Below are 572057 nucleotides of genomic sequence, written 5' to 3'. Positions count from 1 at the left end.
GGACAAGTACTGGGTGATTCCACTTGTAGGAGGTCCCTAGAGGGGCCAGATCCCCAGAGAGAGAAAATAGAATGGAGGCTGCCAGGGAGGGAATGGGGAGTGGGCATTTCATAACGCAGTCTCAGTTTGGGAAGAAGGGAAAGTTCTGGAGCTGGATGGTGGTGGCGGTTGTACAGCAATGTGAACGTGCTTAATGCCACTGAAGAGTGCACTTGACAATGGCAAAGATGGGGCCGGGCACAGTGGCTCACACCTGTAATCCCAGCACTTTGGGAGGCCAAGGCAGGCGGATCACGAGGTCAGGAGATCGAGACCATCCTGGCTAGCATGATGAAACCCCGTCTCTACTAAAAATACAAAAAATTAGCTGGGCGTGGTGGCAGGTGCCTGTAGTCCCAGCTACTCGGGAGGCTGAGGCAGGAGAATGGCGTGAACCCGGGAGGTGGAGCTTGCAGTGAGCCGAGATCATACCACTGCACTCCAGCCTGGGTGACAGAGCGAGACTCCGTCTCAAAAAAATAAATAAATAAAAATAAAAAATATAAAAGAAAATGGCAAAGATGGTAAAACCTTGTGTTATGTATACTTTACCTCATTATTTTCACAAAGCATATTGGATGAAGAGAATCTTCTTTAAACAAAATGTAATAGTTTGAGAAGCACTTGGGAGTGGACGTTACAGTTCCAACAGACAACTCCAGCTCAGTGGACATTCCCAGTTTGTAAAAAGAAGTTAGGTGTTTTCAGAGGTGGCCACAGATGTGACTAAGAGCCCGGGTGACCTTCCCTCCAGGTGGCTGCTCTGAGGGACGCCAGGTGACCCTGGCCTCTTCTCCCTCCTCCCATCAGAGGCTCACCCATGCCGGGTTGAGCCCCCCACTCATCCCAGGAGCCTCCCTGTGACAGGCAGCCCTCATCCTCCTTTTAATTAAGTCAGTCACGGAGCAAGTTAGGTTAAAAAAAAAAGGGTAATTTCTCTCTTTTCAATTTTCCAGAAGGTTAGAGTTTGGGGGGCAGGAGAGCATCTATGTGCACCTCTCCCACCTCCACCCTGTTCACGGCAGGTGGCAGATTCCAGTACAGGGATGATGGCTCGAGTTGCCAGGAGAATGGAAACCCAGAAAGGTCATTGGTAGTTGGATCCTGATGGCTGAAACACTGCTGCCTAGACATGGAGACCTCAGAACATTAGGCCAGGACACAGTGGTCACTGTGTGGCCACACTCAGGCCCCACTCCCAGCCAAGGCTGTGCTCAGAGGCCAGCAGGAGCAGCCGCATCCCTGGCCTCACTCAGCCCTTGCTGATGTGTGAAGGCTGATTCTGTGCAGACCCTGTGCTGGGGGCAGGACAGTGACAAGGAGCAGGACAGCCCCCATCCCGGGATCCCCAGAACCCAGAGGCAGTGCTGCAGTGGCACAGAGAGCTGGACACTTGCAGTCAAGGTCTCACATCAGCCAGGAGTTGTCCCCACCTTAGAGAGGAGGAAACTGAGGCTGGGGAAGTCAGGCCTGCCCAGAGGTGACCAAGCCAGGACCTGAATCCCTTGCACCTCGCCCCAGAGCACGTGCACTGCCTGCTCTGTGCCTGGGCCTCCTCTGGCTCTGAGACCTAAGCAGCCACCTTGGACACAGTGTTTGGTAACCCCGGGTCCTGGAGATAAAGCTTGGGAGTAAGTTGTCTATTTGGGGAAGCAACCCCAGGGCAATGAGAAAATTAAAACAAGGGAGGAGGGAAAACAAGTCCACGGGTCAGTGCTGCAGGCCGCAACGGGGCAAAAAGCTCATTTATCCTCTGGCTCCAGGACCCCACTGGGTAAGGGTGGCACCAGCCTGTTTGGGCTGGGTGTGTGAAGATGGCTGCATGGCTGCGGGGGCATCCACAGCAGGGAAGCACCCCAGAAGGGAGCTGTGAGTTGCTGATGAGAGGAGGGGCTGTCAGTTCACCTGTGCACAGGTGGTTGCCGCAGCGATGACAGGAGTGAAAAGGTGGATGGAGAACCGTAGGGTGGGTGCAGGGTGACCCCAACAGCTGCTGAGGCCCAGAGGAGTGAGTGATGCAGCTACAAAACCTCAGAAAAGCCATCGAGAGCCCCGATGTCCTTTCCTGGGTCAGCCTTCCCCCCCTGCATCAGCCACTCAGCCACCTCGAAAGGGGAGACCTCAGGACCCCGGGGGGGCCTGTAAGAATCACTGCCGAGGAACCCTGGGCCTCCAGCACTACCCAGGAGTCCCACAGTCCCCAGGCTCTGAGCACCTGCTGAACGCCCCACAACGTCACAGGGATCCAACAGTGAGTACAACGTGGTTCCTACCCTCCAGACTGCAGCCTAGAGAGGACGGCCTGGAAACACAGAAATCAGGACCGGTGGAGAGTTGAACGGTCTTCTCTCTGTGAGCAGAAGACAACAGCTGTGCAAGGGGCTGGACAGTTCTGCTGGACAGAAAGGGAGGCCTTCCATGAGGAGGTGACACCGAGGAGCCTCCTGGAGAATGAGAATGGATTTGAAAGCAGATGTGGGAGGGGACGTCAGAGAGGGGACATCTCCAGAAGGGAGAGGCACAGCACAGAGAACGGGGGCTCTTAGGAGCGGAGCTTGCCCAGAGGGTAGGATTTGATTCTGGGGAGTGGGAGGTGGGAAACGTTTGGCAGGAGAAGAAACCAGAAGCTGGAGCTAGTAGCGGAGTGTGTGACACCCAGTGTGTCGGTGAGCTAGTGCTGGGTGGCACACGCCCCCAGAGCCCGGTGGGTTAAGACAACAACCGTGAGTCATTTCTCGCACATCCACCAGGAGACCAACAGTTCTGCTGATCTGCAGCAGAGTTCCCTCATCTCTGCTGGGCTCTCACTGAGCCTGGCCGGGTCCTCTGGTCGGTAGCTGTCTAGGGCGGTTTCACCTTCTCCAGGTGACCTCTCATCTCCAGAAGGCTCACCCCGGCTCATCCTCACGATGGGGCTGCAAGGCCCTGGGCGCCTACACTCAGAACTGGCACGCCTCACTTCCCTGCATTCTGTGGGTCGAGTAAGGGACAGGTTCAGCCCATTTCCAGGAGGTGTGGGGCAGGGGGAGGCGGGCAACTCAGCCTCTTGAGGGCAGGCACCCCAGTGGCATTGCAAGGAAAGGTGGGGACTCAGTGCCATTTGCTCAGCGCACCCTCCTACGGAGCATCGCACCTGCTGACATCGGGCAGCCTGAAGAGGTGTTTTAATTTGGAAAGTGACATTATACTTGCCTTGAGGCAGAAGAATAAGCCAGTTCCCCACATTCACTGAGTATCTAAGTGGCCAGCCCCGGTCTATTGTGCACTGCTTCCTCTTAGCCCTTTGGAACAGCATCCACAGGTGTTTTCTCCTGGAAGTAATGAATGGTTCATCCAGGTAGAATCTTGGACTGAAAATGCCAGCAGTCCTCACGTGTGACCCCCTTACTCTACAGATAGGACCTGACGTCTCAGGGTGGGAGGCGACCTCTCCAAGGCTGAGACTCCCAGTGGGGCGCGTGGGGCTGGGGGCTGGGTCTCAGCCACTTCAATGCTCTTTCGACCACAAAGTCACCCCAGTCTTTTGGCCATGCTCCTTACACGTTTGAAAAGATAAGTGGCAACAGCTCTAAAGGAAGGTGGAGAGAATCTTAGATACTAAAATCCTGGTTTTAACATCTACTGATCCAAATCAAGCTTGGGTATAAAAATTAAAAGCAGCAAAAATTAAAAACAAGAAAAATCTTTGCTAGGAACTTTTCTAATAAAGCACTCACAGCTTGATACACAGACGTCGTTATCTTTGGCAGGACTGCTGCCAACATTTCCCAGGCCATTGGTGCATAAAAACAATGTAATATAGCGATTCAATTTTCTAAAGAATCAGTTAGCAATTAAACCGAGAATGTTTGGGAACAGATATTAAATTCTAAAGAGAATTGCCATTTAAACTTTAACTTTTCCAAGCAACAAAAGGATAATGGGGAACAGCTAGGAAGTTTCTCTTGAATTTCAGTAAGGAAATTATAAAAATTGAGGTCGTGTGCCCTTCGGGATTGTTTAAATGAATCTGTGACCTTGATACGGTGCTGGAAAGCAGCAAGGGCAGGTAGGACTGTCTTATGGGGTGTTCGCTTGGTTTTGTCCCAATTATCAGATCAGGGAATAGCCAAGGAATTCTAGGCACATTGGCTATGGGTCATTGGAAACGTTGATTGTTCTAAGCAGATGGTTCTGGAAATATATTCCATCTGCTGTAGGGAAAACAAGCATGCACAGGAATCATCCCACCCCAACTTTGTTTCTCCATGCATCCAGCGATATTCAGCGAGCTCTTGGAGCATGCTTGCACAGGACAAGGCACTGACAGCCAAGCAGGAACCCTGTGGCTGAGACCTGCCCTCCTGCAGTTTAACTCCAGGTTCAGAAGCTAGAGAACCACAGGTGAGACCTGCAGGGCAGAGAACTGCACACAGATGAGACCCACAGGAATGCCGTTCTCAGGACCCTGGAAGGACCAGGCTCCATTTCCAGCTCGGGGGCCGGGGTGGGGAGTTAACCTGGAGCCACACTTCTTGTCTGTAAATGGGCGTCAGCTTGGATGACCTCCAACATCACTGACACCCCACGATTTGCTGGTGAGAGAACAAGGGGTGCAGATCCACGGCGTTGCGCTCCGGCCCAGGTAACCCCCTTGGGTCCTCTTGTTGGGCCAAACGGGTCTGGCCGGTGCATCCAGCCTTTCAGGGTTTCCGCTTTGCCCAGGCACAAGCGCTTTCTGGAGTTTATCAGGGAAGTGCTTTAGAAACGTAATTAGTTGCTGTGAAAATTTGGAATAGGTGCTATCAGTTATTAGGTATGCCAAAAGTCAGCAATTTATTCAGAACCAGGAAAATTGGAACCAACAAACCAAATACGTGCTCGTCGACCCCACAAGGAGAATCATGCCTGTTGCTGGAGTGTTCCTCCAATGTCCCTGTGGTTATTCAAGGAACATTGATGACTTAAAGCTCCATCAGTTTAAAAAAAAAAAAGGGCTGAAAATGGAAAATGCTTTAAAAAAAAAGATAACAAGGCATCCTATAAAGAATGGTTGGGGATCTTGGGTCTGTATCCTGGGAAAAAGGGATTTCTCTTGTCCCGTGGGGCCTGCTGTTGTTCTCATGGTGGAAAACCAGGACCGGTGGTGAGAAGGGGCGGGGGTGGCAGTTGTCTTACTTGCTGTAAAGGAAGCCTAAGGCATGAACTGTCTAGGAGTGGAACGGGCAGCCTCAGTAAGCCACAAGCTTCACGTCTCTATGCCGAATCACTCCTCTCACTTTGCAGATTCTACAACTTCCTGCAACGTGCTTCTCCTCCTGGCTTTTACATGAAACCCTCTTTTCACCCCGCATTCCCCACCAGGCACATCTGGGCCCTCTGCTTTCCCTCACGGCCAAACCTCTGGAAAGAGAAGCTCCTGGTCACTCTCCAATCTCTTCCTTCTCATACCAATCTAATGTCTGCCTCACAACTCCATGGAGAGGCCCCTGACACTCTCAAGCCGCCCAGCTGCTGAGTCAGAGATGTTTCCAGTCCTTATCTCCAAACCTGGTGCCTATACCTTCCTTCTGGAAGCACTGTCCACCCACATCGTCCACAGCCACACTCAGACCAAGCCCCCTGCCACCCCAGGCCTCTCCTCAGCTCCCTGGCAAAGCTGGCTCTCTTGCCCCTGGCACCAGTGGAGCTGCTCCTCCAGGGCCAGCCTGGGCCGTCTCCATTTCCCACTCTGCCTTCCCTCCCCAGGGAAGCTCATTCAGCCCTGTGGCTTCCATCAGCACCACACGCGTGGTACTCCAGGTTCTACGTTTAGTCCAATCTCCTGTGAGCTCCAGACCCGACTACCCAAACCCCGCTCAACGTTACAAAGGCACCTCAAACTTGATGTCCCCAACTGAATTGTCTGCCACCCCCGCTGTACCTCCACCATCACCTCCCACCTTCGATGTGGTCCTTTAGGGCCACAGTCCAGGTGTCCAGTGCTCTGAGCCAGGTGGGGCACGAGTCAGCCTCAACACACATCCTCCTCACACACCCTCCCACAGCTAATCCAACACCGAATCCTCTCACTTTAGCTCCTGATTTATTCCTCTCCCATTTGCCTGTCTCTCTTCTCCACTGCCTGCTCCTCAACACAAGCTCCCATCTTCCCTCACCTTGGCAGCGCTCTTGCTCCTAACACTGCTGCCGTCAGTTTCCCATGCCACAGCCACATGACCTGCTCAAGAAGCCAGCCCCGTCCTGTTGGCTTCGTCCCCTGGAAACCGGGACAAGCTTGCACTGCACCTGTCCTGCCAGCCCTGTGGGGTCTCCAGCCTCCTTTGGCACCATGCTCCCCCACTCTCCATTCCAGCTGTGTTCCCTTCCTTCCCGTGCCTTCTTCACACCTTCCACATGCCTTCTAAATGGCTTCTTCATGCCTCCTTCACACATTCTTTATGCTTTCTACATGCCTTCTTCATGCCTCCATCACACCTACATGCCTTCTGCATGCCTTCTTCATGCCTCCATCACACCTTCAACCTGCCTTCGTGTCTCCACCACACCTTCTACATGCCTTCTTTATGCCTCCACACCTTCTACATGCCTCTGGGCATGGAGCAGGCCCTGTGAGGGATCTGGAGAAAGGGAAGGGACAACAGAGAGGTGCCCTTTGGGACCCTGTTCATTCTCATTTCTGAGCCCACAATAGAGAAGGAAAACAGCAAGAGCCTCTGTGTAAATGCTCACCCCACAGTGCACAGTTCTCAGAAACCAAAGAGGAAAGCCACGTTTCATGCCGTACTGGAGTCATGAACCACCTTCACCTCCACTGCATCTACCACTGACTTTAAGACGTGGCCGACACAGTAGGAGAGAGCTGAGAGGGGAGAGAGCAAGAAAGGAGGCAGGAGAGGAGAGGGGTCACAGATAACCCCTGGAATTGGGGAGTGCAGAGAGGCCACCTCGTGGGCAGCAGGCTCTTAGGGGAGCTGCAGTCATCCTGGGACTCCACGGCCTCCCCAATGTTCACGTGCCCTGGCAGATCTGACCTCTTCTGTCCTGAGGTCTGGCCGTGCCTGGAGATTGAGAGGTATGGAAGAAGCGGTTGGCCAGTGATGGCTACTCTGCCTTCTGCCGCCATCCCCTCTGCACCTGCCCATCCCTACCCTCTGAACCCGTTGTCATTCCTCTCCATGCGGTAGAGTCCCCAGAGCTCTGCCCTCCTCCTCCAGCCTCCTGCTCTGCGTCTCCTGCACAGGATCCAACACCATCTCCCACACACCTGCCACCAGCCAACGCAGGTCAAAAAGATTTACTATGGTAAAAAAATAATAATAATAAATAAGTAGAAGAAAGCCGTTTCACACAGTGGAATAAACGCCATTGAGTCCGCCATGTTGCAGCGTTCACCGGGCTCAGGCCAAGGCAGCAAGGTCACTAGCTGAGAGGGGTTACCAAGACCAAACATGAACAAGAGAAGCTCACCAGTAAGAGTATGTCTGCTTTCCTGGGACACACGTACAGCATAGCGCCCAGCCGGGGGACACGTGGAATCTGTGAATCGTAAGGGATTGTTACAACGCTTAAAGAAAATTATTCCAGAAACAAATGCAGCTATAATTTCAGAGTCAAATCAATGCTCCTTGGGTTAGCCTTAAACACAGGATGCATGTATAATCTGCCAGAGAATGATTTAAGGAAAGACGCTCCTACAAATAAACAGTGGGCACGTGTCAAAGGTTTATTTAACTCATGAACGGGAGAACCAACAGATGGCAAAGCTCTCAAAGAGCGCTTTAAGAGATGCTTATATTTACAAGCAATGAGAAGAGAATGTGGAACTAAGATTGCAAGGTTAGAACTAGTGTTGGTTGATGTCGCACCGGGCAATAATAGTGCAGGTCTGGCGTTCACTTTGCTAAGAGTCAGGAGTCGTTTGCATCCCTGCTGAGCGAAACCTCCATGTTAATGAAACCTACAAGTTAACGGGTAACTTCACAAAGTCCTGGCACTGCTCAGTAAACAGCTGTGTCAAATATAGACACATCCTCACAAAGAATTACACACTCTTCTGGCGGGCTGGTTAGACCCTGCTCCAAAATGCCAGGGAAAGGACGGTAGCCACTCTTTTGCCTTATTTACAAGGTTGTTTAGAAATTATTTTTCTGGCCGGTCATGGTGGCTCACACCTATAATCCCAGCACGTTGGGAGGCTGGGGCAGATGGATCACCTGAGGTCAGGAGTTGGAGACCAGACTGGCCAACATGGCCAAACCCCATCTCTACTAAAAATACACAAATTAGCTGGGCATGGCGGCACGCGCTTGTAGTCCCAGCTACTCACGAGGCTGAGGCAGGAGAATCGCTTGAACCCGGGAGGCAGAGGTTGCAGTGAGCCGAGATCGTGCCACTGCACTCCAGCCTGAGTGATAGCTTGAGACTCCGTCTCAAAAAAAAAAAAAAAGGAAAAGAAATGATTTTTCTTCATAGAGTATTAGAAAGGGGGAAATAGCATTACCATTACTTATAGATGATATTATTCACACACAGACAATTCAAGGGAGTCACTGAGAAGCCTTCAGTATTTGTTATGGGCCGAATTGTGTGCCCCCCGAAATTCATCTGTTGTCGTCCTAACCCTGGCACTTCAGAACGGGGCTGTATTTGAAGACAAGGTATGTAAAGAGGTCGTTAAGGTTAAATGAGGTCACTGGGTGGACCCTCACCCAATACCACTGTGTCCTTCTAAGAAGAGATTAGGACACAGATACACAGAGAGGGATGACCACATGAGAACAGCGAGTAGACAGCATCTGTGAGCCAAGGAGCGAGGCCTCAGGAGGAACCCAGCCTGCCAACACTGCAGCCTTGGCCTTCCAGCCTCCAGGACTGGGAGAGGATGGACATGTGTTGTTCAAGCCGCCCAGCCTGTGTGCTTCCTCACAGCAGCCCAAGCCAACTCATGCGTGCTTGTCCTCAAGTGATGGGGCAGACCCAGTGAGTCCAGGCAGCAGAGACTTTCCCAGGGCCGAGTGGGCTAAAATCCACACATGCTCCACAGCCCACCCACTGCCCAGTGCAGGCCTGTGTCCCCCAGGGGCAAGGGGACCTTTCAGGGCCCTACCAGCAAGGGCACATCCCCGAGCCGAGCTCTGCTGGCTCCCAGGAAGGCACCGGGTGGCCACAGCACCAGAGCAAGGCTCCAGACGTGCAGCGCTCGGCTCCCCGCCAACAGCGTGCAAAACAGAGGCGGTGTCAGACCCAAAGGAGAGCTGGGAGCTGCCTGGCCACACGCTCTGCGGGAAGCACACGTGGCCTGTGGGAAGAACAGTATTAAGCTCTCCTGGAGGACACACTGAGGCTTTGCCTAAACAAACACCCATCTTGTTTCCAGATGTGAAACTGCACTAATAAAGATGTGGTGTCTTGTAAAATCAAAAACCGTATGTCCTCAATTATAAGTGGGAGCTAAGCTATGAGTGCACAAAGGCATAGAGAGGGATGGAATGGACTCTGGAGACTCAGAAAGGAGGTGGGTGGGAGGGGGGCTGGGGATAAAAAGTACACATTAGGTACAATGTATACCACTCAGGTGACAGGTCCGCCAAAATCTCAGAATTCCCCACTGTAGAATTCATCCATGTCACCAGAAACCACTTGTACCCCAAAAGCTACTGAAATAAAAATTAAATAAATATTCTAGTGAAAGCATAAATATATAAAAAATGCCAAGAAAATTTAAAAATATCACAGGAGACTTTCTATTATTAACAAATCAAACTGTAGCGCAGTATTATTCAAAGCAATGAGATACTGCAGCTAGATACCACAAGCGGACCGATGGGACAGGGAGGCAGTTGAAAGCGTACCCCAGAATGACCATTGAATAGGTAACAGAAGTACCTTCCAATCGGTGTCGAAACTCACAAATAAATAGCATTGGGAAAATCAACAGTATAACAACTGCTAAATTCCTGTTCATATCATACTCAAAAACAAATTCCTGATGAATAAAATGTCAAAATAGTTTCAATTATAGGAACAGCAGAAGAAAATAGGGGAAAACCAGTTTCTTTAATACTTGGGTGAGAAAGGGCTTCATAATCAGGATATGAAATCCAAAATGTATAAAAGAAAATATTGACACAGTTGATCTCATAGAGCTTTTAAACTTCTGAAGAATGAACACAGTTAAAAGAAAATGCCAGACTAGGAGGAAACATTTGTATAATTATAACAGGCAAGGAGTCACTATCACTAACCAACAATTAATATCCAGGGAAAGGTTTATAACTTAAAATTCTGATTCTAAATTTCTACTAGAAGCATAAATACATAAAAGTTGCCACATAAAAATATAACACATAAAAATGTAGTACTTCAGTAAGAAAAATTTACATGTTTGTTAGAAAAAAAGTGCAAAAGAAGAGAACCCTGAAGCCATGGTAAATGTTCTAAATCTTGTCACCCCGGGGTAAAAACATAAATTTGTAAAATGTAAAAACACGTTAACCTTTGTCAAGCTATACACACAGGGCGAATGTACTTTACTGTCCCGATATTCTTTTACACCTCAATATGCGGTTTAGAAGCATGGAGCAAACACCCACAGATCCACAGAGAAGAGAATGGAATCACCAGTACACATATCCACACCACTGCCTCCACTCCTGGGCCCAAATCCTTTAACGCGCTAGGCCGTGCATCTCACCCCAGGGAGACTCTCCTCTCTCGGCCCCATCCCTATCTTCCCTGACTTCTCTGAAAAGTCACCTGCCAAGGAAGGTATGGCAGCCGCATGTCCTGCCATCTTCCCGTGCTGGGGGAATGTCCTGGTCCGGCATGCTTGGTGGCCCGGCCCTTCCATGTGGCTATCTGAGATCTTGCTTTTAAACATGTCCTTGGCCAACCCTGTCACTGGAGGCCTCTCCCTGGCTGACCAGGCCACTGTCCTGCTGTGACCCCAGCCCCCTGCCATGGACCTTCCCCACCTTTCTCAAGGCTCACCCCGTGCCAGCCCCCCACCCTGCCTCACCCTCCTGCCCATCGGCTGTGCAGTGCCGCTTCTTCCTTTCTCTGCCCAAGCACCTCTGTGGCCACTTGCTTGGAACTACTCATGGCCAGAAGTGTGGGCAGCTCCAGTGCAGAGGCTGTCCCTTCCCGACATGGCGTTGCTGGGCTTCCCCTCTTCAAGGAGCAGTGTTCTAGCCCTAGTCCAAGAAGGCGGGCAGTGGCCACAGGAGCCGGGCCAGCTGCATGGGCACCTTCCCCATGGGCCAGAGATCAGTCAGCTGAGGTGAAGCCGGCCTCCCATTCTCCCACCAAGTGAGGACCAACAGCTTCAGGAGACCGGAGGGGCAGCGGGGTGGGAACGCAGCCCTGGATGAAGTGCAGAGGGGTGCAGCTCTTCGCCGGAGTCCTCCATGCCCCAACAGCTCCCCTGCGTCATCACCAGCACTCCTTGAGCCACCTCCCCTGCCTAGGAGGGCAGTGGGAGTCGCCGGAGATGACCAATGTGAGCAGCTTCAGAAACTAGGGCACCCATTCAGGTTGCCCCGAATTTAGCGGGGATATGAGATGATAATCATACCTCCAAGCTCATTTTCATTTGTTCTGAAGTTTCCTCTGTGTGGTTTGGGGCAAGGAGCAGCACCCTGGACTTTCTCATCTGTGAAACAAAGGAACTGACTTGATTTTTCATTGCTCCTAAAGGTATCAGATTAAGAAAATGGACAGAAGCAAGAAACAGATATACAGCCTGCAAAGGGGCCTTGCCAACGTAAGTGAAAAGGGCTGACTCCAGGAGCTCGCGAACATGGCATGTGTTTGTGTTACAAACCTGCAATTGCAGGAGATTGGAAGCCAAGCCTCTTGGGCACAGGCATGGAGTTGGGCATATCCGGGGGGTCCCCCTTCATGGTACTGGGGTGTGATCATGAACAGGATCAGGAAGAGAAGCACAGGCTGGCTGGCCAGGGTTGCAAGGTGTGAGGCCGCTGCACCGGGACAGTCTACCAGGCATCGTGAGTCAGCTGGCATGGGTGGGATCCAGGAGGCGGGGACTGAAGAGAGTCGGCATGGAGGGGGACTGGGTGTGCACACATGCACGTGGATGAGTGTGTGTGTCCCCTAACCTAGTGCAAATCATCCTCTCAGCCCTGTCCCACCCACGCCAAAACCAGGTGTTGTGGGAGAATCAAGAGACAGCTGTGAGTTGTCCCACAGACTGGAATTCAGGAAAGTCAGCATATCTCCAGGGGCCACCATGATGGGGAAAGGGATCCTTGCCATGGGCCGCGAGGAGAAGGTCCACCCTGAGAAAGCAGGGTCAGGGCTCTGTGAGCCAAACAAACTCCAATTCTGGAAATTCTCCCAACCTCAGAGCACCTAGTGCGATTTTTATTAAGTGGTATTTTTATTACCTCATGCTTAATTGACCAAGGAGCAGGGAGGCTGGGATTGGCCTAAAGTCTGAAGTACCTCTCTCTATTTTCAGGGCAGGCAGCTCATCAGTGTTACCTGTGTGTCGTTCTCCAGATGCTCTCATGGCAAACAGCATTTCTAAAATGCTAAATCACGTGGCGTCTGGGAGAAGGGGAGATGATGGCCAGGGAAGGCCGTCGTGTCTTCCCGCCTGCTGCCTCAGTCCTGGGACAACAGAGCTGCACCTCTAAGTTCCCAGGAGAGGGTGGTCCATTTGAGTGTAGCCGTCTCCTCAAGACATGTTGAAATGAATTTCCATGTTCATCAAACCATGAATTATTGAAAAGCACTCAGGAATTTTTGTGTTCCATTTACACGAATCAATGAACAGAGGTTTAGAGTCAACCTTTGCTTCACTGCTTTATGGTTTATAAAGACAGGGCAACAATTTCAAGTGTATACTGAGAACGAGCTTATTCGTGGTTGGAATAAATTAAAAGAATGGCCTTTATAAGAAAGATTCAGAATCTGTATGAAGCAAATGACTAGGTCAGTAGGTAGAGAGATTTTTCCCCATTTTTGTATTGGAGATTTTCAAATGTATACAAGAGTAAAGAAGATGGAAAATGACTCCCTTGAGCCCGTCGCCCAGCATCAATATGTACCAACATTTCGCTATTCTTGCTTTATCTAACCGTCCCACTTATCTCAAAACCACAATATGTTAAGATAAGTGAACTGAAGGCCTGAATAAATGCAAACATCTTATGCAAACATACATGAATGGTAAAAGTGAATGTTATAAAACTGACAATAATTCTTAAATAAGAGCTACTGAAATACTAACGAAAATTCCAAGGGGAATTTTTCTTACTTTGTCAAAATAATTCTAGAATTCTGCAGAAAAAGTAAAACACATTAACAGTGCAAAAAAAAAAATGAGAAAGAGAGCAGGTTTTATATATTAAACCATAAAGCCATTAAAAGCATCATTAGAAAAAAGAGAAACATTTTTTATAACCTTGGAGTAGGAAAAGGTTTTCTCAATCTAATATCAAAGCCAAAAATCATTAAGAAAAATATCTAATAATTTGGGCTTATGAAAATGAAAAACATAATTATAAATCTAAAAGAATGTAAAGACTTACAATTAATAAGTGAATTTGGTAAATTTGCTAGCTATAAAGTCAGTATGCAAAAATTAATTGTATTTCTATGTGAGTCATACACAAACAGAAAAAGAGATTTACACACAACAGTATTTATGATAGCATTGAAAACATCAAATTTCACAACAGATGCTGGCGAGGTTGCAGGGGAAAAGAAACACTTTTACAGTGTTGGTGGAAGTGTAAATTAGTTAAACCATTATGGAAGGCAGTATGGCAATCTCTGAAGGATCTAGAAGCAGAAATACCATTTGACCCAGCAATTCCATTACTGGGTATATACCCAAAGGAATATAAATCATTCTATTATAAAGATACCTGCACGTATATGTTCATTGCAGCACTAGTCACAATAGCAAAGGCAAGCTGAACGATGAGAACACAGACACATTGGGGGAACAACACACACTGGGGCCTGTTGGGGAGGTGGGGGGAGGGAGAGCATCAGGATAAATAGCTAATGCATGCTGGCTTAATACCTAGGTGATGGGTTGATCTGTGCAGCAAACCACCGTGGCACATGTTTACCTGTGTAACAAACCTGCACATCCTGCACATGTACCCTGGAACTTAAAATAAAAGTTGAAGAAAAAAAAACATCAAATGTCTAAGAATAAATCTAACAAAGTATGTACAAAAACCTCTACACAAAAATCTACAAAACCTCATTGAGAGAAATGAAAGAAGTTATAAATAAAGATAGATTTAACAAAAGATGTATAGAACCTGCTCCCAGATATCTACAAAATATTATTGAGGGATAGTTGTTAACGTCTCAATAAATTGAAAGTTTTGCTTTGTAGAGGACAGTTCTCTCTGGATTAATCTTTAAATTCAGGGCAGCCCCAATCAAAATCCCAGCATATTATTTTTGCAGAAATTGACAGGCTGATTCAAAAATTCAGGTTCCCTAAGTCAGTCTTGGAAAAATAAGAACAATGATGTAAAATATCAAGACTTATTACAAAGTTATAATAACTAGATGAGCGTGATATTGGCACAAGATAGACAAACTGACCCATGGTGTGGAGCTGGGCCCAGTAACAGACACACACATAAGCCATCAATGCAGTGGGGAAAGATGCTTCTCAATCAACCAGCTGAGTCCACCTCTATGCAGATACTTAAAGGCATTCTGTGCCTTTGAGCAAACTATCTTCTCGAAAAGCTGTGCAATCCTACAACCCACCCGTAGAGCATGAAAACCTATTGAATTCCTAATCATCACCATCTGCCATTTGAAGCAATCTTTGCTAACTTGACAAACGACAAACAGCAGCTCCTCTCCTGGGGTGTGGGGCCAAGCATTGCCCCCATCTCTTTAGTGTATGTTTGTGTGGTTTCTCGAATGAATCACCTGTTCACATCTGTTGCCCAACTTTCTACTGGAATGTTCATAGTTTCGCTTAGCCATTTGTTAGATGTTGTAATAGCTTCCTATATTAAAGGTTTATTTTTCAATCTGATGCTTTTTGAAAAAGTTGTCCCAGCTTTCCCACTGTCTTCTAGTGTGGATTACCGTGTTGGTGGCACATACTCAGAGGCAGCCCAGACCCCTCCTGGCTGAAGGACCACTGGACAGAGTCCGCAGCTGACGCCACTGGGCCAGGAATGGCCTTGGTTAGCTGGAAAGAGGAGTTTCACTTCTACAGGGTCCTGCACCCTGCCTGGCTTATCCCATCACTAGTGCATGGTGGGATATAAAACCTGCTCTCTTGCCTGGGTAAACAGCAAGGCTCCATCTCTACAAAAACAAAAATTTAAAAACAGCCCAGCATGGTGGCACCCACCTGTAGTCCCAACTACTTGGAAGGCTGAGGCAGGAGGTTGGCTTGAGCCCAGGAAGTCGAGGCTGCAGTGAGTCATGATCGTGCTCTCCAGCCCAGGGGACAGAGAAAGACCCTGTGAAAAAAACAAGCAAACAAACAAAAAAACACTCCCTGCCCCAATCCAGGGCTCCTCTGAAAGGCCACCTGCACCAGATGGCTTTGTGGGCTCAGCTGGGGCTGGGGTTGAGACCCCACGGGGGTCCTCCTTGTTCCTCTGCCCACCCCTGCTCCTCCCTCTCCTCTCTGTCGGGTGTGGATCCTAACTGCTCTCCCAAGCACAGGCTGTGCCTGTTCATCTCCCTCCCAGAGGCTGCTTCCTGAGAGCCCACCTGCTTTGGTATTTTGGACGTAAAGAAGACCTTTATGTGGTCTGATCTGTTAATTTTCTGTTTCACGGGTTCTGCATCTGTTGAACCCTTAGGAAGTTTTTCTGCACTGCCAAGATTATGTGAATATTAAATATTCAGACTTTGAGCACTGGCCCACCTGGAATATATGAGGTATAAGATGCAAAATAGAGTCTCTGACTTCATTTTCCCCCCAGAGGTTTAGGTAGATCTCACAGTACCACTTATTGAATAATCCATCCTCTTGTCACTGATTTGAAATATCACCTTAATAATACAGTAACTTATTAAGGATACTTGGATTTGTTTCCAGGCTTCCTAAACTATTAATCAAAGCTGTCCATGTAGTCCTGGGCCAGTCCACACTACTGAAATTTTGTAGCTGTGGGCTTCAACCTCTGACAAAGCAACACTCATTACTCTTCCTTTTTAATAAGAATCTTTATTCTGCTAAGTGCAACCGCTGAAGGGCACGTTGCCCCTGCTATTTTATGTTTAATATTTTTATAATCCTTCCCGAGCTCATCGATCCCCACTTTCATCTCAGCCCAGTGCACACTGGGTGAGTGGATCCCTGGATGGCTTCTATGGACTCATGGGGTCTGTTTGTTGAGGACTTCAGCCCAGCGCTGGGCAGGCAAATGCTCAATCCCTGTTTCTCAGCCAGGCAGGTGATTAAGACTTTCCCTCCTAGGTTCTTCCAAGATCTGTCTCCCCAGCAGGCAGACCTTGCATCAGGACTAATTGCAGAGACAGATCCATCTCTCTCTCTCCACAGCTGCTCAAAATCCACAGAGCTGGGACAGACTCATCATGTTTTTTGGGTCGGTTTGCTTTATTTTGCAGTTGCTGAATAGCCTGCCCTGCCTCTGTTGCTGCTGTTTTCTCGCTGCTGTTGTCCTCTGCATATTAGGAGCTTGCCATATGTGCGCCTAAACCTCAGGAAGGAAGGTGAGGACAAGAAAGAGAAAGGCTGGGAGATTTATACCCTGGAGGTGCAGAGGGGCCCGGGGTGCGTCATCCCAATTGCACAGCACCCAAAGGTGAATAAATGGAAGCGGTCGCCCCTAGGAGACGGGCGACTTCAAGCATTGCTCCTTGTTCCAGGGACACCGGCCACATGAAGCCCTCCCTCTGTTCAACCAACTTAGGCCTGTTTCTCAGACTGTCACTCACTGTCAGCTGCTAACCCAGTGGCAAGTGCTCCCAGAGGCAGGAGAGGACCCAGGGAGAGATGGAAAGCCAAAGGCCTCCCCACCTGCCATGGGGGCGGGGCAGGAAACAGTGAGAGAGGATGTGGGTTACTGGGATTTGGAACTTATTAAATGTGTGTGAAACTCTACAGTCAGAGTGGCCCAGGTCTCTATCTGACATGCACGGCTGGAAAAGTGTCATACTCAGCCAGGAAGATCCTGTATTAGTCCATTCTCGCATTGCTATAAAGAAATACCTCAGACTGGGTATGTCATAAAGAAAAGAGGTTTGGCTGGGCATAGTGGCTCATGCCTGTAATCCCAGCACTTTGGGAGGCTGAGGCGATGAATCACTTGAGGTCAGGAGTTTGAGACTAGCCTGGGCAACTTGGCGAAACCCCGTCTCTGCTAAAAATACAAAAAATTAGCTGGGCATGGTGGCTCACACCTGAATTCCCAGCAGCTCAGGAGGCTGAGGTGGAAGAATCACCTGAGCCCCGGAGGTCAAGGCTGCAGTGAGCTGAGGTCGCACCCCTGCACTCCCGCCTGGGCAACCCAACTGGAGTGAGATCGTCTCCAAAACGAAAAAAGAAAAGAAAAAGAAACGAGGTTTCATTGACTCGGAGTTCTGCAGGCTGTACAGGAAGCAGGATGGCATGATGCTGGCATCTGCAGGGGCTTCCAGGAGCTTGTCCTCATGGTGGAAGGCAAAGGGGAACAGGTACATCTCACGGCGTGAGCAGCAACAAGAGGGGCACGGGGCAGGCGTTATACACTTTTCAATAACTGGATCTTGTGAGAAGTCTCTCACAATCAAGAGAACAGCACCAAGGGCATGTGACTAAACCATTCATGAAGGATCCAGTCCTGTGATCCAATCGCCTCCCACCAGGCCCCACCTGCAGCACTGGGAATTGCAGTTCAGCATGAGAGTTGGTGGGGACACAGATCAAACCGTATCAGAGCCCCTCGGACCCTGCCAGCCGACGCCCTCTTCTTTGACCCTGGGGCCACTCTGGCAGCCTCAGCTTCCACATCCACTGCTCATTCCTTGTGTGGCCCAAGGAGTGGACCTTCTGTTTTCTCATTTACAGAGGCGTGTAGGTGAGAGTGAACCAGCCTCCTGTCCTGTGCAGAGGCCAGCACAGACCCCCTTGTGTGCCTCCTGGGTCCTTAGCCACATCAGTCCCCAGAACCCATGGCCAATTCCCAGGGAGCCAAGCTGCATAGGCTCACCTGGGCAGCACAGGCAGGCCTCACCCAATCCACTCATCCCTCACCCCTCAGCAAGGCCACCACTAAGCTTGCAACACAGAGGCACCAACCATGCAGAAGATGCTCCATGGGGTAAACCCTGGACCGGCGCAAGCCCAGCAGCTGATAAATCCTTCTCCCTCCACCCCCAGGCTGGGCTGGCCTGAGAGGGAGTCATTCATTAGGCCTCATGAAGAGCTGTACAGCCTGCTTCCTGTACAGCCTGCAGAACTCCGAGTCAATGAAACCTCGTTTCTTTTTCTTTTCTTTTTTCGTTTTGGAGACGATCTCACTCCAGTTGGGTTGCCCAGGTGGGAGTGCAGTGGTGCGACCTCAGCTCACTGCAGCCTTGACCTCCCGGGCTCAGGTGATTCTTCCACCTCAGCCTCCTGAGTTGCTGGGAATTCAGGTGTGAGCCACCATGCCCAGCTAATTTTTTGTATTTTTAGCAGAGACGGGGTTTCGCCAAGTTGCCCAGGCTAGTCTCAAACTCCTGACCTCAAGTGATTCATCGCCTCAGCCTCCCAAAGTGCTGGAATTACAGCTCCCAAGACTGGAGCTGCTGGGTCATGGAACCCTGGCACCCGCTCTGCTGTCTCTCCTCCCCCAGCCCTCACCCCTCCCTGTCATTGCCCTGGGACTGCACCCCACTGAGGGAGCAGCCCAGAAACGTGGCCTCAGGCTGATTTCCAGGGATGAGGCTCAACAGGTGCTAGGGGGTAAGGTTAGGAACCAGCAATCCACTGAGGGTCCTTGTGACCCCCCCAGGGAACTGCATCTGCTAAAACCACTGCCTCTTCAGCCTCTGCATCTAAGGTGAAGTGTCCCCATCAGTCTGGCTACTCTAATAAGTTACTGTAGATTGGGCAGTCGAGACAGCAGACACTCATTTCTCACAGTTCTGGAGCCTGCAAGTCCAAAATCAAGGTGCTGGCATATTTCGTGTCTGAGGAAGGCCTGCATCCTGGTTCACAGACAGTGCCTTTTTGCTGTGCCCGCAGAAGGGGAGGCAGCCCGCTGAGGTCCCTTTGTAAGAGCACTGATCTTATTCGTGAGGCTACACCCTGAGGACCTAATTGCCTCCCAAAGGCCCCACCTTCTACACCATCACCTTGGTGGTTAGGTTGGATGTATGAATTTTGAGGCAACACAAACATTCAGTCCGTAACTAGAAGGAATGGTGGCAGGGTAAGCTCCATAGCACAGCCTGGCCAGGGTGCTTGGGAAAGTCCTATTTTTCATCTTCTCTGACACAGAACCATAGAGATGAGCCATCAGATGAAAAGGCCATCCTTAGCCATCTATACATCAATCAATCAATAAGACTGGATAGTTTGCTTTGCCCTTTGAACTTGTAATGACTCTCCAAAATACCATGAAGATGACGCAGCCTCCCCAGGTGGACAGGAATGGCCCCACGGAGACATGCAGAGGGATCTCCCAAAAGAAGGAGGAAGCTCCCTTTGCTCCTTCTCCCAAAGGAAGCCCCACAGACACTCTTCAACTAAATTTGATTCAGAAAGTTCAACTGAGGCTTGCTATAGTCTGAATGGGTTCCCCTCAAATTCATCTGTTGAGATCCTAACCTCCAAGTTGAAGGGGTTGGAAGGTGGCCCATCGGGAGGTGATGAGGTCATGGGGGCAGAGCCCTCATGAATGGCTTTAGTGCTTTTCTAAAAGAGGCCCCAGAGAGCTCCCTCGCCCCTTCCACTATATGAGGACACAAGAAGAAGACACCATCTATGAACCAGGAAGCAGGTCCTCGCCAAAGCCCAAATCTGCTGGCACCTTGATCTTGCACTTCCCAGCCTCCAGAACTATGAGAGACAAATGTCTGTGGTTTGTAAGCTGCCCAGGCCATGGTATTTTGTTATAGCAACCTGAATGGATGAAGACAAGGCTTTATCAGTCTCATCATCTATCAGAGCATTCCTTTGTATACAGCAAACATCCCCAGAGTGTGTGTGTGTGTGTGTGTGTGTGTGATTCATTGAGGCAGATACAAGTTATAGCATTTACTAAATTAAACCAGCCACGTTTTGTGCAGGATTGTTCAAGGGTCCCGTTCTCCTCACAGGGGCAGGGGCAGGGTCCCTCTTCCACCTTTTTGAAGAAAGCACCAAGGCTGGGTCATCTGGAAGGGTTTTGAAAGGCCTTTGGTGCAATAAATACATTTTCAGCTTTTGGTTGAGCGTTTGTTCTTAATGCTTTCCCTACACACCCACCAGAGTCTTCCTTCAGTGGTTTTCATGAAATCACTGTTTATCTTCAATGTCATCTTACAAAATGTTGGTTGCCTGATCCAGCAGCCCTGCAGGTCTTCATCCTCCAAGCTGAGCCCACTGGGACTTTGCTTTGGCAGCTGCACTGTCTCCGGTGCTCTCAGCCTTCTGTTTTCTATGGCTGTGAATGGAGCGTTTAAGCTCTCTGGATAGAAAGAGTCGCTCCCACTTGGCCCAAGTGGCAAGTGTGGTCCTACCTCGCACTGCACCGTCTTCCCCGTGGCGTCGCTCAGTTCAGGAGCGGTGGTCACATTCTGTCCAGCTCTGTGCAGTTGCACATGTTCTACAGGATGGTGTGCATGCCTGGGGCAAAATGCCCCTGAGACTTGAGAGTCACGCAGATGTGGCTTTAACTCAAGACCCATAGGTAGAAAAGGAGGAGTAAATGCGGGGGTCTGAGGCGACCAGAGAGATAATACAGTGACCACTCGGAGGGACACCTGCTTTCCACCACTGTGGGAAGATACACCGAAGGAAATCAGCAAATGCTCATTTCCAGGGAGGTGAACTCATGGTTATTAGGGATTACTACAGCAGGGAGGGAGGTCTGGAAGGCTGGAGGGCTCCTGTGAAGCTTGGGAAAGAAAGAGGGTTTTGGGTCCTCAGCCGCCTCTCCCCCACCCAGCATGCGTCCACAGTCAGCAGGGAAGGAAAGCAGAGACACAAGACACGGGAGAGAGGAAGGGCTCTAGTTTCAGATCTGCGCGGCTGCAGCAAATGCTATCATCCCATCTGAACCCGCTGGGCTTGTCTGTACTCCACACCCAACAAGATCCTCACATTCGCCTCCTGGCACCGACCCTCACGCAGGGCTTTCTATCCTGCCACACCTTCTTGTGGGCAGAGTGATGGTCCTGGAAAGATGTGCACGTCCTCATCCCCGCAGCCTGCGAATATGTGACCTCGCAATGCAAAGGGACCGTGCAGATGCGATTGAGTTAGCGATTCTGAGGTGGGGGGTTATCTTGGATTAGCCAGGTGGGCTCGATGCCATCAAAGGGCTCTTATAAGGGAGAAGGCGAGGCAGGAGGCTCACAGTAGTAAAAAGAGGTGTGACCATAGAGGCAGAGGCGAGAGAGATGTGAAGGTGCTGCTCTGTTGGCTTTGAAGATGGGGGAGGGAGCCACCAGCCAAGGAATGTGGGCACCTCTGGAAGTTGGAAAAGCCAGAAAACCTACTTTCCCCTAGAGCCTCCTGAGGAACCAGCCCTGCTGATGACTTGATGTTAGCTCATCAGGGCCCATTTCTCTCAGGGGCGCTCAGCTTGAGACAGCAGGAAGACACACCTTGCCTGCAACCGGCTGGGCCCAGCTGCCCTGCACGGAGTGTTCATCCTCCAAGGCAGGCTCTGCCCGCCTCTCAGACCTGACTCAGACCCACCTTCACCTCATCTTCCTCTGAGGTCTGAATCATCAGACAAGCCACAGAAAGCACGTTCCCTCCTGCCTCTCCACCCTCAGACTGAAAGTGCCCAGTGAGGTTAGCAGGTGCGGGAGGAGTAGGGGGGAGGTAGAGCCGTGCCGTCGCCCTTGACAGCTTGTCGTTGGGTAAAGTGACTTTCAAAGAAAACAACGGCAGTGTGTCTCTGTCCACCCACATTGGGAGCCTGAAACATAACGCAGAGTGCAGCCCATAGCAGGGAGATGGCCTGAGAGCCCGTGGTAGCCATGCACAACCTGGACCCTCTGATCCCAGGAAGGGATTGGAGCTGGGAAGCGGGGCTCTGCCTCACTTCCCTCCCTTTTTCCTCCAGGGAAATTATTCAGAAACAAGGTGGACTTTCTTGCTAAAAGTTCTCGGTCTCAAAACAATCTTCAACTTCAGGATTCATTTCTCAGAAGTTTGAATGTCACATCCCCACCATGACAGGAACGGCACGACACTGAGATGCAGAATCAAGTGTCCCACCCCCTGACACCTACATGGGACTGATGTCTCACAGGGGACTGACACCTCGGATGGGACTGACATACAACAGGCCAGGCATTTTACATGGGACTGATATGTTACAGGGGACAGATGACATATGCTTGAAGGCAAGCCCCAGACCAGATGGTCCTCGGATACAGGGTTCTGTGGTCATGCCCTGCCCTGAAATCTTTCTCTAGTGTATTAGCAGGGACACTTCTCACCTCTCAGTCCTGTGTGCTCTGCAGTTTATCCTCTCAAAGCAGTGAGCCTCTAAATGGCAGGGGTTTGAATGAGCCTTGGGCTGGAGAACTGGGGAAGTAGCTTGAGGTAGCTGAGCAGGTGACAGTGGTGACCTGACACATAATATGCATTTGATTTTGTGATAAGAGTACAATCTTCCCTCGGCACCAATAGGGGATTGGTTCCAAGACACCCCCAACCCCCCGTAGATACCAAAATCCTGGGATGCTCAAGTCCCTGTTATAGAATGGCATAGGATTTGCAGGGAACCTACTCACATCCTCCCATGTACTCTAAATCATCTCTAGATTCTCTAGATTACTTATAATACCTCACAACAATGGAAATACCATGTAAACAGTTCTTATATTGTATAGGCTTTCTTATATATATTGTTTTTTATTGTTGTATTGTTATTTTTTATTGTTTTTCCCCCAATATTTTTGATCCATGGTTGAATCCACGGATGCAGAGCCCACATATATGAAAGGCCAACTATATCTGGGATACTTCAATAACAAAGCACAATCCCACTTCTAAAGGGACATATTACTTGGAATGGGGCTTTGAAAACTATGGCCCGGGGCCTGTTATTGTCAATAAAGTTTTATTGGCACACAGCCACACCATCCATTCAGCTGTGGTCTGAGGCTGCTTTTGCGCTGCAACTGAAAAGCCTGGTGCAGATGCCACTGATTTCCCAGGGGGTGTCAGCTTCCCTGGTGGTGGTGCACAGCCCCTGTGATGCCACTGGTTTCCCAGGGGGTGTCAGCTTCCCTGGTGGTGGTGCACAGCCCCTGTGATGCCACTGGTTTCCCAGGGGGTGTCAGCTTCCCTGGTGGTGGTGCACAGCCACTGTGATGCCACTGGTTTCCCAGGGGGTGTCAGCTTCCCTGGTGGTGGTGCACAGCCCCTGTGATGCCACTGGTTTCCCAGGGGGTGTCAGCTTCCCTGGTGGTGGTGCACAGCCACTGTGATGCCACTGGTTTCCCAGGGGGTGTCAGCTTCCCTGGTGGTGGTGCACAGCCCCTGTGCCTTTTGCTTCAGTGCAGTCACACAGGGCATCTCAGTGAAGGGTCTTCGCCTGCTGCTTTCGGTGAGGGTCCCCACCAGCTGAGCCTGAATCAGGGCCCTTGTGCAGGAGATTCATAGAAGGAGGACTCCCAGGAGAAACCCAGACGGGTGGGAATAGGAAGAAGTTGGGCAAAGATTCAGGTCCAGGGCACACCCAGCCCAGCCTGAAACCATGGGAGCTCCACAGTGTGAATTTCACCACAGTTTGTCCTGCTCAGGGGCAAGGAGGCTGGGTTGTTAAACCCCATGTTGGTCAGAGGGTCAGCGGTTGGCTACGGGCACCATTAGGGTGGGAGGTGGAGAGAGTAACTGCTCAGCACCCCCCACAGCCCCTCATGGCCGTGGCCAAGGACAGACGACACTCGCAACAGAGGGCGGGTGGGCACACAGGCCAGGAAGTGGGTCTGGACACAATAGGGCAGCATCTGCCACGCCTGTGGCCCAAGGGCTTCTTTGGCGATTGGGAAGCCCCTGAAATTGTTGGCAAATGGATTTTCTTTTCCCACTTTCATTAGAGCCTTAAAATCAGGCTTAGAACCCCAATCCTAGTGGGAGTCACACAGGTTCCCGCCCACCATTCTCCCCAACAGGGCCACACTTGGAGGAAGGAATTGTTCAATGTGTCAGGACTGTGAGAGCAGCTAGTGGCCCCCATGGGGCAGGGAGGGCGGCACCTGGACATGTCCAGGCAGAGGTGGAGACTGGACAGGGATCAATCCTGGGAGAGAGGGAGACGGGCTCTGCCCAAACCTTAGGTCCAACTCAGAAGGCTGGAAGTGTGCAGGACCACCAAGGGCACGGGGCCAGGGGAGCCGAGGAGGCAGGGCTCCTTCTGGAGGGTGCTTCTGAGAGGCTGGGTCACAGGTGGGAAAGCTGCCGGCTTTTGTCACCTGTGGCTCTTTGAAGTCCCCAGGCAGAGAAGTTTCCGTGGAAGGCTGGGGGGTGGGACAGAAGCCACAGGGAGCAGGGGCTGGACACAGAATTCAGGGCAGGGGCGTGGCGCTGGGGAGGGGTCCTAGCTGGAGGGTGATGTGGGGCAGGCGTTTTTCCCTGGGAGGTAGGCGTCGCTGTCTCTGTCCGAGGGTGGGGGTAACCCCATAAACAAGAGACCAGAGATGATTGCCAGCGCCATGCTCTCAGGAAAGGGAGAGAGGGGCCTGGGCTCCGGACGGCAGAGGGTGGCCTTGGTGGCTGTCACACTCCTTCCAGGTGACAGGAGGGAAGGTGGTGGGCAGGCCTGCAGATTGGGGACAGGAGGAATGCAGGGGCTTCTGGAAGCTTCCATCTCCTCAGAGAAAGAGGAGGGGCGCACCTCTGAACCTGAGGGAGGGGAAAGTGTGAGGGAGGAGGAGGGTACAGGAGACACCCCGCAGGGACCCATGAGCCTAGGGCAGGCGGCCCCACTGAGGCTTACGGCCAGGAGTCTGAACGACTCCAGGGAAGGGGAAGAGGTGGCTTCTCCTGAGGCTGGGGTTTCATCCAGGGTTGAAAACGGGAGGAAGAAATGGGCCAAGGAGTGGAAGAGCTTGCCAGGAGGCGGCTGTCTCTGGGCCACATGGTCACAACTGGAGAAAGATGGTGGCCGAGGCAGGAAGTGGTACAGGAAACACGGGGGAGGCAGCTGTGGGCCCGCCAGGAACAGCCCCAACCACTCACAGGCGCTCTCACTCGGTGCCAGCACCTCCCCTGTGCCCACATGACACCAGACCCACTGGCATCATGGCCAATGGGTGCTGTTATAGGAGGGAGTAGGAGAGAGCTGATGAAGCTGATACCCTCAGAAACTGAGTCTAAGAGAAGGGCATCGTGGGAATCCCCCCACACTGCTGTGATGTCATCCACACCTGCTTTCATGAGACACCATCCACCGTCATCCTCACAGCCTCTACTGAGCCACCACAATTCCACAAAAAGCCGTACAGCCGCCCACTGCAAGACCAACCTCCCCAGCCTTGCGGGAGGGGCCAGTGTAGCATCCTGGCCAGAGCCACCCTGGCCACTCAGGAATGGTCCTGAGCCCTAGCTCTGCAGGAGAAGGAGGGAGTCCCCAGGCCCAGAGTCAGATGACAGCACCTGGCACAGCCAAACATCCTGCATGGCTGCAAGAAGATGCCAACTACCACCAGCTCTGTGCTGATTAGTAATGATGTGTTTAATGAAATTTCAAGGTTCATTACGGAATGTGGATTAATTAAATTGAGAGGGAAGATAATGAAAAATATTCCCATTGGATACATAAAAGAGCAGGCCTGCTGTGGTGGGAGGAGGGAGTTGAAATGTATGGACCTGCCAGAACTCTCCAAGTCTGCCCCTGGAAAATGAGCCAAGTCTTTCTGCTGCGTCCTCTAAGCAAAGACGGTGGCCTGAGTCCATGTGGGAGCCCAGTGGGGCCTCTGAGTCTCACTTGTGATTTGGGGAGAGTCATACTGGCTCCCTGCTGGGCTCAGCATCACATTCAAAGTCACTGGTTCATGTCCTCCCAGGACCTTGGAGTTGGCCAAGCACTCATGAATCCCTCTGTGTACTTTCTTTACCAAGGGTTCTGGAAGGAAAGGAATGAAAACATACACGTCAGATTCATCCAGATGCACCAATCTCAGCAGCCAGGCAGCAGCAGGAGGAGGCGCAGCAGTGTCTGACAGCTCTGAAGTTTCCGCCTGGTTCAGGAATCCTGGAAGTTTTCCCAGAGTCCTCTGCGCATGCTGGAAAAATCTGCTTTGAACTTCCTGATGAGCCAGTTGGAGCATGAAGGATCTGGTTGAGTCTTAAAAGCCTTAATACTGAGGCTTAAATTCCAGTGTCTGTGTGAGTTAGGATTGCGGGTTACTGAGCACCCTCGGCTGAAGAACAATCATGCTCATCCCGTGTGTCTGCAAGCCCACCTCTCCCTGCCTCCTGTGCCTTCCCCAGCCCAATCCCCAGCAGAACTCTATCCGTAAGGGCTATTGTGCCCATTTCATGGAAACACACAGTTGGCAAGCAGCTGCTACACCCACCACAGATAAATCTCATAAACAAAACGCTAAGTGAAAACCACTAGAGTTAAGAGAATATGCAATGTGTGATGCCATTCACCCAAAGCGGGTTCAACTGTTCAAAGGCAAAATCATGGTTATCTTTGAGGGTGTGGTGGGGAGGTGGGAACTGAAAAGGGCATGAAAAAAGTCTTCTGGGTTCCTGGCAATGATCTGGTTCTTGATGTAGGTGGTGGCTACACAGAGGTTTCATCATTTCAGAGATTTCCCTTGCCATCTGAGCACTCTCTCATACTTCAATTAGAAGCATCTGTTCTAAAAATTACTAAGTATTGTGTCCACAAAGTTGTCCTGCAAGTGGCATATCCATTTCACTATTCATCCTTCTCAATTTATCCAAAACAAAAAGGTTTAATGTACCATAAAATAAATGTATTTCTACTAAAAAATGGCTAGAAGTGTTTTAAAAATGTATTCAGATTGAGAATAAGTGGCTTCCCTTGGTCCTGCAGCTAGGGCTCAAGTGAATCTCAAATCCAGGTCTCTAATAGCACAGCAGGGCCTTTTTTTCCCTTCACACAAGAGTGAAGCCCTCCTTTCCTAAAATTGGACGAAGGGCACGGGTGGCAAAAGTTGGGACCTCATTCACAGAGCTATTTTGACAGAGGTGATTTCTGCTGCTCATGAGTGCCTCAGAATAGTAATACAAATTATTAACTGATGTGATCCAAGAGAGTCAATGGTAAGCCTGGAACACTCCTCAATTCTTGACTTCTGGGCTATTGTGCTGACCAAGTTGATTTCCAACACACCCAATTGTCTCTAAATTTTCCTTCCTCCTACTAAATCAGCAGAATTTACCAGGAGGTATGAAGGAGATTAAAGTCCTTTTCCTAGGCAGCAATTACTCACACCAGTCAACACATATTCACCAGAGATAAACATCTCATCCAATTCATATTCCATACCTCAACCCGCTGTGTGTAAGAGAAAATGACAGTCAGTTTCTGGGAAAGACAATTACATTACATGATTTCAAACAGCTCAAGCTTTTCCTTTTCTATCTTCATTGTATTCATGGAAGTCTTCATGAAGGACAAAAATATTGAACACTCTGGGTTCAGCTAACAGGATTTCACCAATGTCCTTTCAATCTAATGCTCTTACCTAGAATCACCTTCAAGATACAGGTCTGGGCCAGTCTGCTTCTTCATGCTGAAGGGACTAATAAACCCAGAAAGTGGACACATGGGGAGTCAAGGTCAAAGGGGGCCCAGAAACCACCCAGGAGATGACCTCCTTCGAGTGGGTTAGGAACAAGAGGCTCTGAAAGCCTCCGAGAGTCGTTCCTGGTCAGTGATGGTATTAAAGGTAGGGCCAGGACTTGTACTTGGGCCTCAGGAATTCTCATATGGTCAGTGCCTGAGCTGGTCTGCAAGAGACTGGGCACCAGAAGCCAAAATCAGGGTGGGGCCTGCAAGAGATCAGATGAACTTACTAAGGAGTGAGAGATTCAGCCCAGCACCCTGGGGAGTAGAGAGGAGTCCCCGCTGTGTGGAAGAGCCAGATTACAATCTTTTCTTTAGATAATCCTCACCCTGAACATGTTTGGAAGGGTGGCGGAGACCGGTACCCAGTGGTCTCTCCATGGGCCTGTCAAGCACAGACTGGGAATTCCAGGGAGGAAGGAATCCATCCCTTCTTTCAAGTGCTTATAGTGCCCTTAGATAATCCTCAGGGTGACAGTCACTGGAGAGTTACTTCTCTCATCTATCCAACCAGTCCCATGGCTCCTTATACCAAGTCACATGTTCCGTGTTCTAGACTCTTAAATAGAAACTGCAAGATTTTGCCACCAGAAGTCCCATCACTAGAGAAACGGTAAAGGAAGCTGTTTAGGAAAAAAGGAAAATAATTCTAGAACAAAGATGCTTAGTGACAAGAAAAAGCAATGCAAAAAGAATAAAAATATAGAGAAATCTAAATAAACATTGACATGAAAATTACATTACAATAAATCCTAATTGGGTAAAGGACAGAAATAAAACATCAATAAGACTATTGGCAATAATCAGTAAGACTATTGGCAATATGATTACGTAAAAGATATTCTCAGCTCCTTGAATTGTTCAGGAGGGCTGTAGGTCTTTCAATTAAGTTTAGATCCTGAGTTAAGTTTGTATGCTAAAATTCTAAGGGTCACCATCAGAGGGATAAACATAGATTGTGGTTTTGTCTAATTCTGAAAGACAGAGGACAGACTATGGATTTTAAATATGTAATCAATTCAAAATAAGGCAGAAAAATATGGGATATTTAGAACAAAAAGAAATCACAAAATAAGATGGAAAAAATAATTTAAAATGTATCAGCAATCACAAAAAATATAAATGGGCAAAATTTAACAGGTAACCAAACTGTCAGATCCAATGTTTTAATTTTAATCCAGCTTTATGCTGTTTAGAGATATTTAAAACTTATGTGAATAAAAAGTTGTAAAACATATGTCAAACATTATATGTGTATATTATATATGTATATAAAGACATATATATTAGTATTTTAGCCTTCGAATTTATTTTTCCATATATTTGAAGGCTAAAATATTATGAGAAATAAAAGAAGTCACTACCAAAGAATGGCAAAAGCTTAGTTCACCGGGAAGACATAAAAACTCTAAACAAAATAAACCTAATAACATGACCATAAGATCTATAAGACTGGGACTGGTAGAATTCGAAGAGAATACATGATAAATCCACCATCATAGTAAATTTTCATATGCCTCGCTCAGTAATTGAAGAGGTAAACACAGAATTAGTAACAGCGTAAAAACTCTGAATAATGCAAGCTAGATCTAATGAAAATATATAGAATCCTACACTCAACAGTTAGAAAATATACATTCTTCCCAAGTACATATGCAACATTTATAAGAATATCCACCAATACTAGATCAAATTTTCACAAATTTTTTAAAAATCAGTTTAAAGTAGACTACTTTTTCTTACCATAAATCCGATAATGTTAGAAATCTATAGTAAATTTAATTTGGAAATGTAAAACCACATTTCTAAATAAATGCCCCAGTTGTCATGAATTCAACTTTAATGACATTTTTAGAATTTTTAAATTCTCAGAACTGAAAAATGATGAAAAAGCTATAGCATATCAAAAATTTGATATAAGGTCTGTCAAAACTTATGGATGCAGGTCAAGCTAAGACTTCAGGAATGTGTATAGCTTTCCAGTGCAAGAAGGGCTGATATTGGAGGGCTACATCTCCATACTACAGGCAAAAAAGCAGGAGCCGTCCTTCCCAAGGTCAAGAACAGGACAGGCACACTGCCCCCGCCTCTGTGCAACCTTGTTCCAGAGGCCCTAGTACCACGCCAGTGATGTTCTCAAACCCTGTGCCACGATCTCTTGCGTGTTTCAACAGTTAATGTGCTCATCTCCTTAACTAAAGTGAAAGCAACTCAACGTTATAAACCATAGCTTATTGTACTTCACCTCTTTTCGCCTCCCTTTCCTCATCTATAAAACTGGGGTAAAATACTATCTACCCAGCGAGAGGAGGGAAGGCAGCCACCCACATAACGCTCTCAGTGACACCTCACCTGGCACCCAGCCGACTCACGGAGCCTCGCCTGTTTTTCTCCTTTGCAGCTGCCCGTCACAGGGATCAGTGCACACTTCTCAGAGTCAGAGGTCTTACAGAGAGACTCTAAGTGACCTGGTGGCTAGTCCAGTCTGGCCTTATTCACCTTTAAACATTGACATTAAACATAAAATTGAATAAACTGCCACTAAGCTGGGGAGTATGGTCAGAAAAGAATAAGCCACGGTTGCTCCCCAGGAAGACCAACAGTTGAATAAAGAAGAAAGATTTAAAAGAAAAACAAAAAACTAATTATATTGAAACTGTAGTGAGATATAGCCACACACCTGTCAGAATGGCTAAAATAAAAATTAGTGGGCCAGGCGCAATGGCTCACACCTGTAATCCCAGCAGTTTGGGAGGCTGAGGCGGCTGGATCACTTGAGGTCAGGAGCTCAAGACCAGCCTGGCCGACTTGGTGAAAACCTGTCTCTACTAAAAATAAGGACAACTGGCATGAGTCCTTTGACATAACGTTCTTGAAATGACAAAGTGATGGCGCTAGGGAGGGGTTAGCAGACACGGGGTGTGAGGGGAACAAGGAGCTGGTCATGGCTAATAAGGGCGGCACCAGCGATCCGTAGATGGACGGACGGTTCTGTGCCTTCACTGTGGTGCTGGCTACCCAAACCTACACCAGGGGGTAAAGTGCCACAGAGCTAAACACACACACAGGTGAGTGCGTGTGACACTGGTGACATCCGAACTGTGTGTGTGGATGGTACTGAGGTCAAGTTCATGGCTATAAGTTGTCATGTGGTTACCTAAGACAGTACCTCGGGGTGAAGTGAACAAACAAAGTGAAAGGCACCCTGATCACTCTGTAGTGTTTCTTCAGCTGCATGTGAATCTACAGTTATCTCAAATTAAAAAAAAAAATTAAGGATAATGTGAATTCAATGACAGAGATTTACATAAAGTCCTACTTACCAGGCACCCAGTTTTGCAGGTTGTATGTGTTTACTGAAGCTGCTGTAACAGATCACCACAAACTTGGTGGCTTAAAACGGTGAGGATTTACTGTCTCAGCATCCCGCAGGCTGGAAGCTGGAAATCTGGCAAGGCCATGCTCCCCCCAGGCCCCTAGGGGAGAATCTGAGCCCGCACGACTCCGATCTCTGCCTCCCTGGTCACATGGCCCCCTCTCCTGTGTCTTCTCTTCTCTGTATTCTCAAATCTCCCTCTGCTTTCCTACAAGGATACATTTCATTGGATTTTTGCTCCCCTGGCTAATCCAGGATGATCTCCTTGTCTCAAGACCCTTAATGTAATTACATCTGCAAAGATCCTTCTCCACAGAAAATCACATTCACAGGTTCTTAAGATGAGGACGTAGACAGATCTGGGGGTGCCGGGGGACAATCTGACCCATTGTATGGATGAAGCCATCGGCACCCCCGGTTTTCAGGACCCTACTCCATCACCACCTAACATTACGCAAAGAAATCTGGGTGATCTTGGAGAGAATCCCAGCCTCCCCACCGCCCAGCCCGTGTGGACCTTGCCAAGTTCTCAGGGAGAGGCTGCGGGGCCTGGGCTCACTTCTTGCTGAATGAGAGGTCCTCCCTCTAGACGCTGCAGGAAGACCTCCCAAAGTGCGCCTGAGGGTCTCACTACCCAGGCTACAGGAGCCGGCAGATGAAAATAACCTGGATGGGGATTTGTTTGATAACCTGAGGCAGTGGAGGATCATCACGAAGGAACCCTCTGCTCCCTGAGGGTCCCCATCGCTTCTCTCTAGGGTTTCCAAGACTTGGACTAAGGCTTTGGAAGGGCTGTTTACACTGGACCTAAAAGCCAACAAGGAAACGGCAACCATTTGGAAGAGTTCGAGTTTTTCATGACTCCAGGAAGAGTTAATTACAACTTGGTGGCTGATAGCTGCTGACTCTGCAAGTTTCTGAGCAAATCAGAGACTGGGCAGTGGGAGTTGGTTGAGGATCAGGGGTCTCTCTGCATCAGGCTTCTGTGGAGCTCAGGAGGCCCAGACACTAGCCAGGCACTGCCACTGCCACTGGGTGACCTGGCACCAGTCGCTTACCACAGGCAGCAAGGGCTGCTCTGTGACCTCCTCCTGCTCTGAGCAGACGGCCAGGCCTGCAATATGCCTCTGCCGCACCACCTTGCTCTGCACCTGTGCCATGGATTCCTGATTGCTCTGGAAAATGCCACTCTTCACCCTAGCATGGTGGACAACAGGCTCCGGAATCATCCTGCCCAGTTTCAAATTCTGCCTGTACCCCTCATCATCTGTGCAATCCTGGGCAAGTTCCCCAACTGTCTGAGTGTCAGTTCTCACATCTGCAGAATGGGCATGACGACAAAACTCGCCACTTAGGGTGCTGTAGATTAGATGAGATGGTGCATTATGCAATTAAAATAATGTCTGGCACACAGAACACCCTTGGTAGATACCAGTGATAATAATGGTGGTGATGATGATGTCATCACTTGGGGCTTTGACTCAAATAATTCTCTTTTGGTCCTTCCAGTGCCTACTCCTTGTTCGTCTCTGACCCACTGTCCGATTTCCCACTGTAAACAAGAGAACACACAAGACTACACCATTCAAAACAAGCAAGGGGGCTGGGTGCACTGGCTCACACCTGTAATCCCAGTACTTTGGGAGGATGAGGCAGGCAGATCACCTGAGGTCAGGAGTTTGAGACCAGCCTGGCCAACGTAGTGAAACCCTGTCTCTACTAAAAATACAAAAATTAGCTGAGTGCAATGGTGCACGCTTGTAATCCCAGCTATTTGGGAGGCTGAGGCAGGAGAATTGCTTGAACCTGGAAGGCGGAGGTTGCAGTGAGCCAAGATCATGCCACTGCACTCCAGCCTGGGCCACAGAGCAAGACTCCGTCTCAAAAAAATAAATAAAATAAAATAAAATAAAAAAACAAGCAAGAGGCCAAGTCAGCAGAGCATGAAGCAGTGGCAACACCCCTTCCTTTGCTGCTGCAGCCTGGTGGGACTTCGACACCATCCCAGCTCAGCTGCAGGGCGCCACAACTAACAGCTGGAATTTGAGACCTTTGAGGAGGGTTTGGTGGCCCCATCCAGCCTTCTGTAGAGATAAGTTGATGCCGCCTGTCTCCACATTTATTTCTCAATAGAAACCTCCTGGTAAGGTCCACTGAGGTTTGTCCCTGTACCCTGATATTAGCAGGCTCAGGATGTCCCCCAAGTCCAGAGCCTAGCGTCAAGAGGAGAGAGGCCAGAAGCCGAGTCTTGAGGTGGGGTCCATGGTGCAGGCAGGCAGCCTCCATTGTGGAGGCCGGCAGGTTCTTTTGTGCAGGCAGGCGGGCTCCAGCTCCTTTGCAGAGGCAGGGGTTCCATGGAGGAGGCAGGCCAGTTCCATTGTGGATCTGGCCGCCATTCATGTTCATTTGATGCTCAAGATCATGTGGGAGCTTTGAGAAGGCTTTAACGCATGTGCTTTTGAGGATTCTTTCAAAAAGGGAAGATTAGAGGCAGGAAAAGCCTGGGGCAACCTGGTAGTGAAAGACAGAAATCAAGTTAGTGTCATCACAGAAGGCTACATGTTCTGAAAACCTCTCTAACCTCGTGCATCCTCCATTCCTGCAACCAACACACACGGGCACCTACGAAGAGGGACAGGGGCTCAGGTCTAAGGAGAATGCACGAGGTGGGGTCCCGCACATGTCGGGGCAGAGTCTGTTGAGCTGGGTGGAGGGTGGACAGCGGAGCCAGGATCCCATGCAGGGTCCTGGAGTGCCCAGCTTGCCGGGACAGGGCGGGGGCCACTGTGCCCAGGAGGGGCTTCTCCAGATGTTCACCCCCTCCCACCACCTGCACCAGAGTCCCGGGGGCTCAGCCCAGACCACAGGCTCCCCAGGCGGAATCTGAACATCCGCCTTTCAAAAGGCAGCCCCGATGTGTGGCCTTGGTGCGGGGATCAGGAAGGACCTTGCCCAAGTGCCTCTCAGTCTGAGGAAAGATCCTGAAGATGGAAGGGGCCGGCGATCCAGCAAAGACGGTGTGTGGAAAGGCATCTAACCCAGCTGGGCAGGGCAGTTTGCTCTTAATAGTTACAAGAGGGCAGGGTTTGTCCACCCCACACAACTCCCCAGGGCCTAAGGCACAGCTTGGCACTCAGTAGTGCTTGGTAGGTATTTGTTGAATGAATGAATGACTGCATGAGGGGCTATGGGTGTTCCTGCAGAGCCTCACCTGTTTGGAGAGTTCCGAAGGGGATGCCTGAGTCACTCTTGCTGGATAACTAGGCATTTTCCAGGTTGGGGCAGGGAAAAGTGTTGCTGGCAGAAGGACAGCATGTGCAAACCCCCAGGGTGAGAGAGTACACAGCGTGGAAGGACGGGGGTGTGGAGCTCCCCGGGGAGGGAGGCAGAGGGGGTGAGGAGGTAAAGAGGCAAGTGCGGGAGGCTCAGAGTTGTGGACAGAAGGTGGGTCTCAGCAGCATGGGGAGTGGACAGGAGGGGCTTCCCCAGGCCACCAGGGCCATTTAGGAGACCCTCAGGGACAAGATTCCATATGAGGCCAAGAAGGTCTGACCTAGGGATGCAGGGGAAGGGCTTGTTGGGAGGGGAGGCAGGAAGGGGAGCTGCAGCCTGGTGGCCAGTCAGGGTAGGGGCAGCATGAGAGGGTCACTCCGGGGCAAGCTGGGGGAGAAGCCACCCTCCTCGCTGCCTCAGGATCCCCACTTCCCCTTCCTCTGACCTGTTGGTCTCGGGCCTCAGCTCCGAGTCAGGAGCTGTGTGGTCACTTTGGGCAGGGCCAGGGCTTTTGGTGGAATAAGACCCAGGTGAGAGGCCTCTCCAGGCTGGGGGTTTCCATTCATTCAGTCATTCAATCCATCTGGCCACATATTTATAGAGCACCTGCTATTTCCCAGGTCTCATGCTGGCCTGTGGGGTCAGGAAGAGAAGCCCGCCTGCTTGCTGCCCTTGGTGGAGGGCAGGCCTGATGTCAGCCCCATCCCCGGGGCTCCTTTCTGACCCACTGTGCTGATGCAGCCCAGGGTGGATCCTAATGTGGGACAGAAAAGGGGCCTCATGGTGCACAAGCCTGCACACAGCTCCAGCTGAGACCAGAAGTGGGCGAGGGGCTGCCATCAGGCACCACAGCATGGGTCCACAGGGGAAGGACGGTTTAGGGGTGGGCACGGCTGGCAAATAAGAGGAAAGGGGAGAGGCTCTGAGGCTGAATTTGTCTATTTGGGATTCATAATGGTTCTCTCGTGATGCTTAAGGCAGCTGTGCTCCAGTGACTACTGCCACATAACAGCCACCCTGGGAGCCAAAGTCTTGACAGCCACAGCATTTCTTTTGTTTACCATGTAGCTCGGCAGGTGCAGACACTCCTGTTCCACACAGCATCAGATGAGTGGCTTGACTGGAGACTGCAGGACCCCTTCCAAAGCAGCCCAGGCACAGGGCAGGCCAGCGGGTGCAGCTGCACCAGCCAAGGTTGAGGGCTGGGGCCTCATTTCTGCTCCACGCGGAAGTTCTTCATGGGCTGCTTGGGCTCCCTTCCAGCATGGCAGCTGGGTTCCACAGCAAGTGCCCCCAGAGACAGGAAATGGAAGCTGCTGTTTCTACAGTCTGGGCCAGGCTGCCCCAGCACCCACCATGTTTTATTGATCAAGCAGCCACAGAGCCCACACTCAACGGGAGGAAATTCGGACCCCACCTCTCCATAGCAGAAGTTTCAAAGAAATTTGAGACTGTTTTAAAACCACCACACAAATAAAAACACATCTTTTGATTGTGACTCTGGGAAAATCAGTTGGCCTTTCTGTACCACGCTTTGTAATCATTTTAGAAAACAATCAAATTAATCATAGCTAATACTTCCATATTACTGAGCTTGGCTCAGTTCTAAAACTACGCTTTTGATTAATACTTGTCATGCCCATAACAATTCTATGAAGCAACTAAATTCACACTTGGGGAAACTGAGGTCAGAGGTGTGACTTCCCTGGGATCACGTGGCTAACAGGGAGCAGGTGTGGGACTGGGGCCCAGGCAGCTGACTGCAGAATCAAGCCCCTCCTCTGCTCCCCAGGCTGCTTCTCCACCCTGAGCTGAGCAGCTCAGGGACTGCTGCCCAGGTCACTGACAGGCCACACGGCTAAATGGAGGGATGAGGAAGTGAACCAATTGACTAATTCCTTCCATCACAGCCGTGAGCCTGCCCAGAGGTGAGCTAGAAACTATGAAGAGCTTCACCCAGCGGACTCTGCACACCGAGGGTAGCAGAGACACAGCCCCACAGCATGCACAGTACACCAGGTTTATGGTACCACAGACAGGGAAGGGGTAGGGTGCACCCAGAGGGGCTCAGGAACAGCTTCCTGGAAGAAGGAATGACCCGGTAAGACACTGAAAGATAAGTGGGATTGGGCTGGATTGTGGGGGAAGAAAAGGATGTGTTCTAGAGAGAGAGAAGCCATGTGCAGAGGCCGGAAGGAGATAACTCATGGCTAATTCAGAGAGCTGACAGCAACTCCCTGTGGGCAGAGAGAGCAGGAGCAAGCAGGGCTGGAGCAAAGACTGCTCTAGTGTTCTCCTCTTTGCAGGGCTCCTCAAAGCTCACACCCAGAGTTCCCACAATCCCACATTCATGATCGTTCGGTGTCTGGGCAAGAGGCAGGGACTTGCCTGGGCCCTGAAGCTGCTGAGGATGTAGCCCACCTTGCAAGAGGCAGGGACTTGCCTGGGCCCTGAAGCTGCTGAGGATGTAGACCACCTTGCATGCCTTGCCTGGCCCCGCCCAAGCCTCCAACAAAATCATTTTCAGTGTTTAAAAAATTATCTATAATATGTAGAAGCAGTAATCAATTCTTCTGCACCCCAGATTCTTTGAGCAACTCCCAGGTACAAAAAGACTTAACATAAGGCAGTAGATGGTTCAAGAAGTGCTGGGGAGACAAGATCGCATCACAGCACATGGTGTGACTTGGTGCTGCCCGGGGAAGCCTGGGAAGGCGTGGGGAGACCTAGCCAACATTTTGCAGAGCAGGGAGAATTGAGCCAGGGTGGGAAAGACACAGGTGAGCGTCCCAGGTGGGACAGGAGAAGAATGCTCCAGGCTGAGCACAGCACATGCTAAGGCACTGGTGCTTATCCTTCCAGATCCCAAGGCACCCAGGCCTGACCCCGAGATGAAGAAGCGGAGTGAGGGAAATGGGAAACGTGTCGCTCCTCCGTAGATAGAAGGCTGCTCAGTCAGCGTGCACTCTCTGCTCCTGATCCCTGGATTCATGCCAGACCACTTTTCCTGGAGTCTCCCCTGTGCTCGAGACCAAAGAGAAAGAGGAGCACTGCTCTCCACACACAATCACGCACGACTCCGTCCTGGAAGGAGGCCTGTCCTGGGGAAGAGTTCTTCCTACCAGGGCCAGCTCTTGTTCCACAGAAAGAACCCCATGCCACCCCACCCACCAGGACGCACCTGGACGCCTGGGCCACCCAGCTCCACCCCAAGCGTGAGTGCATTGCACTTTCCTGTCTGGGGCCAGTTTCCCCATCTGTGAAACCAGACAATGGAACTAGACAAGGGATTCCCAAGTAGCCTCCCAGAGGTGTCTCCAGGGCAGGGAGAGAGGAGGGAGCTGTGGGGCTGGATGGGTGAAGCCCTGGGAGCCCCTCCCCGAGTTGTCAGCGCAGCCCCTCCTTGATCTGCTTTACATGCCAGGGTTCTGCACCAAGGTCTCATCTGGAGAACAGGCATGCACATGCACACACACACACACGCAGGTGCACACACGCACACACACATGCAGGTGCACACACCCAGGTGCACACTTGCACATACACGCAGGTGCACACACGTGTACACACACGCAGGTGCACACACACGTGTACACACACGCAGGTGCACACACACGTGTACACACACGCAGGTGCACACATACACATGCACACACACGAGGTTCTGGCGCTAAAAAGATGCTGTGAAAGGCCTTGGTGAGAGGCTTTGGACGGGATAATCCCCAGAGGCCCCTCTGACCCCTGACTCGAGCTTCCTCCAATCAGCAAGTCACAGCACTGCCCGAAATGCAACGAGAGGCCACAGCGGGTTGGAAAGGTCAGTGAGAAATGCATAATTCAGGGAAAGCGCTTCCTCCAGGGACCACTGATGGAGGAGCTGCAGTGAGGCGGGGAGTTGGGATTTTATAGCTTGGGGAGAGAGATGTTATCCCGACCACAGCCTTGTCCAGGGGCCACAGGGTCAGGGCCTCGGCCACACGCAGTCACACAAGCTAGTGGCTCAGGCTTGCGTACAGGGTGCAAAAAGCCAGGCTGGCTCTGGCCTTTGACGCGCAGCACCCAGCTGTTGCCTGGCAACGGCAGATGCTTCCTGCAATGATGGGAGAGATAGACTCAGATGGGGCATTTGGTTTTTTCTGGGTAATCAAACCAGTTTAAAAGTTGTCAGTGTTGCCTGGTTACAAGGACAGCTCTGAGCCCCAGATGCCCCAAAGCTGCACCCAGGAACTCTGGGTCTCCTCGGGAGCTTGAGGAGAATCAGGCGCAAGGCACAGTGTGCAGGGGGCAGAGAAGGGACCTGGAGCCCCTGCCCAGCTCCCAGCCAGCACTGAGTTGAAGGGACTCAGTCTCCTCTGCAAGTGAGTAGGGGACAAGCACCTGGCCTCCCACCTTCTATGCATCAAATGAGGCGGTTCTAAGCCATAAGGTGCTGCAGGGACAGGGACACCTGCTCACAGTGGCTCCATGCCTCACTCAGCCCTTCACAGGGGACACCTGCAGGGAGCCTCCCAACACCTGTCCAGCAGGAGACATGAGCACCAAGATGTTTATAAACAGGATTGTGCTCTGTGTTTTTCCCACAACTTGTTTCATTCCATTAGCAGCACATTACGTGGTCACTCCAAGTCAGTAATGCATAGAGCTTGGCTTATAGTAGCTCTGTGGTGTTGTGCAGTGCACACATACACACATTTGTTTTTACGCTTTGTCATTCCACACATGCTGGGGTGTTTTTTTCCCCCAGTGGTGCACTGACCAACTCTGCCTGCACTGCCTTTCTGCAGCCTGGGGAATTTTCTTTGATTATGTCTTTGACTTTTGTTTCTGTTCTCTTAATATTAACAGATGAAATCTATTTGGATACTTTCCATCTGCCAGGAACTGTTCTAAGCTCCTTACCAGCTGTCCTTTTATTTACTCCTCACAAGAAGCATAAAAAACACCTATTGTCCCTTTTCACAGATGATAAACATGAGGCACAGAGAGGCTGGGTGATTTGTTTGAAGTCACACAGCATTGAGCAATGGAACCCAGGCAGGAATCCACCAATCCTACCTTCAGGTAGGATGCTACACTGCTGTGCGCTGAAGAGCATGGTTGGGCTCCACACTCCCCTCATTCTCTGCCCCCAGCCGACACCTCCTCCTCCACTTTCACCTTGGATTACGCTTTTGGAGTACCTCTACCGTGGATTTTCCACATCCTTGATCCTCCTTTTTAGCCTCAATGTTGTCTTTCACTCCTCTCTTGTGCATTTATTTCCAAGTCCAGTTTGTGTCCCCGTCAGGGCCCCCCTGTGAGCCTTTCTGCTCTGCAATGCCAGCCTCTTCACCCCACAGCTGTGAGCACTCTGCTGGGTGCACCCACATTTAAGCAGCAATGCCCGGCCGCCTCACTCCTGGACCCCAATTGCATAAGGGTCCTGGCTGCCATAACAATGATCACAAACAGAGGATGGGGGCTTAAAACACAGACGTTTCTTCTCTCACAGTTCTGAAGGTGACATGCGAAATTCATGCTCCCTCCTGAGGCTCTGCGGAGGGTTCTTCTGCCTCTTCCAGCTTCTGGCGGCTCCAGGCATTCCTTGGCGTGTGGCTGTGTCACGTCCATCTCCGCCTCCCTCTTCACAGGGCGCTCTTCCTGGGTGTCTCTGTGTCTCTCCTCTTCTTATGAGGGTAGTAGGCATTGAATTTAGGGCCCGCCTGCCCGAAGATGATCTCATCTCAAGATCCTTAACTAATTATATCTGTAAAGAACCGATTTCCAAGAAAGACCTTGGGGTCTAAGGTCGTTATGAGGTTCTGGATGAAGATATACTTTGCGGTCACTATCTAATTCCCAACAGCACCCCTCTCTAGTTCTTCTGAGCAGTTTCTGGGAGATGCCAGCTCGGGCTGGATTTGGGAAGATGGGAGGAAGTGAGGGTGTGGGAGGGAGGAGGGGGCATCTCTGCAGGTGACAGGTGGGTGGGCTGTCCTGTCACCAGTTCAGAGCCGGGTCCCTGTGCAGGGTCTTTCCATTGAAGAAAAAAGAAGTCACTCGGGAGTGTTTTTCATTCCTTCTCAACATTTTCAATTCAGAGACTTGATTTCCAAGGGACACAGACCGGTGGGGCTAGGAGAGCCAGGTCGCTTCCTGAGGGCCCGGCCAGGCCAGCGCTACCTGCATGCTGTCCTCTGCTTCATGAGGTCCTGCCTGGGTGGGTTTCCCACGCTGGCATCTCTGCCTCCCAGCTCTCTTGGTTCTCTGCAGGGTGAATCTGTGCCTCTTCCCTCCTCCCAGGTGCCTGTGGGGATTTGGAGAAGGCCACAACGAAGGCTCCAATCTGGTGTCTGCAAAATAAGACATGGGATCATAACATTCTAATCATCACTTGTGCCCCAGCATTAGGCTGACTGGCCGGGTCCCTGAGTCCCCTTTCAGTGCACAGAGCATTCAAATTGCACAGGGGAAAAAGAGGCAAGGGCTCAAAAGCAGCTGTCGGCTGCCAGCCAGAGGGTTTACTGGGTCTTAGTAACCTGCTTTTGTGGAAAGGAAAGGAAGGGAGCATTGAGCACCTACTGCCTGTGAGATTTGCGCAGCTACTTTGTTCAAAGCACCCCGAAAATGTCATCCCCAGTTTATAGATGAGGAGACAGACCTGACAATATTAAAGCCACTTCCCTGAGGCCCCACCAGCAGCAATGGTGAGCTGAAACTCAAACCCTTGCTCCTGGCACACACAGGGCCCCAGCAGGCTGCCACAGGCTGCACACCCAAAGGCCTTTTGGGGAGGCTCAGCCCTGCTCAGGAGCAGACCCCAAGGGGAGGTCAGGTACACCTTCCTGGTGCCCTGAGCCTCCCCTGCCCTTGGGCACAGCCCCGCAGCCTGCACACTTGGCCTCCAGCTACACATCTACACGGAACCTGGTGACCCCATCCAGGCCCTTGGGGGAGAGGCACCTGCACTTACAAGGCCTGGGGTCCTCTCCCTGCCTCCAGCCAGCAGGGCCATGCCACCTCCCTCCTCAGGAGTACAATGACCTCCATAAGAAGGCAGGAGAGGCAGGTCACACTGACCTGGCTGGGCCACCAGGAAGCTGCCTGGCTCTCCTAGCCGACCCATCTGTGTCCCTTAGAATCAAGTCTCTGAATTGAAAATGGTGAGAAGGAGGGAAAACATTCCCCGGTGGCTTCTTTTTACTTCAGTGGAAAGATGCCACAAGAAAGGATTTGGAATGAGTCCCACAGGCCTACTTTCTATGGCTGTGGCCTCCCAAAGGCCCTGGCTGTGAAATGCACCATCTCCATTTTAATGGGGACCACGCTGTTTTCCAGCTAAAGGGAGACAACTGGGCCAAGGGCCCCAGTTCCCACAGCAATCTCTCTTTACCCCCTGGGAGCTTCAGGAAGGCTCTTAGCTGCCTTCACACCCCAAAGTGTTCATGCTGGATGTGAAGTCTGCTGGTCCTGCCTGAGCAGCCGCATCCAGGCTGGCCCCCTCAGACCCACATTCCATTCCTCAGACATCTCTGGCGGGTTCCTGGAGCAAGCATCCCATGAGCTCAGCCCTTCATGGGGTGATGCATCCAAGACCCAGCAGTCACAAGCCCTGTGCATGATGGCGGCAGTTACCAGATGCGGTGCACCCCGCTAAGTGAGGCCATGTCTATGGGACTACCCAGCGTTGCCCCTCATGGGGCTGGAAGCAGGGGCCAGGACCCCTGGGAGGAAAGTGTCTCTTCCCACGTTGCCTCCATCAGCAGGGAAACCGACTGAGCTCCTACAGAGCCTGACCTGATTTGGGCAGTCTGAGTCCCACAGGGCACGTGACCACACCTGAGCATCTCCACAAGCTGGGCAGGATGGAGAGAACAGGGATGGCACACCCTCGTGATAGTGCACCCTCGTGACGGCGCACCCTCGTGACGGCGCACCCTCGTGATAGTGCACCCTCGTGACGGCGCACCCTTGTGACGGTGCACCCTCGTGACGGTGCACCCTCGTGACGGCGCACCCTCGTGACAGCGCACCCTCGAGACAGTGCACCCTCGTGACGGCGCACCCTTGTGACAGTGCACCCTCGTGACGGCGCACCCTTGCGACGGTGCACCCTCGTGACAGTGCACTCTCATGACGGTGCACCCTCATGATGGCACGCCCTCGTGATAGTGCACCCTCGTGACAGCACACCCTTGTGACGGTGCACCCTTGTGATGGCACACCCTCGTGATAGTGCACCCTCGTGACGGCGCACCCGCATGACGGCGCACCCTCGTGACAGCGCACCCTCATGACAGTGCACCCTCATGACGGCGCACCCTTGTGACGGCGCACCCTCGTGACAGTGCACTCTCATGACGGTGCACCCTCATGATGGCACGCCTTCGTGATGGTGCACCAGGGGACCAGGGCCTCCAGCCTGGAAGACAGCGAAGCTCAGTGGCCTGAAGCTGCCCAGTGTGTGGGTTCCTTCCGGCAGCCCCAGGACACATGGCACCTTCACGGCCCCACCCCATATCCTCCTGCTGTGGAACCCTGTCTTGGTGTCTGCCTCCCGGGGTCCCTGAGTGGCCCACTCAGCACAGGATGTGAGTACAGGGAGGGGCAGGGATGGGAAACAGTGATGCAGTTTGCCTTCCGACCTTTGGAGTTGGGGGATGAACCCCGAGGAGCTCGGGGGCCCTGGTCCAGGCTGGTGTCAGGGAGGGACAACGAGGTCCCTCAGATGGATAGGGTCACCACAAGGAAGGAGAGAGGCCAGCTTGGCTGGTGGCCACTGAGGCAGGGCTGCCAGAGCTGGTCCCTGCCCAATCCTGACCCAGTCCTGTGGGCACCAGCCTGTGCCTCTGGCTTGAACCCGAAGAGGCGGAACCTGGGACGAGGGACGGGTGGGCGCCAGACCCCATGCTCCATGGCAGGCTTGTTTTTTGGACAGCGCCCTTGGGTACCAGGGAGTGGGGAGCAGGTGCCGACCCAAATGCTGCTGCTTTTTGTGTCTCTGGCCCCCGGATTCCAGGAGGCTGAGTGCCTCATGGTGGGTGTTACAAACACGGCCCATCTCCCTGTGCAATCCTCCCACAGACCCTGTCCTGGAGGGGCTGAGGATGAATGGTCACACCTGGAGCCCTTTCTGGCACTGATGCTTTGACTAAGCCCGAGCTGCTTCTCTTCCTGCCTCAAGGACAAGCCCCTTGCACCACCTGATCTCATCCCCGGCCTCTCACACTCAGACTGGGACTCTCACAAATTCACATGCACATCCACATGCAGGAGAAAGATGCAGTGTGCGGAGAAGTGCTTACAGCCGCACAGTGCAGACACGACGCCCCTGTGCAAGCGCCTGACCCCTCTCTCCTCTGACCACTTCTGGGGGGTTATGTCAATTAATCTTCTAGGCACCCTGAAATGGGTCATCTTATCCCATCTGACAGATGAGCAGGCTGAGGCTGAGGCTGATCAGAGTGCCCAGTGTCCCTCAGCTCATGAGTGGGGGCACCGACAGCTATCGTCATCCAGAACCATCCTTCCAGGGAAGGTCCACGTGCACCTGGATCTCAGCAGCTCTCCAGCAGGTGGACACACCCCTTCTTCTCCTACCCAGGAAGAAACTACAGCTCAGAAAGTTGCGGGGCTCCCGGGGCTGCTGGAGCCTTCTGACCCCTAGTCCAGGGCTCTTCCTACTGGTCAAGGGCAGAGTTTGAAGGGCCCCCTCTGTATTTGCTCCCATTGTCCAAGAGGACAGGTTTTTCTCCTTCTTTCTTGCTCCGGCATTTCTGGTAATCAACAGTGTTTGAGCTACCCTTCTCATCCCCACCAGGATAGAAAAGTTACACCTGAGAGGAGGGAGAAGAGCAGGAAATAGAACTATTGAGCACTAGAATGAACACTGGCTGATGAAATAATCTTCACAATTAAACCCCCATGACATGAGTTTACCTATTCAGCAAACCTTCACATGTACCCCCAAACCTAAAATTAAAGTGAAAAAAAGCATACGAAAAGATGCTCTGCATCATTACTTACAGGTAAATTCAAATTGCCACCTCCTCCTCACACATCCGTCAATCTGGCTAAAGTTTTAAAATCACTGAATGCACAGTACTGGGGAGGACAGGCAGGAATGGCAGCATTTGTACATTACTGGTGGGAACAGCAACGGGTAAGATCGCTTTGGAAGACTTTGTGTAATAAACATGGGTGAACAGAGTGTACCCACGACATGGACCAGCACGTCCATAGCAGAGTTATTCAGCACAGCCCCAAATCAGGAACAATTCAGATGGCCATCGACAAGAAAATGTATAAAATAACTGTAATATCTTTATATAGTGTCAGGCATAAATATGAAAGAGAAAAAAAAAACACTGCTACAGGCAACAACAGGGATGAATCCCATAGACACAAAGTCTAACAAAAGATGCCAGACCGACTGGGCGTGGTGGCTCGTGCCCGGAATCCCAGCACTTTGGGAGGCCGAGGCAGGTGGAGCACCTGAGGTCAGGAGTTTGAGACCATCCTGGTCAATATGGTGAAACCCCGTCTGTACTAAAAATACAAAAATTAGCCAGGCTTGGTGGCGGGCGCCTATAATCCCAGCTACTCAGGAGACTGAGGCAGGAGAATCGGTTGAACCCGGGAGGCAGAGGTTGCAGTGAGCCGAGATCACACCACCGCACTCCAGCCTGGGTGAGAGAGCGAGACTGTCAAAAAGAAAAAAAGAAAAAAAAAAGCCAGACCTAAAAGACTGCATAGCATATGATTCCATTTATATGAAGTCCCAGAATAAGCAAAGCTCATACACTATGAGTGAAGGTTGACAGGAGAGATACTGTCTTGGAAGGGACACAAGAAATCTCACGTGACGTGGGAAATGTTCTGTATGTTGATCTCAGTGGTACTTGTAGTTTTTAGAAAAGGTGATAACCTTTGTAAAATTTCATCAAGCCACACCTTTTATATTTGTGCATGTCACTCTACATATGTTACATATCACTAAAAAATAACGCCGGGTGTTGTGGCTCATGCCTGTAACTCCAGACTTTGGGAAGCTGAGACAGGAGGATTGCTTGATCCCAGGATTTCGAGACCAGCCCGGGCAACATGGCAAGACCCTGTCTCCACAAAATTAAAAAATTAGCCAAGTGCGGTGGCATGCACCTGTGGTCCCAGCTACGTGGGAGGCTGAGGTAGGAGGATCGCTTGAGCCCAGGAGGTTGAGGCTACAGTGAGCCATGTTCATGCTGCTGCACTCTAGCCTGGGCAACAGAGTGAGATCCTGTCTCAAAAATAAATAAATTTTCTAAAAAAAAAAAAAGAAAAATTATACCTAGATCTGGGCAGAATTTGAATGGCTGAATTTCCATTTGAACCACTTCAGTTTCAATGCAACCAAGTAATTAGGGGGTGGGGTAGGTTGCCGGTTTCTCACACTTAAAAGATACAGAAAGTGTCTTACCAGGTTTAGAATTCACCAGTTTAACAAGTTTGGAGTTTCTGACTCACACTTTTCATGAAATAACTTTGAAACCCTGTGATCACATGATTTTACAAAATATTAAACCTTCTCAGCTATAAAAAGATTTTTGGACATTCTACAGGTCTCAGTAAACAGCCTTGCTAATTTAAGCATAAATTAATTGCATGTGGCTGGAGGAGAAACCAGCTAATTTTTTCTGGGCCATAAACCCTGGGCTGAGTCAGAGGCATGATGCAATCAGGGCTGGGGGTGGGCAGGGGGTTATCTGCAGCGCAGCCTTTTCCCAGGCTGGCCTCCATGCCCCTAACACAGGTCCAACCTCATTCTGCTTCTGGAAAAGGAAAAGAATGGTTTGGGATCAGGTAGACAGGGCTGAAACACCCTCCCCCACCACCACCATGTCCATGGCACCCCTACTGCCCGCTCTGCGACCTTGGGCAGCTCCTTTGATCCCTACACCCTGGGACTCAGCGTCTGCACCCACCACTTGGGGCGGTAGCGAGGAGGAGGGCACAGGAGCTGGCCGCACAGCACCCAGCGTGGAAATTACTCTTCTGCGCCGCAGCTTCCTTCTAACCAGAAGCCAAGGAAACATCTGGGCATTGTCTTCAGGACTGATCCCCCAGTCCTGACCTCTCTGGGAACATCTTCCCCGTTCAGAGGGGGAAGGAGGGGGCCTGGGGTCCTGCTGCAGGGCCAGGCGTCAGCTCAGGGCTCCTGCTCCAGACCCCAGAGGGCTGGGCATGGGGCTTAGCACGTGGCATCCCTCATGCCCAAAGTCCCAAGGCCAGTTTGATAGGGTGTCAACACAGGGGGCCATCTTGATGGCCAGCCTTGGGTGGACCAGGGCTACAGCAAGCCCTATCACTATGGCAGCTCACAGCAAATTGGCTTCTGTCCTGGCCCTTTGGGGCATGAGGGATGAAGAACCTCAGAGTGGGGCTGCTGGGCAAATCATCACTCGATGCATCTCAAATGCCTCTCATAGCCACACCAGGGCAAGCTTGGGAAGGTCCTACCCCTCCCCACTGCACCCTCGTGGCCCTGGCGGGTTCCACCCCGGGTGGTCTGGGTCAGCCCTCAAGAGCCCCTGTCAGCTGACCCCAGCACACCTGGGTTTTCCGTTCCCGCCCCTGCACAGTTTAAATCATCACAACAGAATTATGTGTTGTCTGGGTCATTCCATAGCGATCCACTGAAATCAATTGCCCACAGAAGCAGACAAATTCGAGAAGGTGGCCCCCCGCCCTGCTGGTCTGCCGCATCCCCGAAGGTGCCAGTGGCTGGAGCTCCCAGGCCCGGCACAGGGACCCTTGATGCATTTCTGTTGCCTGCCCAGTTAGACTCACGGTCACTCCAACTGGCTGGGTCAGTGGTCAGCAATGCTGTGGGCCATGCGACGCACCTCCTCGTGGGCCCCCATGCTGACACGTGACCAGTGGCGACGTGTCATGTGTCACACATCACCATCCAAAGGCAGTGGCACTCATTCACGTGTCTTACAAATGTTTGTGGGTTTCTCCCAGATCCCAGGCAGTGCCAGGGAGTCAAGGGATGCGGTTCCTGCCTCCAGGAGCTGACAGGTATATGCGGCAGACAGACATGGAGCAGACAGTGCATCACACAGCCATCAGTGAGCTCGTGTGGACCTTGATGGGGGCTGCACTGGGGGCCTGGCCTCCACGAGCATGCATCAGGGAAGGAGACGTAATGGAGGACATTAGGGTGACCGGGCTCAGACGGGGAAGGCAGGAAGATGCTGTACATTGGCTCATGGCTGGGAGGGACCTCAAGGAGCTGGAAGACCAGCCAGTGAGGCCACTGCAACAAGTGGGGTGCAGGCTGGGGAAGGGGTAGACCTCACAGGCCCCCGAGACAAGCAAGGTTTGGTGTCACAGCCCAAGGCAGCTGGATGCCATGCTCCTTATCACGCCCTTTGTCCTAGTTGGGTTTCAGCTTTCTCTGCAGCAGCTGTGTGCTGATTGGGCTGTGGGGCAGCCTTTGCCAAACTGGTTCCATGGAGCACTAGTCCACAAATTGCCTCTTGACAAATGTTTTCACAGCAAAGCTGCTGCATGAAATCTGCAAGCTCCACCTCTCCTGCAAGGGCGGTCGTGTACGTTAGCCTCTCAGAGGCACTGATAAGTCCTGCTGTGGGGAAATCGCCCACAGCCCTTTGTGAACTGCCCCTCCCATGATCACATGCTCCTCGGAGCTGTCGCTGGCCCCAGCCCCGTCCCTCAGCTGGCCAGGGACATGTACTCTCTACACAGCCACAGAAAGGGGCAAGATTATCCAACCAGGGTGTATCCTGGTTTGAGGCAGTGCAGGGGCCCAGTACTTATTCCTACACAGCCCAGTTGTGACTTTTGAGAGCAAAATCAACCCACTGGCTTGACTTTGAGGCAGCTCTCATGGGCAGACTAGAATCTCAACTCCCTAAGCAGGAGCATGAGCCAGCCTTTCCCTCTGAAAACTTCAGTGGGCAGAAAAATATTACGGGAGAACGCCCAAGACAGCATGCTTTGGTCAACTCAGAAATGTTCTGGGTCACCCATTCTTGCCCCCAAGTCTTCTAATCACTGGGGACCCTGAGCGAGAGGGCATGGAAGTCACTCCTTACTGCTCATCCATGCGGCAGGCATGCACCTGCACCTCTCAGACCCAGACCCTCTTGGCCCACATCTGCCCCACATGCCAGGCACGGGATTTGCCTCTGACTTAGGAAGGAGGGCAACATCAACCTGAACTTGGGAACTCGTGACATGCGGCAACTTCACGGGGCTGGAGGCGGGAGGGGCCAGGAGCCAAGAGACAGGTTGGGAGGGGAAATGCTGCAGGGAGGTGGCGGATTCCAGAATCACAGGGGCCTGTCGCAGGAAGAGAGGGAATGGGTCCCAAGATGCAGGGACAGCCATGTCCTGGGTGCCAGCCCTGAGTACACTGGGGCCAGCCTGATTCAGTGACTGCTGCCGCCCAAACACAGCAAGCCCTGCACGCCTCGCACCAGCTCTGCACTGGACAGGCAACTGTTCCCTCCCCGCACGCAAGCCACAGCGTGGCACCTGGTCCTTGGCTCCCAGGACAACGCAACACACCCTCAAGGGTCCCTGTGGACAGACATCCCTGCTGAGGGCTGGGTGGGGAAGAAAGGACTCAACATTAAATCTCCACACTCTGAGAAAAGAAAAGAGGGCAGGCGGGCGGGCAAGCGGGTGGGCAGCCACGTTGGCCCTTTGAAGCAAACATGTGTACTTCTCAGGGCTACCCCACCCTCCGAAGATGCCTCCCCAGGCCTGGACCCATGGGCTGTCCGCGGGACCCCACAGGCTGGTCTTGCTGCTGGTTCTCCTGGGACAACTCTGTCCGTGTGCCCTTTTCACTGTCAGGAGAGCGCTGGGCTGGTCGTCCCACCCTTCATGGTCCACAACTCACGAGGAACTGTGTCTCCGCTCCTCAGTGGCAACCCCATGGCCCGTAAAGTTGCCTTGAGCAGAGAGAGACGCAAACAGCTGGTCCCCAGTGGCTGCAGCAGGAGGAGAGAGCAGCTCTAGGCCACCCCTTCCCAGCTGCCCAGCCAGAGGAGATCAGGCACAGAGCCTCACACCCAACTCAGCAAACCAATCCCTCCCATCCAGTGAGGGGTGAAGTGTGTTTAATGAATGCAAAATCATGCTATCCCTGGAATGGAGGCCAATTCGACTGCTTTATTCCCAAAATTATTTGAAGTAGCTTCAAGATTGGGATTAAAACATCCATCAAATCTGCAGGAGGGGGAAGGAGGCGTGGCTGCTGTGGAAGGAGCCTGCAGGAGCATGGCTAGACGGTGCCCTCGGGGTGCAGACGCGCATCAGATGGAAGGTGAGGGAGACTCCAGGAAACAAGGACAGGCAGAGGCCCAGGGGGGGCCTGGGGATCAGGGACCCGGAAGTGCAGTGAGCAGGGGTTCCAGCACAGTTGGGGCTTCTGAGCATGTCAGGTGGGGCCAGGGGCAGTTCCCTCCAGCAGCCCAGGTGGAGTCTGTGGTCTTCTGGCCCCTCCATGCCTCCGTTCTCTTTCCAGAAGTCCAAGGTATGGGACCAGGTGACCAAAGCTTCGAGCCTTGAAGCAGGAGGGCCCGCCCAGCGGATGTAAATGCCTCCACGGCTGCCCCAGGCTGGCTCTCCCGCCTGCCCACCACCATTTTCAGAAACTGCTGGGGATCAAGGCACAATCAGGAGCTGGGAGGAGGGGCACTTGCACAGATGTGATGTCCAGCACCCCAGACACGCACCCCGGACTCTTTCCTTAACCCCTCGAACATTCGGAGGAGGCCCCGGTTCTTTCCGGATCATCTCAGATGGGCCCAGAACCTCCCTGCAGCCCCAGCACCTTCATGGGCCCTTCCAGGTGGCGGCTGGTCCTCCTCACCGCAATGGGCCTGGGGTACAGAGCCCAGACCTTGGTTCACGTCCAAGCACCCGAGGCCACTGGGCGCTGCCAGAGAGGTCAGGAGCCTCTGTAATGAAGGAGCGGCCCCTCCCCCAGCCCAGGTGTGTTTTCACTGTGGTCCTCCTTTCCATCTGTGCCACCCCCAAGACCAACATGGTAAATGCAAGCAGCATCGTTCAAGAAGCCGCCAGCCGCCTCTGACCTTCCCTTCTAAAAGGGGATGAAGTGCCTGAGCCCAGCTGATGAGAATCCTCGCAGCATAGATTACAGTCAGAAGCTCTTAAAGATTTAGCATAAGACAGACGAGATGCCTATCTCCGGGGGCCCTTGAGGAAGCAGCATCTTAAATAAAACCATCATACATCTTTCCTCCTGACAGCAAGACAGGCAGCATGGGGCAGAGTGGGATCGATCCCTCCTCCCACATAGATGGGTCCTGATTATTCCCTTAAAAGATGTCAGATGTTGAACAACAAGACATAAACTCCTGACACTGTCTTGAGATGCTTTTTCAAGATTGCTGCAAATGGAAGGCAGGAAAAAACAAACAGAGCCGTAGTGATCAGGGCTTCAGAAGCACCTCATGGAAAGAACACCTGAGCTGGCGGCGGGCCAGCCTGTGTGGCTTTCACCTTCTGTGCTTGAGTCCGACAGCCACCCCAGGAGAAGGGAGCATGCTGGCTCAGCTGGTGCACGTTAGGCCTAGCTGCCAGCTGCCTGCACTGCTCCCCAGAACCTGCCTGCCCTTGTCCGGGGCTGGGGAAGCACAGGACCTGGCTGAAGTCTAGACTTTAGCAAAAGGTAGAACTGAGAAGGAATTGAGAGTCTATGGGATCCCCTGAGCACATGCAAACGCACACAGCGACAGGCCTTCGAAGCGGGGTCCTAGGGCACATGCGCTGGGTGTGTCTGTGGCCCAGGGTGACACAGCTCAGCACTCTGGGCACCCCACCCTTCCAGCTCAGGGCGCCTGCTGGGGGTGCCTGCACTGGCTGTCCCAGTAGTCGCTCAGGAACAGTTACTAAAATGGATCAGCCCCTCAGCTTTGTGGAGGTAGGGGGACATCCCCCAACCCCTTTTTGGTAGGCTCTGGCCCTAAGCTCAGAGAGGTGTCTCCTTCTGTTTCTGCCTCTCTTGCCAGGAAGAGAAGCTGCCCATTGGCAAGCGAGGTCCAGACTGTCCAGGCCCCACCTGGAGGAGCTGCCCACCCCTCATTTGAAGTCCTTCATCAAACTTCTGGAAAGTGCCCCATGGCAGGAACTCAGGGGTCAGCATGGAGCAGTGGGTGTCGCCTTCCTGGGGACCACACCGACACCAGGAGACTCGCTCACCATGAGTGAAAAACGAAAGAAGCTCTGCGTGAGTTAGAAAAGGGTCTACCCAGCAAGGAGGCCTCATGTCCCGGCCCCAGGCCCCAGGCCCGCTGCAGGGCCCTGAGTTCTGTGCACGGATGGCTTTTGACGTTCACCCAGATTTTCACTCCACATCCTTCCTGCACATGGCAGATAGCTTTCCATTCCCAAAACGCACAGAGAAGGACCCAGCTCCAGCGGTAAGAGCTGAGGTGAATGCCTGTCTCCACTGGCCACCTCCTAGCTGACGGTGTGACAGTGACTGCTGGGCCCAGTTGCCTCCCCAGGGTGACCCCCGGGAGACTTCACCCAGAACTGTCCAATCGCCTGGAAGCTGGGGCTCACCAGTCCAGCCCAAAGCACTTTGTTGTGAAGGTAGAGGCATGATGGGGAATTTGCATGAAGCCACAACCATTTTCAGAGCTGCAATAACAGTTTCTCAAGTTTCGAGGCATCCACCCGCTGCCCCAAATGTGAGACAGGAGTCCTGCGCATCCTTAGTCCCCCGAGCTAGCATGCTGGTCCCGCAGCATCCCGCAGCGTCCTGCAGGATGGTGGGACTGCGGGGGTGTGCTCCCGAGGCACCAGGCCACAAAGAAGACTCTGGTGTTTGCTGGAATCAGCAGTGATTGCCCCAAGTGCCTGGGTCATGGCCCTCACCATCCTGACCGTAGAGCTGGGGCCTGGTGCCCTGGGGTACAGGGAATGAGACCCGGGCCTGGGACAGCTGTGAAGCAGGAGGTTTGCCCCACTGCACAGATAAGCGCAGCTATGGGACAGGGGTCGGGCTGATGCTTCCCTTGGGGCCAAAGACACCAATGCACAACCATCTCCTTGGATGGGACACCCTCTCCTTGCATGTCACTCAACTCTCTCTCTCTCTCTCTCTCTCTCTCTCTCTCTCTCTCTCTCACTCACTCTCTCCCCCAGCCTCCTGGGGAAAATCTGCTCTGTTAACTGGCAGGGTCATTGTCTAAACTCTGTTAGACCCATGATGGCTAATTGTGTATGCCAACTTGGCCAGGCTGTGGTGCCCAGTTGTTGGTTGCCCACCAACACCAGATGCTGCTGTGAAGGTAATTTTTAGATACGATTGACACTTACAGACCGCTGATTTTATGTAAAGCAGAAGCTCCCCCATGACGTGTGTGGGCCTCGTCCCATCAGCAGAAGCCCTTGGACAGAAAGACAGGCTTCCCAGAGAAGAAGCAACTCTGCCTCAAAGCTGAATCCACCCTTATCTGAGTTTCCAGGCTGCCAACCTGCTCGACAGAGTTCACACTCGCCAGCCCCACCATTCACGGTTCTGTTTCTGTCCTGTTCTCCTGGGGCACGCCGATGGACACAGCCCCGAACGTAGGGCCCTGGGATGAGGACTTGAATCTGGAGGAACAGCCATGCAGATGCTGGGTTTGCAAGTCTCGGAGTGCTCCCATCATTCCCAAATGGGGCTGGGTCTCCATAGCCCCCAGAGTAGGAGGGGAAATGAAAGCAAAGTGGGGCAGGGTCGGCGGGCAGCCCCTCTGGAGGCCTCAGGACAGTGCGGAGCCTCCCCTCCTTGTGGGGATTTTTGGGGAATGTTCCTATCAGGGTGGGGAGAGGGTGTCTTGTTCCAAATCAGAAGTTCACACCGCCCACCCGTGGTGTCACCCACCTCCGTGTGACCTTGGCTGTCTGCCGGCTGTGATGGTGCGCACTGGGATGGGCTGACCAGACACCCTTCTGGGACTGCATGTGGTATCACTGGTGCTGCAGGGGTGGTCTCTGCTGCAGAGAGTGGCCTCACCCAAGGGCACATCCTCCTGGGCCCCCCAAATCCAATGCCTGGCCAATGAGGGGTGTAAAGGCCCAGGCACCTCAGCCCAACTCAGCCCAGCCCTGGCGGGTCACTCTAGCCCCAGCTCCCATGAGGCCAAGGCTGGTGTGGGGCCTCCTACGGCTGAATTTCTGCCTCTGCTGGGCCCAGCTTTCTTCCCTATCCGTGGGGTCGCACTCCTCAGTTCACAGCCTGCACGCCACACTCCCTGCCAGAGTCGGGTTCCCGGACCAGCCTCAGCTTGGCCTCATGAGCACCACGAAGATGGCCGGGGCTCCCCAGTGTCTGCACCAGAGACTCCAGGCTTTTCTAGAGAAAAAATGCCACCCACCCACCCCACAATCCCATGGCCATCTTCCCACCTGCCTCCATCACCAGGGCCAGAGGGCATCTTGCCACGAAGATCCCATGGCTCAGAATCCTTTTCACCTTGGCAGCCCCATCCATGCATCAGTGCAGGCTTCTGGTTCCCTGGGTGCAGAGGTAAGACTGTCCCTACCACTCACTACCCCCCAGCCCAGCCCCACCCTCCCCTCCTAGAAAATGGGGACAGTAGTGCCGTACCATGATGTTTCTGGAAGAATCCACTGAGCTGAGCCAGTGTGCCATCTCTCAGAAAGCACGCCCTGATCATGGCTGCAAATGCTGTTATGACAGGGGGCGGAACAAGGGCACCCACCGGCCGCAGGCCTGTCCATGCCTGCTGGACCCAGAACCAAGGCATCCCAAGCCCCAGCCCAGTGCCCCCTTTCATTCTTTCATTCACTCGACAAATGCTCATAAGTGCCTGCCACATGCAGGGCAAAATTCCATCTCCTGCAGACAGAGCCCCAACCCCCTAGAGCTTATTCTAGGGTGGAGGGCAGACGAGAACCCAGCGAACATGCAGTATCTGGTCAGAGTGGCACAAAGAGGGAATCACGGCACCAGGGTGGGGAGAATCTCCAGGAGGGGGCTCCGCAAGGCACAGGGAGGAGGCAGGTGCACTTCCTGGGCGTCTTGGAAGAGGTAGGGGCACAAGTGGATGTGCAGAATGAGCAGGGAGAAGGGGAGGGGTCGGAAACTGTGGCCCTGAGGGGCCTCCCGGGCTCCAGACAGGTCTGGGCTACTGTCAGTGGGGAGAAACAGGTCAGCAGCTTATCCAGTCATGAAAACACACTTGTGTCCATGTGTCCAGCCCTGCATCTGGTACTTGGGGTCTGAATCCGGGCTGGGGGAGCAGGGAAGACAGTGCACGTCCCTTCCTCAGGTAGGAGCGTGGGCAGTGGCTGTGGCCGGAGGCCCCAGCTCTCATAGGAGCCACACCCTCTGGATGGGGCTGGCTGGGTGGGTGGGACCTTGGCAGGAGGGCAGGGAGCAACCCCAACCGTGGCCCCACAATGTCCACATGCTCTGGGCCCCGCAGCTCAGCAACACTCAGGACTGCCCCATGGAAATCCACCTGCTATGGAGATGCATGGGAGGGAAGGAAAGAGGAGGAGAGGCCCGAGGGAGGAGCCGTCCTGCAGAAGGGCCATGCAGCAGGAGAGAGAAATGAAGGACCCCTGACAAGAAAGTCCCTCCCGTCCGCCCAGAGTCCCCTGAATAACCGGAGGGAGGCAGCTTGCTGGAGTTGGGGTTGGAGGATCTGGGCTTAGATCCCGGGTGACTTAACTTTCAGGAGTCAGTGAGCCTGAGCCTCCTCTCACTGGTAAGATGGGAATGGTGTCTGCCATACCTGTCACACGGGGGCAGCGGCGGGTGGCCACGGGGCGGGGGAGGGGGGGCGATAAAAAGGTTGGTGATGTCACACCCCACCTGGCAGTGCCCCTTTTCCCTTCAAGAGCAGGTCACTGGGATGAAGCACAGCGCTCTATCTTCCTTGACCTTGACCGATGCCTGCGGCACCCTGGGCTGTGTGCCCTCGGAAAGAGAAGCTACTCTTTGTTTTCAGGGGTGTGCTCCAAACACAGGTGTGGCCCTCATGCTCTGAAAGAAGTGAATCAATTCCCACAAGAACTCTGAGATCCAGAGACCTTCACAGCAGGATACAGAAGGGTCTACCCTTCAGAAACTCGGCAGATGCAAAGAGCTCTCCAGCAACTTGTAGGGCGAGCCATCCTGGACGGACGTCAGATCCTGGCAGCTGTCATGCCACAGTAAGAACCTGGGTCTTGGAGTCCAAGAAAAGGGGTTAAGGCCCAACTCTAAGACTTCCTGGCCAGGAGACGGTGAGCAAAGAGCAAGGTCTCTGGCCTTCCATCTGCCACCCTGTGAAAGGAGAGCAGGCACTTCCTCCACCAGCGGCTATGAAGATTAAATGAGATCACGGGGGTAAAATGCTTTGTACACTGTGACACGCGAATGTCGTTCTTAAACACCACCCCCACCCCGGGACCCCGAAATTGAAATCTCAAGAGCGTGAAATTTCATCTACCAGGCAGGATAGGAGGAAATGGGTTCTGTTCAATCCAAAGATGGCTGAGGAGCAGAGCCCCCATGCCTGAGGAGGGCTGCGGGGAAGGCAAGGGCCTGGACAGAGCCCTCCCTGTAGCCTGGAAGAGGAGCCCATTCTGCCTCCAGGTCCTGTGTTGGGGGATGGCCCTCGGCACAAGAACTCTGCCTGACACGCGGGATCTCAATTGTTGGATGCATGAAGGAATGGGTCATGTTTCCTGAAAGGTCTCGGGCCCAGCACCGGAGGTCGCCCTGTAGGGGCTGCGGGACTGTCTGATGGAGACCATCTTCTGTCAGGAGGAGCCTGATGCATATGTGAGTCCCCCCACCCCCACTCCCAGTACCAAGGTACAAGGAATGGCAAGTCTGAAACAGGAGAGAACAGCCAGGGTTCTCAGCCACATCTCCCTGCAGCCAGCATGGGCATAGCTGACGAAGCATGGGTGTGATCTGGAAGCAGCTGGGTAGAAAAATCACAAAGAGCCTTGGCCCTTCATAAGCACGAAACCAAGAGATCTCATGCCCATCAACTCACTGTTTATCACTTGGTTTAAATATCTTTCAGGGCAAAGAACCATCAGTGCACCTCAGTGTCCAAGCAGAGTAACTGTGTACTTCTTAGCAGGTGCACCAGCAGAACAGCAAGTCCCCCCAGAAATCACAGAAATGAAAATGCAAATGGCAATAAATGCAAGTGTCACTAATGCCCACCTCCATCAAAACCAAATATTCATAAACCAATCATATATTCGTCTGTTCTCACATTGCTGTAAAGAAATACTTGAGACCAGGTGATTTATCAGGAAAAGAGGTTTAATGGGCTCACAGCTCTGCAGGCTGTACAGAAAGCATAGCAAGGGAGGCCTCAGGAAACTGACACTCGTGGTGAAAGGCGAAGGGGGAGCAGGCAGGCGAAGGGGGAGTAGGCAGGCAATCATGTGGCCACAGCAATGAGAGAGATAGAGAGAGAGAGGAGAAGGTGCCACACGCTTTGAAACAGCCAGTCTCAAGAGAACTCACTCCGCTTCACGAGAACAGCACCAAGGAGATGGTGCTAATTCATGAGAAACCGCCCCTGTGACCCAATCACCTCTCACCAGGCCACACCTCCAGCACTGGGAATTACAATTCTACATGAGATTTGGGTAGGGACACAGAGCCAAACCATACCGGTTCGTTAAAAACCTAGCTTTGAGCAACACTAATTCATTCAACAAATATTCTTGAACAACTACTATGTGTCAGGTTTACATTCTAACAAGCAAATAATCAAGAAAATATGAGTTACCTCCCAGAACTCCAAGTGCAATGTGGCTGTGTCAGGACAGTCACGTCCACCTCTGAGGAAGAGAAGTCCATCACTCTAGTTTTGAAATATATTATCTGGGCTGGGCGTGGAGGCTCACGCCTATAATCCCAGCACTTTGGAAGGCCAAGTCGGGTGGATCACTTGAGGTCAGGAGTTCGTGACCAGCCTGGCCAAAATGACAAAACCCCATCTCTACTAAAAAATACAAAAATTAGCCGGGCGTGGTGGTGCGCACTTGTAATCCCAGCTATTTGGTAGGCTGAGCCAGGAGAATCACTTGAACCTGGGAGGCAGAGGTTGCAATGAGCCGAGATCACACCACTGCACTCCAGCCTGGGTGACAAGAGCAAAACTCCGTCAAAAAAAAAAAAAAAAAAAAAAAAACAGAAAGAAAGAAAGAAAGAAAGGAAAGAAATCTATCATCTGTAGCCATTCCTGAACAATAATGAGACTGTGGGACAACTGCCTGTCAAGGTCACCTCAGGCTGGGGGAGGCAGAGGCCCCCAACTTTTAGGGGAGGATTATACTTCGGTCTTTGCAGGGGTCTTAAAGCTCATGTTGTTATCTATTCCTTTTCATAAATTCAAGGACAGCCAGAAGCCTCTACCACCAGTTGTGTCACTCCATTCAGGCTCCTAGGACAAAATGCTATAGACTGCATGGCTTAGAAACAACAGACAGATATTGCTCACAGTTCTGGGGGCTGAGAAGTCCAAATCAAGGCACCAGCAGTTCCTGTCTGCGAACCCACTTCCTGGTTCATGGACAGCGCCTTCTCACTGTGGCCCCACGTGGTGGAAGGGGCAAAGGAGCTCTCTGGGGCCTATTTGATAAAAACACGAGTCCCATTCGTGAGAGCAGATTCCTCATGACCTGATCATTGCCCAAAGGTCCCACCTCCAAATACCATCAGACTGGCGATTAGGTTTTAATGTATGAATTTCAGGGGGCCACAAACGTTCAGTCTTTCACACAGCCTTGTGTTATCCCTAATCAGTCTCTCCATTGCATGGTCTATGGTCGAATGGCCACTTCTGCAAGCTACAAGCAAAAGGTTGCCCTTAGAATCCTAGTTGTGCAGTTGCCCACATGGGTGGAATGTCCAGTAAACCACAGGTGTGCACTAGGGAGAAAGAATTGTTCTATTAGGACCCAGCCACACAGCCTTGAGCTGAGGGACTGAGATGCTTGCTTCAGTGTTTCCATGACCTTCAGGATGAATCTCAACTGCCTAAACTTGTAGATAGGATTCTGCTTCTGGCCAAGATTTCATGAGGGGCAGCAGCAGGTTTACCCTCCTGCCTTAAGCAACTAAAAACCAAAAAAAAAAAAAACTAAAGAAACAATAGTTTTTTTTGTTTTGTTTTGAGATAGAGTCTTGCTCTGTCGCCCAGGCTGGAGTGCAGTGGCGCGATCTCAGCTCACTGCAAGCTCCACCTCCCAGGTTCATGCCATTCTCCTGCCTCAGCCTCCCAAGTAGCTGGGACCACAGGCAACCGCCACCACGCCAGCCAATTTTTTTGTATTATTAGTAGAGACGAGGTTTCACCGTGTTAGGCAGGATGGTCTCGATCTCCTGACCTCGTGATCCGCCCGCCTCGGCCTCCCAAAGTGCTGGGATTACAGGCGTGAGCCACTGCGCCCGGCAAAGAAACAGTAGTTTTTAAGACATTGGACATCAGGCAACAGAGGACAGCGCTCCTTGAGATAAGAATCAAAAGAAGAGAGGCCCATGGTTACCTCTAGGCTGCAGGACAGGGAGGGGGCTCAAGCAGAGCCTGAAGACCCCCCCTAAGCAGCGGGGGGTGGGGGCTGATGTTCAAACAGACAGAGAAGGCTGCTGTTCTCATGCCAGAGTCCTGGAGAGGAGGAGCTGCAAAGACAGAACTCCAGAGAGCTGCAGAAGGCCCCCCAGGCCTCCGCCTCATTCCCATAAATGTATGTGAGGAAACCGCCCAGCCCTGGGGAAAGAGCCACTCGAAAGGAGTAGAGGGAAGCATGCCTGAAACTCACGCAGAGTCAGGGGTGGCCAGGGTGGAAGATCTTGTCATTCGTAGGCCTTTGGGTTGAAAACACAGAGGGTTTTGCCTCAGGAGTGGGGCAAAATTCACCCTAGAGTAAATGCTTCCCTGGTCTCACCTAACAAAGCAACATCTAAAAGGGTTAAGCCATTTCCAATAATTTCACTGTCTCCTGGAACAAAACCCAAGAATATTCACAGGACTACAGAAATATCCAGCACCCAACAAGGCAAAATTTACAACGTCTGGCATCCAGTGAAAAATTACCAAGCATACAAAGAAGCAGGAAAATATGACCCACAGTGAGGAGAGAAACCATTTGAAATCAATTCAGAAATAACACATAATTAGACAGAGATAATAAAAGAATTACTATATCTGTTTGTTCAAGAAGCTAGAGGAAAGACTGATCATGTTAAGCCATGGAAGATACCAAAAAAAGTAAATAAACAACCAGGAAACTTCTAGAGGAAACAACAATGATGTCAACCCTAACTCTGACATGAAAACCACCCTGGAGGGATTAGCAGCAGATGAGACGCAAAGGGAAAGACGGGCGAACTGAAAACAGAGCAATGGGAACTTGCACCAGTGAAACACAGGGGGAGAAACTGGTGGAAAATCACAGAACGTCAGTGAGCTGCAGACAAAGCTCCACCCCTCTGCACCAGCCACCCCGGCACCTGCCTGGAGCAGAAGGTGGGCCCAGCCAGGGGCCATGTGAAGAAGGGGAAAGCTCTGTTTGGAGACCTCAGTGTAGGTCTTGCCTGAGCTGCTGCTGTAGGCCTGCCTCGCCACCAGCTGCCCTCAGAACTGGAGTCCCACTGCACACATGCACACACACCCATATATATGCACACATGTGTGAATACACACGTACACGTTTGCACACACCCACACACATATGTGTACATTATGCATGCACACATACAAGTGCATTTACATATGTACTCATGTGCATGCACACATACATATGCATACATCACATGCACGCACTCTTATATGCACACATGTGTAAGCATACATGTATACATGTGCACACACCCACACACATATGTGCACATCATGCATGCACACATACAAGTGCATTTACATATGCATGCACACATACATATGCACACATCACATGCACACACTCATATGCACAAGTACACAGAGCCACACCATATCACCTCACACATGCACGCAGAGCACGCATACTCGAGGTGATATGGTTTGTCTCTGTGTCCCCAGCCAAATCTCATCTCAAATTGTAATCCCCACGTGTCGGGAAAGGGGCCTGGTGGGAGGTGATTGGATCATGGGGGCGGAGTTCCCCTTGCTGTTCTCGTGCTGATGAGTGAGTTCTCCACGGATCTGATTGTGTGAACATGTGTGGGGCTTCCCCCTTTGCTCTTTCTCTCTTTCTGTCTCCTGCTCCACCCTGTAAGAAATGCCTGCTTTCAATTGCCTTCCGCCATGGTCGAAAGTTTCCTGAGGCCTTCTAGCCATGCTTCCTGTTAAGCCTGCAAAACTGTGAGTTAATTTAACCTCTTTTCTTACCCAGTCTCAGGTAGTTCTTTATAGCGGTGTGACAGTGGACTAATACATGAGGGCACCCACGCACTGACGTGTGCACACACTCGTGCACACATACACCCCTGCATGGAGTGTGGAAGACCCTCAGGTCAGATTGGGAGACTGCTCCTGGGTGGCTGCTTCCGGAGACCCACCTGTGTTAAGGGTCACACTGAACCTGCAGGGATCCTCGAAGTGAAGACTCCACCCCCGCAGCTGGTGAGCTCACACAGCCTGAGCATGAGACGAAATCAAGGGTGGCTTTAGTTGGCCAAATCAACACAGACTGGGTTAGGGCACCTGCCCGTGGTGCAGCCGGGAGAGGCTGAGGACACCAGAGAAAGGCCCCTGCCCACCTCAGCCCAGGAGAGGCCAGGGAGGGTCGGGATGACCACAGAGCAAGCTGGCAACAGGCACCCCTTTCCCTCGGCGAATCAGGAAACACCCTAAGTGGGAAGATGGGCAGGGACCGGCTGCCCCAGGCTGGAGCATGAGAAGGGTGCAGGGCGTTGGCCAAGGTAGGGAGTGGAGGGGGCTCTGCTGGTTCATTAAGGAAAGAAAGCCGCAGTTTTACCACACACACGTCCATACAGAGAGGTGCACCAGGGAGGCTTCCTCTGTTATCACCGCTGGAAATCAGACTTAACACTGTGCCCTGGGACAGAAAAAAGATTCCATTTCAAATCTCATTTCAAGAGAAACACAAAAATAAAGAGAAAGAAATGAATTGCTAATTAAATCCTCTTTAAATTTAGTTTAAGATTAAACGGAAACTTATGGAATCTGCAAGTTGGCATGAGGCACATTTTTTCCTAAAAAATGCTAATTTGGAAGTGCTGGACTCATTTAGCCCCAACTTGATACCGCTATTCTGAATAGCATGCTCTCGGGGAGATTCCGCATGAAGCCGGGGTGTGAGCTTTATTTCTGGAGGATGCCTGCCTCTCCCAAGAAAGGATGCAAGGAGGCCACCGCAATGAAGTCGGATCACTGCACAAACCCTGCACCCAGAGCCACGTCCAGAATGAGTTCAAGGGAATAAAGATGACCCGGTGGGCCCTGGCTCCACACGAGGGGCAGGTGACCAGCCATGGAGACTGGCAGAGAGAAGGGAGGCTGGGTCCCAGGGCACCACCGCCACAGGGCGCTGCAGCAGCCAAAGGAGGGGCAGAAGAGGAAGCAGAAAGGGGGGACCTTCCCCTACCCACACCTCTCCTCTGAAGGGACTCAGCAAGAGGGGCGTGCTCACTCCCCAGCCGCTTCCCCACCATCCTGCACCCTACAGCTGCCTGGAGCTGCACAACCCAAGCCCTCCCTGCTCCAGCCCTGACCCCGGCTCTGGAGCAGAAGCCCTGCACAGGCTGGCACAGGCCCTGGCCTTCCGACACCTCCCCTCCTCCCAGCCTCTCCGATTCCTCACTCTCTCCCACTCCTGATCCTGCCGTCCTCCAGCCCGAAGGCTGGTATGTGCACACGTGGCCCATGTGTCCCCATGGGTGGGTGCAAGTCAGTGGGTGCATGTGTGTGTGCACGTGTTTGTGTGGTCACTGCTTCACCTGTGTGCACGTGCTCACATATACATGCGAACAGGTGCACACCTGCATGTGTTTTCAGTGAAATATTTTAATCAAGTACATAAAAACCAAACCATATATACTTTTATTTTTCAAACTTTTTATTCTAAAAATTTTAATGATTTATTAAAATTTGTGGCAAAATACAACCTATAATAAATGTTGACATTTTAAATCAAAGTTACTTTAGTAAAGCTGACTCGCCTCGTGGGGCTGCCCATATGTGTATGCGTGTGTGAGGGTGCACGTGTGTGTGGACACTTTGCTCAGCTTCATCTCCAGCTCGTAAGGACATGCGCTCTGAAGGGTTTCCTGGCACGCTATCCGGTTCCCTCCCTTGGGCACATCCCTCTCACTGAGCCCCAAAGCCCAGCACTTTGTCCTGGGAGGAGGCCGCTCTGACCGTGGCTCTCCCCAGGGAGGAGGTTCTGCCCCCCAGGAGGAGGCCCCTGGGCTGTCTGGGCCTAGCAGGCTCTTCTCCCATATTGGTCATTTCAAGCCTTTGGGGGCTGCTGTGTTTTCTGTTTGGCTTTGTTTTTTAGCTTTTGGTAGTAGTTATTAATGTTTTTCATTTCCTCAAAAATTACAGCTGTTGCGATGGTAATGGAGCTCATTGTTACTATTCAGCATCTGGAGAGGCAGTTTAGCACCTGCTAATAAAGACTCCTCACTTGAAGTTTGGAGAAAATGACCGGATTCCCCAGTGTCATTATGTCACTCTGGCAAGTGGAAATCATGAAGGCAGAGCCTGAGGCAGGGCCTGTCTGAGGACTCGCCACAGCGTGTTGCCCGTCCCTGCGGCTCAGCGGACGTGCAGGAGGGCGAACGAGCGCTGTGTCCACCTCGTCCACGTGACGTTTCCTGCAAGATTTTCAAACCTTTCCTTTCAAGATTTTCAAGACATGTGCTGCAGCACACTTGGGTTGCAGGACACAACACTAAGCCAGATCCCGGGGAAAACTAGGCGCGGGCCACTCTAGGTCTGGGACTGCGGGGGGCCACGAGGCGGGGACCCCAGAAACCAGGGGATGGCTATGGCTGTGGAACATCCCGAGCTGGGTCCTCACAGTATCTGCCCTGCGGTGAGTTAGGAACCGCCTTACCTGACTGCCCTTCCCTCCACAGTCACGGGCCCTGCAAGCTCCGCCTCTCTTCTGCTCACCCCTCAATGGCAGAAACTCGAGACCTTCTCCCACGGCCCCTTTGCAATCAAGGGCTCTCCATGAGCCATATTGAGCCAGTGTCTGTCTTCCTTGCGTCTTTCTCCTCCTCTGCTTGGTGGCTCAGGGAACAAACCCAACAACTTTTATGAGCAGGAGAGGAGCTGTGTGTCCCCAGATCCCCGCTCCTCCTGGCCAGATGGCAGCAGCCCTGCCGTGATGCCCCCTGCCCCCCACTGCCTACTGGACTGAGGGATGGAGTACACTGCCCAGATCAAGTCCTAAGCACCCCCAAACACACACCCCCTTTCTGGAGAAATGAGAGAGGAAAGGAAAAGAGAAATGAACTCTCAAGCAGACCCGTCACCCACCAAGCACCCGGCAGTGCAGGTGACACCCCCTGCCAGTGCCGGAAAGCCAGTGCCAGCCTTGGATTTGGGGTGGGAGCCAGTGCCAGCCTCCGATCTGGGGTGGGTGACCCATGGTCACCCTGGGCATGGGGAGCACGCAGCGACCCTGATGGGACTCCTGCTGTGAGGCCCCTTGTCATCCATCCTCCTGCAACTGAAGACACGTAGCATGATCTCATCTCTCTGGCCCAAAGTGATTTCCAAAAAGCTGAGAGGGTCTCTGGCAGGAGGGCAGAGTGAGCTAATCCTGACTCTAAAAACATCAGGGCTGGAAACTCTGCCTGCCAGCAGACCTGAGGGGTGGAGGGGCGGAGGGGCGGTGCGGGAGATGGACAGGGCAGGGTCCTTCTCATGGATGGATGAACAGAGCTCGGGTGTCTCCTCCCACCCCGACCACAGGGCTCTGAAGTCAGGGCAGTATCCCCACAGGAAATGACGGACAAAATGTGGTTGCTAAGCCCCGTCCAACAGGCCTGCCCAGGGCCCCGGAGAACAGGACACCCCACAGAGCAGGTGAGCTCTCCCCCTTAGCTCCCAGCACTGCAGGCCCCCACCACCTCACACCTCAGTTTCAGACTCTGGCTGTCTGTCTTTCTCTCTCTCTTTCTCTCTCTCTCTCTCTCACACACACACACACACACACACTCACACACACATGCTCTCGAGTTCTCTCAGATCACTGATAACTGGGGTGACAGGCCTCACCTGGGAGAAGTAAGGACGTCTTTTCAAAAGGAGCACACAGTCCTCGAGCTTCCAAACCCACAGCCTGCTGTGGCATGCCGGTGCCAGCTCCCCCCGCCTGCAGGAATGGATCACGGGTGTCTCTTTCCAACTCCACGCCAAGTGAGCTCACGTGGGTGGCTTGAAACCTGCTGTGGTGGGAGTGTTTACACTACAGAAATTGGCACAAGGTAAAAACCAGGCCCTTTTTCTTCTGGAGAGCTGGTTGCTAAACACTCAGTGGCACCCCACCGGCCTGGGGCCCCGGAAGGCTCTGGCCTGGTCTCTAGGGCTCTAGGGACACCAAGGTCCTGCCACCATGTGTCTTCTGTGCAGGTGGCCTCTGTTAATGCAGAGGCCATGACCTCGCGCTGCTTCCCCTAAGGCCGTCTTGAGAAACAAGAACAGAATTGGAGGTTCCCAGGGAAGAAATAACAAAGACAGGAAAACAGATCTGTGAAGGTGGAAAATTTACCTTTCCTTGCAGCACAGGTCAGCACTGCCCTGAGTGGCCATTTTTCTGGCCGAATGCTCGAGTTCTGGGGCTGCTGTCTGGATTTCTCAGAGGCCTTCTCCCTGTCTGTGGCTGTGTCCCGAAAGTTCACCTTGCTGTGACCGCCAGGAAGAGGCTTTTCTATATGCAATCGCTCTTCAACAGTAAAAGCTTTGTTGTAAAATGTCAAAGATAGCAGGTGTCCTTTTAAGGAAGACCCCATTTATCGAGTACCAGGCTCATGCCCCTATTGTTTGTACAATTAGGGGGTAAATATTTAAAGCAGAACTTAGACACCCCCTGAGAATGAGCCGGCATCATCTGTAGCGTGTGTGCCTGTGCATGTGTGGAGATCGTCAAAGCTGTGCTTCCAGCGTGTGAGCGTGCGCCACCCGGGCAAAGCCCAAGCCCATTCGAGCGGATTCATCATGTTCGAGGCTCGCAGAGTCTTGACCACATGGAAAATCTTGTTTTTGAGCAATAACCCTTCAGAACGTTGCATGTTAGCACCTTTTGGAGGCTGTCAGGAGACACTTCCTAAATAGGATCTGGGGAGGAAATGGAACCCGCTCAGGCCAAAGCTCAGCTTCGATATTGGATTTTCTGGGGTGAATCAGATTTGCTCGGTCCTATGAGGACTCGCAGAGGCTCACCTTGCCCAGCAAGGAGCCTACGCTTTTGAGACGCAGAAAATCCTTAAAATGTTGAGGCTCTTGTATCCTAGGGGAATTTTCTTCTCTATCAAAGAAACCCAAGACATAGGCCCGTGTGGGCAGGAGGGCACAGTGGGGTCAGAAGATTAGAGTGGAGGGCCAGCTGTCTGGCGGTGTGGCTGTGGGCAGGTCTGCAGCCTCTCTGAGGCGTGTTCTGTGGGTACCTGGGGCCTGTTGTAGCACCACACGCCACGAGTCTGCCACCCTGCCTTCCTCAATGAGCTGCGTGCAGTCAGGGGGCCAGCAGGGGTGGGCACCAAAGGGGCCCAGGGACTGAGGATGAAGCCCCACATGGAGTTCTGTGGACCTCCCTGCCCGGCACCCCAGCTCCACTCCTGCCATCCCGATGGACACTGGACACCTGTCCCTTCCCCTCTGGGGTTCCTGGGCTGTGGGGTTTGCTGCATGGATGCCAAGCTGAGACATTTCCACCCACCCCCATCAGACGCCACCTTTCTGCCACAGGTGAGCTCATCTAGGCTGGTCCCTCTCCCTTTGGCAGCCTCTGCCCTCCGTGCATCCCGCAGCCAACATAGCCCATCTAGGCTGGTCCTGGCTCTGCCTTCCCTCTCCCTTTGGGGCAGTCTCTGTCCTCTGTGCATCCTGCAGCCAACATAGCCCATCTAGGCTGGTCCTGCTCTTGATGGAATAAGGTAGGCTTCAGAGACCCCCACTGGGAAAACATCCGTCCATCTACCCAGGCCTTGTTCCAGCATCAGAGCTGCCGCCGTGAGCTGAGCAGATGAGTCCTGCTCTCGAGAGCTTCCAGGAAGGAGGAAAACGGAGAGGGATCCTGCCTCCCACACAGGAGAAAGGCCACCAGGGTGGAGGCTTGGTCCGTCCCCTGTTCCAATGCTGTCTTTGGCTCCTCCCCACCCCATGCAACAAATCAGAGCGATGCCAGTAAGTGCAGACCAGGGTGACTGGCAGGCACTTAGAATTCCCCTTCCTGTGGGCCGGATGCTGGAAGGCACCCAAACTGAGGGCACATGAGCACCTCTGAGTGGCCTCTGGCGGGAAGCTGGATTGGCCTCCCACAGGTGTCTGGGCCTCTCTGGGTAAAGCGATTCCATGTGATTATTCAAGAGCTGTGTCTACGCTTGCAGAATCAACACATGGGCTGCCACCTCGATGACCCAAAAAGAAAAGGCAAGGGTGGCAGTGCTTCTGCAGGCTCTCATTTACTCATCCGATCGCTGGACCCCTTGGGAACCCACTGCCTGTTGGCAAGGTTTTGCTGAGCTCCCCATGGGCCGGGCACGCTGCCAGGTGGGCACCACCAGCATCCAGGGCCACAAGCTGGAGAGACAGGCACTGCGGAGGCCTAGGCCATGGGCTGGAGAGATAGGCACAGCAGAGGCCTGAGCCACGAGATGGAGAGACAGGCACTGCAGAGGCCTGGGCCATGAGCTGGAGAGATGGGCACCACGGAGGCCTGGGCCACGAGATGGAGAGACGGGCACCGCGGAGGCCTGGGCCATGAGCTGGAGAGATGGGCACCACGGAGGCCTGAGCCACGAGATGGAGAGACAGGCACTGTGGAGGCCTAGGCCATGGGCTGGAGAGACAGGCACTGTGGAGGCCTGGGCCATGAGCTGGAGAGATGGGCACCATGGAGGCCTGGGCCACAAGATGGAGAGACGGGCACCGCGGAGGCCTGAGGACGTGATGAGGTGCACACCAGGGTCTGACATCTGGCAGACGTCAGAGCCGCTGTAGGCTCAGGCCACAGGAGAGGGTCCTGAAGGCATGAATGAGCAATGAGATCCTTCCCCATGAGCCCAGCCTGCCCCGCAGCCTCAGGAACTGGGTCAGTCACGCGGCTTCCATCCAACTCAGACGCCCCCGCTGGCCGCCTCACTAAGCCTCTTGGTCTCCATCCTTTCCTTGGATTCTTGCCTCTCTCACCTGTAGCCCAGATTTCAGTTCAAATCAGCAAGTTGTCGATGTGGATTTGCCCGCACTCATTCATTCAATGGCTGCACCCTACAGTGACCGCACTGTGGAAGTACTGGAGCAGAAGGAGCTGGGCAGGGCTGCAGCTGGGGGGCTCTGCAGCCATCAGCCCAGTGGCCACAAAGGGCCCTCCCCACAGAGGGTGGAGCAGGGCTAGGCTTGCACGACATATAAACAGGGACACAGACCAGTCCACCCCGGACCAAGAAGGTTGCAGCAGCCATTCCAATGGGGTCTGGTGTCACCAGGACCTGAGGCCCTCTCTCTCTCCAGCTGTCCCTCCTACCCCTCTCCCTCCCTTGCCCCTCCCCCTGTTACAACACCAATCTCTCACTCCCCACACTGGAGGAGCAGCCTCAGTCCCACGTCCAGCAGAACATTGGTCCCATCCTGTCTCCTTGTCCTTAGCTCACCGGAGGGTACCAAACAGAAAGAGAATCCAACCCAGAACTCCCTCTTTATCTGCCTTCCTTGCCCGCCTCCAAACCGGAGTCAGAGCCATTCAAGGAGGATGGAGAAGGCAATTTCCCGAGAGCCTGCAGGTTCTTCTCACCCGCGATGCCCGTGTGGGCCCCCCCTCAGCCTGCAGGGAAGTATTCTTAGAAGTTCCTTCTTCACGAAGTTGGGTAACTTGCTCAAGGTCACATGGCCACCAGCAGAATAGAGGAAGGGAGAATCTACGAACACTCCAAGTCACGCTTGCAGCACTGTCCCGTGCAGTCTCTGTGTCAAACCAGGTGGTCCGTGGTGCTGTGAGCCGCCCGGGGCACTTCTCCAAGCTGGGAAGAGGCTCCAGGCTCGGAAGCCTCCTGAGAGCCCTCCCTGACCCACCCTCACCCTTGACCACCACTGAGGGGAATTTCTTCATTTTCTGTGCCTGAAGGTTCAAGAGGGAAGTCAAAAGTGGCTTCCAGTCAGCTTAATGGGGACGGGGTTTTCTCTGGGGGTGACAAAACTGTTTCGGAGCTTGACAGAGATGGTGGTTGCACAACACCGAGGATGTACTAAATGCTGTTGAAATTGACACTGCAAAAGGGTTCGCTTTATGTTATGTGAATTCCACCTTAAAAATGCTTTAACGTGGCTTCAAGACAAATCTTAGGGGACCTTACAGAGCATTTTGAGATACTATCAGCAAATGCCCACAGAGCTGGGCCCCCTGTGCCTCCCCGATCCCAGGTCCATGAGCAGAGTTAACCCTAAACCACCTCCTGAGCCACAGCCTGAAAGTAGCCCCCACGGACAGGGGAGGCAATGGAGTCCAGGGGTCCCTGAGGCCATGCCTCAAGCCCACCAAGTCCAGCAGAGTGACCGGTGCAGGTGCCTCAGTCCACGCCTCCCCAGGATGAAGAGAGGACAGCAGGGACCTTGCCAAGTTTCCCTTTGGGTGCAACAAGGTCTGTCACTTGTAAGCAGAGCATGAAGCACGGCTCTGTGGTCACTAGTAAAAGCTGGTGTGTGACACGAGGGTGGGAACTGGGAGCAGAGATGCCAGCACCTCCTGCGTCTGCCTCAACATCAGCCGCCTCCTCCTGCCCTCTGTTGCCCTGACTGCCCATCTCAGGACTTCCCCGTCCGCGGTCTTGTTTATGAGACTGTGGCTTTGAGGACGCTCAGTCCATCCTCAGAGCCAAAGCTCTGGCCCTGGGAGAGGAGCGGGAGGCTTCAAGCTTCTACACAATGGAAAAGCAAAGATGAAATAAGAAAATTCCTCTCGGTCCAGGAGTCTGTGCTGAAGAAATGACTCATTACAAACAGCAGAAACTTCAAGTTAGACAGATGGGGAGAAACTCTCTGAAATGTGCTTTTCTGCCTAATTTAGAATAATTGCAATCCACTACATTAGGGCATCAGGTTTTCAGCATCTCATGAAATGCTGAGGGTGAGAAGGGAGCATTTTCTGACAAATTAAGATCAAGCTGAAAAGGCCAATGTGCTGGCTGCTGTTCAGCCTTGGTCCTTCTCCCGCAGCTCCACGTGGCTGTAGCCAGCAACTCATCACAGGCAGCTTGCAGTCCGAAACCCACTGTGGGCCGATCAAAGACTGAAACCCTAGAAGGAGAGAAGGGAGAAGCAAGAGGTCCCTAGCCCACAGAACCTTGGGGACCGGCACAGCACCCTGGTCCTTCCTCTCATCCTACTCTCTGCCACCCACCCAAGCTGGGAAGAGGCTCCAGGCTCAGAACACCCCACCCCAAACACTTGGAGAGATGCTGGCCTCCGCTGCCTCGTGCCTTCCAAGAAATGAGGGTCCAAGCCACTCTTCTTCATCCAGATCTTGGCTCTAAACCTGCAGTGCACTCTGAGCTGGTTCCTGCTATCCCAGAGCCTCATTTGGCCACAGACGTGGAGAAGGAGCATTTCACAGCTGGAACAGAACTCCCATGCTCCCAACCCCAGCATCCTTGGGCCACCAATGGGAAAGCTGAGACCCCCTCACCTTCACCCAAGGAAGGAAACTCAGTCAGGGTCACCAGAATAATGAAAAGCCAGGCTTTCTCCCGGACGCTTTGCTGTTGAATCTGCCCGAGAGCAGTGCCAGTGGAGCCAGGTGGCTCTGGGCCAAACCACCACTCGTCCCCATTGGATTTGTGCTGACTCCCACCCAATTCCAAAGAATTACATCAGAGCTGTGGAAACCAAGACCAACGAAGCACCACACCAGTTGCCATTCTTCTAAGCTCCAAGTCCTCTACGCAACTAAAGACTCAGGATCCTTCCACGTAAACCCAAGAACTGGGAAGCCTCAGCCATGGCCGGGGGACGTCAGAGGCCGGGAGCCACTGCCCTGCCGGCCAGGTCAGCAGCTCACCCAGCTGGAGATGTAAGGGGACAAGGGGACGGCCCCACGTCGACCTCCTCCACCTGTGTTGTTCCCATGGAATCGGGCTGTTTATGTCCTCATGCATTCCCATGCAAACAGGCCAGAGCAGATGGCCCCTGGGCCGTCGTGCCCACACCACTGCTGTGCGGTGAGCAGGGCCTGCCTCTGCTTTCCTGACTTTCCCTAAAGCTCTCCTGTGGTCCAGCCACCGGGGTTCAACCCTCAGAGCTCCCGTGTCATCCCCCTCCGTGTAGTTCAGGTTTCCCTTCCTGACAGACACAAACATCTTCCAGCCTGAACATGAGCAAGACACGGTCCCACTCGGCGTTCATTTTCCTTGAACCTGGCCCCACCTCCCTTTGCAGTCTGGCCCAGATTGTCCTCATAACCCGGTGTGGCCCCACCTCCCCTTGCAGTCCGACCCAGATTGTCCTCGGAACCGGTGTGGCCCCACCTCCCTTTGCAGTCTGGCCCAGATTGTCCTCGGAACTGGTGTGGCCCCACCTCCCTTTGCAGTCTGGCCCAGATTGTCCTCGGAACCCGGTGTGGCTCCACCTCCCTTTGCAGTCCGGCCCAAATTGTCCTCATAACCCGGTGTGGCCCCACCTCCCCTTGCAGTCCAGCCCAGATTGTCCTCGGAACCTGGTGTGGCCCCACCTCCCCTTGCAGTCCGGCCCAGATTGTCCTCAGAACCTGGTGTGGCCCCACCTCCCCTTGCAGTCCGGCCCAGATTGTCCTCAGAACCCGGTGTGGCTCCACCTCCCTTTGCAGTCTGGCCCAGATTGTCCTCGGAACTGGTGTGGCCCCACCTCCCCTTGAAGTCCGGCCCAGATTGTCCTCGGAACCTGGTGTGGCCCCACCTCCCCTTGAAGTCCGGCCCAGATTGTCCTCGGAACCTGGTGTGGCCCCACCTCCCCTTGCAGTCCGGCCCAGATTGTCCTCAGAACCTGGTGTGGCCCCACCTCCCCTTGCAGTCCAGCCCAGATTGTCCTTGGAACCGGTGTGGCCCCACCTCCCTTTGCAGTCTGGCCCAGATTGTCCTCGGAACTGGTGTGGCCCCACCTCCCTTTGCAGTCTGGCCCAGATTGTCCTCGGAACCGGTGTGGCCCCACCTCCCTTTGCAGTCCGGCCCAGATTGTCCTCATAACCCGGTGTGGCCCCACCTCCCCGTGCAGTCCGGCCCAGATTGTCCTTGGAACCCAGTGCAGGCCTCATGCATGGCAAATATTCCACAAACACACGCGGAACTGAACATCACCATCAACGCATTGATCATTACCATTTAGTGAAATAATGAAGGCTGCCCTTTAAATTTGCATTTGTGTGGACCAATCATCAGTAGCCAAGTGACCGCTGCCCTGTCTCTGTGGACCACAACTCAGGGGAGCCCCGAGCAGAGCCAGCTCCCCGAAGTCCTCCAATTGTTTACATTTACGTCACATGTGAAACTATGATCTGGGAAAGTTGGATGTGGCCAAGTCAGAGGAGCTGAGCCTGCCCTGGGCTGGCTGCAGAAGACTCGGAATTCACTGCCTGGTTGGACCCTCACTGCAGATTTGGGATGTAGGAGGGCAGGTGGTGGTATCCCCTGGAAGAGTGCTGGGAGGAGGCAGCTGAAGACAGGGGAAGGCTCCAGGTTAGTGGCACAGATGTCATGGGCCTGTCATCAAGATAAAAGCAATGGGAATATGACGGACCATGTCAAGATCTTTCGTGTGGAGGCCGGTCCAGGGGCCACTCAAGACCTTAAGTGTACAGCACCTCTGTAGGAATTCTGCTGGGATGCCACAGGAGAGGTTGGACACTTCTAAGACCTCACTCTCAGCAAGACTCGAGTCTCTTACTCTGGTTCCCACCACAAACACCCCACGGGAGCTACACGACAATGACAGTGAAGGCTTGGGCCCCGCCACTTCTCCCTGCAGCCACTGTGCCCGCTCGGTCACTGGACCACCCTCTCAGGGGCACTGATGTGCAGAAAGTAATTGTGTGGAAACGGAGGGTGTGGGGAGGCTGTCTACAAACTGTCAAGGCAGAGCAGGTGTGCATTCAGGGCAGTTTGGATTGGTATTGGCTCTTATGGGGTCCTCCTGATCACCTGTGCTTTGTCCTTTGCCCAGACTTGAAGTTAGTAGACCTGACCTGAGGGGTGTCCTCACAAAGCAGGGTGTTCAGAAGGAGACCCACCACCCTCCACTGGGTGATTTCACCGCTGCCTGGGAGAGGCCATGAGACGGGGAAAGAGCCCTGACCTTGGCCATCAGGACGCAGGGGCAGGGCCGGACACACTGTGCTCCTTGTACATTCACGAAGGGGAGCCCACGATAGGCGTGGTACTCTCGCCTATCGGTACTCTGGCCCTGTGGACTCTCCTCCTTTTGGCCACAGCTCAGAGACCCCACACTGAGGTCAGTCCCATCACACACAGGGACACCTACCACCGCCAAGTAACTGCTTCCTGCCCCAGGCAGGAGCTTCTTGGAGTGAGTCCTCGGCATGAAACAGCTCTGCCCAGGCAGAAGCCCTACTCAGAAGCCCTAATGACGGTTTGCTAAGCCAGAGAGACAGGGGTCCTCCACCCCAGGGAAGAGCCAGTCTTAGAGAGGGTACACCTGGTCCACCTTCAGCGGTGGCATCCCAGGTACCAAAGTGAGGCTATTTTGATGATGTCTTTCTGAAGGGTGGGGCAGTCACTGATTGGCTGGCTTTCAGAGAGGCAGGGCTGTCATTCATTGGCTGGCTTTCAGAGGAGCAGGGCTGTCATTGATTGGCTGGCTTTTAGAAAGGCGGGCCTGTCACTGATTGGCTGGCTTTTAGAAGGGCAGGGCTGTCACTGATTGGCAGCTTTCAGAAGTGTGAGACTGTAACTGATTGGCTGGCTTTTTGAAGGCCGGGGCTGACACTGGCTGACTTTCAGAAAGGCAGGGCTGTCACAGATTGGCTGGCTTTCAGAATGGTGGGGAGTCATTGATTGGCTGGCTTTCAGAAGGGTGGGGCTGTCCCTGATTGGCTGGCTTTCAGGAGAGTGGGGCTATCACTGATTGACTGGATTTTGTGTATTGGCAGAAAGCTGTCGATCAACTGGAATGGATTTAAATGATTCTGGTTAATTTTTTACTGTGGTCGAAGAACCGTGAGCCTTTTCCTAGGAGGACAGGCACTTATTCCTCACACAGGTTTCAACAAGAACATTACGAGCTGGCTGCCTGGTCCACTGGTACATCTGTGAGCAATCTTAACCCATAATTGTAATGATTTCCATTGTTCTAGCTCCTCCCTGGATCAGGCACTGAGCATGACCATGTTTTTTCTTTATGGTTGTTACAGGAGCCCAACGTGCCTCACATACATGGTCTCTGAGGAGAGAACAACCTCGGTTCAGCTCCTGCCTCCCACACTTAATCTACGGGAACTTCTGTTTACCATCTTTAGGGTAGTGGTAATACTAATTCTTTCTGCAAGGACCGTTGCAACAATTCAATAAGACCACGGATGTGTGAGGGCTTCTTCAAGGAAGCCAGAGGGAGGGCCAGTGTGGCCACCGAGGCTCCTGTCTGTGGGTGGACACCAGCACAGAGGAAGCAGACGTGTTCCTGCCGTTGTCAGATACGAGGCTGCGTTAGGGGGTCCTGCCTAGTCCAGTGGCTTGCTCTGAGCAGCTGTTCTTATTGAAGCACGTGCCCAGGAGACGGCTTTATTTCCCTCCCTCTCTCTGTTGTTAAGCAGTTCAAAAGTCACTGAGAGTTCAAGTCCTAAAGGCTATGTACAAAGAACGACTCTCCTGCAAAGATGGCCCCTGCTTCCCACAGCCCCACCGCTGAAGTCAGTGTTTGTGTTGGAGAATAATTAAAGCTGATCACGTTTTGTCCCCAACACGGAGTGACATCTTTTGAATCTCTGCATATTGCTGTTTTCACTAAGCCACATGTAACACTTCAGAGTGCCAAATGCTTTTTAAAAAATAGCCCTGGCTCTGAAAGAGTGCTGCAGAATAACTCTGATGGAATATGGCTTCTATGAAAACACAAAATGTTAATCACCCCCCCCCAAGAAAAAAAGAATTCAAAGAATTGTTTGAAAAGAGATGTTTGTTCTGGGCACATATTTCAAGGGCAAAAGTGCTTGAAGAGGAGTCGCTCACGTTTGTTCTGGTTCCTTAAGATCTCCAGCCCAGCTCCTCAGACGGAGAGAAATGGAGACCAGTCTTGCTTTCTGCAAAGTGGAGGCATCACCTGACTCTTGTGTGCTGTCCAGGTATGGTCAGGACTCATGAAACAAGAGGTGGCATTGGACACCTTGGAAGAGAAGCCGTGCCCCAGGCAGACCCTTTCTCCCTCTCTGCAGCCCTGCACAGGCCTGTGTTCCCGCCGACCACCAGCCTCTGTGAACTTCTGCTCCTTGTCCTGCCTCCCCAGCCCAGCCCTGGATTTTAGTGGCTACTGCGTACAAACCAGTTTCCAGCCTTAGCCAGTGCTCCTTGCTGCCCAGCCAAGAATCTACATACTCATCCTCTGTCCCCTTCTGGCTGCTTCTCCTTCCCCTCTGAGACAATTTCACCAGCCCCCATACTGACCGGAGCTGACCCTGGAACTCAACTGAAATAATAGAACCAGCAGGCAGTTCCCACTCAACGTGCTTCCCTGAGCCTGCCTGTCTCCAGGACAAAGCCACCTCTGCGCTCCTCATGCCCATCTTCTCCTGCCTTCCCAGGAACCTCACCCCATCAAGCACGCTTTCCCTCCTGAAATCTCCAGGTTCTCCTCTCTTTTGGCTGTTTCCCCTCATCCTACGTATACAATCCATTCTCTCCCATCTTAAAAACAAACTACAGAAACAGTAAAGAGATCAGTAGTTGCCACGGGTTCAGGGCAAGGTGGGAGGGATGAGTAGCTGGAGCCCAGGGCATTAGGGTGGAGGAATGCTTCCATATGATGTTGTCATAGTGGGTACATGACATTGTACATTTGCCAAAAGCCATTGATCTGTACCACATAAAGCACCAACCCTAAAGGAGACTATGGACTTTAGTTAATGATAAGGTGTCCACATGGCCTCATCAACTATGACGAAGACACCACACAAATGCAAGAGAATAATAAGGGAAATTGTATGAAGGGTGGTGGGTGGGGATGTGGAATAATACAAGGACTCTCTGTACTTCCGGCACAGTGCTTCCATAAACACAGAAATGTTCTAAAAGATCATCTATTTAAAAAGCAAAACCGAACAAGACCTTCCCCTTGGTGGCTTTCATGTAAATGGCATGGTAAGTATAGGTGGTTAGCTCCCCTTTCCAGAGTCCAAAGGAAATATTTTTTAAGCTAGGGAAGCCTGTACCACACAGAAAACTGACATCACTTGATTCATGCAACTTCCACTAGAAAGGTTCAGGTATGTCTGTACTGAAATAGAGGAAAGGTGGAATTGTAACCAACGCTTCGTGGAAAGAGTAACTTGGTTCCAAATGAGAGAGATGAGAAACCCTGGTGTCACTTGCAGAGGCAGGAAGACAAGCAATGAACAAACAGGCAGCCAGCGGGGCGTCCCCAGGACAAACACTGCAATGGGCTAGATTTCCTCAGGTGAGAAAGTCAAGGGGGAACGGAAGGTTTTTTAAGAGAAGCTACAAGGGCAGAAATAATCAACAAAAAGAAACCCACAAAGGTGAAGAAGGACTAGGTGAAGGTGAACACAGGATCGCTGAATTTCCATAACATAAAGCCTCAAAGAGCCGAGGGTGCCCGTGCTGCTGAGAACGGAAAGGAAAAGGCCCCGGTGGAAGCTCTCGTCACAGCCGCGTTCCACGCCACAGGAGGGCGTTCCCAGACAGGCACGACTTTAAGTATATGAACCGGGAACCCTTCCCCAGAAGACCTTTTACAGGCATAAGCAATTCTGCCCAAAGGGCAGTCAACATTTAAAAGCTGAGAATAAAGAAGTCATTCCAAAAAAGGACCAACAGGAAGTATCGAAACCATCTACCTGTGGATTTCTGTCTACAAACCGGCTGTAAACGGCTACACGGCGTGCAAACGCTAACAATAATGCTTTATTAAGGGGAATTACACTTACCAGTTACAATGCAGGCTCTGCTAGAAACAAATCCAGGATCACAGCTATAAGAACCAGGTGATATTGCTGTCAGCCTAAAAAACCCAAATGGTAAATTGAGAACTTCTCAAAACCGATAAACATGCTAACTGATATGATTTGGATCTGTGTCCCCACCAAATCTCACATCGAATTGTAATCCCCAGTGTTAGAGGTGGGGCCTGGTGGGAGATGGGGGCAGAGTTCTAATGAGTGGGTTTGCACCATCCCCTCAGTGCTGTTCTCATGATGGTGAGTGGGTGAGTTATCGTGGGATCTAATTGTTTAAAAGTGGGTGCGGCTCCTCCTTCTCTCTCTTCCTTCTGCTCTGGCCATGTGAGACACCTCACTCCCTGTTTGCCTCCCACCACAACTGTAAGTTTCCTGAGGCCTCTCCAGAAGCTGAGCTGAAGCCGCTATGCTTCCTATACAGCCTGCAGAACCACGAGCCAATTAAACCTCTTTTCTTTGTAAATTACCCAGCCTCAGGTATTTCTTTGTAACAGCATGAAAACAGACTAATATACTAAGAAACTAAAAACAGGAACCATGAGTGTTCCTATATATAAGCAATTATTACTTAGAACAATTAAAACAAATTCTATTAATAAGAAGCAGCAGACATTTAGGAACAAACCTAACAGGAAGAGCGCAGAGCCTATTACTACTTGCGGACTTTACTGAGGCAGTGAAAGAACATTTGCATAAACAGAGATTTATTCTTTGTTCCTGCAAAGAAAGACTCAGTGTGGAAAACATATCTATTCCCCCGGAATTAATGTAGATGTCTGGTGCTGTTTCAATACAAATCCCAGTCACATTTTGGAGAAAACTTAACAAAATAATTCTGAATTTTGTCCAAAAAAAAATAAACAAGTGAGATTAGCCAAGAAAATCATTTCAGGTGGGAGGGATGTTTAGAAGCATGGTGAAATAAAATGAACATGCCAGGTATTCAATACTAAAGGGTCCCATAAAGTCCCCGATGGCCTCATCACGGCTGTTGTGCTGGGGCTGACCTTCTCTCTCCACCTATGCCTCCTCTGCCCCCCTGCACAGCCTTGGGTTTCTGGCCCTCTGGGTTGGAGAAGGAGAAGCTGAGGTATGGCAGGAAAGTCTCCCAATGACTCCCTTGTAAGTTGGTGTCATAAGTTGAATTGCGGCCCCCAAAATGAAATATCCAGTTCTAATCCCCAGAACCTATGAGTGTGATCTTATTTGGGGGGAAAATGGTGTTTACAGATATAATGAAGGATCCCAATATGAAACCAGCCAGGCTCACCCAGGAGAGCCCTAAATCAAGGACAGGTGTATCCATAGGAGACAGAGGAAGAGGAGGAGACACAGGGAGGAGAGCAGGGGGCCCTGGGAGACAGAGGCAGAGATGGGAGGACGCAGTCCCGAGCTGTGGAGCCCCTGCAGCCACTGGGAGCAGGAAGAGGCAGGAAGCCTCCTTCCCTGAGCTCCGGAGGGAGCACAGACCTGCTGGCACCTTGATTTTGGACTTGTGTCCTCCAGCGTTGGGGAAGCCTGTGTGCTGAGAGCACATTCCTATTCTTGTAAGCCACCCAGTTTGTGGTCATTTGTTACTGCAGCCAAAAAACAGACATTGCATGTGTCTGGAGCAGCAGGTGCTCCAGGCTGGTTCTTTGGCATCTCTATTCCACAAGGCTCTCTGTCCCCAGACCCTCGCCTTCCCATGGTACCTCCAGCTTCTTGCTGTCGGGGATGTTCACCCACCAAGGAGGCTTCTCAGAAGGCCCTAGGATATGCCGCGCCTCCACTCTCACACACACATGGTCCACGGACACATGGGCGGTGGTCCCGGCAGCACCAGGCACACTCCACCCACAAATGCTGCCCCTGCAGCCACTGCCCACCCAGCACCAGATCTGTTCCTCCCTCCAGCATGGCCTTCTATCCACCTTCATTTCCTCAGCGGCATCGCTCCGACCCCCTGTTGTAGGGGACACATGCCTGCTGAAGCCCCCCTCACTTGGCTGGTGGTAAGGGACCAGGAAAGGGCTCCAGGCTCCCAGCAGCCAGCCCCAAAAGTCTCCCTCCCAAACTCTCTGCCCATCACCAGGCTCACCCTGTTCTATAAAGGTTTCAACCAGTCCTTGGCCACCCACTTTCAGGAAGTTCTTCAGGTGGTGGATCTTGCCACAGTATTTAATATCTACCATCGTAACTACCTGTAACTTATATAAAATTTCACTGTTATAAAGCTGACATCACAAATGCCAACAAGAAACACAGGCCCCCAGTCCAACAGTTGACAAGGAACTGTATTCTGCTAATAACCATGGAAGTGTGGAAGTGGATCCTTCCCCAGGTGAGCTTTGAGATGAGATTCCCAGCCTGGGCCAAAAACTTGACGGCAGCTTTGTGAGACCCTGGGGCAGAAGACACAGCGAACCTGTGCCTGGATTGCTGGCCCACGGTAACCACCATAAATGTGTGCTGCTTCAAGCCACTGGGCATGTGGAACTGTGTTACACAGCAATAGATAACTAACACAGATAATAAGACTCACCCAGTTAAAATAACCATCACTCACTTCCAACCAGGATTCCTCCTGCATTATGATGGAAGCATGTCTCCTCTAAGAGAGGGTCTTACAAACCTCACCTAAGGGGCTTCCTGGAAGCCTGTGTGCCCATCAGGAAGTAGCCTTAGGTCAAGGGCATTCTCAGCCCACACCCCCCACCGCCATCAAGATCACTACATTATCACTAATACTAGCATGAGGAACTGAAAGGTAAGAGCAAACGCCACCTTTACAGCATTGGCTAATCCTCCTGAAATACATTTTTCAAGGTGGGTTCTGATTGAGGTTTCTTCTCCAGAAGGCAGTGGAGCCGGGGAAAGCCAACCCAGCTCCTATCTTGACCACACCTCTCATTAGCTGGGCCACCCCTTGTACAAGCCTTCCAGCACCTATCTAACTCAGTATTCTCATCTCAAAAAATTTTAAGCCATTAATTTTGCAAGAAAATTGTGGGCAATATGTGAAAAAAAAGATCAAGTTTCAGTATAATGGAGACCCATGATAGATGTCCAATAAAAGTGGCTAATGTTTCACATGGTTGTCCTTGATCTTTAAAAATCCTCTATCTTATTTAAAGAAGTGGAGAGAGATTTTGTGGTAGACCATCCTATTACTTTTTTGAGGGAATAAATCCATTCTTTGCTGAAGGAAGTTTTAGTGAATGGATGAATGGATAGAGGGATGGATGAGTGGATGAGTGGATGAGTGGATGGATGGATGGATGGACGGATGGATGGATGGATGGATGGGACAGATGGATGGATGGGTGGGTGGAGGGGTGGATGGATGGATGGATGAGTGGATGGATGGATAGATTGATGGGTGGGTGGGTGGGTGGATGGATGGATGGATGGATGGATGAATCAATGGATCAATTGATCAAATAATGCATCAGTAGACTACAGTGTGTCCTTTTGCATGTTTTTCTAGGATCCTAGACTTTTTGAGGACAGATGGACAAGTAGGATAGTAGGGCCAGCCCACTGGAGTCTGGTTGATGAAGGGTCAGAGAAGACTTGGAAAAGAGCTTTGAAGAACACAGTTTGCCCAAATACAAGGACAGGCACAGAGGGGAGCGAATATTCTGCAAACAGATTCATCCCCTGCTGGAGAGAGAGCCGCAGCCACAGCAAGTAAACTTGAAAAGGGCAGTGTGACGAACACCCCCAGGAAGCTGGGCACGGAGAAGCACTGCCCCAGGCAGGGCAGCACAGGGCCTCTCCCTGCTCCCATCTTCTGCTCTCATCAGTTTGGTGTATCTCATAGCATCAGAAACAACCCCAAGGCCAAGGATTTCAGGGACCTTGGTATACAGCCCCCTGCTCAGCCCCCTCCAGGCAAAGAGAGCTCCAGGATGTGGCCTGGGGCAGATCACCAGAAACAATGGCAGAGAGAGACACCCCAGCACATTCGGGAGGGGTGCAGCCCAGCACCTAGAGACAGGCATGGACCAGCCAGGAGCCAGAGGCCACGTCTCCCTTCTGCTGCACCAGGGCAAGTCCAAGTCACGCTTGTCTCTCCAGCTGCTCTCCTTTCTCCTCCACGTCCTGCCTTTGGTTTTCTCATCCTCTTAGGGCAAATTGTGTGTGGGTATCTGTCCAGCTGGGGCCAATGACAAGGGACAGAGTGATAGGGTCAAACTCTCCAGGGTGTGAGTGGGGTGTGGGCAGCCAGACCACAGATCCCAGCATGGAGGACGTGCACACGGCTCAGAGCAGATTGAATTCAGAGCTGTGTGCTTGTTGGGGACAAGGAGGGGGAGGCAGGGACCTGAAATTTGAGCTCATCTTTAAAAGATCTTAGGGTAAAAATACATAATCTTTTAATTAAAATTTTACTGAATTTTAACTTGAATTTCCCCATCTGCTTCCTTAATTATGCCTAACCCTAAACCTAACTCTAAGCCATCTGTGTTCTTATCTCATTATATTGGGGTTATTTGTGTGTTTGTCCAATTTCTGCAGGAAACAGTGAGTCCCTCATGGGGAGGGGCTGAGGCTGGGGCATTCCGGATCTTCAGATCTAGACAATGCCTGTCACACAATAGGGTCTCAGAGAGGGTTTTTCGGACCAATCCTTTATCAGTGGGTGATTGGATGTGTGGACAGAGGTGTGAATGGATTGGGAGGACAAGCAGATGAATGGGAGAGTGGGTGGCTCCTCCTGGCCCGAGCTCCCTGGTCAAGCCAACCCTGAGGTCACCATGATTTTGCCGTGACTTTCAAAGTGAAGTCGAACGGGGAAAGAGCACCGGAAGGCAAGTGCCTCCTCTTACACACACATAGATTTGTGGATTTGGTGCACATTGACTTAACCACTGGCTTTTTTTTTTCATGAGCCACGGGATTTGCTCTCTGTTCACTGGGCTTTCATCAGAATCAGCAGCCATGAAACCCTGGGCTGAGAGTCGAAGCCTCTCCTCTGTGACCCCAGAGAATGAGCGGGGCTGCAAACTCGCTCAGCATGCTGTGGTTGAGAAGCTACGGCATGGATTGAGCTGAGAAGTGCTTATATATTTATAAATATGACACCCACACGCACTGACGCTGCCAGAGCCCAGGCTCTTGGGGCAGAGAAGTCTGCAGTGAAATGAAGCAGTCCCCACCCCGTGATGGTGTGCAGGCCACTCAACCCGGCTCTTCTCTAAAGCTGAGTAAAAACAGCCTCTGCTCCACATGACTGCCCTGAGGTGCACCGGTGTAGAAGTGCTTAACACGCTTTACAAACTGCTTGGCACACAGCAAGTGCTCCATAAGTGCTCCCATTGTGAGTTTGACTCCGTGTAATCCTGCAATGCAGACTCACTCGACAAAGGAAGGCAGCCTTGAATCCCAGCCAGCCGCTTCTCTGCCTCAGCTGGTCTTGCTAAGCCCTGGCATTTCCCATCCGTGGCTGCAAGACAGAGGCAGGTGCCATATCCCTGCATTCGCCCTGTACTGGGCATTACCTGCCTACAGCCCTAATGCTGCTGTGTCCAGCCCAGTGGGCGCCCTGGAGCTGACTCGTGCTGATTTCACCGTGGAGTCCTGAAGGAGCCGGCCAGTCAGAAAGGCCAGGTCATAAGCGTGAGCCCAGGTCAGGAGAAAACGCATGTTTATCAGCACAAAGCTGGGCATCATGGCCAAAGGACAAGCTGAGAAACTTGCACTAAAGGCACATATTCATGGCTGGGTCATGTACAAACTGCTCTTAGAAAATACAGATTTCAACTAAGAACAGGAAGGCGTTTCCTGAAATTCTGGGGAGATGACTTCCCCTGTTGTAGGAGACACAGAAGAATACCAAACAGGGTCAGAGGCTCAACCCTGAAATATGTGTTTATATTATTTATACGATGTATCTGTAGCATATATTATAATGTTTATTTGCAGCAGCTAAATATGCATGGGAGAGGGAGAGGAAGAGAAAGAGGAGAGGGGTGGGCCCCGGGCCCAGTGGCACGACGGCCTGAGGCTCGCCCTGCTCCTGACGCCTCGGCTTTGAAGATCCTGATCTTTCTTTAGAGTCAAGCGAATTAGCTCCAGACAAAGTGGCGGTCCCTTTGCACACGTGCACTCCTGCTCCCATGGGTGGGCACGCACACATGTGTGTATATGCATGTGTGTGCCTGAGCCAGGCACTCAGACATGAGCAGGGGGCTCCCCGAGGAGGCTGACCCTGCCACGAACCCCACTTCAGGGAGGAAAGAATGGGACGAAGGTATGGAGACGCAGGGAAGCCAAGGGACCTGCCCAGCCACACGGGCTCCCCACGGCTGGGCCACAGGGCCTGCCCATGTCCTGGCAGCGCCTCCAGGGTGGCCACCTGCAGGAACCTGCCGCCCTGGCCTCACTCAGTTTTTACCAAACAACTGTCATGCTGTGGCACCAGTGCTATGGCTGTAAACACGCCCAGCTCTTCTCTCCTGTCCCTCCTCTACCATCCCGTGTCCCTCCTTTCAGCCCTTCGCTGGTTCCCGCCCTAGGGGTCAGCTCGACTTCAAAGTCACCGAGCCCCCTGGCTCCCTGCGAAGTCCTCAGTCCCGGCCTGTCTTGGATGTTGCCATCAGCATCTCAAATGAAACCCACCATGGACCCCCCCACCAAGCTTACAATTGGCTCCGGGGTCCCACCTCACCCCCATGTCTGTTCACGGCCCCGGGTGTATGGCTTGCTGTGGCTGTGAAGTTGAGGGTTTCATGGGGGGCCTGTGGGTCCAGGCCTGGCCCCGTCATGGGCCCAGGGCTTCCTCCCACATCCCACGCACACACAGGGCTAATTTGGAAAACCAACACGGGTTTTTGAGGGAGGGCAGGAAATGACCATTTTTAAATCAGAAGTCCCCCATCAATTTATAAAGAACACTTTAACAGCAGAAATAAGAAAGACAGCATTCCAGAATAAAGAACAGATCTTCAAACTCAACCTGCTTTTGCTTCATTTCTCTCATATCTGCATCCTTTCCTGCCTACATTTCAGTCCCACTCACTTAGGGACTTTCACTATAGATGACAGTCAACTGAGGTTCCAGACCAGACCACCCTAGACACGAGGAGGAGGTCCGAGCAGGTAGGGAGAGGGTGGTGGGGGACCAGGCAGCCTGCCTTCAAGCCTGGAGCTCCCTGGCAGCCATGGCAAGAACCGGCTCAAGGGGCCATGGGGCCACTGGACCCACAGGTGCAGAGTGGAGGGAATTCTGTGCACCCTGGTGGGGTCTGCTCTGGTCTCCCCCATGGTGGCCCTGGTCAGTACCCGGAAAGTATGGTGCTGAGGACACTTCAGGAGCCCAGCGTAGAAACTGGCCTTGAATCCCCCTGGCTGCTGAACCCCGGCCCTGAGCCTTCTCTGTCCCACGTTGCTCCTGAGAAAACAAAAATAATCTTAGGCTCTGGCCGAAGAAAAGCTCACTGATTATGGAAGAGGCAAGACTGTTGCTATTCTCAGTAGGAGGCATGTTTACTTCTTTGCGTGAAGGTATTTCTAAACACAGGTAATTATAAAAATCATTACCCCATGAACCAGCGTGGTAAACCAGATGGTAGGTAATACATTCATAAATAATTACCTTGTACGAGTTCTCTGAAATAATACTTCCTATTCACTTTACACCTTTCTGTAGAAAATAAATCTCCAGCATTCTCTCATTTGGAAACAGGCAAGCAGCGACTTTCCCTTTATTAAAGGAATAAAACAGATGTGGAGGAGGCACTCCTTGGCTTGGTCTTCAGGGCCTAGTCCCAGGGACCATGCCACAGGCTGCTCAAATCCTCGCCCCAGTGGTGCTGGTCCTGATGCCGTCCTGGAGCCAGCCACAGGGACCACCCCTGCCAGGATCCCATGTCCCTGGCTGACACCACAGCCCAGCTGGATCCTCTTCAGCCAGCTTCTCTCTGGTGTCTTCCAGGACCCTTCTGGCTGCTTTGTGCACAGAGCTTGCTTCATATGACAGATGATATGGTTTGGCTGTGTCCCCAACCAAATCTCATCTTGAATAGTAGCTCCCATAATTCCCACATGTTGTGGGAGGGACCCAGTGGGAGATAAATGAATCATGGGGACAGTTTCCCCCATACCATTCTCATGGTAGTGAATAAGTCTCATGAGATCTGAAGGTTTTATGTGGGGTTTACCCTTTCCCTTGGTTCTCATTCTCTCGTGTCTGCCATCATGGAAGACATGCCTTTCCCTTCCGCCATGATTGTGAGGTCTCCCCAGCCACGTGGAACTGTGAGTCCATTAAACCTATTTTTCTTTATAAATTACCCAGTCTTGGATATGTCTTTATCAGCAGCATGAGAACAGGTTAATACAATGGAGAATTTCAGGCAGTGACAGACAGAGCATGATGAATCCCATAAGGCCCTATCCCAGCTCCATCCTCCACCTACTCAGGCCCATCCTGCCCTGCTCTTTCCCAGCAGTGGCTGAGAAGGCTGAGAAGATGGGGCCTTCGGGCCAGGCCAGGCGCCAGGGCCAGTCAGCAAGCTGCAGCCTCGGCCACCAAGCCCTCCCTCCCCTCCTCACCATGTCTCCTTTCTGGGGCTGCCTCCCCCTAATGCAGGGCTCAGCGTCGCCTTGTTCGCCGATGGCTAGGCCTGGTCCTGTCCTGCCTTCTCAGTCATTCCCCCAGTGTCCCCGTGCCCTTGTAACTGTTGCACAAATCTACAAAGTAAATCCTGCTTGTAACTCCACTGATGGAAACACCAAAGGATTCTGCAAAATTTCTTAATTCTCTTTATACGTGTATCTTTCTCATTTGAAAAAGTCTTTCCTCCAGCCTTTCGTGAAAAGCAAGTCTAAAGCTTCGAAGCTGTCCTCACCACCCCAGCGTGCGTGACCTCACCTTCGCGACACCAGCGGCTCTCCAAGCTGTCTCTCCTCACCAGCCTCTGCTCGGTTAAGTTTGTGGGTTGATTTGCTTGCCAGTGCCCATTACCTCATCGGCAGTGGTGCCCGGCTCAGGAATGTGGGTATCTGGTGGGCATTCATGCGAGAAACGCTTCCCATGGCCTCTGTGTCTAGATGGCATCATCAGTGGACATGGAGCCACTTTCCCCATAGATGTCATTCTGCCACCTTCTCCTTTTATTTGTCTCACCAGATAGCCCCAGACCTTTCTGATGTGTTTGGTCTTTCATTCCAGGAATGTCTAGGAAGCACCATGGGTTGGTTGGTGGCTGGCTGTGGGGACTGCTCAGGGACCAGTGCATTGCTCTCAGCTCCTACAGATCCTCCCTGTGGCGAAACACCTTCCAAGGACGCCTCCTGTCACCTCAGTTGCTGCTGACTCAGGATTCCACAAGCCCTCCTTTTCCAATCTTAGTTATTTTTCCAGTTCCAGAATCGCCCTCGACGACAGCACCATGGTTTCCAGGCCGTCTGCCTCGCTTCTTCTGCAGGAGCTGCCGTGGCTTGCAGCTTAGCTCTCTTACTCTCCAGGCTCCGTTCCGCTTCTGAATCTCGCTCCTCCATTTACGCTTATTTTTCCTCCTTTTGTTCTGTATTCATTGTCTGAGTTTATCATGTGTTTCATTCACTGGGATTTGGGCACGGTCGATTCCGGCGGGTGTGCCGTCTAATGATGACGGAGATGACCCCCGGAGGCGCCCTTTATTTAAGTTCAGGGACACACGTGCAGGTTTGTTATGGGGTAAACTCGAGTCGCAGGGGTTTGTTGTAAAGATTACTTTGTCACGAAGGTATTAAGCCTAGTACCCATTCTTGCTGGAGAAGCATTTGAGATGAGGGTTGCGGGTGGCGGGTTCCAATTTATTGCTTTTTTCCCCCCATTTTAGAAAAAACTTCTTTTGATCCAAAACTTTTTCTTGCTGGTTAATACTTCTATGGGCTGTCCTTCTTGATGCTTCTTGTGATTCTTTGGTTATTTACAAGTAAAATGCTCAGCAGGGGGACTATTCGTTGAATGGGCAGGAAATGCTAGTGCTGCCATGCCTGCTAAAGGGGCCGCAGCCCATCTATCAAATCTTCTAGAAGAACTGCAGGTTAAATTCCCGGCATTTTTGTCCATCCCACCACCGCAGAGGTCCCCGGATGGAGCAGCCACGACTCTACCCGGAGGAGGCTCTCAAGCACAGGCCACCATCCCGAGGCTCAGTCCCGAACTGTGAGTTTCTCTGGACACAGTGGCTGCTGCTGAGAGGAGGGACCTGAAGTGGGCCTTGGCCTCTGGCCGCCCCCAGAGCCCCACGGGGAGACCCCGCCTCTGACCTTGATCAGAGCCCAGGGGCCTCTCCTACTGCACAAGAGAACGCACCATCCATGTGTCCCGAGGAGGGCGCCTGCTTAGCATGAATCCTGACACTCACGAACCACCGAGGTAGTGTTTTAAATCACACATCTCTGTTGAGGAATGTCTGCGGGCGGACGCACGATAGGTCCCAGGGAATGCCGGAGGTCGCCTTGACGCCTGCGTGCTTCATGCCGTCTTCTCTGGCCCTGGCTGCTTCCCAGGCTCATCTCAGTGTGGAATCTGATGTCCAGCGAGGACCCCACTGTCAGCTCCACCTCTGGAGATGCTGAAGGCAGGGCCGGGCCCCTGTGGCACGCCCGGAAGTAGCCTGGGCGGAGGTGGTAACTGTGCGTCTCTCCATCTGCCTGGCCAGCACTCCTTCCCTTCCTCCTTCCACGGTGTACCTGAAGGCAAGGCACAGCTGCATTCCGGTTGCTAAGAAAATGACTCATACCGCGAGTGGAGGGGTCTGAGTAGTATCCATACGCTATTTTTTAATGCACTATGAACAATATGCCTACTGACACAGAGATTGTCAGGGAAACAAGTTTACTTAATGTTGCATACACTCACCATGGTTACGACTTGGCACAAACACTAAGTATTTATATCAATAGGATAAAGTTCAGATAATCACTGTAATGTGCATTTTACTGAGACAAATCCGTTGAAAACACAAGATTAATCAGGCAGGTCAGGAGAAGGCATGTTCCCAGGAGTGTAGTGATCTGATGGATTCAAAATAGATTTATAATTGATTGGAAGCAGTTCACCACCCACCAGCCTCAACTTCATGTTCAGAAGAGATTCCCCTAAATTGAGAAGTCCAGAAAAAATTCTTACCAAAAATCGATATGCAAAACCTCACGGCATCCCCCAGGATGGTGCTGAAGATGGTTCCCTGCAGGAGGGCCCCATCCTGAGCACACCCAGGCTCTGGCCTCGACAGACCTGCAGCATCGGGATTCCCGGTGAAATCCTTCCCACCCATGGGAACCCTGGTTGTCTAACACAGATCTCCTGAGGGGCCCTCAGAGTCTCTAAGTCACTATTCCAAGAGCTGCAGCCTCGGGATTGGGGGGACGTCCTTCCCGCCCACAGAAACCCTGTTTGTCTAACATAGATCTCCTGAGGGGTCCTCAGAGTCCCTAAGTCACGATTCCAATTACAGAACTCTCTTTCAAACAGCAATTTCTAAAAATGTAATCACAGATCAAAATGACCACTCTGTTTACAAAGAAATTTTACTCATATTACGGTTGTCTTCATAGCACGTAATTTCTTCAGCTATCTTTGCCCATTCTTTCTTTTCTTTGACAAATGCCTGTGCCCAGTTCCAGGTCTGCAAAGCAAAGGCAACCATGAACAGGTCGTGTCCCTCTGGGCAAGTCTGCCCTAGGACAGGAGAGAAATGGGAACTGGTGGACACACGGTGCCAGGGAACCATCGTGCTGTGAGGGAAGAGCACGGAGCAGCAGGGAAGGAGAAGAGCAGCGGGGCGTGGCTCTGGACAGAGCAGGAGGAGCAGGAGCTCAGAGCCCTGCAGGCAGAGCCAGCTGTGGATCCTCAGGGCTGAGACAGGAATGAGGGCGACAAGATGCCCAGAGTGGCATGAGCAGGAATGAGAGGGTGAAAATCCAGCTGGGACCCAACCAGAGGCCTTGGCATTTGAAGTGGGGAGTCATGTGATTGGATTTGGGATCTACAAAAAAAATCTATGGAAAACAGCAGGGACGTTCTCAAAAAATTAAACATGGAATTACCATTTGATCCAGCAATTGCCCTTCTGCATATCTACTCAAAAGAACTGAGAAGAGCGACCCAAGCGGATGTGGGTTCCCCCATGTTCACAGCAGCTTTGCTCACAAGAAGCAAAGACGGGAAGCAGCCCCCATCCACGGACAGATGGATGGATCCACAGAGGCCGCCCAGCCATGGATGGAATCATGCTCAGTCTCGAGGCGAGAGGAAACTCTGACCCATGCTACAGCACGGATGGATCTTGAGGACATCATGCTAAGTGAAATAAGCCAGGCACAAAATGCAAACACTGCGCCATTCCACACATAGGAGATCCCTGGAGTGGTCAGATTCACCGAGGTGGAAAGTAGAAGAGCGGCTGCCAGGGGCAGGGGATGGAGAATTCCTGTTTGATTGGGACAGAGTCTCAGTTTGGGAAGATGAACAGTTCAGGAGATGGATGGCGGTGATGGTTTCACAACAGTGCGAATGTGCTTAGTGCCACTGAACTGTACACTCAGAAATGGTTAAAATGGGACACTTTATGCTATATACATCTAGCCACATATATATACATCCACCAGGTGGGCCTATCACCTGAGGTCAGGAGTTCGAGACCAGCCTGACCAACATGGTGAAACCCCGTCTCTACTAAAAATATAAAAATTAGTTGGGCATGGTGGCCTGTAATCCCAACTACTCGGGAGGCTGAGGCAGGAGAATCACTTGAACCTGGGAGGCGGAGGTTGCAGTGAGCCAAGATCACGCCACTGCACTCCAGCCTGGATGACAGAGCGAGACTCATAAATAAATAAATAAATAAATAAATAAATAAATAAATTTAAAGAACACTCTAGCAACTAAGCAAACAGTGGGATCTGGAGAGAAGAAAAGCCAGAGGCACTCCCAGTTCTCTGGAGGAGAGGGCCCAGGGCTGGAAGTAACTAAGGTGGCGGGTGTGGAGTGGGCAGGCATGGGCAGGTGCAGGATCACTTTTGAAAATGGTCGATGGAGCAAAGGTGGGGGCTAGAGGAAGGAAGAATGGGAGTGGAGGCTTGGCGTGCATGCACCTGCGTCGTTTGAGGGGCCATTCTGAGATGGGGGGATTCATAGCATGGGGCTGGAGCCCAAGGGCCAGGCTCAGTCTCACTCCTCCTGACCACCATGATGGTGGCTGTGTGAGGAGTAGCTGGCTCAGGGCTGCAAATCTTTCTAGGAGGTGCTTGTACCATGCGGCATGTGGGGGCAACTAGAGGAGGCTGCCTAAGGCTGGAGGCTGCCGGCGCTCCCTTCTCCACCACCCAGGTCTAAGGAGAGCATGGTCCTGGGCACCGTGGGAGGTGATGGCCCCAACCCTCAGGAAGCCCTGTAGCACTGAACAGGAGAGCTTGGGGCCGAGCCGGGAGCCCTCCCCACAGGAGCTCCCATGCCGAGACCCGGGGGGAGATGGAGGGGCTGCCCTCCCTCAAAGGGCCTCGTGCCTGGGTGCACATCGGATGGACAGGAGGTCACGGGTGTCCCCAGAGCCTCTGCTTCACGGGCCTGGGGGTTGAAGGGCCAAGAACCTGCGTGTCTAACATGTTGCCACGGTGCCTGGACCCACTGCAGAACACCCTGCTAGTTCTTAGGTTGGTTCTGGGCTCCTAGAGTTTCTTCCTCCTATTAGGTGTCATTACCTACATGTTAAATATATCGCCTGGCATGTAATACCTACTTCAGAATTATTTTTAAGTTTCAAGAAGAGGGGTGTGGAGCACAGTCCCTCCAGGGCCCCAGGGGACGTGGGTGGTGTGCGCCCAGCTCCGAAGCTCCCTCTGGGCCTGGTCTTCTTCCTCCACGAGGCAACCCTGGGCCACTAGCAGAGAGGACAACGGTTGTGTCCCTAGACAGCTCTGCACTGTCCTTGTGTAGGGAGCAGGGCGCCTGCAATATGGAGACCTCCAAGACATAGATTCCCCACCTTGCAAGATCCCCAACCTCCCCATGCACCCTGAGTCAGGCCCCATGCTGAAGATGGAGAAATTCAACCCCAGCTCCCAGGAGTGGCCCCATCCGGAGACAGAGAGCAGGAGAGGGACACACAGGCCCTGTGGGGGACCCTGTGGTGACTGAGAGGGACCCCAGCACAGCCTCCCAGTGTGGACCCCTACTCAGTGTTCCTACAGCCCTGCCGCGGGGGCTCTCTCCCCCAGCTAGCCCCCAAGCCTGTCCCAGGTGGGCACCATGCCTGGGCGTGGACCTGCCTGTGCCCCCACCCCGTGCAGGCTCCAAAACCTCTGCAAGGTGCCACGGTTACAGGCTCTGTTTTTTTGTTTGTTTGTTTGTTTGTTTGAGACAGAGTCTCGCTCTGTCGCCCAGGCTGGAGTACAGTGGTGCCATCTCGGCTCACTGCAAGCTCCGCCTCCCGGGTTCACGCCATTCTCCTGCCTCAGCCTCCCGAGTAGCTGGGACTACAGGTGCCCGCCACCATGCCCGGCTAATTTTCTGTATTTTTAGTAGAGATGGGGTTTCACCGTGTTAGCCAGGATGGTCTCAATCTCCTGACCTCATGATCTGCACGCCTTGGCCTCTCAAAATGCTGGGATTACAGGTGTGAGCCACCGCGCCCAGCCAGGCTCTGGTTTTTTTGATTGAGGTAAAACTCATATAACAGAAAAATGACCATTTTAAATATACAATTCAGTGACATTCAGGAGAGTCACAATGCTTTGTAACCACCACCTCTCTCTGTTCCAGAACATTTATTTGAGACAGGGTCTCACTCTGTCACCAGGGCTGGAGTGCAGTGGTGCAATCATAGTTCACTTCAGCTTTGACTTCCCGGGTTCAAGCAATCCTCCCACCTTAGCCTCCAGTGTAGCTGGGACCACAGGCGTGTGCCATCACGCCTGGCTACTTTTTTATTTTTTATTTTTTGTAGAGACAGGGTCTGGCTATGCTGCCCAGGCTGGTCTCAAACTCCTAGGCTCAAGCATCCCTCCTGCCTCAGCCTCTTGAAGTACTGAGATCACAGGGGTGAGCCACCACACCCAGCCCAAAACACTTTTACCACCCCAAAAGGAAAGTTGTTAAGTTCTACACCCCATGTTCCCTTCCACTCAGCCTGAGGCAGCCTCTGATCCACTTCCTGCCTCTGTGGGTTTGCCTGTCCTGGAAATTTCATATAAATGGAATCCTACAGTATGTGGCCTTTGGGGACTGGCTTCATCACTCGCCAGAGCATCTTCAGGGTTCATCCACGTTGCAGGAGGAATCAGCACTGCATTCTTTTTTTTTTTTTTTTTTTTTTTGGTGGGGTGTACGGAGTCTCGCTCTGTCACCCAGGCTGGAGTGCAGTGGCGCCATCTCCGCTCACTGCAAGCTCCACCTCCTGGGTTCACGCCATTCTCCTGCCTCAGCCTCCCAAGTAGCTGGGACTACAGGCACCCGCCACCACGCCTGGCTATATTTTTGTATTTTTAGTAGAGACAGGTTTTCACCGTGTTGGCCAGGATGGTCTCCATCTGCTGACCTCGTGATCCACCTGCCTCAGCCTCCCAAAGTGCTGGGATTACAGGTGCCGCCACCACGCCCGGCTAATTTTTTGTATTTTTAGTGGAGACGGGGCTTCACTGAGCACTGCATTCTTTCCGTGGCGGAATCACGTCCCATCGCGTGGCTGAGCCACAATGTGTTTACTCATTTCCGTCGATGGATATTTGGGTTGTTCCTGAATTCTGGCTGTTGCGCTCAGTGCTGTTACGAACAGTCATGAGCAGAGTCTGTTTTCGCTTCCTCGGGGTCTGCCTAGGCGTGGGCTTGCTGGGCCTCACGGTGATTGCATGTGAAACTCTTGGAGAAACTGTCACGTTTTCCACAGCGCCGCACAGCTGCTTCCACAAGACAACACACGGCCCGGCCCTCCAGGCCCCCATGCAGGCTGGAGCCCAGCCCCACCTCCGTCCTGACCTTGGGAAGGGGACGGGTCACAAGCAAGATCACGGAGGTGTGGCAGGGGTGGGGTGGGGGCGGGCACAGACTTCCCGTGTGGACCGTCAGCCTCTCGCCACCCTGTGCCGGAAATGCAACGTTCCCCTTCCTGAACTGAGGCAAAAGGTAATCTAAGTATTTTTCAATCTGAAAACGGAGGAATTATTAATAAATGATTGATTCTTCAGAGATTCACATCGTTTCCATTTTTGCCTTGTAACAATTAAGTCCGCTTGCTTTCGAGACTGACCTATTTCAGTAGACCTGTTTAAACTGGATCAGCAGCAGCCCCGAGAAGCGGGCCTGTGCACACGGGGACACCGCCCGGCTCGTGCACGGCGTGCAGTGCTGAGAGAGAAGAGCTGTGTGTGCAGTCCTCAGGTTCCGGACTGCTTTCCTAATGCACAGTGCAGTCATGCCGCTGCAGCTCTAGAGCCCTCAGTGGCTCCCTGTTGCCTTCCAAACCAAACCCCAGCTCTGCAGCAAGAACCTCCCCCAACAGCTGCCAACCCTCCCAGCAGCCTTTTCACCAAGCGCCCCTTCTGCATACCCCACAGCCTAGGTGCTCCCTACACGGCCCCTTCTGCCTCCCTTATCCCTCCATGAGCCATGCCCCGCCTCACTTCAGTCCATCTCCAACACCGCCTCCCTCAGGGAGTCCCCCCAACAACCACCAGGACCCACCACGGATTCCTGCTGTACTGGCTAAAGGCACAGGCCCCTCACTCTCTGCTCCTGGACTTCTCCCACATCACTGTTGCTCCTTGCTGACCACAGGCTGTGTCCCAGCTGACCTCGCGCTGTCTCCCTGCTGACCCTGGACCATCTCCCTGCTGACCTTGGGCTGCACCCCAGCTGACCTTGGACCATCTCCCTGCTGACCTTGGGCTGTCCCCCAGCTGACCATGGACCATCTCCCTGCTGACCTTGGGCTGTCCCCCAGCTGACCTTGGACCATCTCCCTGCTGACCTTGGGCTGTCCCCCAGCTGACCTTGGACCATCTCCCTGCTGACCTTGGGCTGTCCCCCAGCTGACCATGGACCATCTCCCTGCTGACCTTGGGCTGTCTCCCAGCTGACCTTGGGCTGTCTCCCTGCTGACCTTGGACCATCTCCCTGCTGACCTTGGGCTATCCCCCAGCTGACCCAGGGCTGTCTCCCTGCTGACCTTGGGCCGTGTCCCTGCTAACGTTGGGCTGTCAACCTTGTCCTCTTCACCTCAGCCCTCCAGGGTCCTTGAAGCCTGCAGCTGGATCCCTCCTTCCAGCTCTTCTGATGCTGGGAAGCTCAGTGGGAACAGTCTGTGTGGGGAGCACTGCAGTTTACCCTACTCCAGCCCAGTGAGAGGGGCACATGGTGTTTTGTGTGAATTGCTTCCCCCCGCCAAGTCCATTGCTAGGGCCACACAGACACATGGACGGCGCCCTCGAGTCTCTGTGCCATGTCCAGGGAGGTCTACCCTCTGATGTGGTTTGAAGGCCAGGCGAGGCTCTTGGCCTGCAGCATCCTTCAGCACACCTGCCCCTGCCTGTCTCAAGCGCTCTCTCGGCCATCACCAGAAAAATCCAGAGCCATTTCCCACATATACCAGGAAGGAGGACCCATGAGGCTCAGCTCCAAGTTACGTAAATCCAGAGCCCAGCGAGCCACGCACTCCACTCTCTGGCTGCCAAGGAGGGGGCCATAGCGGGCTGCCTTCAGGTCCTCCGCGGAAGGATTCCTGGGGCCAAAGCCCTGCTGGAACCGCCCTGGTGCTCAGTGAGGGAGGCCCTTGCTGCCACAGAGCAGAAGCCCACTTCGCTCCAGGAAGGCAGATGCCCCGGAGGGATTTTGTCGCATTTACTGGTGCATGAGGGGAGGACAGAGAAGCCCCCCACCCTTGGGACATCCTCCAACCTGAAACGGCTGCCACTGCCTCCCCAGGCCATCCCCGAGTGAGAAGCTGCAGCCTGCCACTCCACAGCCCTGGGGCCCAGACCTTGCTACCAACAGCCTTGACTGCCAACACACACCCCAGAGGGCTTTCCAGGCCAGGATGGAGACGCTGCCCTCGGCCCTCGTACAGGTGTGCGCACTCCAGACCAGTCACTCACAAGGAGAACATGGGTGAGAACTGGGAAGTGGTAACCAGACAGCCCTCCACCTGCTGCCTCCCTGCCAGTCCTCTACCAAGGGAAGCCCAGGGGAGTGGGCAAGCTCTGGGTATGCCAACAGAGGACCTCAACCTCTGTCCCCTTGGCAGATGTCCCCATGGAAGCCTGCGTGGCCCAAGGCTGCTCCCTGCAATCCCACCCAGACACAGAAAGGCCCATCAGCTCTGCTGGCCTGGCCCATAGTGACTCCCAGGCGAGGTGCCTGTTCCATGCAGAGCCTGCCATACTCTGGAGGCCTCTGCCCAGAACCCAGAACCCACATGCTCTTCTGACCCTTCTGAGTGTTCTCCCCAGAACTAGCAGGGCTAAGTTCTGGTCCAGAAAGGGCTGCACAGTGGCACATTTGAGTGGCCCCAAGAAATGTATCTTCAGAGTTCCGAAAGCTGGGTTTCTGGACCACTTCTTGGCTGGTCAGAACATTAACTTTAACCCTCCTTGAGTGGTTATCAGCATTGACCATCGCAGTTAGACTAAGGGTCAGAGGCCACATCAGGTAGGATGACTGCTCCAGCCAGAAGCCAAGGAGCCCCTTCTGCAAGGTAAGCCCCAAGTGGGTAGGATTGTTCCAACAGGCTTGGGACGGAGCAGGCACTCCATGAATATTTGCTAATTAATGAATGGAAGATGAGCAGTTCTCCATCTCTCCTCCCTCAATTCATCACAAGTCCTATCAAATTCACCTGGCAAATATTTATTGAGTGACTACTATGTGCCAGACACCAGGGAAACCATGAAGATTCCATGATTAGCAAAAACAAATATGGCCCCTGAAGCATATGATCCAGACAACATGATAAATAGTAACCAAATGATCACACAGACTGGTGTATAATTACAAACTAGAAAAGGAACCCAGTGATAAGAGGCACCTAACAAAGGAATCTGACCTGGACCGGGAAGTCATATGAGTGTCCTCTAAGAAATGGTGCCTGGGCCGAGATCTGAACGAGGAAGAAGAGTTAAACAGAAGAAATTAAGAGAGGAGGAAAGAGCTTTCTAGACAGAGCAGCATGTGCAAATGCCCTGTGGTCATGAGGAGAATGAACATATTCCAGGAGATGAAAGAAGACAAAAGTGGCTGCTGTGCCCAGAAAAGGAGGGACTAGGGTAAGAAATTTTGTTGGAAAGTCAGAAAGTCAGGCAAGGGCCAAACTGTTCAGGGCCTCATAGAGGTGACATCAAGTAACGTATCAATGATTTAAAGGAGGAAATCTTTGAAGAGGACTTGAAGTGCCTTTAAAAAATTCGCAAAGAGATGTTGAGTGGGCAGGTGGGCAAGAGAGTGGAAGCTCAGAGAAGAGATCTGGGCAGAAGAATAAATGTGGAGCCATAAGCATGCAGGTGGCACTGGAGGCAGGGGGTGTAGATACACTTACCCAGAGCGAGCCAATAGAGAGAGAAAGGAAGAGACCCAGGGCTGTGCCTGGCTGAACCCTAGCATCTGGTAGCAGACCAGAAGAAGATGAGCTCACAAGGGAGACGGAGGAATGACCACAGAGACAGAAAGGAGGGAGGAAGAAAAGCACAAAAGAAGAGCCTACGCCTCTCCTTCTCACTGCCACCACAGGACAGCCACTGCCTGCCCTACATCCCACCACCCTGCAGGGACCTACTAGCTGATCTTTCACTCCAATGTCCTCTTCTTGGAACCTACATACCAGCCAGAGACAGCTCTGAAAAGATATGCCCTTCCCCTGCTTCAAATCCTTTTAAGTGTTCCCATTGCCATTAGGGTACTTTCCCATTTTTCCCAAGACCCCCAAGTCCTATGTGACCTGCCTTTCCAGTGTCCATGGCTGTGTGCTGTGCAGTCCATGCTCCAGGTTCAGTTCCGGGAGACGCCGAGCCTGCCCTTCTGCCCCTCCCCTGGTTGAAGTTGGGGTGTAGATCGGGCACCTCCTGGTCCCCAGTGTGGTTTGTCCTTCTAATAATGATCAAGGGGGTATCCTGGAGCTCCCAAGCACAGGCAAGAGAACCCAAGCGCACAATGCCCAATGGTGTGAGGGACTCACCCCACAGCACGTTGGGAATGTCTTGGCCTGTCTCAGAATGTCTTTAGCACTGAGCAGTCCTGTAACCCCCACTTTAAGTTGTCCTTGTCATCCTGTAGTCTGGATACCCTCACATTCTCCCTCAATACCCAGGCACAACATGTCCCCTCCGTGCCCAGGCTCCAGTTGCTGTGTGCCTCTCACAGTGCCCTGAACTCAGCATGTTCTTGGGGACTATTTCAGTTGCAGGTGATTGACAGAATCCACACTCAGAGCATCTTCGACCCAAGAGGAAATTCTTTGCCTTCAACCACTGAAAACCACATTCAAGATCTCACAGAACCGAAGAGAGAGCTGCAGGACTCAGGGTTCCAGAAAAAGAAGCTGAAACTCCACCCAGCATGTCCTTCTCACCCCTACTTCCTCTTACCGTACTCCTATTCATCCTTCAAGACGCTGTGTGCAATTGCTACCTCCAGAAAGTTCTAAGTGACTCCCCTAAGCAGAGTCCCTCTTCATCCTCTGGGATCTCAGAGATTTACGTGTGTGCCTCTTTTACTGTACTTTTCACATTGCATTGTGTTTTTTTCACACACCAACCTCCTCCAGGAACCCAGGGCCTCCTCAAGGACATAGACTATGCTTTCTCCTCTCTCTCTCTCTCCCCCTTTCCCTGCTGGATACAGCCTATTCACACGCACAGTAGGCTTCAACAAACACGACTACATCAGATGTGGGCTTCTCAATCCTGGTACTGTGTTCTTTAACTCTTCTTTGGACCTGAAGATGCAAAGGAGCCATATGAATTTGGGGATGGTGGAGACAGCTGCCCTCGGGGCTGGGAGCTGAGGGGGCCGAGCCTCCCCAGCGGGACTCTGATCTTGCTCACTCTGCATGGCAACCCCCACATTTGCTTACTCGATACACACCACATACGTGCTTGATAATTACAGGCTGCTGTGGATTTGTCTCACCCGCATTTGGAAGATCCAAAAGCAATTACCCTGCAGCCTCCCTGCACTCAGGAAGACAGGAGTAATCAGGGCTAATGACACAGCACTTACTGTGTGATCCTCCTGCCGCTATGCTGTAATTACTATGTAATTAAGTGGTCACCAGTTACCATGTAAACACAGCTTACACTTGATGCATCTATGGCTTAAACAACCCTACAAACTCATTTTAATTTCAAAGTGTTGAATGGAAAACAGTTGGTCGGCACAGATAGAGGACACCAGGTTGGAAAACTGTGAGGGCTCCTGGGAAAGAGGAGGATGCCCTTTCAAACCTCAGTGTCGCAGGTGTGGGGCAGAAAAAGAAACAGAGCAAAAAAAAAAGGAAAGAGTATACAGTGGATTATCTGCAAGAATGCGCCAGGTGCTATATGCAGAAGCACCTCATAGACTGTAAAGGGCCAGCCAACTGCTTGCGTGCGACCATACTTTCATAATTTGGTGATCCCTTGGGACCAGAGAATACATTCCAGACCACCCAACAGAATGTCATAAGGAAGACCCTCTTTTTCCCAGAGTAAAATAATCTTGAGTCAGGCAGTTCAAACCTTCCACTCTACTGCTGAAAACTCTTAGGTCTTCAGAATAATAGAGGAAGGGAGGAGTTATTTCTTATGTCCCAGTATCTTGTGACTGACAGGATGATGGGTACCCTAATGCCACAGCTAATTCTGTGTCAACTTGACTGGGCTAAGGGACGCCCAGATAGCTCAGAACATCTTATTTCTGGGTGTGTCTGTGAGGTGTTTCTGGGAGAGGTTAGCATTTGGATTGATGGACAGAGTAAAGAAGACCTGCCCTCCCCAGCACAGGTGGGCAGCAACCATCCGTTGAGGGCCCAGATAGAACAAAAAGGCAGAGAAGGGTAAACCTGCCTCCCGTTTGAGCTGGGACACCTGTCTTCTCCTGCCCTTGGACAGCAGCACTCCTGGCTCTCAGGCCTTCAGATGTGGACTGAGCTGCACCACTGGCAGTCCTGGGTTTCTAGCTGCAGGCAGCAGCTGATGGGACTTCTTGGACTCCATAATTGTGGGAACACATCCCATAATACATCTCTCCCTTTCTCTCTCTCCATATGTGTGTGTGTGCACGTGTGTGCATGTGTGCACGTGCAAAAAAATCTTCTGGTTCTCTTTCTCTGGAGATCCCTGACTAATGCACCTGAAGACATGGCACCAGGGATTGGACACGCCTTGCTCATGCTCATCAGGAAGGGGAGGCTCCGTGGTAGAAGGTCTCGGCCCCATCCAGGATTGGTCATTAGCTGGCCTGGGGTTTGGTGCCTGTGACCTCCCAGAGGTCCTGAGGAAGCCATTCTATCCTGGGGGTTGTGGGTAGGGGTGAGGCTACTGTAGGAACTGGCCCAGGAGGGCAGGAGGGTGGGTGGCAGGAGACCAGCTGACAGGTCTCAGAAGCATGGCTGCCCCACTCCCTACCACACAGGCTGCGAGGAAACCCTCCAGGCATGGAGAGAATCTCCCTCCAGGACTTCCACCCACCTGTCTGCAGCAGAAGCTGGGCTACCTCCTGGAGCCCCCAAAACAGTCAAGGTCAAAACAGACCAGAGGGCCAGGCCTTCATTTCTTCCAATTCGGGAGGACATCATGGGTCATGGGGGTGGGGGGAACACGTGTCAGCAAATGACCCCACCCCAACCCTAACTGGCAAATGAAAAGCCAACACTGTCACCTCCCTCAGCCTTCTGGGAGCACTCACCATGCATGAGCACCCCTGTTGCACAGCCAACTTCCTCCACTCAGTTCCCAGCTCTGTGCTCCCTGGGGGTCCCAGTTCACCTCTTGGCTGCTCCTTGTGGCCTCCGGGACTGGATCCTCCTCCCCTTCCAGGATGCTACACAAGACTCTGTTCCTAGCTGCACTTGCCCACTGGGTGGTCTCTGAGTCCCAGTCCCATGGCCTAGATGCTGTCTTTGCACAAACGACATGTGCATTGCCATTTCCATGCCTCGTCTTTCCTACAGACTTACTCCACAGGGCTCGCTTGACCAGGTGTCAAACAAGATTAAGTCTCAAATCCACAGATTAAGTCCACCCATCGGACTCTGTGCGACTGTCACAAAATGTCACCAACTGGATAATTCATAAAGAAGAGAAAGAGGCTGAAAGTCCAAGATCAAGGCACTAGCAGGTTCATTGTCTGGAGAGGGCCCGGTCTCTGCTCCCAAGATGGTGCCCTGAACGCTGCATTCTCCGGGGGAGGAATGCTGTGTACCCATATGGCAGAAAGTGGAAAGGCAGGTGAGGGATGAATGCTGAACAAAGATCTCTCATAAGGGCCTCAATCTCACTCACAAGAGGGGCAGCCCTCATTGCCTCGTGACCTCTTAAAGACCCACCTCTTAACACATCCCATTGGCCATTAAGTTTCAACACCTGAATTCTAGAGGGTACACATTCAAACCACAGCACCACCCAAATGTCAAATATGCAACCCAAACTTGACGTGTGTACAGTGGCTGCTGGGTTGCATACCCTCCATATCCCAACTTCCCCTTTAAAATCAAGACAACTGTCATCCCAGCTGCTGGCAGTTTCGGCTGCTAACAGCTCACATCTGGGTTCCTTCTGGGACTTGCCCTCATCCAGGATAACATCCAGGCACAGGCAACGGGAAGCCCTCCAGCAGCAGCACCCAACAAATGGAGGATGCCACACACTGCAGGAGCTTACAGTGCCCACCACATGGACGGCGTCACGGCAGGAAGACCCGATGAATAAAACAAAGAGTGTCCAGCACATCGGAGCCTCTGGTACGACAAAAGTGCTCTAGAGCAGGGGTCCCCAACCCCTGGGCCAGGGAATGGCACCAGTCTGTGGCCTGTTAGGAACCAGGCTGCATAGTAGGAGGTGAGCAAGCATGACCGCCTGAGATCTGTCTCCTACAGGATCAGCAGCATTAGAGCCTCACAGAAGCACAAACCCTCCTGTGAACTGCACATGCTCAGGATCTAGGTTGCCTGCCCCTTATGAGAATCTAATGCCTGATGATCTGAGGTGGAACAGTTTCATCCCAAAATATCCCCCCACAACCATCCGCCCCAGTCCATGGAAAAATTGTCCTCCAGGGACGAAACTGGTCCCTGGTGCCAGTGGTACCTGGGGATCACTGCTCTAGAGGACACCCTCCTATCCGGAGGATGAGAGGGAAACTCTCAAAAGGTTTCGAGGCTGGCAGCATCAGGTTAGCTTTTCGGGACCCAGTGATCCAAGGCATGCAGTACATCCCCCACAAAGTAAAGGACAAATGGCTGAATCTCGTCCTCCCACCAGAGAAGGAGGCGCCATTCCTTGTTGGCCTTCTGGGGTTCTGCCCCTGCCCTCATCACTGCCAGTGATCATCACACTAGACTGTGGACTTCCCACCCAGTGAATTTAGGTCAAGTGGGTCTAGACGTCCTGGTTCCAGAAGAGGCTGCTCCCGCCAGAGGTCCAGCAGCAAGGAGGGGAGTGCCCACCTGGTAGGGTTGGCCCAGGTCCCCAGGAGGAGGTGGGAGCCCAGCCAACCCACTGGGGCATGTCCTGGTTCTCCCCTGACCAGTCTTGATGGTCAGTGGACAGATACAGCCAACACAGGGGCTGAAGCTCACCCCACTAACCTTTGTCTGCTGAGTTTCTCCAGGAGGAGACATCACGCCGATGCCAGGGCAGACTTTCCTAGGTGGGGTGGACTCACCATAGGAGGCAGCGGCCTAAGCTGGGGGTGGGGGTGGGCCATCAGGAGCACGGGGTGCACCCCAATGTCCCCACATTGGACCAAGGTGCTCATTTCCCAGCCACCACTGCTGCACTGCTGAGGCCCCTCTGCAGCCTCCACTGGCGGATGACAGCAGGAGCTCCCTCCCCACCCCACGCAGGATGACGCCAAGGGCTCTCCCAGCTCCTGAGCTTCCATGGGAATGGCTGAGGCTCAGTGCAACCACATCATGGTTCGACAGCCCCCTCTGTAAACAACGCTTTCCATGCTCCCCTGCAGGTGTGCCCCGAGAGCAATCCCTCTGTTCTCTACAGCTCTCCACCTCAGGACCCTTCCCAGGGACCCCAAACCAGGAACAGGTAGAAAAACAGACTCAACTTTCCATCTCAGGCTGTTTCTCCCCCGAGTCTTCTCCGCTCAGGAGACGGAGCCACTGTTCATCCATTGGCTCAGACATGGAATCTGGGTGCCAATGCTGACCTCTCTCTTTCTGTCTACCTCACACCTGACCTGTGAACACATGTTTTCCAATCTAACTTCACAACCTTTTCAGGACAGAACCTCCTCAGCACCTCCACCACCACCTCCTCCCCGGAGCCTCTTCCTCTCTCATCAGGACCAGAGCAGCAGCCTCCCCACTGAACCCCACCACACACACACATGCCACACCATGCCACACACACATACACACACGCACCACACCACACACACGTACACAACAAACACATCACACCACACTATACACACACATGCCACATCATGCCACACACACACATGCACCACACTACACACACGTACACAACACACACATCACACCACACTATACACACACATGCCACACTATGTCACACACCACACATGCACACATACATTGCACATATCACACCACACCATGCACACACATGCCACACATCACACACACCACACCAAAAACACACACCACACATGGAGACACACATATCAATATGCACACACATACCACACACCACACATGCACACACATATATCACACCGCACTATGCACACACACCACAAATCACACATGCATGTGCATGCCACACTACACCACACACAGGCTGAGGGTGGCTCCAACCACGCACACACACACATGCACCACATAGGATACATACACACCACACAGTACATGCAAACACACACATGCATGCACACACACACGTAAACTCAAACACCACACACACAGCCTAGACTTCCCATGGCAGCATAAGTAGACATTTTAACACATCAATCAAATCATGTCCCACCTGTGAGACCCCCACACCTAGGGCCCCCCACTCCTTAGGAAGAATCCATGGTCCTCACCGTCCCCAGGAAAGCCTGCGGCCTAGCTCCCACCTGCCCCTCTGGCCTTACCTTCCTCTGCTCCATCCAGCTTCCCCCCACGCCCTGACACACCAAGCATCACCTGCCTCCTGGCCTGGCCCAGGCTTTGTCTGTTTGGGACATTTTTTCCCATGGATGTGCACAGCTCCATCTCCCATTTCACTGCTGTCTCAGCTCCGATGTCCCCTCTCAGAGGGACCCACCTTGTCCACCCCAGGTAATGCCACCCCTCACCCTGGATCCCTAGGGTCTGCCCGGGTTTACCAGGCCCTTGTTCTGCAAGGCAGCTTCCAGACGTGGCTGGCAGAGAGCAGCTGTGGGGCAGCCTCGGCAGGGGAGACACGCTCACACTCCCCGCCCCGCCCCCCAGAGTAGGCCAGGGGCCGCAGGCCAGTTCGTCCTGGGCCACACCAGGGGGTCACCTTCCCTTTTCTCTGTGAGCTCCTTTGGTACCAAGCTGATCCCCACTCCACACAATCGGCATCTTGACATTTACCAGTGAAGAAGTGATGGGTGAGACAGTGACCCCCAGGGACGCCTGCTGTAGGACCAGAAGTGATTGCTAGCCAGAGCCAGGGTTGGGGGGGCATCCACTAGTCAGGAAAAGCCATGTGCCATGCAATGTCCCCAAATGGAAACCAGGACCACCAGCCTCCTGCCCGCCAGCCTTCTCCCGCCAGCCTCCTCCCACGCCAGGCCCGGTTGATTAGCTGCTCCCGTGATGATGAGGGGCCTGCTGCTTGGGGCCAAGGAAGCTTCAGGCAGGAAGAGAGACCTCAAGCACTATGGAACCAAGTGGAAATTGGCCACAAAAGACTAATTAAAGGGGCCTGAGGCCTCCAACCTGTCACCTTGTGTGGGCTTTTAAAAAGCTTTGCAGACAAGCACAGAACGCTAGGACTTTGGTCTTAATTAACTCCACGTGTCTTGTTGAGCAAGCAGAGACAAGAAATAAGCGCCTCTCCTGCCCCCAGCCAGGAGCTCCTCACGCCTCCCAGAGGCTCTGGGCTGGTTTAGGTGGAGGTAGAGGGAGGAATAAGGTCTGTAGATGGGCCAGCCAGGTGCCTACCAGGTACCCACCAGCTACCCAGCAGGTGTCTGCCTGGGACCTTCCCAGGGACCCTGGGTATTCTCTGCCTGCGCCCATCACCTCCACCCCCAGAGCCTGTGACCTCCCTGGCCACAGCACACAGAGGTGTAGGGCACAGCCTTCTACTCCAGCCGTGGCTCCTGATGCCTGGCAGCACAGGTGTCACCCACGAGCCTGTTAGAAACGCAGAACCAAGGCCCCGCCCCAGGGATTCCCATGCATCAGAGTCTGAGAAGCAAGCGCTGTCCTCGGGGACGGCTCCAAGCCCACTGGCTGAAGGCTGTGTTGGGGCAGCCTCAGCTTCCTCATCTATGGGACGGGGATGCACACTGTCTGCACCACAGGTCATGAGATTCCTCGTGATGTGTGTGCAAAGCACTTGGCACTGAGCCACAGGAAGCACTCAGCGTTGAGAATCAGCTGTCTGCCTATTTAAGTAACTTCATGGGCCGCTTTAAAAAAATTTATTGCGGCAGCACACCTGTGAACCTAGTTACTCAGGAGGCTGAGGCAGGAGAATCACTTGAGCCCAGTTCAAGCCTGCAGTGAGCCATGATGGAGCCAATGCACTCCATCCTGGGGAGTAGAGCGGGACCCTGTCTCTAAAATAGTGTTTATCCTGCTGGGTTTGGCTGAGGGGAAGGAGGGGCCTCTTGCTGCCCTCAGGCCTGGTGACTCATAGCCCTGGCACCAGGGAGGGCCCAGCTCCATGGGAAGGGCACAGAGCAAGCCGGGGGAAGGATCCAGCTGCTGCCAGCCACACGTCATCCACCCGTGCTGCTTGGCACCCATGTCCCCCGCAACCCGGCGGGATGAGAGTGAGCAAGCCCGTCGGGGCTCATTAGCAGGTGCCCTAACGCCAAAGGAGAGGAGGAGAGAAACGTCCTGGGAGGCCTGATGTCAGAGGAGCCTCAGGATTTGAGTGAGGCCTATGAGGCGGCCCTGTGGGGTCAGGGGGCACGGTGGGACAGATGTCCAGGAAGACAGGGGAGCTGCCGGGGACACGGACACTGCCCCCTTCCCTTCTCCCTGTGCCAGTTCTCGGGGTCCTGCCTGATTGGCCTCCTCCCTGCATCCCCCACTGTGTCCTTGCCCCATTGTCCTCCGCCCCCAGACAGTGGCAGGCACCGGTGACGGGTGTCTCCTGTCCACAGGAGGCTGCACCCTCCTCACTTCCTCCTCTCAGCTGTCCGCGGACACCTTGGAGCAAGACAGCCCCACACCTCCCAGCCTCTGCCATGCACTCACCAGACAGGCAGCCAGGTGGGCCGCAGCACCGCAAGGGAGGTCTCCAACTGGCAGATGAGTTCCTCCGCCAGCCTCCTCCCCTCACTTCTAGGCTCTGGGCCAAGGCCACCTCTTTGTCTCCTTCCCTACTCTCGGCTCCCCACCACTGCCACCCCCAGTTCAGCAGCCTCGTGCTCCCCCCGGTCATGGCGCAGCCCCCATGCCCCACGGTCTCCATCCTGGCCTCTGTGTTGCTCCACCGTGCTGCCTGACCTGACCACCTGAGAGACGCAGTTCCGACCCCCACTCTGAGGCCACTGAGTGTGGGGCCCCTGGGCTCAGTCCCCAAGGCCTGAGTCAAACCCACCTCCAACGCTTTCAGCTGGGGGCTAGAGGCAAGTTCCTCCCGGCCTGGGCTCCAGGCTCATCATCTGTAGAAGATAATAATGGGACCCCCCTTGTAAGATGAGGTGTGGCTGCTGCCCACCGGATCCAGGCCAGAGCCCCCTGTGTCTCTGCTGTCCTACTTCTGCCGAGCACAGCCTCCTGGCCAAGTGGCCAAGCGGCAGGGACCACGGGGCTGCCAGAGGTGGTGGTGTCATCCCAAGAACTCAGCTCAGTCCAGTGCTTCTCCATCCCAGGAGAGGAGGGTCCAAACACCCAACATTCCCTCTCCTCGGGCGAGCTGTGCTCCCCAGGAAGTGAGCTACAACCTTCCAGGGACAGCCAGGGCTCCATCCCAGCCAGGACCCGCCAGGCCCTTCCTCAGCACATGACATGCCTGGACCAGCTCCACCCCTCCAGGGGCCCCGGCTCTCACCGCACCACACCCTGCTTTCCTGGGATTCATTCCAGAGGCGCTGTGGAGACCACTCAGTCCGGACCCCTCATTTTGCAAATGGCAAAGCAAGGAGCCAAAAGGGCAGGCAGTGACCAGCATAGCCCCCTAGGACCGCAGGGAGCAGAGGCTCCAGCCAAGTCTGGAGGGCACGCCGGCCGCTGCCCCAGCTCCATGTCCCGTTCTCTCCCGGTGGCCCGGGTACTTCGATGTTCCCCAGGGAGGGCGTGCCCTCCTGCTGCCTGCACCTGAGGCCTCCTGGCCTCGCTAAAGTGGCCTCATGCTGCCAATGGCTGCACCGAGTTCTGTGTCATAGCCATGAGCACTAGCCCGGTGTTAAGCAGCCTATTTAGAAAGATGACCTATTTTTAGCTGAATCTTCTGCCAGTTGCTAAATATCTGTTTAAATACATGAATTAACACATCTGTCAACAGCACTTAGAGTGGGAATCAGACACACACTCACGGTGGAAGGTGATTTAAAACGAACACATGTGGCAGAATGAAGCCTTAGGGGTGGCTCTTGTTCTTGGCTCCTGGCGGGGCGCCATGCCGATGGCAACCCCCTAACAGGGCGACAGCAGTCAGGCAGGTGGAGCCCCCTCTACGGCCTCCTCCAGCCGGGATGAAAGGGTGCCTGAGAGAACACCAGGGGGACTTCAGGAAGCAACAGCCCCTTAGGGCATCCGAGTGAGGAGCAGGAAGAGCCACCACCACCTCTAGTAGCAGCTTCTCGGCATCACCCCCGTCCATGGGCGCAGCTGAATGAAGGCAACCTGGTGTTTCCCATCAGCTGTCAGGAGCCGTGCTGGGTGCGGAGCAGGAGTATTAATTACCCCCCACGGTGAGCCTCAGACCCAGGCTGGCAGGACACAAAAGGACGCCCCTGAGCCCCTTCTCCTGGACCCTGAGAAGAGCCTGCAGAGGACCCGAGGGACAAGGAGAGCCCTCGGGGAACACCCTGCCACCCTCCCCTGGCTGACCCAGCCGCCTGAGATGCCACCCAGTGATGGCCGCGCTGCTGACCTCTCCACCGTGACCCCTGGGATGCTCAGCTCTGCACCGGGCAGCCCCACATTCCAGCTTCCTGAAAGTACAAACCCTCCCTAATGAGCTTGTGTCCTGCTCCAGGAGGGGAATGCGTGTGAGGACTGATGTGGCAGGCATCAGAAAACCTGCACTTTCAGCCCAGTCCGGCCACTTCCTTGTCACATGACACTGAGAAAGGCACACCCCTTGCTGTGCCTCAGTTTCCTCATGGATCCTGAAAGTGTAGCACAGCAGCTCTGCACCACCCCCCACCCCCTGCCACATTGACCAGCAGCATGTGGGATCTTCCCAAGGTCACAGAGTGGGCCCAGTGGCCACATTGTGATCTTCCCCCACTCCGAGGGGGCACCACGAAGCCCACCCACCCCACCCCCTCTTCTGCCTCAATTTCCCTCAATGGGTAATGAGTCTGGGTGATGGTGCAAAGTTGTGAGGGAAACACCTGAGTCCTGGTGAGAGGGAAAAACCCAGAAAATGAAATGGAGATGTTCCTGCTCTTCACGCCAGATAAGGACCCTGGTTCTGGAGTTCCCTGGGCCAGGACAAGACCAGTGAGTGGGCAGAGCAACCTCGGCTCACCCAGCTGTTCCCTGTGGCTCTGTCAGGAGCTCAGGGGGCTGCCCACAAGTCCCTTGAGATGGGGCACCCCCAGGGCCATCCCCAGGGCTCAGAACCCAGGGCCAGCTTCCATAATTCCCAAGGACTTTTCAGTTTGTGGCTCCCAGCTCCCCTTGATTCCTCCCTGGACAAAAAATCACAGCCCGATGAGTCTCCCTTTGCTGTCCTCGTGACCTCAGTTTCTTCCAGACCCAGGCCCTCCATGCTCTGGAGTTGGTTCCCTTCCTCCAGGTGCCGTCCAGGAAGGCAGTCAGTAGGTCAGTGGGGAAGGGGCTTAGCTGTGGACATACCATCCCAGAGTGAAGTGGGAGGGTGGCCGGCTCCAGGACATGTCCCTGAGCCCTCGGGTCACTGCAGACCCCATGAACCCCAGGTGGGAGGCCGCCTGGCCTGGGTGGGCCCCAGCCCTCCCCGGCACCTGTCCATTCTCTCTCTGTGTCTCCAAAAAGGACAACGGGGATGTTCACAGACTCCTGCTAATGAAAGTAAGGAGGAAAGCTGCAGAAATGTAGGAAAGCAAGAGGTAAGAGGGTGCATTCTCTTTGGAGTCCCCGGAAGGGCAGGGCAGCCATCACTCTACCACACGCAGCTGGTGACTCAGCACTCAAGGCCCAGTGGAAGCCGGCCTGTCCTAAAAAGTTGCCCCACAGCCATCATCCAAGCACGTCACTCACAGCAGGAGCAGCCAGCCCCTTGGTCTCATGGTGGGAAGTCCACAGCGGGATTCTGAAAAATACCCCTGAAACCACAAATGTAACCAGGGAATGCGTCCTGGGGAAGAGTGCCAGGAACGATTGGTATCATTCGGAAATTTTGCAAGAAAATGGGAGCGTGTTCCTGTTATAAATGAGTCCCTGACGGTGAAATCACTTGATTCGAGTGACTGAACTGTGACCTTTACTCAAGCAATAAAAAAGCCAACAAGAGGAAATGTACACTTCATTCTTTGGTTAACTTGGGAAGCACAGATGCAATATTTCTCCTTGTCTTCTGCTTGCTAAGATTAAAAGCAACTGGTAAATTCAGGGAATGGAAAATGGATCGATATTCCCCAGCTCCTCCCCAAGCTTTGGGGATGATAATCTTTCGATTACTATCTCCAGCTAATGGGACAGAAGCAGAAGCGATCGTGAGGCCAGCAGGGGCCTGTGGGAAGGCACATTTGGCCCTTTGAAAATTACCTCCTGTTATTTCTGCAGATAAGAAGTAGTTTCCAAAATTACAAAGACATGTAGTTATTCATGCCAATATCAATGACATTGATGAAAATAATCCTAGCCGTGGACACCTTTGAGAATCCAAAGATGATAATAACATTCCCAGGGAAAATCCATATGGAATTTTGTCATCTAGAAAATAGGAATGGTATGATGCAATGAGACTGTCTGCAAACATCCCAAGTCTCACGGATCTATGTGACAATGAAAACAGGAAGCACTTGCTTCCATGAGTTTGCAGCATGGACCGTGCCTGAATGAATGAGGTACATCCCAGCACAAGGCACACAAGAGAGGCTGGCAACAAATGTTGCTATTAAACACACATTACCCTGCAAAGCAGTGAGCTTGGTAAGGAGAATTATTTAAGTGATGTCTCTTCTGAAAATGGTTTTGGAACTCCTCTCTAAAAATTGCCTTTATTCTCTACATACATTTTGTTAAATATCCGTAACAGTGAGCCGGGCGCAGTGGCTCATGCCTGTAATCCCAGCACTTTGGGAGGCCAAGGTGGGTACATCACAGGTCAGGAGTTTGAGACCAGTCTGGCCCACATGGTGAAACCCCGTCTCTACTAAAAATACAAAAATTAGCTCGGTGTGGTGGCGCATGCCTGTAATCCCAGCTACTCAGGAAGCTGAAGCAGGAGAATTGTTTGAACCCAGGAGGTGGAGGTTGCAGTGAGCCAAGATCATGCCATTGCACTCCAGCCTGGGCAACAGAGGGACACTCTGTCTCAAAAAAAAAAAAAAAAAATCCGTAACAGTGGAAAATTATTTCATGATGGTGACTTAGGATTCATAGAAATCATTGTAATTGTTTTCCATCGCTGCCGAAAGAAAATGCCACAGCCGGGGTGGCTTCAGTAACAGAAATTGATTTTCTCACACTTCTACCATTCTGGAGGCTGGAGGTCAGAGATCAAGATGTCAGCAGGGCTAGTTCCTTCTGAGGACTCTTTTTGGCTTGTTGATGTTCGTCCTCTCCCTGTCTTCGAGTGGTCTTCCCTCTATGCATCTCTGCCAGTGTGTCCTCATTTCCCCTGTTTCCTTGGGACACTAGTCATACTGGATTAGGGACCACCCCAATGACCTCATGGTCACTTAATTACCTCTGTAAGTCTCCTGTCTCCATATACTGTCATTTTCTGAGCTGGAAGTTAGAATCTCAACATATGAATTTTGGGAAGACACAATTCAGCTCATAACAACTGTCAAAGCCAATCAAATCCAAGACAAGTGCATATGGTGGGTAATCACAGCACCACGTCTTGTCAGTGGGGATGACTCTGTTGTCACGGTAACTGTGTGTGAACCGGCCAGCTTCCCCTAGTGACCAGCGAACGAGATGCCTCTGCCACCTTCTGTCTCTGCTTCCGCTGACAGCTGTTCCCCCTTGGCTGGCCACAGCACGGTTCACCCTAAGCCGGATTGACTGAACCAAGCCAGCAGTACCTACACCTTCCTGTTATTTCCTGTCCACTGTGTTACTTTCAGATACGCAGTGGCACCTAACTAGACCTGTTGTAGAAATGAACTCTTAGCCACAGAACAGACGTCTCCTTCCCAAATTAGAATTCAAAGCAAATGCTAATAAAATAAACAAATAAATAAATAAAAGGAAGCAGCATGATTTCACAGGTTTTGGGACGCACCTGCTCTTCTGACATGTGGTGCTCTTGAAGTTTCCTGTCCTCAGTGGTAGTTTATTCTCTGAGTCCTCAGGAGCCCACAACCAGCCACAGCAGATGCACAGCCAGAGGGTCACTGAATCACCGAATGCCCCGGAGCTGCCTGGGTACAGACACCCAGCTCACCCCTCTCTCAGCTGTCACTGAGCTGAACTCGGAACACTGCCCTCCAGAACGTGGAGGAGCCATGACCACTGCCACCACCATCCTCCCAGGACATCCAACCTTGCTGAAGTCCAGCCTGAAGCCTGGGCTGGGCAAACCTGCTTGTCTGGACCTAAGCAAGGGCCTGTACCCCAGGGTGGGTGAGGGAAGCTGGACAGCAGATGCCCAGCATCTCCAGCCCTCTGGTGGGAGGCAGATGGGGCCTCTCAAGAGAGGGTTCTCCAAACCGGTGGGAGCTTTCAGATGCAGGGAGGCCCAGAGAATGACCAATGATCACCAGAAATGTATCCAGGGCTTGGCAGAGGTGCCCATTTTTCTGGTTGAGCCCTGCCCTTGGTCTACTTCCTAACTAATTTGGAGCATGTCTGGGTTCAATAGCATCTCCCAAAATTAACATCCACTTGGAACCTCAGAGCGGGACTGCTATGGTTTGAATGTTTGTCTCCTCTGAAACCCATGTTGAAACTGAATCCCCAGTGTGTCAGTATTGGGGCAGGGGGAGCTTTTGGAGGTGATTAGGTCATGAGCGCTCTGCCCTCATGAATGCATTAATCCATTCAAGGAATGATGGGTTAATGAACAACTGGGTTGATGGATTAATGCATTATCCTGGGAGTGGGACGGGGAGCTTCATAAGAAGAGGAAGAGAGAACTGAGCCAGCACGCTCAGTCCCTTCACCATGGGATGCCCTGAGCCACGTCGGGACTCTGCAGAGAGCCAGCCTACCAGCAAGAGGGCTCTCACCAGAGGCAGCCCCACGACCTTGGGCTTCTCAGCCTCTATCACTGTAAGAAGTAAATTCCTTTTCTTTGTAAACTGCCCAGTTTCGGGCATTCTCTTACAAGTGGCAGAAAATAGACTAAGACAGTGATCCTATTTGAAATAGGGTCTTGCAGATGTAGTTAAGGTGAGGATGAGATGAGATCATACAGGATTACGGTGGGCCCCAAATCCAATGAGAGTGGCCTTAATGGACTTTGGGGCGTCCTCACTGTCCAGGGAAAGGGCACACCGACACTGGGAAAGGCCTGGTGGAGAGGAAGGCAGAGAGCGCAGTAATGCGTCTATAATCCAAAGAAAGTCAACGACAGCCAGCCGCCACCAGGAGCAAGGAGAGAGGCCTGTCACGGTTTCTCCCTTGGAACCTCCAGAAGGAATCAACCCTGCCGACACCTCGAGCTCAGTCTTATGGCCTCTTGAAATGTGAGAGGATACATTAGTGTTGTTTTAAGCCATCAAGTCACACTCCACCAACTGCAGCTGTGAAGCCAAAGTCCAGGGAAGTTCCATGAAAATGCTTCTCTACCTTGGAAGGTAAGCCCTGTTTGAGGGGCAGTCCCTACAAAGATTCTCCCCAGATGCTAGGCCAGAACACAGGTGGCGGCTGGGTTTTCCTGGGTCACACCACTCCCCTTAAGCAAAGCCTGAGTGGTTCCCACACTGGAGCATCTGTCAGAATCACCTGGCCAGCTTTGTGAAAGCACAAATGCCCGGGCCCCTCCATGTCCATTTCTGACGCGACAGGTCTGGAGCAGAGTCAGAGAATTCCCACCTGATGCTGGGGTCTGGGCACCACACCGAGGGACCCTGGCTCTATCTGGGGCTTCACCAAATCAACAAGGGAGTTCCATTGGGATCACGTTGCTCAAAGTGTTGTCCTAGCCCAGCAGCCTCGGCATCACCTGGGAGCTGGTCAGAAATGCACATTCTTAGGCCCCAACCCAGACCCACATCCTAGATCCACTGAATTGGAAGGAGCATTTTGATAAGATTCCCAGGATATCTGGGGCTATCTGGAGCCTCTGTTTACCTGTTTCTCAACTGCAGGGGTGCACAGAGGAGTGAAACATACTTAAAAACAGGCAAAACCCACACAGGCTGGTTTCCAATCCTAGCTGCTACTGCCACGCAGGCATTTCATAATGGGACACAGGGGAAAAAAAAATGTGTGTGCACATTTGAGTTTGAGAAACACGAAAAAAGAGGACTCCTCTTGTGCCTCCAACACAGTGAGCCCCTGCCCAGGTGACCCAGAGATGACCGTGGGCAGCTAGTCCCCACCTGGGGCTCTGTGTAGCCATCTCCTTCCACCCCACACCTTCCACTCCCCGGTGAATGGGCAGCTGGGGGTAGAAGACTTCATCCACCTGAAGTCTGTTCATGCACCTCCATTCTTCATTGCTGTTACATAAATCCAGGCTATACAGGGAGTTCTGGAGGCAGCCCTGGCCCCTGCCATTCCCAGAACACACACAGCCTGCGAGAGCCACCCTCAGAGCCTGTGGATGGCCCCAGCTGGGAGGGATGGCACAGTCTGAGCTGACCGACCCCTGCAGGACTCCCCCACTGTCTTCCTGTGAAATTTTCTCTCTGTTTTTTTTTTCCCTGTGTCCCATTATGAAATGCCTCCGTGGCAGTAGCAGCTAGGATTGGAAACCAGCCTGTGTGGGTTTTGCCTGTTTTTAAGTACATTTTGCTCCTCTGTGCACCCCTGCAGGTGAGAGACAGGTAAACAGAGGCTCCAGGGAGGGACCCAGGTCTTCAGGGTGGTTTTCCAGTCCCTTTCTTTGCTCACAGAATCAAATGAGTGTCTGCATTCCATTTCTCAGCTCTTGTTCAGTGACCAAAGGGTTATTTGTTTGTTCTTTGTTTTTCTGATCAAAAAAGGCGAGATTGTGCCACTGTTCTCCAGCCTAGGAGACAGAGCGAGACTCCATCTCAAAAAAAAAAAAAAAGCTATACCAGGTCTCAAACGTCTTGTGCCGTGTTTACTTGCATGTTGTAAACCCCACGGAAATAACCAAATAAAAAGGCAAACCAAAGTATAATGTACAGCAACACCTAGAAACAAAGAAGAGTTTGTGATGAGCCAATTTTTGACTTTGAGAAAACTCTAGACTGTATGACGCAGATGGGACTGGCTGGGCACACGACTGCCAGGGTATCTGCGCCAGGGTTCCATACCAACACAGGGTGCATGCTGGGCTTCTCAACACAGGCCTGGAAACCTCTTGCCCTGGAGCAGAACAGCCTGGGAGTAGGATCCAGGGTGGGCTGGGAACAGTCTGAGAGGCTTACGTCGAAAAGACCTTGTGAACTGCGCCAGGTGCAGGAAAATAGCTGTTGGTGTCTTCTGCTTCCCCAGGCAAAGCCCCCAGTGAGTGAAAACATGAGAGAAGGGCCGGACAGAGAAGGCAGCAGCCCCCTCTATAAGAGGCCACTGGAGCCAGTGCAGATGAAACGAAATGGCCGTCCCAGCGCCCCAGCTTCCATGGCCATGCCTCCCTTACGTGCCTCTGCCAAGCATCTCAGCTGAGACACAGAAGCTCCTGAGATGGCAGCAGCTGTGGAAGAGGCAGGGAAGGGTCACTGGGAGGCATCACGGGACATGGAGACCCAATAGAGACCTGTGTCCAGAGCAAGCCAGACCCATCAAGACACCAGCTCCAGGATTCGTTTGGAAAGGACAGTGCAGTGAGGAAAGTGAGACCTTTGCCACTAGGGGCTTCCACGAGACCCCAGCTTGTTCATGGACTGTTATTCCTGGCCATGCGCATACAGGGAGGTCTCCAGCAAGCCCACCCACCTGCTCCCTGCACCTAGGACACCACCCAGCCATACAGCTCATTGTGCTTGGAGGCTTGAGAGGAAGAGCGGCTGGATGGGGGAAACACACTGGACCCTACACGGCTATCACAGGGGCAGACGACCCAGCATCAGAGGCATGAGGGGAGGCAGCATGTTGGAGAGCTGCAACAGGAAGAACTCCACGGAGACTAATATAATGCGCGATGCGGGGAAGAAGCACTGAGGAAGCCAAACTCACACTCAGCAAGAATAGACTAATGCTTCCGAAAGCAGGGCGGACTGGACACTCTGAAGGGCTCCCCATTTGCCTACAAGAAGCTAGACCCTGACCAGGGTTGATCTGCAGTGTTACTGGGCTCAAAGAAAATCAAGGAAGTTGCCCAGGAGCACACTGACCAATGACACTGAACTGAGACTTAAAGACAATGCCTAGAGAAGGTGTGCGAGCTAAATCACGAGGGATGACAGTGGTCCCAGTCATCAGGGTCTCTTGTCTTGTTACAGAAGCAAACACAAATCCTCTCTAGTGGAAAACATCCTCAGTTTAGGCTCCACAAATTAAGACCAACCAAATATGAGCTCACATTCAAAGATCAACAATTAAAAAGAGAACAGACCATCGGAGATTAGGGCAATAGAAACAAACAGCAGATTTAGACTTCCAAAAGCCTCTAATATTAGAATGATCAAGGACAGAGCATATAAAACCAATGTAGTAAATATTTAAAGAAATGCAACATAGAATCATAAACATGAACAGGCAACCTGAGACCATCAAAAACGACTAGACAGATGTGGAAAAAATAACCAGAACTTTAGAAGTAAAAAAAAAAAATCGTTAAAAATAAAATGCATGGAACAAGTTACAGAACATATTAGATGTGGATAAGAGAATTCTTGATTAGGATACAGAAACCGGAGCCCAGGGCCCATTGAGAGCAGGGGCACCATTAAGCACCTCCCTCATCCTTTAAGACAGAAACCAAAAATGTGTCTGAAGGAGAAACTGAATCGAAAGTGAAAATCCCATGAACAGACTATAATTGGTTTTGAGTCATCTGGGTAGCACAGAAAAATCTTGGGTCTGAAATACTGAGTTAAAGTGATCCTCCATTGCTAATGTCTTCAAGCACCTGAGAGACACAAATAAAAATATTTTCTGAATAAAGATAACATCATCCTAGTTCTCTAATTACTTCTACAACAATTTTTCAAACATAGTGTCCAGCACAAAATCAAAAATGAACAAGGCATAGGAAATAAAACAACATAAGCAAAACTCAGCAGATATATTACATAATAGAAAAAGATAAGCATGTGCTTCAAATACTGAAATGAAAAGACATAGGCTTTAAAATAATTATGCTGAAGGATGATAAAGACAATATTGAAAAACTTGGCAGACAACTGGAAAACATTTTAAAGACTTTAATTTTAAAAAATAATGAGAAATAGAATAACTAAATTTTAAAGAAAACCTAAATGGGTGACTTTAATAGCAGTTTAAAAATACAAAGCTGAAGAGAGAATTAATAAACTAGAAGATAGACAAGAAGAAAATATTCAAAATGAGACATGAAGTACAGAGGAAGAAAAATAAAGGTATGAAAATGTGGATAATTGAGTGAGAAAATTTAACATACATTAAGCATTGGAAAAAGAGGAGAAAAAGAGTGAAACAGAAACAATATTTGAAAACATAATGACTGAGAATTTTCCGTAACTGGTGAAAGAAATCAATTTACAGACGAGTCATAAAGTTTAGTGAGCACCAAGCCAGATAAATAAAAAGTAAATCACGCCTAGACACATTATAATAAAAATGCAGAAAAACAGAAACAAGGAAAACAACTTTAAAAGCAATTAGAGGGGGAGAAAAAAATTTACAAAAGAGCAAATATCAGATGGATTTCTCAACAGAAACAGTGCAAGTTATAAGAGAAAGGATTTGCATTTTGAAATACTAAAATAATAATGACTACAAATCTACAACTGTATTGCCAGTGAATATTTTCTTTTAAGGATGAAGACAGAATACTACCAGATACTCAGACAAAACCTGAGAGGTTCATCACCAGCAGTTTATTAAAGAAAATCCATTGTTGTCTTCAAGAAGAAGGAAAACTATCTCAGAGACAATATGATTTCATTGGGAGATGAAGGCAGGAGTAAACAGCAACAAAGTGAATGAGTATATAGATGAATCAAATTGAATATTGACTTTAAAAGTGATAATAAAGGGCTGGATGCTGTGGCTCATGCCTGTAATCCCAGCACTTTTGGAAGCCGAGGTGGGCAGATCACGAGGTCAGGAGTTCGAGACCAGCCCGCCCAATATGATGAAACCCCTTCTCTACTAAAAACTACAAAAATTATCCAAGAGTGGTGGTGCGTGCCTGTAGTCCCAGCTACTTGGGAGGCTGAGGCAGGAGAATCGCTTGAACCTGGGAGGCAGAGGTTGCAGTGAGCTGAGACAGATCCACTGCACTCCAGCCTGGGTGACAGTGCGAGACTCCATTTCAAAAAAAAAAAAAGATAATAAAGGGTTGCGCACAGTGGCTCATGCCTGTAATCCCAGCACTTTGGGAGGCGAAGGCAGGCAGATCACAAGGTCAGGAGATTGAGACCAGCCTTGCCAACATGGTGAAACCCCGTCTCTACTAAAAATACAAAAATTAGCTGGGCATGGTGGTGCACGCCTGTAATCCCAGCTACTCAGGAGGCTGAGGCAGGAGAATCACTTGAACCCGGGAATCGGAATTGCAGTGAGCCAAGATCACGCCACTGCACTCCAGCCTGGTGACAGAGTAAGACTCCATCTCAAATTAAATAAATAAATAAATAAAAATAATAAAGATATAATGGTACTTTAAGTAGAGAGAGAATTAAAGCATGGGAATCAGAGCATGTAAGTTGGGGTGAGGAATAAGTAAAAGGGAAGAAGACAAAAGCCAGCCCCAGCCATACAGAGAGGTATGATTGGACTCCTATCCTTCATGTCCCCACAGTTTGGACCACAAAAGACTAAAGCTCTGGGTAAGGAAAAACCAGAAGGGACTAGCAGAAAAATTGCCCTGGTCTTCATCAAATCAGGAGGAATATAGTCCATGAGAAATTGTAACCAAGCTGATCTTGCAGGAGTTGCAGCACAAATTCACATCACCGGTGTGGTTCATAAAACCAGTTTTAAACTTGTTTTAAAGTGTTCATGTACTAGAAATTCCCCTAACTACCAGACAGAAACAGACACATATTCTGTCTAAAGGATTTCACCTTCACCCAGGCCTAAAGAATATTCACACACATATTTTTAAAAGAGTGCTTTTCATAAAAATCTACTCAAGAACACAACTAAGTCACAATGAGACAAGTAGGAACAGTAAATAGAAAAATAAGACCCAAGGCTTCAAACATCATCATTTTTTAGTCACAGATTTAGAAAGAAGTCTAAGTACTATGTTTAAAGGAATAAAATACAGGCTGGAAAATATCTCTAGTACATAGGAAACTATAATATGTGACTTAGCAGATGTGAAAAAAAACAGAACTTATAGAAATTAAAAATACAGTGATCAAAACATTAAAACTGCAAGGGACAGAAATAACAGGTTATTAGATATAGCTGAGGAAAGAATTAGTGAACTGGAAGAAAACTCAGAAGCAACTACCCAGAATGTACCACAGAGAAAGGGGGAAATTTAAAAATATAATGAAGAGATTGATACATGACAATGATGTGAAATCTAACAGTCTCCGAAATCAAAGTCTTTAACAGAGAGCAAAGAGGGGACAGATATATTAAAGAGATAATGGCCAGGTGTTATTTCATATGGCGGAAAGCACCAATGTGCAGATTCAAAACACCCAATGAATCTCAAGCAAAATACTTAAAAGTAAATCACAACTAGACACACTCTTTAATAAAATTTGATTTCACTAAAGTCAAGGAGAAAATCTAAAAAGCTATAAGAGGAAAATTTTAAAAGGACCGGTTTGTTCCAAAGAATATCAGTTAGCTAACTGTATCATTTTTAACCATAATAAAAATCAGATAACAGTGGAATGAAATTTTCAATGTATTGAAAAAGAAATATTAATCTAGAATTCTAGAATTGGAAAACATCTTTCAAGAATGAGACAGAAATAAAGACATTTTCAGATGAAACAACTAACAAACAACACAACAAAGAATTTGCCACTAACTGAACTTCACTAAGGGAAAATTTAAAGGGAAAAGAAAGTAATCTCAAAGAACTAATTCACAAAAAAGAGTAAAGAATGTAAATATGTGGGTGAATATAAACAAACTGACTAAACGGTTGCAACAATGTATGGAGGGGTTCAAAAAGATGGAAATAAAATGTGTGACAATACATTTGTATGCACCTCATAACAGCACTGAAACATACAAAGGAAATTTCAATAGAACCTCAGAAGTTGATAAATACATACTCATAATGGGAGATTTCAACACACTTCTTTTGGTAATACATATATAAAGTTGGTCAATGCTAAGTAAGGATATAGATTTATACAACACAATTAACAAACTTATGGAACACTGTTACCCATCAACTGCAGAATACACATTCTCTCTCTCTCTCTCTCTCTCTGTATGTGTGTGTGTCTCTTTATACATACATAAAAAATATACTAAACAGTTGAGTGTATGTTATGCCAAAAAAATGTGCTGAACTACAGAAGCAAGTTCTCTCACAATAAGATTAAGCTACAAGCTAATAACAACAAATAACCAGAAATCTCCATGTTTGGAAATTAATATGGTTCAGAATAACCCATGTGTTTGAAGCATCACAAGAAAAATCAGAAAATATTTGTACTGAACAATAACAAATACTATGTATCAAAACTTGTGAGATGCATGTAATGCTGCATTTATAGGAAAACATAGCCTTTTATGTCTATCTTAGAAAAAAGGGAAAATTAATGAGCTAACAATCCATCTCAGGACATTTGGAAAAAATATATAGTTCTAAAATAAATCACCCAGCACTTTGGGAGGCCGAGGCAGATGGATCACCTGAGGTCAGGAGTTCAAGACCAGTCTGGCCAACATGGTGAAATCCTGTCTTTAATAAAACTACAAAAATAGCCAGGCATGTGGCACACATCTGTAATCTCAGCTACTCAGGAGGCTGAGGCAGGAGAATCGCTTGAACCTGGAAGGCAGAGGTTGCAGTGAGCTGAGATTGCGCCACTGTACTCCAGCCTGGGCAACAGAGCAAGACTCCATCTCAAAAAAAAAAAAATCACAAAAATATTAAGGAAAAATAATATTAATAGGACTACAAATTAATAAAGTAAAAAATAAACATTTACTAAAGCATATAAACACATTGGTTATTTGAAAAAAACTAATGTTAGTGTCAATACCCTAGCAAGACTCATTAAGAATAAACAGAAAAGTCATACACATAATCAAAAATGAGAAAGGGGACATTGCTACAGATCCTACATATATGAGAAATGTAATAAGAGAATTTTTTTTAAATATCCAATAATTTGTGAAAATAAATCTAAAAATGTGTATAAAATAGAAAATTCCTAAAAACTTTTCAAAACTTAAGAAGAAACAGCCTATAATCATTAAATAAATGCAATCATTAGTGACATTTTTTTTCCTCAAACAAACTTCCAGGTATAGATGGCTTCACTGGAAAATTCAGATACTCAGGAAAGAAAGAATTACAAAATCTCTTCCCCTGCCCCGCTGAACCAACAAAACAAAACAAAACAAAAAACAGAAAAAGAAGAAACACTTTCTGACTCATTTTATGAGGCTATTATATTCTGACTAGCACAATCCAAAAATGATATCATGAGAATGAAAACATACAGGCTAATCTCATTTACCCACAACATACATTTTTTAAAAATGACAACAAAACAATTATCAGGGGAAAGATAGCAATATATACAAATGAGAACGCATCATGATCAAGTTGAATTATACCAGGAATGCAAGGTTGGTAATGAATTATCATATCAACAAATAAAAGAAAAGCAAACATTTGTTATCTCAATAAATGCGAGGGAAAGTGTTTGATAAAATTCAACATTTTTATTATTTAAAAACTAAAAATACAGCAGAATTCCCTTAACCTGATAAAGGGTATTTCAAAATTTTCACAGCAAACAGCAATATCTTATTGGCAAGATATTGAAATATTTATACACTCAAGATAAAGAACAAGATAAGGACATACACTTTCACACTTGCTTTCAAATTGGATTGGAAGCCCCAGCCAGCACAGTGAGATCAGAGAAAAAACTAAGAGATATAAGAATTAGAAAGGGAAAACAAAACTGCCAATATTCATAGATAACATTTAATAAGAGTTTAGTAAAATGGGTAGGTACTAAATCAATATACAGAAATATGATAAACAGTTATAAAATTATACATTTTAAAATATCATCTACAAAAGCATCCAAAACCATAAAATGCCAATAATAAATCTAACTAAAGATGTACACAACCTCTATGGAAAAAGAAATAAAATTTATGAAGAAGCCCTGAATAAATGGAGAGAGACCATGTCCATGGATGGGAGCATTCTCTATTATAAGCATATCAATTCTTTCTAAAACAATTTATGGATTCAACATAATCCCTATCAAAATCCCTTGTAGAAACTGATACACTGACTTTAAGCATTATATAAAATACAAAAGTCCAAGAAGAGTCAAGACATTTTTAAATAAAAATAACTTGGAGGTCTAACCTTCCTAGGTATTAAGACCTCTGTTAATACAAAAGGGATAGACAAATAGTCACATAAGACCAAATAGTGATCCCAAAACAGATAGCTGAAATGCCAACTTTATCATATGCTAAGGCAGGTAAAGGGTGGGATTTTTAAGAATTCACGCTAGACCTATTGACTATCCATTCAAGAAAAATATGAAATTACACCCTACCTCACACCATATCCAAAATATCAATTCCAGTTAGATTATAGGTAAAGTTACCATCTGTCTCAGCCTGCTCAGGACTGAGGAGTCCCCAGAACTTTTAGTGTTAAAACTAGTCAAGTCCCAAGCAAAAATAGACTGGTCACCATAAACAGGACTAAACTGGAAAGACAAAAAATAAATTGTTTAGACTATATTAATATGAGAATATCTTCCCAAACTCTGGATGGAAAAAAATTCTTCAACCAGACACAAACAGATATTACCCATAGAGAAAAAGATTGATACATTTAGCTACATTAAAATTAGTTATCCAAAGTCACCAAAACATCCCTCATGACCAGTGGGGAGCCACGATCTAGGAGAAGATATCTGTAACACATGCAGCCCACTGTGACTATCTTTCAAATTATGTAAATAACTCCTGCAAATTCGAATGTTAAACAACAAACAACCAAATAGAAAACAGACCAAAAAAACTACAACAAGTACTTCAAACAAGAAGAAAATCCAAATGGCCAATAAACACATAAAAAAATTTTCAACCTTATCCCCACAGAAAACAGAAGAGACAAACAAATCGTACTGAATTCTACACACTAGAAGACTGTATAGCAATAAAAAAGAACCAGTAACAGCTGTACTTGAATAAAACTCACAAATATAATTTTGGACAAAAGAAGCAAAGTACAAAAGTATGCCAACAGTAAAATCCCATTGATTTGGAGTTCAAAATCTCTGCCATGATGAATTGGGAGATACCTGCTTTCTGAGAAGGCAAAGGGGAAGACTGTCTCCCCACAGCCAGGACAAGACACTTCGCCTTCTCCAAACTAAATCACAAAATTAGTTCCAGGGCCTGAAACAGTCTCTAACCGTGAATTGCCGGGGAGATCATGAGTTGACGCTCTGCTTTCCTCATCCTTCCTCCTGAGTCCTCCATCCTTCGCTGGTCGGTGTACCTGGCACGCAGCAGGCACATCAGGCTTTGCTTGTTGAAGGGAAAACTGTTGGGGCCTTTTTCCATTTTGCAAACATGTTCCAGGCATCAACCCTACCAAAGAAGCTGAAAGTTTTGGCAGTTTGGGACCTGCTGAGAATGAAGCTGACAAAAGTTATAGTTGTACTTACAAACAGACTTTCTGATGATAAATTGGGCTTTTCTCTACTTAGTTATCTAATGGGGAAGCCCCACAATCTTAGCACATTCCAAAAAAAAAAAAAAGTCTCTGTTGCCAAGAAGTTTTCAAAAGTTACTATTTTTGTAGGACCTATAAAAATTCAGCGTATTCACTCCCTCTGCTGACTCGGCAGAAGCGTGTAACTCCCAGGCCCTATTTCCAGAGCCCGCTGCCATCTGGGCCTTGCACAGATGTTTTGGCAGGACTAGAACCTTCCAAACACAAGTTTTTGTTCATTGTATTAAACAAAAGCAGCCCTGTTAATTTCAGTTCCATTCAGCACCAAGTTTGAAGGGGGGGAAAGAATCAATATTTGCTAAGAGGAGAAGAACAAAATCAGTAGGGGGAAAACAATTATTTGCTGGCTTTTCAGAGAATATTACAAATAATGATGGTTCAAAACCATAAAAAAAACTGTTCAAAGAATTGCCTGACATGAGCCCTTTAATCTGTGGTTCAGTTTACTCTCTGGTTCATTCTTTCTATGAAGAATTTGAATCCATGAAAATTTTTGTAGGAATACAAACTAATTGCTATGCAAATACCAAGCTTCTCTGGTGCAGAATGCTTTCGGCTGGAAGGGATCACACAGCAGCCCAGCTCATTGCGACATGCTCGGGTTGGCAAGGGGGCAAAAGATGTTTGTCGTACACAATAGGCAAAGTGAGGTACCTGCTTGCTGGGAGGCAGAGCATGTTTCACAATCCCAAGCATTAGGCATTCCGGAAAATGAACCAATCCCAGCAGACACCTTTGAGGTTGGCCAAGAAAAATGTATCCTTCCCCTTCCACACCCCCACTAAATTTTCCTCCTTAAAACACGAAAGCCTAAGCATTGTTGGAAGATAAAATAATGGCTAATCAGATGCAACGTTTTATAAATAGATTATCACTCAGTAGAAATTATTTTCTCCCTAAACAAAAGGATTGTTAAGCCCAAAGATGAGTCACTTTATTGACCTGGAGATTAGAACGGGATTTCACAAAGTGAGGAGTCTGACTGTTATGAAACGCCAGCATCTTTCAAAGGCATGGAAATTGAGGGCTCCCGAAACAAGAAACTAGGAGGCTTGTGATCTAGGAGTAGAATCTAAAATGTATTTGTCTGCTACTTTAGCCAAAGGGGTCCACCTGGTATAGTACTATGGAAGATTCCGGGGTTCTGGATTTCTTTTGCTGTAAGTGATTCACCCAAGGATGAAGTGGGTAGTGATTGCCACCAGCTCCATGTGATGGATGGTCAGTGCCCATTTGACAGAATGAAGCAGCGCCCCGTGGACTGGCCTGGCTGGAACCCAGCTTCGCTGTCAAAGCGTGGCAGATCTCCAATTCCCTCACCCTCCCTTGTGTTTTATCCGCTTAGGGAGTCATCGCAGGCTGCCTCTGGGGCTTGGCTTTGTTCTGTTTCTTGACCTGGGTGGTTCATTCCACCTAATCCATGACTCTACATTTCCTCAATGTGTTCTTTTTCATAGGTGACAAGGTCTAAACATGCAAATGGTAGGTGGAGGAGCCAGGTTAGGACCCAACCCATCTGACTCCAAAACTCACGTCCTTGACTTCCAAGGATGGAAGAAGAGCAGGTCAGGCATCCACAGAGGATGAGTGATGGGTGTGTGAACAAGTATTTCCTGCCCCTGTGAGTCATGACACCGCCATGGCCTTCCTGGAAGGGCTGACAGATCAGGCAGAAGTCGGGAAGGAGAGACACACACGTGTAGCCAGCACTCGACTGTGGGCAATGGAGTCCTTCCAGCTCTAGGAGCACCGTGGCTGTGCTTGTCAGAGTGAAAACACGAAGCCCCAGCCCCATGTCACACTCCAAGGCCTGATGAGCAGATGCCAAGGCCTTGGCAACACAGAGAGGAAGGGTGCTGCCCCCCCATCTTCAGCCAGCTCTGGGTGTCCCGACTTGAGAAGCGGCAAGGACAGCTTGTAGCCTGAAAGTCAGCAGAGTGGTGTAGCCTGAAAGTCAGCAGAGTGGTGTAGCCTGTGAGTGCAGAAGGGAGCTCTGAGAGCTGCCGGAGGTCGGAGCAAACAAGGATAGCTTCTGAAAGAGCTCCCTTTCGGGCACAGCCTTGAAAAATTGCAAGTAAGAGGCCTCCAGACCAAGAAGGCAGCTGAACCTGACAGCAAGGAGCTCTGAGCAGGTGACACCAGGCCAAAGGCTGCAATTAGGGCAAAGGGGAATGAAAAGCTGGAACAGCAGAGCCCAGAAAGTCAGGCAGAGGACGTCAGGGGCAGGGTCCCAAGGCCACCAAAAGGGTGAAATGGCAGCAGGCAAAGGGATAAGGGGTGAGTGGGCAGGATGGAGGCAGCCGCTGGTCTGTATTATGGACAATTCTTAGAGCTCTCTTTTAATATAAAAAATCATACTCTTTTAGTACACTTTTGTAGGGTTGTAAAAGTTGTCCTGGTTGTTTATCTGTGTATGTAGAGGAATCCATTTAGATTTGGGAATGTGATTTTGAAATGTTAATTAACAGTGCCCCAAAGACACCTTCTTCTCATTCCTGAGGACACTTATTGACTTAGGATGATGCTCTGAAGATACTTCTGAAGCTCCAACAGGAAAGAACTGGGGGCCATGGCTCTTGACTAGGACTGGCCAAGTTGAGCGGGAAGAGAGAAAACCTGGGCCCATGAGAGCTGGGGTCAGACACAGGCTGGTGTTCACACAGGAGATGCAGGAGGAACTGCAGACGACCAAGCCGTGGTGGAAGGTGGAAGCGACAAGAGACTGACTTCAGCTCAATACAGAGACACTTCTCCAAGGAATCAAACTGCCCAGCAATGCCAGGGTCCCATGGAAGGCAGAGAGCTGGGGGACCACCTCCCAAGAGTGTCTCTTTGAAAAGAGATCCCTGCTTTGACCGAGAGATGAAACAAAATGGTTTCTATAGCACCTTCCATGCCACGATGCCATGATTGCATCTGCCAGTGCCTGGAGCTGCTGTGACCCAGGAGGCAGGTGAAAGAAAAGCCACTTCCCTCTCTGTTCACATCCAGCATTCAAACCAAGATGCACTCTAGGCAGCGGTGTGCTGGAGCCCGCTTGTTCCTTTGCCCAGGAGCCCCTCATGTGTGGGCTATTGAGGGGATCATGTGAGATGAGGACTGTGAAGGCTTAGTGGACTCTACCCTGGGCCCAGCTCTGGTGTCAGATGCCTTTCCAGTGCTGTCATGGAGTTCACTTGGGTTCCCAAAAGCCAACAATGCGTCTTCCCATCTCTGCTTTCAGTGGCATCGTATCAGTAGCTTGACATCTGCTACGATGGGAGTATTTACACCAGAGACATGGGCAGATGCTACAGATGAAAGCGTCCCCCACCCCCACCCCACACAACTGGTTGATAAACATTTGCCAGCAACCCCTGGCTCCAGGGCAAGATGCCTCTGACCCAAAGCTTTGGAGCCTTGATTTGGGTATGGAGCATCCTGTCTCGTGCTCTCTCTGTGCCCACGCTGCCTGCCAGGGCTCGTGTTTAGCCTCACTCAGGCAGCTGTGCTGCCTTCTCTCTCCTGGGCCTCTCCATCTTTACTCCTTTGTTTCTGTGCACTCCATCTCATAACACAAATGTGCCCGAAACTGAAGTGAGCACTGTGCGTGCAGTAGCTCATTTAATCCCCATGCCCTGGGGGCAAGGACCCTCCTGGCACTCTCCCTGTGCACAGAGGGGAGCCTGAGGCTCAGAGATACCCAGTGACTTGCCAGAGAAGTGCCAAAACTCAGATAATCCAAAATAATGGTCAACGGAAAGTTGGCCTTTTGGGGCAGGAGTGGGTGGAGTACACGGATGACATCCATTTGCCTGGTCCTGAAATCGAACTGTGCTTCCTCTGGGCATCAGGGAAGAGGGAGCCTGCAGTCACAACTTGCTGAAGAAAATCGCAAAAAGAATAATGTTTACACAGCTATTCATTAAAATAACCACAGACGTGCACAAAAGCTAGCAGAACCCATTTTCACACTCACGCCCAGGAACAAGAAGGACATTCTCTTTAGATGATTTCCCTGTCACCATGAGGTGCCTCTTTGTATCTGGGGTGAAATTTGACTTGCAGAAATGAGGGTTCTTGGGCATTTCCAAAAACCCTCTGGGTGTCTGTTTCTTCCTGTGTAAAATAGGATCACGCCGGCCACAACAAACTCCCTCCCCCAGCACCCGGGGGACTGAGAAAAGATGCATGTGGAGATGCTCCGCAAATTACACTCTGCCCTCCCAGAGTGTAATCCTGGGGAACTGGCTGAGGCTGTGATGAGGCTCCGTGTCATGGCAGTTTATAGTTTAGAAAATTTAGCAGTGGAGCCTTCCAGATGTTCTGAACCAAAATGCAACGATCCAAGGGCTCCTTTGGATTTCAACTTACTATGGATATGTGTTCACAGCCCCAGATGACGTGTGTCCAGTTTTCCAGTAAAGGCCTGCTCTTACGAGGGCCGTGCTGCAAATGTATGAAACAAAAGAGCCATCTCTTCCTGCGAGTAGGAGTCAGCATCAGACATCTCAGCTTCTCAGTGCTGCTGCGAATGCACTCGCGTTTAGAAAAATGAAAGGGAAGTGCTGTCACTGAAGCCTGAGAACATTCAATGACCCACTGGAGGACGTAGAAACCTCTCCAGGTTTTACGCTTCTCCGTCATGTTTCCACCTCGGTCTCTCCCAAGGAAGAGCAGTAAACACCGGCCTCCCTCCCTCCCTGCTGCCCTAGAACCGTGGCATGAACCCCTAGCAAGGAGACCACATCCCCATTGCGGTTAACAGAGCCTTGGGGGGCAGGGAGGTGGGGGGGCTGACCCCTGAGGGTGTTTTCACAGCTGCAAAAAGACTTTTCCACTTGAGCCTTTAAAAATAGGTTGTCATCCCCCTCCCTGGGGAGGAGTAATCCAAGTAAAGCCCACTTCTGATTCCAACTAAAAGAAGTTTATAGACATTTTCTGTTTATTTGTGCCTCACACACCAATCAAAGCGAGCCCAAGTCACTGCCTGGCTCACGAGTGTCTGATTTGGGTCCTATTATGTTGTCTGTTGGGGGCGCAGCTCAGAGTCCGAACTGATGGGTTTCCAACAGCCTGTGCCAGTGGGGGAAGGAGAGGCCCCCTGCCCGCGTGGCATTCAACAGCCCAGACCCAGGGGGCCTGCCATCTCCATTTTGCCAGCAGAAGAATCACAACTGCCAAGATTCAGCTTCAGAGTGAGTGCAGCTGGGCACAGCCGAGGAGGGACCAGGAGACCGGCTTTGTTCTTCAGGCCGGCCTGCCAGATCAAAGCTGCACTCCCCGACCCGGGCATCCCGTCCCGAGGCCAAGACCCATCTCATTGTTGATCCACATGTGTCTCACCCTCCCTCCCTGCAGCACGATGGGCGGCTGTTTAAAAACAACTCTGACAACACTGAGCAAAACAATCCTGCTGCTTGTTTCAGACAAAAGAGAGAGCCGGTGCGGCTCAGCTCCCAGGCGAGCCCGAGCTGGAAGCTGAAGGGGGCAGAACGGCTGCGATTCTGTGAATTGATTCTCACCTGCTCTTCTCTTTGCCCTTTTACAAAAGCTGGGCCAGGGTGGGCAAGGCGATGACAGATTTGGGGGTTAGAGATGCTTCTAAAATGCAGTAATTTTCCAGAACAACAGCTGCACCCGGGGCTGGGCAAGGTCCCTGGGAAGATGCTTTCCTGGCTTTCTGTTCACCTGCTGAGGAATTCTGACCACCAGCTCCTTGGGAGGAAGCCTAGGGATCATGCAGGAAAAAGCCAGGGATCTGGCCCCAGTGAGGGCAGCTGGTGCATCACCACTGATTAGATGGCACTGGGGGAACCCTGATTTCTCCCCACCCTGAGCTGGGAGCTGGGAACTGGGGTTCAGGCAGGATGGGCTCTTGCCTGCCTCGAACAGCCAAGGGCCATGGAGAACACAGGCACTTGGCCAGGGGGTCTGGCCGGGGCTTTAGCCTTGGGGTGGAGGGAGGGGCCGTGGTGGAGTTTTAGGGGCGAGAGCTCTCTGAGCACCCCCGAGTCCTGCTCTGGGACTATACAAAGAGGAAACAGGGCCCAGATCTGTGGCTTGGGAGGTCCCCAGACTTCCCTGAGCCTCTCCCCTACATCCCTGACTGCACAGAGGGGTGCACCTACCTCAGGGTACCCTCCTCGGCAAGGGTGGCAGTGAAATCCTTGAGGCCCGCCATGCCCCAGTGCCACAGGCTCCAGCTGCCTCCTGCATCTACAGCCCCACGTCATCCTCGAGGCCTCTTCTGCCACCACCTTCCTCCCTTTCACCCCAGCGTCCCTTCTCTCCTCCTGACAGGCTCTCTCAGGGATCCCTGACTCTTCCCCATCAGGACCAGCAAACTCATGCCAGCATGTTCCCTCCCAGAGTGCCGGAGGCCAAGGGGCTGCAGTGCCCGGCCTGCTGGAGGTATCCAATGGGGTACAGAGCCATGTGCCACTCTAACCTCACCCTCAATCTAGCTGCCGGGTGAGCAGCTCTGGGAGTGTATGGCAGACAGGCGGACACGCCCTCAGGCCTCCCCACGACACAGCACCCGAAGTCCACGCCCACGCCAACCTCCCTAGAATTCTCCACACATCCAGCCTCCGAGAGAGCAATGTAATAAGGAGGCAATTTTGTGCACACACAGCTTCATCTTCTGAAGGGTTTGGATTGCGGTGGCTCAGCATCTCGCCTCGTGCAGCTGCAGATTAAAAGCTTCAGAAATGCGTCTTCACTAAAATGACTCCAAGATTGCCTGTGATTTCGGCGAGAGGATTTTTCCTTTCTTTCCCTTGTTCCTTTTCACTTGGCTTTTTCTCCCTTTTTAAAAAACATAGTCATTAAAGAAGATCCCTAAGGAAATGAAACACAGAACACTATGTGAACATATCACAGAACTTCTGACTCTCGACACTCAATTCCCCAGAAAATGTTGAATTAAGCCAGTTAGTTCCACATTTACAGAAACACCGGAAACTTGCTGGGGAAATTATTCAGAATGAAATGAGTAGCTGATATAGTGTCTCTGCCTGCTCTCAATCTGCCCAAAGCTACTCTCACTTATGAAATTTTTATGAATGAGAAACGGTAAGACTACCAGCACCCCCGGTATCTGGATAGCCAAAGCCAGGTCCCAGGCGGGGAAGGCCTGACATGTTCAGACGCGGGACTTTGTTGGTGTCTTAGACCCCTCTATTAAAGTTGGGTCATAGAACACACTTAGAGATAAATGTGGCCCTATCTCATGACTAATTACCTTCTAAAATTCACCTTCTTACATAACTTCATTAATTTCTAAAGTCACAAACCCCTGCTGCATCTCAGATCGAAACATCATTTACAATTATTGCTGGTTCAATATGTAACATTCTTTGTCATCCCACAAGAAAAGAAAATTTAAATACCTATGTATATTTGGAGAGTCCAAGAACACCATACTTAGGTAGGTTGAAATATAATTATTGGAGTTTTTATTGCATCTTTGTATGACATCATGATGTGATATGATACAGGAATGCTTCCACTGATTCTTCATATTCAGGATTCTTCGGAAAGAATAGCCTTTGTCATACAGAAAGAGGATGTTCACTATAACCAGGATAGTTTTTCCCATAATGCTTAGTCACATAAACCTAATCGGACACCACATCATAATATTCTATATTCTGTTCTTATGTTGGTGTTGATTTATGTAAAATATGTTTAACTTAAAACTTTTTATACATAAATATATTTTATGTAAAATATATTTTTATTTTCCAAATAGCATATAGTAAAATTGACTACAAACTTTAAAACCAAGAAAAACACCTCAGTGCAGTTTAGAAATAATTTTCATCAGGCATTTGTCAGACATTGATATGTCAAATACATTGTAAAATACCATCTTACCTCTCACTATACAATAAGAGATGTATTCTTTATAATATTTCAAAAGCCAAAAAAAGGGAAATGGAGGAAAGCTGAAAATATTGTGTTTTCATATACAATTCTGGATCTTTCTAAATAAATGCAAGACAAAAATAAAAGGCCATGAAACAACACTTTCTTTGATTATAATCGTACCTGCCAAAATCCTCTTTTGTCGACTTCATGGGTTCATCAATATTACAAAGTCTATCCATGTGCTCCCTCTGCGAGGTGTACCCATTTGAAATAAATGAAAGTAAATAGGAAAAAAAAAATAAGAAAAACAATGAGTGATCTCTTACACACATGAACACAGGTGATCAATTGTGAATCTTTAATGCCTGTGAATAAATGTGTTGAGTTTTTAAAAAGGAATGACCTGGTCCCGATGGTGAAGTCATGGCTTCCTTTATATACTATGACCTTCTTCTTCAAGAGCTAATTCTAGGAGGTTTTTTAGTGTATCAGATTCTTTAAAATCACTTTAAGGGGTTACGGGGCCAGGCTTTAAGCATGTGTAACAAGGAAAGAGGAAACACAATTTTCTTAGCAGCTAGAATCAGAGCTGTTTTAGGGCAGAACCCTCTTTAATTGCAAACTTTCTTGCAGAAGGTAAGTCATTACAGAAGAGGGCTCAGCTGCATCCAAGATCCTGTGGTAGCGCAGAACCCCCCCAGAAGCCAGCGGGTAGGTAAGGCCTGGGACAGCCCCAGGCTGGTGAAGGCCATAGAGAGATGTGGATGCTGACCTGCACCATCTTATAGCGGGGCGTTACTCTTCAGCACTAGTCAATTTTGAGAGGAACTTGGCCAGTTCTTCCAAATTTTTTCAAGGAAATCTAGGTGCTTATGTGAAATCTCTCACTTTTTAAATGTTTACCTAACATTGTTTTAAAAAATAAATGATTTTTAAAATTTCTACTATGGAATCCCAATTTTTAGTTTTGAAGAAAGAGAGAAAACTTGTCCTGCAGGAAGCAAAAAGAAGAATTTGTTTTCTCCTGGGTTGAGAGCAGGAAGACAGAGCGAGTGAAATATCTCATGTGATGTGAGTTGTGCAAAGTAAGTTCCTGTCCTTGGTTTCCATTCCCACTTTCAACAAATCATATAGGTTGGCACTCAACTCCCGTTCTAAACCTCCTTCTTGCTAATCTGCCCCTACTATAAAAAGTAGGAATTAATTAGAAAATTTCTGAACTACTCCTGAAGGTAGTAGTTGCTATGTGACACCTGAACAGTGCCTGCTGTCCTGAATAAAAAGATAAAACCTTACTAGAACACAGCTATTTATCCCCTTTTCATTCCCTTTTCTTCCTTCCTGGAATATGAATGAAAGGTCTGGAGGTACGGCAGCCCTATTGTGATGGTGAGGACAAAAGCCACATATGAGGAATGGCGAAACAGGAAGGTAGAAAGAGGGTGGGTTCCTAAAGACACTTCACTATCCCTAGTCTGTTCACCTCCACATTTCTTGCTAAATGAGGAAAATAAGTACTATTTCATATCTTGAGCTGAGCCTGAGACAAAGATTAAGTGCTGGTGCTCAGTTTGCCAGAGTAAAGAACCCTGACAAAGGGTCACGTTAGGATGAAAAGGAAGGCAGGGTGACGTATTGCCACAGCACCCACTGTCTCACAAATGGACACTGAGGGTGTTTGGCAGATGTGCCAGCTGGACATATGGGATGCCTCTGGCCAGGCTGTAGAGATCAACGTCTTAAAACAGTCTGTCAACAAGAAGGAGGGAAAGGCAGTTACCTTCACAACTCCCTCTCATCTCTTGTTTCTGATTAGTCAGAGATTTGCCCCACAAGGTGTGAACTCGCTGGCCTCCAGGTGTCATCTCAGACCTCCTGGGCAGTTGTTTAGGATGCCTGATCACATGCCCTGCGAGGTGGTGGGAGGGGTAAGGGAAGTCAGGAACTCCAGCTGCACAGCTGGTCACTTTGAATGCACAGCAACAATCGGAGGGGGTGCCTGGCTCTCCCAGGGCAAGTGAGTAATGGGTCCTGACGGCAGAACAAAAGTCTGAGAGGCCATGGGCCGCCATGCCAAAGGGACTCAGAGAGGTGTGTGAAGCATGTCTGACTCACTCCGTCTGCTGAGACTGGTGTTAATCTAACATATTATTATTTGCAGCTGAACCGTTTTTAGTCACGTGCTCTTTAGGGATGTGCGTGTGTGTGTGTGTGCGCAAGAGACTTCTCATAAAGTTAAATATATTAATTACAATTTTTTAAATGTTCCTTTTAAAATACCTCTTTTGCTTTACTGACTTTAAAGGTCTTTCATTTAGGGACACATTGGTGATAGTAGATGGTAGATTGTATTCACACATTAATATGCTTCTTCATAAATACATCAAAAACTTTCTCTTAGTAAAAATGTCAAGCATTACAGAAAAAAACTACAGTCACCTTGACCATTGCCCCTAGTCAACCTCAACTTCCCAAAGATACTCATAATGATGGGTGTCATGAGAAACCATTCAGTTCTTTCCGAGGTACCTGCAGAGAAATTGCTGCATGCATGGGTTTTTTCTTCTGAGTTCTCTTTTCGGTTCCATTTATCTACTTGTCTAAGCCAATGGAAGAAACAAAAAGAAATTAAATAAAATATAAGCATGAGAAAACAAATATTTGCAAATCACATATCCAACAAACGATTTATGTCCAGAATATATAAAAAACACTCAAAACCCAACAGTGAGAGAACAAATAATCCCATTTATTTATTTATTTATTTATTTATTTATTTATTTATTTATTTTTGAGACAGAGTCTTGTTCTGTCACCCAAGCTGGAGTGCAGTGGCACAATCTCAGCTCACTGCAACTTCTGCCTCCCAGGTTCAAGTGATTCCTCTGCCTCAGTCTCCTGAGTAGCTGGGATCACAGGTGTGCGCCACCACGCCAGGCTAATTTTTTATTGTTGTATTTTTAATAGAGATGGAGTTTCACCATGTTGGCCAGGCTGGTCTCAAACTCCTGATCTCAAGTGGTCCACCCCCACTCGGCCTCCCAAAGTGCTGGGATTACAGGCACGAGCCACCATGCCAGGCCAATAATCTAATTTAAAAATGAGCAAATGACCTAAACAGACACTTCACCAAAGAGGATATATCCATGGAAAAGAAGCCCACAAAAAGATCCTCAGCGTCACTAGGCATTAGGGAAATGCCAATTGAAACCATTGTGATACACCACTACACATCTATTAGAATTGCTAAAATAAAACATAAAATAAGTACATATATGCATACATCAGTAAGTAACTAAGTAAATAAATAATAAACCTGACAGCGCCAGGTACTGATAAGGATGCAGAGCTACTGGATCTCCCATCTACTGCTAGTGGGAATGCAAAATCGTGCGGCCATGCTGGAAAACTACCTGGAGCGCCTTACAGATTTGAATCTACACTTACCAGATGACCCAGCAATCCCACTGTGTTTATCCTGGAGAAATTAAGGTGTATGTTTGTACAAAAACCTGTACACAAAAGTTTATGTCAGCTCTATTCATAATTGCCAAAATGGAAACGACCCAAGTGAGACCAGTTTTTAAGATTGCTTCAGCCAAGATGGTCTTTTGCTGATGTGGAAGAGGGGGCTGAGAGGCTGGGTTGTATGTTTCAGCCTTGCCAGGCTTCAGGGAAAAATCTGAAGTCTGAGGCCTGCCCAGGGCAGGAAGCCTAGAAAACAACCCCCCATTTTAGGTAGAAACCTCAAAGAGCTGACCCCTCGTAGCAGTCATGTAGTAATAAATTCTTAACAACTGGCTCTCCAAGATACAAAGCCCTTGTTTGCAACATCTGCTAACTGCCATGGTGTAAATACTCCTACCAAGGCCAATTTCATGCTGCCAGTATGACATTGCTGGACACAGAGCTGAGAAAAGAGTGCACAGTCGGTTCTCATGGCTACAGCACACCACTTCCTAGAAGTTAGGGTGAACTGGAGGAAGCCAGTTCTTATGGTCCAGCTCTGAATCAGCAGAATGATGCAGATAATCTCTCAAGCCCTGAAATTAGATTAAAGTGATCCTAGATTGCCAATGACTCGTAGTGAACTCATAGGTGACTCACACATAAATGAAACTCCTCTGAAAGAAGAAAATATACAACTGTTCTCATTTTTTCCTGAAAAATAAATAAAACCAACAACAATACACTCTTCACTACACAAGTAAAGACAACCAGACAGATAAGTAAACAAGACCACATGAATGAGAACCAATACAAACAACAGACAAAATAAACCAGTACAGGTACCTAGAGAGTAGAAAGGCCAGGAAAGAAGCCAGACAAGCAAAACAAACTGTATGATTGTTTCCATTTATATAAAGGTCAAAATGGCAAAATAAAATTATAGTGTTTGGAGGTGCATATTTAGGCTAAAAAGTATAAAGAAAATGAGAAAGTAGGTACAATAAAAGTTGAGATTGTGACTGGTCGAAGGGGTGAGAAGGTGCTGTGACTGGGAAGGGGCATTCAGAGAGAGGTTCTGTCTCTTGTCTTGAACAGTGGTGACTCTGGTGTTTAATGCAGAGTAATTCATTAAACTGTACATATATGTTTTATGCATTTTCTCTTTATATTTCATAGGAAAACAGTTAAAAATACATCATGTCCAAGGAGTCTTTATCCCAGTAATCCAGAGATGAGTCAGTATTTCAAAAATATATCAGTGTAATTCTCTCCAATAATAGGTTTACGGAGCAAGGAATCTCAATATTTGCCAAATAAAAGGGCTCTGATGAATTTAAAATGCATGTGCATGATTGAAAACAAAAGTCATTGGAAACTAAGAATCAAAAAGTACATAATAAAGAGCATTTATTTGATAAAAAAGAAATCTATAGCAATGACCACTCTGAATGGTGAAGTAGCACAAGCATTTTCATTAAAGTCAGAAAAAAAATCAAATGTGTTCATTATTCTATCCTGCAGCACTTTTACCAGAAGTTTCAGCCTATACAATGGTAAGAAAAAAGAATACAAGGAATACAATTCAAACAGAAGGAAAAAAGACATTCTTTGCAGATATATAATTAGCTACATAGAAAACCTAAGAGATTCAAGCAGTGCTGCCTAGACACTCGCCCCTCACAGCTGCCATTTATACAGAATGCATGTGTGCAGTGCTCCCTGGAGTTGTGTAGCATGGGGGCCTTGGCCAACTAGTAAACATTTAGAATGAATAAGAATGCATTGGCCAGACATGGTGGCTCATGTCTGTAATCCCAGCACTTTGGAAGGCTGAGGCAGGTGGATCACGAGGTCAAAAGATCGAGACCATCCTGGCCAACATGGTGAAACCCCATCTCTACTAAAAATACAAAACACTAGCCGGGTACAGTGGGGCAGTCGCCTGTAGTCCCAGCTACTCGAGAGGCTGAGGCTGAGGCAGGAGAATCACTTGAACCTGGGAGGCAGAGGTTGCAGTGAGCCAAGATTGTGCCACCGCACTCCAGCCTGGTGACAGAGCAAGTCTGTCTCAAAAAAAAAAAAAGAAAAGAAAAAGAAAAAAGAATGCATCAAGGAGACAGGATAGCAGATCTCCATAGACCAAATATTTGTGTCCCTCCAAAATTCATGTATTGAAGCCTAATCCCCAAGGTGTTGGTATTTGGAGGTGGAACTTTTGGTGGTTATTAGGTCATGGGGTCAGGGCTCTTGTGATTGGGATTAGCTCCCTTATAAAAGGGATCCCAGAGCCCCCTTGCTTATTCCACCATATGAAGACACAGTGAGCCGGGAAGTCAGCCCTCACCAGGCACTGAATCTGTTGACACCTTGGCCTTGGACTTTCCAGCCTCCGGACTGTGAGAAATAAATGTGTGTTGTTCACAAGCCACCCAGTTGATGGTGTTTTTGTTGTAGCAGCCCTGAGGGACTAAGACCTCAGATCCACATATACTGCCTTCAGTGGCTTTCCTCTACAGCACCAATAACCAACTAGAAAATGGAACAGAAAAAGAGCCCTCCTTCACAATATCAGCAAAAACTATAAAAAACACCTAAGAACAAATGCAACAGGAAGTCAGGAAGTGTGTTCTGCCTGTCTGAACGCTAAGACTACGGTGAAGGATCTTTAAAAATCAGACCTCAAGGTAATAGAGAAAAAATACCACATTATTGATGAGAAGACTCCACAGACATCAACTGTATCCTAAATTAATCTATAAATTCAGTGAAATTCTAACCAAAATCCCAACAAGATTTCACATGGACACCGACAAACTGTTCCTCAAATTCACAATTAAGTGGAAAGCTCATGAATCATTAGGATGTTCTGGAAAAAGAGCAGTGGGACGCGCTTGCCAGCCAGCCCTCAGGATACATGGCAAAGCTGTCATAAGTGAAGAAGGGTAGAATCCACCAGCGTCGAATCCCACATGGGTGTGGGAGTGTCTTGTCTTGAGCCCTGTGTGGGTCCTGATTCTATGTCCCAAGGAAACCAGTGAAAGTGCCAAGTTCTGTTCCCAGGTGGGTGTGGGAGTGGACAAGACACCACAGGCTGAGTCACAGACAGGAGCTGCAGGGGACCCCATGACTCAAGTCCACAGGCCTGCCCAAAAATCTTTTAGAGGACTTGGGATGTTAACAGAGCATGGAACTGGAGGTAGGAAAGTGGGATCCTTTGAGAAAGCTTCTCTCATAAAGCAAGGGGCAGGAAGCTCCCAGCCAATGAAGGGATTACATGCACATGTATCCACTGTTCAAAGGAGTGTAAGCTATGCAGCCTCATGAGACAGAGACTTGATTAATGATCACCTATATTCACCATCGGAAGAATTTTCTGGAATTTCTTTTGCAAATACTTATTCCGTTTCAGCTTTTTTGGGTTTTTTGTTTTCTGTTTGTTGGTGGGAAAATATACATACAAAATTACCACTGTAGCTATGTTAAGTGTGTACTTCAGTGGCATTAAGTACACTCACATTGCTGTGCAACTATCCCTACTGTCAATTTCCAGAACTTTTTCATCATCCCAAACTCCCAAACTTCATCATTTCCCATTCAACAGTAACTTCCCATTCATTCTTCCTTCTGCAGCCTCTGGTACCTACCACTCTACTTTCGGTCTCTATGCATTTGACTACCCTAGGAACCTCATTTAAGTGGAATATTTTTCCTTTTATGGCTGGCTTATTTCACTTAGTATAAGGTTTTCAGGGTTCACCCATATTGTAGCATGTATCAGAATTTCCTGCCTTCTAAAGGCTAAATAATATTCCATGTATCGACGGACCACCATTTTGTTTATACTCTCAGTTGTTGATTGCCATTTGGGTTGTTCCCACCACTGGAAACGTGGGCTTTTCTGAATCATGTTCTGTGAACATGGGCATCCAAATATCTTTTCAAGTCTCCTCTTTCAATTATTTTGGGTCTATACCCCGAAGTAGGACTGATGGTTCATATGGGATTGTACGTTACCGTATGGAAACATACGGATCATACGTTGGATGTTTTGAGGAATGTCTCAAGTTTCAAATGCATTGTTGATCCACCACAATGGTTAGTTCTATCAAAAGCATCCGTGGTTTGTGGCTCATAAGGAACTCCAAAGCTCATGAATGATTTGGGAAAGGAGTATTTTTTTCACATATAAATAAGGTGTAATCTAGCATTCATAAAACAAATAAAACGCTTGGGATCTCACAGCTTTCATCATGATAGAGATCTCTTAGAACTTATGAGGCTGATGGCTGCACTTGCTGTGTGGACAGGATGACAAACGGATGTGGTCCTTGTCCAGTGCCAGGCTGTTGGGGGACAGTTTCTAGGCTCTGTCCAGCCAAGAGCCACCGCGGTCCTCCCTGAGACTTGTGGACCCTAGTGGTCTCAGAGCTTGCCCTAGCTATGTGGGGGTATCTCTCACGAGGGTCCTTGTCCAGACCTATGCCTGGCCCCAGCATCAACCCACGGTCTATTCTCCATGTGAGACTTGCAACCTGGGGACATTGCAGCCTGCCTCATCCACCCACGCACTGGTCCAGCAACCTTCGCACCAGGGGGGCACGGCCCTGCAGCCCACAGCCCACAGCCAGCATCCCCATTGCCCGGGCAGGAAGGAGGACAGCTTCCATTGTTCTTCTTCATCTGTGCCTCCTCAGGGGACAGAATAGTTTTGCAGTCATTTTCCATGGACTCCACAGTCCCAATCGTGAATCAAGAGTTAAGGGAAAATTTTTAAAATTAAATCTGAAACCACAGGATATGTACAAGAGGGTGATGATTATGCCTGGGAGTTTTTATCAGTCACAGCTGTTCCATTATGTTTGTTTACTTTGGGGCAGAAATGGTCCTTTGAAATACATGACCAAAATAAACACACGGGCAGCTGTAGTTAGCATGGGCAAGTGAACAAGCGAATGGAACCAGCCCAGGGAGGCCACGGTTCACAGTCACCAGGGTCAACAGCAAAATAAGTAATCTTTTTTTGACAATACCCAAAGAACAGACATCTTTTACGAACGAATCCTGTTGGAATCTAGGAATTATGAAATTTTGTGAAATGTTACAGTTCAGGCAAAAGCCAAACACTTTTTAAAAAATAGAGAATATGGAATTAAATGGAGCACGAGAGAAGCCACATTGATCATACAGTAATTAATACATACAAATATTTATCGAGTGCTTACTCAGTCCCAGGCATTCTACTCAGTGCTGAGCACCCAGCAGTGAAAATGAAAGTCAAAATCCTTTTTCCTAGGAAAACCAAAATCAACGACAAAACAAATAACAGAATTTCATGTAATGATTAATACTACAGAGAGTTTCCACCACAATTAACTTATTTAAATTATTAAACCTCGCTAATCACATATGTAGAAATACATTTTACTTGAATTAAGATAAATAAATTTCATATTTGTATATACCTAAAGTCATCTCTAACTAAAAATCAATAGAGGAAAATAAAAGCAAAAGAAGTCATAAAGGACTTATGTCTTCCTCATACATATATAAAAATGTGCATATTTTATGAATTCACAACACTTTACTTCTTTCCATGACCTTTTGTAGAATGTTAGGAAGCCTTCAGGTACTGAAAGTTGTTATTCAAGGAAAAATGCTGAAACAAATAAATTTGAAATGCTGGCATTTGTGTCCCAATCTAAGATAATGAATTACAGTTTCTGACAGTTTCCCTTTTTATTGTAATTGAAACCACTCCACAAAGAAGGGACTACTTATAAAAACAAGTTGTATTAAAATATCTGTTTCCAAGATATAGGGGATCTCAGTGTACAATGGTTCTCTGCGGTAATGACCCAGAAAAAAAAAGTGATTTGTGTTTGCTTTTCATTCCCTGTAACAAGAAATGCATCAAAGGAGAGGAAAATAGAACCAGTAGGACAGATCAAGGCAGAGAGATTGTGTAGGGACTTCCTATGAATTATTTACTTCCAGATACTGATCTGATTTTGCTGGAAGAGGGAAGACTGGAAGCAGTGCTCAGATTATAAGACCAATAGACTGGATGCAAACTGAAGACTGTACTGAGTATTAGGTTGATGCAAAAATAATCGTGGTTTTTGCTATTAAATAACTAAGAACAAATTTAGCTCCCAGGCTGTTGGCTTTCCTACCGGACACGGCTATCTTCTGATGGTGTTAGAGAATTGTTAACAACAGACATACCTAAGTGTTAATATCAGTTTCATAAAAGCATATTCTTCAGAGCACAGATCTGCATCTCTTGGAAATGATGATCCTTGGTCCTCAGGCTGCGATCTGCATCTGTCTCCACTGGAGATACTGGCATTCGTTGACCAGCGTTTAGACTCAGGGTTTGTTACACTAGACGAAAATGCGGTTGAGCTCTGCAGGACTACCCTAGGTTGCAGAGAGCTAAGTAATGCCCTCATGATTGTTAGCTGTAAGTATTTTTTTAACTTCAAGTTATACATGCTATCAGTTAGGAATGCTTTAGGCTACAAGTAACAGATCGCTGAGTCTCAGCAGCTTAAACACATTGGGGTTTATTTTTCTCACATACAAAAAGTTTGGAGGTGGACAGTCCAAGGCTGCCATGGCTCCTCATTCGTATTGTCCAGGAAAATAGGGGTCTCCCAGTTTTCTGCTCTGGCATCCTCAGCAAGTTACCTTTCATCTTCATGCTTGCTGCCTCCTGCCTACAGCAGGCTGTTGCACGTCTAGCATCGCATCCATGCTCCAGTTGAAAAAAAAAAAGCAAAACTACAGGGAAGAGCAAAAGGAAAACAGGGCAGGGCATCTAAGTGTATCTTTCATATGTGTGTGTGTGAGATGGAGTCTGGCTCTGTCCAGGCTGGAGTGCAGTGGCATGATCTCGGCTCACTGCAACCTCCACCTCCCAGGTTCAAGCAATTCTCCTGCCTCAGCCGCCTCCCAAGCAGCTGGGATGACAGGTACACACCACCATGCCTGGCTAATTTTTGTATTTTTAGTAGAGACAGGGTTTCGGCATGTTGGCCAGGTTGGTCTCAAACTCCTGAGCTCAGGTGATCCGCCCACCTCAGCATCCCAAAGTGCTGGGATTACAGGCATGAGCCACCATGCCTGGCCTCAAACCTATCCTTTTTTATCCAGAAAACAAAGTCATCCCTGGTAACCAGGCTACCGACTTCCATTTACATCTCATTGTCAGATTAGGACTGCTGGCTGCCCCTAGACCAATTACTAGCCTAGAGATGAACTACCAGCAAAGGGTTAGATCAATCAGGACTTAAAACCTGAGACTGAGATCAGCATTAACTGTGCCTGAGATCTAGAGACTGCCACCCAGATCTGGACAAACTGGCATTCTGTTAACAAAGAAAGGGGAAGAATGGAGAAGTGGGTATTGGTGGGATGACGGGGTGGGGGTGGGGGCGGGTGTTGGGTGGGGGGGCAAGGGGACCACAGCCTCTACCTCTGTTTTCTCCTTAGCCACCTGAATGTTTTTGTTCTATTAAAATAACTCTGCAAAGGTGTTGAAAAGGGAGTCCTTCCCCTCCAAGGAGAAGGACTCTGACATGTTATCAATGGTATGAAAACTTACTTAACTTTACAGAAAGGTAGAAAAATCATACTAGCCAAATGCATCTCAAGAAGGGAACTGATTTGTAGGAAGAAGGCTTAGGATGGAAAGTGAGACCAGGATGTGAGAGTTTGGAGCTCCTGGAGCCAGAGGGAGGGTGACAGAAGGATGGAAGGCTGGTTTGTTGTGGAGGGAGCTCCAAGCCCTCTTCCTGCACTAACTCATTTAATCTTCAGGACAGCCCTGCAGCGCTGGGCTTCCCACCTCAACAAAGGGAACTTGATGCTCAGGAGGCTACTGGGCTTTTCAGAGGCCTTTTGGCTAGAGGTGCCCATCCTGAGCCCAGGTCTCTGTGTTCCGCACTCCCAGGGATGGAGAAGTCAGCAGGCGGGTGGGACAGCCCATCCTGGACAGCCAGGGCCTCTCCCACCCACTCTGTGTGCTTTCCCTAGAGACACTCAGCAAACAAAACGCCTGAGCAGAAACTGGAAGGAATAGGCGGTGCAGTGATTCTCTCCCGACCTGGCAAAGGCGGAGGAAGGCCAGTGATAACACTGTCGGCAACCGTCTGCATGGCTCTGGGGTTAAAGCCATCGGCTTAGGGTTTCCATCAGGTTTGGCCAGCTCCATGAAGGACAGAGCCCTCAGCTGACCTCTGAGCTAGGCCCAGCTGGGTCGAGGCAAAGGATAGAAGGATGTGGCCAAGGCCAGTGGACAAAAGAGTTGGGCTAAAGGATGGCTGGGATGACAGGAGGTGGAACGAGAATGTCGCTGGCCCCAGAGGAGGTGGGCTTGACCAACGTGAATGGGAGTGGAATTCGCAAAGGTTTGAGCCTTGTACTTCACTCATGGCTGTGAAACTTATTTCTAAAAGGTGTTGCTGGTGCCATAAAATTTGAGCCTGTAATTCTTTACTCACCAACTCCCTTGGACTCCAAAGTGAAAAGACGTCAGTACTGCCTGGGGTCCAGGACAGGCCATGATCCAAAGCTCTGAGTCAGCGCCCAGGAAGCAGGGACCCCACCTCCCCCAATGCCCAGTGCAGGGGCAGCTGAAGGGCAGGCCGGGAGAGCGTTGGCTTGGTGTGGGTGGCCCCGTGGCATCAGCTGTGCCCAGCAGCGGTCATCTATGAGGACTAGAGCTTCCGCACCCTGACCCCAGGCTTCCGTGTCTCAGAAAAGGATTACTCCTACTCGGGCCAGCAGGGGCTTCCCAACACTTGGCAGAAAGACTCACACAATTGCTATTCTGCACGCCTCCCTTCAAACCTCCAGTGATTACTCTGGATGTCCCCGAGTAAATGTCCAGAGAACACTGTGTTTCTTCCTTTGGATGCCATGTTTTGGGGACATGATGCTAGCACAGTGGCTGGCTACTTACAGGAAAAGCAGCCAAACACAAGAGACCAAGAGGAACGAGAGTGGGCTACAATCTTTTCAACATTTTGGCTGCCAGTCAATCTTTCTCTGATGCCGAAACAGGCTGTCCTGGGCACGCCACTGGAGGGCCGTGGGCGATGATGGTTGCTTCTCTCTCCCTCCTCCTCTCCTTTCTTTCTTTCTCTGTCTGTCTCCCTCCTCCCCCACCCCATAAAAAGTACAATCGCTTACTTCTTTTTCTTACTTCTTCCTCTCAGTGCCCTCCAAATTCTTCTGAGCTCTTTTGTTTTGGGATATTTTTTGGTAAAGGGAGCTTCAGTCTCGCATGAACCCCCATGCGATGGGGGAGAGTGAGGGGTGTATGGGTGTACACACACACACACACACACACACATATAAATATAAATGCAGTGGATATTCTATAAAATTCTCATGTTAATTAACATATAAATCTGTGTTCTCAAAGCGATTTTTCTCTGTCCATTCCCTAAAATTACCTGTTTCATATAAATATTTTCTCTCTCTGAACCTAAGTGTCACAGATAATGTTTCTTGGTGCCATTCATTTTTTTATTTAAACACCTAGAAAAAGTCATTTGTGATCTGGCTCACCCCATGCCCTTTGTTGGGTCCCCAGCCCTCGCTGCCCTGGGGTTCCTCCGCAGCCCTCTCCCTGGACCTGGTCCAGTGCACGGGGCACTTGGCAGCTGTGGCTCCTTCTCACAGTGGAGGCAGTGGGCTCCCTGAACACACAGTCTGCACGGGGGAGCCCTTGGTGTCCAGGCAGGAAGGCTGAGGTTGGGGGGTGGGGGTGTGAGGCTGATGGAATGATAAAACCACCCTCACCTGGGCCCTAGATGGACCCCAGGTATGGAGCCCTCTGGCCCACCTCGGAGGGGTGCTGAGCCTCTGAGCTGCTCTAGTTCTGATTCCATGCCCTCATGAGGCCACCCCTGGAGGTTCAGGGAAGATGCTTGCTCTCTGGAGCTCCCGCGCAGCTGGGGCCAGACCATCGTGGAAGCACAGGTGGCTGCAGCCAAGGTGCTTTGGTGAGTCCTCAGGTGGAAACCAGCAGGGGCTGTCACAGAGAAAAGCAAGCGCCAGGGAGGGCCTCCAGGGGAGCTGGCAGTGGGGCCGAGCCCTCAGGGATGCTGAGGACCCAAGCAGGCCAAGACTGGCAGGGCCGCCCCACCCTCATGTGGAGAGCTCATCTCACCAGCACAGGGGCCTGGGTTTAGCAGGGGGACCAGGTACCAGGTACCAATTAAACTGGGAACCTGGCTTCCATCTTTTCCACAGCATACATCCAGGCTGTCTCAGTCTGCACAGGCTGCCATGGCAAAGCACCACAGACTGGGGAGCTTAAGCAACACACATTTATGTGTCATAGTTCTGGGGGCTGGAAAGTCCTAGATTCAGTTGCTGGCAGATGCAGTGCCTGGCGAGGGCTGCTTCCCAGTTCACAGACGGCACCCTCGTGGGGCAAGAGAGCTCACTGGGGTCCCTTTCATAAGGGTGCTAATCCCATTTGTGACAGCTCCATCCTGTGGCCTGATCCCTAAAGACCCCACCTCCTAAGACCATTATCTTGGGGGTTAGGATTTCAACATACACATTCTGGAGGGACGCAAAGACTCGATCCATTGCACATTTGTATAACAGTTGTCATTGGTGTGTACATCTCTAGACACACTCATACTGACCCTCTCTACCTGTTTCAGAATATTTTCCTCTCTCCTTTTTCTTGACTTACATTCTGTGTTTGTTATTTTCAAGAGTGACACGCTTCTCAAAATCCTAAGAGCATTTTTCATGGATGACTTTTTTCTGCTTTGCTTGGTTCCTGCATTGCTCATGTTCTTGTTGCCTGAGACTGACAGCATGAAGGCCAATGCAACAGATGCAGTCACCGTGGATAAAACTCAAGTTGTCCATCGAGTTCATCTATTTGTGTGTGCGGTAAAGATAGCTTGGCAAAAATCACATTTCTAACTTCCCAATTATATTTTGAGTAGTTCGCCAGAAAACCTCTACTGGAAAAAAAAAAAAAAAAAACTTCAATATTGAAAAGCATCTCTGGCAAATAAAATCCATTGTTTTTTTTTTTTTTTCGAGATGGAGTCTTGCTCTGTCGCCCAGGCTGGAATGCAATGGCACGATCTTGGCTCACTGCAAGCTCCGCCTCCTGGGTTCATGCCATTCTCCTGCCTCAGCCGCCCAAGTAGCTGGGATTACAGGCGCCCGTCACCACACCCAGCTAATTTTTTGTATTTTTAGTAGAGATGGGGTTTAACCATGTTAGCCAGCATGGTCTCGATCTCCTGACCTCGTGATCCGCCCACCTCGGCCTCCCAAACTGCTGAGATTACAGGCGTGAGCCACCGCGCCCGGCCAACAAAATCCATTGTTAATACAAACAATGAATCTCTGACTTTGTTAAGAGTCTGCATTTTCCTCTGCTCTTTGGGCTGGGTGCGGAGTCTACCTGGTCAGATTCAGCGTTACACCCCCAGGGCCACGTTTTCCATCCCTGGCAACCACAGAAGGTGGCTTGGTGCATGGGGAAAGCCCTATGTGGACAGATTGAAGATCCCCCTGACCTGCCACTTCCTGGTCACGTGAGTTTGGGCAGCTGCCCAGAGTCTCTGAGTGGTCAACTTTCCTCTTGGAAAACAGGAATCAGGGAGATACTTAGGGTTGTGGCAAAGAATCAATATGAGCCATGAGTGAAATGCCAAGCATGGAGCCCGGCAAAGAGCAGATGCTCCTGTGAGTGTAAGTCCCCTTCCTGCTCCTCCTGCTTCACTTAAGCCACTCAGAGCAAAAGATGAGACTCTTAATGAAGCAATAATAGAGCATCCATGAGAAGATTTTCTAGCTTATCCATTTCAGGGTGACCGTCCTCCTTGAAAAATTCAGCAATCTTCTCCCTATCCTCCCTCTTAACTGGTCCATCCAAATTAGGTTGGCATTAAGAGATAAAGCAGGAGACCAGATCAGAAGCCCCAGCCCCAAAACTCCATCTAAGTGGGAGCAGGAGCCCTGTGGAGTGGCCATGAGGGGCACAGAGAATCAGAAGTGCTGCCCAGGCTGGAATCCTGAAGATCTGAATTGCTGAAGACCACTCGGCTTCCAGGTCACCTTGGCTGCCGGGTAGCCCGACACCCTCCCTGGAGCAAGATTCCAGTTCTGTTTGCAACGGATGCAGCCTAGGTCATGCGCCCAGACACCAGCCTCTGTGCCAGCCCTGTACTTCCCACGTCCTCCCAGACCTTGAATGCACCGCTGCCTGGGCCCGTGTTTCAGCCACACCTGCCCCCTATAACCTAGCTCCAACCTTCATCCCTTGGTGAGCCTTCCCTGGCAAGTCATAGAAACCCAGAGGGAGTTCCTTATTTCCTGGTCACCTGGCACAGCTGTTTGCAATCTTCACTGTCCATTAGGCACCTCAAGGGGCTTTTAAAAATATTCATTCCTGGGCCCCACCCCCAGAGGTTTATTAAGTGTGTGAACTACCGGGATGGGTGTTGGGGAGAGAGACTAAGACATCATCTAAACCACAGATGTTTTCAATCTGAGGGGGAAATAACATATGCATGCAACTACCCCTTCTGTGAGACGGGAGCTGTGGGGTGTTGTGAGAGAAGAAGGTTATGTTCCCAAAGAAGTCCAAGAAAAAAGATTTCTTAGGGTTGGGGAATACAGAAGGCTTTGTGAGACACAAGGCCTTTAAACCTGCCTGTATACATGAGGAGCATAGAGATGGGTGGTATATTTACATACTGTGCCTTCCCAACAATCTTGTCAACTCTGTGGGGCATGGGCACACAAAATCTAAGTGTTTTTTAATTATCTTGAGCATCTTGAGTTTGGAAAATGCTGAAATAAGTTTTGTTTTTGTTTTTTTTGTTGTTGTTGTTGTTGTTGTTGTTTTGAGAAGGAGTCTTGCTCTGTTGCCCAGGCTGGAGTGCAGTGGTGTGATCTCAGCTCACTGCAACCTCCGCCTCCCGGGTTCAAGCAATTCTCCTGTCTCAGCCTCCCAAGTAGCTGGGACTACAGGCACCCACCCGCCACCCACAAGCCTGGCTAATTTTTGTTTTTATTTATTTATTTATTTTTTGAGACGGAGTCTCACTCTGTTGCCCAGGCTGGAGTGCAGTGGTGCGATCTCGGCTTACTGCGAGCTCTGCCTCCCATGTTCATGCCATTCTCCTGCCTCAGCCTCCCGAGTAGCTGGGACTACAGGCACGTGCCACCACGCCTGGCTAATTTTTTTTATTTTTATTTTTAGTAAAGACGGGGTTTCACTATATTCGTCAGGCTGGTCTCGAACTCCTGACCTCAGGTGATCCGCCACCTTGGCCTCCCAAAGTTCTGGGATTATAGGCATGAATCACCAGGCCCAGACTGTTTTTTTCTTTTTTCTTTTCTTTCTTTCTTTTTTTTTTTTTTTTTTTTTTTGAGACAGGATCTTGCTGCATCACCCAGGCTGGGCTGGAGTTCAGTGGCGCAAACATGTCTCACTGCAGCCTTTGCCTCCTGGGCTAAGGCGGTCCTCCTGCCTCAGCCTCCTGAGTAGCTGAGACCACAGGCATGTGCCACTGCACTTGGCTAATGTTTTTATTTTTTAGAGACACCATCTTGCTCAGGCTGGTCTCAAACTCCTGGGCTAACACCATCCTCCCGCCTCTGCCTCCAAAAGTGCTGGGATTACAGGTGAGAGCCACTGTGCCTGGCCTGAAATAAGTTCTTATTGATTGAGGAGAGATCTTCAAAACCTTCATCCACAAGACCACAGGGCAGCCTAGCCAGCATGACTAACCTCCTCAGAAGGCTAAGAAACACCAGCATCTACCAAGGGCATTTATTTAAGAAATAATGCTGTGAAAACAGAAATTACCTACAGAAGGGAGAGGCAAATCCTGTCAAATGTCTTCCCAGACCGGTGCTGGATTCTTCCAGTGCCAGGTGCACAGGTGGGGGCTTTGCCTGGTGAGAGCCTTGGGCTGCATCTACACAGGGCCACCAGTTCCCCTCTCACCAATGCGGTGTTTCCTCCCAGTGAATCAACTCACTTGTGTGTCATTGACCCAACCCCCCGTCATCCCGGCATTCTCAGGAGGCCGGTGCTGAGACTTGACTTCATGTTGGACATTTGCACCTCCCTGACTTTCCAAATGGCCCATTCGCAGTTCGAGCGCTGACATTAATCCAGCCACATCTTTGTTTTCCTTCCTTTCAGATCTACAGATAGAACCTCGTAAAGCGCCATGACAGTTGGCTTGCATTTATAAGCAGTAATTAGCTATCAAATCCTTTGTGAATCTGTTTCGAGAAGAAAAGAATTCAAAAAAGCCAAGGTTCCTTCTGGGAGCAGGAGCCTTTGTCTTCTCCTCTGCCCCCGCGTTTTGGAGAGCGCTCCCATCCCGACTGTGCTCTGTAGGAACGAGTTATTATCAACATGGCACACACTGGGTAGGACCTTCAAGAGCAACGGACAAAAACACAGTCTTTCAGGGTAAGAGAGAGGATTTATAGGCAAAATGCAGCTATTCTGAGAGTCTTCAATAAAGATATACAACCTGAACAAAAGGTAAGTATTTCACTCCGTCTATGAAAGCCTGTGAAATTTATTTCTTGCAAGCTTTTACAGTCCATGGCCTTCCCATTCAATCTTGAATAATAGCACTGAATTGAGCTGTAAAAGCTTCCGAAGTTTGAAGCCTTTTGACAAGTTAATTTAGCAGTATGGTAAAAAGTTTTTCCCCAAGATAGAATAAAGCCATCATATCATGAATGTAGCAGTCATCCCAAGGAAAGAAAACACCATTAGGATTCGAAATGATGTGCTTTATGGAGATAGTTTGTGGTTTTGTGTAATCTACTATCAATATTTCAGGAGAAAGATGTTCCACTCATCAGTCAGCCAGAAGTCAATATCTCCACTTAAAACCAACACCCAGGGGCCAGATCACATATATCTCTTATTGGAAAAATAACATTTGCTATGTAGTCTCGCTTTCTTCAGTTCTTCAGATTCTAATTGAGGGGTGCGTGCGTGCGTGTGTGTGTGTGTGTGTGTGTGTGTATAACAAAGAAGTCTTTCTTTTTCTAGAAAAAAAAAAACAAGGAAAAGAAAGAGGCAATATTTTCTTTGTCTCCCCTATACACCCATATCGGCCACCCACCCTTTCCTCAGCGGCTGGTATGCTTTTCCGTGTCCATTCTAAGTGAAATAGAATGAGCTCGGCCACTTTCTTTACACACAATGAAAGCCCAGTTGAGGGTTGTTTGTTTGCTTGTTTTAAAAAATTAAAGTAACTCAAAGTGCCTGGTTCCTATTTGGCCATAGGAGGACAAGAAAGGAAACAGAATTACCATCTCCCCTCCAGCATCTCTGTGGTTATTGCAGAGAATCTTTGGGGAAGGAAAAGAGTCACCTATAAACAGGATGAATGGTACAGATCCAGCTTTGTCATGATGGGGGAAAAAAGCCAAGAAAAATTAATTATATTTAACAAAGAAATGCTTCAGATGCCATTTGGTCTTGTGCCCTGAATATAAATCTCCAAATGTTTCTCGCTTGAATATTTTAGTGGGAAAAAATAAAATTAAAATTAAAAAACAGATGCCCTATTATTGTGTTTATATAGTAATTGCATGGGTTGCTTTGAAGTACCCTGTGTAGTTAGGAGAGTTCAGCACTGGTTTTTGGAACTAAGCCCTGGGGTTTTGGGGTAGAGGATGTCTTGTATAATGAAACACCTCCAGTGCTAAACACTCAACGTGACTCTCCCAAGGACAGATTCAAAGTCTTGCACAACAAGGTGTGGAAATTGTTTCTCAATGGTTCTTACCTTTGGTGTTACAGAGCAGAGAGTGGTTTTCATTTTATTAAAGGAGTTATTAAATTAGTCCTATCTAGTAATTATTTAATTAGTCCTATCCTACTAAATCATTTTAGAAGGGAAATGTCCAATGGGGGTTGGGACTAAAGAAAGGAATAACAAAATTTATGGTACTAATTAAAAGCACACACTTTTGGCTCAGCTAGACCTGGGTCCAGACTCTCTAGCTCTGCTCTACATAGATGTTCCTGGAATAATTCACCCAGCAGCTACTCACTAAATGCCCACTACTTGCTGGGCAGCATGCTAAGTGCAAGGGCTTCCGCAGTGAATTGAAGATAGATAGAAGTTCTTTCTTATTTCCCCAAGTCTTCTTGTGCTTGTACGATGTGATACCAGGAGCACCTGCCTCTCAGGGGGCTGCAAGGGTTGCCATGGGCTTGCCTCAGTGCCCGTACACGCAGTCACTGCTCAGATGTTTAAATTATGATCATGCGGGGCTTTTAATCATCTAACGCTAAAAAAAAGTCAAGGAATAACAAATAATATTTCCACTTAAAAGTGAAATCCTGATGAAACATGATTTCTCATATTAAGTGCCTTCTTTCTCAACAAAATGAATTTAGAGCATCGTGGGCACTTGAAAAGTAACGTTAACTATTTGCCCACACTTATACACATTTATTCCAATTTTCATTATGACAGTTTGGAATTTCTTTTATGTCCTAGAAACTACTTGTTAGTGAAAAATGTAATTTGATTTTCATACAAAAATAATTGACTTCAATAGTCTCCACAGAATTTAATTCTTAAGACTGATACCAATGAAATTTTATGAGTTTCAATTGTGCAACTGGCAATGCTTCTAAACACGATTAAGAAATAACATAGAATTTGGCCGGGCGCCGTGGCTCACGCCTGTAATCCCAGCACTTTGGGAGACCAAGGCGGGTGGATCACGTGAGGTCAGGAGTTCAAGATCAGCCTGGCCAACACGGTGAAACCCCGTCTCTACCAAAAATACAAAAATTAGCCAGGTGTAGTGGTGCACGCCTGTAATTCCAGCTACTTGGGAGGCTGAGGCAGGAGAATTGCTTGAACTTGGGAGGTGGAGTTTGCAGTGAACCGATATTGCACCCCTGCACTCCAGGCTGGGTGACAGAGCGAGACTCTGTCTCAAAAAAAAAAAAAAAAGGAAAGAAAAAAAAAAGAAATAACATAGAATTTTTGTCTTTTCCAGATCACAGAAGTGAAGTTGTCCTTTCGACATAATTTGTTGAGGGTCATGAACTGTGTGAGGTAAGAAAGTTCATCAATGGAAAAGAGAGGAGGCGTCAGAGTCACTTGACCACTGTGGAAGGTGGGCACTGGGTAAACCACTGGCTGTTTGAATACTAACAAAATCTTGAAAGAGAAAGATTCTGATCTTTGAACTGTCCTCCACATTTATTATGTATGTATGTGTGTATTTTATTTTGGATACCAATGTTAAATATTCCAAGCTTAGAGAGAAGTAGAAGAGTTAATGACCACATGTGTCCGTGCTTGTTATCATATGTATCCAAAATCGTTTATTCCTCTTTGTTGTGTAGTGTTCCGTTGCATGGATGGACCACTCTGTTTATCCACTCAGTCACTGAAAGACCTTAGGGTTGTTTCCAGTTTGTGGCTATTATGAATAAAACTATGATAGTCATTTTCATATAGATTTTTGTGGAGCACATGTTTTCATTTCTCTAGGGTAAATACAGAGGAACAGGATTGCTGGGTGTATTAGTCCTATCCAAGACTGGGTAATTTATAAGGAAAAAGAGGTTTAATGGACTCACAGTTGCATGTGGCTGGGGAGGCCTCACAGTCATCTCGGAAGGTGAAAGGCATGTGTTACATGGCAGCAGACAAAAGAAGAGCGCTTGTGCAGGGAAACTCCCCTTTATAAAACCATCAGGTCGGCCGGGTGTGGTGGCTCATGCCTGTAATCCCAAAACTTTGGGAGGCCGAGGTGGGCAGATCACCTGAGGTTGGGAGTTTGAGACCAGCCTGACCAACATGGAGAAACCCCATCTCTACTAAAAATGCAAAATTACCTGGGCATGGTGGCGCATGCCTGTAATCCTAGCTACTCAGGAGGCTGAGAGAATCGCTTGAACCCGGGAGGCAGAAGTTGTGGTGAGCCAAGATCGTGCCATTGCACTCCAGCCTGGGCAACAAGAGCAAAACTCTGTCACACACACATATACGGAAAAAAACACCAAAAAACAAAAAAACAAAACCATCAGATCTCATGACACTTACTCACTATCACAAAAACAGCATGGGAAAGATCCACCCCCATGATTCAATTACCTCCCACGGGTCCCTCCCACAACACATGGAAATTGTGGGCGGTATAATTCAAGATGAGATTTGGGTGGGGACACAGCCAAACCATATCACTGGATCATATATATGGTAGGTGGATGTTTACCAATGGGAAAAAACTGCAACGCAACAAGACGCCTTTTTTTTTGGATTGGCTGCACCACTTTGCATTCCCATCAGCCAGGCGTGAGAGCTGCAGTTGTTCTGCATCCCCATCAGCCTCATAGTCTCCACTGCGTTTTCTTTCAGCCCAGCAGATAGATGTGAAGTGGCAGCGCATTGTGGTTTGAATTTGCATTTCCCCAATGGCTAATGATATTGAACAGTGATGTCAAATTTATTAATATTTTCCTTTATGGCTTCTGGCTTCTGTGTGCTATGAAAGAAATCTTTTCACGGGACATAAAACTATTCCTACCCCATTTCCTTCTAAGACTCTGAAGTTTTACTTTTTCGTATATAGATTATTTTTCTGCCAAGTTTATGTGTTTGATGTGAAATGTAATTTTATTTTTCTTTTGTTTAATATGGAGAACCCATTGTCCAAGTATCAATGCTTTAGTCATCTTTCTCCTCTGCTCCGTAATGCAATCTCTGTCATAGATCCAGTTTCCATACATACATGTGCTGCTGCCTGGACCCTGTTCTGTTATGCCGCTGTATTTGTCTATTCCTGTGCCAAGGCCATGTGGCACAATTCCTAAAGCTTAGAATAGATCTTGACATTTGGTTAAAACACCTCCCCTCCACCACTATGTTATTTATCAAAATTGCCTTGCCTATTCTCAGCTCTTTGCTATTTAATGATTTTCAGAAGTGATTTGCCAAAAATTGCATTGAGGTTTTAAAATGCATTGAAGAGAATCATCATTTTTTACAATTTTCAGCTTTTCCATCCATGGATATGGTATTCATTTAATTGAATCCGAGATGCCATCAAGTAAAAGATGCACCATTATTTTATGTGCTATGAGGAAACAGAAAGTGCTGCCAATTGATCTATGACATGAAACTATGACACAGTTAATTTTAAGACATATTTGATTTCTGAGATGTTAAAAATGTGAAAAAATGCATGTTTCAGAATTGATGAAATTTGGTGTATACCATCAGTTATTTGGTTCCATTTAAAATATATTTCAATAAGTTTCACAACTGTTTCCACGAATATCTTTTACAAGTTTTGTTAGGTCTATCCCTAGGCATCATGAAGTTTTTGCACTGTAAATGGTGTCTTTAGAATTCTAAGTGTTTCTGTGTATAGAAATACGATGAATTTTGATGTATGGATCTTATGTCTGGAAAACTTCCTGAGCTTCCCTATCAGTTCAAATAGTTTGCCTATAGATTCTCTTGATGTCATCTTTTTGCCATTGATTTCTAGCCCTATCACAGTTTGGTAAGAGAATATATTCTGTATGATATCAATTCTTTGAAATGTGTTGAGATTTGCCTTCTGGCCTAGTGTGTAGCCTTAGCCAGTGTTTATATGTTCCATGAATGCCTGAAAAAAAAATGTGCTTCCTCATTTAGGAGTGTAGGATTCTTTTGATATGGGGACTTTAGTATAACCACGTTAATTAATTCAAATCTTGTATATATCAGTTATCAAATGAGTAGTATTCTACAATATTATGGATTTATAAATTTCTCGTTAGAATTTTTAAAATTTTTTCTTTATATTATTTTGGGGCTAAATCACTAAATGCAAAAAGTTTAAATTGATTTATCTTCCTGGTGAATTGTCCCTCTTACCCTTATGCAGTGGCCACCTTTATCTCCAAAAATGTTTTCTTTCCTCTGGGTCAATTTTGACTGACATTATAACAACAGATACTTCTTGTGATTTGTGTTGGCTAAGAACATCATTTTTTTGCCCCGCTCAGACTATTAGCTTTGCAGAATTTTCATGTTCCATGCTATTGCTTGTAAAAAAAAAAAAAAAATAGGGAGATGGCTTTTATTTTTAAGCCCAACCTGGCAATCTGTCTTTAATGGGCAAATTTAGTCCATTTACATTCATTGTGAATACTGATATATTTGGACATATTTCCCAGTTTCACTTTTGGTTTTACCCTACTCTTTCTATGCCTCTTTTGTTTTCCCCCATTTGGATTGATTGATCTTCCCACCTCTTTTTCTCCCTTCTTTTTTTCTGTCCCCTCTGCTGCTTTGGAAGTTATATATTTTATTTCAAGTGGTTCAGTGTTTTCTTTAAAAATTTGAACAAACATTTTTTGCTTAACAAAATATAAATGTATACTTCCTACCAATACTAGGAATGCAGAGAGCTTCAACTCCAACGTCCCCTTATGCCTTATAAGCTATATTATTGTATGCCAGACACCACCCATCACCTTATCTTATATCATGTGTGCTATAGCTCATGCCTGCTTAGATTTACTCACACAATGTCTTTGCACTCCATTTTCTTGCAACTAATTTACTGTCTTGGCCAGGGCAGGGCTCCAGAGAGCAGGGAGGCCAATTCAAGGGCTTACACCGGGCCTTTCCTGTCATGATACCTGTTGCGCAAGAGGTGAAGGCTCTGCAATCTCCTAAATACATCCATCCTAAGCTTAAACTAATGTTTATATATCAAAATAATTTTGGCCGGATGTGGTGGCTCATGCCTGTAATCCCAGCACTTTGGGAGGCCGAGGCAGGCGGATCATGCGAGGTCAGGAGTTTGAGAACAGCCTGGCCAACATGGTGAAATCTTGTCTCTACTAAAAGTTACAAAAATTAGCTGTGCGTGGTGGTGTGTGCCTGTAGTCCCAGCTACTTGGGAGGCTGAGTCAGGAGAATCTCTTGAACCCAGGAAGCGGAGGTTGCAGTGAGCAGAGATTGTGCCACTGCACTCCAGCCTGGGTGAAAGAGCGAGACTCTGTCTCGAAAAATAATAATAATAATAATAATTTTGCACTCCTAAATTAGGAAACACGTTCTTTTCAGGCATACATGAAACATTGACAAACACCGGCTGTGACCACACATCAGGTCACAAAACAAATATTAACATATACCAGTGAATCAGTACCACATATAGTCAAGGGCTGGAGAAGTGAGCACAGGGAGGTCTGCAAATCCCTTAGACCCACTGTGACAGACGTGGTGTGGGAAGGAGAATTCTTTGAGGGCACCAAGATTCTGGCGCATAGTGGCGGATGGCAGGATTTGCAAATATGACGGGATATCCCTCCCGCAATTATGCAACCATAGGAGAGGCAACACTCTACTTCTACCTCTTAGGGTTCCCAGATAGGCCTGAGAATTCACTTGGCATAAGACAGATTAACAGCAGAAAAGCATACCGATTTATTTAATCTAAATTTTATGTAACACAGGAAACCTCATTAGGAAATGAACAGAAAGAACCGGCAAAACCACAATGTTTCTATACTTGCTTGAGCAAAGAGAGGCAATTGCAGGAAAGTAACTAAATTATGTGGGATGCCAAAAGAAGATAAGAATTATTTTAACAAGATCCATTTGTACAGCATTTTCTCAGCTCTGACTTCCACTGAAGAACATTTCTTTTTCTGCTGGGACAGGGAGGGCATCTTTCACACAGGTTTTATCTCCTGTTTTCAGGAATCAATGGAGAGGTCAGAGCACCCTTCTTGTGTCTGCTGTTCTAAGGTGCCTTTAGCTCGAAATGATCCTTTACCAAAGTGACGTATTTTGGGGTGGCATGGTCTGCAACCCTTCATTACATTGTATGTCAGAAAGGATTCTGCAGGTGTCATTAACATCCCTAATCAGTGGGCTTTGAGACAGTCAAAGGGAGATTGTCCTGGGTGACACTGAACTAATCAGGTGAACTCAAAAGACATCAGAGGGATGCTGAGCTGGAGGGAGCCTCCTCCTGGCCAGGCAGAAGCAGACTGCTTGGTCGTGGAGGGGACAGGTGGCAAAGAATTGCAAGTGGCCTGTAAGAGCTCAGAAAAGGCCCTGGCTGACAACCAGCAAGAAAGCAGGAACTTCAGTCCTGCAACCACAGGAATCGAATTCTACCATCATGAGTGAACTCGGAAGAGGACCCCGAACCTCAGATGAGAACTCAGTCCTGACCGACGCCTTGATTTCAGCCTGGTGAGACTGCACAAAGGACCCAGACTCCTGGCCCACGGACACAAAAGAAATCATTCATCAGGCTTATTTTAAGCTGTTGAGTTTGTTATGCAGCCATAGATAACTCACACAGCAAGACCCAGGTACCACCTGCACTGTGTGTGCCCTTCTCAAACAAGGATTGTAGGGGCACCTCTGATTTCAGTGTCAGCTCAATCCTGTATGCAGCAGTTCTCCTGAGGCCTGGATCTTCCCTGCTCCACAGGGGGCAGTTACTCTGAATGGCTGGAGGTCCTGTGGGGAAGCACAGGGAAAAGAGCTAGTCTATTAACTGGCTGTGGTGCCTCAGGACCTCCATCGCTGGACTGGTGCCTGAGAACTGACTCAGGTCTGGCCATCGGGTGAGGGGTTGTGATTTTCCTTGTGGCAGCTGACACCAGCCTCTGTCCACCCACCTCTAGCCTTTATTGATTCTATGTTAGAAAGTAGTGCCCCCATTGGCTGCTGTCTCTTGGCCCCCCAGGACCTCCCTGGTCTGTTGGCATCACCACCAACACCTGTGAATTGAGCACCTTATCTGCTGTCCTGGCTTGCTGCCCATCATGGAAATTACGTGCACCTTGCCCCAGATGGTGAACTGCCACTGCCCCTGCTATTCAGGATCCTGCCACTCCCAAGAACACGCGAGGACTCAGGTTCATCAAGGCCCTCCCTCTTCTGCCCTGTCCTACTGAAGACAGACACCTCCAGCTTTCTCAGTGATGCTCACACCTCTTCTAAAAGTTCTTTTCTTGCCACCTGAATGCAGAGAGAGTCCTGTGTTCCTTGTGGGAACTTCATGTGATCAATCTCTCTCAGTGCGCCCACCTCTTGGACTTCCTGACCCCTTCCTTACTGACCCCCAAGGCAGGCCTGGCGGCTCCCCTCCGCCACTGTTGGCCATTGTCTCCATGCTTCAGGGAACATTCTGGCAACCCATCAGTTCCAGTTCTCCATGTCCTCACTGGGGTGTGAAATCCTGAGTCACAGAGGGGGACCTACGTGACTACGTCTTCTCTCTCTTGGGTCTGTGCTGCTCCCATCGGCACCCTCGGGATCTATGCTCCTGTTCTTGCCCGTGTTATATTCGTTAGCTCCCAAGTTTCTGTTAAATAATCCCTTTTTTCCTGTAGCTGGGGCTGTAAGCCTCCTGCCTGATCCAGGGAGGAGCTGACAGTCACCCTAGAAGCAATGAGGGAAGGTAGGGAAGGTGGCTCCTCACCTTGGGAGAAACTGCCTGAGCCAAGGCTTTGCAAACCCTATAGGTGCTGAGCGAGTCTCTACTCTGGCATGGGGAAGGCCACTCGTGCTGGCCTGGGGCCCGTAGGAGAGTCTGGAGGTTCCAAGACCTCACACGCATCCTCTGAAACGTTCCTCTCCTACATCTAGGATCCCACTCTTTCCCCACCAAGGACCCTACCCTTGACTTTAACACCAGAAGCTTGCTGGAGTATGAACTTAGCCTCTATCACTTTGTAATCCAAGCTTGGGCCTGATTTTCAGCACAGTTTGCTCTCCAACTGCAGAAGCTGCTAAAACTAAGAATTAAAAAATTAGCCAAGCACGGTGGTGTGTGCCTGTAGTCCCAGCTATTTGGGAGGGTGATGAAGTGGGAGGATCACTTGAGCCCAAGAGTTCAAGGCTGCAGTGAGCCATGATTAGGCCATTGTACTTCAGCCTGGGTGCCAGAGTGAGATTATGTCTCAGAAAACAAACAAACAAACAAAAAAAACAAAACCCAAAAAACAAATAGTCTGCCATCAGTCCAATGATCATTCCTCAGGAGGCCACCTGCCATTTCTTTGTGGCTGCTTTTAGGAAAGCTTTCTTTGCATTGGCATTGGGCGGTGTTGCTACCATAGGTCCAGTGTATCATTATGTTACTTACCATCCTCAGGGCTCGCAGGACTTCCTGAGCCTAAGGATCCCCCTTCTTCCGTAATGCTAAGAACTTCTCAGCCATTATCTTGCTCCTCCTCCATTCTCTCCTCCTGCAATGCCTTGTTCTAGATCAGATACCCAAGAGGCTGAGGGTGAGGTTAGGGCTGCTGTACAAATGCTTTCTCGAGGATTACTCGCAGGGAGGACCCTGCCAGGAAGTGAAGGGAGGATGGCAGGGCAGGGAGTAGGGCCAGAGGAAGGACAGTGCACAGCAGGCGTGGGGGGAAGTTAGGAAAGGTCGTGATTTAGGCTCAAGCCAGCCAAGGCTCAGCCTGAGCCCATGGGGAGCTCAGGAGCATGACTTGCTGCACAGGGATCTGGGCTTCCTATCCCTGGGGGTCAGACACTGGCCATCTGGGAGCGGAGACAGGTAACCTCCCAAGCATTTCCAGGTGAGGTGACTCCCCTTTGACCAACGACAGCTCTCTGGAGAATGACACAGCTGTAAGCCATTCGCAGGCCACACTTCCAGGTAATGGAGATCTGTCCCAAGCACCCACATGGCCACCACTCTCCTAGTAAAAAAGAGATGCTTCCATATCTTTTATCCTGTGGTCTGCATTTGGATAAATTCCTTGGGTCCATTTAACAAGTTGCTAATAAGGTTTTCTAAGATGCTTTTTATTTTCCCCACCGAATTTTTAATTTTAATGACTACATTTCTCATATCCAGATGTTTTACTTGGTTCCTTGAAAAATTCCACTCTTCTTTTTCTTAGTGTCTTATTCTTTGGTTCATAGTCAATGTAACTTCCTTGATGCCTTTAGCAATTTCTAACATTTATTTTTAAGCTCTCTTATAATCCCAGTGCCTTGGCTGGAGGCATCATCCTGTTCTTCATCTGCTGACTCTTGCTCATGGTGAATTGTTTCCTTTGGGTTTTATAAACTTACATAACATTTTACATATTTATATAAAACCTTTACATCCTGTCATTTTTGGTTGTGAGCTCATTTTGCGTGAGGCTCTATTCCTGGGAATCCCGTGTAACCTAGGTTGAGGGTGTTACCCTCATTGCCACTGTTTGCTTCTGCCAGAAGTTCTGACAGTATCCTACACCTGGACTACTTTTCATGTTACTTTTGGGGCCTGAGAGTTCCTGGATTGTGCGGGTAGCATGTGTCAAACCCAAGTGAGGGTGGGCCCTGCTACAAAGTTGCAAGAAGCCTTTTCCCCACCCAGAACCAAGGTGGAAACAGATGCCCTTCCTCATTGTCTCTGTGTTCCACTGGGCAGATTTTTTTCTAGTCTGTCCTTTCACTAAGGATATAGAATTCAAACGCCTCAGCCCCTGAGTTAGAGGTATCAGGAAGGGCTTTTTCCTAAGTCATCAGTTTAGGAGATTTCTCGTCTTTACGGAGTTCCCTTACTTGCTTGTATATACTCAGCCATGTGTTCTTCAAAACGCAGCCTTTTAGGCAGCACTCCTAGGTCCTTTGTAATGAGAATGTTTCCAGGTAAGCGAGTCAGCCCCCTTGCCAGGATCCTGAGCTTTGCCCTCTCCCCTACCGCTGAAATCTTAAGCTGAAAATAATAATGTCTTTCCACAAGTCTCTGGGCTACAGCTACTCAGCCCGGGCACTGAGCTCACTGGAACCTCCAGGTCCTTACCCCTGCCCTTTTCTCATCCAACTCTGCCCTTTTGCCCTTCCTGTCCTCTGCGGCCTGGACCTCACAGTGAGTCATGCCCACCACCATAACTAGTACCTCTAGGGCTTTGCTCCTTTGTCCTTCAGCCCTACCACCAACCTTGCATCTATCCAACAATACAAGAATTTTGCAGCTGGCTTTCTCAGTGCTACCAGAAAAGATAAATGACCCTGGTGCCATTACAAACACTGCATTTGACTGGGTGGGCCCTCAGCACCACTCAGCAATGCTTTTTTTTTTTTTTTTTTTTGAGACCGAGTCTCACTCTGTCGCCCAGGATAGAGTGCAGTGGCGCGATCTCGGCTCAGTACAAGCTCCGCCTCTCGGGTTCACACAATTCTTCTGCCTCAGTCTCCCGAGTAGCTGGGACTACAGGCACCCACCACCATGCCTGGCTAATTTTTTGTATTTTTAGTAGAGACAGGGTTTCACCGTGTTAGCCAGGATGGTCTTGATCTCCTGACCTCGTGATCCGCCCACCTCGGCCTCCCAAAGTGCTGGGATTACAGGCGTGAGCCACAGCACCTGGCTAGCAATGCTTTCTAATTGCCTGCTCAGCTCTCTCTTCAATACCCTGCCAATGCCACTCCCGCAGCACCTGGCTCATAGCAAGCACATCACGTGTTGATTATTGTTGTCATCACCCTGTCTTTACTCCTGGGTCTCAGCTCAGGACCATGTCTATTATAAACATAAGGCTGCCATCCTCAGCCTCCTGCCCTCACCTGTAGACTCATCTTTGCCCATTCTCACCCCCTCCCCTTTCTTTCAGAGGCCCCCTCCTGTTTGAGGATCTTCCTGCTTGGGGTTTTCAGAGCCCGTCTGAGACCTGAGCACAAGGGTCCTGACCTGGCCTCCTGTTCCAGGACCCGTGCTATTGAAGCAGGCTATCTGGCCCCTCCAGGGTATCTTTCTCTCTAGCTGAGAAGTCGCTGCGACCATCGTGGGTGTTGCTCAGGGACCCATGCTCCAGGTGACAGGGGCCCAGGATTCCACATCCAGATGACCCGAAGCCATTTCCAAACAGGCACGGGCCTATTGTGAGATCCATGGCCCAAAGGCAGACTGTGGCACGGGGCTGCCACACTCAGGTCTGCAGGGAGGCCAAGGGGTGGCTGTCTGGGAGTGTGGGTAGAGCTTGAATCAGGCTGGGCATGGGAGACAGGCTCCTTGAAGTGCAAGACAAGGCCAGTGGCAAAAGGAGAAAGGAACAAGGCAGAGGCAGACTGCAGCTCCCTCTGAGGCAGAATCCTGAGGCCCCTGAGGATTTTAAATTCCAGACAGTTACAGCGGGACGAGTGTGGCAGGAGGAGGATGGGCACTTTCCTTGTCACAGTCTATTGGCTGAATTTGCCCTTTTATTTATAGTATTTAGACACGAGATGTGTGAGCCTCTGCCTGATGCTTGCCACGTGCCACACACGCTCGGGACGGGCCTGGCACTCCCACGGCATCCTCCACATTCCTGCCTGGGACTCTCTCAGGGGCACTTCCCCCACGCCTCTGCCCTGGCCACAGACCTACCCCGGTCTCCTGTACTAAGAGGAAAATACAGACAGTCCCGACTCAGGAGGGTCTGACTTGGCCTGTTGCAGTTTTGACCTAATTTACAGTGTTCAATGAGTGACGTGAGGTGCTCAACCCTTTATTATAAAACAGGCTTCTGTAAGATGATTTTGTCCCACTGTAGGCTAATGCATGGGTTCTGAACCCACTGGAGGCAGGCGAGGCTGAGCCATGACGCTTGGCAGTTTCGGTGTATTCGAAGCATTTTCCACTTAGGATGGACTTATGGGGGTGCTGCCTGCGGCAAGTGGAGGAGCCGCACATGAAACTTTTTGCCTTGGGTCTCCCCCACCAGCTCCTCAGACGCTCCTCACTTCATGTTTGCTTGGTGACCGTGGTAGCTACCCAGCCGATGCCTCTGAGCCTTCCAGGGTCCGTAGCACCTCCTGGAACAGCAGGAGACCTGGCCTCTGGCCTCGCCTCAGCGCCCCTTCTAGCAGCTGGAGCTCCCTCTCATCCCAGCCATGCTTCCATGGCCAGTGCTCCCTGGGCCCCGCAGATGCGCCCTGGTGGCTCCTCCCCTTGGCCTGTGGTGCCTCTCTTGTCTCCTTTCCCAGAGATTCTCTGATGCTCAGAGTGGGGTGTTTGGGGGGCTCTCTCAGAACTCCTGCTTGCCCAGCCTGGAAGCATGGGGGGCCTTACTTAACCCCTGTGGGGCAGCGCTTGACCACTGGTGTTTGGGAGCTGATGGAAAAATGCTTCCTCCTCCTTCTCAAAGATGAACAGTCTGGCCAACTGCACATCACAGCCCAGGACTGGCTGTCCTTCCTTTCCTGTCCCATCTCCAACCCCCAGGTCTGTCACTCCTGCCTCCTGGGGCCTCCTCCCAAACCCCTGCTGCACCTGTGTCCTTGTATCAGGCTCTGCTTTTGGACCTGAGCTAAGGTAGTTGGCACTTAAATTCCTCAGATAGCAGTCACGTGCAAACTTACTCCCCTGAACAGCAAAGGCCTCATCTGGAGGACTTTTTCCCAGTCCCCCAGCCTCCAGCCTCTCAGCTCTCGGCCTCTTCTCTCTTCTCTTCCTGGACTCCACTGCTCCTGCCATTTCTAGCCACTCCCTACCTGGCCTCACCCTCTGTAGTGACTTCAGCTCCTCCTTACATGCTAATGACCCCGATATTTTACCTCAAAAAACATAAACTAAAGCAAAAATCTCAAGCCAACTTTGGTAGCTTTTGACTGGGTCTGCTTGGTCAAGTTCACTTCCATTGAATCAGTCACCCAAGGCTGAAAGCTGGGCAAGGGGAGCCAGGGGAGCGTCCATCACCAGCTGTTTTGTTGGTCTCTTGCTACTTATTTCAATGACCTGGTTGTGTCATCCCTATCTGGAGCAGGTCTTGGGTTAAAGTGTTGGAGGGCAGAAGGTCCGCTGAAAGATATGGAAGAATTGAAAGTCTTAGGGCTGTAATTTTCTGTCCTTGTGATAGTTTGCTCAGAATGATGGTTTCCAGCTTCATCCATGTCCCTACAAAGGCATGAACTCATCCTTTTTTATGGTTGCATAGTATTCCATGGTGTATCCATGCCACGTTTTCATAATCCAGTCTATCATTGATGGACATTCGGGTTGGTTCCAAGTGTTTGCTATTGTGAATAGTGCACATCACTCATAGGGGGGAATTGAGCGATGAGAACACTTGGACACAGGCTGGGGAACATCACACGTCGGGGCCTGTCGTGGGGTGGGGAGGGGGGGGAGGGACAGCATTACATATCTAATGTAAATGACGAGTTAATGGGTGCAGCACACCAACATGGCACATGTATACGTATGTAGCAAACCTGCACATTGTGCACATGTATCCTTGAACTTAAAGTACAATAATAATAAAAAAAAAGAAAGTTTTAGGGCTGTGAGAAGAGCCCTGAACTACCCCACCCCTGCTCCCTCTACTGCAGCCCAGGCTGCACCTCCCACATCTGTCCTACAGCCCCCGGCTCGTGCCCGCTTGACAGAGGCTCTCAGAGCTTGCTGTCTCCTTAGTGAACTTCATGTCCTTCTTGAATTTTTTTAAATAATTATTTTTTACAAAAGGAAAACATGTTCACTGAAGAATTAAGAAAACAAGTGAGCAAAAGAAAACAAGAATCTCTCATTTTCCACTTAGAAGAGGACACATTTTTCCTCATTGTTTTTGTGTCTATAAATGCTTTCATTTGTAAAAATTACATCACATTGTAATGAGGTCTTCTTGTCTTTCTTTTCCCTTGAAACTATAAAGTGAATTTCTTTCCATGATACAAAACCCCTTATTTTTGGTGATATATGCATACATATTCATCCCAACCAACCATTGTTTCTGTAGACCTTTTAGCTAAATGTTTATCAGCATCCATGTTTGTCTCTTTGAATGAGGTTCTAAAATTGCAATCACTAGGTGAAAGAAGGTACAAATTTTGCAGGTTTTATTTATGAGTGTGGTTAAGTAGCTGTCTGAAAGTTTCTATCAGTTGACACTCAGTTGCTGTATAATAGCGTTTATTTCCACACATTTGCTTTTATCAAACAAAGCATTGCACTTCTCTTATTAGAGAACATCCTGCCATGTTTATGGGCGTTTCTTCTTTTGTCTTTGCCTCTCCTTGTCCCTGCCTGCTTTATGTATGGGCTGCTCCGCTCTGAAAACCCTCCTGCCTGTGAAGATCAGCCTCTACGAATCCCACGCAAACGCTTTCCCCACTCACTTGTCTTAATTTTATTGTGTTCTGAAGCACCAGAAGTCCCCCCTTCCCCTCCAAACTGGGGCAGCCACTGCCTTCAAAAAATTTTTTTTCTTCTGAATTAAAATCTTCCTGAGAAAGGCACAGCTCTTAAATTCAACGAGTTTTGATCGGTACGTACCCCTATGCGATCTACACCCCAGACAGAAAGTGTATTATCTCCATTGCCCAGGAAGGTTCTCGTGTCCTTCCCAGTCCACCCTCTGTAGGCCCCCAATCTGGAGAGAACTGTTCTGATCTCTACCCCATATTTGGCTGAATTTCATATTAACAGTCATACAGTGTAAACCCTTTTGTATCTGACATCTTTTATGATGTTCTTGACGTTCAACCGTCTATAACAGTTCATTCTTTTTTATTGCTAATATTCCCTTGTATTTTGCAGTTGGGGTTTATCCATTTTCCCACTGATTGCACACTAAATTTTAATTACAACATACCTAAATTCTCAATTATTTCCCTTTATGACTGTTGACAATATTCTTTATATTCCACAACCCTATAGAGATGTCCAGAGTTTTTCCTTAGTACTTTTTTTAAAAACTTAAGTCTTTACTCCATTTGATGAATAAAGATTTCAACTTTAATCTCTTCTCTTCAAATGATTAGCAGGTACCCTACCATATTGCTTTCTCACTGATTTGAAAAGCCACTTTCATTATATTTTAAATCCCTACAGGGGTGGTATTAAAACTAGTCAAGAGTTGGTGAGGCACAGGCACTGACCAGCCTACAAAGCTGCCCATTAAGAACAGCTGGAGCACACTGATCATACACATATCGGCTGGGTATCAGCCTGGAGTCAGTACATTTGCTTGGGGCCATTCCTTTACTTTCTATTATTTTGCATTGATCTGGGCCAATATCACGTTGTTTTCATTTCGGAGCCCACATAACATGTTTTTATTTTCTGGGAGCACAGTTTCTCCCTCATTACTCTTCTTTTTGACTGCTCTCAAATCTTCATTCTTCCAGATGAACTATTTAACGATTTTCACAATTCTCAGGAAGTTCTGTTGGAACTTAGTGTTACATTTAGGTACTTAAAATGTTTTTGCTAATTGAGAATGTTTCATATTTTCTAACACATATGTAAGTGCTTAGCACAAAGCTCACCACATACTGAATATGCAACAATTATTTAATTACCGATTGAATGTTGTCAGTTATCTGAAAGTTACTGTTATTTGTATATAATTGGCCAGCTTGCCGATCGTAGCCAGTCTAGGAGTTCTACCATTTTATTGGATCTACCAACCCTAGATTTTAAAATTTGAGTCTTTGATGCTGGTTTCTTTCAACTGTGAGAACACGGAGATTCCTTTGAGTGTGATTCATTTGACTCTGTCAAATACCTGCATGTGAAGTCCCAAGCGAATGCTCCCAGGCATTGGGGTTGTCACCCCACCTTTCTCCTTATACACAGCTCACAGGATAGCGTGTTTGCTTTCACTGCACACTATCGTACTGAATTGCTCTGCACTGGCTGTGCACCGGTCTCCTTCAGACAGCCCCTCTGACACATAATGGCAGACACAGCCACCCAGGCCAAGTTTCTCTTTTCCAGACATGGCGAGTGAGGTTCTTGCACCATCCACCCAACGTCTGCGTGGTGCCTCACTCTGCTGGAGTGCCTCTCAGGACTCCTGTGAGGTCTAAATGGCACGCAGCAATGGGGCTACCCATTCCTTCTAATGGAAATCTACTTTTTAAAAATTACCTCTGCAAGCATTAGATCCCAGAGCTCGTTTCACGTGACTTTTTGCGCAGGCACTTCTCTTTGTACGTGAAAAACTAACTTTGGTAGACTTACAGGCAGGTTTTAATATTTTCTCGTGATTGTATGTTTTTGAGAATCCTGTCAAATGATATTGAATCTTATCTAGATGTTAGCTAGCTACAGACCCTGTTTCATTCTACATGAAAATTAGATAGTGCACCGTTTCCATCAGCAGCCAAGTCTCCAAAACCCCGTAATTGCTCTCCTTTTCTTCAGCTGTATCTTGTTTTAAAGTTCTCTAATTCACCATTCCTCTCCTTCAAAGTTCAGCCTAAGCATTTCTTGCAATGACCAAAGTTTTCTAATTATTAACGAGATATTTAAGGAAATGTAAAATTGGCATTTTTATTTTGCTAACTGTATTTTTATCCACATAACTAGTTTCCCCCACCAAGAATCACAGGTCGAGAATGCTGTAAAAACGGATCCTTTCTCAGCTCCTAAAAGGAATGGCCTACAATCGAAGCGAACGCGCATCTCCGCCAGGTCCGCAACCACGGGCCCACGCCGTCGGGCCCCACGAACCGGCGCGCGCTGTCAAAGGCGCTTCCTCCCTGGAACGCGGGATTCCGAGGACAGTGTGTGCACTCAAGTTGAAAAGTTGTCATACTCCTGTTGGAAAGAAACGGAAACATCACCACCAGGAGGGTGGCCACTAAAGACCCTCGCCGACACCTGCTGGCAACCAAAGGCGCTTCCGGGGATCTACGGGCCGACCTTTAACTCAACACAAGCCTCCCAAGCCCTGCGGCCTTAAAACAACGCCCACCCGGGCGGTGCGCCGTTCCCGCCACCTCCACGCCTGCCTGGACCCGGACTCGAGACCCTGGCGGCGGGCCGGGCTCCCTCCGCCTGAGCAGGGACGCGGCGAGCGCATCCCACGACCCTCGGCAGCCGTTGCAGGCCTGGCGGACCTACACCCCACACCCTCACGGCTGCGTTCCCGCCGCGGGGCAGGGCGAGGCCCACGGCGCCTGCGCACTCAGTGACCGGGCCGCCCTGCGCCTCAGTGCGCACGCAGCACCACGTGACCCACTACCAGTATCCAAGATGGACGCCGCGGCGAGGCCTGGCCGGCTCCCCGCCTTAGCCTGCACCCCATTGTGTGCCCTCTAAGCGCGAATTAGGCTCGCAGACACGCGGTGCTGACCGCTAGGCAGCCATGCGGGCTACCGAGTGCGACTGGACACGGCCGGGGCCCGTGTTTACGGTCACTACTGGCCCCCGGTCCCTGCGCCTCCTCAACCGCGAAGCACCCAGCGGCTGGCGCCTGGAGCGTCTTTTGGTACGCCCCACCCTCTAGAATTGGCAGCTCCAGCAGCCAATGAGGTCCAGGACGCGTGCGGGGAGGCGGGCAGGGGTGGAGCCTCTCTGCCGCTCATAGGGCATCCGGCCCCGCGGTTGGGCAGCCGCTGGGCGAGGGGTGGGAGCAGACGGGCTGTGCGCAGGTTTCAGCGGGCCAATGGAAGGCCGGCCAGGCGCCCGGGGCGGGCGGGCGGGAGGCGGGGCCGAGCCGTAATTGACGAGCTCTTCATTAGAAACCAGGCGGGAGGGCGGGGCCCGCAAGGGGAGGTGACGCAAGACTGCCGCAGCCAATGGTTGGCGAGCCGCCGGCTGGCTGGGCGGGGCCGGGCCGGCTGACGGGCGTGCGGGGTGGCCTATCGCCGCCTGGCTCGACGCTGGAGGGGGGAGAAGCATCATGGTTCAACGTGGGTCAATTTTTTGTGAATGAGGAGGGGAGGTTGTGGGGCCGCCGCCGCGGAGCACCGTCCCCGCCGCCGCCCGAGCCCGAGCCCGAGCCCGCGCACCCGCCCGCGCCGCCGCCGCCGCCGCCCGAACAGCCTCCCAGCCTGGGCCCCCGGCGGCGCCGTGGCCGCGTCCCGGCTGTCGCCGCCCGAGCCCGAGCCCGCGCGCCGGCGGGTGGCGGCGCAGGCTGAGGAGATGCGGCGCGGAGCGCCGGAGCAGGGCTAGAGCCGGCCGCCGCCGCCCGCCGCGGTAAGCGCAGCCCCGGCCCGGCGCCCGCGGGCCATTGTCCGCCGCCCGCCCCGCGCCCCGCGCAGCCTGCAGGCCTTGGAGCCCGCGGCAGGTGGACGCCGCCGGTCCACACCCGCCCCGCGCGCGGCCGTGGGAGGCGGGGGCCAGCGCTGGCCGCGCGCCGTGGGACCCGCCGGTCCCCAGGGCCGCCCGGCCCCTTCTGGACCTTTCCACCCGCGCCGCGAGGCGGCTTCGCCCGCCGGGGCGGGGGCGCGGGGGTGGGCACGGCAGGCAGCGGCGCCGTCTCCCGGTGCGGGGCCCGCGCCCCCCGAGCAGGTGGGCTCCGGGCCGCCGGGAGTGAGGGCGGGGGCGGGCGGGCGCCGGGGCCGGCCGGGCGCCGTTTATGTAACTTTGTCAAATGCTGTGAGTTTGCAGAAAAACGTCCCTGCCGGGGGTCCGCGGCCCCGCGCTTGTCGTCGCCGCTGCGAGCGCCCGGGGGGTCGCGGGAGGGCGGGGGGCTGCCCGGGACCCGCTCGGCTCAGCCCGCAGGGCGCCAGCAGGCCGAGACGGGGCCCTGTCCCGCTCGGGGGTGGGATCCGCGTTTGCCGGCGTTGCGAAAACACACCACGGAATCATAAGCAAATTATCTCGTATTTACATTGAGCGTTGAATTATTTGACACTGTTATAGCAGGAGACCGTGCGTATCAGTTGGAAAGGCCGGGGGTGGAACCCAGTGTACTCATTTAATGCACATCAAAAATTTGTAATAACTTGAGGCAGCTGATATGAGTGTTTTCTTTATTGCATGTTGTAAATTGACCTGCTGTGACACAATTTTCAAATAAAGCGTTGCAGAAATTAAACTTAAGTTATTTTAAAACTAATGACTTTCTTAACTAAATCCTAATTGCATGACTGTAGAGACCTACCTAATTACTTGCTGAGAGCAGTTCTGCTTGCTCTCCGTGAGGGAGGAAAGGGCCTGTGCAGTCACTTTGCCGCCCCGTTTTTCTCTGTTCAGGCTTTTCTGTTTATTCCCACAAATCACCGAAGCAGTTAAGGCCTGGGAGTAAGCCTGTAAACAGTCCTGGCCCAGCGCCAGCCCAGCAGGACTAGGGGGATACTGGCAGGTTTGCACCTTGACCTGGTTTCACTTTTTCTTTTGTAATATGATCGTAGTTGCCTGGAGTTTTAATTGCTTCTGATAATTCTGTGCATTATTTTCGGGACTGTCCAAGGAAGGCTGGTGTGGTGGTTTCAGGACCTAGCCAGGAAAGGTGGTGGTGGTGGCTGGGGAGAGGGAGGGTGGAAGGGAGGGAGATCGAATTAAGAAAACTCAGCTGCTTGTACACAAATATACACTACAGCAGTTACAAAGCAACAAAAGTTATTGCAGAATTTTGCAGTAACTATGGCAACACAATTACTCTATTATAATTGGAAATGCAAAATGCCACCCAGTTAGAAGTTTCATCAGAATGGAGTTTTGGATATCAAAAATATGTGAAATTTAATTTTTTTTCAGGTAGCTCCTGTGAATTCTAAAATCTGTGTTCAATTACCTATTTTTAAGACTGATCGGGCTTTCCCAGATATTCTACTCTCTGGGATCTGTGGCATCTTTCCCCAGAAGAACTCACATTTGTGTGGGAGGGAAGTATTTTCATGCCTTAAAAACACACACCCCAACACATTGTAAGACTTCTATAGCTTTCTGTGTTCTGGGCTTTTATTTTAGAGATCAAATCCCATCCTAAAGAGAGCAGTAATCAATTAGAAAAGAAGCCGGCTGTAGTCAGCAGGCAGATGTAACGCTGCCCTCTTTAGGGTTCTTTCTCCTGCAAGGGGAGCTGGCAGCAGGCATGCCCCCGGGGGAGCCCTGGGCTAAGGGGCGGGGCGGAGGGAAGATGACTGGACTGCACATAGGCCTGGAAGGCCTAGGGACGAAGGACAGATGTGGCCTCGGAGCCCTGCACCAGAGAGAATGTTCTGTGTTCAGCAGCTTCCTAGCCATGCAAAATAAAAATCTCCAAATGCCATATTCTCGGAGGCCTTGGGGGCTGTTGCTGTAGCAAGATGGACAGGACAACCTGGCACGCTGGCCACGTGCGGCTCAGGCAGCCCATCTGGACTCTGTGGCCAGAGACCTCGTTGAGAAGAATGCCCTATGGATGTTTACCAGGAGGACTCTAGTGCTGGAAGTTTCCACACATTGTGGGGTTGCTGCAGTTTAATTTTGTTATAACTCTTTCCTTTTAACTACTGCATATTTATGCCCAGTAATCGACTTCCATTCTCCAGCTTCATTGTGAGGTTTCAATGCAGCATGAATGGCTTTGAATTCCAATCCTTTGATGTTGGGGGTGGCACCAAAGGAAAGGCGACTTTATGCTGTCTTAATTGCCGGAGCAGAAGAAACATTTCATCACTCCTGTAGAATTCATCCATACCATTCTCTATTGAAAACGTCTGGGCTTTCATAGCTCAGAAGCTGCCATGAGTAATATATTAATACCTGATGTAGGGCGCGAAGGAGCCGCAGAGGCCTAGAGAACTGCCGTTGCTGAGAGGCAGCGGGGCGACAGGCTGTGGCCGGGCTTTCCTCCGAGGCTCAGAATTGATGACTGTAGCTGGGGATGGGGGAAATGAAGGGCGAAGGGGCCCGGTCTCCACCTAAGCTTGGGGCTGTGGAACCGGGACTGAGCCCCTGCCCTGTTGTTTGCAGCCCCCAGTCTGTCCTGGGGTAAGGAGTCGGAAAGGATGGATTTGGAGGGAGTGTTTGTTTTGATTTACCCCAGTCTGTCCTGGGGTAAGGAGTCGGAAAGGATGGATTTGGAGGGAGTGTTTGTTTTGATTTCAGGTGGTCAGCATATGCCCTGCCGTGTGGTGGGCTCTGGGTTTTTGGCCTTGACGTTAGAGGCGGGTACTGCACCTTCTGGTTCAGGTCAGATGAGGGGTGCCGTGTCAAAAGTGATGCTACCTTTGAACACACCTTAACTCATTCTTAAGCGTTTCTGTGGGAACAAGTGTCACTGAGGTCAGTAAGTTCTCTTCATACGGTCAGTTTTCTTCTCTTGGGCTTCTGTGCGTGGGAAGAGTGGGACCTGTTTTGGGGTGGCATGAGGGCCATGGTGCCTGCAGCATTAAATGGCCATGTCCCCTTGCTGCAGCCTCACTGAGACACCTCCTACTCACTTCCTAGAAGGAGGGTCAGGGTCCTACATGTCCCCTTGCTGTGGCCTTGCTGACACACCTCCTACTCACTTCCTAGAAGGGGTCAGGGTCCTACATGTCCCCTTGCTGTGGCCTTGCTGACACACCTCCTACTCACTTCGTGGAAGGAAGGTCGGGGTCCTACATAGATTGTCCCCACTGTGACTTCCTGTATCACTGTCGGGGGATGAGGATGTATCCTGGAGCAAGGAGATGATGCCACGAGCAGCTGTCACATGCTCCCGTAGCTGACGCCAGATGAGCACCTGCTTGGGGCTCGTGCTGTTTCATGCACTCACCATGTAGGTGTCAGCACAGTCCTGCAGGTGGGCTCTACCTCTGGAGGAACTGGGGGTAGAATGCGATGGACCATCTGCCACCCCCTGCATCTCCAGTCCCAAAGGCCAGTTCCTCTCCGTGCCTCTGCTTCTGGGCTGGTGGTGACCTTGAAGCTGAAGTTCAGCTTGTCGAGGTGCTTGGGCGAACACAGCCTCTTAGAGAAGAGGACGATTTGGAATACCTTTCTAGTTCAGTGTCGTTAGACTTTCTAGTGCTGTGTTGACTGTTCTTGGAGCTGTTACAGGCGGGTTTCATAGGTCTGGGCAGTACTTCTGGCTTTCTCATGCTGTCTTATGTCACGTGTGGGGCTGCAGAACTAGAAGACATCATGTTCTTCTGCAAAGTCCCCAGGACGCCTGGAAGCAGGTGGGGGTGACGGAAGGGAGCTAATGCTCCAAGTCCACTTCAGCCGGAGCAGCTTTTAGTGTTTGTTGTTCGGTCTGTTGATTACCTTGGAAGATTTTATTGGAAGAAAGCATTTGAGGACCAAGTTAATCTACTCTTTCAATACCAACCCGGAAACCTTAAAGAAAATCTTGACAGATTTAATAGGATAAGAGTTTTTTTAAAAATCTCTTTGGCAAAAGACTCCGTCAGCCGGGCTAAGAGACAACGAGAGAGAAAATACATAACACATTATGCCTGTGTAAGCTTAATAGTCAATATATAAAGAGCTTTTACAGACCAATAAGGAGAGCATGAGATCACCATTGCAAGATGAGCAGAGCGTATGAACATTGAATCATTGTGCCAGTGATGAAAGGTTAGCATTACTAATCAATTCAGTGTGAAGGAGATTCCCTTTATGCCTATCATATTGGCGAGTTTGATGATACCTGTTGCTGGTCATAATAATAATTTCTATTTTGTAAGGTTTTTGCAAAGTTTAAATAAGTTAATGTATGGAAATTTCCTTGAATAGCGCCTGGCATGTAGTAAGCATGATATAAATGTTGGCTGTTATTTATTATCATTTGCTCTCTGGAGAGACCCATATGTATTATTATATAAAATATAATAGGGCTGGGCGAGGTACCTTATGCCTGTAATCCCAGAACTTTGGGAGGCCAAGGTGAGAGGATCACTTGAGCCCAGGAGTTCAAGACCAGCCTGGGCAACATAGTGAGACCCTCATCTCTACAAAAAAAAAAAAAAAAAAAAAAAAATCAGGCATGGCGTCGTGTGCCTGTAGTCCCCATTACTTGGGAGGCTGTGGCAGGAGAATCACGTGAACCTGGAAAGTCAAGGTTGCAGTGAGGTGTGATTTTGCCACTGCACTTCAGCCTGAGTGACACAGCGAGACCATGTGCTGTCCCCCCCAAAAAGTTTATATATGTAATGTATAAACATAAAATAGTGATTACCGAATTGCTCTCTAGAAAAGTCTTAAGTGTCAAAATCTTAAATGCCATTCCCCTTGTCCCCACAGTTCTACATTTTGAAATCTATTCTAAGGAAAGAAGATAAGTGTGTAGATATCCAGACGTGTGTGGAGGTCGGGGCTGCATTATTTATAAAAGCAGTACTTGTTAAACATGCTGGCATTTCTGCACTGTGGCATCCTCCATGTGTAGACAGGCAGAAGTGTGCAGTGTAAGAGGGAAAGGCGGGGTCTGGAGCAGTCCCCGGGCCACTCCTGGTTTTAAGTACATGGGTCTCTAAGGTAACCATCAGAGGTGAGGAAATGGGGTACACTTTTCTTTTATACATGGTGGTATTGTAGAGATTCTTTTGGTAAGCGTGTATTACTTTTTTACAGTAGTAATTTGAAAACATTTAGATATCTTCATTGGAAAGAAAAGTACTCTTTAAGTCCTTGGCAAGTTGATAAATATGCTTCGCAATAGAAGAATTTAGGGGCATTTGTTTTTCTAACTCACATGTAAGCTCTTCAAGGTGGGGACTGACCCTCGGGGTCTGAGCGGGCTCTGCTACAGCCCATCCTACAAACAGTCTCCCAGGTTTCCACCAGAAGCAGGTTTGTACCTCTCATTCCCTTGCTTGAAACCCTGGCATGACTTTCCTATATTCTTAGGATCCTAAGGTCTCGGGGCCCTGGAAGGCCTGCCTGATCCTGGCCTCTGTTTTACCAGCCTCATCTGATAGCACTTGCTGTGTTTGTGGAGTTTCAGCTGCCACCTGCTTTACTTTCTAGCTCTCTCTAAGTCCCCTTTGACCTCGGGGCCTTTGCACACACTGTTCCCCTTCCTTGGAATGGCCTCCCTTTACCTTCCTCTTCTCCAGCCCCTCAGTTCATGCTCATCCTCTCATCCTTTGATCCCCTGTTAAACTTAGCCTAACAGCTTTTTTCCTCCTTTCTAACAGCATCCCGTTGTGCAATTTCAGGAGCTCATTGTGACCTTAGTTGTTTAATGCCCCCTTTTCTACTAGCTGGGGCTCTGTAGGATTGAGGGGCCCTGAGGGCCTCATGCCTGCTCTGTACCCTGTGCTTGGCAGTGTAGGTGCTCGAAGAATGAAAGAAAATGAATGAGTGAATGAATGAATGAATGAATGGATGAGTAAGTAGCCCAGTGAATGGCACAATGTGGGCCTTGGGTGGGAGAGCTGGGGTGAGGCCCCACCTCTGGCCTGGCCCCTCTGCGGGGTTCTTGCCAGTGCTCTGGAATTGCCTGTTTCCTGATACCCCCTGCCCCCATCTGGGAACTTCCTGGTCCTGATTTTGGAGATTACATGCTCCTAAGGAGATGTCATAAATGCAAGTGGAGGGAATTCTGTGATGCAGAAAGGAATGGGAGGGAGAACGGCCTTCAACACAGCTGTCGAGTGGCAAATGCGACTGTTGTGCCAAGGCCAAGGCAGGTGTGTGCGGCTTGTTCTCCAGCCACTTTGCCCAGGGCCCCGGCTTGTGAGGAGGCGAGTGGTGCTTTTATGAAGAAGTTTTTCTCTGCTTGTTTTAAATTAGAATTAATGACATTATTTAATCACTTCTTATTTAGCGTCATAATTTTAATATGATATGTTAATATGTTTGTGTACATAAACATTTTGGAGTCTGCTCTGTTTAAAAATGTGAGTGTTGGGCTTTGTGAGTTTACTGTTGTTTATGAAGTACTCCGTCTGTGTGAGTCAAGTGCTTTTGCTGGATTGATGTTTAAGCTTGAAACAATAAATCAGTTCTTAGGACCTGAAAGTCTGAACCAGCATTCCAAGTGGGAGTATTGTTCAAGCGGTGAGGGAATTGCATTTTCCCTTGGGAATGGCCCGTCATCTGGTTTATGTGTTGCTATTTGCTGGAGCGGTTCTTTTTTAAACTGAGGAAGAGAAGTTTCTGTGGTATCTCCACTGGCCTCCCTGGTGGTGGGGTTGGGGGTGGAGGGGGGGTGGTCCTTGGGGGCCATGTTCCCTAAATATTTCTAATTGATTAGTTATTATTTTGCAAATACTCATTTTACACCCCAGCCCAAGTACTAGGTTTTACATGAGATGAGACTCAGTTGAACACATTCTCTGTGCCAGACGCAGTGGCCAGCCCCATGACCCCAGGCTTGATCAGGAAAACTGGCCTCTGCCCACAAGAGGCTTTGGTGTTGGTAGGGACAGAGGAGAAAAAGGAGCTAAACAGGCAGGTGCACACGGGTCACCATCCTGAGAACCAGGGCTGTGGCTGGAGGGCTTGCTTGGTAGGGAGAGCCGTGGTGCAGGAGCCAGGCCCAGATGAGGAGGAGGAAGGGGAGGCTGGGTGGGTGGGAATGGGGTGTGGTCCTTTTTAGCCAGAGCCAGAGTTTCGGGGCTGCAGTAGGGTGAAAAGGGCATTGTGGCCAGACGGTGGCCTGGTGACTGAGGTCTCTGAGGCCAGAGTGCGTGAGCCAGTGATGAGCCGGGCCAACTGGCAGGCTGCCTGGGTGGGGCGGAGGTGTGGTCTGCACAAAGGACTTCCTTGCGTTTTCATGTACGTGTAGTCTTCTTGCATTTAATGGAGAGTTTGCTTCTGTCCTTTCTGTTTTGTGCATTGGTGCCTGGCTCCAGCTGGGTGATGGACCTGATCTCTCTTGTTCTAACTTGGTGGAGGCAGGCCCATTCAGATGCATCCCAAGGAGGCCTCCAGGTGGTCCATGGAGTGGCTAGGCCCTCCCTGGGGCACATGCTTGGTGGTGCTGTTGTGGGGACCTCTGCATGAAAAGCAAGGGCAGCTTCCAAAACAAGGGCAAGGTGAAGAAGGTGGCTCACACGCCGGGGGTCCCAGCCCTGTGGCTCTGAGACGGGCCGCATCCAGAAGGGAGGGAGTTCCTTCCTTCCAGCAGTGCTGGCGAGAGCTTCCTCTGTGCCTAGGTCCAGGATTCTGTAGAGTAGCTGTCAGGACTGAAGCCTGCCAGGAGTCTGTGTAGAAACCGTGCTGGAGGGGACCCGCTGGGGGACCCGAGCTGGCACCCCCAGTGCCACCGGTTTACACACCAGAATTCCGGGTCTGAGGCTGAGCCCAGCCTGGCCCATCTGCAGGGGCCTTGCTGGCTGGCACCGTGCCATGTAAGTCAAGTGGCAGAAAGTGGGCCCCCAGCAGGTCAGCAGAGCGTGGCCAAGGGCCCCTGAGCCTCAGTCCTCCCTGTGGCCTGGGGCTCATCCCAGCTGGCTATTGAGGACTTACCCACCCCCAGGACTCATGTCCGAGCCCCGTAAGCTCAGGGGTTAGAGTGTTCTAAGGAGGCTGACCCCCATTCCACCTCTGGGGGCTGTGGACAAGGAGGGGAAGATGGCCTGTGGGTCCACACAAGCGGGGTGTGTCTTAATTAGTGATGCCAACTGTGCCTCCTTGCTTGCAGGATGTGGGTGGCCCTCTGACCTTTTGGACCTTTAAAGGGAGCCATAAAACCATTGGGAGGTTCTGGCATATTAAAACCCCCTCTACTATAAAATTTACGTCAGATTTTGCACTGAAAAAATCCTCATAGGTGGTCACAGTCCCCATTCTTTGGAGAACACTTGTTTGCCAGATCAAGGGCTCTGTGTTGGAATCCGCCCCTTGGCTCTCCAGGTCAGAAGGATGCATCAAAGGAGATGTCACTGGGGTGCCTGTGTCTTCTCGCCTTTCGAGTGCCTGCCCTGAAGCAGCTTGCTTTCCTTTGCCCCTGAGTGTGCAGCACAGCCCAGCGTAGCTCGGTTGCCGGCTGGGGCAGCAGCTGACCTGCAGAGCCGTTACGCGCATGCCCGCTGCCATCCGAGGGTAGCAGCCGGGCTGGGCCATCCCACCCCTGCCTGGCATGGTGGCCCAGGCAGGATGGGGCCTGGTGTGGGAGCATCCAGCTCACCTCCCAAGCTGGTGGGGATGTTGACCTTTTGGGCTTCGGAGTTCACAACCAACCATGTGCAATGCTTCCCGCGGTCCCTCCCTGAAGAAGAGTGTCTTTCCATGTCAGCGTGCCAGCTTCAGCACACGCGGGCTGCGTTCTGACGAAGTTCTGTTTTCGGAATTCTCCTGGTTAAGCGGAGGCCAGAGCTGAGGCACGTGGGGGCTGCGGAGGGCCTCTTCTCTTGTTTCACGTATCCTTCTCCTGGTTCCTTGGTGCTCTCGTGGGTGTGGGGTGAAGGGTCTGATTGGTGGATGTGCTCACTTCTGCTCGTCACACTGCCAATGTGCCGCAGTGGACAAGAGTGATTTGCAGTGATGTCCTGTGTTCCATGGCTCTGGGGTGTTGAGTGAGCATCGGTTGAGATCCCAGCTTCACTGTTATGACCCCATCACCTCAGTGAGTCCTTTGTCGTCTGCTGAGTGAGTGTCTCTCCCGCAGAGACTCAGCTTTCCTCTTCCTCCTCCCCCGCTGGCTCTGAGGACACGCAGCCCTCTCTGCTGGCAGGTCTTGGGAGGAATGAGGAGTAGGGTATGTCCCCTGCCCGGGGCCTGCGGCTGACCGGGCCTTGGATGCACCTGCAGGACTTTCTGAGGCTCCTGCACCTGCTCAGGGTGTCTCTGCAGCAGGTCGTGGTGTGGTGGACGTCTCCCCGAAGGACCTTAGTACCGTTTGAGAACAAGCTCTCGTCTGCCTTTGTCCTTGCAGGGACTGTGTCATAGTTTACAGAGATTAGACTCTTGAAAGCTCAGAAGCACCGTGATGCTTCCCACGGACACTGTCAGCCCCCAGGGCATGCTGCGCTTGTTAGGGACCTGAAGGGCCAGTGTCCCTACCCGGTATGCAGAGCCCGGCTCGTGATGGTGGCTCAGCTGCTATGGCATGTCCAGATTGCGCCTTGGCCACAGTGTGATTCGTATCGAGGCCGAGCCGAGGCCCCTGGCCCTGAGGATGACCCGAGCGGTCTGATGGACACTGTGCCACGGCTTTGCCGTCTGTCATGCTTCCCAGTGTGCTGGGAGAGGGAGCTGCCCTGAGACTGTGGCTGTGCGTAAATCCAGGCTGCCCCGCTTTCCCTCCCCTTGGTTCTTTCTGTCCCGTCTTCACTGCTTCTGATTTGCATGAGCAGGGACCCTGAAGGACTGTGTGCATTTTGCCCACTGCCTTGGTCAGAGGGCTACCGGGTGTGGCTGCAGTGTCTCAAGGGAGGCTGCGTGGCTGGGTGCTCAGGTCCAGGCTCGGGGCTCCAGGCATGTGGCGGCTCCTGGTAGCAAAGTGAGGGGTAGTGCCGCTGTGGAGGGCAGTGAAGGACAGGGAGATGGGAGAGGTCAGGGCTGGGGCTGCGGCCGCGTGGTGCCCCTGTGGGCACAGCTCCTCCACAGGTGGAGGGTGGGAAAGGCACTCTAAGGGGATTTTGGGGGGTGGCTTCCAATATATATATATATCTTTTGAGACAGAGTCCTGCTTTGTTGCCCAGGCTGGAGTGTACTGGTACAATCACCACTCACTACAGTACAATCACCACTCACTGCAACCTTGATCTCCCAGCTTAAGCAGTTCTCGCCTCAGCCGCCTGATTAGCTGGAACCAAAGACGCATGCCACCATGGCTGGCTAATTTTTTGTATATTTTGTAGAGATGAGGTTTCGCCATGTTGCCCATGGCTGGTCTCAAACTCCTGGGCTCAAACAGTCTGCCCACCTCGGCCTACCAAAGTGCTGGGATTACAAGCGTGAGGTACTGTACCTGGCTGGCTTCGAGGGAGGTATTGAGCAGGGAGGTATTTCTGGTAGCTCCCCATCAGATAGGCTCTCGCTAGGTACTGTGGCCTCAGGGAATTGTTTGGCTTGTTTTCCTAGAAAGTGCCGGAGGAGGAAGTATTCAGGCACTGTTTGATCCAGCTCCTCCACAGTGTCATCTGGGGCTTGTTTCTTTTCCCTACCTGGGGAGAGTCAGCTTCATGGGATACACAGGCCCTGCCCGCTGCTCCCAGGGTTATATACACTGGCTGGTTCACACCCGTCAGGAAGGACAGCATCTTTGTCTTAGCAAGTCTTGGATTCACTCTCCTTCGGTCTGGCTCCAGCCACGTATTGAACTCTGAACCAGTCACTGTGACCGGGGTGCAGAGCGCACCGAGTGGCTCAGCCTGGGTGCTGGACATGCCTCTTCCAGAAGCCGGCTGGGGAACTGGCCTCCCTGGTATGGAATTCACTGATGTCAGGAAGGAAGGGGGAAGGGGACAGATGCTGAGGAGGAAAGCCGCCAGTAGCGTCCTCAGTGAATTTAGCTCCTCGTGCCTCATGAATCCCAGCAGCAGTTCCAGAATAGTCTTGGTGTGGGCTCAGTGTGCATGGGTGCCACACTGAACGCTCTGCGGACCTCGCCTCAGAATCCCTTAGCAGGCCTCTAGGAGGGCAGGGTGGGCCCCATCCTGTGTCCGGAGTTGGTTCCTTCCAGTGGGTTCTTGGTCTCACTGGCTTCAAGAATGAAGCTGCAGACCTTTGCGGTGAGTGTTACAGCTCTTAAAGATGGTGTGTCCGGAGTTTGTTCCTTCAGATGTGTCCGGGGTTTCTTCTGTCCAGCAGGTTCGTGGTCTTGCTGACTTCAAGAATGAAGCTGCAGACCTTCGCGGCAAGTGTTACAACTCTTAAAGGTAGTGCGGACCCAAAGAGTGAACAGCAACAAGATTTATTGTGGAGATCGAAAGAACAAAGCTTCCACAGCATGGAAGGGGACCCAAATGGGTTGCCGCTGCTGGCTGGGGTGGCCAGCTATTATTCCGTTATTTGTCCCCACCCGCGTCCTACTGATTGGTCCATTTTACAGAGTGCTGATTGGTGCATTTACAATCCTTTAGCTAGACACAGAGTGCTGATTGGTGCATTTTTACAGAGTGCTGATTGGTGCATTTACAATCCTCTAGCTAGACAGAAAAGTTCTCCAAGTCCCCACCCGACCCAGAAGTCCAGCTGGCTTCACCTCTCAATCCCAGAGGCAGAATGCGGGCTCCTAGGGCCTGCGGGAGAAGCCCTCGGCAGGGTTTTCTGGCAGTGGAGACTAACACACAGTGGCCTCCCTGTGTCTCTGCTGCTTCCTGGGAAAACCCGGGGCCCTGGAAGTCAGAGCCCAAGTGCGCCAAAATGGCCAGTGGGAAAGGTGGATAGAAGTAATGGCAGCTCAGCAGGGAGATCCCTCCACACACTCCCTCCACTGATGACTGGCTGGATGCAGAGAAGCCTGGGGCCCTTAGAGTGGGGAGTGGGGGCCAGGAAGGGAGGAGCCTGTGTGGCAGAGTCCCTGCGGCTGCAGCCCAGTGACCCCAAGGGGCGGGGTGGGGGCTCCAACCCACAGGATGGTGGAGGACGGATCAGGGCCATGGCTGCCAAAGGGGGGCCCAGAGGGTGGTCCTTCCAGCCGTGCGGTCCAGCTGCCCTCTGGGGCCAGGCACCCAGGTCACCCAGAGGACCAAGGCTCTGCTGGTCATCTGAGGATGCTCTGGAGAAGGGTTGAGCCATGTTGGCTCATCTGTCCCATGCAGAGGTGGGCAGGTGCCTGAGAAGGCCGATGCAAACGTGGCCCGGGCCCCGATAGTCCTGGAAGCCGCACTGACCGCATCTGCCTCCCTGCGGGCAAGTGGTGTGTTAGAAGGAATGTGCTTTGGGATTAGGCGGATGAGCTTCAAAGTCCAGGCTTGCGGCCCTCCAGCGAGCGGAGAGCCACAGTGGTCAGTTTGCCACTTCCCTCATCCGGGTCCACCCATCTGCAAAGCAGACTTCAGGGTTTCCTCCTTGAAGAATTGTTGTCAGGATAAGTAACACAGGAGGTCAATGGCCCAGCCTTTCCCCAACCCCAGGTGCCATGAGGTGAATGAACTCGCTGCCTCCCTCGGCTTCAGGGAGGACCTGCCCAGCCGCGTCCTGCCATGTTTCTGCAGTGGGTGTCTTCTGTGTGCTGGGCCCCATGTTATGACATGTGGTCCGTTAGTCCCTGCACACCTGTGGCGTGGATACCCTTCCTCCCGTCTGATACCTGTGGCCACTGCGGCCCCAAGCGAGAGCGGTGGGGTGGGGGTGTGGATCTGAGCTGGCCGCTGCTCCTGAGCCCACGCCTTCCACTCTCCTTAGTGCCCATTGCAATGCGCGGTGGAACCATGTGCCCCAGCCAGGAGGCGCGGCTCCTCCAGGGGTGCACTCTTGTTGGAAAGTAGAGTGAGGAGGAGCTTGGCTTTTTAGGCTTTTTAGGGCCCAGGTGCATCTTGGTGGAGCCACGTTCCAGCTGCTCTGGTGCCATTGACCCAACCGCTCTAAGCCTTGGTTTTCTTCTCCACACGATCAGAATTGCAGTATCCCTGCCCTGGCTGAATTGTTTTGGGTATAAAGCGTATTGTCCCTGTCAGCTGGGGCACAAGGCTGGCACAGATGCTGCCTGAAGAAAGGCTGGAGCTTTCTCTGGTCACAGAGTGCTGTGCCTCGTCCTGTCTCTAGGCTGGAGGGAGAGGCAGAGAACCTCAAACCTGCACACCTCTAAGAGGAGGTTTCTTCCAGGCGAGGGTGGGGGTTTTGTAAAGTAAGGGGTGGGAGGCTCTCCTGGGCATTGCGTTGGTGGCGGCCGGCCCTGTGGTCCTGGCCAGGCACGCAGCGGCAGGACTGAGGCTGGAAGTGGCCTCCTGGCCTGGGTGCACCGGGGGATCTTCTGGCCACTCTCCAGCCCCTGCTGCAGCCATTCTGGTGCTTGTGGGCCCGCGGCTGCTTCAGTGGGTGACCCCATCCAGGCCACTTGTGAGCAGTCCCCTCTTCTCTGTCTTTAGCTCCCACTGAAGTTCTAGGACTGCAGCCCTAGTGAGTGTTATTCCTCCTCAACACACATGTACGTACATGTGCACGTGCCGCACACAGCAAGCATTCCCACCCACACACTCGTGCTCCCCGGACACGCACACACCCTCATACAGACAGATGCACGGACAGACATCTGCACACACGTGCTCACTCACTGGAGTCGTGCAGTCTGGCTCGTCTGGCGTGATTCCTGGTGAACCCAGAACAGTCACTCACCTCTGGTCGCTGCCACCTAATGAGGAAGGGTGGAGTTTCTCTAAAATGGGTACATCTGATGGTGGCGAGGGTGGCGAAATCCTCCCTCATGCGCAGTTCTCACCCAGCTTCTCTTCTCTCCAGGGAGACCACTGTGTTTTCACTGTTAGAACTGGGCTGTCTCTGGACAAGGGCCAGCCTTGTTACGAGCAGAAGTTCTCGGTATTGTGTCTGGGATGTGGCTCTTGCTCCTCTAGGTCGTGACTACGTTGTTTATGAAAGTCAAGCTCTTACACCTAAAGCCGGTGCTCATGGGATTTCCTTACGGTGCATTACATTGTTAAATTTCAGGCCCAGACGTGGTCTGGCGGCTTGTCTGGAACACACAGTGGTGCTCCAAGCATGCCTCTGCGTGGACGCCTTACCCGCCAACATCCGTGGGCTCCAGAGGCCTCGCACCCTCCCCTGGCCGGCCACCCCGGGATGCCCCCAGGACCTGCACCCTCAGCTGACGCTCCTCTTGGGGAGGTGGTTTTGAACCTCTGTCATGTGGTTCCTCCCGTGGTTGGGACACACTGTAATCTGCCTCTGGTGTGACCCATCTCTCTTTGGTCTTTCCTCGTCCCTCCAGTGCCACCCATTTTCGTACAGAAACTGAGGATGCCTCTAATTCCGTTTGAGCATTTGAGTCTCAGTGTCTGTGACCTTGACTCCCCCTGTGCGGCCGCCCCAGCCCCAGCGGCACAGTCAGGACTGGGACCTGATAGTCGCTCTGAACCTCTGAGACACAGGCCCCAGCCTCTCTTCCCTGTGCTCCGACTCTCAGCCTTCCTTCTCTGCCCTGGTCCTGGCATCCTGCGGCTCATCATTGTCTAGAGTAAAACGCAGGCCCCTCTGCCGTGCCTGCCGGGTCTTCCAGGGTTTGGCCCAGCCTCCCCGACCCAGATTCCTTCTCCCTCATCCTTGGGTCTGGCCACATTGTTTAGCCCTTGTTTAGGGCACACCTGAGCTTTCCTGTCCCTGGGCCTCTGTTTACCGTGCCTCCGGGGCTTGTTTGGGGCTCCCGGAGCAGAGCTGTAGGAGACTGTCTTGGACCGCTTTCCGGGGCCCAGTGGCCTCTTTTTGATTCTGTACCAGCAGGAAGGGTCATCACAGCCTCCGTGGCTTCCTCGGCACTCACCGTGGCTTGCCTGGCCTCCTGTCCCCTTTGTGAGTTGTAGTGAGTAATGGATGAGGCTGCAGTCAGGCTCCCTGTGTCCTGTTGTATCACATGGTCCTTCTGGGGCTCCTGGGGTGGCGTCTGTAGAATCAGGGACAGGCGTGTGCGTGTTCCTTATCACAGGCCAGCTTTGCCCGCTGGTGGGCTGTGCTGTGCACCTGAAGCTGCGAGGGCTCCAGGCACAGGCAGGCAGGGGGCTTGAGGCTGAGACTTCAGAGGGAACAGGGGCCCCTGTGGCCACTCATTTCCATGCTCTAGCTCTGCCTTCCTGCTCTGGCCACCCACAGGGAGCCGGGTGGAGGCAGAGCTTCCCCGCTGCTGACCTGGGCAGAGTCGTGGGCCAGGAGCCTCCTTTTCTTCAGTCCTCGGAGGTGGCCCGGAGGCCCCCGGAACCTCCTGACACTGCCAGCCAGTGCTTCCTCCTGCTGAGAGCAGCCAGCCCGCTGTGTGCCCCCATGTACTGAGCTCCAAGAGTGTCGCCTCTGGCTAAGGGAAGCTGAGGGCAAGGCTTCTTCCTGAGGCTTGGAGGAGACCTTTCAGCTGAGGTGCTGGGGATGCTGGGGAGAGGGCCTCCACGCAAAGCAGTCAGGGGCTATGGGCCTCCGATTGTGCCAGTCCTGTGGAGGCGGCCGGGAAGCAAGGTGCCCTTCTCAGGAGAGAGAGCCAAGATGGAAGGGAAGGGATGGGAAGGGCTCTTCCATGGAAGCTTTGTCCCTGTCCCTGTTCACAAAATGTCCGCAGTTCTGTTCTCCTGCATCCTGGCTCGCTGGAGCCCTTGGGTGTGCACCTCCCCATCAGTTTCTGGGCCCGGGGGGGTGCAGAGAGGAGCCCTGAGCCCCTCCTCAGGTCCTGCCTGTGTCTCATCTTCTGGTGCTTGGTCCGAGGGCTGATGTATTTGGAAGTTTTATTTAAGCTGTTGTATTGTTAAAGTGTCATCTTTGTATGTGTTTGAATACAAATCAGCATTTTAGGGGTCAGAAGCAGGGGACAGAGCCGTAGGGTATATGGTGCTGGGGCCATGTCCACTGAAACAAACCAGACTCATCGTTGCCGCCTAGGACCCATTCCTTTGGATGCAGGGCAGTTTTCCTTTCTCTTTCTTTTCTTCCGTTTCCTTTGCCTTTTTCTGAGATAGAGCCTTGCTCTGTTGCGCAGGCCGGAGTGCAGTGGGACAATCATGGCTCACGGCCGCCTTGACCTCTTGGGCTCTCTCCATCTGCCTGCCTCAGCCTCCTGAGTAGCTGGGACTACAGGCGTGCACCACCACATCTGGCTTTTTTTTTTTTTTGTAGAGACAGGGGTCTCACTATGTTATCCAGGCTGGTCTTGAGCTCCTGGTCTCAAGGGATCCTCCCACTTAGGCCACCTAAAGTTCTGGGATTACAGGTGTAAGCCACCATGCCTAGCCTCAGTTTTCTTTTTCATTAAACATTTCCATATGATAGAGAGAAGTACTAAAATATGTCATTTCGAATGTGGCTTTAGGGAGATCATGGATCTTTTCAGCCCACGCAGGTATCCCAGATTACGAACACCTGATACAGAGGACCTGGGATCTGGGCATCCCCTAATATTAGCCTGGGCGTCTTTCCCATCGACGTGGTGTGCAGCCAGGTCCCCCTGGGTTTTCTGCCTTTGCAGAGCACGATGGAGGGTTGCCCACGAGCTGCTTCTCTGTCTGTGTCCGGGCTGTTCGTGGCTTCCCATTAGAGGCGAGAGTGGACTGCGCCTCGTTACTCACGTCAGTAGGCCTCTCGCATGGTGCCCAGGTGCCAGCGATGGCAGCTCTTCCAGCCGCCCTGCCCTCCAGTGGCTCTTACGTCTGTCCTTGTCTGGCCTTGTTGGTGGGGCTGATGCCGTCTGGGGGACTCTGTGGGACTGTGTGGATGAGCTTCATCCTGTCTGCATCCTGTTTCCACTTTGTATCATTTTTCTCACTTTCCAGTCTCTGTTGTCCATTCCTGCCCCGGCCATCGTTGAGGGAGGGGCCATCAGCTGGCCCGAGGCACTGCTCTACCCTGCCCCCCACCCCACGCCCTCGAGTGAGAGCTGCTGAGGCGGTGTCGTTGCCGCGCTTTCTCCCACCAGGTACAGAGAGGGAATAAATGGTAATGGATTGATCGGGCGCTCTTTGAGCGTATTGGGTTGGCAAAACTAACTGCTTCCTTGTTGCTTCATTGTGGCCCAGACTGCGCTTGCCGTGGGTTTCTCTGTGGCGCTCAGAGGAGCCAGGTGAGGAGGCACCTGTTCCGGCCGAGTGCTTAAGAAGCCGACCTCTGCCACCCCTGCCCCTGCCTGCCCACATGTCATCAGATCTGTTTCCAAGCCCTGCTCCATCTCCCGAGAGGCAGCTTTATCCTTCTTTCAGATTCTGAACTCACAGACACTGACGTTTGTCCAGCCTCCAAGCAAGGGTCTGCTCAGTGGTTATGCACTTTACGGGAAGGTGCAGGGCTCAGAGCAGTGCCAGGGCCTCCTGCTTGTGAGGGGCATCATGATGGAGGATTCCCCCTGTGGGCTGGAGCCAGGGTGGGGGTGGCCACGGGAAACAAGCGCATCTTCCTCGACAACGGAAGCCTTTGGGTGAGCGGGGTGAGATCCGTGAACTGGACTGTGAGACCGTGATGGAGAACACTGGGTATTAAGCCAACCATGCCTGTAACGTGGGCAGTTACACAGTGAAATGAACACTTCACTTGAGTTGTTAGAAAGTGTAAGCTGTTGCTCACGCCTGTAATCCCAGTACTTTGGGAGGCCGAGGTGGGTGGATCACCTGAGGTCAGGAGTTCACGACCAGCGTGGTCAACATGGTGAAACCCCATCTCTACTAAAAAAAATACAAAAAAGTTAGCCAGTCGTGGTGGCTCATGCCTGTAACTCCAGCTACTCAGGAGGCTGAGGCAGGAGAATTGCTTGAACCTGGATGGCTGAGGTTGCAGTGAGCCGAGACCGCAACATTGCACTCCAGCCTGGGCAACAAGAACCAAACTGCGTCTGAAAAAATAAAAGAAAAAGAAAGTGTAAGCTGTTAGAGAAAGCTCCCATCACGGTGGGCTGGCTTTTCCTGGCCTGGCCCCACCCACAGGACCCCTGGGCTGTTTCTCCCCTTTGTGGGGAGGAGTCAGGGAAGCCCTGTTTGGGGGCCCATGTAGAGGGCAGAGCACTGTGGCTCCGGGGTTCAGTCTCTGAGACGTGGCCCATCTGGGTCACTCTGGGTGGTCCTACCCATTACATGATCAGAAAGGCACAAAGTAGAAAATGTGTATCTTGTATTGCCTGAGAGTTTTATTAAAGCATTTCCAGTATCATTAATATTAGAGGAACTAAATTGGTAGAATAGATCAGCAATACAAATAAGCAGTTACTGTAATTGGGAAAAATACTAATGATTTAATTTGCATATGTGGCAGAAGCGATGTTTTATGATTGCTTTGATAATAAAAGACAGGCTGAGTATCACCAATGCACGCAAATAAAGAATCCATTAATTCTATTCATTTAAAAAGATGGTATTCCCAGCTTCTGCAGCGACAGTTTAATAATTAGCGTGCCTAATTTTAATCTGTTACGTGGGTGCAGGTCCTGACTAACTTGGGAAGGCAGCTCCTGCTGGTGTGAGTCTGTGCTGTCGCTGATTGTGCTGAGGAATATGGAGATCCCAGCCCTTGGGGAAGCAGAGCCCTTGGCCCTAGGGAGCCGTATGTGATCTGTATCACTGTTGGCTTTGGGGGCCTGAGCAATTGGGACTGTGTTGCCCTGGCTTCCAAAGCCCAGTGAGCAGTCTCAGCTGATGGAGTGTGTGTGTGTGTGTGACGTGGAACTAGGGGGCGGTGACTTCAGTCACTCTGGCTTGAGTCTATTTTAGGGAATCCCTCGCCTAGGAGGTTTTGCACCCTCCTCCCCCAGGGGACATTTGGCAGTGTCGGGAGACAGTTTTGGTTGTCACATCTGGGGGCGTGGTACTGGCCTGTAGTAGTTTGAAGCCAGGGTTGCCACTGAACATTCTACAGCACATGGGACAATGAATTGTCCGTCGCAAATGTCATTGGTACCTAGGGTGAGAAGCTCTCTTGTCGTTAAGTCCAGAACATGAGCATTTATTTAGCATTAGAAGTAAATGGCACTGCATTTGCCCAGTATGGATTTTGTTCCACTGTACAGTCATAGAACTTAAATAGTAATTTTGAAAACTCTTGGGACAAGTTACATACATCATTTACCAGCTTGGGGGTGAGGAAATGAAACCAGCTTTCATTTACATTTTTTTGCATGTGAATAAAATGTACCTTTCTCCTCTCCTTTTCGTTTCTTTTCATTTCTCCATCTCTTTCAGATTTGAAAAATGGGTTTCGATTCCCCAGAACTTACATTTTCCCAGCCAGAGCGTGTTTTGCATGCAGATGTAGTTGGAGATAACAAAGAGGCATGTTTGTGTTGTAGTGACTACATAAAAAGAAAGGATATTGCTGAATTGTAAATTGCATTTTTAGAATATGCTAAAACGAAGCACTGAGAGTCATTTGTCTTCACTGCAGCTCAGCTCACTGCGTGTTTTCATTGTAGTGATTGAGGAAGGCGGTCGCGGGAGGCAGCTCCGTGACTCTTGGTTCCTAGACGGTTTCCTTCCTCAGAGCATCGCGTGTACGTCACGTGTTCAGGTGACAGCTCAGTCACCATAAATATACTTTAAACATCCTGATGTGTGTGTTGTGTGTGGGATGCTGTTGTTTCAGTCACTGCCAGTCATTTTCTCAGCTATCAGGACATGAACCCGTGTTTGCTCCTCGCATCCGGGAGGCGCTGCTGAGGGGTGACCTCGATCCACAGGAAGTGTGCGCTGTGTACGGGAACGTTTAAACCGGGCGTCCCTCGTTTTCTGAGATGGGGCGTGAAGGCCGAGTGGAGATCGGTAGGCAGCAGTGCCTCTGAAGTTGGGGACAAAGCGGGAAAGAATCCATGTGAACAAGCAGTTTGGGCAATTTATTTGATTGTGTGTGTGTTTCCGGCTTTTAAATATAAAAAAAATTTTCAATTGTGGTAAGAAACACCTAACAAAATTAACCATCGTAACCATTTGTTAGTGTACAGTTCAGTAGTGTTAATTATATTCACGTGGTTGTGCACCCAATTTCTAGAATTTTTTCATCTTGCAAAACTGAAGCTATTAACATACACCCATTAAATAGCTATTCAGTTAGAGTTTTTAAAGGCAGGTGGTTCTTCTGAAACACAAGGTTACTGTCAGCCCTGTGGTGAACTCAAATGTTTGCTAACTATAGAGAGAAAGATGGGAAAAAACAAATGTTTATACATACAATAACTATAGATACACATATATAAAATATGTCTATATTATCAATATAGAATACATAGTAAATGTGTATTTATAACATATGTATAATTTAATGTAAATGTACATTAAATACATTAATTATATAATAAGTTAAATGTGTGCATGGACGTGTGTGTGCATGTGCACATCCTTGATTTACCCAAAGACGCAGGCCATTGCAGAGCTCGCGCATTCTGCAGTGGGATTTCTTCTTATTCCTCTGGTCCAGATCTCCAGAACTGATTGTGCTGTTTTCTTTCTCTGAATGAATCGAGCCTCATGAGGGCCCTCTTGGCTCTGGCACCCATGGGCCCACGCCGCGTCCCCAACCCCAGGTCTCATCCCCTTTTTGGTGCACGCCCTCCCAGCCCAGTGGAGTCTTGGCGCCCCCAGCTGGATGGCAGGCTGGCCACGCTCCACCACGGGCCAGATGGAGCCTGCAGTCTGCATCCGCTTCTCCCCGAGTCACCCCGCAGCCAGGTCTGGAGCATTCCACTGTCTCCCTACCCCACTGTCAGCGTCTGGGTGCAGGTGCTGAGCCTGGCTTGGTGTTCTTCTGTCCTTTGTTTCCTGTGACCCTGTGGTGAGTGTGACCCTGTGGTGAGGCAGGGGCTGCTCTCTGGCCTTCCCAGTGGAGAGGATGAGCAAGGGGCCCCGGCAGCCGATGGGGGGCTTGGAGAAAGGGCGCTTACCCCACCCTGGGGCTCCTTGGGGCTGCCAGGGGGATGGTGCCCAGGCTGGCTCTGAAGTTAGGGTAAGATGACTGGGCCACCAAGGTGGGGGCTGTGGGGAGCGCTAGGGAGGCCCTGCCAGGAGCCGGTGCCCTGAGAGCAGGGCGGGCAGTGGGCCAGCTCAGGCCGAGGGGACCTGCCAGACCCCTCCTGGGAGCTTGGACCTCCTTGGGTAAGAAGGAGCAGACCTTGACGGGGCTGGGCTGGGGCTGTGCTTGAGGGACTGGAGGGTGACAGGCAGAAGAGGGCAGTGGCTCCACAACGGGTGGACGGGGTGAGTCTTGGTGTCTGTCAGTGACTGCCAGCGTGCCCAGCATCATCACACGCTCTGCTTTCTCCTGGCACCGGCCTGGTGCGTCTCCTCGGGGCTCGCCCACCTGCACGGGAGCCAGCACTTGCAGGGGCCCACCTTCCTGGGTTGGTCACCTGGCTTCCTTCCTCTCCACCCCCAGCGCCCACTCCCCCTGGCTGGACTCTCCCTCTGTCCTCCGAGGAACAGCTTTTCTTGGCGGCCTCCACCCCCAGCTCCTGCCTTCCTGGAGTGACTTGCCCCTGGGCTCCCTGTCACTTCTGAATCACTTAGCCCGAGAAGCATTTCTTCCCTTTGTGTCTCCTTCCCTAGGGCGCTTCCTCTTTACCTTCCCGTCCCGCCCCTGCAGCTGACACTGAAGATTCTGCTGTGTGCCAGTGAGTGAGCGGGCCCAGCATGGGACACTTTTCCTTGGAAATGAGGGGAAAGAGGGCTGCTTCCTGGGGAACTAGACAGAGCTTGGCAGTCTTCGAGGAGGCCTGGTTGTGTCCTCTTTGTTCGAAAGATTGTTTTGCCTCAGGCCAAATTGTCCGACTCTGTCAAGGCAGGAAGGAGAGTAGGAGATACATGGATCCCTCAAGTGAACAAGAGAAGAGCCCAGGACATGCCGGGGTTATTGGTTCCCGGGGTTATTGGTTCCCGGGTTCATTGGTTCCCGGGGTCATTGGTTCCTGGGGTCATTGGTTCCCGGGGTTCTTGGTTCCTGGGGTTCTTGGTTCCCGGGGCCGTTTCAGGCCACCTCCGGCTCCTGAGAGCGAGGGGAGCCCATGGAGGCCTGCAGAGGAGAGTGGGAGGTGAGGACAGGGACCTCTGGATATGGCCCTCAACAGTACAATGGTCCTTGTGATGCTGCCATCTGGGTGGTGCACATTCAGTGTGGGTGCCAGCCTGGGCGCAGTGTCAGAACAGCCGTGGTCACGAGCATGTGACTTAGCTCTTCGTTCCCCGGGGCCCACGCCTTCCCTCTTCCAGGCCATCATCGTGTGGACCCCAGCTGCCAACTCCGTCTCCATCCTGGACTCTGCTTTAGTGCCCTCCCCACCCTGGTCACCACTGGACTTCATGTGCCTGGGTGCTCGTCTCCCCCAGGAAGGAAGGAAGTCCCCAAGCTGTCACGGATGCCCACTGGGCTGCTCTTCGACAGACGCCTCAGGGTCCAAGGGGTGTCTCCCGGGCCAGATCTATGTGCACAGGGCATGTCCCCAGGCTGAGAGGGGCACCCACCTGCCGCTGGCATTCCCCGGATGTTGGCTGAGTGGAGGGGCACCGCGTTTGCTGGACAGAGGGGCTGCCTCAGGACGCGACGTCTCCCCTGGAGGACAATGGCCATAATTCTTTTTGAAAACCAGGCATTTTGATGTCCATAGAACTCCTATTTCAGGGAAAATTAGAGGTCCTTGAGGTGGGTGTAAAACCAAGCAGGTGGGGCGCTCCCCCTGTTGCATTTGGAGACAGTCCCAGCAGAAGGTGGCGGCAGCTGAGCTCAGCGCGGCGATCAGTCTTGGGCCTGGGCTTGTCTGCCTGGCCGTGCCCAGTTGTGTCTGAGATGTCCATCTTGCATCCTGGCAGGTGCTCTAGGGTCCTGGGGGTCTTTTCACCGCGTTGGGTCTCTGCACATAATACTGGTCCCAGCCGGATGAGCTGTCAGCCCTGCCCCTTGTGAGAAGCCAGTGGTGAGACTGTGGCCCTGGGGCCTCCTGCCCGCACCTCGGCTGCTCCAGGTTGGTGGTCTGGGTGAAGTGAGGCAGGATACATCATAGGTCCCTTTGGGGAAGGAGAGTCTCGTGCTCCCTCCATTGTGGTGATGCACTGAGAGGTGTGGAGATCTGCATAGAAGACAGGGCTTCCAGCAGGGTCCAGAGAGGCCCATTGGTGGCAGAGAGGATGCAGGTGTCAGGGCAGCCCTCGCAACAGGTGCTGTGTTGCAGCCTGGAGCAGGCCTCTCATGCTGGCAACACGCAGACTCACGGAGTCAGAGGCCCTGGACATTTTGGGGCCTCCAGAGGCACACGTGGCCTGTGAGCCAGCACCTGTGAGGACAGCGCCCTGGCAGTGGCTTCGGTTAGTGGATGGCCTCGTAACCTGTGGTGGCGACGCCTCCTGAGCTGGGGCAGCTGACGCCTGGGGAACTGCTTTTGGTTTCAAGTTCAGAGTCAGAGTGAGCAGAGGTAGCCTTTGGGCTGCCATAGAGGAGCGCAGCCCACCCTGGCTTTGGGAGGACAGCATCTGGGCACCGAAGGCAGAGGCCCCGCAGGCTGGGGATGTCTCTGAAGCATGCTCACGGGTGAGGTGTTGGTTCCAAGTGACCGTGTCTGGCAGGGCAGTGGTGTGAGTAAGGAAATGGTCTATGTCCAGGAGGGACGGGCGTGGAATAGCTCCCCTTCCAATAAGGACCTGCACTCAGAGCCACTTATTATTGAAACTTGCTATCATCGTGCAACCCCAGTTTGTGCTGTAGTTGTCATCAGTGTGTCAGAAACATTTTGTGCTGTGCTTACTCAGAGAGTCTGGTTCCACCGAGACCCTGCCACCCAGCCGTATGCCTGCATTATGAGGATTTGTGTCATAGCAGTGGCGTGTTCTGTTGAGCACTGTGGCTTTTTAATCGTTACTCAAGTGTGGCCACTCAGGCTGTATTCAGGAACACACGGTCTGAACTAACAAGAAAAAACTAGGCGTCCCGGGCAATCTGTGGCTGGATGGCGTTCATCACCTCCCCCTGGGGTGGGTGTTGTGCTCCCGGCAGGTGGTGTGTGTGATGTGGCCAGGAGGCCATGTTACTGATGGTAGTAGACACGTGCCTTTGGGCCAGGGCGGTCGACAGAGTCTGTGTCCCACCTCTGATGGCGCGGTGGTGACATCTGGGGCACCATCAGGAGGGTTGTGAGCACACAGCACCTTCCTCACATCTGGGCACCATCAGGAGGGTTGTGAGCACACAGCACCTTCCTCACATCTGGGCACCATCAGGAGGGTTGTGAGCACACAGCACCTTCCTTGGTGTTTGGATGGTGGAGGGTTGTGAGCACACAGCACCTTCCTTGGTGTTCGGATGGTGGAGGGTTGTGAGCACACAGCACCTGCCTTGGTGTTTGGATGGTGGAGGGTTGTGAGCACACAGCACCTTCCTTGGTGTTCGGATGGTGGAGGGTTGTGAGCACACAGCACCTGCCTTGGTGTTTGGATGGTGGAGGGTTGTGAGCACACAGCACCTGCCTTGTTTGGATGGTGGAGGGTTGTGAGCACACAGCACCTGCCTTGGTGTTTGGATGGTGGAGGGTTGTGAGCACACAGCACCTGTCTTGCTGTTTGGATGGTGAAACATCATTGCCCAGAACCTGCCAGCCCTGCTTTAGGGACCATCGAAGGACACACTGAAGCAGAGTCAGACGAGGCTGGCCCCAGGGCGTCCAGCAGGCTGTGGACAGGACATGACGTGGTCCAGGTGACACTCGCAGTCGGGTGGGGTGACTGCCAGGCACCCCCCTCTTCTCCAGCACCCTCCCTCATGAGGGCCGGCAAGAGGCCTGGGCTGGGCAAGATTGCCTGCAGTCAGGGGCACTCACTGGTTGAGGGAGCCCAGACTCCCCAGGCCTCCTGGGGGGCCACGGAGGAAACGCCCGTCCAGAGCACCTGGCAGTGGGTGCTCCATGGCAAGCAGTGTCCCCATGCGATCTTCCACCCCAGACTGCCCTTCTGCTGCGCCACTGGAGCCTGTGCGTGACCGAGTTGGCAGGACCCTCTCCTGCAGTCATGCTGGGAGGCTGTGATGGCCTGTAGCGTCCGTGGTGTCTGTGTGCCAGGTAGGCGTGAGTGCCATCCTGTGGATGCTGTAAGGCCTCACCACTCGCTGAGGTCAGTGGCGTTGCCCTGGCAGGGCTGAATCTGCATGGAGGATGCTCAGGCCTGAGGCAGGGGCTTCGCTTCACACATCCTCACGGTGGGGTCGGGCTAGCCGTGGGCCACCAGGCATCCTCGCTGGCCCGGTGAGGACAAGTGAGTGGACGGTCCATGGCCTGGCAGGTGTTCAGGGAACATTTAGGGACATGCGTGGATGGGAGGGTGGGTGGGCGGAGTCCACAGGCCTGCAGGACAGCAGAGAGACCAAGCTGGCTCTGGCACCTCCTGGGGCACCCTCTGCTCCTCTGATTCCCAGGCCCCTGGCTATGCTGACTTCTTCCTACGTGGCTGCCCTGCCCCAGGCACATCTGGGCGTTCCTGCTGCCTGGTTCCCAATGTCAGTGTTCTTCACAGCTCTGTGGACCCTGCCTGGCTCTGCGTGTTCTCCCAGCTGACCCATCAGACCCCTGCGGCTGCCCTTCCTGCCCGCAGCAGGCAACTCCTGAGTCTGTCTAGCTCACACCCACCCGTCCAGGTGCCCTGGCAGCGTCATCCCTCACCTGGGTCTTCAGGCCGTGAGCCTTAGGGACCGTCCCTCTCTTTAGATCGGGTCTCTGACTTACACAGGGTGCCCGATTTGCACGCTGCCCTTCACGTACCACCAGGGTGGGCCTGTGCAGCTGACAGGACCTGTGGCCAGCTTGGCTCTCATCCAGTTTTAGGTGTCTTATTTTCATTTTATCTGAAATTTGAAATCTGATTATCTTTGATATTCTGAAATTTAAAATTTATCCCATTTAGCACACATGAGTTAACTTAATTTTTAAAGCCTTGTTTTCTGTTCATCTGGGGAGGTTTCCTCCTCTCCTGGTCACCCTCGTCATCATTGTCGGCATCATTGTCATTTCCCTGCAGCGCCTCTGACCTGTGTTTTCCTTTGGTGGGATTCCTGTGAATGCCATTTTGGCTACTGGTTTATTTCTCTGATATTTACTCAGTGTGATCTCCCAGGTCCTCTGTGCAGTTTTGTTCTGCTGTTCACCGGCTGAAGTTCCAGGCGCTCTTCCCTGCTGCCTGATCGCCTCTGCTTTGCATCCGTTGGTGCCTGTTCTGCGGACGCCATAGCATCACTGTTCTCAATGTCCCTCCTTAGAGGGGCTTGAATTACCTCTGTGTCTTCCGGGCTCAGTTTTTCTGTGTACCTTGGTCATTCTTTTTCTTGCTTCAACTTTTTCAGTGGCTGGTCAATTGTTCATATCTAAGTATGAGGAGAAGATACATTTCAGATGGATTCAAGGCTTAACTGTAAAAAGTAAAGCAAGAGAAATCTCCAAAGACAATTGGGGTATCAGGGACCCGTCCTCATTGACCCAGGATCTCTAGAAGTGGACAAAGATGCAATTGACAGAATAAAAACGGCAACTTTTGAGTGGATAAAGATATTAGCAACAAAGTCAATGAAGAAATGAGAGTTTTGGAAAAATATGTGTAACATTTGACAAAACTGAGGCAGGCGGATCACCTGAGGTCGGGAGTTCAAGATCAGCCTGACCTGCATGGTGAAACCCCATCTCTACCAAAAATACAAAAATTAGCTGGGCGTGGTGGTGCACGCCTGTAATCCCAGCTACTTGGGAGGCTGAGGTGAGAGAATCGCTTGAACCTGGGAGGTGGAGGTTGAGCCGAGATCACACCACTGCACTCCAGCCTGGGTGACAGAGTGAGACTCTGTCTCAAAACAAACAAACAACAACAACAACAAGTTTACTATGGAGAGGTCTCTTACAAACTGGAGAGAAAGACCAACATTAGAAAATGAACGCTCAGTGTGACCAGGCAGCCCAGGGAAGAGGGGTCGTTGCAGACGTGCCCAAACTCTCCCAGGGAGATGCCCAGAAAAGTCAGCAGAGATCGTGCTTTTTACCCAGCTTGGCAGAAGATGGCAAGAGAGATGGTGTCCATTGCAAGGGAGGATGTAGAGGCCGCAGCAGTGTCGGGCATGGCTGGAGGAGGTGCGCGGCTGCAGCCTCTTTAGAGGTTGTTCTGCTCACATGTCCTGACGTGAGAAATACGCAGATACTTCACTCAGCCCCCACTCCCAGGGCTGTGCTCCACAGGGGCACAGACCCCAGACGTGAGGCTGTTTGCACCCGGCAGTCTCTTGCAGTGTTGTGGTGAGAGTCAAACGCTTGGAGGAAAGTCTGTGCCCATGAGTGGGAGAATGCTTGGCTAAATGTTGGCACAGCCACGTGACGGACTCCCCCGAGACATGATATTGAATGAGAAAAGGAAGATGCTGAGAAGTCTGTAGGATACAATTTCATTTTTGGAGGCAGTGACCACCTGGTGTGTGCATGTGTACATATGTGCACATGTGTGCATTGTGAGCGTGTGTGTGTGTGTGTGTGTGTATGTGTATGGAATGGAGGGAAGTGTGGACAGCAACCACGCAAAGGTTTCCTGTTGGGTGTTTGATGGTGGAGAGAGCAGGAAAGAGAGAAAGAAGCTATTGCTCTGAACATGAAGCAGTGTGTCTGTTCTGTCGCTGTGTATAAACTGCTTGCTTGTGCGTGTTGCCACATACACTCTGTAGAGAGAGGGGACCAGAGCTCCTGGTGTACCGGGAGGCCGGGATGTGGGAGTGGGAGCTGCAGAGCAGCGTGTGGAGTGCAAGTCTTTGGGCACTCACAGAAGCGAAGCCTGTCTGTGTGTGTGTGCGCGTGTGTGCGCGGGAGCCCAGCCCAAGGAAGGACCCTGGTGGCCTTGCAAGGGAGCCAGGGACAGAGGTCACCTGTGTGTGTCTTTGTGTGGTGGTGTTACTCTTGTGGCAACAACGACTTTCGTAAATGAGAGTGCATGGCTGAGGCGTTGCTTCTTAAAGGCAGGAGTAAGGAGGAGGGCCCGGGGATGGGGAGCGGTGGGGTGAGTGGCTGGGCCCTTCCAGTGCTGGCTTGAGGGCCTTTTCTCTGGATCACAGACTCCCCGCCTGCTGCCTCGGGCAGCGGGTTCTGTTCTGGTTCTGCAGAGGAGAGTCCTGGGGCCCACTGTCCAGGAGTTCCTGAGACAGAGACCCTCAGGGAGGCTCCCCATCAGGTTCCTATGGGTTCCTGCTTCACCCTGCTGCCCTCGTTGGAGAGACCCCCAGCAGTCTGGGGCCTTGAGGATGCCTCTGGCCGAGCAGCCACCCACGCGCCCTGCCCTGGTCTGCTTTGCAGCTCTGCGGGTGCAGCTGCTCCTGTCCGCCAGCTGCTGGATGTTTGTGGGGCATTGTTGAAATCTCTGATGGATGCTGCCCCCTGCCCCTCCACGGGCTCCTCACTGTTTTGGGTCCATGCCTGTGCTATCACTTGATTCCGATTTAACAAGACAGGTGAATGAGGCAGGGCCGGATGCGCAGGCCCGGATCCTCATCTTTGTGCAAAAGCTTTGAGGAACCACAGGTAAAGGCCCGGGCCACGCCGACAGAGGCTCCAGTCTCCATCCTGCTTGTGCGGCCATGCCTGAGCCAGGTCCCCTGTGCTGTTGCCACACACGTGTGTGTGTGAGTGAGTCCGTGCGTATGTGTATTTGAGGTTATATGAGTGTATTTGTGAGTGTGAATGTGTGAGCATGAGTGTGAATGTCTGTGGGTGTGTTAAACTGAGCATGAGTGCATGTTTGCATGAATGTGATCGGGTGTGTTTAAGGTTATGTGTGTGAGCATGCATGTTTGTGTGTTTGTGTTAGTGTGTAAGTGTGAGTGCCTGGGTGTGAGTGTGCAAGTGTGATTGAATGTGTGAGTTTGAGGTTGTGTAAGTGCATGCTTGTGTTTGTATTAGTGTATAAGTGTGTTAGTATATGAGCGCATGGGTTTGAGTGTGCATGTTTGAGTGTGTTCATGATTGTGAGTTTGTGGTTATGTGAGAGTGTGTGTGAGTGTATAAGGATGTGTGTATGTGATTGTGTGAGTTTGAGGTCATGTGTCAGTGACACACGTGTTTATATGTTGGACTCCTTGTTGGAGCCTGGCCTGAGTGGACGGGGCCGTGGTGCAGGCTGGAACAGGTGTCTGCACAGACAAGGTGGCCTGAGGCGCAGGGTTCCTGCCTGGACAAAGGTGGACTCTGTCCTGGGTGATTCCCTGTCCCAGCTGGGGCCTGCCCTGTGGCTGCCAGGAGCTGAGGAGTGACTGACTCTGGGGGCGACAGGCTGTGGGAAGCCCTGTGGTGTGGACAGCAGCTGCACGTCACTTTATTGGTGGCTCCAAAGGGCAGAGGGTTAGAGCAATTGCCCTAGATGGCGGCTGTCATCGACCATCAAACTAGGAGATGAGGGGCATGTTGGTCCTTCACCTTTATGACTTATTTAGCTGCCTGTAATTCATCCCAGGAACGTTCTTAAAGTAATCATAACCATTTTGAAAAGACCCAGCATGATGCGGGGATGAGCTGTGAAGACAGGATTTCAAGCCCAAGTCCAGCGGGTGCTCAACCAGCTCCTCTGCTCGGCTCCTCCAGGCGCCGCAAGGCTGCAGGTGCACCAGCCTTTCCACCAGGTGCCTGGCCAGCACAAGAGTCCTGCTCTCCGGAGGCCGCTGTGCAGGATCAGCTCTGCACTATCTGTTGCCGTTAACCATGCAGTGCATGACCTCCTGAAAAACACCAGACATGCTTCACAGGCCCCAGGGCTGGCGAGGCAGGGGGCAGGGAGGCCTGGATTCAGGGGGGTGCTGCGGGGAGTCCAGAGTGCCCGTGCTGACTGGGTTTGGTCTGTCTCTGGGCAAATCCAGTTTTACAAGTCTGCTAAGTAGCAGTCTTTAAAACTGCATCTTGATTGGTGTGTCACCTGTCTCCTGCCTGCGAGGACCATACCTGCTTTTACTCTACCCTTTAACAGGAGAGCCCCGAGCCATGTCTTTCAGTGGGATCGAGGGAGTTGGAACATTTCAGAGCTGCGGGGTGCCTCCCTCAGCGCAGCACGTTGGACCTCTAGCACCACTCTCTGACGGTTGTTGGTGGCCCACGGCTAAGGGCTGCGTGGTTGTCTTTGCATTTTTAAACTCTGTTTTGACCCCGCAGAGTCCCTTGGGAAAGGTCGGGATGCTCCCCTCACTGACCTGCCAGTCCCGGGACACAGGCCTGCCGTCCTGTACAGGGCCCCGTGCATCTGGGCGTGCTTTTCTCTGCCTCATGAAGTGTGTCGCCAGCCACGCTGCAATCATCTGTTCTTTAAGAGAAAGAAAAGTGGAGATGACAGGATATGGCGGTCCTATGATTCTCTCCGCCCACCAGGGAGGAATGGGAAGTTCCCATCAGGGCATGGCGCCACTTTCAGTACAAGCCTTCAGGCATCTGTGCCACTTCCTTTCACACACCCTGCACTGTCCTCAGCTCCTTTAAGCTCTTCATTTCCGTTGTTTTCTATGAAAGGTGGCTACGATTCTGTGTGTTCTGCTTGAGAGAAGGTGGCCCAGGCCTGCTGAGACGTCATGGGCCGTGTCATCCAGCAACCTGGCTTCCGAGGCGCTGTGTTGAACACTTCTTGACTTCATGAGTTTATAAGTACTTCATGCCCAGCTACACCGTGTACGCGGAAATGAGAGCAGGGCTTGACCCGTCTCTTGATTATCTGCAGCAGTTTTAATTTATTTTAAAATAGAAATAGCTTTGCTTTTTACATTAAAATAAAAACGCTTTTTGTAAACAATTGCAACAATAAATAAACTTAGAAAGTAGGAGTTTAACGAACCTCTGAGTTTCGCTCACATGCCTGGGAAACCAACCGGGTTAGCAGTGGGACTGTAGCTTGGAGACATTGCAGCCCACGGGGCTGTCTCTGGGGAGCCCTGTGGCTCCCGGGCTGCCCACCCCGCCCCGGGCAGTCGGCTTGCTGCCACCAGCAGGTGTGAGCTCCAACCGTAGACATGCTCTTGGTCCAGACGTCCATTTATTGGGACCCAAAACTCAGAACTGTGGGCAGTTCAGACCTGGAAAGATGAAAGGGGACCGTCGGGGAACGGGCTGTGCTGCTGTCTTCCTTCCCACTTGTTGGCATCTGTCCAAGCCTTCCCTCCTTTCTTGGAGACTGTCACCAGATTGGGCCTGTCTGTGTCTTGTCAAACAGAGAGGATTCCTCCCTGCCGGCGAGCCTGTCCACTGCCTGTGTGTGCAGGTCCTTTGTCACCTTCCAGCAGCTTCCCTGGGGTCACCAGGGGAGTGGTGTGCCACCCGTGGGGTTGGCATTCACGTCTCCCCAGGTGAGGGCTCTCTGACAGCTGTGAATAATCACAGCAGCAGGTACCAGGATTGTCTGCGGGTTCCCATCTGCAGGGCAGCCTCAGCTGCCGATGCCGACCTTGATGGTTTTGAGTAGAGTTGGGGAGGAACTTGGGCTATCACCTGGAATCAAAGCACCTTTATTTACTGCTTTGATCCGAAAGAACTCAACACTTAGGAGGGTCCACTCCAGCAGTGATAAGCACCTCACCTGCAGAACAGGGAGGGCTGCCTGCCCAGGTCTCCCACCTCACCTGGGCAGGAGAGGCACCTGCAGCTTGAGACAGGCACGGAGAGGACGGTCCTGACCACTGGGGAGTGTCTGTGTCTGGAGGAAACAGCCTGTGCCCCTCTCCTCAGGACGGAGGCCCTTCACTTGTACCCCCCTGTTATCCCCCAATGGAGAAGGAAGTGGGTGGGCGGCTGGGACACGTCAGTTTCCAGTTTTTCTTGCTTGGCACCCTGTCAATCTTGAGTTTGTTTCAAGAAGCTGTTCTGCTTCCTTGATGAGACCCCCTCCACGTGAAGAAAGGTGAAGTGCAGCAGCGCCAGCCACACAAGATGGTACTGTGCTTTGGACGGTGCATTTCAGGGTCTTCTCATCGCCCCCTTTGCTAGTCCCCGAATTCCTCACAGCCAAGTTCTTGTGTCTCTGCGGGCCCCACATCCCTCACATCTGACATTCAGGGCCCTCCTGTGTCTCCGAAGGAAGAGGGTTGGAACACACCTGCAGAGCCACAGTTCTCAAACTCAGGAGCCCTTCACACTCCTGCAAATTAGCATGGACTCCAAAGAGCTTTAGCTTCAATGATTGAGATGCACAGGCTGACTGTCGTTCTGACATGCTTGGGACCAGAAGTGTTCAGGCTCTCAGAGTTTTTGGATTTTGAAGTATTTGCGTATACATAATGAGATATCTTGGGGATTGGACCTGAGTCTAAACATGAAATTTATTTATTTATTTATTTATTTATTTATTTATTTATTTTGAGATGGAGTCTTACTCTGTCGCCCAGGCTGGAGTGCAGTGGCATGGTCTCGGCTCACTGCCACCTCCGCCTCCCAGGTTTAAGCGATTCTACTGCCTCAGCCTCCCTCCCGAGTAGCTGGAATTACAGACATACACCACCATGACTGGCTAGTTTTTGTATTTTTAGTAGAGATGGGGTGTCACCATGTTGGCCAGGCTTACCTCAGGTGATCCACCGGCCTCAGCCTGCCGAAGTGCTGGGATTAGTGTGAGCCACCACACCCAGCCTAAACATGAAATTTATTTTTCATGTTCACCTTATACATATAACGTGAAGGTAATTTCATATAGTATTTTTAATAATTTTGTTCGCCAAACAGTTTTGACTGTGACCCATCACGTGAGGTCAGGTATGGAATTTTCCACTTGGGTTTTCATGTTGGTGCTCAGAAAATTTCAGATTTTGGAGCATTTTGGTTTGTGGATTCTTAAATTAGGGATGCTCAACCTGTATTGGTATTTATTGTATTAGAAACTAACACGCATCTAAAAAATGTGCTTACTCATTTGAAACTAAATAAACCCATTACATGTTAAATAGATAGGTAACATTTTTAATGAAAAATAACCGTTCGGTAAAACAAAGCGTCGTGAGAAGAGAGGCATCATTTTACCCTTTGCCAGTCTATGGAAGGTCTGGCTTAACGGCGACAGTATTTCTGCTTCTCACACTGGCTCTCGTTCAGTCCATATCCACTGTACCCCTGTGAGAGAAGGGCACATGACATTTTTCTATTATGAACAAAAATTTGACTTCACACACCCCTTGTAAAGGTCTCGGGGACCCTCTGGGACCCCAGATGGCATTATGAGGACCGCTGTTTTAGAAACGGGTTTCTGTGTGGCTGGGGGCCTGGGGGCTGATCACTTATTTGGCCGATAGGGTCTTTTGTCAAAGGGTTGTTTTCCATCCGCAAGTGCCTGTCAGTGACGGAGGCTTTCAGGCATGTTGTTGGTGAAGCTCAATTCAGGCCCGTTGTTGGTGAAGCTACGCGTGCTTGGGTGCATGGTGGTTATGGTGGAAGAGATCTTTCCTTACTTAGTCTGGTACTGACATAAGGTTCTGGGGCTGTTTGTCACCTGCCCCGGGGGTGCCCTGCGTAGGGCAGGGATAAGTCATGTTTTCCTTCGTGGGGTTGCAGCCATCTGCCTGGGACCCCACTGGCCTTTTGCTCTCTCAGAGGGTTCATGGCAGTTGGTGTTAAATGATCCATTGAGCCCAGCGTTTCACACCGTAAGTCAAATCCCTGGGCCTCCTGTGTGTCTGTCTGAATCTTTTTCTCTGAAATTCTTTTATTTCACAGCGAACGGAAACAAGTCTTGTTTTATCTGGATGCCTTCTGCATTTGGACTCTTCATCTCCAGAGTTTATTTTACCAATAAGTTTGTACATGCTAGAGATCATAGGCCAGAATGTGGATCTTTATCCACTCTTACGCCTATGCAGACTGGCAATAAACACACCTAGGCATCTGCAAAAGGGCCTCAGTGCTGACATCTCTTTTCCTCCATGGAGAAAGTTCAGTGCTGACGTCTGTTTTCCTCCATGGAGAAAGCTGATGCTCTGTTGCTGCTAACGGACAATTATTCTTGTGTGTTCATCTGTGTGTCTGTGTCCGCCAGTGCCACACGCGTGACCCTGACGACCCTGCTCTGTGCATGCATGTTTGTGTGTGTCCACCAGTGCCACACGTGTGACCCTGATGACCCTGCTCTGTGCATGCATGTTTTTGTGTGTCCGCCAGTGCCACACGCGTGACCCTGACGACCCTGTTCTGTGCATGCGTGTTTGTGTGTGTCCGCCAGTGCCACACGCGTGACCCTGACGACCCTGCTCTGTGCATGCGTGTTTGTGTGTGTCCGCCAGTGCCACATGCATGACCCTGACAACCCTGCTGTGTGCATGCATGTCTGTGTGTGTCACATAGTGCCACGCCAGTGACCCTGACGACCCTGGTCTGTGCCTGCGTGTCTGCGTGTGTCCCCCAGTGCCACGTGCGTGACCCTGACGACCTTGGTCTGTGCATGCGTGTCTGTGTGTCCCCTGGTGCCACACACATGACCCTGACAACCCTGGCTTGTGTGTGCATGTCTGTGCATGTCCCTCGGTGCCACATGCATGACCCTGATGACCCTGGCCTGTGCAAGTGTGTCTGTGTGTGTCCCCTGGTGCCCCATGCATGGCTCTGAAGACCTAGCCTTGCTGGCTCCCATGGCCCTTCCTCTTTATCCTCTTGGTATCTGATCTTCCGAACGTTCCAGAATGAGAGGGTGGGGGAATCAGAGCCTCAGATGGAATGGTGGCCTCAGCTCAGCAGAGCCTGTTTTGGCCTTGTTCAGCATAAGCCTGTGGATTGTGTGAAATGCTTCCTATTTTATTCCCGTTACAGCACAGTGAAATGGAATTTTATTACTTTCAAGTGTAGAGTCCATTATGAAGCTAAAGTATAAATCTGTCCCAACAAATTATGGAGGAAAAATATCTGAAGTCTTGCGCCATGTGGCCACGTATCATAAAATGACACTCTTATAAAACACAATAGCCAGACCTTACACTCCACATTTCACTAAGGAAAACAGTGCTTATTAAACTCACTGTATAGACAGGAGTCAGAAATGTCATATAGCAACAGTTTGCTTTCTAAAGCTTAAAATTTATTTCAATTTTAATTACCCTAAATTCAAATTAAGTTAATCATTTAATTACACAAATTAAAAAATGATTTCATATATATTTTGTCTGACAAACCTGACTTAGTACCTCTTTGGGAATTCCCTGTTTTTTCTCCATTTAAAATCTGCACCCTGTGTTTGCACCCTCGTGGGTTCTGAAAGAATTCTTTTCCGTTTCTGTGAGGTTTCTTTTAAGAGGAGTAGTATGGTGACGATTTCTCCTACATGTACTGATTGTAAGAAATGGTGGCAAGAACTATAAAATACTTCCTCACTGTCCGGAAAGTCCAGGTAAGATCGTGCAAGCTGCATGGACCAGTCAGATCGGTATTATTTGGATCTTTCTTGGTGCAAGATGGCTTTGAGTCATTGGTCTGCACCAGTTTTTTATTGAATTATAAAATATATGAGAAAAGTACACAAGCCAGGAGGGATATGCGGGTGCTGACTTTCTGCAAGTGAAGGCTCTGCCTCCTCTTCCACGGATCAAGGAGCAGGTGTTCCCCCCGCCACCGCTCCCTTGTTCTTCCTTCAGTGGCCGTCCCCCACCCCTCCCAGGGGAACCTGTCTGGACGTCTCCCACCTCGGATTAGTGTTGCCTGTTTTCACATTTTATGCACATGGAGCCCTACAGTAGGCGCTGCTGTGTGTGTCTGCTTTTTCTCAGCATGATGTTTCTGTGATTTATCTGTGTCACTGCATATAGGTGTAGTTTGTTTATTTTTACTGCTGTATGGTGTTCTGTGGTATGATGACATCACAAGGTATTTATTCGTGCAGCTGTTGGCACGTTTGGGAGGTTTCTGGTTTTTGACTGTTACAGATAATGCTGCTGTGTCTTCGTAGATGTCTTTCTGTTGGGTAGATGCCTCGGGCTGGCATTGCTGGGGCATGGCACTTGTGTGGCTGTAGTACCTGCCACCGAGGGGTTTCCCACAGGGTGTGTGCCGTTCACTGTTTCGTGACCTCGTGTGTGAGTGCCGGCCAGCCACATCCTTACCAACACATGGTATCCTTTCGTTTACAGATTTTAGCCATTTTGGTGGGTATGGAGGGTTCCGTTGTAGCTTTATCGCGTTTCCCTGCAGTCACACATGCGCGGGACCTTGTGTGTGTTGATTGACCACTTGGAATCCTGTCTTGTAAAGTACCTGTTGATGTGTTTTGCTTATTTTTCATTCAGGTTGTCTGCCTTTTTCTTAGTGATTTGTAAGAATTATTTATACATTTTGAATATCCGTCCCTTGCTGGGTGTATGTGTGGCAGGGTCTCTTCTATTTTGTGGCTTGCCTTTTCCCTCTTCTGCATCTTTTCATAAATGAATGTTCTTAATTTGAGTGCAGCACAATTTATCATTTTCTTTCCTTCATGGTCAGTACCTTTTTAACATCTGTCTATCTTTGCCCACCTGAAGATATTTTTTGTTGTTGTCTTTTAGACCAGGCCTCATTGCTTACCTTTAATATTTAGGTCTGTGATCCAGCTCATACTAATTTCCATCATGGCGGGCTGTATGGGCTGCGGTTCATTTAGCATCAAAGAGCAGTTGACACAAGCACTGCATATTGAAAAGACCCTGTTTTCCCTATGGATTTGGGGTGGAATCCTCACAATAATCAGATGACTCTGTGTTGGTCTCATTCTAGCATATTCTCCTTGGTTTACTTTAATTACACAAGTTTAGAAGAAGTCTTGATATTTGGTAGTGTGAGTCCCCCAAGCTTGTTTCTCTTCCAGATTGCTATTTCAGGTTCTTTGTGCTTCCATTTAAAATGTAAAATTGTCAGTTTTCAAAAAAATTCCGCTGGGATTTTGATTGCGATTGCATTGACTGCCGATTACTTTGCAAAACATTGACATCTGAATCTCATTGGGGTTTCCGGTCCATGCACATGGTATATTCCTCCTTGTATTGAGATCTCTAATTTCACTTATGTTTTATAGTTTTCTATGTAGAATTCTTCTACGTCTCTTGATAGATTTAGTCCTGTATATTTGCCAATATTGTATGCTATTATAAATGTTATCTTATTTTCAAAGCTTATTTTGTATTTGTTTATTGCCACTGTATAGAAATACAATAGCTTTTGATTTTGGTACATTATTGACCTTTTACTCAGCAATCCTGTAAAATTCACTTAGTTATTTTAATAATTATTGGTAGATTGTTTTGAGTTTTCTGTGTATACACTATATCATCTGTGAATAGTGACATTTTCCTTTCTAATCTTTTTGCTTTCTTTTCTTTTCTTGCCTTACTGCCCTGGCTAGGATCTCTGCCAGGGTGTTGAGTGGAAATGATGAGAGTGGGCATCCTGGCCTCACTCCCTGTTTGGGGAAGGCTCTCTGTTGCCCAGGAGATGATGTGTATTTGGCGTTCTGGACTGGGTTCTGCAGGCTGCTCTCCTTCGTGTGACTCTGGGTTCTCCTTTTGGTTCACTAGCACTGGCTGTTCCGTCACCAGCATGGCAGGCTGAGGCCGTGGTGGGCACTTTGAGCCATAGTCACTGCCCATGAAATGGGGTGGGGAGGGTGTGTGGTAAGGGACAAAACTGGCCCTCTCCACACTGTCACATTTCTTTGTGGTAGCTTGGTAAGATTTTTTAGAAGAATGTTCTCTGATGGATTTATAGCTTCTAAGACTTTTGCTCTTTGGAAGGTTTATGGCTTATTCCATGAAATTAAGTCAACCAAAATTTCAAAATTTCCAAGCTGCGGGAGGAGGAACCATAGGTAACCTTAGATTCCAAGTGTTTGGTGAAGGAAATACACCCACACTTAAGCGTTAGTGATGCATTTGCTTTCATTGATTCTGTGTGGAGCAGAAATGAAAAGAGAGAGATGTCTTTATGTAAACAGATGCCCAGTGTCGGAAACTGCCCACTTGGCAGAGTGACCATGGCTGTCTTGCTAAAGGTGCTTGTAAATTAAAATCACAGGCTCTGTGGCTCAATGTGGACTTCTAGTGCATCTGCTAAGTTAGGGGAAAATACATCATAAAAGGCATTGTGTTTGAAAGTTGTAATATGTCCACATTCGTCTATTATTTATTAGAATGTATTTTAGTTAGGGATGTACAGATACACATTTCAAACGTCCTTCAGAAACAAATGGATCCTTGAGATCTTAGTAGCATGTGCTTTCCATGTGTTTTCTTAGAAAAGTGATCATCCTAGTTCTCTAATCTGGTTAGTGAAGTATCATTAGACACATACATCAAGATAAAAAGAACTAGATCATGCTTAAGTCTTATTAAACCATTTAATTTCTAGTACGTTTTTATGTTGTGAGTGTTGTGTTGGGTTGTTCAAAGACACACCACCTAAGGGGAAGGTGACGGAATGGGCAGAAAGAAGAGAGGTGTATCAGGCAGAGAGCTGACTGATGGGTTCTCATCCCATATCCAATAGAAAAGACTCTGCTTTCCTCGTGGGCTCCAGATAGCGCTGCTTTCTTTATGAGGGGTTCCATTTAGTTTGCAGCTGTAGAATCGTTTGTTCTTAACTCCATAATTTTTCTCTTCTCTGCCTGTGATCTTCATGAGGGAATGTGAAGTTTTTCTTTTAACCCAGATATTCTGAGGGCCAACAGCAGTTCCCTGCATTGTGTGTGACTCTGGCTTTCTCATGGCAGCCCTCTGCAGGCTCTCTGAGGCGTTGGGAGTCCTGAGGCTTAAAGTACCACAAACTTGTGAATTTCTGGAATCTTTGATATCAGATCCTTAAAACTTAACTCTAGCCCCCAGAAGGCAGAAAACGGTTTCTTTTGCAATTTGCTTTCAGCTTCAGCCCCCTGTGAGGTAGTTTCTGAGGGGAATCCAGGAAGACCTTAAAAACGTTCATTCAGTTCACAGTTTTGTTGTGTGCCTACTGTGTGCCTTGGGCCAGGGGTGCAGCAGGAGGTCACATTCCAGCCAGGGGCAGGCAGAGGGGCCGACAGATAATGAGAAAACAAACAACTACTTAATGTCAACATAGAATGAAATATCAGAAAAAGGAAAGAACTTGGAAGGGCAAGAAAGTAGGGTGACAGGAATGAGCGTCTGGGGTGGGGCGATCAGGAGCAGTTTCTGGGAGGTGGGACGTGGGTGTGGAGGTGGAGAGAGAGGTGCCTTTCCTGCGCTTACCTGCAGCCTCTAAGCCGTCTGGAGAACTTCCATTTCCCAGACAGCGTTGGCCCCAGAACCTTTTTCCTACAGCACACCAGGGATGCCGATGAACTCCAACACAGTACTTCTATGGGGAGAAAAGAATCAGGCTCAGGGGTGATAAGGAACTGGTCCAGGGTGAGAGAACACACTGGGGTAGTGCTGGGGCCAGGTGGAGCTCGGGTGTCCCCGCTCCCTGTCTAGTACTCTTTCCCAAGGGACCAGGTGGAGCTCGGGCGTCCCCGCTCCCTGTCTAGTGCTCTTTCCCAAGGGACCAGGTGGAGCTCAGGTGTCCCCGCTCCCTGTCTAGTACTCTTTCCCAAGGGACCAGGTGGAGCTCGGGTGCCCCCGCTTCCTATCTAGTACTTTTTTCCAAGCCAGAGTCCGGGGGTGCGAAGAGATACATGTCCCCGTTTGCTCTCAGTAGAACTTGCAGCCAGGCACGGGGCAGGTGCTCATCAGATAAGCCAGCACATGGGTCACAACAGACCCAGCCAGAGCCAGAACAGCATGGGGTCCTGCTGCAGGAAGGCAGGGTGCCTGGGCAGACCCTGAAGGTCCTGTCTGTGGCTGTTGGAGCTACTTTTTTAGCCCAACTGAGCATCATGGCTGCTGACTCAGTCTCCCCAGCTGTGACACGGGGGCTGGGGTCTCCGGGTCCCCTTGCGGCTGTCTGTGGCATCTGTCTGCCTTGTCCTATTTCCCCCTCTGGTAATGATTCTTTAGTTTTCCTTCGAGGAATGACCCTCATTCCCATTGGTCTCACCTTGGCGGCGCTGCCTGTCAGGGTGTCCTGGCCTCCCTGGTCAAGGGGTGTGGCTCAGCGCAGGCCATCAGGTGTGGTTGGACAGTGTTCTGGAGGGACTCGCCGTTAATTCCTGCCTCTGGGTCCCTCCACCTGCTTTGCCAGCTACCCCGTTCACTACCAGGAGCTTCCTCTGTTTGCCTAGATTATCCAAAGTCAGTTTTCTATTGCTTGCAACCATGAACTCCTAACAGGTGTACCTTGAGTCTAGCATGCCTGCTCTGTGAAACCTGAATTCTCACTTCCTTTGGCTCAAGCACTCTGTGTTCTCGCCGGTTTCCAGAAAGAAGGGTTCATAGACTGTGGGCATTGATATTCTGTCCAGCAGGTTCTGGAGCTGGCTTCTTAGCCTCCTCATGTCAGAGCCACTCGTCTACAGATTCCCGAGTCTTCTGCTTCCTCTCTAAATCGCAGCTCCCACTGGCTTCCTCCCAGGAGGCTGTGGCCAGTCTTCTGCTTCTCTAAATCACAGCTCCCACTGGCTTCCTCCCAGGAGGCTGTGGGTGGGCCCTGGTGACCTGGCTCTCAGTGAGCCTTCACCAGAGGCACCAGGGAACGACCATTTCTGGCTGAAAAGGTGACCCGAAGGCTGAGTATGTGACCGAGTGGAGGGGCATGTTCTCCATGCACTCCCCAGTAGCTGGAGCCCCCACCCCCCAGCTCTGGGAAGGGGTCCCCACCCAAGCTGCTTCTGTCATCTCGGCCTGTCCTAGACCCGACCCCAGGTCCTCTGTCCTGCTCAGAAGCCTTCAGTGGCTTCTGCTTCCCTCAGCGCAGAGGACACAAGATTCTGAGAAGCCCTCTTGTTCATGACACAGCCGGATTCTGGCCACATCATGTGAAACATGTTTCCCATTAGCTTGGCTGTGCATGTAAAAGTGAGGAGGAACTCACATGGTAATAGGGTTACATGGGTATATGCATTTTCAAAATGGTGCCATTACCTTTCGGACGTTTCAGTGTAGGTGGAAGGAGGTACCGATGCAGCGTGAATGCCAGGGTGTTGGCCGGCGTTGAAGCTAGATGCTGTGGGCTGTCACACAGTTCTCTTTACTTTGTATATGTTTGAAGTTTTCATAATATAAAAGCTTTGTTTTTAAAGAGAAATTCATGTTAAAACCTGTGAAATCTTAAATTGCAAATATCAATATGAAAACACCTTTTTTTTACTTAAAATATTTGTACTTTTTACATATCCAAAAAATAAACAAATGACTAAAACCAACCAGTATGTGGGGAACCCAACATGAAATACATATGCTAACCAAGGAATTTAACTCTCTTACAAATGCACTCACCTGATAACTTTGGAAACGAGCATCTTACCTGGATACAGTAAGGCTGAGAACAAGGAGAATCGTGTATAAATGGTGGTCTTGTGAATGTGTTTCTCATGGGTAGAGGTTAGCGATTCTGAAATGACTTTGTGTGTGTACCGGAATTAAACAAATGAGAAAAGATACTGTAGATAATAGGAACCAGGTTTCCCACTGTTAGAAAGATATTTAATAAAAACAAGGAAAGAGGAAGACTAAAATACACCTTGTGATGTTGGGATCTGAGGTCTCAGTATAGACTCATGATTGTTCAAGTGTAAACTCATACAGAGATACTGAGGTGTGAGTGAGTCCCTACGCGCGCTGCCTGCTGAGAGGGCCCTGCACGCTCTGTCGCCCAGCAGCAGTGAGCACACCTAGCACTAGATTGGGTCTGAACACAGTTCTCCCAAACATGGATCCAGGGTTCCCTGGAGAAGCCGTTGATTCCGGGACTGTGACAGGGACATCTTGTAAAATCAGAAAGTAAGCAAATGCTCAAAAACAAACAAACGAAAGACTGGATTGGAGGCTTGCCAGAAAAACCTAAGAGCTGGTTTGCAGGAGCTCCCGACGGCCGGCGCTTTAGCGCCAACACCAATGGTGGCGATATGGGACTAATAACACAGCGGATAACGTAACTATCTGTGAGTCCACACGAACGGAAGTAGATTACTGAGTCACTGGAAAGATGGAGCAGTGAAAGCTCATCCTTGCCTTGGAATTCTAAGTAATAAGTGCAGCAAAAAGGAGGCGATTTGGATGTCACCACTAGGCAAACATCATGACAGTGAGTGTCACAGCCCGGCTGCCCTGATGGATCCAGGCCCACGAAGACGTGTGTTGATATGTGTCTCTCTCGAGTGAGCTTCGGTAGCTTGGGCTTTTCAAGGCACTTGTTTATTTCATCTAAGTTGTCAAATTTATTGGCATAAAGTTTTTCATAATATTCCCCATTGTCCTTTTAATATTTGTGCAATCTGTAGTTAATTCCACTCTGATTTTTTTTTTTTTTTTTTTTTTTTGGAACAGAGGCTTGCTCTGTCACCCAGGCTGGGGTACAGTGGCGTGATTTTGGCTCACTGCAGCCTTGACCTCCCGGGTTCAAGTGATCCTCCCACCTCAGCCTCCCGAGTAGCTGGGACTACAGGCATGCACCACCATGCCCAGCTTATTTTTTTTTTTATTTTTTTGTCGAGACAGGGTTTCACAATGTTGCCCAGGCTGCTCTCGAACTCCTGAGCTCAAGCAATCCCCCCACCTCGGTCTCCCAAAGTGCTACGATTACAGGTGTGAGCCACCACACCTGGCCCCCTCTCATTCTCGATATTGTTAATCTTTGTCTTTTCTCTTTATCAGCTCTGCTAGAAGTTTTATAGTCTCAAAGAATCAGCTTTTAGTTTCATTGATTTTTCTCTGTTCTGTTGTCTTCTGTTACTGTTTTTTTTTTTTCTTCTTATTTTGAGTTTAATTTGTTCTTTTTCTAATTTTTTAAGGTGAAACCTAAGGTCATTGAATTGAGGCCTTCTTTTCTAATACAGGCATTTGGTACTTATGTTTCCTCCTAAGCACTGCAGATTTTTATGTTGTATTTTCATTCGTTTCAAAATGCTTTCTAACTTCTTTTAAATTTTTTCTTTGATTCATGATGTGTTAGTTTGCAAATACTTAGGATTTTCAAATATCTTTGTTATTGACTTCTAATTTAATTTCAGTTTTGTCAGTGAACATACTTTGTATGACTTGACTTGTCCTTTTGAATTCGAGACTGGTTTTATGGCCCAGAAGATGTTCTATCTTGGTAAATGTTCTGTGTGTGTTTTTAAAAAAGAACGTGAATAACGTGTATTCAGCCGTTGTTTATGGAGTGTTCCATGAATGTCATTTTGGTCAAGTTGGGTGGTAGTGGTCAGGTCTTCTCTGTTCTTATTTTCTGTCTACTTGTTCTAACAGTTACTAAGAGCAGGGTGTGAAAATTCCCAGTTATAATTGTAGATTTGTCCATTTCTTCTTATGCTTTTATTATTTTATATTATTATTTTATTTTATACCTTGTGATGTTGGGATCTGAGGTCTCGGTATAGACTCATGATTGTTGAAATGTAAACTCATATGGAAATATCGTGGTGTGAATGAATACCTATGCACACTGCTTGCATCAAGTATGAAGCCCTGCCAACAGGTGCATAAATGTTTAGGACTGTGTGCCCACTTGATGAACCAACCCCTTTATCATTATGAAGTGGTCTTCTGTATTGCTGGTAGTATTCTTTCTTTAAATTTTACTTCGATATACATATAACCATTACAGCTTTCTTTTGATTAGTTATGTGATATACATTTGTCCATCTTTTAATCTATTTCTATATTTTAAATATAACAAGATAGATTTCTTGTAGGCAGCACATAGCTGGGTGTATAGTGCTTGGGGAAGATTGACTGTACGTTATAAAACACAGAGCCTCCTCTCTCCAAAAGCTTTTTAGTCCCTCCTCACACTATTCCTCTTTATACTCTGAGAAAGTAGGGTCTCGCTTTTTTATCCAGTCTGACAACCCCTGCCCTTTAAATGGGGTGTTGAGACAGTTTGATATGCTCACTGATATAGTTGGGCTTGGCTGTCTCCAATTCTGTAACTTAGATGCTTTAATTCTTCCTTTTACTGTTCCATCAAACTGCTTTCACCTTTTTAAAAGGTAAATTTCTATGTTTACTGGACTTTTCATTGATCAGGACTATTATATATATATATTTAAAACTATGTGATGTTTTTCTTCATGTAATGTAATGTTCTCTGTGTAATGTTTTTGTAATGCCTTGGTGATGAAATAGCATAGTTTTGAATAGTCTACTGCAACTTTTCTTTTTTCTAAGATAAGCCCTTGTGTTTTTAGTATACAGTTTTGCAAGAGCGTGAGGTTCTTCCAGAACATTTCTATTATAGTGAAAATGCCTGTGCTCTATTGAATCTGCAGTTGGGAGAAGAATCCGTTTCTAGCTGTCAGCACTATGTTAGGTGAAACCTTGCTAGACACTGGACATTTGGCTAGGAACCGTGCATGTCAGCTTGCCAGAATTATAGCTTTGAGAAGCATAATTGACCAGTATTAAAGTGAACACAGAACAGGGTAGGAGTGAGCACACATAGCCTCTTGGCAGTCCTCAGGTCTGGACTAGAGCTTATTCCTATTTGAAGATAAATAAACAGAAACAAACCTCACCTTTGGACCTGTCAAAAAAAGGGTATCCCAGAATGTATGGAAGAGGGAAATACCCTGAAGTGCAGAAGAATATGCCTCTGAAAATGAAATTAAATCAGGAAAAAATATTTTCAAAAGGCTTTGGCTAGAAGAATACCTGGCTCAACAAAGAGAAGCAGAAGGTGATGTATGAGGAGGGACTAGGCCGAGTGAGAAGATGATGAGATGAGTTTAAAGGGAAGTGGTTGAGAACAAAGAGTTCATGGCTTAGTTAAAATCTGTATTTGAAGCCATAAGGAATAAAATGGATATTGTGGAAAATAGCAGCAGTGAAGTGAAGAACATACTTGAGAGGCTGCCTGGGAATGCAGAATAAACAACAGATGTGTCACCGGTGAAAGAGGCCAGATCTGATGGGGAGACTTCAGCCAAATAGCATAGGAACTCTGAAGAAGCCAGAACAAGTTTAACAAAAATAATAATCAATGACATAATTGAAGAACATTTTCCTGAGCAGAAAGAAGACCTATATTTGTTGAAAGAGTCATGTTTTGAACAAAATAAAAGACTCTTACTTATGTATCTTCTGACAACGTTTTTGAATTTTAAGATTCAAGAAAAAAATGCCAGTAGATTCCAGGCAGAAGAAAATGGTAACAACCACAACATCAAGACTCGGCCCCCAAAGTTTTACCTGGAAAGAAGCTGTAATTGAGCTGGACTTAAACTTCCCTACAATGTTGAGGGGGGAATGACATCCAAAGATTTTGAGGGGGGCATATTTGTGATCTAAGATTTTTATACCCAGCTGAGATGTGTTTTTTTGTGTGAAGGATACTGTCATCTGAGATTTGTGAGGGTTTGAAAAATATGCCATCTACATTCCCTTCAAGAAAATGTCTCTTTCTGACCAAGAGATGAATAAACATTCTGACCCTGAAGACAAATAAGTCATTGTCATTCCTAAGGAGATAACCAGATACAGAACAACAGTCATGAAGATATTAATCAGAGTTGTAGATACAATGAACATAAAATTGGAAAGCATCTAGATAGCCAGCCTTGGGGGCGGGGGTGATTCTTTACATGATGAACTGGTTAGAGTTCTTTGGTTATAAGCAATTGGCAAAAAAAAAAAAAAAAAAAAAAAAAAAATTTCTAGACTAATTAAATCAAGAAAAGGAATTGGTCACACTTTTAAAGAAAGATGAACACAGAAGCCTCTGAAAGCACTTGAGCTGGGATCAGCCAGGGACTCTCAGTGGTAGGAGTACTGAGACTTGTCTCTTTTGGGTTCATCTAGTGACTGATCTATTGAAGAGGCAGGCCTTGGAAAGAGAACTTGATGAGCTCAGCTGGTGCCACATGCCACTCTTTGGCCCGACACTTCCCTGGGAGCAGCAGGCTCATCCGAAGCTCCTGAAGTGGGGCGGGGCAGCTGTCTATCCACACATGGAATAGGAAACAGCCCTTCAAAACGAAGCTTACCAGGTATTGTTAATGCCATTGGAAAATGCCTGGCTGTAATATCAGCACAGAGAACGTGATAGACAGCTGTATCACTAGAGGTTCGTATGGGCAAAAGGCAAAGAAAAACAACGGCAAGGAAGCATGTCAGAATGTTACCAAGGGCTTGTCTCTGTGTGATGGCATCATGGATGACTTTTTAAATACTTAACCTGTGATGCGCATGTATTGCTTTTATAAGCAGAAAATGAAAACCTGAGAAAATGGTCATTACGAAGACAGAAACATGAGAGAACTATTTTAGGTTATCATGTTACGTGAGGAATGCGGACTTTAGAATTAAATTCTGTGATTACACAGACATTGTGACTACGAATGTCTATGGATCCAGGGTGATGCAAGCGTGCAGTAATGACATTTTGTGGTGGGAATGTGCTGAAAGTGATTTTTCTTTTAAAACATTTTATTTCATATTTATTTTGTAAGCTAATATGACAGAATAAATTTATATTAGTTGGAAGATACTCTGCTTCCTTTCAAAAGCCTAATGTTGGGGAAACTTCTGGAAGGGGTAAGGAAGGTGTCTCTAGATCAGATATTTTGAACCAGGGGATGATATTGTCCCCCAGAGGACCTTTGGCACTCCCTGGAGACATTCTTGGTTGTCATGACCTGGAAGATGCTGCTGGCGTCTGGTGTGTGGAGGCCCAGGATCCTGCTAAATATCTTATAATGTGTATGGCAGCCCTACACCCCAACACCTAAATACGCAAACCAAAATCCCAGTGGTCCTGAGGCTGAGAAACCCTGCTCTCTGGAGACATTTTTACATGTCTGTGATTTACTAACAAAAATCCCGCTGCTCGTATTTGTAGAAATGATTCCGTCGAACTGTTCTATCTGTCCTTGGTCAGAACAAGGATAAAGAAGGAAGTTGGTGGGGCGTGGTGGCTCAAGCCTGTAATCCCAGCACTTTGGGAGGCTGAGGTGGGTGGATCACTTGAGGTCAGGAGTTTGAGACCAGCCTGGCCAACATGGCAAAACCCCGTTTCTACTAAAAATACAAAAATTAGCTGTGCCTGGTGGCATGCACCTGTGTTCCCAGCTACTCGGGAGGCTGAGGCAGGAGAACTGCTTGAACCCAGGGTAGCAGGGGTGGTGGAGGTTGCAGTGAGCCCAGGTCGTGCCACCACACTCCAGCCTGGGCGATAGAGCAAGATTCTGTCTCCAAAAAAAAAAAGGAAGTCATCATTTCCCTAGTTGGATGTTGTTTTCCAGATCGGAACTTCCATGTTGTAACTCCAGTCTCTTTTCTCCTTCTGACCTTGCAGGTTCATCTGCAGAAGCCAGCGGACGCCTCTGTTCTCCTTGTGGGTTACCTGGCTCATGAGACCTTGCCGGCGAGGCTCGGCGCTTGAACGTCTGTGACCCAGCCCTCACCGTCCCGGTACTTGTATGTGTTGGTGGGAGTTTGGAGCTCGTTGGAGCTATCGTTTCCGTGGAAATTTTGAGCCATTTCGAATCACTTAAAGGAGTGGACATTGCTAGCAATGAGCTCCCAAAGCCATCCAGGTAAGGCCGGGTCCTTTCTTCTCTGGGCACACAGCGGGGCTTTCTTTGCCCAAAGTAGAAGTTCTTGTGACTGCAGCTTGCTTTCTGGATTCGAGACTTTTGTTTTTCTTGATAGTGGTCACTGTTGGTTTTTGACAGCACAAAGTGCAAAATGGATGGTTTATTCTTCCTCTTGGTGAAAGAAGAATGATAAAACCTGTGAGGATGTGGAGTCAAGTCTGCGACCCCGGTTTGCAGGCGGACTTGAGAGGCACACAGGTTTCCTCGATGCTCTTTGACAAGGGTGATGTTGAAAGGTCAGGTTGTGATGTGGAGAGCTGGTTTCTTGCCCAGTGTCTTTGTTGTTTCATGAGGGGTTGTGTGAGGGGTGGGAGTGCTCCTCCAACTGGGCGTCTGGGCTGTCTGGGAAGAAGCTCATGTTCCCACTGAGGTCGTGGCCACAGTTGCTCCTGGTGTTTGAGTGCCTCTGTGAGGGGCTGCACTAAGCATTTTACAAGCATTTAGTACAGCCCCAGATCATCTCAGGCCTGGAGGGAAGAAGTAATTTGCCTGAGGTCACAGAGCTGGTACGTGGGGGACCCACATGATTGGGAAGCAAGCTTGTCCTGCTCTGAGCTTCAGAAGCATGTCATGGGCCCATCCATTTACGACTTCACACTTTCTGTCCTTGGAAAGTCACCGAGAGCGTGCGCCATAATGAAACCTCAAGGCCTGCCGCCGACCTGCCTGAGTGTGGGGCTCCTGCAGAGCCAGTCCTGTGCTGCCCAGCTTCCTGCCACTTCCAGCGCACCGTGGCCTTCAAGGGCACTTAGCCATCGACTTCTGTCTTGCATCCACATGAGAGAGAAGACGGTGGCCACTGGACAGACGCTTGGACAGGCACCTGAGGCTCTGTTAGCCTTGGCTCTGGGTCCTGCTCCTTAGAGCAGAGGCAGAGAGGCTCAGGGTCTGTCTCGGTCACTCTCTTTGAGATTGCCTGGAACGCTTACACACATCTTTCCCTGGGTGGAATCGTCTTTGTCTGAAAATTCCAGAGGGCAAGATTCCAGGTTTTTTTAGATATGAAAGTTTTATTGAGTTAAATTGTTTATGTATTGACTGATGTAAAGAAATGGTTTATGATCATTCCAAGACAAAATTAAGCGCTATGGCTCAAAGTGTCTAAATAGACATTGAATGGAGCTGGCTCTCTCCCTCCTACACTGGGCTGCTGTTGGGTGAGAGTGTATCTTTTTTCTGTGTCTAAACATAGTGTGATGTGTGTGAGCATTTTCATAGAGTATAATTCTATAGGCAGGGCCCTGTGTTTTACATTCTGTCCATTTTAATGTGTTATAAGCATCTTTTGGTATCAGTATGTGTGCAAATATAACTTGCTCTTTTGATACCTTGCGAATGGATATTTATGTGGTTGTAGCAGTGTTTATACCAATTCCAAATTGGCATCAAACAATTATTATACATATATTTTGTAAACTTCTAAGTATCACTACTAGACAAATTCCAGGAAGTGGAAGCTGGGTCAGTGAGCCCGTGCACTTAAAACATCATTAGGTTGACTGTCAAATTGCTCCAGAAGCCTCGTTCCAACTGATCTTCCTAATTCCAGTGTAAGAGGATGCATATTTTTAATTTGTGCTGTACCAGCACTGGGTAGGTTCAGTCTCTTTCATTTTTGTCAGTGTGCTAGGGGAAAATTATTGTTTGAGTTCACTTGATTATTTTAATGGGGGTGCATATTTTTGTATGACTTGGTGTACACATAATCATAATTTGTACATGCTCTGCAGGCATTTGAAGAGAAAGTATGCTCTTAGGATTTTGTTTCAGTCTAAAGACGTCTGTATGTATGTATCAATATTGTATTTAAAGTTCTCGGCCGGGCGCGGAGGCCCACAGCTGTAATCCCAGCACTTTGGAAGGTCAGGGTGGGCAGATCACAAGGTCAAGAGATCGAGACCATTCTGACCAACATAGTGAAACCCCATCTCTACTAAAAATACAAAAATTAGCTGGGCGTGGTGGCGTGTGCCTGTAGTCCCAGCTACCCGGGAGGCTCAGGCAGGATAATCGCTTGAACCTGGGAGGCAGAGGTTGCAGTGAGCTGAGATTGCGCCACTGTACTTCAGCCTGGCGACAGAGCAAGACTCCGTCTCAAAAAAAAAAGTTCTCTCATTTATATATATTTTATTTATATATAGGAGGATATGTATCCTTTCTTTATATGTTATTTTAATTATATATTAACTCAGTTGAGTTATTTAAATCAGTATAGCTTTACTTATTTTTTTCTGTCTGCTCGATTTCTTGGAAAAGTGTATTTTTCTACTGTGATTATAGTCTTATAATATTCTTTTTACATTAATAACCATTTTTTGCTTTATATAGTTCAGTGTTTTTTTTTAAAGCTTAAAAATTAATGACTGTTCTTTTGGTAGATCAGGTCTCTTATCAAAATATAATATATTTCTCTTTGTTTAATGTTTCTTTGACCAAGAGCTTATAGTGTTTCATGAGGTATTTCTACCCTTGGTTTCTTTTGGCTAACAAATATTTCTCCATCCACTTGTCTCTAACCTTTTCAGGCCAGGTTCTTTGAGGCTCAGCTCTGGAAACCGCGGGGTGCTGGGTTTGTTTGGCCTTTTCTGTGGGAATTTCAGCCGCTGCGGTTCAGTTTGATCACCGGCCTGCCCGGGCCTGTCCTGCCCATGTGAGTTGGGTTGTGTGCGCCTTATTGCCACCCACGACCTCTCCATTCTCTCTCTCAGTGGGTTGGAGGCTGAAGACAGGCCGCACTGGTGAGGGCAGGGCTGCCCCTTGGCCCAGCCCATTCTCTGCTCTCCATCTGTGGAGGGGGTGCAGCTGAGGTGGTTTGCCTGGGGCCTGAAGTCTGCTGGCTGCCTCCTCTGCCCTGTCCACTGTCATCTTTCCCTGCCGTGTCTGCCCTTCCGCCCAGAGGTCCCTTGGGAGGCAGGACCCCTTGTGCCCAACACGTGCGTACCACCACCTGCACACACTGGCTGGTGGCCCAGCGGCCTCTGCCCACATCTCAGGCGGGGGATGGGGCTTGCCCAGAACCGTGCCCTCCCTCCTGGGCGAGGCCCACTGGCTTGTGTGCCTTCCCAAGCAGCTCCATCCCCAGAGATCTCTAGTTTCGGGAAGTTCCTCTGTGTTTCTTGTCAGCTGATGCACCTGTCCGTCCGCTCCCAGGCATTGCTGGAAGTGCTTTCCAATCCTGCTTTTCATCATTTTAGTGGGTTTTGGGAGGAAGAGAAATCATTAATACTAAAGGATTCAGTTTGCTCTCTTGAGCGGGTAATTTCTAGGTGTGTCAGAGCACAGCCACGGAACCGCTGTCCCTTTTCCTTGAGCCAAGGAGCCGGGTCCTGGGCTGCCTTGCCATCACTAGGCAACGTGGTGTTCGGGGCCTACCTGGCTGCACCTCCCCTCCCTCTGTGTGTCTCTCATGCCGTCCTCTGCTAGCTGGCCCTGTCCTTCGCCCTGCCCACCCGGCTCACTCTTGCCTGCCTGGCTCACCCTTGCCTGCCCATCTGGCATGGGGGCCCTGCTCCTGTGTGGCCTGGTGTGGGTGCCCGTGCCACCCTCACTTCCTGGGCAGGCCGGGCTGGGGGAGTCCAGCCGCCCATGGGCCCCCTCTCACATTTGTCGTGTGATTTGGCTTTGCCCTGCTGATGAAGTGCCCTTCTAGTGCAGTGTGTGTGGCTTTCCTCTCCTGTGTTCTGTGAAAGTCCTCTGCTGCTGGGTGAGTTTTGTGTTATGGTTTTATTGCTGTTCCCGCTGAACTTTGCCAGAGCCAGGCCCTGGTTCTCTGACGTCAAAGCTGCTTAACTGTTGGGATTTTATTGCTCTAAATAACGATTTCTAATGATGTGAGCGGCCTGAGGGAAGAACCTGGATTGACTTAGCCTGGAAGAGCTCTCCTTTGAAAGGAGGCCCTGGAGCCTTACGCCCCTTGCCCGGCCAGCCCTCCACACCCTCCCTGAGGGGATGCGCTGTGGCAGGGCAGGATGCGTTTGTCAGGACACAGAGCCTCTGCCTTGAAGCCAGAGTCCCTGGCATGAAACCAGGAGTGTGGATGGGAAGCCCACAGGGGCCTGCTGGCAGGACAAGCCATGCCTCCTTTTTTCTCCCATTCCCTTGTTTTCCTCCGAGGACAGTTCTCCAAGTAACTGTCCTTGTCTTTCCTTGTGGTTAAGGGCTTAGGATACTGGTGACTTGACTGGCCAGCAGGAAAGGCAGACGTTGTTACTTGGCCACCCACTTAACACTACCCCATCCCTCCAGTGTCATTTACTTTCCCTTCCGGAATGTTCGTGCCTAGAGAAAGTCTTGCCCAGAAAAGTTCTCAGTGTCAAGGAGCCCCGCAGTGGATTTGCTGGGACGTGTCTGTGGTTACCGGGATGATGCTCTCGATAGGAAGCTGGTTGAGCAGGCAGTGGCCGGTAACTTGAGCATCGTCTCGCTCCTGGAATCTTGGTGCGAGGTACGGATAATGTTTAGTTCAAAACAAAATAAGTGGCCGGGTGCGGTGGCTCAAACCTGTAATCCTCGTGCTTTGAGAGGCCGAGGTGGGCAGATCATTTGAGGTCAGGAGTTCGCGACCAGCCTGGTCAGCATGGTGAAACCCCGTCTCTACTAAAAACACAAAAATTAGCCAGGCGTGGTGGCACGCGCCTGTAGTCCCAGCTACTCGGGAGGCTGAGGCAGGAGAATCGCTTGAATCCGGGAGGTGAGGTTGCAGTGAGCCGAGATTGTGCCACTGCACTGTAGCCTGGCCGACAGAGCAAGACTGTTGTCTCAAAACAAAAAAAAGGATTTTGTGGGAAACGTGTGTAACTTAAGATCAGTGTGTTAATTTGGGCCATTCTATGATTTCTTAATATTCTGTTCAGTCTGAGCTACCCCCATCCACATAAAAGCAGCTAAAAAGTCTCTGTCCACAATGACTTGGTGATGAGTGAGTTCATGGTAATACAGTTGCTTCAGACCACTGTTGAGTGTTAACCCTGTGAGTCCAGGGAGAGGGCTGTCCTCTGGGATTGCTTCCAGTCCTCATGTTCTGCTCTAACTTTATTTGATCTTGAATCTGTTTATTTTAACCATCGTGGCCGCCAAGATTATTATATTTTAATATAGAAATGATCTCATAAAGATGCATTTTTATGGCATTTAAATAATGCTCTGCAGTGGTTGAATGTCTCAGGAATACCACAAAGTGTCTGTGTGTATGTGCGTGAGTGTGTGTTAGGGTGTGTGTTTTAGACAGGTTGTATGTGTGTGAATCAGGGTGTATGTGTGTTAGTGTGATGGGGTGTGTGTTTTAGACAGGGTGTGTGTGTTAGGGTGCATGTGTGTGTTTTAGACACAATGTGTATGTGTTAGGGTGTGTGTGTGTTTTAGACAGGGTGTGTGTGTTTTAGATAGGGTGTGTGTGAGACAGGGTGTGTGTGTGTTTTAGACAGGGTGTGTGTGTTAGGGTGTGTGTGTTTTAGATAGGGTGTGTGTGAGATGGTGTGTGTGTGAGGTGGTGTGGGTGTGTTTTAGACAGGGTGTGTGTGTGTGAGACAGGGTGTATGTGTTAGGGTGTGTGTTTAGACAGGGTGTGTGTGTCAGGATGTGTGTGTTTTAGAGCGTGTGTGTTAGGGTATGTGTGTGTTAGGGTGCGTGTTTTAGACAGTGTGTGTGTTTTAGACTGTATTAAGATATGGGTATGTGTTTTAGACGGTGTGTGTGTGTTAAGGTGTGTGTATGTGTGTTTTAGACAGGGTGTGTGTGTCCTAGACTATGTGTTAAAAGTATGGGTGTGTGTTCTAGACAGGATGTGTGTTAAGGTGTGTGTGTGTGTTTTAGACGGGTGTGTTATGGTCTGTGTGCATGTGTGTTAGGGTGTGTTTGTGTGTTTTAGGGTGTGGTATGTGTGTTAGGGTGTGTGTCTCTTTGTGTATTAAAATATGGGTGTGTGTTTTAGACAGGATATGTGTGTGTTAAGGTATGTATGTGTGTTTTAGACAGGGTGTGTGTGTTTTAGACAGTGTGTGTTGGGTGAGTGCATGTGTGAGACGGGGGTGTGTGTTTCAGATGGTGTGTATGTGTGTTAGGGTGTGTGTGTGTTGGGTGAGTGCATGTGTGAGATGGGGTGTGTGTGTTTCAGATGGTGTGTATGTGTGTTAGGATGTGTGTGTGAGAGTGAGTGCAAGTGTGTGAGACGGCGGTGTGTGTGTGTTTCAGACGGTGTGTATGTGTGTTAGGATGTGTGTGTTTCAGACGGTGTGTATGTGTGTTAGGATGTGTGTGTTTGTTAGAGTGAGTGCAAGTGTGTGACACGGGGGGTGTGTGTGTGTTTAGACGGTGTGTATGTGTGTTAGGGTGTGTGTTAGAGTGAGTGCATGTGTGTGAGACGGGGTGTGTGTATTTTAGACGATGTGTATGTGTGTTAGAGTGAGTGCATGTGTGTGAGACGGGGGTGTGTGTGTTTTAGACGGTGTGTATGTGTGTTAGAGTGAGTGCATGTGTGTGAGACGGGGTGTGTGTATTTTAGACGATGTGTATGTGTGTTAGAGTGAGTGCATGTGTGTGAGACGGGGGTGTGTGTGTTTTAGACGGTGTGTATGTGTGTTAGGGTGTGTGTGTGTGTGTGTTAGGGTGAGTGCATGTGTGTGAGACGGTGTGTGTGTTTTAGGGAGTGTGTGTTTTTTAGACAGGGTTGAGAGTGTTGTTTTACACAGGGTGTATGTTAGGGTGTGTGTTTGTGTGTGTTAGGGTGTCCGTGTGTGTGTTGGGTGTGTGTGTGTGTGTTAGACAGGGTCTTGCTGTCGCCCAGGCTGGAGTGTGGTGGTATGCACCGCAGCCTCAGCTTCCTGGGCTTCAGCGATCCTCCCACCTCAGGCTCCCGAGTAGCTGGGACCACCTCTGGCATGCACCTCTGCATGCCACCACGCCCAGCTAATTTTTAAAATTTTTTGTGGAGACCGAATCTCACCATGTTGTCCAGGCTGGTCTCCAACTCCTGGACTCAAGCAATCCTGCCCTCTCGGCCTCCCAAAGTGCTGGATTACAGGTATGAGCCATTGTATCCGGCCAGGAGTACTACAAAGTTTTAAGGGGCAGAAAAGGAATTTTGAAGACCTGCAATTAACCCAAGACCTTGATTCTGAGCTTCTGGTGACAGGTGGGTTGCAGATTCTGAGCATGGCCCTTGCTCAGAAACAAGGTGGCGGGAGGTAATGAGAAAGCCTGGGAGCTGAGAGTGGCTTTGCAGGAGGCCCAAGAGGGCTCCCAGGAGGACGGGGTGTGTAGGCAGCAGGTGCAGCCAGATGGCAGGAGTCCAGGGGAGCTTGGACAAGGTGGCAGGGCCTAAGAGCATGCTTGGTGCCAGCTGGAGAAGAGCTTGTTCATGGCCCCTGCAGTGGGCAGCCCTACATCAACTGGAGGTTTTAGAGAAGGACAACAGAAATGCCTGGATAGTTCCGGCTGATGTTGGGGTGGGAGATGCTTTTGATCCCCATGTACTGCTTGCTTCCGCTTTCTAAAGGCAGGGTTTCAAAAATACTTGTGTACGTTTTCTGACGCACAGCACCGCCTGTCTGAATGTGCATCCTCCCAGCCACCCGGCACGGGGCGTCTGCAGCTCTCAGATTGTCACTAGCCTGGATTCTCCATGCCATCATTATCTGGGATCTTAATCAGTCAAGGTTTGTTCTGGAAATCATGTAGACATAAGGACTTATTTTTCAACCTACTTTTTTTTTTGATCCTCATATTGTGTTTTGTCTTTTAAAAATCACGAGTACTCAGTCATTATGAAGAGCTCAGAAAATTCACTGTCAATGGAGCATTGATGGTTTGTTTTGGCAATTCTCTGAAAATTCTTACACAGTTTGTGGAACATTTGCATTTGTGTCCCTTTTTCAAAGCCACTATTGTAGAAATGCAAATTTCTGAGTTCTGAGATGCTGAATGTTGGATGATTAATGATATTGAAATTTAAGAATGAACTCCCGGTATGTATTTGACATAGAAAACACGGTGTGAGAATCATTAGAAACCATTGAGCACAGCTTGGCGGGGAACAGAAAGGCTGTGATTGAGGCACCCGGCAGTGGGGGCAGGTCGCACGTGGACAGGTGTGCAGGTGCGTGGCTGCCTCCGGGTGCCGGGCTGTGTGAGGCGGGAGCTACTGCCATCAAAGGTCTGGCTCTACTGGACCATAGGTGTTCAAAACTCATCATAATAATACATCAGCCTTGATGACTTGCTTGCTCAGTCAACCCCACTGCGCGTTTAAGAGAACGAAATGAACAGCAGGTTTGTTCTGAGTTTTGCTTGCTGCCACTTCATTTGTGCTTGCATATAGCCTGTGACGTGAGCTGGACACGTTATTTCTGTTTTGTAGATGAGGAAACCAGTGTTACTACTATCGAGTGCTTAGGTAGGCTGAGGCTGGGCAGCGCATCAGAGGCCAATCTGGCACCGCTAGAATCGGTCACCTTCTCTCAAGGAGCGTGCGCCTCTCTGCGGCACAACCCTGGGCGCCTGGGACCTGAGAGGCATTGAGCCTGTCTGCTTGTGTGAGCTCCCTGGCCAGGGCAGGCAGGGCAGGCAGGGCAGCAGGCACTCTGGTCCAGTGTGGTTCATGCCATGAGAGGGATGGGCTGGGCATGGAAGCCCCCTGAGGGATGTGGAGGCCAAGGGAGGCTGTCCCCTAGAAAGGACCTGAGGCTGAAACAGCCTTGCGAGGACGGTTGGTGGGCCTCCCACAGGTCCTGCCCCGCCGGCTGGGGCCCTGTCCTGCAACGTAGGCTTTTTTGTGTCCCAGTTGGTTTCAACGAGCATGGGTTTTGCCATCAGGGAACTTTATCTGTCCTTCCTCTGTCTTTTTGTGAACTTTCTCTGAGCTCTCTTTGCCAGTCCTTAGAATGTTGGGACTGAAGGAGTGACTGGGTGATTGGCATAACCAAGCGAACTCTGAGATTTGGGCTGAAACTGTCACGTTGTGGCCACTTAGCATCCTTCTCTTTGTTTATTTCATGAGAACATGGCAAAAAATGGGCACTTTGGGGAAAATTATAATGAAAATTACAGTTAATTTTAAGAAATTAAAATTAAGACAAAAATCAACTGAGGCATATACCTAAACTTTTTTGAATTATATCTGGCCTTGAGCTTTTAAACTGGTTTGCTTTCAGCCACCTAATCAGTAAGAGACTGGGAGTGCTGGCCCTTCAGGAGTGATATGCATTGGTGGGGATGGAGGCCTTGGGGCGTTATTTTCATGTTTGCTTCTCTCTCCTTCCCCCTTTTTAGGAAAACAAATACAAATAGAAAAGATAAAGTCTGCCTCTCAGGGAGCTAGGCACAGCTGATTTGGAGACCGAAGCCCATAGCCAGGCCTTTGGGAGCCCCCTTGACAGTGTAGGCGGCTGTTTCCCTCCAAGACGACGCTGGGCCTGCGGGCTCTTGGTTGTCTGTGAGGATCCTGAGCCCGGCTGGCTCATGGTGGCTTTGTTCTCACTGGACCCCAGGCTCCCTCGTCTCCCTCAGCCCTCACTGTGCTCTCCTCCATCTCTGCCCAGTGTCCCCTTGCTGCCTTTCCTTCAGTGCTACAACCCGGACTCAGGACCCAGTGTGGTTCCGTGCTGACGGGCAGCTGTAGAGCTGTTGGGATATTACCCTGAAACACAGTGTTCAGGATGACTATCATTTCCTAGCTTTCACCAAGACTCTGTACTTTCAAAAGGAGTAGTAAAACTTATTGTAACGTATTTGTTTTTTACAAAATACAGAAATGACCTAAATGTACTTATTTTTGTTCCATTTGAAATAGCATTTATAAAGAATTAGGACAAGTTGGTCTGTGTGTCTTAGTGTTCATTATTTAGTGATGGTCATTAACTGGGGGAGTTTTTTCTTTTCTGTATACAACTACATTCTCAAAGGTTCAAATTAGCTCTTTGAGTTTGTATTCACTTGAGATGTCAGAATTTGTTATTATGAAGCCACTGTCTTCAGAGCCTTTCCCTAAAAGAAGTTTTGTGATTGGAGCCAGTTTTTTTTTTTTTTTTTTTAATTTTAAAATGCTTAGACCATTTTCTTAGAAGATTGCTTCCATAATCTGGTTGTTTAGGTGATGCCTTCGTTCGTTCAGCCTGCTATCATAAAATACCTTAGGGTGGATGATATGTAAATAACAGAAATTTCTTGCTCACTGTTCTGGGGGCTGGGAAGTCCAAGATCAAGGTGCCAGCAGACTTGGTGTCTGGTGAGGGCTGCTCTCTGCTTCACAGATGGTGCCTTCTTGCTGTGTCCTCACCTGTTGGAAGGGGTGAGGGGTCTCACTTGAACCTCTTTAATAAGGGCACTAATCCTATTCCTGAGAGTCCATAACTTAATCACTCCCCAGAGGCCCCACTTCTTAATACTGTCACATTGGGTATTAGATTTTAACACATGAATTTTGGGGGGGATGCCAACATTCAGACCACAGCAGCTGCTAAAGCCAAGAGAATACCTTTCATTATAAGAGCTAATGGTTTTCTTTCAATTAGTTTGCATTCGTAGCCAAGGGTATTCCTTTTTAAATACCTATGAGTTTTCCTAGGAAATATGTAGAAATTGGATGCTTATTAACACTGTGTTTCTCAGTGACTTGTTGATTGAGTAGGGTTTGTGAAATGCTGTTGGAGTTTCAGGCAAGGATGTGGAGTCTGTTCTGAGCGCACTCAGGGTTTCCATGTGTTGTCCTGAAAGCCTTTCTCACCTCTTCACATCTAGGGTAAGGCCGTATTGAGGGGACGTTCCTCCCTCCCTGTTAGATAGTGTGATGCAGAATTCTTGACACTCTTTGTTTTCACATGGACTGAATCCAAATCAGGTGGGGCTGATTCTTCCAGCCCTGTCTCCTCATCCCGGTCTGACACTGCACAACACAAACCTTCCTGCTGCAGGCTCACCGAGGTTCTGTCTGGCCCTGTCTTTGCCTGAACACCTGCAGTCTCAATGTGGCTGTGCGGGAGCAACGGCGGCCTTCGCCCCACGTCTCTCTCATGTGCTTCCATAGCACTGCCTTGTTTTTGTGAAAGGATTGGGGAGGGAGGAAGGCAAGGTTAATTTTTTCTTTCTGATGTACTAGTGGATAAAAAGAGTTCTAGAACATTTGAGGAGGCCCTAGGGGAAACTGGAGACATGGAAAGCAGAGGTTTTCCTTGGTAAACCAGAGAGATGAGGAGTTTTAGTTTTTGTAGTGCCTGCTGCATTGTATGTGTTGAAAGCCGAGTCCTTGATGGTAATGGGGGCTCTGATGATGGCGGAGATGGGAGGTTAGGATCCCCTTAGAGATGTTTAGTGGGTGCTGCAGTGAGCCCAGTTTTCTGAGTGACAGGGACTAGGGTGTGACTGCTGAAGAGGGGGCCAGATCTTCAGTGCCCTTTATCTCTGGTGGGCTTCTCATCCTTGGTCTTGCAGCATCAGGATGGGGCCAGGGTGCCTGGCCTGGGGGGGTGGACTTGGGCCGAGGACTGCAGGGCACAGATGTCCTCTCAGTGTGGCCCTCAGCACGGGGAGCCCTGTGGCTTTGAAGCAGATGCTTCATTCAAGGCAGGTGGTTCTTTTCTGAATACAAACATACACTTGAGCATCCCCAAAGGCTGTTTTTGAGAGATGGTGTCTGTCTCCATGTCCAGGCTGTTGCAACAGGATGATAAGGTGCAGAGGCCATCTGACAGCTGGAAGGGTACAGAGGCATCTCTAAGCAGCAGCACCGATGGAGTACCCAGCCTGGAAGTGCTGACACCCCACCATGGTCCTCCTCTGTCCCATGCAGCCCAGCCTTTAGGAGATGCACCAACAGGCATTTGGGTGGCAGACTGGAGCTCAGTGGGGCTGCCCCCACTGGGGCCCCTCTGTAGCTTCTGAGAACAGTTGAATTGTCTATCTGCCTTCACATCTATCTGTGATTTGGTTCCCGTTTGTTCTTCGCCAGTCCTCAGTAGGATTTGGTAAGACGTAATTTCTCGATGGTTCAGGAAGACGGGTGGGGCTGTGTCCATGCTTGCACAGCCTACTGTGAACAGCTGAGCTCACTGCCCTGTGACTGGCTTGGTGCAGCTGAGGCTCAGGGAAGAGCTGGGGTGTCCTGGGGTGAGGGAGCAGCAGCACCAGCAGGACCCCATGCCCCAGCTGCTGCAGGGACCATCCTGGCCCGAATGTGTTAGAAACTAGGAGGGTATCTGGGGTGGGGACACATCCCACTCTTCTTGCTTTGTGTTCAGGCCCCCAGCCTCTTTCTGTCATGATGTCTTGATGTCTCCCTACTCAGCTGCTAGCACTTCTGCTGAGGGAAGCAGTCACAAAGCCCGGTGGCCCTGGCCTGAGCATGGATGTGGCTTTCTTGGTTCTTGGCTGTGGTTTCCTTGAACTCTCTGTGGTCTGCAGGACCTGATGCATGAGAATCACATGTAGGGAGGGTGTTTCTTGTGTTTATCAGTGTTTCCATTTCTTTGGAAGTTACATGGATGCTGTTATGAGTGGATTTGGTGGACTGATTTGCATGGGTGTGGCCTCAAGGACTGCATTTTCTAAGGAGATGGTGTTTTTAATGCCTTAGCCAGGAGATTGCAGGGGGCCGCGGGCCACGTGTGTGGTTCTCTGGGATGATTCTGCTCTGGAGCTCTGCTGAGGGATGTTATTTCAAACTTCAGTACTATCTTCATGAACAAAAGAACAACGTAGGTCTCCGTTGAGTTGCTCACATCACCCGAGAGAGCATGGCTTTGGTGCTCCTCACCCATGTCCAGATCAGAACATTTAGGCTTCACCTGGGGAATGGACAGGGGCAGGAGCTGGGAGATCACTGCCCAGGGGTGGCTCTGTGTCCAGGGGTGACCTGGACTGGGCCCATTGCTTCCTGGGGCTGAGGTTGCTTCCTTTCATCAGGCCCTGTTTCTTTAGAAAGATACTGGGCTTTGACTTTTGCCTTCTGGCGGCACCTGGCCCTGCAGCTGATGGAAACTGGCAGAGCAGAGGACTTCACTGGGACAGTGAGCAGTGGGGCAGCCCTGTGTTTACAGGCAACCCCAGACCCTCTTATGACAGAAGGGTAGGGCAGGGCAGCCGGCCTTCACCTGGACAGGAACAGCAGGTGGCTGATGTATCTGAGTTGGTATATTCATTCAGAGACATTGGTTAAAATGACTTGTCAATATAACATCTTTACCATTGTTTTCTTCAAAGCCAGATTCTGTATTTTCTGATTTTATGTAAACTAAATACATAGTTTTCTTAAATACAGATGACCTGTGCCTTCACAGTTTCTTTGGATACCTTTCAAGTCAGTTTTACACACATGCTCTCTGGAAACAAAACTCAGCCACTGGGGAATCGAACCTATGCTTTTGGTAGAATCTCAGCCTTGGGGGGAGCCTGGAGGCCCTGAGCCCTGGATGACACCTGCTCTGGAATCCTCCACCAGTGGCTTTTGAAATGTGGTTAGTGGCTGAATCTCACTTCTGCCTTGAATGCTTATGGAATCTTCTGGATGGACTGAGCTCAGAATCTCATTGAATACTGTGGTCGTCTCAGTCTGAACTCTGTACCTAAAAATCCATGGGAATCTCATAGCAGCTGCTGAGGATTTGGAGAACTCCCTTAGAAAAATAAAAGGAATTTATTTTTTCCTATTTTACCTAGTGGCTATTTAAATTTTGAACATCAAATGGTAGTTTTGGATTTTAAAAGCTCAGTGTGAATAAACTTTGAGCTCAGATGCAGCCGTTCTTTTAGTGTGTCAATTTTAATAGGTGTCATTTGATGTTTGCACCAGGGGTTGGACGAAGGTCGGTGTGAGAATCTCAGGGATAACTGGGCTGCGGCAGGGGTCAGACAAGGCCTCCTGTAATAGGGATTTTGGGGCACTGATGGAATGAAGGGAAGCGGGAGGAGAAGGTAACGAGTAGAGGCTGCCGCTGCCCCAGTTGTATTAGAGGGTGGTGAGGGAGGTGGTGGAGAGGAAGCTGCGTGGGCCTCCAGGAACTCACTGCACTGGCTTTGAGTCGCGAGAGAGGTGCCATGGGAGGTCTAGAAACCGTGCATTTTGGGACTGAGATAAAACACGTCCAGCTGGTGGCACGGACCAAGCCAGCTGGGAGCGGAGTTGTCTCTCTGCTTGTCTGGAGTACCTGCCTGTGCTCTCTGAGCAGCCTCTGCACCTGGCTGGTGGGCGGGGCTGAGCCTCACCTTCCAGGCTGCAGATTCCCTGGCTCTCGGTGTGCTGGGGGATGCCTTCTGCATGGCCTGGCTTTCCTGGGATTTCCAGACCAGATCCACCTCTTTCTCCCCTTTTTCTTTGTCTTTCTGCCCCCGAAGAGATAGCAGTGTACAAAAACAAGCCAGCATTTCTTGTTCTCTTGCTATTTGTAATTGTCCCGAGCCTGGACTGGGTCCAGTCCGCTCATTTATTCTGCCAGGGCCCAGTCTGCAGATCTCAGCCGAAGCCGGTTGTCCTGCCTGGCTCGCTCTGTTCCTGGAAAGCTTTGTCACGCACAGCCAGGGGCCACTTTGGGTGCATCCTGTCTCCCCCGTCGCCGTATGTTTGGGAGCAGAAGTTGGCTCTGGTCAGATATGTGGATGTTAATTTATCCTCATTCTTGGAAGCAAGTTGGGAGCTCAGAGGAAAGAAGAGCCACAAAATGTCAAACCCAGCAGCGGCCATCTGACTCGGTTGCTCATCGCTATAATATGTGATTAAGATGGAAGTGTTTGATTTCCTCACTTGCCAGATTTAGGCCTCATTTTGCTTACTCCCGTGAGTCCTGATTTCTTCCTGTTAGAGAGAGGAAGTTTGCAGCGATAACCGGCTTGCAGTGGGGTTTTCTGTGAATGGAGCTTGTATTGGTGCGATGTGTGGCGTGGGAGTCCCCACCGGTTAGTGGCTTATGCAGGGTGTGAGTTTCTCTCAAAGTGGACGTTTTCTGCCTTCCCGGAGCCAAAACGTTTATTTCACCGGTGAGTACAGCTGAGTCTCACGTGCATCTGACAGCAGTGTCTCCGAGCCTTGCCATTTCCTCCACTCCCTCCCTTGGAGCCGTTTGTGTGACAACCTGCTGTTCAGTAAAACCAGTTTAGTGGAGTGGGTGTGTGTTAATTCTAGTTCATGTGTTTAAAAATCAATTCATATGATGAGAATGGCACTTTCCCCCGTGGTCTTCCTCTCAGTAACCCATAGCCCCAGTCCAACCATGGGAAAAACATCAGACAGATTCCAGTAGACACCCTTCCTACAGTCTGCTCTTGCCAGGCCCACTCGATATACCAAGGTCATCAGAAATAAGCATCCTTTGAGAAACTGTCACCACCAGGAGGGGTCTCAGGAAATGCGACACCTAAATGTGATGTGGAATTCCTGGATGGGATCCTGGATGGATCTTGGAATACAGTGAAAGACATTAGTGGGAAACTTCAGGAAATCCTAAACTCTAGAATTTTAGTTAATGACAGTAATGTCAGTATTGGTTCCCAATTGTGACTAACATACCGTAGTAAGGTAGGATGCTAATAATCGCGGGGAATGTGCAGGTGGTATTGGTAGGGTATATGGCAGCTCTCTCTACTGTCTACTCAAGTTTTAATAAAATATGTCAAGAATTTTGAGTTCACAAAATGAAGTACATTTATAGATACTCTCTTTTGCTTAATGTTTGTTCATGAATGGCTGTATACTGTAGTTACTTTAGCACCTAGCTTTTACAGTTTTTCCTTTGGGGACTCTTTTTTTATGGTTGTGCATAGATGTGGTAGAGTAACTTAACAAGTCATTATTGGTGGACAGGGAGTTTGTGTTCAGCCTTTCCATTGTTGTTATTATAAACATGTAGCCTTGAAGACTGCCAGTGTCTAAGTGAACTTTTTAACTGAAGTATCACAGGCATCCAGGAAAGTGCAAGAATCATGACTGCTTAGCTTGATGAACTCTCCCAAAAGGAAGATGCCTGTAACTGCTACCCAGATTGTGAAATGGGACATCCCAGCACCCAGAAGCCCCGTATGTGTCCTCTCTCAGTTACTGTACCCTCACTCTCACACCCTCTAGATACCACTTCTCTAGCTTCTAACATGAGTTTCTCCTGGTTTTGAACGTCATATAAATCATGCAATACTTATTCTTATTGTCTGGATTATTTCACTTGACAATATGTTAGATTTATTGATATTGTGGCTTATAGTAGTAGTTTCTTCATTTAATGGGTATATAATATTTCATTGTATGAACATATCACAAATTATTTGTTGGTTCAATTGCTGATGACATTTTGGTGGTTTCCAGTTTGGAATTATGTATAATGCTACTGTAACATTCTTGTATATTTCAATTGGTTCATATAAGTATGCAATTCTTTTGATAAGGTGTATGTGTGCCAAACAGTTCTTCAAATTGATTGTACCAATTTACACTCTGACCTATAGAATGTTGCTCTGTCCTTGCCAATACATGGTACTGTAATTCTTTTTCATTTTAACTATTGTAGTTTCATTTGTATTTCCCAGATTACTAAAAATGTTGAATACCTTTTCATACGTGTATTGACCAACTAGATGTCATCTTTGGTGGAGAAGTTTCTATTCATTTAAGAAATTGGTTTGTCTTTATTTTTCTTACTGAGTTGTAGGAGCTATTTCTGTACACTGGCTATGAATGAGCTTTTTGTTGTTTGTTGCTATTTTCTATGTGTGTGCTGCGTTTTCCCTTTCTTAATGGTGGTTTTTTTTTTTTGCTGAACAGATGCTCTTAATTTTAATAGTCCAATTTAATAGTTTTATCTATGCCTATTTGAAGATATTCTATATTACTTTTGATAAACTTCATTGTTCTATCACTGATTTAGATCTGTGATCCACTGGGAATTTTTTTTTTTTATGTGTGAGGTAGGGATTGAGAGTTACTTTTCCATTTGGAAATTCAGTTGGCCTAACAGTATTTATTTAAAAGAGTCATCCTTTCTTCTCTGCTATCCAATGCAACTTTGTCATAAGTGAAATAAATTATATAAATGGATCTGTTTTTGCACTTTATTCTAGTTCATTGGTCTGTTTGCATATCTGTGTACCAGTGCAACACTGTCTTAACTAATAGATTTGCAGTTAACCATAGTATCTAATAATGTAGGTCTTTCAACTTTTTAAAACTTTTCAGAGCTTGTTTTGGTTCTTTTTAGCCCTTTGCATTTCCATATGGATTTTTTTTTTTTTTATTTTTTATTTTTTTATTTTTTTTTTGAGATGGAGTCTTGCTCTGTCTTCCAGGCTGGAGTGCAGTGGCACGATCTTGGCTCACTGCAAGCTCCGCCTCCCGGGTTCACGCCATTCTCCTGCCTCAGCCTCCCCAGTAGCTGGGACTACAGGTGCACGCCACCATGCCCAGCTAATTTTTTTGTATTTTTTAGTAGAGGGGGGTGTTTCACCGTGTTAGCCAGGATGGTCTTGATCTCCTGACCTTGTGATCCACCTGCCTCGGCCTCCCAAAGTGCTGGGATTACAGGCATGAGCCACCACGCCCGGCCTCCATATGAATTTTAAAATCAGCTTTTCAATTTCAACAGAATACCTGCTGTGGTCTCAATTGGGATCCACTGATTTGCATATGAAATCAGTTTATTAGGAGTCTTCTAATCTACGAATATGCTACGTCTCTCTATTTTTTTCGAGCATCTGTAATTTCTTTCGATCATATTTTGTAATTTTCAGTATAGAGGTCTTAGTTTTTTTTTATTTGTTTGTTTGTTTTGAGATGGAGTCTTGCTCTACTGCCCAGGCTGGAGTGCAGTGGCACAATCTCAACTCACTGCAACCTCCGCCTCCCAGGCTCAAGCAGTTCTTGTGCCTTAGCCTCCTGAGTACCTGGGATTACAGGCACATGCCACCATGCCTGGCTAATTTTTTCTATTTTTTGTAGAGATGGGGCGTCACCATGTTGATCAGGCTGGTCTCGAACTCCTGACCTCAAGCAATCCGTCCACCTCGGCCTCCCAAAGTTCTGGGATTACAAGCATGAGCCACCGTGCCTGGCCTAGAGGTCTTTTATTTCTTTTGTTAGATTTACTTCTAGGTTTTTGGTGAGTTGGGGGGTTATGCTGTTTTGTTTTTGAAATTTTATTTTTGTAATGTTTAGAAGCACAATTAATTTTTGTATATTTATCATGTCTCCAGATACCTTGCACCGTGTTTATTATTATACTAGTTATCTATATATTCTTTTGGGTTTTTAATGCATATTGTCTATGGATGGTGAATGTTTCATTTCTTCTTTGCTAATTTTGAAAACTTTTATGTCTTTCTTGCTTTGCTGCACTGCCTAGGACCTTCAGTCAAATGGTAATAGTAGGCATCTATATCAGTCATTGGTAGTAGTAGGCATCTATGTCTTATTCTAATATCAAGAGAAAAATTTTTAGTATTTCATCATTATAGATAAAATTTGCTATAAGTTCTGTGTAGTCTATCAGATGAATGCAGTTTACTTTTGTTCTTAGTTTGCTGAGTTTTTCTGATAAGCAGGTGTTAAAATATTAGATGGAGTCATGTGAAATTGCAGATATTTGATCTTTTTCCGTCTACAAAAAATGGTATTTTCATTTGGTTCAACTTAATGTATTAGACTTTTTCTGCATCTGTTAATAGTCTTATGCTTTTTTTGTTTATTTTATTGTGTTGAATTTTCTGATTGACTTGAATGTTAAGTCAACCTTACACTTCTGTAATAAGTATTATTATGTGTTATTCTTTTTATATACTGTTGAATTTACATTGCTTATAGTCAGTTTAATTTTTATCATCTAAAGATATTAATGAGATTGACGTGTTATTTTTTCTTGAAATGCTTTGTCACATTTTAATATTAAAGTTATACTAATCTCTTAAAATATGAAGTTGCTTTCTTCTTCTATTCCTAGGATTGCCAAAATTTTTCTGTAGAGAGTCAGTAAAGACTTCATGCTTTGTGGACCACATATGGTCTCTATTGCACATTCTTTTCCCTTTTTTCTTTTCTTTCTTCTTTTTTTTTTTAACAACCACTTAATGTAAAATCCCATCTTATTTTTCAGGTTATATAAAATCAAGCCACAGATTGTACTTGGCCCATGGGCCATAGTTTGCTGACTCCTGTTTGATTTTCTTGAAGAGTTTATGTAGGAAAGATGCGATTTCTTTCTTAAGTTGGGATGGATTTGCTTATGAACCTATCTTGGAGCTTTCTTTGTGGGAAGATTTGTAAATTACACCCTCAACTGATATAGGACTGTTTAGATTTTTAAGATTTTCTTGTGTCAGTTTTTATGTGTTTAGTTTTTCTGGGAATTTTTTACATTCCATCTGCATCTTCAAATGTATTGAAATAAAGTTGTTTAAATACCTTCTCATTATCTTTGTAATGACTGTAGGATTTGTAGTGTCATCCCCTTTTAAATTCCTGATATTGTTTATCCTCTCATTTTTCCTTCATTGGACTTTGCTAGGAGCTTATTTATTATATTAATATTTTTTAAGAACTGTGTTTGGTTTTCTTGATTTTTTAAAATTGAATTAAAAAAATAAATTTCTGTTCTTATTGCTATTATTTTTGTTTTTGGGATTTAATTTGCTGGGGTTGTTGTTTTTACTGATTAAGGTAAATATTTAGATCACTGATTTTTTTTTTCAGACTTTCTTCTGTAATCCACATGCTTAAAACTATAAATTTCCACCTATGTATGGCTTTTGCTAGATTATGTGAGCTTTTTAATGTCATTTTAATTATAATTTGGTTTAGAATATTATCTAGTTTCTTTTTTTGACTTGTGTTAATTAGAAATACATTTCTAAATTTCAGTGCTTTATGAATTTGCTAGTATTTTGCTTTCATTTTGTTATTGATTTCTAGTTTAATTTCACTGTGGTCACTCATTTTATGTAATTTCAGTTTTTAGAAATTCTTTGAATTTTGCTTTATTGATTATATGGTCAGTTTTGTCAACATTTTATGTATACTTGAAGAGAAGAAGTCAGCCGTGGAGATTTGCCAGTTCTAAATGTCCATTTAATCAAATTAATCATTGTGCTCAGATCTCCTGTTATCTTTACTATTTTATTGTCTGCTTTTCTGTCAGATAGTGGGAATGGAATATTAAAATCCCCCTGATGTAACTGTGGAATGGCATTGTTTCTCTTTTTAGCTCTGTCAGGTTTAGCCTTTGTTTATTTTGAAGCTATTTTAAGCCTAGGCAGATTTAGAATTTTATGCATAAAATTATTCCATAAAATTGAAATAACTGCCTTTTTGTTACTGTGAAATGTCCACCTTTCCCTCTTGTATCCCTTCTTATGCTCAAGCTGCAGATTCTGTGAGGACTGGTCAGGTCCGTGTTGCCCTCGCTCCTGGCACGGGGCTCTCCTCACCCCCACGCTCAATCTGGCGTTCGTTTCCCAGGGTCCGAGCCGTCCGGTGCTGCTCCGCTCCTCAGCCTCTGGAGGACACGCGGGCCGAGTGTGCCCTCTTTCCACCTCCCTTCTCTCCCAGGCCTGGGCTCCTCGTGCATCGCCGTGTTTTAGATTGCATCCTGTCCTCCGTGTTCCTGGCTGGAGGGTTAGTATGGCCTGCTGTAGCCCAGAGTGGAAGCTGAGGTTTACCTGTCAGTCCCCGCACGGTGGGTCCAGTGCAGCCCTGGCGACGTGTCATTGCAGTTCGCTCACCTGGCCCGTGTGTGCTTCCTGAAGGCTTCGCCCGTAGAACTCACTATCTGGGCGGCTTAGTTCACGAGTCCCAGCTTGCTTTCCAGGCTTGCATTCATCTTTATGTTGCAGTAAAATAACTGCTGGGCATATTTTAAAGTGGACTGAAATATATCTGCAGCCTTGAGCAGCTCTTATAGCACTTTTATTCAGATATTTTATGAGGTGATTTATGTCGCACCTTATAAATGCTCTAAAATCTCCCTGACCAGAAATGCAGTGGGCAGGGCCACCCCACCCCTTCCTGCTTGTCTTCCCTCCCCCATCCTGCCTCCTTCTCGTGGCTTTTACCGTTTTCCCCTCGAATATGAAGGAAGAATTCATTCCAGATTTAGCTTTAGGAAGCATGTGCAGGACGTTGAGTTTCGTGCCATCAATGTCACGACAGTGCTGGCCGCGCTTTGCTCCGATGGCCCATCAGCCCCGCTTCCTCCTGGGCAGGCTGAGAGCTTCACTTGTCCGCTCTCTCAGTATGTCCTCTGGGCTGTATTCAGGCATATCTGCCTTCCTCCCCACTCCGAATTTCGGGCAGCCAAGGCCAGGCAGGTTGGGAATGCGCACGCACAGGGCAGCAGGTCTGTGTCAGCAGCGTGGCATGTGGGGCTGGGGTGGCAGCACAGCCTGTCATCTTCAGTGGCCTTTTTGGGATGGAGAAGGCTGAGGGCGAGATCTCTTTTGCCACATTAAACCAAAGTGGTTGGGTTACAAATACCATGTTTAGTATACTACGTTTAAAAGTATATTTTATTCAGTATAATTGCTCACTTAAAACATTTAAAGATAAATATACTTGTATTGACACATTGAATTACAGATAGTCTAGTAAGGAAGCCAGCGATTTTTCTCCCTGTAGAAGGCCAGGCCTCATGACCAGGGGATGTTAGCATCATGGGGAAGCAGCCATTTTGTTTGTCAGAATCAGCATCCTCCTCTGAGATAAGAAAACAGAGTGTGAAGGTTGGCTGACCTGTGCCACTTCTGCCACGTGGCTGCCTTCAACCACTGTGCGCGGTCACTGGCAGCCTGTTCAGTGTTGGTGGAGAAGAGCTTCTTGGAGCGGAAGTCCAGGCCAGTGTTCGGTGGGGCCAGAGTTCAGGTGTCCGTGGTGAGCCACACTCCTTCCTGTTGCCCTCTTGCAGTCCTGATTGCCAGGTTGCTGGCTGCAGGCCCCAGTGGCCCTCGCTCAGGCCTTTGGAACCAGGCAGGGTTAGCAGCTGCCACTCCCTCGCGGGGTCTCCTGTGAGGTATCTCTTCCTTTGGCACAGGGTCCCCCTGGGGCCTGGTTGGACCTCCCCTTCCCGATGCTCCTATGGAAAGCTGGCAGTTGGGCCACTTGGCACCACTCCCAGTGTCCCTCTGGCTCTCCTGTGGCTCTCCCATGGCTCTCCAGGCAGCTGTACCTGGCCTGCATGCGGCCTCCGGCCATCGGCTCTGTGGCCGCTGATCCAGGCCCCTCCGTGTGACCGTGGCCGCCTCCCACTAGGCTTCTGCTCCCTTCTCTGAGACATGGGGCTCCTAAGAGACTTCACCTTATAGGGTTGTTGTGAAGATCAAGTGAGGCAGGCATGGAGCCCAGCGCCTGTTCCTGCCCAGGGATGTCAGCTGCTGTCCTCCTGTTGGGATCCAGAACCCTCTGTAGCCCAGCCCAGGCCCTGAGTGTCTGGCAAGGTTTAGTTTAGTCAGCCTTGTCAGACTCATGCCCTTTTTGATAAATATAAATAACCTGTGTCCTTCAGTGTTTGAAATTTCAGAATAACTTGGACATCAGATCACAAAACAAATGGGAGCACGGGTGTCTGTGTGATGCCAGCTTCCCTCCCCCAGCCGGAGCAGGAATGGGGGAGCAAGGAGGAGGGGTGTCCCGGTGGGAGGAGGGGTGTGCAGAAAGCTGGAGAGGAGCTGCTGGCCCGCCGCGGCCCCTGCCCTCCCAGCCCAAGCTGCTGCTGCAGAGGCTGTGCCTGTCTCACTGAGATGACAGGGCAGAATCAAACTTGTATGTTTTACCTTTTTTTCTCTTTTGGTGATGAGTGATGGTAAACCATAAAACTCAACTCCTGAGAAAGGAATTTTACTAGCAGATAATGGAGGGTTCCTGTCATTCCAATAGGAGAACCCGCCTTTGGGGTCTGCACAGCTGGTGGGGTCCCCGTGGACCCCTTCTGAGTCCTTCTGGGAGTGGGCTGGCCCAGGATCAGCTGGCCCAGGATCAGCTGGTGGGGAGGTAGCTGCACTGGGGGGGATGTGGGGGGTTGGCATTGCAGGATCTTCCATGCCGCCTGCCTCCATCTGGGGCCAGGAGTTGGCCCTGGGCTCTGCCTGTGGGTCCTGGGTGTGCTGCTGCTGCCTGGTGGCCTGGGCCTGGAGGAAGGAGCTCAGCTTACACTCCCAGCCTTTCAGGCAGGTTCGCAGCAGCCAAGTGGTTTCTTAAAAAGAATTCCTCCTCTCTTGATTAATTTCTGGCATGCGGCTTCGGGGAGCTCTTGCGTCAGTAAATCGTCATAAACCCCCAGTTGTCTGGATCAGACATAAACACCAAGCCCAGCTCCACCGCTCCTGACTCTCGGCCAAGGCTGGCCTGCCCTCTGAGCTCCGGGCTGGGCTGCTGGAGATAAAGAGGGCCAGCGGGCGCCCGAGAGGTCAGGCGTGTGGCTGCACCCGACAAAGTCCTTTTCTCAGAGGTGCCGAGCCTGGCAGGTCGGATGTGTGCTGTGCTCGCTGGGGGAGGATGCCGGGCACAGATGTGATTTATTTCCTGAAATGTTTGGTGTTTCTTTTTCCTCCCCCACCAGCTCCCCACTCTCATGGATAGGATGTTTTCCTCGTTGGGAGTATTTGCCTCCTTCCAGTGGGCATTCTGTAGGGGTTAAGAAAGATCCCTGTGTGTGAGGCTGGCACAGTGTTACATTCAGGTCTGGGAAACTCGGGGGCTGGACAGCAAGTACCTCACTGTCCAGATCTCAAGGACAGAATGCCTTACAGAATGCTTCCTGTTGCTCACAGCAAACCTCGTCTTAAGGCCTTTTCAGCAGCGTTTGAGATCGTCAGGAGGTCCCGGACTACATTCATCTTGCCCTTGTTTTTGTAGAACATTTTTCATCTGGGGTACCCGTGAAGAGGCCAGAAGCCTGGGAGCTGGGTTCCCCACAGTCCTGGGTTACCGGGGAGCACACTTGGGCCAGCGCCAGGGCTCCTCCAGGGTGGCTAGAAGAAAGAACTTGGGCCTCCAGTCGTTTCAGGGCTGATTCAGGCATTTGGCAAGTATTGATTGAGCCCCTGCTATAGGTGGATGGTGGGAATGTGTGGCTTTCAGCGTGTCATCCAGCTTACATTGCTCAGGGCGGGGACCAGTCACTGGCAGATGTGGAGGGATGTGCAGTGAGGGGCCTTGTGGACAGGGCCAGGCATGGGCCTGTACAGACATTCAGAAGAAATGGCAGCCACCCCAGGACCCTGGATGGTGTGTATGCGGGGAGAGCATGGGAAGGAAGACTGTCCAGAGACTGTCCAGGGGCCTCTGCTGGATGTTAGCTTGCAGGGAGCAGTGTGGGCCAGGAACCAGGCAGGGCTTGGCCATGCCCATGAACTTGGCCAGGGTGTCTCTAGGCTTGCTCTGGGTTTCCGAGGGCCTGCAGGGCACAGGCACGCTTTGGGGAGGCTGTCAGGCCCTGGTTCTAAGTCCCATCCTTTGAGCCAGGCAGTCTCTCTGGGAAAGCCCTGTAGGCAGAAGGGCAGTCCCGGGCCAAGTCTGGGCTGGCTGGCTGGGGGCTAGCGTCTGATTTCGAGATTGCAGTTTCGACTTGTTTTCTGCCTATGCACATAAACTGTGGTATGAACCAAATTTAAGGGAGTTTCATGAATGAAAAAAAGTCCAGGCTGTCTACGATAATTAACTTTGTGTGTAAAATTGAGAAAAGACTTCCGTATTGTAGCTGAGGGGCAGAACAGCTGAGTTTCACTCACTGGACACCTGGGCTCTGCAGAGCAGGTTCTGAGGGCAGGGGACCTGGGCCCCAGTTTCTGAGCTGCATGGGGGTGCCCCCCAACCCCTGGGGATGGGGAGGAACGTTCATCGGGCCCCGGCTTGCCTTATTCATGCCATTGGCTCAGCTGAGCCCTGGGCCACCCCGTGGGAAAGGCACACCCTCCCTCACAGGTGGGTACGGCTAGGAACCCAGGGCAAAGCCAGGTGCCCCAGGAAACCCAGCTGCCAGCAGAACCAGGCGAGGCTGCCGCCTTCTGACCCCAGGCTCTTGCGGCTTCCTTGGGGCTCTGCTTCTCAGATTCTGAAACATTTGTTCAGCAAAGGCAGTTGGTGAATCATCCTAGTCAGGGTTTTTTTCCAGAAACAGGTGCACCGCCAGTGAGTGATGTGGTCTCGTTCAGACTGTGCTTCTCGTGCCTGTACTCATGGCCTGGGAAGGTCATACCCCTGGGGCCTGTTTTGCACTTCTTTTTAGCAGTATGACAGGGGTGACCTCTGTGTGCTTGGGGGTGGCATGTGAACTGCCCCACAGGCTCCCATCAGCATTCAGAGAGGCCTCAGGTGCGGTGGATGTGGGGGTCTCGGACCAGAGAAGCAGCCAGCTGCTGGCTCGCTGGGATGCCCATGGCCCCAGAAGTATCTAGCAAATCATAGAGAGTTTAAAACATACTGCCATCTGTTGTTTTCTTCCAGCTCCTTGCTTTGCCATTTATTCTGTCTTGAAGATTGTTTCATATCAGTTAATAAAGCAATCCCTGATTCTTTTAATAAATAACATATTTCTTTTTAATTCTTGAAATAACACTTGGGTGTTGTTTCTGTCTGTCTACCAACATGTGTATTAATTTCTTTGTTCATCATGCTTTTTTATTGTAAAATATACAGAACATAAATTTATAATTCTAAGCATTTTGAAGCGCACAGTTCAGTGGCAGTAAATATTTTCCCATTGTTGGGCAACCATCACCACCATCCATTCCCAGAACGTTTTCATCTTCCCGAACAGAAACTCCATACCTAGTAAACAATCCTGTTTCCCTCCCTCTGGCTGCGGCACCCACCATTCACCATTCTGCTTTCTCAGCGAATCTGACTCCTCTAGGGCCCTTCTGTGAATCGACTTGTATCGTATTTGTCCTTTTGTGCGTGGCTTCTTTCACTTGGCATAATGTGTCAGGGTTCACTCGTATTGTGGCATGGTCAGAATTTGGTTCCTAAAACTTTTAAGGATGAGCAATCCATTGTGTGCATACATCACATCTTATTTATTCCATCGTTTGGTGGACCTTTGGGTTGTCCTAAGTTTTTGGCCATTGTGACTAATGCTGCTGTGAACATATGTGTACACACGTCTCTGAGTCCCTGCTTTCACATCTTTTGGGTATATACCTTGGAGCAGAATTGTTGAATCCTATGATAATTTAGTGCTTAATTTATTATTATTATTTTTTTTCATCCCACTCTGTCGCCCAGCCTGGAGTACAGTGGTACAATCTCAGCTTACTGCAGCCTCCGTCCCCCGGGGTTCAAGTGACTCTCGTGCTTCAGCCTCCCGAGTAGCTGGGACTACAGACACCCGCCACCACGCCCGGTTAATTTTTGTATTTTTAGTAGAGATGGGGTTTTGCCATGTTGACCAGGCTGGTCTTGAACTCCTGACCACAGGTGATCCACCTGTCTCGGCCTCCCAAAGTGCTGGGATTACAGGCGTGAGCCACCGCGCCCAGCCCTGTGTTTAAGTTTTTAGAAACCACCAAAGTGTTTTCCACAACACTGCACCATTTTATGTTCCTGCCCACCACGTATGAGGGTTCCAATTTCTTCACATCCGCACCAATATTTTTTATTTTCCAATTTTGAAATAATAGTCATCCTAGTGAGTGTGAATGGTATCTTATTGTGGTTGTGATTTGTATTTGCCTAATAATTAGTGATGTTGAACATCTTTTCATGTACCTATTGGCCGTTGGCATATTTTCTTTGGATAAATGTCTCTTCACGTCTTTTGCCCATATTTGAATTGGGTTGTTTGTTTTTTTGTTGTTGTGTTGTAGGGGTACTTCATATGTTATAGATATATAATCTGCAAATATCTCCTTCTATTCTGTAGGTTGTCATTTCACTCTCTGGATGGTGTCCTGTGGTGCACAGAAGTTTTTCATTTTGATGAAGTGCAGTTAATCTGTTTTTTGTTGCTTGGCCTTTGATGTCATATCTAAGAAGCCACTGCCAAATCCAAGGTCATGAAGATTTACCCCGTGTTTTCTTCTATGAGTTTTATGGTTTTAGTTCTTATATTTAGATCATTGGTGTATTCTGCCTTAAGTTTTGCATATGGTATGAGGTAGGGGTTCAACTTCATTCCTTTGCCTGTGGCGATTTGATGGTTCAGCACCATTTGTTGAAGAGGATGTTGCTTGCCTTTAGCTGCTGTAAGACAGCACGTGTCTTAGAGGAAAGATCTTGCTCATTTCTGAAGTTGTGCTTTGGAAGTGTCTGAGCTGCAGTTGTTCTTCCTTCCCAGGTCGATGTAGACTCTGCTCTTCCTAAGCCAGGGCGCTGCAGCCATATTCAGTCTCTTGTTCTTTGGCTCCCGTCCCCGCCGCTGCGTCCCTACAGCAGCACCTCGCCCACGCCCCCTTCTGTTATGGCCTCTCCAAGGGATGGCGAGTTTAACAACAACTGACCAGGGTTTCCACAGGAGACAGAGAACAGGCTTTCTGCAGCGTGGGTTCCCAGTTGTGCTGACTGTGAGCTGTGGTGCCTCGTGAGTGGGGCTCTTCCGACCACCCTGTCACCACTTGCATCAGAGTCCTGCGTGCTATCTGCCTGGGGGTCCTGAGCGAGCTGGCTGCTGCAGTGAAGCGGGTGGGCTGCTGAGCAGGAAGCCACAGCATGCCACGCAGGCACTTTGGCTTTGCTTGGCCCCTGGAGAGCAAACACATAATGGCAATAGGCTTTACAGGGAGTAGGATTTATTTACTTTATCTGAAGGAGTTTAAAAATTGCTATTGTTCTCTTGGCTGTTAATTTTCACTCTCACCAGCCTTTCTGTTCAGGATACTGTGCGGTGAGGACCTCTTTCTCCATGTGAAGTTCGCACTGGTGAGTTGTGGCAGGATTGGTTTTCTCGTAGGATGGTTCAGGGCTGTGTTTCTTTCAGCTAATTGTGGCTACATTTTTGCCTTTGCATGTCCAATTTGGGTTTCAAATTCAGGATTGTCCAAGTACTCTATGTTTGAAAATATTTTCCAGAGACCCCAGATTTCTTATTTATGTGCATTAGTTACTTTTTAATTTTTTCAGCTGCCTTCTAGTTTCACACCTTCAATTGTGCTAATCCTCCGCATTTTAAAAGTTACACCAGCCTTTGTCAGTGTTTCATCAGTGCAAACCGTAGTGCATGTGGCCCCGTTCAGATGCACTTTCTGTGGCCTGGATTCTAGGGGAAGCAATAGAGGATATATTTCATTCTGAAATTTGCACTGTTTCTTTTTTAAGTTAAATATTTCAACAGCAATGGATGTTCTTGTCTTTTTTTAGAAAAAATAAAAATGAATGTTTTTGTGGCGCTTCTGCCTGCTTGAGTGGCGGTGTTTTTTCCCTGTGCAGGCCCCCAGGTGTGTGTGACTGGCTGCCCCGGGGCCCCGTGACAGGGGATGCTTTTTGAGCTGTCACTGGCATCTTCCTCCTTAAATCCAGATTGGGCGGAGACATGAATTCAGCATTACCTCTCCCATGTCCACACGTGAAGAAGCACTTTCCAGGCGCACACACCTAAGTCGTTGGCCGCGGGTTCTTGGAGGGCATGGCCTGAGCTCCCAGACGCCTCCTCTCTCGCCTAGCACTGCACAGTGCCTTCCACACACAGGCTCTCCGAGGATCTGCCCCATTGATTGCTTTGATTTTGTTGGATGAAAGCAGTTTATTAAATAAATGGGAAAATACTCCCCTTCCCCAGTTTCAAAAGTTAAGATGTAGTCTTTTCTTTACTTAACATCCAACAATGCTGAAAGATGAAAGAAAGGAAAATGCCCTCTTTACCCCGCCAGACCACAGTTAGCTGGGAGGCACACAGTTCAGAGAAAGTCACAGGTGACATTTTGTAGATTCTCAAGCAGGAGCTCTCTCTCTTTTTCTCTGTTTCCCTCTTTGTCTCCCCATGTCCATACCTGTACCTATTACATACACGATAGAACAGCAATGGGATTTTTTTGTAGCTCCGTAATATTTCAGTATTTAAAAATCCTCTGTTAATGGGACTTAAATTTTTTGTATAGTAAATAACACCTCAGCGAGCATTGTTGCACACGTGTCTTTATGTTTGGGGCTGGTTGTTCTTATCATGATTGTTTTGTTAGGATAAAGTCCAAGAAACAGAACTGTGGGGACAAGGGGCATGCGTGAGTCACCCTCATCATCAAGAGTGAGCCGTTTGTGGCACGTGCACCCCACCCACTATGGCAAGATGCCTCCACACACCCCGCAGCAGCGCTGGGTTTGTCTCAGTCACTGCAGTTCTTTCTGGGCTTCCCAAGAAGGAAGGGCCACAAGAGTCTGTCCAGGTGCTGGGGCAGACATTGGTGACGTCGCTTATCGAAGCCAGGAGTGGGGCCCTGGGTGTGGGGCCGAGTGACAGACCCAGGCTACCCACACCCGGGCAGGATGAAGAGTCTCAAGAGTGCTTTCCTTAGGCTGGTTCCCGTCCACACACCAGCACTCAGCCAGTCAAGACACCTCTTGTGAGCATCTGCTACATGCCAGGCTGCTGTAAGCACTGGGGTCTACTGGTGAACCACACAGGAAAAGCCCCCACCCATTGCCACACCCAGTGCCAGTGGGAAAGTCAAACAGTAGATGGGTAAATAAACAACTACATAATGGTAAATATGGCTGGCAGTGATGGAGTCTGCCCTGCACAGGCACTTTGCTAAGTGTTTTCTACATATTTACAGCTGTGATCCCCACAACAGCCTACGGATGGGTCCTACTAACCTTACATCATCTGTATTTTACAGATGAGAAAACAGAGGCATTGAGAAAGGAAGTCACTGGCCCAAGGGGCTGTGCCAAGCAACCGACTCTTAACCAGTGAGCTTGCGCTCTGAAGTGTAAGGCTTTACTCCCCTAAACTTGTCATTGCAAGGCAGTAGAATAGGATCTGGAGACAGGGGGCCTTCACTTCAGCATCCGATTGGTTGCAGGCTGAGCTTTCACTTCAGCCCCTGATTGGTTGCAGGCCAAGTCTTCATTCGCATAGGGTGTAACTTCACTTTGGCCTCTGATTGGTCACGAGCCAAGTCTTCATTTACATAGGGTGTAACCAGTAGGAAACCTCTAAAGGGTACTTAACCCCCAGAAGATTTTGCAAGTGGGACTCTTGAGCAGCTTGCTCTGGAGCTTGCGCCTACTCTGTGGAGTGTACTTTCGCTTAAACAAATCTGTACTTTCGTTGCTTCATTCTTTCATTGCTTTGTTTGTGTGTTTTGTCCAATTCTTTGTTCAACGTGTCAAGAACCTGGACGACTCGCAGTGAAGACCCTCCCCCGTAACAACCGGATGTGCCATCAGGGATAGATGCTGCCCTGAGAATGATGAAGCCAGTGTCTAGGGGAAGTCCTGGTGTGGGCGGGAGCTGTGATGTTCTGTGCTCTATGGCAGGGCTTTAGAGGGCTTTGACTGGGCCAGAGCAAGTAACTATAAAATGTCAGACCTTAGAAGAAAAGCATCCTGTACTCTGACAGGAAGCAGCATGAGTTGGTTGTCACTAAAAGGAAGAACTTCTGAGAACCCCACAAAGGACCCAGTTAGGTAATTGTTGAAAGCTGCTACTCCTTCAGGGATAATGTAATATTTTTCCAACATTTACACACGTTCACCTTATTTAAGATTGGCTCAAAACAGAAAAATGTAAGCTAATCTTTTTTTTTTTTTTTGAGATGGAGTCTTGCTCTTTCGCCCAGGCCAGAGTGCAGTGGCACTATCTCGACTCACTGCAAGCTCCGTCTCCCAGGTTCACACCATTCTCCTGCCTCAGCCTCCCAAGTAGCTGGGACTACAGGTGCCCGCCACCACCACGCCCGGCTAATTGTTTGTATTTTTAGTAGAGACGGGGTTTCACCGTGTGAGCCAGGATGGTCTCGATCTCCTGACCTCGTGATCCGCCCACCTTCACCTTCCAAAGTGCCGGGATTACAGGCGTGAGCCACTGCGCCTGGCCGCAAGCTAATCTTATGAAGCTTAGAGTATCTTGATTTTAGAACCTGTAAGAGACAATAATAAAGCAAACGTTATAAGCACATTTTGTTTGTAAACATAGGTTTAAAACCCTGAATAGAATATTGGGGAAAAGAAAATAACAGTACATTATGTAGTTATTCGTTATCAAAGGTTTTATTACAGGACAGTTGTTATACAAGGAAAGCGGTATAAATCATGTAAATATGAGAGAATGTTTGGAAAAATAAGATTAGATAAAATAATTATTTCGGTTTTCATAATTGATTTTAAAATACCCAAGTTGGAGAGAATATGTAGTTCTTACAAGTTGGGGATCATTTGAAAGCAAAAATGAATCTTTTTCATGGTTGGAAAACTCTAGAGGCCTTGTCTTAACAAGAGCTGTGTTCTGAGGTTGACCTTACGGTAGCACATGTGTTCAGTATGGCTTGAGATGTCAGCAGTTTCATTAAGATGGGAAGAACCAAAATAAATTGACATAAAAAGACTCAAAAAGATTTAGAAAATTTTATAGATTATCAGAAACCCACTAGAATCATGGATTTTGTATTTGCCAATAATTAATAGCTAGAAAAGTTCAACAGCAAAATAGTTTTGATTAAAATACATATTTTTACATAACAGAAGAGTCCTACCAATTTCCTTATTTCCATATTTGGCAAATTTAGATTTACCTATGTTATTTGTCACAGGCTGATGGAGATCAGCATTCCATTCTCTATAATTCCTTCTAAATTTTTTTGTTTGTTTGTTTATCACTTTTTTTTTTTTTTGAGATGAAGTCTCACTCTTGTTCCCCAGGCTGGAGTGCAGTGGTGCGATCTCGACTCACTGCACCCTCTGCCTCCCAGGTTCAAGCAATTCTCCTGCCTCAGCCTCCCGAGTAGCTGGGATTACAGGCTCCTCCCACCACGCCAGCTAACTTTTGTATTTTAAGTAGAGACGGGGTTTCACCATGTTGGCCAGGCTGGTCTTGAACTTCTGACCTCAGGTGATCCGCCTGCTTCGGCCTCCCAAAGTGTTGAAATTACAGATGATTTATCACTTTCTCAGCCCGCTTAGTCATTCTCTTTTTATCCCCTCCACGCGCATTTATTTTAAATTTTAATTATAAATCTCTAATTAAGGAATTAAACAATACATAGACATTATCTGCATCATTTAAAGAAATACCATAGCAGTGACCGTGTGCTCTGTGAGACAGAGACCACTACAAGGACATTTACATGTTTGCTTTTCGTTCTGCTGTTTCCAAAAAAAAGTTTTATCATACATGCACATGTTCCTAAACAGTATGATTTTAGTTTTATGTTTTTGAACTTTATGTAAATAGAATTATACTATACGTTTTCTATTTTGTGGGTTCTTTTTCAGGCAGGACTGTTTTTGAGAACCATGTTTCTGCCTGCAGCTGTCAATGACTGGTGTTCATTAGTGTCTTGCATTCAATTTTGTGAATTTTCACAACTTTGATTCATGTTCAGATGTGGCTGCTCAAACATGATGTTGTGGACATTCTTTTGTGTGTTTTCTGGCATACGCAAACTTGGGCCTTTGCCAGGTCCCTGCCTGGGAATGGGAGTGCTGGGTCACGGGTAAGCTACTTTTAACTCTGCGTGACCTCCAGCACGGCCACACCGTCTTACACCTAGTGCCAGTGTCTTCAGGCTGACCAGGGCGCCTTGCTCGGTCCCGGGAGGTGGCCCTCGCCTGGCCTGTGCCTGACCGCCAGCCTGCTGTGGCTGTCAGTGTCTTCTGACATGGGGCACCCATTTTTATGTTTGTTGTTGGTTTCGTTTTCTTAATCATTTGCAGAATTGAAATATCTGGGTGTGTGTGGCTTCCTTCCAGCAGCTAACGGGAGGCTGCGGCCGTGTGCTGCCTTCATTGTCACAGCTTCCTATGGCCACTGCTCCTTAAAGTTTCCTATATGTGGATATTACTTGTTTGCTGTTTCTTGTTGAATATCAGATATTCTGGTTTTTTGCTCTTACTTTTCTTCTGGAAGTAATATCCTTTAGAAATTCCTGCAGAAGTTCCGTTTTTTGTTCGTCTGAGAGTTGCCTCCTTTTCCTTCATTGTTGAATGATCCCTCACAGAAGACAGTGCTGGGGAGGCAGCTGCTCTTCCCCAGGGCTCTGAGGATGTGATTGGTTCACTCATTTCCACTGGGGCTGTTCCGTTCCTTGGCAGGAATCTGTTGTGTCTCTCTAGGTGTTTTGTAGTCTTAGTGTTCTACATTTTTGTAAGCGTTTTCACTTACCCCTGTTGATATTTTTTTGGACTTCCTGAATCTGAAGATTAGTGTCTTCCAATAATAATGGGGAATTTTATTTCTTAACTTTTTTCTTTTTAACTTTTAATTTTGCTGTAATTTCAAACTTACAGAAAATCAGCAAAAAATAGTCCAAAGAATTACTGTTTATTGATATGCATCCTTTATTTTTTTCAGAATCATTTGAAAGTTAGTGTTAGATGTGATGCCTTCCCCCAACTAATAATCCAGGCCATGTTGCCTCAGATAAGCGTGGTCACTCTTCAACTACGGACAGTGAGTAGAGTTGGAAAATAACAGCGAGCCGGCGTTGTTCTCTCATCTGTAGGCCTTGTTTATGTTTTGCTGATGGTCTAGTGATGTCTCGTTATCAACAGCAGATGACAGGCCCTGCAGGGCCTTCGATTCTCACTTCCTCCCCAGTCCCCTTTGCTCTGGGACAGTCTCCTCGTCATTTTTATGTTTCGTGACATTCACATTTTGGAAGCGTAGGGGCAGCTATTTTGTAAAATGTTTTTCAGCTTGGGATTTCGGCATGTTTCCTCGTGATTGGATTCCAGTGATGCCGCTGGGCTTGGAGGCCACCGCAGTATTTCGTTGCTGCTGCTGCTGCCTGGAAGCTCTCAGTGAAGGTGATGCTGGCGGGTGTTTCCACTGTGAAGTTACATTGTTTCCTGCGTAATTAGCAGGTAGCTGGTAGGGAGATAATCTGGGACTGTGCAGACAGCCTGCTACTCCCCGAGCACTGACCTGCAAGTCTCAGCATCATTGACGGTTCTTTGTCGGAGTCTGTTGTTGTCGTGGTGGTGGCTGCTGGTTATCGAGTGCCACCGTTCTTGCTACATTCAGGACGGGAAGCACTCATTAACCTCAGGAGGTTCTTGGAAACTGACTTTTAAGTGAAATAATACAGAACAAAACCAAGGTTATTTTTCTCACCAGTGCACCAGTGTTATAATCAAACGACTGTTGAAGGACTGGCATTGCTTGAGGACCCTCTGTCGTTGGCTTAAAGTTGCGGTTTCCAAGAACCTATGGACAACGTGAAATGTGGACTCCTGTAGTTAACTTTCTACTGTAAAGAGCTTTCCTTTCCTCCTTATTTATGTGTTTCCTTATTGTTTACTTATATTAGTTTGAACTCACAGATTCCTAATTTATTAACTGGGTTATAACCTTTTATTATCAATATCTATTCTGCTGCCCAAATTGTTCCAGTTTGGCCAATGAGAGCCCCTTCATGCTGGCGTTTCTGGCAGGTCCCTCCCGTCTTGGGACACTTCTTTACTCTCTTGAATACACAAAATGTCCTAATCTCTCCTGTACTTACCCTGCCCTGGCCTGGAATCAGTTTTTTCTCAAGGCGGCCTGGTTCCTTTCTCGGGGAATGCTATTTAGAAACCAGCTCTCGGCAGCCAGAGCTGTGAATAGATGTGCATAGATCGGCCCCTGCACCCACACACGCCGGCCCCACCCACACACACGGCAGTTCACTTCCAGCCCAGCCTCACAAAGGCCACCGGCTGGCCTTCTCCTTTCACATTTGTTACTCCCTCCGCTGACAAGGAGACGTGGAGCTCTCAGAATCCATCATGTACTTACTTATTTGTTCAGTCTCAATCCCAGAATACTCAGAGATTATTAACCTATGCCTCTGTGAAAAAGAAACCCCCAACTAGAGTCCAGCAGTCTCTGAAGGCATATGGTCCAGATACCGGGTCTAAAAGCCACTTTGGCAAGCTCTTATGCACACCCCACCCTGCCCCAGCGTGGTTGTTACTCATCTGAAATGGGGTTTGGTTATTTGTTTCTGTTTGTATTTCAGTTTAGAATTTTTCCCCCTTTGTACTTTTTGATTGTATTAATTTTCACTGTTTGATGATGTGAAACCCAATTGCAGTTTCAAAAGTCAGAACTGTGTAGCAGTCAGACTCAGAGAAGCGGGTCCCCTACCCCTGCTGTTCCCCTGTCCTTTCCACCCTGTCCCCATGAGCTACCCTTTCTTTCCTGGGTGGCCTTGTGTGCTTTCATTTGCCCACTTTCTTGCACAGAAAGAATGTCCTATAGGGAACTCCTCTTCCCTAGCAGCATGTCCTGGAAACCACGCCACGTCTGTCCACAGGCTTCTGCTCATTCCTGTGGACAGCCACATACACTCTGCAATTCATCCAGCCACTCTCTTACATAGGGCCCATTGGTATACTGTACAGGGTAGTGGTAGAATCACAGCTCACTACAGCCTCTACCTCGTGGGCTCAAGCAATTCTCCTGCCTCAGCCTCCCAAGTAGCTGGGACTACAGGCCCGTGCCACCATGCCTAGGTAATTTTTTTATCTTTAATTTTTTTGTAGAGATGGGGTCTTGCTGTGTTGCTCAGGCTGGTCTCAAACTCCTGGGCTCAAGTGATCTTCCCACCTTGGCCCCCCAGAGTGCTGGGATTTACAGGTGAGAGTCACCGGGCCTGCCATCTAAATTGTATCTTCAGAGTTGGTTTATGGAGTGATTTCTATCAAAAGATAAGTAGATTATATCATTTTGTTAGATTTTTCTCAAGATTTCCTGTAGGAAACTTATATCAGTTTGCATTTCCGCCAGTAGTGTCTGAGCGAGCCTATTCCCACAGGGCTTTGGAGTGGAGTGTATTACCTACTTGCTGATTTGGTAGATGAAGGATATTTCAGTTTGTAAGGGCCGTTTTTCTGTCTTTGCTTTTGGCTTTTCTGTTAGGCTTTTGGTCTCTGTTCACACAGTTTGTAAGAATTCTACTGATGGAAGAGATTTTGGCCTTTATCTTTCATGTGTATTGCAAGTAACTGCTCACAGTTTGTCCACTGTATTTTGACATTCTTTCTCATGCTGCTTTCACCCCGTAAAAGGTTTTTCCTCCATGTATCAAACTTACTGTTTTTTTAAAATTGCATCTGGATTTTCAGTCCTGGTTAGAAAGGCTTCCTTGACTTCCAGAAGATGTTTTCTTTGAGTGCTTGTACAGTTTCGTTTTTTACATTTGCATCCCCAATTCGTTTGGAGTTTACCCTTGTGTATGGTGTTAGGTTTGGATTTAATGTTATCTTTTCCCAGACGGCGACCCAATTGTCTCCAGCACTGTTTATTAAAACATCCCTGTTTGTCCCAGTGGTTGAGATGGGCACCTTTATCCTGCCCTGGAGTTCCGTCTGTACTTCTGTTTCTGGACTTTCTCACTGTCACCTGGTCTGCTGGGTTGATGGTGTCTGTCGTGCTCTCTGAAGCGTAGGGGCTTTGAGGCGTGTTTTAGCATGTGGTTGGGCATGCTGGGTTTCATTTTGAATGTTTCTCTAGCGCTCGTGCATCGGCATTGCCCGTCGCTCTCCCATCATCTCTCTTCTTTCTTTCTGGGACTCTGATTACAGGTGTGTAAACCAAAAGTATCTGAGACAGGTCTCACTCAATTTAAAAAGTTTGTTTAGCCAAGCTTAAGGACGTGCCTGTGACACAGCCTCAAGAGGTGCTGACAACATGTGCCCAAGGTGGTCGGGGAACAGCTTGGTTTTATACATTTTTAGGGAGACATGAAGCATCAGTCAGTATGTGGAAGATGAACATTGGTCCAGTCCAGAAAGGCGGGACAACTCGAAGTGTGAGGCTTTCAGATTATAGGTAGATTTTAAAATGTTCTGATTGGCAGTTGGTTGAAAGAGTTATTATCAACACAAAGGAATGTCTGGATTATGATAAGGGGTTGTGGAGACCAAGGATTTACCATGCAGACGAAGCCTCCGGGTAGCAGGCTTCAGAGAGAATAGACTGAAATGTTTCTCATCAGACTTAAAGAGTCTGTTCTATCAGCAATTCCAAAAGGGAGGAGGGTATCATGAGGCACATCTGGCTGCCCATCCCCATCACGACCTGAACTAGCTTTTCAGGTTAATGTCGGAATGCCCTTGGCTGAGAGGAAGGGTCCATTCAGATGGTTGGGAGCTTAGAATTTTATTTTTGGTTTACAGATGTGTGTTAGCATATCTTCCTCTGTCCTTCCACTCCTCTAACGTCTCCAGCTTTCTATCTCTTTACCTTTATGTGTTGCATCCTGGTTTATTTCTTCCGTGCTATTTTACTGTTCACTAATTCTCTCTTCAGCTCTATCTATTAATACTTGATTAGTTAACTCACTCATTTAGTTTTAAATTTTAATGATGACAGTTTTGTTTCTACAAGTTCCATTTGGATCATTCAGATCCATGTGACACTTCTGATAGTTATTAATAATAACAGCTGAGACATCTGTCTCCTTTCTTCCTTAGCCTTGCTCCAGGGAGAGTGTGGGCTCTTCTAATCCCCCTTTTTGGCAAATGGGAAGCTAAGGCACAGGGAGGTTGAGGAAGCCACCAGGTTTGTACAGTCACTAAGTGACAGTATATCTGGTGGCCTCTAGCTCCAGCCTGACCCTGGATGACCTCTCTTGTTTTGTCGAGTGTCCTTCGTATGTGTTTTGGGTCAGTGCCTGATTTTCCTACAATTGAGGTCTTTCCGGGACTTACTCCCGCTACCCATGGTTCTTGATTGTGACTTTATGTCCGTCCTTCTTGGATGTTTTTTTGAGGTTCATAGCGTGTTCCTCTAGAGAAGGTTTCTGCCTGGTGCTGGGAGGTGCCACCTGGGACATGCCTGTGTTTGCAGGTGCCAGGGATGCTCATCAGGCCTCATGGGTTGTCTGAATTCTCCCCAAACCATTGCGAGGGGTCTGGGATTATGAGTTCTGAGGGGAGTCCTCTCTCGATTTGACCCCTTCTAGCCAGCACCAAGCCCAGGCCCGGATGTGTCCCTTGCAGGCCTGTCTTCTGGCTTCCCCTGCCAAGGGAATTACAGCCCCTCCCCACGCACACTCACAGGGACAGTGCAGTGGTAAGAGGCAGTGCAGGTGGCTGCCCCAGGACAGGCCCTGGGCTCCAGGCTGGCTTTCATGTTCTATTCGCCCTGCCTTGAATTCCTGTCTTTGGAGTATATTCCTCACTCTTCAGCCAACTCAGCCCTGAGTATAATTAGACGTCTCTAAAAGTGCATGTGCCATATTGCCAGGCGTGAAGGCTTTTCTGAATCTTCCTTTCTGTCACCAGTGCTGTACGTTGGCTTTCTTTTGAGGCGCTTATTTTCATAAGAAACTTTCTCTGTGTCCTTAACTTCCAGCAGAGAGTCTGGGAGATGGAGGGGTCCGGAGGTGCTAAGGGCCTGACCAGCTGTGTTTGCGAAGTGCAGTGGAAAACTGGGATGATTCTGGTCATCACCTCTCGTGAGGTTAGGAAGAGTCCAGCCTGCGGTATCAGTGCTCGGTGGGATGGCCAGCCCCCAATTGGAGGAGCGGGCTCCTGGGCAGCCTGGGGATACTTGGTTCTAATCCAGATCCTCACACTCTTTGGGGAGGAGGCCGTTTCCAGCAAGTGAGTGTCCCTTGGGTTTCTCCTCAAAGCCCCTTCTAAAATTAGTCCCTGGCTGCTGCAGGGACATTTACATCAGCGCATTTTGTCAAGTACTTTTCTTGCTTTCCATTAAGAGCATATTTAAAAATATGAAATGAATTCAGGCAGAAGCCAGGCTCTGCCGCTGAGAACATCTGTGTGCTGGTGAGAGGGAGAGACTGGGCGGTGGATAACGGGCTGCAGCTTCCTCCTCCGCCACCTCGGAACGCCCCCGGGGAGGCGCGGGACAGAGCCCAAGCCTGAGTGAAGCTCCCCGGCTGGGGGAACACCCTGCCCCAGGCTGGCCACCTTGACTCCTTGCTCTGCAGGCTGCCCCCGGCACCTCGTCTGCCTCCCGTCGGCAGCCAGTGAGAGGATCGTGGGGCCTGAGAGCATTGCCTGCCTGCTGGCCGGCCGCCCCCACGGTGCAGAGCTGGAGCGGTCTTCAGAGGCTCCGGGTCTCCCTCTGCAGATGAAGACACTGGGGGAACGTGGCCTACCCACAGTCAGCAGGCTCCCCTCTCCGTGTACCAGGCTAGTCTGCTGGCGCCATGGCAGCTGGGCCACCACCACATTCTGCCCTCAGTGCTGCGGTGCCGTCGAGGGGTGTGCCCTGGAGGACTCATAGGAAGACCAACTTCATGTCCATGGGACACGCTGGCAGAAACGCCACAGACCTTGTTCCAGGTGCAGTTTTCCGTTTTTATGAAGACAAGTGTGGATGTTTTCGTTTCGTTGGACGCATAGAGGAAAGGTGACTTGGCTTCTCCTGAAGCCCAGCAGCCCATTCTTAGCATTTGCTTTAGAATGGAGGACAGTCGGGGACATTTTCCTCGTGAATTTCACCATCATCTGGCTTTGGCCTTCTTTCCAACAATTGAGGAAGAAAGGGCCTAACGTGGAACTACGTGCGTGCGTGCCCTGCGTGTGGGCTCCTGGGCCACCATGGATGGTGGTGCTGGCAGCACCACCACCGTGCAGTTGGGGGTGGGCAGCAGGCCCCTTGGCGGCAGCCAGTGTCCTTCTCATCTTCCCTGTCAGGTGCTAGGAGCCCTGGCACCAAGGCTGTGGTGATGGTACCGGGGTTCTCTTAGTTGGGAGGGGCTGCATTTCCTCTGTAGCGTGGGTGGCTGGCTGGCCTGGTGTCCTGCCCTGCCCAGGGGTGCCCCCGCCCGCCCCTCCTTCCAGGTTGCAGTGTGGTAGGTGGCACCTTGGTGTCCAGTGTTTTGTGATGGTGACAGTGATGTCAGCGCCGAGGTTCCTCAAGTCTAAACTGAGATGATCTGGTGTGATTTTTCTTGGCTTTCAATTTTTGGGTAAGGCTTTTAGCGGGCATTCTTCTCTGTTTCCCCTTCCTCATGTTAGTCTAGGGCCCCAGGGAACCACAGAACCCCTGCTCTGGGAGGAACCTTTAGAGGAACCCGTTCTGAGCTCTTCCTTTCACAGGAGAGTGCTCAGAGCTGCCCCGTGGGCTGCCCAAGGCCTCTTAGGTTAAGGACCCTGCTGGCTCCGGTCCAGACTTCTCCCTGCCATGTCACCGTGAGGAAGCACCGCCCCATCACTGTTCCATGATCATTGTAACACCTGCCATTAAAAAGCATGGGAGCTTCATGTCAGAATGTAGTTTAAAATGTTTTGTAATGTTTGCTTAGAACAGAAACTTGAAGTTCTGTGAGAAACGGAGTCCCCTGTGTGTGGTTTTGGAGGGGCTGAGCTGTCCTTTCCTGTCATGGGTCACAGTGTCCCTCTCCCCCTCACCCATGAAATAATGACAGTGGCCTCCATTCCTACAAAGTCCTCAGTCGTGGGTGCCGTTTTATATCGTAAATCTGTCATCTTCAACTGGATGGTGTAACACTTGGATTCTACATTTCCCGGATGCTCGGAAAGGAGTGCCAGGAGTTATGTGTTCTGCGGATCAGAACAGCTGACGCCGGCTGAGGACACTTCATCCACTGTTTGCTCGGCGCTTGACAAATGCTACCCAGTCTAACGGTGAGCGTCGGGTGTCTCCGGGCTTGGTGCCTGCTTGTGCCACACATCTCAGTGCCATGCAAGACCAGCATGCCAGTGACACAGCAGGGGACACGCGGAGTTCAGGCTGCTGAGAGCTCGGAAGGGGCCAGGCCGTCCCCCTGGCCCTAAGGCTGCAAGGCTCTGCCCTGGAGCTGCAGAGCTGACACCTCACTCTGCGGGGTTGTAAAGTGGAGCTGATGCTGCTTGACCCCACAAAAGCTCACAGGCCTTTTAGGTGCCTGTTAATGCTGGAATGAAACCACAGGTAGCCAAGAAGACCTGCCTGTCAGACCGTGACCGCGCAGATCTCAGCAGAATGTTTAAAAGGTGCTCTTTGCAGTTTTGGAATCGTGGCGCTGCTCTTGCTTAGTATTACGGCTCAAGCAGGTTAACGTCAGGGTTCGTTTTCTTAAATGGCCGGTGGCCGTGGTGGTGTTGGACGTGGCTAACCTGGCACAGGGCAGCAGAGATCCAGGTGTCAGGCCAGTGGAAGGGTTGAAGCCTCTCACCAGCATGTCTGTTTTGGAGGGAAGTGTTGGACATTGAGTGAGGCCCCTCTGCACTCAGCGACCCTTCCCTGTGCTCCCAGACCCAGTTTTGGGTCTGCTTGGTTGGCATCAGGGTCCTGGCCCTTTCTGTGTTTTGGGACCTCTGTTTGCTTATCATATTTGCATCATTGCCTTTACTCCCTGGGGGGCAGAGGGGGGAGCTCCTGAAGCCATTTAGCCCTGCCAGCCTGGGGCTGCCCTTGTGCCTGTGCTGTGTTCTTTCTGCCTGGCAGTCCTGCCCTACGCAGTCTCATGGAGGCAGGGCTCATGGGAGGGGCCTTCCCTCGGCCCCAGCCATCCCCCCGGGAACATCACACTCTCTCACACACTGTGGCCATTTTCTGTTGAACCTACTCTGTGAAACATTCTCTCTACTTGTTTCGGGAGGAGCAAAATCCAGAATCTGCTAAACACCAATGCTGTCACTCAGAGTTTGTGTATCTGCTGTCTGTGGAGCTCTGGACCAGGCTTGAGGGACGCCTGGGGTTTCCACCCACATCTGGGGCAAACCAGACCCCCAAGTCACTGACATGTTGGGTTTTCTACTAATCACGTTGGCTTTGGCAATTCTGTATATAATAAGAAGTATTGTGTTCTCACTTGCACTTGGGCAGAACGGTTCACTCCAAGGCTGAATGACTGCCATGGACCATTCCCCCAGCAGGGGGTCCTGGGGTTTAGTGGTTTGATTCTGAGCACCTCTACGCACAGAGCCCCTTAGTGGGTTCCCTAACTGGACGGCTAACCCTGCTGTGGAATCTGACTTTTTCTGGACCGAAGAGGACAGGCTGCTCTGGAGAAATTCCTTGGGCCTTGTGCCTGATGCTGGCTCGGGCCGCCCTGGCCACCCTCCCTTCATGCCCCATGGGACCAGGCAGCAGCATGGGAGGGGGCAGCTTCCAGAACACCCTTCTGCTAGGGGCTGCTGGCCTCCGTGCTGGCACAGCCACATCCATGGTCTGAGTGTGTGGTTGGAATGTTTTATCAACACCAGTCCTCACAGCTTCCCCAGATGAGCGAAGGGGAAGGGGATGGTGTGTGGGGGGATTGCCTCCCTTGAGGCCCCCCAGCTCCCAGGATGCTTGCTGGCGGAGCTCTGCCTGCGGTGGAGGCCCTATGACTTGACCTCCATCTTCTCCCTGGGCCCCTCGCTGGCCCTGGCTGTCAGGGGCTCCTGCACGCCTGCAAGGCCAGAGCCTCCCGCCAGGTGCAGGAGAAGTAAATGCAGGCCAGAGATAACTTGTATTTCCCTCTAACTCGGATGTGCAGTGAGAGGAAGGAAGCAGGAGTGGAGCTGAGTGTTAGTGAGAGGTGGCTGAGAAGGCGGGGTCCCGCTTCTTGCTTCCTTGGGCATTTGCTGTAGGTGCTGGGTTTCAGCCTGGAAGGGTGCAGCCTCCGCACTAAGTCTGGTTTGGTGAACGTTCATGGCCCCCAATATAAACAGTGTTCTGGGCGTTCTTTGTGACTCTTGAGCCGAAACACTGTGGTGATCTCTCGTATCATCTGCTTGTTATGTAATGTGACAACATGGATATGAAATAGAAACCAGATGTCAGGGTGGAGCGGCTGAATTCTTCCCCAGCGAGGCCGCCGGGAGAGCAGGACTTGGGTTTCTCCTGAGTTACGGCGCCGAACGCCCTCAGAAAAACGCCTTTGGAGCAGTTTCTGGGATTAAGCGAAAGTCTGGGCTGAAGGTAAAGTACCAAGTCAGTAGGATTAACTCTTTTTTTAAGAAACTTGTAAGGGATTTTCTGTGCTGTTATGTAACTGCTCAGTGTCTTCCAGTGAGCCGGCAACTTGTTATCAAGAATCCGTTTAGAATGTTTGAACTCAGCCTCTGGGGGAGCTGGGAGCATTGTGCCACCTCCAGGGGCCTGCAGCGTGCTTCCGAGGGCTTGGGTGTAGAGGAAGGAGAACCCGTCTTTCGCCTGTGACAGCCTTGCCCTTGGGTCTGGGAGCAATGAGGACTCGGAACGTGAGCCCCCTGCTACAGGTACAGGCCCTGGGGGAGTGAGGGCGCTGGCGGACAGCAGTCTTGGCACTTCACGTTAGCAGATTCGGAGTTTCTGCAGCGGCTGAACCCCTGCACTGGGCTGGAAGGGGGGACACCCGGAGGCCTGTTAACCACACTCTGCCTGGACTACACCATGAACATAGATCTTTGTGCTTTTGAAATAGAAAAAACGAGCTCACCTGGATACGAAGTGTGGTTCCGGAAGCAGTATCTGGCTGTGAATGGAGGTTATGTATTCCACCAACGATATCTTCATTATTGTTATTTTCCTTTGGTAGCCGATCTTTCAGAGAGATCTGCAGATTCCTCACTTTGCTAAGAATACTCTCTGGAAACAGGAAGCTAAGGAACTCCTCACTCCCAAGTTGATTACAGCCTCATGGAAGTGTGGAATTCTTATTAGGAAAGCCTGTTGCTGAGTACCAAGCAGGTTATCCTCTTGCCCCGTGTCACCAGGGGGCCAGCTTGATGAGGAAGAAAGTGACCCTGGCTCCCTCGCGTCCCCAAGGCAGTGGACTCCCCCCGTGTCTCTAGCTCTCTTGTCCCTAAGCTGATAGCTCATCGTCAAGGAGGGCTTCCTGCACGCTGACCACCCCCATCTCACAGATGAGGAAGCTGGGGCCCAGGGAGGGTGAGTGATGGGGTGTAGGAAGGGCGAGTGACAAGGCCCAGAGAGGGCGTGTGATGGGCCTGGCTCTCACCGTTGGGGGTGGGATGGCCCATCCTTGGCTCCTCGCAGCTCATTGCTGTGTGGCCGCTCACTTTGAGGGGGATGGGGACACTTTGCTGGCTGTTGCTGCCGGGCCTTGTGTTCCGTTTTCAGGTGGAGATCAGGAATTCTGAGATAGCGGCAAAACGTGATGTGGCTCGGGGTGCGTGGAGACGTGTGTGACAGTCCCCAAATCCACAGTGGCTGTGGGGTGGCGTTTCAGGCTGGGAACCCCTCTGGAAAGAAAGCACGAAACACTCCGACATCCTCATTCCGTTTTGCTTGTTCTAAAAGAGAACTTGAAGAAAATCATCCCAGCAGCGTTTGCTTAGACCAAGTGCGGTCATGAGAACGTCGTCTGAGTGAGGAGGGCTTCTCTTGCACGCGTTTTCTTGAGCAGAAGTTGTCGTTTGGCTATTTGGAAAACCAAGTTTAGGGTCCCTGGTGAGTCTGCGAGGTCCAGGAAGCAGAGACACTCACTTTATCTAGGTGAGAGGACGGAGCTGCAGAGATGGGCCTTAGTGACCACTGGGCCCTCGTATCTCTGGCAGGTCCCTGATTAGTGGTGGGAGGGGGGTTCCCTTTTGTAGCCACTTGGTCTTTTGACAGCTTGGGGTACCCATCCTTCAAGCCCCTCTCTCCTGGGGCCCAGTGGCCGCCTCTGGGCATCACGGGGAGCCGCTCTTGTGTCGGGGCCTCCGGCTTCTCGGCTCTCTGCTTCTAAACAGAACACCCTCTTGTTTCTGAAAGTAGCCCATGGTCCCCTGAGGGTCCTGAGCACAGCCCCCACTCATCTGAGGATGACCATTGGGGCACGGAGCCTGCCCCAGGCCCTGGGCTTTGTGCCCAGGGCTCTCTTCTCCCTCCCTGTCAGGGTTTCCAGACCCCTCGTGGGCACCCAGGATGGACAGCAGGCACAGAGCTGGAGGATGTGGCCTGAGATGGGCCATCCGGACGACTCGGGCCTCTGGGCTCACCAGAGTGCTGAATGAAGGCCGGAGGGCGAGAGTGGGAAGGATGGCATCACCTACCCTGCCGGTGGCCCCTATGGTCCTGCGGCTCCTGCTGCTTCTGGGTTACCCTGGGCCCAGGGTGCAGGCGCCCTTGGGGAGGTGCACACGGGAGGCTCAGGCCCTCCTTGGACACTCCTGAACGCCCCCGTGCATCCCTGCAGCTCCTTCCAGAAGGTTCTCTCGATCCTGTCTGGCTCCTCGGGGGTGTGTGGGAAACCAGGCCAGGGTCTCCCGGTTGTTGGCTGGGGTGGGGTCCTGCCTTCGCCCCTTAGCATTCACCCCCTACCCCTTTTCACCACGTAAAACCCTGTGGGCCCTGGGCCCTGGATGCTCTGCGCCCGAGGACCTGGGTTCTGCCATCACCTGGGCAGTGTGGGGGGCATATAGGGGGCACATGGGGTGCCTGATGTAGTGCCTGTGTTTGACCTTGTTTAGGTGAAGAGCACCCTTTCCAGCTTACATTTTGTATCATGACCGGGAAAGGTACGAAACGAGTGTGTCGGGGCCCGGATGATTTGATGGCTCTACGGGCCGAGTATGGGACACAGGATAGCTTGGCCCTGGGTCAGGTATTAGTCAGTCCTTGCTGGCACCTGGGCAGGGACACATCCGTGGATGGGGCCTGGCCAGGTGGCCTCTGAGGTCCTCGTGTCCACTGGAAGGCTGTGTCCTCTGTTGTAGTCACTGACTTGCTGGACCTGGGTGGGAGCTCACCCACCCGTGGATGGGCCAGGGAGCTCCTGGAATCACTAGAAAGATGAACTTTTTTTGCCTTCTAAATGTATGAAAAGATGGGAAATGATAGGAAAATAAGTGGAAGTCAGATCTATTCAGGAAAATGACTTCCCAGGGAAGAGCTAGGGTGCCTCCAAACCCAGAATCCTCGGTTTCTAGAAGCAAGGCTGACCGAGGTGGGCAGCATTCTTTGGGACCTTGAGTGATGAAGTAGTTACTTAAGCAGAGTGTTGCTCATGTGAAGCCAGGCAGTCATGTGAAGCAGGACACTAGGAATCATTTCAGCGTGGGGGAGACGCAGACACTGTGCTTGCCCAGGGTGCTGCATTCATCCGAAATGCCGGTGGCTACCAGCTCTTTGTCGCGGTTCCTGCGTGGTCTCCTTGAATGCTGTCAGATTCAGGGCCCGTGTGGGCAGCGGCAGCCTCGTTCCCAGTCGTGTTTAGGGAATGGGGTCAGAGGAGTACTTGCTAAAGCTTCCTGTGTGCACGTGTAATTGTGTGTGCATGTGTGCTAAATAAATGTATTTCAACTCGAAATACATGTTTCGTGGCCATCAGTCTAGGGATGGCTAGAATTTAGTCACTAGATGAAACTAAGCCGCACCGTCACCAACAATGTGAACATGATTAAAAACCACACTCGGTTCTTATTCATTTACCTACAAGTCTAGAAACTTTTAGAACTTATTTCACCATTAAAATAAATAGTTTTTTAAAAAATATACAACAATAAGGAAAAATTTGAAAGCTCTTGCCCCTCCGTCCCAGGCCTGACAGAGTGGCTTCCACAAAGAAAGAGGCAGAAGCCAGGGCCGTCTGTGCCTGCAGGACGCTGTTGGGCTCACAGATGACCCAGCCTCCCCCGTAATGGAGCCGCAGACCCACAGCGAGCCACTCGCACCAGGCTTAGCCAAGGTGACAGGCCAGCGGAGTAAGGAATGTTCCCTGCCATTGTCCAGAAAATGTAACGAGGGTGAAGGTGTGCCAAGCAGACTCCTCATGTCAGCCCCGAGGCGCCTGCCATCGCTTTCAGAAACCTGACTACCAACCTGGATGAAAACCGACTGCTTGGTCATGGCCATGCAGTTAGAAAACACAGCAGCAATCCTCAGATGAGTGTGGCCGTATTTGTGTTACTCAAGCTGCTTTGTCATCTGCATTTGAAGAAACGTGGTGAGCCTCCTGTGTGTGCCCATGTGGCAGTGGGCACCTCTGCCCCCTGCAAAGGCTGTCTAAGAACACAGAGCCTGCAGTACAGGCCCTGCCTCCTGACATGCCCCAGGCCGGCTGGAAGAAAGCGCGGGACTGTCCTATTGACGTGGGGAGGGGACGGCTGGACTCTGTGATGCTCACTGTGTTCTCTGCTGGGCCATTGGCTCCCCACAGAGACCCTGGGTGCCCAGTCATTCGCGTTCTCCTATGTGTGTGTATATATATTATATATACATGTATTTACTAACTTTAGAAAGCCCCCAAGGGGGCCTTGTTTCTGCTTGGACAGTCAGCGTCCATAGCGTGTCATTCCTAAGCTCCATTAAGGAGATTCAGAAGCAAGCAGTTACCCCCGGAGTCTGCACGCTGGGCACAAGGGCCACAGCTTCGTTGAGAGCTCCTGACCCCAGGAGCCGAGGGCAGGACACGGTAGTGTTTACAGGACCTGGCAAAGGGGCACTGCCTTGTGTGTGAGGTTTTTTCGCCAGTCAGTCCCTTTTAAAAACAGCATATCTTTTGAAGAACAAGAAGTTTACGCAGGCATAAGCAACTCACTTTGCACGTGGAGCTTTCAGGACGTTTCATGTCTGTTACGTTACAGCCTCTATCCTCATGGGGGCTCTGAGTTCAGCAGGGCCTGAGCTGTTAATCTGCTTTTTCAAATTATTAATAATGAAAGTAACACCATGCCACCACCTGGTATCATTTCATGCTTTCTATGTGCCTGGTGTTTACACGGTTTATCTCATTTAATCATCCCAGCATGTAATAAAAATATTGCAACAGGTACTGCTCCTGTGTGGACTCCTTCCCCGAGCTCACACTGCTTGAGGCCTTCCCAGCTCTGGGCTTTGTGTCCTGTGTGGACTTCTTCCCCGAGCTCACACTGCTTGAGGCATTCTAGCTCTGGGCTCTGTGAGTATCCTGCTTTTATCCTCATTTATAGGTAAGAAAGCTGACTCAGAGAGGTTAAGCAGCTGGTCTGAGGTCAACTGCTTACGGGTGGGGGAGCTGGGCCTGCACACAGGGGTCTGATGCAGAGCTGGTCCTATCTCTGCTTTATAAGCTGTGGCTCACAGGGCACTCCAGGGGCTCGAGAGGACCTGGTGGGCTGAGATGAAGACTGGTGAGGCCTGGGAGGCAGGTGCTTGACTGAGGCAGGAAGTGGGACCTTGGTGCCAAGCGTTCCCAGGGCCACGGGGCAGGCCTGTAGGGTCTGGTGGGTATCTGGGGTCCCGGAGAAGCCCTTGGCACGGGGCTTCATGAGAGCATAGGCGAGCGCCGCGCCCTGCAGTTGAGCACAGGGGATGCAGCTGTCGCAGTCGCTTTTGAAGAGTGAGGGGTGAGGCCTGCAGTTGCTGCCCGATGTTGTTTACAAGTGAGCAAGTTTTACAAAAAACATGGACAGCATCAGGGCTGACTTGAATTTTTTACTTGAGGCAGCAGCTCAACCTGTTGGTTTCCTCAATTGTGAGTTAAAAAAAAAAAAGAAAGAAAAAAAACAGAGAAAGCTGACAACATAACATTGATGAGAGGATTCTTAAGGGAGAACAAGCCACAGGCTGTCCCGAGAAAGGAGCGGGGAGATCGAGGAAGCACGCTGCCGTGTCTTGTTTGTGGGGTGCTTGTGACGCTCTCACAGGATGCCCTGTGGGCCACACCATGGGTGCTCGGTGGCGACTGCAGAAGGGTGAGGGATGTTTCCCCTCACACCAGACGGCGGGTCTTGATGGCAGAGGAACCAGGCATCAGAGGAGGACAAGTCAATCCGGGAGCGTAGATAAAAAGGAAGCGAAACTTATTTCACATTGTCAAGCTGTCGGGGATTCCAGGGACCTTGTCCTCCAGGCCTGTCCCTGTGCCCTCCTGTCCCCAGGCCTGAGCAGCCGGGTGTGGGATGGGAACAGGCCAGGGCCAGGTGCCTCACGCCCTGAGGCTGGAGTCAGGCTCTGTTGCCACTTTGAATCCAGGGGCCCACCCTGAACCCTGAGTTCAGTACGCGGAGGTGATGGCCTCTCCCACCCGGGGGGATTTGAGGACTCCCGAGGTGGCAGGGGTGACGCCCAGCCCAGCATGCAGAGTGCCCAGGCAGTGCCCACACCTTTCCTCTCCCTGCCAAGGTGCTCTGGGCCTGAGCCTGTGTGGCCCCCTGCTTGGGGCTGTCACCACAATGCCATTCCCCGCACGCCCAGCAAGTCCCTCCTATGGGTGAGAGCCTAACTTGAGAGACTCTTTTGGGGAGGAGTAAGATGACCTGCCCTTCTCAAGAGTGAGCAGTTCTTAGATGACTGCCTTGAGCAGCGATGGTTCTTCCTGCAGGGGTGCGCCCACGAAACGCTCTGCGTGAAGCACATTGGTGCCATGCTCAGGCCCACGGAGAGTGGAGGGTGCTGCGCTCTTGGACTGGGTCCTGGCTCGAGGGTTGAGGGGCTGGGCCACGTCCACAAAAAGTCACTGGATGGCTGGGCTGCTCCCGCTGTGTCGCTGGAAGAGGGGCAGCGCCCGCTGCAGTGTTTGGAGTGCTTGGTCATGGCCCCACGTGGATTCTCCTTCCTGGGGGAAGCTGTTCTGTCCCCAGGTTTTCAGCTAACTTATCTGAGTTTTGATGAAGAGAGCAAGGGGTTTTGCTAATCTGGATTCCTGTGGAAGGGCCTCCTCTCTCTGCTCGTGTTTTATAGCTTGGCAACTCTAGTGCTAGTTTTGCAATATTCGAATTTGAGTAGCCAGAAGAATTTGCTGCCAGGGTGGCCTTGCCCTTGACTTTGAAATGAACTCACCCGAGACTTCAGCTTGACGCCTCCTTTGGCTGATGCTGGGTTCTGGGCTTTGGCCGCCGCCTGCCTGTCCATCACAAGGGGCCATGTTCTCCAGTCAGGACGGAGTTCTAAGCATTTCACAGTAAAGCCTGCAGGAGTTAGGTTTTCTGTTCTTGACAGACTGAGAATGATACTAAGAATGTTTTCTGATTGATTTGGTGAGCTGTCTGTTTATAGCATCATTAGAGATTATTTTCCATGGCTAGGAATTATTCTTGACCTCACAGTAAAGGACTCTGAATCCCCCACCCCCTGCCTGCTTTTTTTGTTGTTGTTGTGTTTTTTTGTTTGTTTGTTTGTTTTAAAGAAAAGACTTGTACCATCAGTCTTAGGCGTAATCTCCTTGGCAGTAGTGAGGAGCAAGGCATCTGATGGAGAAACAAAGCATGGTGAGGTTTTTACCATTCAGGAATCACACCGCAGTAGCATTGTAGTATTTGATCACAATTTACTCTTACTTTTTTTCATAAAGAAAGAAATAGGCCTACAGTGGCTCTCACTTGTAATCCCAGCACTTTGGGAGGCTGAGGCAGGAGGATTGCTTGAGGCCAGAAGTTTGAGACCAATCTGGACAACATAGGAACACCTCCTCTCTACAAAAAAGATTAAAAACATTAGCTGGGCATGGTGGTATGCGTCTGTAGTCCCAGCCGTTCAGGAAGCTGAGGTGGCAGGATCCTTCGAGCTAGGAGGTCGAGGCTGCAGTGAGCCATGTCATACCGCTGCACTCCAGCCTGGGTGACAGAGGGGAGACCCTGTTTCAAGAGAGAAAAATAAAAAAAAAAAAAAGAAGAAAAAGAAAGCACCAGCAGAATTTAGAAATGTGGGCCAGTGTGGGAGCCTCGCCTGGCATCACTGGCCTCGCCTGGCATCACTGGCCGTGGGCTGCTGCTCTCGCCCTGGAGCTGTTACTTTGAGAGCAGATCGAGGACTCAGCAGGCAGGAGGAATGTTCACGGCAGGATCAGTTCCCACGCTGCATACGCACACCACGGCCCCACCATCGCCCCTCCTCGTGGCTGGGATGGGAGACAGACTTTAGAACCAGAGCCTGGGAAGACGGAGATACCCCCTTCCAGAAGGGGCCTTCTGCTGCTGAGTAAGGGGGTGGTGCCCGGCTGGCTCCATGAGGGGCATGAGGGGTGCTGGCTATGCTTGGCCTGAGGGGTTCCTGCAGGAAGGCCTTGCTCCCCGCCGGGGCTGAGGGGACCCGGCTGAGCAGCAGCAGCAGGAGGAATGGGCTGTGCTCTTGGAGCCCGGAGGAGGGGGCAGGGCTTGTCCTTCTGGACGGGCAGCCCCAGGAAAAGAGAAGCCCAGAGCTAAGGGCCCTTGCCCCAGGGAGGGGTCCCACATGGACCCCGAAGACGCTCCTCTCTGCAGCCCTTCCTGGCACTGCGTGGACACGATGTACGGAATGAGGAAAACGAGCTTCTTTCCCTTCTCTTTCACTTCTCCCTCCCATCACGCAGCGTGCAATTATGGAAGAGGATAAAGAAGGAAAGAGCAGTCCGAAAAACTCCTTAAGAACCGGAGAGGGGAGTTCGGGTGTTTTTACAGCTCCTGGGGTTCTCTGGGAAACAAAGGTGTGCTATTTCCACTTCTGTGTCTTCATTCCTGTTCTGCAGGGAAGCTCAGCCTGGCTTCATCCACATGGGTGGAGCAGAGTCAAGTTCAGTTGGGAATTTTTTTTTTTTTTCCTGCTTATTTGGAAAAAGAGGAAAAGACACTGGGATACAAAGAGGGCTTTATAAAGAAGAGGCCTCCTTGGTCCTCCACTCCAGGACTTTCTGCGATGGCGGAAATGGTCCATAGCAGCAATGCCCATCGGGGCAGCCACTGGTCATGCCTGACTGTTGAGCTTGTCAGCAGCCACATCAACACATGGATGGTGTGGCCGAGGAACTGGATTTCAAATTAAATTAAATTAAATTTCAATTTAAGTAACCACATGTGGCCAGTAGCTACCTACGGCACACTCTCAGGAAGGCTCTAGACTGAGAGTTTGAGGATCATCCTTTATCAGTGATTTGAATGGATGAGGCTTCATCTGTTTGAATTTCCCAGTTGGGGTAAAAAGAGGGGATGCTTATACTGGAATGGGAGTAGGTTCACAGCGCACGGCCTGGGCCAGCATCAGTGTGTTGCTGAATTTATGCTCCTTCCCAAGGTTGTTCAGGAGACTGGAAGAGAAGTTCCGTGTTAGAGAGAGGGACGCCCTGACTGTGCTAGAGGAGTTCACTTAGTCACAAGGAGCAGAAATGCCCTCGGTGGCATGGATTGAAAGGCACTTACGGATGGAATTCAGGAGAAATTCATGGAGCACTGCAGGGAGTCCTCTGATGGGACCCCTCTTCCTTCTCTGTCTCCCCTGTCTCCCGAGCCCCAGGACTGCCGGTCTCCCATCTGCTTCGTCCCCAGCTGCGTCCCTGCAGGCTCTCCGCTCTGTTGCTGGTTTGGTTCGTCTGGTGTGTGCCTCCCCTGTGACATGCTGGGAGCAGAGCGGAACAGCTGTGCCAGTCCCTGGGCCCCAGCTGGACTGTGCTGGGTCCAGGGTCTATGAGAGCTGCTGGGAGGCCACCAGTGCAGGTGGGCGGGACCTTGCTCCGTGATTCTACCCATGACGCTTCTCACTCAAGGAATTGGCTTTTGTTTCCGTGCATCCTATTGAAAATCACTTAACCAGTAAGCAAATGTTGGCCCTTAGTCTGTTAAACATTAATACAAATAAGCACGTGTCGCTGCCCTCCCGTTGTACAGCTGTAATAAACACCACTCGCCCTGCCTCGTGTGCATGTCTCTTCTGGTTTCGGCACCCCAGTGCCGTGGTTGTGCAAGGGGATCAGAATATCTGCTTGAGATTAGCCCATGTCAGCATTTTATTGGGATTGTTAGGCACCTCCGTCCTGATCATTGCACCACGCTCTGTCCCTGTACTTAAATATCTCTACTTGGCATTTGAAACAAAACAAATAAACCTATTGTACAGGATGGACCAATCATGAGGCATTTTCACTCTGATGTTGGCAGTGGATGTGTTGACATTGAGAGGATATTCATGGTGGCAGGCTGCCCCGAGTTCCAGGTTTTGGATATTTGGAATAAGGTAGGCTATGACAGGCAGGGTGCGATAGCTTATGCCTGTAATCCCAGCACTTTGGGAGGCCAAGGCAGGCGGATCACGAGGTCAGTAAATCGAGACCATCCTGGCTAACATGAAACCCCGTCTCTACTAAAAATACAAAAAATTAGCTGGGCGTGGTGGCAGGCACCTGTAGTCCCAGCTACTCGGGAGGCTGAGGCAGGAGAATGGTGTGAACCCGGGAGGCGGAGCTTGCAGTGAGCCAAGATTGCACCACTGCACTCCAGGCTGGGCAACAGAGTGACTGCATCTCAAAAAAAAAAAAAAAAAAAAAAAAAATAGGCTATGGCGATGAAGGGTTGCTTCCGGATTCAGTACATTTCGGAGGAAATACTGTTGTTCATCATATGACACAGTTAAGTCTCCGAGAGATAATTAAATGAAAATCATTCTAAAATGTTTGATTAAATGCCTTTCTAGCCTAGCCCCTGTAGGTGGAGTGTCATGATTTCCACGTTGTTGGGTGCTGGATAAATGATTTAGCCACAGTCTCACGGCTCTGTAAAGAGTAGCAGGCTGCTCCTATCACTGCTGATCCTGTGTGTGCTGTGCACCGGATGTGGGTGGAATGAGGCTGCAGGGGCACCTGCGTCCCCAGTGGCTATGATGACTAAATGAGGAGGCCCCTGTAGAGTGCACAGCGTTCACCCAGTGACAGTGTGATTGTAATAGCTGGGGTTGCTGGGACCCTAGAGTATCCACGGTGTGCATGCACTTGAACTTCAGGATACCCTGTTTCCCTCTGAGGTGCAAGAGCTCTGGCGATTCCGGATCCCTACTGTGTGTCAGGTTCTGGAAGCATCTTCTCTCATCTCCACGTGATGCCCAGGGGCTCCCCCAGCTTCTAGAAGCCACCGCTTGTCCAGGGCACCAGCTCAGTCTGTCGTCAAGCCTGGATTTGATCTTAGGTCTAGCTGCTTCCGGAATACCGAGACGGGCCTTTGCTGTTCCCTGAGCTTGCTGTCAGCAAACGTTTGGTGAGGAGAATTATTTGGTTTGGAATTTCTTGTTTATGTTTTAGTCCATTAATTTTTTTTATCATGTGAAATATTTTATTTTAGCAACGCTAAAGACCCATGACACACAGGTATCTCTTCCATATTGTGCTAATTCCTGCCTTTTTTTTGGTGTCTTCTCATCTCAGCATCAGTAGTGGTGGCCATGTAGGGACAGAGGCACTTAGCAGCCGTGGTGCCGGGAATAATGATTGGACTTGGGGGCCCTGTGGAAGAGGCACATGTTGCCGCTTGAATTCCAAGAACACTATTTACCTTTCTGTTTTGAAAGTTCACTTTCACTTTCAAGGTCTCAATTTTCTCGAAAGTTCTAAAGTGATAAACATAGTCTTTCTAAGATTTTCTTTTTGCATTTGTGGCCTTTGTTGTGGCACAGCCCTGTCAGGTGGGGCTGAGCCCAGAGGGTGCTGAGGGGATGGGGCTCATGGTGACAGCGTGGCGCAATCCCGAGGCAAGTCCTTGGCACTGTGATGGGCGCTGCCATTGGGGCCTGGCATCCCCAGGCCTCGTTAGCCAGCAGTGACCACAGGTGATGCACAGGCATTCTCATGTCCTGCTTCGGCTTCCCTCCGTTAAGGAAACCGCAGCACAGCACCGCTCCACAGTAGCTCATAGCCGGGCAGCCAGGGAGCCGCAGAGTCTGGACTTGACCTCTGCAACCCTGTCTCAACCCTATGCTGTCACACCAGTGTCTGAGTTAAATGGCAATGCAAAGCTCTGGGTCCCATCTTCTAGCGGGGACCCTTGTGGCTTGCCCACAGGTTGGTGGCACGGAGCGCTGCTCTCTGGGACAGCATGGGACCCTTTCTGGAGCGAAGTCCACTTCAGAGACCCTGGGTTGCTGTCTGACAGAGCTGTGGGCCTGCCTCATCCTCCGGCCAAGGTTTGGGTGAGCGCTGGCTGCTCGTGGGAAGGTTGGGGGCTCAGGCACCTTTGTGATTGCCTTGTCTTCAGTCTCCACTTCTGTCAGAGCTTACAAAGAGCAGCACATGGGGTCCAGAGGCTTCTGGGGAGCCACCCGTGCCCCTGACCCAAGGATGCATAGGCCAGCCTTGTAGGAAGCAGCATAAGACTTAATTCCTTTTTTTTTTTTTTTTTTTTACATGAAAACAAACAGAAATGGGAGTTTTATTTGTTCCCTGCAGCCCCGCGAACATCTTTTGGAGCCATCTGGAGAGCTGATCACTTCTTTGGCGGGGACAATCAAATATTGAATATTGAGGGAAATTAGGGCAAATGGCTCCAGGACTGTCCACTTTTGACAGACCTGGTGAGTGAGTTTAATCATTAATCATTAATCCACGCTTTCTAAATATATCTGCCCCGAAGAATCTCCCGGGCGGAGGTGAAAGTCCTGCTTCCCATGCTCCCTTGACCTGACTGAAGCACAGCTCCGGGGCCCGGCAGTGGACAGGCACCCCATTTCATCCCTGTCTGGGGACACATTTAAGCAGTGCTGCCTCGGTTTGTTATTTAGTGACTTATTTTCAAGGAAAAAGATCCAGAAATGATTAGATAAATGCGAAGTCCTAAAAAAGAAAACAGCGCAGTTTCTCTTAAATGCCGGCCAGCATTGTGACCCTGATCTGCTGAGGCCTTGGAAGGTAGTTGAGGCTGCAGGAAATGTCACGGGGTGACCTTTAGAATTAGAGTGTCAGCACTCAGCTGGCTGCCTGCATCTGAAAAAGGAGCCATTGTAGCCAGTGAAATGGGGAAAAACCAGAAAACCAGCTGGGCCAGGGTGCTGCAGGACTGGCCATGACCGCCCTGTGCCACTGTCTGCAGAGACCCTGGTCCAGGCGGGTATTGGCCTCCTTCTGGGCAGAGTGCTGGTGTCCACGCCCAGGGCACACATACGGCTAAGCACATCCTCTGTGTGCGTGCATGTGTGCATACCTGCATATGTGCGTGTGTGTGTGCTTTGAGAGTGGTGGCTTTCTGATTGAACAAGCAGAGCGCTGAAGGACACGGCTCCAGGTCAGCCTGTGCAGGCTCCAGTTTGGTGCTCCCCTTTTCTTGCTGGATTAACTTTGGACCGTCCCTGAGCCTCTTTGTGCCTCAGTGTCCTCATGTAAAATGGGCGTGATAGCATCCTCAGCTCTCTTCTGCTTCTGTGAAGATGAAGAGTCCCTCTGTAGATGCGCCCATTGCCTGGTAGCTCTAATTACTGGCTCTTCCTCCAGCACCCTGTAAGAAGCTGTTGCAAATGAAGTGCGAGTTGGTGACAGAGCAGTGAAGAGGCTGAGAAAGACAATGAAGGGCTCTGGGGGCACCTGTGATGTGGTTTGGAGAGACAGCTGCCCTAGAACTCACACAGGTGGCCCACTTCTTTGGTCTGTTTGTGCAAAAGTCATTGGTAGTGATTTTGTTGTTGGTGGTGGTTTTGGTGAGGATGTCCATTTAAGAAATAAAATGAAACTGAACGGGAATGGTAAACGAGACACAAAACAGAATGAAAAGCCTCCCAGAGGCTGAGCTTGAAAGGAAACAGCAAATTACAAAGTGAGAATGCCAAGAGCTTTCTCCTTTAACAAACCAGGGTGCATTGTTCTCCTTTCTAATGATAAGGGAGGACCTTTTTGCTCTGGGAAGTTTTAGAAAGGACAAAGGCGTATGAAGGAGAGAGTCTCTGACTCCTAGTCCTGTCACCCTGGGTTCAACTGTGAACATTTTCATGCGTTTCCTTCCGGCTCCCATCTTGTCTCGTTCTCGTTGGTTTTTATGTAACCAGCTTTTGGATGAATAAAAATCTGCTCTTTTGCTTTTCACCCTTGCCAGTTTACTATAATCATCTTTTCACATTATTAAAAAACCCTTAGCAGCTGTTCCCTAGCACTAAAAGTCTTATCAGACGGGCGTTGTCCCGAAGCCGTTGGACAGTCTCTCCCGGGCCTCCCTGGCCTCCACACACCCACCCCCTTAGTCAGAGCAGAGGCCTAGCTTCTGTGGCCCTCTGTCCTGTCCTGAGAGCGCACAGTCCTGACCTGGATGATGCTCACATGACCCTGAGGGAGGAGTGGCATGGCCCCATTTTACAGATGAGGAAGCTGAGACGCTGAGCTCCTGGCCTGGGTGGGCTGTGCTGCCTCCGAGGCCTCCGAGGCAGGCCCACCTGCTCCCCTTCCTTCCAACTCCCTGTTCTGGAGCCAGCTCTGCTTGCTATCCTGAGCCTCAGCCATGAGGAATTCTGGGGTGCCCACAAATACATCTGTGTGTGCCCCAGCTGTTCCCACTACTGTTGTCCCTTCCCAGAAAGAGAGAGCCCCACCCACTCAGAAGCCTAGGTCTGACACAGCTCTTCCCTCCTTTCCACCTTCAACGGGGACTTAGTTTCTGAAACACAGTGGCGCGACCTCCTTGCAGTCTCTTTACTCTCTCTTTTTTTTCTCTCTGCCCTGGGAGCCAGGTAGGCTCCAGACTCCCTGTCAGCCTATCCACAGCTTTCAGAACCTTTCCAAAGTGCAGATCTGATCAGTCAGGCCTCTGCCAAGGCCCATCAGGAGCTCCCAGTGTCCACGTCCTCACGGCGAAGGGACAGCTTCCCTGAGTGCTCTGTGCCCAGGTTCAGAAGGGGCTGCCCCTGCCTGGTGATTGCGGTCCTTGTCTGAGTCACTGGGAGGTGATAGAGGTGGATCATGGGGCACTTCTGTTTTAGCGTAAATGTGACACCTCAGCGACCCTGCACTGCATGGAGCATCCACGAGCTTTCTGCCCGACTTGTGAGAATGAGCTGCTCTTCCTCCCATAGGCAGCAGAGGGTGGGCTGGGAGACGATGGGCGGGTATTTGCGTGGCCCAGTTCTCTCTAGAAATGTCTCTGTTAAATTAACAAATGGCAGTCAGTAAATTGCAAGTGGATGATTTAAAGTCCTCCTGTTACTTTTAGAGTTCTAGGGCCCTAACAGGTGCTTAGCAAATACTTGTTAAATGTTTTCCCACTAGAAAGGTTTTGTAAGGAGGAAGGAGGCTGGTGTTCTCGCCGTCAGGTTTTTATGCCATCCGCTGAGTGCAGGTATTTTGGGAGCACGTAAACTGTATGTCCAGGTGATACAGGTTAGCTTCCCAGTATAGGGTGCAGTGGACCCAAAACAGGAAAACCACGTGGCCAGGCACAGCAGCTAGAAGCACATCAGCTGGAGGGAGCCCAGAGATGCCCTGTGCGTAGCCACTGCAGGAAGCCTGGAGGTGCCCTGTGCGTTGGTCTGGGGATCCCTGTGTCCATAAGCAGGTGGGCCTCAGGCTCCTGCTCTCAGCTTCTGCCTGGCTCTTGACCCCTTAACCACCTCATGGTAGCAAGAATGTGACCTTTCTCCCACGCTCCTTTGCTGCTCTCCACCCTTGTTAATGTTCTGCCCCTGCTGGGGTAGATTTTATCCCCCTTTGATTGTGGAGAGTAGGGCCCTTCTCAAATAGGGTTTTCTGGGACCCTGCAGTTTTGCAAGGTGTTTGCAGTTATTCACCATAAAAACCGAGGGCAGGGGACAGGCCCTGGTCAAACCCCTTTGGGGGAAGCTCAGAGAAATTCAGAAGGCAACTGCTACATTCAAGCTCTGGGAAGCTCCCGAGTAGAGAAGCCACCTGGGATCTGTCGAGAAGAGACTTGTCCGGTTTATTATTTCAGGGAATTTGTATCCCATGGACACAAATTCCTCACGGGATGCCCTTTGGGAAATGCCTTGTGAGGACTGACCCAGCTGGAGCAGGTACCTGGGAAGGAAAGTCATTTCCAAGGGATTCTGGGCTACCTGGGAGCTGGCCGCTGGCCTCACACCTGAACCTGAAGGCCAGGTGGGTGGTCTCATTTCATGTCTATAGGGACATTCAGCTGTTATTTTTTTAAGTAAAACTGTATCTAATGGAGCTTGCTATTTATTGAGTGATAACTTCAAATCGGAAATGTTCTTTTTCCCACTGAAAGGCCTGAGCAAGGTTTTGCTCTTAGTGTTGTTGGGTACCTGTTTCCACCCAGCTTTTAGTCCCTTGTAATTTCTATTTGGGTATTAAAAGGACGGTCTAGGTCCACGTGAGAGACCTGGTGAAAGAGAGCCTCCTTGGCTTCTGGTAATGAACTTCCATCACCCCCCTTCCAGACAAAGAAACAAAAAAGAAACAGTATCCTCTCGACCCAGCCTCCCGCCTTAGTCTGCTAGTTCATGACACTGGATCATGCCTTGTTTGACCTAACCCATTACTTGGCTCGAGGTCCCAGATAGGATATATTAACTTGCTTTTCTGGAAGTAAAGAGATGCATTTTAGATGTGGGTTGGTGGCTCTGTATTTTCTGGGCCCTGCCAAGTATGCCCACAGGGGTACTGGTTTCTCGCTGGAGTGGTGGGGTCACTGCCAGCCCTTCAGATTTGTTTGGCTCTGCGCTCCAGATGGACAGCGGGGCTCAGCCTCCACTGCCCATCTCAGTGCAGAAGCTCTCCAGGGTCTTTTTGTCACACATCTAACAAACAGCCCGTGCTGGAAAGGGGTGTATGCTCGAACGCAGAGAGCAGTGAGCGAGGGCATCTTGGCTTCTGCCGTACCAGGTGAAGGTGACCTCAGGGTCCCCTGGGACTGCTTCTGCAGGTGCTCTGGGAGCCAGCGCGTTGCAGCACCCGCCCGGCTGGGAGTCCCCAGCCACACTGACAAAACACCGGAACACCTGGGGCCCCACCTACCATCCTGGCCGTCCCCTTGCCTGCCCTGCCACGATGGGCAAGCACAGCCCCTGGCGTGGCCGTCTTGAGCTGGGCTGTGTGCGCAGCCCCTGGTATGGCTATCCTGAGCTGGGCCGTGTGTGCAGCCCCTGATGTGGCCGTGCTGAGCTGGGCCGTGTGCGCAGCCCCTGGCGTGGCCGTCCTGAGCTGGGCTGAGCTGGGCCGAGCTGGGCTGAGCTGGGCTGTGCGCGCAGCCCCTGGCATGGCTGTCCTGAGCTGGGCTGTGTGCACACACCAGCATCCTGCCCCATCAGTTGCTGTGCTGCAGACAAAGGAGGGATCCACTGGAGCGGGAACTCTTGCGAACAAAGGTTCTATTTTCATGCAAATGTAATCGGCGGCTCCCGGGGAGAAGGCCCAGCTAGCTGGGACTCTTGAGCTTAGGCCCCTTTTCTAGAAGGCGATGGTGGACACTGGAAATCTTTATGATATCTGTGTGGACTTAGAAGAACCAAATAAGAAGCTCTTAAATAGATATTGCCCTTCCCCCGACCTGCCAGCTAGGGCTGTAAGTAGAAATTAACCTAAATTAGGAAGATAATTGTCCCTGTGTTAATTGTAGGTTGTCTTTTAAAGCTGTTTTCATTCTCCAGGCCTGAGCAGCAGGCTGGCTTCGGGCCCTACCATGGGTTGCTGCGCATTGACACCCATGAAAACCAAAGTTCCAGAGGGGCGACCTAGCGGCCTTCCTGCTTTCCAGAGCTCCAGGGTCTCTAGATGATGACGTTTCTTTGAAAATCCCACTGCAGCTCTTCCTGTGTGCCCTCAGGCCCCCCGCCACCCGGGGGACCCCTCTTTGAGGGCGATCAGGCTCTCAGCCCAGGCCACGTAAACAAACACCGGCTATTTTCAGCAAGCCCTTGGTGTCGCAGCTGGCCTGGCTTGTGCGCAGTGGCTGGCAAGGCCCATCCCCAGTGTGCACTTGGCCCTGGCCAGCCCGGGCCAGCCCTGGCAGGCGAGCCATGCCTTGGAACGTTCTTACCCGCCATGCTTTTCAGTTTTCTCATAACGCCCCCTGGCACTCGACGGCAGCGTCCCAGTTAAAAGGGGGCTGAACAAGTACCCCAGGGACTATTGTATTTGGGGTTTTCTTTGTTGGGAACTTGGATTTCTGTTTGAAAGTGCTTGGTAAAACCTGCCGTCCTCCCTGTCCCAGGCGCGCACCAGCAGGTGGAGGCAGGCGCTGCCTTCTGAACGGCTCTTTCCTTTTGTCCTCGGTTGTCTTGAGGCCTGGCTCACTTATTCCATTAGTCATGATTGGATAAAGCTTTTAAAGAAAAATCCACACCCCTTGCCTTACTGTGCCACGAAAAATTCCTGAGTGAATGAGCGAAGCCACCCACTTCATAGGAGCCCTGGAGGCTGCCTTTCACGTGGACTTTGAGGTGGGCCAGGCCCTGTATAGAACCCCGGCCCTCCCCATAGTGCCCTAGAAACACACTAAACACGGGAGCGTGTGTGGTGTGTGTGTGAGTGCGTGCGCGTGTGTGCGTACGTGAGTGCGTATGTGAGTGTGTGCGTGCATGCGCGTGTGTGCGTACGTGAGTGCGTGAGTGTGTACGTGCGTGTGTGTGCATGCGCGTGCATACTGAATGCATGCGTGCGCGCATGTGTGCTTGTGTGTGCGTACATGTGTGTACGTGACTGCTTGTGCGCACGTGCCTGTGTGTGTGTGTGTGTGTGTGCCTACTCCCATTTCAGGAGCTTGCCCTGCCTGTTTGATTTTTCTAAAGATCGACACTCTAAATCCCCTTTCTCTCCAAAACTCTCTTGGGGTGATATGGAGGACTCCTAGGGTCTCCAGTTTTACCACATTCTCTCCAGTCCACACAGAAGGTGTCCTTCAGCCACATAAAATGGGCCACTCATTGGTGCTGGACGTCCTCACGCCATTGGTGCTGGTGTCCCCATGTCGCTGGTGCTTCATGTCACGTGCCGTTGGTTCTGGGTGTCCCCACAGCCTGGCCTTAGGGTGCTCTGTTTCTTTATAGTTAAGGAATTAGCTCAGCCGACAGGGAACTAGGTAAGAGTAAAGTCTGACAACATGGAAAATGTTAGTGCACATTTGAAAAAAAATAATGAATTAAATTTAGTAAAAATGTTGATATATTTTAAGTTTGAATGACAAGACTTGAGTGAATTTTTCCTGGTTAATGTTGTGTCTGTTGATTAAGCCATTTCAATGGAGTGTACATTTATATTAACTCTTGATGCCTTTTTTATTTGCCATAATTGGATTAGAAAATAAGATCTTTTCTGTAGTTGATAGAACTTTGTTAATTTTATTCTCTCATTTGTTTTCCTTAACTCAAAAATGGTGAGTAAAGATCACGATGCTTTTTTAAAATTTAGGAAGTGGTGAACCATCAAGAGGATAAGGTTAGGTGTAATTTGAAGGATGATTATGAAGTGAGGGTTTATGCAGATTTGTGCACCAGTGTGTACAGTAGGGAAACTGAGGGTTATAACCAGGGGCATTCTCAGAGTTTGGGCAGGATCAGGCAGTGGGCAGAGCCCTGGTGCCCCATCAGGCGGGGACTTTGGGGGGTGCTCTCTGCTCTCCGTGGGCTCCCACATCAGATGAGCCAGGTGGCTGGGAGGGGCCCTGCGTGCCCAACACAGTGGCTGAGGGGCTGCTGCTCCTGCCCTGTGATGTGTGCTCTCTCCCCAGCCTGGATTTCCAGGGTCCAGAAGAAAAGACCTCTGCTCCTCCTGTCTTTTTATTCTTTATTGGCCTGGTGCTGGGCACTTAGTTGGAGTTCAGTAAAGGTTTAGTGAGTGAAGAAGGAAAAAATGTTACTTAGAAGTGTTTTACTTGACTTCCTTGATCTGGAAACACACACACACATATTGTAACATAAGAAAAGTTATATGCAAAAACAGTTCTTAAATGACACCTCGACTAAGACAAAACACAGACCTTTTCTTTTGTGGTTAGTGCTTTTTCGTATTTCATTTAAAAACAAAACAACCACCAAAAAACCTTCCCTACCTCAAGGCCATAAAGATAACCTTGTATATTTTCTCTTAAGGCCTTTGACGTTTTGTCTTTCATACTTAAGCCTTTGGTTTTTGTGTGGGGTGCAGGGTAGGGATCAGTTTCATTTTCTTTTCTCATTTTGAGAACCATAATGTTTGACACTTTACACCCTTTCTCTGGGATAGCTGTGCGGCCAGCTCATCCTCCAAGTTCAATCTGTTTTGGACCCTCCCTGTGCTCAGCTGCTCCAGAGCCTGTCCTGGGGCCAGCAGGGCACTGTCTCCTTGACAGGCGCTGCAGCCGCACTCAGCCCCCTCCCTGCAATTGTCCCAGCTCCTCCTAAGCTGTGACTTGTCTAGAGACAAGTTCCTTTAAAAAGCCTAGCCTGAAACTTGATTGGAATTGCATTGACTCTATGGATGAATTTGAAGGCAGGGTTGGCATCCTGACAGTATATTTGTGTGTGTGGCTTCTCTTTCCCTCCATCAGGTCTTCTTTACTGTCTTTTTTCAATAGATTTTTATAATTTTCTCTATAAAGGTCTTGTACGTGTCAAGTTAGATTTATTCTTTATTCTTTGGTAGATTGTAGTTGTTTTGTTTTTCTGTTGCAGACAATACTTTTTTTTTTAATGAAGTTTTCCCTTGCTAGTTTTTGGAATTGCAGTTGATTTTTATATTTTATTTTTATATCCAATCATCTTATTAAAATCTTATAATTTCTAAAAATTTTTTTCTGTAAATTCTTCAGCGTTTCTAAGACAAAGACTGTTAATGTAACGATGCTAGTTTAGTGTCTTCCTCTCCAGTTCCTCTGTTTATTGTTTATTTTCCTTGTCTTACTGTGCTAGCTGGGAATTCCAGTTCAGTTTTGAGTAAGAGCAGAAATACTGGACTTCTTCTGTCATCCTTGACATTAAAGAGAAGATTTTTAACATTTTTCCCAATTTAAGCATGATGTTTGACATAGGTTATTTTAGATTCCCTTTTTCAAGTTAAGTTCATGGATAGCTGTGTTCCATTAGCCAAATGCTTTTACTCCGTCTGTTGTAATGATCATATAGTTTTCTGTTCTAATTTTCTGTTAAACTTCCCTTATCTCTTCCAGTGGATTCAGCTTGTTTGTGATAAATCTTGTCATTTTCATACTTTGCTAGCGCTTCAGGATTCTTCATCTCTGTTCTTGAATTGGAGTGGACGGTAATTTTCCTTTTTTAATGTCTTTTTTTTTTTTAACTTACAGGGATAGTTTATTTAAGATTAGAATTAATTATTCCTTGAAAGTTTGTAAAAATTAACCTCAGACTATTTGGGGTTCATATTTCCTTGGTGGTTTGATGTTTTAACTACTGATTCAACATCTTTAATGGTTACTAATAACCTGACCTTTTAACTCCTGTCGTATGGATTTAAAAGAAAGTTTTTAGGAGTCCTACTTAATCTACGTTTTCAATTTTATTGTCATAGATTTGCTTCTGGTGTTTACATCTTTGCTGGATTTGTCTCTGTGTACCCGTTTTCATTTACAACATGACTTAGTCTTCTTCTTGATTAATCTCTATTAATCGTTTTGAGTCACTCTGGCTTTGTGGATTCCCTTAGTTGTAAGTCAGCTTTCTGTGTTTTAAATGCCTGCTCTTATCTTCCTGGTACTTTCTGTGGCTGGCTGCACCCAGTGTTCTCTCTCTCCCGAGGTTGGATGTGCAGCTCCCATTAGTTCTTAGCCTTCCTTCTGTTATAAGCTACACAGTTCCCTTGAAGTAGGCATTGGGTGCCTACAACAGGTTTTGACACTTAGCATTTTCATTTCCATCCCAAGTTTTTAAAAGGTCGTGTCAACAGTACACCTTTGAGATGATGTAAGGAGGTGCCACTTGGTCTCTGTGACCTTCCTCCCAAAAACATACAACCCCATCTGGTCGTGACATCAAACAAATTCTAATTAAGGGACATTCTAGCAAACACCCAATCAAGTACCTTAAACTGTCAAGGTCATTAAAAACAAGGCAAGTCTGAGAAACCGTCGCAGCCGAAGGAGCCTCAGGAGTCAGGAGGATAAAGGAGGGACAGTGGGGTCCTGGGTGGGGTCTCAGAACAGGAGGACCACAGGGAAAACAGGAAATCCAGGCACTGCTGCAGTTCATGCTGATGGATCACTGTGGGCTCACGAAGTGTGACACATGCCCCATCCTGGTATAGACGTGATCAAATGCCTCGTATTGTCCGAGAGGTCCCCAGGACATTCCCTGCCCTGGCCAGTGTCCAACTCCCTGTGCACTTGTCCTTCCTGCTTGCATCAGACACTCTCCTGCTGGGGTCACTTTCTCTTTTCTTGATGAACACATACCCCTTAGGAGTAGCTTTAGTAGACCTGTTGGTGATACAGTCCTTGCGTGTGTATGTGTGTCTGATCTGAAAATGTCTCTATTTCACCAACATGCCTGAGTGACTGTTAGGCAAAACTTGGAGGTGAGTTTTCTTTTTCTCCTTTCATCACGTTTAGTGTATTCTTCTCATCCTTGGCCGGCCTACCTCAGCATAGCAGCTGCTCCTTCCTTGTCTGTCTGTGTCTTACTGGCTGCTCGTCACATCTTCTTTTGTCCTTGATGCTCCCAGTTTTGTCAGGGTGTGTTCGGGTGTGGAGCACCCTGTTGTCTTGGCATATGTTTGCCTCTGTGTCTGTGAGTTTGTGTGTTTTATCAGTCCTGGAAATCTGCAGCTAGTGCCCCTTTAAATATTGCTCCATAGTCTTCCTTCCTTCCCTTCCTTCCCAGTCCTGCAGGGTCAGCTGTCACACCTCCTCAGGTGGCTCTTATGGGTTTTCAACTCTCCTTGGACTTTTACTTTCAGAATACAAAATACAGGATTTGGGCTCTCCTTCATTTTTGTATTTTGATTCCCTCTGCTCAGCTGATTTCTTCGTCAGGATCTTCTCACTCACTGAATCTCCTTTTTATTTTTGCATGGCATTTATTGCTTAAATCATTCATTGAGGGTTTTCTTTTTTTTCAAATGCATCAATTACACTTATTATTTTTGAAAGTCTACTTTGTTCTTTTCCTAAAATGATTAATTTTGACAATTCTGTTGCTTCCTCTGATTCATTACTTAAAATTTTTCAAGTATTTTCATAAACTTTTTATTTAATCAAAACATACATGGGGAAAATGATAGTGAATAAAGCATTAAGAGATTCTTTGAAAGTTTCAGAAACAGTAATCGTACCATTTCTAATGATATGAGTAACTGAAGAACTTGACTGTCTCTTGATGTGTTTGCTGCCTTTTTTCACTTCTTTCTGTGTTGGCTTGTGTTTGCTTGGGAGCGTATGTCTCGCTGGTCTTACTGTTTGGAAATAGAGGGATGGGAGTGAGGAGGCCGTTCTTCTGATAGGCATGCCACGTGCATTTCCTGGGAGCTGCCCTGGACTCCAGCCCCTGCATCCTGAACGCTGCAGCTCTGGGCTCACCTTGGTCCTGACCCCCATGCAGTCCTCCACCCGCTGCCCTCAACTCTCCTGTCAGCTCGAGTTGCTTTTGTTTCCCTTAATTATATATTTCTGGCTTGTTGGAGGGTTTCCTTACTGCTGGTGAGCCCAGCAGTGTGACAGAAGGTATGTCTTATGCAGAACCTGGGGTTTCCACAGCACAAGAGCCTGTAAGATGACTTGTCTGCCACCTCCCCAGAAGAGGAAGTTTCTAGTACTTCAAAAGCCCAACCTTTGGCCAGCTTTCTCTCAGCCCCTTTTACCCAGCTTCGTTTTCTCCCCACCAGCTGGGATGACAGGTCCCGCGGCGGAGACACTTGCTGGCAGCCGGCACTGCTCCTCTGCCTCCCCGCACACTAGCGAAGCCCCAGCCTCGGTGGAACCCCTTGCTGTCAGGCTTCTCCTTCCTTACCCAGGAAGTGCAGGATGCCAGGGAAGAGCACCGGCTCAGCGTTCTGGCCGCGCTGCACAGCCGCGAACCTGGGGGCCCAGCCGCGGCGCGTTCTCCACTCCCAGCAGGGATGTGCCCCTCCCACCCCCAGCGTGGCTGTGTTCCTCCTTAGCGTGGCTCTGTCCCCCTCCACCGTGGCTCTGTGCTCATCCAGCTGCCTGTTTTCTCACTGTGTAACGCTTTCTCTGTACCATCTGCAGTCTTTGAACTTTGAACTTTGAACCTGGCCTTCCAGGTTGCCATGAAGGTAGATTGTAGATTGTCTAGGTGTGGGGGTGGGATGTATTTTATTTGATGGCTTGGTAGACTGATGGATGCATTTAGACGACTTGTCTCTGGGCTTCCTTCATGCTTTTGATCCCATCTCTCCTTTCATCGTGAATATCCTCTCATTTTCCTTGTAAGTTTTGTCACTTGTCTCTGGCTTCCTTTCTGAGCCTCTAAATATACCCTAATTACTTACATTAAAAAACACAATGAAACAAAAGTTTCCTGATCCCGGGTCTCCCCAGTCTGCAGCCCAGACTCTCCTCAGCTTCCTGTGGGAGGGCTGCTTGTGTATTTACTTTTGAACCGGGACACTGGTCTCCAGGACACTGGAGAGTGGAAGGGCCTCTGGCTCTGGGGTGTGGGCGCTCACCGTCTGGTGCCTTTCCCCCTGCAGATCCTGGAGGCCCCACCTCCCACCCAGTCCCTACCGTGGTGGCCTGCTCTGTGTGTGCTGGGACCATCTTCATGCAGGGGCATCTTGCCTTTCACCTGCCTCTGCCTCTGTTGGCACCGGATGCCCAGTGGCACCTGATGGGCTTTCATGCATGTCACCTGGCGTGTGTGGAAGCTGCTCTCAGGGTCACCCCTGACTACGAGGGCCACAATGCACCTGCCCCCATTCCTCAGGGAGGCAGCTCTGCGATGCTCCCCGAGGCCCCGCGGAGGGTCCCCGTGATGGAGCATGCTGTTGGCCATCACTGGGTCAGCACAGTGGCTCAGGGCTGCCCCCATGCGTTGGCTCACTCTGCCCACTCCCTGGCCCGCTCCCTCTGTCCCTCACCCGGCATCCCAAACCACATTCATCAGAAGCGCAGCCAGTCCTGCCATCAGTGTCCTCGGCTCCCCTGTGGTCGGCTCCCTGTAGCTGGGCTCAGGACCCGCACTCTCCTGGCGGAGAGTCCTGCTTCAGACACCACTTGGGCTCCTCTCCGTGTGTCTGCAGCCTGTGATGGGCAGCAGGTGAGTGTCATGTGGAGAGACGTGGAAAGCCACTGGGCGTGGAGACCGCGGCATGGACTTCACAGTTTTCAGAGGCCCTGGGGTGCAGAAGCGGGAACTGTGACTGGCTGGGGGCCCCTGCGCCGACGCCCTCAGCGCCTTCGGGGCCTCACCGCTGCAGATCCCGAGGCAGCACTACTGTCCCCCAGCAATGTTGGAACTGCTCTCCACTTCTCCCCGGCACTACATGGCCCCTCCAGTCAGCCCAGGCATTCAAGCCAGAAGCTAGCAAATGTATTTTGCTTTTCTTCTCCTAACTCCCGACAGCCTGCCCATCATCCCTTTGTGACAGTGCTTCCACCAAAACGCCATCAAGGCTGCCTGATCCTCTCCAATTCCACGACCGCCCGTGGTGGCCGGCACTGCTGTTACCGCTCGCTGAAGTGGGTTGCCAAACACAGCCATTATGAAAACGAAATTAGCTAAACTTACGACTAAATAAGTCACATTAAAACAAATGCAATCAGTGCTTACAACTCTGCCTTCCTGATTTCTGTACTGCAGTGCTCTCTTCTCTGCTCGCAGGGCCTTTGTGTTCTTATGGTGGAAACGCCCAGGTGTGATCAGGCCCCTTCTAGCCTCTGCCGGCAGTGGCGTCCCAGGCCCCTCGCGGTGGCCAGCCCGACACTCGCTGCAGCCTCGTCGGCACTGATCCTGCTCATGGGGGGCGGTAGCCATGAGACCAGGCTTTCTGCTGTTTGAGGAGCTCCACAGCTCCTGTACCTCCGGCCCGCACCCTGGCCACTTCTGCTGCTGGGAGCCCCTTCTTCCGAATCTCAGAGACACAGCATCATTCAGAGTTTTTTTAGCTTAAGCCTCAGTTCCTCAGAGAGGCCTTTCCAGCCAGCTTCAGTCACCAGCCCCTGCCCTCATAGTCCTCTGCGGGCCAGGCCCGTGGTGTCCTCTTGTGGAGCGCATTCTTCCACTGACTGTCAAGCTCCCTCTGCACCCTCGGCCTCAGCATTGCTCCTGCATGCGTGGCTGACTGTGGGCGAGCGAATCCTGGAACATCACATGTTTTGTTTGTAGAGTGGTGTGTACATTGTAGAGTGGTGTGTACATTGTTTGTAGAGTGGTGTGTACATTGTAGAGTGGTATGTACATTGAGAGTGGTGTGTACATTGTAGAGTGGTGTGTACATTGTGTGTAGAGTGGTGTGTTCATTGTAGAGTGGTGTGTATATTGAGAGTGGTGTGTACATTGTGTGTAGAGTGGTGTGTTCATTGTAGAGTGGTGTGTACATTGTTTGCAGAGTGGTGTGTACATTGTAGAGTGGTATGTACATTGAGAGTGGTGTGTACATTGCAGAGTGGTGTGTACATTGTGTGTAGAGTGGTGTGTACATTGTAGAGTAGTGTGTACATTGTGTGTAGAGTGGTGTGTACATTGTAGAGTGGTGTGTACATTGTGTGTAGAGTGGTGTGTACATTGTAGAGTGGTGTGTACATTGTGTGTAGAGTGGTGTGTTCATTGTGTGGAGAGTGGTGTGTACATTGTAGAGTGGTGTGTACATTGTGTGTAGAGTGGTGTGTACATTGTAGAGTAGTGTGTACATTGTGTGTAGAGTGGTGTGTACATTGTAGAGTGGTGTGTACATTGTGTGTAGAGTGGTGTGTACATTGTAGAGTGGTGTGTACATTGTGTGTAGAGTGGTGTGTACACTGAGAGTGGTGTGTACATTGAGAGTGGTGTGTACATTGTGTGTAGAGTGGTGTGTTCATTGTAGAGTGGTGTGTACATTGAGAGTGGTGTGTACATTGTAAAGTGGTGTGTTCATTGTAGAGTGGTGTGTACATTGAGAGTGGTGTGTACATTGAGAGTGGTGTGTACATTGTAGAGTGGTGTGTACATCGTGTGTAGAGTGGTGTGTTCATTGTAGAGTGGTGTGTACATTGAGAGTGGTGTGTACATTGTGTGGAGTGGTGTGTACACTGAGTGGTGTGTACATTGAGAGTGGTGTGTACATTGTGTGTAGAGTGGTGTGTTCATTGTAGAGTGGTGTGTACATTGAGAGTGGTGTGTACATTGTGTGTAGAGTGGTGTGTTCATTGTAGAGTGGTGTGTACATTGAGAGTGGTGTGTACATTCAGAGTGGTGTGTACATTGAGAGTGGTGTGTACATTGTGTGTAGAGTGGTGGGTTCATTGTAGAGTGGTATATACATTGAGAGTGGTGTGTACATTGAGAGTGGTGTGTACATTGTGTGTAGAGTGGTGTGTACATTGTAGAGTGGTGTGTACATTGAGAGTGGTGTGTACATTGTAGAGTGGTGTGTACATTGTGTGTAGAGTGGTGTGTTCATTATAGAGTGGTGTGTACATTGAGAGTGGTATGTACATTGAGAGTGGTGTGTACATTGTGTGTAGAGTGGTGTGTTCATTGTAGAGTGGTGTGTTCATTGTAGAGTGGTATTTACATTGTAGAGTGGTGTGTACATTGTAGAGTGGTGTGTTCATTGTAGAGTGGTGTGTTGATTGTAGAGTGGTATTTACATTGTAGAGTGGTGTGTACATTGTGGAGTGGTGTGTTCATTGTAGAGTGGTGTGTACATTGTAGAGTGGTGTGTACATTGTAGAGTGGTGTGTTCATTGTAGAGTGGTGTGTTCATTGTAGAGTGGTGTGTTCATTGTAGAGTGGTGTGTACATTCTGTGTAGAGTGGTGTGTACATTCTGTGTAGAGTGGTGTGTACATTCTGTGTAGAGTGGTGTGTTCATTGTAGAGTGGTACGTACATTGTAGAGTGGTGTGTTCATTGTAGAGTGGTGTGTACATTCTGTGTAGAGTGGTGTGTACATTCTGTGTAGAGTGGTGTGTTCATTGTAGAGTGGTGTGTACATTCTTTGTAGAGTGGTGTGTACATTCTGTGTAGAGTGGTGTGTTCATTGTAGAGTGGTACGTACATTGTAGAGTGGTGTGTACATTGTAGAGTGGTGTACATGGTTTACACACATGTGTGCATAGGGAGAAGACTTGGATGGAGTTTGCCATCCCCTGTTAACAGCAGACAGTTCCAGGATGTTGCGTCGCATCTTTGTTGTGCCTGGTGTCTTCCTCAGGCGGGAGAAAGGCCCCCGAGCCTCCTGGCAGAGGCCCCAATGCACCTGCTCCCCGGGGCCTTGTTTTCCTTACTTAAAAAAGTTGTCTGGAGGCTTCAGCATTTGGGACCAGGTGGAGGCGTGCAGTGCCCGGGTCACCTGCCTGCCTTCTGTGCCCCTGGCTGGCCCATCGGAGGGACCAGTGGGCACGGCTGAGTCATGGTGACTCAATGTTTCATACAGTGGAGCTGGCTTCCCAGAAACAGCTCTGTATTCCTCTAATGTTCTTCGTGCGTGTAACGTGAAGGCAGTTTGGGGCAAAATGTGCTTTCAGGGCATGTGGCCTTCTTTCCTTCTTTAACACAGCGTCTCGGGAGTACGAGGCACTCGCACATCAGCTTTGCCCCCACTCTCGGGTTGCTGGCATTGTTAAAAACGAGAGAATATAAGGTAGAAATTTCCAGATGCCTTTTTTTTTTTCTTTGACCAGCATGTTTTTCAGGGTTGATGCCACAAGAACCAGCACATGTCTCAAGTGGCATAAGGAGATTTCGTCAGCATGGCCAGTTCTTAGCTGACGAGCTGGAATCCCAGGGTGCTAGGAAACACAGGCACTTTGGGGTTGGGGGTGCTGCCCTCTTCCGCAGGAGTGGAAGGGATGAGATGCTCCCGAGAGGTGGGATCCTCACTTCCTGTGGACCACAGTTACTGATCCTAGAATTCGGGGAGGGAAACGTCAGACAGGCCACTCATGGTTTGTGGCCACTTTGGAAACATTGGGGAAGGGTCCTGGGGAAGGCGTGGAGAAGCCCGGTGAGAGCTGGCCATTCATCCTGAGGGCGCGGTTTCCACCTGGACTCTTGTGGTGAGGGTAGGGGACACTCCTCACTCAGTCGCCCCCATCCCATGCCCCCTGCGGGCCTGGCCTGGTGTGGCTGGTTCTTGTCCCCAGGTCCCCTGCTCTCGGGAGACCTTCATTTGTGGGAGGCACGGTGGGGGCTGCGTGAGATTTCCGGCTTCTGCTGCTGCTGAAGCTGTCCCAGCTCACTCCACCCTGGGCTGCTCCCACCCCTGCCCTTCTGCTCCTCACCCCGACAGTGTCCTCTCTAGGGAGAGGTTTTCTGCTGGGACGGTGGAGAGAGGACAGACTTCAGAGGCAGAGAGACGGGCCTGAACCCCAGCTTTTCTGCCTAGATATTGGGAGCATTACTTAGTTTCTTCGAACCTTGATTTTCTCGTCTGTAAGATGGATGTAGTAGAACTGCCTCATGAGTTTATTATAAGGCTGAGGGGATCAAGTGTGAATTTAGTGCCTGGTGCCAGTTTGTTCATTGATCCCTCTAATGAGTCATTTATTCAGTCACTGTTTTCAGCTCAGAAACGTGAGCATCTCCTGGTCAGGCACAGACCTCAGGCTTTGCCTTCTTAGCAGCCCAGAGTCTCCTGGGAGAAACAGCAAATCAGGGACTTTGCTTTTGCAAGCAAAAGCCATTATGAAATTTGAGTTTGCTGATGCCCTGGAATCAGGAGGGGAGCCCTCCGGCCTGTGGGCCCTGCTGCCCCATTACCTCCAACCACTTTCCCCGCCTGGGGCAGGGTGTGGCCCCACACCAGCTCCACTTTTCTTTCTTTCTGGTTTTTCAGTCCTGCCGGCAGCATAGTCTTTTTATTTGTTTGTTTGGAAGAGATAGGGTCTGACACTATTGCCCAGGCTGGCCTCGAGCTCTTGGGCTCCAGGCGCCCTCCTGAGTAGCTGGAACTACATGTCCACACTACTGCACCTGGCTTCAGGAGCGTGGTCTTCCCGGCCCCAACGGTCCTCATGTTTAAAGAGGAAGAGAGCCACACTGATGGGCAGGAAAGCCGTTTCCTGAGGGAAGGCCCAGAGCCACCTTAGAAGGTGAATTAAAGCAAACCACAGCCTTCGGCCACTTATTTTGACTGACATGTGGTACAAAACATGTTTTTTGTTTTTATCGAGACAGTCTCCCTCTGTCACCCAGGCTGGAGTACAGTGGCATGATCTCGCCTCACTGCAGCCTCTGCGTCCTGGGCTCAAGCGATCCTGCTGCAGCCTTCTGAGTAGCTGGGACTACAGCTGCTCATCACCATGCCCGGCTAATTTTTGTCTTTTAGTAGAGATGGTGTCTTGCCATGTTGGCCAAGCTGGTCTCGAACTCCTGGGCTCAAGCAATCTGCCTGCCTCAGCCTCCCAGAATGCTGAGATTATAGGCATGAGCCCTTGTTCTGGCCCAAAATATGTTTTTACATTTTAAAAATTATCCTTTTCTTTACCAATTAGATTGTCAATTTTTTTTTAAACAAATGCTTTCTGTGGCCTTGTAGAAAATACTGGTTGCTGGGCACCTCTTCTTGGAAGACTGCCACTGGAGGGGTCCTCAGGGTGAAGTCACCCCCCTTGGCTTGATGCTTTGTTACCAGTCTGTTTTTTTTTTTTTTTCTTTTTTTCTCTAATGTCTGTGGTGGGATAATTTGAAAACTCAACCCTTTCCAGCCAATGGTGAGCACCTGTTCATTTCTCAAGACACCCTGAGCCTCCAGGTGGCCTCCACCAGCGGGGAGCCGAGTGTGCGGCTGGAGTGTGTAGCTGGAGTGTGTGGCTGGGGTGTGTGGCTGGGGTGTGTGGCTGGAGTGTGTGGCTAGAGTGTGTTGCTAGGGTGTGTGGCTGGGGTGTGTGGTTGGATTGTGTAGCTGGAGTGTGTGGCTGGAGTGTGTGGCTGGGGTGTGTGGCTGGGGTGTGTGGCTGGGGCCTGCTCAGCAGAGACGGGGAGCCGAGTGTGTGGCTGGCGTGTGTGGCTGGAGTGTGTGGCTGGGGTGTGTGACTGGGGCCTGCTGAGCGGAGAGTATTCTCAGTTATTTGTTTCCGGCAGATCTGAGAACCTGAGTAGTAGGAACTGCTGCAGGCCTGGGTCCCGGCCCGGATGGAGTTGCTGTGGAACGCAGGTGTTTTCTGTGTGAGTTTGCTAAGCGCTGTTAGGCGTTCTGGAAGTGTCTTTCCAAAGCAGACATTATCAAGCCAGGGCCCTTGTGGCTACACCAGGCTGGGCGGCTGTGTGGCCCTTTTAGGCAGCTAGAACTGGCCTCACTGGTTCCGGGGATGCATGTGGTGAGAGTGGGCACGTGTCCGGTGAGCTTGTGGAAGTGCCCTGAGACCCTGGTTCCTGCTCCGGAGTACAGAACGTGTGATGATCAGCGATGGGCCACCGTGGCGTGACTGGCACCAACAGCGCAGAGACCATAAACATGTTCCTTCCTGCTGACCGGCCCGTCCTCCCAGGGTGGTGGCCCAGGGCCTGTCCACCTGGGTCTGCGCTTCTGGGCTTCCCTGTCGTTTCTCCAGCTTCCCTTCTGGTAATGAGCTTGGTGCTCCTCCTCTCCCCACCTCTCACCCTTGTGCCTTTGGAAAGGCCTTACTGGACAGACCGGGAACAAGAGGGAATCTGCTATTTCTGGGGACCTTCAGAAGCTGAGCTCACCGGGCTCGGCTCTGGGAGTGTGGTTGTCCTCCAAATACATGTTTTCTTCTTTTACTGATCCTTCTGCTAGCCTCAGGACCCCACTATACCAGATGCTGGGTACACCAAGGTGAGCAGGACCCCGTCCCTGCTTTCAAGAATGGTTAAGAAAGAGAATTGCAAAATATTAGTGCCGTGCAGAGTCCCAGGTGCCACCAGCAGGGGCAAATGCAGGCCCAGAAGGGCGCGGCAGTGGAAAGGGGCTGCACAGAGCAGGGGAGGCTCCACAGCTGACTCTCGAGTGGTGTTCCCCAAGGGCTAGAGGGGTGTGTGTTAGGGGGTCAGGGTTGGGGGATTTTGTGGCACGGTGACAGACAGTGTTGCAAGAAGAATGAACTCGTACGCAGACCTGATCACTTGGTGATGGCTTCACCCTGGAGCCTGTTGTCAGTCCCCCTGGCCTCCCTCTGCCCTCCTGCCTCGCCTGGCTCTGCTGCTCTGCTGGCCTCTGCAGCCGGCCTTTGTGTGGGCAGCGGGCAGTGTCCAGGCAGCAGGCAGTGTCCAGGCAGCAGGCAGTGGCCCGGCAGCAGGCAGTGTCCAGGCAGTGGGTAGTGTCCCGGCAGCAGGCAGTGTTCCGGCAGCAGGCAGTGTCCAGGCAGCGGGCAGTGTCCAGGCAGCAGGCAATGTCCAGGAAGTGGCCTGTGTCTGGAGAGCAGATGGTGTCTGGGGTGTATTGGTGTCTCATCTCCGGCTAGAGGGACTTAGGTCCCCATGACTGGTGAAGCCGTTTCAGGAACAGCACTGATGACCAATGGAGCAATCTCCGGCCTAGTTGGGAGGTCCGTCAGGGCTGCTTTGAAGGTGGCACAGGCCATACATGCAGAACCCAGGTGCCTGTCCCACTCCTGCCCCCGTCCTGTGGCCTGGGGTCCAGACACAGGGAGCTGGAGGCAGAGGGGCTGCTGAGCCAGTTAGACAGGCCTCTCTGTTGGCGGGACCACGACTTGACGCCTTCTCCCCTCAACACTTCCAAGGCATACTTGCCAAGGGTCCGCACCCGCTCTCTGGTTCGGGGCCTCTCCCTGCCTCTGTAAGACTGGTGCAGCTGCTCTAACTTGTCTGCCATCTGCAGGTTCTCTGCGTTGCCACCAGAGTGAACTTGCTGGCGTGGGGGTCGGTGTCTGCCGTGAGTCAGGTCCCTGCGCAGTCCTCCCTGGCAGTGGAGGAACACTGGTTCTTTGCCTGGCCCCAGGGCAGTCCCAGCCCCAGAGGTCCCTGGCCTGCGCTGGCTCAGAGCATGCTGGCCATCTGCTTGGGCGGAGCCTGTCCACCACTGCCTGGTGCCTTCCCGCCCATCCTTTTAAGGCCTCTCCTCCTCAGGGAAGCTTTCCCAAATGAGGCAGGTGACAGAGGAGCTTCATCTTCTCCGCCTCATACCTTCAGGGTGGCACGTGGCACCATGAGGAGCTATCTGGGGCTCCCCTGGGTGTCTTCCCCTCCCTGTGAGCTCCTGGAAGGCAGGGGTCCTGGCGTTCTATCTTGCCTTCTTGCATCATGGATGTGCCTGGCAGCCTGAGGGGTGGGGAGTGGGACCAGGCACAGCAGAGGCCCCCAGCCTCACTCTGAGGCTGGACCTGGAGTCGCAGGGTGGCAGTGCCGAACCCAGGCGTGCCACCCGCACACACACAGACCGTGCAGGCAGGGGCGGTGGCTGCTGTTCTTCCATGTGTGTCCCCCTCGTGGCGGCCCTGCATTGCTGCCTGTTGGTGGGGTTAGGGTCTGCTGTCACTCCGTGGGCCATGACATCGCCACTGCCATCACATTTGCAGAGCTCCGTGTGCATACATGATAGCGTCCCGACCAACAGCGCCTCCGGTACACAAAGCCGTTTCTTGGTGAATCAGCAAGTCTGGGCTCCTGCCGTTTCTGGGTGAGCCCTGTGCTTGGACAGTTATGAATCATTTGCTTGCCTCTTGATTTGCGTCAATCAAACCACATGTGAAGAAAGCGGCAGTGAGCAGCGCTTTGCCGGCAGCCTGGCTCCAGCGTGGGGCGGCTTGCCAGGGACAGCCTCAGGAGGCCAGCCTGCGCGGCCTGGTGGTCTGGGCCGCGGGCCTGGGGTGGCTTCGGCCCACGGGGCTTCCGGCCGGCCCCCACCCTTTCTTCCCCCGATCCCCGTCAGCCACGGGAGATGGGTGAGATGGTAATGATAGCCTAGCGTGTGCTGGCTTCCTACGTGTAATCCTGTGGCCAGGGGCACATATTCGCAGCTCTGGGAATGTTTATGGTTGGAAGCTCCTCCGCTGATCTGTTCTTCCCTCTCACACAAACTCACTCCAGGACAGGGCTCTTTGCAAAGATTCCGTGTAAGAAAGCCTTAATTAAAAAGGGATGTCACCATGCCCCTCCCCTCCTTCAAACCAAGAGGAGCAGCAGAAGGGGGAGTGGCCCAGGGTCAGAAGGACAGCTGGGAGGAGCGTGGGGGCCAAGCCAGGCCTAGGGAAGGGCCATCCACCTGGGACTTCTGAGACTTTTGTTTTCTGGAGCAGCTTTGGGGATGAGGCTTGCCCTCCGTTGAGTCACGGTGACAGCTCTGCACTGTGCTGGGCTGAGAGAGCCCCGCCGTGGAGGGCCATCTGGGAAAGTAGGGTTCCCAGGGCCCCCCAGCTTCACTGGCTTGCTTTGCTTTGGTTATTTTTGAGGTAGGCAAATGAGGTTCTCATTTTTACCATGAAGGTTACTTGTATTGTTGTTGAATTAGCTGTTGAATGGTAGCTGTTGTCCTAGTTTCCTAGTTAGTCATGGCTGTGGCTCGTGGCTTAGAGACCAGCGGCGCCCTGGCTCATTCCCATCTCTTGCGGGGGCCCATACATGATTCGTCCTTAAAACTGGGAAGGGACGCCGGGGTGCACTGGGCTTGTCCTGCCGTTTGGTAATGATCACAAGTGTGTTTATATGTGACTCTTCCAGGGAATCGTGGAAACTTAGTGGCCATGAGGTCCTCTGGCTCTGAAATTTCTCTCTGAGCTGGGAGGGTGTAACCTTCCACAGTTGTGAGCCCAGGTTTATGTTTGCAACAAATAATAAACAGCAAAACAGAACAGAGTGATACCCCCGTCCAAATCTAGCACCTTCACTGGCTATCTTTCATTTTTTATTACGGAAAATTTCAAACATTTACGAAAGTGAAAAGACAATAAGGAGCGGACTAGGCTGCTGTCCCCATCTTCAGCGATGGCTGAGCAGGGCCAGGCCTGCCTCACTGTATTGTTCCAAAGCAGTTCTACCGTCATGCGGGTGTCTTCCGAACATGCGACCGGACTAGGCTGCTGTCCCCATCTTCAGCGATGGCTGAGCAGGGCCAGGCCTGCCTCACTGTATTGTTCCAAAGCAGTTCTACCGTCATGCGGGTGTCTTCCGAACATGCGACCGTAATACCATTGTCACAGCTTTAACACATCAACACGTGAATCCATCAAATAATCAGTCATTTAAAATCCCCATTGTCTCAAAAAGTTTTCAGTCTCTTTTCTTTTTGTATGTGGCTGTTGTTTAAATAAGTGTTAAGTAAGGTTCGTGGGTTCTAATGGGCCACTGTCACTTGTGATGGACACAGCCGTTTCCTCCCTCTTGCTCTCCAGTCTATTTGTTGGGGAGCTTGGCTTGTTGTCCTGTTGTGTGGCCACGGCGGAGCTCTCACTGCCTGTGTCCATGTGGCGTGTTGAGCAGGTTCCTCCTCCCTCTCTTTCTGGTGACCTGGTGGTCGCAGCTGGAGCCTGCGCCCGACCGGGGCTAGTCGGCAAGACTGTGGCATGGGGGCGTGGGCGTTCTACTGGGTGATGAGCGGGTCCTGAAGGTGGCTGTCTAGCTTCATTCCTTCCTGGGGGCTGCAGAGTGATAATCCAAGACGCTCACTCCTGAATCAGGTCAAAGACTTCTGCAGAGAGGAAGTGCCCTCGTCAGCTCTTCGGCTCACACGGGAAAGGCTTTCTTTATTTACCGTCTTTCAGAGGAATGAGCTCGTTGCTTTACATCATCTGAAGGTAACTGGTGAGTTTTGTTGTTTATTTTTGCGTGTAATTGTGAGCTCGTGGGTTGAAGTGTACTCCGTGCCTTTTAGGCCTTTGCTGTTGTTATTCTCACTGATGCTCACCTTGTCCTCCTTGATCCACGAGGCCCTGTGGAGTTGGCCCTTGAGTCTTTTGGACATAACCCTTGCAGTCTTTGATTGCTTCCTTGCTCTGCTGTGACAAGACATCTTGTCACCTTGTATAATTCCTGTCCCCGGAATTTATCTGATAATCCCTCATCTCAGTATCCTTAATCACATGTGTAAAGTCCGTTTGAGCATCTAAGGTGGTGTATTTCTAGGTTCCGGGAATGAGGATGTAGACCTTGTGTGGCGTATCATTTATCCTTCCTGTGCTCAGCCCTCAGACCTGCAGGTCTGGTCTCTGACTCTGCCGCTCATCGTAGGCAACTCTCTGGCCAGGTCGCTAGGGAGGGAAGAAGCCGTTGCAGGAATATAGGGACAGCTTGGGACGAGAGGGCCAGGGTAGATGCCCGTCTAAGGGTCTAGGGAGGCACAGAGGTGAGCCCCTCTGCTGCTCTTGTCCCCTACAGCTGCCTGCCCTGCTCTGCCAGAGTCAGAGGGCATCGCCTGGGGCACCCACAGCAGCAGCGCAGGGGTGCGTTGGGAGTGAGTGCGGATGGCTGGCTGTGAGAGGTTCCGGTGCTGGGTTTGACGGTCAGGGTGGTCTTGTATCTTTTTGATCCTGGCCATCCTTGTGGATAGAAAGTGACATCTCATTGTGATTTTGATTTACATTTTCCTGAGGTTAACAACTAGTGATGACAGTCATCTTTTCACATGCTCATGGGCCATTGTGCATCTTTGGAGAAATGTCTGTTTAAATCCTTTGCTCATTTTAAAATTAGATTATTTGCCTTTTTATTGTTTGAGTTGTCCGGCCCTTTATATTCTAGATACAGCTCCTTGATCAGATATATGGTTTGCAAATATTCTTTTCCATTCTGTAGGTTGCCTTTCTGGATGATGTCTTTTGAAGCTCAGAAGATTTTTATTTTGCTGGTATCCTGTTTGGCTATTTTTTTCTTTTGCTGCCTGTGTTTTGGTGTCCTATCAGAGACATTTATTGAACTCGGATTGGATTGGAACGATGATGTGGGCCCCCTCTTGGGGCTCCTGGCTTTTGGCTTCTGTCGAATGTAAATGCTAAAAGGCTTCTCTGGGCTGTTAGGAGAGAGGCAGATTTTATTGCCCAGCCAGCTTCTGCAGTGTCTAATGGCTAGATTCGCTTTTCCCACAGTTGTTTTTAATTGAATGTCCGTGGGAAAGTGGCCAAGTAAATGGAAGGTTTCACAGAGAGAGCTGGGTTTCTTTGTTGATTTTTTTTGAAACTGTGCTTTTTTGTCATTACTGTGCAGAGTTTGTTGGAATCTGGCGCCAGGTTGTGATGTCTGCTGAGACTTGTGTTGGTCTTGTTGAGTATGGCAGCATTGTAGTGGCTTTTCCCCCACTCGAAACACAAGTTCCAGGAAATTTCGAAGCTCTGTGTAACTTCCAGGTGGACATCTTCCCTGTTGAGAGGTTAATTATGGGACATGGAGCCATCAGGGACTCTGAATGTGGGACACACATCCTGAGGAGAGAGGCCACGTCTTGGAAGGATGAAGGGCAGCCTGTCTTTGGGGTCCAGAACTGGACTCTCACTCAGCAGCTGTGCCGGCCTCAGCCACCCAGGCTTTGTGTCTGTAACATGGGGATGACGACAGCGTCTACCCGAGAATCCGGAGATCCACATCGGGGGATGGAGAGCTCTAGGGAGGATGCTGGCAGAATCGGCTCTCATAGTCCTAAACACAATCACCAAGAGGAACTGTTGCTTTCATGTGAAGTGAGTATTCCTCATTATTCCAAACACAGCAGCACTGAAAACTTAGAATGTGTAAACAAAAAACACACTAAGCCGACCAAGCACGGTAATCCCAACACTTTGGGAGACCAAGGTGAATGGATTGCTTGAGCTCAGAAGTTCAAGACCAGTCTGGGCAACATGGCAAAACCCCTTCTCAAACCCCTACTCTACTAAAAGTATAAAAATTAGCCAGGCATGGTGGCATGCACCTATGATTCCAGCTACTCAGGAGTCTGAGATGGGAGGATCACCTGAGCCCAGGAAGTCGAGGCTGCAGTGAGCCGTGATCACACCACTGCATTCCAGCCTGGGCAACCGGAGTGAGACCCTGTCTCAAAAAACACCAAAAAACATGCTAAGCCCCAACCTTTTTACTGGTTTTAAATTCTGAATCTTGCATTTCCCTCAGCTCCAAATTAATGAGAAAAGTGAAGGTTGTGTGTCTATCAGATAAACCCAGTCCTTTGAGTTGTATTTTCAGAGATTTGTAACTAATTAGGATATATTTAATATTAATGCACATATTTGCCATGTTTCTGAATGAGGAACGGACACTGTATTTTCCTTGCCAAAAGCTAGCCTACCAGTGTATAATTTACTCTGTATTTGGGGTTTTTTGGAGGTCTGTGCATATTTTGGTTTGAACTAAGAGCCACTTAAGTCTGCACGTGCTGCTCACAGTAACGCTCACATCTGTCGTATCCGTCAACAGGTCGTCTTACTCCTTTCCATTAAGTAGATGGTTTAATGATTTCAGAAATGTCAGATAGTTCCCTGTTAGTGCACGTAAGAAAGTATACAAATGTTGAATGCAAGTAGCACATCTTTGTTTGGAACAAGGGAGTGGTCCAGTTCCCAGGAGATTTGAAAGCATTATAATATTCCTGATTAGGTTATAAATGTCTAGGTTTTTTAGCCCCCGGACTATTTCGGCTTATTCTGGATTCTCATTTTTAAAGGCCTCTTTTTCTCTATCTCCTCATTCTATGTCATTTTAAAGTCTTCCTTTTCTCTATCGCCTGCTTCACTGTGTCTCACCACGAAATTTCCTGTTTTTCTGCATGTTGCCAGCTCTGCTCTTTCTGCTTTCCAGTTGAATACATCGGGGGGCAGCTAATGAGCATCCCATTGAGGCCACAGCGAGTTCTTTCGGCTTGCTCAGAATTTCCCTCTCCAAGGTGTCACCAACGGCGCTTTTCTGTTTCCGTCATCCATTCATTTTTACACATACGGATGTGGACAGGCCACAGGGTCCACACAGCTGCTCCAGTGCAGCCCGAGACAGAGCTGATAGGGCAGCCTCCAGGACTCTGGGTCCTTACCTGCTGCCTTGGGAGTCATCAGGCTCCTGAAAGGCTGGTGACATCCTGAGCTCATCCAGAGAGTAGGCTCTGGGACCTCAAGGGCCACCTGCGTGCAGTTGACTCTCTCTCAGAGTTGCCTGTTGTGTTTTGTGTAAGGACATCATTTGAGGGGTGGGGAGATAAGTCAGGTCCACTCGCTGCTCTTGTCTATGAAGCCCTGACACATGATAATGTGCAATTAACAAAGTGCTGGGATGAGATCCGAGCCAGCCTTGGGTCGTAAGAACCAAACCCATCATTGCTGGCCTTGTAATTACACTGTTGTGTGTGGACAGTTTGTACTTTTTCCCTGTTCGAGCAACTTGGAAGATTTGCTGTGTCTTTAAGTTGAAATGACTTGAGTCATCTTCCCTTAGAAACCTTCTGTGTAGAAACTCAGGCTCTGAACACATGGTGACCCGGCAGTCCCGGCCACGAGGTGACCAGTACTTGATATTTGTCTTTTTAGGAAAGCGCACGGGCTCACAGTGGCCAGCCCACTGGGGCATGAATAAGGACCCTCCTCCTCCAGGAGGCCAGCAGGGCCTCATGCTTCTCATTCAGTGGGGAAAACTGGGGTTCTGAAGAATGGAGCTTGCAGAGAATTCCTGCAGACTGGAATGGAGTTTGGCACTGAGCTAAAAGGTGTTGAGGTGACACCTGCAGGAGTTACCTGGCCAGTGCCAGGAAGTCAGACCCCATCCTTCCTTGGGCACACAGACAATGTACAATATTTGCTAGGTGCATGCATGCATGCACATGTATGTAGATGTATGAATGTATGTAGATGTATGAATGTATGTAGATGTGAATGTATGTGGGTGTGTGAATGTATGTGGGTGTGTGAATGTGTGTGGGTGTGTGAATGTGTGTGGGTGTGTGAATGTAGGTGTGTGAATGTATGTGGGTGTGTGAATGTGTGTAGATGTATGAATGTATGTAGATGATGAATGTATGTGGGTGTGTGAATGTATGTGGATGTGTGAATGTATGTGGGTGTGTGAATGTGTGTGGGTGTGTGAATGTGTGTGGGTGTGTGAATGTATGTGGGTGTGTGAATGTATGTGGGTGTGTGAATGTGTGTAGATGTATGAATGTATGTAGATGATGAATGTATGTATGTCTGAATGATGGGGGTGCTTGGATGGCTTCCATCTGCTGGTGAATTAGGTCTTAGTGTGCACAGTAAGAGCGTCTTCTAATTGAACGTTTCCAATGGTAGCTGCCTAGAATCAAGTCGCTGGAAGCTCAGCTATGGAAGTGATGGGTCCTTGAGATTTCTTGCCAGTGCGATTAGTCTTTCTTTAAAAGCCAGCTGAATTCCATTCTTCTATGTCGCCATTTCTTTGTTTCTTTCCATTTTGTGGGGGTAGGGAGCCTGGCACCATCCACCTGGTGCCCTAAGGTCCCCTGGTAGGCTTCTGCACAAAAGCTTGCCTGTCTGACCCTGTTCTTGGTTGACAACTGATGAAAAGGCTAAGAGAAGTTCAGTTCTCACACCTGGATCTCTGCAGTTTCCTGGGGAGTCCTGTTCCCTTTTCTCTGTCCAGCCCTGGTGAGGGGCTGTGTCCCTGATAGGAAATGGGTGGTCACCTGGGATTACCCTATCTTCCTTGGCCTGCAGGCCATCTAGTCACAGGGCAGGTTCTTCTGTCCCTCCAGGCGGTCATGAGCACCAAACCGATTGTACTGTGGAAATGCTTGGTAAAAGCCAGCACGGAGGAAGTATGTTGATTCCTTTTTGTGGTAAGTTAGAACTCAGAGAGAAATTTATTTACTTTCATGATGAATATCTTTATCCTTGACATGTGGCTTATTTACTCAGTGTCTTTTCAAAATCACACTTTATCCTGAGAAAATCTAGACCCAAGTCTAATCTCTGATCTCTTGGGTCACTCTTCGCAGTGCGGAGTGGGCCCTGCTCCTTCCAGGACGGACCTGCCTAGGGCTGTCAGTGGGGCCTGGCCCGCCAGGGCCACCGTCCTGGCCACCAGCCCGAGCCTGGGAGTGGCCAGTGCCGTTGGCAGTCCCAGTTTGCTGAGGACCAAGTTCACTTCCTCCAGCACCCATTCCAACTTCCTAAGGAGAAAGCTCAGCAGCGAGAATGGGATGAATTGAGCAAATAAAAAAAATTACAACCAAGTGAATTTAAACCCCTCTCAAAACATTTTCTGATTATTCTGCTAACTCTTTGACCTAATTTGGACAACAGTTAGAGAAATTCAGATTTATGCCTGGAATTCAAGTATAGCCTGTAGCTTGGTGTGTGTGTTTTAAGTGCTTGATATTTGTCTTTTTAGGAAAGTGCACTCATTCTTAGACGAGGCGGTATTTGAAAGACTGTTTGGAATGTGCAGAATTACCGTGTAAGAACTCAGAAGCTGGGAACAATGGCAAGCGGCTGGCTTTGGGTGGAAACTAACCAGCTGGCTGGAGCAGTCTCTGTCCTTGACGGAGGGAGAAGCCTGCGAGGGGATGCAGAGGACCTGCCCCAGGGCAGAGCTCTTCGTGAGGGGCCTCATCCCTGTGATTTTAGTCCCCATTGCTGTGTAGAAGGGCGCAGGGCCCCTGGCACAGGCCTCTTCTGTGGAGCCCTCCAGGTCTGCCTTGGCTCAGGGCTCCGCCTCCTGGTGAGGAAGTGTCACGGAGCTGTGGTTTAACGTTTCCGGTTTGTGGCTAGTTTCTTGTGTGTACAACTCTCTATAGCTGTGCCAAGCCCTTCCGGGAACAGTTGTAGATTTTTGCTGCCTTCAGCACGTCCTCAAGGGTTTGGGGAGTCCTTGCTGTCCACCGTTGTATCTGGGGACCCTGGGCAACTGCTGAGTGGTGCCATGGGCCCTGGTGCTCCGCTGGGAACTGTTGGCCACTGGTGCTCTTCAGACTCCATCGGCTTCCTCGGGAGGGTCTGTATCAGAGGCCGTCTGTCTGGTGTGATATGGACGGGTGTGGTATGCGTGTCCATGGTCACGGATTAGTGTTTACGAAGTGTAATTACAGGTGCAGTGGATGGGAACTTTCTGTGGGCCGGGCACTGCCCTAGATCCTGGACGGTGGTAGGTCCCACCGTCTCCCAGGTCATAGATGACAACATCAGAGGTCAAGTAATGGGTCCAGTGCCACAGGAGTGCTAGGTGGTCAAGCGGCACCCCCCATGCCGTGTACAGCTGCCGCGGAGACCATGTGAGCACTTACTCTCCCTCTGCACAGCTGTGAGCACCAGCCGTGCACAGCCACTGTGCCCAGGATGCTCAGGGTGGTGTTCTGAGAGATTACCAGTAGCCCTGCCTTGTCCCCTGTGGCTTAGGGAACCTCCAGTGGTTAGGGCTGGGGGAGACGAAACTAATGACCTGGTGTCCCCTGGGGAAGGCCACAGCACCTGGGTGTGGGGTGGAGCAGGAGTCCCAGGAGCTGTAGAGGCCAAGGGGGTGCCTTGTAGGCACCGTCAGTGCTGGCTAAGTGAAGGAAGAACCTCTTCCACTTTACAAGCTCACAGTCCCCTTTGGGCTACCTGGAAATGGTGACATTGGGAGGGTCCCAAGGGGCAGATGTAGAATGTGGAGACAGAGGGAGAGAGGGTGGGATGTGAGCTGTGAGCTGCAGCGCTTGCCTTTGGGTGTGTGGAAGCCATGATGATTTCTTGGCCAGTGGCTTATAATTTCCCAGAGGGAGCAAAGGTGTCTGTCATGAAATCGTGGACTCTTGCCTCGGGACAGCTGGTCTGTAATTGTTAGCCTCGTTTGTCCTCAGCAGCCCCGGAGGCACCTCTGGAATAGGTGGGGGTAGCATGGCCGGCACAGGGCCAGGTGCCCCTGGGCAGGTGGGCTGTGAATCTGTGCTGCAGGCAGGATGGCTGTGCGGAGGTCATGGAGGGCTGGGCGGGCCAAGCCAGTGGCTTGCAGTGCAGGGCAGTGAGGACAGTCAGAATCTCAGTGTGGGCTCCTGGGACCAGGGTACGGGCCTATGGAGAATCAGGGGCACGTTTCCCACCTAGCTGCTCTGCTACAGGAAGTAGGCCTGCCTGGAGTGTGGGCTCCCTGCCTCGGGCACTGTGCTGGGATGCCGGCGAGGGGCTATGGCAGTGTGGTGGGCTCCGGCCGGCCTGGCCCCTTGGCCTTATGGTTCACCTCTGGTCTCAGCAGCCTTCGCTGGCTGGCAGCCCCTCTGGATGCCACAGCAGCCTCTGCACAGGCTTAGGGGCTCTGTGTCCCCCTCCCTGTCCTTGGAGGGGGAGCTGGGCAAGGCAGGCCACGCTCCTGCCATACGGTTGGTGTATGAGGATGGACAGGCAGCTCGCTTTGGCCTCACCTCATCCCACCAGGCCCAGGAGGTCAGTACTCCAGCCTGATCGGGGCACTGCCCACTCAGCACCAGCCAGCCCATGGCATGGTTCCCGCATTCCCATTCACCCCCAGGACCTAGCAGAATGCTTGAGCTCATGCATAACTTTAAAATGGCGTTTGGAAGTTCCAAGAAGCCTGGTGTCTCTGACACTGTTGTTTGGGATCCTGCAGAGCTGGCTGACCTTGAGCCTGCACCCAGCCTGGTGACTGTGTCTTTGTGGGGTGCCTGTGTTGGTGCTGGCGCTGTGGCCTGGTGGGCATTGACATCACCTCGTGTTCCTGCTCTGTCCTTTGTGCCTCAAGGCTCTGCGGAGCAGGAGAGTCAGGGGCAAAGGGAGGGCCTGGGTTCCCGCCCCACCGCACCGCACCTCCCCCCAGGAGGGCTCTTCACCTGCCCCACATGCAGTGCCCAGAAAGCGCAGAGGGGTGGTGCTGGGAGGCCACTAACAGTGGGGTTTTTCTTTGATTTTGGAAGTGCTGTTTCTGAGTGGGAGGCCTTGGCTTCTCTGGAGGAGTGATTTATTTTGAAACCACACCCATTGCTGGGCTAAGATTGACTTCCTGATATGAAAGTCTGTGGCGGTGTTTGCTGAGAAGTCACACATTTGAAGGGGAGGGTTTTATGACTTCATCTGTGACGCCTCTGGAGCACTGTCAGAGGCTGTGATTTTTCCTGAGTGTGCTGGACCCATCCTGGGGTTGGCACACATGTGGGAGCCCTGCTTGTCACTTGGGGGTTAAGGGTGACCTGGAGCAGCAAGTCCTCCCCTGGGGTGGGTTCACAGTGGTTCAAGGGAGGTGGGAGAGCCCCAGGGCTGGCCCCTGGCTCTTTGGCCCCCATCCCCCACTCTCCAGCCCCTGTCAGGCTCTGCACCCCTGTCCGCTTCAGCCCGCATCGGGCCTGCCCTGCTCTGCAGGGGGAGGGGCAGGAGAGTCCATCTTCAGGGTTCTCTGAAGCTGGACAGTTCTGAGAGGCAGCTTCCAGCTCGTGGAAAAAAGAAAGCCCATTGCCACACCTCCAGCAGCATATGGGGGCCTTCAGGTCCCCGGAACACCGAGTAGGAAGGATTGCTGGACCCTCCGACGGGGCAGCAGTGGGCCAGGCGTCCCCCCTGCACAGTGTTTACACCCTGGGACCTGCCGCAAGGCATGGCTTTCAGAAGAGCCTCCCCCCAAGAAATGCTGCAGACAGGACGGGGCTTCCAGAGACCTTGGCTTCTACCCAGGAAGGCTGATCTGTTCTTCGACTGTTGCATCAGCTTCCTCAACCTCTACAGGTTCAGGCTACGAGCCCTAGGGAGCATCACTCAAAGCACCCTGTTGGCCACTTAGGATCAGGAGGGCCTCGGCTCACCCAGGCCATCTCCCTCTGGTCGCATGTGGTTGGCTGTCCTGTCAGAGCCGTGGGCAGCCACACTTCTTTTTCCAAGATAAACCGCTGCATCTGCCCAGCGACCTTCATGTGTAGTCTTACATTAGCACATTCTTAACAGACATTTAGAAACCAACCAAACAAAATCCAGTTTCCTGCCCCCACGGTCTTTCGCTCTTTTGCCACACTCACAAATGTGAGCTGCATTTGGAAATGCCTGTGCTTCCATTTGCAAACCGAAGCTGAATGGAACCTGGCAGGTGCATCTGTTCCTCCGTGGTGGAGGCTGGGGCGGCCCGAGCAGAAAGAGGTGAAGCCTGTGCCTGCTGGGAGTCCCCGAGCGGCAGGAACTCCGGTGTCTGGGATGGCCTTTGGGGTGTGACCTTAGGCTGAGGCCAGAGCCCGTCTCCCCACGAGCTCCCCGCCTGGCCTGGGAAAGTCAGCCCCCTCCTTTCCAGGGCTGCGTGTTACCCCTTTTGTTTTCAGTCATTGAGCCCCCGCTCGGGGATGGCCCCCACCCCGAAGGTCTTGTGTGCCCTGAGTAAGCCACTGGCTCTCGGAGGTGCCCACGTACCCTTCCTTTCAGACTGAGGGGAGCAGTGGCCAGACGGGGCTCTGCCTTCACGGAGCTTCCCCTCTGCAGAGAAGGGGCAGAGTGGCATCGCTGGGCACCAGCTTAGATCGAGCAGCAGGAGGCGAGGCTCAGCCTAGTCGGACAGCTGGGGCCAGGCAGGCGGCTTGCTCTGCATGCCCAGGACAGCAGCACTGGGCTCTGTACCCCCGTCGGTGCCCCCGTGTCTCTCAGGAACCCCTTCAGATGTGATTAACACCTCCAACTTGGAGGCCTTTCCTGACTGTCCTGACCCTGTTTATTCTTCTCTCCCGTGTCCTTCTAGAACATACTCTCAGGCAAGGCATGAAGATGCTGCTGTGTGTAGAGCCTCACTTCCCTGCCCTTGCCCCTGTCCTTGACAGCAGCTCCGTGCGGGCCTAGCAATACCCGTTGGGCGTCAGTGCCAAGAGCTGCCCTGCCTGGGGGTTCCTGGTGGTGTAGACGTGGACGCCTCCACACCTGTGCACTGAGGCCCATGGGGCAGCTCCGGGGGGGAAGCTGTTCACCTGCTGCCTGTTGTGAAGAGAAGGGGTGCTCTCTAGGCAGGGGACTCGGCGGGGGTCCTCAGGGAAGGCTTCAGGACGGCTGATGTGCAGGGGGCTGGGCTGGGCGGGGGTCCTCAGGGCGGGCTTCGGAGTGGCTGATGTGCAGGGGGCTGGGCTGGGCGGGGGTCCTCAGGGCGGGCTTCGAGACAGCTGATGTGTAGGGGGCTGGGCTGGGCGGGGGTCCTCAGGGAAGGCTTCAGGACGGCTGATGTGCAGGGGGCTGGGCTGGGCGGGTCCTCAGGGCGGGCTTCGGGGCGGCTGATGTGCAGGGGGCTGGGCTGGCGGGGGTCCTCAGGGCGGGCTTCGAGACAGCTGATGTGCAGGGGGCTGGGCTGGGCGGGGATCCTCAGGTCGGGCTTCGGGATGGCTGATGTGCAGGGGGCTGGGCTGGGCGGGGGTCTTCAGGGCAGGCTTCGAGATGGCTGATGTGCAATTGCACAGTGGCCCCGTGCCCTTGGAGCCATTCTGACCTCTGGGGCAGAGGCTAGGGTGCCGACACAGCAGACATGGAGGGTAGTGTTTTTCATATTTTCTAGCAGTAATTGCAGTGGTGTGTATGTGCCTGTGTCACCACTGCATCAGGTTCTGGGATCTTCTCTTGGTCCCGAGTGTTTGGGGCAGTGTCCACGTCCTTCATTCTCTCGTGTCTTCATCGGCATAATGGGCCCTTCCTGGGGCTTGGCTTCCCGGGGGCTTCACGCGTAGATCTTTCTTGAAGCACAGAAGCTTCCAGGCTGTCTCAGTGGTGCCGTGACCTTCCAGTGAGGGATCCACTCCTTAGAGCCTCACGCTCTCCTGCTCACCAGGGCACCAGCTTTTCCAAGGGCTGCTGGGTGGATCCCAGAACAGTCCCTCCATGTCCTTAGTGCCTGAGCACAGGCCTCCTCGTCTGTGTTCTTGGGCTGCGAGCGTGGCCCACAGAATGCCCTCTGCCCGTTGCGCCTTCAGCCGTGTGCACCCTTGGGGGTGTCCCGCTTGTGGTGCCTGCCCACCCCTGCACTAGCCCAGGTCTCGTTGGTCCCACACTCTTGCCCAGAAAATGGAGCCCGGCTGAGGATGGGGACATTTGGCCAAGAGTGTCAGAGCCAGGCTCTGGCCCCCTCAGAGTAGAGATCAGTCTTGCCTGCTAATGGCATTACCTCATCTCGGACCTGGGCAAACAAGGCAAGGGTGATTTGAGAAGATCCTCGTCTGTTTCTAATTAAATTTCTATCTCTGCTTTCACAAAAGCTTCTCTTTTATCTCTTCCTCCTAATTATTTTTAAAATCTCAAGGAAAATACATCCCTTCCACTTACGATTCCACAGAGAACCAAATTGCTACTCTGTTTCTAAAGTGTGTTATTGTGGTCTCTGATACTAAGCCAAGGTTTCTGTAATCCCACTAAAATTTTATCTCACATCACAGAAATTTAGGATTCCCCCAAGGAGACACCACAGGAGGAAATACTAGCTTCTAAAAAGCCACGTGGATACCTTGTCGTGGGTCTCAGTGGACCGTGGCTCCTTCTTGGGCCTTGGGGTGAGCGTGGCCCGGCGTCACTGCAGGCGGCGCTGGCGTGGTTGGGAGGGTCCCTCAGGGCTTTCCCTTGGAGCGACAAGGGGGCAGATGCCACCCTGCTGGATTCCCACCTAGGGCCTCTGTGTCTGGGGCCTTCAGGGAAGAGGCCAACCTGTAGGGGCCGGGGGCTCACGAAGGCAGTGCTTTCACGGCGCCAGGCAACCCGAGGACCCTCCGACATAGGCTTTTCGAGACTCTCAGTTGCCCTGGGCAGGCTGGCAGCAGAACCTGCTGGCTGGGCCGGGTGGGGGGTGTCCCTGCCGGGCTCCTGCCACTGTTAAGGAGCGAGGGAAGGTTCTGGGGTGGTTTGAGTTGGAAACCTCGCCTTCTAAGAGTGGACCAGCCCACTGCTGCCCCTTCCTCCCCATGGGCCCGGGCCGCCATCTCACCAGGCCCTCTAAGGACGCTGACTTCTGCTTTTCTTCAGCAGGGAGACCCCTTGTCCAGCCTTGTCTCTAGCCCGTGGGTTGTGGGGGAACCAGAAGGCTCCTGCTCTGTGGACCTGAGGCTCCCAGCCTGGGAAGTCTACATGCTGGCTGGCAGGCTAGTAAGATGCCCATTTTTGGCAACTGTTGAAGCGTGTTTTGTCATGTCCTAGGATGCCCCATGGATGCACCTAACAGGGTCCCCAGGGCCTGCCCACCTCCCAGAGCCCAGGCCTGCCACGGTTTGCTTCCGTCTGTGCAGAGCCTGGCTGGCTGTGACCACGCTCCATCTCAGCACACGGCAGCTGCTGGGGTGGAGTTCTGGACTGGGCACCTTCTATACGCCCTCCTTAGTCTCATCTCTAGCGTGTTACCTGGGCTCGTGTACATTCTGTTGAATTTAGTTCCTAAAGTGCATTTAGGCCTCGGCAGTACCTGTCTCACCTGCACGTTTCTTGATTTTCTGTTTGCCTTTACAGAATGGGCCAACTGGGCTCAGTCTTATCTTTAACACCACCCCGACCACCCCATCTCAGGAGGCTGAGGCTTAAGCCCAGCCTGGGCAATGTAGCAAGATCCTGTCTCTACAGAAACAAACAAAACATCCAGAACGTCCACCTGAAACCTTAGTGCCGCATCGAGTTTAGGTGCATGTACCTGTGGGGAGCGGAGACTGCTGCTCCAGCCGCTCCCAGGCTGGCTTCTGTCTCCACCCCAGTGCCCTGGCCTTGTCATCTTCCACGTAGGAAGCTGGGCTTTCTTGGTGGCCGCTGACAGGATAGACTTCCGTGCCTCCTTCTCAGGCTCAAGGTGTGAGTCCCCATCCCAGCAAAGACAGAGCCATTTGCCCAATGCAATGTGAGCCGCCTTCCTGCCCTCCATGGGAAAGAGAGGCAGCGCTCGGGCCCCAGGTGGAAGGCGTGCCCAGGGGGAGGCCGGGCATGAGAACACTGCAGCAGGGGGACCTCACATCCCCTCACATCCAACCTTGCAGGCTGCAGGAGCAGAGCCGGAGGCCACAGGCCACAGGCCACACAGCAGGGCCACAGAGAAGCGGTACTCCCAGGAGTGAGTGGCCTGATAGGCATTTGATAGAGACACTTGGGGCCACAGTGTTGGGATTGCTGGCGGGAAGAGAGATGAGGCCAGCAGGCCGGTTTGGGGCATTCTCTACCACGATGAAGGATGATAGAAACTTAGCATGTTTATTGGACAATAAACAGACCCTGCTCCAGACCCGTTATTTGTACCACTTAGTTAATACTCGTATCAGCACCCTGAGATCCAAGCGTTGTCCTTCCCATTTTATGATGAAGAAACTGGGACATATAAAACTTGCCTAAGATCTGACAACTAGTGAGCGAGGGAGTCTGGGTTGAATTGCATGTCTGGCTTCAGAGTCCACGGTCTTACCCACCATGCGATGCTTTTGCATGAGCGTGTGTGTGTGCGTGTGTGCAAGAGAGCCGTCACAGGGCGCCTGCAGAGTCTGGACACGTGGTCCGCAGAGGGGCTTCCGTTGGATGGGACACCCCAACCTCTGTCTTTCAGCTGAACTTCACCAAAAGGAATTACTCAGCTTATAGAGGTGGCGGCCTGGCATGCAGTTAGGAAATCAATCACAGCGTTGGGGGTGGAAGGCAAGGGAGCGGTGTCATCTGGCTCCTTGAGTCTTCAGCCTTCCTTCCTGGGCTTTGGCAGGAGCTTCACCCTTAGATCCTCTTCTCCTTAGCTGGCTGTCAGATGCCCTCTGTGTGACAAAGGACGGCTCACTGTGTCACTTCTCTCTTCCTCTCCTGCCCCACGAGGCCATATTTCCTACTTGCAGGCTGTGATCTAGGGACTGGGGCTCACGCCATACCACAGGCTCTGGGCTGAGAAGAAACTCCTTTTTTCTTTAACATTGTCAGCAGAGATCTTTCCTCTTCATTAGTCTTTTTAAACAACCAGGTTTTGGTTTTGTCACTTCGGTCTATATCTCTTTTCTGTTTCAGTAAGTTCTGTTCTTTATTACTTCCTTTCACTTTTATGAGTTTAATTTCCGTTTGTTTCTAAGCCTTTGAAGTGGAACCCGAATATGAGGATTTTAAGGCCATTTTCCTCTATGCATGGCTTTCGCTGCTTCCCAGAAAATTTAATGTGTGCTATTTTTATTACCCAATTTCCCTTTGGCATATAGGTAATTTATAAGTGTTTTTTTGGTTGTTGTTGTTTTGTTGTTGTTTTGTTTTTGAGACGGGGTCTTGCTCTGTCACTCAGACTGGAGTGCAGTGGTGTGATCTCAGCTCACTGCAGCCTCCACCTTCCAGGCTCAAGCAGTCCTCCCACCTCAGCCACCTGAGTAGCTGTGACCACAGTTCTACCATGCCTGGCTAATTTTGTGTATTCTAGGTAGAGACAGGGTTTCACCTTGTTGCCCAGGCTGGTGTTGAACTCCTGAGCTCAAGTGATCAGCCCACCTCAGCCTCCCAAAGTGTTGGGGATTACAGGCGTGAGCCACTGCATCTGGCCAAGTGTATTTTAAGGTTTTCCTAGTTCTTTTTTGTTGTTGATTTTTACTTTAGTTGCATTATATTTAAAAAAAAAATGGGGTGATACGCTGTCAAAGTCAGGAATCAGTACCTGTATTAAAGTCTACTTTGTCTGACGTTAATATTGCTATGCCAGCCTTCCTTCGGCTGTTATTTGCAAGGTACATATTTTTCCAACTGTTTTATTTTCATACTTTGCATAGCTGTATGTTTTAGATATTTCCTTGTGAAAAGCATGTGTTTGGGAATTTTTTTAGTTTATGTTCTTCTATGCAGTCTGGCAGTCTTCACTTTGGAGTAGAGCCTTTAGTTTGTTTACATAGAACATGATTGCCTAGAATGTTTGTGTGCCCATCTGCCATTTCACTGTGCCCTTACTCCTTTGTCCTGTCTCTTCTGTGGCATACTTTATTATTTGTCAATATTCATTTCCATATATCCACACGTGTAAACCCTTTTCATTGTTCTTTATATGGGTGTTCATTTTCAGTCTTCCCTCTGAGATCAGTTGTGAGAATGTCTTCTGGTGTAAGATGATCAGTCTTTGTTGGAAAATGACTCTTTGAAGAATGCCCGTGCTGGTTAGAGGATTCTAGTTTGACAGTTACCATCTTCTAGTACTTCTAAGCAGTCCTTCTGCACTGTGAAAGATATTATTGTTTTCTGGTTTACGTGTTTCCGTTGAGAAATCACCAGTCATCCTAACTGCTGTTCTTTGTAGGTAATCCCCCCTCCCCCTCCACAGCCGTTTTCGTTTTCAGCAATTTTCCCTGGTGTCTTTTAGCCATTTGGGGTAGTTCTTGGCCAGGGTCCTTTCAGACGTGCTTTTGACCCGTTCAGTGTCTCCTTTCCTGTGTCTGCCTGCACATTCTGTCTCGGTGCCTTCTGTTTCTCCAACTTCCTGCCCTTGACTTTTGAGATCATTCTGGAAATGTCCTTCTGGCCCACCTTCCTACTCAAAAATTCACTCTAGCTGTGTCTAATCTGTTAAATGATGGAGTCCTTAATTTCACTTTTTGCATTTTTCAGTTCTAGAATTCTCTTTTCAAGTTTCCAACTCATCTTCTTAAACATAGAAATCATCATTTCTTTAAAATCTATTTCTAAAACTGCCGCAGGATCTTAAATTGCATTCAACTCTTTTATCGTTACTAGAACACTATTGATATTCATACTTTGAAACTATTGTTTATGGGTCCTGGTATTGCAGCAAATAAGTAACAAAGTCTCTTTCTCAGAATTCTATTATCTGGAGCACCTGAGGGTCTTCTTCTATTGTTTGTTGTTTCTGTTGGGTTTTTTTTGTTGGGTTGTCTTTTCCTCTGCCTGATATGTGAATGTGTAAGTGTGTGTGTTGAAAATATTATTTGCAAAATCTGTTGAGACAGTTTGAGGCCTAGGATGATGACATCATCCTCCTTAGTAGACTGAAGTTTGTTTCTGCCTGGTGCTTGGGGGCCCTAGCAATGAGTCATCACTTCAGTTCTATTTCAAGGATTACAGAGTCATTAGAAGCAGAGCTGCAATTGTTGAGGGTCCATTTATTGTGGAGTCTCTTTTTTTCCCTAGGGGTTGCTTCCAGATCCCAACCCACATTTCCCTCCTTCTCTCCTGCCTGTCAGTCCCTGGAGTTCTCCTCCTAACCCTAATGTCTGCAAGAGGCGGTCAAAAGTACTAAAGATTCTTAGATGGCTGGGGGTGGGGCTCTGCAAATACCAACAGGGGAAAATCAGCCCCAAATGCCATCTTCACCCCCCAGCCTTTGTCTGGTCCTGTAATTCTTCACTGTTTTTTTTAACTTAATAGTGTCATCAAGAAGATGTGTTTATATTTGTCCAGCTTTTGTGATTTTTCTCTCTGCTAAGGCTGGACCACATGGCCTATTTCACCTTTTTTCTTTTTTTTTTGCACTTGTGTTTTTTGAAGCAGTCATGTTTATTAAATATCGATATTCAGAGTTTTTTTGGTCAAAAACAAAATTCTTCTATAAGATGATTAGCAGTATATATGGAAAATCAGGCAATTTGAAATGAAATTAATAACTAAGATAATTATTAAAGGGGTTATAGGAATGCTTATTCTGTTATTTACCCAGAGTTATTTGTCTACATGGAAATTTTAGAGTTTTAACAGCAAGTTTATGTGAGAGTAGGTGTTTCTGTTGAGGGACATCTGAAAATACCCAGGTTCTTCTGTCTTCTTAGGCTATCCCACGTGGATTCTTGGTCTAGTGGATCTGATTAGCAGTATATCTGCATTCTACACAAATGGAATGGTAAAATTAGTATTATTAGCATGTTAAGGTCAAACTGTTTCCAGGTACTCTTGCTTGGGTAGAGATTTGGAAGTTGACTATATTTGAAATCTGAAGGGTGACAAGTCAGTGTTTCTCCACATGATCTGTTTCCCCATAGGTAGCTTGATTTATTCATCCAGTCATCTGCCCATCCAGTCCCTTCTGCTGCTGAACTAGTCATTACTTCAGGGTCATGGACACAAAAACAGACAAGGGTATGCCCCTCTTAGGGGCAGATGCAGAACAGTATCAGTGGAGCGATCTGAGGAAGCCAGTGTTGGCAGGGAGCCTTCTAGATGGCCAACACCTTCTATGAAAGAGGAGGATGCCGCTGGGGTGAAGTCCTGGCCTTCTGGGAGGGGCTGGAACCCGCCTCGGCGCTGGGTCAGTGCTCTGGATGGCAGCCTGGCCCCGACCAGCCTGTCCTTTCCCACATGTGTTGTTCTGAGTCTCTTTCCCCTGCGACAGAATTCACAGAAAAAGCAACCCTAATTTTCTCCTTAGTCAAAACTATTAAAAAAGAAAAATCCCACACATAAAGCCAGACCTCTGCAGAAGTAAATTTGGGAATTCATTCTTGGATTTGTTTCTCTCCTGCCTTAAAAGAGAAAGAAGCCTCCTAGAAGGAGCCCCACTGAACTTGTTTGCTTTCTGTTTTCTTCAGTGAACCGCTTTCCGTGGCTCTGCCTCTCTGAGAATCTGTTTCAAACTCTGAAGCGCAGCTGGAACACACTTGAGATGCTCCACACAGACTACAAAGTGATGGCATGGACTGTGCAGAACAGATGCTGTTTGCATTAAAATAAAAGACAAACATAATATTTGCATTAATCGAGAACCTTTGCAGGAGTATTTGCATAGAGTGGTTTATCCTTTTCCAAGAGCTGGTTACTCTTAACTAATTTCTGAGTATAGAAAGGATACGCAATCTTTTGCTGATTATTTCTCACAAAGAATTGCTTTTGCCCAAGTGTGTAGCTGTTTCCAAAGACGGGCTCTCCGACATGCACGTGTGATGTCGAGTGCAGCACAGGAAGAATGGCCCATGTGCCTGGCAGTGATTGCTGTCAGTCATGCTCTTGGGAGCTTTTTGTGTTTCAGAGTAGGATTGCTGAGCTCGTACCCTGCTTTTAGTGGTACTGAACTTTGTTTCAGCAGAGTTGTGCAGAGTTACTCACACTAGGCCATATTTCAGTGGCCTCCTCTTCCTCCTTATAATGAGAAGAAGCCAAGGTTGTGGCGTGTTGGCGTGTCAAGTGTTTTGGTGCCTGTGCGTACAATTTCAGGGACAGCTGTACTTAATTCTTATTTCATTAGTGAAGGCTGTGTAAGAATAAAGACAAAGGACTCAGAGCAAAGAAAAAATGACGGTCTCTCAAAGAGAAGTAGAGCCCGGAGATGCAGGTCATAAACCCTGCATAATTGGCTCTGAGTTTCTTAGCTGTCAAAGGAAAAAGGGAAGCCCTTTAATTTTAAGGTCTATGTTGTTCTTAAGAGGAAACCAACCAGGTGTTTTAAACAGTGACTTTGAAACACACACACACACACACACACACACACACAGTGAGAAAACAAGATTACACATAGTCTCGGTATCTGTATGAACCTTTGTATTAATTGAATATTCAGTAGTTATTAATGTGTACTTACATGATTTACTAGTGTTTTTGCCTTACCATTGCTTCTGTCATCTTACTCTTTCACCTGGGATATGATTTTCTTCCTTCTGACGTAATCCCTTGTTAGTTCAGCAATGGTTTCTGAATGGTAAGTACTCAAGTTTTGTTTATCTGAAAATGTTTTTGTTTTCCCTTTTACTCGAATGATCGTTTAGATGGGTGTAGAATTGCAGATTGCTGTGTCTTTCAGCAGTTTGAAGACATTTCATTATCTTTTGGCTATTTTTGTTGCTGTTGAAACATTGCCTCTCAATCCAATGTTCTTAGATCATCTAACTTTCCTACCTTTGTGCTTTTAAGATCTCTTTCCATGTTTAGTGTTTAAATATTTTATTGCACTGTGTCTAGATGTCGATTCACACTTATTTATCCTAATTGAGACTTAGCGTGCTTTTTAAATCTAAGGACTGTTATGTCTGAATTCTGGAATATTCTCATTTGTTATCTGTTTTAATACTGCATTTGTACATTTTTTCCATTCTTTAGGAACTCATACTAGGTCTATGTTGGACCATCTTATTCTTTTATCCTTGCTTCTCTCCTTTATCTTTTCCTATCTTTGTGCTGCATTCTGGTTAGTTATCTAGATCTAGTTTTATCTTTATATCTAATTTGCTGTTTTTATCTTTAACTAGATCTAATCTTTTCTTCTCAATTATAGAAAATTCACTTAATTCTTTTTAAAAACTTCTCATCTCCCATTTCCAGGTTTTTTTCCTTCATGATAGTTTCTCTTCTTCATTTACCTTTTTTTTTTTTTTTTTTTTAGCGCAGCTTGTTGTCTTTTCCACATTGTTTTAATATTTGTGGACATTTTGGAGTCATTTCTCGGTTTTGTTGTTCTTGCTGATTCCCACATGGTGGGTTGTTTCCATCTATCATTTGTGATGTTAAATTTGCATGGTAAACTCTTCAGCAGGGGACTTTCCTCCCTCCCTCCCTCTCATCCTTCTTTGTGTGTTTTGTGTGCTGTGGATTGTGGGTGTAGCCCTAAGGAGCTATTTTTCTTTGTCTTCCTGGGGCTACAGGGTTTCCCAGGTTCTAGACTAGTTTTACCCTTATTTCTAGACTTGAGATTCCAGAACTACTCAAAGAATATGAATCTGGAGACCACATCCACAGGGACCCAGGTTTAGGGTCTTAGATTCTCACTGAAGCCTCTTCCTAGCAACCCTCTATTGCTTCCCAGGCCTGGTGGGTGGGGTTTTCTAGTTCTCTTTTCATAGACCAGACAGTCCTCCAAGAGTTCTGCCCGGACACAGGGTCTCAGTTCCAGTTCCCTGTCCAAGCCACGCTCATGGCCACCTCTCCTGCCCACCCGGATATGCAGCCGCCCACCGGCTCCCTGGTGCCTGTCTCCAGTTCTGATGACTCTTGGGCCCCAGGAACAGGCAGCTGGGTCTTAGTGCACCTGCTCGGAGGGCCGTTTGCTTTCTTTCCTTTCTGGTAATTGGGGTCTTCTCTTGAACTCAACTCTGCCTACAATATTAGGGCGAGATTTTATTCTATCTTCATAACCGTTTCTTTGTTCTTACAGTGGGAAGCGAGGGATCCTTATCGAGTCAGTGCAGTAAGGTTTGGGAACCTAAAGTTCTGGTTGACTTGCTGTGTTCTGTAGCTCTGTGTTGTGGACATGAGGAGGCTCTGTGCTTTTCAAAGTGTAAAATTGGCTTTTACTACAGGCACGTGTTAATTCAGAACATCAAAGCAAGGAGTACACATTCAGCCACTGCTGTTTTCCAGTTCCTCTTTTCTTGTAGTTGAGTTAAAAGGCTAGCCCTTCTTTCTAGTTGTCTGAATATTAGATGTGACATCGGTCATAACAGCATACAGGGGTGTTCGTTTTAATTCAAGATTGCCTTCATGCCCAAGTGTGGGACTTTATGGGTATAAAACCAAAGAAATTTGCTTTTGATTACGAAAGCTGCATCTTTGTTTTGTTTTGAGGTAATTTCTTTGTTTTCTTTGCCGTATGATTCTGATTTTTACCACGCTAACGCAGTGGTACAAGATTTATCATCTGAGTTGCACGTTGAGTGATAGGAAGTGGATTTGTTCCCGGGACTCTGATATCTTAGGAGAAGATGAAAATATGTCATGAGCTTAATGCCGCGTATGAAGTGTGATGGGAATGTGTGTTGTGCCTCCCTCTGCCGGGCACACTGCCAGCTACACAGGAAGCCTGCTAGGAAGTGTGCAGTGCGGGCCGCCGTGGCCAGCGGGCTCTCCATTGCAAAACCGGTGGCCGGCGAAGCGCAGGTGATGCGTTCCCGGTGGAGAATAGGCTGGGTCTTAAGGGTGTGTGCGTCAGGGAGGGAGGAGAGAAATGATCAGATTTCTGCTTCTTCAGAATTCAAAAATAACTTTATTAAACAGAAGATAAGGGATTATATTTTTAAAATTTTGGATAACTCTGTTCTTAGAGCTATGAAGCATTTAAAACCTTGGAAAATTGTTTAAGAAAACATTTTAACCTACTGACTGTCTGGTAAGTCGACTGCCCTCTGGTTTGTGTTTGTCCTTTGGCGGAGAAGCAAGGGGAGGAGGTGGCGGGCACAGACCATCTTCCCATCCTCAAGAAGGAACTTCCGTGGGACATGAGAGCTCTTGGAGGCAACAGCTTCCTTTTTGTTCTGCTCCTTCCCTCGTGCCTTTTGATTTTTCTCTTTAACTTTCTGCTAAAACCTGAGAAATGCTCTCAGCCAATCTGCTGATGGAGGGGAAAGTCAGAGGACTTGCTCCCACAACGTGGGCCGTGTCCATGGTGACGTGGGCTGTGTCCATGGTGGCGTGGGCCATGTCCATGGCATAGGCTATCTGTGGCACTGCGGCTTGTGAGTACGTTTGTGGGTGCTTAGTCCAGTCCTCTCAGTCCTGCAAGGTTGGAGAGCATCCTGGCACCCATTCGATGGCTGTTGACAGTGAGGCCCACACTGGTCAGCTGGCTCATGTGGCATCACAGGCTCCTGGGAGTGGATCCCGGCTTTGATGCTGGGCGATCCTGCTCCCACACTCCCGGCCAGAATCCTGGAACCACCATGACAGTCGTCATGTGGAAACCACAAGCTGGAAAGTCTGGAAGGGGCAGAAATCCACATCCTGTCAGTGACATTAGCGTAGTGAACATCCAACAGCAAGTCGCTTCTCCTGGTGGTGGCTCTATTTTTAGAAGATTAAAATAGAATGCAATACAAAGAAATCACTGTATATTTAGAAACTGAAACTTCTGTTGTATAAAAAGGAATAGTGATAAGATTAAGTTAGTCTTGGTGTAGGGGAAGTTGTGATGTGTAGGGTGTGTTCATTCTGTGCATAACAGAAATGTAATAGTGATTTCTGCAGATGGTACACCTGCTTCTTACAGGATCCAGAAAGGCTGGTTTTGTTGGGGGGAGGGGTGTGCTGGAGTACTATTGAATTAAATAATAATGATGTGATTATCTTGAATGTACGTTTGTACCATTGAATAATGAGCCTTGTGCAGTGGGAGAGCCTGTTCTAGAATACAAGGAAGTAGCTGGGAGCATCTCAAGCAGGAGCTAGGACTGCAGGTACTGTGTGGTTACAGCTGGGGCCAGTGTGTGGAGAATGGAAATATTTTATTTTTTATTTTTGTTTTTATTTTTTATTTTTATTTTTGGAGGCAGGTCTTGCTCTGTCACCCAGGCTGTAGTGCAGTGGTGTGATCTTGCTCAAGAGATCCTCGTGCCTCAGCCTCCCAAGTAGCTGGGACTACAGTCACACGCCACCACACCCAGCTGATTTTTTGTATTGTTGATAGGGACAGGGTCTCATTATGTTACTGAGGCTGGTCTTGAATTCCTGACCTCAAGCAATATTCGCGCCTCATTCCTCCCAAAGTGTTGGGATTACAGGCGTGAACCACTGTGCCTGGCTGGGAATGGAAATCTTTACCCAGATCACCCACGACGCTAGCTACGGTGGCATCTGTGTGTCTCCCCCACCCTCACTTTTTAGAAATAAAATTTTGTTTGAAAACATTTTAGATATGAAAATAAAACTACGTGGTGTATATTATTAGGTAGTACCAAAATTAAGGAGAGTAAAACGTCTTGAAATCGTTTAAAGTTGAGGACATGGAAACCACTCATGTGGAAAGGCCCTTTCCACCCCACGTCATCCTCTAAGGAAGCTGACGGCGCCCATAGGGCCAGGTGCCAGCTGACGAGTCTCTTTCCAGACGTGCTGGCTGCACCGGTAAGTTGATGCAGGTCTCGAGGTGAACCAGGTGTGTGGCGGGGGCACGTGAACACACGTGGACAGGTTCCCCGGGTCTGCAGAGGGGAGGATCCCGCCGAGGGTGAGGGAAAACCGCCCCCGAGTCCCATCTCCGGCAGCTCTTCCGCTGGGGAGGCCCATGAGCCAGTCCACTGTCGTGCCCCTTCGCTGTGGCCTCTGGCAGCGGGCTTCTGGCTGGAACACAGCAGTCCACAGTCAGGCCACTGAAAACCATCCTTTCTGTCGAGGTCCCAGGGAGGAAGTGCCTCTTCTGGCCCCTTCTCCTTGGAGAGGCCAAGACGTTCCTCTAAAGGAGGCCCGATGCCTGTGTCACCACTGCCAGTGCACGCTGAACCCATAGCAGCTTCTGGATACTTCCAGGAGAATGGCCTGCTGTGTGAACCAGTGCTTGATTTTGCACCCGCTGTGTCTGCCCCAAGACAAGCTGCTGGAGGCTCCAGCTGGTGGCAGCCCCAGTGGCAGGAAGGCACGTGGAGCTGACTGCCTGGAGCTGGGCCGTGCGGGGCCCTGGACTATCCGAATCTCATGTCACATTTTCACAGCCTGCAATTCCTTGTTCTTCCCCACTGGTTCTGGCCAGGTGGCCCCGGGATCTCTGGGGAGCCACCTGCAGGGTTAGAGACCGGGTACTGAAGACACAGTGATGTTATCACCTGGACCTCTCCTCTCGGACCCCTGGGGGCCGACTCTGTGTCTTCATCAGCTGGGTTCTCAGCACCTAAGGTGATGTCTGGACCACACCTGTCTCCTGATAGTGCTTGTCAGAGACGTGGAATAAAAGCAGGGTGCTTTGTTTAACCAGAGGACATCCATGCATCCTCATAGGAGATGTGGAGCGGGGTATTCCCTGCAATTCCGATGGGAGAGGCTGCGGTGGCCATCACGGAGGATGCTGCGCTGGGCCTCCTTCCAGAGGCGGGAGGGCTGTGCACGGCCTCCTTCCAGAGGCGGGAGGCCCGGAAGCAGAGCTTCCCCTTGGATGACGCGTCACAGCAGGAAGGAGCACAGCTGTCGCGGGGTGAGAGACGGCAGAACCAGTGTGGAGCAGCCAGCTGACACATTAAACGAGTCTTCACTGCTTATGTATATTTTGTGCACATTCTTTCCTGACACAAGAGTTTTGAGTGCAGTGTGTGTCACTTAATATTCAGCTCCTTGTTTTTTTTTCTTTAATAGCTCAGCTAAAGGGATGAATAAATATTTTAGAAGATTAGAGCCCCTCCCAGGATGGGGCGGTCTTTGGATAGTGAGATTTCGGGTAAAGGATGCTGCTGAAATACATGTTGTTGTAGAATATGGAGAACTTGAATTTTGAACCATTGACACAAATTCTGAACATTTTGGATTTTTTTTTTTCCTGAGAAAGTCACAAAGTAATGATTCAAAGGAGGTTTAGACGTACTGTTTGCTCTTCAAAATGGTGATTGGCTCTCTTAAAATCAGCAGGTTCCATCAAATCTGCATTTTGGATTTCCGGCTTGCTTCTCCCCACTCAAGTCTCTCTGTCTTCCCTACCTGGGTGAGTGTGGCACACCCACGCCAAGTCCATCGCAGAGTCCTGATGGATCCCTTTCCCCATCTCTCCCAGCTCTCTCTCCGCCTCCCCCGCCTTCCGCAGCCCCTCCCCGCCCTGGGCGACACTCCGCATGGTGGCTGAAGTCGGAATGGAAGGTCCTTACCGTGGCCTTCGGACCTGCAGCCGTGTCTCCTCTGTCTGCCCCGTGGGAACCCCCAGGCTTGTTCCCCTCCCAGGCCTTGCCCTTGCTGTTCCCTCCACCTCGTGTGCACCTTGTTGGGATCGTTGATCCCACATGTCCTTCAGGTGTCGGCTCAAATGCCACCACCTCGCGGGGCCCTCAGGTCACTTTGTCTAAAAGAACAGTCCCTGCCGTGTTCCGCCTGCGTGATTGTTATTCCAGCATGTGATCCCACACGGTCTTCTTATTTTATGTGTCATCCCCTCTTCAGCAGTGGAAGTTTGGGGTGCAGGGACTTACAACACTGTGTCCCCAAAATTGTGGCCATCACTTAATAGCTAGTTCAGGAAAACTTGAATGAATGAGCAAGTGATGGGATGTTGACCTTGAGGCTTGAATGAGTCCGTGTGGAGAGGCAGAACAGCAGAGTGGGGGTCAGTTTGCTTTTGAAAGTTGGCCCCAACCTTGATCAGGATGGTCTTTATCATCTCCCTGGCTTCTTTAAAATGGGGACAATAACAGTATCTGTGCCAGTTATTTCTCTGGTGAGAACCATGAGTACCACTTCTGTGAATGAAACCCAGAGATAAGTGCCTGACCATCGTCAGCTCCTGCTAGGAGTTACTTAGCTGTTATTGTTTCTCATTTAGAATGTAAGCAGGATGTTATGTTTAGTTCTAGCAAGATATGGCAACAATAGTTTAGAAAATGAAATACATTTTCAGTGAATTGAGGCAAATATTGTCCTAAAAAGCGCTAGAGGTGGCCGGGCGCTGCAGCTCATGCCTGTAATCCCAGCACTTTGGGAGGTTGAGGCTGCGGATCATGAGGTCAGGAGATTGAGACCATCCTGGCTAACACGGTGAAACCCCATCCCTACTAAAAATACAAAAAAAATTAGGCGTGGTGGTCGGTGCCTGTAGTCCCAGCTATTCGGGAGGCTGAGGCAGGAGAATTGCTTGAACCCGGGAGGCGGAGGTTGCAGTGAGCCGAGATCGCGCCATGGCACTCCAGCCTGGGTGACAGAGCGAGACTCCATCTCAAAAAAAAAAAAAAAAGTGCTAGAGGAGTAAGTCTTTCAACCCAAGGGGCGTGTTGGCTGAAGCACCTTGGAGCAGACTTTTGCTGGGTGAAGCCACCGGCCTGTCACTTGGGTAGCTGCTGGCGGGGTCAGCCTGACTCGCACAGAACATCACCGAGTGTTATGGGCGCTGGGGGAGCCCCAGCCTCACTCTCTCCCCATCTCACTGGCCATTGACCACAGATTGGTCACTTCCGAAATGCTGCCTTAAACTTGGCGTCAAAGGATCCTTTTTCTGCACAGAGAATGAGCGGTGCTTTCAGGTCTGGTTTGGTGAGAGGAGGAGAGGGTGTGGTCCACTGTGGTCAGCGCCCTCCGTTCTCCACCTCGCTCCAGGGAGGGATCTCTGCTTTGATGCTCCCAGCCGCGCAGTTAATGTGCCTGCCTAGACTTTCCGCAAATGGCCACTTTGAGTTTATTGTTCTAAATTAGTGACTCATTTTTTGTGAGCTACTTATTAACATGCACCTATTTTCCAGCTTCCTGCCACCTAACCACAAGCACCTTTAGCGAGTTTGTGATGTTCAGCAGTGTGGAAAATATTCTGGGAGAATGGTTCATCTGTATAGTGGTTTTCGTTGCTGAGTCACATTTGGTGAGCAGCTTGTTCGGCTCAGATGCCCTGGCGTGGAGGGCACGGGCCCCGGCTGCGGCACTGAAGCAAAGGTGAAGCGGGAGGAGCAAAGGGAGTCCCTCGCCCCGCACGTACTGTGTGCCTCGTTCTTTATCTGTGTTCGTTTATTCACTCCTCATGTCAGCCTCGTCTCCACTTGACAGGGGAGATATTCCACCCCAAACCCTGCAGGACTGCCTCCCACACGGGTTCTACGTCCAGGTGGAGGGTAGATTCGGGTAGGAATTGTATAATATTTGTTAGACTTCTCGGGAGTGAAAAGGTGTTAGTTTAGAAAGTAGGATGCCTGCGGGGACACAGAAGTGGTGGGTACAGCATGAAAAAGTGGGCCCTTTGGTTTGCCCGGCTGTGCGGGTGGCCCGGCAGCGAGGGAGCGCGGTTATCCACGAGCAGACGGCAGAGCTAGTCTCCAGCCATTGCCGATAGCTGCATGACCTTTCATCATTAACTGAAGGGAACCTATCCAGAAAACTATTTTACATTAGCTGTGGAGATGCTATTTGTGTGTTTTGCAGCGTTCCTATTTGACGTCTGTTGTGTGTGACTCCTCCCACTGGCCCTGGGGAACCTGCACACGGTGCATGCCAGGTGATCCTCCTCGCACGCTCCCAGCGCTGTACAGCACAGCTGTGCAGTGACTCACCCACGTGTGCCCTCACCACTGGGCAGTGGACATCCTCTCAGGAGCAGAGACGATGCTGTTTTCAAAGGCAGGCGAGGACATTTTCTCCTGATTTGCTAAATCACTTATGAACGCTTGAGCTGGCCTGTGCCACTTGGTAGGTAGGGGTAGCTGAGAGCTGTCTCTCCGTGTTGTCTTACTTAGGGAGGAAGCAGCCTGGCCATGCCCTGCAGAACCGTCTAGGAGAGGCCCTGAGACACTCCCTCCAGGAAACGCTGTTCTCCAGCCCTTAGAGCACAGAGCGGGGCCTTGCGGAGCAGGAAGAGCGGCTTGCTTTCACTCCTGCCGGCGCCGTGGCCATCACCTGCTCAGCCAGCGCCTGGCCGGCCCCCGCCCACACACCTGGCTCTATGCTCGGTGCCAGGACCTGTGGCAACAGGACAGCCCCATTCAGCCCCTGGGCAGCCCCTTTTCCACACTGATTCCTGACACTGCTCCTTGCGTCCTGTGGCCCGCAGCAACCCCGGTGCTTCTCCGGCTGCCACGCCTCCTGGGTGCATGGATGGTTTCTCAGACGGGGGAGGGGAAGGGGCGAGGTGGTGTGTTTCCACTGCCACATTTTCCCTGGGAAAATCCCCGAGTAACCTGCTGTTCCCTTTCCCCCGTGGCTCACTCCTGCCCGCGTTCGCCTCCCCACCGGGCTCTGCCTGCCTGCTGAGTCTGCGTGTCCAGCGGGCTCAGTTTGCACGTTTTGTCCCTATCACCCGACTAAGCCACAGGTGTTAGCAAGCCTGGCCTGGCACGTGAGAGCAGCTGGACACCCCCCTGCAGTCTCCTCTGCCCTGTGTCTGGGCAGGTGCTGGCACCAGGCAGACCCCATGGCGGGACTGGACGCAGGCAGCCGGTGTGGGTTGCCGGTTCTGCTGGGCTGGGGCCAGGTCTCTGCGTTGCTCACTCTCACGTTCCCAGACGCTCAGGGCCTGCTCGCTGAGCTGTGAACCAGACGTGTGTGTCTGCTTGAACACATAGGGGCTGGGGATGAACTGAAGACTGTTGGGATATTCGTGAAGGAACAAGTTAGGTAGATCACCCAGCAGATGCTCAGCGAAGACATACTGTATTGAATAGAAGGTGGGAGCAGGCCTGTCTTTATTCCTGGCATCTCTTGAAAAATTGTTATGAAAAGTTTCAAAGATATATGAAAGGAAAGAGACCAGTGCATAGAGCGAGTGCCCACAGCCACCTCCCCCCAGGAAATCCCTGAGGCTCTCCATCGTGACCACTTCATCTCTCCACACCTTTATTTTCTGGAGAATTTAAAACCGATCTCAGAGGCCATAGCACCATCCCTTAAATGCTTGAATGTGTGTTTCTAACAGATCCAACCCCATTATCACACTCAGCAGAAGGAATCATGATTCCTAAATTTCATCTTATACCCAAACGATGTTTAATTTTTACTGGTTGTCTTAAAACCTGTCTTTTTACAGCCAGTTGTTCAAATCCAGACCAAAACATCAGGACTGGCGGGCATATCTGAAATTTCCCCTGCCCACTCTCCGCCTCACTGAGTCCTTTGTCCTGGGATTTTCTGTTTCAAGGCTTGACTGATCATAGCCAATCCAGTGTCCTTTAACAGGTTCTGCCAAACCCGCACTTCCTGTAAGCCGGCAGCTACAGCTAGTTTTGATTCTTAGTGGAGAGACAACAAGAATACTTCTTAGGTTATCCTTGACATTTTTAGACTGCCTGATTACCCTGAAGGAAAAATATTGCTTAGGGAAAGAATCTTTTTCCATTTTCATTTTCTCTAATAAATGCACATAAACTATGTTGGACATGCCTGAGGAATTCACAGCACTTACTCATTAAAGTTTAATTTCTATTAATGGGCAGATGCAAGCACTGTTATGGAACTTTGGTAATTTTCAGTAACCTGCGCAGTGGGGAAAAGCAGAATCTAGTGGCCTGGGCTGCTCGAGGCTATGAGCAGAGCTCCCAGGGAGGGCTGGTTGGGTGGGCACAAGTTTATGGAGCATCAAGCCTATGCCTAGTATCTGCCAGGCCCAGGGGTAGTGCCAGGGTGTGGGCCGCACAGTGGAGGGAGGATGGGCTGCTGGGGTCACTCAGCAAAGCAGGAGTCTGAGCCGGGAGGAGGCCAGCGCAGGTGCAGGTCCTGCTTGGGGTGGCAGATGGAGACCCCTCTGGGGGTTCAGGTCAGGGGAAGGACCTAGGGGGAATTTGAGTATTTGGCTGACCTTGTAGATCATTTTGTCTCCAAGCCATGACATTTCAGCCTACTGAACTTCCTTTTATAATTTAATTGAACAAGGGCATCAAAGTGCCAGTAAAATGCTACTACCACTGGTCACACAGGTTAGAGGCCTGAGGGGATGGCATGATGGCCCCAAACCCAAATAGATACCCACTTCATTCCACATTGACTCACACGCCGTGTGGAGGGAAGGTTTGCATGTGAGTGTGCACCACACCACACCCTCCAGGAGGTGCAGGTCTTGGTGGGCCATGTGGGCCCTCGCGCAGCGCTTTCTCACAGACACCTGCCAGTTTGGTGCAGGCCAAGAGGCTGTTTTCCTCATGGCCAATCCTCCCAGCAGAAGGAGTTTTCCGTCCCTCCTTATTCAGGCAAAAGACAAGTCCTTTTGCCCCAGACACGAGAACCAGGTGGTTTCTTTTGTCTTTGCTTTAAGGGTAAGCTCTTTCTTTAAACCATGGGAACTCTGCTGTTGCCCATGAAGTTCGGTTTGAAGGTATCGGGGCTTCTCTGGTCTGACGTCAGCCCTTGCTTAGGTGTTCACGCAGCTCAGTCCCTGGAGTCCCAGTGAGGCCCTGGGACAAACCCAAGTTGAGGCACATTCTATAAAATACCCAAGCAGGATTGCCTAAAGCTGTCAAGGTGGTCAAAAACAAGGAAGGTCTGAGATACTGTTGCAGCCAAGAGAGGCAGGACCCTGGATGGGCGCTAGGACAGAAAATGGGCACCAGGGAAAAACGGTGGAAATCTGAATCAAGTCCGGGCTTTTTCTGTCATGACACCTAAGCACAGCATCCTGATGGAAGATGTTAGTTATAGGGCATGGAGGGTGCAGAATACAGGAATGGAAGATGTTAGTTGTAGGGCATGGAGGGTGCAGAGTGTAGGATAAGTCTCTACTAGCTTTAATTTTTCTATAAACTCACAGCTGTTCTAAAACAACACCTTTGTTTGAAAAATATGAAAGGATGGGGAGATTGGCTGCAATGAAGACTGTGTCGTTACTGTTTCCCAGTAGCCCTAAGCTTCCGTTCCCGTGTCTGAAAAGCAGCTCTGTTAGCACAGTGGGGTGTGCACAGTGAGGTGTGACCTATACTACTCTTGAGTCACAGCGGTTTCATTGTTGTTGTCTATGTCAGCAACCCCCCACCAAACACACTTTAGAATGTTAATTTATCAGGCCGGGAGCGGTGGCTCACGCCTGTAATCCCAGTACTTTGGGAGGCCGAGGCAGGCGGATCACAAGGTCAGGAGATCGAGACCATCCTGGCTAACATGGTGAAACCCCGTCTCTACTAAAAATATGAAATACTAGCTGGGCTTGGTGGCTGGTGCCTGTAGTCTCAGCTATTCGGGAGGCTGAGGCAGGAGAATGGTGTGAACCTGGGAGGCGGAGCTTGCAGTGAGCTGAGATCCAGCCACTGCAGTCCAGCCTGGGCAACAGAGCGAGACAATGTCTCAAAAAAAAAAAAAAAAAAAAGGAATGTTAATTTATCCAATTCTCGTTTTATGCTCATAACGAAATATTGAAGTGAGGTGCTAAGGCTGAAATGTGGGACTGAGGTCTCCGAGTCTTCAGAATCAAGCATGGAAAAGAGTTTAGGTGTAGCTTGTGTGGAGCTCTTGCTGCCTTCCTGTTCCCGAAAACCCCCTGGGCCTGACCACGCTGGTTTGTCACAGGAATGCAAAGTTAGTTTGACATGAGAAAAAAAAATTTACTATGTTATCAGATGGAAGGGGAAATTATTTAATAAGCTGAATTGATGCAGAAAAGTTTAATACAGTTAAGCAAACATGTGATTTAAAAATATGTCTTGGCAAACTAGGAGTAGATGGGAACTTCCTTAATCTGATAGTTACCTGTTGGACACCTGCAGCAAGCAATACACTTTCCAGTAAAACATTGAAAAATCCTTCGTAAGATCAGAAACAAGACCAAGGTGTCTTTTATCACCATTTCTCTTTAGTTACTGTACTGTAGGACTGAGCCAGCAGAATAAAGAAGAAGAAAAGGTGTGAGGTCTGGAAGGTGGAAACAACTGTCATTATTTGTACGTGACCTGATTCTGTATGTAGAAAATACACGATAACTACAGAAAAATGATTGAAATTAATATTCTACGGTACAGAACCAATAAGTAAAAATTAATTGTATTTCCATATGCAAGCAAACAGAAATTGAAATGGAAATCAAATATCAAATACCTAGTAATAAATCTAAAGATGTTCAAGACCGCAACACTGAAAATTCTGAAACATTTCTGAGAGAAATGAAAGGAGGTAATAGCCCATGCTCATGGATTGAAAGATGCAGTACTGTAAAGATTATCTTCTCTCAAAATGACAGATGCAGTGCAATCCCAGGCACTGTTCGTTTCCCTCCCTCCCTCCCTCCCTCCCTCCCTTCCCCTCCTTCCTCTCTCTTCCTCTCTTTCTCTCCCTCTTTCTCTCTCTCTCTCTCTCTCTTTTCTTTCTTTCTTTCTTTCTTTCTTTCTTTCTTTCTTTCTTTCTCCTTCTTTCTTTCTTTCTTTTTTTCTCCTTCCTTCCTTCCTTCCTTCCTTCTCTTTCTTTCTTTTTCTCTTTTCTTTTCTTTCGGTGGAACTTGTCAAGTTAATTTTAAAATTTATGTGGCGGAGTAAAAGGCCAATTTTGCCCAAGGTGATCTGAAAGAAAAAAGTAGGGTTTTTTGCCTTGCCAATATTAAGAGTTATTGTACAGTTATGGTGGTTAAGACAGTGTGATTATTGGCAGAACCAAAAACAAGTTGGCCAACAGGATTGAGATTTGGCTTATAAGGGAACTAATGTTGCCGATCCATGGTGAAAGATAAGACCTCTTAATAACGCTGAGGGGACATTTGGCTGTTATCATAGGAAAACCTACCCCAAACCCCTGTCTCATAGCGTATACAAACATCAGTGCCAGTAGATGAGAGACTTACATATAAAAGGGAACACTGCAAAGTTTCAGGGTAAAAATATGTTAAAATATCTCTGCAGCCTCCAGGAAGAGAAGAGTTTCTTGAACCTGACATAAAAGCAGAAGCTTTGAAAGACTGAGAAATAGGACCTTTGAGAGGATATCTGCAGCATTTAATTGACAGAGGATTAATGTTCAGAATTTGTAAAGAGTTCCTCTGAATCAATAAGAAAAAGACAACCCAACTGGGGGCAAAAAACAGGTCAAAAAGACATGAATCCAAAACAGCCAACGAAAAAGCCAATAAACATGTAAGAAGATGGTCAGTGTCATTGGTCATCTGGGAAAGACAAATGAAACCTTCAAGAGACACCCTTTCACCCCAACCTGGGCAGGACTAGGTGTTCCCAGGCAGGTCCCAAGGGTGGAAACCACACTTTCTCCCCACTCCCTTCCCCTCCCAGTTCAGGAGCCTGTGTGTGGGGCTTTCATGTACTGTCTTTATTGGCTCAAGAAACCTCCTTTCTTGTGTGGCAGTATTGTGATGTGAAACCCTTGGTGGAGGGCACTGGTCTTGGTGGGTACCTGTTTGCTCAAGGTCCAGCTTCAGACAAGCCGCTGGTTTAATTGAGACAGAACTGGATTCCGGCTGGTGCTCACTCCATGATCCTGGGAAACTGCACAGCCCTTGAGGCCATTTCCCCAAGTGTGAAGTGGGGGGCCTGGGCCCTCCGGGTGAAAGTGAGGTTCCTTTGGCTCCGGAAGGCTGGGTTTCTGGTTAGACATACCTACCCATCTGATGCAAGGTGGATTCTGAAAAGCAAAAGCACTGTCTGTCTTAGTCCTGTTCCTCCCATGGGCGGACTCCGAGTCTCAAACAATGCTCAGTTCAGGCGGGTCCTGTCGGCGCGAAAGGGACTCCTCGCAAGAGTGATGTGGTCACTGCAGTTGACTGTGGGTGCATTGAGCACACTGGGGCACATCATGTGCTGGTGAGGACACGAGGTACCCGTGCTCCTCGGCCTCCCTCTCAGTGTGCATCTGGTCTGCAGCCCCAGCGCTGATTAAATGCCGTTTGAGGACACTCAGTACGATCGTCCCTGTCCAGCAGGGTTTCCAAAAATAGATTCTCAAGCGGAGACAGATAAGGGGGAACCTGCTTGCAGCAGGCGTGTGATGAGGAAGTGGTACTTTGCTTCCCATCTTCATTATTTTCCTGCTTGTAAACGCTGGGTTCTTAGCACCGCTTTCTCCTCAGCCTGAGAAATTTCAGCCCAGAGGCAGATAAATATGGAAATTCCACCTCTCATCACTAATTTCATTTTAACTCACTCTGGAATATGATATCTGAAAAAACACAGCGTTAAGAATCTATTCTGTGCACATTCACGGATGCCGTCATGCGTTCCAGCTGGCTGTGTCCCGCAGCTTGTCTATTTCACCCTGGTGACAGACGTCCTTTGCCCCACTGGCCACGCTTTGTTTAGGTCCGTTCCAAAGCTGTCTTTCCCAGGCCTGGTGGCCCCTGCGCCTGCAAAGTGCACTCTCACCGCCACTGCTTTGCCCCCAGGATTGTGTTCCACCAGCCACCTCTGGCAAAACGCCTTTAGTGTTTGGCTTCTCAATCATGGCTGCTGCCCTGAGCCCCAGCCTTTCATAATGAGGGATGCGGCATCTGTCATGCTGTCCAGGGGGACGACCAAGGACGGCTCAGGCCAGGATCTTGTCTTAAAGAGACCACGGCCGTGCTTCCAGCTGGCTGGGGCTCATGGGGCCTCCACATGTGGGGTTAGCGTCCCGCACTGAGGCCCATGTCTGTGCCGCCGCCTCCAAGGCCGCCTGTGCTTGAGACACTCCTGCTGTTTTCTGATAGTTCCACATGGCTGCCCCGTTCCGCGAGAGGCAGGCGCTTCCTATTAACCCAGTGCCGCCTCAGAACAGCTTTCCCTTCGAGCATTTCCATGTCATTCTACAAAGATGTGAACATGGCAGTGTTGGGGGTTTGAATGTACAGGTTGTTATGAGGCTAGCCAGGCCCAGTGGCACACAGAGAGAACAAGCAGCATCTCTGTGTGGCGGAAGAACAAGCCTATCTGATCTTTGTCCTCGTTCCTGGCAGGGAGCTCTTAGGATCCCGGGAGCTTCCTGAGTGTCCGGCGAGCCTTTCGTTATTCCTAAGGAGGAGCTTCTTATGTGCTTCTGAGTTTATGCTAATGAAGTGACTTAGGGCAGGACCCCTGGATAGCCTCAGGATGGGGCCAGTCACCAGGACGCAGAGACGAGAGGGGCAGAATGTTCAGCCGCACCTGCTGACCCCAGTGGTACTGACACAGAGGCTCCTGCACTCAGGACCCCTCCAGACCCTGCCTTCATGTTGCTGTTTATTTGCATCTTTTACAATAAACCCGTCAACATGGTAAAGTGTTTTTCTGAGTTTTGTGAGCCCTTCTAGCAAATTACAGAACCTGAGAGGGGCTTGTGGGAACTCCTGATTTATAGGCGATCTTTAGAAGTCCAGGAGGCCCAGGGCTTGTGTCTGAAATGGGGGCAGCCTTGTGGACCTGAGCCCCTAAGCTGTGGCGTGTGTGCTAGCTCTGGGCAGTTATTGTCAGAGTGGAACTGGATCATTGGACGCCCAGTTGGTGCCAGTTGGCTGGTGTCAGAAACCACCCCACCCGCCTGTGTACAGGATTGGACATGTTAAGGTCAAGGTCTGGTTTACGCAGGGAATCCACGTGCTGTTATCGAACGGCATTCTCCTTGGTGTGCCAGCTAGTGCAAGCATGCGATAAATGTCTTCTTGAAGGGTCGGAGGGTTGCGGACCAGCCCAGTGCCCAGAAATGTAGGTGAGCCAAGACCCACTAAGCTGCACCTTGATCTGAAACACATGAGTGATGCTTATGGATACAGGAACACCATGTATCGTGACTTACAAGTCAAATCGGTTGCACTGAGATCTGATGTGTCTTCCTGCTTCAGTGTAGTAAAAGTAAGTTGTAATTAGGCCTCATGTATGAACTCGGTGCTGGAGGGATTCGCGTTTTGGGCTCAGGCATAAGCAGTTCACTTCCAAACTCAAGAAGGGGCTTCATGTGAGCTGGGACTCTGGCCCCACCGCTGCTGCTCACCACTGGGGGGCTTCTTGGTTTCCAAACTTTCTGGTTCTAGGGCTTTTGCTGAGGTGGAAGCTAAGGTTGGGCATTGAGCTGACTACAGGGGAGGCAGTTCTGGGGGACAGGCATTGGCTCGTAGGAACTGTTGCAGAACCCTGACCAGGGTGGTCCGCCCAAGCACCCTCCTCTTGACCCCTTCCCATTGGAAAACTGCAGCTACATTGAGATCTTCAAAAGGGCCTTCTGTTGTTTCTGAAAGTATTTATAGTGGGATTTGGGTTAAAGATACACACACACATATACATTCACACACACATATAAACATACATACATACAGGCACCTTTTCGAATTTTTTATTTTTTGTCTACAATGAGCATTTATTTATTTTTATTTATTATAAAAATGAATACAAATATATTTATTTTTAGAGGAAAAAAAGGCTTGAAAAGTACTTTCCACCACTATCTGGGGTCTCTTCCTGAGTTGCAGTGAAGGTTCTCTTGAGACATGGCATCATGTTTACAATTCAGCATCCAGGCCATCTCCTAAGGTGGCCATGTTCTTTGAGAAAGCCCTGGAATGTGTGAAGACTTGGGGCGATTGCTCAGGTCTGGTGGTTGCTTCTAAGGTGTAACTATGACCTGCCGGTCTTTCTCCTGACCCAGGGAAGCAGAACTGTTTTGCCTCCGAATATGCCCAGTGTCTTACTGTCTTTACTTCTGTTTTCAAACCTTAAGAGTTGCCGAGACTTGGGAGGAGCTGCTGGTTGGTTGGAGAGGTCCCCATGGTTTTTTGTTGTTGTCTTCATTTTGATTTTTATTTCTGGCACCCACGTTTGATCTCTGCATTGCCCAAGAGCAGCCTCACCTGCTGAGCTCCTGCAGGTCCATGTTGGCCTCACACTTTCCCAGTTCTAACTTCAAGAGCATGCCCTCCAATCTTCTGGGGCCCTTGTTTCCATTCTTGAATATTGAACATCTCCAAGGACATGCACAGGTTGGCAATGCTAGGAATTATCTATTTTGGATAAAAAATGGGGTTTTTTTTTGCAGTCATTTGACCTGATGTTAGTCGTTTTTGTCCTGTTTTAAAACTTGTATCTACAGAGTTCCATGGCTGCCCTGCGAAACTGGTGCTCTCCTTCGCTTAGTAAGGAAAATGACCTCCGCGTGCAAGTCTGTAATGATATGCACATTATTGCAGGGCATTTTACACCACTTGTCAGAAGCTAATTTTAAAAGAAAAGTGTGATTCCTGGAAATCTTGCCAGAGTTTTCTTTCCTTTCTGCTTGGGAGAATATAGAAAAATCCCAGGCAGTCTAAATTCAGCCTGCACCAGGTTTAGGTGGTGGGTGGGTTCCAGTCTCATCTTTGCAGTGAGTCTGAATAGATGGAAACAGCTCCAGAATACAGTCTAAAAATGGATTTAAAAGAAAGGACTCTGTACCTTGAGAACACCTGGTGAAGTGTTCTCCTCCATGCCTATTTGCAGCTAGAGTGGCCTCAGCTTGCCTCCTTCCCTGTCTGCACACCTGGCGGGTTCCGAGGGCTCCCTGTGCTGTGTTTCTGTGAGCGTCCAGACCGTTTGTCACTATCTGAGAAGAGGAAGAGCTGCTCTTCTCTTTTTATTATCTTAATGCTTGTGGTCTGCAGAAGAGCCGACTTCTGATCAGCACAAGTGGGTATAATGTGGTTGCTGAACAGAAGTAAACCCAAATTGCTAAGCCAGTGGCTCTTAGGCCAGAAACGGGCGTTTGCCATATCTCAGTAGGAGGCTATTTTGATTATTCTACAAAGGATCTTTGATTTTCTTTGGCAAATACAAATAATCTATGATGAAGCTGAAAGTGTCCCCCTGTAAAAGTAGGAAGGACACATGCATTTCATCGTTTGGGGAGTTACTTCCTGCAGACTCCCAGCATAAAGTATGTTGGCTGAAATGCGCGCAGTTTCTGAAGCCAGTGCCTTCTCTGTTCTCCAGATGGACTTTCTGGCCGAGACCAGCCAGTGGAGCTGCTGAATCCTGCCCGCGTGAACCACATGCCCAGCACGGGTAAGTCCGCCCACCCCTGCCCTGTCCGGCCGGCCCTGCGCTGAGCCAAAGAGGTGTTCAGACGCTCTGCCTTATTGGAGGAGTGCGGAGAGGGCGAGGGGGGAGGTGTGGGGTATCAGGTTCACTGAATTTGAGTGCTCTTCCTGGTGGTAAAAGAGGCCATCCTTTTTGGAAATGAAATGGCTCCGTGCCATGTAAATGGTAGAGAAATGCTGATTTTTTGTTGTTGTTTTTCTCTCTGGTGCTAAAGGATGTGTTCTTCCCAAAGGCACCAACTGCCTGGCTTAGGTGTAACCCCTGGCCCTGATCCCCGTGAGGGCCTGTAGGAAAGACCTCTGAGCTTGCAGTGGGCGGGGCTGGGTCCCACTGGCCACGCGACCATGGACAGACCACGCCTTTTCCGTTGCCACCAGCTTTTGTTGGTTAAATGAGTCAGTGGCATCATCTGTCTTCCAAGTACCTTTCAGCTCTTTAACAAAAAAAAGTATCGGTGGTGATCAGAAATATTTCATTCCATAGGTAATTTTTAGTTATTTATGCATTTGTGTATTTGGAGATGGAATCTCACCCTGTCGCCCAGGCTGGAGTGGAGTGGCGTAATCTTGGTTCACTGCAACCTCCACCTCCCGGGTTCAAGCGATTCTCCTGCCTCAGTCTCCCCAAGTAGCTGGGATTACAGGTGTGCGCCACCACACCTGGCTAATTTTGTATTTTTAGTAGAGACGGGGTTTCACCATGTTGGCCAGGCTGGCCTTGAACTCCTGAGCTCAAGTAATCTGCCTGCCTCGGCCTCCCAAAGTGCTGGAATTATAGGCGTGAGCCACCGCGCCCACCCCCATAGGTAACATTTTAAGGTACTCTAAGTCTATAGGCCATGGAAACAGACTTTTTCCCCCTTTCTTTGTCTGTAAAACCCGTTTCCACGTAGAATCCTCCAGGGTTTAAACTCCTTGTGAGGGTACCATTCTTCCCAGCCATGCAGCCTCTCCGAGAATAAAACCTGAACCTCCTGATGGCGTGGGGCTGAGGGAACCAGTGTTCCGTTCCACATGCGTCCTGCAGGGCAGTGTGGCCGGGCCTTGCAGGGACTGCGTCCCGAGGCCTGGGTCTCTGGTTTTGGCTCTGCTGCACCTTCCTTGACAGTCAGCCTTTGCTGCCGCCTGTGCCCTCCGGTGCCCCAGTTAGACCCACTCATCACCCCGAAAGGAAGTTGAAGCCAGCCTGAAGCCAGGCTGGACGTTTTCAAGAAGAGATTTCCTTCTTTGCCTTGTGATTCTCCCAAGTCGGCCAGGTTTTCTGTCATTTTCCAAACCCGGACTTCTGGAGGTGTCTTTGCCCTGCTCCGGGAAGGCTCTCTGTGTCTGTGGGGTACGGTCCCCTGGCCTCTTGGGGGGTGCTCGGGGGGCTCCTTTCTGTCTTTTACACCTTGATTTTACTCTGCATTATTACTGATCAAGCAGTTTATTTTTTACCCCAGCACACTGGAGCCTGGGGGAGCGGTGGGGAGCTTTAAGTACCAGATGAAGACGCACAATTTTAAAATTTTGGCTTATGTCGACAGTTTTGGTTTTCATTTTCTCTCAAGTTCACTTTGCCGGTGTTGTTTTGGTGTAAACACTGAATTCTGTGGCTGGGGCATTTTTGAGACAACTTGCTTGTGCTTAACCAGGCGTGGCATGAGGGTAAGAGGATTTTCTGATAGCTTGATGGGCTGGGAAAAGATGGTAAATATGCATAGTTTCCAAGTGAACCAAAAAAGGTGGGCTTCAAATTAATATTCTGGCTTGGGAAGCGCACCCTGCCTGTCGAGACCTGCCGTGGGATCCCTGCCTGGTGTGAGGACAGGCCGGGGCTTCAGCCTCCCACAGAGGGCACCTGGGGCCCGCCTCTGCTGCCTGTTTGCGTGGGAGCTTAGGAGAGTTGCTGAATAGCTCAGTTTTGTTTTCTCATTTCTTAGCTGGGGATGATAATGCCTCTCTACAGAGTTCTCATAAAGATGAAAGATATGTGTCAGCTTTTTAGTAGTTCCTCAATAAATGTCACCTCAGTGTCCCGTTGACTAGTACTGAGGAATGTGCGTGATGTAGCCTTTATATCCCCGTTCGAGGCCTGGACCTCTCCTGCAGCCTGTCACCCTCATTCTCTTCCTTTGGGGTGAACCGCCGGACTTGAGAAGTGGCATGTTGGGAAGGCTGCCCCATGACGCTGGCCATTTACCTCCCTCGTCATCAGGTTCCCATTGGTCTGAGTCAGAGAGAGTGCCGTGTCTCCTGGCATTTGTTGCATATTCAGGCATGGGTTGGTGGGCGTGGTGGGAGTGTTTGCAGGGTAATTTTAAATAACGTAGCAGCGATGCCCAGGAACAGTGGGCAGAGAAAGCATGCATGCGTGTGCAGCAGTCCTGTATGACATCCATCATTGAGCCTGCACAGTGGCCTGTGCCTTAGAAGCCTCTAATGTGAAGCGTGTTCTTTCAAACTGCATTTTGGTCATTTCAACCCACTGAAAAATACTGCAAAGAAATATTAATCTCAGGTTAGGTGATAACTGGAAAATTGATAGGAAAATGTCTTTAAAGCCACATTTTTATGATATGGGAGTATAAACATTTTTAGGTATATTTTTATGTCAGTCCTCAATTGCTGTTATACATTTCCTAATGATTGAATTTAATCTTAACTATTCTTTAGACATTTTGATGTTTGAAGGTGTGGAAACAGACTGATACACACACACACTCAATTGTCAGGAATGACTCCAGCAGTCACCGTGTACTTGGAGCAGGAAAGGCGCCCGACAGCCCTCCCCACTGTTGATCTGTCCTGTTTCCTGACCATTCCCTCGTGTGAATGCTGTTATGTTCAACGCAGGTCTTTTTCTGATTGTGGTTCTTTTTCAATACACTTAGTCCTAATAAATTCCCACTTCCAACAGAAAAGCTTTATTCATACCATGTATTCGTGTGCCATCTTGAGATTTTAGAAACGTCAGGTGAGCATATCATGTGCTTTGGGAAAGTCTATACAGGTTGAGTATCTCTTATCTGTAATGCTTGGAAGCAGAAGTGTTTTGGATTTTGGGTTTGTTTGTTTTTTTTTGGATTTTGGAATATTTGCATTATTCTTACTGGTTGAGCATCCTAAGTGTAAAAATTCAAAATCAGAAATGCCCCAATGAGCATTGCCTTTGAGTGTCACCATGAAAAAGTTTTGGATTTGGAGGCTTTTTGGGTTTGGGATATTGTCAGCTGTACTGGAGGAGGAAAAAGCCAAAATGCCATTTGTCTTAGATCAACTTTGATTTCTTCAACTTCCCTCATAACTTTTTATCTGTAGACTTTGTTCTCTTTCTTTTTTAAAATGTTTTAAAAATTTTAATTGTAAAGTAGCTCTATCATAAAAGAAAACACATAACCATTTGCCTACCACTAAGATATAACAGACATGTTGTTAGTATTATTCCATCTTTGCCTCCTATTTCTTTGCGTTTTGAATAAGTGGAATGTCACAGTTGTGGACGTGGCTTTGCTCTTCCCCTTTCCTGGGAGTTGTTGTCTGCTTGCTGAGGGGAAGGGCCACCCTTGGCTTGGTGAGGGGAAGGGCCACCCTTGGCTTGCTGAGGGGAAGGGCCACCCTTGGCTTGGTGAGGGGAAGGGCCACCCTTGGCTTGGTGAGGGAAGGGCCACCCTTGGCTTGGTGAGGGGAAGGGCCACCCTTGGCTTGGTGAGGGAAGGGCCACCCTTGGCTTGGTGAGGGGAAGGGCCACCCTTGGCTTGCTGAGGGGAAGGGCCACCCTTGGCTTGCTGAGGGAAGGGCCACCCTTGGCTTGGTGAGGGAAGGGCCACCCTTGGCTTGGTGAGGGGAAGGGCCACCCTTGGCTTGCTGAGGGGAAGGGCCACCCTTGGCTTGGTGAGGGGAAGGGCCACCCTTGGCTTGCTGAGGGGAAGGGCCACCCTTGGCTTGCTGAGGGGAAGGGCCACCCTTGGCTTGGTGAGGGAAGGGCCACCCTTGGCTTGGTGAGGGAAGGGCCACCCTTGGCTTGGTGAGGGGAAGGGCCACCCTTGGCTTGGTGAGGGGAAGGGCCACCCTTGGCTTGGTGAGGGGAAGGGCCACCCTTGGCTTGGTGAGGGGAAGGGCCACCCTTGGCTTGGTGAGGGAAGGGCCACCCTTGGAGGAGACTTGACACCGAGGCAGATCCCAGGCGGAGACATAGTGGCAGGGTGGGGTGGGGGCGGGAGCTCGTGACCCCCGGTTCTCTGCCAGAGCCTTGTGTTTTCCCATGGAGTGAGCAAACAGAGCCATTGACTGAGTTAGGCTGGGGAGACGTTGCAGTTTGAGGACAGAGGAGAAGGTATGGAATTAGCCAGGAGAGACCAGCAAAATGTCATACAGGATTATAAACCCAACTATGCCCAAGGGCTGAATTACGGGGAACTTAAAAACTATTACTACTCAGTCATTCGTTTCAGAATCATTGTAGCTAAAACTCCTCCCCTTCCTGATTATAAAAGCAATGCATGTTTATTGTAGAAAAACATCACTAAAGTGGTGGGTGTTGGGTTCCAAGGCTGGAGGTCGAGCTGGCTTCCAGCCAGGCCTTGCAGGTGCTCAGCAACCTCGATTGAGGAGAGGGGCGCTTCGGGGAGGATGCCTACCTCAGGCACCCGGGAGCAAACTGGAGGCAAACAAAAAAAGTCAGAAACAACAGGAAGTGTGGATGAAGGACTTACTGTTAAACAGACGGCATGCTGAGGGCTTACGGCCCTCATGGCGCTGCTCTCCACCGTGAGCGAGTGCCCTGGCTCCTGTGCCCCCTTCTGCTCCTACAGAAGGAAAGCCAGAGCCTCAGATCCCATGGCCGCTGTCCCAGGGTCGCTCAGCGTATACATTACAGGGCAGGACACATGTCTGCCCTGAGGGCTGTGCTACTGGGGAGAAAGGCATCCTCAGAGAATGCGATGCCCTTCCATCGGCCAAGAGGGGAAGTAGAGGCCGATGTTGAGACCGGGATGCTGGACTAAAGAGAAGCATGTTCCACGGTTTCCTGAAGCACAGGGGTGGCGGTTTCATCACCCTCTCTACCTGTGTCCTGGGAAACGTGCATCTGTCAGAGTTAGGGAGGCTCTTTTTAAGGTTATGTTTCAAAAGCACCATTTTTAAAAGAAAACTCTGGAACCTTAAAGGGGATTAACTAGAAACTGTAGAGAAACTCTCCAAAATAACACAAAACTCACGTTTGGCTTCAGTGTTGGATTCCCACCTCTAAGGGGTGTTTGACCAGCACACTGTCAAAGGAGCTGTATTTCCAGACACTGCTCTTACATTTGGGAACAGGAAGTATTTGAGGTTGGCTGGTGCCTGGAGCTCATGCTGCCTCCTAGATGTGTTTTGTGGCGGTTGTTGCGTTGTTTTATTTGGTGAGAAGAAAGTGGAATCTGGTACAAATCTGCAAGGACGTGTGACCTCAGGGGAAGCTTTGAAAGTCTCCCTTTATTGGCACCGGAAGCTGTTAATTACCTTCATACACAGAGCCCGTGGTAACAAAGTCCTTGGTTGTAATATTCCTGTGTGGTGCCCCTTTGTGAGTTTTCATCATAAAGCTGGCATTTCTGGGGTTTGGATAGGGTCCAGTGAAGGACCCATGGCCATCTCTGGTGGTTCCTCGAGTGGCCCCCGCGGAAGGACTGGGCAGGAGTGGCAGGAAGAAGAGAGGCCGTGGCGGCCTTGTCCTGGCGGCGCCTGCCGTGACTGCTTGGGTTATTTTCCTCCGATCAGGGAAGTGTCTTTGAGGAATCAATGCCCTCCGGCCCACGGACTCGGCAGCTCGCCAGCCACGGGCAAGGATTGGCCAGGACGGTCATGTCCGCCGCAGAACATGTTGCCTGCTTTGCTTTTTTTTTTTTTTTTTTTTTTGCTTGCTTGCTTTGTTTTAATTTTTAGAGGTAAAATGAAGTGTAGAATGTAAAGACATCAAAGTAAAACTGTTTGTGTAAACCAAAAATAAAATTCTAAGTCCCCCAACCCAATGAATGGACCCCCTTCTTGACCAAGGGGTCCCAAAGAAACTTGAAAAATGAGTTCAGGCCCTGATGGGAATGGGGGGTTGGACAGGCCTCCTTAGACCCCCCCGGGAGACTGTTCAGGCCCAGCTGACCAGCATCAACATCAAAACAGCGATCTCACGACTGATAAAACAGACACAGCAGTAAGATTCCCGGTTCCACCCTGACTCTGGGATAGCAGCAGGCGACAGAGAGCCGGCCCTGCAGGAAATAAAAGTGTTTTACCCCAGAATATATTCCTTCCACCTATTTTGAGTGGCTATAGAAAACTGCCTCTTGGGGGGGAAATTTGCATTCTGGAGAGAATCCCATGCCCTTTCCAGGTCTCTTTTTCCTGATCCAGGAGAGATTTAACTACAAGTCACCTTTTAAAGTCCCACAGGAGACATCTACCATCTATTCTGTCTGAAGCCTGCTTCCTGGAGGCCTCATCCACATAACGAGAATCCCCGCTTATCTTAACTCAAACATTTTTTAATGCTGACATCAACTCTTCAGTCAGAAAACCTTTCAGTCTGCCTAGGATCTGTGAGGTCCTCACCCTACTTCTTCAAGATGTTCTGGGCCAAACCAATATATACCTTACATGTGTTGCCTGTAATTTCTGTCTCCCTAAAACGCATAAAGCCAACCTGTAACGTGACAACCTCAGGCACAGACTTCCTGAGGCTGTGTCCTGGGCCACGGTCACTCGTATTTGGCTTAAAATAAACCTCTTCAACTATTTTACAGAGTTTGGCCTTTTTTGTCAACATTTGAAACATCTGAAAAGAATTCCCATGGTTTGATTCTCTTAGTTCAAACTAATGTTGAGAGTTTGTTGACTGCCCTCCATCAGGTTAACCTGAGGGCCCGTATGAATAGCCATGACTCAAAGGCCAGACGCAGGAGTCTGCCCCCCATGTGGCTTTAAAAGCTGACTGCAATATAGCGTTACTCCTGGAGGCCATGTGTGTGTCGTGTACAATTATGAGCAATTTAGAAATGCTTTAAGAGTCACTTGTGGCAATTAGGCGAATTGGCCCCATTACTTTATTCATTTTATTTTTATTTTTATTTATTTTTTGAGACATAGAGTCTCACTGTGTTGACTGGAGTGCAGGGCTGGAGTGCAGTGGCAGGATCTTGGCTCACTGCAACCTCTGCCTCCCAGGTTCAAGCGATTCTCCTGCCTCAGCCTCCTGAATAGCTGGGATTACAGGCGCCCGCCACCACGCCCGGCTAGTTTTTGTATTTTTAGTAGAGACGAGGTTTCACCACATTGGCCAGGCTGGTCTCGAACTCCTGACCTCAAGTGATCTGCCTACCTCAGCCTCCCAAAGTGCTGGGATTACAGGTGTGAACGACTGTGCCCAGCCCTTGTTACTTTATAGTAGAGAATAGTTTTGGACCAGAAGCTGCACCCTCCTGCTTGGTCACTACCTTGTTCACTAGATGTGGTGTCGAGTAATCCTCAAGTTCCAATTCCCCTTCGATGGCTGAAGGCATATTACCTCTTAAGAATTTCAAAAGGTTATTTTTCAAGGTCTGTTCATCCCCATGCCCCCTTCTCCAGTCCTTCCCAATATCTCATCCCTACCCGCCCCTAAACCTTCAGATAGTTCTGTTTTTCTCTGATGCTGTTTGCTTTTTGCCACCTGGAGACAAGTCACTTCTGATTTCTGCTCTCCTTCCCCTCAGATCTGTGAACTCCCATGAGCAGTAACGTCAGGTTTCTCTGGAAACACTGCGGGGCCAAGAACACCATCTTTCACGTGGCGTACACAGCCTGTATTTGCACCCCATTCACTTTCCTCCTAACTCTCACAGTGACAGCTCCCTCCTGCCATCCCGTTCCGGCTCAGTATTGACAGAGGCCAGTGAAAGATCAGGTCCTGGGCTCAGCTGAGTTGCTCCAAGGCCTGGGAGCCTGGCAGACATGGGGGCAGCACAGTCTTCCTGTCTCCCAACGGCCACATGGCCTCCAGCAGGCTGCTCCTTACCTGGTGTCCCGGGGCTGCTTGGTCCTGGGCCAGGGCGCAGGCAGCAAGGGCAAGTGTCTGGCGTAGCGTCTCGCACACAGGAGGGGTCTGTGTTCTCTTGCACTCTTGCTTCCTGGTGCCCTCTGGTGTGCCTGGCCCCAGGTTCGTGGCTCTGCCCTTCCTGCAGCTCAACCACCGTCCCTTCCACCTTCCCATCCCTTTGTGGCAGTGTCCCTAGGAGCGGCTGTCTCAAGTGAAACCCAGCCCAGCTGATGCTGGGAAGCGTAACAACAGGAGGGCTTGAATTGCGTTGAAAATGTGTCTTGAGAGGATGCCTGGTGGATGGAAGCAGCTGGGAGACCTAGCAGAGGGCCCGGGCCACCCTGCAGTGGCAGCTGCTGGACGTGCAGTCCGCTGGACCTGATCTGCAGGGCGATGACTCTCGTGAAGCTGCTGAGTCAGTCACATTTGCCTTCAGAGGGCCCTTCTGGCTTTTAATGGTGTTAGCCCTCTGAGGCTTGCTTGCTCATTTCACCAGGCAGAGACTATGTTCCTCCGCACCCGAGGCATGCCCTCCTGTCCTGGAGCTCCAGGGCTGCCTCCCGCTCCTTCCGCTTGTCTTTGGAGGGCCTGTCTTCCCTTCTCTCTGTCTGCATTTCCCCAGGGTGCTTGTCTGTCTGTCCAGGCTCTGCCTTCTGTGACGACAGTCTTCCTGGCCTTTCTGGTGAGCACGGTATCTGCCATCTGTAGCAGAGGGCACTGAGGCTGGCGGGACCTGCAGGGGCACGCAGGGTGCTGGCCGCTGGGGGCTGCCCGGTCCCACTTGGCATGGTGTCCAGCAGGCTGCTTGGCCCCTGTGACCTCACTGGGAGGGCCCAATGCTGCCTGCCCTGCCCCCATGCTGGGGCAGGAAGACCAGGACACCTCACGTGTAGCTGGCCAGCTTCCACTGGTCCGCAGTTTTCAGTGCTGTTCCATCTCCTTCTCCAGAGGGTAGTAGTCCCTGGGCTCTGCCAGCCACGTGGGGTAAGCGGTGGTTGGGGCCCTGCGCTCCCTGAGCAGATAGTTCATTCTCCTTCACCTCCAGTCCTGGTGCCACCAGCCCCTGTGCCCCGGAGGGCTGTGTGACCGAGACTGGTCTGCCCCTCCCTTGGCCCACCCTGGCTGATGGGTCAGCTTTGCTGTCTCTGATACCTTATTCACCCAGATCCTTTCTGACTTCCAGCATTTTGTGGCTGCTCTCTCATCTCCTGTGTGTGTGTTGTGTTGGTGTGTCTTTCTAAACAATCCACACACTGTTTTAGCAGAATCTTGGAGGGAGCCTGACAACGTGATTGTGTTCACTCCGTTATTTTTGACCAGAAATGCCCTGTGGCTCTGAAATGCCACCCTGTGGCTGGCAGGTGGGACCGTGCCTCCCCACGCGGCCCAGGACACTGCTGCCTGCCAGCCCCGCCCGTGAGCCTGCCGGCCTCACTTTCCAACTGGTTCTTTCCCTGTCCGCAGTGCCTGAGGCAGAAAGATAGAAAGTTTCTCCATCCTGGGTGGACGTTAGATTGTTTGGGTTATCTACATTTATCACACCCCCCCATTACATTTTACATTGTTGTTGTTGCTATCGACCCAAAGATTTCTGAAGAGCTTACTGTCTGCCCTTAGCAAGGAACACGGGTGGTAAGAAAGCAGACGGTTATTGGTTGGGGCGTCGTGGAGAATTGGGGGTGCTGTCTGAGAAATATCCTCTGGGTGCTTCTAAAACCGTCCACACATCCACAGCAAATCTGGATGGGGTGGAGCTGGTGACTGGTTGTTTCTCTACTTTAGAGGGAGAGAGAAAGCTATGTGGCAGTCCCAGCAGTGCCCCTCAACCGTGTTGATACAGAATACAGAGAAATCTCACTGAGTATCTCTCGGGGAGGATTCCACAGTTCTAAGTGATGATTGGTTGGAAGAAAGGATTTTTTTTTCCACTGAGAATTTGGTTTGGTTTGTGTATTCGGAGTGTCACTGGTGGCCGAAGGTATTATCCAGGAATGAATTTTTGCATCATGACATCATTTCTGGTTAAAGGGCTTTTTATCTTTTTTCTTTTATTACCAGCTTTGTGTGCTTTAAGGCTGTGGACTGTAAAATGTATCCAGAGGGCCTGCGGAGCCCCTCAGTGGCATCTGGAAGCCTGTGCTGCCAGGACGAGGGAGATGGCTCTTTGCCGACCCTTGTCTGTGTTAGGGTGTCGCGGTGCAGCTGAAAGGGAGTTCCTTCTCAGCAGCCACATTTGACCCTAATGTCATGTTTTCGCCGTACCAACACCATGTCCCCTACCAGAAGAACCTGCCCATCTTTTAAGGAAGGTTTCCATTTCTGGACCTCACAGCAAGATGCACACACTGTCACGCGTGATGCAGAACCAAACTCAGGCCCTCTGTGTTTCCAACGAGGGGCTCCGAGGGGCCGTCAGAGCCAGGTGTCTGACCAGGTGAGGGAGGACTGGAGGTGTCCCTTGGGTAGCAGGTACGTGGCCACGGGCGAGGGGAAGAAATTGAAGGCGGTTTAGTCAGGCGCCTGAGGAAGGGGCTGGCACTTCTTTCAGTTCTACAGCCGTCAGCCGAGCACCCAGCCCTGCGTGGGCCTTCCTGGGCGGGCCTGCCCTCCCCTGCGGACCTGCCTTCCCCGCCTTCCTGGCTTCCCTCTCCTGCTCTTGAGCCCAGCCAGGCTCCACCCCTCCATCCAGGTGTTTCTCATTCCCCCCTGGGGTGGGGGCACCCTTCAGGCGGTGGGAGTCCAGCTATGCTTTACTCTCCCGCAGACCGGCTTCTGCCTTCGTGGATCTGCTCTTGTGGGTGTGTTCTCTGTTTTATTAATTCCTGTTTTAATAGCTGTTCTCCTTTCTCTGCATTTATTCGGATATGCTTGTTCTTTTAGGTTGAACATTTCACTTGTTAATTTTTAGCCCTTCTTCCTTTCGGATGGAGGCATTCAGGGTTCTGTGCAGTGCTTCCCTTGGGGTTCAAATGAGGCTGCTTTGGATAAGTTCTAATTTGTATTATTTAATTTGTAAAGCATATTACATTAACACTTCATAAAGTCTTGGTGTTTCTCAAGAGAGTTATTTTGAAATTTGCTTTATGGTTCCTTTTTTATTTGAAAAAATGAAATATTTAGAAGTGTTTTTTGTTTCCCGAAAGTCTGAATTTTCCAAGTCATCTTTTTTGTTATTCATTTCTAATTTACTCCATTCTGGTTAGAAATTACCCAGCCGTTGAATTTTACTGAGACTTGCTTTGTGGTCAGTTTTTATGAATCTTTAATATATGTGTGAGAAGATTTTGAATTCTCTAGTAATTGGGTGCTGGATTCTAAATATGCTCATTAATTTCAGCTTATTGATTGTAAATTACCTACAATATTAGAACATGTGAGAGGCGAGAATCGCTGTGGAGGAGAGTGAGCAGTCAAGGACTGGGGATTCAGGAGGGTGGATTTCTGCGTTCAACTCATTCATTCATTCACTCATTCATATTGATTGGGCCTTCTAATGCCATCCCCTGCCCTTGGCATATGGGATACGTGTATTTATGATTGACACAGAGACCCCTATTTCATGGTGCTCATGTTACCCTGGGAGGAAGAGAGGAAACTAGTAAAGGCAATGAGTAAACAGTAGAGCAGGGAAGGCAGAGCGGGGCTCGGGAGTGGAGGGGCTGCGATTTTACACCCGCTGGTGAGGGCAGGCCTCCTTAGAAGGTGAGCAGACATTTGCAGGCCGAAGACCTGGTCAGGAGAAGAGAGAGTGGGCGGTGCGGGAGACGTAAAAGGCCGGGTTAATCAATTAGGCATGGCTTTGAGTGACATGGAGGCTCCTGGAGGTTCTGAGCAGAGAAGCGACACCACGTGACGTATGCCACAGAGAATGCAGTGGCCACGTGGGACAGGCATCGGAGGAGCAGGGAGACCCACCAGGGTCTGGGAGCAACCCAGGCAGTGGATGGGGCTCAGTCCGGGTAGGTGGAGTGGGAATGTAGAAAATGGTACAAATTCTAGAGATATCTGACGTAGATGGGATTTCCTTAGCCTGCAGATGGGCTGTGCAGGAAACAGAAGAGTCGAGGGTGACCTCAGGATTTTTGGCTTTAAGCACTGCTGATGGAGTTGCATGAATTCATGGGGAATGTGGGTGGAGTGGACCCTGCGCTGGCATGAGGATTCGTATGGATCTGTGCAGTGCTTTCAAAGGCACCCAGTTTGGAACACTGAGTGGTAGGCGTTGGCGAGCCTGAGCTGAACGTGGGAGGGGCCTGTGCTGGGCATTCATAGCAGAAAGATACATGGACATGAACTCTCCCGGGCAGTGGATCTCCTCCGTGCAAGGTCCACAAAGTAGACTTTGTTTCTTTTCCCTTTTTTTTTTTTTTAAACAATGTTTGCTTAGTGCTAGCATGCATCTTCTACCACATCCTACTTTGTAAAGTGTTCCTGCTGGCAAGAGAGTTACTGGCTCCAGGATCTTTGCTGGGCAGAGAGTGTGAGCGCACAGCCTCCACAGCCAGCAGCAAGGTCCTGCTCAAAGTGGGACTCGTGGTTGCTCCTAATTACAGCAATGATGAGGACACTGATGGCCACAGGTCCCCTTACCAAGGCCACCCATCTGTCACTCAGCTACGTACTGTGTGTTCATTGGCGTTTAATGCCCCTGGGGACATCACACAGTAGTTACTGGTTCAGGAACTGAGGCTGGGAGGCGTAAGTCACTTTTTAACAAGCTGCCCAGGTGATTTTTCTGGACAGAAGTCTGAACCAGCCCCCTGCCTTCTGCATTTCCACCTGCCTGCTGGATTATTCCACCCCCAGTGACCCGCAGTGCCCTTGAAAGATGCTGCAGCCCACGCCGGTCTCCAGAAAGCCCCGGCGGAATGTACGTTGCTGCCTGGAAGAGGCTGGCTCGCCCCAGAGAGAGGGGCTACCTCCTTCAGGCCTCGTCCTTGGTGCCCTCTCTTCTTCTCCAATGTTTTCTATTTTTAAATATTTCAACTGTTACTGTTAAGTAATAGTGGTTCCTACTTTGGCCCAGCTGTTAGGTGAAACACATAACCAAACGTTTGGAGGTTGCTAAGAAGGAAATTCTGAAATGCGTTCTTATGTAAACTTGACCTTACGTAACTGAGAAGGCAAGAGCAACTGCAGTGGGATTGGTAGGCTTCCTAGACCACTGAAACTATTTTTAATTTTCAGACAATACATTTTTATCCATTGGGTTTAGGGTATTTGGATAGCTTTCAGGAGTAACGTGTAACTTGTGCTGGTGTGAGCAGGCTAGAGAGATGGGCTGCAGTGGTTTCAGGGAGGTGGTGGTGTTCCAGGAGGTGTGGCCAGTTTTGAATCCAGGTGACAATGCTTACTGGCTGCATCTCCCGTCTGTGATACCCAGGTCCCCGCTGGGACCTGCTTCAGGGGGCTGTGAGGACGAAAGGAGATCACAAAGCAAAAATACTTTAAATTCGTGCTCAGTCCTGAAACATTAGTTTTTTGTTATTGTTTCTATTCGATTGCTTTTGCATTGGAATTGTAGAGTCTTAGAAAGATTTTCCAGGAATGCTTTGTCCATGACGTGATTATAGCAGCATCTCAGACGGATGGTTCTGTCTGTTATTTCTGGAGGTCATGCTTGTCTTTCGTGGCTGCGCTTCTATATGAGAACTTAAAGCACATTTCACCATTTTTTTTTTTTTTTTTTTGGTATGGGGTAAGGCCTGGTTCTATTTATAGTTTCCAGGAAGTACATTTGTGCACTTCTTGAAAGCCAACTTACCAACTGCATGCCAGGCTTTTATTTTCAGCTCTTGCTCAATTTGAGCTTGCAAATATTTCCAAAAGATGTTTTTTTCTTCCTGGGGATATAGAACAAATTAGAAACATTAAAAGGATTTTCTAAGGAGCTTTAAGGATAGTTCTGAAATAGGGAGCAGGGAAAAAAATCTAACACTTGCGTTTTCATTAAATTGTGGAGCAGAAGCACACAGATGGTCTTGCTCCCTCCAGATACAGCCCTGGCTGGTACGGCCAGCACCCAGGGACTCTGCACACGGAATTCCACGAGAATAACATCACAGGCCGCCGTAAAAGCCAGGGAAGCGAAGGGAGGCGTTTCTGATCTGTTTCTGGCCTTGCGGTGGCACAGGGTGTCATCCCTTGGGTGGGAAGGGTCTTTGGAGCCCCTTATGGCAGCAAGTTTACAGCCGCATTTGGATTTAATGCTGGCAAGGAAGGACTTTATTTTCTGTTCGAATCAAATTTGGAATACGTTTTTGAGTAAAGCTTGCTGCGTTGTTGATACAGCTTATTACTCAGAAGAAAAAAAGCCTTTTAAGTGACCTGTTAAGGAAAGTTTTATTTCCTCAAAGTTCGTGATAGCTTCAATAGTTTCGGCTTGTCATTTAATAGGACCTTTTGAAAGAAATATTCACCAGAAAAGAATCACATCAAGTTGTGTGTGCATTATAAAAATGGCTCTCGTCCATGATGACTGGCTGAAAAATGAGATTTTTGAGTTTGTCATACATTTAGGGGACCCTTAAGAATGTGGACAGATGCGGAAGTAGCTGTTCTTCAGTTGAAGGCTGTGTGTGTGTGTGTGTGTGTGTGTGTGTGTCCCACTCTCAGCGCACTTTGAGGCACAACTCGAGGTGACTCGTGACACAGTTGAGTCCAGGCCTTGCGGTGAGTGCTGAGGACACAGAGATGGGCATGGGCCATCCTTCCCAGGCGGCCACTCAACCCCTGGGGAGGGGCACAGAGTCTCCGAAGCTCCTGCCACACTCCTGTCTTTTTTGTTTTGCTTTGCATTTCAGTAGCCCCTGTGGGGTAACCAGATGCTCTTAGCTTTGTTGGTTGGAGCTGTGATTTTTTTTCCAGAGGGTTTCCCAGAATGCTCCCATCTCCTCCCCTGATGTGGTGTCAGGTGGCACCATGGTGACCCCCCCTCCTGTGCACAGACCTTGGCTTTCCTCAGCGGTTTATGTCAGAGAACGGGCCGATGTCCGCTCCATCCCCTTCGCTTCTCTTTTATTCTTCTAAATGGTGTTCGCAAGAACACTGATACCATCTGACAGGGTTCTCCTTCATGTGGAGGAATCATTTAAGGCGACTGTAAACGGGGAAGGTAAAGAGAGACAGGGTGGTGAGGCCTCTGTGCTTCACTCAGCGGGTCACATGTCACCGCCCGCAGAATGAGCTGAGTCCAAGGGCTGGGGGCAGGGAGGTCTTCGTGGTGAGGGAGTACCTCGCCTTGGTCATGATGACAACACGGTACCAAGGTCGGTCCCTGGCTTTTTTTGGCTACAGAAGGTGGAACCAGTGGGGGAAACCTGGTAGAAGGGTACCTGGAACCTCTCTGGACTTTCTTGGCAACTTCCTGTGAATCTATAATTATCTTTTAAATTCACAATATTAGTGTGAGAAACCTTTAATAAAATATATGACTCGTTTCCCATCTGTTATCCATTTAAAGTTGAGATGTGTCATTCCATGGGATTAGAAATAAAGAAAAAAAGATGGATGTTCGTAGATGAAGCTGAATGACTAAGGTTGATCATTGTGGTAGCTGGATACGTGGGTGTTTATTATATTCCTCTCGCTAACTCTGTGTGTCGTTGAAGATTTTCATGATGAAAGGCCACTGACCAGTTCCTAAGAGTCTTCTGGCACCATCTTCTCCGAGGTCACTGTCTTCCCCTAAGAAGCACAAACTGTCCCTACCGTAGGCTTTATTGCTTCTGCCTAGATCCGCAATCTGTCGGATTTCTTTCATCTTTATTATCTTCTTCCTCTTTTTCAGTGCACAATGTATGCTTTAATTTTCTAGTTGTTTTTCTAACTTTTTGAGTCTAATGTTTTTATTTGTTTGGGTTCGTTTTGTAGTTACTTACATGTAGGCAGCTTTTCATTGTTCTCTGAGCTCAATTTTAGGCAATTCCTACAATTTTCGATATGTGATGTGTTCATTACTTTATAAATTTTTGCCACTTTCACTAGAATTTGAAGCGTTTAAGAGAAAGAGACTCATTTTTCCCATGGTTGGATTTTTGTTTCTCCTGGTTTTATTTCTGGTTCTGTTGCAGTGTGTTCCAGTGTTTAGTCTACACTGTGTGTATTTGGAAACTGTGTTCTTTATGTGGCATTGGTTTTTGTAAATGTTTCATGGGGGCTTGCAGCAAAACGCATACATGGCTTAATGATAAGAGGTTCGAGGCCTATCTGTTGGCTGAAGTAAGAATTGTACTATTCCCATCCTCTGTATGCACACCTCCTGTGTGTTTGCTCTGCCGTGAGTGTACAAGAGCGAGTTCATATCTAGTGCTGACCATGTGTGTCTGCATTCTGTGTGTTCTGTGTTTTTACTCGAAGGTACCCACAGTGTGTGCCTCAGACAGTTCCGTCCTCTTTGTAGATTGCATGCTTTATACTTAGGAAATGGGCAAATCTGTTTGATATTTAGTGTTGGATTTAATCTTTGTGATACCGATATCTCGATTGCACATTTCAATTTGTTTCTATTTGCCTTTTGGGGCTTTTTACCCGTCTAATCTGAGCCTTACACTGGATTTGTTTTTATTTTATTTATTTTATTTTATTTTATTATTATTATACTTTAAGTTTTAGGGTACATGTGCACAATGTGCAGGTTAGTTACATATGTATACATGTGCCATGCTGGTGTGCTGCACCCATTAACTCGTCATTTACATTAGGTATATCTCTTAATGCTATCCCTCCCTCCTCCCCCCACCCCACAACAGTCCCCGGTGTGTGATGTTCCCCTTCCTGTGTCCATGTGTTCTCAATGTTCAATTCCTACCTATGAGTGAGAACATGCTGTGTTTGGTTTTTTTGTCCTTGTGATAGTTTACTGAGAATGATGATTTCCAATTTCATCCATGTCCCTACAAAGGACATGAACTCATCATTTTTTATGGCTGCATAGTATTCCATCGTGTATATGTGCCACATTTTCTTAATCCAGTCTATCATTGTTGGACTTTTGGGTTGGTTCCAAGTCTTTGCTATTGTGAATAGTGCCGCAATAAACATACGTGTGCATGTGTCTTTATAGCAGCATGATTTATAATCCTTTGGGTATATACCCAGTAATGGGATGGCTGGGTCAAATGGTATTTCTAGTTCTAGATCCCTGAGGAATCGCCACACTGATTTCCACAATGGTTGAACTAGTTTACAGTCCCACCAACAGTGTAAAAGTGTTCCTATTTCTCCACATCCTCTCCAGCACCTGTTGTTTCCTGACTTTTTAATGATTGCCATTCTAACTGGTGTGAGATGGTATCTCATTGTGGTTTTGATTTGCATTTCTCTGATGGCCGGTGATGGTGAGCATTTTTTCATGTGTTTTTTGGCTGCATAAATGTCTTCTTTTGAGAAGTGTCTGTTCATGTCCTTCGCCCACTTTTTGATGGGGTTGTTTGTTTTTTTCTTGTAAATTTGTTTGAGTTCATTGTAGATTCTGGATATTAGCCCTTTGTCAGATGAGTAGGTTGCGAAAATTTTCTCCCATTTTGTAGGTTGCCTGTTCACCCTGATGGTAGTTTCTTTTGCTGTGCAGAAGCTCTTTAGTTTAATTAGATCCCATATGTCAATTTTGGCTTTTGTTGCCATTGCTTTTGGTGTTTTAGACATGAAGTCCTTGCCCATGCCTATGTCCTGAATGGTATTGCCTAGGTTTTCTTCTAGGGTTTTTATGGTTTTAGGTCTAATGTTTAATTCTTTAATCCATCTTGAATTAATTTTTGTATAAGATGTAAGGAAGGGATCCAGTTTCAGCTTTGTACATATGGCTAGCCAGTTTTTCCAGCACCATTTATTAAATAGGGAATCCTTTCCCCATTGCTTGTTTTTCTCAGGTTTGTCAAAGATCAGATAGTTGTAGATATGCGGTGTTATTTCTGAGGGCTCTGTTCTGTTCCATTGATCTATATCTCTGTTTTGGTACCAGTATGGATTTGTTTTTAATATAATGATTGTTCAATCCTGTTTTTTATCCAATCTGATAATTTTCATGTGACTCTGTGTTATTTATGAATGTTGATAAAATGGACATATTTCTCCTAAAATTTTCATCCAATTTTATATTCTGTTTATCCGTTTTTGTTTTTTGAGATGGGGCCTCACTCTGTCGCCCAGGCTGGAGTACAGTGGCATGATCATGGCTCACTGCAGCCTCTACCTCCCAGGCTCAAGCAGTGCTCCTGCCTCAGCCTTCCAAGTAGCTGGAACCACAGGCACGTGTCACCACTGCTGGCTGACTTTTTAATTTTTTTGTAAAGATGGGGTCTTATGATGTTGGCCAGGTTGGTCTCAAACTTCTGGCCTCAAACGATCCTCCTCCCGCCTTAGCCTCCCAAAGCACCGTGATTACAGGCGTGAGCTGTTGTGCCCGACCCTGTTTTCTGTTGTGAATGCTTCTTGTTTTGTTTCCTATTTGACTTCTTGGATATGGGCTTTCTTACCTTTTATTTGGTCTGGTGTGTGTGGTTTCTCTTCCTTCTGGTGATTTGGAAGGCCGTGCTCTCTTTTTAGTTCTTATTGTGTGAACTCTTATGAGCTCATACGCTTTCCCTAAACTGTGCTTTCCTGTTCCAGCACCTTCAGACCATGTGAGAGAGTAGCCCGTCGGCACAGACACTTTCTGCCGTCTCTTTTCTCCAACCTTCTGATTTTGTTACTTGCAGTGTTATTTTGAGTTTTGGTGATTCTCTTTATAACATGTAAATAATATATTTAGACTGACATTTATCAAGTTATTAGCCTTAAAATGGTTACTGATTCTATCACTGAGAAAAATGAGAAAACAGATACATTAAGTTTCTTCCCCCAAATTTCAGTTTCGTTACCATTTCCATTTAAAATGTGAGGAATTTTAGGTTAACCACTAGGTTTTGGAAAGTTGGGTTTGAAGATCTGGTCGCTTGATTATCCACCACGAAGGGGAGTAGACGGGCCTCTTGCTTTTGGAGAGCTTCCGGGAGCGATGCTGCCGGCTCCTGGAGACCCTGCTCCCGCCTGTGCTGTGTTCAGGCTCTGCCACCAGCGGGTCCCCTTTGGAGCCCTGCGGAGGTGTGTCCTCCTGAGCCCACCCTGAGGCCCAGTGCCCGCAGCCTGCCATGGCCCAGGGTGTGAGAATGTCTGCCAAGGAGGCTCCCTTTCTATAGGAGAGCTGTAAGGGGGCTCGGGGTTTGGGGTTACACTGGGGGAAGGGAAAGTGGCGTGAATGCAGTCACCTGTCTTTTGCTACTTACTTCTCTTCTGACAAACCAGGGACTGTGTCATTTAGAAATTGTTGAGAATAGTTCGACGTAGCTTAGTCAGAGCTTCCTTCCTGTGCACATTCTGACTTGCCTAGAAAGATGCCGAGTATGGCGGGTGGAAGCCCTGCGCACCCCCTTCTCACCAGACTCCCATCCCGGCACAGGGAAGGGGCAGGACACACACCCTTCCCGGTCAGTCCTGTTCCCAGGGGCCCAAGTAGCCCACAGGAGGAAGGAGTGCAGCAGGGCAGAGTGAAGGCGGAGGGTCTGGCAGGTGGAGCTTCACCCAGGGAAGGAGCTGTGTTCCTGGAAGGACATTCCGTTCAAGAGCAAAGGCTCAGATGTTCATACCGTAAATATTCAGCATCACATAAAATTAAAAACTCGGTTAAACAAAGCCTTCTCTTCTTCAGAAGGTGTTGGTTGTTAGTGGGCTGCAGCGCAGCAGGTGTGGACAGTGAGCACCTGTGTCCCCAGGTGTCCTGAGAGGGCAAGATCAGGGCTGGTAGGGTGCCCTCCTCATCGTCTTGCTCCTCATCGCCAGTTGTCTTTAAGGTCAGAACATGAGAACATCAGCTCTTAGTGCCAAGGTTTTTTGGAGACTTTTTCTTTTATTTTATTTTTCTCTGGGAAGATGTGTGAGAACATTTCATTTTTGTTCTTGAATGGAATCTTCCGCATAAATACTACATATACATGTACATATGTATGTGTGAATATCTATGTGTGTGTGTGTGTGTATATATATAAACGTGCGTTTTTATATTCATTGATGTGGAAAGTGCTCACAGTGATTACTAGGGGAAAAGCATGCATAATATGGCCGTAATTAAAATGTAAAAGCTATATACAATGTAAGCACATGTACATATATATGCTGAAGAGTATATATGTTTGATTTTTTTAAACAAATTAGGGTTTAATGTGTTAAAAGTACATATTATTTTAAAATAAATTTGGGTGCATTCTATGAATATATCATAACTTTTATGAGTCGAGCCAATGGCATAAATATTTACTTGGGGAATTTAACACACATTATCAAATTGCCTTCCAGAGAGGTTGCACCGTTCATTATTTATTCAGGGTGATTTCTTATGAACCAAGATTCGCAGACCCCCAGTGCCTGCGCGGAGCTGATGACCGCGTCCTCCAGGGAGCCCGGTGCAGAGGCGCTGGTGCAGACAGCTTTGCCAGTCCACACTTTCTTGTTTTGAAGTTTTTGTGTCTTGTTTCTGTTTTGGTTAGTGGGGAAGGGGTGTCTGCTGTCTGGAGATTAGAGAGAGGTCTGGCATTTCCTGCGGGGATGTCTCCTAGTGTTGCCGCCATTCATGTTGTTGACCAGAGAAGAGAGATGGAGTCCAGGTGGGCAGAACTCGATCTCCCTGCGCCTTGAGCCAGCCCCGTCCTGAGCCCTTGCCCTCTCCAGATGTGAGGAGGTTGGCCACGGTCTTTGGTGCCTTCCCTGTTGATTTCAGGTGAGATGAGGGAGGGCACTTTGGCCTGCAGGGAGCCCAGGTTTCTGGGGCATCGACCCTGCTTCTCTGGGCTCCCAGCAGCCAGCCCCTGGTTTCGTGTCACCAGTGACTCCCTGTTGCCAGCTTCCATGCCCGGCCTCAGCCCATGGCCTCTCACCAGTGTTGACTTGGTGGAAGCACCTCCTTACCACACCACATGCTCCTGGTACCTTCCCCTGCCCTGGCCACCAGTCCTCAGGTGCCTTGGTGGGTTTTTCTTATCTCTCCAGCATCATCACATCCAAGCGCCCCAGGGCTCGTCTCCGGCCCACTCCTTGTTTCCACTGAGTCATTCCCTTGGTGATCTCCTGGCCTCATCCAGTCAAATCATAGATCACAACACCATCTTGATTCTGCCGCTCGAATGTCTGGCTCTTGCCTGGATCTCACCTGCCTTCCAGATCCTAGAGCCTGCTTGCCGTCGATCCCCAGCTGGGCGTTCTCAGACTCAGCAAGTTTGAAAGCAGGCTCCTGATCTTCCCCTGCAAACTTGCTTCTCCCGCGGCCTCTCCTACTCAGGGCAACCTCCAGGCTCAGGATCCCAAGAGTCCCCTTGACTCCTATTTCTCTCCAGTCCCACGCATGGCCTGTCAGCCAGCACTGGCAGCTGCCCATTAAAGTGTGTGCAGAGGGAAGGGTCCCAGTCAAATGTGAAAATGTTCTAAAATCTTGGTAAATCTACTAAAAGATTGTTGGATTGTACATTTGAGAAGGGCAGAGTGTAAAATATACCTCTTTAAAGCTATCAACATGTGTGCTGAGCCTGGCCGCTGCTCACAGCTCCAGCATTGCCACGCGTGGCGAGCCACAGGTGTCACCCATGTGGCTGTTGCAGGTGCCTCCTCACCTGGCCCCAATTCTGTTCTTGCCCCTCTAGTCTGATCTCGGCCAAGGAGCCAGAGTGCGGTTGACAGAATAATGGAACCCCCGAAATGTCCCTCAGCTAATCCTCAGCCCCTGTGACTGCGTAACCTTATGCGGCCAAAGGAGCTCTGCAGATGGGGTTGTTACTCACTGGAGATGAGGAGGTTGTCCTGGATCATCAGGGTGGGCCCTTTGTCTTCACGAGAGTTCTTTAAGGAAGAAATCAAGAGGATCGGAGTCAGAGGAGGTATGCAGACAGAGCGTCGACAGGGCCACGCAGGGGCTGGTGTTGAGGAGAGAAGGGACCAGGAGCCAGGGGACATGGCAGCCTCCAGAAGCTGGAGAAGGCCAGGAGCAGATTCTCCCCTGGAGCCTGCAGAAGAAGCACAGCCCTCCTGGCTTTCTGACTTTCGCTCCGTAAACCCCATGTCAGACTCTGGCCTCCGGAACTGTAAGATAATAAACATATGTTGTTTCAAGCCATTGAGTTTATAGTAATGGGTCACACGCATCACGCACAAGAAGCTAACACCCAGAGTGAGCCTGTCAACTTTACGTCAGCCAGACTCAGCTTTTCACTCCCATCCGTGTGACCTAGGCAGGTTTCTCTACCTCCATGCCTCAGTTTTCCACATCGGTGAAATGGGGACTAGCAGGCGGTTAGGCACATGCTTTGCATAGCTTTCTGCTTTCTTGTGGGTCCCCCTCATCCAGCTGTGTACTCATGGAGGGCAGGCCCTGCCCTGTGCACTGCAAGCGCTCCAGGGAGCTGGAGATGAAGGCTCACTCTGTCCCTGTCAGGCAGTGTGTGTTCCATGCTTTTATTTCAGTGTGTGCTGAATGTGGGCTGTCCTGTGCGTCTCCCCTTGGTTTTTCTCCTGGGAACCCTGATGCTGGGTTTTCCAGCGTAAGCACATCAGGAGTTTTGTTGCTGGAGTTGGGTAGTGGCTCCGGCCACTCTCCGAGCTGGAAAAACACAAGCTGGTGTGACTATGCAGACACAGGCTTTTGGGGATAGACAATAGATGGGCCTCCAGAACCCGAGTGAATTCCAGATGCAGTAGCAACAGTAGCAGGCTTGTTTGTGAATGTGTAGGGTCCAGAAGTTTCTTCTGGAGAGCTCGATCCTTCAGTGAGTGGTTGAACTTGAGTAGCAGTCTTCAGCGAGCAGGGAATGAGGGGCACCGGCACCACTGAGTTGTGCTGTTGGGTTTAAGGAAACCTCGTGGCCGTTGCTGAGTGCGTTCTTTTTCAGCATCCGCCACAGCTGACCCTTCAGCATTCCTCCTGGCTACCCAGCATCTGTCCTTGTGGCTGTGGCCCCGCCCGCCCCTCCCTGGCCCCTACTTTGCTGTTATGGGACTCATGAGCTGTGCTAAGTCCTCCTCCTCCTCACCCTTGTCCTTCCCTCCAGCATCGTGGCCGTCTCATATTCTGGGGACAGCTCTGGGTACTGGCGGGACCAGAGAGAGCAACCCAGATGCCACACCTCCTCCAGCTTTGCGTTTTCCTGGGCGATTGCAGGGAGGGGCAGACAGTAAAGAAGTGAACAAGTCAACAGACTGGAACCCATGTGGGTACAGAGGCTAGAGGGGGCCTTTGTTTTGGTCTGCTTTTCTGTTTTTCAAATTAGAGTCTTTCCCAAATGTTTGGTGATCCTGGCTGGCCAGCGTCTAAGAGTGAGTCTCTAACAAGCTGGGCGGGGCATGTTGACTGCTTATCTTCCTGGCCAGGTGGCAGACAGGGACCTGATCACTTCCTGGTGGTCCTGGATGCCACTGCCTGTTGTCCTGTTCTCTTAGCCCAGAGAGGACCCTGTCAGCTCCTCCCTGGAGTCCGGGCCTGGCTCACACAGCCTCACCCCTTGGCATGTCAGCTCTCCCTGCCCCTGTTTACTGCCCATGCTGGCGCTCCTGCCCTCAGCCTGATAGCACCAAGCCTGGGGAATTCTGGGGGAATGGGGTTGGTCCCTGTATGGGGGGCAGAAGGGATGAGGGGTCACATGCTCTTTATAGCTCAGCCTTCCCTGGGCCATTCTGGCCTTCAGACCAGCCTGGCTTCAGCTCTCTGGTCAGCCAGCCCCCGACTGGCTTCCAGAATTCTATGGCTGCTGTCTGCTTGTGGGATCTGTGTTTTTGGAGAGATTTATATCTTTTTTCCTTTTTTCTTCTTTTTTTTAAACTGCTTTTAGAAGGGGGTTGAGGGAGTCGGGTCAGTGCCCTAGCCTGTGTTCTTTACAGGAAGCAATTCTTTAAATGTCAAGAGGGAAATGCCCCCTGCCCGCCCAGCTCAGCCAGGAGGCCGTGGGTAGAAAGACCCTTTCAACCAAGTCTCACAATTAAGGTTAGAGATGATTTTGGCTCCTAAGAATACTCTAGAAATCTAAAGCATCCCAGTTCACATCACTTTTATCTGTTTCTTTGTAAAAATGCTTATCATTGGGCTTACAGATTAAAATTTTAGTGAGACAGAACATTGTTTTCCCAACTTTCCCATCGGTCACATTAGAGCAAAGTCTTCAAGAGCATTTTTCACTTAAGGGATATTTCCTAAAAAGTGACCCTGTGCTTTTGATGAAATAGTCAGCTAAGGAGAATGGAACCCTTTGTACCTTCACGCTGAAGTCTAAATTCAGCGTCTGCAGAGCACGGGACTGCTCTCGAGGAAGCCCCTCGGTGGCGCGTGGTGCCACTGCCTCTGGTTTGTTTGTTTTTGTCCTTTTTTGGGGGGCTTATTTTTGAAAGCAAAGGCATGATCAGTTACAGCAGTCCTTGAAGACAGTTTAAGATGCTGGATTCTGGGGAATATGTTACATGGCTTAAGAACGTCTGACAGCTCAGTGAAAGCAAAGTGGAAAAGTCACTGCCTGGGATTTAAAGGTGTGTCTGCAGCTTCAGCTTTTGAATCATTGGGTTTAGAAACCACAGCCCTTGCTTCAGACAAAGTCCCAAGAATTGGAGTCTGGTGTTGGCTGGCAACCATATCATTCAAGTTAAGCCAAGTGAGGTGAGAAACTAACGGAATGGCAATTTCAAATGCAGATTCCTTTGATGTTTCTTTTATCTCAGGATAAAACTCAGTGCTGGGGATTTCTTCATCCTCATTTGACTAAACCCAGTCAAGATGTGTGCAGGGGCCCGGACCACCCTGGGGACCATCACCGTTAGCAACCAGGACTTTCGGCCCCCAGGAGAAGCACGGGGCAGGGCTCTCAGGAAGGGCAGAGCCTAATTCTTTCCAGCATTCTGGAAGCTGGCTTTTATACTGCTTAGTGATTTTGTATTGTGAGGGCAACAATTCTGTTTATAATATTAAAAATAGGATGAAAGAAATAATATATTTTCTTCTGTCAGACATTTTTGTTTAAATTTTTGAATAGATCCATTTAAAATGGAATGTAAGTGAATCTTTTCGTGAGAAAGTGATTTTCGATGCATGAAAGCTAGGTGATTTTACCCTGCAGTCAGGCTTCTGATCTGCAGGTATTATAACGTTTAAGATGGCTTCATCCAGCCTTTCAAATACTGTCTAGTAAAGCAGGACAGGCCAGCATCCACCTTCTTTTAGGATGGCATGTGTAAAGGACCCTCGGTGTTTGTGGAGTGTGTTTTCTGTGATCAGGTTCGTGCCATCAATCCTCTTTAAGAGTTGGCCAGCGAAGGAATACTGCTTTTTCGTCCTTGTCCGTGGAAGGTGCCGCAGGAGCTGGTTGGTTTTCACTCGAGAGGGTTCTGGTCTCAGCCGCGTTGCAGGCGCAGATCCCAAGCAGGTCATTGTATAAATGTTCTTATCCCACCTGTTGAGTGTCCTCTGTCACCAGGAATTCAGGATGGTAGGATTTTGTGCCGTCACTCTGTCCTCTAAACTGGCGTTTCCTCCTTTATTATGATAATATAAAGGGGACCTTGTGTCACAAACGAGTCACTTTTGGTGGAAGTGGGGCAAGACATTTCCCTGTGCTGGTGTAAGCAGGGCCGGTCTCCTCCAAGGGAGCCCCAAGCCGTTGTGCTCACAGGCCGGGTAATAAATGTACACGTTTGTAGTAAAGCCATTCACCACTCCCCAAAACACAATGCTGAGAATAGGGTTTAGCACTGAGTTACTTTCTTTAAAAAACTAGTTTTGCCGTGTAAGTATGCTTCCTCAGTCAGCATACGGTTTGGATTTGCTTTTCCGAGCTTTTAATAATCGAAATCATACTGACGTCGTTTTCTGCAGCTTGTTTTTTTTGTTTTTTTTTTTTTTTATTTTTTTAACTCAACGTTGTTTCTAAGATTCATTTACGTCATTCCACATGGCTGGGATTCGTTCACTTTCATGCCAGATACAATTCTGCACTCTCAGTATTCCACTGTTTATCTGTTGCTCTGTTGATATTTGGGCCGTTTGTAGTTAATGCTGCTATAATGAATATCCTTGTACCATTCTCCTTGTGTAGATGTGCAGGAATTTTTCAAGGGTGGCTGTACTAAGGAGAGGGCTTGTTGCTGGGTCACGAAAGCGAGATTCGGCTGTCTATGAGAAAGCCCACTGTTCTAGAAGGCCCCGTCTCATTCATGCTGCTGCTGCTCCCACGCCCCCGCTCCCTGCCTCTCCACCCATACTTGGGTCGGTGGGTGTAAAGTGGGGTCTCCAGGGGTCTGATTTGCCTTTCCGTGCTCACTAACATGGTCCGGCATTTGATCCTTTGTTTTCCGTGCCGTCAGGGTCTTCTGTGACAAGCCCATTCATACCTTCTGCTATTCTTTGGAATTCTCTCCTTCTGGCGGCTTTATAGGAGTTACTTACATGTTACGGATACAGGTCCTTTGTCAGTTGCTGTGTTAAAGTAGCTCCTCTGAGATTCAGCCTTTCACTTTTTAAGGCTGTCTAGTGAGCAGAAAATTTTAATTTAAATGTAGTCAGATGTAACAACGTCATATTTTGTCGTAAGAAGCACTTTTCACATCTTGAGTTTTCTATTCCAAGGATATTTTCCAATAGTGTCTGCTAAAAATTTCAAAGTTTTGCCTTTCATATTTGAGTCTTAATCCACATGGAATCCATTTTGGCCTGTGGTGTGAATAGGGACGAATCCCATCTTTTTGTTCCCCGTAGAATAGTAGGATAAGTGTTTGTCCCAGCTGCATTTGCGGAACACCCTGTTTTTTCCACAGTAATCTGCAAAGGACCTGCATCTACCCTCTTTGGGACCACCTCAACTGCTTCTCAGTTCTTCTTCCATGTAGTTTTATAATCAGCTTTTAAGATCATGAACTACCTTGCACTGGACCTGCGGTTCCGTTTAGAGAGAATCACTATCTTTAGAACAGTAAGTCTTCCTATCCTTGAATACGAGCTATCTTGCCATTTATGTAGATCATTTAAAAATGTCTTTCAGGGCCAGGCACAGCGGCCTGATCACACCTGTAATCCTAGCACTTTGGGAGGCTGGGGCAAATGAATTGCTTGAGCTCAGGAGTTCAAGACCAGCCTGAGCAACATGGCGAAACCCCCTCTTTAAAAAATAATAATACATAAACTAGCCATGCGTGATGGCGCGCCTCTGTAGTCTCAGCTACTTGAGGGGCTAAGGTGGGAGGATCGCCCAGGAGGTGGAGACTGCGATGAGCCATGATCGGGCCACTGCACTCCAGCCTGGGTGACAGAGTGAGAACCTGTCTCAAACAAAGAAAAAAAGTCTTTCAATGTATTTTATAATTTTTATCCATAAAGGTCTTTCTCATTTTTTGTTAGAAATACTTCTAGGTGCCTTGTATTTTTTTTTTTCTTACATTAGGTTTTCTGCTTGTTGCAGTATGTTGAAGTGGAATTGGGTTTCTATGTTGATCTTATCTAACACCGTATTACATTTCCTCATTAGCTCTATTGACTTCCCTGTCATTCTTCTCTTTGCAGGTGGTGGGGGTGGGAGGAGCTCAGTATCTGCAGTCTTGGAGTCTGGATCAGGAGTTGTGTTCCCTCCCTTTGTGCCTGTATCATTACATCAGCTTTTTCAAGATTCACCATTAAAAGCAATATTTGCTGGGACCTTTTAATAGATAACTCTTTTTTGGTTAAAGAAGCGCTCTTTTATTTCTAGTTTGCTAACAGCTTTTATAATGAATAGCTGGATTTTAACATATACTTACTTTCATTCTGAAGATGATCATAATTAACAGTGAGTTGGATTTATAGGTGGTTTGTACATAGGTTGCTTTTCTTGTGTTTTCTTTTTTTTTTTTTTTTTTTTTTTTTTTTTTTTTTTTGGGACGGAGTCTCGCTTTGTCCCCCAGGCTGGAGTGCAGTGGTGCGATCTCGGCTCACTGCAAGCTCCGCCTCCCGGGTTCACGCCATTCTCCTGCCTCGGCCTCCGGAGTAGCTGGGACTACAGGCGCCCGCCACCACGCCCGGCTATTTTTTTTTTGTATTTTTAGTAGGGACGGGGTTTCACCGTGTTAGCCAGGATGGTCTCAATCTCCTGACCTCGTGATCCGCCTGTCTCAGCCTCCCAAAGTGCTGGGATTACAGGCATGAGCCACCGCGCCCGGCCTTTTCTTGTGTTTTCTTGTGTTAAAACACCAGGCGTATTGGTCTGCTGTCTTTTCTATAGACTATTAGATTAAGCTTGCTCATAGTTTATTTGAGATTTTTGTGACTGTATTTATGACCAAGACTGTAATTTTTCTGTCTTTTTTATACTTTGCCCAGTTCTTTTAAAAGGATATTTATTCTCCCCTCATAGGATTGGCTCAGGATCCTGCCTGCCCTTTGCATTCTCTTGAAGAGTTTGTTTAAAGTTGCATGATCCGTTAGTTGAAACGTGGCTGCACTGCCTTTAAAATGATTTTTGTGAAAAGATTTTAAAGTATTAATTCAATTTAGTTCATGATTATAGGGTTAATTCTGTTTTCTATTTATTTTTTGTCAACTTTGGAATGTTTTTCTAGAAATGTGTCTATTTCATGTAAGTTTTAAAACTTACTGGCCTCAAGTTGTTCCTTTGTATTTTTTTATTTTTTAAATCTCTGCCATATCTGAGGCTAGGTGATTAAACTCCTAATGTTTTTTAATTTGTGCCTATTCTTTTTATTTTCTAAATCACTCATAACAGAAGTTTGTCTTGTATTGGTCTTTTGAGAGAATCACTTTTTAAAATTATTTTGGTGTATATGAGTGTATGTAATGATTACATTTCATTTCATTTATGTATTATCTGCTTTCATCTGTTTTCTTTGGATTTGTTCTACTGTTGCTTTTCTAATTTCTTAAAGATAAATCTAGTCTTTCAGTTCGTATTATTATTGTCATATATAAGTATTTAAGGCTACCAAGTTTCCTCTAATTATAGTAAACAGAATCTTACAAGATTTTGTATGTATTTTTTTCATTCTTATTCTTTTTAACTGTTATGGCTTCTTCTTTGGCCCATAGATATTTAGAAATTTATTTTTTTTTTGAAATTGAACTTTCTATTATAGAGAATTACAGGCATACCCAGCGGTGGGGAGAGCAGGTAGAGTGAGCCCTGGGGCGTGGTCAGGTGGCTCAGGCCAGGGCAGTCCCTCCAGTACTTGCATTTAGGCCTCCCTCCCATCCCCAGCCTCTCAGTCTTTCAGAGTCAGACCCCAGTCACCATGTCATTTCATCGATAACATTCTAGTGCCTAGCTCTCTAAAAGATAGGGACTCTTTTACTGCATTGATGATGTACATATTTAGACAAGATGAACCATTCTTTATTATTAGCAGATTTTTACCCAATGTTGATATATCCCTGATGGTGTTTAAAATCACTTTTTTAGTTTGTGGTTTGACTTTTGGTACCAGGAGTCTCTGGGTCCAAGCAGTGTTCATACACTGTGATTGGCACCTGTCATAAAGTCCTCAGTTAATCTCTAGGTTTCTTCTTCCTACCTTTTTTTTTTTTCAGTCCTTGAGATTTATCTGTTGAAGACACTGTATTGTTTGTCCCACAGAGTTTTCCTTCCTAGGTTCTAAATTTTACTTGATTTTAGCCCTGTCATGTCATTTAAAATGTTCCTTTGTTGCCTGTATTTCCTATAAATTGGCAGTTAGATCTAGAGGTTTGATCAGATTCAAGCTTGGTTGTTTTTGGTAAGACTTTATAGATGCAGTGGTGCACCCCTTTTGGGAGGCAACCAACCATACCCATGTTTGTGTATGTGTGTGTGCATGTGTGTGTGCATGTATATAACAGCCGTATTTTAAAACATTTATTTAATTATTTTTTTTTTTTTTTTTGAGGCAGGGTTTTGCGCTTTTGCCCAGGCTGGAGTGCAGTGGTGCAATCTCAGCTCACTGCAGCCTCTGCCTCCCACACTCAGGCCATCTTCCCGCCTCAGCCTCCTGAGTAGCTGGAACCACAGGCATGCACCACCACACTTGGCTATTTTTTGTAGCTTTTGTAGAGATGGGGTTTTACTCTGCTTCACAGGCTGGTCTTGAACTCCTGGGCTCAAGTGATCCACCTGCCTCAGCCTCCCAAAGTGTGGGATTGCAGGCGTAAGCCACTGGGTGTAACTAACAGCCATATTCGTTATCCAACAAATTATTCTTTCTTCTCCTTAAAATTCTTTGTGATGGATCCTGCCCCAACCTGACCGCTGCTTTGGAGGTGATGTGCTTTATTCCTGGCAGTTAAGGTGAAACGTTACTGTATGAGCTTAAAATGTCTAAAGTCCCTATTTTATGTCCCTGACCTCTACAACACGTGAGTTACAGACACTTTAACACTGAGCACCCCTTCCCCATTCACCTCGTCCCTGACCTCTACAACACGTGGGTTACAGACACTTTAACACTGAGCACCCCTTCCCCATTCACCTCATCCCTGACCTCTACAGCACGTCGGTTACAGACACTTTAACACTGAGCACCCCTTCCCCATTCACCTCTTGCCATTCTCTACAACACGTGGGTTACAGACACTTTAACACTGAGCACCCCTTCCCCATTCACCTCTTGCCGTTCTCTACAACACGTGGGTTACAGACACTTTAACACTGAGCACCCCTTCCCCATTCACCTCTTGCCGTTCTCTACAACACGTGGGTTACAGACACTTTAACACTGAGCACCCCTTCCCCATTCACCTCTTGCCGTTCTCTACAACACGTGGGTTACAGACACTTTAACACTGAGCACCCCTTCCCCATTCACCTCTTGCCGTTCTCTACAACACGTGGGTTACAGACACTTTAACACTGAGCACCCCTTCCCCATTCACCTCGTCCCTGACCTCTACAACACGTGAGTTACAGACACTTTAACACTGAGCACCCCTTCCCCATTCACCTCTTGCCGTTCTCTACAACACGTGGGTTACAGACACTTTAACACTGAGCACCCCTTCCCCATTCACCTCTTGCCGTTCTCTACAACACGTGGGTTACAGACACTTTAACACTGAGCACCCCTTCCCCATTCACCTCTTGCCGTTCTCTACTATGTAAATTGTCCTTCACTTCAACCCCACAAGTGAGGTAAACTTCTTCCTTCTTTGTTCTTCTCCCTCCCTCCTTGTCCTCCCCTCCTCCTCCTCCTCTTCCTTCTTCTTGCTTCTTCTTCCTGTGTTGTTCAGATGAAGTCTGTTTAGATTTCTCTCCGTAGTCCCCAGTTCTTTGCTCACCTTTTCTTCCTCCCCCTTTCTCTGCCCACCTCCGTGTTGTTGATCCTCCCCTGACTGCTTCCTGGTGAGTTTTTTAAACGTTCTTAGTTTTCAGCCTGGTATATGTTTATATCCTGAGCTTTCTTGCAGAACAGCTTCCCTGTGAATGCGATTCTAGCTTGACAGGGGCTTTCTCTTAGTTCTCAGAGGCTCCCTGGTCCTGGCTTCTGTGACTGCATTTCCTTTGTTGGATAATGTTGCCCATATTGCGGGGTCTTCTGAACTCTGTCTCAGCGGTCTGCTGTTTCGCTTTGAAGTTGTCTTGATTCCATTTTGCTTTTTCATGCATGGTTGTGCTTTCTGTGTCTGTAGATGCATGTCTCCCACCAGTTCTGGAAAATTGTCGGCCATCTATCTTCAAATATTGCCTCTCCAGAGTTCTGACACTATGTAAAGGTTTGCAGCTCAGAGTACAGACTCTGGAACCTGAGTCCCTGGCCTAAATGCAGGCCTTGCCACCTGCCAGCCACGTGGGGTGGGGAGACCAGGCAGGAAGGATGAGTGCCTGCAGGAATTCAGTGCTGAGGGACAGAGGTGGCTCGGGGACGGGGGAAGGTGGGGAGGCCCTAGCAGTCAGCTTTGATGACAGGTGAGGTAGGGAGGAGCACGGACACCTTCCCTGTGACATTGAGTTAGCTCTTTGACCCAGGTAGCAGGGGTTAGCTCTGTTGGGGGCAGTGGGGACCCTAAGAGGCTTTGGTGTCTGAAAACAGAGGAAGGGGCCATCAGAGGCCCCTCCGTGGTCTCAGCACCTGCCCTGATAGGAGCTCCAGAGAATAGACTTGGGGTGCCCTCTGTCCTGGAGGGTTGGATGCAGGGTTGAAACCTGACCCATTCCCAGGGTCTGGCTGTTGAAGGGCGAGAAGCGGCAGACTCTCTGTGCCAGGCCCGGGACGCCTGGTCCATCCCTAAGCCCTTCCTGAGCACACCTCAGTGGTGCAGCCCTCCACGGACCCTCTTTTCCCTGAAAGCAGGGGTTCCTGGGCCAGCGTAGGGGCTGGCAGTGCAGATGGCAGACTGTAAGGTCCGGTTTCACTGGACGTGATCCGAATCAGAGCCCTCTGCCCATTTCCCTGGGGCCCATCGCAGCCTGCCTACCAGGTACCTGCCGTCCCTGACATTCTGCCTGGGAAATCGTGTTTGTGTTCCCAAACCCTCTGCAGTACAGACACCTTCCCTACAGAGCCCTGTGTATTCAGGGTGCCTTTTCTAATAAAGCCCAGGCCAAGTCACCGCTGCCTGCACTGGAGGGCCCGTGGCCCAGGCACAGGGGCCGCTGCATCGTGGTCAGCATTGTGGTCGGCTGTCTATCTACAGTCATTACACCTGCACAGCACGGGGACGCCGGGACACAGGCCGGCCAGCAGGATGCCCTGTGCAGAGAGGAGCTCACAGGTTCACAGAAGCCACCAGGCTAGATGCTTAGAAATGAGGACTCCTGCTTTACACACGAATATGAGGTTTACCAGAATCTGCTTCATTTTTCAAATTCTCTTCCCTTCATTCTCCTACACTATGAAGAGCTTTTTATTTCCCTTGGAAGAGAGAGAGCTCGATGGATGCATTGGACCCGGACTCCTAACCAGAAGCTGTGGGAAGGGCGCTGAGGAAATGAAAGCCAGTGTTTCTTTCTCCCTCTTCAGTGGAGAACAAATCAGCTCCTATTTTCTTGGTGCCTCATGAAGCGGGAGTGTTTCTGAGTCCTACTCGAATCCCTTGAAGCTGATAATTCCATTTTAGTGTCTGTGTTAGTACCTCGCAGTCCCTCATCTCTGCTGCTTTGCATACAGAAGGTTTTGCAGACTGAGGAAGCCCCAGCCAGGGCTGGGGGTGAGGGATGGAGGCTGCAGTGAAGTCTTTCCCTACTGGACTGTGTGTCAGGGATGGGCAACTGTGGTCGCCTTGGCAGCCACCACGGCAGTCACCACACCCTCCTTTTACAGAAGACGGTCAGACCATGGACGTTCAGTTCATGCATGTTTTAGAACCCAAGTCTGTTTCAGTTAAAGCGGTTCAGCTTAGAGACCACAGGACTCATACTGGTTAGTGATCGTGGAGGGAGGGAAAGGCAGGTCCTTTGGTTTCTTTCTTATATCCTGAAAGTGTAATTTTTGTATTTTCCAATGAGCCTTCTTGGCTTCTAGTTAGAGTAAAAAATGGAATTTTCTAAATCTGAGCACGGTCAAACGTATTTTTATCCTTGACTCGTGTGTGAAGCTGACACTGATTTTGCTAGAATAATCCTATTATTAAAAAGGGACAGGGAGGGTTCTTCCCAGGTGCACCTGTGTCCACCTTGTCTGTGCTGGGTGGGCACCCACTTGCTGGGGGTTTGGAGTCTCCAGGGCTAGGCATCCACACTGGGCTTACTGAGCTCTTCCCCTTGGTGTTTCCCGCTGTCTCGCTGGAACAGTGGACAGGTCAGGCCCTTGGCTTTCTCGCGGTAGCTTCTGCCTGCCACCCTATGGCACAGGAGCCCTGCAGGGCTGTGTGCCTGTAGGGCTGAGGCTCCACTCAGCGCTGCCAGCACCCAGGAGTCTGGGCTTGCTGCCTGGGCTGTGCTGCACCCAGTAGCCTACATCCAGGTGCGGCGATCAGTCTGCTCCTGCTCAGGCGGCGTGGACGGGCCCTTCCTTTCTTGTCAATGCTCTTTGCCTTCCTGGTGCTCAACTAACAGGACATGCCAAAACCTGCAGCCCTGCGCCCTCCTGGACACACTCGTGGCATCCTGATCACTGGGTTTATCACCCTGGGTGATGAAAAGCTTTTTCTGGGCCTGCTGTTTTGTCCCAGAAGTGTGTGGAGCTCATGAGGCCAGGGGGTACAGCTCCACCGAGGAAGCCTTGCCTTGTCTCTCCTGGACGGTGATTCTCCATGTTGCGTGGCCCTGCCACCGCCACTCCCGCGTGGAGGGTGCATCCTGTCCCTGTGTTGAAGACCAGCCACACCCATGCCAGCCCTTCTCCCAGAGCTCCGGTGATGAAGACCAGCCGCACCCATGCCAGCCCTTCTCCCAGAGCTCCGGTTGCCCTGCAACAAGCAGACACCCTGCTGTCGCCCCGATAGATGGAGGCCAGGGTACCTTCTCCAGAGTCACCCCACTGGGTCAGAACGCACACCCCACCCAAGTCTACGCCCCGTCCACTGCCCCACTCTGCCTGTCTCCAGGTGTTACCTGTGTCTTCTCGTGTCTTAAGTCCACAATGGAAATTTGGAGAGACCAGGTCTTTCTATCTGAGTGTCCTGTGAGACAACCTAAAAGGAGATTCTGGGTGGAGATTACTCTCATTAGGCTTTCCTGACAAATACCATCCTGCAGTCTGGTACTGGAGACTGCAGAGCTTCCTACTGTAGGTAGTCCCCATCTTACACCAATGTCCCCTCAGGCTGGTTCCAAGGTTCGTGGATGAGGTGAGGGCATGGAGACAGCCAGCCCTCCAGCAGCACCCCACTCGCCTTCTCCATCAGAATGTTCTCGGGTCCAGCAGACCCGGAGAAGCCCTGGGATGCTGGAGATGCCTGCAGAGGGGTGGAGGCTGGGGAAAGATCCTGCCAACTGCAGGGACCACCCTTCTCAGTGGCATAGATTTGGGCTGAGTTCATACCTTATTATGCATGCATCTACTTAGACTTTTTTTCTGCTAGTAAGAAAGCAGTTTGAAAACGTAGATTTGGAAGGTGCTTTGAATTTGGTGCAAGTGAAAGCCGATTTACATAAAAACAAAAAAAAAAGACAGTGGAGTAAAATGCACACCTGGTATATTAATTGTAGCTTTTTATTTTTAGCAGTGAAAATACTGTTTCAGGAATGTGTCGTTTCCATCTCTGTGCTCAGCAGGCTGGGCTTGGCCGGGCTTCCCCTCTCGTCACCTGTTTTCCTGGTGCTGTTGGGAAGGGAGGTGGGGCCTGGCTGTGCCTCTGGGGCTGTTGTCTCGGCCTTGAGCAGCTTTGTGGGAGCAGATCCTAGGTTGCTGCCACAGCCCCAGGAGCTTTTCAGGAAAAAGTGACTTTATTCACGGAGAGCTGTGGGCTGTAGGCTCTCAGCGAATAGTAATTACAGGGGGGCCTGGCCTTTGGTCAGGAATGAAACCAAAGCCCAAGCCACACAGAGCGGGCCGAGGGGTCGGGCAGGCCCCCAGTGCTGGCTTTGGAAGACCATCGGCTCCGGAGCAGAAGTTCTGAGGCCTCAGGGATGCTTGGGTCTCTACGGCAGGATAGGACCTAGGCCCTTTCATTGCTCCCAAATCCCTGTGTTGCTGACCACACTCAGCCTGAGGCACCCCCCTGGGTGACCTGTGAGCTCCCCATAACACTCCTTCAGCCCCTGATGTTTCCAGCAAAACCAGCCTCCTCTCACTGTTCAGCCAGGTTAGGATGCCAGGGTTCTGGTTTGCTGTGCACTAGTGTGTGGCCCTGGGCAAGTCACTTAAACTGTCCGTACATCAGTTTCCCACACCTGTCAAGCGGGGTGTCCCTTAAATGAATTAATACATCAGCACTAAAGGCCGTGGGCCAGAGTTCACCCCGGGCCCTGTGATTCCCCGGTAGTGAAGAGGACAAGGAGGCAGGGGAAGTTTCCTGTGTGGGCCCTCTCCCGCCTCCTGCTCGAGCGAGCAGTCTCCTCTGCTGCAGTTCTCAGGGAGCCTGAAGAGCTTTACCTCCCTTCTTTTCTAGAAGGCTAAAGCGCAGTGCCATCCAGGCCTGGCCATGTGCTGCAGCTGCCTTCATGCTAGAACTCTGCACCGAGAACGCAGCTCCGAGCACAGCGTCGAATGCAATCTGCCTGTGACTCGCCTCTCTCCCGCCCAGCCCCACACAGAGAAAGCCTCCCCTGTGCACATCCATAAATACCACTGTATCTTCTCTTTGCATTTATTTCTTTACATTTTGATTTCAATGGAAAGCAATACAAAACACCTTCTTCTTGCACCATAATATTTTTTATTCTTATTTTTCAAGCATAATTTAACCTACAGTGATTGTTAACATAAGCTTTTGTCTTTGGCATTGCATATATACATGTAAATGAGAGAAACAGAAGTGGCATATAAAAACTCACCTACATACGAAGCTCCAAGGTAGGGCCACTTAAGTTACATATGTTATCTACAGAATATTTTTAAATCTTTACCTTAAAGAATACTTCTACTTTCTCTACCTCGTCTCTACTTTGCGTGCGTGCCCCTCCCCACCATGGTAAATACAACAGTTGTAATTCAGTTAAGAACACTAGGGGAAAATGACATCACATGTAAGTCAGCGTTTGGAATGGGCCTCTCAGTTATGACCGTTCAGGCCTTTGAATATCAGCTTCAGCGCGAGGTGCTCTCCATAGCTCCGAGGAGGGATGGCAGGTCAAACACGCATGTCCATCCCTCAGGAAATTCAGAAAAACGCCAGTAAAGATCGATAGTTCGTAAGTCCCAACCCAATAACAGCGCTTACCCCAGTCTCCAGACTGTGGCCTCTAAGACTGTTTCCCAAGAAAGGGACCCACACAGGGGTCAAGAAATGTACAGGAAGAGGGCTGGGTGCGGTGGCTCACGCCTGTAATCCCAGCACTTTGGGAGGCCGAGGCAGATGGATCATGAGGTCAGGAGATCGAGACCATCCTGGCCAACACGGTGAAACCCCGCCTCTACTGAAAAAATCAAAAAAATCAGCCGGCTGTGGTGGCTGGCATCTGTAGTCCCAGCTACTCGGAAGGCTGAGGCAGGAGAATGGTGTGAGCCCGAGAGGCGGAGCTTGCAGTGAGCCAAGATCGCGCCACTGCACTCCAGCCCGGGTGACAGAGCGAGACTCCGTCTCAAAAAAAAAAAAAAAAAAAGAAATGTACAGGAAGAGCCCAAAGCATCTGGTAGCAGAACAGGGCGCTGCTCTCAGAGAGCACTCACAGGGTCTGGAGGGCCGCCCGATCCACCCACGGGGCTCCTGCTCATCAAGGGCAGGACTGTGAGCATTCGTAAACAGTGACCGGAAAACACACCCTCCTCACTGCTCGCGTTTGGAGGATGCTGCGAGACCCACTCAGGATTTTCAGACATAGGCAAACCGAGGAGGAGAATCAAGCGTGACACTGCCTTTCTCATAAGCGCTGTTTGTGAGAGTAACAAGATAGTTGATCCTGGATTCCTTCCCGTTATAGAAATGGTCCTGCTAACACATGGGGAGGGTCTGATGGGACTCGAAGAGCTCTGTTTTTAACCCTGATGAGAGAATCTAGTCAGTGATCATTTTGAGCCTTCGCAACACAAAAAAGCCACCCAGAGAGCAGGGGTTCGCCTTAGGTCTTGCTGGGAAGTCTAAGCTGCCTCTGACCAGGCCTCTCGGTGAGCACCCAGCTTTCAGAAGAACGGGGGACAGAGCCTTGCTCGTCAGCACCAGGGTGTAATCAGCAAAGTGCAGATGACCCGATGTCTTCAGCTAATAAATTATGGGGGTGGGGGGGTGGGGGGCGGGAAGCAGGAGGTCAGGGGAAGGGGTCTTAAAAGATACATCAGCTAATTACAATGTATTTGGATCGTGATTTGAACAAAATATTTAAAAGTGTTTATGAAACTATGGGGACACTTTCTGGCTACTTCATAATATTATAGAATTGTCCATTTATTTGCGTGTGTTGATGGCATTTGATTCGGAAGTCTTCCTGGATAAGATGCAGTGACGACTGGGGCCTGCTTCCCTGTCATCTAGAAGGTGGGGAAGTGGTGGATGAGCAGAGGACCTGAGATCGGCTTGATTACACTATTCTTCATGCTTTTGTGTATTTTCGGAATTTCTCATGAAAGATAAAAATATATATTCTAGAGAAAGGTCATAAGCTCACAAAGATGGGGAGAACAGAAGAGGGGTGACGCGAATGAGAGCCTGGCAACTGACAGCAGGTGACAGAGTCACAGCGATTCAGCAGACCCAAAAAACAGATCTCAGCCAACCACGAGGAGCACTGAGAACTCACCAGATGGAAGCTGCACTGCCACAAAGGGGTGCTCTCCAGCGACTATGATCCTGAGCGCCTCTGCGTGGGGACAGGAGCAAGCTGAGGATGTGGGTACTGCAGCAAGAAAGGGGGGCTAGTCACTGTGTCCACAGCAAACACTGAGTAGGGGGTCCCTCTCTTGGTACACTGAAGGCCCAGCTCTCACCCTCCAGTCCCAGGATGGAGAGGCGCCTCTCGTGGACAGTAGGCCAGCCCTAGGGGAAGGTTCTCTGGGCACTGAGCCAGGGGGTTCCTGATGATGCCACCTCCAGTCACCCTCCATGAAGCCTGGCATTGAGAACCAGACTGTGCCCACAGTTGGCAGGTGGTTTTTGTGCCTCCGCTCACTCTCGGCAACACATAACCAGGGGCAACCAGGCACCTGAGGGGAGGCTTTCGTAGGGACGGTGGAGAGCAAGCAGAGACTCTACAGGGAAAAGAAAACTTGTCACCAGGCTTGGTGACCTGAGGGGAGGCTTTCGCAGGGACGGTGGAGAGCAAACAGAGACTCCACAGGGAAGAGAAAACTTGTCACCAGGCTTGGCGGCTCAGGCCTGTAATCCCAGCACTTTGGGAGGCCACAGCGAGAGGATCACCTGAGGTCAGGAGTTTGAGACCAGCCTGGCCAACATGGAAGGAAGGGAGGGAGGGAGAGAAATTAGCTGGGCATGGTGGTGCACACCTGTAATCCCAGCTACTCAGGAGGCAAGGCATGAGAATCACTTGAATCCGGGAGGTGGAGGTTGTATTGAGCCAAGATCGCACCACTGCAGTCCAGCCTGGGTGACACTCAGCGCGCGCGCGCGCACACACACACACACACACACACACACACACACGAAAACTTTTAGTGAGCTATCATTACTATCTTCAGAGACTAGACAAGATATTTTTTCTAGGAAATATGAACAGGATGACATTTAAAAAAAAGAACATCCAGGGTCCATTGTCCTCTGAAAATGGCTGTTTTATTTGTCAGTTAGAAACAAAATAGCAAAAATCATGAAACCTCATTTAAAAGGTTAGAATATACATTTAAGGAAATCACACATGAAGAAGTGTGTAAGACAAAGACAAGGAAAACAGCGAGGATGGAAAAGACCGAGTATTGTTCTGGGAGATCTCCTACTCAAGGGGTAGAAGTTCCAGAAGCAGAGAATGGGAAAGGGGAACCCTTGATGAAGTGCTTCAGGGAGCCCCCTACGATGGGAGCACGGGAGCTGCCGTCTCCAAAGGACCAGCTAGGCGCCCAGCAGTGGGTGTGAAAGGTCTTCACCAAACCACACGGCTTCGAAATTTCGGAACGCTGGGGGCCTGGAGAAGACCTTATAGATACCCGGAGAGAGACATCGAGTCACACTCAAGGTGCAGCATCACGTGGCGCCCATTTTCCTGACAATACTGGGAGAGGAAGACAACAGAGTTGCGCCTTCAGAATCCCAAGGGCAAAGGATGGTCTTCAAGCTGGAATTCTATACCCAGCCAAAGTCAGGACGTGTGAAGGGGAGAATCGACACGTTTTCAGATGTGCAGAACTTACTCTCATGCCTCCCTTTTTAAGACACAGCTGGAGCCTGAGTTCTGCAGAGTGAGAAAGTAAACCAAGGGAGACGATGGCTGGGACAAAGGAAACGGGAGACTTAAGGTAGGGCAGAGACAGAGGGAATCCCCTGGAGGAGTTGGGCCCGTCCAGGCCAGCAGCAGTGCAGACAGACGGAGCGCCTGCCCAGGGTGAGTGGCACAGCTTCGGAGGCAGCGTCTGGGCCGGCCTCACCAGACTGCCTTGCCTCGCTGCCTAAACCTGAGGATGCAACACTCAGCCGCTTGTCTGTGCCTGACTTCCGTTGACCACGTGGCCCCACTTTCTCCTCCTTGCCCCACTGCCTCGATTCCCCGAGGTCACTCATTTCTCCAAGGGGGTCTTCTGCCCAGCTCCCACCTGAGAGCTGGAGGTGGCCACCATGGAGGGCAGCTCACCCCCCAGACCACACCTTCTGGCACCTGGTTCTGGTCCACATGACTGCCCTGCCAGATGTTAGACGGGGTGTACTTGGTTTCCTGGGGGTCACCCGTGGCTTCACCCCAGAAGAAGCTCGTGTCCCCTGTCCCAGAAGCTGACGGCAGACTCGGACTCGAGACTGTCCTGTCCCGGGAACCATCGTCAACTCCTCCTTCCACTGCACTGGTGCTGCTGCCTTCAGTCTTCAGAAAGCAAAGGACGTGTTTTCAGGGCCACATATATGCAGATGTTATTATCATAGCAAAGCAAGAGGACACTTAACAAGGTCAGGATGTTGCTCACGGGGTAGGGGGTGCATGTGGTTTGAAGGGACACAGAGGGTGACGTTTGGGCCTCATTGAAGCAGAGGATGCACTGGTGCTGGTTTCATTACTATTCTTTTACTAAACATACTTGTTCTTCAGCATGGATGGCACACTGCACAATAAATAAAGGGTGAAGGACATTGTAGCTAAGTCATGCATTTCTGATGTGCTGTCTCCCTCCTCTTCTGTCCCATCCTCTCTCTTCCCCCCACCCCCACATAGAGGCAAAATATCAGTGTAAGAGGAAATCATGGTTACATAGTTGAAATATCTATTATTTTTCCCTTGATTTGAATGAGTCATTCTTTACTTGAAGAGACCCTAAACGTTGACTGTGTTTCCTAAAGAATAGTGCCTCTTTTTCTTCCATATCTGTATGATGGCATGAAATCGCGTCCTGGGAAGAGGACCTAAGCATGTCGTGGAAAATTAGTGTGCCTCTTTATGAACATTTATTTTAAAAGAGCGAGAGAGAGAGACTAACAGATTTTTCTGTTTGTGATTGAGAATTCATTCACAGCACACTGACCGTCTCCCATTGGACTCTGAATGCGGCCTTTGTGCTCTCACTGACGTCAGGAGTCTGATTGTCTTAATATGTTTCTCAAGGCACAACCTATAAAAGCCGTTTTCTGCTGTACCATAGAATATTCATGAGAATACAGACTTTTTTGTTTTGATGCTGCATTCTTTAAGGAGAGAAGGTTTTATTGTTTTCTTCAGGGTGCTTTGGGTCAAAAGCACTAGCAGCTTCTGTTGGGAACTCGTGGCATTTTGAATGGTTTTTGATACAGAAATAGCACAAGTCACATCTGACACAGCCGTAGGCGCACGAATGCGTGAATGCGATTGTGGTTCTCATCTCTGCAGCTGGTGTGTGGGGCCGGGCCTGGGACAGCTTGGGCCTCATCCCCACCCACCCGGCTCCCAGGGTCCTCATTAGGAAGCCCTCAGGAGCCCTGAGGTGGGTCTCCTTGCCCTGTGAACGCTCCATTTGTGTTATTGAATCCAACACAAACACAGCATTGTCTTCAGAGGTGAGTGATGGCCGTGGCCGGAGGTGCGCATGGGATGCAGGCGGCGTGTGCTGCTGTTGATTTCCTCTGCTCTGCTCTTAGCTTACTTTAGCAGATAGTGGAGTTTCACGTGGCAGTCCGGTAAACCAAGGCAGTGTGAACATCCCTTCCCCACAGTGAGTGAAAATGCAGGAGGTGCCGTAGTGAGAACAGCGACGGCATTCTGCGCATTGGTGAGCCCGACTCCCCAGCCTCGGTGCCCACCGAAGCCCCCTCTGGCTGCACTGTACCAGTGAGTCCAGGCTCCTTCTCAGCAGAAGGTGGCTGCTCTGCAGGGCCCCTCGCCTGCCTGCTCCTCAGGGGACCCGCACTCTTCCGTGTCCATAGGGAGACGCGCACTGAGCTGGAGACACAGATCTGCGAGGAGTAACTTGCCTCTCTCCCCAGCACTGCCGGGGCGGATCAGTGCCAGCACCTTCCAGCATGCACTAAACTGCTGGAGAAGCTGGAGTGGCTGGAAGGAGCCCTGCCTGCCTGCCCTCCTCCTCCTCACTTGCTGGCCTTGGCAGCTCTAGGGTGACCCAGCAGGGGCCCGGAGGAGTCGGAAGCAGCTTCCCAGCTGCAGTCTGCATCATCCTCTCGGTGCTGTCACAGAATGGAAGGTTTTAGCAGAAAAAGGAGTTTGTAAGCGACATTCAGAAGATTTGGGCAGCAGTTTCTTCCCCCATAGGGTCCTGTCTTTTGGGAGCGGGGAGTGCCGGGCTAGGCTGCGCACTGGCTGATTCACAGGTGCTGGAGTTGAAGAGCAGACCTGGGCCGAGCTGTGACCTCTCAGGTGATGCATGCACAGGAGGTTCAGCTGTGTGCCTGTGAGGCGGGCAGGAGCGTCACCCAAGCTTCAGAAGAGAATTCCCCGGCAGCAGCGTGGCGTTCAGCATGTTCCGTGTCTGACTGTTTTGATTGTCTCTCAGTCCACTTGACAAATTCCTTTTAAGATGAAATTTGAATCGATTTGCAGAACTTGTACAAATCTCCAAGAAAACAGCTTAAAGAACAGATTAAAGAATGAATGCCTTAGGAATTAAAGCATTAATAGCTCTTGAGTAGACTGGATGGAAAGATGAGTTGTGTAGGTTATCCAGATGAGGCTACATCCAGGGAGCAATTCTTACCTTCAGAGGGCGCTGCCTGTCCTCCTTGGCATCCAAGTGAGCGCATCTCCTCCACGCTCAATGGTGAATGCTGGCCGGCATCCCTGTGAGGAACCTTGTGATCATTTTCCATTTCTGAAAACTCCCAGGTGGTGGGGGCCCTTGGCCCACATCAGCATTGACCACCCCGGGCTCAGATCTGGCCAGGTGCCTGCGTTGTGATGGGAATTTCAGTACACTGAATTTTGCCTCTGACCCTGATGAAATAGCTTCAGTGGCATTTGCATCAAGATCATGTTAGTGTCATCTCTATTAGATGCTTTGGAGCAAACATGAACTTGGGTTTCCTTTTAAGATGTCCTGTGATTCCAGATTCAGGGGAATCTGAGAAAAGTTTGAAGAAAGAAAATTCCTCTCGGCCAGCCAACCTTGGGTGTGCAGAGCCTGCCCCGCCTTCCCCACTTTGTCCTGAGAAGCTGGGTCCTCCCCAGCACCAGAGTTGCTGCTGCTTCCCCTTGCGCCCTTGGCTGCTCTCCCGGCCCCAAGCCTGAGTGACACTCTAGGATTGCAGATGGCGGGCTGGTCTCTGGGCTCCCCCGTCCCCATGACCCTCCACCTGCACCCAGACCTCTGGGTCCTTGCTCAGGCAGCCCCTGCCCTCAGTGAGACGCAACCCACTGTGGGCCCTTCCCCTGGGCCTGCCATCAGCTCCTGTGCTCCTCGGCGCCCCAGCGGCTGCCCTGGGCCCGTTCCCACAGCACCTGGCACACAGCAGGAGCCATGAATGTTCTTTGGGAACTGAATGAGGAGTAGAAATGCGGGCATGTCATGTTTTTGAAGTTAATTAAAAAAATCCCTTTAAAGTTGTTTTATGTTCGGTTTTTAAAGAGATTAACACCAGACGTTTGCGATGCTGCCCCCTCCCTCCATCTGTGAGAAATTAGAAATGGAGGGGGATGCGCTAAAGCCAGCAGCGGGTCCGGCCTCTGCCCAGCGCCTGTGGTGGGACCCTGTTTCTACATGGGACCTTGGGTGACAGCAGCACATCTTATAAGCAGGGGTCCCACCCAGGCCCCCCACACAGGGATAAATGAGGCGAGACGTAGGCAATAACCCAGCTTCCAAGATGCAACGCTGTGCAATTACTTATTCCCTGTGCTTATTTGTTCAAGCTAAAATGTCTCTGTTTGACCAAACAGAAAGAATATGAGAGAGACCAGTTTCACCTACAAATATAGACACCAGCATTCTAAATAACATGGTCGTTGTTCATGCTATTTTGTTTTTCTAACTTTATCCCTTCCTAGAGATAAATGCAACTTTGTTCTTCTACATTATACAAGTGTATGCATTCCCCGATGGATTCACCCATGGGTGCTGGCTGTGTGACTTAGAAGAACAGTTGTGTTTATCCCTGGAAAGCACAGGCCCGCTCACCTGAGGCACTCTAGGAAGTCACTCTGCAGGGCACTGGTCCCAGGAGAACCGCGTGCCAATCACAGCCATGAACGCGGAAGAGGGAACCGCAACCTGACAGTCATTCACGAGACTGTGTTTTCAGGAAAGTGTTCAGCACCGCCGTGCTTGTGAGAGCCGGACCCGTAGCCCCCAGTGCCCACAGCAGGGAGCCCGCCAGCTGAGTCTTCTTCAAGAAGCCAGGCCCCGTTCTCTTTTCTCCAAGTTTGCGAGTTTGCTGACTTAGCTCTCCTCCCTGCCTTTCATATATTTTATTCCTTAAAAGAAAGTCTGAAGCAAATGTAGGTGAACACTGATGTTTCATAAAACCGGCATTGCTTACGCAGTTTTTCCATTTTGCTATATTTTGTCATAAAAATGATCAGAAAAGGGAAGAAAGGAAATGAATAGGGTCCAGTCCTCACCCACGTGTGGGGTGGGGGAGTGGGTGGACCCCTGCTTTCTGCTCCTGCACATGGAACAGTCTTCACCCATGTGTGGGGTGGGGGGTGGGTGGACCCCTGCTTTCTGCTCCTCTACATGGAACAGTCCTCACCCATGTGCAGGGTAGGGGGTGGGTGGACCCCTGCTTTCTGCTCCTGCACATAGAACAGTCCTCACCCATGTGCAGGGTGGGGGGTGGGCGGACCCCTACTCCCTGCTCCCGCACACTGAACACGCAGTTTATGTGCGTAGATTCTTCTCACATAATAGCAAATGAAAACCTTTTACTGTGTCAAAGTCGACACCCAATTAAAAACTAAATACGTGCATTTTAAAAGTTGGGGGTTGCACTTCACTGATTTGGGGAAAGAAACAGAAACAGTCAGAGAGGAGGATTTCATTTGAAAAACAACAACGAGGCAGCCCGTGCTGCGCTGTGGAATGTGATCAGATATATTCAGAAGCTTCTGTCACCTTCTGGGTTGCTTTGTGTCTTTTCACTGTCCGGGAAAGTGGCCTGAGCTGGTCTTCGTGGCCTGAGGCCTGGGCACTCCTCAGGTTCAAGCCAGTCCAGCCAGGGCAGCCAGCAGGGCCAGGTTAGGAGCATGATTGACTGCGGTGGGGCAGGGGAGGGGTGAGGAGACAGTGAAGTCAGCCAGGGAACCTGAGAGCACCCCTCACCCTGGGCGCCAGGAGCTCAGGTGACTGCAGCTCCCACGGCTAAGTGGCAACCCAGGGATCAGAACCCCAAGCTCTGGCCAGTGCCCAGGCCTCCCCCAAAGCATTTCCCACCCTTTTCTCAGGAGAAGGCTGAGTCCTGGGACCAGGACCTCCAGTGGTTTGGAGACAAAGCCAGTGTGGGACCTGCTGCCTGGGCAGTGACTGTGGAAATGCTTTGCACCGAGGGGCAGCTGCCACCTATGGGCTGTTTCACCCAAATCGGTGGCTTTGAGACTGTGGAGTGCAGGTTTTCCTAGGAACTGAGTTGCTGACAAGGCCTGGTCTTAGGCCAGTCCAGAGAGGGGCTGAGTGTCAGGGTGAACGTGGGTGGGCTGCTCTCAGGGAGGCACCTGGACAAGGTCACGCCCAAAGGTGCTGACCCTGAGGGGCGAGGAGCTGTTTTCTCAGCAGCCCTCTTGTTGGCCCAGACACCCCTCTGAGCTTGAGACCCTCCTAGACGGCAAGGCCCCACCTCCCCACTTGGCCCAGGTCACATGAGTGTTGGTTATGGGGAGCTTTCTGAGGGGTGGGCCTGTGGGAGGGGAGCAGGCAGGCTGGGCTCTCACTTGGACTCTCAGTGAAGTTTTCGGCAGAGTCGTGTGTCTGAGAAGTGACGCTGGGATGTCCCTGGGCTGTGCCAGGAGCAGTGCTGGCTCAGAGTGAGTGTCTGCACGCACTGCATGCTTTCAGAATAGGGACCTGCCGTAAAAGGGGTGCGCAGGTCGGGCTGTTTGTGATATCTGTAATTTAAACCTACCCTTCTTCCTGCGTTACTTTTCTCACTTTCATTTGGTATTGATTGTAAGGAATGAAATTGATTCAGCTTCTGTTCCTCATCAAAATTACTTGTAGCCTTTTCTCAATAGCACATTAGTACAGGGCAGAAAATCCATTTCTTCGCGAGGTGCAGAAACGCATGCCCAGAGGAACGCACTTGTGCCAAGAGCCAGGAGCACGTCTCGTTGGCTGTGTCTGGTAAACATGTTTTCCAAGGGGGCACTTGTCTCACCATGGAAACGGGCTCCGGGTCTCTAGCGTCTGTCTGGACCACTTCTGGGGCACACGCTCTTCTTGTGGCTCTCACAGCGGCACGGTGGCTTCGATGGAAGAGGAGGAAGAGGAGCAGGACAGGCAGTCTTCCTGGCTGAGGCCAGGCGCCCGCTCTTTTCCTTGAACAGCCAGAACCTTTTTCTTTATTTTTCTCATTATTGACCTCTAGAAATGATGTCAGCAAGGCCTCTGGGCCTGTAGCGGGGTCCTCTGAGAGCCGGCCTCCGGGGTAGGGTGGAGGAAGGAACAGGGATTGTGGAGTGCGTCCTGGCCTGACCTTCCATGGGCTTTTGTGGTTTTTGTCCTTGAGGAATGGGCCCCAGAGGCCTCTGAGTCTTGCATTTTGAGTTTGTTGGGCAAGAGGGGGACAGGGGGAGAGGGGTATCCAGTCCTCAAATGGTCACAACCCTCCCACTCCCCGCCCCGTGAAGGTGGCCAGTGTGTTGGGTGGGGGCTCTGGGGCCCAGGGACGGCCGAGGGCGGCAGTAACCGGCTCTCCTGCTTGTTTTTCCCGCAGTGGATGTGGCCGCGGCGCTGCCTCTGCAAGTGGCCCCCTCGGCAGTGCCCATGGACCTGCGCCTGGACCACCAGTTCTCACTGCCTGTGGCAGAGCCGGCCCTGCGGGAGCAGCAGCTGCAGCAGGAGCTCCTGGCGCTCAAGCAGAAGCAGCAGATCCAGAGGCAGATCCTCATCGCCGAGTTCCAGAGGCAGCACGAGCAGCTCTCCCGGCAGCATGAGGCGCAGCTCCACGAGCACATCAAGGTGAGGCGCGGTGCGGGGGTGCGGGTGGGCCAGGCCTCCGGCACCCTCAACTCCCTGTGACTCCAGCCCTGCCTCCGCGGAGTGTGCCGGGGCCCCAGGCATGATGCAGGGTTCCTGCAGGAGGCCTTCCGCGTTGGGACGGTAACACCAGGCGACAAACCGCGGGCAGCACTTGCGTGTATTGTGGAGGACGTGGTGCTGAGTGGGAACAGCGGTCCAAAGTCATTGAGTGGAAGCATATTCCAAATAGGAAAAATGCTTATCGCCTAATTTCATCCGAAACATGCTCAGAAACAGAAAAGCTACCAAAGGGAAGAAGCACCAGAACCTTAATGATCGTTGCTGGGAGGTGTATTGACAAATCTGTGTTTTCTTTTCCTTAGGACTTTTCTATATTTTCTATTTTCTCTACTAACCTTTTATAATTAGAAAAAGATAATATTTTCTTTTAATTTAAATGCGGTAAGAAAAAAAAGACTTTTTTTGGTACTTACTGTCTACAAATATTTAATCTGATACCAGATTTTAAAATTAAATCAATTGGAAATATGTACTAGTGATATGTAGCAAAGTTCTATAGTTGGCAGGCTAGTTATGATATCTGTGATTATAATATGCTGTCACTGCATTTAGAACCATTTAGAGCAACACCGTCTAATAGAAATATACATGAGTATATTAAAATTCCACCAGTAATTTTAAATATTCTAGTGGTCACATTAAACAAAGTGAAAAATCCCACAAAACCAGATTAAGTTATCTATATCTGTGTAACAAAATTACCCCAACACTTAGCAGTTTAAAATAGCAAGTTTGTATTGTCTTGCTCTGTGGGTCAGCAATCCTGGAGCAGCTTCGCTGATGGGGTCTCCCATTATGTTGTTATTAAGATGTCAGGCAGGGCTGTGGTCTCATCTGCAGGGTTGACTGGACTGAGGCGGGAGGAGCTCCATTCAGGCCCACTCACATGGCCGCAGGCAGGAGCCCTGAGGTCCTCATCCACAGGGCTGCTCACAGCATAGCAGCCAGCTTCCCAGAGGGAGCAACCCGAGAGGAAGCATGGCCAACATGGAAGCCACAGGGTCTCTCGTGCCCTGATCTGGGAAGTGGCAGGCCGCCACCAACACTGCTGCTGTTGTTGTTCATGCTAAGTCTTGGCAAGCCACTGGGTCACAGGTAGGGCATGTCTCCATTCGGGCCAGCCGCATTTCGAGCCACACGTGGTTCGTGGCAACTGTTGGACAGCACAGATGTAGGGCATCAAAAGCCTATGACCGTATGCAACCTGGTGCTTCTGAGATGCTCACATGGTCCATGGGTAGAAGTTGTTCAGCTGAGGTCTTGGCTACCTGGCATTAGCCCACACACAGATATTAGTGTGCCCACCTAGTGTGCAGAATAGCTTAGGGGTGCATCCCTCTGTTTCTGCCCTAGCTGGTAATTCTCTTGACCACAGGATCCCAGTTTCCCTTCCTTTATATGTAAGACACTTTGTTCAGTGTCTTTATTTCATAATCACTGTTGAGAAATGGAGGTAAAGTAGTATCAGTTGTCTGTAGACTTAGTGGCAGATTGTGGGGGAGGCTGCATCCCAAAGCTGGGCTGGCCCTGGAGGACAGGCTCAGGGACAGCTCCATGTCCCCTCTCATGGGTGCCAAACCATTCTGTGAGTGCCTGTGCTTCAAAGGTGAGCCCTGAGAGCTCTGTACTCGCCCCCTCTGGCCTTGAGGGAACGGGGGCTGGGAGGTTTCTGGCTGGACCCTGAGGGGCTGCTTGCGGGCTCTGGGTCTTTGGACTTGGCACCGTTGCCTTGGCATTTGTTGGCTTGGGAGTTGTTGCTGCTGCTTTTTCCCAGATGCATGGGCCTGCTAATGTCAGTGTTTGACAAACCAAGGAGAGGACACTTTCCTGAGCTCTTGAAGTCCATGCTTTATCGTTTTTGCCTTCAGATTTCAGAGCGACCTAGCAGCCGTGTGTAACAAACACGTCACTTGTCCCTGTGGAGATTGGCCCACCAGCCTCCACTGGCACCCTGTCCACTTTAACAAGCGCACTCGAGTTTAGGGTGGGGCAGTTGAGAGCTCCACAAGCACCATACCCTTTGGGATCCCTGTGATCCTGACACTCCTGGCAGGTGGGACATGAGAGAGGACACAGTCTTCACTTTACTGATGGCACCGCTCAGTGCTGTGGACAGGCCAGTCTTGCCTCCCTCACGGCCCTGACCATGGGCAACTGCAGCTGGCTTCTGTTTTTCAGGCCTGGGAGAAGAGTTTTCAAGCTGGCTGCAGGAAACGGGTGCATGCCAGGCAGAAGGCGCGGATCAGGGGGAGTCACTGCAGGCAATCCCTGCAGCCTGCCCAGGGCTTCAGCTCACCAGCCTTTCCGTGATCTGCGAAGAGCAGCCCTCAAGAGGCCACTCGTTTTATTTAGTTTTTGCTCCATAGGCTCACATTCTATGACTCCTAGAAGTAATTTTTTAAAATGAGTACCGTAGCTCCTTCGTATTCTGCATGTTGGCAACCCCACATCAAGCCCGAGGACTCCCTGACAGCAGTCTTGACCCAGGCACTGCCCTGTGCCTCTCAGAAGCCCCCGTCGGCCATTGGTCCCGCCTGCCTCGGGGACATGAGGACCACTCACTCACTCTGGCTTCCCTGCATTCCTGCAGGCCAACACAGATGCTGGCTGAGGATGGCCTCAGGGGCTCCTGCTGAATTCCATTTTTCCTGTTGTCACTGCACCCTGGTGAGCCCTGCAGTCCTCGCGGTTGATCCACCTGGAGCATTCACAGTGCGTGATTAGGAGACCCTACCCCAAAGCCGCCATGGCTGTCGGTGCAGAGCGAGGTTAAGGAGATGGGATTGTTGATGTCTTATTCCGTGCTGGTTGAATTTGTAGCTTTTACAAGAAGAAGACGTAGATGAGAAGCTGAGAAGTAAGCCTAAGCCCCGTGTGTTTGACCAGGGCTCCTCAAGGTAGTCCTAGGAGGCCAGAAGACATAAAGAAGACACTTGAGTTGGGGTCAGTGCTGCCATCTCAGGGTGAGGCCAGGTCTCACCTCCAGAACCCCTCTGCCTCTCCTCTCCTGGTGCCCCAGGAGCTGGCTTCACTGCTTGGAAGAGAACACCCCGACCCCAGTCCTCACGTCGCTCCTACAGGCCAGTCCTTCAGGCCATGCTCCTCATTCCTAGAGGGGTCCCTGGGAAAGCCCACCCCACCACCCTCTGAGAGATGGCCAGAGACCTTAGAACCATGGCTCTGGAGCCAGTCTCTGGGCCAGGGACTCAAAAGCACAGAAAGAAGTACAAGGTTGCCTTTCTCTTTGCATTTTAATCACTTATTTCTTCATTAAAATAGAGATTATAAAAGCCATTTGAACTACATAGTGGTTTCATTACATTAGGAGGCTTTTGTTTGGATGATTTAAACTCTCTTTATAAGCCATCATATTGTTAGTGACATTTGGCAATAGTGTTTGTCAGACAGATTTCTTGAACACAAAATCTAATTAGTGTCATTAAATCATCAGTGAATTTGAATAGAGTTTTATAATTGAAAAGGGAATCATTTTTAAAATATAACTTAAATTATTAATGTTGGGTAAATAGGATCTTTTAGGAGAATTTTAATGCTCGTGGTCCCCTTGGACTTTCCGGTTTCCTGGCTGTTTGTGGTGGTTTAGACACAGCCTTGCCTCTCCTTCTCGGACAGTGCTTTTCCACCGAGAAGCGGATCCCAGGTAAGCGTGGAAGTTCTCTTGCACTTCTGTGTGTTTGTTTGTTTTTTGAGGCAGTCTCGCTCAACTGTTGCACAGGCTGGAGTGCATTGGTGCCATCTCAGTTCACTTCAATCTTCGCCTCCCAGGTTCAAGCGATTCTCATGCCTCAGCCACCTGAGTGGCTGGGATTACCAGCATGCACCACCACACCCTGTTGCTAATTTTTGTGTTTTTGGTAGAGATGGGTTTTTCCCATGTTGGCCAGGCTAGGCTCGAACTCCTGGCCTTAAGTGATCTGCCTGTCTCAGCCTCCCAAAGTGTCAGGTTTACAGGCGTGAGCCACTGCGCCCAGCCTCTCTCTTGCATTTCTGATCAATGCCTCCCAGAAGAATATGGAGAGGGAGGATACAAACATAGATACCCAGAGAGGGTCCAAGGACAGGCCACGAAGCTATGGCTAGAGCATGCCCCAGGCTGGTGAGTGATGGAGCAGGGGCATGTGGGAGACCCCAAGCCCAAGACTGGGCCCTGGCACCCCCCTCAGGGTACATCTCTCCCCAGGAGGCACAGGGCACCCCCCACAGGGTGCACCTCTCCCTAGGAAACATGGGGCACCCCCTGCAGGGTGCATCTCTCCCCAGGAGGCACAGGGCACCCCCCACAGGGTGCACCTCTCCCTAGGAAACATGGGGCACCCCCTGCAGGGTGCATCTCTCCCCAGGAGGCACAGGACACCCCCACAGGGCACACCTTTCCCCAGCAGTTAGGGTACACCTCTCCCCAGGAGGCATGGGGCACCCCCTGCAGGGCACATGTCTCCCCACAAGACATGGGGCACCCTTCATAGGGCAGACCTCTCCCCAGGAGATATAGGGCACCCCCTATAGGGCATTCCTCTCCCCAGAAGACACTGAGGCACCCCTATAGGGCACACCTCTTCCCAGGAGATACAGGGCAACCCCCATGGGGGATACAGGCACCCCATGGGGTGCACCTCTCCCCAGAAGACACTGGGCACTCCTCCCATAGGGCACAGCCTCCAGGGCAGACACTGAGGGATAGCCCTCCATGATAGACACCAAGGGACCCCCCCCATAGGGCACAGCCCTCCAGGGCAGACACTGAGGTACCCCCCGCCCCCGCCATAGGGCATAGCCTCCAGGGCAGACACCAAGGGACCACCCCATAGGGCACAGCCTCCAGGGCAGACACTGGGGGACCCCCCCAATAGGGCACAGCCTCCAGGGCAGACACTGAGGGACCCCCCCCATAGGGCACAGCCCTCCATGATAGACACCAAGGGACCCCCCCCCCATAGGACACATCCTCCAGGACAGACACCAAGGAATCCCCCCATAGGACACATCCTCCAGGGCAGACACTGAGGGACCCCACCATAGGACACATCCTCCAGGGCAGACACTGAGGGACCCCACCATAGGACACAGTCTCCAGGACAGACACTGAGGGACCCCCCCCCATAGGACACATCCTCCAGGACAGACACTGAGGGACCCCCCCATAGGACACAGCCTGCAGGACAGACACTGAGGGACCCCCCACCATAGGACACAGCCTGCAGGACAGACACTGAGGGACCCCCCCCCATAGGACACAGCCTCCAGGACAGACACTGAGGGACCCCCCCATAGGACACAGCCTCCAGGACAGACACTGGGGGACCCCCCACCATAGGGCATAGCCTCCAGGACAGACACTGAGGGACCCCCCCCCCCCCCAATAGGGCACAGCCTCCAGGACAGACACTAAGGGACCACCCCATAGGGCACAGCCTCCAGGACAGACACTGGGGGACCCCCCCCCCCATAGGGCACAGCCTCCAGGACAGACACTGAGGGACCCCCCCCCAATAGGGCACAGCCTCCAGGACAGACACTGAGGGACCCCCCCCCCCCCAATAGGGCACAGCCTCCAGGACAGACACTGAGGGACCCCCCCCCCAATAGGGCACAGCCTCCAGGACAGACACTGAGGGACCGCCCCCTCATAGGGCACAGCCTCCAGGACAGACACTGAGGGACCCCCCCCCCACCATAGGACACATCCTCCAGGACAGACACTTAGGGAGCCCCCCATAGGGCACAGCCTCCAGGGCAGGTACAGGGCACCTTTTGTATGTAGGTTGCACATCGCCCTCCTGCAAGGCTTTCCCTCTTTCCCTGCACTGGTGTAAGGCATGCCTTTTCTTCCCTAACTTCAGCCTATTCCCAGTCGAATGCATGAAGAGTAAAAATCATTTACACACTGTTTTAGTGGCATGTCTTTTTTTTTTTTTTTTTTTTTTTTTTTACTAGCAAGGCTGGCCTCTTTTTCGTGTGCGTGTGCGTGTGTGTGTGTGGTGTGCGTGTGTGTCCATGTGACTTGTGCTATGGAGAGCACAGTGGGTAGGAGAGAGTTTTCAGAGCTGTTTAGTTGATAGTGTGACTCTTCCTTTCAGGGAGGGACTAACATGGAAAGGAACCTAGTTTTCTGGCACTGGGAGCGTGGGTCATGATCCTTATTCTCTTTAATACCTGGCCGAGGAAGCTGAAGAGATGTTGCCCAGGCCCAGCTTTCTGGTCACCTGAGGCAGCTGTCAGTGAGCATTAGAGCTCACCTGATCTGTGCCGAATGCCTGATCCAGGGCTCCGTGCCAGGACAGGGGTGCGGTGGGGAGGCGGGGGGCAGGAGCACACTCTTGGTTTGGAGCAGAGTCCCTCTGTGATGCCTCTGGGTGAAGATTAAGAACAGATGGGAAGACCTCGTGCACACCTTTGCTTAGCATGAGCTGCCTCCCAAGCTAGGCAGAGGCACATGCACGTGGCAGTGGGCAGTGGGGCCAGGTGACACATAGGGCACGTGGGCACACACCTGGAGAGCCATGGATGCCGTGGCCCTACCCCAGCTGGTCTGTACCTGGTGTTCCCATCCATGGGCGGCAGCTTGCCGTCCGTGGCATCCACTCTTCCGCCCTTTCCTCCTGGCCCCTGCCGCTTTATGTGGGCGCGGCATCTCCCCACTCTGGGGCTGTTCCCCTGGCAAGTTGAAAAAGAGACACAAGAAACTCAAGAGTTTCGTTTTAAAAGTGAAAATCTTTTTGGGTTACCACTTGAATATTTGTATATTAAATTCTGAAGTCAGAGTCAAAGCAGCTAAATTCTGGGGCTCCTATATTTGGTTCAGAGTTCAGTGTACGCTTATCTTAAAGTCTGGTTAGAGTAATGGGATCAGCTATGATTGGTTTTGTTTTTGCTTTTCTTAGAAGAATGAGGTCGTAGTTATCTTATTTTAAATTGCTCATTATAGTTTCAGTCTGCAAAAAATTGCTTCCCAACAGCCCTTGCCCCATGGAGTAGTCTAATGTGTAAAGTTAGCGAGGGACTAGTTGCAGACAATTTTAGCTAACTTAAAAATAAGCGCATCTCAAAGTCCTGTTTTTCGAAGCCTGAATTCGGTATTCCAGTGATGCACCTGCCCTCTAGAAGCCAACTGAGGGTTCCTACGGAGAATAAGTACCTATTCACCATGCTAGGATGTGGGGCGGGAGTGAAGAAGAGTGAAATGGCCATCTTCCCTTGTGGTTCCAGCATTTTCCGAGCATGCCGAGGGCAGAGGGTCCCTGTGTCTTCTTTGAAGATCAAGAAACAGGCCTGACGTCTAAGCTTGTGCTATGAACAGGGAGTATTGAAATCCAGTTTGTCCTGACGGCTTTCACTTTGCAGGCTTTGCTCTACAGATAGTCTGTTATAAATCTAATAAGATGGAATGCCTCCCTACAAGTAGCGAAGCTGAGATCACACAGCGTTGCCGGGGGCAGGGAGGGAATCAGTCACTGTTTGTGACTGCTGGTTTCATTAAAACTCCACCACAGTCGTGTTTCTGGGAGTTTTGCCTTCCTGTGAATTTTAATCCCCAGCAGCCATGGTTGTTGCTTTCATTCTTTTTGAAATGATGGTGGAAAGAGCTCACTTTCCCTCTGGGTTCTGGCTGACAAGTAGATACTGTGAGACTGCATTAGGCTGCATCTGTCCGCTCTGCGTTTCCGCCCTGAGTGAGCTCTGAGCAGCAGGAGGGAGGGAGCCAAGGGGCCCTGTGCAGGTGACAGCCAGAGGGGAGGGGCTCGCCATGACGAGGAGATCAGTTCAACAAAGGACTGTGTTTGTTTTCTGAGCTGAGAAGCACCCCGAAGCCCTGTGGGTTGTATGTTTATAGGTTAACCTGCTGGTGGCGTTCCCAATCTGCGGACAGTGGCCCAGGGATGCTCTCGGGGCACCTTTCCCTGTGTACACAGCTCCGGGTCCCCAGGGCAGAGTCCTGAATCTGTACCTGCCCAGATGTTTGTCCTGGTAGAGGGACTTTGCTTGCATGTGGCAGCAAGGAACACCGTGTTAGGAAGGTGTGCTCCGGGTAGTATCTCCCTAGCCTTGAGGGGGCCTGATTTTACCTTAGGATATTTAGTGTCTGCAGGAAGTCGGCGTCTCTAGGCGACATCTTTCAAAAGTGACGGTTTGATGACAATCAGGCCGCACGGAGGCAAGCCCAGACCAGCTCTTCTGAGTGTTCTCCCCATGCCACCTCTTCCAGTCCTCACAGGAACCCTTGGGGCAGGTGCCACATTTAACCCAGCACGGAGAGGTTAAATATTTAGGTGCAAGTGCGCCGGCAGCAAGCAGGCGGGCAGAGCAGGGTTTATCAGCCAGGCAGCCTGGCCTGGGCACTGCCCTCCAGCCAGCGTGCTGTGGGATGCCTGTGAGTCTTCGGAGGCCAGCGCTGCCCTGATGAAGGACATGGCAAGAGCTTGCTTATGTTTATCCCACCATCCCCAAGAAGTTCATTTAAGTTGGTTGTTCAGAATTAAGTTTTTGCCATGGGAAAGATACAGGTGAGATGCTTGGTGTGTGCAGCTAGCCCTGACGGCCCTCCCTGCCCCTCCTGCGCACACGCTGCTGCCGGGCCTGGTGGGTGCCCCCTCTCCCTCGGCCCACCCAGGCCTCCTGCCTTGCCTGTGCCCACACATCTGCCAGGAGCAGCACCCCTGCTGGAAGGCAAGCCTGCAGGTGCACCTGCCTGGGTAGGGTCTTGCCTCAGCCCCTCCTCTCCTCCCTCCTTCCCTGGGTGTGGGCCTACCTCCTGCCACCTCTGCAGCTCTTCTATCCCCGTGCTCCTGGCTGGAATTGAGTCCCACCCCCCTTGTGAGGGCTGTAGGTGGGTGGGCGTGTTTGTGGACACGGCTTTTCATCTGTGGGGAGAGCAGACAGGTCCTGTCCCCAGTGTCTGGATGCTGATCTGCTCTCTCTGCTGCTGTAAATCCTTGCTGTGTGTGACCACAGGTGTGACTGGGCAGACCTGCCTAGAGCCCGAGGTCCCACTGCCCTGGACTCCAAGCGATTCCTGTGGGGCTCTGCCATCCAGGCCACTTCCGCTGCCATGGGACAGTGGATGGGGAGGCTGGCTGTGGGCTGCAGGCTGCAATGGCCCAGCCCAGGTGGGCCAGGGAAGACCAGCGCTGTGGTCTCCATCCTGGAGGCTGGGGCAGCCTCAGTCCAGAGCTATCTGCTGGGGTCACTGCAATGGGGCAGGTGGTTTCTGCCTGGGGACTCTTCCTCAGGGTGGGCCATGGGGGGCAGCGGCCCAGCACACCCTTCCATCCACATGGGGCACTCATGAGGGGCAATCATGTTCATTTTGCTTGTTCACTGCCAGCGCCAGTTTGAGGTTGCCGAATGCCATTTGGTTGGCCAATGCCTGTCTCTGTCCCTTGTCTGGGCTGGGGGCTTTACTTACAGAATGGAAGAATGAGGAGTTTTACCTTACAAAATTATACAGTTGATGTTACGTTTAACATCGTGGACACGATGTGATTCAAATTTCACACAAGTCACAGACATGCGGGGTGACTGGCGTGTCTCATCTTGAGTAGGAAGAGGCTGTGAGCAAGCTGAAATCCTTTCTTCCCTATTTACAAGTGGTTCTGGGTGGTCGTGGAAACCGGCTGAGTCCTCAGCAGTGGGAAGCGAGGTCCAGGAACGGGATTGATGCCCTGGTGAGGCCATTCCTCATCCCCTGCACCGCCTGTGACCATGAAAGGGCTTGGGCCAGGCTGTTTTTGCAGGCTGGATCTTCCCAGAAGCCTAGGGGTTTGAAAGGTGTGTGTGCTGGGTGCCCGGGGGCTGAGCTGGACCTCCAGGCTCTCGCAGGAGAGGGTGTGGTGGCCACCTGGAAGCTGGCTGTGCAGGGGCAGCAAGGGTGTGAAGCTCGCCAGTCGGCTCAGGCCTCTCATGTGAAGAAGGACCCAGCAAGATGCGGGAGATGTTCCTGGACACACACTGCCTGCCCCCGTCACCTTGCCAACGCCACTGAAGGTCGGCGCCCACAGAGAAGGTCGGCGCCCACAGAGAAGGGCAGCGCCCTTGCACGCTCACAGTTACCTGGAGCACACGTGCTCAATCCCACGCGCGCTCACTCACATTCAGAACGCACACTTGGGTGCACAAGCACGTTGATGTGCATGTTCCTCCGTGCGGGCAGCCCTGTTGTCTTGGAGCAGCGGGCCCTGTAGCAGAAGGCTTGTGCCGCCTCCCACCCTGAGCACGCCACGTGGGCTCTCAGGCTGTGGCACCTCAGGGACCCAGCCCCCCATCCCTGCTGGCCCTACTCTGTCGGGGTTGCCTCTGCCCGTCTGATGTAATCCTTTTCATCTGCTTTCCTACCTCTCAGCCACTTTTCATTTTCCTTTGTTATCACCTCTTGCTCTGAAGTGATGCGCATTTGTTGTAGAGCGGCAATCAGTCCCGACCTTTTTGGCACCAGGGACCGGTTTCGTGGAAGATGGTTTTTTCTGTGGACGGGTGGGGGACGCAGGAGAATGGTTTCCGGATGAAACTTCCACCACCTCAGATCATCAGGCATTAGATTCTCATAAGGAGCGTGCATCCTAAATCCCCCACACGCACAGTTCACAACAGGATCACACTCCTGTGAGAATCTAATGCCACCACTGATCCGGCAGGAGCTTGAGCTCTGGCGGGAATGCTCCCTAGCCTGCCACTTACCTCCTGCTTTGTGGCCCATTTCCTAACAGGCCAGGGACTGCTGCTACCCGTCCACGGCCAGAGGTGGGGACCCCTGTCGTAGAGGGATTGAAGAATACACAAGGACTACAGTGTGACGTGGGTGGCATCCCGTGGGCGCCAGTCCTGCTGTGCCAGCGCAGTCACTCATGGAGCACAGGCGTCCGGTGGCTGCCTCACACGCACACCCCGCTCTATGCCTCGGGCGTCCGGTGGCTGCCTGGCACGCACACCCCACTCTATGCCTCAGGCGTCCGGTGGCTGCCTGGCACGCACACCCCACTCTATGCCTCGGGCGTCTGGTGGCTGCCTCGCACACACTCCCCACTCTATGCTTTGCTCATCCTTTCCCTGGCCTGAGCCTCATCCTCCAGGAAGAACCACCAGCTGGTGGAAGCCCCACTCTGGAGCCAGCCCGGAGCCCCTGATTCACTAAATTTCCTCCACAGAAAGTTTCTTGGGCCACTCTGGTTGCCAGGATGCCTGCTTACCCTGTACCCTCTCACCGTCCCCTCTTCCTCCATAAGGGGAGCAAGACCAACAAAAAGCAACCCACCAGTGGCCGGGTGAGGCAGCTCACGCCTGTAATCCCAGAGCTTTAGGAAGCTAAGGCGGGAGGATCACGTGAGCCCAGGGGTTTGAGACCAGCCCCAGCAACAGAGCAAGATCTTGTTTCGTCAAAAAAGAAAAAAACGTATCTGGGTGCAGTGGTGTGCACCTGTAGTCCCAGCTACTCAGGAGGCTGAGGTGGGAGAATGGCTTGAGCCCAGGAGTTCGAGACCAGCCTGGGCAACATAGCAAGACCCCCTTCTCTACAATTTTGTTTTTTTAATTAACTGCCATCTATTTGGGAGTCTGAGGTAGGAGGATCACTTGAGCCCAGGAGCTCAAGCTTACAGTGAGCTATGATTGCGCCACTGCACTCCAGCCTGGGCAACAGAGCAAGACCCTATGTCTAAAATAAACAAGACACTGGGACAAGAGACAACTGGTAACGGAACAATCACTGGGGACAGCAGACAGACCATGACCGGGACATGTGCGGCCACAGAGGGTGGCAGAGAGGCTCTCCCAGGCAGGCAGGTGGCAGAGCTCCTCACACCTGTGGAGGCCTGGCACTTCCCCCGGGCTGGCCCAGGGGTTTGTGTGGAAGCCGAGGAAAGTGTGTGCAGACAGAACCCTGGAGCGTGCGAACGAGAGCGGAGCCATCTCAGAGGAGCGGAAGGACGTGCGGGAGCCCTGGAGCCTGGGCTGGGTCCCAGGACAGAGGTGCTCTGGGTTTGCGGGAGTCCCTCTCAGGGCGTCTGGTCAGTTGCACCTTCCCACACTCGTCAGCGCCAGGCCAAATTGTTCCTTTTCACCTTTTCTGATACCGTGAGTGAAATGGGAAGTGTTCACTAGTGAGCTTGAACATTTATCCCCATTTCTTTTTAAACAGTTCTTCTGTGCATCTTGTTCTTTTCTGCCCAACGTTTTAGTGGGCTGCCTGTCATGTTCTCATTAATGGATAACAACCATTTATATAAAATTTGTATGTCATAAATACTGCAGTTTTTCTTTTACCTTCTGCCTTTTGTTATTAAGACAAACATTTTATGTCGATGTCAGTTTTTGAAATATGAGATATAATTGATACTCGGTAGAATGCCAGCCCTTAAGGGTGCTGTTGGGTGGCTGTGCCCTTCCCTGTAGACAGTCAGCAGGTCGGACACTCCACCCACTAGGGCGTTTCCTCCGGCCTCGGCACCCCCAACCCTACCTCACCCCCGCAGAGGCAGCCTTCTTCTGATTTTCATCCTTGTGCGTTAGTTTTTTCTGTTTTAGGGCTTCATGTGAATATAGTCAGCCCTTCATATTTTTGGGTTTCACCTCCACTGATTGAGCCAGCGGAGGATCAGAGCCTGGAGACACTGAGGGCCAACCACCCGTATTTCCACGCCAGGCTGTGGTGGAATGTGCGGATCTGGAGCTGCAAGTGCAGAGGCTCAGCGGAGGGTCTTTCAGTCTTGCCTCTTCTCTCTGCTCTTTCACCCTCTGCCAACACCTGCTGTTTAGCAGTTCACCTGTGTTTTCTTGTGTACACGTAGGTTGTTATTTTTTATGGTTAGGTGGTATTCTCTTTGATGAACACACATCATTTCTCCAAGTGTCCACCTTCGAGGGAACATGTGGGTTGCATCAAGGCTGGTCTGTGACCAGAGCTCCCATGCACATTCTTGTACAGGCTTTTTGTGGGTGTGCTTCCGTGTTTCGGATAAATAGCTAGGAATGGGATTGCTGGGTCTCAGGGCAGATGTGCGTTTAACTTTATAAGGAAGTGCCCAGCAGTTTTCTGAAGTGGTTGTACCATTTCACGCTCTCTTCACTGTCTTTATGTCGTTCTCAAAATAGCATTTCCAACTTGCAAGATAACATAACTCTTCTTGCGTATTTTCTTCTAGCAAGCCAATGGCTTTTGTTTTTAATGTTTTCCACTTCGAAGGTAAGACAATGCCCAGAGCCCGGAATGGCCCTGACTTCTTTTTTTGGACTGAAATAGCAGCAGTGCAGGGCAGGGCAGTGCCCAGGGCCACACCAGGGCAGACGTGTAGGGCCTGGGCTGGTTTCTTGGGTCTTCATTGGGTCTCTGTGTGTGTGTGGAGCCTGGGCTCTGACCGTCTGTCTCCTCCTTCCACTTGCAGCAACAGCAGGAGATGCTGGCCATGAAGCACCAGCAGGAGCTGCTGGAACACCAGCGGAAGCTGGAGAGGCACCGCCAGGAGCAAGAGCTGGAGAAGCAGCACCGGGAGCAGAAGCTGCAGCAGCTCAAGAACAAGGAGAAGGGCAAAGAGAGTGAGTGTGGGCACGGAAGGCCGGGCAGAGGGAGGGAGGCCGGGCAGAGGGAGGGGTGCGGGCACGGAAGGCTGGGCAGAGGGAGGGAGGCCGGGCAGAGGGAGGGAGGCCGGGCAGAGGGAGGGGTGCGGGCACGGAAGGCTGGGCACAGGGAGGGGTGCGGGCACGGAAGGCTGGGCAGAGGGAGGGAGGCCGGGCAGAGGGAGGGAGTTGGGGCATGGACTCCAGAAAGTGGGGGGCAGAAGGAGTGAGTGCAGGAGGGCACTGGGGCAGCACACGGGGAGTAGGGAAAGATCTAGGGGCAGCTGAGCCTCACCATGGTGACTCTTGCCACTTTGCCTGTGCTGGGTTTCTAAGAAGCAGGCCAGGAATGGGACCCCCACCCCCTGACAGGGACAGTGAGTGTGACAGTGTGTCAGCCCACCCATGGTTAGCTCCCCCGGTGAACCAGAGTCCATGGATTTATCTTCATCCAGGGCTGCAGGATTCAATATTAACATCAAAGCAAGGGGCATTCAGCCCGACTTTTGGTTTGATTTAAACATTTTAAAGACTATTTGGCAGGATTCCTAATAGACTTAAAAATATTAAAAGCCATAAAGCATGCCAGATGCACAGTGAATTTCATCTGTGAGTTCTGCCCTGCATTTTTCAAAGTACTTTTCTTTCGGGAGCATTTTATAAGTGCCTTCAAAGCAGGTGTGAGGTTGTAGAGTGACCCACGGCCCAGTGAGGGCCAGCAGCGTGCTCTTGCTATCTGCTCCTTCCACTCTGAATTTTGCCTTCTGTGGGGGCTGTGTTTGTACATCTGGAGACCAGCGTGGTCTGTTTTCTTCTAAGGAGAGCCCACACTTCATACTATCCAGGAGAACATTGTATTTGCTGTTTCCCCCTTTGGAAAGTTAGAGGGACGCATCTACTGAGGAAAAGGTCACAGTGTCGCCCCTGCTGACTGTGGGCTGCTCTGCACGAGGACGGTGCCCAGCGTCTCCAGTGTGTCTGAGCCCTGGCGTGTCCCCGGGGTGCAGGGTCCACCGTGGGGCTGAGTCAGCTCTGAGCATCCTCTCAGATCTTCACTTAAAAGAGCCCTTGGCTCACTGTGTGTTTATATCCTTTCCATGGACAACTTCTTGTTTTAAGTGACACAGACAGTCAGGATCTAATCACCAGAGTGAAGGGACTTTCATAGACACTCCGAGTTTCTGCCCAGGACTTACATGCTCAGTTAAACTTGTCTGTTCCCTGGTAATACTGAAAAGGAGTCGAGGTATACATTTTCCTCAGGTAACAGGATTCCAGGTAAGGAGAGTAGAGGGATTTACTCTTGTAGGGCTGCCATGAGTAAGAAGAGAAGTCTTTATGCACTTCCCCCTTCCCCAAAGATAACTCCTCTCCTGATGTTTAACATGGAAGATTAATTTTGCCTGCTTTTGAAATGTATGTAAATGGAACCCTTAATATGTAGGATTTTTGCGTTTTGCTTCTTTCTGTGGACATTATGCTTGTGAAATTCATCCCCATTTTGCATTTAGCAAGAGGTCATTCATTATCTATTATATATTGCTGCATGGTGTCCCATTTATAAATGCACCAATGTAGTCATTTCTTCTAAAGTTGTTAGATATTTGGCTTGTTTCCTAACCAGAGCTATTAAAAGCAGTATTGCTATGTGCATTCTTGTACATGTTTCTTGGTACATGTGGGCAAATGTGAAGTGGAGTTGTTGAACTTTGGGGCATGCATGTTGTCAGTGTTCATACGTGATGCCCAAAAGTTTTCAAAGTAGTGTACCAGTTTACACTCCTACCAGCCATGTACAGGGGTTCCTGTGGCTCCATGTCCTTGTCAACACTTGCTGGTGTCAGTCACTTTAATTTCAGCTCCTCCTCATGCCCTCAGCTACATTTCTTTGATTACCAATAAGATAGTTTATTTTCGTAAGTTTTTTTGCCGAATGAATATTCCCCTTTTTGTGAAGTGCTTGTTCCAGTCTCTTGCCCATTTTTCTGATGCGAGGTCTCCCTTTTTCTTGATTTGGAGTTGTTCTTTATATATTATGGAATCAACCCTTGTCCAGTTGTACATGCTGTAAATCTCTTCTTCCACTCTGTACTTTGCCTGTTCACTCTCTTAATGTTATCTTTCAGGCACAGAAATTCTCCCTTCTAATACAGTTTCAGTCTTTTCCTTTAGATGATTTTGTGCCTTAAGAAATCTTTCCTTTCTTCAGAATCTTGGATACATCCTCTTTAATTATCTCCTAGGAGCTGATTGTACCTGGAATTGATACTAGTGGGGTTTTGTTTGTGATTGCATTGACTCTGTGGTTCAAATTAGGAAGACCTGATATTTTTACAACATTGATTATTTACCTTCTTTAATTTTTCTTAATAATTTCTTAATAGTTTTATGTTTAGGAGGCTTGCATATATTTGATTAAATATATTTCAAGCCATTTGATGGCTTTGGTTGCTATTGTGAATGGCTTGGTTTTTATAATTTTGAAAAGCAGTCAGTTTTTGACCATTGACTTTGTGTCCAGCAACCCTGTTAAACTCAGATATCCTAATCATTAATAGATTGTTTTGAATTTTCAACATTTAGAATCCTGTCATCTATAAATAATGACAAGATTGCCTCTTTTCTGATTGGAATACCTTTTATGTCTTTTACTTGCTTATTATATAGAATGGGCTGAGATTGCCAATATAGTATTGAATTGTGGTCCTGATGGCAGGAACATTTGTCTGGTTCCCAGTTTCCTGTTAGGTGCCATGTTTTCTGTAGGGGCTTTGTTTGTATTTTTTACTCATTTGTCTACTTGTTTTTGACAGGTGCTATTTATCAGATCATGGAAGTTTCACTTCCATTCCTTGTTTGCTCGGGGTTTCAATATGAATGGATATTGATTTTTGTCAGGTGCTGTTTCAGCATCTTTTGAGATGATTGTATGATTTTTTGGCTTTATGTGGTTAATGAAGTAAAGCATATGGATTTATTTGAATATAAATTCTAACTGGCATTTTTAAAATAACCCCAGTCAACTTGATTGTAATATATTATCTTTTATGTAGTGAAAACTTGGATTTGCTAACATTTTATTTTGTATGATTGCAACTGTGTTCCTGAGGCAGATTGCCAAACAGTTTCCTTTCTCATAATGTCCTCGTCAAGTTTTGGTGTCATGACTGTGCTGGCCTCAGAATGAGTTAAGCATCATTCCTCTCTCCTTTTGTATTCTCTGGCAAAGTTTATTTAACATGGATATTACTTTTTCCATAAATATCTTGTGAAACTTACTGCTAAAGCCATCTTAACCCTAAGATTTCATTTGTGCAAAGGTTTTTGATTACTTATTCAATTTTTAAAATAGTTCCTGGGACATTTTTCCCCCCCGGCTCACTTTAGCTAAGTTGTATTTTTTTAAAAGAAATATATGCCTTTGTTATACATTTTTGTATTTTTGACTTAGTGGTTTTTGGTGTCGTGTCCTTTTCTGGTGTTTTTTATGTCTGTCAGACCTTTAATGATGTCCTCTTTTACACTCCAGATATTGGTTGTTTGTGCTTTTTCTCTTTATTGCTGCTGTTTTGTTTTGCTTTTGTTTTTCTTGGTCACTCTCTCCAGAAGTTTAGCAGTTATTCTTTTCAAAGACTAGCTTTTGACTTTATGGATGATGTTTGTTGAATATCGATTTCATTAATTTCTAGTATTTTTATTTTTCTATGTTCTGTTTTCTTAGGGTGTATTGTGGTTTTTGTAGCTTTTTGATATAGATACATAGAGCATTGATTTCAGCTCTCTCTTCTAACATATGCTTATATAGCTATACATTTTCCTCTAAATGCAACTTTATCTGCATCCCATAAGTTTTGATGCGTAGTTTGACAATCTTTGTCTTTCAATTAGTTTGGCCCATTTACATTTAATGTAATTATTGATATATTTATGCTTAAATCTATCATTGTACAATATGAATTATAATTATCTCAACTATTGTAATGCACTTGTCTTGCTTTTAATGTATGTTTTTAGTGATATATATATATATTTTTTTTTTTTTCACCAGCTTGGTAATCACTATTTTGCTGTTTCTTTACTGATTATCAGTAGGATTTCAACAACTGTCTTTAATCTATCACAGCCTTATCTAAATTAATACTTTTGCCAATTCTGGCAAAGTAAGGGTCTGGGATACTTTAACTCTTAATTTATATACTATTTTGACCTGTATTTAACTCTAAACTTATCTTTAACATCACAAGACATTGTTGTTATTATTTTATATAGTCAAGATTTACTCATAAATTTATCCTTTCCACTTTTATTAATTTCTGCATGTCTGAACTTTCATCTGTGATATTCTTTGTTTACCTTAATGTGGGTCTAATGGTGATGAATTTTCTTTCTGTTCAAAATGTGATTTCAGGTTAATCTTTGAAGGTTATTTTTGCTGAGTATAGAATTCTAGGTTTGTATTTATTTTCTTTCAGCACTTTGAGAATGCCATTCCATTCTCTTCTGACTTCCATTGTTAATCTCCAGAAATGAGCTATCCATCCTATTGTTCCTTCTTTGGAAATAATCTTTCTTCCCTGGCTATTTTTAAGATTTTGTCTTTGGTTTTTTGAAGTTCTTCTTTAATGTGCTTAACTGTAGTTGCTTTCATTTTAATGTCTTCTTTTTGGGATTTGTAATTCCTAAATCTGTTGTTTTATACTGTTATGAATTCTTAGACCTGATTATTCTCAAACTTCACCTCAACAAATACTGACTTTGCCCCAGTCTCTCCATTTAATCTATCTGGGATTTAGTTATACACCTGTGTTGGATTAGCTTTCAGTATCCCCTAAGTTTCTTAAGTTATTTTTGTGTCTTTGTTTCCTTTTTCTTTTGCCTCAGTGTGGGTATTTTCTTCCAATTTATCATCCACTTCCCTAATTTGTGCTTTACCTGCACCATAATCTGCTGTTAAACTCATCCATTGGATTTTACATTTATTTGGTTTTCAGTTCTAGGATTTTCATTTGGCCCTTTTTCATAGTTTTCCATAGACTTTCTTGATCTTATTTTTTTCTGCACGTAGTGCAGTTATTTTGGAGTCTGACTGGTAACACTCTCTGGCCCTGTGGCAAGGCTTTCCTGCCTGTTGTTTCTCTCATTTTTTTTTTGGTCAGATTGTGTTTATTTCTATGGTTGGATATTTTAGGTTGCATGTCTGACTTTGCACTGTTGTGATGACGGGGGACCTGGGATGGTGACACATTCTTTTTGAGTGGACTTTGTTTTCCTTCTTGTAGTTGACCAGAAGTGGCCAAGTTTCTTAAGCATCTGAATGCAGTCAGGTCTGGAGCTGATTCTGAGTTGGGTTTCAGGCCTTCAAAGGCCTGGTGGATTTCTGGCCATCGTTACTCATAAGGCATATCCCTTTGAGGTCCTACGCACAAGCTCATGAGGTTTACTGGGGTCCTTTAATTTTCCTCAGTTTTTGTGGCCCTATCAAGGGCCTCTTCCGAAACCCACTATTGACTCTAGAGAACAGGCTACCCAAGGGTGGGGTCCTGCTCCCCGCGGTCCCTGTTTCTGACCTCGGCCCTGGTGTTCCACACTGCCCTAGTTGCTCTCTGTGCCTTCACACGGAAGGCTAGGGTGCTTTGTCTAGATCTTCTGACCATTTCCAGTAGGTTTAATTGAATTACCTGAATAAAAATTCTTGAAGTTACATTATTGAAAACACCATGTGCTTGGAGTACTCCAGGTTTCCTAACCTGTTCTTTATACTGTTTATGTTCTTTGTTTTGTCTGGAGTGAAAGGATATGTTAATATTTGGTGTGTTTGGTGATTTGCCTTCATATAATTTTTAGATTGTGAAATTGGCATTTTGCTTTTAATTAATCTGCACTAGATTTGAAGTTTTTCCAAATAGGACATTTTTGTTCATTTGTTTGTATTTGAAATCCTTGTGTTCTAAAAAGAATTAAATAACTATTAAGTAAATTCAGTTTGTAAGTTTATTTTTAATGTAATGAATGTTATAACTAATGCTAAATTAGAATTGGGATATAATCTAAACTGTATTATTATGCCTATATTATTTTGTACATTTTTATAAATATTTGCTATTTCAGACTAGATATATTTTTCCTAAGAGTACATAGCTAATGCACTCTCTGAGTTTTTAGTTTATTCCTCTATTTAGCTGTTTCCAAGTTCTTAGTAATTGTTTTTGTCCATAAAACTAACACTTTTATCAATTATCACAGCATTTTACTCTTGAAATAATAAATGCACTTTAAATGTTTTTTCACTTTAACTGGTAGAATTTCAAGGTAGAAGGCCTCTGAGGAGGGTTTATATTCCCTTGTAGGTCTAATTTTTGCATCAGGATTTGAAAGTGAGTACCAAATCTGCATGATGGCCCTGGCTTCTGTCACATTGATTAGATAAGGTGGTGACTTAATCCCCAGGGATTGCCCACAGGGGAGAGCTTCCAGACTTGGCTGCAGAGGCCTTGAGGAGACGGGGCTGCATAGGGGAGAGCTTCCAGACCCGGCTGCAGAGGCCTTGAGGAGACGGGGCTGCATAGGGGAGAGCTTCCAGACACGGCTGCAGAGGCCTTGAGGAGACGGGGCTGCATAGGGGAGAGCTTCCAGACATGGCTGCTTGAGGAGAAGGACCCTGCAGACAGGGCTGCGGGCACGCCTGGTCTTTGCATGCAGATCCGGGCCCTCTCGGTAGTGGACGGCTGTGCTGTGGGTCTCTGTTCACTCCAGGGTGTTCTGCCAAACTGATCCCAAGTGGAACCCGGCTGGCAGTGTTCTTGCTTCTGAAGCTGCCTAGTGCGTTGCCTGGGTTGGGGACCAGGAGCGCAGCTGAGTCCTCTGGCTTCACGTGTGAGGAATCTGAGTATCTTAGGGGCTCCACGGCCTGCTGGGCGGGGCCCACCCTGTGGGGTTGCTTTCCACTTTAGAAAGCTGCCTTCCGTAGACAACAGCACGTGGTCCCCGTGGGAGCCCTGTGCGCGGGGCTTTGACGTGTCTGGCCTGTGCTGGTGACGCTGCAGTGCAGGAGGCGTGCGTGGGACCCACATCACGGGTGTGCGCCACGGGCCCAAGCACTGGGGCCTCTGCCTGGGGTCCGGCCTCCCCTCCATGCTTCTGTGGTTCGCCGGTAGCCCAGGGTGTATCCTATGTATTTTTCTTTGGAGTAGGGAAAATAGTTGCTTATCAAAGAATTGAAGTTTGAAATTTAAATATCAGCTGGGTGATTTGTGCCACAACTAACCAACAAATAAGAGTTTTTCAGATTGCTAAAAAGCAGCTTGGTCTAGATTACTTCCTCAGAGTTTACCAGACTCTTCCAATAAAAATACCATCTTGAGGCTCACAGAATATGAAAAGACTTCACTTCAGAAAACATTTTGGATCCGTTTACCAGCCCGAAACAATCCCTGCGCTGCATCCGAAGCGCCGTCCACCCTTAACTGGAGCTCTGGAATGTTCCTGCTCCCCTCTAGCCCCATCACAGGCGGCAGTCCCGGTGGTTTTCACTGAGGATTTGGGTGGTCAGATTTTATTATTAATAATAAACTGTGTACAGTTGGGTACTTGGCAAGCTTGCGTCGGCTCTGCAGCCCTCAGAGTGTGGTCTTGTGGTGAGGACGCAGGGCCGCAGGCCCCTGTGGTGGACGCCACTCGGGGGCTCTTATGTAAGCGGGGCCCAGGGGCCGGCGTCTTCCCCCGTGAAGGAGGTTCTTGTCTGTGCAGGCTGGAGGAGCAGCGGCGGGCCGGCGCGGGGGACACGAAGCACCTCCAGCATCTAAGCATTTGAAAACACGGTGCACAGCATCTGTTTATTCTCTTGGGTTTTTTTTTAAGTGAATTTCTTATTGAGTATCTAATAAATATCATTACACTTATAAACATTTACATTACTTTTAATTTTAAATAATTCTGCACTTTTATTTATTGATACCAAGTAATGCAATTCATTTGACAGAACGGTGGCAGTTTTCATCATGTTTAGCAAGAACACACTGTCTTTAACCAGCAAGGTTTTGATTGAGATTAACGGCACTTGGGAATCTAAGACACAGCTCTTCACATAAGCTCGGGGAAGGAGCAGGAGCAGGAGCAGGCTGGACTCGGCCCGAGCAGTGTGGAGCGAATACAGCCCCGCTTTCTCTCACCGCGGTCCACATGCGCAGCCCTGCAGGGAGTGGAGGGAGGTCACTGAGCAAGTCCTTTGCTTTGTGTAAAAATGACGTGAAAGGCTGATCCTGAAAGTCATTAGGTGTCCCTTCCGTGAAGTTGTGCCTTCCTCAGAGGCAAGGGGGTGGGGAGAAAAAGGAGCACTTTCAGGCAGAAGCCAAGCAGAACCTGCCACAGCTCTGTCGTCTGGACTCGCCAGGTCCAGGCCGCGGCCCTCCGGGAACACAGCCGTACCTCCCCACCTGCCCCACCCCACCCAGAGCTGCTGTCCTCGTCTCTCTGCCCCGCTCAGCTGTTACTCGCTCGCTCATTCCTTAGGTCTCGGGTGCACTCTCTGCCCCCTGGTATGGGAAGAACTTGGCCTCTTTTATCCACCTCTTCATCTCTGCTGGCCAGAACGGGCTGGCGTCTCATAGAGCCTCTGTAGAAGCCTCCATGCAGGGGATGAGTGATACTCAATGTGAATTAAGAAAAAAAAAAAAAGTAAAAGTAAAAATTAGGGAGATCTGCTATCCATTTGTTGAATGGGTTTTTTCATTCTAGAACTTTAAGTGAGAAACCTGTTGACAGATGAGCGTGTGCATAACCAGAAGTGCAGAAACGGGGTGGGGGTCAGAATCAGCCCCTCATTTTGAATACTCTCCTAGTAAAGTCTGAAAGATGAAAAGAAGATTCCTTGGTGGTTAAAAAGGTCATGAATCGATGACTTACCTTCCTTGTGTTTCCTGCTGGCCAGGCCTATGCTGGGCATGGGTGGGGTGTGAACCCCAGTCATGTCTGCCCCCCACTGCATGGGGCATGAACGCCAGTCATGCCCAGCACCCAGCCCTGCATAGAGGGAGCCAGGCAGGACCCAGACTTGTGGCCAAGTCACCCTTTGCCACCGAATGGTGTTTGCAGAAGCAGGGAGAGGGCGTGGGTCATAAAGTGTGTCCTGTTCCTGGAGTGCGCACCCTCCCCCGTGGAGGGCCAGTGGATCCACAGTAACAGCTGTCCCTGGGAACTGGTGTTTTGAGGAGGTAAGGCTGACTGCACTGAGTTTGGGTCTACTGGGAAGTGTTGAGGGCGTCCTCGTCCCGCACACCGAGAACCTGCTTCTTGTCCTGCTCTGCTGCCTCCACTCAAGGACGGCCGTGTAGGGGGACCTGCAGGGCAGTCCCCTCCAACAACTGGCCATCTGGGTCCTCATCCTGTCACTGTCACCAGCATCATTGTGCGGTTGGACTACTTCCCTGCACTGTCAGCAGCATGGGTAGTACCCAAAAAAATGTTATCCGTGTAAAGGCAAAAAATTGAAGTTACCCATTTCACTTCTTACTTCTTTTATCAGTAAAGTTAAGCTGATTTAACATACTCATTGGCAAATTTGCCTTCTCCTTTTGAAATTCGCCTTCTGTGTTCTCTGCTCACTTATCTTCCCCACCGCCCGGCCTTTCCTTTTATTCCTAGTTGTGGAGGCAGTTTGTATATTTACGAGGTTAACTCTCTGGTTTATGTCTGGGTCTGTTTTTCCAAAGTTAGCAGCCTGTTGCTGATAATCTTTCAGGAATGCCAGTGCTCACATGCCTGGGAATGGTAGAAGCGAATGGTTTCCATAGGTGTGTGATCTTTTGACCAGTCCCCTTACAGACAGACAATTCAGCTAAAAGTGCTTATAAGTGATGTTCAAGTCTAACGCTGGGTGCCCTGAAGAAGCATCCCTCCTGTCCCCCCACCCCCACCCTACCTGGGGCAGTGCTCACCGCAGTCACAACTTAGGTGATGAGACCATCTTCAGCAGCATGAGCTGGGGGACGTCACAGGCACAGCTTGACTCGGGCAATGACATGATTTTCTCAGACCGCCAGAGAGCCCCGAGCCTGAAGCCTCATGCATCACGGTGGGCCTTCCCAGACTCATGCTGGTGGTTGTGTAGTTAATGTCTTTGTGTTTCCCTGGCTGGGCTAGTGCAGGCCCCACCACAGCCTGGGTAGACCCTGTTTCCAAGCGTCTCATTGCTGACTGACCCTTGACCAGACATTGAAGTTCCACCTTGATGTAATGGGAGTGGGGTTCTGCTGTAGGGAACACAGAATGAGCCTAACTAACAAAAACTCCATTTGTGAGTGGCAGCAAAGACATTTGGTATGTGATGAAGGTGGCAAGGAAAAGACATCTTTCTAATGATATTAATCATTTATTAGCAGTTGGTCAGAATATCCATAGAGCCTTATATGCCAAATCCATTTCTGAGCCATCAGAGTGAGTCATGAAAAAATTTAGCAAATAACCAAATGAATGAAAACCCAACACCAGAACCAAGGATAAAATTAAAATGATTGCTTATTAACCATTGAAAGGAAGAACAATGGCAGAGTTTTAAGGAAAGGGAAAACTCACAAAGGAAAAACTAAAATAGACTTTATAAAAACAAGCATTTGAACATTTTACCCAAATTGTAAAAGGAAACAAGAGGCAGGGTAAATGTTTGCACACACACACACGGAGCAGCCGAGAGCCACGAACCAGGGCGCCCGTGAGACTTGGTAACTGAGCCAACCTCACCTGAGGCGCACCTGGCCGCCTTTGTGTCCATCCACAGTCGGGGGATGAGAATACCTATTTATAGCTCTCATGCGAGGCCGAACCAGGCCAGGGCTGGCATATACTAGGCTCTCGATACAGCCATTATCATAAGAAACCCACGCAACTCCAGTGGATACAAGTATGAAACACACACATACACACACACACAGAGACCCACAACACCACTGTGCACATCACCGGAAGATTCTAAGAACACATAAGCCAAGGACATGAATTATCTTGCAAGAGAGGAAATCGGCGTGTGTCCAGTGGTGCTCAGGGATGCCTCACAGTGATGCCTGCTGGCTTTTGGATTTGGGCAAATGGTGATTTGAGGACCAGCAGGAGGAGCAGCTGCCCCTGCTGCAGGTGGATGGGTGGTTCAGGGGGTCAGCGTGTAGAGAAGTTTTGTTTTTCTTTTTTGTCTTTTGAGACAGGGTCTAAACTCGCATTGCGAAGGGTGGAGTGCAGTGGCACAGTCTTGGTTCACTGTAGCCTGGACTTCCCGGGCTCAGGTGATTATCTCACCTCAGCCTCCCAAGTAGCTGGAACTACAGGCACATGCTACCACACTCGGCTAATTTTTGTATTTTTAGTAGAGACAGGGTTTCGTCATGTTGTCCAGGCTGGTCTCGAACCCCTGGGGTCAAGCAGTCTGCCCTCCTCAGCCTCCCAAAGTGCTGGGATTCCAGGTGTGAGCCTTCAGGCCTGGCCTATGTGTAGGGATATTTTGGACAGCAATTTACCAAGATGTGCCGAGGGTTAGAATAGTAAGTTTGTTAGATGTAGTCACTTTGCCAAGCTGTCCTAAGCAAGTAATTCTAAAGGTAGTCAGTGTTACCCACTCATAAATGTTCACTGCAGCGTGGTTTCTAACAACCAAAACTGCCTCCCAGTCGGGAAGTGGTTTTGTAAACATGCTTCACTCACCTCAAGGTGTGTTTTTGACCATTACAAACGCTATCTGAATATTATGCAACACTAGGAAGATACTTAAGGTGCTGTAAGAAGGATAGAAGTACTGTGTGGTTAGATTGGAGATCTGAGGCGAGCAGCCTCCGTGCTAACAGGCCTTGTGTTCAGGCGGTGAGAGTGGCCTTTTTTGCCAGTTCCCTTTAATGAGGCTTTGAAAAAGAATCACCGCCACGGAAGAAAACCACAGTTTCGACTTCGGTCCCACTTGGTGCAGTCACTCTGCCTGAGTCTGAGCTGCCAAGCTGGGGAGGACAGGCGCTGCCCTTTGATGCTGTTGGAAGCAGAGCCGGCCGTCATGTCGGCGCAGGTGTGGAAGGAAGCACGCCTGCCTGTGAGACTGGCTTTGTCCCTGCGTGATGCATCCATTTGCACAAAGCCTTCTCTCTTAGATTCTGCTTTGCAGTAGCAAGAATGCAACCACCACGCTGCCACTGCCTAATTCAGAGTGTTCTTTTATGTGAGAATATTAAAACTTCCTTCAGAAGTGGGTTTTGTGTTAGCTAACAATAAGTCTTTCGGATGATTAAATCTGCATTTTAAATAGAATGCAATGATGTAAAATCTTGATGGGAAGAAGACCTCTCATTAAAACCCCTCCCGGCCTTGGTTCTTTGAGGAAGCGCTCAGGAGGCCACAGCGTCCTGAAGGTGCATAGCCGTCCCCAGCCCTTCCCTCCCTCTGTGGCCCCGCTGCCCTGCATTGCTGCTGTAGGGCAGAGCCACACTTCACCCCCTGCTATGCTTTCTCCCACACCAGGTGCCGTGGCCAGCACAGAAGTGAAGATGAAGTTACAAGAATTTGTCCTCAATAAAAAGAAGGCGCTGGCCCACCGGAATCTGAACCACTGCATTTCCAGCGACCCTCGCTACTGGTACGGGTAAGTGTGGGTGTGGGGAACACCCCGGCCTCCTCTCTGGGGGCCCAGAGGACTGTCTGATCGCTGGTAGATTTGCATGGAGCCAGCTCTTCACCTGAGGCAGGGAGGGAGGGTGAGGAATTGAAACCCCAAGCACAGTGGTGCTCGGATGTGGGTGACGTGGTCTGGGGGTACACTCACGCGGCAGCCGTCCTCACGGAGGGGCCCACCTCCAGAGTGACGTGGTCTGGGGGTACACTCACGCGGCAGCTGCCCTCACAGGGGGACCCACCTCCAGAGTGACGTGGTCTGGGGGTACACTCACACGGCAGCTGCCCTCACAGGGGGACCCACCTCCAGAGTGACGTGGTCTGGGGGTACACTCACACGGCAGCTGCCCTCACAGGGGGACCCACCTCCATAGTGACGTGGTCTGGGGGTACACTCCCACAGCAGCCATCCTCACGGGGTGGGCCCCCCTCCAGAGTGACGTGGTCTGGGGGTCCACTCACGCGGCGGCCGTCCTCATGGGAGTGGGCCCCCCTGCAGAGGGACCGAGCAGTGCTCCGGAGGCTGGCGCCTGTCGTTACTCTTGGTAATGTTGTGCCATTTTTCAGCCACAATAAGAGCCACTTAAACTGGAACTCTTGTCTGAATCCTCTGTGCTCCGACAGCGCTCCCACCTGACGTTTCAATAATTCTTAGGCTAGTCAGGAAGCCCCCGTGGTACTTCTGTTATTTTATACTAAGAAACCCTGCCAGGGCCCACGCAATTGACAGAGACCACAAAAGGCTTGTTCGTCTGAGGACTGAAGAGAGCCGACCTGCCATGCAAAAGAAGGCCTTCGGGGGAGAGTTCACAGAGCACAGTGCGAGCGAGTGGCGAGGTGATGCGGCTTGAAACAGTGAGCAAGGGCAACAGAGGATCGCTTTGAAATGTAGTTTTCTGCTGCTCTCAAGGTTCATTTCATTTCTAGAAAAAAATCCCATAAGGGAGTTTTTGTAAATCGAAATATCAGTAATTTCGTTGGAAAAAAAATAGCTATTCTCAAGCCTCAAAATGGACAGCTATGTGTAGTGAGACCCCCCCACAGCTCAGGCGCGATCCCCCTTGTTTCCATGGAGGCCGCCCGCTACCCCGACACATCCCAAAAGGTGTTTCCAGCACAGGTGGCCCACGCCCTCCACTCTGGCAGCCGCTGTGCTGGCCAGTGGCACATAAGCTGCACTCACGGCAGACACACCGCCTGGATTTGGGTAACTCGACCAGGGACACACAAACTCGCAAGGAGGAGTGAGACCGGCGTCCATGGGAGGCAGCACGTGACAGCAGTGAGCCACTGGGACCTGAGAGAGGAGGTGGCTTCCTGAGAATCGCTGGCGACCAGCACCTGGGAGCCCGCTTTGGGGGAGACCCCGATCTGTGCCCCCAGAGCCAGTCCACTGCCTGGACTGGTTGTGGAGAAACTCCATTGTCCCACTGGCTGGGGCAGGGCGTGGGGTTGCAGGGCAGAAGGAGCAAGGGACAGGAGTGTGGATCGCGGTTCAGATGGTGCCCCTGGGGCCCAAGCTGGAAAGGGCAGGATGAGGAGCCAGGGGCAGGGTGGGCCTGGGGCCTGGCGGAGGATGGAGAGCTGGAGTGCGGAGCCTGCCGGGCCAGGGCAGGGCCGCCTTGGGTCCCCCTGTGAGGCAGCCGAGCAAGCGAGCTTTGAGAAGACAGTGATAGGAGTGGGGCAAGCACGGGCAGCCCTTTCTGAAGAGGAGCACAGAGTCTGGGAGGCTGCAGCAGGAGTTGGAGGACTAGAGCAGTGGGGCTGCTGGGAAGCAGGGGTCACGGTGAGCACAGGGCAGCCCCCAGAGGGTGGCCACGGCAGCATGGAAGAAGGTGGGGAGCTGGCGCCCCCTCGCCCAGGAGTCAGTGGACAGTGGACGGGGGGCCGAGGCCAGCAGGAGTAGAAGCCGGGCAGTGGCCTGGACCTGAGGGGAGGGCGGAGCAGCAGGCCCAGGGAAAGGCTGCACCTGCAGTCAAGGAGGCCACGGGAGAAGAAGTGGCCTGGGGCAGCCTCAGGGCGCTGAGGGACGTGCTGAGAGACGGGAGATGGGGGGCTTCCAGGGAGGAGGGGTGACAAACAGAGTGGCTGGGGCTGGGAGGACTGACTTTTCCTGGAACTCCCTGGGTGAGCTGGGTGCTCAAGGTGAGTGTCTTGGCCTGGACAAGGGCGGCGTGCCCTGGCTTTAATGGCAGGGGCCGGAGGTACTTCTTCTCAGAGGGCTCTGGGGACCTTCAGGCTGGAGGGGGAAGGACTTGATCTCAAGTCAGCCATAGGACAGGTTTGTTTTCCTGGAGCCTGGTGGTTTTCTTGTTTTGCCGTATTTGAACCCTGAACTTAAACATCATGGAGTGGTGGCAGAAACTTTGTCAGAAAACCGGCTCTTCATAGGGAAAGAACTGAAACCCTGATCCCAGCTTCACACCACGCATGATTAGTTCAGATGTCAGAGACCTGAGCCTAGACGCAAAACTGATCAAACTTCTGGAAGGAGACCTAGTAGAAACTTTTCCCAACCTTGATGGGGAGGGGGAAGCAAGATTTCTTAGGTCGCCAAAATCATCGGCTAGATACCAAAAACCCAAAACATGATATTTCCACAAACTGAAACACTTCTGCTCTTTGAAAGGCACCATTAAGAAAATTAAAAAGCAAGCTACAGAATGGAAGGAAATATTCACAATGCGTATATCTTACAATACGCTTGTATCCAAATGTAGAGCTCATTCCTATAACTCAATAGTAAAAAGACAAGCCGCCCACTTAAAAATACGGTCAAAAGGTTTGAACAGGTACCTCACAAAAAAAGGCATGGGGATGGCCAGTAAGTGTGGAAAAGATGCTCAAGATCGCTGGTCATCAGGTAAATGCAAATCAAAACTGCGGCAAGCAGCCCCTTCATACCTGTGGGGATGGCCGGAGTGAAACAGGCCGGGTGCTGGAGCAGATGCGGTGTCCCTGGACCTCTGCGTGCTGCCTGTTGGAATCTGAATCACGCGTGGGGAAACAGGCAGGCAGTTTCCTACAAAGACAAATACCCACCAACCCTGTGACCCAGCAATGCTCCTCCGTATTTGCCCAAGACATGAAAGCAAGCAACACGACGAGTCGTCATCTTACGGTCACAGTCACCAAACAGTGGAAACAACCAAGCTATCAACAGGGGAACAGCCGCGCAAACTGGGGCCCGTGCACACGCTACCGTGCAAACTGGGGCCCCTGCACTGCTACTCCGCAGTGACAAGGAACGGACCGCTGGCGCCTGCAGCAGCTTGGGGGAGCCCCAGAGGCACGGTGCCTAGACAAAGAGGCCATCCCCATGACTCCACTGATGGGAAATTCAGAGTCAGCAAAGCGAATCGACTGTGAGAGAAAGCAGACCAGGGCTGGGAGGCTGCAGAGATGGATGGTGCTGTGGCTTCATCAGGGCGCGGACTCCGTGGGTGTTTACGTGAATCACCGCTTCCAGCTTTAAGACTGTTGAGACAAGATGGCACCTTCCAGTGTGGCTGCCCCAAGCCACACGTGGCTCCCGAGCACTTGAAACGTGGCTGGGTCTGACCAGGACATGCCATAGATGCAGAGCATGGAATTTCAGACACTTGGTCTGAAGAAAGGACCTACGGTGTCTTATTAATATGTTTATATTGATTGTAAGTTGAAAGGATGGTTTTTATAATGGTTTAATCGAATACTAAAATTAATTCCACTCATTTATTTTTATCCATGTTAATGTGGCTACTAGGAGATTGTAAATTTCACATGTGGCTCCCATCATGGTACATTTCTGCTGGAGTATCCTGGCGTGTGTGGTTCCTCGTTGTATTTCTTGGAAATCACTGGTACGAATCTGATGCAATGGTTTGGAACTGAAATGGTTGAGTTTGTATGAAGCTTTATTCTACAGTCAACCAGTGTTTAGAAGAAAACAGTATTTGCTTTTCCATCTTCCTCCGGAAGACAAGGTTTGCCTTTAGGTGCGGCATCCGGGTTGGCCCCAGGGCCCCGTGGGGGCTGCACCTCGGCTCCTGGCCTGGCATCTGTGTCCCATCCCCAGGCTGCAGGAAATGAAAGGTTGAAAAATCGGAAGATAATTTATGGTCAGGTGAGGTAGAGGGAGCAGCTCTGCAGGTTCTGCCCTCAGGGCTCCGTGGGGTGGCCAGTGTGACTGTGTGAGTGTGGAGTGTGGCCGGGGTGAGTGTGAGTGTGGGGTGTGGCCGGGGTTAGCTTAGTGTAGGGTGTGAATGGGGGATGTGGGTGTGTGCAGTGGGTGAGGTGAGTGTGGGGTATGAGTGTGAGGTGTGGGAAAGGTGACAGGTGTGAGTGTGAGATGCAGGTGTGTGTGTGGGAGGTGGGGTGTGGGTGGGTGTGAGGCATGAAGTGTGTGGGGGTGTGGGTGGGGTGTGCATGTAAGTGGGTGTGAGGTAGATGGGTGTGAGTGTGGGAGGTAGGCATGAGTTTGTGTAAGGTGAGGGGGTGTGGGTGGGTATAGGTTGTGAGGGGGGTGTGGGTGTGAGGTGGGTGTGGGGTGTGGAATGTGGGTGTGAGTAGTGTGCAGTGCAGGTGTGAGTGTAGTTGGGTGTGAGTAGTGTGAGGTGAGGTGTGGGCGTGAGTGGGTGTGAGTAGTGTAGGTGCGAGCGTCAGGTGTGAAAAGTGAGATGTGGGTGTGAGTAATGTGAGGTGTGGGTGGGAGTAGTGTGAATTGTGGGGGGCGAGTAGTAGTGAGGTGCAGGTGTGAGTAGTTGGGTGAGCTGCAGGTGTGAGTGGGTGTATTGTGAAGTGCGGGTGTGTGTGTGTGAGGTGTGGAGGTGAGTAGTGAGATGCAGATATAGGTATAGGTGAGGTGTGTGTGGGTGTGAATAGTGTGAGGTGCAGGTATGGGTGGGTGTGAGTAGCGTGAGGCATGGGTGTAAATAGATGTGTGATGTGCGGATGTGAGTGTTACCAGTTGTGTGATGTGCAGATGTGAGTGAGAGTAATTGTGTGCAGTGCGGATGTGATTGCAGCAGGGATAGAGCTTCACTTCTGCTCGCCCTGCTGGACGCTTCTTCACGGAGGGCACGCGTGTGCTGTCTGGCCTGGGACCATGTGACCAGGGCTGGGCAGGTGTGACCCGCCCTGACGGTGAGGGCCGCCCTCTCCTGGTGTCTGGAGGGTGGGTGCGCGGTGGGGCGGGCTCTGCATGGTGTGCTCCTGGCGGTGAGCTGGGCTGTGCAGGAGATGAGGTCGCTCCTGTGAGGTCTCTGGATCCATCGAGGTGGTCCAGCGGGGAGGCGCTGGCAGTTGGGGGGCAGGGCCCAGCCCCTCCTGCACCTGCTGCTCTGCTCGTTTTAAGATTTGACAGGAAAGTGGGGATTTTAACACTGAAAGCACCTCAAGAGATCAGAACAGTAAGAGAACGTCTGTTAGATCTTAAACCAATGTAACTTTTGCAACTCCTACTTCACTGTAAGCAAATCCTACCGTTCAAATATAATAATTTTTATTCCATTTATTTAAATTTATTATTATGTAAATACTGATCTTTTTAACTCGTGGGATGCATGTACAAGTCACTCCGTGTTTCCTATGAAGGAAAAAGTGAATGCAGAAATGGTCCCAGACTGTCACCTGGTGTTGAAGAAGTTTGGAATCAGCCAAGATCACATTCCCCATAGGATACAATCTGAAAATACTATTTGGTAGAGAAAGAGTGTTGCCCCCAGACCTTTTCATGAGATTGTGAGACGAGGGGTAGAACTACAGGGAAGAGAAGGGAAGCTTGCACAAGGACGTGGTCCCACTTGGAGGCCACAGCCCCTGCACAGGTGCAGACAGGCATGTCCCAGCCCTGCAGTCCGAGCCTGACTGCATGGTGGAATTCCCCGGGAAACAGCGAGAAGCTGCTTGGGGTTGGAGGTGTGCCCTGAGCAGTGGGCGGGGTTGGGGCATGGCCTGAAGCTGGGCAGTTTCCCGGAGCTCCCTGAGCTCCTCCCGTGATGCACGGCCCAGCACCCCACCGCCCAGGTGCCTGGGCTCGGCTCCTCAATTTTGTCTATGAGTTCCCTTCAGCACATTCTTTGCACTGGTGTGCTCTCAAATATTTAAATATACACCTGTACCCATTTACAAGCTCCCATTCTTAATTCAAATAACTCCAGGTGCCTTGGTGTGCCATACTATGTATTCAAATAGTCTAACCAATTCCAAATAAGTAAGTCGGCAAATTTGTTTGTAGTCATTAAGCAGATTACGCAGTTTAAAGACTCAGAATTTATTCCACTCAGCACAGTGTTTTGAGCAAGACTGAGCTGTCAGTGCCGTCAAAAAAGGCCTTGCTGATGGTCATCCGGGTGGCAGCCCACATCCCCGTCCCGGCCCAGGGCCCGCCTCCTCCCCATGTCCGTCCTCCGGCCATCCTCCTGGCAGACGATTCCTGTCTTGCTGCCTGGAGGGTGTGGAGTTGTACCCAGCTGTTCATACAGGAAGTCCCTTTCGTAGGTCAGCTCCCTGGGCACAGGGTATCAGTAGCTGCCATCCTGTTCCTCCCCCAGAGAGGGAGGTGACCAGGGTGAGTTTGGTGAAGGCACGGATGACGATGGGTGCCTTCTGAGAGACAGCCCCATGGGCTTCTTCTCTCCAGGTGGCAGAGAGAGTCCCACACATCACAGCATTTGTTCTTAGACCGGTTTTTGCCCCGTCTCAGCTGCCTGTGAACTCACCTTTGATTCCTTATGCAGCAGCCTACTGTTTTCCTCTTCCTCTCCCCACTGGGGACAGGCTCTCTGAGTGGCCAGTGGTGGCCCTGGTAGCGAACTGACTGGGCTGGAGCCATCTGAGAGGACAGGGCCAGGTGGAGAACAGCCGCCAGGAAAACGGCCAGAGGTGCTGCCCATCCCATCCCCAAGCACTGCTGGTCCCGCAGAGGAGGATGTGGGCATCGGATGTTTGCTTGCTTGTTTAGCATCCTGTTTGTTTCCATTTAATTTCAGCTTGACCCTAGGGAAAAGGGTGCGTCTGTTGAGGTGGGGCTGAGGTTTCAAGGGAAAGATCATCGTGTGTGGCTTCTCGGCTGCAGCGTGCCTGGGGCAGTGCGCTGGGTAGACTAAACCATCTGTCTTTGCCTTCTCTCCAGGAAAACGCAGCACAGTTCCCTTGACCAGAGTTCTCCACCCCAGAGCGGAGTGTCGACCTCCTATAACCACCCGGTCCTGGGAATGTACGACGCCAAAGATGACTTCCCTCTTAGGAAAACAGGTGAGTACCCAGGCATGCTGTGGGCCGGGAGGTCTCCTGCACGGGCACCTTCCACGCCACAAGCCACGCAGGGCCCACCGCTGTCTTCCACTTAGAGAAGGAATCACCTGCAGATTTTTAAATATTTTCTCCTTTCATAGAGCATCATTTTTAAAAGATATCCCTAAACATTTCCTTATTATTTATTTCAAAAGAAATGAACCTAACGCATGTACACCACTGCTGAACACTCAAACTCACTTTGAAAGCACACTCAGTTTAGTTTTCTTTCGGTGGTGTGTTAGATTTTGCCACACTGAGGGGCGTCCCCGCAGTGGTCACGGGGTGAAGCAAGTTCCTGTTGGTGGGCCATGTGCCGTCTGAGAGCAGGTGAGCCTGTGGCCTTCAGGGATGGCACTGGGCAGTGCCAGCAGCAGGGCCTTCCAGGTCCCCAGAGTGGGAGGGAAATCTTTATGAGAAAGAAATTCGCTATGTCCTGCAGGGGATATCCCAGCTGGGCTCAGAGTTATGTGTCGCAGTTCTGTCCTAAGCCAAGGGAGAAGGGCATTTAGGCACAAGCAGGTGCCTGGACCATCTTAGAAGCAGGGAGAGGCGGCTGCAGCAGTGTCTGGCAAGTCAGGATGGACCCTCTGTGACTTTCTCAGGGGCCACGGCAGTGGCTTTAGATAATGATTAGGGTGGCTGTGGGCAGTGCGCTGGGGTAGCAAGAAGGGCAGGGGCCAGGGAGTGCCTTCCAGAGGCTCTGCCCAGAGAATTGGTGAGGGCAGGAGCTGGAGCAGGTGCTGAGGGCGGGCAGTGCCTCATCCCAGATGTGGCCAGTGGATCCTACAAACTGCAAGACAGTGTGGGAAATCCCAAGGCGTCCTCCCTAGGGGGCGGCTCTTGGAGATGAGAGCCTAGGGGCACCGCTTTTTCTTGCTAAACAAATTCTCTGTTATCCAAAGGTTTTGGCCAGTTCTGGGCGGAAACAGTGAACGTACTCAGTGACACAAGGGCTTCTTCACTGGAGCAATGAGGCTTTGTGAGGGGCTGCTGGGAGCCGTGTCAGGCCAGCCACATCCCTGGAGCAGAGGGTCATATCAGGCCAGCTGTGACCCTAGAGGAGTAGGCCATATCGGCCAGCCACATCCTTGGAGCCGTGGGCTGTATTGGTCCAGCTGTGACCCTAGAGGAGTGAGCTATATCAGGTCGGCCATGTCCCAGGTGGAGTGGGCCATATCAGGCCAGCCCTGTTCCCAATGGAGTGGGCTCTATTAGGGTGTGTTGAGGCGGTGGTGTCCCAGGTGGAGTGGGCTGTATTGGGCTGGCCATGTCCCAGGTGGACCGGGTCATATCAGGCTGGCCCATGTCCCAGGTGGAGTGGACCATATCAGGCCGGCCATGTTCCCAATACACCTATTAGGGTGTATTGAGGCGGTGGTGTCCCTGGAGCAGTGGGCCGTATTGGGTCAGCCATGTCCCAGGTGGAGTGGGTCATACCAGGCTGGCCATGTCCCAGGTGGAGTGGGTCGTATCGGGCTGGCCATGTCCCAGGTGGAGTGGGTCGTATCGGGCTGGCCATGTCCCAGGTGGAGTGGGTCGTATCGGGCTGGCCATGTCCCAGGTGGAGTGGGTCGTATCGGGCTGGCCATGTCCCAGGTGGAGTGGGTCGTATGGGGCCGGCCAAGTCCCTGGAGGAGTGGGTCATAACAGGCCAGCCATGACCTCAGAGGAGTGGGCTGTATCGGGCTGGTGGAGACCCTGCTGGAGTGGGCCATATCAGCACGGCCATGTCCTCTCCAAGTCAAGAACCCTGCAAACATGGGCGCATTTCCATTTGGGCCATAAACCTTTATTGGGAAAAGTGAACCTAGAGTTTCTGCTGCTTTGTTTCATGGGTGTGAGCCTGTGGTTCTTACTGATGCTTCTACTGAGAATGGTCCTGGATTTCACCTGGAGAGCGCCCTAAAGCTCGACAGAAAGAACGGATTTAGAGATCAGTATTTTTTCCAGAAAGATGTGCCCAGTAGTATCAGGAGAGAATCTGTGGGCTGATTCTTACAAACCGCCCTCCAGGTTCCCTTTCTGGGGACCGATGCTATTATTAATCAAATTCCATCAACAAAACCAAAGTCCACGGTGAGTGGAGAGCCCTATGCTGGGAGAGAGACCCGGGGAATGGGGAGGCGAGGAACGTGCCTACCCGGAAGAACCCTGCCCTAGAAACTGGAGCGATGCCGAGGGTGGAGGGTGGGAGCCCGGAGGTGTTGTCGTCAAGTGCTGTGGGTTGGATCTGTGCTCATTCATGTAATAGCTCTGTGTGCCCTGAAACAAATGCCTTCCGTTCCCCTGGCCTCCATTTCCTCATCAGCACAGTGGGTCTGCCCACACCCACATCCTCACGGCTGTGGCATGCACCCATCCCCAGAGTCTCCTCTTGTCCTGGGAGTGATGGCTGTGGCACTCAGACTCCAGAGCCATGGACCCAGGAGGGAGCTTCCGGCGAGAGCACCAAGCCCAGCAAGTCGGCCTCATGTGGGGACGTGCCTTCCCAGAAACTCCCCATTTGGAGGCTTTCCACCAAGGGCCCCAGGAAAGGACAGCACACACCACCCATCCCATCAGGCCCCAGAGCAGTTGCTCAGCAGCTCCACACCCCAACTGGCAACAGAACAGCAGGGATGGGGGAGCCCTAGGAGCTATTTGCACTGGCTCCTCCCCCATCCCAAACGTCAGCACTACCTGGGGATCAGCCTCCTGTTCTAAGAAACAGAACCAGCTTGAGTACTTCATAGCAAGGAAGGCTATCAGCATGGGAGACGGCACACAGTCACGGCCCTGCCCTGCTGTTCACCATCAGAGGCCTTTCTCCCATAGGCAGGGCCCGCGCCATCTCTCGTAGATTCCATGGCTGTTGGCTTCCCATGCTGCCTTGTGTTTCTCTGGGGATGACTGGAAGCAAAGTCTCCAACACCTTCTACTGTGCTTCTAACCTTGTGATAGCACCACCCTCCAACTCCCCGCTTTCTTGAGAACGGAAGAGAGAATTCTGTTTTCACACTCCGGGAAATGTTATTTAGAATACATAGTGCTCCAGAAGAACTTAATTAAGATTTGATTGCATTATCAGTTTTTTAAAAAGTCATCACTACCACATTAATAATAGTAACATAAAGATTTCCAAGAAAATGTTTAAACCACTTCAGAGAATAGTGTGTAGTTACACACCCTGTATCACCCTTGACATCTACTTTCAAACACATGACATCGCTCATTCTAAGTAAGTTACATCTGTGCTTTTCTGCAGTAATTGGTAATATGAAACACGTCATTAAATTTTAGTTATGAAGTTCCTTGAATGAACTGAAATAGTCTTTAATAATTGTGATGTAGACTTAAATAATTATATGATTTTGACTTTACATTAACTTATCCTGAGCCGGCACACAGTTTGCCCATTTCTGCATCTCTAAAGGGCGATTGTATGACCTGTGAACGTGTGAAAAGCTTTGTCACTGTCTTGTGAATTTTGTCATCACCCCATGCATTTTTTGCATGTCCTTTGCTGGCTCTGCTGACAGGTAACACCTGTACCAGCTCAAATGTCTGACCTCCCTGGTGAAAGCAATGCAGTGACTCCTATTCGGAGCTTGGGCATATTCTGGGCATTCACATCGCCTGTGCCTGTGGGCAGGCCCAGGTGCCTGAGTTTCTGCCCAGCTCCTTCACCCGCCACCTTGGGACCTGGGGAAGCTCTTGAACCTCTCTGTGCCTCAGTTTCGTCATCTGTGAAATGTACCTTTAAATTGCTTCTCTCCTGGGGCTGTCATGAGATGTGAATTAATTAATATTTGCAAAGTCCTTCGAGTAGGACCAGATCAAGGTGTTTTCTGCTCTTGTTTCTCTACGCTGTTAGGGTGTTTTTGATTTTTTTCTCCATCCAATAACTGGTAACTGCCAGACCCAGCATCCCCCCACCTCCTTGCCTCCATGCCTACAGTTCAGGTAGAAGCCAGCAGGAGCCACTCACCTCCACTTAGAGAAGGACCACAAGGATGGGAACACCAAGATTTATACCCAAAATCTGGCCAGAAGGGCCCATCTTGCTCTGTTGGCTTTTCAGGGCTCATCTCCTCGCTCCTGGCTTGCCTTCACCTGAGTGCCATCTCCCAGGAGGAGCCTCCACCGCTGGGCTTGAGAGTCAGAGCCCTCTACCCAGGGCCTCAGGTCCAGCTCTTCCTGCCAGAGGCCCTGCCCCTTTCCTGGGAGATTGGCAGCAGGGGTGTCTCCACTTCAGAAGTCTTCACCTCCCGCCAGATTTCGGCCCAGGGTGAGGTGCCTGGTCCCTTCCCATGTCTGTGCAGCCTCAAGTGTCACCCTGACTTTGGGTTTCTGCAGACTTGTGAAGCCGCCAAATGTGTATTTTTAAATATAGTCATAAGAGACAGAACTGTGTGGATCACTGTCATGGACATAGGACGCTGGATCTTTCCTGCACTGTGTGGGTGTCAGATGGCTTCACCAGAAACTGCATTTAAACAGAGCCTTTGAGTCCATGTTCACGCTGAGGAATGGAGGCTTTTCCACTTTTAAAAGCAAGCAACGTTTTGTCATTTTGATGATGTTGAGGGATCTTAGTTTTCCCCAGTAACATCTTCATCGTGATCTTCTTAAAGATATTAGTCACCGTGTATTTTTTATAATGACTCTTAAATTTTCCCCTCATGTGACTGCTGATAGATGAAAGGAGGCCAAAACAACTAACTGTTGTCCAGCCAGCACAGTTCATTCCCATTTGTCAGCAGCTTCTTGGGCCTGAGCACTGAAAACCGTGCACTCCACAGCACTCCTTGTCCAGCATCCTCATGTGTCCCTGGGCACATGGTCCTAGCAGCAAACACTCTCCCCAGCACGTGTTGGGGCCCGGCTGCTGGCCTGGGCTGTGGCACTGCCATGGATTGTCCTGGCTCTTTTAAGGAAGCAGAATCCCAGAGCTCACGTTCGGTGAGAAGTTGGTAACTTCAGCCTTGTTCCGGCATTCTCTAGCCTGCCTGGTAGGGCTTGGTCCCCACAGTTGGGTGTGAATTGGGAGGAGGCTGGGCTGGTCCTAGGGACCGAGTTCTTTTGGCCCCTGTATGGATCATGGATCTGGGCAGTCAGTCAAAGGTCCTGGGCTCCCCCTGCACTTGCCTCCATGGTCAGGCTTGAAAAGTGTTCATCTAGCTCTGCCCTCCTCACCTGGGGCCTTCTGAAACCAGTCACTCAAGGTCACGGCTGCCCATGGGAAACATCCATCCATTGCTTAGATGTGCAGATAGGGTGGGTTTTCCTCCATTTTGGGGGGAAGCTGTCCCACTTGGTGAGGAAGAGCACAGGGCCTGTGGCCAGGCTGGCGCCCACGACACCGTATCCTGAGCAGACGAGATGACCTCCCGCTGTGTCCGCAGGTCTGCAGGGTGGGGCGGTGGCATCCGCTTCACGGCTTCATGGTTCTTTCATCAGTCACGCCCCACAGTTCATCAGTAGGCTCATGGCTTTTGCCCTGTGTACTAGTGACCTGAATAAAGTTACAAGTGTTTGTTCTCATCCGTGTGTAGAGTAGGCTCAGGGTACTGTGAAGTAGGACAGAGTGTGTTTTCCACCCTCACATCCATCCCTGAGTTTGGGAAGGGGCTCTCTGTTTGCCTCTGACCATTGCTTGCTGTCCCTTGTTCTAATGCAGTTTGCAGAAACTGCTGGAGAGGGGTGGGACCAGGAAGAAATGGGCAGTGCCCACACTTCCTGCTGCTGTATGTAAAGGTGTAATGTAGTACATACTTCAGGAGGTGCCGCGTGGTGAGACTTCCTGCTGCTGTATCTGTGTTTATGTACCTGTGTGTATATCTGTGTGTGTACCTGTGTGTGTATCTGTGTTTCTATGTATCTGTGTGTGTGTGTCTTTCTGTGTGTGGGGTGTGTATCTGTGTTTCTGTATATCTGTGTGCGTTTCTGTGTTTGTGTATCTGTGTTTCTGTGTGTGTGTCTGTTTCTGTGTATCTGTTTCTGTGTGTATCTGTGTTTCTATGTATCTATGTGTATATCTGTGTATGTACCTGTGTATATCTGTTTCTGTGTATCTGTATGTCTGTGTATCTGTGTGTGTATCTGTGTGTCTGTGTGTGTACCTGTGTTTCTGTGTGTATCTGAGTTGTCTTGTTAACAAAAATACCCATTTTGCGTTTTCTCCTCTACCTTTATTTTTAATTAATATTATATTGTGGCCATTATTCCATTTTTACGTATGAAGCTCAACGCCTTTCCCTCAAGTAGTCTAAGACATAGATGTAAGTTGGACTGTTTTGCCAGCAACTTTGAGCACATTTCCTCACTGTGTTAGTATTTCTGTAGGAAAGGTTCCTGAAAATGGAGCTGCTGGTTCAGAGTATGTATATTCCAAAACACTGAGCAAATGATACCCTCTCCCCAGCAGCCTGAGAGTCCATTTTCCCCACCCCCTCCGCGAGCAGGCGGGACGATGTTGCAGTTCATTCTAGGCAATGTGGCCAGTGGTGAAGATGGCGAGCCTGTTGGTGTTTGAGTGAGCAGTGCCGTCACCGTCGGTCAAGGGCGGGCACGGCTGTGTGCTTGCCCCCTCCCCGGGAGCACGTGAGTAACGTGCTTCAAGGTCGAGGGTGGCTGGTGCCCCGGAGCTGGGCAGCGGGGCTGCCCTGAGCAGGCCCTGTCTTCAGAGCCACCCTGTGCCCAGCATCTGGAGCCACGCAGGGCACGTGAGGCGGTTCCATCAATGCTGAATGGAGGTTGTTTAGCGGCAATACATTTACCTGTTCTTCTGTCGGGCGTCGTCTTTTCTTGTTCCTTTGTAGGTACTGTTTATATGTTGTTTGCAATCCTGTGTTTTCATGTATTACACAAGTTAGATTCCAGTCTGTCATTTGTCTTCTTAGAATTATCTTTTTATTTATTTATTTATTTTTTTGAAATGGAACGTCGCTCTGTTGCCCAAGTGAGACAACCTCTGCCTCCTGGGTTCAGGGGATTCTCCTGCCTCAGCCTCCCGAGTAGCTGGGATTACAGGTGCCACCACCACACCTGGCTAATTTTTGTATTTTTAGTAGAGACGGGGTTTCACCATGTTGGCCACGCTGGTCTCGAACTCCTGACTTCAGGTGATCCACCTGCCTCAGCCTCCCAAAGTGCTGGGATTACAGGCATGAGCCACTATGCCCGGCCAGAATTATCTTTTTATTTTTACCGAAGTAAATAAACGTACATTTACATAGACCCCCACGATGTTCATGATAGGAGAACGGCCGTCCCTGACTGCCTGTCCCTCCTGCGTTATTACAACGTGTGTCACGTTCACAGCAGAACCAGAGTCCACCTGGACTGCATTCACCTCGTAGAAATTTTCCGGAAGTTGATCATTTTTTTCATTTGCTTAGTTTCACACCTGCCTGCTATCAATTCAGGCCCACATTTCAGCAGACCTAGGAGACCCTCCTCTGCACAGCAGGCCACCTGGTGCTTCTGGCCCCACTGCCCGGTGTGTGTGAACGGTCTGCTCTCCCGGCCTGGCCCCCGCCTCCTCTCCCGGGCTCTGTGGCCTCCTTTCTGCGGCCTCGCCATCTTGGTCTTGCACGTCTTCCAGTGGCTCTTGGAGAAGTCGTGCATGGAGCATGAGTTTTTGGAGTCCTCATTTGCTGGTAAATCACTTTATTCTGTCGCACTCTTGGATGATCAGTTGGTTGGGATGGGTTTCCTGCAGGTCATCGTCTTGCCCTCGATGTGGCTGTTGCCAAGTCCAAAACTGTTCTCAAGGCCGAGCCTTTGTCCCCAGAGCTCTGAAGCAGTTTGGGATCCCGCAGGTGGGGGATTCTTGGCCTCCGTGTCCAGCTCCTCTTCAGCTGGACAAGTAGGCCTGGAATTGCTGCTCATGATTTTCTCCACCCTGCTGATTCTCTCTTCTCCTGGCGTTTCCAGTAATTTGTTGTACGACCTTTGCACTCCCATTTTTCATCTTTTTATCCTTTTATTCCCCCTTCTGACAATTCTCAACTTTTTCTCCAGCCCCTTCCTTCTGCACTTCAGTTTTTGTCCTCTTGTCTTTATCCTCTTTAATATTTCCTTTGGTGTCACTTTAGGATTTCAGGGCAGAGCAGCTGGAAACAGGTGCCTCCTTCTCTCTGCAGTTCTGCCTGCCCGCCCTGTCCCACAGCAATGTTGCGTGCATTCTCTGCTGCTACATCAATGGGTTCTTTCCTCGCTGGCTGCTGGACATTGCATCAGGCCCACAAAGAAACCACCCTCCACACTGGCGCCAGGTGCACGCATGTCCCCTCTGTAAACCCGGCCCCTAACAGTTAAAGCGTTGCGGCTCTGAGAGCCGCTTCACCTGCAGCTGACTCTCAGGATGTTTAAGTTGGGAGGAGCCAGCCTGTGTCTCCATCAGAATTGCTTCTGGCAGAAGGATGAAGGCACCTGCTAGGCATTGGGCACTGCGTTGAATTTTAAGGTTGTGATTGGAATGTTGTATCTCCTTAATTAGTCATTTACTTGATTGGCTTCAGGAGAAACAATCCCACCTGCTCCCTGTTCCCTAAGGAGCAGACACTGCATTTGGAAGTACAGTTGGCATCCCTCCTGCCCTCACCCACGCTTGGTGGGAGCAACTCTTCCATGAGGCCTCCGGCCTGATGCTTTGGTTCTGTCAGTGTACCTGCAGCCCTCTTAGGGGTAGGATCCAGTTTCTGCAGTTCCTCCGCCTGGCCACATCGTGCCTGGAATGAGTGGAAGGCCCGCGAGGGCGGTGAAGGGGCTGCTGCACTGAGCCGGTACACGTGCAGCCTCGACCCTCACCGTCACCAGGTGCCGGCTTAACTGCATCTTCCACTTTGGCTGCCTTTGGCAGAATTATTGGAGTTACAGGCATTGTGCAAGCTTTAAGACACATGCATTTGAAGGGCTGAAATTGTAGGTCCCTATGTCTTAAGTCGATCTATGAGATGCCCGGCCTGGAAGTAATGAGGGAGGGCAGGAAGCAGGAAGGCTGGCCACCCTGAAAGCAGGCAGTGAGCCGGTCCTCGTGGTGTGCAGCTCCCCCGGCTGTCTTCTGCCCCCTAGGGCTTCTCTGTTCTCCCCAGGAAGGCCACTTCATGTGCCCCGGGCAGTCTCCAGCATCCCCCTTCTCTCCTGGTCCACGTGCTGCTGCTCAATCCCCTCCCCGAGCCCTGCATCCAAAACCCTGCTTGTCTGATAGGTTCTGCGGGGAAGTCAGAGTGCTGAATAGCCCACGGGGCAGGGACGAGCGGAGGGCACCAGCCTCATGCCATGCTGTCCCTGGCAGTGCTGGCATGGTGTCCTGGAGCCTCCTGGTCAGCTGCAGCCACCCTGCAGGCAGAGTCGACCAGGGACGTGCAGTTGGCTAGAATCAGGGAACCCAGGCAGGTGTGCAGGCTGGGAGGCAGAGGGTAAACAGGTGAGGGGACAGAAGCATTCCGGATGGTGAGAAGGCTGCTGTGAGGAAGGCAGGGCAGTGGGGCTGTGATGGGGGCAGTGGGGCTGTGATGGGGGCAGTGGGGCTGTGGGGGGTCAGGGCAGCCTTGGGAGGGGCGTGGAGCAGAGGCCTGTGGAAGGGGAGTGGAGGGAAGGGGAGGGGAGTGGAGGGAAGGGGTGGGGTGAAGCAGCCACCACGGGACTCTCTTCGAGAGTCTCTTGCACAAAGAGTCTGGAGTGCCCAGCAGGGCTGTGGAGGATCTGCCTCCTGACTGATGACCTGGTGGCAACGTGATGACCCCACAGGGCCTGGGGGAGGCGGTGCACTGGGCTGCAGTACCACAGCCAGTCCATGGTAGCCTGGAGTGACCGTGTCATGCCCGCCTCCCGATGCCACGTGTCCCACTCTATGTGGCAGGGCAGCCACTGAGGAAGACCTTTCACACAGGGCCAGGGACCCTGTGCTCTTCTGTGGGTGCACACAGCCCCTGCCTCTCAGAAGTGGGTTCCTGCCCACCATCAGCGGCTCCTGTCCCAGGCCCGGGGAATCCCTGCAGAGCCCATGTGGGTTTCAGTGGAGATCTGGTGGTGAGAGAAGAGGTACTGCTTTCTTGCCTAGTCATCAGTTGGGTTTTTTGGCTTGGTTTTTTTGGTTTTGTTTTGTTTTTTGAATAATGGCAAGAAACCTGGCGTGGAAATAGAAGTGGAGCTTGTGAATCTATGCTTGCCTCGGTCGGTTGTGTTAGGCACAGAAGTGTGCCCTGGTCAGTAGCCCATGGAGAGGCCGGCTTGTGGCTGAATCCGTCCTCTGTCATCATCCAGGTCCTCCGTGCCACAGCACAGAGGCCTCGCTCCCTACAGAGGCTTAGAGTCTGATACCTTCTCACAGCGCCTCTTTGGTTTCTCTGGGAAGGCTGTTTAGGGAGCTTGCTTCTCCCACATCCTTCCAAGACCTGCAGAAAAACTGTCCCTGACTCGAAGCCTTTTCCAAAGTGGAGAAGGTCCTGGGCTGTCTGCACGTCCCAAAGAGTGAAGTCATGTTGGTCCCCATCGCCCAGCCACATCAGTCCTGCTTCCAGGAGAAACTCCGTCTCATTCCTTGTTGCTCTGGAAGCAGTGCACTGCCTGTTCCAGAAAGATTAAGAACAGCAGGAGTGCTGCTTCTTTAAAAAGAGGTAAAATCTCCCTAATGTGCAAATCTCCAAGTGGTAGAATCTTGAAAGTAGCCAAGTAAAACCTCAGAACTCAAAGGCTCGTGTGACACACATCTCCGTGGCGGTATTCTTGGCTCTGCTCTGGACTCTGAAAGCCGATAACCTCTCCCGGGTGGGTTTGGGGATTTCTTTGACTCCGGTTGCTGCCTTTAGATCCCTAGTGCTTCCCAAGGCGGGCCTCGCCCCAGAGGTTTGGATTCCAGATGCAGATGAGTTGGGGACCACGGTGGGCTGAAAGGTGCAGATTCGCAAATGGCTCTGTCCACACAGGCAGAGCTGTTCACAGAAACCGACCCACGCCCAGTACCTTCATCCTGTGGTCAGATGAAAGGTGAAGCTGGCGCAGATGTTGGGATGGGCTCTGCTGAGCCTCCCCAGGTCGGGGTGGGGATAGCAGCCTCACGCTCTGGAGGCCTCACTGACTGACACAGCTGGGGCGATGCATGGGCGAGCAAGAAAGTGTGCAACGTGGACACCATCCTCACATCCCTGGGCCCAGCCTCACATCCCTGTCAGTCTTTCTCTGATTTTAGAGCAACACAGCTATGAAGATAGGGGTGTATTATCTAGAAGAGCATTAGTTAGGAGACATCGCCATTAAGTGACTTCACACCTCAGCAGCCTCCTGCCACGCCCATCAGCTTGTCAGTCCTGTTTCCATCTCCTGGTAAACAGTGGTGGCCTGATTCTGTGAAGACAGTGCTCGCGCTTGCATAATGCTGTGGCCACAGAAATTTATCCAAAGCACCAGATTCGTTTCATTCATTATTTGGGACTGATGAATGGGACTTAGAATCCCCTGCTTCGTGAGCTCCCTGCGCTCTCCCCTGCAGCAACACGGCAGTGTTGAGCGAATATTTACTCACCAGAGTGCATATTTTTAAAAAACCACCAACAGCATAACCTTGAGCCAGTGGTGTCTGCCTGGCTGTAATGACATCTCCTTTTCGTGCAGCTTCTGAACCGAATCTGAAATTACGGTCCAGGCTAAAGCAGAAAGTGGCCGAAAGACGGAGCAGCCCCCTGTTACGCAGGAAAGACGGGCCAGTGGTCACTGCTCTAAAAAAGCGTCCGTTGGATGTCACAGGTATGTCGGCTGAGCAGGTACACCCGCCCCGCTGCCCTCCCTGCCAGGCCTTCCTGCCATAGGCGATTTCTCTCAGGAGCTTCTGAAAACCCACGTGTCTGCCTCACGCTGTCAACCCCCAGTGTGGTCCTGTTCCCATGGCACTGGAAGTGCCAGGCCCGGGGGACCAGGTTTGATGACTCCGGCACGTCTAAGCCGGGCCCTGCTCCTGGCATTAGTGACTCAGAGCTGGTTCTAGGTGGGCTCAGGTGCACAAGGGTGCCCCAGCTTGGCACTGCGGGAGATGCAGTCAGGAGCTTGAGTTGAGGCTCCTCTGAAGGTGGGTCTTAACCAATCCCACCCTAGTAGTGGTGAATCGCGTGCTCTGCCCTGTTCCGCTGCCCCTGAGCAGTGTCTGAACCACCGGGGCATTTTAACGTCTTCCCACGCCAGAGCACCCATCAACTGAGCAGGGAGGGAAGCAAGGAGTGAAGTTGCTTCAGCTTGGCCCTAGTGACGTGTCACGGTTGGCCCCATCTAGTGGTGGACACGCAGAAGGACAAGACTGAGCAGAGCCCCATCCTGAAGGCTCACCCGTCCCTCTTGAGGGTACATCCCCATCCAGAGGACCACCCATTCCCAACCACCACCAGGGTACACCCCTCACCCCACCGCTCCTGAAATCACAGCACCAGGATAAAGTAGCTGCTTGGGCATGGCCTGGATAGAGGGGAGGCAGCGGACATGTTTGCACAACAGAAAGTGTTCGATTTGAAGGCCAAGGCTCATGGTAGCTGGTCTGTGAAAGGCACAGTTCCACTGAGCAGGCTGTTGACCTAGGGAAGGCGGGGAGGGGCTCCTGGTGCCATGCCCCGTGTGTGCGAGCATTGGCATCGCACAGGGACTCTGCTTCAGCAGTGAGGTGAGAGCCAGACCTCCCCGCTAAATACAGGGTCCTGCCTGTTTCTCGTGCCCTGTCCCCTCTCTATTTGAGGAGTTCCTAACCATGGTGTAAGGGTCTGGGTCTGAATATTTGTGGATTTCTATTAACAAGTATCTGACATCTTCATGCCCAGGGGAACTCCATGTGTGTCATTTCTGATGTAGGTTTCTTTCCTCTGGCCATTATATACACACAGACCTTTTCTACAGCCATCAAGAAATGTTATGATCTAAAGTTTCACTAAGTCTAGCTGACTGGGGAAGATTCAGTTGAAATGAGGAATCATGTGAGTTAAAAGCTTTCAAACTCCAATGCAGCCTTTTTTCCTATGAGCAGTGCCTTGCTTGGCCAGCTCTAATGGACACGTGAACCTTTGCGTTTTTTTGTTGTTTTTTTTTTTAAAGTGTGCAGTGGGTGAGACGGAGTCTTCAGCAAGCTTCTTCTGAGTGTTAAAGCTGGTGTTCCTGTTGTCACCCAGTGACTACCGAGTGCTGTTTTTGAGTCAGCACTGGGCTGGGCGCAAAAATAGTGAGACAGAGTCCTTCCCTGGAAGGAGCTTGTGATGTAATTTGAGCAAGAAGCACATCACACGTGGGACCATCCAGGAGCCATGCATGACAGGGCGTGATCAGTGCTGAGCTCACCCAGGAGTTATGCATGACAGGGCGTGATCAGTGCTGAGCTCACCCAGGAGTCATGCATGACAGGGCGTGATCAGTGCTGAGCTCACCCAGGAGTCATGCATGACAGGGCGTGATCAGTGCTGAGCTCACCCAGGAGTCGTGTGACAGGGCATGATCAGTGCTGAGCTCACCCAGGAGCCATGCGTCACAGGGCGTGATCAGTGCTGAGCTCACCCAGGAGTCATGTGTGACAGGGTGTGTTCAGTGCTGATCTCACCCAGGAGCCATGCGTCACAGGGCGTGATCAGTGCTGAGCTCACCCAGGAGTCATGTGTGACAGGGTGTGTTCAGTGCTGAGCTCACCCAGGAGCCATGCGTCACAAGGCGTGATCAGTGCTGAGCTCACCCAGGAGTCATGTGTGACAGGGTGTGTTCAGTGCTGAGTTCACCCAGGAGCCATGCGTCACAGGGCGTGATCAGTGCTGAGCTCACCCAGGAGTCATGTGTGACAGGGTGTGTTCAGTGCTGAGCTCACCCAGGAGCCATGCGTCACAGGGCGTGATCAGTGCTGAGCTCACCCAGGAGTCATGTGTGACAGGGTGTGTTCAGTGCTGAGCTCACCCAGGAGTCATGTGTGACAGGGTATGTTCAGTGCTGAGCTGACTCAGGAGCCATGAGTGACAGGGCTTGATCATTGCTGAGCTCACCCAGGAGTCATGTGTGACAGGGCATGTTCAGTGCTGAGCTCACCCAGGATTCATGCATGACAGGGCGTGATCAGTGCTGAGCTCACCCAGGAGTCATGTGTGACAGGGCATGATCAGTGCTGAGCTCACCCAGTAGTCATGCGTGACAGGGCATGTTCAGTGCTGAGCTCACTCAGGAGCCATGAGTGACAGGGCATGATCAGTGCTGAGCTCACCCAGGAGTCATGTGTGACAGGGCGTGATCAGTGCTGAGCTCACCCAGGAGCCATGCGTGGCAGGGTGTGATCAGTGCTGACCTCACCCAGGAGTCGTGTGACAGGGTATGTTCAGTGCTGAGCTGACTCAGGAGCCATGAGTGACAGGGCTTGATCATTGCTGAGCTCACCCAGGAGTCATGTGTGACAGGGCATGTTCAGTGCTGAGCTCACCCAGGATTCATGCATGACAGGGTGTGATCAGTGCTGAGCTCACCCAGGAGTCATGTGTGACAGGGCATGATCAGTGCTGAGCTCACCCAGTAGTCATGTGTGACAGGGCATGTTCAGTGCTGAGCTCACTCAGGAGCCATGCGTGGCAGGGCATGATCAGTGCTGAGCTCACCCAGGAGTCATGTGTGACAGGGCGTGATCAGTGCTGAGCTCACCCAGGAGCCATGCGTGGCAGGGTGTGATCAGTGCTGACCTCACCCAGGAGTCGTGTGACAGGGTATGTTCAGTGCTGAGCTGACTCAGGAGCCATGAGTGACAGGGCTTGATCATTGCTGAGCTCACCCAGTAGTCATGTGTGACAGGGCATGATCAGTGCTGAGCTCACCCAGTAGTCATGCGTGACAGGGCATGTTCAGTGCTGAGCTCACTCAGGAGCCATGAGTGACAGGGCATGATCAGTGCTGAGCTCACCCAGTAGTCATGTGTGACAGGGCATGATCAGTGCTGAGCTCACCCAGTAGTCATGTGTGACAGGGCATGTTCAGTGCTGAGCTCACTCAGGAGCCATGAGTGACAGGGCATGATCAGTGCTGAGCTCACCCAGGAGTCATGTGTGACAGGGCGTGATCAGTGCTGAGCTCACCCAGGAGCCATGCGTGGCAGGGTGTGATCAGTGCTGACCTCACCCAGGAGTCGTGTGACAGGGTATGTTCAGTGCTGAGCTCACCCAGGAGTCATGTGTGACAGGGCATGATCAGTGCTGAGCTCACCCAGTAGTCATGTGTGACAGGGCATGTTCAGTGCTGAGCTCACTCAGGAGCCATGAGTGACAGGGCATGATCAGTGCTGAGCTCACCCAGGAGTCATGTGTGACAGGGCGTGATCAGTGCTGAGCTCACCCAGGAGCCATGCGTGGCAGGGTGTGATCAGTGCTGACCTCACCCAGGAGTCGTGTGACAGGGTATGTTCAGTGCTGAGCTCACCCAGGAGTCATGTGTGACAGGGCATGATCAGTGCTGAGCTCACCCAGTAGTCATGTGTGACAGGGCATGTTCAGTGCTGAGCTCACTCAGGAGCCATGAGTGACAGGGCATGATCAGTGCTGAGCTCACCCAGGAGTCATGTGTGACAGGGCGTGATCAGTGCTGAGCTCACCCAGGAGCCATGCGTGGCAGGGTGTGATCAGTGCTGACCTCACCCAGGAGTCGTGTGACAGGGTATGTTCAGTGCTGAGCTGACTCAGGAGCCATGAGTGACAGGGCTTGATCATTGCTGAGCTCACCCAGGAGTCATGTGTGACAGGGCATGTTCAGTGCTGAGCTCACCCAGGATTCATGCATGACAGGGCGTGATCAGTGCTGAGCTCACCCAGGAGCCATGCGTGGCAGGGCGTGATCAGTGCTGAGCTCACCCAGGAGCCATGCGTGGCAGGGCGTGGTCAGTGCTGAGCTCACCCAGGAGCCATGCGTGGCAGGGCGTGATCAGTGCTGAGCTCACCCAGGAGCCATATGTGGTAGGGCGTGTTCAGTGCTGAGCTCACCCAGGAGCCATGCGTGGCAGGGCGTGATCACTGCTGAGCTCACCCAGGAGCCATGCGTGACAGGGCATGATCAGTGCTGAGCTCACTCAGGAGCCATGAGTGACAGGGCATGATCAGTGCTGAGCTCACCCAGGAGCCATATGTGGTAGGGCGTGTTCAGTGCTGAGCTCACCCAGGAGCCATGCGTGGCAGGGCGTGATCACTGCTGAGCTCACCCAGGAGCCATGCGTGGCAGGGCGTGATCAGTGCTGAGCTCACCCAGGAGCCATGCGTGGCAGGGCGTGATCAGTGCTGAGCTCACCCAGGAGCCATGCGTGGCAGGACGTGATCAGTGCTGAGCTGTGGCATAAAGGGAGCCCGTGCCGAGGGACCTAGGAGTTGGGAGATCAGCACAAGCCACTCTAAGCCAGCAGAGCTCTGCAGAAGGTGGCATTTGCACTGGGACTTGGCGGGTGAGTGGGACTGGTGCAGAGAGGCAGAGGGTTGTGCGTCTCCTGGCCGGCACTGGTACCAGGGAGCTGCCACGATGGGGAGGCTGCTCTGAGTGGAGCTGATTTTCAGAAGACAGGTATTAGGAGTTCTAGGTGGGGTGGTCCCACACGGAGGAGTGGAGCCGATTTCCAGAAGACAGATATTAGGCAGGGTGGTCCCATATGGAGCGGTGGAGGCAGTCGCGGTTCTTGGCAGAAAGAGAGCCAGGTGGATACTCTGCTTTTTCTCAGTCACTAATTAATTGGGTGTCTACTGTAGAGCACAAAGAAGAAAATGCATTCCCATACGCACTCTGTCCAGAGTGAATCCTGCTCACTCTGCACATTCCCGCAGCCCGTGTTCTGCGCCTTCCTCACAGCTGAGTTCTCTCACTCTGCACGCCTTCCCGCAGCCCATGTTCTGCGCCTTCCTCACACCTGAGTTCTCTCACTCTGCACGCCTTCCCGCAGCCCATGTTCTGCGCCTTCCTCACACCTGAGTTCTCTCACTCTGCACGCCTTCCCGCAGCCCGTGTTCTGCGCCTTCCTCACAGCTGAGTTCTCTCACTCTGCACGCCTTCCCGCAGCCCGTGTTCTGCGCCTTCCTCACAGCTGAGTTCTCTCACTCTGCACGCCTTCCCGCAGCCCATGTTCTGCGCCTTCCTCACACCTGAGTTCTCTCACTCTGCACGCCTTCCCGCAGCCCGTGTTCTGCGCCTTCCTCACAGCTGAGTTCTCACCATCTTCCTGCGCCATCCTGCATCCCTCTCCACTCAATTTCAGCCACACGCCTTTTGTGCACCTCCAATGGTGTTCCCGTTTTGCTGATCTAAGTAATACTATGAAGATTATGCATTTATATGAATTTTCTTAGACCTATTCCTGGAAGTAGAATGCAAAAAAATAAAATTAACCTCGTTGAGTTAAAAGTGGGTGGAAAGTCACACATATAATTTTTACCGCCCCAAAAAGTTGTCCGGACTCCCCAGGCACATGCGTGAGGGTATTTATCTGATGACACAGCTGGGAGGCACCCATTACAAGGTAGATCTGCTGGATCTTGGTGTGTAGCTGGAGACAGCTTGACATCAGAGAGCAGGGGTCTAGGGCGGGCCACGGTGGGCTGCAGGTGGGGCAGAGATGGGAGAGTTGGAGGAGCCTGGAGAAGGCGGGTCCTGCTTTCTTGAGTGAAATGCGAACACTGGCTCAGCCCAGGTGGCATTCTCAGAATGCCCACTCACAGTGCAAATAACATGGCCTCGGCAGCGGGAGAAGCCTACCTCTGGAGTTAGTGTCTGGTGGAAGTGAGAGGGTGAGAGGGCCAGGGAAAGAAAGAGGATGGGGTAGGGTCGGGACCCGGTCCTGTATTCCTGCTCAATGCCCAGGACAGTGAGCTGACCCCACACTCTTTCGAGCTCCAAGAGCCATGGGGAGCGGCTGGTGTAGGGCTTCTGGGTGGACACCCTGGTTTGCCCTTGGGAGGTTTAGACTGCCCTGCTGTTGAGGGCAAGATGTTCCCGGGGTGTTCCTGGCGGGCAGCATGGTCAACAGAGGAGGTGCGCCTTCACCACCCAGCCGGGTTAACTCTGGTATGCAGACGCCCGTGACAGTTCCCTCAAGCCACGTGGCCTGGGACAAGTGATGTTGCTGCTCCGTGCCTCCATCTCCTCTTCTGGGAAACGGGGTCATAATGGCACCTTCCTCAAACAGTGACTGAGAGATGGATGAGCTAATAAAGGCAAAGTTTGGAATCAGGTCTGCCAGGTGGGGGGAGCTGTGGGTGGCTTTACCTGTTCCCCCACCCTCCTCATCCTCCTCACTGTGGCTTGGGGCTATATTTGCAGAGTCACCACCTCCAGCAGGCGTGGATACCACGTGAGTCAGCATGAGTGGGCACCTGCATCCTCGTGGGCTCCAGGAGGACCTGGGCAGCAAGCAGACCGTGGAGGAGGCTTTGCTGGGGATGGCTCCGTTGAGGGGCTGCTTGGGGAAAACGTCCCTTAACCTCCCCTCCAGGGGCCCCACCATGTCCCTTCCTTCTGACCTGTATGCGCTGCGCACATGGGTTGGGGCGAGGTTCTGAGCACCCAGAGTCGTTGCTGAACAGCAGACGCCTAGAGTTCTCGAGGCAAATGGGTCACATTGTGTTTTCTTTGGAAAGCTTTAACCAGATGATGCCATTGTTAAAATGCCATTAAACTAAACGTATGACAAGCCAAACAAATCCTTGTGTGAATATCAAGAGCCTCAGCGGCCTCCCCCGGTGGATGTGTGTGCCCAAAATAGCAGCAGGCCCCTTCAGAGGTGAAGGGATCTTTGGATTGGACGTGGCCCCTTTTGGAAGTCACATTCAGTCAGAGCGGAACCTGGTCTCATTAACCAGGGTCAAGCCGCGCAGATGGTCAAAGATCCTCTAAGACTGTCCGAGCGTGTGTCTTCCAGTAGCACGGATAGGTCTCAGGAGACACTGGCTATATTTTCCCCTGGATGCTTGCTGCTATGTAGGGAAAATGAGAGGATTCAGCTCAGAGTGAACACTAATAGTAGGTTGCTTTATTTTGAACTAAGCTTTTTATAGTGAGCACAGGAAAGCTGACCTTTTGCTTTTCAAAGTCACTTAGCTTCTGCATTTCCTGGTCTTCTGTTGTTAGGTCACTAATAAGTGTTTAAGGATTTATCTTTTTGGTGTTTAAAATTGTCTTGAAAATCAAACGAGGTATAAAATTGGTAACGTACATGTCCTAGAAAAAGTGAAGTCAGTGGCAAAACTGGAAAATCAGAAATCAGCATCATACTTTCTTTTTTGAAACCACGGCCATGTTCTTTTTATCGGGACTTCTGCCTGTCGCAAGCTAACGAGCAGGTCCGTGGAAGGCACCGGGCATTCGGGCCACAGGTCAGCACGGCCCTCCCTCCGCATGGAGTAACACTCACCAGGGTATTTCTGCCTCCGCAGACTCCGCGTGCAGCAGCGCCCCAGGCTCCGGACCCAGCTCACCCAACAACAGCTCCGGGAGCGTCAGCGCGGAGAACGGTATCGCGCCCACCGTCCCCAGCATCCCGGCGGAGGTCAGTGTGAAGCGTTTGTCCCACGGCTAGAGTCGGACTCGGGACGGATGAGCTTGAAGTGACCCCACTTTGCACTTGCCCTTCACTCTTCACCTTCCAATTTGGGGTGAGGGAAAGTGGCCTGTGAGCCATCCTGAAAAGGACGCAGTTGGAGGTTACTCTCCTGCCTTCCTCTCATCACAGACGTCTCCTTTCATTATGAACACGCTAGTTCCAGGCACGTCGGGGACAGCCCTGAGCCTGGTCCTTTCTCCTGACCTTTTCCAGAGCAGATGTCACTAGATGGTGTCCCAGCACAAGCCCACGCATGGCAGGTGCTCTAGGTGGACAGGACCCTGCTTCCCGGCTCGCTGTGGTCGCCAGTACTCTGAGGGTGGCTGAGAGGCCATGGGCACCTGGGTATAGTTGCTAAGTGAGACTTAACGTTTTTTATTTTGTATTGAGAAATACACAACACGATGTCGGCCAACAAACCATGTGTCAGAGCCGACTGGAGCGTCACCTGTGGTCAGCATGGCAGGGCCGGCCAAAGCCACAGAGCGGGGAACTTTTCCAGGCATCATGGGAACCAGGCATTTCAGACCGCAGAGCTCAGCACCCCTGGTCCCCTGCCTTCATCAGACCCCAAGTGGTGCCACAGTCTGGGAGGGACATTGGCAAGCTAGAGAGGAGTCAGGGGACGCTTGGAGTCCCTAGGTGGGAAAGATGTCAGAGACGCAGGAGCTGAGTGGCAAGGCAGGGAGGAGTGGCGCCCAGGCTGGTGGAGTCGCACCCTGACCATACTCGGAGGCTTTCCAGGGCAGCAGGTCCAAGGACCTCGCTCCGTGTTCCTTGAGCTCCTTTGCGCCCCCTGCCTTTATCCCACACGTGTCCCGAGCGCCTTGTGCCAGGCCCAGGGACAGAACCAGGCAGGCAGCAAGGACCTGTCCCACACTCCACACAATGCCCCACTGACGAGGAGAGGCCACCCCCAGAGCATGGGGAAGAAGAGAGAGGCAGAGAGAGGCAGTCCCGCAGGCTGAGTGGTGCCCTGGGCCTGGGTGGGCCTGACTGCAGGGCAGGGGTGGGAGGGGTACGCTTTAGCAGTGAGTTTTCTGATGAGTTGAGCTGGAAATGCTGTGTCTGCTTCATGGGGCAGAGTTCTACCGAGTGGGAGGTTCTTTCTGAATTCTCTCCAACTTACAGAAGGCTATAATTTATTAAATATAGTTATTGACTTTCCTTCTTAAATATTTAGAAATGAATCCTGCCCTTCCAAAGGATTGGCAAATCTTAGCTGGGATACAGAGGCATGGGTGTTTAGCATTTTCATTTCAAATTTCAAGACCGTTTATGTATAAACATTTTTAGAGACTAGAATTACTGCTCGGAACGAATTTTGCACTTTGTCTCCAGGCTGCTTAATCCCCATTTTCTCTTACTCTTTTTACTTCATACATCAATTTCTTTTATTACCTGTCTTCTTCAGCCTGCCAACTTCAGTACTTATTTAGATGATTAGAAGTTTTAACAGTCCTCTGTATGGCTGTGGTCATAGCTGAGGTCTACCAGTAATAAGCCTTATAATGCAACCTAGAAATTACTTCCTGCCCTGAGGTTAACACTGGTTGCATCTTGTTGATTGTGGTCCTAGATACACGTTTTTATTTAAAATGAGGCACTTACGTACATGGTAGTTAATATTGGAACAGTGCCTTGTTTGGGTGGGTCTGCATCATTCCAGTTCTGTGTTAATTTTTAGAAATCGTGATACGTAAATGAAGCTACTGGAAATTAATGGAACATGTAGAAGGAGTTACAGGAAATACCAAGAGGTGCCATTGTTCATGTTCCACATCAGATGTTCGTTAGACTGGGCACGGGCAGCCTTTGCATGTTGGATCACACCCAGGCGCCCTTTCTGGGTTTCAGTATCTCTAGAGTTGGACAGGTCTGTGAGAACGCCTGTGCTTCATGGCCAGGGGCTGGCTCTCCGTTCTCACGTGATGCAGAGTGTAGTGAGGTTGCCCGTCAGAGAGGGTGTCTCGAGTGGATGGGGATGTGGGGGGAGCAGGGGCCTCCCAGCCTGGCTCTCAGCACTGCCTTTTCTGTTCACCCTGGGGCCCCTAGAAACACTACTGTACCTTGAAGGCCCCCCGGACCCAGGGAAGCCCAGTGTGCCGGGCATCTCCTCCTTTCCAGAGCCAGGGAAGCCCAGTGTGCCGGGCACCTCCTCCTTTCCAGAGCCAGGGAAGCCCAGTGTGCCGGGCACCTCCTCCTTTCCAGAGCCAGGGAAGCCCAGTGTGCCGGGCACCTCCTCGTTTCCAGAGCCAGGGAAGCCCAGAGTGCCGAGCACTTCCTCTTCTACAGGCCAGGGAAGCCCAGTGTGCCGGGCACCTCCTCCTCTACAGTGCCAGGGAGGCCCAGAGTGCCGGCACCACCTCCTCTACAGGCCAGGGAAGCCCAGTGTGCCGGCACCTCCTCTACAGGGAGGAGGCAGGGCTCAGAGAGTGAGAGGAAGTCGCCCAGGTGCGTAAGGGGACAGCTCCTCTGTGGCCGCTGCTGCTGTTATTTACACGCGTGCCTGGATGCTCTGACCTCAGGCCCGCGGACTTTGCCTCTGAGCACATGCTGAGGTGCGGTCCGGGGGCGCCAGCCTCAGAATGCCTCCCGCAGGGCTCGGCCCCGAGGCAGCAGATGCCAGAACGCCCTGCGATTTCTCAGGTGGACCAGTCGGCATCTCCAAGGAACAAATTCTCAGAAGCCTCCTTTAGTTCCAGAAATGGGCTTAAAAAAACCTTGCTTACAAAGGAAATGAAAACTTTGCAAACATTAGAACGTCTCCTTATTTTGTTCCCAAATGATAATAACACAAGCACAGTTGTGCTTTCCTGGAAATCACAAGCATTTTCTCTACAGCATAACTTACTGATAATTCTTTAACTTTTGACAAAAAAAAAAAATTGCCTAGGAAAAATGTTTTCCTCAGTAGCCCTTTAATCATTCCTTACACAATGTAATATATGAGCAAATCTAAAGGGAGTCGCAGGGTTTCCTCTGGGGCGAGGTGCGCCGTGAGTTTGCTCCTAAGTGAGAAGGCCGGCTTTCTGTTCTGTAGGAACAGCCTGAGTGTAAGTGTTTGTCAGGAGAAGCGTTTCTTCCTATCCCCAATGGCCAGTCATATGTCTTTGGGGAAATGTCTCTTCAGATCCTTTGCCCACTTTTATACTGGCTGCTTCAGGTTTTGCTGGTGAGTTGCTGGAGTTCCCGCATGTTCTGGATACTGCTCCCTTGTCGGATGAATGGCTTGCACATGTTTCCCCTTCCCACAGGTCGTCTCTTCACTCTGGTGATTCTCTTCCTTTGCTGTGCAGAAGCTTTTTAGTTGAGCAGAGTCCCAGTTGCCTGTTTTCGTTTTTGTTGCCTGTGCTTTTGAGGTCTTAGCCATGGATCTTTCACAATAGCCAAGAGGTCGAATCAACCTCAGTGTCCTTCAGTGGATGAATAGACAGAGAAAATGTGGTGCTGTACACAGTGGAGTACTATGCAGCCATCAAAAAGGATAGAATCCTGACATTTGCAGCAACATAGATGGAACTAGAGGCCCTCATGTTAAGTGAACTAAGCCAGGCACAGAAAGACAAACATTGCATTTTCTCATTCGTCTGGGGGAGCTAAAAACGTTGCTGTCATGGAGGTGGAGAGTATAATGAAATCTGTTATCTATTCATTATTAACGTTAGCTTCTGGCAAGGGGATTTCTATCTGCCAAACCCCACTAACTAGCATGATTACAACAACATTTTATTCCTTCTCTTTGTTTACCCATTCATTCAGCAGACATTCCTTGAGTAGCTACTGTGTAGGGGATATAGTGGTGATAAACTATTGTCCTTTTTAGCAAAACACGTTCATTCTACAAGCAAAAAGATGTTAAATATCGCAATAGTTCAAGTCCTTGGAGACTGTTGCTGCTGACTCTTCCTGTGTGGCCTTCTAATCTTTACTCCTGGCTTGTGTTTGCTTTATCCAAGCCCATTCTTTAAAAGGTACATGATCTATAACCTGTTTTTCTAACTTAATGTATCATAAACAAGTGTCCAAGTAATCAGCTAGATTGTTCCCAACCCCCAGAGCATCCCGGTGTGCAATGCCCCTCTGTTCTGTTAACACCAAGGTGTCGGGGAAGCCGCATAGCTCTGCCGTGCCTCCTGGGTGCTCGGCCCTGCAGCGGAGGCTTCATGGGCATCAGGCCGTCTCCTTATTTCTTAACGTTACATCCCAAGAGTGCAGCTCCAGCATCAAAGGTTAGACAGATTTTGAAGGCCTTTGACATAGATTGCCAAATTGTCCTGCAGAAAGGATGCCACTAACTGATTTGTAATCCACCCAACAGTGTTTGCCGTTCCTCTAGGCCAAGATGGTATTACCATGTTTCAAAAGTGTTTGCCAGTTTGTTGGGTTTCAGAATACGTTTTTAGATGACCATGATGTGTTTTCCTGAGCGCCTTCCCCTTCCTGAGCTCTGCCGTCACTGGCCCTCACCGCGTGCTTTTCTCACTATTAGTTGTTTGATTTGCAAGCTCTCTGTGCTGACCCTCGTCTGCCTCATACATGGCCAGTATTGTCATCATTGCCCGCCTTTCGTAGAGGCAGTTGTTTTATGATTTTCTCTTTATTTTTAATTTTTGTGGGTACATAATGTATATATTTATGGTGTACATGAGATGTTTTGATACAGGCATGCAATGCGTAATAATCACGTCATGCGAAGTGTGGGGTGTCCATCCTCTCCAGCGCTTATCCTTTGTGTAACAAACAATCCAATCATACCCTTATAGTTATTTTTAAATGTACAGTTAAATGTTATTTCCTTTTTGTTTTCTGCCTTTGACGTTATGTCTGGAAAGACATTGCCAACTACAAAAAAGCATTGTAAACTATATTAGCCTAGAAACTGCAAAACGGCATTGTAAACTATATTAGCCTAGATTTCCTTCTAACTGTTCTGTGGTAAATAATCAAACTGAATAGAAGTCAACGAGATGATGCTGGACAAGATGACAGAAGAAGAACTCGTATCGGGAGGAGGAAACTGGAGCGGTGAATTGTGCTTTCATGTTGTGGCGTGTTGAAATCTCATGCTCTCATTGCTGTCTCATTTGTTACATGTATGTTTACGCTCATATATCAGAATTCAGTGCAGGCTGCCACAGGTGTTTTCATCGTTGTTTTTCTTGGTGTATATGGCTGATGTTTGGCCGTGACAGACTGTGATGGTCATCGTGTGTTCTGTCCCCAGACGAGTTTGGCGCACAGACTTGTGGCACGAGAAGGCTCGGCCGCTCCACTTCCCCTCTACACGTCGCCATCCCTGCCCAACATCACGCTGGGCCTGCCTGCCACCGGCCCCTCTGCTGTAAGTCAGCCCCCGTGGGTCCGTGTGGTGTGGGGTGGTGGTGATGGGTCCTTCCACCCGAGCATCCTGGCTGTGCTTTCCAGGGCACGGCGGGCCAGCAGGACGCCGAGAGACTCGCCCTTCCCGCCCTCCAGCAGAGGCTCTCCCTTTTCCCCGGCACCCACCTCACTCCCTACCTGAGCACCTCGCCCTTGGAGCGGGACGGAGGGGCAGCGCACAGCCCTCTTCTGCAGCACATGGTCTTACTGGAGCAGCCGCCGGCACAAGCGCCCCTCGTCACAGGTGAGCACAGATGGGCCTGGATGCAGCCAGGCTCTGAGGCTGCCCACGCTCTGGATGGTGCCCGGCCCTCGCCTGCCTTTGGAGGAGACAGGAATGCACGCCTGTCCCACCCCCACAGTTCCCAAACACACATCCCCATCACGTGATGTAGCCACCGTAACTGCAGTGAAAATCCATGCCTCACTCCCAGAGTCAGGTAGATGGAGTGGAAACAGAAGTCACTTCCCCTTTCTCACCTTTTGGGAGAGGCCACCGGCTCTTGCGATTTGGGTTTCTGTCTGGACCAAGCTGAGCCAGCACTGGAAGCCCAGAACCGACTCTTGTGGTCAGTTTGTGTTAGCGAACTTTTACAAATGTGCACTGTCTGGGGGAGTGGTTACATTTAGAAAAATACAATTTAGAGAAAAATGGGAACGTCCTTATGAAATTACATAGCAACAGCAATGTGAAAGTGTCACTTCAGAAATGAGGGAGCACCGGCCGGACACGGTGACTCACTCCTGTAATCCCAGCAGTTTGGGAGGCCGAGGCAGGCGGATCACGTGAGGTCAGGAGTTCAAGACCAGCCTGACTAACATGGTGAAACCCCGTCTCTACTAAAAATACAAAAATTAGCTGGGCGTGGTGGCGCACACCTGTAATCCCAGCTACTTGGGAGGCTGAGGCAGGAGAATTGCTTGAAAGTGGAAGGCAGAGGTTATAGCGACCCGAGATGGTGGCACTGCACTCCAGCCTGGGCAACAGAGCGAGACTCCGTCTCAAAAATAAATAAATGAGGGAGCAGCTACCTACCCCCTTGCCGTGCGGGTCATCGTTGTACATCTTCATAGCTTTGTGTTTGGCTTCCTGGAAACCTGTTGTTGCCAATGAAAAGCTGAAATACCCTCAGAGCTGCACCTGTGAAACTCTGGCAGTGAACTTGGTGAAAACTCAGGGGCTTGGCGTGTTGTAGGAGGCTGCGCTGCAGGATGCGTGGGGCTAGGGGCTGGCTTGGGTGGGCTTGGGCCTCTGACTTGACTAGTCTGGTGGATTTTGGTGTTTTCTTGTTTTGTGCTGCCCGTGTGTCTCTGTTTAGACAGAGAGGATTCCTTCTTATTCCTTCTTTGCCCAGAAGCCAAATGGGGCGATCTTTGTTTTGTGCCTGAGCCCCTTTCTGTTTGTTTCTCCAGAAGCTTGAATTCGTGTCCCTGCCTGTCCAGAGCAGAGGAGCCCGTGGTGTAACGAGGGAGGGGGCAGCCCTCACAGTGCCTCTCTGAGCTGCGGCCACAGTGGCAGGCACGCGGATCTCTCTGGAGGAATGTATCTGAGGTTGCGTCTGAGTCTCTTGGATGCTCTAGATCAGCTGGCACGCGTGTGGGTAGTGAAGGACACCTGAGTTTCTCGCCTGTCTTTAAAAACGTAAAATGTGCCTGATCTTCAGGATTCCTGGGATTCACTTCGTCAGAGATGTTTGTCACTTATCTTCTTTCCTTCTCTAAATCAGTTTATTCTGCACGATTAAGTAGCATGCGTAATCTTGTGTATCAGGTTTTTGGAAAACAGCCTTTTTGATAGAACCTGAATATCGAGTGTGCATGGATCTCACCTCTCTGAGAAACTGGCTGAACTCGGCGTTGCTTCTTCCCCGTGTGCGCTTATCCCTCTTTTCCTCCCAGGTGCAGCTTACTCATTGGCATGGGGACCTGCCCACAGTGCCCTGCCCAGGCTCTGTGGCACCAGGGGGCCCATGCATGGCTGCCCAGCTTGCTCTGGCCTTGCTTTACGCCTGTGCCCAGCAAGCCCCTCCAGTCCTATGCCGCCACCTCCAAAACTCTGCAAGCCCCTTCTCTCCTGCACGGCCTCCCCAGGTTGCCAATGGCTCACCCTGCAAACCCCCTGGCAGGGAGCCTCTGAGCCAATGTCACGTGTGCAGCGTAGTGCAGCCACACAGCCGACTCTGTCCCAGCTTTCTCCTGCTCCATGACCCTGGGAAGCCGCTTATGCTCTGTGTGCCTTGTTTTCCCATCTAGGAAGTGGGGATACTAAGCGGTCCGCCCCCGTGAGCCCGATGAGGGTTAAGTGGGCTGTGCACTCATGTGCCCCTGCAGGTGTTGGCATCATTATTGTAGTCATTGCCTTGTAACCTGCTACCTCCGATGCTCTCTCACTCCCCCAGCCAGCCCCTGTCCGTCCTCAGTGTCTCAGGGGCCCTCCCCCAGCCCCGCCATGAGCAGGGCCCTCATTTGGAACCCACTGGGATTGCCCCATCTTCTTGTGGGAAGAAGCCTCCTGTGCAGGTTCCTGCCCCTCTGGTCTGTCCTCCTGTATCCACCGGACTCTCCTTGAAGGCCTGGAGGCCCCCACGCTGTCTAGAGCAGTACTGGCCAGGTCAGGAGCCACCAGCCACGGGGAGCTGTTAAATAGATAAGTCAGAATTAGAATTCAGTTTCTCAGTCACATGTGCACCACATCCAGTGCACGGCCCACGGCTGTCCCCTGAATGTTCTCATTGTCACAGAAGGTCCTGGCAGGGCGGCACTGGCCTGGAGTGAAGTCCCAGCTTGTGCGCAGGAACTCCAGCCTTCCTCTACAAGCCTCGTTTCTCTTCCCTAGTCCGGTACAGCAGCCAGGCCAGCCGGCTCAATGCTGGACCAGACCGCAGCCAGCCCCCAGAGCCAGGGCTCTTTCCCAGGCCCCTTTTCCCCATCAGGTGTGGTTCGTCTGCCCCCTCATCCCAGGCTTCCATCCCTGCCCCAGCCCTGCCTTGTTGCTCCTTCCCTGGACCACACTGCATCTTTGTTTCCATGTTCTGCCCTTTCCCGCAGTTTTTGACGAACTCTTGCTTGAGTTGGTCTCCTGGACAGCAGTGCCTGTGTTTTCCTGGCCCACAGACAGACCCACCTTATCGCTGGTAATCGTGGTGCATAGGCGTATAGGATATCAAAGCTCGAACAGCCCTCCAGCCACAAATGCTTTGAAACAGAGGCCTCTGTGGGTGAGGTCACTGTCAGAGACCAGAGGGGTGAGCCATGGTCCAGGGTCTCCCAGAGCTGCCTCCTACACGCCAGTCAGCCCCTTTCCGCACCGCTGCGGGCAGTTCCTCGCCAGTCACAGGCTGGGCGTGCCTCTTCTATGTCCCTGTTCATGTGCTGCTCCAGTGCGGCACCCTGCACATGGTCACTGTGGACTCAGATCTTTGCAGAGTGGCTGGTACATCCTCGGAGATTAGTCTCCGCATAACTAGCTGAGGTGAGGAGTGGAGCTCAGGAGCCCATTCACGGGTAAGAAGGAAAGTGTCTGTGCAGAGCCCTGTGCTGCTGCTTTAGTTGGATGCAAAACTGTGGGCATGATCATTGCCTGGGCAGCCCAGCTAAGTCCTTTATGATGCCCGTGTGGCTGAGAAGCAGGACTTTGAGAACCATGCAATCTGCTGTCAGGACCCGAGAGACAGGGCCCCCCAAGACCCAGGAGGAGCTTGGTAGTACAGGCATGTGGAGGAGAAGGCCGGAGACCAAGGCTATGCCGCAGGTGGGCCTAGGGAAGGCTTCCTGGAGCAGTGGCGTCGGAGCTGTGATCTCAGTAGGAGCCTGCAGGCGGAGAGGGAAGGGCCCAGGTGGAGGGAGATGTGTATGCCTCCTGGAGGTGGCCCTGTCACAGATCTTTCTAGCATCCTGAAACACTCAGAGCATGCCACCAGCGTCTTAAGGCTACTGCCTTCCTGAGCTGGCAGTGGAGATCCACTGTCCTGCTGTCACACGCTGAGTGGAGGGTGCCCCTGGCTTCTGTGTTAGCGATTGCATGCTATTGTTTAGGCCTCATTTCCCCAAAAAACAGCGAGTCCCAGGAAGGGCTTGAGCACAGCTGGCCGTGGTTCATGTCCTATAATTGGCACGCGAGGCTGTGATCCTCAGCCCTGGCCTGGCCTCAGCTCCATACCCCGAAGCTCAGACAGATGCTGATTGGTCCAAGCGAGTCCAGAGCACCCACATTGTTCCCTTGGGCGGCCAGGATTGCAAACTGTGAGTTGGATCTAACTCTTGCCTGGTTTGCTTCTCAATGGAAGGATTTTAAAGAATTTTGCAGAAAAAGCAATGGAATACACCAGATGGACTTCTAAGGACTCAGGCACCCTGAATTGTTCATCTCATGTGAATTCATCACCTAAACAGAATCCCAGTGTGTGAAGACCAACTCTTCAAAACTGGGTCCGGAACTTGAGAGCAATCCAGTCTTTCACCTTCTTTTTTCTTAAATCCCCATACCTGGTGGGGTGTGTCTGAGTGATGCGTTTGCACACTCACTAATTAGTTTGGGTATTGCTGAGCAGGGTGTGCTAAAACTTAGACCCTGGATGGCTGGGTACATTCCAGCATGCTCACTCGGGAACTGCCATTGCAATTATTGTGATTGTGTGTTAGAGTATGGACTTCCAGGGGAGCTGGCCACTGCGCACAGTTCAGGCCCAGCCCCAAGTGCCTCCAGGAGGAGCAGGAGCCGGCAGCCATCGGGACACAGCCGTCCAGCACCGGGAGCCAGGGTCAGCTCAGCAGCCAGGGTCAGCTCGGGAGCCAGGGTCAGCTCAGGAGCCAGGGTCAGCTCAGCAGCCAAGGTCAGCTCAGGAGCCAGGGTCAGCTCAGCAGCCAGGGTCAGCTCAGCAGCCAGGGTCAGCTCAGGAGCCAGGGTCAGCTCAGCAGCCAGGGTCAGCTCAGGAGCCAGGGTCACCTCAGGAGCCAGGGTCAGCTCAGCAGCCAGGGTCAGCTCAGGAGCCAGGGTCAGCTCAGGAGCCAGGGTCAGCTCAGCAGCCAGGGTCAGCTCAGGAGCCAGGGTCAGCTCAGGAGCCAGGGTCAGCTCAGCAGCCAGGGTCAGCTCAGGAGCCAGGGTCAACTCAGCAGCCAGGGTCAGCTCAGCAGCCAGGGTCAGCTCAGGAGCCAGGGTCAGCTCAGCAGCCAGGGTCAGCTCAGGAGCCAGGGTCAGCTCAGCAGCCAGGGTCAGCTCAGGAGCCAGGGTTAGCTGTTGCCCCTGCACTGGGCACAGGGAAGGGCTTCTGCCAGTGCTTAGGGCAAAAAGAGCAGAAGCTGAGAAAACCCTGGCTAAGATGCCCAGGGGAGGAGCCCAGAGCAGGGGGCCACTGGGACCACAGGAGCCAGGCTCTGCCCCACACCCCGCCCAGCACCACACAGCCAGCCCCTGCAGCTGGGTCACCGACCACAGAATTGTGTCCTGATGGCCTTATGCTCAAAAGTCCCTGACAGCACATCCTGAAGACCACATCATGGTCTGTCATCAGAAGCTCTTGTTAATGATCTCAGGGATCCAAATTGGAAACCACCCTGCCAGCAAATAGCATTGCTATGCAGAGGTCAGGGCGCTGCTTTTCAAGGATACCCAGGGGTAGGGTGTCCCTGTGTATGGCAGCCCTGGGTTTTGCATCCTGGAGGCAGCGGAGTGAAATTCTGAGTGGGCGAGATAGGCTGAGAGAGAGTGAGGGGCTGGTCCGTGGGGAGTGCAACTGGAAAAGGAACAGGGCCGGTCTGCACGGGGGTCTCTGCTCACACCAGTTCTGAAAATGAAGCCCTGTTCCAATGGGGCGTAGGCTTGTGTCCCCGTGTGAAGCTGGTGGCCTGGGAAATTCCTGGGCCCATGCGGAGGGTGGCGGGAGGCAGAGCCCTGGACCAGAAGGAGCCTGGGAGCGCTGTGTAGCCCCCACTCACACCGCTGGCTCGAGTCACTTGTTCCTTACCGTGTGTCACACCAGGAAGCTGAATCCTATGAAGTTGGCGTGTCCTTCTCCTCTGCAGAGGGTCAGGCCTGGGCAGGGGACTGTGCAGCTCATCACCGCCTCCACCCCTGAATGGTGTGCACACTGAGGCTTTGGGGGAAAACAACGCTAAGGAAAATGTATTTCAGGTTCCCATTGCTTTCCGAGGAGAGACCTTTCCAGCAACTACGTAGCCTTTGCGTCCCCTGAAAGAAGCTTTGTGTGACTGACTTCCTTATTTCCTCCGTGAAGTAGTTCAATCCCACGTAATACACACGTCAACAATTGAAAAATTCTGAAATGCCTTCTTTTTTTTATTTTTTTTTTTTTTGAGACAGAGTCTCGTTTGTCGCCCAGGCTGAAGTGCAGTGGCATTATCTGGGCTCACTGCAGCCTTCCCTCCCAGGTTCAAGCAATTCTTCTGCCTCAGCCTCCTGAGTATCTGGGATTACAGGCATGTGCCACCATACATGGCTGATTTTTGTACTTTTAGTAGAGACGGGGTTTTGCCATGTTGGCCAGTCTGACCTCAGGTGATCCACCCACCTCGGCCTCCCAAAGTGCTAGGATTACAGCCACCACCGCGCCCAGCCTGAAATGCCTTCTTTAGGATGGTTTACCTTTTTCTTTTTTTACGTTTTCAGGGAATGATTCTGAATGGATTTTTAGTTATTCACTGTAATTTAATAGCCAAGCATTGATGATAAAATTTAAGATAACATGTCTTTCCGGAAAGTTGTGGGGTTGAGTGAAAAGGGACGGTGGTTTAGAGAACACTAGTGAATAACTTTTGAAAAGGTAGTGAAGAGCAGCCTTGCTGGGGGTCTTGCTGGGGTCTTGCCGGGGGTCTTGCTGGGTTTAGTCTGTCTGGATGTGTCCTTTGTGTTTGCATATCACGTAGTATTTCTTAAATTTAGAAATAGCCCCTGCGAAGGGACTTGAGAAGCACTAAGCAGCATGGCTCTCACTGGGAGGCTTGGACTCCACTAAACCTGATGACACACCCAGCTGCCCTGCGAGCCCTGGCATCAGTGTCCTGGGGGAGGGACAGGACAGGAGCTGCCACTTGCCGGCAGGGCCACCTTGGTATCCCTGGAGGTCTCGTAGCCCTTGCAGCAGGCATGTAGCCCCGCCTGGCAGCAGGAACAGCAGGCTGCCTCAGGCGGATGCCGAGTTCCAAAGAGTCCCCCACCAGGGCCTCCAAGAGCTGGTGTGGTCACTCCTTTGTCATTTCACCCGGTCAGATGCCCTTGAGCAGGTCAGGGTCATTTTTACCCTGAGCAGGATTGTTTAGTTTAGGGTTTACCCCACTCAGGTTACCAGAGGAACAGAGATTCACAGAGCAGCACAGAGGGTTCGTTAGATCCTTTTGCCCACAAAACCATGGAAAAATGTTAAACGACCTAAACCAACAATTTATATATATCTCGATGAAAAGCATGCAGAAGGAAAAAATGTACTTGACTAGGTCGCATTGTAAATCAGGACACAGTTGCCAATTAAAGCAAGATCATCTATCAAAATGGAGTCTTTTAATCAAAACATACAGGGTTGGTGAAGTGGGCATCCTCCACTCCGCTGGCAGGGATTAGCCAGATCTTTTCAGAAAGGGGTTTTGACAATATGCATAAGGACTTTTTTAAATGTTTACGCCATCTTTGTGCATAAAATCAGTGCTCGAAGAGACCTTAAAACGATGTCAACCCTAAGGACAATTGTTTTTCTCACAACTCAGGCTGTCTTTGGAAATATGTGGAGGCTCCCGGAACCGTGGCGGCCTTCCTCAGCACACTGGTGGCCCTCTCTCCCCTCCCACCGTGCTGTTCAGACCAAAACCCACTTTTCTAGGGCCTGTGGCCCCCAGGAACAATTGTGTGGTAGCCAGTCTGGGGAAGGGCTTCCTCTTTGAAACCTGCCACACAGGACTCCTGACATTTCCTGTGTCGACCTGATTTTCATAGAAAATTGCCTCCAAATTATGGTTCCTGTAGTCCCAAAGCACCAGCTCACGGCCCCCAGCCTCAGCTGGAGGGGGCCCAGTTAGCGAGCCAGCTCTGGGGCACCAGGGCAGAACGCCTGGGCTGGCGGGCACAGGGCGCAGTTGTCTCCATCACTTACTCAATAGCCCTCTCTCCCTCCTCTCTTCTTCCTCTTCCCCTCTGCTGTTTCTTCCTCCAATTATCTTCAGACTGGTATCTTTCAGGCCTGGGAGCACTGCCCCTCCACGCACAGTCCTTGGTTGGTGCAGACCGGGTGTCCCCCTCCATCCACAAGCTGCGGCAGCACCGCCCACTGGGGCGGACCCAGTCGGCCCCGCTGCCCCAGAACGCCCAGGCTCTGCAGCACCTGGTCATCCAGCAGCAGCATCAGCAGTTTCTGGAGAAACACAAGCAGCAGTTCCAGCAGCAGCAACTGCAGATGAACAAGGTGGGTTTGCCGGCTCAGCGCTCCCAGGCCCCAGGGCGGCTGTGTGCTGTGCGCTTCAGCCTCAGGCTTCAGCACCGGCCCCTTTCTGACCTTAAGGGAGGCCAGGAGGCAGAAAGAGGGAACCAAGGAGGCACATGCTCTGGCCCATGGCACAGAGCTGGGCAGGGGCAGGGGCAGAAGGGATGCTGCTGGGAGCTTGGGCTCAGGAACAGTTCACCTGCAGGGAGTGGGACGCGCAGGGCCAGTGCCCTCTCCCACCAGCCCGTGTGAGTTCCACTGGACCACGTCCTGCCCGTGGTGCATCAGTGCCAGCGAATGGAATAGTCTACTTGGGCAACACTTTTTTCTTGGGTTTCCTAAGGCCATTTAGTAAACATATCTTTAAATAAACCAGCAACCCACAGTGCCCATCTCCCAGGCCATCCGGCACTTGCAGCCTGCCTGAGTGCATGAGCAGCGTACAGGGTAAGCAGCGTACAGGGCCGGGGGGCCCGGGTGCAGCTGTACAGGTGCAGAACTCCAGCAGGAAGTCGAAGGGACACTGTCAGAGCTGGTTCTGGGCCCCGGCCAGCCCACAGAGGTCTGCATAACCTACAGACATCTTGAAAGTCACTCGGATAAGTCCATTTTCAGGAGGAGGTAGTAGGCAAGGCTAGCACTGTGATGCTCGTGAGGAGGAAAACTAACATGCTGAATACGTGTTGATCAAATGCTGGCATTTGACATAGAGCATCTTTAAGGTAAGAGATGAGATGAGCTGCTGTGAACATAGTCCAGCAGTTCCTCAAAAGGTTGGACACAGCCACCACGTGGCCCCACAGCTCTGCGGCCGGAGATGAAAGCACACATCTACACGTAAACTCACTCAGGCATTCACAGCAACCTGAGTCCCTGTGTCAGGCCATTCCTGCACTGCTTTAGAGAAATACCTCAGACTGCGTGATTCATAAGAAAAGAGGTCTGATTGGCTCCTGGTTCTGCAGGCTGTAGAGGAAGCGTGGTGTTGGCCTCTGCTTCTGGGGAGTCCTCGAGGAAACATTCAATTGTGGTAGGCGAAGGGGGAGCGGGCGCATCACTTGGCAAGAGCAGGAGCAAGGGGTGGGGAGAGGGGCCACACACTTCTAACCGACCAGACCTCACCAGAACCCACTCACTTCAGTGAGGACAGCACCAACAGACAGTGTTCAGCCGTTCATGCCAAATCCACCCACATGATCCAGCCACCTCCTGCCAGGTCCCACCTCCAGTATTGGGGGCGAGGCTTCAGCAGGAGACGTGGGCAGGGACACAGATCCAAACCGTATCAGTCGTAATAACCGTACCAGTCGTGATAGCCACATTACATGGGAACAGCCCAGGTGTCCATCCTGTGATGCGCGGCCACACGCCGGCACACCGGAATGTCATATAACATGGAATGTCATATAACGCGGCCACACGCCGGCACACCAGAATGTCATATAACACGGCCACACGCCGGCACACCGGAATGTCACATAACATGGAATGTCATATAACGTGGCCACACGCCAGCACACCGGAATGTCATATAACGTGGAATGTCATATAACGCGGCCACACGCCAGCACACCGGAATGTCATATAACGTGGAATGTCATATAACGCGGCCACACGCCAGCACACCGGAATGTCATATAACGTGGAATGTCATATAACGCGGCCACACGCCAGCACACCGGAATGTCATATAACGTGGAATGTCATATAACGTGGAATGTCATATAACGCGGCCGCACGCCAGCACACCGGAATGTCACATAACGTGGAATGTCGTATAACGCGGCCACAGCCACACGCCGGCACACCGGAATGACATATAACGTGTAATGTCATATAACGCAGCCACACGCCGGCACACCGGAATGTCATATAACGTGTAATGTCATATAACGCGGCCGCACGCCAGCACACCGGAATGTCATATAACGTGGAATGTCATATAACGCGGCCACACGCCAGCACACCGGAATGACATATAACGCAGCCACACGCCAGCACACCGGAATGTCACATAACATGGAATGTCATATAACGCGGCCACACGCTGGCACACCGGAATGTCATATAACGCGGCCACACGCTGGCACACCGGAATGTCATATAATGCGGCCACACGCTGGCACACCGGAATGTCATATAACGCGGCCACACGCTGGCACACTGGAATGTCACATAACATGGAATGTCATATAACGCAGCCACACACCGGCACACCGGAATGTCATATAACGTGGAATGACGTGCGGCCACACGCCAGCACGCCGGAATGTCATATAACGTGGCCACACGCCGGCACGCCGGAATGTCATTCAGCCATAAAGTGGAATGACACTGACAAGCGGCAGCACGGGAAGCCTTGGAAGCAGGATGCCAGGCACGAGAGGCCGCGTGTGGTATGATTTCATGCACATAAAACGTCCCCAACAGACAGACCCGCAGAGACAGGACACAGACTCGTGGGAGCCAGGCCTGGAGTGCTGCGGGCAGATGGGGAGCATTGCTGGGGAACAGCGTCTCTTCTTAGGGATGGTGAAAATATTCCGAAATTAGACTATGGTGATGACCGCACAGCTCTGTAAATATACTAAAAACAACAAGTGATATCATTTAAAAGTGTGAATTGGATGGTATGTGAATTATATCCCAGTAAAGCTGTTACAAGGAAGAAAGAGGATGAGTTGATGGAAGGGGAACGTGGAGAAACCTTTGGCAGATTTGGCGACAGACGGAATCATTTCTCCGTCTATTGTCTCTCCTGTGAAAGTGCCCCCCTCACTCCACCTCACCCCCGTTGCTTCCCTGGATTTCAGGACCGGTCCTGGGTTGTCCACCTGTCCGGAGGCTCAGGGTCTTCTGTGGTTTTCCTGAGGGTGAAAAATTGGGGTTAGGACTGGGGAGGAGATAGACTTTCCTAGCACACATAGACAGGAGTTGGAAAGTGAAACACCAGGATCCCCAGCAAGAGCAGAGGCAAAGCCGTGGGGAGAGAGCCCTACACCACCAACACTGCTGCCTCTTCCCGCAGCCCTGACCTCCTGATACCATTAGCCCCTCCTGCCTGCCTGGTCCCAATTTCCTTCTCTCAAGCCCCACAGTTCCAGCCCAGAAGAGGAGTCAGCTCAGCCCTGGCGCAGTGGTCGAAGGCTTTGATCGCGTGGTGTCCAGTCCGGTGGGGCTGAGTCGGGGAAGGCCCCTGGGAGATGGCAGCCGGCTGTGGCCCAAATCCATCCTAGTGTGTGAGCTATCATGGGGCTGCAGGCTCAGGATTGAGGAGATGGGCCCCTTGGGGCCTTGCTCCAGGGTGGCAGCCACGTCAGACCAGATGCCCAGCACAGGCCACAGCCTGGCCGCTGCTGCCCACTGGACACCACAAAATAGGCTCACCACCCCCACCCCACGTGCCCCTCCACCCCCAAGCCCTCATCAGCGGACAGCAGGGAACACATCAGAAATGGATGGGGCACCCAGCAAATCCCCTCATTGGGACGGGAAAGGCACAGGCTGTGGGCGTGTCGGGCGCCTGCCAGGCATCTTTACTCCCAGGTGTCAAAAGCACTTTCACATCCGTCTTCCTAATGCCAACTTAGGTTTGTTAATTTTATTATGTCATTATCTGAGTGATGGGGTAGGAGGTTTGAGGAAGACAGGAAACACCTATTCACATGCCGTATACTCTTGAAGGATTTAGAAACCGGGTACTCTCACTGGAGTTTGTTCTCTGATTGATTTACGGGAGTGAATGACAGTTGATTGAAACGTTTAGACAGTGTTTTCCCAGGATGCCCAGGAAGACAAGAGTCTTACCCAGGGCCGCCTAACACTGACGTCCCGGCCCTTCCTCTTGGAGGATGATGTCCCCAGGGGCTTGTTCCCTGAGGGCATCTGCCCAGTTCTGGCAGCTGTGAACCCTCCTGTCCCACTGCGCTGCTCCAGCCTACATTGGGGTTGCAGCTGGGGCCGGCTTGGTCTGCCCCTCCTTCAGCCTGTACCTTAGAGGGCAGTTGCTTTGGAAACATCACTGTGAATAAAAAAGAAAGAGAGGCGGCCCGTGCCTAGCCCTGGTGTTCCCTGCAGCCATATGTAGCCACTCTAGTTTTCCCGAGGCCTGCAGCCTGCAGAGCTGCCCCTTTTGGCTGAGAAAACTCCACCAGGTGGACAGGATCGACCCCGAGCTGGCTCTGCTCTCCTCTCCCCAGCCTGTGGTCGGGATGGTGGCAGATGTTTTCCAACTGTGTCAGCTTCTGTTGCCCGTGCCTTGTATGCACTGGTGTTTATAAGGGTTAGCTGCATGAAGGAACTTTCTGGAGAACGCACACCATCAGAGGGCGAGTGGACCTTGAAACTCTGCAGGTGAAACTGGCCCTCCGTGTTCACTGGCCACGTCCGGACTTGGCCTCAGTTATGTCTGGTTTGCGAGCAGTGGGTGATGTGTGTCCAGGCGAAATACCTCTTTCTATCAAAAGACGACGGTCGTTGGAAGGTGTCCTCCACCCTACAGCAAGAAGCCTTGCTTCTCAAGGTGGTTCTTCCAGTGATTTCTGGACTCTGCACAAGAACCTGCCTCCTGCAGAGCGGAGGGCCTCGGGTGTGTTTCCCTTTAAGTTGACATCCTCGGTTTTGAATATGAAAACTTGGACTCATATTTTGGGTGGTCTAATTACGAGTGTGTCCGATTGTTTTAAAATACTGGCAGTTTACCAGTTCGGTTTTGGCCCTGAACTCCAGCCTGACTTTTTAAAAATGTAATTATTCCAAATATGGAGGTGCATTTGTTCTTCCTGAATTGATGAAAGGGGCTCTCAGTGTCCCCAAGGCCTTCGGGCTGCACAGAGCTGCTTCAATTGTCTGCCCGCGTCCGGCTCGCCTCCCAAAGCCAGCTCTGCAGTGCAGCCCCAGCCCACAGCCCAGCCAGTGAGACTCGGAACTGAATGTCAAAGGAGAGAGAGAGAGAGAAGCAGGCTTTGTTTGCAGCCATGGCCCAGGGAGGTGACCCACAGGCGCCTGCGTCAGTGCCAAGGCAAGGGGCCTGGCCTGCGTCACAGAGGGCTCTGACGTGGCGCCACTGCCAAAGTGACATCCTCCTCAGGCCCTGCCTGAGAGCCCTTGCCGGAGGCCCACGGTGTGGAGATGATTCCTCCTCCAGGCCGAGGGGCGTGCGGCAGCGGGGGACACTTCAGAGGCTTCATCCTCGTGAAAGGGAGAAAAAAGACCTGGGAATGTTGTCACTAAAGGACACTAAAGAGATGCGGCCCCTGGCAGCACACGCCATCCGCAGCCAGCCGGGGAAGGGCCATCCAAGAGCCCTTGGAACGGTGGGGAGGTCTCCTGATGCACAGCCTCCGGCAGGCAGGTTGCAGTGGCCTTGGGGCCCCTGAAACAGCCCCCCAGGAAGAGAGGATGACCCCCGCTATGACCCCCGCTACCTCCACCGCCATTCATCTGTGCATAGGGGAAGGAGGTTTGAGATTTTCTTACAGAGTTCTTGAAGTTTTTCTTTAAGTTTGAAATTTAAAGCTGGGCATGGTGGCTCACACCTTGTAATCCCAGCACTTTGGGAGGCCAAGGTGGGTGGATCATTTTGGCTCAAGAGTTCAAGACCAGCCTGGGCAACCTGGTGAAATCCCATCTCTACAAATATTAGCCAGGCAAGGTGGTGCATGCTTGTACTCCCCAGCTACTCAGAAGGCTGAGGTGGGAGGGCTGCCTAATGCATGACTGCACTCCAGCCTGGGCAACAGAGCAAGACCCTGTCTCAAAAAAAAAAAAAAAAAGAAATTTAAAGGAAAGCATCAGAAGAAAAGTCTTGGAGCTTCTGTGTCCACTGAGTCCTCCCTGGGCCGTCTCCTTTAAAAGGCAAACAGACAAACCCTTTTCCTCGATCAGCCTGGCTTCCTGGGAGTGGCCATTTGCTGCAGGAACCCCTCCCCTCCACCCTCAGCTGCCTTGTCCTCCACCCCACCCTAGAGAAGGGACCTGCCTCTGTGTCCTCTATGGGGTTGCTGCCCTCCATCACTTTTATCCACTTCAGAATGGCCCCTGGGCTGCTAAAGAAAGGCAGGCACACCACTTCCGGTCATTGCTGGGATGGGGCAGCCCCACAGGGTCCCCTCTAAGGTCCTAGCCTTCCTCCCCCACCCCTCCCCCTATTTCCCTTCCCCGTCCCCCCATTTCCCTCCACCACCTTCCTCCTTCTCCCCTTGCCCTTTCCTGGCATGGTACCCACCCTTCTGCTGGCCCTCTGGTCTCCTCTCCTTGTCTGTGTGTGCCTATGTGTATTTGTGTATCTGTGTATCTGTCTCTTCATGTGTATATGTATCTGCATGTCTGTCTATTTGTGCATCTGTCTGTGTCTGTGTGCATCTGTGTGTGCCTCTGCGTGTATATGTATCTGTGTGTGTATGTATCTGTATGTGAGCCTCTGTGGCCTCCCTGCTTCCCGACACCCTACCACTGGTCCCCGAGGCCTCATCCCTGTTTCTTCAGCTCCCCAGCTCTGCGTAGCACCTCTGTGCTCCCAGCTTTGACTTTATTCCATCTGCGTACTGCTCCAGTCCTGATCTGTCTCCCAAATCCCAGACTCGAATCTGCACTTTCTTGCTGGATTTCTCAGGGCCCCACCAGATGCTGGGATTCAACCTCTCTGAGCTGCCCTCTACCCACCTCCCCGTCCCGGGGCCAGCACCTCCTCTGTGGTGGCCCTTCTCTGGCACTTGGCCAGGAGTCCTGGTGCCTCCTGCTCACTCTCCTGTCCACGGGTGGTCCCCACTGCCGCTGGACCCAGCCTCTGTGCCAGCCTCTGCCCGGCCCTGCTGCCTCTGTGCAGTCGCTTCTCTGCAGGCATTCCCCTGCCCTCGCGCTGACTCATTAGCACCTTCCTGTGGCACAGGCGGGACCATGCACCCCTCGGAGAGACCCGCAGCCTCTCCTGCCCGTCCACTGATGAGCAAAGCCCACATTGTGAGGAGCCCTCTGAGGCCCTGAACACCACCTCAGCCCTGAGCTCCCATCTCCGTGTCCTCAGCCCTTAGGTCTGGTCCCCGCACCCTCAGCCCTGAGCTCTGAGCTCCCATCTCTGCGTTCTCAGCCCTGAGCTCCGTTCCCCTGAGCTCCAGTCCCCGCACCCTCAGCCCTGAGCTCCCGTCCCCATGTCCTCAGCCTGTGGTCTGAGCCCTGTCTCCTCATCCTTAGCCTGTTGCTTTTCCTTCCACACCTGCAGCCTCCAGGACATTCTTGCTTCCTGAAGGCCCATCCTGGCTGCTGCTCTCCCTCCTCCCAAATCCCTCCTGCTCCTCATCCAGGGCATTGTCCTCAGCGCTCTGTGCCACCTTCTTAGGGAATTGTTCTGCTTTCAGATTCTTTGTTCTTTGCTCTCCCTCCGGTGCACCAAGTGATAAGGGCCCCGCTCTCAAGAAACCTCCCATACACCTCTCAATCAGTCACATCCCGTTACCCATCAGACTGCACCGGGCCCTGGGGGAGCTGCAGGAACTGAGCGTACGGGTGCCCTCTTGATGAGTGTCCTGAAAGCCAAGACTTGGATGCCATCTTCGAGGTCCCCTGTGAAACAGCGCTGCTTCACCCGGCACCCGTGCTGCACCTGGCACCCCTGCTCACAGCGACAGCGGTGCCACCAGGCTCCCTGTTCTCCCTGCCCCCCACAGGGCCTCTCAGGCTCTCAGTGTGCAGGAAGAAGATGGGACTGAGAAATCACAAGCAATCACAGACCTCAAAATCATCAAGTGAAACTAGTGTTGAAACACATGCTTTTTTTTTGTCGACCACTGAGAAACCTGTCAGAGCAAATGGGGACAATGTTGGTAGATTCCTTAGTTGAACTTGTTTCTCCCCGGCTTTGTGAAAGTCTAACCGGAAACAGTCGCATGTATTTACAGCGTACGGCGTGATGATTTGATACTTGTATGCGTTGTGAAATGATCGCCACAAGGGACCTCATCCATGCCCCCTTGGCCTCACGGGGCTCTCATTGTGTCTGTGGTAAGGTCCGTGAATATCGGGGCCACCAAACTGTGCATCAGGCCCCGGAACTTATTCCTCTCCCAACGGCACGCTCACCCGTGGACAGCACGTTCCTGTTCCCGACGCGCGGCCACCCACTGCTGCACTCTCCTCCCTGCGAGTTTGGCTTTCTGAAGCTGAGTTCCTTACGTGCCACGCCGCCTACTGGTTCCCACACTGCCGATGGCCGGCCCGTCCCGACACCCACGCTGCCTGCACCCTGGCTGGACCTGGCTCCCTTTCCCTGTGCCAGGTTGAAAGCTTTTCTGAAGAAAAGCTGCCTTCAGTTTAGAGATAAACAATGGATCTGCGTTTTCTTCACTCGGCTTTTACTGCTGTACTTTAAACTGCTCTTAGAAAGAAAGTTAAGGGATGATCAATCATAAAACAAACCCCCCGCCCAATCTGAAGTCTCTGATGTTCCACAGTGAGGCACAGCAGGGCTCTGGAGGCTGAAAACTCACCATGTTGTGTGTGTGTGAGTCTGCGTCTCAGCCCTGCTGCGTGGGGACCGGTGTCGTCTGATACGGCTGACCCCTGGGAGCAAGCGGACACTGAGTGCCCACCAACCCGTGCCCCGTAGTTCAGGCTGCTGGAGAGGCCGCCTCGCGTGAGTGTGGAGCAGCACGCAGTGCTCTAAGGGTGTTGAAATGCAAGGGCTCGGGGGATTTCAGGTGTCAGTCTTCCTTGCACACCTCAGTTTCCTTCTGGAAACAGTCGGATGCGGTGCCGAGATCCATCCTCCACGTGCTGTAGCTCCTCTCTCTGCCAGGAACTCGGCTTGTCCCACCGTCCCTCGAATCTGCCCTTCAGGCCGTTCCCCATGGGGACAGATGAATCGAGCATCCGGAGAGACCCCTCGATCTGGGGCTTTGGGATTGTGGGATGTTCTTTTACAGTCTGCAGAGGAATGCAGCTCAGTCAGTGCCTTCTTCTGAGAAACTCCCTGTGCGCCCTTCCTAGTCTAACTCCAGACCCCCGCCCTCTCTCCTGAGCTTTTTTTTTTTTTTTTGCCACTTCCCGTATCCCTCTCTCCCCTCTTGTTCTCAACTCCAGCCTTTGCTCTGCTCACATGCATCCCTTTTCTGGCTCCCAGATGTGATGGGGCAGCTCCATTGCCCAAAACGAAGGAGTTGTCCTGGCCACCCTCTCTTGCCTCTCCATATGCAGTCTGTCCCTGGGCCTAGAGCTGCTTCCTTTTTGGTGTCATGGAAACCTGTTCTTTCTCCCATGCCTTAGCCAGACGTGGGGCTGGCCTCGCCCTTTCAACCTCTGGCCTGTCTGCAGCAGGGCATGCTTCTAGAACGTGCACCTGCTTGTCTTCAGCCCAGAGTGCCCTTCCCACAGCCCCACCTCGTCTCTGGCACCCTGTGTTCCTGCTCTCTGGCCTTCCACGCTGCAGCCCTGCTGGCTTCTCACAGCTCCCAGAGCGCACTGAAGTCAGCCATACACCCTGTTCCACTTTGCCCCACTACCCGGACACCCCTTGCATTTGCCCCATCCTTTTAGTGAATGTGCGATGAGCAATGCCTGTGCCACGTGGATGAGTCAGAAGTGGTCCCTACCCTCCTGGGAACTGCAGACTGCAGGAAAGATGGATACATGAATGGCAACCACAGAAAAGTCAGAGGACTGGGGTCGGGGGGCGCTGGAGGAGGGCACATTGCCCTATCAGGAAGATCAGCTGACCCTGGAAAAGGTGACATGCACGGGAGGCTCACAAAGCCTCTTGGAGTGGCTGGAGGCCGAGGAAGGAAGGCAAGCAGCGGGCTGGAGGCGAGTGTGGCATGAGGGATGCAGAGCCAGCAGCGTGGTGGGGAGCAGGGTGGCAGGGAGGCTGCAGGGGCACGATGGCCACACAATGGAGGGGCTCTTCAGCAGAGGCAGGATGGCAGAAGAGCACTTGGGGGACATTCAGCAGGGGAGTGACCAGGTCCACTGGCCCGTTTGAAAGCGTGCCCTCACTGCTACATGAAGAAGATTGCAAAGCGTTGACGCTGGAGGTGGGGGCCTCCCGGGAGCCATGCTGTCATCCAGGCAGGAGAGGCCAGGTGGGGCAAAGCAGGAAAGGCAGGAGGTCGAGGCTGGAGAGAAGCAGCACCGTCCGCAGGCGTTTCTCGTGAGCAGTGCATGGGCAGTGCTTGGCGGACGGAATTGGGAGCTTGGGGTGTGACTGGACAGCTGGACAGAGAGAGGTCCCAATAGCCAAGAACAGGTCCTAGAGAAGGGAGAGGCTTGGAAGAAGCTGCCCTGCGTTCGGCATTGGGCCTGCTGTGCTGGGGCTCATGGGCACTCTAGGCTAAGCTGAGGCGTCTGGCAGGCCATTAGGTCTGGAGGTAAAGAGCGAGTTTGGGCTCAGCACCACCTTTGGGAGTCGCTGATACTTGGAATCCAGAATGGGGAAATGAGCCGAGGAGCAGGCCCAGGACAAACCAAGACGGAGGAGCAGGCGGGGAGCAGGAGAGGAGCACCTGCCGCCTGTTCCGCGCTGAGAGGCCAGGGAGGGAGACCGAGAAGTGTCCGTGAGATCCAACAGGAAAAGAGGTCAGGGGCATCTAGGGAGTCCCACAGGAGGGAGGATGTCACGGTTCTTGGGGCCCCATAGCGGGGCAGGTCATGGAGCACCCGTGGAATCCTGCAAGAAGGGAGGTCATGGTGTCCCTGAGATCCTGCAGAAGGGGAGGCCGTGGCATCCCCGGGATTCAGCAGGAAGGGAGGTCCTGGAGTGTTCCCAGGATCCGGCAGGAGGGAGGTCATGGCACATCGGTGGGATCCTGCAGGAGGGGAGGCCGTGGCGTGTTGGTAGGATTGGGCAGTGAGCATTGTGGACGTGGTTGTCTTCCGCTGAGTGGGTGGTGGGCTGTTTCTCTTAGCAGTTGTGGCTGTGAGGTCAGCATTGGCCTCTCCCCTTCACACTCAAGCTCCCCTCTGCAGACTCTGTTGACACCTGCAGCTTCTTTTCTGTTTCTCGGTGCCTGACACGGAAGAGGTGCTTAGTAAACCCCAAATGTTAGTCAGCCTCCTTCCCTGGGCCAGGTCACCTTGACCCTGGGCTGGGGTCCTACTGGGCATTATTTTCTGAGGCACTCAGGCACCCCAGTGCCTGTGGGGAGATAAAGGCGCCTGCTGGCCTGTGGCAGGGTGATAAGGTGCCCTGAGTCCCTGATTGTCTGCCCCAGAGGGTGGGGTTTGCAGCATCCCTTCTCCTGTCAGATGAGCTCGGAGGACCCAGCTCTCTGTGCTTCATGTGTTACCTCCGCCTTGCAGATCATCCCCAAGCCAAGCGAGCCAGCCCGGCAGCCGGAGAGCCACCCGGAGGAGACGGAGGAGGAGCTCCGTGAGCACCAGGCTCTGCTGGACGAGCCCTACCTGGACCGGCTGCCGGGGCAGAAGGAGGCGCACGCACAGGCCGGCGTGCAGGTGAAGCAGGAGCCCATTGAGAGCGATGACGAAGAGGCAGAGCCCCCACGGGAGGTGGAGCCAGGCCAGCGCCAGCCCAGTGAGCAGGAGCTGCTCTTCAGACAGGTGACTGCAGGCGGGGAGGGCACCAGCAGGCTGGCACGCACAGCCACCCTCGGTCCCCAGGTGGCATCTTCTGTGGTGATCACGGGGGCTGCAGGGCATCCTTGCGTGGTTGCTGTCCAGTGTCTCACCTGTCTTGTCCTGGCCAGTGAGGGAGGTTGATGTGGCTTCCGTTTTGTCCCAGCCGTTCCTAGGGATACGAGATGTTTGCCCCCTGTGGGTGGTTACGTAACTGCTTTCCAGCCATGCACAGGCCCCAGAGAATGGGTTTCCTTCCTGTCTGTAGGCTGTAAACGAACACAGAATCCACGTGTTAGTGAGATACAGCATGCTTTTTAAAGAAGTGAAGGAACTAGAGGTATTAATTGATCCAAAAGGCAGGCAGGGCCTGATCAGAAGTCAAGACCTTTTGTGGCCCAGAGGTGCTAATGAGCAGCTCTGCAGATCCAGACAGACGGGTGCGATTGTGGCACCCAGAGCCAGTAAGGCTTCAGGGCACTGACACCCAGTAACCAAACTCACAGGAGACTGATGAAGAAGGCCAGTGAATGACTGGTTAATTTCCATTGAAACATTAAACTTCTGAGTCAGCGGAAATACTTAAGGCATTTGGGCAGCCAGCTGGAGCCCCGTATCTGCAGCTAGAGTGCCCTCAGGAAAGTGGCTTCCTCCCTGGAGCCAGGAAGCGAGCCCAAGGAACCACAGCTCTGTAGGATTTGATTCTGTCCTCCAGCAGCAGATCTGCTGCCTCGGCTGCAGGAGCCACTGGCTCGTTCCCTCCCTTCTCTCTGGACTCCATGCCGGCCGTGCCGTTGAGCACCTCCCCAGCTTCCTGACTGCCAGCTGTGCGGCCAGACGCTGCATCTCCACCCCCAGCAGCACCTTGGAAGCCAGGAGCAGGACGCCCTGCAGTAAACTGTTCCCCTTAATTCTCAGCTGCAGTTCTTAAATGCTTGCCACTGAATGAATCAGTGTGGGGCCTTGTACCTGGAGCACCTAGACCCAAGCCTGCCACACACGGGATCAGTGCTCAGTGGTCTCCAGAGGCTTCTGGGTCAGGAGCCCTTCTCCACCGAGCTTCCCCCAGCGGCTGGCATTGGGTGCTATTTCTCCTTCTTGTTCAGAGGGGGGCCTGTCTCTAATTTCTGGGCCTTCTTAATTAGCACCCCGGACACTAAACACTACAAAGCCCAGCAGAACTAACGCTTGGCAAAGACAGAGAGAGAAAGCCCCGGGCCTCTCTGGCACACACACGGTGCTTCATGGTGACCACTCGTCCACAGGTCCTGTCCTACAGGCCCAGGGTGGGGGCCTCTTCCTGTGGTCGGGCCTTGTGAGTTGATGAAGATCTGAAATTCAGTGTGCTATTATTATGCTGATAAGAAATGGGAAACTATTTACATTAATAATTTTTAGGGCTAGTTTCTCATAGATCAGCCTTTACTTTGAGAAAAAGAGGCTTGTTATATTCCAAGCATGAGATGATTATTAGAAACACTTATTTTCTGTTCTCTCTGGAGAGTAATAGGCAGAACCCCTTATCAGGGAAACGTCGTAGTACACGGAGCAATTTGCCGAGGTAAACATAAGGCGGGGCACCTCCAGCCTGCGTCCGGGAGGATTGCTTATTAACCACTTAACCGCGTGGGGCCCACGGCAATCCCAGCTGAATTTGGTCAGCAGCAGACTGGGGGCCTGTGGGTGCTGGCTCCTGCTCCAGCTCCTGCTGCAGCTCCTCCCACTGTCTCAGGGCTCCCTTCTTCTCTGCTCCCTCCTGGCTCTGATTCCTTTTGTGTGTGTGTGTGTGAGACAGAGTCTCACTCTGTTGCCCAGGCTAGAGTGCAGTGGTGCCATCTCAGCTCACTACAGCCTCCGCCTCCTGGGCTCAAGCAATTATTCTGCCTCAGCCTCCCAAGTAGCTGGGATTACAGGCACCCACCATCACACCTGGCTAATTTTTTTTTTTTTTTGGAGAGATGGGGTTTCACCATTTTGGCCAGGCTGGTCTCGAACTCCTTACCTCAGGTGATCCACCCGCCTCAGCCTCCCCAAGTGCTGGGATTACAGGCATGAGCCACCACACCCAGCCTGATTGCTAAAGGCAGGACAGATCGGAGCCTGGCCGGGTAGCTCTGGTTTCCCCCAGTGCTGGCAGCACAGGGCTGGGCTCTGCCTTCATACAGGAGCTGGGATGTAGGTACCTGGTTTTCCATGTTCACAGGATTTGTTCATCAAAACTAAGACAGGATTGGCGCAGAGCTCCCAGCAAGGAGGCGCCCGGCTTTCTTTTTGCCTCGGCCTGGGTGGCAGGTTGCTGTGCTCTCCCTCAGCTGCTGTTTGCGGAGAGGCTTGGCAGCTGTGACCTCATCTCTGCCCTGCTCCCTCCACTCCACTCTGCCTCGTATGGGGGTTTGCACCTCAGCCTGTTCCCAAAATCCCTCAGGATGTCCCAGGCCCCTGGCTGAGTGCCCCCCCACACGGAGAGCCCAGCCCAGCTCCATCTCATCAGAGAGGCACATCCCCACCAGCAGGCCTGCTCCAGGCCCCAAAGGTCCTGGGTGCCCAGAAGCTGATGGGCTGTTACTGCTTTTAGCCTGCACGAGGGTGTGTGGGATGTGAGACCAGGGAGGGGAGCGGCTGCAGATGAAGCCGAGTTGGCACTTCCAAGTCTGAGAGCCGATGGTGCTTTCTCGCCCAAGTTTGGCATGCAGATTCAATGCTGTTGGTCAGAACTAAGACCCACAAACCCAACAAGGGGGTTGGGCTTCGTGCCCACTCACCGTATGTGTGTGGTATGGCAGAGTGGACGCTGTGGTCCCCACATCTGCATGGCCTTCGCATATCCCCCAGTGAAACCAGCGAGGGCCAGGCTGCCGCCCCAGCAAGAGCTTCTCTCCACACCTGCCAGGCCCTACTCCCCTGCACCTGCTCCAGGCTGCTCCTGGCTCAGCACCTCCTCAGAGAAGCCCTCCTTGATACCCCATACTGGGCCAGGCCTCCCTGGGACCCCCTGACTCAACCTGTGTTATCCTGTTAATGTAGCCCATGGCAGGATCCCATGTGGACAGCCTGCCTTCCCTAGAGAGACCATCCTGGGAGGCAGAGCCTGTGCTGGCCTCGTTCTCGGCTCTGGGCCCACTCAGGCTTCAGGGCACTCACAGGGAAGGCCTCTCCACGCAGCTGGCCTCCCGGCATCCTTGTGGCCCATGTATGGCCTGTGCGTGGACGGGAGACTTGCAAGAGAAGGCAACCCCTAGCCCTGCAGCCCAGGGGCGGGAGACATCCGCAACCGCCAACACGGCCGTTTCTTCCCCGCAGCAAGCCCTCCTGCTGGAGCAGCAGCGGATCCACCAGCTGAGGAACTACCAGGCGTCCATGGAGGCCGCCGGCATCCCCGTGTCCTTCGGCGGCCACAGGCCTCTGTCCCGGGCGCAGTCCTCACCCGCGTCTGCCACCTTCCCCGTGTCTGTGCAGGAGCCCCCCACCAAGCCGAGGTTCACGACAGGTAACACGTGGCCTTTGCACAGCCTGAGGGTGCAACGCGGGCCACAGTGGGCACAGAGCGGGGGGCTTTTCCCGGCCCAGCTCTGCAGAGGCTGAGGAGGGGCCGGGCAGGCACAAGGGCCACGCTGGATGGTGGGGACCACACAGGTCTGTCACAGAGGCCCTCTCCCCGCCCTACACCCCACACCTTCAGTTCTGTCATTCTGGGGACCTGTCACGGGCTCACTTGCCCACTTTCCTGTCCCAGAGACCCATGGTCTCCTCCAAGAACAGTCCACAGCCCATGCCCGTGGGGCCATGAGAACCTACAGCTTCTGGTCCGGCTCAGGAATCATGAGCCCACGCTTCTCCGCTTACTCCCTCACACTTCGCCCACGTCCACAGCGTTGACGCTGAGGCTCCAGTGACAGGGCTGTGAATGGCTGGGGGGGGCTGTGATTACACGAGAGCAGAGCCCGGGACCCCTGGGACATGCTGTGGGAGCCACACGTCCTCTGTCTGTGCCATCCCTCATACCATCCTCACCCCGGGGAGGCGATCTGCCAGCAGAGGTCCTTGGTTTTCCCTCACAAGAAGGAGGCAAGTAAGGCGTCCACCACGGCTGAGGAGGCAGGAGGGGCCGGGCCCTGGACTTGTCTGCCTGGAGCTAGCCGGAGCCGGGGAGGAGACTGCTGTCCTGGGCTGCCCCGCCACCCAGCCACCCCTGCAGGGGAGAGGAGGGAAGGAGGGCTGGCTTCTGGCAGGGCTTGCCTCTGAGACAAGCACGGAGGCAGGAGCGCTCTTCGTGTTGTTATGATCTAATATTTCTTGTTAATGACGCACTAAGAAAAATGTTCTGTAAATACAGCACGGCTTCATTCTTCAGATGATTCTCATCACGTGGCTTAGTGTTCTGCAGTCTGTGAGGTTCTCACTCTCAGGTCTTAGAAGGATGCTATTCATATTCAGAGACAAATTTCCAGAGTAGGTATCCAGCAAGTAAAATGCTGCTTCTCAGAAAGAAAACCGTGGAAGGTCACAGGAGCAGCCAGATGATCCACTCCACAAGTCCTGGGCAGCTGACTGCAATAAGTGTGTTCTTGAAAGAATGCAGCTCAGACAAGGGAGACCCCAGTCACCACCACCAAGGAGAATCCTCCCACTAAGCTGGCCCACCCTGGCTGGTCCCAGGAGACTTGCAGGGAGTCCTGCTTCGTTGGTGTCCTTTCTTAGTTTGTCTTGATTACTTTTTAAACAAATTTATAAAACAGTACACATTCATTGTAAAGAAAAACATGATAGAAACCCACAGGAAATGCCGTTTGCCCGTAATCCCACTCCCCAGTGGTGGCAGGTTGTTAGTATTTGCTTTAAACCTTCCAGATCTATTTCTGTGCATAGCCAGATGGACAGATAGACACAAACATAATTTGTTTCACAGAGACGGGACTCTGTTGTGTCTGATGCTTTCTGTTAGTACCTCACACTCTCAGCCATCTTCCCGTGTCCGTGCACAGCGACGCAGTGCGTTCCTTTAGCCACGTGGTCTCCTGGCTGGCTCTGCCACCCTCAGCTGTGTGGGCTTTGCCGCTTCTCCATCTCTCTACGCTCCAGCTTTTCTGTCTGTAAAGGCAGTAAAGCAGGTGTCTGCCTCGTAAGTTCCAGCCGTGTGCTTAGTAAATATTAGCACACGTGACCTTATCATGATGATTCCACTGTAGGGGCAGTCCCCATTCCTCGTATCTGTGAGCAACTGGTTGTTTCTGCACACACACTTACGTATTTCACGGGGCAGTGTCCGTCATTGCCTATGTGTCTATGTTGCCATTACAAACTCCCAAGCACACCCATGTCCACACACAGTGTACTGATTGTGAGTCCTAGTTTCATTGACTCCTGTAAGCCTGCACCTACCCTGATGCTTTTTTTTTTTTTTTTTTACCAGAAGTCCCATCCCCCAGCACTGTTTTGCAAGTACCCCCAGAATTCCTCAAGTGCAGGAGACTGACTCCTGTTAGCCTGACTCACAAGAGGCTGAGCCAGGAAGTATGGGAACTAATATGCACCAAGTGTATCCTGTAGCTGGACCCTGCAAACACTGGACCACCTTGAATCTCAGCTCCCCTTGGCTGGGGATGCTGCCTGTGTTCCCAGTAACAGGAACACAAGTGGGGAGGGCCGCATCCTGGGCCAGCACACTGAAGCAATAGAGCAGGTCTGTCTGGGCAGCTTGCCCAGGCTCTTCACCGTGTGCCCCGCCCTTATCAGCCTGGATGAACCCACATTAGCACAGGTGCCCCTGGCCAGTGACCTGCCTGCGGAAGGCATCTGTTCACCCAGCCTGGCCTTCCCTTTGTTAAGTCCTGGAAGACCAGGTGTGTGCAGCACAGACATGTCCCGGCAGGGCCTTGGGGCAGCCCTCCTGCCAGGTGTCACCAGGCGCCAAGGCCTGGTGAAAAGGAGCCGGGGCAGAGCTGTGCCCCGGAGGGCCACCTGGTCTTCTCTCGCATCTCTAGCCTCTGCAGACAGGTCAGATACTCTCCCCTTCACAGCGGTCCCACGTATGCTGACTGAGACAGGGTGGCATCCAACACGGGTTCAGGCACATTGCCTTTCCTGCTGCAGAGCCCCAGGCTGCCGGCCCAGTTGGTTCTGGGGCCCCCACCAGGAGCCTCTTCTGTGGCTGCCGCACCCTGGGGGCCCGTCCGTGCTGAGCTCAGTGCTGTGGTGAGCACATGGCTGGCCTCTTTTCACAGTCAGAGGTTAAGTAGACCTGTGTACATGGGTTTTGCGTGTGTTTTCTAGCATATGTGTTCCAGTCCCTCTGGAAGTTTCTAAAGGCAGAGCTCGAATCTGGTGTTTCTTTGGAATCTCAAGTACCTTGGACAGTTCTCCGTCCAGCAGAACTGGAGTTACTATTGGTCCAGGACCAGGTAGACTTTGAGGGTAGGGGGCTAGAGTTGCCTCCTTCTAGAAGTCAGCACCATCCTCCCCAGCACAAGTCCCACATAGAGCTCACCCCTGCAAGGTCCAGCCACCCAGGGCAGACCTCCTCATCACTGTTTTCTCCTCAGCCTGCTGCAGCAGGGCAGCTGCGCACGTCCCTGCCCGGGTCCTGGGGCGCTACTGTGAGCATGAGTGACAGGCAGGCCCTCCCGCCCGCCTGGCCTCTGCATTCGTCCACGTTCTCTGGGCCTGGCCAGTCAAGGAGTCTTGGCAAACGTGGTATTTTTCTAAAGAACCGTCCCAGCTTCCGTCTCCTTCTAGGGAAGTGGTGGTTCCGCCACCGCCCGGGGGCAGCCTGCCAGTGGGTGGTCAGCTCGCCCCTGGATGCGCTCTGATCTTGGCCCCTCTGCCCCGCCCCAGGCCTCGTGTATGACACGCTGATGCTGAAGCACCAGTGCACCTGCGGGAGCAGCAGCAGCCACCCCGAGCACGCCGGGAGGATCCAGAGCATCTGGTCCCGCCTGCAGGAGACGGGCCTCCGGGGCAAATGCGAGGTAACGCCGGCTGGGGCAGGTGGGCAGCTGCGGCTTTGGGCACCATTAGAGGGGACCCTCGTGGGCCTCCGTGATTCAGGGTGTTGGTTTTGCAGGTGGTTCTTTGGGCTTACAGCCCCGGGGGAAGGGCCACAAGCATCTTCACTGTCTGCATTTTGGGCGGGCAGCTATGTGCTGAGAAGCCCGGGGCTGTCTCCCTGGAGTCCCGTGCCCTCCCTGCAGGAAGCTGCTGCCTCTGTCTGTGCCCTTTCCTGACGTTTCACTCCCACCTCCCACCTAGCAGGCTCTTCTCAAGGTCCAGGGCTGTTGCTCTCTGCCTCCGGGTCACTTCCCCAAGGAAACCAGTTCCCACCATGCTCCCCCAGGGCTGCCAGGAAGGAGCCACGGGGAGATCCGATTATATCTCAGATCAGGCCTGTTGGCTTTTTGTTAAAATAATTTTCTCTTTTTTTAAGATTTCGAAAAGCTTCTTCGAGAACACAGGGAGACCTCAGGCCCTTGGGGCCCTCCTCAGAGTTAAGGTGCTGGCGAGGCAGTGGGTCGTGAAGGGAATGGAGCTTCAGGCAGGGCCCTGGCCTGGTTTGAATTCAGCTCCCTTATGTGGCTGAGTCACACGAGGAGGCTTCGGGGATGCTGCAGCTCTGGCTGTGCCTCAGTTTCCCTGGCCGCCAGGCGATGGCAGCGGCCTCACTTGTTCTCATACAAGGAGGGCCCGGCCCCGCCTCCTGATAGGAACCAGAGCCCTGCCCCGAATCTGGCTGCAGTGGACTCCCAGGCCCAAGGAGGCAAGAAGGATCAGCCGATTAACACCTGAGGGCAGGACGGGGCCCGCACTTCGGTGAGGCTGTCCCAGCTGGTGCTCTTCACCCTGGAGGCAGCTGTCACAGGGGATCTTGAGCTCTTGACAGGGAGGAGGGTGTGGCCAGGCCCTGCTGATAGTGCGGGCAGGAAGAGAAGAGACTCCCGTCTGGGAGCTGGTGACCTTGGACAAATTTCCATTTCTTTGTCTGTAGAGGGGCTGGCAACACTGTGCAGGGTCGCACAAGGCCCCCCCCATGCCAGGGCCCACCAGTAGGGACCTGCTGTGTCCGCTCCCCACACCAGGAATCCCACCATCCTATAGATAGCTCACAGGGTGGACAGGAACATCCACACCCACCCCTCCAACAGTCCTGGGCACCCAACAGCCCAGGGCCCAAGTGGCCGTGGCAGAGATGAGTGAGCACGTGGAGCTGGCGTGGCGTGGCCTTGCTGCGTGGGCACGGAGGGCCTCTGGTCTCCTGGCTTAGTTTCTGCAGGATCCCACCCCGCAGGTTCGCCTGCCCCTCCTTTAGGAGCTGGGATATTTGGGAACTTAAGTTAATCTGTGCTTCATCTTACCCCCGTTTCCTTTACCAGTTTTATTGGTGATACATAATTTTCAGGGGGGAATTCTCTAAAAGTCAGGCCCAGGACCCTCTCCTGCAGTGCCCTCTGGGAGGAGGGAGGAGGAGGGCAGGGAGGAGCCACTGTAGAGGCTCTTGGCACCTGCTTCAGGGATCTGGTCGGGACGGCTGTGCCACTGGAGGGCAGCATTGCCCAGCGGACACTGGCTGCAGGAAACTCCTTCTTCCCCACGTCCGTTCCCTCCACAGGACCAGACAGCTGTCCTGCTGCCCCTTCCGGGGACTGCCCAAGGCCTCCTGAGGCTTCCAGAGCTCCATAACCTGCTTCCTTGTCCCTCCCCTACATGTGCCCCCACCCTCAGGGGGTTCCGCTGAGGCCAGGGGATTGGGAGAGGGTCTCTCAGCCAGAAAAGCAAAGCAAATGCAAGCAAGGGAGGGAGGAGTGAGAAAACAAAGACCCTAGAAGAAACAGCCCGCTCCTCCGCCCGCCCTCAGCTCCTCCGCCCACCCTTAGCTCCTCCGCCTGCCCTCAGCTCCTCCGCCCGCCCTCGGCTCCTCTGCCTGTCCTCAGCACCATGGGTGAAGGTGCCAGCCACGACTGGGCCAGGGGCTGGCAGAGGGTCCCCAGGTGTTGGGACTGTGGGACAAGACCTGAGCCTGGCAGGATCTCAGGGAGAGGAGAGCTGGAGAAAGACAGGTGGCTGGGAGACAGCCACAGAGGCGGTGGAGGCCATACTCCCTGGACAGCAGTGCCTTGCTCCCACACGTGGGGCAGCTCTCCAGTGCGGGTGCCCCTCCAGGTTCAGAGCGAGCGGTGTGCTAACTCAGCCCAGGGGGACGTGACGTCACCCACCAGACTTTCAGTGCCAGCCTGCCAGGGGTCACTGGCCTCCTGAGATGGCCGAGCAGAGGGGCCATGGGTACGGGGCACGGTTTGTTAGAGTGGGTACCTGATAGGAGAAGATGGGGTGGATGGGGCTGTGACTTCCCCAGTTCGCGGACCACTTGGAGGCCACAGCAAGACTGAAGCCCAGGCCCGAGGGCAGGGCCTCAGAGTCAGCACCCCTTCTCTGGGTAGACGACTGCCTGGAGGCCTGGGGGGTGAGGCCCTCCCCTCACACTGGTGAGTTGGCTTCGCGTGGTGAGGAAGGATGAGAGTGGGCTGGGAGATACTTTCTGCAAGCTTGGGACCCTGTCGATACTGGCAGGCCGGCCCAGCAAGACGTGGCTCCCAGTGCAGCTGTCTCGCTCCCTGCCTCACTCCAGAGCAGGCCTTGGGAAGCTGCCTCACACGTTCTGAGCAGTCGGGGGTCCTCTGAGTATAGCCATGTGTGTGTGCGGGCCCCGTCCTCCTGCAGAGGCTTCCCGGGAGCCAGAACAGCTCCTGGCCAATTTGCTTGCCCAGCTTGGTTTGTCCTGCCTCCAGGCACGGTGTCCAGGAAGGAGAGGAGAAGGGAGTGAGCTGGAAGTCAGATGCCACAGAGACCAGGGCCACCACTGGGATTTGCACCCTGCCCCAAGCCTGTGTTTGCTGTAAGGAGCAAAGACTCCTTCTGTCTTATCCTAGGAATTAAAGGGAGACAGAAATAACGAGGTCAGCCTCCCAAGAAAGCGGGAAGGGGCCACCATCACCACCGCTCCCAGAGTGGCTCTGGAAAAGCCTCTCAGGTGCTCAGTCTGAGCCGTCACCATATTGCACGCTACAGCCCGAGCCGTCGCGGTGTCTCGCACCTACAGCCCGAGCAGTTGCGGTGTCCCGCACGCACAGCCCGAGCCCTTGCGGTGTCGCGCACCTGCAGCCCCAGCCGTCGCGGTGTCGCAGAGCTTTTGGGGCTTTGATCCTGTGTCTTTTCTGTGTCCATTTCATGTGTTTCTAAGGAGAGGGCTTTTCTACTTTTCTTCTTTGCCTTATTCTAACATCAACTTTAATTTGTGAATTTCATTTGTGGTCTAACGTCAGATCTCTCTTTCTGCAATTCAGTCTCTTATCCAGTGGGTCGCTTTTGAGTGGGGAGGACACACATGGCTACCCTGCCGTTCTTTCACCCAAAGTCCACACTGCATGACCTGCCTCTTGGCACCGCAGGGCACAGCCTGTGGTCCCCTACGGGGACCTTCCCAAGCGTGGGCTGCCCAGGCCTGTCTGTCCAGAGGGAACTTGGCCCTGGCCACAGCTGCCTGTGCCTGTACACACATGTGGGCTTCCTGAAATCATTAGAAATGAGAAGCCCTGGCCAGGTGCGGTGGCTCACTCCTGTAATACCAGCACTTTGGGAGGCCGTGGCGGGTGGATCACATGAGGTCAGGAGTTCAAGACCAGCCTGGAACAACATGGCAAAACTCCGTGTCTGATAAAAATACAAAAATTAGCCAGGTGTGAGGGTGGGCACCTGTAATCCCAGCTACTCAGGAGGCTGAGGCAGGAGAATCGCTTGAACCCGGGAGATGGAGGTTACAGTGAGCCAAGATTGCGCCATTGCACTCCAGCCTGGGCAATGAGTGAAATTCCGTTTCAAAAAAAATAAAATAAAATAAATTAGAAGCCCCCACAGCCGCCGAGGGCCCCAACTGCACCCTGACCCCTACCCAGAGAGTACGTCCCTCCTGCCTGGCTTTCCAGGGACATGTGATTTATGTCCCCAAAGTAGAAGCAGCACTAGGTTATGGATGGGACCATAGAGTCGTTTTTTACCATCGGAAGCCGTGTCACATCTTTTCTTTGTTAAACAAGAGACCTTCATAGAGGAAGCCCAGTTTTGTGGAATTGTTGTTCATGAGAAGAGAACCCGCAGAGCATCCGCCCCTGCCCAGCGCACCTGCCCTCTGGAGGTCCCTCCCCTGTGGGCGGGGACTGAGTTCTTGGCTCCACCCCTTCTTTCTCCACCCTGCATGGACAGGACCCCCAGGTGCAATGCGTCCTGCAGGAAGGCTGTGTGCTACGGCTCCTGGCGGTCTGAGAGGAGCCCCAGGTGCTGGGCTGGCATAGAGAGCCCTCGAGCTTCGCCCACCACAAGTCTCACATACAGGGTGGACACCAAGGCCTGCAGGAGCTCAGCGGATGCTGAGGCAGGGCTGCAGTCAGGAGGGAGAGAGCAGATCCTGCTCAGGCTTGGGGGAAGCAGGTAACAGCCACAACCGGGGCCACCTGAGTGGCGTCTGACTCATCCTGTGGTGGCCTAACCCTCTGAGAGCCATTTCCATGTGAAATGTTAACTTGAATCTCATGTCCAAAGCCATCGTCCCCTTTAAAAGGCTAAATAAATGTAGCTCAACTGAAGAACACTAATTTTCCTGTGAATTTCTGGAGAAAATCTGAATTAGCACAGGGATCTCGATCTGAGGAATTTCCAAACCTCAGAGAGACGCAGCCGGATGCCAGCTAGCCATCCAGGACAGATGCCAGCCCCTGGTGGCCGTGGCCCCGGGCAGTCCAAGGAAGGCTGCTTCATCCTGGGGCTCAGAGACTCTGGGAGCGCGGCTGGGGTTTCCCTTGAATGTGAGGGAGGCGCAGCAGCTCACCTCTATTTTAGGACCAGACCCTGGCAGTTGGAAAGCAAAGTAATAATTTGATGCCAAGTCATTCGTGCGACAGTGAAGGGTAATGCATTGAAGGCTGGAATTATCTTTTAAAGTGTTTTTTCAAAGCTATAATTAAGTGTAAGCCCTCTAAAATATTTCTTAAATATTTTAAAATATCATGTTGGGTGATGTTGCTTCTTCTTTTGCAGTAACCAAATAACATGCTTGTTTTTGTATCAAATTAAGTTTCCTTTTGGGCAGTGGTTTCAGTTGGAGTTTCTGTCTGTGGAGCTGAAGCAGCAGCTTCTGCAGAACGTGTGAGTATCCTCTCGCCTGTCCCCACAGTGCATCCGCGGACGCAAGGCCACCCTGGAGGAGCTACAGACGGTGCACTCGGAAGCCCACACCCTCCTGTATGGCACGAACCCCCTCAACCGGCAGAAACTGGACAGTAAGAAACTTCTAGGTATTTCAGGACCTTCCTTTCCTCCCATATTGGGTTTGAAGTCCCCCGAGGTTGTGTTTCCAGCTCTCAACCCCTTGTGTCTGGGGCACCTGTGGGTGTCGCCTGCCAGGTTATAAGGTAAAGGGCCTGAAAGGGAACCTTTCATCCTCTGTTCACAAGCCACTGGTTGTTGATGAATGTGCCAGGTAGCAGGTGTGTTTGTGTAAAAACTGGGCTGAGAACCGTTGGTTTAGAAGCATCTTGAATCACAGAGTTTAGGTTTGAGAGGCTAATTAGGAACACAGCCAGCGTGCTGCCCGCCCTGCCCTGCAGGGAGCCTGCAGTTGTTTTGAGCTCCGCTTTAAGGCCCATCAGAGCAAGACCAGGAGGAGGCCTAGGGAGTGTCCACTGCTTAGGGGTAAAAGGCTGCTGGTGTCTTGGCTCTGGCTGAAAGCACCTGCACAGGTGGTGGAGGGGAATTTTAGCCTCATGGAGAGAACTTTCTAATGGGCATCCTCTGCCCGGGGAGCTGGTGAGAGGCTTTCCACAGGGATCTTCAGCAGAGGCAGGTGAACTCCCAGCCAGCTCCATGGGGCTTCCAATGTTCCCAGGCCACAGAACCCAGACATGGGGCCGGGGGCTTCCAGGGCGCAGAACCCAGACCCCGGGCCGGGGGCTTCCAGGGCACAGAACGTGGACCCGGGGCCGGGGGCTTCCAGGGCACAGAACGTGGGCCGGGGGCTTCCAGGGCACAGAACGTGGACCCGGGGCCGGGGGCTTCCAGGGCACAGAACACAGACCCGGGGCCGGGGGCTCCCAGGGCACAGAACCCAGACCCGGGGCCGGGGGCTCCCAGGGCACAGAACCCAGACCCGGGGCCGGGGGTGTCCAGGGCACAGAACCCAGACCCGGGGCTGGGGGCTCCCAGGACACAGAACCCAGACCGGGGCTGGGGGCTCCCAGGACACAGAACACAGACCCTGGGCGGGGAGCGTCCAGGGCACAGAACACAGACCCGGGGCCGGGGGCTTCCAGGGCACAGAACACAGACCCGGGGCCGGGGGCTCCCAGGACACAGAACCCAGACCCGGGGCCGGGGGCTTCCAGGGCACAGAACGTGGGCCGGGGGCTTCCAGGGCACAGAACGTGGACCCGGGGCTGGGGGCTCCCAGGGCACAGAACCCAGACCCGGGGCCGGGGGTGTCCAGGGCACAGAACCCAGACCCCAGGCCGGGGGCTTCCAGGGCACAGAACGTGGACCCGGGGCTGGGGGCTCCCAGGGCACAGAACCCAGACCCGGGGCCGGGGGTGTCCAGGGCACAGAACCCAGACCCGGGGCCGGGGGCTCCCAGGGCACAGAACGTGGACCCGGGGCCGGGGGCTTCCAGGGCACAGAACACAGACCCGGGGCCGGGGGCTCCCAGGACACAGAACCCAGACCCGGGGCCGGGGGCTTCCAGGGCACAGAACGTGGGCTGGGGGCTTCCAGGGCACAGAACGTGGACCCGGGGCTGGGGGCTCCCAGGGCACAGAACCCAGACCCGGGGCCGGGGGCTTCCAGGGCACAGAACCCAGACCCCGGGCCGGGGGCTTCCAGGGCACAGAATGTGGACCCGGGGCTGGGGGCTCCCAGGGCACAGAACCCAGACCCGGGGCCGGGGGCTCCCAGGGCACAGAACCCAGACCCGGGGCCGGGGGTGTCCAGGGCACAGAACCCAGACCCGGGGCTGGGGGCTCCCAGGACACAGAACCCAGACCCGGGGCTGGGGGCTCCCAGGACACAGAACCCAGACCCTGGGCGGGGAGCGTCCAGGGCACAGAACACAGACCCGGGGCCGGGGGCTCCCAGGCCACAGAACCCAGACCCCGGGCCGGGGGCTTCCAGGGCACAGAACGTGGACCCGGGGCCGGGGGTGTCCAGGGCACAGAACGTGGGCCGGGGGCTTCCAGGGCACAGAACGTGGACCCGGGGCCGGGGGCTTCCAGGGCACAGAACACAGACCCGGGGCCGGGGGCTCCCAGGACACAGAACCCAGACCCGGGGCCGGGGGCTTCCAGGGCACAGAACGTGGGCCGGGGGCTTCCAGGGCACAGAACGTGGACCCGGGGCCGGGGGCTTCCAGGGCACAGAACGTGGGCCGGGGGCTTCCAGGGCACAGAACGTGGACCCGGGGCCGGGGGCTTCCAGGGCACAGAACGTGGACCCGGGGCTGGGGGCTCCCAGGGCACAGAACCCGGACCCGGGGCCGGGGGCTCCCAGGGCACAGAACCCAGACCCGGGGCCGGGGGCTCCCAGGGCACAGAACCCAGACCCGGGGCCGGGGGTGTCCAGGGCACAGAACCCAGACCGAGGGCCAGGGGATCCCAGGGCACAGAACACGGACCTGGGGATGGAGGCTCCCAGGGCACAGAACCTGGACCCGGGGATGGGGGATCCCAGGGCTCCCTTTGTTCCTCGATAACGTCTTTCCCTGCCTCCCAGCCACCCTGAACCAGGACAGTCACTGCCCACTGGTTTTCTTGCCCATCTTCTGTGCCTTTGCCCTGGGAAGAGCATATTGGCTCTTCCCTGAGCAGGACCCTAGGAAGGCAGAGAGGGAGAACTAGGAACCATGAACGCAGGGGTTGCAGGGGCAAGGAGAGGGTGGGCCGTGCCTGGCTCGTTGACTGCATTTGGCAGGGCACACGTTGCAGGAGGTGTCCTCCGTGCCAGGCCTGTGCCCGGCAGACACAGCCTCACAGAGACCTGCACGCCTAGTCCTTCATGCGTTCACTCACTCGCTCGCTCACGCCTTCATCCACTCGCCGAGGGCACCTTCCGTACTGGATGCCCTGTAGGTACAGACGGGGTCACAGACCATGGAGCCAGTAGGGCCGTGAGGACACGCATGGGCTCTGGCCTGGGGTGGCGGTCACGCCGCTTCCGGAGTCCCCCCTGCCCTGTGGTATGGAGGCTTCTAAAAGGACAGAAGCCTCAAGTTTGGGGAAAGTGAGAAGGGAGTGAACAGCAGTAGGAAGCAGGTGGGCCGGGGTGTGGCTGAGCAGGTTCACGAGGTGGATCCTGAGCTATTGCTGGGGACAAGGGCCACCGACCCACCCCACAGACTCCGACAGCTCAGGCTCAGCAACAGCAGAGGCTATGGACTCAGGGAGGCACTCAGTCAAGGGCCTGGGCCAAAGCTGGTGGAAAGGCCTCTGGGCCCCGACTCCCTACACAGCGGCTTCGCCTGCTGCTGCTCTAGAAGGGGTACAGCACCCTTCCACCGTCCCTCTGGAAGGGACAGTGGAAGACAGGGGCTTCCTGGACTGGAGACAGCTGCTCTAGATGAGGGCATGGATGCCAAGCCCCTACCCCTCCCCACTGGGCTGCCAGCATGCTGACCTTTACCCTCCAAGCAGACAGGAGACCCCTCTGTGGATTTGACCAGCCCCAAAGAAGCTGACATCAGGGGTTCCCAACAAATAGCCCCTGAGATCCCTTATACTGGCACTCACGGCTAATCACCCCCTGTGGGCCCAGAGCTTCCACCCAGCCGTTGGCACTTCCCCCTTAGGAGCGGACAACCAAGGAGGACCCAGGGCCCGAGGAACGGCTCAACAGGGACCTGGAGCTGGAGCCACACAGGGGAAGGAGGCTGGGGGCAGACAGTGTGAGGCACTAACCCAGCTGCCATTAGCACCCTCAGAGAGGATGCCACATCCACGTAACGTGGACAAGTTCAGTGGAAAAGGGGAAAGCACAGAACGTTCAGAGAAGACAAAAATTAAACACCTGACTGCAGAAAAAGAAAATCCTCCTCAGACTGGAAGATACGGTGATGTCATCTCCCAGAAACTGGAGCAAAACGTGACAGCTCTGGGAAACTGGGAAGTGAGATGATGGAGAAGAAGGCCAAAGCTCACTGCAGTGTGCAGGGTCCAAACAGCAGGAGTTCCCAGGGAAGGCAGAGGCCAGGAGGAGGTGTCTAGAGTTCAGAAGGCCCCAGGCCAAAGGCAGAGTCTCTGGGCTGCAGGGACCCACCAGGGGTAAGAAAGACCCTCTTAGGGAGAAACAGCAGAGCCTCAGAATGCAGGGACAGAGGTGAGAGCCAGGGCACCTGCAGACTCCATGGGGCCTGCGGCCATGCCAGTTCTAAGGGCGCGTCATTGCCCTCCTGAAGTTTGTGTCCCGCCAGACTGCCGGGTGAGTAGGAAGGTGGCACAGAGGCATTCCAGGCATGCAAGGGCCAGAGCTTTCACCCTCCAGCTGTTCTTCCTCAGGAAGCCACCAGAGGACATGCTGTCCCAGGGCAAAAGAACATTGGGAGGCCCATCATGGAGGCCGGCCTCTACTGGGTGGTCTGTGAGAGGGTGGCGGCCAGGAAGTCTGAGATCGCCCTGCAGAGAGAAGCTGATGCAGCTACCCCGAGGAAGGGGGCACGCGCTCCTGGGGGAGAAGATGGCGCATGGATTGTGGAGTACCTAGCGGAGGCGGGGAGCGCCGCTGGGGCTGGGGAAGGGAGCCCTAGAGGGCAAGGGCGGCAGAGAGGGCTTTCTGTCCGGGAGCTGGGTGGACAAAGGCCGTGCATCGAGCCACTGAGGCTGGAGTGTGCTGTCCCTCAGGATTCTCCAGTCCTTACCAGGAAACGTCACTGCCTCCCCATGTAACACCTCAGCTTCTGGCCGGGTTCTCCAGCATGGGAGGGGCTGCCCGTGGGCCCCATGAGGGGACAAGATCTTTGCCTCGATGTCACTGGGGCTGCCACAGCAGGGGCTTCAGCAGGCGTGGGAGTTGCTGAGCTGCCTGAAAGCATCAGCTCGTCAGGCCGTGTCCTGCACACACACCGTGTCCTGCACACACGCCGTTCTGTGCGCCCACCTCCACGCCTTTCAGAATGGCGGCTGCTCCTGACACCTTCATCCATTTTCAAAGGACCGGCCGTTGGTCCATCCCCTGCCACCTTCAGTCTTCCAAACCTGTGGAATTCAGCGGGCAGAGGATGGAGGCAGGACCAGCTCCACCAGCAGAAGGATGAAGGCAGGCTTAGCTCCATCACCTTGCTTAGGTTTCTAAGCTAGTTTCAAACAAAGTTTAAGAGAGATGATCAAAAAGGAAGACCCCTTTCTTGTTTTTGGTTTCTTTATTGAAGTGTCTCTGCAGCATCCCTTTGCCCCATTCCTGTTCTCCGAAGGCAACCATTCTAGTCAGTTTCTTTTGTTTACAGGAAGGTTGATCATTCTATTTCCTGTTTTTTCCTGGAAAGCTTCGTGCTTTAAAATCTGTTCACATTCCTGTGAGGATACCTCTCCCATTACCTTCTCACAACTCAAGATCGATTTTTGAATTTCCAACAATTGTCCTAACCCAGAAACTTCATTATCATCAGTCTAAGTATTTCAGACATGGTAATAGCTGATGATTATCTTGAGTTTTGTGAACATAACCCTAATGAGGTGTTTAAACACTACTGTGTGATTTTTTTTCTTTCCTCTTTTAATGGAATCCACAAGCCGCTAAGCCGTGTGCAAGGGCCTTCATATTTCCTTTCTGATGTGGTGAGATGCCACACATAAGGCGTGGCTGAATTGGCTCGTGGGCCTGAGGCAGGCTGGCCGCTGCCCTAGGCGTCCCTGAAAGTCACGTGGCTCATCTGCTCATGTCAGCTGGCAGGGTGCTGCATCCGGGCAGAGCTGGGCCCCTGGCGAGTGGGTGCCGGTGATGCTCAGGGTAGGGTGCAGCAGGAAAATGACTTGGTACAGCGAGGGCCTCCCCAGCCAGGGAGCAGTAGCAGCAGCGAGAGGATGGCTGGAGCCGAGCCTTCCCTGCCCCAGGCACAGAACGCCTGTCTGCCAGCCTGCGGCAAACAGACAAGTAGTAAGGCTGGTCGTTTGCAGAGCTTCAGGCCCTGTCACCAGGCTGGAATGTTTCGTGGCCTGGGCTTGGTGATTGTGGCTCCAAACCACAGGAGGCCGCTGGGCTCCTCACAACTGTCACCAAAACTCTGCCTATAACTCCATTCCTATACACATGCATTTGGATGCATAATCGTGTACTTTTTCTTTGTTGTTTTGGTTTTTGCTAGATAATGAGCAAACTCAAAACAGTCGGATGACTTGTGGTTTTAATGTAGACATGGTTGGCTATGATTTCAAAGAGATTCAGTCTCTTGCAGATACCTGGACACGTCTGTCTACTGTGAATTCATATAGCTGAGCGTGTGCATTATTTGGAAAACGAGCTCCCTAGTTTCTGGCAGTGTCTTTCCCGTGCGTTGGAGTAGTCAGTGATGGAAGGACATGGCCCACGGAGCCACTCCCAGCCCCAGCTACTCAGCCACTCACCAAGGCCATGACCACCCTTCCAAGGCAGCACCCGCCCACTGTGGTGAGGTTGGCATTAGGTGACCCCACTACAGACGACGGGCAGCAAGCAGGACAGCAGGTGGCTTGGCACCTTGGCACCCACGCCCTCCTCCTTTTTCAGTCTCGTTCCACCTGCGCACCAGCTCTCTTGCCCACCACATCCTGCCAGCTCCTGCCCAGCCCCAGCACCTCCCAAAGGGGTCCAGTGTGCAGGCCGCTTCCCCGCATGGTCAGCCCCACATCCACTACTTGCTGTCACCAAGGCACAGAGGAGAGCAGGGCCAACATGCCTGTGGGGATGAGGGCTGACCGCCATGAGGTTCAGGCCAGAAGTGTTAGCTGATGTTGTCCCATGTCCCACGCTGACATGTGGACACGGGAACCAGGGTCAGGAGCCACGACTCCAGGCAGTGGCGGGTCCGTGAGCCATGGATGCGGAGGAAGTAGGCCCAGGACAGCGCCCAGGAAGGGGAGGCATGCTGGTGCTGCTGCCCTCAGTGGGCGTGAGGGCCAGGACCCAGAGGCCGAGGCATGCCTGCTGAGCGCTGCAGGGAGAGCCAGGGCCGACTGAAGCCCCTGCTGGCTCAGTGCCTTGTACAGCCCAGGCAGGGAGGAGGGACAAGGCGGGCACAGACCCTGCCCTTGGAGCCAGGCCAGGTGGAGAGGAGCGCGGGCTCCCTCCGACACAGGCTGGCTCCTCCGAGCACGTAGGGTTTTGTCTGGAAAACGTCACAGCATCTGCATGGCGCCTGCGCCCCTCAGCTGGCCGGGCCCTCCTAGCAGATGGGGGCCAGGCCTATCCTCCCTTTGCCTGGGGGGCCTGGGAGCCCCTGAGCCCCTTCTGAAAGTGGCTGCAGCTGCTGCCCCCTGCCTCCTGCCTCCTGCCCTGCTCCCTGTTGGCATGGCAGCTCCCCAGCCCCGGGCCGTGGACGTGGCCATTCTACAAGCCTCCGGCCTTGATGCAGATCTGTGACCTCCACAGAGTGAGAAGAGCCTGAGTCAGCTCTGTGTATCGGGCCTCACACTAGGGCCTGGCTGTGGCTGTCTGTGGGACATGTGGGTGTCTGTGGGGGGTGCTGGTGTCCGTGTGGGTGTCCGTGGGGTGGGGTGGGTGTCCATGGGGGGTGCTGGTGTCCGTGGGGGGTGTGGGTGTCCATGGGGGGTGCTGGCGTCCATGGGGGGTGTGGGCATCTGTGGGGGGTGCTGGCATCCGTGGGGGGTGCAGGTGTTCGTGGGGGGTGTGGGGGGCGTGGGCATCCGTGGGGGGTACTGGCGTCCATGGGGGGTGTGGGTGTCCATGGGGGCGGGGTGGGGGGGCGGGCATCCATGGGGAGGGTGCAGTCATCCGTGGTGGGGTGATGGGGGTGCAGTCGTCCGTGGTCGGGTGATGGTGCAGGCGTCTGTGGGGAGGTTGCAGGTGTCGGGGGGGTTTGCAGGCATCTGTGGGGGAGGTGTGGGTGTCCGTAGGGGGTGCGGGCGTCCATGGGCTAAGGCAAGCAGGCCTCTGTTTAGCTTCTCGTCTGTGCCAGCCACTCTCCTGCAGCTTGGGCCATCGCAGTTGCTCTTCCCAGCCAGGCACGCTGTTCCCTGAGGAAGGGTTCCTCTCGTGCTAACCGGGCCGGCAAGCCCTCCAGGCAAGAGGCAGACAGGCCCTAATGGACCCATGGCCAACTCCTTCCTATGGCCCCCGGCAGCCAGCCCTAGGAGCATGGACCAGAGCACACAGAGTGGGGGCTGCTGCTCTGGAGCAGGCTGAGAATGGGAGAGGAGCCCCACAGCAGGGGGTACAGCCCAGCTGAGGCCAGAAAGTGGGGTCCCACGTTGGATAAAGGAGCCTGTTACATCAAGCCAGTCTCCCTGGAGCATGTGAGATGTCACTCCAGCTCCAGCCCAGGAAGGGGCCGGGGGCTGCGGAGAGCGAGGGGTTGGGGCCCAGGCAGCCGCTAGGAATGGCAGGTCCCGCCCCTGGTTAGTGGGGGTCTCTTGTCCCCACAGATGGGTTTTAAGCTGGTGACATGCATTCAGCCAGCACTGGGTCAAACAGGAAAAAGACAGCACCCCTGTCCTGGGAGCACGTTCACTGCCGGAGCAGGCGTGGGCGCCAGAGCAGTGGGGTGGGGGCTTCGAGGGCCCCGATTTCCATGGGAGGAGGCCTGGCGTGCAGCTGCAACGTCCTTGGAACCCTCAGTCAGCTGCACACGCTCCGCCTGTGTCGCAGGGAGGGGCTGTCGCTGCATACATTCCCGAGAATCTCAGGGTCTAAGAGGCCTCGGGACCCATGTTTAATCCCGGGACCTGCCCCTTGCTTGCCATGGGAGGGGGCTGCTAGACAAGCCCTAGGAGCTCACTGAGGAGCCAGGCTCGGGGTCCTGGAGCAGGATTTGCCGTTAGATACAGCCCCTCAGGGGCACGGGCTGCAGGCAGACGCCCACCAGGGGTACCTCGTGCTCCCCAGTGGCTTGGTGCCTCTCCTGGGCCCCTGACAGGCTGATGCCACAACAATTTGAGGTGTCCCCACCAGGGTCTGTGACCCAGCTCAGCCCTCACAGGAGTCAAGGCACCTCTAAGGGCCAGACACTGACCCTGCAGCAGGGCCACAGGGTGTCACAAGGGGGAGCAGTGGCCCCACATTGTCCCACAAATGCCCAAGTGCCACTGAAGACCCCGGAGTGCGCCCAGGGCCTGTCGAGCGCCTTGGCCGCGTGCCCTTGGCCTCTCTGACCGTCTCCCTCCCCCCCACAGGCTCGCTCGCCTCCGTGTTCGTCCGGCTCCCCTGCGGTGGTGTTGGGGTAAGTGTTCCTTTAATATGTAAATAATGTCCTGTTTCTTCTTGAGTCCCAGTGGTCACAGAAATCGCAGCCTTGCTTCCCTCAAAGTGAATAATTGCTGCCAGGTGTTTTCCATACGCAGGGGCTGCCCATGTGCGGCTTCAAAGGCCGTGTGAGCCGAGAGCGTTTTGATCGCCGACTCGGGCACCTTTCTCTGGGGAAGGTTGTCTGGCGCAGGCGGCTGGGGCTCTGGGGTGCAGTGGCTCTGGCTTTAAGAAACAGGATCCTGTATGCAGCCAGCATCTCATCCCCTTCCAAGTCTGCGGCAGTAATCTGCTCACATCAGGCCACGAGTATGGTGCGGGTAGGATGCGTGCTTCTATATTCTGTACCTAGTTTCCACCCGAAGCTACAGGTGGGGCTCCCAGTGCAGTGACCGTGATACTCATGGGCCACGTGGAGTCTGTAGGGCTACTCGCTGGGCTGTGCTGGCTTCTGTGAGCTGATGATATGGACCTGGCCTGGGCATATGAATCATTGGTCTGTGCCAGCTTCTACGAGCTGATGATATGGACCTGGCCTGGGCATATGAATCATTGGTCTGTGCCAGCTTCTACGAGCTGATGATATGGACCTGGCCTGGGCATATGAATCACTGGGCTGTGCTGGCTTCTACGAGCTGATGATATGGACCTGGCCTGGGCATATGAATCACTGGGCTGTGCCGGCTTCTACGAGCTGATGATATGGACCTGGCCTGGGCATATGAATCACTGGGCTGTGCCGGCTTCTACGAGCTGATGATATGGACCTGGCCTGGGCGCATAAGTTCACAAGGACTTTCCAGTCTGGGCATCTGCCCATCCGTCCACATAGGAAGGGTCAGGTCTTGCAATCAAACTTCTCAATAACAAAAGGGTTCTCCCCTGGCCCCTGACCTCCTTGATGCAGCCTGGGCAGGGGTGGCAGTAGCGAGGGCGGCCATGAGAAGCTGAGGCGGAGCCTCCGAGCAGATCCGGGCCATCATGGTCCTGCAGCGCCGCGAATCACCACAGACGGTTACAGGCAGGGAGGACGGGAGCCGGTGGACAGCAGGAGCCGCTGCAGCCGAAACCGTGCGGTGTGTGTGTAATCACTGATCGCAGGGTGAAGCTCAAGGTCTGGATTCTGTTATGGAAATGAAACAAAATTGTTTTCTTCCTGAGTTTTTATAAAAATCACTGCTTTGAAAATTATCCCGTCAGAAAGAGAATAAACGGCATTTATTCATACCACCACCAAGCACTCCTAGAGTTATTTTATTTTGTATTGTAAATAGGCTGCAATCTCTTAATTTGGGGCAAGTTTTTGGCCAGACTTGAAAAGAATTGAATTTGCACTGCCCTGCAGCCAGCACGCCTGTGCAAGGCAGAATTTATCATTTGCAAATGAAAGCTAAGTGCAGACTCAGAGCTGAGGGGGTGAGCCCAGCAGCCCCTCCCAAGTGTTAAATCCAGATCTGAGGCACAGCAGATGAGAGCTGCACCCTCACGTCTGGGTGTGTAGATGCTGATGGAAAAGCTCCCCACGTGGACGCGGGCAGAGAGGGTAGCCTGTTGGCATGGGCAGGGAACAGTGCAGGCCGTGGGGCTTCCTCAGGTACAGCCATTGGCAGGATGTGTATTCTTCCCATTGTTTTCCAAAAGGAAGAAGACAGACAGGAGGCCTGTGCAGACCCCTGCCCTGGCTGTGGGATGCATTTGCTGTCACTGGCACAGATGCAGCTCTCCTGAGCCTCATGTCTCCTCCAGAGCCAGGAGGGGCCAGCCTCTTGGGGTGTCAAGAGGAGCAAAGTAGACCTCGGGAGCCGAAGTGTGGGCACACAGCAGGTGCTCTTGTCAGGGAGGGCAGAGCAGGTGAGCAGAGCCAGCCACCTTCCCCGAAAGCAGCTGCAAACTCTCCTGGAGGCAGAACAGTGGGGCTTGGAACACCGAAAACTCACCACTCCTCGGCGCTGGGAAATGGGAGCTGTAAAGTGCTTTGACCTCTTTTTTAAACCAGATCAGCTCCTGCGTTGCTCCTCTCCAGTGACCGCAAGTTTCAACTGGGTGAGGAGCTGGTGTCCCTGCTCGGCCTCGCCCAGCGGAGTCCCGGCCTGCTCTCGTACGCCCGGCTCCCCGCGGCTCCTCTGAGCTTCCCAAATTCCTCCCAGCCCTGCCAGCCCTCGGCGTGTCCCTTTTAGACTCCATGGGATTATCCGTGGGAAGCTTTCTCCATGTTTCCCCCCGCCTTTTTCCTGTCTTTATTGCGAAAGAGAAAGAGAGAAAAGGAGAGGAGAAAAGCGAGAGAGAGAGAAAGAAAGGAAAAGAAAACAAAACAAAAGAAACGAAACACAGAGTGAGCCATTTGCTCCTTCCTGCATTAGCAGTTGCGGCCGCCTGCCCTGAGCCAGGCTGTTGCTCAGTGGTGGCGCTGCACGCCTGAGCCAGGCTCCCTGCAAGAGGCCTGGAGCTCCAGGCTGGTCCCTGGGAGCTGGAGCCGTGGTCCTGAAGCAGGCGAAGGAGGGTCTCTTGAGTTCTCTGGGGACTGGGGTCCTGCAGTTTGGCTGGGGCTTTGTCCTTCACTGTGTGCAAGACATTCCAGAAGCTTCTGAACCCCAGGGTCCCATGGGAGGGGGCACAGACACAGGCACCTGGTAGACCGAGCAGCTCCTTGGCACCCCAGGTGTGCAGAATCCCCAGAAGACCCTTCAGAACACGGGTGTAGTACACCCTCCGCTCCCTGCAGTGTTGGCCTAATCCCAAAGCCTAGTTCATTGTATGTTGGAGAGAAACCATCTCTGGGTGCTGTCCCCACAGGGGCAGCCTCGGGGCCTGGCCTGCCTGGGACCCCGCCTCTGCTGGCTGACACAGAGCAGCTGGCAGAATCTTGCCCTGCCCAGCTCTCACTCCTGGGATGTCACCTTGGATTTTTTTTTTTTTTTTTTTCCTCTTTGGAGACAGAGCTTCAGTCTGTTACCCAGACTGGAGGGCAGCGGTGCATTCATGGCTGACTGCAGCCTCGACCTCCTGGGCTCAAGTGATCTTCCCGCCTCAGCGTCCTGAGTTGTGGGGACTACAGGCCCAGGCCACCACATCTGGCTAATTTTTTTTTTTTTTTTTTTTTTTTTGAGACGGAGTCTGGCTCTGTCGCCCAGGCTGGAGTGCAGTGGCGCGATCTCGGCTCACTGCAAGCTCCACCTCCTGGGTTCACGCCATTCTCCTGCCCTAGCCTCCCGTGTAGCTGGGACTACAGGCTCCCGCCACGGCACCTGGCTAATTTTTTTGTTTTGTTTTGTATTTTTAGTAGAGACGGGGTTTCACTGTGTTAGCCAGGATGGTCTCGATCTCCTGACCTTGTGATCTGCCCACCTCAGCCTCCCAAAGTGCTGGGATTACAGGCGTGAGCCACTGCGCCCGGCCCACATCTGGCTAATTTTTTATTTTTTTATTTTTTGCGGAGATGGGGTCTCACTACGTTGCCCAGGCTGGTCTCTAACTCCTGGCCTCAAGCCATCCTCCCCCCTCGGCCTCCCAAAGTGTTGGTATTATAGACTAGAGCTGCCACACCCTTGCCACCTTTAATTTTAATGAATTGATTCTCCAGCTGAAGTCATCGGCCCATAATAGTCCTATTTATGTGGCTGCTTCCGTGAATAACAATATAGCATTACTTACAGGAGAAGCCAGTCGTTGCAGGTTGAATTTGAACACTGGAGGGTAGGTGAAGTGGAGTTATTTTGACATTTTGAAACCGTTTAAAGAATACAGAAGTTTGGTCATTGAAAAGAAAACCATCACCGAATACACTTCAGGAAATGTCTTCAGCCCCTTGAAAATGCATTTTAACTCACCTTGCTTTGATGGTGAAGCTTCAAGACCGCCTGGAAAGAAATCCTCCCTCCCCACATAATGAGCGGTGTCTATCAAGTGGCAAGTCTGCCTGGTGGTGGACAGGAGCCCTCGAGGGCCCGGTCTGGGGAAGGGAGAGGCAGGGTGGACACGCCTGGCTCCTGCTTAGGAGCCCCAAAGCACTCGGCGCTCAGAGGGGCTCAGTTTGAGAAGGAGGCGTCCTGCAATGGACCTGCAATCGCCCTGGTCAGCACCGTGTGGAAGCTGAGCAACCTATGACGCAGCTTCTAAGACCTCCTCCGGGCTGGGCACCCCCAAGTCCCCGGTGTGTTACCCCACAGCAGCTTGCAGGCAAGGGACACACTTGGGGACAGATCCTCAGGTGCCCTGGGGCCAGCTCAAGGGCTGTGTATTTCATCTTAACGCCTCCCTCCCCTGGCCAGACTCCCATAGGAGACTGCTCTGTGCAGAACTGGCTGTCCAGGTCTCTGTCTGTCGACTTTCCTCCTGAATTAAGCCAGGGCTGTAAGAAATTTCTGGTGTGCCTAAATAAATAAATGAGCCAACACATGATCAGGGATTGTTGACGTGTTTGTGTGAAACACGTTTTCTGTCTGAAGTGGAAAAGGCCAGCGGGCTGACTTGCTGGTGTCCAGGCAGAGCCGTGTACCGTCACCAGGGCAGAGCAGGGCAGCTCTCCTCACCCGCCCACACTGCCAGTCCCGCTTAGCTACGCTGGTCAACATGTGGCGCTTCCAGTTAAACTCGGCACAGGAGAAAGTCACTATTGGAAGAGACTGGTCGTGATTCCCCTTACATTTCATTTTGCTGCTAATTATTTGACAGGTCGACTATCCCTTATCCAAAATGCTTGGGGCCAGAAGTATTTCAGAGTTTGGTGTTTTTCAGATTTTGGAATATTTGCATTATACTTACCAGTTCAGCATCCCTAATCCAAAAATCTGAAATCCAGAATGCTCCAGAGTGCATTTCCTTTGAGCGTCACGTAAGCACTCAAAAAGTTTCCAGTTTTTTTTTTTCCTTTTTGGAGACAGAGCCTCACTCTGTTACCCAGACTGGAGTGCAGCGGTGCATTCATGGCTCACTGTGGCCTCGACCTCCTGGGTTCAAGGGATCTTCCCGCCTCAGCCTACAAAATGCTTTTGTAGTATTTCGGATTTCAGATTCTCAGATCAGAGATACTCAAGCTGAATAACTCTCTTAACTACAGTTCCAGTTAAAAAAAAAAAAAAGGAAATAGATCACCTTGACATTACTTTTAGATGGAAGTACACTGAAGCAATTGAGGGAAAGGAGGATGCCTCAGAACAGGGCAGGATACATGCATCTTACTTCTGGTAAATTCTCTTGTATTTTCCTGTTTAAATTTTTTGGCATGTCTTAAGAAGATTGAAGCCCAAACGTGGGCTGCGGCTGCCCCGGCTCTGATAGGCCCTGGGGTTTCAGAAGCAGAGCCCACGGAGGCTGAGCTGCTCTGCCCAGCCAGGGCTGGTGATGACGGTGGCCGGGGAGGGTGACCTCACTGTGGGGTGTTGTTTCCACAGGTGGACAGTGACACCATATGGAACGAGGTGCACTCGGCGGGGGCAGCCCGCCTGGCTGTGGGCTGCGTGGTAGAGCTGGTCTTCAAGGTGGCCACGGGGGAGCTGAAGGTCAGTCGGGGCCTGGACAGTGGTGGCCCTCCAGGAGGCCTGCCATAGATTCCCAGTGTGGGGAGGGGCCGCCCACTGCGTCTCCCTCTCATCAGGCTGGGAGGCGGCTGTGATGGGGAGGTGTGGACCCCACTCTGTCAGCACAGCCTCGCTATTGAATCAAAGAGACATTGCCCACATTTGTGACAGGGTATGTGCATAGTACAGAGATTCTCAATGATTTGGGTCTTAAGAACCCTTTATACTCTTAAAAATTTATACTCTTAAAAAAAAAAAAAAAAGCTCCAAAGAGCTTCTGTTTACATGAGTTATATCCGCAATATTGACTCTATTAGAGATTACAACTGAGAAATTTTCAAAATGTTTATTAATTTAAAAATAGCGACCGGGCACAGTGGCTCACGCCTGTAATCCCAGCACTTTGGGAGGCCAAGGCAGGGGGATCACCTGAGGTCAGGAGTTCAAGAGCAGCTTGGCTAACATGGCGAAACTCCTTCTCTACTGAAATACAAAAATTAGCTGGGTATGGTGGCTCATGCCTATAATCCCAGCTACTTGGGAGGCTGAGGCTGGCAAATCACTTGAACCTGGGAGGTGGAGGTTGCGGTGAGCCGAGTCACGCCATTGCACTCCAGCCTGGGTGACAGAGTGAGACTCTGTCTCAAAAAAAAAATTTAAAAATTAAAAAGTAATAAAAATATAAAAATAGCACTAATGTCTTGCCTGTGGACAGCAGCTGGGTTCTCACACCTGCCCGGCATCATTCTTGGGACTTGTTGAAGTACATGAAGGAATCCTGGCCCGACACAGATACGTAATTGGAAATGGGAGAAGGATTTTAATAGACTTTTCAGAGGTATTCTAATTGTGGGTATTCTTTGACAGTATACCAAAAATTCAGCAAGTGGTAGTGTCTTGAAAATTAGCTGCAGTGTGGATCTGAACTCAAATCGTGGCCTCTTCCCCCTCCGTTTTGTTTAACTGAACCATTAGCCCTTCTTGGAGATCAAATCGATCCTTCGTTCATGGGTGATTGGTAGCACCGTGCGTTGGTCATTTGGAAACTTAGCTTCACGGAGTTACATGGATCTTCCATATTCTGACCCATACAGTATCAAAAAAGTCATTAATTTTTGAAACTATTAATATCACCCCCATCTCACCAGAAGTCTTCTAAGTAGTGAGAGAGCCAGCAGGTTCACAGGGGGAGAGCCGTGTGTTCCAAACTTGTAATTTTCACTGGAAAGCTCACATTTCCTCACGCTTCCTTCCCGTCTCTTTACTCGGGATGTTAAAAGGACGTGTTTGAGGGCGGAGATCTACTAAAATGTCTGAATACTGCCTCATCGAGCACATTGTTAAGAGAAGCTGCTCACACACACACACACGCCCCCATGCTGTTCCCTGCCCGCCGTCTACCCTCCGGTGCTTCAGCACCATCGGCGCAGGTGTCAGGGCAGTGAAAAGAGTACATAGAGCCTCAGGACTACGTGGACTACAGACCCTCAGCAGGGGTCGGGACAGAGGGGTCTGCAGCCTACACTCGGAAGCACTGAGTGCAGAAACGCAGGGAGGCCAGGGCCTCTTGAGAGCGTTTGCCGCCACCTCATGGGCTGCCCTCGCCCCTTCCTGAGCCTGGTCCCTGCGGCGTCCGGCTCACCCCGTCCATGGCATTGTCACTCATGGTTGGCCGGCACTTTTTTTGAGGCTTCATTACAGACCTTGACCACACAGTGTCCTGTTGCTGGTGAGACCAGGAGAGGACTGGAATCCATTTTTATGGCAGCAACTACAGAGTGGTTTGCAGATGGATTTTTGACGCAGAAGTGATGGGGCAGAGGACAGCGTTTCTGCCCAGTGTGAGAGGAGCTGTTTCGTGGGCTGCCCACTTGCCCACCGTCCTGAGAGCTGAACTGCACTAAGGACAGAGGCAGTCACGTGAAGGCCAAGCTGGGGCACAACGTCTCTGCCCCGCGGCCAAGTCCTTGAGTGGGGCCCCCTCTGCTTCATCTTCCTCCAATGGCCACCTAGCGGGTCCTGGTCCCGAGCCGACGGGGAGTGAGCACATCCCTTCCACATCACCCCGACCCCTGAGCCAAGGGCACCACGCCTCACCGACAGTGCTGAGAGTGGGCAGGGCACCCGCCTGTTATCCTAGTGACTGCGTTTCAGGGGAACCATTAGTAGCCCCCAGACCTCTTTAGGAGAAGGGCCCAGGCTTCCCGGAAAGGCTCCCAGCTGGCCCTGCATCCTGTCCGCATCACTGTGGCCAGGGTGCAGCAAGAAACTGTCCTCCTGTGTAGCCCAACTCTGCTAAAAGTTGAGTGTGCAACCATTTTCCCATGGCTACAAAGTGTGTCTTTTGTTGCTCTCTCCTGGCTGTCTGGTGTCACCTGCAGAATGGCTTTGCTGTGGTCCGCCCCCCTGGACACCATGCGGAGGAGAGCACGCCCATGTGAGTACACGCCGCAGCCCCGCAGAGCAGGGGAACCCAGGTCTTCCTTCCCTCCCTTACGGCTGGGTGGGTGTGTGAGTGACTGCGGGGAGCTGGGCTGCTGTTTCCTGGCCACCCAGGATGTGCCGCATGCCGGCTTGGCTCCAGCTCCTGGGTGTGGAGTGCAGATGCCAAGGTCTGCGAGCATCACTGCTCAGTTACGATGGAGACAGATCAGAGGAAAGGATGGGAAAGGGTCTGTGGAGGTTAGTCCAGAGAAGCCTCTGGTTGTTGAGTAGTTGTCAGCACTTGGGAGAGGAAACACCACTCACCCTCAAGTGAGTCACTGCAGCACTTGCTTGTCTAGAGGACTCAGGTCATTTTGCGCATGGCCTTTTAGCTGCCTGCCGAATGCCTGGTACTGACGCAGCAAGCCACAGAGCCACGTCCATGCAGGCAGCTATCCTGATGCTGTTTCAGGTCTTTCAGAGACTGCCGACGGTCCATACAGCTGAGGATCTGGGCAGGGTGGCGAGTGTGGGGTGTGGGTCCTCCCGGATCCATCCCTGTGTGTCCAGAGCCTGTGGCAGGGCAGACCCGCAGCTGTCTGTGGAGTGCCTTGCAGCCTGGGTGGTGAATGAATGATCTATCCCGTCAAAGAGCATGCTGTCTCCTGGGACGGTAGCCGCTCTAGTGAGGAGGGGCGGTGCTAAAAAGAGCGTCTCCCCACGCTCTGGAGATGGAGAAGGGGTGCCTGATCTTGCCAGCTTCGGTGAGGAGGAGGTGGCGTAGGGCTCTGCCTTGGAGAGTTGGAGCAGCAGTTTGTCAGATGGGCAATGCAAGAACAAGTGCAGATACAAGTTCACTATCAGGCTGTGGCCAGGAAGCAGTCAGAACAAGGCTAGAGATAGTCAGATCCGCGTGTTAGAGCAGAGTCTCCTTCCTGTACAGGGAAGAGATTGTACGTGAGAGACAGTCAGATCTGCATGTTAGAGCAGAGTCTCCTTCATGTACAGGGAGGATACTGTACGTGATAGACAGTCAGATCCACGTGTTAGAGCAGAGTCTACTTCATGTACAGGGAGGAGACTGTACGTGAGAGACAGTCAGATCCGCGTGTTAGAGCAGAGTCTCCTTCATGTGCAGGGAAGAGATTGTACGTGAGAGACAGTCAGATCCGCGTGTTAGAGCAGAGTCTCCTTCATGTACAGGGAAGAGATTGTACGTGAGAGACAGTCAGATCCGTGTGTTAGAGCAGAGTCTCCTTCCTGTACAGGGAAGAGATTGTACGTGAGAGACAGTCAGATCCGCATGTTAGAGCAGAGTCTCCTTCATGTACAGGGAAGAGATTGTACGTGAGAGACAGTCAGATCCGCGTGTTAGAGCAGAGTCTCCTTCCTGTACAGGGAAGAGACTGTATGTGAGAGACAGTCAGATCCGCGTGTTAGAGCAGAGTCTCCTTCATGTGCAGGGAAGAGACTGTACGTGAGAGACAGTCAGATCCACGTGTTAGAGCAGAGTCTCCTTCATGTACAGGGAAGAGACTGTACGTGAGAGATAGTCAGATCCGCGTGTTAGAGCAGAGTCTCCTTCATGTGCAGGGAAGAGATTGTACGTGAGAGACAGTCAGATCCGCATGTTAGAGCAGAGTCTCCTTCATGTACAGGGAAGAGATTGTACGTGAGAGACAGTCAGATCCGCGTGTTAGAGCAGAGTCTCCTTCCTGTACAGGGAAGAGATTGTACGTGAGAGACAGTCAGATCCGCGTGTTAGAGCAGAGTCTCCTTCGTGTACAGGGAGGAGATTGTACGTGAGAGACAGTCAGATCCGCATGTTAGAGCAGAGTCTCCTTCATGTACAGGGAAGAGATTGTACGTGAGAGACAGTCAGATCCGCGTGTTAGAGCAGAGTCTCCTTCCTGTACAGGGAAGAGATTGTACGTGAGAGACAGTCAGATCCGCGTGTTAGAGCAGAGTCTCCTTCATGTGCAGGGAAGAGACTGTACGTGAGAGACAGTCAGATCCACGTGTTAGAGCAGAGTCTCCTTCATGTGCAGGGAAGAGACTGTACGTGAGAGATAGTCAGATCCGCGTGTTAGAGCAGAGTCTCCTTCATGTGCAGGGAAGAGATTGTACGTGAGAGACAGTCAGATCCGCATGTTAGAGCAGAGTCTCCTTCATGTACAGGGAAGAGATTGTACGTGAGAGACAGTCAGATCCGCGTGTTAGAGCAGAGTCTCCTTCCTGTACAGGGAAGAGATTGTACGTGAGAGACAGTCAGATCCGCGTGTTAGAGCAGAGTCTCCTTCGTGTACAGGGAGGAGATTGTACGTGAGAGACAGTCAGATCCGCATGTTAGAGCAGAGTCTCCTTCATGTACAGGGAAGAGATTGTACGTGAGAGACAGTCAGATCCGCGTGTTAGAGCAGAGTCTCCTTCCTGTACAGGGAAGAGATTGTACGTGAGAGACAGTCAGATCCACGTGTTAGAGCAGAGTCTCCTTCGTGTACAGGGAGGAGACTGTACGTGACAGATAGTCAGATCCACGTGTTAGAGCAGAGTGTCCTTCGTGTACAGGGAGGAGATTGTAACCGCCAGGGAGGGATGCTTGTTGGAATCTTTGTAGCTTTACCTGAAAACCACGTGTTTGCTCCACATCCCAGAACAGTCACTTGGGCACCAGGCTTCCTGTTTGTTTCATTTCTCTGAAGTTTCTTTTCTAATTTGAACCTGAGTTGTTGGATATTCCAAATAATAAACCTCAGAGGAGACAAAAGAATTGTGTTTGGTTGCAGCTCTTCGCTGTGCTCCCCGTGAGCCGCTGCAGGAGCTCGGCGTCTAGGATGTCCTGGGGCGTGTGGGCTTCCCCATGCCAGCCCGGATTCTGAAAACAAAACAACTAGTGTTTCTCCGTTTCTGTGGTCATTCGGACAAAGGGAAATTGAGATCAAGAAGGTTTTCGTTGTTATTTGAATCACTTTCATAGCTTGTTTTCTTGGTCTCTTGAGTAAGACTCTCTAAAATTAAAGGTAATTTATGTATTGGAATATAGAAAGGTCAGCAGGAAGCAACTGAGATGAACGGCTGCCATGTCTCCTGGGGCATGGCGGCAGCTCCTGAGAGGAAGGGTTCCAGGTGAAGATGAGGGAAATGCTGGTAACATGTGAAATAGGGTTCCCTACCAGAGGAGCGTGGGGGACCTCCAAGCAGGAGAGTGTGTGTGTGTGTGTGTGTGTGTGTGTATGTATGTGTGTCTGTGTCTGGCTGTCTCAGTATGGAACTGTGGATGTGTGTGATAGGTATATGCTTATGTGTATATGTGTGTGTGTGCTTGTATGTGTCTGTGGTTTGTGTATGTGTGTGAGTGTTTATGGGGTGTTCATGTGTATCTGTGCATGTGTGTCTACGTGGGGGGGTGGGTATGGGCGTATCTGGGGCATATATGTGTGTAGGGCGTGTTGCATGGCGTGTGTGTCTCTATCTGTGGGGTGTGTGTCTGTGTGGGGTGTGTGTGGGGTGTGTGTCTGTGTGGAGTGTGTAGGGGGTGTGTGTGGGGTGTGTGTCTGTGTGGAGTGTGTGTGGGGTGTGTGTCTGGTGTATGGGCGTATCCGTGGGGCATGTATGTGTGTAGGGCGTGTTGCATGGTGTGTGTGTGTCTCTGTGGTGTGTGTGTCTGTGTGTGGGGGGGTGTCTCCGTCTGTGGTGTGTGTGTCTGTGTGGGGTGTATGTGTGTCTCTGTCTGTGGTGTGTGTGTCTGTGTGGGGGGTGTGTGTGTGTGTCTGTCTGTGGTGTGTGTCTTTGTGGGGTGTGTGCATGTCTGTGTCGGTTAGCCGACCCTATGGCATTGGCTAAGATTCCCCAGTGGCTTGTTCGGGATCTGTGTGTGTGTGTGTGTGTGCACGCGTGTGAGTGTGTCTGCGTGTGGGGTGTGTACGTGTCTCTCTGTTAGCCAATTCTCTGGCATCACTGAGGGTTCCCTGCGGCGTATTCAGGAGCTCTGCACTCACAGAGACCTCTTAGGTCTGCGTGGACCCCGAGTGGCTCTCTGGCGGGCTGTGGAGAAACTGGCCACCGCCCACCTGCGCTTCGTCTCCAGCGTCAGTTCTCTCCCGCAGGGGCTTTTGCTACTTCAACTCCGTGGCCGTGGCAGCCAAGCTTCTGCAGCAGAGGTTGAGCGTGAGCAAGATCCTCATCGTGGACTGGGTAAGCAGAGCCGCCTCGGCCAGCGCAGCTCAGGTTGCTCCTGCGCCGTCCCCGAGCGGACAGCAGCGTGTGGACAGAGGAGCTGGGCTCTTGGATGTGGGAAGCTTAGGTTTCTGGAAATGGTCTCAACGATGCAGAGAAGTAAAGCCCCAAACCTGCCACAAGTCATTGTACAGCTTCCGTCAGCCGACCCTGGCGAGTGGGGTCCTGGCATGTCTAAAAATGTGCCTGTGGGTGACGGCAGCGGCCAGGGCCACCCTCGGCGAGATCGTCTTGGAAGACAGGCGTCGGGGAGGAGGCTGTGTCCACATCTGCTTTGCGTGTGTGGCCTGGGAGCCTGGGAGGACCCTCACCCTGGTCGAAGGCGGCAGTCTGCTTCTCAGTCACCCCAGTGAAGCCCGTGCCTTCCTGCTGCTGTGTGGGCACCTGGTCCTGCTGGAATGGGGGGTGCCACTGCCCCCAAAAGAGTCATCTCTTTTTAAATAATGCTATATGATGTCCGAATCTGAATTCCACGAATAGTTATACTCATTCTTATACCGGAAATTAATATTCAAGATGTTCATCTTATTACTCTTTTTAAAGCCAGATATATACATATTTAGTGTTCTCTTTGGTATTTATGATTTATTTCATAATTTTTAAGGGAAAAAAGCAGGCCCTGTCAGGTAGGGTTCTGATTTGAATTGGAGAAGTCCTTCTGAGTTTGGGTAAAGAAACAATATGGCACAGCCAGGACAGCCATGCTGTTTGGGAGAGGCAGGTCAGGGGATGCGGCAGAGCAGCGGGTCCCCCACACCCAAGGACCTGCGAGCCGGGAGCCCTCCCTCAGCTCCTCCTAAGGGAGCAGGTAGGAGTGCCTGGGAAGAGAGCAGTGTGAGGTCGCTGACGGCTAAAGACTGGGGACCCATCCCCAACAGAGTGAAGCGCTAGGACACGCAGACGGGCTGCGTAGACCCCGTGTGGCGTGCTCCCTGCGCGCTGAGCTGTGATATTGCCTATGTACACACCACACGGACAGGGTCATCTCAGTGTGAAGCCACGTGTCGGGAAAGCCTCCATGTGCGTCTTCACAGCGATTATCTACTCTGTGGGGTGGAAGGTTCTTGTCCATCGCTCCTCACCTGTAGCTGCCCTTCCACCTTTTCTGTGATGAGCACAGATAACGGAGCAGCAAGTTCTCGTGCTGGGAACATCAGGGCTGCGTGCTGTCTTCTCAGGCACACAGCTGTTCTCAGCGGGGCCACCCCCTCGCCCGCCCATCCTGGTGACCACCTGCCCTGTGGCCCGGGGCAGAACAGCCACGGTCAGTAAAGCCCCAGGCTGCCCGTCACGTTGCTCTCTGGTGCATCCGACCTGTGGGTTTTGTGATGAAGAAACGGTGCTTGCCATTTGGGCACAGGGGCCTGGACCCTGTACTGTGTGTGCCTGTCACTCACGGACACCTGGGACTTGTCTCCTGCCGAACGCCCTGCCTGGCATGGAATTGGCACCTCCCACGTGCCTGCAAGCGGGCAGGCCACAGCCAGTGACCTCCTTCCCGACAGAGGCTGAGGAAGTGGCTCACTTGTCAGAGACACGGCAGGTGTAGGAAATTGATCAGATGGCTTCGTTTGGGAAATGGTGGCCTCTAGGCCTGGCTGAACTCCAGCCCCATCTGCTGCTGGAGTCAGGATTGTGCCATGGCACTAAGGGCGAGGGAAACAGTGCTGCAGATGCGAACATTGGCCCTTAGAACCCCTGCGACCCTGCATCACGTAGCCCTGACCCACACAGCCCCAGAATCGCACCTGCCGGGTACGGGCCCAGCTGGAGGGTAATGTCATTCCTGAGCAGGAGCCGTTGTCACTAAGCACAACTGGGGTTGGGGACGGCCCTCAGGGGAGGCCACCCTCCAATACCTGCCTCAGCCCTGAAGTAGTTGTCCCTGCTCTTTAAGGACGTGCACCATGGAAACGGGACCCAGCAGGCTTTCTACAGCGACCCCAGCGTCCTGTACGTGTCCCTCCACCGCTACGACGATGGGAACTTCTTCCCAGGCAGCGGGGCTCCTGATGAGGTAGGTGGGGTATATAAGGGCCTCTGGGGGGAAAGGGGGACTGCAGGGAGCCGCTGTGGGGGCACGGGGCAGACGGTCCACAGCTGCCCGGCAGCAGTGAGTGAGGCCTTCGTGCTCACTTAAGCCCAGACAGTAACTTCAGTCAGACGTCAGCCTGCATCGTGTCGCGTGTGCACAGGTGGCCTGTGTTTTGTCTGAAGTACAAATGAGAGGCTGGATATTGTTTCTGGTTCCCATCCAGGCAGACTGAGGTGTTTGTGAAGGAGGAGGTGTGTGGTGCCCGTTTTCCTCCAGGCAGGGCCCAGGCCACTGTCTTCCACAGGACACCCTCCAGCAAGGGGCTCTGTCCACTGTCCTTTGCCCGGCGCAGGGCTGCATGGCGGCCCCAGGAATGGCAGGCGCAGCGGCTCCTTGACAGCGCCCCAGGTCCCCGTTCAGAGCCTGCCCACTCTGAACAGAGGCTGCAACAGCAGGGTTTTCTTTCATCCAGGAAGACGCTCCGTCTGCCTCTGGATATTATTTTTTTGGAGGCAGTAGAAAATGACAGGCTCATCGGAGACACTTTCTGCCCAGAGAGACCCAGGTCTGATTCCCTGATGTAACACACGGCACACAACACAGGGCGGCGGGTCCGCAGAAATGTCAGTGCAGGGCCTTGGTGTGCCAAGGGCAGGGTCGGCGAGAGCCTACAGCAGCCAGGAAAAGGGCCCCCTTGCTGATGTCAGTGTGCCCCTGTCGGTGGGGCCCCTTCACGCACATCTTAATGAATATGCACCAGGAGATCAGGACATGTGGGCTCTCCCCAGGGGCCCACCAAGGCCGAGCCCATCCCGGTGCCACCTGCATCAGGCGTTCCTGTCAGACAGGTCCCGCTCGGGGTCCATGACATGTGTTTCTCTCCTTCTGGCCACAGGTGGGCACAGGGCCCGGCGTGGGTTTCAACGTCAACATGGCTTTCACCGGCGGCCTGGACCCCCCCATGGGAGACGCTGAGTACTTGGCGGCCTTCAGGTGAGCCTCCCGGCTTCACATGACATCTGAAGTAGCAGCTTTTCCTCTGTGCACACATTCCAGGAAACACTTGTTGGAGATGAGCGTGTCTGAAACTGGTCTGTGGCTGAACGGGGCTGTGGGGTCCGGAGGAGCTGTCTCAGTTCATTCTTCAGTGCCAAGCGTGGAATCTTGGCGACTATCTTCTTACCATCAGCTCTTAGTGCTCCCTTTTGTGCATGAAATAAAACCAGGAGCTCACTTTGGGTGGATGGTGAGAGAGTGATGGAGACAGAGGCAGGGACTTATGTGCAGAGTTCATGAGAAAGGAAGGCAAAGACCTGCAGGGTCTCCTGATCTCCTAATTCTTCTTCCGCAAACCTCCTGTGATGTGATGTCCAATGGAAATAAGTATTTCTTCTTTATTTATTCCTAAAAATCAAGAGACAGTTGTCGCCCTTCCTCCCATTTCCTTCGTGTGGCTGTGACCCTTCAGCATTTAGCCGTGGGGCGCCATTTAAAGACGCAATGTTTGCTTTTGTCATCAAGCAGTTCCTTCTCCTTTGGTCTAGGCCAGATTGGGGTCATTCCTGTGACCCAAAATGGGATGCTGAGCAGCACAGGTTTTCTTGTCATCGTTGTAAAATGGCAGCTTCACCTGCCGTGGTGGAGTGACGGGCCTCCAGGGCAGCAGCCCACAGCCCACATCGGTTCCCAGAGCCACGTGGGGAGAAGGGTTTTATTAGCATGGCTGAGCCTGACAGGTCGTGCCTCTGTTAGAAAACACTGTCAATATGGTATCAAAGCCCCATACGGTCTTTAGCGTTTTTCTCTTTCTCTAACTCCATGGTCTTGCTCTGATTTACGTACATATAAAACACATGTGTGCAGACGTGTCTTTGTGACGTGTGTGCATGTGTCTGTGTATGGATGTGAGTGCACGTCTGCATATGTGTGTGTCCACATGCGTGTGTGTGTTTGTGTGGGTCGGTGTTCATCTGTGTGTGTGTGTGTGTGTGTCTGTGTGGGTGGGTGTTCATCTGTGTGTGTGTCTGTGTGGGTGGGTGTTCATCTGTGTGCATGTCTCTCAGTGCTTGTGCAGGTGTCTACAGCCATGTGCATGTCTGCAGGTGTGTGTCCATGCCTATGTGTGTTACACACATCTGTGTGGGTGTGGATGCATGTCTGTGTGCATGCAGTATACATGTGTGTGTGCATATCTCTGAGGACACACCCATGTGCTTGTCTTTGCATGCACGTCTTTGTGTGTATATCTCTGTGTGTGCACATCTATATATGAGTACACACACGTGTGCTTGTGTGTCTTTGCATGCACATGTCTTTGTATATCTCTGTGTGTGTGTGCACATCTGTATATGAGTACACACACGTGTGCTTGTGTGTCTTTGCATGCACATGTCTTTGTGTGCACCTGAGTATGCACGTCTCCAGCAGGTGAGGCCCTTCACAAGGACACGTGTAAACGTCTTGTGTGGACTCTACCACATGCTTTCTGGGGACGGTGAATAAGTCACGAGACCCCTCTCAGTGTCTGCTCACTCTTCTCTAACTGGGGTCCGTTGCCCTCCTTGGAAAGGTTGTTGAGATCTGGTAACATAAAGGCCTGGCCCAGGACACGTGGGCCCCCCTCCCCAGGCACTCAGTGGTTCCCAGAAGGAACAGACCCCGTCTGACGGAGCCCAGGCTGCTTGGCTGCTCCGGCAGAGAGCCCGGGCTGTGCCGGTGGGAGTTCATCGGCTCCTCAGTGGACCTGCTCTGGTCTGTACCTGAACCACTTTTCCCCTGATCTCATCGGTTTGATTGTGATGTTTCTTCTTACTCTTGATCAGATTTAATGGAATGTTGACAGTTGCCTAGTTTAAGAGAGAAGGACTCCCCCAATGCGTACCACTTCCGAAAACGAGCTCATATGAAATCGGACCCCGGGCGTGGGCGTGTCACCGTCTGCTCATGGAATGTGTTCCCGTTGCCCCTCACTTGGTTGTCGCCCCAGAGAACTGGCCCCCCTTGGAGGCTTCTCTGAAAGTAAAGTCTCTGGCCACCATGAGAGGTGTGCATGCTGCCTGATCGACTTCCTGCCTGAGTGAACACTGGTGCCGCCCGGGGGACCCAGGGCCCACGGTGGCCAAATTCCCGTCTGTGCAGAGAGAGAAGGCAGGGCTTTCCTGGTGGGCGGGGAGAAAGGAGGTGCTGCCCTCTTTCAGGTCAGTGGTCCCAGGCCAGGTTTTGATGGAGCCACCCTCACCCCATGGGCGTTTCTCAGTGGTGCCTTCGGCTCTTGGGTCCTGGGGTGAAACCCTCACCCCGTGGCATCCCTGCCGGAGGGCAAGCCCAGGCCCAAAGCAGCAATGGGCGTCTGCCGTCAGGGTCACTCCCCCTCCCCAGGCCCCGGCCGGCCCAGCCAGCCTTTAGGATGAACGTGCCTTTCTGAGTTGCTCTTGGCGTGTGCTTTAATCTCCTGCCAAGTGTGTCCGTGATAATACCTTATCAAGTGAACTTTTTAAAGCTTAAATAGCATCTTTGAAAAGGAAAATTGTTTCAGGGGTTTTTTTTTTATTGATTTTAATGTAAAATAGCACTTTGAAGTTTACAATTTATGGTTCCCTGGGCATCCGATGATGGGGAAGAAGGGTCAGAAATTGGTTTTCCCCTTTCTTCTGCTCTTCTCCCCACTGGGGCCCCCGGGGACAATGCATGCCTTCCAGGCAGCACCTTGTTATTCAGACCCGTTGCCTGCCACATTGCATTTTCAGGGGATCAAGCCTAAGACGAAGAAAAGATAAGAAAATTGCCCCTAATGAAATCCAGAAGCAGCCGGCACTTTCTCCTCAGACCCAGAGACTCGTAGGAGAAAAGGGAACCTTAATTCAAACCAGTCCCAGTGCCAGACGCGGCTTTGAAGTTGCTGAGTAAAGTCGGAGCCACTGGGGGCGGGGGCTTGTAGGGAGATGACGATGACGATGAAGATGGTGCTCTGTAACCCATCCCTCACCTGTGCGCGGGGACATGGGGACTCTTCCGTCAGGGATGAGCGCCACATCCAGATGCCCGTGGTTCGTAGCTTAGATTCCACTGTGATATTACGAAGTTTATCAAAGATGTCTCTGAAACTGGATCTTCTCAAGCAATAACTGTGATAGCTTCATGAATTGGCATTAGCCTTGAAATTGAGCAACTGGGCAAAGCTATTTCACTTTCCCCAAACTTTCAAGTAAGACGGGAAGGCTGAGGCTCTTGAATGTTCGTTCCTTCCGTAAGCTGTGTTGCTGTGTTGCTGCTGTTGCTGCCTTTTGTAGACAGGTGTGTTTTAGGAGTCACGGCGCCTGATGTCTGCTGTTTTCACCATTGCCGAGTGGCACCCGCTGCACACACCACACTGGTCCCTGGGTTTCTTGCCTGAGGAAGTCAGGGTTATGAAGTTTTCATACAGACCGTGCCACCTTCTTTTCTAAAAGCAATTATGTCTCTTTAAGTGCATCCAAGTATTTTCCTATGTAGAAATTTATCTGAGAAGCAAAAAGAAGCAAAAGCATATAAGCTACAGCCTCAGAGCTGAGAGAGCTCGTCCTGCGCCAGCCTTCGCTCGCCTGTGGGGCCGGCCCTGTAAGAAGCGAACAGTGGAGGCAGCACAGTGCCTGCCCTGGAGGATAGCGGGGGACTGGGAGTACAAGCTCTAGGCAGGCCCGGTAAGACCTCAGGGGACCTGCCCACTTGGGGGGCCAAGGAAGTTTCTGGAGGAGGCAAGCCCCCAGCTGAGTCCTGGAGGAACGAGCCTGGCAGGGGACATTATGGGAGAAGGGCCGTCCCGAAGGAACAGAGCCCGATGGTGCAAACCCGCTCACCTGGGCTGCATCCACAGAGCCAGACCTTGGCCCTGATGGCAGGGGCTCTGTCGGGGCCTCCGACTGTGGAATGAAGAAGCATCACGGCCAGCTCTGCATGTTGGACAGGCCCGTCTTGCGGCAGCTTAGGTGACAGACTTGGACCTGGCAAAGAGCATTCCAGGGTAGGATCTGGGGGCCAGTGGACAAGCCCAGAAAACAGCGGCAGAGATCGGGACAGGGCCACAGGCTGGAGAGGTGGGGCCATCTCAAAGAGGTTGAAGTGAGATGGGATTGAGGGGAGTAGGGGCTGATTTTGGGGGAGAGGGCACTTGGTGAGGTCTCGAGGTGCTGGCTTAGAGGAGGCTGAAGGATGCTGGGCAGACATCCAGCGGGAGAAGGTTCAGGTGGGGGTGGGGGTGGGTTCAGTGGGGACGCTTTTGCTTCAGTCTGTTTTCAGGAAAAAGTGAGAAAGTGTCCATCCAAGTGGGTGGTTGGGAGCATCTCCACCTGGAGGCCCCTTAGCAGGGAGAGCCAGTGAGGAGCCAGTTTGTGTGGACGATACCCCAGGGCATTTATTGGGGCAGAACGGCAGCCAGAAACTCAAGCGTGGCGTGCCAGCCCTGAGCCCAGTTCCCACGGAGTCCCCAGAGGCTTGCCGGCTGTGGGTGGCCGCAGGACTGCAGCCTCTTGGCCCTATAAGCTCGGTTTGCTCTGAGGCTTGTGTTAACGGAAGGTGTGGTGAGTTTTGTTTAGGGTCCTACTAGGGGAATGAACTGGAAGGTCATTTCTTTCCAGATGTTGAAACCCAGCTGTTAAGTGAATTATTGCATTTAGATGCAGTTGTGGCTTTTGAGGATGGTATGTACAGGCCATAATTTGATGGTGTGCGGTGGTTCAGAGCTAGACGTGCCCCGTGACACAGCCCCTTGCACAGAGCACAGCTGGGAGGCTGCACGAGCGATGGCCTTTCGAGGAAGCAGAGTGGCCGGCACCCTGCCTGCTGTCCCGGTCCAGCTCTGTTCCCCTGGGAAGCCGAGGGGCGTGGCCAACACCCGCCTGCTGTTCCAACCCAACCCAGCTCTGTTCCCCTGGGAAGCCGAGGGGAGTGGCCAACACCCGCCTGTTGTTCCAACCCGACCCAGCTCTGTTCCCCTGGGAAGCCGAGGAGAATGGCCGGCACCCGCCTGCTACTGCTATCCCGGCCCAGCTTTGTTTCCCCGGAAGCTGAGGGGAGTGGCTGGCACCCGCCTGCTACTGCTATCCTGGCCCAGCTTTGTCTCCCAGGAAGCCAAGGAGAGTTCGCTGGCACTCGCCTGCTACTGCTATCCCAGCCCAGCTCTGTTTCCTAGGAAGCTGAGAGGAGTGGCTGGCACCCACCTGCTGTCCCAACCCAGCTCTGTCTCCCTGGGAAGCCGAAGAAAGTGGCCAGCACCCACCTGCTATCCCGGCCCAGCTTTGTTTCCTGGGAAACCAAGAGGAGTGGCTGGCACCTGTCTGCTGTCCCAACCCAGCTCTGTTCCCTGGGAAGCTGAGGGGAGATGTCGTCTTCAGGCTGCAGGTGCAGGTTGGCTGATGACCGAGTGAAGGGTGCAGTGCTGTGTCGGTAACAAAGGTGCCAGAGAAGCCACATTGAGGCCACGGGAAGGGGATGCGTGGCACCCCGCGGCTTCACATGGGACCTCCCTAAATGCAGAGGCCACCGCGAGGAGAAGCCACTCTCTCCGCTTAGCACCACGCTCCCCTCTGTACATGCCTCACGGGCACAGGCACCCTCTGGGCACCACAATCATGGCTTCCCTGGGCTTGCCGGCCCCAGGGGTGCACCTTACAGGCATTTGTCCATCTTCTCTAAAGATCCCCTCTTTCCACCCATTTCTCCTGCCTCTTGAGCTGACGATCAGTGGACGATCAGTGGGCCTACTGCCTTGGGAAACTGCGAGCCCACCCCTCTCTCCCCTCAGGGTGCCCCAAGAAAGGCCAAAAGTGACCTCATGGAAATACTCTCCTTAAAGTGATGGCTTGAGAGGCCCACGGCAAACATCTCAATCTTATTTTTTTAGAGACTGAGTTCTTTTTTTTTTTTTTTTTTTTTTTTGAGACGGAGTCTCATTCTGTCGCCCAGGCTGGAGTGCAGTGGCGTGCCATCTCGGCTCACTGCAAGCTCCGCCTCCCAGGTTCACGCCATTCTCCTGCCTCAGCCTCCTGAGTAGCTGGGACTACAGGCACCCGCCACCACGCCCAGCTAACTTTTTGTATTTTTTAGTAGAGACGGGGTTTCACCGTGTTAGCCAGGATGGTCTCCATCTCCTGACCTCATGATCCGCCTGCCTCGGCCTCCCAAAGTGCTGGGATTACAGGTGTGAGCCACCGCGCCCGGCCGAGACTGAGTTCTTTATTAAAAGTTTAATTCTGGGAATAAAATGTGAGTCCAGTTTCCCATTTTTTGCAGCATCTATTAAACAGGGACATTCCTTCAGCTTCCTCTTGTAGGAAGGTCGTGGAGGGTAAGCACAGCCCTGAAGACACAGGGAGTGCCATGCTCAGCTTCCTTTTTACAGGCAAAGAAGTCATGTCCCATGGAGGAGAAGGGACATTTCTCAGTCGCGCCACAAACGGGTGCTGAAGGTGCACTCATGCACCTCACGTTCTGACCTTCTTATGTCTAGCAGGTGTTTGGGATCACAACCTAGAGGGTGTTGAGCCCAGTAAAATGAAAATGAGTGTGTGGGCACGTGCATCGGACTGTGCCCCACGCAGCCTCACGCGTGGCTGACGTGCCAGTGCCCGCGAGCCTGGGCTCATCTTTCCCATTTTGTTTTGACTGGCTTTGAGGCAACGCCACACACCAAGCCTAGACAGCAGAGACTCTCTTGGTATGAACTTCATTTAACGGCGATTTTCACAGGACTTCTTTTTGGAGGGGGATTAGAAGTAAAATAGCTCAGCAGCACTTCAAAGCGGGGAAGTAAAGCCTCCACGTGCGCTCGCTGCAAAGCAGCAGTCAGAGTGCCTCGCCAAGGACACGGCGTCCACACAAAACGCCTGTGGTTCTCATTGAAAAAAGTCTCGGCTTTAAAATCCACACCAAAAGCATGGCTGGAAATGTGTTTTTCTGTCCAAAGAAAAAGGTTTTATGACAAGAACTTTATTAAAATAATTAGAAGCGAGTCTCCTTGGGATGATATGGACAGTTGAAAGCAGAGGGCGGCCCCCTCAGTCCTGCGGCCCCCCTCAGTCCTGCGGCCCCCCTCAGTCCTGCTTCCCCACTCAGTCCTGCGGCCCCCCTCAGTCCTGCGGCCCCCCTCAGTCCTGCTGCCCATTAGGTTGGTCAGAGCCATGGAGGAAGCCTTGGAATGTCGGTCAGAAAGGACTGTGGGGCCAGTGCCTTCCAGTGTCCAGGGCAGGGCCCTGGGTCCAGCAAGAGTCAAAGGACTCCTGGATTCCAAGGCATTCTCTCCATCCCGCCACTGACTAGACTGATTTCTCCCCTCCCAGCCCTGCGGTGGGAGTGCCGACACCATCTCCACGCACGCTCTGAGGCCAGCGCAGTGTTTCCTGTGTTGTACACCATGTTTGCGAAATTGCCATGCTTTGTGGTGGGGTCCCAGTAAGTGAGAAGAAACCTCTCACTCTGGGACCAGAATCACGCATGGAAGAATGTTACAGAAGTTGTATGGACAGGACCAGAGCAGAGGTTTGGGCAACTCCAGCTGGTGGGCCAAGTCCTGCCGCCTGTGCTCTCGGCACAGTGTTATCAGAACACAGGGACGCTTGCACGCCAATGCACTGTCTGTCCTGTCTTGGGCACCACAAGGGCAGCATCACGTGGTCCTGGCAGAGACCGTGTGGCCCACAGACTGAGGTCAGGTGCCTCCTATCTGACCCGTGGCAGGAAGCTCGCTGCCCCTGTCTAGATTCACCTTGTTTCCTCGGCCCCTAACGATGGCCCTCGGGGCACAGTTCCTGTGTCCTTGGAAAGCACTTTCTACAGCTGCCGCAGAGGCAGGTCTAGGGGAAATTGTGTGGACTGGCTCTCTTCAGAAAAAAGAACAGAAGCAGACTGCTCAGAAGCCACCCAGGGTCTCCTGTGACTCCCATCTAAGTTCCAGAAGTGAGTTTCTTGGCGGGCAAGGTGCCTAGGTGTGGATCTGACGCATGTTTGGAGGGCAGAGTTTGTCAGCACTGACTTGAACAGGCTGAAGCCACACAGTCCCACGCATCACTCTTCTCCCGTCTGGGCTTGCTCATGGGATGCGGGGCACCAGGATCAGGCACCGCGTGCTCCCAGCATTGAGATGGGCCCTCCCGTTGTCTCAGCGTCCCTGATGGGACTCATGACTGCTGGCCCTCTAGAGAGTAGCCCGCGGGATCTTCACCTGGTGTTTAAGCCCTCGGGGGTTGTGTCCCTCCACCACCAGAAATCAGAGGAACTTTTCAGTAAGATTCTGATCTGCGGTCATCCCCGAAAAGGGGTCACATTGAATTTTCAGCATTTTTGTTTCTTCTGGTCAAAGTTGATACTTTCAGTGACATCAGTGGGGAATTTCATTTGTAATAAAAGCTGAATGAAAAAGTTTTAGGGCCAGCCCTGCTGCCGTCTGCCGTGATGTTTCTGGAAGGTCCTTGGTGGTGGGAAGGGACACTGGGCCCGGTGAGTGCATTTTTGGCTGCCCCCAGGGAGGGGCCTCTGAAAATCCATATGAAGGGAGGCGCCCATCGGGTGATGCACTTGGCCCACACGCGTGTGCTGGGGAGGCCGTGGGGACACAGAAGTGTGCTTCGGTGCAGGACAGGCTGGGCTGAGCAGCTCCAGGAAGTAGGCGGTGGTGAAACCCTAAAACATGGACCTACGCACACGAGGGCTTGGTGAGGGGACCCCCAGAGCTCACAGCACAAGTGGGAATCGTGCAAACTAGGCTTCATGGTGGAAATACCAGGAGACTTTTAAAAGTTCGTAGAAAATGCATATTTTGAAAAAAACTGCATGGGTTTCAAAATGTGTCTGCACCAAAATAAATTCGCACTAACGTGTTATATCTGGACAGGATCTAGTTTGAGGCACCAAGGATAAAACGTCAGTTTGAAAAGAGTCCTTCTCAGAGCAACATGAATTCTGCTAAAACTGAAGCCAGAACAAACAGCAGGTTTACAGTGAAGCTTGGGTAGGAAGAGTGGTGAAATCATTGATACTTTATGAAAAGTTTATGGGGACAATGCCCCAAAGAAATCAGCAGTTTACAAATGGACGACTCATTTTAAGAAGGAATGTGCAACGGTGTTGAAGATGAAGCCCCCAGCTGCAGACCATCCACATCAATTTGTGAGGAAAAAATTCATCCAGTTCATGCCCTAATTGTAGAGGACCCACAATTAACAGCAGAAGCAACAGTTGACACCATGGGCGTCTCAACCGACTCAGCTTACACAACTCTGCCCGCAGAATTAAAGTTGAGCAGACTTTCCAGTCAGTGGGCACCAAAACCACAGCGTCCAGATCAGCTGCCGACAGGAGCACAGCTTTCAGTGGAAATGTTCAACAGGTGGACTCAGGGTCCTGAGTGTCATAACAGGAGATGGAGCACGGCTTTCCCAGGACCATCCTGAAGACAAGGCACAACCACAGCACCGGCTACCGAGAGCCAGAGGTGGCCCAGTCACAGCAGTAGCAGGCTGGTCAAGCAGGAGTAAAGGTCATGACAACAGGTTTGGGGAATGCCCAAGGCATGTTGCCTGTTCTGGAGGACCAAAGAATGATAACATCTGCTTATTGTGAGAGTGTTTTGAGAAAGTTCCTCAGCACTTTCACAGAAAATCGCTGGGAGAGTTTCCCCCAAGAGTCTTTTTTTGTTTTCTGAGGTGGAGTTTTGCTCTTATCAGCCAGGCTGGAGTTCAGTGGCATGATCTTGACTTACTGCAACCTCTGCCTCCTGGGTTCAAGCGATTCTCTCACGTCAGCCTCCCGAGTAGCTGGGATTATAGGTGCATGCCACCACGCCCGGATTTTTGTATTTTTAGTGGAGATGGGGTTTCACCATGTTGGCCAGGCTGGTCTCAAACTCCTGACCTCAGGTGATCTGTCCACCTCAGCCTCCCAAAGTGCTGGGATTACTGGCATGAGCCACCGTGCCCAGCACCCCTCCCTCCCCCGCCACCAAGAGTCCTCCACAACAGTGCTTCTGCTCACTCCATTAAACTAGAAAACCTTTGCAAGAGCTTTGAAGAGAAACGAAACCATTAGGCATCCACCTTCCAGTCCTGAGTTGGCTTCTTCTTCTTTCCTAATCTTAGAAAAACCTGTAAAGGGCACTTATTTTTCTTCATTTAATGTAAAAAAAAAAAAACAACAGAGACTGCATTGACATGGTTAGATTCCCAGGACGCTCAGTCCTTTCGGGAGGGACTAAATGGCTGCGGTCACCATTGCAAAAGTGTCTTGGACTTGATGGAGCTTGAGAAATAAAGTTTATATTTTTTATCTTTTAATTCAATTTTTCCACGAACTTTTTGAAGCCCCTTTTTAAAGGCTCCACTTCTGTTCCACCATCCTCACCTGCACAGGCCCCTTGCACCTGGGCCGTCATTGCAGGAAGACACCAGACCACCTTTCTCATGAGGTCCTTGCTGTCCGCCAGGAAAGGGAGGCCCTGATTCTGCTCCCCTCACCCACAGAGGGAGTGAAGGAGACTTTGAAAGTCAGTGGTGGTGATTAACTCAGGATCGAAGGCGGCAGCCTAAAGGAGACATGAAACTGCTGAACTTCCCCACTCACGGAGAGCACACATATGGATTCATAGCACATGCATGGATTCATAGCACACACTGATAAGATCATTAGACTAAAGACTGATAAGTTCTTTTGTGTTAAGGAGTGCTTTTTCCCCTTTCCAAATAGAATATTTTCCTTATTTCCCTAATATAATTTAAAGAATTTCTCAGTGGTTCTGTCTTTTCCAGTGAATTCTCTTACATTTGTCATCCGTTTTCCCTTTAAAGATTCTTAAGTGTCTTAATTGTGTTGTAATTCCCTTACACCTGTGTGTGTTGGTGTTCCAGGGTGAGTAAGGAACACGTGGGCTCCCCCAGCAGGGCTGGCAAGGGCTCTCCCCCCTCTCGGCCACACTCAGTCCCAGCACTAGGGGCAGTGGGTGACTGCACATGTCTTCAGTGGGAGCTGTGGAAAGTGCATTGTCGCAGCAAGAGCAGCCTGATGGGGCGAGTGGAGCTGACCCAGTCTCAGAAGAGAGGATGGGCAGGGAGGACCGGGACAGAGAGGACGGGACAGGGCCAGGGAGGGTGGGCACAGGGCCAAGGAGGGGTGTTAGTGGGACAGGGAGCTGGCTTCACTCCCCCAGGTTAATGCAGCTTGTCCCGTAGGGGTTACAGAAATTATACAGAAAACAGCATACCAAGAAACAGCAATGCTCTCACTCTCACCAAGCAAGTGCAGTGGGGCTTGCTGGCTTGCACCGTGACTCCCTCTCACCAAGCAAGTGCAGTGGGGCTTGCTGGCTTGCACCGTGACTCCCTCTCACCAAGCAAGTGCAGTGGGGCTTGCTGGCTTGCACCGTGACTCCCTCTCACCAAGCAAGTGCAGTGGGGCTTGCTGGCTTGCACCGTGACTCCCTCTCACCAAGCAAGTGCAGTGGGGCTTGCTGGCTTGCACCGTGACTCCCTCTCACCAGGCAAGTGCAGTGGGGCTTGCTGGCTTGCACCGTGACTCCCTCTCACCAAGCAAGTGCAGTGGGGCTTGCTGGCTTGCACCGTGACTCACTCTCACTAGGCAAGTGCCGTGGGGCTTGCTGGCTTGCACCGTGACTCACTCTCACTAAGCAAGTGCCGTGGGGCTTGCTGGCTTGCACCGTGACTCACTCTCACTAAGCAAGTGCAGTGGGGCTTGCTGGCTTGCACCGTGACTCACTCTCACTAAGCAAGTGCAGTGGGGCTTGCTGGCTTGCACCGTGACTCACTCTCACTAAGCAAGTGTCGTGGGGCTTGCTGGCTTGCACTGTGACTCGCTCTCACTAAGCAAGTGTCGTGGGGCTTGCTGGCTTGCACTATGACTCACTCTCACTAAGCAAGTGTCGTGGGGCTTGCTGGCTTGCACTGTGAAGATGTGAAATGAGCCTGGATCACATGTGGGTTGATTCCCTTCTAATTAAGCATGGTCGCCAGATTCCAGCCTGCTGTGTGGAGCCCTCAGCCCGCCAGTGGCCGAGGGGGTGCGGGGCAGCCATTATCAATGCCAGAGGGAACCTGGGGTTTTGTGACCGTCCCCGTCCCTCTTTCAGCTGACCCAGTAACGCCTTCTCCTGTCCTTTGCAGAACGGTGGTCATGCCGATCGCCAGCGAGTTTGCCCCGGATGTGGTGCTGGTGTCATCAGGCTTCGACGCCGTGGAGGGCCACCCCACCCCTCTTGGGGGCTACAACCTCTCCGCCAGATGTAAGTGGTTCTGCATATGACTGAGGAGCCGGTTCTGCTCATGTTCATGATCCGCTGTGTTCCACGTGTCAGGTCCCCTTTTTAATAACGAGATAAGGAAGGGCACCTTTTTACTAATGACCAAGGTCCTGACCGTACTGGGAACCAGTCCATTTGGGAGGCCCCAGAGAGCCCAGAGCAGGCAGCGGGAGCTCAGACCCAGGCACCTCGGGCACTCTTTGCCCAGGAAGGGCCTAGGGCACACGAGGCTCCCTCTCTGGGATGCGGGTGCCTAGGGACCTGCAGGCCACCTCCAGGGGCAGGTCCTGGTCCCACCAAGAGCTGAGATGTGCCCCATGCCGCTTCTCTGGCAGGCAGTGCCCCTTGGAACTGTAAAGGGAAGTTGCTGGGGGCACAGTTGAGTTCAGAGTTGGATGAGGGAGCCCAGGATGTGTGTGTCCTCTCAGGATCAGCGTTAGGGGCCATGCTGTCAGGATGGGAGGAGGGACTGCCCAGCAGTGCTCCCGCTGTGCCTCAGCAACTCACAAGGAGATGAAAACCTCCTGGCGTCAGCGCTTGGCGCACACAAAGGCCTGGCCGCCTCCCCCACCCTGGAGTCCCCAAGGATCCTGGAGAGCCTCCCGAGGCCCAAGCATCCTGTGGCCTTGGTCCTAGCCCTGGTGATGCCCTCAAGGCCCCAGCGTCCACAGTGTATGGCCCTCCCCACTCCTGTCGGCACAGGCGGCCAAGGAGGGGCCCGTCTCTCAGGTCCTTGCGTGGGGAGGGTGTGGCTCACCCAGGAGACCTGAGGCAGCCCTTGGTGGCTGTGCTCCCCTGGGGCCTCCCACAGTCCCCCAGGCCGTGCAGCCTAGTGGCCAGCAAAGTGACCAGACAGAGGGCAAAGAGCTTCCACTGTGCCCAATGCCCCACAGCACCCGGCCCAGAGCACCGCGGCCACCACATCCTCAGCTTCCTCCTCAGTCCGCACGGCTGCCTCGAAGCCCCTGTCACTGTTTCCATCAGATGGGATGAACCGAGGCTTTGGGAAGTTACGGCCTCGCCAGCCCATGATCGGGGCCACTAATCAGCGGCGCGTGGTTCCCGGCTCTCTGATCAGCACCGGCCTGGCCTGGCTGAGGGTGGTGATTACCCTCATCCACCAGGCATTCCCTCCCGGGGTGAGTGATGTGGGTGCAGTGGCGGGACTGTGGCTGTTGATCAAAGCCAGACGCTCAGACCTGGACATGGGAGAACACTTCAGGAGCACATGCAGCCTGTGCACATGTGTACACATACATGTTCGGAGCATGTCAGATAACCAGAGCCCGCTGGGCCGTGGCCACAAGAGCATGGCCATAGCCCCTCTGCGGGGGCCGAAAGGCAGGTGGCCTGCAGCCTCTGCGTGGGGCTGGCTGCCCTCGTCCCCTAAAGCAGATGATTTGCTGATTAAAAAAGCATTGAAGCCATAATTCCTCCTCTCAAACAGATCAAAGAGGAAATCCAAAGCCGAAACTCTTCAGCGAATTTATTAAACGCAACCCGGCCCGGCCATGTGTCTCGACACCCCAGCCCCCGGTCTTCTTACGATGCCATGAGACGCGTTTCTGGGCTGCGCTGGCTGCGGCCCTCCCCCGTTCACACTGCAGTCTCCCGTTTCCCGTTGCAGGCTTCGGGTACCTGACGAAGCAGCTGATGGGCCTGGCTGGCGGCCGGATCGTCCTGGCCCTCGAGGGAGGCCACGACCTGACCGCCATTTGCGACGCCTCGGAAGCATGTGTTTCTGCCTTGCTGGGAAACGAGGTAGGAAGACCCCAGAGACCCCACAGGATGCTCCACACTGACAGGCTCGGGGTTGTGGCCTGGCTGCCCGAGAGCCCCAGAGCATGAAAAAGCCAGTGGGTCTCTGACCACGTGGATGCTTGCAGCTCCGCCTTGCACCTGCCCCCCACCCCCGCATAGCTCTAAATGTGGCAGAACCGTGACGATGGCTGGAAGAGGTGCAGGGGGCAGGACTGGAAGGAGCCCTTTTGTCGTGAGAAGATGGCTCAGGGCCCTCTGCGGTGCGACTGCACCCTTTCAGTTCAGGGTCCCTCTCTCCATTACGTGGAGCATACTGTGACCAGAGGTTTTCTTTTTCTTTCTCTCTTCGTTTCCTCTGTGGACAGTCAGCTTCTCTAGGGAGTCCTCATGTGGGTTTCGGTTAGTGGCCCCAAGGCAGGCTGGGGCTCTTCTGCCCAGCAGGCCTGTCTGCTGCTCTGAGCCCCTAGGGACAGGGCTCCCTGCTGTGTCCCTACCAACACCGCCGGAGGGAGTCAGAGACGCTGTGGTCTGTACAGCTGGCCTCTGAGGCCTGGGCAGAGAAAAAGAATGTTCCACGGGCTCGGGGTGAGAGCGCCACCTGCAGCATTCCATTGCAGCGTGACGCCGGGGCCCGGGCCTCCCTGCTCCCAGCAGGGCCTCCATCAGGCGTGGGCCAGTGAGATGGGGGGAGGAGGCGGTGCCACAGCTACCAATGTCATATCCACCTCCAAGAGTGTCTGAAGTGTGTGACACAAAGTGGAGGGGTACCTTTCATTCTGAGTTTCCCACACCTGCTCTTCCTGAGCCTCTGAACCCATCTACAGGGTTTTGGGTGTGAGTCCAGATCCCCAAGACACGACTCAGTCGGTGGCTTCCCCACGCAGAGCTCTGCCTGGCTGCCTGTGCTGGGTGTCCAGTGCAGGTCCTGAGAACAGCCAGCTGGCGTGTGGGGGACTCAAGGGCCATGTGTCCAGATCACTTGACCACAGGAAGCGGAGGGCAGGGCAGTGCCTGAGGCTCCAGCACACCAGATGCAGAGGCCTTGCCAGGGGGCAGGGTGGGAGTCTGCCTCCTGTGCCCTCTGGGGCTGCCCTCCCCAGCCCGGCAGTCCTGAGGACAGTCTCAGTAGAGTCGGGGTGACAGGGCACTTAGTGGGGGTGTCCTGGTGCTCAGCGGTTTGCAGGAAACCTGCATTTTCACCCCCATTTGATGCTCAGCCCCCACTCTGGGGGACTTCTCTGGAAGCAGCATCCTCATTTTCAGCTCAAGGAAAAGGCAGCACTCTACCATCCGACCTCACCTGTCTTTATTTAAAAATCTCCCCAGTCCCTTATGTTTGGGGAACCAGTGGGACAGCAGCTCAGATGCCCTCGGGTCAGTGCTGGCTTTTGCCTGCCTGTGGGTGCTCCAGACCGAGGTGCTGGTCCCAGGCCCTCTGTGCACCAGACAGGTGGTCACACACTTACAGGTGCCCTGCACGCCCCTGGGCTCTGGTGTCTGATGGCTCTTACTGACAGGCGCTCTGGCCTGGCATTGTGGGGCGGGCAGAGGGATGGCAGGGACTGCAGCCATCCCAGGACACTCTGTGCAAGCCTCTCCCGATGGAAAGCTGGCCCTGCTCACTCCAGGACGGTCCGGGTGCCGTGCAACTAAGGGCAGCGCCCAGAGGCACTCGAGGTCACGAGCGGTGGGGAAACGTCAGGTCGCACAGGAGGCCACGGACCCCTGTAGTTAAGCACGGCGCTCGCGGGGTCTGGTGTGCAGGCATCGTTCGCATTGTTCTGGAAAATGCAGAGGGAGGGTCCACTCTCTGGCCCGCTGTCTGTGAGTGGCCTCAGCATGCGCAGTGGGCCTCGAGGTGGCCAGCACACAGGGCACCTCGCAGAGGACGCCTCCTGCACATGGGCATGGGTGCTGGAATTCTCATTGTGAGCGTTAGAACAAAAGGGTGTCTTCTTCCCAGTGCAAACCCCATTATGAGAGGAACCCCACTGGTCACAGCCAGTTCCCACCTCCACCACCTCTGCCGTCTGTCCCTGGGAAGCAGGTTGCTTTCCAAACGGTTGGTAACTCGCTGCTAACTGGGTGCTGCTTTAGCCGAGGAAGCCGTGCGTTCCTGACCTGGGTCTGCTCGTGAGAGCAGGGGCTTATTGTGAGCAGTCAAGACCCCCACCTTCCTGGGGCCCCAGGCCGCCGCAGCACCAGAACCTTCCTCCCTCCCCTTCTGTTGAGGCCGATGTGAGGGGCAGCATCAGAGACGGCGGAGGTGGGACCTGGGACTGCAGGTCCTGCCTCCAGCCAGGGGCACTCCAGTCAGGGGTCTCCCCCTGCGCCAGAAGTGGGAGCAGCACAGGGCATCCTCCGGGCCCCTCCCCACCCCCTCAGCAGCCTGCGCTGGAAGTGGGAGCAGCACAGGGCATCCTCCGGGCCCCTCCCCACCCCCTCAGCAGGGCTGCTGCCATGGCTTTCCCAGAAAGGCCAGCACTGTAATCCTAAATTTTGAAAGATTCACTCTGAGACAAACCTGCTTTATTTTCCAGGAAAGGTCTCATTCAGACACAGGCCTGAAGGCCAAGTACACCAGCAATATCTCCAGGTGACACAAACTGCCCGGCACAGCAAGGGGGGCTTTTCCAGGCCAGGGAAGCCAGGGCGGTGCGCGTCAGCTGTGTGTTCCTCCAGCCCTTGCCATTAGAGGGAGAGGGGCAGCTTCCTTAGAACCTACAAGGCTCCGTCTCTCTGCAGTGACTCCTGATCGAAGGGCCGTGGGTGAGGCCTGCAGATTATCGGCGGGGCTCAGTGCCTTGCCCCGGTGACCATGCGCAGCCGCTGAGGGAGGCCCAGGACCGGCAGCGCTGAGCCTCGGCTCACCCAAAGGCTGCCATGGGGCCCATGGGGCCTTGACCCAGACTTGGGAAGCCAGGGAGCTGGCGGTCAGGGAAGTGGGCACTAGCCAGTGGTCTCCCAGACAGGAGGGAGGTTCGGTGGCTTGAAGAAGTAGAGGACGCCAAGGGCAGGGTGACCCTGGGGGTCAGTGAGAGCCCAGAGGTGCAGGCACCTCACGGGAGGACAGTTGGGCTCTCGCAGGTGTGGGGGAGGCTGGGCTGGCCAAGCCAAGAGCACAGGCAGAAGGGGAAAGGGGAGAGAGGGACGCATGGCCAGGCCTGAGGTGATCTGTTGGGCCCCACTGGAACCCCTGGATCTTCTGAGGGGTGGGTGCATACGTCCCCTTGCACACCTCTGCCGACAGCTGACAGTGCTGCCTTAAAGACCAGGGTTGGCCGGGTGCAGTGGCTCAGGCCTATGATCCCAGCACTTTGGGAGGCCGAGGCCGAGGCGGGCGGATCACGAGGTCAGGAGATCGAGACCATCCTGGCTAACATGGTGAAACCCCGTCTCTACTAAAAATACAAAAAAAAAAAATTAGCCGGGTGTGGTGGCGGGCGCCTGTAGTCCCAGCTACTCGGGAGGCTGAGGCAGGAGAATGGCGTGAACCCGGGAGGCGGAGCTTGCAGTGAGCCGAGATCGTGCCACCACACTCCAGCCTGGGCGAGAGAGCGAGACTCCATCTCAAAAAAAAAAAAGACTGCAGGGCCACGGCCCGGCTTGGGAGGATGGGGGATGGGAATGGTTCCATAACCCACTACAGAGCAAGACCCCTGGGTGCGTGACCCCGGGACAGCAGACCTGGAGTATGCGAGACCCCATGTGTGCCAAGCCCCAAGGGCACAAGACTTAGCCGGAGGAGCGACAGCAGGCAATGGCCAAGATCAGGGACTTGGGGGGGGTCAGGACCTTGCATCGCCAAGGGGAGCCCCTTTGGGACCTGCAGCCTGGGCCATCGCAGGGGCGTGCGCCAGCCAGAGGGGTGCCGGGAGGGGACATGGGCAGTGGCTGCAGGTACCAGGACACGCCCTGCTGTCTGGCCATCTTTGCTGGTCAGGGATGGTGTTCATGTTAACATAAATCAGAAGTAGATCAAAGATCCAGGTGGCATCCCTGCAGCGGGTGAGCTGGCCAGCGACAGGCTGGATAAAAGACCAGGCTGCTGTTTAAAATGTCCAAAGCACTTTACAGGCCCTTTCTTCACATCAAACAGTCTTTTCCCCCTTTTTGCTCCAGTTAAAAGGCAACTGACGCATATATTCTACCATCCCGAAGCCTTATGGTTCTTCTGGCTAGTTATTTTAAATAACAATAGGGAACTTCGCTTTCAGCCATGGCCTGTTCTTGCTTCCTGATGCGTGTTTGCGCTTCTAACAAGAAAATGTTCTTTTACTTAAACACGTCAAAAAGGAGGAAGCACTAGTTTTATCAAGGTCTCTTTAAAAGTCTCTTTAATGCACAAGAGTTGGCCTGGGCCCCGCCCCTCTGCCCGGCAGCCTTTGATGAAGGTTGATATACAGTGTGCCAGGCGATCTGGCACACACAGGCGGGGCCGCCAGCTGTGACGGCAGTGGCCTGCGGGGACCCTGTTGCTGCAGAAGTGGCTGAGTTATAGGGTGTGCGGGACAGGAAGCGCAGAGGGGCCTTGGCGTCCCCGCTATCAGAGCGACCCCTCTGTCTTCAGCGCGTAGGTCTGGAGGCCGGTGCTGTTCCCAGCAACCATTTTATTTAATAGTTTCCGTGTTCAGTTATCTGCAACTGCCAGTGACTATGGACAGTGAAATTTCCCTACGAGTGTTGCATGTTGCAGTGTAGACGGGCCATGGAGTCGTGTGGGCGCAGCACCGAGTCGGGCCTCCAGCCAACTTCCATCAAAGACCCTGCACCAGACGGCCACGGGGATCTGTGGCCCAGGCCCGTGCCCCCGGGAGCTTAGGAAAGGACCGTCTCTCCTGTCTGAGACCATGCCCAAGGCAGGTTTTTGCTTGGGCCAATTTTCTACTTTAGTCATGGGGCATGCCACCATCTCATTTAACCCACTCCAGGATTCGTGGAAGACATTCGTGGAGCAGGAGGGTGGTGTCGTGTGGAAAAGGTTTTCCCCCGGGAGTTTAGCTTATTATGTCCTGATGCTTTGTGAAAGGTGTGGATGTGAAACAGCTCTAACAAAGTAACGAAAACCAAGTGTGTGTGAGGGACTGAGTTGGATTAACCTGAGAGCTGGCTGTCTGCTTCCAGTCACTCTTCCTCTCACACTGACACCCCACATGGCCACCCTCTTGTACACACACACCACACATATGCACACACAGGCACCACAGTCTCACATGCACGTGCATCCTTGCACATGCACACCCACGCAAGTACCAGTCACACATGCACACGTGCGCACCCTCTCATGCACGCACATACCACACATACGCACACCCACACAGGCACCAGTCACGTGCACACACCACACACGTGCATCCTCGCACACGTGCACACCCCACATGCACACCCACACAAGCACCACTCACACATGCACACACACCACATGCACTCCCTCTTGTGCACACACACACCACACAGATGCACACCCACACAGGCACCACAGTCTCACATGTGCACACACCACATGCGCATCCTCGCACACGTGCACACTTGCACACCCACAGAAGCACCACAGTCACACATGCACACACACCACACACGCACACCCTCTCCTACACATACACACCTACACAGGCACCAGTCTCGTGCACACACGACACACCCTCTTGTGCACACACACCCCACACCTTCTCATGCACACACACACATGTGCACACCCACACAGGCACCAGTCACACGTGCACACACCACACACCCTCTCGTGCATGCACACACCACACACATGCACACCCACACAGGTACCACAGTCTCACACATCACATGCACCACACAGGTATGCCCTCTTGTGCATGCACACACCACACATCTGCACACCCACATAAGCACCAGTCTCACATCTGCACGTGCATACTCATGAATGCACCACAGTCTCACGTGCACACACACACACCACACACGCACTCACACATACCCCACAAGCACATGCTGTCACGCACATTCATACACATGAATGCTTACACACACCACACACTCACACTCAGTCACACTCCCCCCGTGCCAACGGTGAATGTTTTATCTGCGTGCAGCTGATTGTGGCGCGCACAGGGTCCACGTCGTGTGTCCCGCTTGCTCCTCTTTCCATCCGGGCTGCCAAAGCCTTCCTGGCCGACTTTCAGCAAGACAGAGCCCAGCCTCGTGGCCTTCAGAGTTGAAGGAGCTGTGGCCACACACAGCGGGGCCGTCCCTCTGGGCCCTGTTACCTGGGTGTTGGGATATAAGGGACATCTCAGCGCTCTCCCTTCCCTGGGGCCCCCTCTGTAAAGGAGCCTGCGTGCATCCCACACGGGCCCGGGCTGGGGCAGGTGCGGGCTGCTCCGGGTTTGCCTGTGACAGAGTTACGCTGAACTTCCGGGCAAGTCCCCAATACACCTAGGTGGCCGTGTCTCCGGTAAACGTCCAGGAGGGGAGATGGCCCAGGATGTGTTTGTTCACCTTTAGGAGATAACATCAAGCGGCTTAAGGGTGAAAACTGTCTTCAGCAGTGGCACGACCAGACCTCAGCAGCACTTGGCATTGTTGCCCTTGACCTTCGCCAGCTGGACGGGGGTGAAACTGGCCCCTCTGCAGGGCTCCAGGGTCCCTTCCTCATGACCGCCACGGCGGAGCAGCCCCGCATCTGCCTGTTGGCCACCTGGGCTTTCCCTCCTCGTGAAGTTCATGTCAACCCGTTTTTCTATTGGACTGTCTTTTCCCTATTTGTTCTTAGTGGGGTGAATTAGACAGATGGACAGAGGGAGAGAAGGAGAGAGCGGTGGTGTGAAGCAGGTTCTCCACACATAGGTGACCAGCCTGTGTGAGTCCAGGGAGACAGAACACCCACACACACGTTCTGTGCAGCGGATTTACTACTTACAGACAGGCAGCAGGGGACGGCAGAAGCCCAGGGCACCATGAGCCAGTCCCCCAAGGCTCAGAAATGCCCCAGTGGATGGAGTCCCATCTGTGCGCTCCTCTAGGAAACAGCCTGTCCTGAATTTTGTACCCCGAGTGCCATGTGACACACTGAGCTGAAGCACTGAAGGGTGCCCTGTTTCCACCGGTGGAGGACTGGGACAGAGCCAGGCTGGCCAGCCCGTGTCCTTCACATCTCAGGCTGTGTTGCCCAGCACAGTCCACGGTCACTCTCGAGAACTACGAGTGTGACGGACCTGGGTGGATCCAAGGCCCCCCGGAGAGCTCTCCTGCAGGCTGGTGGGTGGGTCCAAGGTCCCCCAGAGGACTGTCCTGCAGGCTGGTAGGTGGGTCCAAGGCCCCCCAGAGGACTGTCCTGCAGGCTGGTGGATGGGTCCAAGGCCCCCAGGAGAGCTGTGCTCCAGGCTGGTGGGTGGTAGCTGGCTCCCTAGGAGTGTTCTCCCTGTCCTCTGGAGGAGTGGAGGTAGGATCAGGATAATCTGTTCCTTGACTGGGAGGACTCTCCTAGGCCGCAGGTTTACTTTGGGTGAAAATTTTAAATTACAGATTCAGTGACTTTAATGGTTATAGGTCTATTCAAGTTTCCTATTCCTTCTTAATTTTGAGAAGTTACATTTTACCAGAAATGTCTCCATTTCAACCAGAATTTCTTCAGATTTCTTGGCAAGAGTTAAGTGTCCCCAGTTTCCTGCCTTTCACGTCTCTGCTCTGCCTGTAGCCAGGGCCCCCTTTCATCCCTGGGGTCGTCCCTGTGTACCCCCCGAACTTGGGTTTCCTCCGTCAGTCCTGCCGGAGCCTGTCAGTTTACTCAAGCACTTCCGAGAATCAGTTTTCAACTGCAGCATCCTTTTTTCTTTTCAGAATTTGTCTGCTTTCCCATCTATTTTCTTTCCTTCTTGCTTTAGGACCACTGTGTTCTCTGGCTAACTTCTTACATTGGATATTTATTTTTAGTCTTTCCTGATGTGTGCAGTTAGGGCTGTAAATGGCTCCAACATGGCATCCAGCCGCATCTCACATCGTGATAGGTAGCACTTTTCATTACTTTTTAATTCTCAGCATTTCCTGATGTCTGTTATGATTTCTTCTTTGAGCCATGAGTTGGTGTGTTTTCTAATTTCCAAACATAAGGACTCATGGTTCTCTTTTTGCTATCAATTTCTAACAAATTGCACTGTGGTAAGAAAAGGAAGTGTGTGGTTGGCATTTATTTTTTTGTGGAGACTTGCTTTACGGGCCAGTGCGTGGTCAGCCTGCAGAGACATTCCACATGTGTTTGGGATAATGTGTCTTCTCCGTCTGTTTCCCAGAGTTCTGTTTGTGTTCATTAAACAGAACTTGCTAATTGTATTGTTCGCGTTTTGGTTTTCCTGACCGACGATTGTCTGCTGGATCTGAGAAAGACATGGCAAAGTCTCCCACGATGGTGGGACACATATTCTTGTCTTCTTTCCATTGCACTCATTTTTACTTAGACATTTTAAAGCTGCTTTACTAAATATAGACATTTGACATATTATGCCCTTTCGTGATGAATTGAAGTCTTATCACAATAACCTGTATATCTAGTAATGGCCTTTCCCTTACACCTTTTGTGCCAGATATTGGAGCTGTGACCCCAGCTGCCCTTTGGCCAGGTTTGCCTGCCTAGCGTCAGTTTTCCTGTGTGACTTTTAGCCTTCCCCTGAAGTTTCAGATGTGTCTCCTATAAACAGCAAAAGCCTGGGCAATATATTATTTTCACGTCCTATCCTGTGGTCTGTGCTTTAAGTGGAAATGTGGGTCAGTTGCTGTTAGTTTGATCCCTTTTTTCAGATGCCTTCTTAGCATCTTATTCTTTGTTTGTCCCCACTTTCTGTGGCTCTTTCCTTTTTCTCTTTTCTCGCCTTCTCTTGGGGTAATTAAGGGTTTCCTGCGTTCCATTTGTTCCCTCTACTGAGTCCAAAGATATGCAACCTATTTTCTTGTTTTTCATTCGTCATCTTTAACAACTGGAGCATGTATTGTCAACACAGTCAGCATCCTCACTCCCGCCTCCATGCAAACCAAAGCCCGGACTGGGCCAGCCCCAATTAGGGTGCCAGAGTAGACACAGAGCACCCAGGTGGGTATCCTTCCACTGCAAAACTACTTGTTTATCAGACACTGAAATTTAACCAGGGCCGTGAATGGTTTTGTTTGTTTTTGTTTTACTAAATCTGGCAGCCCTAGCCTCAGTGCCCCATCCCAGGTTATATCACTGACTGGTGTTTCATTTCCTTCTTTCTTTTGTTTGATTTCACTGATAAGACACCATTATTATTGCTCTATGTCATCCCTGTTCATCCAGGCTCTCCTGTACTTACGTCATTTTCTTGGCTCATGATTCCTTCTCATTCCTCACACTGTCTTCTAGGATTATTTTCATACTGCCTTAAGTATAATACATCCACTAGAGTGTCCCTTGGGAAAACACTCATGTGGTCAACTTCCCCAGCTCGCGTTTGTGAGGAGGAAGGTCTTTATCTCACCCTTGTTCTTGGATGATAGTTTCACTGGATAAACAATTCTGGGTTGACAAGGATTTGCTCTTGACACATTGACAATCTTAAGCCACTGTCTGCTTGCCTCCATTGCTGTTAAGGAGTTGGTGTGTGGCTACCTCTTTGAAGATTCTGTTTTCTCTAGCAGCTTTTAGAATTTTCTTTTTGTTTTTGATGTTCTGCAGTTTTACTCTGATGTACCTAGGTGTGCATTCCTGGGTTTTTTTGCCCCTGGCTTAGGTCTCACATCTTCCATGTCACGTTCATAAATCTCTGGTTGTTTCATCATACAGAAATGTCATTTATTTTTAATACATACTATATTTACTTTTTATAATTTATAACTGATCATTTCAGTAACTGCGATCTCTAAGGATCTAATCAATTAAAAATTATTAAAAGTTAATAAACTTTTAATTTTTGGATAGTCTGAGATTTACAGAAACATTGTAGAGATCGTGTACAAGTTCCTCATATCCCCCCGCAGAAAACGTCTTCTACTGTGAACATCTTACTTTGATATGAGTCATTTGTCACAACTTAGAAACCAACGCTGGTCCATGACTACTAACTCCAGAATGTATTCGGATGTCACCAGCTTTACCACAACTGCCCTTTCTCCATTTTAGGGTCCCGTCCAGGATCACACATCACATTTAGTCATTTCGTGTCTTTTTTCTCAGTCTTTCATGGTTTTTCAAGGAGCATTGGCCAGAGATTTTGCAGACTGCCCTTCAGTTCATGTTTGAGTTTCTTCTCCTGGTTCTGTGCTTTGGGGAGGAAGATCATAGGATCGAAATGCCATTTGCTTGTCAGATGTGCTGCCAGCACGGCTCACTGACCTTGATCATTTGCTGAGAGTGATGTTTGCCGGGTCCTTCCACCATCGGGTTACGCTTTTACCGCCTTTCCAAATGTATTACACTTTGGGTCATGCTTCAATACCACGGTGTTGATTTTGCTGCCCAGCTGGTTCCTGCTCTGGCCCGGGGGCACCTTTCAGACTGGCCCTGCATGTCCTGTGATGGCCCCGTCCCTTGACCTTTAGGCACGTCCTGATTTCCCAGCTCCACGAGGTGCTCCAGGCTCTCATGTCTTGTATTTTCCCCGCCCCAGCCTTGGACCGAGCTGTTCTCCAAGGAGCCCTCTTCCCTTCATTGGAGAATGGGATTGGGAACCTCACTCATCACCCCTCCTGACCCAGGCTCGTGCTGGCTCGCTTCCGTGTTGTTTGGGGTTTTTGTGTTTGGGAACTCATGCTTCCTGGAAGTTAACCGGCTGTGCTCATTTGAAACCTGCTGTGGGTATGTGTGCCTCCAAAAAGGCCCTGCTGTGGTTTCTGCCCGGCACCCTGGCCTGGCGGAGCTGCCACTGTCGATAGTAGCTGTCCACTCCCAGTGTCTAGAACCAGGCAAATTCTCAGGGTCACTTTGTCTTTTCACCTCTACCCAGAAGCCAGAGTTAAAACCCAAACGCTCCTTCCCATGGCCTGTGTGAGACACGTCATGCGTCTGTCCTCGCTCACCCATCCTGTCCTGACAGTGGTCTTTCCAGCCCCAGCCTGCACAGCCCAAGGCTGGCTCCAGGACACCTGGGGACATGGGTGCTTTGGCCTCCTGACTCAGGTCCAGCTTTGTTCCAGACCCAGCAGGTTTCCCCTGGTTTTGTGGGCTCTTCCAGTTATTTAAAGGTTCTTGAACTGTTGTATTTCTATATTTTTATGATCTATTTCAATCAACCTTTTTTTTTTTTTTTTTGAGACAGGGTCTCACTCTGTTGCCCAGGCTGGAGTGCGGTGGCACCATCTCGGCTCACTGCAGCCTCCGCCTCCTGGATTCAAGTGATTCTCATGCCTCAGCCTCCCGAGTAGCTGGGACTACAGGTGCCCACCGCCATACCTGGCTAAGTTTTGTATTTTTAGTAGAGACGGAGTTTCACCATGTTGCCCAGGCTGGTCTGGAACTCCTGACCTCAAGTGATCCACCCGCCTCGGCCTCCCAAAGTGGTGGGATTACAGGCGTGAGCCACCACGCCCGGCCAGTCAACCATTTTTAATTGTTGTGTTGCAAATGCTTTGCCCTGTTGCCCTGTCATTGACTTGTAAACTTCTTCCCTGCTTTTATCTGCTGCCAGTACTTAGGGAAAAACTCGGTGTGAAGGATTCCCTCTGAGAGATCTGACTACTTCTTCCATTTCATCTCCCCCGACCCCACCTTCCACTGCCCTGGAAGAAAACCAAGATCAGGGGATATTCAGACATTCTTACTTATTAATAAAAGACAAAGGAAAGAAAAGTGATGAAGTAAGCGTCACTCCCCCTCATGGAACCCTGTGGCGTCGATGGCAGATACCAAGTTCACGTGCAGGTGCCAGCCCCACTCCTGGGGACTGTCTTTCTTCCTGCTACTTGTAGGAACCCACAAATATCTTATAGTGTCCTAAAAAAAATCCACTTTTACAAAAAATTTATATAATACCACGGCACATTTGGCTTTTTAAAGTTATTTTTTTCTACTCTGTGGGCAAATGCACCCCACAAGGGTCTCTGTGCTCAGGAAACAGTTGCAGTCTCGGAACACCCGTCTAACGCACGTGTGGATTATATTGGCAGTCTTTATATCCTTATGCATTTTCTTTCAGCTTGATCCTCTCCCAGAAAAGGTTTTACAGCAAAGACCCAATGCAAACGCTGTCCGTTCCATGGAGAAAGTCATGGAGATCCACAGTAAGTTGCCTGGCTGGGTGCTCACAGGGGACACGCCCCTGGGGGTGGGACTGCACCACACCCCATCCCTGTCCCCCTATACCCCCAGCTCCTCTCCATCCCACTGCCAGCTGCTTCCCCAGGCCTGCAGCAGAAGGCCTTGCTTTCAGCTGCATTTCTTGAGCTGGTAGAGACTCACATTTAACCCCGACTGGATTTCCCCCGGCCTGCTGGGATGGTTCCATCAGCCCATTTTGTAAGTCTAGAGAATCAAGGCCCAGACAGTCTCAGTATGGAGTCACTTGCTCTAGGTCCCCAGCTAGCAGCGGGGGCCATGGCTGTGAGCCTGTACCCTGGGGACTCCGGCCTCTTCCCTGGACCAGAGAAGCCCACGTCCTGAGCTCAAAGAACCCTTGGCCCTGCAGAGAGGCAGGGTGTAGGCCCTCTGCGTTCTGGCACCGACCCTCAAGCAGCAGGTCCTGGGTGCAAGGGCGTGGCACGCAGCCTGTCTCAGAGGCACTTCCCACACCCAGTCATTGTCGCAAGCCCAGCTTGTCTTGCCTTTGAGATGACCCAGATGGTTGAGACTGTCCACAGAAGCAGGGGTAGTCCAGAGCTCAGCTCCCGGTTTCCCTGTGTGAGGGAGTCCTGGCCTCAGAGCCCTGAAGCTGACCCTGGGCCAGGCCCAGCCCTCCACATACACCCCCTTGCGCCTGATGCAGTACCCCTCCACCCCCAGCCTCTGTGAGGGCCCAGGCAGAAGACCCCTCAGCCCCAGCGACAATCCCCCAGCTCACCTGCTCCCGGAGATAGGAAGGCTCAACCCAGCAGGCTGGCAGCCCCCTGCCCTGGCCACCCAGGGCAGAAAGGGGCCTGTGAGCGTGGAAAGCCAGGCCTACAGGAGCCTCCATCTGCAGTCCTAGGTGGGCCTGCTCCTGGAGGGACTCGAGCCACTCACAATGGGAAAAGATTTCCAGAGATTTTTTGGGTCTTTGTGAGTTTGTAGCCATGCAGTCTTCTGCTTCGTGTCTCTTCAAAGACGGGTGCTTTTAAAATCATAAGGGATCAATCTGGTTTGAGGCTCAGGGTCCCGCAGGACCTTCCCGGGCCTCAGTGCATCCTGCTAAGTTGTAGTCACTGAGCGACTTTCCTCACCCCACCACCCCAGGCAAGTACTGGCGCTGCCTGCAGCGCACAACCTCCACAGCGGGGCGTTCTCTGATCGAGGCTCAGACTTGCGAGAACGAAGAAGCCGAGACGGTCACCGCCATGGCCTCGCTGTCCGTGGGCGTGAAGCCTGCCGAAAAGAGGTGAGCACCTGCCCTGCCGCCCGCCTGCAGGCTCACCCAGCCCCACTGTGCCCACTGACGCACCATTCAGGGTCAGAACCTTTATGGCACATGCCCTGCCCAACAGACTAGAGACAGGCCCGTGTGGCCCCCTCCTTCCAGTGCCAAAGCCCCTTAGAGACGCATGAGGAGCGTTAGATCCTGAACAGATGGACCCGGGGCTGCCAGGCCAGGGCTAGGCTGGCGGGTGGGGCAGCACACAGCCTTTAACCCACGTTCTGTTCTCTCCTCTCTGTGGTGCACCTGCCCCACGCCCCCATCTCCTTCTCTTGCGGGATCCACAGACCAGATGAGGAGCCCATGGAAGAGGAGCCGCCCCTGTAGCACTCCCTCGAAGCTGCTGTTCTCTTGTCTGTCTGTCTCTGTCTTGAAGCTCAGCCAAGAAACTTTCCCGTGTCACGCCTGCGTCCCACCGTGGGGCTCTCTTGGAGCACCCAGGGACACCCAGCGTGCAACAGCCACGGGAAGCCTTTCTGCCGCCCAGGCCCACGGGTCTCGAGACGCACATGCACGCCTGGGCGTGGCAGCCTCACAGGGAACACGGGACAGACGCCGGCGACGCGCAGACACACGGACACGCGGAAGCCAAGCACACTCTGGCGGGTCCCGCAAGGGACGCCGTGGAAGAAAGAAGCCTGTGGCAACAGGCGGCCGAGCTGCCGAATTCAGTTGACACGAGGCACAGAAAACAAATATCAAAGATCTAATAATACAAAACAAACTTGATTAAAACTGGTGCTTAAAGTTTATTACCCACAACTCCACAGTCTCTGTGTAAACCACTCGACTCATCTTGTAGCTTTTTTTTTTTTAAAAGACGTTTTCTACGGCTGTGGCCCGCCTCTGTGAACCACGGCGGTGTGCGGCGGGGGGTCTGCACCCGGGTGGGGGACAGAGGGACCTTTAAAGAAAACAAAACTGGACAGAAACAGGAATGTGAGCTGGGGGAGCTGGCTTGAGTTTCTCAAAAGCCATCGGAAGATGCGAGTTTGTGCCTTTTTTTTATTGCTCTGGTGGATTTTTGTGGCTGGGTTTTCTGAAGTCTGAGGAACAATGCCTTAAGAAAAAACAAACAGCAGGAATCGGTGGGACAGTTTCCTGTGGCCAGCCGAGCCTGGCAGTGCTGGCACCGCGAGCTGGCCTGACGCCTCAAGCACGGGCACCAGCCGTCATCTCCGGGGCCAGGGGCTGCAGCCTGGCGGTCCCTGTTTTGCTTTATTGCTGTTTAAGAAAAATGGAGGTAGTTCCAAAAAAGTGGCAAATCCTGTTGGAGGTTTTGAAGTCCAACAAATTTTAAACGAATCCAAAGTGTTCTCACACGTCACATACGATTGAGCATCTCCATCTGGTCGTGAAGCATGTGGTAGGCACACTTGCAGTGTTACGATCGGAATGCTTTTTATTAAAAGCAAGTAGCATGAAGTATTGCTTAAATTTTAGGTATAAATAAATATATATATGTATAATATATATTCCAATGTATTCCAAGCTAAGAAACTTGATTCTTATGAAATCTTGATAAAATATTTATAATGCATTTATAGAAAAAGTATATATATATATAAAATGAATGCAGATTGCGAAGGTCCCTGCAAATGGATGGCTTGTGAATTTGCTCTCAAGGTGCTTATGGAAAGGGATCCTGATTGAAATTCATGTTTTCTCAAGCTCCAGATTGGCTAGATTTCAGATCGCCAACACATTCGCCACTGGGCAACTACCCTACAAGTTTGTACTTTCATTTTAATTATTTTCTAACAGAACCCCTCCCGTCTCCAAGCCTTCATGCACATATGTACCTAATGAGTTTTTATAGCAAAGAGTATAAATTTGCTGTTGATTTTTGTATGAATTTTTTCACAAAAAGATCCTGAATAAGCATTGTTTTATGAATCTTACATTTTTCCTCACCATTTAGCAATTTTCTGAATGGTAATAATGTCTAAATCTTTTTCCTTTCTGAATTCTTGCTTGTACATTTTTTTTTTTTACCTTTCAAAGGTTTTTAATTATTTTTGTTTTTATTTTTGTACGATGAGTTTTCTGCAGCGTACAGAATTGTTGCTGTCAGATTCTATTTTCAGAAAGTGAGAGGAGGGACCGTAGGTCTTTTCGGAGTGACACCAACGATTGTGTCTTTCCTGGACTGTCCTAGGAGCTGTATAAAGAAGCCCAGGGGCTCTTTTTAACTTTCAACACTAGTAGTATTACGAGGGGTGGTGTATTTTTCCCCTCCGTGGCAAGGGCAGGGAGGGTTGCTTAGGATGCCCGGCCACCCTGGGAGGCTTGCCAGATGCCGGGGGCAGTCAGCATTAATGAAACTCATGTTTAAACTTCTCTGACCACATCGTCAGGATAGAATTCTAACTTCAGTTTTCCAAAGACCTTTTGAGCATGTCAGCAATGCATGGGGCACACGTGGGGCTCTTTACCCACTTGGGTTTTTCCACTGCAGCCACGTGGCCAGCCCTGGATTTTGGAGCCTGTGGCTGCAAGGAACCCAGGGACCCTTGTTGCCTGGTGAACCTGCAGGGAGGGTATGATTTCCTGACCAGGACAGCCAGTCTTTACTCTTTTTCTCTTCAACAGTAACTGACAGTCACGTTTTACTGGTAACTTATTTTCCAGCACATGAAGCCACCAGTTTCATTCCAAAGTGTCTATTGGGTTCAGACTTGTGGGCAGAAGTTCAGACACACCGTGCTCAGGAGGGACCCAGAGCCGAGTTTCGGAGTTTGGTAAAGTTTACAGGGTAGCTTCTGAAGTTAACTCAAACTTTTGACCAAATGAGTGCAGATTCTTGGATTCACTTGGTCATTGGGCTGCTGATGGTCAGCTCTGAGACAGTGGTTTGAGAGCAGGCAGAACGGTCTTGGGACTTGTTTGACTTTCCCCTCCCTAGTGGCCACTCTTTGCTCTGAAGCCCAGATTGGCAAGAGGAGCTGGTCCATTCCCCATTCATGGCACAGAGCAGTGGCAGGGCCCAGCTAGCTGGCTCTTCTGGCCTCCTTGGCCTCATTCTCTGCACAGCCCTCTAGGGATCCTGCCACCTGCCCTCTTACCCCGCCGTGGCTTATGGGGAGGAATGCATCATCTCACTTTTTTTTTTAAAGCAGATGATGGGATAACATGGACTGCTCAGTGGCCAGGTTATCAGTGGGGGGACTTAATTCTAATCTCGTTCAAATGGAGACACCCTCTGCAAAGGCCTGGCAGGGGGAGGCACGTTTCATCTGTCAGCTCACTCCAGCTTCACAAATGTGCTGAGAGCATTACTGTGTAGCCTTTTCTTTGAAGACACACTCGGCTCTTCTCCACAGCAAGCGTCCAGGGCAGATGGCGGAGGATCTGCCTCGGCGTCTGCAGGCGGGACCACGTCAGGGAGGGTTCCTTCATGTGTTCTCCCTGTGGGTCCTTGGACCTTTAGCCTTTTTCTTCCTTTGCAAAGGCCTTGGGGGCACTGGCTGGGAGTCAGCAAGCGAGCACTTTATATCCCTTTGAGGGAAACCCTGATGACGCCACTGGGCCTCTTGGCGTCTGCCCTGCCCTGGCGGCTTCCCGCCGTGCCGCAGCGTGCCCACGTGCCCACGCCCCACCAGCAGGCGGCTGTCCCGGAGGCCGTGGCCCGCTGGGACTGGCCGCCCCTCCCCAGCGTCCCAGGGCTCCGGTTCTGGAGGGCCACTTTGTCAAGGTGTTTCAGTTTTTCTTTACTTCTTTTGAAAATCTGTTTGCAAGGGGAAGGACCATTTCGTAACGGTCTGACACAAAAGCAAGTTTGATTTTTGCAGCACTAGCAATGGACTTTGTTGTTTTTCTTTTTGATCAGAACATTCCTCCTTTACTGGTCACAGCCACGTGCTCATTCCATTCTTCTTTTTGTAGACTTTGGGCCCACGTGTTTTATGGGCATTGATACATATATAAATATATAGATATAAATATATATGAATATATTTTTTTAAGTTTCCTACACCTGGAGGTTGCATGGACTGTACGACCGGCATGACTTTATATTGTATACAGATTTTGCACGCCAAACTCGGCAGCTTTGGGGAAGAAGAAAAATGCCTTTCTGTTCCCCTCTCATGACATTTGCAGATACAAAAGATGGAAATTTTTCTGTAAAACAAAACCTTGAAGGAGAGGAGGGGGGGGGGGACGTTTGCGTCTTATTGAACTTATTCTTAAGAAATTGTACTTTTTATTGTAAGAAAAATAAAAAGGACTTAAACATTTGTCATATTAAGAAAAAAAGTTTATCTAGCACTTGTGACATACCAATAATAGAGTTTATTGTATTTATGTGGAAACAGTGTTTTAGGGAAACTACTCAGAATTCACAGTGAACTGCCTGTCTCTCTTGAGTTGATTTGGACGAATTTTGTTTTGTTTTGTTTTGTGTTTCCTTTTATCTCCTTCCACGGGCCAGGCGAGCGTCGCCCGCCCTCACTGGCCTTGTGACGGTTTATTCTGATTGAGAACTGGGCGGACTCGAAAGAGTGTCCCCTTTTCCGCACAGCTGTGTTGACTTTTTAATTACTTTTAGGTGATGTATGGCTAAGATTTCACTTTAAAGCAGTCGTGAACTGTGCGAGCACTGTGGTTTAAAATTATACTTTGCATCGAAAGGAAACCATTTCTTCATTGTAACGAAGCTGAGCGTGTTCTTAGCTCGGCCTCACTTTGTCTCTGGCATTGATTAAAAGTCTCCTATTGAAAGAAAAAGAAAGCGAACAGTTTTTGTTTGGTTTTTTTGCCGTGTGTGCTCCATAGTGGAGGCGCTATTTTCCAATTGATGAGAATGACAAACATATATAATCTATCTATCTATCTATCTATCTATCTATCTATCTATCTATAAAGGGGGCTTGAACCTTACTCACCCAAGAGCTTCTTACGGAATGTGGTAGAAAACCAAGTTGTAACAACACTGTAACCTGCCTGATGCCTGTTCGCGCCCGGCGTGAGCTGCGCACTGGCCGTGGCCACCATTCACCTCTGTAATTTAATCCGTTTCTCTTGGATTGTCTGGACGTGCCCGATGGTTCTTTCTTTTGCTCAGTGGAGTTGGAGGTTTTGTGTTTGGTTTTCTCATTCTCGTCTTGTTTTGTGTGGGTGGATTTTCACCGACCAATGATATCCTCTTCTGACGGTCACCTTCTTTCCACTTCACTGGAGTCCAGTATTCTGTACCACATCACGCAACGTGTTATCTTGTGGTGTAAATAAAGACTGCGTTACTTGCCCTCCCAGCTCTGGTTTCTGCCCGTGCGCTCTCTTCCTCATTGGCTCTCGCATGTCTGGGACCCTGTGGGCCGAATGGCCAGTGCCCTGGGTCGCATCCGGATGGCTGCATGGGAATCACTGGACCCCATGGGGACGGCCCCTAGACCCAGACCAGCGGCAGGCCCGTCCCCCTCTGCCTGCATAATCAGGTCCCATAGGAGTGTCTTCATTTTAAATGTCCAGTAATTTAAATCTTTACATTATCTTCTCCCCCAAAACACTTACCAAGCCATAGTGAGCTGGAAATAATCTTGGAGAGAACAAGGCCAAAGAGAGAGGCCCAGGGCCCAGGCTTAGCCACCTGCCCACAGCCGGGCAAACACACCTCTGAGACTGGAGTCCAAACACCAGCCACAGCTCCTGACCCTCAGCAGCGCCCCTTCCCAGGCTCCCGCATCCGGTGACTAATCAGTTGGGTGCCGGGCAGCGTAAGCACCAGGCCACCTTGGCCCAACTTAGGACAACTCAAGGCCTGCTGGCTTCCCGGAAGGTGCCTGAGCCCCTCCCTAGGCTGACTGCCTTCCCTCCTCCCCTGTCACAGCTGCCAACCTAAGGACACCTTAACCACCTTGCACACTGAAGCCCACCCAGTCTGCATCCCAGAAACCCAGCCCACGGCACCCAGGTTGCCCTTGAGCCCCCGAAAGAGGCCTCTGGAGCAGAGGGCCCTGCTGGCCCCAAGGCATAGCCCTGTGGCAAGGGGGGCTCAGTCGGCCCCAGTATAAGAAGAGGTACTTGGAGCCTGAAGCCACTGAGGCTGGGGTGGTTTTGTTATTGTTACTGATTCAATTGGCATGTTTACTGGTTATAGTATATTAGTTATCTATTGCTTGCAACAGATTCCCTCAAAACTTAGCAGCTTCAAATAGCAGACATTTATTACCTTGGAGTTTCTGAAGGTCTGGTGTCTGGGTGCATCTCAGCAGGGTCCCTGTCTCGTCTTCCCTGGGGATCCAGTCAAATGCTCAGCCAGGGTTCCTCTGGGGGCCCAGCTGCTGGGGGACCAGTCTGGGGGTTGGCCTCCAGGCACATGCCTGTGGCTGTGGGTGGCCACCTTCCCTCGCCTGATGGGCCTCTCCACAGGGCCGCCTCGAGGCCTCGCTGTCGGCGTCCCCCACAGCACGTGATCTAGGAGCAAGTGGAGAACGCACCAGGAGACACAGCCAGTCTTTTTATAGCCTCATCTCCATGGGCCTAGAAGCCAGTCCAGGAGGCCAGCCCCCACTCACGGGAGAGGCTTCCTCTGCTCAAGGCCCAAGGACCCTCAGGCTCAGATCCTGCAGCGCCTCCCTGGGTTTGTCCATCTCATGTGCTAGAGTAGAAAGTTGGAAGCTGGTCTACTCCTCTAGCCCAAGAGATGAAGACATCATCACTCCCCAGTAAGCAGATGGAATGAAGGATTCCTAGGTTGTCTTCTCCGCCCATTTGTTTCATTATTGGGGCTGTGAACTAGAAAGCTTTAAAATCTATTTTGGGATGCTAATCCTTTATCCACCATAAATTTCTAGTATCTTCTGGTCTTTAAATTCTCCTCTGTCTCTGAAAAAGTCAGACACATACCAAAGGGGACTAGTTCTGAGGCCCTGTGTGCTCATCAACCTGCCTCAACAGCTGTAAACCTCCCAAATGTGTTTAGTCTACCCCCTCCTCACCCCAAACAGGAGTGTTAGGAGGCAGAAGCAAATCCCAGACATCTTATCATTTCATCTGTAAATATCTCAGTAGATTTCTCTCAAAGATAGAGACTCTTTTCTTAGACAACACAGTATCTTATCATGCTGTCAAAGTGAGCAGTTTCGTATCATGATCAAATATTCAGCCAATGTTGAGATTTCCCCATTGTTTCAGATTGTCTTGGGGTTTTTTTTGTTGCTGTTTTGGTTTTTTTTGTTTGTTTTTTTTTTTGGTTTTGTTTTTTTCTTGCAATGTATTTGCAGAAGAAATCCGGCCATTTATGCATTTGTACATCCGCTGTGTCCTAGCCCTTTCCTCTGACAAGTAAAGGAGGGACAGGAGGGTGGGCCTAGAGCACTGGCCAGTTCAGGCTCACACCCCTAGCAGGAGCCCCTCGGAGGCGGGGCCCACCCTTCTTCCACGTGGCCACTGGGCCCATTATTTCACTGGGGGTTTGAAGGCGGCGATGCTTTCTTGCCATCCCATTTTCACAAATGCGATACTTCAACGCGTTCACATTCACCACAAGCAAGCAACTGTTACCAAGTTTCTAGGCCCAACACCTTTGTTTAGAAAAAAGTAAACACGTAAAGGTTAGAATTACAGATTGAAAAGGGTTTCCACTGAGCGTCCCATTGATAAGAGATCCTTTAGCCAATAATTTATGGATATTATTATTATTATTATATTATTATTTTAGACAGAGTCTCACCCTGTCACCCAGGCTGGAGCGCAATGGCACAGTCTCGGCTCACTGCAACCTCCACCTCCTGGGTTCAAGTGATTCTCCTGCCTCAGCCTCCCGAGTAGCTGGGACTACAGGCACCCACCACCATGCTCGGCTTTTTTGTATTTTTAGTAGAGATGGTGTTTCACCATGTTGGCCAGGCTGGTCTCAAACTCCTGATCTCAGGTGATCTGCCCATCTTGTCCCCACAAAGTGCTGGGATTACAGGCATGAGCCACTGCACCCGGCCAAGGATGGTAATATTATATGGTACTATATATATATGAGACTTTAATATAAATATATACTATACTTATACTATATATATGAGACTTGAATAATATATGAGACTTGAAGGTTTATTTTTAAATGCACTCAAAATTTCTATTTAAAAGGAACTCTCTGGCCAATTAAACTTTTGTTGATTTGATTTCAAATGCAAGAACATTTTATTTATCTGATAGTGATGGAAAATAAGTTCATATGAAAATGTGGGAAAAAAAGAAGTGTGGCATTGTAATTCGTGCAAGTCTTGGGATTTATGTACAAAAACTAAAATGCTGCGGTGTTCTCAGTTTCTTAAAGTTTTTGTCTGATATCTGAGTGTACAAAAAAACGGAAAATCGGGTTTGCAAGTAAATCGTGCTGTAATTTCAACACGTGCTGTCTTCTACATCAGATTCTCAGGAAGCGCAGGTCATAATGCAGCTTAGGAGGACCCAGGAAGTGGTTCCACTTAAACTTTTGGGGTGCAGTTGTAGGGAGTTGTATGTCCCTGACACACTCTTAATTTCAATCTGGATGCAGCTGCTCTTTGAAGTCACACTGAGTCCCTAACGTGTACTTGGGGCCTCAGACTAATGTGTTATAGTGTTGAAGTTATTAGTAAAGCCCCTTTGGAAAGTAAACAACTCCCAGTAATGGGCAGTTAGATATGACAAAATGACAGATGATGGCAAAGCTAATGTCTGCGTGGGTGACACACATCTACCGAGCCCACCACAAATATTCGCAGGGCCAGGGGCCAGGGTTCGAGTGGAGACCGCCATATGCCCCAGTATGTGGACACAGATCAAGCTACAAAAGTGTTATGCAGAAATATGGGCTCCTCACCACCTTGACAAATCCACCTCCCTAAAGACGCAGGAGGCCAGGCTGGAGCCGCAGCTCTCAGCCTCCCAGGGGCCCTCGGCAGCCTCTGCCACCGCCTCTCTCTTCCTACTCCTGCTGGGGGGACCACAGCCCACCCCCTGCCTAGCTGCTTCTCGGGCCTTCTCACCTGGCACCAGAACCCAGAATGGCTCCTTAAGGGTTCTCCCCAGATGCTGCACACAGCATTTCTGCTTAAGACCCCCTGGGGCTTGTGGCCACAGCAGCTGCAAGCAAGGCCAGGATGTGCAGTCCTCCACAGGTGCCCACCTGTCCAAGTGGAAACAGCAGCTCTGCTGTTACACGAGAAAGGGAGGGTGGGTACTGAGAGACACCAGAGTCTCTGCCACAGAACCAAGAACACCTGCAAACCTTACCAACACATGAGGAACCACTGCACCCAGGTACCTCACAACCCCCAGGGCCTTCCTATGAGGTCCACGCTCTACCTGAAAGACATCTGTGCCAGTGGGAAGGCAGAGGGTCAGGGATGGTGCCGCCTGGACTGTCTAGGTAGGCACAGGCAACTAATGATACCAGCAAGGGTGGCCGGCCCTTACAACCACATTCTAGCCGATCGGAGGTTCTCTTCTTTCCTAGAATCAATCGTGGGAGCCTTCCCCAGAGAAGAAGGTGGTACACACAGGTCCAAGGTGAGTATCATGACCAGAAGGAGTCACCAAACGATGCCAGACCAGGAGCTGGCACTGTGCTGTCTGGCTAGTGAATTATTGGAGGACTAAGGATAAAATTTACACAGGTACCAGGAGAATTCTACAAGTAATGGCTGCGTGCACAGCCGCGAAGCTGATGAGATGCTGTTCAAGCGGAATCACTAGAAATACAAAAAGACATTTCGAAGAGATGTTAGGCCAGGCGCATACAGGAGCATACAGCAGAAATAAAAAATAATCACACGGATGAACATCGTGGATTCTCCTACAAGCTCCAGGTGGGAAGGGCTGCTGAAGAGGGAACGGATGAAGCGTCACAGTGGGCAGCTCTCTAAGCGGCGCCTCTCTAACTTGGTCCCAGCTGGCAGCGACTTGGCAGGAGGCACCAGGTGTCCCATGCAATGGAGAGCTGGCCAGCCAAACCCAGAGGCCCTCATGCCTCTTTAGAAAGGCAAGAAGAAACTGCAGATATTCCGTATGAGTCCATTCTCACACTGCTATAAAGAAATACCTGAGACTGGGCAACTGATAAAGAGAAGATGTTTAATTGGTTTACGGTTCCCCAGGCTGTACAGGAAGCATGAGGCTGGCATCTGTTCGGCCTCCGGGGAGGCCTCAGGAAACGTCCAGTTATGGCAGCAGGGGAAGCAGGTACGTCTTCCATGGCTGGAGCAGGAGCAAGAGATGGGAAAGGGGCCACACACTTTGAAACAACCAGATCCATGAGAGCTCATTCATTCACTCCACAGTACCGAGCGGGGATGGAGCTAAGCCATTCACGGAACTCGGCCCCTGTGATCTGATCACCTCCCACCAGGTCCCAGCTCCAACACTGGAGATGACAATTCAACGTGAGATTTGGCAGGGGCACAGACGCAAACCATATTCTATTCACAAACCAGTTACCAGGAAATTCATTCTAAATCTAGACTTCCTCTGTATGGTACCATCACAAAACCGAGTTTTAGTCAAAGCCAAGTTTGGTGGGCAGGTGGAGGAGGTTCCCATGATACTAGGAAGTTTGTTCCAGTAGTCCCAAGAACCATGCAAATCAAAAAAGCTGCGACAGGAAAATAGGTTTGTTATATCGTCTGTTTTAGGAAGACGTGTCTTCATGCAAAGTGTAAGCTCTGCGTGCACTGGAGGGTGGCTCCCCCCTGCCAGTGACAGTCATGAAGAAGGAACATCCGATTCGGGGCTAACAAACTCCTCACATCCAAACAGCCCGGCACACTGATTTTGAAAAGGAACATGGCCAAAGGCATTCTTTTGCCATGAAAAGTGTATTTCCAAGGAAAATGAGGGGCCCATTCGATTCTCTTTAAAGCACACACAGAAGTTGACTTTGTAAACAGATTTGAGCCCCTACACCTGCAACCTGGTTGAGTGAGAACGCCCTCATGAGCCTGTCGGCTTCCTACTATCCCACCCAGACAGCTTTCAGGAAAATGTTTAAAATCAAGATTGATGGAGTGATTAAAATGGGATGTATTTTTTTCTAGCAGAGAGCACCCTCCGGAATCACTACACCCGGAGATGAGAGGCTAGTGACAGACCCAACACAGGGCCCATATGGTGACAGTGGCGGTCTTGCCACTACCTTCGGTGAGTGCTCACCTGTGGGGCCTGGCGTCGACATGACTCAAATGTAAACCTTCCCAGGTTGCCATGACACTGGTGGGAGTGGGTGCCCTGAGGCTGGTGGAGGTGGGGAGGGTGGTTGACTTTATCACAGGATTCTGTCTCCTTCTGGGTATGTTCGAGATTTTCCATAATGAAAAGTTAAAAAGAAGCAACAGAAATAACAAATCACAAAAGAATAACATTGATAAATGTGACTAAATAGAAATGTGAAAACTTCTAGGGCGATTTAATAACCCCAGTCTCAATGAATGGAACGTACCAAACCAAGACAGCCAGGGCCAGTGTTGACAATCTGTGCAATGATCGTAGAAATTTTTTAAAAACCATGGACAAATCCAGAAAGATGAGACACAACTGTGTGACAAACATACAGAAAACTAACAAGCCTTGTCTGTAGTTTTTAAAATTACTATAATCCAGTACTTTGGGAGGCCAAACCGGGAGGATTGCTTCAGTCCAGGAGTTCAAGACCATCCTGGGCGACATGGTGACACTCTTACAAAAAATTTTTTTAAAAAATGAGCCGGGCGTGGTGGTGCACACCCGTGGTCCCAGCTACTCAGGAGACTGAGGTGGGAGGGTCGCTTGAGCCCAGAAAGTCGAGGCTTCAGTGAGCTGTGATCATGCCACTGCACTCCAGCCTGGGTGACAGAGTGAGACCCTGTCTCAAAAAATAAAATAAAAATTGCAAGCAAAAGTAAAAGAGAAAAACGATTTGGGGCCTGTATATATTTCAACAATCTATCCCGTTAAATGCTGGGGTGTGTGGACACGAACGGCCCTCAGCACCATGGCTGGGGGACCGTCACCACGAGAGGCTGCAGAGCCCTTCAGAGCCTTGCAAACGGCTGTGCCCGGACCTGATTACACTTCTGGGCACCTGTGCCCAGGACACAAACCTAGTTACGGAAAACCTCTTGTGTCCAAAGACGCTCATTTCAGCATTATTGAAGGAACAACTGGAAACACCTGGGAATATTTAACAGCTGGGAACTGGGTGGTACTTAGGTGCTGGGTGAGTGGGCAGCGTCTGCGGCAGGCAACTGACCAAGGCCGCCCTGTGAGGCGAGACTCACAGAGGGCCGGCCGCCCGTGGACCCTGCCCGTGTTAAGACAGTGTGAGGGAAAAGCAAACAAAAACCCAGCCATGCCTTCCGAGGAGGCTGCGGGGACGGGGGCTGAAATTTTCGAGCATCCTCTTCAAGATCTAGACTGTGGATCCCTAGGTTTCCCCTTTTCTGATGTCAGGAGTACACACCACCCTTAATTCATGGTACTCACATTCCTGAGAATCGACTTTAAAGCTGCCCTCCCTGCCTCGGCCACAGAACACGGTTTCCTCAAGGAATCAATAGCTGCCCCAAAGAAAAAGGTAAAATGCAGGGACAGTATTTTCTAGCACATTCCTCTGAGCTCCCTCATCCCCCATCCCAAAGGACATCCGGTCCCCATTCCCCCATGTGCAGAACACACCCAGAGGAGGCCTTGGCCTTAGTCAGGTGGCCAAAGCATCTCTCTCCCTGGGGGCTGTGTCTGTCTGGCCAGGCCGGCCAAGGCAGCCCTTGCCACCAGAGAGTCAGTAAAGCCACTTGGAGCTTCCAGTCATTTACAGTAAGAATGCCAGGCCCCAGGCATGAGGGTGACATGGGCTGAACCATCTCACCTGACCTGCCACTCTTCCAGATGGGACTGTCCTGAGAATGGCATCAGGTAATGAGTATAAAGGCACTTAGTTCAGTTTGTGGCCACAAATGGCTATTCTCAATGTTGTTATGGACGCCACAATGCGTGCTTTGTTCTACAAAGTCCTTGTTTGGAAGATAGTTAACAGCAGTCTTAGGGGAGCCCCCGGGGGCCGCTGAGATGCACCACCAGCGCCCCTGCCAGACTGAGGCCACTTTCTACTTCCCAGCTCAGCCTCCACCCCTTTCCAGAAACCACCCTCAGCTGGAGAGAAAGGGGTGCCTTCGGGGTAGCCCACACTTTAGGAGCAGTCCACGTGGGATTACAGAGGCCAGGCCCTCACTGTCATGCAGGGCAGGGCTGAGTTCATGGGGCCGGCTGAGGCCTCTGTTGAGACCGTGTCACGGCTCAGCACCTCCCTCTGCCCGGCTCTGCCACCTCCCTTCCTTCGCATGGGAGGAGCTCACCAGCACCCCCAGCGAACCCGGGGTCTCAGAGCCGCCTGCTGGAAGACCGAAACTGCACCATGAGAGGGGGGAGCAGAGGACACCCCCGTCCTTTTGGTGCCACAAATTCTAAGATAAATTTTAGAAAGGTGAAAACATGAGAAGTGCACATCTTGGACAAAAGAGTAGAATTATGAGTTCTCAGCTCAGTCAAGCTTCTTCATTTGCAAGGACAGAAAACCCCTGTGGCTGGGACCGAGGAGGATGGGGCGTTGAAAGACTGGGCATCTTGTGTCACTCCGGGCTTCACCTCGCCCAGCTCCCCCTGCCTCTGCCAGCCCTCCCGCTCCTCTGCCCCGGGCTCCTGCGTTCCCCTCAGATCCTGGCAGAAACGGTCTCCCACACCCATATGCCCACTGCCACCGAACTGAGAGTCCTGCCTCGCGCCTTCTGCCCTCAAAAGAGAATCCGACTGGCATCTGTTCAGCTCTCCTCAGCCCACGCAGACACAGAACACGTGCTTCACACAAGTGGGCCCACGGCTGTCTTGGAGACCAGCATCACGCTGACCGCCAGCGTGGGAAAGCCAGCTCCGTCCTGCCGGCTGGGCTCCTTGAAGGCACAAACCAGTTCCTGCCTCCAGGCCTTTGCACAGGCTGTTCCCCCGCCTGGAACGCCTTTCCCCACCTGGTGACCTCCCCTTCATCCTGTGAGCCTGAAGGTCAATGGGGCCTCCCTTCTAAGCCTCCCTCCCCCAGACACTCATCTCCCATCAGCAGCATACGGGGAGGAGGAGGAAAGGCTTCCTCGGCCTCAAGAGACACAGAGGTGGCCAGGGAGGCCTGGCCTGTCTGCAGAGTCTGAGCACAGCCTGTGCCTCCTCCAGACAGTGACCTACAGCCTGAGTCCCGCCCTCCGTTTTCCTCTGCAAGCTGCATGCCAGCCTCTCTCAGGGTAGACTTGAGTATGGACGTTCATGAGGCCTCATGGCCAGTTCACTTCTCAGCAGGGGGAGATCAGCTATGGGTCCAGAAGGCTCCATTCCCCTGAGGACCAGAGGTGGCTCCCAGTACTCTGAGTCTGTAAGGGAGTAACCGGGAGGGTGATGGATGGGCAGGTGCTTCAAGGCCTGAGGCTGAGCCTGATGTTCCCCGAAGTTAGCAACATCCTTGTCCTGCCAAGGCCTCTTCCTGGGCTGAGCCGGGGGTGGGCACTGCCACCGTGTGTCCGGAGCCCCCTCTCCTTCCTGCCAACCAGCCCCTTCTCACTGAGAAGGGCAGTAGTGGGCTGAATGGCAGCCTCCGTCCAAAAGCTGTGTTCACATCCTACCCTGGGAACCGGGTAAGTGGACTGATTCGGGAAAGCACCTGTGCAGAGGTAGTTATAGGTGAAGGCCTCTCTGGATGGGCTCAGCCTGAGTTTTCCAGGGGGACCCTGAATCCAGTGGGAGGATCCTTACTGGGGACAGAAGAGGAGACACACGGAGAAGGGAAGGGGGCCTTGGGAGACGGAGGAGCCTGGGGGGATGCTGCCATGTGCCTCGGAGTGCTCGGAGCCACAGACGCTGGGGGAGGCAGGAAGGGCGTCCCCTAGAGCCTCTGTAGGGGTCATGGTCCCCCAGGCACTTGGACCCCAGCCTTCTGGCTTCTAGAACTGTGAGAGAACAGGGGCAGCCCCCGCCCGGCCAGCCGCCCCGTCCGGGAGGTGTACCCAACAGCTCATTGAGAACGGGCCATGATGACGATGGCGGTTTTGTTGAATAGAAAAGGGGGAAATGTGGGGAAAAGAAAGAGAGATCAGATTGTTACTGTGTCTGTGTAGAAAGTAGACATAGGAGACTCCATTTTGTTCTGTACTAAGAAAAATTCTTCTGCCTTGGGATGCTGTTAATCCATAACCTTACCCCCAGCCCCGTGCTCTCTGAAACATGTGCTGTGCCCACTCAGGGTTAAATGGATTAAGGGCAGTGCAAGATGTGCACAGATGCTTGAAGGCAGCATGCTCGTTAAGAGTCATCACCACTCCCTAATCTCAAGTACCCAGGGACACAAACACTGTGGAAGGCCGCAGGGACCTCTGCCTAGGAAAACCAGAGACCCTTGTTCACATGTTTATCTGCTGACCTTCCCTCCACTATTGTCCTATGACCCTGCCAAATCCCCCTCTCCGAGAAACACCCAAGAATGATCAATAAATACTAAAAAAATTAAAAGAACCGTGAGAGAACAGACTCACTATTTGAATCCCCCAATGCATGGTCCTGGGTGCCCGTGGGCTGGGCAGCCCGGGTACAGTGTCTCATTGCTATTCAGGTGTGGGGCGAACGGAGCAGAACACTGGCCTTCAGAAGACAGTTCGTGGCCCACCGTTCCCAGGAGGAGGCGTAGCACACCGCACAGTAGGCCGGGGAACCCAGGGCGGTCAGAGGCCGAAGGAGTGAGCGAGAGACATGGGAAGAGCCATTCTTGTGGTCCACTCTGGAGAGGCAGGATCAGCAGGCCCCGGGGGCAGGGTCTGCTCCACATTGTCAGAGCCTGGCCCGGGCTGATTAGGACAGGGGGTGATTAGGTCCTGAAGGGAGAGTGGGAGAGAGGAGGCGGCTGGGGGTCTGGATGGCTTTGCACACGCACCATGGGAGAGTGGGAGAGAGGGGTGGCTGGGGGTCTGGATGGCTTGCACACACACCACGCACATGCTCCGAGGGAATCATTTTCTATCCCTAGGAATCCACCAGCCCTGGAGAGGCACCTCCTCCAGTCAGTGAGACCCCGGATGCCAGGGCAGCACAAATGCAGCGAACAGGAAAGACAGAGAACCCACACAGCCTAGGCGAGCACCCCAGAGGGCACCCTCCACCTGCCGGCAGACGGCCCATCACACCAGGGGCTCTGCATCTGGGCTGCCCCAACAGTCTGTGGGGGTTTCACAGCTCTGGGACCCCCTGAACACTTTGTGCAAAGTTCTCTAGGGGGAGGGCCTTTGTGTGCAAAGTTCTCTAGGGGGAGGGCATCGGGTCTTCATCTGATCCCAAGGAGGTCAGCTCCCCGCGTCTCGGGATGATTCTAAAGCCCCCAGCCCATCCTCGATGTCCTGAGCCCCCTGCTCGGCCCTCGGCGGGGCTGGCTGTTCTGCTGCTGCCACTCAGTTGGTTTTTCCCTCTCTCCTGCAGGGCACCTAGGTTCAGGGACAGGTCTTGTTACCTGGGGCGGTAGGAGGTGCTCACGGAGTGTTTGGGGTACTCCCGAGGTCAGGGCCTTCCTGTGGCTGCGCTGTTTTCCCCTGTCCCCACTGTGGTGCCTGTAAGCCTCTGCTGTGGGTCGCAGCAGGAAAACCCTCTTCCCCCAGCCCACTGGGCCAGGCGGAGCTGGGACTGCAGATTCACCAAGGATGCCTGCATGACCCTGTCCAGAGATTCTTTCCCGCCAAAAGCCAGCTGCATCCCACCCATCACCACAGGGATGGTGACACCTGGCCAGGCAGGGGCATTCAGGGAGTGGCACTCTGCCCTCTTGCACCTCTGAAATGTTCGGGCTGCTTGGCAAAGGAGCTAAGAAGACTTAGCGTGGCACACACCACACGTTTCACAACTGAGTGACTGGGAGCCCCTGACCCCTGGCTGCCTCTCCCCTGGGGACCCCACCTCCCCTGACCCCTGACCCCTGGCTGCCTCTCCCCTGGGGACCCCACCTCCCCTGAACCCTCACTCCTGACCCCTGGCTGCCTCTCCCCTGGGGACCCCACCTCCCCTGACCCCTGACCCCCTCTCCCCTGGGGACCCCACCTCCCCTGACCCCTCACTCCTGACCCCTGGCTGCCTCTCCCCTGGGGACCCCACCTCCCCTGACCCCTGCCCCTAACCCCTGGCTGCCTCCCCTGGGGTTTTGGCATCACTGGCACCGAGCCCCTCTGCTAATCTCTGCCCCCACCCAAGGCCCCTCCCACAGCTGGCCTGGGGAACTGAGTTGCTCATTAGGCCTGGTGGAGATTAATGTCATCAACTCCAGGCGATTTTCGCTGTCATTAACGGTGTCCAGTCCCCTCCAGCAGGAGGGAGGACGCGCCCACTGAGGCCGACTCTGGAGGCCTCCGAAGGCCGCGGTGCCCACGCGTGGAACGCCCTCCAGGCCTCGCTGCAAGGAGGTAGAGTGGCAGGGCTGCACGCACCTGACTCCAGGCTGGCCCAGTTTAGGAGACTTGGCCCACGGGGGAGCCCGCAGGAGAGCGGGGCTGCTAGGCTAGGGGGTGGGCGCGCCTGGCGGGGACCCCCACCTGCCCCGCCCCACCCCACCCGGCCGCTCCCACGCCCAGGCCCCGCTGGGGAGGCTCGTGGACTCCATCGCCACCTGGTGGTGCTGCCTGGAACCGCGGCCTCATCCGGAGGCCCCACCCCACCCAGTGCCCGCCAGCCCTGGTCCCAAACCCTGACCCCTGCCAATGATGGAGGTGACAGTGGTGCGGCCTGCAGAAGCCAGGCGCCTCAAACCATTCCCCAATATTCTGGGGAGACACAAAACTGACAAAGTGAGACTCCCCCCACCCCCCTGGGAAGCTCAGGGCACTTTGGTGGACCTCCTCTGCGGTCTCCTCTGCCAGAGGACCCCGGGGCACAGTCCACCACCGCCCCATGGAGCAGCCCGTTGCTTTCTGGACAGTGAGGACCCGGGACGTCCTGCCTCGTGCTGGGCCGGGATGGCTGCTCTGCACCCGCAGCTCCCACGTGGCCCTAAACACCCGCTTCACTCCTCACTGTCTACATGGGCTGCCAGGCACTGCCAGCCTCTCCAGGGGCTTTCATGGTGGGGACAGAGAACAGACATACAATGGCGTATGTCAGGATGCTGGGAGATGCGCCAAATAGGAAGGTAGGGCAGGGAGGTTGGGGGTGACGGAGGGGCAGGGCAGGGGGTGATAGGTGGGTGGGCCAGGGAGAGCAGGGAAGGGCTGCTGGGGACATGCCAGATGGTGCAGAGGAGGCAGGAGGCTGGGGGGTGGGGAGCAGGGCAGGAGGGCCTTGGCTTTGGACAGGATGAGCCGAGTTCTCTGTTAGTTTGTTTAGAACCTTGGATAGTTGAGCCTAGAGCTTGAGAAATAGAGGCCTGGCTGGAAATGGAATCCTGAGCCTGTCAGCAGTTAGGTGGCATTTATGGCCACAACATGGAGCAAAATAACGAGGGAGCAAAATAACAAAGAAGAGAAGAAACACCGAGTCCCAGAAAAAGAGGCTGGAGAGAAGAGGAACCGGCAGAGGAGGCCAGGCAGGGTGAGCAGTGTGTGGAGCTGGGGAAACCCAGAGTGGGGGGCTCCAGCGATCAAGGGGTCAGCAGAGGAGAAGGTGCCATCCATGGACCGAGGAACAGCCGGGAGATTGAGCACCATGAGCACGCAGCCCCTGACACCCCAGCTCCTCCGTGCTGCACACACACCCTCCTGGCACACCTGGGCACCCGCCAACCTGGTGTTCCACCATAAGCACAGCACTGGGAACCAGATCCAACCATCAGGATGTGGTTCCCCCAGAGCGATGTGCAGGCCTCACTGGTCAGGACTTCGCGTCTGTTTCACCCTCATGATTGTTGAAAGACCTGCTGTTTACTGGGGCTTTATGATTTCCCGGAACTATGCTACGTATTTAGATATTGACTCCATCCAAACTGACAACAGCCTGCCTGGAGAAGTAGTTGTTACTCTTTATGGAAGAATAAACTGAGGCTCCTAGAGGTCCAGAAACTTGACCAAGTTTCAGCAACTGGTTTTCAGTAGGAGCGCCACCATTGGTGCCAGGCCTGCCTCCTGATTCCAAAGCCCCAGGTAGGTACCCGCCAGGTGGCCTCCAGCCCCAGCCATATTTCCGTTTGCATATTTGCACCTCATTAGCAACTTCTTTTGAGCTAGAAGACCTGAAAAATGCTCAGGACATTTTCAATTAATAAGTACTTCAAATGGAATTATAGAACTTTAGTCACTGGTGCCTCCCAAATAGGGATGCTCAGCCAATCTGTGTGGTGTTGAAGAGCCTGGGGCAGGAACATAACCAACAGGTATTTACTGTTCTGGGCATGTCCACGTGTTCTTCTGCAACCGCAGGTTCTATTGTCTAAACTCCCTGTAGTGAGTTGAGGGGCGCCCCCCAAAAAGATAGGTCCATGTTCTATAGTCTCTGGAACTTGTGAATGTGTCTCTGTAGATGTTAAGCTCAGAATTTTTTTTTTTCTTTTAGAGGGAGTCTCACTCTGTCGCCCAGTCTGGAGTGCAGTGGTGTGAACTTGGCTTACTGCAACCTCCACCTTCCAGGTTCAAGCAATTCTCCTACCTCAGCCTCCTGAGTAGCTGGGACCACAGGCGTGTGCCACCATGCCCAGCTACTTTTTGTATTTTTAGTAGAGACAGGGTTTCATTATATTGGCAGGGCTGGTCTTGAACTCCTGACCTCAGGTGATCCACCAGCCTTAGCCTCCCAAAGTGCTGGGATTACAGGCATGAGCCACCATGCCCAGCCCTGGTTATTATTTTTGTAAATACAATAAAGTATTTTGAGAAAATATCGGCAAAAAACGTGAATAAATGTTAACAGTTGAATATTCTTAGTGGTGAGAAAGAGTGTTTTTTATATTTATTTACTTACTATAGACTTAGAATTTATTTTAAAAACCTACTTTATACCACCAATATTATAACATTAAAGAAAATCACCAAAAAAGTTAAAATTGACTCATTATCAAAATAGACCAATAACAAGTGCAAAGAGTGAATTAGTAATTGAAGATCTTGCCACAAAAAAGCCCAGGCTCAGAATATTCACTGGTGAATTCTATCAAATATTTAACAAAATAGTACCAATTCTTCACAAACATAGGAAATAAACAAAGAGGCAACATTTATTCTCTGAGGCCAGTATACTCTAATACAAAAAATAACTAAAGTTATGACAAGAAAACTACAGACCAATATCATGCATGAATTTAGACCCCAAGACCCTTATCAAACATTAGCACACTGAATCCAGCAACATATAAGGAGAATGATACACCACAACCAAGTGGGGTTTATCCCAGGAATGCAAGGTCGGTTTAACATTTCAATATCAATTAATTTAATACATCATGTTGATAGAATAGAGGTAAAAAACCACATGGTCATCTTGATAAACACAGAAAAAAACACTTAACAAAATCTCCCCCCACACACACACACAAAATCCAACACCCATTCATGAAAAGAATTTTCACCAAACTAGAAATGAACTGGAACGTCTTCATTTCTATTAAAGACATCTATAAAAATCCTGCAGCTAATATTATACTTAATGGTAAGAGACTGAATGCCTCCCACTTAGGATTGGGAAAAAGGTAAGGCGGTCCACTCTCTTCACATTCATTTAACATTTACTAGAGATGCTAGCTAATGAAATAAGGCAAGGAAAAACTAAGGCATCCAGACTGAAAAAGAAGTAAAACTCTCTTTATTGACATATAATAGAAAACCCTGAAGAACCCACAAAACTAATAAATTTAGTAAATGAGTTTAGCAAGATTACTAGATACAAGATCAAAATCAACATATAAAAATCAAGTGTACTTCTATATACTAGCAGTGAATGATCAAAAAATGGAATTAAGAAAACACTTCCATTTGCAATAGTATTAATAAAGAATAAAACTACTTAGGAATGAAACCAACAAAGGAAGTGCAAGACTTTTACATTAAAAGCTAGAAAACTTTGCTGAGAGAAATTAAAGATCTAGATAACCTGGCGGGGACATTCTGTGTTTATGGATTGAAAGGCTCAATGTTGTCAAGATTGTAATTCTTCCAAAATTGATGTATAGAGTCAGTGAAATCTTACTAAAACCCAGCAGGATTTTTGTGGTAGAAGTAGGCAAACTGACCATAAAATTTGCTTAGAAATGCAAAGAAATCCGAATAGCCAAAACAATTTTGAAAAAGAACAAAATGAGAGCACTTCCACCACCAGATTTTAAAACTTTCTGTAAAGCTATGGTAATCATCGCACACAGATCAATGGGAGACAATTGAGAGTTCAGAAATAAACACGTCTATGGTCACCTGATTTTCAACAAAGCTGCCAAGACGGTCAATAAAGAAAAGATGGTCCTTTCAACAAATGGTGCTGGAGCAGTTAGATACCCAGGCAAAAAGATGAATTAGACCTTTACTGCATGTAATACACAAAAATTCACTCAAAGTGACTCATAGACCTAACTTAAAACTATAAAACTCTGAGAAAAAAAACATAGGGGACAATCTTTGGGACCTTGGGTTAGGAAACAAGTTCTTAGATTTGATACTAAAAACATAATCCATAAAAATGATAAATTGGACTTCATTGAGATTGAAAGCTTTTATATATACATCATAAGACATGATTAAGACAATGAAAGACAAGCTTCAGACAGGAGAAAATGTTTTACAAATTATATATCTGGTGAAATATTTGAATCCAGGATATATAAAGAACTTTCATCATTCAATAACAAGATCAACAGCCTAATTAAAAATGGATAAAAGATATAAACAGCTATTTCACCAAAGACGTACAAATGCCTAATAAGCCAAAAAGATGCCCAATATCATTAGTCTCAGGGTTAATGCAAATCAGAGATACCACCTCACCCCCACTGAAATGGCTGTTGTTAAAGAGACAATCACAAGTATTGGTGAGGACGTGAAGCAATCAGAACCCTTGTTCACTGCTGGTGGAAATTTGAAATGGTGCGGCCACTTTGGAAAATAGTTTGGCCGTTTTTCTTCAAAATGCTAAACATAGAGTTACCTTATTAGCCAGCACCCCATGCCTGGGTACATACCCAAGAGAAATGAAACATACCCATCCAAGGACTTGTATGAGAATGCTCACAACGGCATGATTCACAACAGACAGCAGACTCAAATGCCCATTGGCTGGTGAGTGGATAAGCAAACTGTGGTCTGTCTATACAGTAGAACATTACTCATCAACTCAAAACGAACAAAGTACGGACACATGCTACAACATGGATGTGTGTGAAGAACATCATGCTTAATGAAAGAATCAGATGCAAAAGACTTCACATTATGAGATTCCACTGATTTGAAGTGCTCAGGAAAGGCAAATCTATGGAGACAGAAGGCATTTCTGCAGGTGCCTGGTAGGGCTGGTATGGGAGCAGGGATTCACTGCAAATGGGCACAAGGGAACTTTTTGGTTTGGGGTGATAGAAATGCTTGAAACATGAAAATAAAACTGTGGTGACAGTTGCACAACGCTAGAAATTGACGAAAAAATCATTGAATTGTCACAACAGGTGGATTGCACGGTACCTAAATGAACCTCAATAAGAATAAATTATGTTAGAAATAAATCTTCTCTATAAGATCAGCATTCAAACAAAAATCACTGCCTTAGCTTTTCTAGGCTCTGTCATAGTCTGAGTGAAAACTCAAATGGGTTTATCAGCAGATCTGATTTTATTATTCATGGCTCCGTGGGATTCCACTTTACCAAGTCTGTCATAGTTGAAGGCAGGAAACCAAAATCACTCAAGTTATTTTAAGGAAGAATGTCAGTGCATGGAATGAGATGCTTATCATTGTGAAAGGGCTGAAGTCACAGGTGCCCAACTGGACCTCACGCTTATCTCGGAGACAGCCCTGGAGTGACGCTGGTACCTGGTGGCCCCTCCTGAGCCCAGGGTGGCTGCCGCAGCGTCGCTCTTAACCTCTGTGCTGTGGGACCTCACTCAGGAATCGGGAAATGGTGATGAGAGTTTATGGATAAAGTCATTTTATTTGGGAAAAACTAATTCCTGGAAACATCAATAGCGTGTTCATTTACTCATTAAATCAATGCTTTTCTGTGGAAAGAAATGGTCTCTATGCACCACCACCCTGCATCCCCAAATCCCTTTGGCACCTTCTAGAATGGAGCGGCCAGGGAAGGTGTGAACAGCATTCACTCAGTCTGTTCTCTGTGACGTCCGTGAAGAGGGCCTCCCTGCACGCCCCTTGTAATGCTGTGGCTTCAGGTCTGCGTTTGGGTTTTAAAATGTGGACTTTGAGAAGGTACGTCCAGTCAGTGCTTCCCTAGCATTGTCTTGTGCTCAAGGTTTTAATTACTGGCCAACTGGAACATTGTCTGTTTGGGTCAAATGTTCACTTGCATGTATCACTCGCCTCTCAGGGCCTGTTTTCCCAGCGCGGGGCTACTCCTGGCCAGTTATTGACGCTGTTGTACCGTATGGACAGGGCACTGGCGCTACTGACATTCTCCAGTAATATATCGACTTCATTTTCAGAGCTTTACCAGGTGTTCACATTTTTTAGCCCCATATTCAAAGACGTCTTGGCTCTGACCTTCTCATGCTGTTTCTGGCACCCGAAGTATGAGGCTCCCCTGGGTCCTCCAGGGCTGGCTTTGTCCCACACGGTCCCGCTGGCTGCAGGTGGCTATTCAGATGAGACCCGAATTCATTAAAGTGAAATTCAATGAGAGGTCCTGTTCCTCAGCCCCTCAGCCACATCTTGAGGGTTTTATAGCCAATGTGGCTCGTGGCTGCCGGAGCACACAGCTCAGAGACAGGACACATCCACCACCGCAGAAGACGACTGGCACCTCGCAACTGTGAGTCCTCTGCAGTTCTTTGTCCATTTCCCTTTGAGAAGTGACTTCTGAGGTGAGTGTGTCTTACCTTAGTGGGTTTGGAGCAGGTATTTGTCACCGATTCCCAAAGGAGGGGATGACTCGAGGGCCCTCGCACGGAGGAGGGTAGGGCCTTGAAAGTTGCCGTCAGGCCGGGTGCAGTAGCTCACGCCTGTAATCATTTTGGGAGGCCGAGGCAAGTGGATCGCCTGAGGTCAGGAGTTCGAGACCAGCCTGGCCAACATGGTGAAACCCTTTCTGTACTAAAAATACGAAAATTCACTGGGCGTGATGGTGGGTGCCTGTAATCCCAGCTCCTCAGGAGGCTCAGGCAGGAGGATCGCTTGAACCCGGGAGGTGGAGGTTGCAGTGAGCCGAGATCACACCACTGCACTCCAGCCTGGGCAACAAGAGTGAAACTCCATCTCAAAAAACAAACAAACAACAACAACAAAAAAAAAAAACAGCCGGTGACGTGGGTGAGAGGGCTCTGTGGTAGCAGGCAGCAACTGGAGCTGGAGAGAAGGATGAAGTTGGGATTTGATGAGCAAAGGGGTGCAGCTGGGACGGGCAGGACACACTCGCTCTGTCAGCACAGCCTGCTGCCACTCCAGGGAACCTCTGCTGTGGATTTTTTGCCATGGACTGTCCCTTCTGTGGCACCTGTGTCCCAGGTGGGCCCATGCCCCAAGGACAGCCTTCTGATGGGCTGGCCAGCAACCCTGACCCTCTGACCCCCAGGACCTGGCTCCCAGCGACAACCTGGGTTGGGAATTTGGCAGTGGGAGACCAAGGGCTGAGTCAGTCCCTGGGAAAGCTGAGCTGAAAATCATGAGGCTAGTTTGGGGTTGGGAGGCTCCCGTGGCCACGGGGCAGGGCGAGAGGAGGGACAGAACCCAGAAGCCAGGAGAAGATCCTGAGGATGGAGCCGCTGGTCCCCTGGGCTGCCCAGCAGAGTTCGAGCCCCATGCTGCGCCTGGGCCCACCCGAGCGTGGCTCTGTGCCTTGTGGTCAACATGCCTGGGGGAAAACAAGGCGTTGGCAGCTGGGTCCCTGGCTGTGCGCGCAGCGTGGGCCACCACGCCAGACAAAAGACGCAGCTCTGTTGGCTCAGCGGCGCTGTGTGTAGGGCGCGCCTTGGCCCGGGCCCTGTTTGGGGGAACATCTGGTTCTGATTGTGTCGTCCTAAAGATGAAAACTCTTCTGGGGCAGTGAAGGGAAGGGCTTGGTGGCCTGGAGTGGTGTCCCCTCCATAGGCGTGCTGGTCCTCGGGAGCTGCTGAAGGCCACCTGTAGGGACCTGCCGTCCCGGCCACTTGCTTGGCGGGACCTCCTGGAGTGCAGCGGCCACTGCTGGGGGCCCTGTGGGAGATTTGCTGAGAAACTGAGAAATGCCAGATTCACACCCGAGGCCTGGAGCTGAAATGGTGCTGACATGAGGGATGGCAAGGCTGACACGTGGCATAGACACGCAGGCCTGGAAGTGGGTCCATAACTCCTTCAGTTTCATTAGCCGTGGGGAGAGCATCCTCTCCTCACCCCAAACGTTCCCCCGCGCCACGCTCGCCCTGGGTCCTCAGGCAGACGAGGCCAGCATCATCACGGGCTCTGAGGGCTGGACGCCCGGTCCTCATGCAGCACTGCCAAGGTCACCAGGGAGGGACAGCGATCCTGGGTGCCTCAGACCAGTTCTTTATTTTTCTATTATTTGTTGTCTAAAACCCTCTGTTATTTTTATTTTTTCCTACTTTTCTCAGTGTCCTAAAAACCCTGCCAATATTTTAAAAAACATCACCTTGAATCAGATTCAAACTCGCCCCGCAGCTCCTGTCAAACTCAGCTCTGTGACCTGGGGACAATAAAACCGGCTGGGAGTGCTGGCCCAGGGTGGGCTGCATCTGAGGCTCTCCACGCATGACATTCTCCTGCCTTGGTTCTCTGGGATCTGGGCCCTTCCTGCTTCCAGCGCCACGTTCCTGTTGCTGACAACTTCCAGGAACGGCCCCCAGGAATGCACTGAGTGTGCTGACAGGGGGAGCATGCTAAGTGTGGGCTGCGAGGGATCTTTTCTCATCATCTATTGAGCTATCCGCTCACTCTTCTTGTAACGCACGTCTGGTAATGTTCGCTCTGGACCGTTCCACTCAGGGAGGCTGAGGATTAGGCCACGCGACCTACAGGCCTGTGCTGGCTCGGGTGGCGCTAGCATGACTTTAGCTGGCTGTGCTGCAGGTGCTGCGGGACTGTGGCGGGGAAGACGCCCTGGTGGGGAAGAGAGCCCTGTGTGGATGGATGGAGCTGACAGCCTGGTTGGGCAGACAAGATCTCGTCCCTCTCTGCCCCCAGGATGTGCTGGTGTCTCTGCTGTAGGCAGACACAGCCCCGGTGCTGCCTCACCTCTCACCTGGCCTCCTTCTAGAAATGTGTTCCAGAAGGGACCAGAATAACTCATGCTTGGAACTACGAGGACATCCGTCATGTACCCAGGAAGCCTTTAAGGCAAAGTGATTTCAGCTAAAACAGCTTCTGTGTCGCTGGGACCCAGCCCCCTCTCTGTGTCGCTGTGACCCGGGCCCCTCTCTGTGTCGCTGTGACCCGACCCCTCTGTGTCGCTGTGACCCTGGGCCCCTCTCTGTGTCGCTGTGACCCGACCCCTCTGTGTCGCTGGGACCCTGGGCCCCTGGGCCCCTCTCTGTGTCGCTGGGACCCGGCCCCCTCTCTGTGTCGCTGGGACCCTGGCCCCCTCTCTGTGTCGCTGGGACCCTGGCCCCCTCTCTGCAATGGAGTTAAGAGAGAAAAACACGTGTGCAGGTGGGAGGATCTCCGAGCGCGCACTCTGAGCGGTGGCAGGATCTCCGAGCGCGCACTCTGAGCGGTGGCAGGATCTCCGAGTGTGCACTCTGAGCGGTGGCAGGATCTCCGAGTGTGCACTCTGAGCGGTGGCAGGATCTCCGAGTGTGCACTCTGAGCGGTGGCAGGATCTCCGAGTGTGCACTCTGAGTGGTGGCAGGATCTCCGAGTGTGCACTCTGAGTGGTGGGAGGATCTCTGAGCGCCCACTCTGCGTCTCGGGGGTCCACATGCTGCCTCGGGAGATCTCTGCAAGGCCACTCCTCAGGCCAGGGCCTCCCTGGCAGCCTAGAGGCTGGAGCCTGAGGGAGACAGGGCCCTGGAGAGGGTGGGCCGACGGTGGGGGCGGGCACACTGTTATTTATGAGTTTTCCTGGGGCTGCCAAAGTGAGAGGCGCTCCTAGGGTCTGACCGCCTGCCCGGCTCTGCGCTGGAGGGACGGCCGGGGCGCAGCTGCAGCCACCCACAGAGGCAGCCACGTCCCAGCTGTGGGGGAGGCGAGCATGGGCAAAGCGGGGCACATACTTCTGTCCTAAAATAGATTTTATCTCAAAAAGAAAACAGATGGGGATGGAGATGATTTTTTTCTTCTGAAAAGTGCAGGAAGCAGCGTAGAGCTGCCAAGCAGCTCCCTCTCCCACCCAGATGCAATTAGAAACTTCCAGAATCCACTTGGTGCAGAGCCCCCGGGACGACCTGGCCTGGGTGGGGCGGGGTAGGGGTAGGGGGTTGAGGTGGGAGCGGCAGGTGGCCTGCGTGGGGCTGCTGCAGACCCTCCGTCTCCCCAACCCCGCCATAGTGAAGGTGAAGCCACGTCAGAGGGCACAACGCGAGGGGCCCTGGTCCCAGCAGAACAGCAGAAGCGTGGATGCAGTCCCCACCCCCCGGATCCCTGCCACACCAGGAACATGGGTGTGGCAGGGACCATGTCTTGCGCAGGACCAGACACAGAGGAAGCCAGGCGGGCAGAGCTGAGCCTCCCTGGGAGACAGTACCCAGGCCAGTGTCTCCTGCCCTAGACAGCACCTCCAGGCCAGCGTCTCCTGGGGCAGACACACCGTCGGCTCTGCTGCTGGGGGTGGCTGAGCCACAAGGTTGGCAGAGGGGACCAGCAAACCCTGCAGAATGTGACCGTGGAGGAGTCTGGATGCAGGAGGCTGAGTTTCCTGGCTGCCTTTCCCACTTGCCTGTAAGTTTCTGTCTTGGGAACGCCCGAAAGTGTTAGCAGGTCTGTCTCATGATTAATGCTATCAGAGTAAAGTCTTGATTCAGCAGAATTCCTCCTGACTCGGTTTTTGCCACATGACTCACTGTCTAACATGGAGGGAACAATCACAAAGTTTCTCAGTGAAAACATCCCGCTTATTCACAGTGAACCTGGGGAGACCCTGAGTGTGGGTCACGAACACGATTCTCAGGTCCAGAGAGGGTTAGGATGAGATTTTCTGACCAGGGATGATCAGAGATGCGGGTTTCCTTCTACTCTATGGATTACAGATTTGTACCCAAGTTGAGGACACATTTCTTCTTTGACAGTGTACCCTGTGGGCTTGGAGACTATGGCTGCAAGGTGTGTATCTGCAGCAAGGGAGAGAGGACCACTGGGCCTGCAGACCCCACACTGCAGGAGGAGCCCAAGAAATTCACGGACAATTCAAAGGCTTTGGTTTCCAAACAACACATGCAAAGCAAATATTCTGAGGCTTTACTCTGCAAATACACCTCACCATGGCACACAGCATATTCTTAGCTCAGATCTCATGACAAACAATAGTGGCCCCACGTAGCTGAGGCTGCCACCGTGCTCTGTGGCCAGCACAAGTGGGGCCAAGCAGTGGGAAGGCCCTGGCCACTCTGGGCCAGGGACAGGCCTGTTTGTTCACAGGGATGTGGGAAGCCTGGAGTTCTCACTCTGCAGGACAACTTTATGGAAACCCTGGGCATCCTGAGCTCCCCACAGCCACCAGAAAGCAGATGGAAACATGAAGAACAAGAGGGGGCCAGAACCAGGAGGGCAGCTGACACCCTAATCATGGCCACCAAGGGCAGTGAGCGTCTGCACACCCTCCCGTGGCCTCAGTGCCCTTCAGCGTGGCCTGGTCAACTTTCCAGGGATGGCGGAGTCGTGAACTGCATTAGCAAGGGAGGCTGCCCCACCTGGAATGTGGGGCTGATACGGGTTGGCTGTGTCCCCACCCAAATCTCCTCCTGTAGTTCCCATAACCCCCAACGTGTCATGGGAGGGACCAGGTGGAGGTAATTGAATCACAGGGGCGGTTTCCCCATCCTGTTCTCATGAAAGGGAATGAGTTCTCGGAGAGCTGATGGTTTTATAAGGGGCTTCCCCCTTCACTGGGCACTCATTCTCCTTCCTGCCACCACATGAAGCGGGATGCGTCTGCCTCCCCTTTGGCCACGATTGTAAGCTCCCTGAGGCTTCCCTAGCCCTGTGGAACTGTGAGTCAATTAAACCTCTTTCCTTTATAAATTACCTGGTTTCAGGTAGTGCTTTATAGCAGCGTGAGAATGAACTAATGTAGGGGCTTACCTGGGGACCCTGCTGCAAGCCAACTGAGAGACGAGAGCTAAGGGTCACCATCCACAGAACAGCGGAGGCGGCTTCCAGACTTCCCACAGCCCCCCTGCAGGGCGTGGGGCTTGGGGGAAGAGGGCATGGCCCAGCTCCTGTTCTAAAGTCTCGATTCTTCTAAGGAGGACAGGGAGCACAGCCCAGACAGGAGCACATGCAGGACCTGGGCTGCCCATAGGGCCCACGGCTGCTGTGGCAGCAGCTGTTGGAGTGGAGGAAAGGGTGGAGTTCCTACCTCGCCACTGCCCTCTGCATGCAGCCAGCATCACCCTTTGGGTTTCTGTCTGCGGGGAAGTTGACAAACACTGAGCATCCTCCGTCCTTGAATTGAATTCGGCGCCAGAGAGGCCCCATCCTCATGCAGTGGGGGAGGGAAACCAAGGCTGCCCCTGGGTCCTGAGCAATCCCCCAACCCCCAGCCCCAGATTTTATGGCACTACCCATCAATGAGATAGACACTATGAGTGAAATTGGGGTGAAGAAAAAAAGTAAGAGGAAAAGAAATCAAGATGAAGCCAAGAATCAAAAGAGAACCCCAGATGCACAACAAGTGATCCTGTACAGTTGCTAGGGGTGGGTTGCAAATGAGGCTCTGAGTTTCCCAGCAGTCACAGCAAAGGGGGAACCAGCCCGACCTTAACATAACAACAAATATTTTTGCCCCAGTTCCCTAGAAGCCTCCAAAACAACCTGTGGAAGCCTTGGGGTTTTAGCTCATTGTTTTAAGGTCTTGGGTTTAAAATAAAGGACAGGGAGGGGAGAAATTACTTGACTTTAAAACAAGCTAACAGACTGGGAAAGGACAGCATTTTATAATTATTTTGTACCTCACAGAGTCACGGCGCTGTGTTGCAAAAACGGGGAGTGATTCATGGTATTTCTGGAAGTAAATCTCTCCTCTCCATCTCCTCCATCACACCTCATCAGGGCCAGCATCACCCATCAGCTGTGTGTGTGTCTGTATGGACTCCCCACCGGCCCCACGTCTGCTGCCGTCAGACCCTCCTCCAGCCCCAGGAGTTACATCCCCAAACGGGGACCTCACTACCCACAAACAGTGAGTGGCTCTGGCCTTTTTTCCACCCTGGCCTCAGCTCAAATCCCCCTTCCCCAAGCTCCCCCCACGTATTTTTCTGGCTGTTTCCTTGTTCTGTTTATCCCCCTCCACTAGGACCTGACGTTGCCGGGACAGAGTCTGCCTCAGGCGGGTTCCTGGCTCTGGACAGTCAGTGCCACGCACAAGTTCTGGGTTGTTTCATCCATTTGCCAACAGCCAATTTGACGATTGATTCAAGCCAATGGCCAAGTTACTCCAAACTGTCAGACATGGTAGGCCCCTCTGACGGCTTGTCACAGCTATTTTGCCATAAGGTTTGGGGAAGCGGTGAGAGCTGTGAGGATCTACCTCCTGGAAGGGACGATCCTGGGCTCACACCTCCAGGAAGCACAGCACAGCCTGGTGCACTGCAGGGTACAATAGCCATTGACTTGTCGTCTTCTGAGTCCCTGAAATAGTAACATTTTTGTAATCCAAGTTTGCAGTGTGTCTTTATAAATAATGATGGCAAAAACTAAGAGAAAGGCATTGTGTAATTTGAATCAGTGCCTACAGGGCTAAGTCTCCTAGAGGCTGGATCAGTGAGAGATGATCTGGACAAGCCTTTTGCTGTGACACTCGTCCAAGAGAGCTGTCCTGCGGGAGGACAAGCAGAGCAAGGGCAGTGAATATGATTCTTACTGGATTTGATATTGGTGTTTCTTACAATATTTTCAGACATGTGCTTCTCAAACTTTCTGTGATGAAGAACCAGCTTTTTAAAATGTCCAATCCACTGTGGACTGATATTTTCATAAAATACAGGCAAAAATGCCCTGGCCGCATCAAGGGACAGCAAAGTATCTACATGTTTGCTCTCAGTTTCTGCCCAGACTCAAGGGGTAGTTCCAACAGCCATGGCCCTGCAGTGCTTGTGTGGAGTGTTCTTGACCCAGATGAGCTGCAGTGGGGCTCGTGGCTGGCGGACCATCCTCCCTACTCCCCGCCCAGCCACTGAAGGCCACAGGGTCACCGCTCAGAAGTGGATGTGGCTGTCCAGTCTTCACCGACCCTTCCCGCTGGTGGATGCCTGGACACACTTAAGCTTCCCAACACTTGGGTCATTTTGTGGTGATGTCATTGGCCACAACATGTGAAATCGAGCAGGTGGCACCAACTCTGACCACGCATCCGCCAACATCAGCAAGGAAGCATGGCTCGAGCTGTAAATGGTAGCATTTCAGCCATTTCTTCTTTCCAAGTTTGACTGCTTCTCACCTTTGTGATGCACACACACAAAGGTAGAAACATTAGAGAGGGAGAGAACAAAGGGACAGCAGGAACGCCCTCCAGGACTCTGGGCGTGTCCCTGAGGAAAGACCTCTGCAAGCAGCCAGTTTCACCATTTGGGTTTCCGTCTGAGGGGATGTTTACAAACACTGAGCATCCCCAGTCCTTGAATTGAACTCGGCACCAGAGAGGCTTGCAGTGGGAGATGGAAGCCAAGACAGCCCCTGGGTCCTGAGCAATCCCCCGACCCCCAGCCCCAGACTTTATGGCACTACTGGCTAACAAGATAGACACTATGAGTGAAATTGAGGTGAAAAAAAAATAAGAGGAAAAGAAATCAAGATGAAGCCAAGAATCAAAAGAGAACCACAAATGCACACCAAGTGATCCTGTATAGCTGCTAGGGGTGAGTTGCAAATTAGGCTCTGAGCTTCCTAGCAGTCATAGCAAAGCAGAAACCAGCCTGACCTTAAGATAACAACAGATATTTTTGCCCCAGTTCCCTGGAAGCCTTCATAGAGGAAAAACCTGGGTGCTGTGGGTTCTGCCTTGGGAGCATCATCCCTCCTAGACAATCCCAGAGGCCCACCACAAGCAGGAGCTGTCACTTCTGTGATGCGGAGGCCTGGCATATGGGGGGTCAGAGCCGTCATGGGTGAGTTGCTTGGTCGGTGAGTAGCTGAGCAGGCTCCCAACACCCGCTGGTCACTGTCACTGCCCAGTGGTTTTCTGCACCTCTTTGTCTTCACAAGCAGCTCTGCGGACTGGATAGGAAATGCACCTCTCACTGGTGCAGCTTTCTGAGGTCGGGAACGCCTGCCCCAGAGGGAGGGGGACGGTCTCCAGGAGGCTGCTCTGGGGGCCCGGATTTTCCTTTTGTTTGGTGGCCATCAGCTCCCTGGGGCTCCGCTCCCCTTCACCTCCAGCTTCAGTCCCTTCCTCGGGCACCAACTGGTCCCCCCGATACGCCCTGCCTTAGAGCCTTGTTCTAGTCCGTGCGGGTTGCCGGCCAGTGACCGCCACCTCCCACTCTCAGTGTGGCCTCGGAGCCTGGGTTTCCCAGGGCTCTTCTGTCTCACGTGGAGACTGCCCTCCTTGCACCCATAGCTGGTCAGCCATGATGCGGTGCTTCCAAGCTGATCACTTCCACTCTCGTTTCTAGAAATTCCTCATTGTCCTTGAGATGGGGAGAGCCTGATCTGTTTTTCCAGCACAGTCAGGGACTAGTTCTTATGTTTCTTCTTCTTCTTCTGTCATTTCACTGGGGCTCAGGGAAGAAGGACATAAACTTGGCTAACATTTTGAAGGGATGTCCCTGTTTTTGCCCTTGAGGGCTCAAAGGATGCTCTCTTCCTGAGTTTCCCCCACAGCAGGGCCTTCATACTGAGGCTGGAAATACAAGACTCCTAACTCTTTAAGGAAGCAAGAAAAAAACCCAAACTTCCCACCCTATTAAGGTGTTCCAGTCTTATCTCACGAATGGGAGATGTTTTTGAGGCAGAAGGACCAGAGAAAGTGTCTGGTCCAAGCCTAGAACATTTTAGGAAGGAAGATGGAGGGTGTGGCAATTTCTACACTTAGAAAAGTATTAGAGATCATTAATGAGGTGCACTACGCTTCACAAGGATATTGATGGACTCTGTGTTTCTAATAGTTAAAGAATGGAGGCAGGTTAAATGCCCTCCAAAAAGGTCAGTTTATACAGTAAGAATGGCTCAACTAGGCAGGACTAAAAGGTTAGTGATTTGTGTATTGACTACGTCTGAAAGCTTAATCAACAAAATGTTACCAGCACTTATCTCTGTGTGGTGAGATGAAAATTATACTTAAATTTTTTTTTTCTAATTTAAAATTGTGCTTCTTAAGTTTTCAACAAAAAATGCATATTGTTTTTTAATAAGAAAAAAGGTTACGAATTTAAATATAACAACTGGTGTTAAGGTGATGGCGGGGCCGAGGCTAGACCAACTGCATGTGCAAAATCCACAGCAGCGCGTGACTGGGGCTGATCATCTCTGTCTCCAAGTGGCTTTGGGGGGAACCCTCAGGGACTTTCCCAGAAAGTTTCCCACCAGGTGATGGTGCTTTGGAGTGCTGGGTGCTCAGCAACCGCTGTGAAGGGACAGAGGCAGTGCCTGCCTGCAGGATGCTTCCAGTCCAGTGAGGGACAGACAGGAGGGCCCAACCTGGAGCAAAGTTTAGGGTGGCCACCCTGTAGGAGACAGGCAGGCAGGGGCCACGGGCACTCCCAGGTGGAGACCAGATGCCTGGAAAGGTCAGGGCCACGTTGGTCTCCAGGCCCAGCACCCAGGCTGAGCAGAAGGTGCTCTGGCCGGGTTTACCACCTCACTTACCAACAGGCCCCCACCCCTCCCTGCCCCCACATGGGTGCCTGCCCAGGTGCAGTGTGCACAGGAAGGGGACAGGGCTCACTGAGAGTGTGTGCAGGGGAATGTAGCAGGGCACAGTGCCCATGGTCCCTGGAGCCCCCTTGCTAGGTGTGTGCAGAGCCACCCTCAGCTCCTTGGGACCCTCTGCTCATGAGGCCTCCTTCCCCAGGAGGGAACCCCCAGATGCGGCTTGACAGGGGGCTGGGAAAGCACAGCCCATGGTGGAAAGGGGAAGATCTGACCCAACCTTGAACTTTTCTGGCAAGGAAGTAAAATCTGCGAAGAAATTCAGGGAGTCTGGGATTCTTCACTCTCTGCGGGACGTCTTGGGGGCGGTAAATCAGCGTGGGAAGGAGGCAGCAGGTGGGGAGGGCAGAGTGGGCGTGGGGGCTTTGACTTAAAAAGCTTTACTGTCTGGGAATGCCGGCATTCTGAACAGTGTGTGTGTGTGAGTATATGGGCGTGCACGTGTGCATATGTGTGCGTATGTGCACATGTGCATACGTGTGTGTGTGCATATGTTCAGGTGTGCACTTGTATGTGTACATGCAGTTGTGACTTCTTTCACTTGCCTGAAGGAGAGGTAGGTTTGCCTCAAGGCTCTTGCAGCTGGGAAAGTGGGGACATCCCCAAAAGGCAGCTCGGCTCCCCTAGGCTGTGAGTGTGGGTGCTGCAGACCTGTGCTCAAGAGCAGCCTGGGTCACCCTTGATGGGCACTGCATGGGGCCTCACACCCGCAGCCGGGAGCCCTAGACAGGGACCAAAGGAATTTGCTCCCAGTGGTAGAGGAGAGAAGGCAGTCATACACGCACACCCACATGCTCACACACATACACCCCTACATGCTTACACACACACATACACATACACATGTATGCCCACCTGCTCTCTCACACACACAAACCCACCTGCTCAAATACATGTGCGTGCTCACATGCTCATACACACACACACACAAATCCACCTGCTCAAATACACGTGTGTGCTCACATGCTAATACACACACAAACCCACCTGCTCACACTAACACACGTGTGTGCTCACATGCTCATACACACTTACACAAACCCACCTGCTCACACAAATACACGTGCATGCTCACATGCTCATACATACACAAACCCACTCGCTCAAATACACGTGCGTGCTCCCATGCTCATACACACACACAAACCCACCTGCTCAAATACATGTGCTTGCTCACATGCTCATACACACACACACACACACACATGCTTGCACACACAGGCATATGCGCAGGGATCCCTTGTATTTCAGTCAAAGATGCTCTAAAGGGCTGGGATCTTAAGTGATCAGAACAATAAACTTACAAGTAAATACCTGCAGATCAAGAATCAGAACATCCCCTGTACCTCAGAACCTTCCCCATGCCTCCAAACTGTACTGTTTGCTTTCCTGGAAAGTCCAATCCATTTCTCTTACTTCCCTGAATGCAAATGGACCCATCCTGGGCCAAGTTCTTCCCCACTTGGTGGTACAAGAAAATTAGCCTGAACATCATACAAGGGAACGGCCAGGCTAAGTGATGCTGGAGCAGTGGGATCTCTGGTTCTTTAAGGTCAATGGGATCCATTCAAATCCTTCATGGTTCCTGCAACCGATCTTGGTGTCAGGGTATTAGAGGGCACAACAAAGAGCTGAATAAAGGCCCTGCCCCGAGGGGACATCCTGAGGCAACTGGGCAGGTAGAGACAATGCAGTGAAGTGTGACTAAAGGTGACCTTTGGATCGTGCAAAAGTTCTGCAGGTGAGACTGGTGGGAGCAGGGGCAGATAGCCCATCATGGGCCACAGAAGGCCAGGACTTGGGCCCTGCAGGGCTTGTAGGAGCCATCTGAAGGCTCTTCTGAAAGGCTTGGGGGCCTGCCTGGAGGGTGGCGGGCACCCGAGCAGGCTCAGCCCCCTTTGGGTCCTGTGGCAGGGCCCTCACTGCTGTTCCCTGGCCTCCGGGAGCCGCCCTGCAGAGGTGGTCCTCCTGCAGAGGGACTGCTTGACCTATTTAAAAAGGTCTTCCCTCGATCCTTTGTGATGTCCTGAAGTGTTTACAGGATCAATACTGGCAATTATCAGGCTCTGAGGCTGCTGACCAAGCAATGACGTCATACATGAACAGATTCCAGCGTCCTATCCTGTGCAATTGCTCTGGAGGGATAAAGGGCAGTATCTGATCAGATAGGAATCTTGCAAGGCTGTGGATAGATGGGAGGAGGTGGGTGTTGGGAGCAGGGATGCCTCCTGTGGCCAAAGCTCTGGGTCAAGCCACACATCCGTGGCCAGGGTCCTCCTTTGCGGGCTGTTAAGTCCAGCAGACACTGGTGCCCAGAACATGAGGTTGCAGGGCTCAGCACTGGAGATAAAGCCAGATGCAGGGGTGCAATGGAATGCTGGCGTAGGCAGGGACAGGGGATGGGGGAGGCTGCCGGGATCTCCAGCCAGATTTCTGACATCCTTGCGAAAAAGCGACAGTCAAGACAAGGGCCAAATTTCCTCCTAGGAGAGAGAGGATGGGGGAGAGGCGAGGGAAGGCACGGGAGGCCATATGTGGCGGAACAAATGTGGTGTGTATGTGGGGCTCTTGGAGGCAGCTGTGTAGAAGGCTGCAGGGGCTCAGCCCGCTGGCCCTGGACTCTCACTTCGAGGAGGAGAGGGAGGTCCATGGGAAGAAAGTGGGTGGAAAAAATAGTGTGACTTTAACAAATCCTCATCAACTTGGGAGTGTGCTGCAGCTGCCTGCCAGGGAGAGGGGCCATGCACCCCACACAGGGTGGCCGGCGTGGCTTCCCAGCCAGGTCCTGCAGGGCCATGAGCCAGAGAGCAAAGGGGGATGGTGCTCCCCACCCGGGGCCTCTTGTGCGTGTGAGCTGCACCCCTCCCTGGGGCACCACGCTCCCAGCTCTATTTTCCTTTGAAGAAGCAACAGAGCATCCTTGATGTCTGCTCAATATGTGGCAGGAGCCCGGCACAGCCCCAAATCCTCGGGGATCTTTCCTCTTTATGGGTCCATGGTTGTCACGGTGACACAGGCAGAGTGACAGGGCTTTGGAGTGCGCCCCCATCACAGGAGGAGGCAAGTCCTGCAGGGGTCCCTCTGTCTTCCTAATGCGAACCCCTGCTTCCAACTCCTGTTGGCGGGGGCCTTGCAGCACCCCCAGGCACCTCTCGGTTGCCAGAGATCCCAGTTTAATATGAAACAAGGCTCCTCTCTGGTACTGTCCACCAGTGTTGCCCCTTTGCACCCCACACAGCAAGAGCTTTTCCCTCCCAGGGGTCTACCACTCGTGTTTAAAGATGCCCATCCCATCTCCACTTCTCCAAGCTGCCCCCACACTGAGTTCCTCAGGTAGATTCTAGCCAAGTGCCCCCACACACATGAGCCTGTGCTCACAGCACTCAGCAACCCCTCCTCCTGCCTCCTGAAGAACACAGTCTCCAGGCAGCAGGGGCCAAGGCCCTGGCCACACTGCCACAGGTGGCCCTGCCATGCTGTACCTGGGTCCCTGGACTCCAAGCTCAGTGCTTTTCCAGCCACACCAACAGATCTCAAAAATCAGTTCCTCCCAGTGGTGGAACCATTCCTTAAAAAGGAGACTTTGAACAAAAGCATGACGTGCACAGGCTGCTAAGGGGGATGGGGGGCTGGCAGCCAAGGGCCCTTGCTCCACCCCTGCCCCACTAGGATTGTCCTCCCTGAGGTAGGCATGGGCTGGGTAAGGGTCCATGGAACATGGACTGAAACCCCCAGGCTGCGAGGGTGGAACAAGTAGGCAGCTCCCTTGGTTGGGCTGGAAAAGGCTGTGAATCCCATTGCTACCCCTCCCAGGTCCCTGCAGGGTGTGCCCATTGGTATGGGAGCTGGGGGCCACCTAACAAAACCAGCACAGGCTTCCCTGGGGAGGAGTGGTCACACCTGGATCCCTCCAGGAGCTTGTCCATGGGTGGACCTTGGGGAAAACTACTTAGAATAGCCTGTTTTACCGAAGAATCAGAAGCAACTTTGGTTACAATTGATCTCCCATTTCTAAAAAAAAAAACAAAACCCTACTTTATTCACTCATTTGGTATTAAATTGAATTTAAGACATTATAAAAAGAAATTAAAGCAGGTTTCACTCGGAATCTCACCGTCTAAACAGCATCCCAAGGTAACAAGGTGGAGGGTGCCTGAGCCTGAGTCCGCACTGGGCCGCCTGCCTTCGTCGCTGGAGTTCCTGACTCCCCAGCAAATGTGAGCCATTGGTGCTGTGTATCTCATGTTTGTGTTTAACACGTTCACAGTGCTTTTTACCTGTGTCTAGTAAATATATTTATTATTTTTAAGGACTGCCTAGCATTTTTTGCAGAGATCCCATAATTTGTATTACTATCCCTGTAGCACTGAAAATTCAAATTGTTTAGTTTCCTTTTTTTTTTTAAGCTTTTCATTGGAACTTTATATACATATAAGTTTCCCATTATTTTTAAAAAGGGGCTTTAAAATCAGTCATATAAGTGTCTGTTTTTGAGGAATAAAATGAAGCAACTTTGAGGTCATATCTAATCCTCCCCCATCCCAATTTTAGCAGAAAAATTATGTACGTTTGGATTTGCTTCCATAAGTCAAGTTCTTAATGCGTCGCTCTCCTTCAGAAGGGAGAGTCCTGTCACTTTTATGAATCATCCGAATCCCAAAAGTGGAAATCCTTCACTGAGCAGCTTACAATGACTTGAGATTAACGATGCGCGTTGGCTGGAACAAGCGCTCCTAGGAGGAGGTGGTGCATAAAAGGGTCTGTCTCAGAGCTTTGTCTGCAGCTGAGCCATCTCGTCCCCAGGGCAGGCAGCGTGCCCTGGTGGATAGCACACAGAATTTCTGTCCTGGCCTCCAGCTAGCACAGGGGTGCCCCGACACAAGCTTGTCTCCCAGGGAGAGGCCTCGATGGATCACTCTGTATTCCTGGACCTGACCGTGGCTGAGCATTGCCCCAGAAGTTGAGCCCAGGCCCTGCAGCAAGGCAGGCTTCTCTGAACATTTGGTGTGCTGGGCTGAGCCTGGGTGAGCCCCCAGGGACATAGCTTGAGGAATCTCCCAAACTTTTTTGGCCAAGTCTCTGGCCTCCCCTACCACCCTCTGCACTTTTGGGGGAACATCCACCAGCACCTCCCAGGCCATGGGTGCTGGCCTAGGAGATAATGGTCTGCAGTGCATTTGCTAATGGCTCAGATGTGCCATCTTGAGAAGACACTGCATGCAGGGCCTGACAACCCAGACGCCTGCAGAGGACAGGTCCCAGCCAACGGAACGGAGCTGCTTTTATTGGGGCCAAGCTTGATACCCTGCGGGTGTGTTACTGTTTAAATCACCTCGTGGACCAAAAGAAAATGGCAGCTGGCAGTACTTGGCTGCACCCAGCCATACCCATGAGTACCTAGCAGTACTCACCAGTACCCATCAGTACCCAGCAGCACCTAGGAGTACCTAGCAGTACTCACCAGTACCCATCAGTACCCAGCAGCACCTCACAGTACCCAGCAATACTCATCAGTACCCAGCAGCACCTGGCAGTACCCATCAGTAGCCAGTAGCACCCATCATTACTCATCAGTACCCAATAATCCAGTCATACCCAGAAGTACCCAATATACCCAGCAGAACCCATCAGCACTCAGCAGTACCCAGCAGCCTCCAGTAGCACCCATCGTATCCAATAGTATTCATCAGCACATGATAGTACCCAGCAGCACTCATCAGTATCCAGCAGCATGCAGCAGTACCAAGCAGCACCCACCAGCACCCAGCAGCATCCGACTCACCCTTGCCAGGAGTGGTTGGTCTATGTCTTCCTGTTCTCCTCCACAGTTGGGAGGGAGGATGGCCCTGGACCAGCCTGGGCACCAGGTCCACAGTGGTTCCTGGTGTTCTTGGCATGGTCTTTGGAGGGGGTTGCAGCTTTCTCTGTGGCCCCCTCCATTCTGGCTGCTTCTCAAGCCCTGGAGGAAGCTGTGCTTGGGTGTGGGAGGCCTGGCGCCCATGGCTGTTGGGTGGAGGCTGGTGAGTAGCTGCCTCCGATGGTGGTCCTGGATTCTGGCTGCCCTGGGGCAGGTCTGCAGCGCTGTCTTTCCTGAGACTTTGCTGCCTAAGTCCCATCCACTCCTCTTAAACCCGACTCCCCTCCTGCTGCCCAGGTCAGTTCACGTGGACCCTGGAAGAGCCCATGGGCTAGTCGGTCCGTGGCTCCATCGTCTGCACCTGCGCCTGCCCCTCTCTCACACGCTTCCTGCTAAAGCTGCACAGAAAGAGGCGCTGTGGGGAAGTGCGAGCAACAGCTGGGCCCAATGAACAATCAGAAATGACTGAGGATCATTTTCCTGAGCTGAAGGTATAATAACAAATGTCAATTTAAAGGCAAAACCACTGCAAGAGGCCAGCCACTTTCTGACACAAAAATCACACATTGCACAAAAAGGAAACCCGTCTTAAGGAAACCCACCAGTAAGCAACCAGACAAATCCATGTCCCTCCAAAGCAGCTGCTCCAACAGGAGTCTCAGAGTCATTTGAAAGGGTAAAGTTTGCCCTAAGGAACCCTAGAGAGTACAGGAATCTGAGATACGGGCAGCAGCTACAACCTCTCAGGCAGAAGCTGAGCGCCTGCCTTCTAGGGTACTTGGAAATTCCCCCTGGGAAGTGGCTCGCCAGGTCAGCAGCAGGACCAGGGTGACTGCAGAGCTCCCAGCCAGGCCGCCTCGGGAGTGGAGCTGCTGAAATCCCCGTGGAAGACACCCTCTGGATGCCAATGGAACCCGCTGGGAAGCTGTCCTGTGGGGGCCAGTGGAACTTGCTGGGGAACCGCCCACATGGTGGTGCCCTTGATGCCCACTGGGGTGAATGTCCTGGGTGTCCCATGCCTTGCCGGCTGCCGTGCTGCAGGAACAAGCTGGGAGGGACATGGAACCCGGAGATAGGCCCCTTCCTCTGCCATGCCTGACAGCACCCCCAGTACCCTCCATGGATGAAGCCTGGCGCTGCCAGCTTGCAAAGGAGCCACATTCACAGCCCAGTTCCCGCATCACAGGGCAGGTCCAAGGAGGGCAGAGTTGGAGCTGAATGGTAATAAACTGATACCAGCACACAGTGTTTGTTTATGATATATGTATACTACTGCACTACGGTACTAATGCACTTTAGAAAAACACAGACCAAAGGGCCGGGCGCCGTGGCTCATACCTGTAGTCCCAGCAGTTTGGGAGGCAGAGGCGGGCAGATCATTTGAGGTCAGGAGTTCAAGACTAGCCTGGCCAACATGGAGAAACTCCAACCCTACTAAAACTACAAAAATTAGCCAGGTGTGGTGGCTAATTTTTGCACCTGTGGTCCCAGCTACTTGGGAGGCTGAGGCAGGACAATTGCTTGAACCTGGGAGACAGGAGGTTGCTGTGAGCCGAGCCCACGCTACTGCACTCCAGCCTGGGTGAGAGAGAGACTTCATCTCAAAAAACAAAACAAAACAAAAACGACAACAACAACAACAACAAAAACCACCAAAAATCAAACAAACAAAACACAAACCAGAGAAATTTACCATTAGTGTGAGCAGTGTTATTATGGCTGCTTTAATAGTTTGTGACATAGTGATTCAAAGGTCTGTTTCTGGCTGGGCACGGTGGCACACACCTGTGGTCCTAGCTACTCAGAGGCTGAGGTGGGAGGATTGCTTGAGCCCAGAAAGTTGAGGCTGCAGTGAGCTGTGATCACACCACTGCACTACAGCCTGGGCGACAGAGCAAGATCCTGTCTCAAAAAATAAATAAATAAATAAAAGCCCCAAAATCCAAAGGTCTAAGTTCATTTTATTTTGTAACTTGGTTTTAATGACAATCACTGCTGGAAAGAAATTGCTTACGAAATCATGTAGATCCAAATAAAAGAAGGCTGTACTTATTAAATATGCTGTAACTTTTCAATTCCATCCACCAATTATGCAAAAGATTTTTTTTCAAATTTTGTCCAGTCAGTGCCCATCTTCCCTGATGTTAATAATTTGCTCTTGCAAATTAATTGGGAGGAGTTGTATTTAAAAGTTTTTAACAAACATATTTAAAACTCACTAGGATCCTTCATTTGGAAGATTTTCGAACAGATTGAAAAAAATTCTGTCCTTAAATTTTTAAAGTGTCCATATATAAGAATTTTTGTAGAAGACAAATATTGTTTTAAGCCACAAAATTATATAACAGTGGAAAATGTTTTAAAGCCTGTTTTTAAAGTGCAATCTCCACTGAATTATTTTCTTTAAAAAAAATCCCCCCTATTTTCTCATTCTTTATTAAAATGCCAACTTTACCTTGAGGAGAAGACTGTGTTTATTTTTCCATAAAATATCTGTAAATAGCATAGACTGTCAGTCACCGGTCACTTAGAAAAGTCTGCAAATAGAAACCATGTGTATATTGTAAGAGAAGAGAGTGCCACATCCTCCCAGTGGTGACGAGGAAGATTGGGAGGGTGCCCAGGGCGCACCTGGGCCTGGAGAGTCCCCGTCTCCTCTCCAGCTCCTCTGCAGAGCCACGTTACTGCTGCGGCCACTGGCTGAGTGACACAAGGCCTCCGGCCCTGCGGTTGGATGGTTCAGGGGCCACCGCCTCTGACCCTGTGAGCGGGAAGCTGGTCTGAGGAAGGGGATGTGAAGGCCACGTGTCCTCCCAGAGGGAGGCGAGTGGGCGGATGGAGTCTTCTCTATCCTTGAGGGGAGGAGGGCAAGGAGAGTTCCTTAGGGGCCTCGGAGGGGCTGAGAACCTTTAAGCGGGTGGGGGCGGATCCCTTAGTTGTTATTGCTGTCTTTAACCTGTTGGGCATTAAGGACATTGCAGCAATAGGCCTGTGCCCCAAATTGCTGACAAAGGTGGGAAAAAAAGAACGTTCCATCTGGCCGGGTGGGCATAGAAGGGGGTGGAGGGAGCGCCTGGGTATTGTCAGGTGAGGGATGTCAGAGGGAGCCGTCCACCCACGTGGCCAGCGAAACGGAGGGTGGGAGGAGGCCCACAAACACCTGAGATCAAAACCCACAGGGCACGTGAGAGGATCCCAATTCCAGGGCGCGAACGAAGTCCAGGAGCTTCAAAATTGGCCCACATCATGAAAACATCCGGCAGACGATTGAAGACTCACTCTTGATGCAGACCCTGACCCGAGGAAGGAAAAGGGTGAGAAACAGCTAGGCAGACACAGCAGAGCGGGAAAGAGGCAGACGCCGACGGAATGCAGGAGGCTTGGGGGTCGGGCCCAGGAGATCTGATCTGAGAGTAACAAGTTACAGGAGCGCGGAAAATCACAGATGGAGGAAGGGCAGTCATTACATATCGGAACTCTCCCCTGAGTTGAGGGACGCCTGCAGAGTAGGCATGGAAGGGCTCACGGAGTTCTAGGTTCAGCTGATGAGAAAAGATGCCCTCTGTGCTATGTCATGGTAACAGCCTCCGAACTCTGCATACACACTGTATTCCCCTTTGTGTGACACTCCAGAAACAACAAATTGCATCCATAGTGATGGAAATCAGACCAGTCGTTGTCAGGGGCCACCGAGTTGACTGGGATAGTGATGGAAATTTTAATGAATACATAGATGTATAAACATGTCAAAACATGTACTTTTTAAAATGGATCCATTTTATTGTATACAAATTTTACTAAATAAAATGGAATGGAAAATTATAAGTGCTGTACTTTCTGCATTGAGGAAAAAGAAAAGTCAACCATTTTTCAGTCAAAAGGAATATGTTACCTAAAAAAGCAAAACAATCAGAATGGTCTCAGGCTTCTCATCTACAACACTGCAAGCTAAAAGCAGTGGAAGAGCAAAAGACTGCACCCCAGGAACCCCTGTTCTCAATAAAGAGATTGTCGAAGTGTTAGGAGCAGAAGGTATTTGAAGATACATAAAACCTCAGTGAGTTTATCACCTAAGTGCCTCATCTAGGAAAGCACTGGAGAAACAGTTCTAATGAAATGGCAAACCCAGAAACGACATAGCAGAGACCTCCGGATGAAGGAGGATGGAGAGGAAGGACGCAGTGGCATGAGGAAGCTTCACCTACTCGGAGGCATCCCGAGGGGCTCAGCCGTTGGGAGCAGCGGAGGGGCACAAACGCTGCAGGGTGGCTGGGTGTGGTCTTCACAGGGGACGGCAGAAGCATCAGAGAAACTGAGGCTGCGGTGTGAGTAGGAACCTGGCTGCAGTGAGTTATGGGTTGAGACAGACAGTGAGTGTGTGTTTGGTGCACATAAGTAATTGTCTTTTTTTTTTTTTTGTCTCACTCTGCCACCCAGGTTGGAGTGCAATGGTGCAATCTCGGTTCACTGCAACCTCCACCTCCCGGGTTCAAGCAATTCTTCCTGTCTCAGCCTCCTGAGTAGCTGGGATTACAGGTGCTCACCACCATGCCCAGCTAATTTTTTTTTTTTTTCAGTAGCGACAGGGTTTCAAATCCTCTTAAGGGCACATTGATAAGTCTGGTTGAAAATAGGATTTGATTCATCCAAAGCAGGAAGAAGTGACTGCTATGAAGGTGAAGACACAGCCATGAAAGAATGATCATTCTGCAACTCAGGAGGGTCTGTCTAGGGCCCAGGAGCCCGTGTTTTCCTTATTAACCAAAAATAATTAAGAAAGGCGATGATTCCGTCTGCACCCTGAGCTCTGCACGTTGATTTGGTGATGAACGGAGCACCATTGCCATGAGGACAATTGCCAGTCCTTTCCCGACTGGAAGATGGCAACAGCCCTGCCCCATTTCCCCGCCGTATTTATACTGGACTTTAGAGAACTGTGAAAGCCCATCTGGAAAACACTCAAGGCAGGTGAGTGCCCCTCACAAACCCTGTGGAGAACACCATCCTTCCCTCCACCATCATCACCAGCAACAAACGTTTGCTCAACCCACGGTGTGCAAGGCAGAGGGCCCGGTGCTGCAGGGACAGAAAGAGGAATGAGGGACAAACGAACATGATAGAAGGGAGAGGAAGGATGTCTCTGTTCTCCAGGGATTTGCCATCCACCTGGGTGCTGGTCTGATGTCCCTGAGTCGCTGAAGCAATGCCAGCAGCATTTTTATGGGCAGAAAGATCAATGCCCATAAATAGCAGGGCATCCTCCCTGTCAAATAAAGGTGACCTAAGATTCTACCAGTTCGGGCTGAGCTCTGAGTCACCTATTTATTCAAGTTATAATTACTGAGCTCCACTGCAGAGGCTGCTGGACACACCCCTATTTCCTAGAAATGGAACTCTTTCTAGCACCGTGCATGGCTGACTGGAATAAAACTATACCTCCCAGACTCTCCTGTATCTATGGTTGGCCACATGACTAACATCCGCTTCATGGCATGTAACTGGAAGTGTTGTGTGCTGCTTCCCTAAAGGGAAGTGGCTGTGCCCCGAATCATCCCTCCTCCTTCCTGCTGTCTGACATATGGATATATAGGTTAGATCTAAGCAGCCATCTCAGACTACGAGAACACTGGGAGACAGTGGAGCAGAGAGTGGAAGGGGCCTGGATCCCTGTCGGCTGTGTGGAGCTGAGCTGCCCACACCACCTGCACTGTCCACCTTTGGAGTTTCTGCTTGAGGGAACAAAATCTTGTGTGGTTGGGTCAATGATAATTCGGGGTCTCTGTTCTTTGCTGCTGAACCTAATACTGGTGGATATAAGCACCTACTGTGCATCAGGACCCTGTGCTAAGGACTGGGACTTTGAGAATGGATAAGAGAAAGACAGCCCCTGCTCCCAGGGAGCTTAGAGTAGAGAGAGAGAGAGACAGATCAAAGACATCATGTTACCTGAAATAAGCCAGGCACCGACAGTTACATTCTGCATGATCTCACCCGCATGTGGAATCCAAAAACGTTGATCTCATAGAAATAGAGAGTGGAACAGTGGTTCCCAGAGGATGGATGGGCGGGGGTAGGAGCTTGGTCAATGGGTGCAAAGTTCCAGTGAGACAGGAAGAACAGGCCTGGTGTGCTATGGCACAGCGGGTTAATAAGAATGTATTATATATTTCAAGAGAGCTGGCAAAGAGGATCTCAATGTTATCACAACACAGAAATGATAAAGCTCTGAGGGGTTGACATGCTAACCACCCTGATTTGATTATTATACCACGTGTGCACGCATGGAAACATCATGGTGAACCCCAGAAACATGTACAGTTGTTATGCGTCAATTCAAAACAAAAATTTTGTTTAAAAAGTAAGCTAACAAACACATTCACCCCAGCTGATAAATTCAATAAACTAAGGGAATGGCTTGCTTGCTAAGTTAGAGAATAATGGCGACAGACAGCAAATAGCGGCTAGAAAGGGCTTCTAGAAGGAGGCGGGTTTTAGGGAAAGATGGAAAGAGGAGTAAAGAGCATTATAAGAAATTGTCTCCTATTATTAATCTTGGCCAAAATTCAGAAACGGGAAGAGAGAGGCTGATCCATCTGCAGCCAACAAGGGCATTTGCATAGGGCAAGGACCCAACCCCGCAGCAGAGAAGGGGAGCTCCTCCCAAGCCCAGGCAGGTGGTCTTGGGGTGTCCCCAGTGGGTCAAGCCCTGGGGCTGTAGCTGGCTGTGGTCGGGTTGTATTCAGCTCAGGGAACACTCAGTCACTAGCCTGAGTCTCCAGACTGCCTGGGACACAACGGCTCTTTGCATGAATGCAGATTCCTGGGCCCTGCTCATTGGAGATTTCTGATTTTGTGGAATTAAATTGTATTGGTGAGATCTAAAAAGCCCAAGGAATAATGAACTTTCAAAAGCTCAGATTTAAAAGGGGTCTCAGGTTGTCCGGCCCAAACACCCACAGGGCTGTGACCCTCTCTCACCCTTACCTGCCTGCACGGCTACCAGCAGAGGCAGGTTCTGCCCTTCCAGGGCTGCAGTCTTCTCCCTGTAGGAAATTGTACTGAAAGGAAATCTGGGCCAGGCGTGGTGGCTCACGCCTGTAATCCCAGCACTTTGCGAGGCTAAGGCAGGTGGATCACTTGAGGTCAGGAGTTCGAGACCAGCCTGGCCAGGTGCAGTGGCTCATGCCTATAATCCCAGCACTTTGCGAGGCCTAGGCAGGCGGATCACTTGAGGTCAGGAGTTCGAGACCAGCCTGGCCAACATGGTGAAACCCTATCTCTACTAAAAATAAAAAATTAGCCGAGCATAGTGACAGGCACCTGTAATCCCAGCTACTCGGGGGGCCGAGGCAGGAGAACCGCTTGAACCTGGGAGGCAGAGGTTACAGTGAGCCCAGATCGTGCCACTGCACTCCAGCCTGGGCGACAGAGCAAGACTCTATCTCTAAAGAAAGAAAGAAAGAAATAAGAAAAGAGATCTGACCCCTCTTGCAGGGCTGCCTCTGGAAATACCGAAAATAAGATTAATCTCTTTTCCAAATGAGAAGCTTTCAACTTACCACGGCCCTGGACGTCTCCTCTTTCCCAGGCTAACTATCCTTGCATCCTACAGCCATTTCTCTTGTAAGCTTCACTGGCAGGCCCCCAGTCCTCTGGTGCAGCAGCCTGGGAAGGGCAGCTTCCACTCGGCCGGCCCGGATTCCAGAGAGAAGGAATATGTGTGCTGTGTTCTTCAGAGGGATTCCACATTCAGGACCCCGCTTCCTAGCTGTAGCCTGGAGATTTCCGAGGAGGCTTCGAAACGATTTAGTTTAACCTCCTGAATTAGTTTCCTAGGGGTGTCATAACAAATGACCCCAAACTGGGTGGCTTCAAACAACAGAAATGTGTCCTCCCACAGTTCTGGAGGCCAGAAGTCCTACATCACGGCGGCAGGGCTGGTTTCTTCTGCGGCTGTGAGTGGGAATCTCTCCGGGGCTCTCTGCAGCTCCTGGCAGGTGCGGGGAAGCCTGGCTGCTGGATGCATCACTCTAACCTCTGCCTCTGTCTCCATGTGGCCTCCTTCCCCGTGGCTCTGTGTCTTCTCCCCTTCTCTTCTCTTCTAAGGACTCCTGGCATTGGATTTAGGGCTTACCCTAAACCAGAATGATCTTATCTCGAGATTCTTATCTTAATGACGTGGCCCTTGGGCCAACTAGGGGCACACTCTGATGTTCCTGTTGGACATATCTTTTGGAGGTGGCGCCATTTAACCCAGCAGAACTCTTACTTTACAGATAAATGCCATGGGGGTCAAAAGGGGAGTGGCGTGCCCAGGAGTCCCTGCAGAGTTCGCGAGGAACCTGAGCCTCAACACCCCAGGTCCGCCCTCCCCGCCCTCTCACATGGAGAACACAGAGACACAACCAGGACAGACGATGACATGCACGGACCCGGCATTGCTGCAAAATGGGAGGCTTCCATGAAGTTCTCAAGTAATTGAAGCTTACCTCTTTAAGGGACAAAATTATGTTCAAAATGCTCTTTTGATAGTAAGCGTTCTAAACCACAGAAACATACTCTCCCAACGTGCTTAAGAGAATACAAGTTTGAAACAGTCCGTCGGCATTTTGTTGGTAACTCAGGGTGGTTGCTGAGGGGCTATTCCGAGCCGGGGCTGGGCTGTGATCCTTCCAGTTCTGCTCGACTGGCTGGGCCGTGGCCCCTGCCTCAGTTGCCCCCACATCGCCGGCTTCTGGACGTGGTGACTGCCAGCTGTTTCCCCCAAGAATTGGCCCTTCTCAGAATGGCAGCCCATTCATTCGCCAGCTCTTAATGGGATGTGTGATGGAATACACTTTGAGGGGGTGGGTGGAGATATTAATCTTTGTTTTGCTTTCTTATTTCTCCCCCTCATCCAATTTCAAGCAGATCACCCGGCTCTTTGTAATTTTTTTGCCTCGGGGATTTTTTTTCCAGGCAGAACGCCAAAGCAGCTCAAAGCCAAAGGCTCTTTCTGTCTTTTGTAAAAACCTAAACCCATTTCATAAAAACCCAAACCCAGGAGGCGAGTGGGAGGGAGAGGGCAAGATTCACTGAGGCTGGGAAGAGGAGGAGGCTGGTGTCCCCAAGGGCCTGAGGTCTGAGCACAGCTCCAAGGCACAGCCTGGGAGGGTGGAGCGCACACGGCTGCCCATGTTGTGCCCTGAGGCTCTCATCCCTGGCAAGGATCCCCAGGCATCGGGCAGGGCGAAGGAACAGCCATCAGCCTGAGGGCAGCGGGACTTGCGTGCGAGTGGCGCTGAGGCAGTGGTGACAGCTCCCAGCCCTTCAGCTCTTCTGGGCACCATGGAAGCTTCTGGATCCTGGAGGGACTCTAGGAGGGGAGAGAGTTGCATTTTCTGCCAGCCCCACAGGGTGGGGCTCCAAGTTGGGTTTAAGTTGATTTATGTAAACAAAGAAATGAAACTTCCGGATTTCTGGACAGCACGGCCCTACAAGTTCATGCACTGAGGCCTCTTCTCTGCTCCGAATACGCAGCAGCATTAGAGAAAACATATTTCAACAAAACAAGCCAAGCATCACAGACACCAAAAACAGACAGAACAAAACCCGTGGGTGGGGTCTGAGATGGGGCTTCCGGTCCGGAACCAATGTGGGGGAAGCGCTGGCACCTGGTGCAGCCCCTACGGTTGGGAGCAGAGGCCAGCTGACTGCACAGAGAGACCCCCACCCCAGAGAGAGAACAGAAAGAAAATTCCAGCTGAGTGCTTCTCAGGCTTTAGCTTCCACAGATTCAAGGACCAGGAGGTGAGAGGAAGCAGCCTCCTGTCCAGGACCCAGGTAAGGCACCACCAATGCCATTACTCTATCTGTGATTTAGCCGATGCTCTGTGGGTCATGAAACCTGGTTCACAGAGGGCATCCCTGAAGGCCGGGCGAAGACCGATGCAAACCCTCAGGGCAGAGAGGGTTGAGTGTGTGTGAGGGGCGTGGACAGGGAGAGAAGGACGAGGGTGGAGAGGGACACGGGGGAGAACCAGAGCAATAGGAAAATGACCTTAAAGTAAGTTTTTTAGCATCTTAAAGAGGAAAGACAAGAAATAGCCTAAAAAGAGTAATTGGCTATACACAAAACTTGGCAGAAATGAAAAAGATCAGAACTGATGGAAATGGAAAATATCTAATTAGTAAACCGGAAAATTAAAAAGATGCTCGTTGAAATAAAAAGGAAACCAGCAAATGCAATAAAATCCTTAACAAATTCAGGCAAACAGATCTTGGGTGAAATGGAAGATGGACGTAAGGAATTCTCCAAGAACGCATCACACAGCAACTGAGATTTCAAAAGAAAATCACCACAAAAGAGCAGGCAAGAGACCTGCAGAGTCGGCCGGGCAACTCTGGCCCGTCTTGGAGGAGGTCCGGGAAAGAGGAGCATCAGGTGGGGGAGTGAGATTGAACAGACAATGCCAAGAAGGGTCCCAAGCCCAGGAATGACACAACCCTCGGGCCGGAAGCCACTGTGAACAAGTCGACCAAACATAGACCCGATCTCTGCATGCCGCTGGTCAAATGTGTCCATAAAGTACCTGCTCGCTGTAAAAACACTTTACCTTTGTGCATTTATAAACAATAACAATAACAAAGATAGGGCAAGATACAGGAAATAATGTTCCTTGTTCAGAAAAAGGACGTAGATACTTTAGATTTCATTAGAA

At 51.1% G+C, this 572057-nt stretch overlaps 1 protein-coding gene and 2 long non-coding RNA genes across 24 annotated transcripts; 1 reads left to right on the top strand and 2 right to left on the bottom strand.

Moving 5' to 3' along the window:
* Positions 1–166330: 166330 nt before the first annotated feature.
* LOC104005435 (uncharacterized) lies at positions 166331–166858 on the bottom strand. Its single transcript, XR_010149964.1, has 2 exons — positions 166729–166858; positions 166331–166623 (listed from the first exon to the last, which is right to left on the bottom strand). It is a non-coding gene; the product is annotated as an uncharacterized LOC104005435 (long non-coding RNA).
* A 47-nt stretch (positions 166859–166905) lies between these two features.
* Positions 166906–526646, top strand: HDAC4 (histone deacetylase 4). 22 transcript variants are annotated; one of them, XM_054679623.2, is made up of 27 exons: positions 166906–167296; positions 215534–215774; positions 331330–331401; positions 378446–378690; positions 392163–392313; positions 404821–404941; positions 412085–412206; positions 423847–423978; positions 431625–431737; positions 437019–437135; positions 437219–437417; positions 445358–445581; positions 456886–457143; positions 460459–460645; positions 463990–464123; positions 469373–469493; positions 478557–478603; positions 484017–484124; positions 486524–486579; positions 490673–490760; positions 492700–492819; positions 493733–493830; positions 505977–506095; positions 507741–507874; positions 519988–520072; positions 521220–521361; positions 521685–526646. In XM_054679623.2, the coding sequence occupies exons 2-27, from the start codon at positions 215753–215755 to the stop codon at positions 521722–521724; spliced, it is 3255 nt and encodes a 1084-aa protein (XP_054535598.1). In that variant the 5' UTR covers positions 166906–167296; positions 215534–215752; the 3' UTR covers positions 521725–526646. The 22 variants fall into 22 exon arrangements, with proteins under 22 accessions (XP_054535598.1, XP_054535601.1, XP_054535603.1 ...); XM_054679626.2 differs by having other exon boundaries at positions 167037–167296; positions 469373–469478; positions 521685–522149; XM_009444680.4 differs by having other exon boundaries at positions 167042–167296; positions 445343–445581.
* Positions 526647–563807: 37161 nt separating this feature from the next.
* On the bottom strand, positions 563808–564928 carry LOC107973741 (uncharacterized). The gene is made up of 2 exons (XR_001716135.2): positions 564518–564928; positions 563808–564118 (listed from the first exon to the last, which is right to left on the bottom strand). It is a non-coding gene; the product is annotated as an uncharacterized LOC107973741 (long non-coding RNA).
* Between the last annotated feature and the right edge of the window lie 7129 nt (positions 564929–572057).

Source organism: Pan troglodytes, chromosome 13, assembly GCF_028858775.2.
Source record: "Pan troglodytes isolate AG18354 chromosome 13, NHGRI_mPanTro3-v2.0_pri, whole genome shotgun sequence".
Lineage (NCBI taxonomy): Eukaryota > Metazoa > Chordata > Mammalia > Primates > Hominidae > Pan > Pan troglodytes.
The sequence above is the reverse complement of the archived record's forward strand: the minus strand, read 5'-3'. Positions and strand labels throughout refer to the sequence as shown.

Excerpts from the sequence above, each read along its gene's own strand:
- HDAC4 (XM_054679620.2), top strand. The coding sequence starts at position 259,193 with ATGAACATAGATCTTTGTGCTTTTGAAATAGAAAAAACGAGCTCACCT. Across the intron at positions 392,314-404,820 it reads CAAGGAGAAGGGCAAAGAGA|GTGCCGTGGCCAGCACAGAA; the intron begins GTGAGTGTGGGC and ends CTCCCACACCAG. Across the intron at positions 437,136-437,218 it reads CTGCCACCGGCCCCTCTGCT|GGCACGGCGGGCCAGCAGGA; the intron begins GTAAGTCAGCCC and ends TGTGCTTTCCAG.